Source organism: Amblyomma mixtum, chromosome 1 (genome assembly GCF_055824585.1).
Source record: "Amblyomma mixtum isolate Tamu chromosome 1, ASM5582458v1, whole genome shotgun sequence".
NCBI lineage: Eukaryota > Metazoa > Arthropoda > Arachnida > Ixodida > Ixodidae > Amblyomma > Amblyomma mixtum.
Window position 1 is genome coordinate 256,949,653 of NC_143012.1, and position 576,716 is coordinate 257,526,368.

General features: G+C 48.2%; 14 protein-coding genes and 1 long non-coding RNA gene across 31 annotated transcripts; 7 read left to right on the forward strand and 8 right to left on the reverse strand.

Annotated features, from left to right (window-relative positions):
- Window positions 1-19,785: 19,785 nt before the first annotated feature.
- On the reverse strand, window positions 19,786-166,966 carry LOC149371549 (uncharacterized). 5 transcript variants are annotated; one of them, XM_089565833.1, is made up of 8 exons: window positions 166,825-166,966; window positions 113,645-113,725; window positions 96,662-96,806; window positions 75,810-75,905; window positions 63,362-63,434; window positions 41,520-41,725; window positions 24,719-24,900; window positions 24,440-24,627 (listed from the first exon to the last, which is right to left on the reverse strand). In XM_089565833.1, the coding sequence occupies exons 1-7, from the start codon at window positions 166,831-166,833 to the stop codon at window positions 24,728-24,730; spliced, it is 783 nt and encodes a 260-aa protein (XP_089421959.1). In that variant the 5' UTR covers window positions 166,834-166,966; the 3' UTR covers window positions 24,440-24,627; window positions 24,719-24,727. The 5 variants fall into 5 exon arrangements, with proteins under 5 accessions (XP_089421961.1, XP_089421963.1, XP_089421959.1 ...); XM_089565835.1 differs by lacking the exon at window positions 41,520-41,725 and having other exon boundaries at window positions 19,786-24,627; XM_089565836.1 differs by lacking the exon at window positions 75,810-75,905.
- LOC149371550 (short-chain dehydrogenase/reductase family 9C member 7-like) lies at window positions 49,270-442,881 on the forward strand. 2 transcript variants are annotated; one of them, XM_089565829.1, is made up of 6 exons: window positions 49,270-49,759; window positions 433,651-433,923; window positions 435,606-435,759; window positions 439,738-439,920; window positions 441,438-441,570; window positions 441,853-442,881. In XM_089565829.1, the coding sequence occupies exons 1-6, from the start codon at window positions 49,643-49,645 to the stop codon at window positions 442,265-442,267; spliced, it is 1,275 nt and encodes a 424-aa protein (XP_089421955.1). In that variant the 5' UTR covers window positions 49,270-49,642; the 3' UTR covers window positions 442,268-442,881. The 2 variants fall into 2 exon arrangements, with proteins under 2 accessions (XP_089421955.1, XP_089421956.1); XM_089565830.1 differs by lacking the exon at window positions 49,270-49,759 and adding an exon at window positions 420,686-420,827.
- On the forward strand, window positions 166,926-209,510 carry KFase (kynurenine formamidase). Its single transcript, XM_089565832.1, has 5 exons — window positions 166,926-167,175; window positions 199,971-200,118; window positions 202,264-202,595; window positions 204,541-204,704; window positions 209,255-209,510. The coding sequence occupies exons 1-5, from the start codon at window positions 167,076-167,078 to the stop codon at window positions 209,456-209,458; spliced, it is 948 nt and encodes a 315-aa protein (XP_089421958.1). The 5' UTR covers window positions 166,926-167,075; the 3' UTR covers window positions 209,459-209,510.
- Window positions 231,262-287,681, reverse strand: LOC149371552 (TBC1 domain family member 1-like). Of its 3 annotated transcripts, none has more exons than XM_089565823.1 (19): window positions 286,722-287,681; window positions 280,201-280,470; window positions 277,607-277,832; window positions 273,475-273,854; window positions 270,708-270,852; window positions 265,263-265,354; window positions 264,959-265,066; window positions 263,351-263,446; window positions 257,373-257,432; window positions 255,909-256,054; window positions 254,200-254,324; window positions 253,868-253,987; window positions 251,346-251,501; window positions 247,755-247,910; window positions 244,372-244,523; window positions 240,365-240,457; window positions 237,428-237,587; window positions 236,308-236,645; window positions 231,262-233,200 (listed from the first exon to the last, which is right to left on the reverse strand). In XM_089565823.1, the coding sequence occupies exons 1-19, from the start codon at window positions 287,160-287,162 to the stop codon at window positions 232,886-232,888; spliced, it is 3,579 nt and encodes a 1,192-aa protein (XP_089421949.1). In that variant the 5' UTR covers window positions 287,163-287,681; the 3' UTR covers window positions 231,262-232,885. The 3 variants fall into 3 exon arrangements, with proteins under 3 accessions (XP_089421949.1, XP_089421948.1, XP_089421950.1); XM_089565822.1 differs by having other exon boundaries at window positions 273,475-273,863; XM_089565824.1 differs by lacking the exon at window positions 257,373-257,432 and having other exon boundaries at window positions 273,475-273,863.
- Window positions 288,893-297,811, forward strand: LOC149371553 (uncharacterized). 3 transcript variants are annotated; one of them, XR_016286896.1, is made up of 5 exons: window positions 288,893-289,127; window positions 289,224-289,281; window positions 289,693-289,845; window positions 292,902-293,011; window positions 293,921-297,811. It is a non-coding gene; the product is annotated as an uncharacterized LOC149371553 (long non-coding RNA). The 3 variants fall into 3 exon arrangements; XR_016286897.1 differs by having other exon boundaries at window positions 297,226-297,811; XR_016286895.1 differs by lacking the exon at window positions 292,902-293,011 and having other exon boundaries at window positions 297,631-297,811.
- On the forward strand, window positions 313,527-370,896 carry LOC149371554 (sister chromatid cohesion protein PDS5 homolog B-like). Of its 4 annotated transcripts, none has more exons than XM_089565825.1 (26): window positions 313,527-313,728; window positions 318,705-318,830; window positions 319,648-319,845; window positions 319,942-320,126; window positions 321,374-321,500; window positions 322,617-322,697; window positions 322,771-322,911; window positions 326,290-326,405; window positions 327,530-327,624; window positions 330,071-330,753; window positions 333,217-333,432; window positions 336,684-336,844; window positions 338,660-338,783; window positions 340,737-340,892; window positions 340,955-341,023; window positions 343,256-343,389; window positions 347,548-347,671; window positions 349,363-349,682; window positions 352,338-352,641; window positions 354,972-355,031; window positions 356,047-356,240; window positions 361,049-361,183; window positions 362,549-362,605; window positions 368,079-368,120; window positions 368,200-368,278; window positions 370,807-370,896. In XM_089565825.1, the coding sequence occupies exons 2-26, from the start codon at window positions 318,738-318,740 to the stop codon at window positions 370,834-370,836; spliced, it is 3,924 nt and encodes a 1,307-aa protein (XP_089421951.1). In that variant the 5' UTR covers window positions 313,527-313,728; window positions 318,705-318,737; the 3' UTR covers window positions 370,837-370,896. The 4 variants fall into 4 exon arrangements, with proteins under 4 accessions (XP_089421951.1, XP_089421953.1, XP_089421952.1 ...); XM_089565827.1 differs by having other exon boundaries at window positions 352,338-352,593; XM_089565826.1 differs by lacking the exon at window positions 368,079-368,120.
- LOC149371555 (uncharacterized) lies at window positions 387,306-413,081 on the reverse strand. The gene is made up of 3 exons (XM_089585195.1): window positions 412,874-413,081; window positions 392,775-393,417; window positions 387,306-388,410 (listed from the first exon to the last, which is right to left on the reverse strand). Exons 2-3 carry the CDS (start codon window positions 393,378-393,380, stop codon window positions 388,165-388,167), a joined length of 852 nt encoding a protein of 283 aa, XP_089441321.1. The 5' UTR covers window positions 393,381-393,417; window positions 412,874-413,081; the 3' UTR covers window positions 387,306-388,164.
- Window positions 442,882-452,207: 9,326 nt separating the features above from the next.
- UBL3 (ubiquitin like 3) lies at window positions 452,208-472,721 on the reverse strand. Its single transcript, XM_089565842.1, has 5 exons — window positions 472,390-472,721; window positions 462,071-462,179; window positions 459,365-459,451; window positions 452,933-453,010; window positions 452,208-452,874 (listed from the first exon to the last, which is right to left on the reverse strand). The coding sequence occupies exons 1-5, from the start codon at window positions 472,414-472,416 to the stop codon at window positions 452,810-452,812; spliced, it is 366 nt and encodes a 121-aa protein (XP_089421968.1). The 5' UTR covers window positions 472,417-472,721; the 3' UTR covers window positions 452,208-452,809.
- Window positions 472,722-480,073: 7,352 nt separating this feature from the next.
- LOC149371557 (fatty acid hydroxylase domain-containing protein 2) lies at window positions 480,074-506,695 on the reverse strand. 2 transcript variants are annotated; one of them, XM_089565839.1, is made up of 8 exons: window positions 506,416-506,695; window positions 503,050-503,161; window positions 495,995-496,098; window positions 494,797-494,918; window positions 494,457-494,662; window positions 492,119-492,391; window positions 490,050-490,222; window positions 480,074-485,636 (listed from the first exon to the last, which is right to left on the reverse strand). In XM_089565839.1, the coding sequence occupies exons 1-7, from the start codon at window positions 506,432-506,434 to the stop codon at window positions 490,063-490,065; spliced, it is 996 nt and encodes a 331-aa protein (XP_089421965.1). In that variant the 5' UTR covers window positions 506,435-506,695; the 3' UTR covers window positions 480,074-485,636; window positions 490,050-490,062. The 2 variants fall into 2 exon arrangements, with proteins under 2 accessions (XP_089421965.1, XP_089421964.1); XM_089565838.1 differs by having other exon boundaries at window positions 480,074-485,639; window positions 506,416-506,692.
- Window positions 486,416-490,010, reverse strand: LOC149371558 (uncharacterized). Its single transcript, XM_089565841.1, has one exon. It carries the CDS (start codon window positions 489,147-489,149, stop codon window positions 488,244-488,246), a length of 906 nt encoding a protein of 301 aa, XP_089421967.1. The 5' UTR covers window positions 489,150-490,010; the 3' UTR covers window positions 486,416-488,243.
- A 226-nt stretch (window positions 506,696-506,921) lies between the features above and the next one.
- On the forward strand, window positions 506,922-522,871 carry gol (ring finger protein goliath). The gene is made up of 4 exons (XM_089565840.1): window positions 506,922-508,067; window positions 514,869-515,122; window positions 520,318-520,560; window positions 522,741-522,871. The coding sequence occupies exons 1-4, from the start codon at window positions 507,644-507,646 to the stop codon at window positions 522,792-522,794; spliced, it is 975 nt and encodes a 324-aa protein (XP_089421966.1). The 5' UTR covers window positions 506,922-507,643; the 3' UTR covers window positions 522,795-522,871.
- Window positions 522,872-529,872: 7,001 nt separating this feature from the next.
- LOC149371560 (protein Fe65 homolog) lies at window positions 529,873-554,761 on the forward strand. 2 transcript variants are annotated; one of them, XM_089565843.1, is made up of 10 exons: window positions 529,873-530,031; window positions 530,732-530,788; window positions 535,164-535,317; window positions 538,393-538,609; window positions 539,218-539,519; window positions 541,665-541,900; window positions 545,184-545,353; window positions 548,260-548,381; window positions 550,789-550,981; window positions 553,219-554,761. In XM_089565843.1, the coding sequence occupies exons 2-10, from the start codon at window positions 530,740-530,742 to the stop codon at window positions 553,288-553,290; spliced, it is 1,515 nt and encodes a 504-aa protein (XP_089421969.1). In that variant the 5' UTR covers window positions 529,873-530,031; window positions 530,732-530,739; the 3' UTR covers window positions 553,291-554,761. The 2 variants fall into 2 exon arrangements, with proteins under 2 accessions (XP_089421969.1, XP_089421970.1); XM_089565844.1 differs by having other exon boundaries at window positions 529,873-530,022.
- A 224-nt stretch (window positions 554,762-554,985) lies between these two features.
- LOC149371561 (uncharacterized) lies at window positions 554,986-558,290 on the reverse strand. Of its 3 annotated transcripts, none has more exons than XM_089565846.1 (3): window positions 558,162-558,290; window positions 557,340-557,497; window positions 554,986-555,522 (listed from the first exon to the last, which is right to left on the reverse strand). In XM_089565846.1, the coding sequence occupies exons 2-3, from the start codon at window positions 557,408-557,410 to the stop codon at window positions 555,351-555,353; spliced, it is 243 nt and encodes an 80-aa protein (XP_089421972.1). In that variant the 5' UTR covers window positions 557,411-557,497; window positions 558,162-558,290; the 3' UTR covers window positions 554,986-555,350. The 3 variants fall into 3 exon arrangements, with proteins under 3 accessions (XP_089421972.1, XP_089421971.1, XP_089421973.1); XM_089565845.1 differs by having other exon boundaries at window positions 558,135-558,269; XM_089565847.1 differs by lacking the exon at window positions 558,162-558,290 and having other exon boundaries at window positions 557,340-557,425.
- Window positions 558,291-560,835: 2,545 nt separating this feature from the next.
- LOC149371562 (NIF3-like protein 1) lies at window positions 560,836-563,122 on the forward strand. Its single transcript, XM_089565848.1, has one exon. The coding sequence runs from the start codon at window positions 561,229-561,231 to the stop codon at window positions 562,138-562,140; it is 912 nt and encodes a 303-aa protein (XP_089421974.1). The 5' UTR covers window positions 560,836-561,228; the 3' UTR covers window positions 562,141-563,122.
- MCTS1 (malignant T-cell-amplified sequence 1 homolog) lies at window positions 562,127-570,686 on the reverse strand. The gene is made up of 5 exons (XM_089565849.1): window positions 570,496-570,686; window positions 569,816-569,968; window positions 563,574-563,808; window positions 562,530-562,597; window positions 562,127-562,236 (listed from the first exon to the last, which is right to left on the reverse strand). The coding sequence occupies exons 1-5, from the start codon at window positions 570,504-570,506 to the stop codon at window positions 562,155-562,157; spliced, it is 549 nt and encodes a 182-aa protein (XP_089421975.1). The 5' UTR covers window positions 570,507-570,686; the 3' UTR covers window positions 562,127-562,154.
- Window positions 570,687-576,716: the final 6,030 nt, after the last annotated feature.

Sequence of the window (576,716 nt, forward strand, 5' to 3'; positions counted from 1 at the left end):
TTCAACGAGGTTGCTGTTCAGAGAAGAGTGCTCTTTACCGCTGAAGGAATATGCTGCTCAAGCTCAATCTCCTGACTCATTCCGAAATTTCGATGAGCGGGCGGAATAAGGGAGCCATGGTGGCGTAAGGACTTATGCTGAGATCTCTGAATTCGACGAGATCAAGCAAGGCACGAGGAATGTCATAGAGGTTCCTAATATTTCATGAAACAACGATAAAAAGAGGCCTCGGAGATGGCGGAGTAACCTAAGGCATCTCCAAACGGAGGTTTCCTGTTGCGCCGCCACTGATACGAATCCAACTCAGAGTGTGCATACTCGTTTAGTTGTCCTTTTTACTGCGTTAGCACTTTAGCCTCCCTTCCCAAAAATAACCGCACTGTGTGTGTGTGTGTGTGTGTGTGCGCGTGTGTGTGTGTGTGTGTGTGTGCGCGCGTGTGCGTGTGTGTGTGTCTGTGTGTGTGTGTGCGCGCGCGCGCGCGCGCGCGCGCGCGCGTGCGTGCGTGCGTGCCAACAAGCATAAGCTTCTCGTCTCAGACACCAAGAAACGGAAGTATGACAGCGAAAAGTAGATATAAGCCGCCAGACAGAGAATCCAAGATCAAGCAGTCCGAGAACAGTGTGATGAAGCGGCCTGCTAGCGACTGGCATCATGTTTTTATAAGCAGAACAGTTCGGCGTAACGGAATCATTTCATCGCAGTTGCATCGCATTGCAGTAGCATCTTTCTGGGCCTAATCACTACCACATGCAAGCGAACGCATGCATTTCGGCATTGCCCCTTTGTGTAACCAGTATTTAATTTTTTTCTTATAAGTAGCTTCACCACTGCCAAGAGTCTGCCTTTCCTTGCTTTTTTCCATCACGTGCAAAAAAGAATATTCGGATTCTAAAAAAAAAGCTGCATCAATCTGTCCGTCCTTTATTTCGTAATAACAGTAATAATAGCTTGTGTCTGACGTGTCGAGTATACACGGCCTCTATACGATGGACGCTGTAGTGGTGGACTCCAGATTAACATAACCAGCCAGAGTTTTGGAGCGAGAGCTCTATCACGTCATATTTCGCCAAGGTCATCGAGTACTGCGTTTTGACCTTCAGCAGATTGGAGCGCCGGAGGTGTGGCTGTGACGTAAGACCACGTGGCTCACCGCTGCTCCGACTACCGCTTCACCAGACGTGGTCATGTGATTATGCACGTGATTCGGATGCGACGCAACCTTGGATCAGCAGCCGAGCTCCACAGCCACCGCGGCATTTTTTTTTCTTTTTTGCACCACTGACCCATCGTGAAGGGTTTTATTTAGTACCTGCTGTCGGTGACAACGAACGCTTGTAAAAGTAAATTTTGCTCTACCCACTGCGGTGGCTCAGTGTCTTTGACGCTCGGCTACTTATTAGGTGTACCCGGGTTCGAACCCGGTGGCGTTTCGTTGGAGGGAAACGCAAAAGGCACCCATGTGCTGTGTGGTGTCAGTGCATGTTGAAGTCCAAATATTCCGAAGCCCTCCCCAACTGCACCTCTTCCTTCCTTTCTTCTTTCACTCCCACCTTCCCCCTTCTCTTGACACTGTTACTGCGCCATTTCCTTTTCCCAAAAACCACTGCCACAGCGTTGTTTGGTCGTTGGGCTAATGTTTCATATATTTGTGGTAAATGACACAAATAAAGGGAAGGGATTCTCAATCGGTGCTTAAAGGACTGTGCACACAAATTTTATTGCGTGCTTTCTTCTTTCAAACGATGGCTTAGATATTGGGATACGTGGATCACCATACGGTATTCGCCTACAGCCGCTGAATAATTTAGAAAAGAATTTATTCTCCATGCTGCTTCGGTTTCATCAACCTACAAATGCTGTGACTTGTAGTTGAACTGTCACCTGAGGCCTGCAAAAACTGTGATATAGACGCTGATACTTCGTTTTGACTGACTACTGCACATAATCCAGCCTGCGTCAAAGGCTATAATTACAACAAACAACTTACTAGCAGTTACATTGCCGGTTTATTTCGTGCCTCATGTAACCTAAATACAACTACAGGTAACAGCCATCGTTCTGCTGATGAAACTAAAACAACGTCACGAAGAAATTCGAATACAAATTATGTATTGGCTGTAGGCAAATACCACGAGGTGCTCCATGTATACCAATGTCGAAATCATCGTTTGAAAGAAGAAAATGCGCAAGGAAAAATTTGGTGTCTATAGTCCTTTCTTGACTTAGATCAGTGCTAACAATTTGATTAAAATCATACGCAAACATGAAAAGGAGAAGTAATAACTCAAGGTTTCACATAAACCTGACTTACAGTGCTTTAGAATTGGCGCTAGTACATTACAGAAGAGTCGATTAGGTTTCTTTCCACATGCCATACTTCTTTCAGTTTTGTCGTCTCATCTACTGGGTGCCATTCTCCCACTTTCCAGCACAGACAGCTTGGGATGGATAAACCTACGCGCTACGCTATCTCATTTTGTCTGAAAAAAAAAAAGAAGTGTGCCGGGTTGCAAAAAAAAGCGGGGCTGAACCGAGCTCCGAACCGGTTCGGAACGGTTCCTTTGAATCGTTCCGGTTCGGGTTCAGTTCCAAGATGGCGAAAAAAATATGGGTTCGGTTCGGCTCCGGTTCCGGGTGAAAATTCGGGTTCGGTTCCGGTTTCGGGTTCAGGTTCGGTTCCGGTTCGACACCCTGAAATTAACCCGCAGCCTTCCGCATACAGCGTTTTTCATAGTCCTTGAGTCGCTTAGGAACGTTAACCCTCACAATTTCCAATTCTTACCGTTACAGCTACCGTTTAATTATCAGCTTCGTTGACTTAATTTGGTCGCGCCGGACGAGAGAGCACGTGCGGTCACATGTGCAGCAATGGTTTGACTTTGTTACGAAGGAGGTGCGCGCTCTACGTCACGAAATCAGTACCCGTCAATGCTTTCCCTCCACGTGTGCTATTGTGCGCCGACCTGCTATTTACGACTCTCTGCTGACGGCTATCGGTGACATTTCGCACGTTTTCGTTCTGTTAACGACCGAGGTGTCAATTTTGGGTTCCTCGGTATGTCGGTAGGCCGTGGAATATTCTTCCCCTCGCAATACCTCTCGCGGTGCCCGTCCTGCCACTGCGCGCGGCCCACACTCTACCACGCCGTGTCATCGTCATCATCATCAGCCTGACTACGCCCACTGCAGGGCAAAGGTCTCTCCCGTATCTCTCCTATTAACTCCTATGCGAGCTGCGGTCACCCTGTTCCGGCAAAATTCCTAATCTCATCCGCCCACTTAACTTTCTGTCGCCTCCTGCTACTCTTGCCTTATCTTGGAATCCAGTCCGTTGCCCTTAACGACCATCGGTTATAATGCCGTCGCATAGATGCCCAGCCCAAACCCATTTCTTCTTCTTGATTTCAACTAGGATGTCGTTAACCCGTGTTTGATCCCTGGTCCACTCTGCCCTCTTCCTCTCAACGTTACTCTAATCATTTTCTTTCCCATTGCTCGCTGCGCTGTCTTCAAGTTGAACACTTTTCGTTGATGTTTCTGCCCCATTGGTGAGTACCCTAAGATACAGCTGTTATATAATTTTCTCCTGAGGGATACTGGTAAACTGCCATTCATGATCTGACAGTACCTGCCAAATGCGCTACACCATATTATTATATTCTAGTGATTTCATTCTCGTGGTCCTGATCTGCGGTCATTACCTGCCCTACTTCCAGCGCCTGGCTATCTATAGCAAACTGCTATTCCCATTTCCGAGACTGCTGGGCATTACTTTTCGGCATATTAATTTTTAGACCTTCCGCTCTGCTTTTTATAAGTCATTGATCATGCTTTAAAACTCGTCTCCTGAATGTCGTACTGTCATTGAAAACAATGTCATCAGCGGATCGCAGATCATTAAAGTATTCTCGATTCACTCTTATCCCCGACTGTTCCCAAGCCAGATCTCTGAATACGCACAATGAACACGCAGTGAATAGCATTGAGAGATGGTGTCTGCCTGAGGTTTGGACTGAGTCAAATGCCTTCTAGTAATCAATGAAGGCTGTATAGATAGGTTGCTTATATTATGCGCATTTCTCTATCGCCTGATTAACAGCGCGCGATGTCAGAGGACGGTAAAGATCAGCAGGCGGTCGATATTATTCCGGAACTCTCCGTTAAGGCATCTCTTTCTTCTTTCACTCCCTGCTTCATTCCCACACGGCGCGATTGAGGTGTCCAGCGATAAGTGTGACATACAACCGGCCAAATATTTAGCTGGCGTGTGTGACGGCCGCGTTTTCTGTGCTCCTGCAGCTTATGAAGGAGCAAACTTGAGAAGATAGATAGATACAGAGAGAAGGAAAGGCAGGGATGTTAACCAGAAAGGATTCCGGTTGGCTACCCTGCACTGGGGAAGGGAACGAGAGGATTAAAGAGGGAAGAGAGAAGGAACGGGAAACACATCACAATCTGTGAATCAAAGCGGTCTCTCTCAAAAAACAAAACAGTGCTTTGTAAGCCTTGATGGCGGTCAACTGTTGTGGCCACCGACCGAGGATCAAAGCACAGGCTCTTTCATCACGTGCTTAACATTGAGCTTTTCGCAATGCTCGCTTCGTCGCAAAGGGCAGGAGCGCAGAAAAAGCGGCCGTTGCGCACGTTACCTAAAGATCTCTCCGGCTGTAATGCAGTGACTGCGCCCTTTCCTTTTCTCAAAAGGGTTTGGCTTGGTTTATGGGGTAAAGGCTATGAGAGACGCCGCAGTGGAAGGCTCCGCTACGGCGTCTTTCATAGCCTGCGCCTTGAAACTGCGCCTTGTGCTCTCACTTTGTTCGTAAGTAGTGTGTCACAACTATCGCCCACCAACCGGCTGCCTGGTGCAAGCCGTCGAGGTACAGGGGCCGCTTTACGCTCCCCTGTGGCCTAAAAGCGAACGTTGTGCAACATTTATTTTTTTGAGGTCGGTCAGCCCGTGCGTGGTGCACGTGTGTCGGTGCGTCAGTACTCCAAAGGAACTCAGGGGTTGCGGGTTTAAAACAAATATTTAATCGCATGCAGGGAAACACAAAAACATGTAAAAACAAACAGAGGAGTAGCCGAAAAACTATACAAAACGCGACAAGCAAGAGAGACAGACAATACAAAGAACACACAAATCCAATTACAGAGAACAAGAAGGCGTACAGGGCATGAAAAGAAGTAATATACAAAAAGTTAAATAGGAAAAAGAAACAGAAAGTCCGACGGACAATTCACATACGGGGGCTGCGGCGATGACTCTGGTTCGGGTGGTTGTGGATGCGACGATGGCTCGACGGCGGCGGGCCTTGTGCGATGGAACCATGGAACGCGTGCCTCGGCGCGGTAACTCGGCCCTCCACGCCCGCAAACACACCACCCAACCTCTTCAACTGCCTATTTCCTCCCGACTGTCCCAACCGCTCTCCGCAACCTGGACGGTCCGGCAGCTAGCATACCTCTTCCCTCCCCCTCATCATTGTGGCGCTTTTGTCAACGCGGTGACGACGGGGCAGAGGGGACGCATGAACCCGCTCAGCTCCCTCAGAGCGCCGCGCGGGAGAGCAGGAGGAAACGCAAAAGGTCAGTCTTCCGTGACAGGCGTCGTCGAGTCGGCTATGCCTGCATTCTCCACTTTAAAAAAAAAAAACAGCGCACCCGTACCACCGCTCTAGAACATACGACTCCTGGAATTCCAGTGTCGGCTTCGTTCGCCGATGGCTGAGCCCCGAGAGAATTTCTGACCAGAAACATTCCACTGGTCTGTGACACAGCCCCCCACTAAAGAATATTATACCATAATATTTTGTTAGGCACAGACCAACGCCAAATCGCTATCAACAACGAGAACATGGAAAAAAGGTTTTAACCGTTCCGCGTCACAAACACACACAAAAAGCAATGAGCACTCAAAAGTGGCGTACATGTTACAACCTACAGCCATACAAGCGGCTATTCAATCATTTGACCACCGCACAGTCATGACAGTCTCTTCACACACGCAAGAGTATCTGCACTCGATCTCGCGGACGCTTGTCGGTTCACGCGCACCGCACTGCACTCACTGTCGACGTCCTCATGAAGTCCAATTCGGGCATCACATGACACGTGTCGCATCGTAACAGCATACGGCTGAGCTTACATTTATATTACGACACAACGTCATCACAGTGGACACAGTCAAGGGTATACAAAAGATCACTGCATGTAATCAAGACAGCGGACACACACACACACACAAAAAAAAAAAACTGACACTAGAAAGATGTGACCGCAATCTAAACAACCCGCCTGGGCCAATTAGCCTACCGACTCATGTAGTCTGCCCTGACGTTATCACTCTCTGAAAGCCTTCGTGTGTGGCCTCTGGGAGTGGTCCGCTTGCAGGAGCCGCAGGACATGACAAAACGTTTCGCGTCGGCCTGCAGTCCCGGCCAGAAAAATTCACTCCGAACTTTGCGCACTGTTTTTCTGGGGCCCTGATGTTCTCCCATTACACCGCCGTGAGCGTGTTCGAGCACTGATGTCCGAAATTTCTTGGGAACGACCACTTGAATGTTTTCCCCTCCAAATTTAGACGTGAATTTGCGTTGGAGAACTCCGCCTTGGAGGAAAAACTGGTAGCTGTCTCCTTTTCTGCTGTGTACCACCCGATCCACTCGGTCAAAGCATGTCCGCAGCGTGGGGTCACGCTTCTGCTCTTGGCATAGGACTACGCTGCTTACGTTTTCAGAGTTGACCGACACTCTCAGTCCTCGTAGTTTTCCATTCTCCCGGGCCTGCCCCCTCGTCAGCACGGCGTTTGCCCGGTCATCATCTCTGTCTGCGGAAGCTGCTTTCCCATTTTCCCCGGTGGCGTCCACCTCCGCAGCGCTACCACTCCCTGGTGGCTCTGACCCTTTTGACAACGGCATCTTCGCAGCCATCGTTTCTAATTTCCAACTGGGATCTGGGTCGGCGGCATGTCTGGCTCCTTCAACGTTGCCTAATACGAGGTCGTAAAGGGGATCTTCCACACACTTCGCACGGAGCCGTCCCTTGATGTATGGGGTGTCAACGTCGACCCAAGCCTCCGGAAGCATGAGAACTGACCGATCGAGGAGGTATACGGGAGATTTGAATCCTGTGAGATCGGCATCTTCGACCAGGCTCCTCCTCACTATCACCGTGTTGCACCCGGTGTCTCTAAGTACGCGAACCTTTTGGTTGCCAACCAAACCGGTGACCACAGGAAGCTTCTCACTCATAATTAAAGCCTTATCAGTCAAAGCGGCGCCAACAACGGGAACCTTTGTCCCATTTTTCAATTCAATGTATCCCTCCTCGATACATAACGATGCCGATTCTTCAGCGGCGTGTTTTGGCTGCGTCGAATCCTTCTGCCAACACTTCCAGCTAGTATGGCCTGTTCGCCCGCACTTGAAACACTTCGGAGGTGGTCTGTTGCCCTCCATTCTGCCAACGCGGCAATTTTCGGGTCGGTGGCCGAGGCGTGAGCAAATGAAACATTTCTGGATTTTCAGATCATTCGGCTTCGCAGCCGACTTGCTCTCGTATTTCATTTCGCCCCTTTTATCAGAGCTGGCTCTAACTGACGGCTCTTTCTTTGGCGCTTCAAGTTTTGAAAAATTTTCCCATGCGTGAGCGTCCACGTACTGCTCCGCTCTTTCCACCAGTTCTTCGAGGGTAGGGTCCTTTTTCTCTTTAAGAAAGAGCTCCAGCGGTGCCGCGGCACAGCTTGAAAGGAACTGGTCCTTCACCATCAGCTCAAACAAAGCCTCATACTCCTTCTTGGTGCTGGACAGCTCTACCCACCGCTCGAGGAAGTTCCTCAGCCGAGTCACAAACTGGGAGCACGTTTCTCCATTCATGGGCGATGCCCTCTTAAACTTCTCTCGGAATCCTTCCTCCGTCAGCCGAAATCGCAGCATCAGAGCTTGCTTCAGCTTGTCGTAGCTCGTACAATCGGGCGCGGACATTCGGCTAAAAACGTTTAGAGCCTCGCCGCTCAAACACAGGCTCAAATAAGTGGCCCATTGATCCCGTGGCCAACCTTGGCTCTCTGCCACGCGCTCAAAACGCCTCAAATAGGCATCGAGGTCATCGCGCTGTTCATCGAAAACAGGCATAACTTTGTGCGGGTTCACTTTGTTCCCTTTAACCGCCCCTCTCTCTTCCGAGCCGGACCTGGAGTCCGTTTCAGAGACACCAGCGGGTTCCCGCCTCAACAACAACACCTCCTTTTCCTTTTCTAGCAAAGCCATTCTTATATTGGATTCTTCTCGTTGCCTCTCCAACTCCTCATCTCTCATACGTGCTTCGCGTTCGGTTTCCTCCTTGCGCCAAGTGCGTTCTGCATTTCTCTCCTCTCGGCGCCTAGCACGCTCCTGTTCAATCCACGAGAACAGTTCTTTCCCGTCGAAGCCGAAGCTTCTTCCCTGCTCGACCAATTTGTCAAACTCGACCTCTGCCATCGTGCTCAGGAAACAGTGGATATCTAACCACTAGCACGACCCTCTCCTTAGTCCCTTCGGAGCCTCAGCCCCGACACGCGGCTGACCGGTCCTGTCGCGCGGACGCCAATTATTGTCACAACTATCGCCCACCAACCGGCTGCTTGGTGCAAGCCGTCGAGGTACAGGGGCCGCTTTACGCTCCCCTGTGGCCTAAAAGCGAACGTTGTGCAACATTTATTTTTTTGAGGTCGGTCAGCCCGTGCGTGGTGCACGTGTGTCGGTGCGTCAGTACTCCAAAGGAACTCAGGGGTTGCGGGTTTAAAACAAATATTTAATCGCATGCAGGGAAACACAAAAACATGTAAAAACAAACAGAGGAGTAGCCGAAAAACTATACAAAACGCGACAAGCAAGAGAGACAGACAATACAAAGAACACACAAATCCAATTACAGAGAACAAGAAGGCGTACAGGGCATGAAAAGAAGTAATATACAAAAAGTTAAATAGGAAAAAGAAACAGAAAGTCCGACGGACAATTCACATACGGGGGCTGCGGCGATGACTCTGGTTCGGGTGGTTGTGGATGCGACGATGGCTCGACGGCGGCGGGCCTTGTGCGATGGAACCATGGAACGCGTGCCTCGGCGCGGTAACTCGGCCCTCCACGCCCGCAAACACACCACCCAACCTCTTCAACTGCCTATTTCCTCCCGACTGTCCCAACCGCTCTCCGCAACCTGGACGGTCCGGCAGCTAGCATACCTCTTCCCTCCCCCTCATCATTGTGGCGCTTTTGTCAACGCGGTGACGACGGGGCAGAGGGGACGCATGAACCCGCTCAGCTCCCTCAGAGCGCCGCGCGGGAGAGCAGGAGGAAACGCAAAAGGTCAGTCTTCCGTGACAGGCGTCGTCGAGTCGGCTATGCCTGCATTCTCCACTTTAAAAAAAAAAACAGCGCACCCGTACCACCGCTCTAGAACATACCACTCCTGGAATTCCAGTGTCGGCTTCGTTCGCCGATGGCTGAGCCCCGAGAGAATTTCTGACCAGAAACATTCCACTGGTCTGTGACATAGTGGAGAGAAGGCATGTACGAGGTCTGTTAGAAAAGTATCCGACTTTATTTTTTTTTGCGAACACCTGATGGATAGGAAACAAGCGCGCTTGCACCAGCCGATCTTGAACCTTCGTGTGCATGTACGAATATTTTCGGGCCTGCCGATAGCGTCAGTCGCTGGGAAGCAGCGTTTGAGTGAGGCAGTGCGCAGTGCTCTCGTCGGTTTTTTATTACAAGGAAAATGGCGGAGCGACATGAGCAGCGCTACTACATCAGATTTTGCCAGAAACGAGATGACAACCAAGTGGAAACTGTTCGGAATATTCATTGCGGCTTTCGGTGAAGATGCTATGAGCAGCACACAGATTAAACAGTGGTTCAATTGGTTTAAAGATGGCCGCACATTGATGGAGAGAGAGCCACGCTCCGGTCGGCCATCAACATGCCGAAATGACCAGGTCATTGCCGAAGTGAACGCTGTGGTGATGCGGGACCGTCGTGTGACTATCCGAGAAACTGAGGAAGAGGTGGACATCAGCACTTTTTCTGCACATTCATGGGCGTCCGGAGGGGGGGGGCAAGGGGGGCGGCTGCACCCCCTGGAAAATCACTCACTCAAACCGTGAGTGATGGCCGCACGCTAGGGGCGGTGGTGCGCTCAGCCAAAAGGGTGAAAGCAGCCCCGCTTCCACGCTTTGGGTCACATCTGCGAAATGCCGCGTCCGGGCACGCGTCTTTACGCCGTTTTCAAACCACACCATCGTTAGCTCTGTTGAAGGGCGACCTATTGCAGACATACAGCGGCACCGGCGAGCATGTGTTTCGAGCCGCCTTGAGATGGGTGTCTGTTTCTTTGATCTCTAGACAGATAGCGGCAGACAGTGCACAGGGCATCTTGTTTTCGCCTTCGTTACGCCGGCCATCGATGAACTCTTCAGGATTGAAGGACAAATCAGCCGTGTCCACCCCGCTTTGTCGGGCTGCTCAGGGGCAAGCGGGCGATGAGTTGGCGCCGCCGCTCGCTGTCTCCTCCGATCCACGGGAGAGCGCAGTTCGGTAGAAGCGCTTTTGTTCACGGCGACGCAGTCTCTAGAGGCGCCCCCACACCAGCGTTCCTAGCGTCTTCTCCGAAAACCAGCGCCTTTGGTCAACGCAGCCCGATGGCGCCTGCCTGGCTCGCCTGTCACCTCTGGCTGGGTCTCAAATCACAACAGCGCCCATGTACTTTGCGATGTCAGTGCATGGTAAAGAGACCCAGGTGGTCGACATTATCCGGAACTCTGTACTACTCCGTCCTCATAGCCTGAGTCGTTTTGGGGCTCTGATCCCCATAAAAACACACAAAACAAATTTTCCGACCGGAGTGGCGAGTGTCCCTTCCCCTCGGAAGTCGCGCGGAAGTAAGCCCTTGCACGTGTGCGCGCCGCTGTGTTTGTGCTTCGGTGTTTTTAGTGGCCGGTTGTCAGCGAAGCTGAAAACAACCAAGACAGCGGACGAGAAAACGACGAGCGGCGAGCAGTGTGTGTGCGGTTGCTCGACTGTGCGGATGCGCGAGCAAGATGGAGCGAGGTGTATGAAGCTGCGAGCGTGCACTTTTCTTGTAAATAAGTTTTCGTTGTATATATAGTCATCTTTCGTTTTCAACGTACGCGTTCAACCGTTTTTCCAATCAATGTGTATGATGAGTGTGCACCGAGAGCGTGTAATGAAGCACAGAAATGAATTTATCACCCACGTAATCACGCAATTCGCCCAGAAAAGTCCGAGGCGCCTACAGTTGCTGTTCAAGGAAGACTGACTGAGTGACTGCGTGTTTGTGACCATATTGTGCTGTGTGCTGGTCATCAATCCGGGTGAGTCGAGAACCCGTATGCAGCAAGACTGAGCACTCTTCTCCACGAAGTGACAATATCTTTTTGCATTTTTTATTCATTTTGATTGTTTCTTCGTTGATAAACTCCGATGTATCTCTCCTAGTCACGCTTTAATTTGCTATTTGTAATTTTTCTTTCATGTGTGTATTTAACTTATCTTTTATTGATATACGAATAAATAAATTTACTCCGCAAATAGTGCCTTTCTGCTACGAACATACCCCCCCCCCCCTCTCCGGCGCCAACAACCAATGAGGCCCCCCCCCTGCAAAAAATTCTGCGGACGCCCTTGTGCACATTCCATTATCCCCGAAGATTTGGCCATGGAGAGAGTTGCGGAGAAATTCGTGCCAAAGCTGCTCACAGCGGAGCAAAAGCAGCTTCGTGTTGAAGTCTCGCAGGACATGCTAGATTCCACAAACAGTGACCCCGACTTCATAAACACCATAATCACTGGTGACGAGTCTTGGGTGTACGGGTACGACCCGGAAACCAAATCCCAGTCGTCACAGTGGAAGCATTTCATGTCACCGAGACCAAAGAAGGCCCGCCAAGTGCGCAGCAATGTCAAAGTGATGCTGACAGCTTTCTTTGACTCCCTCTGTGTAACACACCACGAGTACGCACCCTACAGGGTCAAACAATGACCAAAGAGTACTATAGAGACGTCCTCCTTCGCCTACGTGGTGCTGTGCGGCGCAAGAGACCGGAGTTGAGGTCAACAGGAAATTGGCGCATCCATCACGACAATGCTCCTGCACATTCCTCGCACTTGATTCAGACTTTTTTGGCGAAAAACCAGATTCCTGTAGTTCAACAGACTACTTACTCCCCTGATATGCCCTCTGCGAATTCTGGCTGTTTCCCAAAGTCAAGAGGGCATTAAAAGGAGCGCGATTTCAAACAAGAGAAGACATTATGGCTGCAACGACAGCTGAGCTAAACTCCATTCCGAAAGGGGCCTTTTCGGAATACTTCCAACAATGGCAGCACCGCTGGGAGAAGTGTGTGGAGTCCCAAGGAGATTACTTTTAAGGTTATTAGGTTTCCAACGCTCCAGTTATGCCAGTTTTTTTTCTTCGGCCAAAGGTCGGATACTTTTCTAACAGACCTCGTATGAATGCAAAATCGCTACGTACAGTACAATTATTTACATCCGACCATATTCGATTCTTACAAACCATCTGGCTACTGACTCATCCCAGTGACAGCGAGGGCGTGGGGCAATGACAAAGTGTGAAAGATCAGAATGAAATGGAGTTTGAATTAAACCATATAATTCCTCCATGGGTAACAAAGCATCATATCACCGTATACACGCATGCCATAATAAAGCATACCATCGCAAAACGGTCACCCACAAAACAATTCGCTCTTGAAATATGCCCGTTGACAATGTCATCAATGTGTGCGCAGCGACTTGTGAACAAACAGCGCTCCGAATTGACATAGGCTCGTGTAATCCAGGCGACTCATCTTTTTAGGAATAGAGGCATGGTGTCTGGTAACAACTGCCCTGTCGTGGTGCATGCCAGTACGAAATTAATCTTTCTTGCCGGAGGTATACTTAGTCCACGAGGCCGTCCTATAGTGGAAGGCTCCGGGTCAACATCGAGCTCCTAGGCTTTTCAGCGATATACCAGTAAATGACGGTCTCCGTATACCACGCGATTTCCGTGCGGCCTCTGGGTCGAAATCCAATCCGCGACCTCGTGTTCAAGGTCAGAACGTGTTGTTACTAAGCCACTGCAGAGAGTGTGTGGTCGGAGAAAAGAGGAATTTATAGACGAACAATGTGCTGACGTCACTCGCTGGCCGGCAGCGCACCGCCCGCAGAAATCAGGAGGCAACTTCATTATTTGTGGCATAGGTAGTGAGTTGCATGACTAGTGACCTCATTTTTTATCAATGTTGAATTTTTCTCTCATGTCTCAGTACTGTATATGTGCTTGTCCATATTACTTCTCGAGGTTGGCCTGTCAATCATGATGGCGTTCGAAGACACGGCTTAGAGTGACGCCAATAATGAATCCGATTATTCGAAGGTAATCAGCCTTTGAGCAACGAAATCCACGTTAAGGTAATCGTAACAAATAGTCTCGTCTCAATAGAAACCCTGCAAGCATTCCATACAGCGTCGTCGAAATTTCCTCTTCCGAAAGCTCTCTCTGCACCGCTGGCACCAGGGAATTCACGCAGCGACGTTCAGAATTTTGTACCTCGGCACCAAACAAGCATCCCTATAACAGCGCTTTAAAATATATTTTACAGGAAAACTCTGAAAAAAAAAAAATATCTGAAGCTCCCCCATAGCGTAACGGTAAAGATTCATGACCAGTAAAGAATTGAAGAACTCTGGCCGAACCATGTTCGAAACAAAGGCGCAAATGGGACGAGGACAAAAAAAAAAAAGGAACGTGAAGCAGCAGGACAAGCGCCAACTATCAACTTGATAACTGGCGCTTGTCCTGTTGCATCACGTTCCTTTTTTGTCCTCCTCCCATTTGCGCCTTGGTTTCGAACATGGCTACGAACCAACTAGCCCAAACCAAAGTACTTCTGGCAGAACGCTCGAGTCTTCGGCGGAGCAAGACAGCAGGACGACTTCGTCACCTACACTCCCGGCGGCTAACGACAGGGGTTACGTTATACCGATCCGGTTTCGCTGTCCATGGCGCACCCGCTTCTCCGAAACGTGACCCCATCCCCCCAAGTCGCTGCTTCCGGGACGTCGACGCGAAGGGCTGTTGCCCCGAGACCTTCGTCGTCACTACGAGGGCTTCGAGACACCAGCGCCGAGCTGCCGCTTACGTGGCGTAGACATGCATTCTCCATCATCAAGTACCGCACCGCAAATACACCTGACTTGCCTCAAGGACACGACGTAGCGCTTTAAGAGCGTTAGAGCCTGCATTCCTAGCTGGAGCAGTAGCTTTCCGGATTCTTTTGTTCCTCTTATATAAGGACTAACTGGTTTAGCTTATTACCAGGACCTTATTGCACGGTTGTGAATTCTACGCTGTATAAAGCGCATTCGATCTTCCGGTCTGCGTCTTCGTCACATAAGGCACTGTGGCGCGCAGACCATCACTAACTTTGTGACAAAGACCCAAACTTTTTCGTCTGTCATGTTATGCGCTGAGCTAGGCAAAACAGGGGATTGATAAAAGCATGTCGTTTCGAGTTCTGTTTGAACAGCGTTAACGCCATATCAGAAAAGCGCGATCCGCGTTCGGCTACCGTGATCCGTTTCCGCGGGGAGAAAACTTCACACGCGTGGTGACAGGTAAGCGCTCACACTTGGACCAGTGGCTGCTTTAATACAGTGTAGCTGCAGCGTCGCGCCCGCTCCCACAGTTGCGATTTTCCGCCTGTTTCACTGAGGGACCGTGTGGTGGCGCTAGCTTATTACCCCACCCCGTGAGCTTTACGTCTACAGCGACAGCTGTTGTACGCCCGTTCCTGAGCTCGCGTCGGCGTAGTACTAGAAGTCGGCGTAAGAGGTGAGTAGTTCCAATGAGAACCACCGGGAGGATGGTTACCGTGGAAGGAGCAGGTTAAGGCGAGAGCGTAAGCATGTGCGACCGGAGCGGGGCTGCCACGGGGACCCCCGGAAAGTGGTATACCTTGAAAGGAGGAGATTACCTTGGAAGGAGAGTATGGCGAGAGTCGAGTGCGTAATCGGGAGGGGGTTACTGCGTGAACCACCCAGAGTGGGAGGAGGAAGGTATGGCGAGAACCTAGGAAATTAGTAGGAATACGCAAACGGAGAGGTGCTTGCCACAGGAAGAACTCGAACCGCGGAATAAGGAAGGAAAGTAACGCGAGATACAGCTATCGCTGAATATCGCGTTGCATAGTGGCAACCTTCCTGTGAGTTTTTAGCATCATTATTTATAAATATTATTACTGCATATACTTTTGCATGATTGTTGAAAGTACTTCGGTCGATAGAAAATGCGCAGATCTCTGCAAAGCTGGTAGAAGCGTTTGTTAGAAGGCATAGTTCGGCGTCGTGAACGCAAGTGGCGCTACGCAATTGCTCCATTTAGAAAAGGGAACAGGAGAGGGTCACATGACCAGATAGACCGCCGCGCTGCAGGCACTGTACTCAAGGCGGAACTGCCTCACCTTTCAGGACCTTGTGCGCATGCGCAGTTGGCTCTTCGCGGTATTGGATGGCGCCATGCTAAAACTCGCTTCACGCATGCTACGACTCGGCACCGCGCTTACGCAGCGTTGCGTTTCGGCGCGCGGATTATCCGCGCTGTGGCTTCGCGTTCCGCCCGAATGCGCGTGTGAGCAAGGTGCGTTCTCCACTGGTCTAGCCCGCATGCGTGGCCGGCCGCTGACCGAGGATCAGCGACGTGCATTGCCTGACCTTTACTGATCAGCACGAAACACTCCACAGGCAGGATAGAACTAGCAGAGCTATCGAAGTTAATAAATAAGCGCAAGGTAGCCGACGTAAGGAAGTTTAACATGGAGAAAATCGAGCATGCTCTAAGGAACGGAGGTAGCCTAAAATCAGTGAGGAGAAAACTACGCATACGTAAAAACCAGATGTATGCGCTAAAAGACAGAGGGCAACGTCATTAGCAATATGGATAAGATAGTTAAAGTAGCCGAAGAGTTCTACACAAATCTATACAGTAGCGAATGTAATCATCAAGTTACTGAGAGAGGCAGTCGAGCACAGGAATGGGACATTCCGCCAGTAACGAAGGATAAAGTAAGGAAAGCCTTAGGAACAATGCAAACGGGGAAAGCAGCTGGTGAGGATCAAGTAACAGCAGATTTGTTGAAGGACGGAGGAGAGATTGTGGTAGAAAAACTAGCCACCCTGTATACGCAATGCCTTGTGACCTCGAGAGTACCAGCAGCTTGGAAGAACGCTAACATTATCTTAATTCATAAGAAAGGAGACGTCAAGGACTTGAAGAATTACAGACCGATCAGCTTACTGTCGGTTGCCTACAAGGTGTTTACTGAGGTAATCGCTAATAGACTCAGGACAACCTAAGACTTCAGTCAACCAAGTGATCAGGCAGGCTTTCGTAAAGGATACTCGACAACAGACCACATTCACACTATCAATCAGGTGATAGAGAAATGCGCAGAATATAACCAACCCCTATATATAGCCTTTATTGATTACGAGAAAGCATTTGACTAAGTGGGAACTTCAGCTGTCATGCAGGCATTGCGGAATCAGGGTGTGGAAGAGTGTTATGTGAAAATATTGGAAGATATTTATAACGATTGCACAGCTACTATAGTTCTCCACAAAGTCAGCAATAAAATTGCAATACGGAAAGGTGTCAGGCAGGGAGACACGATCTCGCCAATGCTATTCACCGCCTGCTTACAGAACGTATTCCGGGGCCTGAAATGGGAAGAGTTGGGGATAAGAGTTAATGGAAAATACCTGCTGAGTAATTCGCGATTCGCTGATGACATTGCCTTGCTAAGCCACTCAGGACAAGAACTGCAAAGCATGATCAATGAGTTAGACAGGCAGAGTAGAACGGTGGGGCTAAAAATTAACATGCAGAAAACCAAAGTAATGCTCAACAGCCTAGCAAGGGAACGGCAGTTCGCAGCGTGTAGGGAGGTTCTATAGACCTTTCCAAAAAGGGCTCCCTGGGCGCTGCCATATTGTTCCCTGGACTGCAGTGGGCACCTCCCGCTAGCACGGTGGAAGCGGCGAAACGCCTCCTCTCTGGACTGCTGGAAACCGGTTCCGCCGCCGGAAACAATATGGCAGCGCCCAGGTTGGAAAGGTGTTATATGTCTACTTAGGGCAGGTAGTGACCGCAGATCCGGATCATGAGAGGGAAATAACTAGAAGAATAAGAATGGGGTGGAGCGCATATGGCAGGTTCTCTCAGATCATGAATGGCAGATTACCAATATCCCTCAAGAGAGAAGTATACAACAGCTGTATCTTACCGGTACTCACCTATGGGGTAGAAACGTGGAGGCTAACAAAGAGGGTTCAGCTTAAGTTAAGGACAACGCAGCGAGCTATGGAAAGAAAAATGATAGGTGTAACGTTAAGAGATCGGAAGATGGCGGACTGAGTGAGGGAACAAACGCGGGTTACTGATATCCTAGTTGAAATCAAGAGGAGGAAATGGGCTTGGGCAGGGCATGTAATGCGAAGGCAAGACAACCGCTGGTCCTTAAGGGTAAAGGAGTGGATTCCAAGAGAAGGCAAACGTAGAAGGGGACGGCAGAAAGTTAGGTGGGCGGATGAGATTAAGAAGTTTGCGGGGGATACTGTGGCCGCAACTGGCAAAGGACAGGGTTAATTGGAGAGACATGGGAGAGGCCTTTACCCTGCAGTGGGCGTAGTCACGCTGATGATGATGATGACGAAACTTGAGCCCCGCGATGAATAAGCCCAGCAGTGGACAGCTGGTGTTACACATCTTCGCAGCACTGCCTTTTTCTGCTCAGCGTAAAGCAGTCGGTCGCGGAACAGCATTCCTGGCCCGGTATAGCATTTGCACATCAGCCAGAGGTCACATGCTTCAAACAATCCTTGCGCATCCCTCAGATCAAATTCCAACGACGGAACACGTTTGCGGTTCCAAAACTTCAAAAAGAGAACACTGACTGCCACTAACCAGTTGAAAGCTAATGGTTTCTTTTTACCAGCCCCGATATTATCAGTGAATTTCAGGACTAAATCTTACGATAATCGAAAAGTAACCGATGCCTGCCTAAAGACACAAATATGCGCGAATCAGTTCATGGAAGTCGCCGCTTTTATATCAGCGAGCGCTAACAAACCCTAACAAAAATGTGTGATGAGTTTATTATCTAAAGTCCTTTTTTTCTTGTTGAGGTTCTCATTAATTTGTGATGTATACATGATAATTTCATGGCGCATTCAAACTAGTGTATTGGCCAAAAAAACAAGGAATGTGCCCAATGCCATTTTCTTCTAATGTCTCGTAACATCACACATCTAATAAAACATATCGCACACGGTAATGCCCTCTTAAACATAATATAGACGCCCACTAAACAATTAGAAATGAAACTTTCACTGAAACGCGGTACAATCCAAGACATGCACCCCCCAATTTTTGGAGCGAACAGCTTACATACTGACCCTCTGAAAGGAAGCAACAAAATCGAGAATAGGGCTTCAAAATTCTGCTGAAAGACATGCCACATCAATACACTCACCTGATTCGAACTTCTCCATACCGCGGGTCCATCCTTATACAGTCGAGCCTCGTTATGTCAAAACGGTTCATAACGAAATAATTGATATAACGAAGTAATGACGATCCCCTTTCGGAAGATCGGTCAACACGGGCTGTAACGAAGCTACGGCTACAACGAAGTAATCGCCAGGACCCTTCAATTTCGTTATAAGGAGGTTCAACTGTATATCCGCAATGAAAGGCCTCCCATCAGGTACGTGTTAGCGGGGAGCTGCTAATAAGCCGAGTTTTCTCGCAAAGTTACGGTGTCTGGTATGCGATATATGGCAGCTCGTACGAATAAATGTTTAACTGCGGTGTTCTGCTAATTGATGTTTATCATTACTGCACGAGAAACTGAAAAAGAGAATGTTATGGGCGGTATTTGAAAGAGATGCTGCTCTGACGTCTTCTTGTATCATGACTTCTGCTGAAAAACTTTTTTTTTCTTAAGAAAAGTTAGTGCAGACTCATCAATAATTTTAGATGTCAGTCAGATGACAAAAACTAAAAGCAAAAATTCATCAAGAATTTTTGATACAAGTCTAATGCAAAAATGTTTGTGCAAGAGGTCATGAAGGTTTCATGATGTGCGATGCAAAAACTCGTGAAGGATTTATAATGTCGGTCTGATGGAAGGGCACAAACGATGTTGCCTTTGTGATTAATTTATGACTGATCCTCTCGACTGTGTCATAATAATGCCGCGAATTCAATATCAATTTTTGTAACAGGCCACCAGGTACAGTCTGGCCTTCTCTCCAGATATAAATGAGTGGCCGGCGGTGCAGTGCGCTGTCAACCTTTAGAACAGTTCGCAGACTCTCCCGAACAAATGTTGCGAAGAAAAACAGAACTGACGAATTTTGCAGGCTCTGGCATACCACGTTTTCGTTGGCTGCCCCATGTCATTGGCACAATTAAATCCACCGCATATAACTAAAAACAGCTTGCGAGTGGCCACCATTCGAAAGATGCGCTCGTCTGATTTTTGGATCTGTAGATCCGGTATGGCAGCATATTACACAAGATTTATGCATATACGAGCGAAAGATATCGTCACGTCACAAAGCACAAGACTAAATGCGACAGGACAAATACACACCGCATGCTCCGGGCAGAGCTAGGGCTCTCTTCAGCGCACACGGATATGACTCGTAACCACCAGGAGCTGCTTTCCTAGCACAATCTTTATTGTAGGAAAAATAATATCCGAGTTTTGCTCGAGAAATCACAGTGTGAGCAGAACCTTCCGGTGGCGACCTCCCACGGGCGAGGCACGGGACAGCACACAAGGAACAAGGGCCAAGGCACCCATCATTCAACGTACACCGGAGGCAGCGGCGGCAGAAAATACAACCCGCAGGGGAAAAAACACTGCCGCCAAACAACGTGTCCAGAGGAGTGTAAAAGACGAACCAACCGCGCGTGATTGAGCCAACAACGGCTTCTTCTGCCTTTGTTCGAAATCGCATACAAAATATAACACGGCGTCGGAGAACGCATGCACACCGAAAGCATCGCCGGGCGCCCTTAGCATGTGTCCGCGATCTCTGCTCGATGAGAGCCTTTTTCGGCGGCTGTCGAGCCCTCCGGATGGCGTGCGGACAGCCTCTGCTGTCCCACCACGGAAAGCGGGCCCTTCGGGTCGACTCTGCGGCAGCGAGAGCGACCAGCTTGCGCCAAGGGTGAGACGGCAGCACGCGAGCTCACGCCGACGAAACGACAGCGGCCGCGGACGGACAAAGGCGCGCACTTCCAACAGATCCTGGACGAGAAATACCTTACACGACGACGCCTCGGTTGTAACGGCTCCTTCCAACGAGGTAAATCGTGCTTTTGAGTAAACTTCAACTGGAACTGGAAAACCGCACCGCGTGAAAACATTTTTTTCCAGACACACCTGAACCAACGAATGTCTCCCCCACGTTTCTCAAGGCAAGCTGGGACCACCGCGCAATCCAACACCCTGCGGAGCGGGCGCTAGCGGGCGGAAAAACGGGAGTCTGGGCGCCCCACAGAACACACTCAAACCCAGCTGCAGCTAGGCCACGGGTTCGGATCACAGGTCGCCGGTCGGACTGGCACCCTCTTCCGTTGGTTCTCGTCCATGCGTGGTACCACGCGCCGGAGAGCTTTTCTTTTTTTAACTAGGGGGCCTCGCCCATACCGCGCGCAAAGCGATCTGATTGCCTACAGTCGATCGCCTATAGTATTGTTCGCAGGCTCAGCAGACTCAGAATAGAAAACAAGCGAATAACAAAGCGCGTCCGTCACCGCTGCAAAGGGCGCGAGCTCGGAGCCGCGCATCCCCGGTACACGTAACTCTTCCTGTAACGATGGCCATCGTCTTTTCGGGGTGTGGTCTGATGGAGCACGCGCGGGCCGGACAACGTATTCGCAAAGCAAGCCCTGCACAGCACCTTCTCCCGGACTGCGCGCGTCATCGAGTCTCCAGGCGCTGACAAATGGCAATTGAACGGCCAGAGGGGAGCGCAACAAGTAACCACGCATTACGGTACCGTGTAAAATCCTGCAGCAGCCTGAAGCTGCCAGCTCGACAAGCCACATCTGTTCTCACCTTCTCCATCACTTTCTATTAATTTGCATTTGCATTGATGAAATTATGCGGCTCTTTTATAATGCATTTTATTCCTGCGAAGATATGCGAGACAGTTCCTGTGTCATTTCCTTTCCTCAAAAACCAATTCTCATTTTCATTTTTTGACCTAATGCTTACTTAGTGGTTAGTGAAGAGAGGAAATCCTAACTGGAGGTCATAAGGTTAGGAATGGAATTGTGGTTCGTTTATCCTTGTTTGCCACGATATGGCGAAAAAAATTGACAGTGCTAATAAGTGTAGTAGAATCACTGACTTTAAGACGTTACCGTCAAATCTTTGTCAAGGTATCCAACGTGCATCGTGCACGGATGGAATGAGCGGTCTCCTCGCTCGCGGCGTTGTGGCAAGGCGCTGTAGACAGAATGCATGCTTTGTGAATACGCAGTCAGGCAGGAGGCGACCAAGCGACCGGGAGCACCCTGGCGCCTGCAACAGGCACCTCGTTGCACGATTCCGTTCTCTCAACGCCAAAGAACCACAAGAGTGGATGGATGTATGGTAAGAGCGTCCCTTTTGAAATGACGCGGTGGTGGGCGCCACCAGACTCAGTAGATTTCTTTTTTTTTTAACACTGCATGAAGCTCCACGAAATACAATTTTGAAATTTTCCCTTTCAAATACAGATAACAGCGACTTTTTTTTAGGCGATAACAAATTGTCACCTTAAAATTCTGCCTTTAGCCCGAATGCCCTGCTTTTAAGCTACCCATCCGTGAAACTTTTTTGTATTGTTGTATCGCATTGTTGTATCGTATTGTTGTATTTTGTATCGCATTGTGCGATATATCAGCTCACCTTTGGTATATATACAATATATATCCTCCTTCGACGAAGGACTCTACAACGGTAACTCTGAATTGCCCGAAGGTATTTTTTTTTTCTCACGGATGCGTTCACACCATCCCCGAAAACAAGGCGCCGGAAATTGTGCCTGCATGGATATCTGGATAGATATCGCTTCATTTAGCGAAATATGGTTATTATCTTTTTAAATTAACCTCAACGACGACGATGTTACCACAACTTCCGGTTAACTAGCGTCAATTAGCGGCAAAAACGAGAAACTGTATGAGAACGGGTAAGGAAATAAGAGCGCTCTTTCGCATTGCCACTGTGGCAGAATGGGTTTGCGTCGCGTGTTAGGACGCGTACGTATAAGACAGCAGTTTAAATACTCTTACTCCCCTGGGTGTGCGTTGCCTTTTAGGTCAGATATTGAAATGGTTCTGAGCAAAAATTGCCATTCAGAAAGGCTTGAGGCGACTTGGGAGGCGCAACCGTAAGACGTGGTTCAGAGAGTGCGCCATAGAGAGAACGGAATAACGCCATTTTGTCTTCGGGCGAACACCGAGGCCACATGCTCTACCTGCCACCTGCCACTCCGCCGACGAGGCTCGCTCAGCGTTAGTTCAGACGTGCCCCGCTAGAGGCAGTGAGTGGGCAAAATACGAGGCAGCACCGCGGACAAAGCAGCATTTTCCTGCGGAATGCACTCAGGCCTAGTTTTTAACACTTGGTCACATTGCAAAGAATCGGTCCGCTTATTTTCAGTCGCCCTCTTCTGGCACCTTTGAACTCAAACAGCTGATTAGACCGCAGCTTCGGGTGGGTACGAACTATGACACCAGCCAGTCCGGTCGGACTGCCCGCGACGGAGTAGGTAAGACAACGACCACTACGGCGACAGCTCTCCCTCAAGACGAAGCGGACGGTATTAAAGGGCCCCTGAAACGGTTTTCAGCGAGGCTAACTAAAGCGAAATGCAGATAGGTATTTAATCACCCGTCATCCCCTTGCAAAAGTTTTCTATGTCGCCTATGTAGCATCAGTGATAGCGGCGAATAAAAACAATCCTCTCTCTCTTTTCTCAGCTCATTCATCGAAGCAAGCCAAAAAAAAAAAAATTAAAGGCCGAGATTGCGTTTCATCCTGAAATACGTCACCCGGCTGGGTTGTTTAGTTCCGGTTAACGCCGCGGCCGGACTGAGGGCGCTAGCGACACGCCGTTACATTTAGCCCGTCTGCGTCCCTGCTTCGTCTAAGAACACCGATGGGGATTTTTAACGCAGTTATAGGATGTGACGTTTCATAGCGAGCCACTGACAGTTTCTCACTAGTGACATCAAGCAAGCCAAACGACGTCGTAAGGCAGGATTCGCGCGAAAAACCGGCAGCCACAGGTGCCACAGTCGCAGGGATGGGAACTTTTAAATTTATTTGTAAATTACCGGCTTGCTTCTGAGGACTTGTACGCAACGTGAAGGCTGGATAGTCTTTCCTTTGCGCAGTTCGCACGTTTTATAACCACTTTCAAAACCGTTTCATGGGCCCTTTAACGTCCGCTGTATTCGACGGCTCAGCATGAGTCAATGGGGGTGTGCGGCGCAGAAGCCGTCTGCTGCCGTTTAAACGGTGCTACTACTGAATTTTCTGCATGATAGCAGTGCGGCGTCACGGCGCTCCGTGCGTCCCAGAAATCGACACCCGAAACTCCAATCTTCCGCTGGCCGCGCAGCTCCACAGCAGAGCACGCCGAAGGCACTGAGCCACCCGCGCAGCCGCTTGTTCTCCATCACTATAAGAGCACGCTTCCATAGAACATAGGGCGATGCACAGACAGAGGGCGATGTCGACACCGGCGCCTTACGACGCATCGTGGAGAGGAGTCGATCCGGGACGGCGCAGTTTTTCAGCGGCAACGAAAGCCCGGCCGGTGAGCGCGGGGGAATGCATCACAGCTGGGCTAAGTACACCGCCGCGGCACGGCACCGTGCGTACGGCAGTGAGCTGAGCAAGGCCTGCGACTCCTGGCCCAGGGCCAGCAGGCAGGAACAAAGTATTCGACGGCTGCTAAGGCCTGCACCACAGCGGCAATGCTTCGCAGAGAGATTGCGCGGAATGCATCAGGGTCGGCACAGCTCTCCTGCCCCCGAAACTCAATAAAGGGGCTTCGCACAGCTGCAATGTGACGGCAAATGAACCGACGTGCTAAGGTTGACGACACCGCGAGGGAGTCGGGTGTTACAGAATGTGTGTCACTTTCCAGGCGCTCGCGTAGCCTGGCGGGCACGTGACCACGCAAGGAAGGCGGTTCCGAAGAGGCACGCTTCGTCCCGAAAGTTCTGTCGGCGCACACTGTCCGGGCACCGGAGCGTCCCACACTGAGCACACCATCGTCCGCAAGAAAAAAAAAGGAAAGAAAAGCAGCAGCGAAGTCGCCTGTGGAGGCCTCTTCTCTTGTCATGTGTAATATACATATGGGTGTGTGGACATATATATTAGGAACGGCTCTCTTCTCTTGGCTGCGGAGGTAGGGGGCGTTGCCGGCCGCAGCTGGTCGAGGCGCCAGGGAAGTTGAGCAAGTGACGCCCTCCGCTGGAGCCGGCGAGTTCTGCGCACAGACGGAGGGGGGACACACAACACACACTCATGCAGTTACACACACAGCTGTATAGGGCGCCGTGTTTGAGGCGCGGACCCACCTGGCGTCGTCAGTGGCGCTTCATGTGCAGCGACAGGTGGTCGGAGCGCGAGAAGGAGCGCTGGCACAGCTGGCACTTGAACGGCTTCTGGCCCGTGTGCTTGCGGAAGTGGCGCGTCAGCTCGTCCGAGCGCGCAAATTTCCACGTGCAGCCCTCCCACGTGCACGTGTACGGCTTCTCGCCTGCGAAAATAGGCAACAACTGCTCAGCATCCGCTGCACTAAAGCTAGGAAAACAAAGGCTGAAATGAAGCACAATCTGTGATACCAAATCACCTAGAACACACGCCATGTCAGTTCTGATCGGCCCTCACCAGACGTGTGGTCGCTCTGTACAATCTAGCATGCACGCTGCGCGCGCTGTATATTCTGGAATCCTGCTGCAGCTCTCACAAGCAGCTTGCTTCGCTTCAGGCAGATCTCACGAAGACATATCCGGGCATGTCAGATATAGAGCGTGGGAATGTGAAGTCTATAGCATTTTAAGTGGAGTACCCCTGCTACAGAAGCCGTCCGAAAAGCTCGAACGACAACATTAGGTCATATAGTATATTTGGTCATATATTAGACCCAAAAGAATCAAGCATCAACTAGCTTAGGCCATCACTAAGGCCTGCTGTGTATCCGTTCTTAGAAACACTGCTGTATGTGTTACCCATAGACCCCCCCCCTCCCCCCTCCCCCCTTCCAACTCATCCGCAGATTTCGAAATAAATAATGCGCGATACAAGGAACGCTTTGTTTCAAGCGAACAGGACAAGTATCTATCCTTGACTTCGTTTCATCTCGTTTTACCTTGTGCTTGAACCGTGTTGCTTAAAAACAGACCAGGCCATTCAATCAAAGTGCGAACATACAGCGGTGATTTTGCATTATATTTCACTCAGAACCGTCACGTTCACAACAAACTATTTTGGCACCGGCGCGCAGACGAATTTCTCAAAGTTCTTGTCCCTTGCTTCGCTCCCATTACTCCGTAAGATTGTGTGTCGCCTTAGGGACCCGCTTGACAAGTGCACATTACTGACGGGAGCGGGTCCCGGTTCTTCAGCGCCACGCACTTGTTCCGAGCCAACTTTCAACTCCTGGCTGCGCACTTTAAAGAACCCCTCCCTGGTGGTCTGAATTAACCCGAAGCACTCCACTAAGGCATCCCTAACAGCTCATCTATCTGTTTGGGACGTTACAAACACCGCAATTTGCCATGTATCAGAGCACAAGGAAAGACTAGCTGGCGCTCATCAACCGCATATCACGAATGTGTAATCGCCACATAATTTTGTTTTCTCTTTCAGAAGGGTTTTTATGCTTTTTTTTATGGTTTACGTTCTCGTAAGTGCCTCTTTCATGAAAAAAAAAATAATGGTCGATTTGCGTAGTTAGGCCAAATGCGAACTAAGTGTGCTGCAATCAAGTTCTCCTTTCGGTTCCGGTGTTCAGATCCAGTGTTGACAGATGGCAGGTGTTCGGATAGCGATAATGGGCTAGTGTCCATATATGCGGAACTGGTTATTCTATTACATTCATAGATCCCTGGGAGTCCTCACACCACTCCTGGCGCCCGAATAGATCCCTGGGAGTCCTCACACCACTCCTGGCCCAGTGGTGCAGCGGTCAAGCGATGTGCCACTGCCCTGCGATGGCGGGTGCTGCCATCGGTGGGACTTGAGTTGGTTGGGTGGGGCTGCGACCCGGGTTGCTCTTCCCGAGCAGCCTCTCACGATTAATGCAGCTGTCGCCTGACACGGTGGGCAGGTGCGCAGCCTGTCACAAACCCGGCTTCAGACAAGCAGACAAATACTCAACGGCTAAGTGCGAGGAATGACCACTGTAAGTATACTAGCGCACTAAATCAATTCAGTCTGTCTCGTCTTCGAAGGGAGACGCAAGCTTGAAATGCATTGGCAGGGCGTAGCGCACTCTTGGACGGTTCACAGATCGTGGTATACCCGCACTCAGGTCCTGAAGCCACCGCAGTCGGCCACTTTTCTTGGCCTTTCATATCGAGCGATAGCGCGCTCGGATATCTTCGCCGCTTTTTCGCGTGTGTACGACCCGCGTGACCATCGCCGGCCTCCGAAGAGGAGCCGCGGCGTGAGCATGCGCTACAGATCGCGGTCGCGATCGACTGCGCTTTTCCTTCCCTCAAAAACAATTTTTCTCTACGCGGCCTCCGCAAACATTCGCCGCGCAAGAAGAACGGATGAAAGATGAAGACGACGATATCCGAAGCACAGCGCGAGAGGGTGCATACCAGTTATGCGCACGGAGCGAGAGGCTGTGGCGATTGCCGAGTGGTCCGAGGCATATGGGGAAAGAGGAGCTGATCTGTTTGGCTCGCCGCCGGTTGAAATCCTGCTCGGCGCTGAAGACTTTTTCACGTCGGACGGAAAGTTTCGAAACATTTCGGATAAGTTCGCATTCACGTTCGGCATTCGGACGATGTTTGCTTTAATTTGCCGAGAATTGGAGCTAAACGCATTTCGTGCTTAAAAAAGTACAGGTTAAACAAAGAAAACTGACAAGGCACTCACGAAACCTGATGCGAGAAAGCTGCGATAGCAGTTGGATTTACAATCGTTGATTACCTTGACGCTTTATCTCTAATGAATGGTTTTACTCTACGCCAAGGCTTCACACACGGGACAGCATTTTTCTGGATGGCGATGGGGAGCGAAGGTAGAAGGTGGGTGGTACTTCGATATGCTAGAGGAAAGGTGGGTCGATGGGGGCGGTGGGGTGGATGGGCAGCGAATATCAATGTGGTTCTCATCGTTTTTTATATGCTTTTTTACTTTTAAAATTCGTTGAAAATATTTTGCCTGCTCGTTGTTCTAAGCTCACACTTGCTTCTCTTCCTGCGTTTTATCGCCGCCCAGTGCGTGGCCAGTAGGTCGGTTCGTGGCACTAACAGTAGACCGGAGTCGACGTCCAGCGTGCGCGTAGCGCCCCTCGGGGCTGAAGAAGCAGCCGTGGTGGGGGGGTCAGTGGTGGCTTGCGCAACACCGCGAGTGACCACCAGGCGGGAGGGTCCCCACGGCGACCCACATGTGGCGGCGGCGCAAACGAGCAGCGATGAGCGCTTTCCTCGTTTCCGAAAGCAGTCGTGGCCAGCCGAGATTGGCCGCTATCGAGCGGCGGGTCGGCATCGCACCGGCGCCGCCGCCGAGTCGTGAGCGCCGATTCTATTTCGGTGCGCGGCGTATTCGATTTGCGAAACACGCGCCGTCCCACTTAGGCGGCGCTGACCACGCGAGGTCAGCACGAAAGGGACCCCGCCGGTCGACCCCGCTCGGGGCGAACCGCGGCGGAAACATGCCCGCATCTTCGCGAGCCGGTCTGCGAAAAGCGGGGCGCGGAGGGGCTGGAAGCCCGGGTCCGCCGGTGGGCCCCGCTCAACGCGCGGCTCAATTCCAGTCAGGGTGCACATACATGTATATGGAAAGCCGCTCCCGGATGAGCCACGCTTCCGAAGCGGCCGGTGCGGACGCGTTGCCAACTCGAGTAAACGGAACGGGGTCGCGTGATATGTAAGCCTACGGTGCTCGAAATTCGGGCCCTGTGTGAAGCGTGGTGCTTCCACGAAGCCAAACGGGGAAAGACGACGCCCCAATGACATGCCTGCCGAGGAGAAGCAGGCTCCGTCGACGAAGGGCCCTCTGCTACGATTTCGAACACGCTGCGGGACACCAGTAACCTGAGCTGTGCCGTAATACGCGGCTCTTGCAGAGAGGCATCTCCTTCCATCTCAAAGGCGCGGGACACTTCCCTATAAAGTTGATGTATCAGTTGATTTAGACCGCGGTCGGGTTTTTGCCGCCGCACAGTATCAGATGCGAGGACGCATGACACAGCCCCGTACAATTACTTTGTGGACACACTCATCAAAGCGAGCAGCCGCCAACATGCTGCCTCTGTTAAGATGTCCCGGAGGTCAGGATTATAGAGTCACTGCAATTTGTCTCTTCCTCAGTGCCTTTAGCGGCTAAGGTACTTGATGTACCTACGGAACGGTGCACAGTCTAGAGGCATCCTGTAGCGGCAGTGCACACAGCTTCATCGAGCAGGAGGGAAAAGCGCATTACCAATGACAAGCCGAATAAAATGAGGAACCCCGAAAAAGCAGCCAACGCATGGACCCGCTCACGGGGTGGACAAGCCTTGTCTCTACTGCGCCGCTGCACACTACAGCCGATCACACCGCGATCCCTCCCCACCAAATCGGGGCCGGCAATCCAATACCCGTTGGCGCGTCAGGACAGTGCGTCGTTCCCGTGTATACGCTCCAATAGCTTCGGCTGTCCGGCCTTTCGCCGGCGCCGGCTGGCGTCCCTTTAAGAAATATATAGTGAGGCAGAGTGCAGTACGCTAGGCTGTGACGTAAGCGCGAGATCGAATTGTTTCAGTGCAGAAATGCGTCATATATAAGGCTCGGAAGCCACATTTTCGTTCGTGCTTTTTCAAAGCCCATCTGGGCACCGTCCACATGATCACGCATGGTGCACACTGCACACGTGACTTAGGTGTACAGGTTGTCCAGTACGTTGACCGGATAGGCTTGAAGAGCAGGAAGGGAAAAAAAACCAAAAAGAAAAGACATCCGGCGACCATCAAGGATGTTGCGGATTTCAGCGTTGGGCGTAGTTGTGGGTTTAGCGATTTATTTCCGAAAATAATTCTCGCTCTGTTACATCATCGATGAACTGTTTGTGCCTGACGATGTCCGCATTGAAATCACCCATCAGAACGATGCGACTCCGAATATGCCATTGAACTTGGCAAGATACGAACGTACAAACCGAAAGGCACAGTCTTGGGCGCGTTATAAGTGATACGTACACACTAGAGCTGCGACAACGACGGTGCCACCAGCCAAGCTCCGAGGGTGCGGCTCACTCCACCGCTGTTATCGGGCGCGGCTCAGAGGTCATCCACTCTAAGGACCCTGAATGAACTAAAGGTAGCGACGTCTCATCCCTCCTCATCCATCCTCCTCAGACGGACGGCCGGAGGGGGTAGCTTTGTTTGCGATTTTTTTTTTCTTTCAGACGCCGCACACCGGCGCGGTGTCGTCCTGCTTCGGAAAACGACGGAAGAGGAGGGCATGCACTATAAGCGCTCGTGTTGTGTCTTCACTCCTACTTTGTCCTCGTTTTTGGCGCTAAACTTCATCATAAACTTCATCACTATTTCTTGTTTGTGATTTTTTTGTGCGATGTCAGGTGCTGACGGCGCGGCGCGCGATGTGAGGAGTTCTGCGCGCATCATTGACACAGTAGTTCTAGAAACCCACATTGCGCAATAATCTGATTGACTGGTTACAGAAAAGAGTGATTGGATTAAAAAAAGAAACAGATTGTTTAAATTAAAAGAGTACCGAGTATGGTAGCATATGCCACGACGCTGTTTCAATGGGGATGCTTCTAACACCCACCCACCCACACCACAAATCCGCCCCAGAATAGAAGAGTCGTGACATAGCGTACGGGGGTTGTGTAGTAAGCGGTAAGTAGTTTTCCAAGGGGATCGATGATAACTTCGTCATTCGCAAAACCAGCACCTTTCAGTTCCAGCTCTTATTAAAACAGGCAAGAACCATCGCCTTGAAAGAGTGACAGAACTCCATCTAGCGTGGTCTTGCATCCTTATTGTGTCCTTATTGTGTTTGTGTCCATTGTCACTGGTTTCTCCCTTCAAATCTAGCGAGAATAACTCGTGAACGACAACTACCGCCCCAACTCGAGGAGCGAGAACAGCACTTTGTTCCCCTCGCTTGTGACATTTATAGCTGCAGTTTATAATTTATTGACTTTTCTGTTCACAGTGATTTTAGCAAGCACTGCGGGCACAATAAACTAAAAAGAAAGCACGAGACGAACATATGCAGCCTCCATTTCTGCAACAGTTACGATGGAGTTTCGCATCTGCATTTTTCTTTCTCGTAAGCGAGCTGCTTTTGATACTACTGTACCAAAACATCGGCGCTGGCCAGCTAGGGAGAGAACGGGAACCGTCCCGAGCTAAATTCGGACCTCCGCTGGACAGCGACGAGGTACGGACGGACGGCACGCGCGCTTTCGGCCGCCCGCAGCTCATACCGGAGTTGTTCCCCGGTGGCTTAGCAATAATAAGCCCTCGCCGCCGCGGGCGCGAGCGGGTTCATCGCGAATTCGAGCGAGGAACGTGCAACTGCGGCGGGGCAGTCAGGGGGCGCAGCGGACGTGGGCTGCGCCTCCGGAGATGCGTCGCCCCTCCGCTGGGGCGGGGGCCACTTTCGCCGGCGCACTTCCGGCCGCCGCGCACATTTGCATGGGCACGCGCTGCACGCCCGCCCCCCGGAGAACCGGTCCCCCCGGGCCTCCGTGACCCAGTGCGTGCCCCCCGCCCGCAACGGGGGGAATCTGCCCCCCTCCTCGCGAACGGGACCGACCGGCCCCCAATCAGTCGCCCACGGCCACAGCTATGCTCGCCCCACGAAATGATCCGCAGACGCTGGCGCGAGAACTTAATTCGGCCGCAGTTCTGTGCCTTCACGAGCTCTCACGCTGAGCTCGCAACGCGCCTTTTATCGGCCGTGCGTTTGCGTGTGCTTCGACGTAGCGTACGTTTGGCTGTTTGTATTCGTACCCCCCGCCACCGTTACTACGCGGCTAATTAGTGTCGCAATAAGAAGTCATCAAGTATCCAACTAGAGTGATATTTTGCAGGGTACCGCGCACGTATAGAGCACGTGCAGCGCGGGACAAGGCCACTTAACCGTGAAAACACACCCGGCTGTCTACAACGTACGCGTGGGGAGGAAGGACAACAGGTGCCAGAGATAAGGCGCGAAGCGTAGACAAGTGCTACGCCTACAAAAATCGAAAAACAGCTTGGTAGCCACAGGCGGCGACTGATAAGCCTGTTCACTGTCGAATAGCATCGCGGGCAGGACGACTTTTCGAGACATTTGATGTAGACAGAGTAAAGACAGCGCAGGGCACTTTGATGGGTCCAGCTCCAAGGAGAATGACTGCGAGTCACGCACACCCACTGTCAGCAGTTTTGTGATGTTTGGACCCGCACTGCCGCGCGGTTTCCGAAAACGAACACCGTTGCACGTCCTCTGAGGACAGACTACACTTATTAGGGCCTAGGCCAATGGTGACTGCATGCTGTGAACACGTGCGAGTGTTGGCCATCGGCTCGCTAACACTGTTAATTAATTGTTGACACTGATTTGTTCTGCGGCACCTCAGGCGAGGGCCGTTTGCGTGGATGCTCGTATTTTGAGCCACGATTGGTGAAAAACTGGCGAGGATGTCAAACCTTGCAGCTTCTTCCAACTAAGGGGCGTTAAGCAAAGTGGAGGGGTGGAGGAACAGCTCGGATACTCGGCCGATTCCAAGAAGCCTCGCGTTTCTCTGCCTGCCTCATCTCATGAACAGTTTCTGATGGAAGGGGCTGAGGTCTTCTGCTCCGACCGGCAACGCAACGCCGGACGACGCGCGACGACTGCTAGCCCCACTCCTCGTATCGCAAGTGCAGTCTGTCACTATCGGTCATCTGCCATCGCCATCATCAACCCACACGTTCGCGGTCTCGAGCGCGTTCGAGAGACCCAGCGGTACAACGCAGTCGCCTGCGTCAACACCGGTAGTGTTAGGTGCTACCTTCGCGTGCACTCAAGTTGCATACTTTGGGTGAGAAAGGCGTCCACTCGTTTCTCTCTGCGCGCCAACCAGAGGAGACACGGCACACGGATCAGGTGCACCAAGCGCGGCCGCAGTCGACAACGCCCGACTGACGGCTCCCTCGTCGCTTCTGTCAAGCTGCGCTCTCTCGAAGGGGCAACGTGAGAGCTCAACCGAGGCCCCCGAATTCCGTGTAACGGTGCAGACCCTGCACACCCACGGGAGGTCGCAAATGAGGAGGAGGAGAAGCTTTCTAATTTCAGGCTTAATACCGGAAGGGGGATTACAAGTCGCGTCAAAAAAAAAAAAAAAAGGTGGTTCACTGAGCCACAACACTGTGAGTTTAATTTGAGTCTAATGGGGTTTAACGTCGTACAGCGACTCCGGCTGAGGAACGCCGTAGTGGAGGGTTCCGGATAATTCCAACCACACGGGGTTCTTTAACGTGCATTGACATCTCAAAGTACACGGGCCTCTAGAATTTCTCCTCCAAAGGAATTCAACCGCCGCGGCCAGTATCGAACCCGCACCTTCCGGGTCAGCAGCCAAGCGCCACAACTACTGAGCCACCGCGGCGGCCCACAGTACTGTGAGTCACTATACCTAGAGTCGTTACGTGGCTCCTATCTGCGATCGGCGTTGCCTGACCAGCGCCATCGACCTACAGGATAGTTGACGCGAGGGTCGGTGTAGTTGCCACGTCCCCCCCCATTATCTCTGCATTTCACGAAAAATGAACGTCCCAAAGGCAAGTTCGGCCATTCAACTAGTGTATCGGTCCAAAACCAAGAATCCACTTTCAGCGTGAGAGAAAGGTAGTATGGAAGAGCAATCACTCGGGCACATGCTGCGCAGATATACGACTTCGAATGGCCGCGGATTTACAGCTGAGCTGAGATGGTGTGTGACGCCCAACATACAAACGCTGCTTCAAAGTCGGCGCGAAGCTGATTAGCCACACCTCGGACGAAACGGGCGGAGAGACGGCGCAGCGCATCAGACTGCAGCTCTCGCACTAAAAATAAGGTGCGCGCCATTAGAAAGTCGGTCGCGGTAAACGCTAACTACACACCGGAACATTTCTCTCAGACAACAGCTCGGTGCCTCTGGAACAGCCCCACAGCGCGCGCACTTTGCAAGAACAATGCAGCGCGACCGAGACAAACACAACAACACGGAGAGGCGCACTGTCGCCTAGTTTTTCCCAGTTTCACGACATACGCACAGCAGACCCTTACAAAGCTGACCCGCGGACACGGCTGAGCCGTCGGTGGACTTCGTAAAAAGGCGCGTCCCGCGAGCACAATAACGCCCTCTTTGCTCAACGGGGAGAGATATTCGCCCCTCCCTCCGCACAGCTCGAAGCAACGCAGTCGCCGGTGCTCCTCGGGAAGGGCCTTGGGGGACTCGGGCGCACGTCCGCAGTCAGTCGGCATCTCGGGCGGAAACGGCCAGACAATGGCCGGGCGCGCCTCCGGCTGACGCCCACGCAACGCCGCCGCTTCCTGGGCTCGCCCTGCGGCGGCACCCGCCCGGGCGGCGCATCAATTACGCGCTCACAATTACCCGCTCACATGGGGAACAGGCGCTGCAGTTCACCCCCCTACCCGACGACATTTCGTCGAGCGCGTCCGGGAGCGATCATCTCGCAGGCTGATCCGCCACCTGATGCACCCCGGCCCGAACTCAGCTGTCGTGTCTTGTCAGGTGATGCAGCGGCCTTGTTGTGTCTGCGCGCCCACCACACGTTCCCGCCACACGTTCCCGCCACACGTTCCCGCCAGCTGGCGCGTGTCAGCAGAGTATCCCTCTTCGACAGGCTTCGTATTGAAATTAACTGCAGGCAGCGATCGCTGCGGCCGCCCGGAGTAACTAGGAGCCCTCGACGTCTAACGAACACGTGTCCAACATTCCTGGACAAAAAGTTTGAATATTGGAAAGCCTTAAGGTACTGGTGTAGAAATGTTGAAGGTAATGGTCCGTTGTTACGATATGTAGCAAAATCTTTCCTTTATAGTGTTTCCATCGCTCGCATCGAGCAGTTCAGACTGCCATAGAAAACCAATGGAGAACGTTTTTGATGATAGCCAAACGTTAATAGCAAAAAAAAAAATGCAAGCCTGCCGACGGGAGGTCTGCGTATATATTGATTGCTATTGTGATATATTGCAATCTATAAAAAAATGCGCTCATAAACTCCTTCCCGATAAAAGCTGCTTTTGTCCAGAATAGTTGGGTATCTCTTCTGCCTCCGTAGGTTTTCTTTCAGGTGCAGAGCGCCGCGGTACGGCCGCCGGCCTCTGGCTCGTACCGCAAACACGATGTCGCTCGAACGAAAACTAGTTTCGTTAACCTAGTGCCCTCTCCGTAATTCCCAGACGATCTGATCGAGCCACCTGACAGCCTCCATGGTATTCCGACCTGCTCCCGAAGAATCTGGCGGGACAGCGGAAGTTTTCGTTGTCACCGCTACGGAGGTTCGAACACCACCTCGACAGCTGTTCGCGGCTACGACGTCACGCGCACCATGCCTGACTGAATGTAATGTCACTATGCTGTCACTCGTGACGCCATTGATTTTGGAGTACTCGGCGTGACGCGCGTTGAAGTGACGTCACGCATGACGCCATTGCATGCTAGCCGACCCGCGTGATACGGTGTTGCGCCGACAACGTCAACGCCGTAGAACCGGGAAACTTGCCCCGGACAGCAGTCTCTGTACGAATGGATCAAACTTCGTGCAGACCAAAAACCTTGGCAACGGCGCTCTTTGGCCAAGCTGCCCTTGCGACATTACAATAAAATCATTTCAAGTTCTTGTTCGCGGCTCTCGCTCGCTGTCAGTGCCTTTCATCACACCTTTCCAACGACCGCAAACCTTGGGCGTTCCTCGTCTCCGCCTTTCATCTAGCGAAATAATCGCAGGCGACGAAGAAAAAAAATGGAGGGGGACACTTAGCTCCACCTTAAAGTACGACTCGATAGCGTAATAATGGGTTAATTCCAATATAAAACGAAAAGGTCATTCTCTACCTAACATTCACAGATCCCTGAGAGGCCTCATACGCCTCCTGGCGCAGTGATGCAGCGGTTATGCGCCACTGCCCTGCGATGGCAGATGCTAACAGCGGTGGGCCTTGTGCGACCCAGGTTGCTCTCCCGAGCGACCAACCATTAATTTAACCGCCACCGTTGCACGGTGGGCAGTTTGGTCACTATCCAGTGGGCGGGTTGTGATGACGCCGCAAGGTCAAGCGACCTAGATGGCCCACCTGCCTCCTATAGTTTGCTCTCTGGGGGCACCTGCCAGAGCCATGCACGTGATTTTTCGCTCACAACGCCGACAACGCCAGCACCGGACGTTCAGGCTGACCGATAAATACGTACTTTGGCCTTTCCTACGGGTCTTTATGGGCTATGATTTATTGGGGTTTGACGTCCCAAAGCTACTCCGGCTATGAGGGACGCCGTAGTGAAGGGCTCCGGAAATTTCGACCACCTGGGGTCCTTGAACGTGCACTGACATCGCACAGTGCACAGGCCTCTAGCATTTCGCCTCCATCGAAATGCGACCGCCGCGGCCGGGATCGAACCCGCGTCTTTCGGGCCAGCATTTTCCTACACGTCTGCGTGGTAGGTGACGCCATCTGTGCTTCCAAGCCAGGGTGCCTCTAATACATAGAGGCACCCAACTTCAAGCAGTCGCCTCCAAAGTACCACCACGTGTTATCAGCAGCGCCACCTAATCTCGGCAGCCAGAAACAGACAAGTTTGTGATATTGGCAGAGTCAGCCACGCAAGGTGTGGGTTTGAATCCAGCTAGTATCATTTACTAATGAAGGAATACAAGTTTCAACATGCAATAACGCGGTATGGTGATCCATGCGATACCGCTGAAATTGCAGTCACTTTGATGGTAAACTTCCGGCTGGTGGTTTTGGAGCGCAATGGAGAGCTTTGAGAGGTGACCACACATTCGGCTGGCTCTTTCCGAGTGCTCGCCTCCCGCTCAGAGTGCCTTGAGGCCACTGTTACAAAGCCATTTCGCCACCCACTACGAGGCGACCGCACTGGGATTAGTGGACAATGCCCATGTGACCCAAAGCGTCCAACCACTCCGAGACGAAAGTTGTAGTGGTAGGAGACTCGGGGCGCCTCAAGTATTGTGGCTCACTGTGGCAGTGTCAGCTGGCGAACTTATCGGGTGATGGCCATGGTGACGAAGTTCGAAATCCATGTTGCAGCGCCGATCAAACTGCTCTTTTCTAACGAGTGATTAGAGGACTGCATATGGATGTACTACTTTGACGGAGAGGTAGGATTCGGACTAAATAAAATGCTCCGGACTTTGTTACCGGTCGGTGCCAAACCGACGGTTTCCAGGTTTTGTTTCCGTTATGCATGTGACCTCGCGCATTTGGCTTGACGGCGACTCCTCTGACTCATACTCAGAGCTCGACCCGATTTGCGCGCTCTGGTCAGAGGGTCAAAGCGGGCAGTTGAAGATACCATGAGTGAAGGTTGTGGGGAGAGCATTTCGCTACCCGGTGATCGTTGTCGGCGCCGTCTGTAGCCTCGACTATGGGGAAGAAAAGCCGCGCACCGAGGCGGTGATGAGAAGAAATGTGCGGTGGCACCCGAGCTCGTCCGCGCTTAGGGTTGCGAGGAGCAGGTTGTGAGTGAGAGGGGAGAGAGAAATGAGAACCAGATTAGCGCTGTCGCCGTCGCACCTCGGAGACAGCGGCGACTTCCGCAATCTTGGAAGCTGCCTTTACACGCTCGCAACGCACTGCTCGACACTGGGCGTCGCTATAGTTTCGCCGATCTCGACTCGCTAATGGTGCGTTCACAGCGGCGAATCACGCAGGACGCGCAACATGATTAAAGGGCAACTGAAGATGTCTTAGATTTCGACGAGCTTAAAGGTGTCTAATGTGTGGTGGAGGTGTGCATGATTACGCCATCAACGGTGCCGGTACACCTGTAGCTCAGAAACGCTTTCTTTGAAGGAAAAAAAAAAAACAACACCGAAGGCAGCGTCTGCAGAGCGTTGTTCGGCGGCATCCGACAACGCACAGTTAGTTGTGGGAGAAGACAGCGGTAAACTTGGTATCTCCCCTTCCGTGACGTCATCACTGAGCTTCTCCGCACTTCTCACATGCTATGAGGAGGATCCCGAGATTTAATTGTCGGTTAAGTCACCATTTTAAATGCTAGCAAAAAAAAAAAAGAAACTTGGCATGCCTTACGTACAGCCTATATAATTTGAATCCCTGAAGCCGAATGGTCATGGTGGGGGAATTTCGAACGTCGCCAGCGACGCGTTTGGCCCAGTCGCTCGCTGACCGATTTCTTGCGAGGCGAAATCATGTCGCAGGATTGCACAATCAATCCGCGGGGCGATGAAACATGCCTGGTCGTGGGGTGCGGCGTTGACGGTGCCAGAGTAGCCAGATGCAGTAGAAAGTCATGGGGTAGGGGGGAAAGGGGTACGGTGTACGGGTGTGGGAGGGCGGCGTGCGTGCAGAACGCTGCCGCCGCTAACACGAACTCGTCGACCGTCCATTATCCTTGTGGTAATGAGAATTTCAGCGGCAGCTGGGTTGGTGCCAAACGTTGCTGCCATTTGGAGTGCTAGCAACCCTGGGAAGGAGTGTAGGGTGTGAGGTTAGGTGTGTAGGTTAGGCGTGTGTCAGGCACTCTTATACCCCTAACCTTCATCCCCTCACCCCATGACTGTTTATATTGAAACTGACTGATCCGAAAAATTGTAGGGAGCTGCCCCGCTGGTCCCCTGTGGTTGGCTTCCCCGCAATGCGTCCTCCCTATATTGCTTAGTTACCTTAACTAACAAGGGAGGGCGCCAGCGTTGCAGCGACACGAGGGCCACAGAAGGTGTGATTGCAGAAGAAAGCTCTTTTTTCGCCTCGGTAAGTGGGACGCGCGATGACGTTCAGGCGCGACGCTCCGCTCTCCGCCAGCGGAGCGAGGCCTCGTGGGGAGGAACGTTCCCCCGCATCTCGTCCCGTCCGGCCGCGTAGTAACCCCTGCCCTAACCTGGGCGAACATTCGCTTGTAACCGTGCTGGTGAGTCGGACGACCCCGATTCCTTAGCATATTTTGTCGTTATTATTGTTGTAGCAATAAATGCCTTGTATGTGTCAGCCAGAGTGTCGTTCCTTTGTTCCCTCAGAGCAAGCCCCCCCCCCCCCCCCCCCCCCCCCCCCCCCCGATGTCGGCGTGCGCTCGGTAGGGCGCGCGATCACGGGGTAGGGTCCGGCGGTTTTGAATTGTCTCAGCCGCGATCAACCGGGAGAGAACGTATTGTTGCGAGAAAGAATATATTTACAGTTATTTACACAAGCGAATGGCTGCGAACGGCTCCGAGAACACAGCGAGAACTTCGTTGTCGTTGTCATCTTCGTCTTCTCCCACTCGTTCAATCGCTCATTGTCGTCGTCGTCTATGCGCTCAGTATTTATCCCCCCTATTAAAACCTCACAAACTGTCGAAGCTGCACCCCCACACCCCACGACTACTTATTGCACCCGACTTCTCCAACCCCCTCAGCAAAAGGCTGTCAGGGGTAATGCAAGTGAAACGGCATAAACGCAACAGACATCTCCTAACTACTATCAAATGGCAACTATGTAGCCAAGGCAGTTTGTAGTGTTGTTTATAATCGTCACGGGCAGTGGCGCGGGACGGAGAGCTCGCGCTAGGCTAGCAGCTATAAATCATCTCATCGCTATCCGTTGTCACGTGGTCTCCTTCCTCGGCTGGCCGCCCCGTAACAATATTTAGGGTGTTTCTTTTTCGCATGAAACCAGATTTTAGCCTACTTGTGCACCCACACAAATTTCTAAAAAATCGGGTTAAACCGGTTTACTTTCTACACGAAAATGCGCGTTCTAGATAAAGCACGTTTCCCAGTGCGCAAAGCTGAAGGCGTCGAACAAAAATTAGCGCATATGTTGAGCTTATTCCGGAGGGCTGTTTTCGTTCGACTAGTGACCTCAAAGCTCTTTAACTTTTGCTATTCATGACGCTACTTGATTTGAGGAAAAGTTCGAAAAGTACGCTCTAGAAGCGAAAAGCCAAAACGCGGGTACTCACGAAATTTCTTATTGGCATCACTGCATCAAGCGCTATCCATGTTACCTACTTCCTACTCCAAGGCCCTCACGCGTTTAAAATAGTCGCTGTGATTTTGAATTAATGTTTTCGCAGTGTACAAAGGCAGGCAGGTCTTGCGCGGGTTTCGCAGGAAACTGGCAATTTACTCGATTAAATAACAGTAATGAATGAGGAACAAAAACTGAATTCGTAAACAGTTTTAAAGTGGAGCATTTTTCATGTTATTTTCGAAATAATGAGCACGAAATAAATCATTTTATCTCGCGCAATAAACTGAGAGCTTACAGAATTGCCTTTTGGTACAAACCCGAAAAAACCCGAATTGAGAAAACTTGAGATGAGCAACCCGATTTGTAGGCGAACTAGCGCTAAAAAAAATACCGCCCGACTTTTACCCTCCGAAATCTAGAAAAAAAAAATAAAATCAGTGAACGAAGGGATCTATAGATTATATTAGACGTAATGTAACGCAGCTGTTCCACCTGCTCCATATCGCATTCCGAAAGTGAGAAGGAACGGCTATCACATTAAACTGTTCCTCTGCACTGCTACACGCAACAGCGGCTTTGCGAGAGGACATATCAGTCAGCTGCAAGCGAATCAACTTGAGTCTAGTGAATTAGGGCATTAAGGGCGACCGTTACCCTCTCACTTCGTGTCCAGCTGTTCACATAAAGCGGCTTTCATGTACTCCCGTCTGTTTAAAAAAAAATCACGAAAACCTACAATCTTGGACGCCCTGCATATGGACCGCGGGTGTGGCCGAAGAAGTGAACACCCTCGAGTCGCGCAGGCGTGAATCCTGTAACGAAGAGCTCCGAGTTAGAACACCGAGTTAGAGCACTGCGAAGTAGGCTGTGCGCTAGGATCCCGCGGAACGCGCGCTCTTCGGGAAAACCACGCAGGTGCTGCTTGGGCCGGAAGAAATGCACAGCCGGCATCGCAAGCTCACGCGCGCTGCCTGCCCACGCCGGTGCCATCTGTCGAGCACACGCCCGAGTAGGCCGGCAGTCTCGGCACTACTCGCTCGCGCAGATGCGTGTAGGCTGCACGGCCGCCTCGCCCTCCGCTGCTGGACGAAGCGCTTGGCCCGAAAACATGACGACGGAGGAGAAAGGAACGCGCTCGCAAGTGCCACCACGAGGATTCGGAGAGGGGGGCACTCGCATGCAGCCCGAAAGAGGGAAAGAAAACACACAGAAAAGCCGGGCGCACACTATCTACACTTTTAGGAGACAAAAAAGAGAGCAAATGAAACATCAGAAGAGACAGCAACACTCATCGGAGCTCACTGAAGAAAACGGCATACAACGGGACGAACGTGGTTGTTCTTCACGAAGGGACGACATCACTGGTGTACTCTGAAACCAGAATGTGTTGCCGGGCTAGTTCGTTAAATACTTCAGACATGGTAGTTGCGCGAAACATACACACACACAAGAAAGGGTACGGGACGAGCGCTCGTCCCGTACCCTGTCTAGTGTGTGTGTTGTGTTCCGCGCAACTACCATGTCTGAAGTCAGAAATCAAGTTGGCTGGTTGGTTATAGGGTTTAACCTCCCAAAGCTACTCAGGCTATAAGGGACGCCGTAGTGAATGGCTCCGGAAATTCCGACCGCCTGGGGTTCTTCAACATGCACTGACATCGACAGTACACGGGCCTCTAGAATTTCGCCTCCATTGGAATTCGACCGCCGCGGCCGGGATAGAACCCGCGTCTTTCGAGTCAGCAGCCGAGCGACGTAACCACTGAGCAACCGCAGAGGCGCACTCTGAAATCAGAAAACTGCTTTGAAAAATATTGCTTCCCTGCATTCCAATGGGCGCTAAGCCTACTTTCACCCCCTAGTTTTCCCCCAGTCGTTCCAGCCAGCGACAGCAGCGCCACCGCATCTTGCTTACGTCACAGAGCATCAGTTGACTACGAACACTACGTTGCAGGGTCACGATTCCGAAATGAACATGAAGGTGGAGTATAGGGCAGCAGCGTACCTGTGTGAGTGCGCTTGTGCGCCTTGAGGTGTGAGCTCTTGGTGTAGACCTTCTGGCAGCCCTCGAAGTCGCACTTGTGCACCTTTCGGCGTCGCAGGGAGTCCGAGTCGGCGGGGCTGGCAGGTCCGGCCGCCGCAGGAGGCCAGCCCAGCCGCGACGACGCCCCGCCGCCATTGCTCAGCGCCGGCTGCTGTTGCTGCAGGGCCCTGCGAGGCAACATTTACACCTTCACATTTCCACCCATCGAATAAATGGACGGATGGGAGGAGCGTCCCCTTAGAAATGGGCTGGCCATCAGCTGCCACCGTACTCGGTATCTCTTTTTCTTTACGTTTGCCGAGCCAGTCTGCCGAATTTAACGATATTATCTACAAATTAGTAGGGGTGTGCGAATATTCGAAATTTTCGAATATAATTCGAATATTATATTTTTAGTATTCGTATTCGATTCGAAATCCAAGTATTCGTGTTGTCTCGAATAATCGACCCGACGCGAATATTCGTATCTAGCCGAATATACATTGTGAGCACCGGCGTTCCATTCGGTCCGCAAGCCCTATCGACAGAGACATAACAATATGGCGGCGCCCAGAGCAATGCGCGAAAATTCTTCCTTCCTCCAAGGGCCATGCCGTAGCTGACTGCGCTGGTGAGCTCCTTTGTGGGTAAAACTGCGAAGCTGGTATAGTCAGAGCTGTGCACGAAGTACCTCGCAATACGTGCCAGTTCAGTGCCAAGTGAGAGGGCATTTTCTGTGGCTGGAGGAGTCGTTTCAGCGAGAAGGGAACTACTTCTGCCTGACCATGTGGAACAGCGTGTTTTCCTTCACTACAACCTTTTATGTTCATCCCAGCAACACGCGTTTGTGCTGGTGACAAGCTAGCCTTAATCAATGCTGTGTACCAGCCATTTTCTCTGATATTTCCACTCTTCTAAGAATAATGTTCGAGTCTGATAATTTTTGTGCAGCCACACACACCTTTTGTGTTCATTTAATCATCGATAGTTTAACTGTGATGTTCTTGGGTGCTCAAATAATGTTTTGTAGTGGTTAAATGCGTCTGTACTTGATTATTCGATTCGATATTCGGAATCAAGTATTCGTATTCGATTCGTATTCGAAAACTTTGATATTCGCACACCCCTACAAATTAGTCATTTTTCTTCACATACAAATTCGAATGCCCAGTTTTTAATCCTGAACTTCTGACATTACTGCCCTGATTTTGAGCCACCAATCTTTCGTATCGCTGTTTGCTAACGTCTACCGCAGATTTATTCACAATGCCTTTGTTATGTCTAAACCCAAGAGAGAGTGACGGAGCCTGTCGACATCTGGATGACATCTGCCATATTCTAATAAAAGATGTCCAACTGTTTATACGGACTTGTCACATATTGCACGTGTGTCATTTCTTTGTTAAATTTCTTTTTGTAGCTTCGCGTTCTAAGACACCGTGATCTTGCTTCGAACAGTGGGGCGCTGCCTCTTGAATTATCGTAAACCAATTCCTTCTTGATTTTCCTTCCCATTAGGCCCGTTCCGTAAGAGACTCTAGGCCTGTCCCATAGGAGAGAGTCCTAGAGTCTCCTTTTTCATTTACATTGAAGTGGTTCTGTTCTCACACTCTCCGTGCTCGACCTGCATGGCTGCATGACCGGGCACCGTCCGACCAAGCGGCGCCGGCGGGAGAGGCTGGATGCAATGCCTCGTATCGGGTGCATTTCTTGAACATATTTTTTTTGTTTCCTTCCTCCTTTGGCCAATTACGACCGCTGTCGCTTGTAACAACAGTGGCTGCTTTCTGAGAAAAAAAAAAAAAAACACTTGGAAGTCGCGCACTGTAAATTATGTACGTATTCCTCGTTTCTCCGTGTCTTTTTCTCGTAAATAAGTAATTTCAAGGCTGCCTCTCGTAAGTGGGAGGCTTAACTCATCTCCATGTATACAAGTGCACTCGCTAATATGCAACAGCGAACTGAGCCCCCGCTTCACAGAATAGACCTGTTAGAATCAATTCCTTCGAAAGAAGTATTAAGTTGGGCACGCCGTGCGCACATGGCGGGAAAGCCTTCCATCGCTCTCCGCGCGAATGCACTTCACGACTCAGTCCTCAAGAGAGATGGCTGCGTGAGCACGCAGCAAACGGGTCTCGTAAGACCCGTCCAAAATGTATGGCTGCCCCAGCTCGCAGGATGATTCCAATGCAGTAGATCGCGCAGGGTTCGCCGCATACTTTTCTCTCCTCTCTCTTTTTTTTTTTTTGCTTCCCTCGCTCCTTAACGGATGAACTCGGACAAAAGCCACTCACGCCGTCCTCCTCGAAGAGGCCGCGCTAATGGAGCTGCCGCGGGCGAGCGGCCACCTTATGCGGACCAGGACGCGGCGTGTCAACGGAAACAACACAGATCCCACAAACAGTTGAAATAGAAAGAAAAAAAAAAGAAAACCATAGCAAAGCTTAGAAGTTGAGCGGCCTCTGAGAAAGGAAACAAAAAAGAAGTCGGCGACTATCCCGCACCGTGCTAATGAAAGGGATAGCTGGCCTCTTTTGCCGGGTTGAGTTCGGGAGTCCGAGAGAGACCTCTATAGCTCATCCAGCCAGCTCCGTCAACTCGAGCGAGGTCGGAAGTGAGAAATCTGAAGCGCGCAGCTACAAAGTTAACCAAGCGCCTCCTCTTTAGAGAGGGTGAGCGAGGGAGGAGGAGCGAGCCTTGCTTTTCAGGGCGCTCGGGAACCGCGCGCCGAGGGAATGCACACACCGAGCCAGAAGAGTACGCCACGTGCGAAGCCATTCCTCCCGCTGATCAGTTTTGTGGGCCGGCCTTGCGGTAAACCACACAGCTGCGCCCGTAGGTGCAGCAGACTAATGCCATTACGCCCACCACAGATGTAAGCGCAACAACCGGCTTCTGACGTATGTACATGCGAGATTAAACTTGTCCTCGCAATGAACTCGTGCGAACAGAAAACACTCCTCGTACGTAACCGCACGGCGTTAGCTGTTCACTTAGCACGGTGTACAAAGGTCCCCTCTCTTTCAGCATATTTATGCGAGGTTTCTTTCTATTTTTGCACTCGAATCGAAGGCGGCCCAAACAAGTCCTGAGCCCTGTCTGTCTTGGTGCCCCGTGACGCAGTGTACCGCTGAAAAGGAAAAAAAAACAAAAACGTAGCGGTACAAGGGAAGTCGGCAAACAATCTCCACACTTCTCGCCAGCCAGCGAAGCGACAGCAAGAGCTGGGCACCGCTGACGGAGCTCCAGGACCGTTGTGGGCCGCATTCTCGACATCTGCCTGGCATGTTTGCCGGGCAGCATCCCTCTCTTTGCCAGGGTGCGGAAAGAGAGGTTGTCCGGCTGCTGTTTCCCTCGGAGGAGGTTCCCTTTACAGCTAGCGCTGCCAGTACGAAAGGAACCAAGTGGTCCTTCTGAAGAAGGCAGATAGGTTTTTGGAGTTTTTACAGCGACGGCTGTTAGTGATACATTAGGGGAAAAAAAATGGCATAGAAGCCTGATACCCGAAGTATCGCCGAAGCGCACCGCATGCTTACGGGAGAGAAGCACTGCGGAGGCCGGAGCGAAGGATGAGAGAATCGCCAGAAGCGCCGGCTGAGCACGGCGCGGCGAAGGAGAGGAGAACTGCGACAACTTTTCCTGGCAATGAAATGAAGATACAGGGGCGGAACGTCAATAGTTCCGCCGCAGGAAAACTTCCCGACACGCTGCCCGTTGCTTGATTGCTTCACACCGTGGTAATACAGTGAATCAGTTGCACGACTGCCTTCCTCGCGCCGCTCGTAGCTCTATTCGCGGTACAAGTCTGCTTTTTTTATATGTATAAAGTTTTTTTATATAAGGTTCGGCTCAGCCGACCTCGTAGGTGCAGCTCTGCTTCTTCGCATGGGAAGATTTCTCCGAGTATCATGGCTCCTGTCACACCAGAAGCGGCTTTTCCGCAGAGCTTAGAACAAAATGCCGGGCGTTCGCGCAAGAGCATATAGACCAGAATTTTGAGCCTCTCCTGGGCGCGGCCATTTTGCACCGACTGGCGCGCCGCGGTGCGGGCGTTTCTTTGGGGACTGCGGGGCTGCGGCAGTTCCGCGGCCGCGCCTGCACATAGCCGCGCTTCGGGCGCTAAAAAAACATTGTCGAGCATACTTCCGCTGTGTGGCTGTGTTGCAGGAAGTATTTACGTTATCAAAGCGATAAAATTGACGCGTTTTAATGACATTTAGTTTGACATTCAGGTTAATTGTGCCGGCGCTTAGAACGCGCTCGTGGTTATATCGAATTCCATCTTGGTGCTCCACCGCAAAGAAACCTTTTGTTCAATATCAAGCATTAGGTGTGCGGCTAGCATGCTGTTCCAATTCCCATGCACTCTTATTCCTTCCTGCCGGCCGGCCATAAAGCCCCCCCCCCCCCCCCCCCCCACCCCCCTTCCACAAATAGGGCTTTCTTGTCGCCGCGCCAGTTTATCAACAAATTACCGCTGTGAGCTCAACTGAGTCGCAGCGCCAACAGAAAACAAATTTTGTGATGGTTTATGCAACCTGGTGCATAAAAACGTACTTTCGCTTAATTTATCAAAGCTTGAATAGATATGAGCAGCTAATCCACCTTTCACTAATTCTGAGGTCCGAAGTCCTGTTATTTTATTCAGGAGCTCTCGCCGCGTGTGAGAGCGTTGCGTAGCCGTTTGGCTAAATGTGGGAAATGTAATGAAATCGCGCATAGTATTTTCCTATGAATAAGGTAGATACCGCACCACTGCGGTGGCTCAGTGGTTACGGTTCTCGGCTCTGGCCCAAAAGACGCGGGTTCGATCCCGGCCGCGGCAGCCGAATTTCGATGGAGGCGAAATTCTAGAGGCCCGTACTGTGCGATATCAGTGCACGTGAAAGAACCCCAGGTGGTCAAAATTTCCGGAGCCCTTCACTACGGCGTAACTCATAGCCTGAGTCGCTTTGGGACGTAAAACCTTAATAAACCAAACTAGTGTAGATACCAACAGCAGAAAGATACTATAGATAAAAGCTTTACCCACCCGATCCCTCTGACATGCGTGCGGAAAAAGCAGCTGAAATCGGTAGCGGTCGTGCTTACAATCCTGTGTATGAAATGTGTTTGATGGTAACAAGAGCAAGCTCAGCGCAAGGATGCCGAACACATACTGGTGATCGAAAACACGCGCTCCGTCGGGACAACCTTCAGTCTGCAGCTCGCCTATCCAGTTACTACTCCACTGAGTCAAATCAATAGATCTACATTCTGATGCATAAAATTATCATAGATGATATCACACGTAAAAGGCGACAACAAACGACACGACAGCGCAGAAATCTGCTTAGAAGTGCCGGTTTCCAGTCCGTACACTACCTGGTCGACTACCCTCGGATGTCACGATAACGAGTAACTGCGCACAAGATAACCGCAGTACTGTCTGGAAGAGGGAAAATGTGAGTAGTGACGCACAGCACACACCGTCATACGTTAGCTGATGGAGCACAACAACGGCAGAAGCGAACACGTAACCATGCGTTATATGCGCGGCGCTGGCGCGACCCGCAGTCCCTCGGGCCGCGCGCGCCGACAGATGGCGACTGGTGTCGAGAGTAGGAGCGCGCCCGCAGCCTGCGTGCGAGGGTAAAAAAATCTACGTGGCTCTACATGGCTGATGTAGCTGGCACCACCTATCGGTGCTTGTCGCAACTGAACATGCCTAAACAATGTGTTGTAACTGTTTTTGACGTGACTCTCTAAAGCTGAAAACGTGCATCTGTGTGAGAAACATGCATTAAGTAAGGTTTAGTGCTAATTTGCGGGGTTGAACAGGCCACTACTAGCTGCAACAGGGGAGGGGACTATATTCTGCTGCATAGGAGGGGAGGGGCACGCGACCGGGAGCATGTGTGATGTTTCAAACAGCTTGGCTATCACCGCAAAGCCCCTCTGCATGCTACTCGGAGGGATTTCCTCTTGAAGAAATTAGTGTTAACCATTCAGCGTTGAAAAGCGACGCATCATGGCAGAAAAGCAGTGCTCAAAAACAAGAAACAGGGTTAGAACATGCGAAAAGAGGCTACATTCGCTGTAAGAAGAGGCAAACAGCAGCAACAACAAAAGAGGCTCGTGTGGCTATTTTGCTCGGCACCACGAACGCTACAATGAAGCAACAACGGGTGAGACGATTTCTGCAGCGACGATGCCTCCGCAGGATCGCCTTCGCTAGTAGCGGGAGTGAGTCCAGCAGCGACCACCACCTTGTACATACAGTGGTGTCTCTGGCATGCCGCACAGCCAAGTCTCCACGACGCCCTTGGACACTTGGCTACGAAGGAAAGCTTGAGCGGTAGAGGAGGTTTCGCCTCAAGTTGCCGTTGATCACTTGGTCGTCGTCCAGGGCAACGGCACAGAAAGTCTAGCGCACCGAAATGAGTGCATAAAGGTTTGCTTACTGGCAGCGCTCGTCGCTTTGTATGCACGAACATCAAACACCGTGCAGCATGGACGCATTTCTGCAGTTGGGTAGGCCAGGCGTAGCAAGGATTAGACAGCAAGTTTTTTTAGGCAGACGGGGGGATCGGATGCTACGCAAGGCGCGGCGGGGCAGCGAAGGACGGAAGCGCCGTGTAGACCAGTTCGGAGGGCGAGAGTTCAGCCTCCTGACGCGGCGGCGCGCTTGAGAAGAACCGGAGCTTTTTTTATTGTTTGTTTGTTTGTTTTGTGGAGATGAAAGGCACAGTAAATAGCGAGTTTTTGAAGACGGCGACTCTATCGGATAGGGGGAAAGGGAAATAAAGGAGAGGCGTTAGCGTTCTGCGCATGCGTACAGGCGCCCCGCTATTCCTCTAGCCCCCTAACCGTTGACAGGGACCCCTTATTCAAGAACTCCCTGCCCTCTCACTTCTGGGCGGACGCCTCAACCGCGCCGTGAGTGAAAGAAAGGGAAAGATATTAAAGAAAAAGATGTGCCGTAGTCGTGGGCTCCGGAATAGTTACGACCACGCGGGGATCTTTTACGTGCACTGACATCGCACCACACACGAAACGTGGCCCTGAGCTTACCCGGACCGTCGTAAAGCACAGCTGGCGAGAAAGAGAGAGTGAAGCGAGCGAAGAGCAGCGACTGTGCACAACGAGTACATCATCGAGTACCTCATCATCGAGTACCTCAACATGCAACCCCGCTACTCTGATTCTGCGGGATTGCAGCACCGTCAGCATACACTCAGTGTTCAAACGGCAGCTAACGCGCTTGCCTCCAAACGATATAAAGCCGCCGACATCTCATACCCCTGGCCAGAGTCAATGGAGGGATTAATGGAAGAGTTATACTCGGCGATGGCCCGAAAATATCACACTCCCCCGATTGACATTCACATTTTGCATCAGCATCCTCCTCATCTCGGCCACAGCATGCAAAATGCATTATCGCAAAGGTAGACGTATGGGGATTTTTTGTTTTCCTGACGCGGGAAATGCTTTCAGCTCACATTCTCAGGAAACTGAATGGAATATCGTCCGGAAAGCGCGGCGAACATGAAGGCCAACCTATCACAAATATTACGACTTTATCCATCCGAGTGGTGCCCAGGAAGAAATAAAAAAAAAACACAACGGTGAGTGTTCGGGAGCGGCTTCTTTTGCCGATGCCTTAAGGCCGTTGTACGATCGCTTTTAAGCGGATCCGCCAGGCAGGCGGACTGGCGGACCGAACGACCAGACAATAGGCATTCGCCCCGTTCGGCCGGCGGAAGGAAAGTTGGTGAACTTCAACTTTGGGGCGGACGAGCGAACCGCCCGGCGACCGAATTGCAGCGATTGGCTGCTTTTTACGTGACGTAGGCATCCGCTCCTGCCGGGCAAGATGGCCGTCCGTCGACTGAACTGGGGAGCGAGGCATAGGTCGTGGCTGTAGTGGTGGCACCTATGCCGCGAGGCATACTATATTGGCCACATGTTGATATTACGAGTGTTCAGAGCCACTGCGAACTTCTCCGCGTGCAGCAGCGGCGAGCAGCGACAGTTTCCCGAGTTGAAATCGACGCTGATGTAGTTGACAGAGCGCCTCTTCAAACCGACGCAAGACCTACGCGTTGGCTGTGTCACGAATTTATATGGAGCTGTTTGTGGTTGCTGCAAGGGTTCCTAATTCCTGCGAGGATCATCACGCACAGCGGCGAACAACAGCTGCTCACGGTGAACTTTTGTGCGTGCATGAGCTGCGTAGCACAGTGACTAGTGTCCGCGTAGTGAAAGTGATTGCGATCGAAGCGAGTGCTTTTACGTCAAGGCAGTGAAATGTGCGCCTTCGAGAGCTCACTACGCACGCCGTGCTTTCCGAATGCTGAAATGAGCGTGGCGTTGTGCAGCTAGTCGCATTCGTTGCGATGGTTGCAGTGATCGCGACCGAAGCGTGCACATGACGTTGTTGCTGGCTACGCATTCGTTACCATTTTGTTCGCGATTCGTGTTGGCACTGTGCTTGAGAATTGCCGTGTGTGCGACGTGACGCGACCCGAGCTTGGCTGCACGGCCGTAGGACTGTTTTGCGGCGACAACAGCGATGTCGCCATCCTCTGCGCTTTGGTGCTCCATTCAGTACGTTTTGTGATGATGGGTGCTCGGGTTACGACTCGCCGGAGAAACTGTGTAACCTGTGTTAAAACATCGGTGCAGTGCAAATGTATCTTCGGGAGCGTCATTTCTTTTTATTTCCTGCCGGCTGTGCGCACATTTGCCTGCAATAAACATATCGGCGTGATGAATGGGTGACTGAACACTTCCGCTAGCCATTTCGGTTTAGGTTGTAACAACATGGAAACAAGAATCATTGCCGCTTTTGAATCACGACTGATTGACAGTGTACAAATCTCTAATATGTGCCAACTCATAAGTCTGTTTTTCATGAGCATTTCAATTGATGTAGCGCAAAAAAAAAAAAGTGTGGCAGCAGCTTATGCAATCAAAACTGACCACAGAGCAAGTTGAGCATAACGAGTCTTGATGAAAAAGAAAAAATATTGAGAAAACCTTTGCCATTGCTTTTTTTCTCTTTTTGCATAGCAGTGTTAAGTCAATATTGACAAATGCTTGGCAGTATTCAGTTCAAGTGGGATGTTGGTTTCCACTGCAATCAGAAAAATACAGTGGTCTTGAAGTACACGGTCGTCCACTTCTAGTTTGAACACGGCTCCGGGCGGCCGGCGCTCCGCGCAGCGCCTCTCTCGGTCGCCTGGGTAACTAGCGCGCAGGCGCAGTGGAATCCATAGGCGTGGCTTTTCGCCGCGTCGTCTGCTACAGCGCGCCAGCATCGCCGGGTGAACCTCGCCTTGCGGTGAAGAGCACTTTCGCACTGAGCGCGCAAAGCGCCCGTATGATTACAGTTTCCTACGCAGCAGCAACTCAGAAGCACAGCACCTGCGCGTGTTCGAGAACTGCATCCGCGGTGGCTAAGGCTTTTCGTTGTCGTTCCTTCTTGCAGTCAACACGTAACAATATGCTGATACGGAGAAAGACATCGTTCAAGTGGGAGTTCAAGTGGTCTCCTCTGAGGCCACCAGCATTACTTAGCTGCAATATTTTATCATTTGAAGCTATTCGTGCCCAGCATCCAGAGTAAGCCGGCGGCTCACCGGTGCTTTAATCCACTGAAGTGCCGCACCGCAGTACAATACCAGTGCTTAATTATGTTTACTGGCAATAGAGGTGCAGGTTAGGCGAACTTTTTTTCTTTGGACTTTTAGCTTAACACAGAAGGGGCTAAGTTGCTAGGGAGTTTCCCGAATTTGTTAAAATAACGCCTGAACATTTCGCACACCGTTGCACTCGTCTGGAAATGATTTTCAACGGTCTCTATGCAGGCTTTGGTTGCTGCTCATATGCAACCCCTCTTCTGGGCATATGAGCAAAACATGTCCATGTTTTTCGTTCGTTCATTCTTTTTCACGATTCTTACCGTGTAGTGCTGGTGTTCGTACTGGCTTTGCATTAATCTTCCTCCAGGGCAGCGCGCCAAACATTTAGTACTGGCGTTGCAGAATGGCAATTGGAGCGGAGTAAAGCGCCGGTGAGCCGCCGGCTTACTCTGGCTGCTGGGCACGAATAGCTTAAAATGATAAAATATTGCAGCTAAGTAATGGTAGTGGCCTCAAAGTAAACCGCTTGAACTCCCACTTGGACGATGTCTTTCTCCGTATCAGCTTATTATTATGTGTTGATTGCAAGAAGGAACGATAAGGAAAAGCCATAGCCACCGTGGATGCAGCTCTCGACCACGCGCAGGTGCTGTGCTTCTGAGTTGCTGCTGCGTCGGAAACTGTAATCATCCGGGCGCTTTGCCCGCTCAGTGCGAAAGTGCTCTTCACCGCAAGGTGAGGTTCACCCGGCGATGCTGGCGCACTGTAGCAGACGACGCGGCGAAAGCCACGCCTATGGATTCCACTGCGCCTGTGCGCTAGTTACCCAGGCGACCGAGAGAGGCGCTGCGCGGAGCGCCGGCCGCCCGGAGCCGTGTTCAAACTAGAAGTGGACGACCGTGTACCTCATAGGCAATGACAGTGTCTGTTGTTGATTTTGCTCATGGTCCTTTTCGATCCGGGGATCAGTGGTACGAAACTGGATGTGTTCGCAATGCTATTGTTGCAGAGCTGCTTGCGAAATCGGCCTTATTGGTGTTAAGTGGTTGTTCAGCGGTGCTTCCTGGGTCAGCCGCAGCACTTTGTTTAACAAGCCATTCTCAAAGCTTTGAGAAGATCTCGTCGATGCACTTGCATATGTCTGTCTGCTACCACCTTCATTTGCCTGTGACTGCTTGCTACAGACATGACTACTTGCAGACTGCAAAATAAGCCCTGTAGAGCTGGTAAAGCTACGCTAGGAACAAAGACGATGGTAACAACATCACTGCACAGGGTAGCAATTCTTGCTCTGTCGTCGTCCCTTAGCACAGTTTCGACATGCCAACTTGCCACCGGTGCACCCCACAGTACGCTATGATCAAGTTCTGTGAAATTTACAGAAAGCAACAACGGGAGAGGAAGTAGGTTGTATAGGCATATCAAGTGCATGCTGTACAGATAGCTTCCTGCCTTATTATAGCCTGGCCCCTCTGTTTATAATCCTTCATCACCCAGCACCTATGGCCCTATTTGTGTTATTGGCATGTGCTGCAAATCACCAAACACATTTCATACTCTTGACCCTGCTAGATTGTTTTGGCCCATTAAGTTGTTTGATTCAAATCGGTAAGCTTTTAGAAGACATTTCTGCAATAGCCAACTTTTTCTTGTTCTTCACGACATGCACCGTGACTGCAACATCCCCCTATGATGCTTTTGTTCTTTGCTTTGAAAAAGCATGCATTTCCCCTATTTATGTGAGGCTGGTTTTCTCGTGCTTTAACTTGCATCCAATAGCTCTAAACTGGATCCAAGCTTAAACAGCCAGCCTTCGGCAAATTTCCCTTGGCAATTCTTATGTATCTTGCCTTTTCCTGCAATCTCGGACGTCCGCCAAGGCACTCCTTTGGGCCTCAGCTTTTCATTACTTGCATTATTACCGTCCCTTCAGTGTTTTGTCATATGCCTTCACTGACAGCCATATGGTGTGTGCCATATTGCAATCAATACCAGCATTTCAGTTGTTCAAAACAACAATTAGCATGCCCTGGATTGTCCTGTTTGCTAATGTTACTAAGAATGCAGTAATATTGTTTTTTATTGTCAGCATTACATTTTGCCAACTTATAAGGCCTTCCGATAAAGGTATATTCACTGTATACTGGTTCAAATACCTAATAATCCTCATACACCCACCCACAACCTAGGATATTTACACCATGACGTGTTGTTAGTATCACCGTCTTCCAAGTTACTTGCATTCAATTCTCCTGTGTGTCATCAACTTGGGTATTCTAATGACACATGGCACAAATCTAACTTAACTAGAATCCTTGAATTAGTTCAGTCCTGAGCCGCTTGTTTTATTTTCTCAGGCCATTTTTGAAGGTCCAGTATGACAGCACCAAAAGTGCATATTTGAATGTCTTCATCTTATGCAGGTTTTTTTTGCTCCTTACCAACACGTCCCCAACTAATCAGTCCCAACTTGTAGTCTCTCGTGCACTAGGTGCACTAACACTCTTATGCCTCGTTTAGCTCATATGCCACTGAATTTCAAGATTCGTTTTTGTTCGTGCCACAGAAGGCTGTAACGGTCTTGCATCCCACAAGGCTGTGTATCTTGCTGTCCTGCGAAGTGGTTACTACAGAAATCATGCTATAAATTACGAACTCACTGAGCTCCTACCTGGCACACCATTTTAAAGCTCGCTACTAAAGTAACGTCATTTAGGACCACTAAGGTGTGATAAATATGAAAACAAATAGATCTGATATAGTGCTCAGTCACTCGGTCACCTCGGCAAACCAGTACAATGCTCTCTTATGCATAATGTGTTCATTGAGAACTATCGGGGCAGATTTACACAATAGTAGCATTTGGGCTAACTTTGCGCAAGCTAGCTCTAGCTACCTACATTCGCTCACTGCAAAGCTAAACATGCATTAGTGCACCCACCTGTTGTTGACCGGGCTTCTCTTTGTGCTTGTCTGTTCTGCTCAGCTGAGCAACACACTGACTTCATGATGTGGCTCAGTGAGAATTCTACATCTGTATGCTTATGCATGTAACTTGTATATAGTCACATGTACTAAGGATAGTATTAACTGGGCAATTGGTTCAGCTTAAAAGCTCTCATCATCAGATTGCAGCAAAGAGATAGCAATAAAAGACAAAAGTCATCACTGCCTTTCTGTTTTTCTTCGTCATCCTTCGGCCTGACTTCAACTTGGTTTTTTTCCAACTTCCTTATGACTACTGATGGCTCAGTTAATTCGTTTCCTTGCAACCCAGACTGGCAGTGGAATAAGGATATTTTGCTAAGAAATTGGTAATTAGTAACTAGTACGACATCATTCTATATATAACAAGTGGTGCGGATATCGATTAACAAATACAGATTCTCTCTTTTGCTTGCTCCTTTGGGAATCATAGTTGCCCTTAAAATTTCTCATATTATTTTTTACTGATCAGAAAGGACGTACCTTCAAGATTGCTGTAGAGCTTTACTGGAGAACTTAAGCATCTATGGCCCACACATACTTCAATGGCTTATTTTTCAATTCATTCTGTCCTGAGACATCATAGCTCTTATTTCTGAAAATTAACTTTTTCGCATTCTGCTTGATATGATTGTGTTTGTTTGAGGTAACTGCAAAATATGAAGCAGTTCCCGTTCCCTTGACTATACAACGCATTCTATCCTAGTCTCCGCCAATATTTGCTATGTAAACTTTCCAAATCGGTTCTTGCATTTCCTTAACCTCTAGGCCAGTCTACTTACTCCCTTATCTAATTATGTATGGATTAATGAGGATGGCACATGTATACTTTTCTGAAATATGAAGCAACCACTTTGTTTTAAATTCATGGGACAGTTATGAATGCTTTGTGGTCGTACGCACAATACGCCACCTTGTTTCTGTGCATGTCAACATTGATTGGCTCTCAACAGAACTTTCCACACTTGTTTACTATGCTGCATACTGGTTTGCACAATGTTCACTGCAATGTCACCTCAGGAAGCACTGGTAAAAGGAAGCGGCCTGCCCACTGTCACTGCAGAACAAAAGCGTGCACTTTAGTACAGTGATGCGCACCATATCCGCTTTGAAGCCACTGAGCGGTATTTCTATTTCGATTTTCGTAATGGTGTGAAAAACATGACGAAAAAAAATCAGAAAAGAAATCAGTATTATTGCGTCGTCATTTTTCTGTGATATTGTAAACACCTGCAGTTAACACTGATCTTCCATATTAGTAAAGGTTGGGAACATTGTAATTTCCTCATGTATAGATGCATTCATATCTGATGGTAACATGCTAAAATATGCTGATTTTTTCATGCATGCATAATACACACATACACATACACCTTTTCTTTAATGACAGACAGTGGCGTGTTTGATGTCATTTGACCACACATACTATGATGTGGATAGAGTTGAAGTGCGGCGGGAGTGAACAGGGACACAAGAAGAATGATATACAGGTGATGCTGGATTTCCCACAGCTGAAGAACCAAGCTGGGCAGAAATGATCTGGTTTGGTTTGGTTTATGGGGTTTAACGTCCCAAAGCGACTAAGGCTATGAGAGACGCCGTAGTGGAGGGCTCCGGAAATTTCGACCACCTGGGGTTCTTTAACGTGCTATGACAGAGCATTGTTAAAGGCTGTGAACAAGCAGTCCACATCAGCAGCAGCAGATGCCCTCTCTACAGATGCAACAACCAATCTTGTCAAGGTCACCTTGACGTCAGAAGCAGTAGCATGGACTAAGCCTCGGTACTATTCCCTTTTATCTAAGAGCACACAGAGGCATCTGCTCTACATCACCTCTTGTGTAGGACAGTCCAGCATACACTGTTCGTGATATCGCTTTGGACAGTTGGCAGTATCAGTGAGGTGTTTGTTGCGGGTTGTCTCTTTTTGTTTCATGTTAACTATGCGTATCTATTCCTACAACAAATATTTTTGTTTGCATTGAATTGGCATCTAAGCTCAGTCAACAACCAATGTTCAGTTTTGGTTTTTGGCTGTCAGAACATGTTATCACCGAACACAATAGTCAGATTCAATTTAAGTCTGCAGTGAAGCTCTGCCATCTGGACCGCCGCACAGAATTCTTCTGCGCCAAAAAAAGTAGTCCGCTGTCAAAACTTTTATTGTATACTACCATAAGAAGCTTATTACAAGAAAAAATGATAACTTCTAGAATTCTGATACCTGGATAGATTAATAAAGTCAAGCATCGAACAACTAATTTTGTTTACTGTTATTGGTTAGTGGAGTAATACAGGATGCCTCGGGCCATGACCGAGTGCTAACAACTGCTGTTTCTTTTAAGTTTTATCCTACTATACATGAGGTACGCGGTATGTGAACCAGAATCATAAAATTTCAGTCACAGCAATTTCATCTTGCTCAGATGTTTGATGTGTGTTCCACAAGGTCACCATCCTCAAATCCAGCAAACCATTGTCATGAAATGCACCATTATTTTTTTACTTGCAGTTATGTTGTAGGTAGGTAGCCAACGTCTGTGTTAAGGTACTCCACTCAGGATGTCGGTTTGCTTCTGCAAACAATGGAAACTCACTAAAAGCATGTGTTTGATTTCACAGACGGTTACCAGTTGAAAATAATAACAGTCATATTCACCCGACATCACTGCTATCATTCAGCAGCACAGAGAACCCTATGAAACAATTTTGTGGCAACAAACGACAGAGTGCAGGAACCACTGTGTATACGCATGTATGGAGTGCATGCTGCACGTACTGTTTCTTACTTCAGAATGCTGGCCTTTGCCAGTTACCACCCAGCAGCTATTGCCCCATTTCCATCACTATGCAAGATCAATGCTCAAATGCATGTGCGGTAATTAGTATCCAACTGTACAGCACTGCATACAAGAATTCCCAGTAAGTGTCAGCAGTTCACCCATGATGGCTATCATTAATCCTGCTTTTCAATTATAACCTCAGGAATGCCTTCAGGTACTTTCCCTGGGCCTTTTCACACCTCTGTCCCATTATGGGGACAGTGCTTCTAATTAGCCCCCTCAGTTCATCCATCAATAACTGTTCCCTCTTGAGGCTGTTCACTGGTACATGTTCCTCCATAATGTCATTTTCCACCTGTCTTAGTTGTTTTTTGGGCTTCTCCCAATAAATGCAGACTTCATAATCTCTTTTGTCAGTTAAATTGTTATCCTTTGTCATTGTATGACCGTCGCAGCATTCCTTTCTGAAAATTTGACATCCTTCATTTTAAATACCCCTAGTATGCGGTCTTGACATTGCGCGCATCCATCCCGGCATCCGTGGGATTGGTACGCGTTACAGATTCCGCAAATATGTGCTTCCGAATTCGCTCACGCGGATATGTACAGGTCACAGCCTGCCTTAATTTCGAGTGCTACCATACTGTACATGCGCCCGTTTCTTCGCCCTCCATCACGTGCCCCAGTAGTACGGAAGCTCTTTCGCAGCGGCTCAATGCGCGGGCACAGCGGGGAATCAAGGCATCAACCCACGAGACGATTCACTTTGAAACCGGTTCGCATCTCCGTGGTTCGCCGCGTGGCGTCACCTTTGCGTGTGCAAAGTTCTTCGTCCTGTTGCCGGCTGAACTTCGGCACGCCATGGCTATGCCGAAGTTCAGCCTAGGTGCCGGTCGCCGAGGAGCAAAAAAAGACCACGTTTTCGCGCCGTCTAGGTTGCCAACAGGAGTATGCTATTGGACAGACGGCAATCCCGGGCGCGCCAATCGGAACGCTTTAAACCATCCGCCTCGTCCGCCAGCTCCAAAATGATCGTACAACACCCATTCCGCCCCACGCCCGAGCGAAGGCCGAAAGCGAGCGGTTCGCTCGCTGGCGGATCCGCCCAAAAACGATCGTACAACGGCCTTTAGACCACTCGGTCAGCACCGGAGCATCCCGCGCTACGTGTTCAAAATCGCTGCCTTTGTCGTCCTTCATCCGTTCGTTCTGGGCTTCTAAATGCTCGGTGGCTAGTAGCAGTGTAGTTGCCGTGGCCGTTCAATGGGGCTGGATGGGTCAAGCCGCTTATGCCGCCAACCGCAACACACGAAGGTGAGAAAGCCGCCAAGACGGCTGAACGCGTCGCTGAGGTCGAAGAAGAGGGGACGAGCATACGACGCTCCGCTAAGCGCGCTAGCTGTCCAGCACGAAAAACAGAAGCAACTGAATGCGACTGCACCTGAACACCCAAAGCCGCGAGGGAAGCCGAGAGGTCCGAACAGATGGGTGCGAAGCAGCTGATGGCGGCAGCTCCTCAAGCTGTGACAGCAGCCATGCGGACCATACGAGTTGCCTGGCTCCAAGAACAGAAGTGTGCGAAGTAAGGGACACGGCCAGCAGCCAAAGAACGGGTTCAATTCCCAAGCGCGGCTAACATAATTTATGAATCGTCCTGTAATTCGCTACGCCTTGCCGCATTGCATGCTTGCACTTGCTCTCGACGACGAGGTAGACTATAATTTCTCTTTTGGAAGAGCAGGAGGGAAGCGATGAATCGGGCTTTTCGAACTCAAGCAAGAGCATGCATGAGTTCGTCCGTACGCTGTCGGATTATTCACAAAGGAGGTTAGAGAGAGAGAGAGAAAGAGAGGGAAAGGCAGGGATGTTAACCAGAAAGGATTCCGGTTGGCTACCCTGCACAGGGGAAGGGAATGAGGAAATATGAAGCACGTACGTCCTCCTGCACACGGGATAACGGGTTCGAGGTCAACAGATATTGCGTGGGAACAGTGGCTGGGCAGCGCGCTGCACTGAGCTTGTGGGGCCCTCTCTAGGCTCTGCGCGCACTTCACCTCCCTCTGAAGACTTCTCACTGGTCGCTACTGGCCAAAGGGGAAAAATATCTGTTCACTACCCTACCGGACAGAGTGTTAACCAAGTCTCATCACTCCCTTCTTTGGCCAACAAGCGGCCGGTCGGAGTGGATGCAGTTGTCGAGCATTCGGCGCTGGTGTCTGCAGGAGCAACAATTTGCGATAGCTGATGAGTAGCAGTGAGGCAGTAGAGCTATGTAGGACACGTAATCGGTCAGATCCAGTGGGTGAGAGAGAAAGATTAGCGGGCGAACAACAACGGGGTGGATGGCATCTGGCTGCACTTCCGAGATTATCAATGGCAGACACTCTGTATCACACCCGTGCTCACCTATGTGGCCTGCAATCTCTCCGTGAGGGTAACAGCAGCGCATGCAGCGAGTGATGGAGAAGCAAATCGTTCGTGTAACGCTGAGGCAGAAAGAACGCAGCGCGGATCAGACAGCTAGACCCTGTAGCCGAAGTTGAAAAAGAAGGAACTGAGATGCACTTAATACGCACAACCGACAAAAACGCGACGCGATGCGATTGGATTTACGACTATGATGAAACGCTGGCTCAGAATGGGAGGAGTGATTGGGAGCGGTGTTTATCATGCGATGCGCTCCACTCGGCTGCGGATGATGATGATGATGATACTACCACGACGGCGCATCTCGCCAACGTGTGAATGTGGCAAGGGTAGGCATAGCGCTCAGCGCGCCTCGAAGCTATGGCGCAGCGTTTCCTTGTAAATTTAATGAGCGGCGGTCATCTCCCGGTTACGCGTTGTGCCGTGCGAAAGACGGTCAAGTTCTGGCGCTTCGCCGCCGCTAAGACGCGAGCGCTGCGACCTGCTCGCAGTCGGGTCGTACACGAACGTCGTTGGAATCCGCCCCCAGTGGCGTCGGCGCAAAGGCGTTGCAGCGTTGCATCGAGAAGCGCGTGGCCGGATGGGGCCTCGCCAAGGGCGCGGCACGCCTCCCGCGCCGACGCCCGGGCGGACCCGCCGGGGAGCGTCGGCCAACGCGACGCCAGCTGCGAGCTCAGCCGCTGCGCCCAGGCGGAGGGTTCGATACCCGCTCATCGGACACCCCTTCGGGCCGACAGTGCGAAAACGCTCCGCTGCGCACGCGTGGCTATGTTCCGCTCAGGGGCCAAACTAACGAAGCCGTTAGTCTAAGAGACGAGACACGCCCGGGAAGGTGCTGAAATGCTCAAATCTACCTGGTGCGTTTTCCTTCCCTGAGGCGTCCGTCGCAGTTCCTGGAGGAGCGCGTTCTTGACTATTTTTCGTTTTGTTTGTTTTCCGACAGCCGGACTGATGCGTGCCGCTGTTTCGCCCCCCCCCCCCCCCCCCCCCCCTTCCCACCGGACACGCTATCGCATGAGCGCCCGCTTTCAAGCAAGGGCGAAAGCGGGAGCGCGCCCAGCGCTCCGCCGGCGTGCACGGCCCGATCGAGCGGAGCGCGGCCCCGCGGCGGCGAAAGCGGCCGCGAAGAAGCGAGGAGCATCCGCCGAGGGCGACCCCGATTCCCGCCGAGGTTGCGCGAGGGTCGCCGAGGACCGGTCTTCTTCGGCGGCGACGCAAGTTGTGTGCAGCGCCGCGTGCGTGGCCGGAATAGCCAAGAAAACAGCCGACGAACCAGTCCGGGAACGGCCCTGAAGAAGAGAGAGCGCCATTACTCGCCGCCGGAGTCGGTCGGCGGCGGGAACCCATCGGCGACACAAGCCGCGGAGGAAGGGGCGCCCACCGGGCGGCGTGGGCATTTTCGGACCGGCCGACGACACGCTTCCGCGCCACCGGGCGCGCGGTGTGTTCTACTGCGGCCGGGGGCGCGAACGCTCCGCCGCGTCACGAGCGCGCTGCGCGACATCGATGCGTGTGAGCGGGTTTTATGGGCGCACACTTGGCGGAGCCCTCTGCGTACAGAACATGAACGACTCCAGATGTATTGAGCAATTTCGTTAACGGGCGCCGTTAGCGCTTGATTCTGGCCAGGAAGCAGTGAGTAATGGTCGCAACGCGGTAGCCTTCGCTCCGGCGTCGTCGACACCGACATAGAGCACCCTCGGCCAACATAGCGGCAAACCGGAATCCGGCAGCAACGTGGTATGCTGTTCTTCCTGGACACAGAGACCGCTTTGCTTGGTTCATTCAGCGAACCTGTTTTCTTATACACGACGCTCTCATCTTGAGCCCCGAGGCGACACACACTGCACTCGAGAAAGCCGCAACCATGCGAGGTGGAGCAACCAGTAACGGCGCTCAGTTAAATACTCTCGTGAGCAGTATTTGTCACAGAGGAAAAAAAAAAAATAGTGCGATGGTGCAATGACAATGAAAACACTCGACAGCTTCCGAAGGGCCCCAAGATGCGCGCTTCCGTTCGCGGCCCGCCAGTTCTTTAAGCGTGCGCCGATTTTGTGACAGCTGCGTGTCATTTGCAAGAAAGTAAAGTTTCGGAATGCTAGGCTTCTGAAACTGACGACGAAAGGCTAGTTTTATTTGCCGCCCCTATGTAGCGTCCACGTCTGCGACCGCGTGCCACACACCGCCCTTTACATCCATGTCGTGACGTCACTACTCTGCCATATCCGCGCCGCTTGACCTATGAAATGTATACAGCGCTTGCACATGCGCCTATGGAAACTCCTTCGCACCTTGGAATCAAAGGCATGACGTCAGTATGACGTAGAGACCTGTGTACGCGCTCATACCCATTGCGACACGGAGCGCTAGCGCATCTCTGTTAACACATCTATACCCTCAGACTACAGACTTCGTAATGCAAAACAAAGATAGGTTTTTGAAGAAACTAAATGGCACAGTAACTGTCATTTCTCGGTCGAAGCCTCATACGTGCCGTAAAAAAAGGGAGGAAGGTGGGAGTGAAAGAAGAAAGTGGTGCCGGAAGGCCCTGGAATAAATCCGACCACCTGGGATTTTTAACGTGTACTGATATCGCACCGCCCACGGGCGCCTTTTGAGTTTCTCCTACATCGAAACACGGCCGCCGCGGCCGGGTTAGATCCCGGGTTCTCCGGCTCAGTAGCCGAACGCACTAACCACTGAGGCACCGCCGTAATGCAAGCGCGGCGAGAAGCAAGCGCATCAGCCCCCTCGCCTGCCCGCACCCGCTCCTCTTCAACCACCCGCTTGACCCCAATCGCTACGAAATGTCTAAGCATATCACTGCGGCGGGGTGGGTAAACTATGGCCCATGCTGGTCACGCGCCCCTCTTCAGCCTCGCGCTCGCTTCATCCGCGCTTAGCCGTCTCCTACGTTAGCACCCGCAGCGCCATCCAGTGGTGGTGACACCAAACGCGTGAAGGGGGTAACGCGTTTAACGCGACGTGGCGCCTTCGAACGAGGCTCCAATTAAAAGATTTCCGTCTAAAAATTTGGGAACACTGTGCACACACTGCAGTTCTGCGAAATATGTGACTCCCGTTGAAAACGCGTCGCTTCATATCGCAATAAGGTGACCAACCCCTGTCTAATAACGCTTGTCTCGCGCCATCTTCGTTGCCCTGCCCCGATTTATCTGGAGCGGGACAAATTTAACCGGAGCCCTACTGCAGCGCCTAGTTCTCATTTCACTCGCACCTTCAACCCCTTCATCACTTTCACCCACCGCGGGGGCTCAGTCGTTAGGGCCCTCGGCTAGTGAGCCCGACTACCCGGGCTCGAACCCGGCCCGGTTTCGATGGAGGCGAAAGGCAAAAGGCGCCCAAGTGCTGCGCGATGTCAGTGCACGCTAAAGGTACCCAGGTGATAGAAATAAATCTGGATTCCTCCGCTATGGCACCTCTTTCTCTCTTCTTTGCTTTCCTCACGGCGCAGTTCCTCACTTCTCAGTGAACACCTCTACTAACGGCGCGGTTAAGGTGTCCACTGAGAAGTGAGGCAGTTACTGCGCCATTTACTTCCTCAAAACCAGTTTTCATATCGAGTTCGTGTAAGCGCCGCAATTGCCTTGGCGCATTCGAGGGCTGTCCATCTGGCGTGCTTTGTACATGTAACTTGCTCGCACAACGGTCAAGCTCAAATGGCCGTCGTTGCAGTGGACGCGCCAGGACGCGGAGTAATTTGAAAGTCCCCTCGTCCGTTCAGTACCGCTCCCGTGGTTATGGGCGCATAGTTTCAAAGAAAGCGACGTCAGCTGAAGGTCACCAGAGACCTGATGGCAGCTTCCTATGCGTTGCCAAGAGGGTTGTATGCGACAGCCAGCCTTGGAAGTCCAACGGTCATGCGCACCGCGTCCGTGTATTTGCCGGTATTTATCTTTGTGCCAGTTGTTCCCAAAGCGAATAACGAGTGCGCGTGCCACCATAATCCGAGGTGGAGGCGGCAGCGCTGAGACATACTCACAGGGAGGCCTCCTTGATCCTCTGCAGGATGGCGCCGGTCGTCCGGCAGGCCAGGATCTCCTCGGGTAGGCTGCCTGCGGACAGAGACAAGGAGTGAGGAGGAGGCCCCCATCCTTCGGGCTCTTCCCCTCATCTTACGGTGTGCGCAGGTGCAGTAGAGCTACTATCCCAGCCACAGCTGTGTGGCCGTGTGATTGCGACGTCACGACTCTCTCGACCAATCCCGATTTTCTGGACACGCCAACTGAGGCGGTTTCTGCGATAAATGGAACCCTTAACGCTCTCGCGTTAACGACAAGCTTAGGCAAGGACACAAAGACACGAGCGCGCGCGCGTGCGCAAAGTGGTTTTGCAACGGCATTTATTCTGCAACAAGCAAAGAACAAGTGAAATTCGCACGCGGCACGATACAAACCTCCTGACAGCAACTATTTTTTCGTGTGCTTTCTTCACAGCACAAAAAAAAATTATGAGGTGCACTTGTCTCCTTACGTGTGGAAATACGAAAGCTGTGCGCGACCCGCCACCTGCGCCGTCTGCTGGGCCAGCGCCGTACATTGCGAGGGTGGTTTTCAGTGGGTGCCGCATCATGGCGCTACGACTGCACGCCAAGCACGGAGGAAATTAGGTACTCGCTTGATTGCGACATGCGAAATTAACATGCTCATAATTACTCATGTAGGCCTAAGCACATATCTCGAACGTTTTTAAGAACTATGCATTCACTAGACGCGTATTTATTCAGCTTGAAACGTCGATGTGTCATGGACCGACATTGTGAATCTGTTATTTCTGCTAAAGAAATGATTGCACACCTGAAAGAATTGCAAGCCAAGACCGAGTATGAACCGGAGTGGCACTCACTCTTAGCGCTGTGTTGTTCATTGGCTTTTTTCTAGTTCTTTGTTGCTTAGATGTGTCGTGTTATGATGTATTAGCTTTGTGCTCCGAATTGACTCTTCTCGCACTTCAATGCTTATGTGTGTTGATGTGCCACTGTTTTCTTAATGTTTGTAAATAGCTCATGTACATAAAACATCGCATCATTGTAACAAATACAATGTTGAAGAAAAAATTGTGACGGAGTGGCAGAGTCCCTGGTTCGATTCCTACCTAGACCCCCATTTTCTTTTCTTGTGATTGATAGTTCGGGCGGACACTTTTTCGGACAGCCTCTGTCCACAACTTCCGTCCCCGCCGCTCATTAGCGAAAAAAGGCTTTTGCCGTAAAAAAAAGCCTCACACTGTTACCATGTAGACAAAAACCTATTCGAGATATCGCTGCAGTTTAAGGCTCATTAACTGATCTAGAAAAGAAAGAGCAAGCTAAATGCGAAGTGAAAAAAATTACCATATATCTCATCGTCGAGAGTAGATGAAAGCACACATGTCCCAAAAGCGATTGATAATAGGGAGGCTCATAGATGGTGGTAGTCGCACTAGAGTCTTAAGAAATCTTCGTTACCAGCCACTTAAAGATTCTACGGTGTTCGGGACGTCGTTATACACTCCTCCTCCGGAAAGTTAGTCGGTGCACCTTCAAATACAGCGCGGCCGAAGGATTCTGACGCGACGGACGCCAACAACGCCGCCGGGTCTTTGAGGGTACATGCTGAAGGTTCGCTCGGATTTTATACACTCTGATTAGAAAGAAGCAAAGAGGGAGTAAGCTGCCCACTAGCTCACACTCTTTTATGAAAGGGGAAGCTACAAGACTGCTTACTCCTTTTTTACTCCATTTAAGGGAGTGAGCTGTCCTCTAGCTCACACCCCTTTATGAAAGGGACAGCTACAAGACTGCTTACTCCTTTTTTTCTCCCTGTAAGGCAGTAATCTGTCCTCTAGCTCACACCCTTTTATGAAAGGGGAAGCTACAAGACTGCTTACTCCTTTTTTACTCCATTTAAGGGAGTGAGCTATCCTCTAGCTCACACCCCTTTATGAAAGGGACAGCTACAAGACTGCTTACTCCAAGCGAAGACTGCGCCGACGTGAGGAGTCGTCCTCATCAAGCACATCTACAGTCATCAAGACGCGAGGTCCCCCGACGCATACCATCTTATTTGTGCCTGAAACGCCAACCGGAAACCTCAACCACCTGAACAGGCAAGCCACGTCTATGTTCCTTGAGAGCCTCGTGCCTGGGGGGATTAAAGACGTGCGAGTCAACCCTTACAAGAACATTATCGCCATTGATGTCACGGAGCGCAGCGCACTGCAAAGTCTGTCCGCCGTTACCAAACTCGGCGACATCAGCGTACGCTCCCATGTCCTCCAAGACAGCGGCACTACAGCAGGCGTCATTTACAACGTCGACATTTCCATCGCTGACGCTGATTTGCCTATTTTAATCAAGCCAGCGTCCAACAGCATCTCTATAATGGCAGTTCAGCGCCTTGGAAGATCTCAGTGCATCAAGCTCACATTCCAGGGCGACTGCATACCGTCGTATGTGAAAGTTGGGCATTTTCGCCACCCAGTTCGACCTTTCGTGCCCAAGCCACTGCAATGTAGAAAGTGCATGAAGATCGGACACGTGAGTGGCGTCTGCAAGAACAACATTGTGTGCTCTAGATGCTCTGATGCACATTGCGGCGACGTTTGCCGTGCGACTACCCTGAAGTGTGCCAACTGCCGTGGCCCTCACGATTCCTCTTCGAAAGACTGCCCACGCCTCAAGAATGAACGAGCAGTGTTGAAACAAATGGTTCGAGACCATTCCACGCACAGAGAGGCCGCTGCTAAGGTGCGACGACGTCGGTCGCGTCGTCGAAGGTCCTCTAAGAAAGCCGTCACTTTTGACAGAGAGGTCTCTAGCACTGCTGCATCTTGTCCTCCTCCTCCGCCTGCCGTACTACACCAAGGGAGCCCGACAGTTGATGAGGCCGGACTTGCTGCATCGGCCGTTACCTGGCCGTCACTCCCGAAACCTCCCACATCCACTGGGTCAGGAAAGTCAATGCCATCTCCAAGTTCGGCGCCTACTGTTGATCCGGAGAAAGGCCAAGATCTCAGCCATGGCCAAGAACTACAGGTTATGGCAATGCTGAAGTCCATCCTGAGTGCCATCCGCGCTGTGCTGGCAGGCCTGCGTACGCCAGCGGCACAGAATGCGCTGCAAGTACTAGACGCGCTAACACCAGTCCTAGCGGCGTTACAGTAGCAGGAACAATGGCTCCCCCAGCATTAACATTTCAAAAGCAGCTGAGGCAAGCCTCTATTTTTCAATGGAATGCCCGCGGACTTCAGCCCCGAATTTCAGATATTCGGCAGTATGTTTACGTAAACAATTTCCCCATCCTTATCATTTGTGAGCCTAATGTGCCGAAGATATTGCGACTGTCAGGTTACGAGGCGTTTGCATCTCCCACGCACCGAGGGAACAGTAAAGTCATCATCTACATTCGGCGTGAACTTACATATGTGCTTCATCCAGTTCCCCCTAATAACGACAACCAGTACGTTTGTCTAACAGTGAAGAGGCGTAATCTCACGTTTACGCTTGTGGGTGCGTATTTGTCTCCATCAAGTCGATTTGACGCCGCACGACTGAGTGACCTGATCGCGCTTACACCCGGCCCTTGGATCGTCATGGGTGACTTTAACGCTCACCACACCATGTGGGGAGGCGTTAGAATGAACATTAGGGGACGGAAACTTGTGTCCTTCGCTTCTGATCATGATCTTCAGTGTTTAAATGACGGCTCCCCAACTTATATTCGAGGGACAACTTACAGCAGCTGCCTTGACTTGGCGTTCGTTTCTCGATGCCTTATCAGCGATGTACGGTGGTTTTCGGATATTGAAACCCGCGGCAGTGACCATATCCCTACATATCTGACCATTACTGGCCTTTCCACATGCACCTCTGCCACACGCATGCGACGCATCGATTGGTCAGTGTTTCAAGCACTTATGGAAGATGCATCAAGAGAAGGTTCATCCGCAAGTTTTGAAGGGAAAGTTAAGGAGGCCATGGAGAACGCGACACGGTTATTCACCCCAATTAAAAAGTACACGGAATTCGATATGGAATTGCAGCGCCTGCGATCACTGCGGCGTAGGGCCGAGCGTAGGTACCGACGCACAAAGTCGAGCCTTGACCTCAGAGATGCGAGGCGCATGCAAAAGAAAATTCAGCGCAGAATTCAAGCAGTACAGGCACAACGTTGGAGGTCATTCTGTGAAACGCTTGATCCACGGAAACCGTTGTCACGCATCTGGAATGTAGTTCGTGGCCTTCGAACATCCCCACACCAGCTGCACCCTTTCAAGTCTCTTTCACTCTTCCAACGACGTGGCGAGGTCGAGGTAGCTGAGGATTTCTGCGCTAGGGTAGCAGGACCATCGTCCCCATCTGCGACGCTGCATTGCAGCGATGTTCCTGCTTCTCGGGATTCTCGGATGGACCTTCCCTTCTCCGTGGAGGAACTTGATTCTGCGCTGGCTTGTTGCAGACGATCATCATCGCCGGGACCCGACGGTGTGCCATACACTGCACTTGCAAACCTTGGACAAGAAGCTAGGCGTGTCCTTCTGGAGCATTACAACAAATCTTGGAATGAGGGCACAGTCCCAGACGATTGGAAGTCCAGTCGTCTAGTTCCGCTCCTGAAACCAGGGAAATCGCCTCTTGACCTGACATCATACCGTCCAATTGCGCTGGCTAGTTGTGTTGGCAAAGTACTGGAAAGGATGGTACTTACACGCATTGAGTGGTACCTGGAGCGCTACCGCATATATCCGGATATAATGTCCGGGTTTCGACGTGGACGCTCTTCAATCGACAGCGTGGTCGACCTAGTGTCATCCGTCCAGCGCCAAAAACATTTGAAGCGCTTGACCGCGGCGTTGTTCCTGGATGTAAAGGGCGCATACGACAATGTAACCCACCAGGCTATTTTGGACGCTCTGGAAACTGCCGAGCTTGGTGGCCGCGTATTCTGCTGGATACGTAGTTATTTATCCAACAGATCTCTCTTTGTGCAGACAGAGGAAGGCCCAACATCTTCTCATTTCACTTCCCGTGGAGTCCCGCAGGGTGGAGTGCTCAGCCCAACACTGTTCAACCTTACACTTGTCGGGCTTGTCGATATACTACCACAGTCGGCGCAACTCTCAATATATGCGGATGACATCTGTATCTGGGCATCTGGAGTTACGCGCCCACAAGTTCGAGCGAGACTTCAAAAGGCGTCAAGTATTCTTGCTGCCTACCTTCGCCAGCAAGGCCTACCGATTTCAACCGAAAAGTGCTCGCTGGTTGCCTTTACACGAAAGAACATGTCTCCTTATACCGTATGCATAAACGGCACAGCAATACCCTACGTAAAGAGCCATCGGTTTCTGGGAGTAATCATCGACCGAAATCTATCATGGACCCCTCATATCTCATACATGAAAAAGAGACTGACAGCGATTTCTCACGTTCTCGCCTTTCTTGGGGGAAAGTCGTGGGGAGCGTCGGTGCGGTCGATGATGCAGCTCTACAACGCCTTATTAATGGGATTTCTTCGCTACAGCCTCCCTGTACTTGGAAATATTCGAAAAACAAACATACGAAGTCTGCAGAGCGCTCAAGCTCAAGCTCTCCGGACTTGCCTAGGATTGCCAAAATGTGCCTCTACGGCCGCATCTGTACTTATCGCCCAGGAGCATCCAATCCCTACCTACTTAACAGTTGACGCACTGAGGGCACATTTCCGGCACATTTCCCGGGTTCCCTCTCACCATCTTGCCAGTCTTCCTATTACCAGGCCGCGCACATCGTTTACAGACGTCATTGACGCACATCCCGCCATTCTGCCGTCCCAGTTTACACCTGCCTCTAGACCGTCCTCGCCACTTTGGAGCCTGCATAATCCCCGTGTGCTTCTTTCGATACCTGGCATCAGGAAGAAGATAGACTTATCGCCGACAGAACTACAACAAGTCACCCTTGAATATTTACATGAGCACCATGCAAACCGGGTGCACGTTTACACCGACGGCTCAGTGAACCCTATATCTTCTTCTGGCTCCGTCGTCATACCCGCAAGCACTACAGAAATTCGAGTTAGGACAAGTCACCGCACTTCTTCGACGGGCGCAGAACTCACCGCTCTTCGTGTCGCCATTGAATGCATCAGTCAGCAGCGCCCTCAGCGGTGGTCTATTTTCACTGATTCGAAAGCTGCCCTCCAAGGCTTACAAGCTGCTCTTCGCCGTGGAGCCCATGAACAACTGGTCGCAGAAATTCGACAGCTACATCACTCTGCCATCAACAAAGGGCATGACATTATCTACCAATGGCTACCGGGGCACAGCGGCATAGCAGGTAATCACCGCGCGGATGAGGTCGCGCGAACTGCGCACGACGACGGCGATTTTGTATCGATCCCCATTTCGAGATCGGATGCAGCGAGCAGGCTTCGCGCACTTGCGCGGGACATCACGCTTGCCGCGTGGAATTCCGGCCAATTTTGCAATTCCCGTTTACAATCCTTGGACCCAGACCTGAAGCTCCGCCTACCATCAGGCCTACCACGACGAGAAGAAACTTTGCTGTGTCGCCTCTGGCTTGGTGTAGCGTTCACCAATCACTACTCATTCTTAATCGGTATGGCTGATAGTCCTGCATGTTCCATCTGCGGGCAAGACGAGACCATAACCCACATTCTTTGTGACTGCCCTGCCTACACCACCGAAAGGCAGTCTCTCAGCCGTGCGCTGGAGCGCCTAGATACACGCCCTTTCACGGAAATGAAGATTCTCGGCCCCTGGCCGCGGCGGTCGTCGGCGGAGAAGGCCTGCAAGGCACTGCTCCGCTTCTTGAGAACTTCTGGCCTGCACAATAGGCTGTGACTTTAACGAACAGTGACGTTTTATAGTGACTTCAATTTTCTGTTACTCTCCTTTCTCTTTCTTTTTTTTTATCCCCTCACCCCCTTCCCCCCGTGTAGGGTAGCAAACCGATTATTATTTCGGTTAACCTCCCTGCCTTTCCTCTTCTATATCCTCCTCCTCCTCCTTAAGGGAGTGAGCTGTCCTCTAGCTCACACCCCTTTATGAAAGGGACAGCTACAAGACTGCTTACTCCTTTTTTACTCCCTGTAAGGCAGTAATCTGTCCTCTAGCTCACACCCTTTTATGAAAGGGGAAGCTACAAGACTGCTTACTCCTTTTTTACTCCATTTAAGGGAGTGAGCTGTCCTCTAGCTCACACCCCTTTATGAAAGGGACAGCTACAAGACTGCTTACTCCTTTTTTACTCCCTGTAAGGCAGTAATCTGTCCTCTAGCTCACACTCTTTTATGAAAGGGGAAGCTACAAGACTGCTTACTCCTTTTTTACTCCATTTAAGGGAGTGAGCTGTCCTCTAGCTCACACCCCTTTATGAAAGGGACAGCTACAAGACTGCTTACTCCTTTTTTACTCCCTGTAAGGCAGTAATCTGTCCTCTAGCTCACACCCTTTTATGAAAGGGGAAGCTACAAGACTGCTTACTCCTTTTTTACTCCATTTAAGGGAGTGAGCTGTCCTCTAGCTCACACCCCTTTATGAAAGGGACAGCTACAAGACTGCTTACTCCTTTTTTACTCCCTGTAAGGCAGTAATCTGTCCTCTAGCTCACACTCTTTTATGAAAGGGGAAGCTACAAGACTGCTTACTCCTTTTTTACTCCATTTAAGGGAGTGAGCTGTCCTCTAGCTCACACCCCTTTATGAAAGGGACAGCTACAAGACTGCTTACTCCTTTTTTACTCCCTGTAAGGCAGTAATCTGTCCTCTAGCTCACACCCTTTTATGAAAAGGGAAGCTACAAGACTGCTTACTCCTTTTTTACTCCATTTAAGGGAGTGAGCTGTCCTCTAGCTCACACCCCTTTATGAAAGGGACAGCTACAAGACTGCTTACTCCTTTCTTACTCCCTGTAAGGCAGTAATCTGTCCTCTAGCTCACACTCTTTTATGAAAGGGGAAGCTACAAGACTGCTTACTCCTTTTTTACTCCATTTAAGGGAGTGAGCTGTCCTCTAGCTCACACCCCTTTATGAAAGGGACAGCTACAAGACTGCTTACTCCTTTTTTACTCCCTGTAAGGCAGTAATCTGTCCTCTAGCTCACACCCTTTTATGAAAGGGGAAGCTACAAGACTGCTTACTCCTTTTTACTACCTTTAAGAGAGTAAGCTGTCCTCTAGCTCACACCCTTTGATGAAAGGGACAGCTACAAGACTTCTTACTCCTTTTTTGCTCCCTTTAAGGGAGTAAGCTGTCCTCTAGCTCACACCCTTTTATGAAAGGGACAGCTACAAGACTGCTTACTCCTTTTTTACTCCCTTTAAGGGAGTAAGCTGTCCTCTAGCTCACACCCTTTTATGAAAGGGTCAGCTACAAGACTGCTTACTCCTTTTTACTCCCTTTAAGAGAGTAAGCTGTCCTCTAGCTCACACCCTTTTATGAAAAGGACAGCTACAAGACTGCTTACTCCTTTTTTACTCCATTTAAGACAGTAAGCTGTCCTCTAGCTCACACGATTTTATGAAAGGGGAAGCTACAAGACTGCTTACTCCTTTTTTACTACCTTTAAGGGAGTAAGCTCTCCTCTAGCTCACACGCCTTTATGAAAGCAGCAGCTACAAGACTGCTTACTCTTTTTACTCCCTTTAAGAGAGTAAGCTGTCCTCTAGCTCACACCCTTTTTATGAAAGGGGGAAGCTACAAGACTGCTTACTCCTTTTTCACTACCTTTATGGGAGTAAGCAGTCCTCTATCTCACACCCTTTTATGAAAGGGACAGCTACAAGACTGCTTACTCCTTTTTACTCCCTGTAAGGGAGTAAGCTGTCGTCTAGCTCACACGCTTTTATGAGAGGGTCAGCTACAAGACTGCTACTCCTTTTTTACTCCCTGTAAAGGAGTAAGCTGTCCTCTAGCTCACACACTATTATGAAAGGGAGAGCTACAAGATATCTTACTTATTTTTACTCCCATATTGGCGTATTCGTGCTTAGAGTGCACGCGAGTCTGGCTGCCTGTCACTCGACGAGCCTGCGGCACACGAAAGGTCGAGGCGAGTCGTGAAGCTGGAGTGTCTGAGGTCCACCCCGAAGGCCCACTATAGACCCAGCATGTCCGGTGCCGTAATCTACTATTATGACACACGCGCTGAGTGGCGGTACGCCTGTCTAATACGGAAACGCTCAAGGGGTTCCTGGACCTCGCTAGACGCTGAGACGCAAACCGAGTTCCGGAGCCATGCGGCCGCAAACTGTTTTCACTTGGTTTCCTCGAAGGCCGCACTCCGCGGGCTGCAGTATCACAGAAAAAAAAAGAAACAAGAATACGACTGCGACGTCAACTCATTCGAAAAAAAAAAAGCAGTTCCGACTTTGGGGAAACGCTAATGGACAGGTGACGGTGTCGCGAATGAAGGCCGCTCTGCTGGAGCACGACACCAGAAATGAAGCGGAAAAATGGCGGGCCCTCAGAACCTTTCATAAAAGCGATGCTGAGAAGTCAGCATATCAGGCTGACGAGCGAGGCGCCACCACGACGTCGCTGGTCCATTGGCCCTCTGCTGGGGCCGCAACAGCGATGAAATGGATGCCGGATACAAATTTTAAAAGTAGGGAACCTTTGTGGCTCAATTTCGCTGCTTACACGGACACTTGCTCGTTCTCAAAGGGCAACTCCGGAGGATTTTCGAACATATTCAAGAAACCAGTACGTCATATATCCTAAAGTTCCTCGTCTTAGTTGCAATGAATTGTTTGTAAAATAAACGAGGAAAGCAATCGTAAACCAGCAAAAACAAAGAAACCAAAACTGAAACTGGGTTTCGATAAAAATATGAAGCCATACTTAGAATATGATGATGAATCTTTATGGCGCAAGGGCATCTGTGGCCGAAGAGCGCCATGGCACAAGGTTTTTCCTTCTACTGAAGGTGGGGTCAGAGACCCATTTCAAAAGCATTTCACCCTGAATAAGCCGAGCACCAGACCAGGGGAAAGCTTGTACCTAATGTATCACCAGTGGGTACCCGGCGGCACTGGGGATCGAATCCCGCGCCTCCCTCATGCGAGGCGGATGCTCAGACCACTAGGCCGCCGCTCCAGTTAGACTGTGATGCTGTCACAAAGCCTCTCGGTACACTTTGAAAGGATAATCCGGCGACTGTAAATTACAGCTTCGATCATTACGCGTCTAAAATGACGGAGAAACAACACAATTGTTCTTCTTATTTCCTTTAGCGAACAGGCATGCAGCCCATGGCACCACACATCCGAGGTTGGATTGAGGCAAAGAATCGGACCAATTTAAAATTAGTTTGCACTGAAACAAAACGTCGCCCGTCTGCAAAATTTGGTATAAAGGATCAGAAGACTGCGTGAACGTATCGTGAAAGTCACATTAAAATGTGCGTATGCCAAAAAAAAAAGAAAAAATAGTAGTTGCGCTTAAGGTAGCGACCGCGACCACGGATGAGCACACGCCTCGCCTCAACTCAATCGCGTAATCCGCACCAGCGTGTGTCCCTGACGCACTCGGTACTCTGCGCAGTCCCAAGTGGTGGTGCTTGATTATAAACGCGAGCTACACGATTAGCGCGCCGCCGACGCGTACTCGACAAGCTAGATCAGCCCTCCGGAGGGAGTAGTATACCCACTGGCGCCTGGGCAGTATCCTGGTCACGTGGACGCCGACGTCGGCGCTCGAGTCGCCGGCGGCGGGAGTCCGGCCGACTTCGTGAGCCGCAGGAGAGCGAGGGCCGTTGCCCCGCCGCCCACGCGCCCACCTCCGAGCGGCGAGGCCAATTTGCCGCGGCCCATATCGCACAGTCACGACCCCGCGTGACTGGGAGGCCGCGCGGGGCAGAGCAGCAGACGCCTTCTCGCGCAAAACATGATTCCCGGCGCTCTTCTTCGCTGGGAGGGGTGCCACTTCCTTCCCGCCGTGGTCGAAAGAGTTGCAAGTGGCGCGCGCGCGCATGCGCCGGCAGAGAAACTGGGAGACGGGTACCAGCAGGGGCAGCATGGCGAAGAACCCAGAACAGGTGCATGCTGGTCTAGCTGCCCTCCTTCCGCTGTTCACCGAGATCCACGCAGACGAAGACAAGGAACACGCAGGACCTAACTGGCTGATTGATTTAACGTTGTGAGCGGGTTAACGGGAAGCAGCCACTCCCATATAGCACCGAGCATCCGTCTCAACGAATGCAGCAACGCGGGAGGCGACGACGGATCGACGATACGCCGTCCCGAGCGAGCAGAGTGCGACGTCGGCGAGAGAACCCGCAACACTTGTACGACGTGATTTGACAGCGGCAGCGTCGACCAGGTGACAGCGGAAACACACGAAACGCAAAGCGTGCAGTTCTTTTCCTATTCTTGGCGTTTGTGACCTGAACCACGGCTGTTGATTAACCGACCACTTAAATCTGCCCAAGTGTGATGGTAGGCACGAAGTTGCTACCGTAGTGATACCCCCCCCCCCCCCCCCCCCCTCCCCCAAGCCACGAAGCGAGATGCTCAGCGCCCGATCGGAGCAGCGGGACCGCCCGCTCTGCTCTCCGTCGCGCCAAGGAGGCGAGGCCGACGAGCGGAGATGCGGAGGCCGACGCCTGCCCCACGATGCGGGGCTTCAAGCATAATCCGGGACGGGTTCTCGGCACGAAACTTGCGCACTATTTTTGGCCGTGCCGCAGCACAAGCGGGTATACAATTTACTTCACATTAGCCCCGTGAATTGGCCGCAATCTCTTGTACAGCGTGCAAACCGTCGGGACGTGCTTGCTTGCCGGTTTCCCGCACAAAACCGCATGTATCGCTAAAAGAAATCATAAAATATGCAATTTCTGCAAACAGAGGAAAGAGATGGATGCTTATTTCGAACGCTTTTGTCTAATGGCCATACCTTTCACCATATTCCTATTTCACAACTCAGCAATACGCCTTTCGAAAATTTCTCTCGTTCTCCTGTTGCGTTCCTTGGCTTCTGGTGAGTGTCTTGAGGACAGATGGGTGGAGCTTCTCAAAGGTGGAGGGGTGCGTGCGGTGGACTCCTCTAATGGGCTTCTGGCGGGTGGACACATTCTGAAGGGTGGAGAGTTCAATCCTTTGCTGCCACAGGACAACTCCAGCGTTCCGTTAGTCGGCACCCTACTGCTGTCGCAGTGAAAGAGAAGCCGCGACCAGGTGGCATGTATAAATTTGCCGACGCGTTTTTCATCAGCAAGAAAGGTTATCAGAGTGTAAGCCAGCCTTCTACTATTTAACTAACAACGAAAGAGGACTTGTGATGTCTGTGCCTACAAGTTATGCTCTTGCTTTTGTAGAGAAAAGCAGGGAGTGTCTTGAATTCGTTCCTGTGAAAACCAACTGTGGCCGTCAAGGAGGCACCTTGATGCAGACCGGGGCCCACGGTATATAGTATACCGAGACTGGTGGCGAACCGCAGGCACTCACCGGAGAGCGGAGGGGGCGACGTCCGGGCCGGGTGGTCTCCGGGGGCCTCGAGTCGCCGCGCCGCCGCCGCCGAGGCGAACAGGGCCAGCGCCAGGTCTGCGAGCAGCACGGGACGCAACAGTCAGTCACAGGACAACGCAGAGAGGGAATGGAGTCACCCGAGGATCCTCCAGTGACAGCAGAAGCAATGACGCTTTTCTACAATTATCGCGCAAGCAAACACGACTCGGGAAAGACCGGTGGTCAGATAGGGAACAGCAGCAGCAAGAAAAGAAGAAAACAGACCGGCGGCTGCTCTTGTCATGCCAATGAGCTCCACAGGTGCCTGGAATGGTATGGTATGGTTTATTTGGGTTTAGCGTCCCAAAGCGCTCAGACTATGAGGGACGTCGTAGTAAAGGGCTCCGGAAATTTCGACCACCACGGGTTCATTAACGTGCACTGCCATCGCACGGTACACAGCCCTCTAGAATTTCGCCTCCATCGAAATTCGACTACCGCGGTATGGTATGGCATGGGCTGTGAGGGACGCCGTACTGTAGCTCTCCGGATTGACACAGACAACCTGTGGTTCTCAAACGTGCGCTGACATAGCACAGCATACGGGTGTCTTGCATTTCGCCTGAAAATACGTTTTTTTGTGTTGACACGACTATGTAACTTCCTTCGTCCTGTCGTTTTTTGTCGGCCCAAATTCTTTCTTTTCCCGGCCACAAAAAAAGCCGTTGTCTGTCCGTTTGTTGCGCGGTCTTCGGTCTTCTGGCAGGCTGCCCACCGGGTTGTGGACAACCTGCCAGGTGCACTCTACTGTGGCAGGCGGCAGTTCAATCGATCACTGATCGCGAGAGTTTGCTCGGGAAGAGAAAGTTGGGTCTCACAAGCCCCGCACACCGCTTAACCGCTGCAGCACTCAGCCAGGAGCGGTATGACGATTCCCGGGGATCTATGAACATCAAGTAGACAATGACAATCTCACATATATGGGCACTAACCCATTATCGCTATCTGAATAACTGTCATCCGTGAACACAGGAGATAGAAGACCGGAACCGAAGGGAAAACCGAATTGCTAGCGAACTAATCTAACTACGCAAATCGACCGTCATTTGGTTTCATCTCAAACGTTTCATACTGAGCGTTGAGCAGTCCGCGTCCGCACTTTGAGATGCTCATCGCCCCTCGGTTTCAGCCCAGCGAGGTTCTCAAGCTCGCGGAGCTGCCCGTCGTTCAGCGCGGCCTGCATTGCCCGTAGTTTTGCTCGGCCTTCTAAAGTAAGGCCCCGACCCCCGTTGGTGCGCTTTCACAAAGGTCATTCATTATTCGCGCGAACCCTACGGGAGCAAGTCGAAGACGACCGTTTGATCTCGGAAGCGCGATGGGGTCTGAACGAAACCTGCCCTTGTCTGGTTGTACGGTTTGTGTGTGCACTAATTTGCAGGAGCCCGACGGGCCGATACAGCTTGACCAGCCAACCCGAGACAGTTCAGTCCATCAAGCGTAGATGCTCCATCAGCTGGCCCCGTATACATGCTGCTAAACCGCCTGCTCCGCCCCCGCACGTAAACGTAATACGCGTCGACCACAGACGGCGGACTACTTTTCGGCTGAAACCAGCCTGCCTACAACGAGCCTGCCCAAGCAAACCACGCTGCCAAGCGCACTGCTTACAGCTAGGCACACCCACCGTCTGTCCTCCACCGCCACACACTCGCACTTTTTCTGGTCTTTCTGCCTTCCTTCCTAGTTTGTCTGCTTTCTTCTGTTTTTCCCCACGCTCTGACCGTCGGAGTGCGCTAGAAGCGTTGGCAGCCTATGTGCAGCGTTTAACCTGCCTCGGTTCCCTGGGACGAGAGACAATACTTCGCCACCACTTAACTGACTACCAACGCAGGCCGGCAGTGAAGGCACACCATCCTACAGTCACCTATCCGCCCGTCTGCTGTACACATCCCCACACCCTCTAGCAACTTTTGCCCGTATACCGCGAAGGACATTCTCGAATTCCAAAGTCCACTGAAACTTGCTCAACACACCGACTCCGCGGAAGCCGACAAGTAAAAAGCAACCCGCAAGTAAACAAATGCCCCAGCCAGCTGCCGACCCACGCGCCGAGGCGTTCCTCCAACATCGCTAGACAACTTTGCGAATTAAAACTGTAATCTGGGCGAGTTGGTTCATAGCTTGAAAGGGGTACGTACTTGCGCAAAAGACAGGTCGAAAACGAGGAAACACAAACGACATGTACATTGCGCAACTTCCAGCGGTGTTCGCTTCCTTTGGATGCAGTATGTACCCCTTTCAAGCTATGAACCAACTCGCCCAGATTAGAGTTTTAATTGAGCATCATTCTCCTACATTGGGCTCTGTTCTGTCTACTCAGAAGACTCTGGACCCGGCCATCACGTGCGTTAATTTCATTGCCAGCACGGTCTGCCAAGAAAGATTTCTTACATACTGCTTCCAAAGGAAGCAAACACCGCTGGAATTTGCGCATTGTACATGTTTGTGTTTCCTCGTTTTCGTCCCGTCTTTTGCGCAAGTACGTACCCCTTTCAAACTTTGCGAAGCAGCGAATATTACCGTTAAAGCTGCTCGCGAAATCGTCGCATCAGAGGTGTGACTCACCTCCAATCTCCACGGAAGCAGCGCGCACGATAAGATTCCCCAGTAGACCCGAGCTCTGTCGCGTTGTTGTGCAACTGCCGAAGATACATGTGAGCGCGGAATTAGCCTTTTGTCGGCAGCTGCTCCGCCTGTATACCCCATATCCTTGCCGACAACTTGCAGAATGGTCAACGGTACCTTCGAGCTGCGGGCTGGCAGCGCAGAGGCACGGCCGAAATAGCGTTTGGGATGTGAATTTACCAGACTGCACCCGCACAGCCAGGCGGCGGGTTTCACTACACACACAGCTAATCCGCCTACTCTACGAATGCACGCAATTCCGTTCGCGGCTGCAAAATGACGCTCGGATCAAGTGACGGGTTATAACAACCATTTTTCGACTCATCTCTGATGGTCGCCCCCCACTTCTCTTATTATTTTTTTTTTTCTGGGGCGTAGCGAATCTCGGAGGGTGCCCAGGGGGAGTCGAACTGGCGACCTCGAGAGGCGGAGCAACCGTGCCGCCGGGGTCTCGGAGGAAGCGCGGCCCTAATCAAATCTCCGCGCCCAGATCCTGTTCTAATCCTGGGGGCTCCGAACAAAGCGGGTCAGGGGTCAGCGCTGACCTCTGACGTGGGAGCCGCGCCGCGGCGTGACCTGCTTTCCGTCGAGGAAGAATGGCTCTTCCGCCGCCCCGTTCGCACGGCGCCGGCCACGCGCTGGCTCCTCTCCGCCGCCGCCGACGGGGGGCGCAATTAGCCCAAACACGCGCCGCCGCTGCACGGAACTCGGAACGGCGCCCTTTCGCACGCGTCGTCCAGCAGCCCTGCGGAACGATATTCCCGCTCGTTGGGCCGCCGCCGCGACGTTTCGCAGAGGAGGGATGCCCGGCCAGAGTGAGCGCTCAGGGAAGAAGCGACTGCAGCTGCGTGCGAATGCCCGGTGTCCACTGGCAGTGTAGGTGCCTCTGTCACACTTAGCGCGGTCCTAGAAACGCATCGTATGCCAACGAACAGAAAAGACTCTTAAAAATATCCAACGCGCAATTCGCGACGGAGCAAATGTACGTCCAGTACTCATTTCCGCATGGAGCTTGGATAAAAATTATGATGTCAGTGTGTCTCCAGTAGCCAGCACCTTCCGATGGAAATATATGTCGCTGTATACAACCTGAGGATGCGTATACATGGGCTACCTGTGACATCACATACACCATGATGGATTCTTAAAGTTGGCCGCTTCCCTGAAGCGTTTAGATAGCAGGCCACTTTCTGAAGACAGTTGGCAAGCAGTCCAGGCAATGCGGGCGTTTTACCGTTTTTCGAGCTACACGGGCCTCGACTCGCGGTTATGATGCCATCAAATGTGCGTGCACATATTCTCATCTCTCTTCTCATCACATCGCCATCCAAAACGACCCTCTTTGTTATCCTATTTCCCTTCCCCAGTGCAGAGTAGCAGAACAGACATCCATTTTTTTTCCGGCCGACCTCTTTGCTCTTCTTATATCATTAAACTTATCTCTCTCTCCCAAAGCTCCCACATTCTAGTTCGGAGTGATAGGCGGATTAGCAAAAACGCCAAGCTTTCCCTCGTGTGCTTCCGGTCTCAAAGATGGCGGTCACAGGGCCATGACTGCTCGTGTCTCATTTTGTCAGAAGTGTTGGAGGAAGATTAGCTCATCTACACTCTCTGCGCTCTTCACGATTGCCTGTGTGGGCACCATGCAGACGCCTCAAAATCCTTGCCTTTAGTGAATCACCACTTGGTTTTCGATTTGTCCAAGTTTAGCGAGAATAGAGTCACTGGATAAGTGACGCGAGAACGAGCATTCGCGCCACTCCGTATGCGTTAAACAAAGTGCGTTCATACAGAAGAATTTCCGTGCTTAAGCAGACGTATTGAGTGGCGCAAGCCGTTAAAAAAAATATAAAATAGTGGTTTTTGAGGAAAGAAAATGGCGCTGTAACTGTCTCACTTCTCGGTGGACAGCTCAACCGCGCCGTAAGGGAATGGACGAAGAAGGGAGTGAAAGAGGAAAGAGAGAAAGGGGTGCCATAGTAAAGGGCTCCGGATAAATATCGACCATCTGGTGTTCTTGAACGTGCACTGTCATCACACAGTCTAGACAACAAAATCGTTGATTATGGGTACAGAGATTAATGCCGACGGGGATTACAGTGGCAAAACACAACGACAATTTCAGTTCGTTATTCGTAATAGTGGACAGGAACGTGCGAGGCAGACTAGAACAGACGACACTGAATACGTCACGCGGTCAAATAACAGGGAGGCAAAGATTGAGTTATAATGGCCAGACAGATCTTTCGTTGCTTCAGATGCGACCTGCATCTCTGTACAAGCAAGAACTGCTGTTCGCGCGATTTTCATTACGAATACAAGCCTTCGCATTAGTTCATTTCATTTATTGTTTCCTTAAAGGCCCGAAGGCATTACGTAAGGGGGGGGGGGGGGGGGGGGGCATATTGGTTTACAACGGCGATGATGGTTTGGTTTGGTTTATTGGGGTTTAACGTCCCGAAGCAACTAAGGCTATGAGGGACGCCGTAGTGAAGGCCTCCGGAAATTTCGACCACCTGGGGTTCTTTAACGTGCACTGACATCGCACAGCACACGGGCCTCTAGAATTTCGCCTTCATCGAAATTCGGCCGCCGCGGCCGGGATCGAACCCGCGTCTTTCGGGTCAGCAGCCGAGCGCCGTAGCCGCTGAGCCACCGCGGCGGGGCACAACGGCGATGATGGGAACATGCATAACAATAAAAAGAACAAACACACAAACAAACATAACGGGGGTTGTAGTCATATCAGGGTTCCCAGCAGGTGATGCATCATTAGTCTCCCACAAAGCTCGGGCTAGTTATGCAAAATAGATCATATGCCTAGAGTCAAAAATTTCCGACATACCGACTTTTCAAACTTTTAGGGAGGCTAACCAATTTCTGAACAGAATTTTTTTTGTCTGGCTACTGAACTCGTAAGACATAGCATTTGTTGTTTTTTAACTGGATTCCTCGTTTAACCTGGTAGTTCAAGATTTCTTGGAGTCCAGGGTTAACCTGGTAGTTAAAGAGTTAACACCCGAAAGCCTATCAAGAGAGTGCGCGCTTGGCTACGCTTAACATTCACGCACACGCGCGCGCGCGCACGCCTCAGCTCGGCGCCGATCAGGGCCCAATTCCTCCTCGGTCACATGGAGCGGAAGCCTCGCGGCGACCGAGCGGAGAAAGGTCAGCGCGGCCCGTATCCGCGCACACGCGGCCGGCGAAAGATCGCGCCGATAATCACCCGGAGGAGTCAATTATCGCGCGCCACTTAATGGCGCGCCTTTGTCCGCGGTCCCATATCGCACAATCGGCGCTCCTTATCGTCAACGTGACGCAACAGCGGCCCGCCCGGAGCCGGGCTACCGTAGTCACGGGCCAAGGTCGCTCCGCTTCCGGGCAGACAGAAAGGGAGGAAGGGGACGACGGTTCGAAGAACGAACGCGCGCGTCCCGAAAGGACGAAAGCGCGACCGACCGAGCCCTCGGCGCTGCGACGACCGCGCAAAGCAACCCCATCAGCTCGCGTCGGGGCCACGGAGATAGAAAGGTCGTGGCCGACGGTAGGAACCCTTCCGTTCGCTGTGCGAGGTTTGTGGAACGACCGGGTATGTCTCAGTATCCTGAGGTATGTAGTCTTACAGCCCTCTGGAGAGTTCTCCGTGGACGGACACGTTCGGTCAGTGCGCGGAAAACAAAATGTCAAAACGCGCATTCGGTGCGTGCAAGTACTAACGGCAGACCTTTCCTGGAACAGTATACACTCAGTGGTTTTCCTACCATTTGTCTCCAATTTAATCGCTTCCGTCAAGGCAGCATAACTGATTAGACTTAATCGGACCAGACCTAATTATCACCCTAAGGTCGGCCGACGACAGAACAAACTTCGAGTCGAGCTCGAGTTGAAAGAAGTGGTAGTGTTTTAACGTAGTTAAACCGAGTAGACGTGCGAAGGCATGTGTTCATTCTTTGCCTCTTCTTTCTGACTTCTGCATGTGCACGCAACCGCGTTTCTCACTCTTCATCTTCACACCCTCTCTCCACTCGGCGGCAGCTGACGCGACGCCCTCCTCCCATTGGCTGCAGCTGGCCCGATGATCCTCCGAACTAACCCGAAGTTACCCGAGTTACTCCGAGCTTCACACAAGATTCTTGGTTGGGTTTGACCCCGCTGTCTAGTGATTTCGCACCAAAAGAAGTCGTGGGCTAGGGGGACCGCAGGCGGTCGGGAGTCAGACGAGCTAAGGAAATGTGTGGGAATAGCGCGGCTGACGCGAACAGCGGCAGTAACTGAACGCAGTTGTGCGAGTCCTGCTGAATGCGCTCAGTCCAACGGTTGGCGGTGAACTGCACTCGGAAGCTCAAGCGAGGGGTACGGGAGGCGCACTTTCTCGCCGGGGCTGCCCGCTGTGTTGGGCCGAAAGAGGGAAAATGATTTGATTCCGGTTTCTAGAAACCTTTATAAAGGGCTGATCAGCGACTCGTAACGTCGCACCTTCGCAAAGAATGGCCTTGAGGCTAGCTGCAACTGGCATTCGTTCCCCCCACCGTGGATGCTGGTTGCATCTAGAGCATCGATGCTTCGTTTGCAATTGTAAAGTTTTCGGTGAGGGCAGGTGACTGGCGGCATTCGTTCGATTGCGAAGCATGAACTCGAGCGCGGTAAGTAAAGCTGGCCTTTTCAGTTTGAATGGAGAGCACGCCAGCGTTATGGAAAAGGACATAGCATGAGAGAGGAAGAGACTAAAAGCAGCGGCAGAGGAATGTGCCTCAAAAGAAATGGTGCTTCGATTAGTAGCAAAAGCGGATAATTAATGATGATCACAAGAAGTGAACACCCCACATGAGATATACCTGCTCTAAACCAATCCAACGAACAACAGTGCGTAAAAAGGCTGCAACGGTACTGGCAAAAGTGAGCTTTGTACTCAATAGATAAAACACACGGTCAACGTTCCACAACTGTTTAAATATGATAGTTCCAGCTGAGTGAACAGCGGCGATGTTCCACCCAGTGGAATTTCGGGGCTGAAGAAAGCGCGCAGCCCTTCTCCAACCCCCTCGGTAGGGTGCCTCGAAAGGCCAGCGCAGCGGAGGCCGGGCACCGAGGCACCCTACCCCTCGGCTGCCACCTGGCGGGGGGTTAGCGGGGAGCACCGAAATGCGGCCGCTGCGAGCGAGAGAAGAGGCGCGCTGAGGAGCAGCACTACGCTGGCTTCAAGGCGAGCGACGCCGCGCTGCCAGCAGCGACACCTGTCAGGTCGGGTGGCGCCTTATCGGCCGGCGCATCGCGTCCTTCGCCGGGCGAGCGCTTCCTCGGCGGCCGGCCCTCGGGGTAGCGATAACCCCGGATTAGTCGCAGCGGCTAATCCGGAAGCGCTTTCTCGGCCAGCGCCAGCGGATCGAGGCCGGCGCAAAGCGCGCGCGCTTCTCGGAGGAGCCGCGGAAGAGCGACACCGCCCCCGCGGTGCTGCCCCATTAACGAGGCGTGACGGCGTCCTTACGGCAGGGTTCCATTAGCGCGACGCCTCCAGCGAGCGACCCCCATCTGCGGAGGGGTCACGCCGCGGCCATTGTGCGCGGGCATGCGGGAGTCGAACCTACGAACCACCGAGCGCCCGCGATGGCTAATGACGGTCGCTGCCCCAGCAAGAATGCCGCCTTCCCTCGGCGGTGCGTCCTTCGCCGTGTTCATTAGGCGGCCACGAGGTGACGCCTCTGTGTCCAGATCGGCTGCGGCCGACTGTCTCGCAGCCGCACTCGTTCCGCGAGCAGCCGTCTCCGGCGAATGCAATCCCGGGCACTACACTATCGCTGCCCCGCCCCTTGCGGAGACGACGGCCATGGCGGAAACACGTCGAGAAAGTGGGCAGACCGGCCCGGAGCAGGCTCGGCGCGCACGGAAGCGGCGGCGGGATGCGCGCGGGCACGCCAGGGTCAGGCGGCCGCTCGCCTTGGACGCTGGCCCGATAAGCGGCCGGCAGATTTATGGCGCTCGCCGCGGTGGCCCCCTTTTATTGGCCCATAGCGCCCCGGCGTCCTTGCGCTTCCGCCTGGTCATTAATTGCGCTCCAAATCCGCGCATCCCCACCGGGGGTCACCAAACGGCCACCCCCCGCCGGTAGCGTCCTTATCGGCCGCGCATCGACACACATGCGCACGCCGTGTCAAGCAGCGGCGCGGTCATCGGTCGAAGGACGTCCGCGCGCTGCTCCCAGGCGTCGTCCGCAGGCTCTTCTTCCCTAGGCGCACCCGTGTCAGCGCACGCCATCCTCGCACTCTCCGGCCGGGCACTTGCACGCCAGTCGATCCCTTTCCATCCTCGCACCAGCGGCCGCCTGGAGCCAAACAAGCTTACGCAACATGGTCGCTGCGGAACAACGCGTACGCCCTTCTTAACGAAGGAGAACGGGCTGGCCGAGAGAGAGCGCTCATTTTGCCCGTAGCATGCAGCGATGCGACCTGCGCACTCCACCTACAGGACGATAAGAAATTCAACTTTTTGGTGGCGGATGCCCCAGTCCTGCTGAACCCGGATGCTGCGTTGTTATCACTTGCCTCTCTGCGCCCACGATGCTGCAGAGTCGACCAATGGCCGAAAGAACAAAACTTACTCGCGATGAAGAGATGTCGTAGCAGCGACGTACGGAGCTGCATGCAGTCGGATGCGCAGGAGGAGACGACGATGTTTCGTGCGCATCAGGCACGGCTACCCTGCCAGGCTCCCGGATAGTGCGCGGACTCCGCAACGCCATGCTCAGCTCTACCACCGGGTCCGCTGGACATTGCTCCAGGACTATAGACAGATGCAAGTCCAGGAAAAAGCGGCTTTTCCCCATCAAAGGGACCCCTTCCAGCCAATGGCGTCGGCCGGTTCTCAGGAACCTGCAGGTTGTGACCATGCCGGGAGTGACAGACGAAAGGGGATAATCCCCTCCCTGTCCTGTCACGCCACTCCTTGCATGGTCGCGCTCAGGTTCAGGAGGATCGGCCGACGCTATTGGCTGGAAGGGGGTTCCTTTGATGGGGAAAAGCCGCTTTTTCCTGGAGTTGCATCCGACTACATACCGTCGCGTTCTTGAAGTTCTAAAAACTAATATGGCTGCTACTAACCGCCAGCCAGAAATCTCTAATTAAAGCTAGATGCCTCACTGCGTTCTGGTAGCTTGTCCATAAAAATTTATTTGACCAGCTTACTAGTTTACACGGCTCACCTGTTTTCTGGTGCCCACCTCCAGTGGCATTACTTTGTTGCAAAGCCAGCTTTAAGTTTTTAAAAAAATCTAAATTCTAGGTATTAGTGGCAAGCTATTGTGAAAGAAGCTTGAAACTGTGCTCTTCAAAAGAGGAAAACTCGCGCTCGGTCACTGCCTTTACATCTGCTCCAGCTCCGTGTAAGTGCTGCGACGGCGGAGAAACGCCTGCGTCCGGAAAATGGAATCGCAACTCGGGCTGTATACAAGGTTGTCCGCTGATATTCTGCGTAACTGTGGAAAATTTAATTACGTTAGTATTGCAGAGTCAGCTATAAAGAAAACAGAGTGAACGACTTTTATTCACAATACACTTCATGAACTCTCTTCAGAAAAAAGATGTTTTTTTTCGTGGTTTCCACATAAAACTCTCGTCGAGAAGGTAGAGGCGACCTGCTTCCCTCAGATCAGTTTTTACATTGCGTACACTCAAAGCGACTACATATATATATTTGAACATCCAACGAAATTATGAAACAAAACTAGGGCCTTAATAATAAATTTAGCATTATAAAATTTTTGTTAATAAGCTCTATTCATACGGCCCCGCTAACAACCTCACACCTCACATAAACTAGCAGAGACACTGAATTTTGAAGGCATTGCCGAAGGGTTTGCGCACGGGCTTGCCTCGAAGGCAGGGAAATTCAGGAAACTTCTGATATTTTACACTAACTTTACAGTACCTTCGATCAACCTTGAGTGATTTATAGGACATATCTTAAGCGGCATCAGTGTGATGATATAAAACAGATTTCGGGCACACGCGGGAAAGGCGGCAATGACGCGATTTCCCACTCGTGATGTGTAAACGAGATACCGACCGGAAGAAATCGACACTGACAGCGCTGCGCAGTAGTTTAATTTATCCACCAAGCATTGGGAAATACATCGCGCTGCATGGTTCTGACACCGCGCGCAGTGTTAGTACCGAAAATAAAAAATTGGCAGTGGTTTAGCTCTAGTTAAACCTGGCGGATTGCGAAAGCAGAGAGGAAAGGAAGAGAGGCTATGGAGAGCGCGCGGCAGCGGCCCCGGTAGCCCCGGCACGCTAGCTATGCGCCGCTACTGCGCATGCGCAACTGGCGAGCGTGGCGGCGGCACCTCTGACCCGCGCAGCGACGGCGGCGGCGTGCCGTGTGACGTCACTGCTCCTCGCGCATGCGCAGTATGGCCTTTCCTCAGCTCGGCAAAATGGCTCGGCGACTAGCGTAGTGTTGCTTTCGCAAGAAAATTCGGCCAATAAGGAGCATACGGTGCCGGTGGCTAGTTTCGCCCTCCCGCCGAGGAGCCGACGGAGTCGCGAGGGTTGTGAACAATGCCGGCGCGCCGCGCGCTTCGGAAGCTGTCCAAGACGTTGGGGCGAAATGGGGAGTGATTCCTTGAACGTCACGGTCGCAAAGGGCCGAAGAACTTTTGACGTTGATAACGGATGAGCGTTTAAGTGGGGTCGTCATTAAAGTCGGAGGCGTTTTAAACGACCCGGCTGTCCAATTAAATGATGGTTTTTTTTACCATCAGCGGACACAGTAAAGCCTAGGCGGGGGCGCTTCGATGGGTTGTACACTTAGCGAAACCATGCGCCCTGCACGTTCCCGGAGGTACGGGGTACAACACTGATTCTGGCTCTAGCGAGCCCTGAGCCCCGCCCACTCGCATGTATCTTGCTATTGCACTGCTATTGGTTGAACTTGGACGAAAGCAGAGATAGTAAAGTTCCGTCCAAATACCGAAGGTTTTAAAGTGGGTTGTAAACAAAGAATTCCCCACACAAGGGAATGGAAAGAGGTGCTCACTATGGCATACATGACGGAAGTCAACAGCCACCAGTTTAACGAGGGTCTCGAATCTCACAGTCTTGATGCCAAAGTTAGCATAAGAGGATTAGCGCACAGATTCCGCCCTCACCGTTCGACCACGTTCCTACGTGGTACTTGCGATGATACAGGACGTACTACGTCTGCCGTTTTGGACGGGGGTGGCGCTGGTGAACACTCTCAAGGTTGGGTTACACTACGCATAAATACTTCCGAAAGCAGAAGACTGGACCGCCGTCGCCGTAGCTCCGTTGGTAAAGCATCGGACGCGAAATTCGGAGGTCATGGCTTCGGATCCCACCGGTGGCATGTGGCTGTTATTTCTTCTGCTTTTATTAATCTCCCATTGATTAAAAACTACAAATTATAAAACAAAATCAGGGGGGCGCTTTGTTGACCTAAAGTGCGGTGAGGCGAAAGCGTTTAGCGCGGTGTTGCTGCTTGCGTCATTGATTTGTGGTTAAGATGTTAATTAAGTGCACAACTGTTTGTGAATCTTAAATGCTGGAGACACTGGAGGGCGTTCGGGAGGCATCCGTCTGATTCGACGCTTTTCTGCAAACACTCTCCACCGTCCTAGACAAGGAGAACCACATATGCGTTGGCAGGAAGTAGCTTAGCCATTAGCACGCGTGGCTGCGGAACGAAAGGACGGTGGTTCCAATCCCATCGTGCACAAAGATATTTTTTTTCTGGTCGACTAGAAAAGCGTCACACCTCTGCTGACAACCTTCTGTCGACAACGATGAGGCATTAAAGGCTGCAGCCTTAATATATATGCCCCTATGCAAACCTATGCTCCTTGGTTTCGGTGAGAGTTGGCTTCCGTCATGTCAGTAAACAAAATAAAAATAAAGCGCAGAGTCTCGGTCTCAGCTGCTTTTAAACCGCTTTTTCTTAAGCTGCCTTGTAGTTTGTCCCGTCCTTTATAAACCAGTTTTGTTCGTTAAGAAGTTGGAGTGACTGCCCCAACCGGCAACGTGTCGCCGGATAAGATACGAAGTGATCTAGGTCCCGCTAACCACCGTCCACGATCATCGGCCAACGCGTCATTGTCGCGACGAGCATCCGACCGGCACGAACCAGCCACCCTTCAAAAGTTAACTCCTACTTTCCTGCTGAACATCTGTTTCCTGCTTCACATCCTCCTTGCACATCGAAAGTCTGACCACTGCCTCGTTTTTTCCGTTCGTTGTGAAAGATTTTCGTTTGTATTTGTGTAGAAAGCACGCTTGGCATTTGTTGACGCGTATGCTTAGTGAAAGAAGTCAGCCTATATTGCCGGCAATGATGCAATTACCTTCATGTTTACACAATCCTTAAACGATCGTTTCTATTTTCCTTATTAAGCCGCATAAAATTAAACATCTAAAAAGCAAATGTTACCGTATTCCCAGTCAGAAGAGAGGTACACCCGAAAAAATCTAACTGGCTCAGGTGTTGCATCGCTAACTGCACCTCGTGAAAGGTTCTTTTCGGCTACACTGCTGGCATATTCATGCTGTAATTTGACGCGTGAGGTGGCATTTCGTGGTTCTTTTTTGTTCATATAATGTTTGATTGGAGTACTTCCGTGTTTAGATCAAAGTTATCAGAAATATTCATCGTCTGCCACTACGAAGAGCCGAAACAAGCGGAATACGCAGCAATGGTTCTGGCGGCAGTTTGCGCTTACTCTGGGTAAACGACTTGTCCGCCATGAAAGGAGTGGTAGTTTACCCAGAGGAGGAGACCATATGGACGAGAACCATTGCTGCCTATGCCGCTTGTTTTGGCTCTTCGTAGATGCGCACGATTAGGATTTCTAATAATTTTATCCAAGCAGGCAAGTATAATCCAGTCGAATATCACGTGAAAAAAAAAAGAGACCTCCAAGTGCCACCTCACGCGTCAAATTACAGCATGAATATGCTAGCGGTTTAGCCAAAAGAAACCTTTTACAAGGTGCATTTATCAATGCAAAACCCGAGCCAGTCAAAGATTTGGCTGGGTGTAATTTGTAGTCTAAAAGACAACTTTGTTCTTTTCTTGAAAGGGATCGATCTTGTATAGCCTCGTAGAAATATCGGCACATATTTTTTTCTAGAGTCCACATTTCTATGTCCGTTAGCTATGACGCAAAAACAAATGAAAAAAAAAACTGCCTTGTGGAATTGGAGCATTATCTGGATGTCCAACACTCGTGACGCTAAGGTTCGGCTCCCGTCCCGCATTATTCGCCTCTAAACAAGATTTTTGCATCTTAGGAACAACTAAGAAAACAGTTGAAGTTCTTCGTGGTGATATCTGCGCAACATAGCAAACGCTTGTCGCCAGTTAAAATTCTTTAATGTTATATTTGTTTGGGCACTAGTATGAATGCTTACGCTTCTTGAAACCTCCTAATTGTTCTCTAAATAGCCATGAAACTTTCTTGTTCACTGTCACCGTTGCAGCTGAACAGAGCTCCGACTCTGAGTCAAAGTTCGAAACCCTTGCTTGTTTCTAACCTTGGCACTAGACAGACACCGCAGTCATTAAAACGGAATTCACGGGTTTTACACGCTCGCCAGCCTTGCGCTCAGTACCCATTTCATGGCCGCATTTTATCTTCGTGTTTTTTACCTCTTCCACACTGCTCTCCTTCAGTCTTTATCTACCAAATTCCCCTCCCTACGCATGCCAGCGATTTTTAAACGCCGGCTAAATTCTCTGTATTTCATTAAAGAGTTTCTCTCTCTCTCTCGCTCAGGCACACCTTCTACCTTACCAAGTACTCAGTGTGACGCCCATCCTGCGGAGGACGACCAACCCTTTATCACTCTAGATGGGAATGCTCCAAACCCCCACCCAACAGCTACCCTCCTTCCCTTCCCCCAGCAGCTACATCCCACCCCGTTCTGCCAATGGGAAATCGCTATTTCCAGCACTGACCTGGACGACCAGCGAAATCTGGTCGACCGGGTAAGCCGGACTGCAGTAGTTAATGGGGCCCTCGACCAAGGGCTCCACCTTATGGGGCTAATCAACTAAGAAGAAATAGTCTCTCAATCAAATTTCTTACTAACTTTCACCCTGCGTTCACTGTTCATATGAAAGAAACTAGGAAATCACTTTTCAGCATCGAGTGCATTTAGCTATCATCCTCGGCATATTCAGGCGAACCTCATCCGAACCTGAGGCCAAACATGCTGGCGAACTTACCCCATATGGATATTTCGAAACTTCCGTCCGAATGATATCCATCATAAAAAAAAAAAAAAATAGCGACAGCCCTGAACAGGATTTGAAACGGCGGCGGCGCCCACAGATAAGCTTCGCTTCCCGCTGGCTTGCAGTAATAGCCTCTCGCGGCTAATGTTGTTGCATTACTGACATAGTGACATGGCACCCACGACGGGGGATAGGTCAGGGTGCAGTGAGGAAGTTGGTTTGGTTTGGTTTATGCGGTTTAACGTCCCAAAGCGACTCAGGTTATGAGGGACGCCGTAGTGAAGGGCCCCGGAAGTTTCGACCACCTGGGGTTCTTTCGTGCACTGACATCGCACAGCACACGGGCCTATAGAATTTCTCCTCCATCGAAATTCGACCGCCGCGGCCGGGATCGAACCCGCGTCTTTCGGGTCAGCAGCCGAGCACCATAACCACTGAGCCACCGCGGCGGCTGGTTGAGTGAAGAGGGCCAAGAGAAGAGGGTAAACTGGTGTCAAGCTAATGGTTGTGCTTTAGGTCGAATATTAATTAAGGAGGAAAAAAACGGGGCTCAAGATCAGAGAATTGACTACATGAAAGTTACTGGAAACTAGACTGGAATGACGGCAGAAAAGCTTGCAATTGCATTGCGGTACAAGCGCATGGTCATCATAAAAGTTTGGCGAGATGTGTGAGCAAACTAGACATGTGGCATGCGTATTACCCTCATGACAGCTGATTTTGCGCTGGTAAGTAAACCACCTTTCTCACGTGACAACTCCGCTCATGCGCACCGCCTCTCCTCCAGTTACCCCTCTCCCGTGCTTCTCTGGTTAGAAAACCAGCCGCCAGTTGGTACCCCGCAAGCGCTGTTCCTGTTGGCAACAAGTGAAAGCGTACGTCTGCCATTTCGAAATGCGCAGTTGGCGCCTCGCTAAAGCGAATCGCGCTGCCACTTTAACGTAAATGTGTTTTCAACCAGCCTTTCTTGAAACAGACCAAATTTCCGCTCGCTCCCCCAGAGGGCGCCAGAACTCAGGTGATTGACGGTAAGAGCTCAGGGTTACTGGCTATAGTATTACGTCCAGAATGTTTGACGATTCGTAAGAAACACGAGCATGCTCGAGAGTACTTGCCTCAAGGTGAAACAGGCATCTAAAACTCTCTCGGTTCTGACTACCTGGCAGTTGGTGGCTGTACGTTGAGTCAGTCGATACCCACAAAAAAAAAAAAAATCGTGAAAGAGAAGAACATGCGCCATGGGATGTTTTCTACAAATTTGGACTGATGTCATCCCTGCCTTTCCCCCTCTCTGTATCTCTCTCTGGACTGATGTCTCACTGAGTCTATGGGTGAATCCAGGGTAACTGTTGCGACCTTGTAGCAACCGTCAAGTAGGACTGTTTCAGGTGCACTGCTGCATTTCAACCACATTACTCCAAGATCACAAGTAATAGTGTGAGAGGCGAGGTTGGTGACAGCAGCGGAGATTCAATCTGCTGCAGTGCGTAATCGAGGTAGCTCAAGCACCGCTTCGACAGGCGTGTCTCGCGAACAGAGAGCGATAGTCTTTCTCGCCTCCTGCGGAGCACTATAGCTGGACCGCGCCCGTCTGCTGCATTACAATAAACAATGGGCCACGATATGTGTTTGTTAACGGCGATAAGAACACTGCGCGCTTTTGCGATCGCATCGATAAAGGGTTTCAGTCACGCATTACACGTTTCAGTCAGGATTGCTGCCGGAAAACTAGAGATTAGACAAGGCTCAGGAAGAAATATGCTTACGATAGCATAGGTTATCGAAAAGGAAATATCTACTCGAGGGTTATCCCGCTGCCGCTTGCGCACTTGCAGGAGATGAAATTGTTCTTGCGAGCTTTTTTCTTTGCACGGTAAAAAAAAAAAAAAAAATGCTAGTCTCTTTTCACCGATAGCATGCAATCATGAGATGTATCGCAGGAAAGGGGGCAACGCGTTTTAGAACGGTTCATTGAAGATGATAGCCGCATTCGGGTATTACGCGGGTCCTCTGGCTATTGAATGAGCTGGATGCCAGCACTACTATCAATTTTAAGAACTTATTAAGTTCAAGTATACATTGCAGCGACCTTCTCGCTTGAGCTCTAGAATTCGACAGCATTGCTAGGTATGCCCTTACTGATCAAGAATTCTGCACGAGGTTCTGCCCTGACTAGCAAGTCTTGTCTGCCCTTCAACACTGTATAAGCTTCAGCCGTTCTAACCGCGCTATATGAGGGCCATGGCACTCAATCATTCCTTGACAGTTCCTAAAACATTCGCATCGCTTGTAAACCTTATCGCGTTAATAGGAGAAGGGTCACCAAATTTTGGCGCTATGCGAAGCCTGTCCAACTATTCCTGGTAATACAAGCACTGCTTCCACTGTGTTTCAGTTGAAGCTGACGCGTTAAAGGCGTTTTAAATTATTAATAAATTTAGCCCGCCAATCAGCCACCGATGTTGACTGCAGCCTGACGCAGACTACACAAGGCTGCAGTCAAAGTGTTATTTCGTATTAGGCCCGGAAAGCTAAGGACAGTGATGTCATCAATCAAGCCGTGTTACAGTTTTACAAGACTTTCAGTTAGGAAACACTAAATCAAAATACGGACAAAACCAGCCGCCAGTATTAGCACAAAGGGGCGCCTCTTATGAGCACGGTAACAAGTTTCTGCCGCATATCAGCAACTTTTTTTTTTTTTTTCAAGAGTAACGGTTCATCTGAATGCCTCAAGTAGCGTTGAAACCCACTAGCCTTCAAATTATGCGGGCCCTATACGGTGCCTTTCGCAGTTTGTACGATCAAAAAGCTCTGAATCCCAGCGAGATGTTTCTCTGGTCATTCTGAGCGCCCCATTGAGCCTCTGGGCGCGCCTCTAAGAGTTTGCCAGCCCTCCGAGATTCGAGCACGTCTGTACGTTTCACTGCGAGTGTACGCGCACGTTCTCGCTTCCCCATTGAACAGGTGCGTGCGCGGAGATCGCGATACTCGACAAGGCGGCTCTTGCGGTTGTATGGTAATGAGCGGCGTCGCCAAAAGAGAACCCGTGCTGCCCAGGCGGAGCCGTGTAGGGTGCCTCGATGCAGTAACGCCGTGACTGCGCCATTGCGCAACCAAAAATACCGCTGACGGCCACTTGAGTCCCGAAAAAAAAGAAAAAAAAATGAAATTCGTCTTCAGGATAGGAAATGGCGCATTAACTGTTTCACTTCTCCGTGGACACCTCAACCGCACCGGGAGGAAAGGGAAGAAGGTGGGGGTGAAAGAGAGAAAGACGTGCCGTAGTGAAGGGCTCCGGAGTAATTTCGAGCAGGTGGGGATCTTGACGCGCACTGATATAGCGCACGGTCGCCTTTTGCGTTTATCCTGCATCGAATTGCGGCCGCCGTGTTCGGGTTCGAACCCGGGAAGCGCTAACCACTGAGCCACCGCGGTGGTACATTTCTAAATTTAAGAGAGAGAGGAAAACTTCTTTAGAGCGTTAGTGGAGTGGCTTGCTCGGGTGGAGCCCTCAGTCCAAGGCGCCATTGGCACTGGCACCGAATCAGCTACTGCTGCTTCTGCATGTCAGAATCGGACTGTGCAAACTCCCAAGAGAAGATTGAGGGATCGGGGATGCGTGCGTGTCCTAGTGGATGGAGGCATTCCTAGGTGGAGCGGTCAGTCATGGGTTTGAAGGGATTCGCGCCCGACTGATAGATTTCCGCGTTTTGATACTCCCTGCAGGTCCTCATAACGCACAGTGTAAGCGACTGTACGAAGAGAGGAAGGGGAAATGCACGGACCTGTGGACTGGCTCCAACCAGGCCGTTACCACGGCATCGTGCGCGCATAATTAGATGGAATATAGGAGCGCGTCGCAGCCACCTGAGCCAAAGCGATCACGACGGCTGCGGAAAAAGCCGGATATTCCTCTGTCCTCTGCCTATAAAGTAATTATAGTGACCCCCCCCCCCCCCCCCCCCCCCCCCCCCCACACACACACACACCCCTGCGCCCAATACACCGGGGCGCATATTTCTGTCATTCCTAGAACTTTCGCACCGTTATCGACAACCACAACAAAACAGAACCTGGTGAAATCTGGGTGCCTGTACCCCTTTAAAAAGTTGTCACGTTGTTTCCAGTGGCGATTTGAGAAGATGCATTGCAACTCTTAGTCGCAAAGCCTGATTATTCATTTCAACATCATTACCTTACCTTAAAGGCCCAAAAGGGGTTGTTACATAAGGCGCTGGACGAACAAAAAGTTAACGGTCGATTCGCGTAGTTAGGTCAAATGCGAATTAGGTGCGCTAGCACTCTGTGAACATTGTTTTGCATTGTTTACGTTGGTTATGCTTTATTATTCACGATATTGCTATGCGATTAAAGTGGAATATCTGTGTATCTGCATGGCATGGGTGACGCACTGTAAATACATGACACAATGTTTATGACAGTCGTTCTATGCATGCATGTCAGTCACGGCTCCCGTTCTGCAAAAAATCCCGCGTCGTCGCCGTTGTGGTCGGTGGCGGCGGCGACGTTGTTAGAGGAAAAGCAGGTGTCGCACCTGCCACCTAGGTCACGTGACCTTGTGACGTCATCACAACCTGTCCACCGTGGCAAGTGGCAAAACCTGAGGACCAGACCGACAAAACGCTCGGTCTGTAAATAATGGTCGAATAAAGGTCTTCTACAACTACTACTACTACTACTACTACTACTATATAACTTTGGAAATCTTCACTGCCTGCAATCAGTTTGTGTGGAGATTGAAAAGGAAAGCGACATCACCCGTGTCACTGTCGCTGTCACTCTCGTCATCGTTATCGTTTTTTTTTGTTTTTTTTTGCGGCCGCTGAACCATGGCGGAAACAGTGACCGCTATATCGTGGCATCAGCGAGGCCCCCGTCAGTTTATCCGAACTACGAGAATTTTACGTACTCCACAACCGGAGGCAGCATTTCCAACCGAGTGTACGCGTCAGATTTGGTAATGCCTTCTTGTCGTCTTCCGAGCCGGACTAAGCAGGTGAAGAGCGGGAAGTGTCGACCGTTCGCATTTCGCTGCTTTAGGTTAATACTCGGCTCGGCAGCTTCACACAGTGCAGTCCGGAGCAGCAGTTCGCACTTCGGCATTTCCCATACCCTCGAACATTTCTCGGAGCGCAGTGCTCCCTACAACGCAAGAAGTTGAGTCAGCTAGTGTTTCATGACTCCAAAACTGCCGAAAAAGAAAAAAAAACAGCACGTACCGAAGGGTACGCCCCGTTTTTTGCCTACAGCCAGTGCTGGGATTGTAATTTAAACTCACAGAGGGCGGAACGTGAATTCCCACAGACGTTTTGGTCGGCAAATACTGGAATTCACACACTTTGGACACCACGATACCAATAGGAAAAAAAGAAGAAAACTGTTTTGACAGTATAGACGTTTTGAAAGGCCTCATGTCCAGGGTACCCACTTCTTAGTTTCAGTGCGGTCGCAAAGCACATTTTAATGCGAGAGCATGACTCGGCTCATTGTGCGAAAATCCTGCAGTGATCACAAAACCATGGCCAAAATGCGGCACGCAGATGACGTCGTCAACCCTCCTAGAGCAATAGGCCGCCAGCGTCCCCACCGCCAAGTGCCTCACAGCACGGTTGAGGCGTTCACTGACCCAGCAAGCCAGTTACACTTGCTCTCGCATTTACACAGTATAAAAATTGCTTATAATTTTTTTTATATATTCGGCTAAAAGCCAACGAAACGTGTGGCTTGAGTAAGTCACACGCTCCTGAAGGCAAGGGCACAGTTGGTTTCACTCATTCTGGCAACTAACTGATTGTGGGCAGTCGCAGAGAATGCGAGATGCTAGGTATAGTTTGCATGCTGGTTCCTCGGGTATACACCACCGCGCAGAGGGGAGATAGAGAAGGGGAGAGACGACTCACCCTTGTCCGGCGAAGGCGGCGGCGACGAGGGTGGCGAGGAGGGCGGCGTCGGCTGCTCGTCCAGCGGCAGCCGCCCGGGCTCCGACCGGCCCCGGCTGCTCACCGACAGGTCCACCGGCTCCAGCTGGATGGGGGCGCACGCCGCCTGCGCCCAGAGACGACGACGCCACACGCCTGATGCAGCTATACAGTCGCGTGTCATTTGGCGCGTTATCAGCAACAAGGGCTTGCTTCCCTTCTCTTTCTGCCATCACGCGCGCGAAGGCTTCTGAGCGCAAAGCAGTGCATGGCACAAGGTACCCGGGAACGCTGACTCGATTCACTCACTCACCGCACTGCCCTTCAGCAGCGGACTCCACACAGGGTGGGGCCTTTTAACGTGCACAGTTATCGTTTCTGCTACGAAACTCGGAATCGAAACCCGACCCCGTCCAGCGACGGATCGTGCAACTCTGGCGCTGGCAATGAGCAATGAGTTACCGGTGACGCAACATCCGGCTAACTTCCGGACCACAGATCAATTGGAGTAAAGTGCCTCCAGGCGAATCAATTCGCATTTAATGAGCAGTGAAAGGAAATGCGTAGCAGCGAGAGGTCCCCGCTCCATGGGTCCCTCTATGCAGCGGTAAGCACAAGTAGGCCGCCTAAGCACAAGTAAGCGTCAGTCCGAAAAATACTGGCCGCCTCCGTGGGATGCGCGCTGTCCACGCTCCTGCGGTCCCCATTGCAACGAACGCGCTTCTCCAGTAACGGAGAGCACACTAGTGGCGCGCGAACACTGTAGGGTCCTTTTGCCACAGTACTGTACTTAAGTCCTGAATGGGTTGAACGTACTTTTACTGAGTCGCTTTGGGACGTTAAACTCCATAAACCAAACCAAACCTACTTTTACTGCGACAGCTGTAGCAGTGTTATTCCGCCGCAAAAACCAGGTGTCGGCATGTGATAGCAAAGGAGTGAAGCCTCAAGCCTTCAGAAACGCCACCTAGCTTCCATCAGCCAGAATCTTACACGAGAGGAGCCCCCCGCCCACCTTCACACTGCACCGACCCCTATCTTCAAGTCGCCGCGGTGGCTCAGTGGTTAGGGCACTCAGGTGCTGAGCTGGAGAATACGGGTGCAACCCCGGCCGTGGCGGCCGCAGGCTCCCAAGTGCTGTACTATGTCAGTGCATGTTATAGAACTTCAGGTTCACTAGATTATTCTGCAGCCCTCCACTACGGCGTCCCTCATAGCCAATGTGTCGCTTCGGGGCGTCAAAACACACAACTGACAATTTACAATTCTTCTCTTTACCCACCTCCACCTACCACAAAGTAACGCATCAGTGAAAACTAAAAGTGACGTCGAAATCAAATTACCAGATGCATTGGGAAGACGGCCTATGCAAAGCGAAAGGCAGAAAACGTGGCTGTGGTTCAACTAAGCTCAGCCAGGATATACAGAGCGAAAGCTCTGTTAAGCATGGCTAGACACGGTTTAGCTTTGGTTCATCTTTATTTTTTCAAGACTTCAGCGAGGGCAAGTTGTTCCAGCGAGAGCAAATCACGTGATTCACCATGAGCCACAAGTGCAAGAGCGAGCATCCAGAGCGGCGGTCGGCGCAGCGGCGGACGGGACTGCCAAGCGCAAGAGCGAACCACGTGACACATCACATGCCACAACTGGCGAGGAGGAGCGGCCGAGCAGCAGCCAGCGCTGCGGCGGAACTGACTGCCAAGCGCGCAGCTATGGCGTCGATGAAAAAGAAGATCGAGGCACCTAGCTGCAACGCGCGATATTGGATATGCGGCGCGCCTCGCGTTAGAGGTCAAATCTAAGAGCCAGATGACCTTCAGGCTCAGTATGGGAGAAGTAGAGCTTTTCACTCTAAAAAAACTTGGACGACGCTTAACCTCCCCCTAATCTACGGGGAGCAGGCTGCCCACAACCCGGTGGGCAAGCTGGCATCTGCCACAGTGCACTCTAAACACGAATACGCCTACATCGTAGTAAAATAGTAGTAAGCTGTCCACTAGCGCACTTCCCTGGCGCACTCCCTTTTACAAAAACGAGTGCGCTAGGGGACAGCTTACTACCATTTTACTCCTTTCTGTTTAGTATCCCACCCCTTATGCCCCTTGAATGGTGGCCTTTAAGGAATAAAAGTGAACTGAACTGAGTGTGGGCAAGTTGTAATAACGTCACGATGTCACGTCACCTCTCTTGACCATCATTAATTTAATTTCCACCTGCCACGGTGGGCAGGTTGTTCATAATCCGATGGGAAGGTTGCCACATGCGTCGCTGGGCAGGTTATGATGACGTCACAAGGTCGCACGACCTCTCTCAACCAATCACCGAGTCCCACCGTGGCAGGTGGGCCACCTGCGTTTTCGTGACACGGACGGACGGACGGACAGACGGCGGCTATTCTCGAGAACGGGACCTCAAATGCTATCGCATTAAAAGCCCTCCCCCCCTCTGCTGCAGCAGCTTCGCCGCAACAATTCCTATGATAATCTGTCAATCTTTTTTTTTTCCGCTGGCACGCACGGGACACCGTCACAAAGCAGCCGCTAAGCAGACCGTCGGAAAGAAGCTGTCACATTTACTGTGGCGGACAGCGCACAGTAGAGGGCTCCCAATCATGATGTCAGTGCACCCTAAAGAACTCCAGGTGGTCGAAATTTCCGGAGCCCTACACTACGGCCTCCCTCACAGCCTGAGTCGCTTTGGGACGTTAAACCCCACAAACCAATTCCTTTCCAACGCCCGCCATTTCTTCATGCGCACCGACATCGTCGCAGTGACACCCGGGGTCTTAACGCTGCTCCATTTCCACGGCGGCCACACCGATATCCTTTCGGGGCCAGACTTTACCCCCTCTGCCTTGGCCGCGGTGTTGGGCAGCAGAACTTGTTAAGCCCGAGGAGTGTCACCCGGCCCCCCTGGCAGAGGCGGTGTGCCGCCAAAGGTCGCGCGGCCCAAGACGTGCTCGGAATGGCTGCGCCGAAGGACGCGCATCGATTCTGCCGGGGACCGCGCCTCTCGACGCTGCGCCTTTCCAGGGGGCCGCCAACTTCCTCGTGGCGACGCAGGAAAATCCGCTCGCGGCCTCCCGACAGAGCCCCCCTCTGACCTCAGGGCGCATGCGCGGAAATTCCTGATACCGAGCCACGAAGACGACACTCTTTTAACTGCGACAGTGCGCGTTCCGCAGCGACCACAGCACGCGACGGTCTGACTACGAGTATGTATATGCTTCGTTTCAATAGCATCCAAAAGCATAGTATCGCTTGTAGACCTCATCACGCGTTCCCTGAGAAGCTGCAGCGGGCGACACTACCTGCGCGCATGTGGGGCCATGCTTATACAAACTGCGTGTAGGTGTGAGAGAGTAGCGGCACAAATCCCGAATATGCACGTTAGCTGCAGAGCAAGTTGGCGAGGACTTGCACTAGAACTTCTCCCCTTCATTTCCGGGTGCATGCTTTTTTTTTTCGCGCTCGTTCATCTCTACAAGAGAAATATATCTGAACTCCAATATTCGACATACCTTTACTCGACCGCAAACATACCCATCATTAAATCTGCGCACGCATCCTGCAGTTGGAGTTTGCGATTACCAAACAAAACGGATGCAAGTTTGCACGTCTACGAGCATGTCGAAGATATCTGCCCTCAATAACCCTGTATTTGTACAAAAAACTTGAGAAGAGACGTCGAAACCGGAAGACATTCGATTAAGGGTTAGCAAACTGTGCAAGCAGCAACTATCCCACATCATTCGTCTCAGCAGGACTTGCAATCTTCGCAACGGCCACTGTGATGCTCGGAACACTGGCCAACGTTGGCGAGAAATACCCGAAGGCTCACGGTAATGCCCGCAGACCGACGCCCTAAGCGGTTTCTTGGAGAAGCGAGGTGCAGTGGATCCCGCGGCCACGTCTGGAGGAACCACTTCGCGGCCAAGTGAGGATTGCACCTCAGCTACCGGTGCAAGAGGCAAAAAGGATGCATTCCTTATCTCCCGAGAACAGCCGCGAGTGAACTTTTCAGCGCTTCCTTCTATACACAACCGCAGTGCAACCCCGAACGTGCGAAGAGAGTCGCCCCGCAATAAACACGGCAAGCCTGCACTCATCTGCTTGCTACGCGGAGCCACGATGCAGACAGTACGCAAACATCATCATCAGCCTAATTAAGTCCAATGCAGGACGAACTCTACTGAAAAAAACCTTTATGTCATCAAACAGGACTTTACAGGAGGAGGCGGGAACCATACGGCTCCGATTTGCGGCAGACTGGCCTATACCTGACCTGTCTGCCGCCTAGACGGGTTTTAAGGGTCCAGTTTAGGGCTGATATTGGTGAGACATGGGAGAGGCTTTTGCCCTGCAGTGGGCGTAGTCAGGCTGATGGCAATGATTATTGGGAATTCCCCTTTGGAGCCTATATAGGTTTTACGCATCAGGTTTAGCCCTCATACGGGGGACACTGGAGCTGTTAGGCGCCTAAATAGGTTTATGTGGGTGCGGTTTAGCGCTCAAATCGGACAGACCAGACAGGTTTAGAGATATAAGAGATTGAAATCGCTCTGCTTTTCACATGCGTATACAGCTGGCTGTGTATTAAAGGGCTATTCAAAGGATCGAACCTATGAACGCAGCAAAGTAACTCCAGGGCGTTTATGTGTACCTTCCCATCAATTAATCAACAACTTGAAATGCAGAAATGAAAACAAGAACGTAGTTCCTGAGGCACAGCATCTGGCCACCGAAATATGCACGGGCATACCCAACAATTCTGGTCAAAGGCATTTTTCAACGGGAAAGAGTTTAGAACGCAATATTTTCGCATATTGTAAGCATTTACAATAACAGTCAACGTATCGGCAGACCTCCCGTGGAAAGGCTTGCATTTTTTTTGCAATTAACGTTTCTGCTAGCGTTAACTACTCGTTGCGAGCGATGGAAAAATTTTAAAAGAAAGATTTTGCCACACATCAGAAGAATGGACCATTACCGCGTCGGCCAAGTGGAAACAACTGTGCAGAGATAATGCAACACGGGAAAAAAAAAAAAAAACGCCTAGAAAGGACTGAACCAGTGTGTAAAAAAAAAAAAAGAAAGGAGAGAGAACACAGGTCCCGTTTTCCACGATATCCTTCGCTTTTGATATGAACTATCTGAGCTGTTAATAGTTTGGTTTGGTTTGGTTTATGGGGTTTAACGTCCCAAAGCGACTAAGGCTATGAGAGACGCCGTAGTGAAGGGCTCCGGAAATTTCGACCACCTGTGGTTCTTTAACGTGCACTGACATCGCACAGCACACGGGACTGTAGAATTTCGCCTCCATCGAAATTCGACCGCCGCGGCCGGGATCGAACCCGCGTCTTTGGGGTCAGCAGCCGAGCACCATAACCACTGAGCCACCGCGGCGGCTGCATATATAAAATGCTTAGTCGGAAGTTAACTATGGGCAGCGCTACTTCGTTGGCGGGGTTTGAAGCTAAGTGACGCATATTGCCTATACAAATCCTGCGCCAGAGCACCGTATGCAGCAAGAATTACATGCCCTAAGAGAGCACGACCAACCAGTCAGAGCTGAGGAAACTACGATGTTCCAAGGTTTTTCGATGATTATCACTGTGGGCATAATATTCGGGACATCAATGACACCTCTCGAGAGCCTTCAAGAAGCTTCAGCACGCGTTTAGGACAATTGTATAGCTGCGGCCGAGATTTCTATACAGTTCAGGAAAAGAACCCAACGGCAAAAAAGTGCAGCAAGGACAGGCATGTGAAATGAACAGATCGGTTTCCCGTTTTCACTTGCGTCCCGTTTCAAATTGTGCAGGGACGAGCACCTCGCCGTTATCAAAGCAGCTGTGTTACAGCTTCACTTCAGTCGCTCTGGAGGCCATCTCGAGAGCGCTCAGGACAAGCTTGCTCACCTCTGTAGACGGCGAGAGACTTACCAAGCACCCCAATGAATTCAAACGTTCCTCAGCTTCCTAGAGTATAGCACGGACCTCGAATCGCAGGAGTGATTGCGCGCACTGACTGATGCTGTTTCAGCCCTTCTTACTTCGATTCTGCACCCCCCCCCCCTTTCCCTCCGCCCCTGTGCACAGCACGTAACAGGCAAGGTAGCCTGGGTCGACCTTTCAGCCTTTTTTTTTCTAAATAGACCTGTCTGTAATGGAAGGAAAAAGGGAGGAAAAAAAAAACATGAGCATGCGGCGTTTGCCCCGGTTCAAATGAAGTGGCTCGAAGCGCAGACAGGACCTGTCCTTTCAAAAATAAAAGCGGGACGTCGTTCCTTTTTGCTGCTATCGCTTGTTTTGCAAGAAAAAATTTGACGGCGATTACGTAACTACGATAAATGCAGAAAGCCAGACATTCGATAATGGTTACGCACCGAAAGATGCAGCCCTTGCGAGGTGCATTCTTCGCTACGATAAATGCGGTGTTGCCCACATGTTTGCCTGAACAGGTGTGAAAACTGCTCTCGATTTCTGTCGGCCCTCTTCCAAGCGACTCGACGAGTCCCGGCTGCGAAAAGGCAATCTCTCGTGACCGAACTCTAAATACTCGAGGAAGCAGCTGTTTACTTCGTCGCCGCAGCGGAATTCGCTACTGCTTCGGCAGGGAGAGGACCAGCAGGTGCGAGAACCACCTTCGGAAGAGAATTCTACTGTTGCTCCACTTTAACAGAGCTGCGGTCTCCTCTGGCCTGCATCTCTCGAAGGGCAATTCAGCCAGGGGCTGAAGCGTTGGAGGAACTCTGAAAACCTCCTTTGGATTGGACAGAAAGGAAACCAAGCACTTCAGCAAAAGCGGTCAATAAGCCCAGTTTAGCGAAGTGTACACAAGTGTAAACGCAGATGTCTGCCAGTTGCTGCTCTTCCTGTGAATTAGTTGTAGGCATATCAGTGGTCTTTGACCACTACAGTTGCGAAACTAGACTTCGAAACCTGGCTGCTCCCCGCGGCCACTTTGTGGAGGTTAGAAGAAAGAGTAAAAACAGACGCCGTTCGTAGCATAATTAAGCTCAGGAACGCTCATATGTGTTGCTTGTTTTGGGTCGCGGGTTCGATCCCGGCCGTAAAGATCGCATTTCGATGGAGGCGAAAACGCTGGAGGCCTGTGTGCTGTGCGATGTCAGTGCACGTTAAAGAAACCCAGCTGGTCGAAATTATCCGCTGTCCTCTACTACGGCGTTCCTCATATCCTGAGTTGCGTTGGGAAGTTAAACCCCTTAAAATCAAGCAGTATTAGATACTGATAACGCTTCACTAATTTCGTTGCCAGACATCGCACCGCTTATTTACCTCAGGGTTCGTGAGCTGTATGCAGTTTATTTTGCTGCCTAAAGACGTCGCGGCAGTCTGTGAACCTTCGAGTTTTTACCCTGTTTGCCCATCCGATTTCGATGCATGGGGCCTGTGGCTGCGGGCAGCTTCGCAAGTAGTATGATCAGAGCGCTCTGTAGGTGTGGGCATACGCCAAGAGATTTCTTTTCGCCCACTAAGCCCTTCGCGAGTCTGACTCGAATTTTCGAGCATCTAGTTGAGAAACACTGACCTTTTGAGGGTAAAAAAAAGCGCTACACAAACGACCTCCATACCGGCTCAAGGGAAACCACCTCCGCTGAATTCCCGCAAATGTTCAAGACTGGTCGCGAAAGACCACAGTGCCCTTCCGGTGCAAATGTGTGAAGCGACCGCCCGAGAAGCTGCATTGGCTTTTTCATGGGACGTGACAGAACGGCAATCCTCTCTTTCCACAAGAGGCGCACATTCTCCTTACGCCACGAGCGAGCTTGTATCTGAATGAGGTGCAAAGCACCTTTCTGGATTTCCTCTTCGCTCATTGAGATGCGCAAGCTCTGATGTTGAAAGGGTCCGGGAAATATTGCCCAGATGGATAGCTCAACTACCTTATGGGTCTTTTTAAAGGTTTCTGACACGCATCATCTATCCACGATTCGTTTTTCCTTAAATTACCTGTTCGACTTCTCCAGAAGGCAGATGACAAATGTTTCGATCGAGTCTTCAATCCCTCTGTCCATGTATCGACGGCCTTAACTCGGATTTCTTGACAAGAATGAATCAAAGGGACTAAAGCGGATGTACTATCGGCGTCAAATGAAACGCGAAGAGGACAACTCACAAGATACGTCTTCCTCATCTTCCCTGGGAAACAGTAGAGGTCAGTGACTCTATACAACACCGCCACCGAAGCGCTTCCCGGCATTCGAACGGCGCGCGCACTACGTCGAAGCGACAGGCGCAGCAAATTCGCATGGACGTATACACACCCGACTGTGTGCTGCACAGCCGAATAAAATGCGTGGTTTTTGAGGAAAATAAATGACTTCGTAACTGTCTCACTTCTAGGTGGACACCTCAAGCGCGCTTTAAGGGAAGGGAGGGAGGTGGAAGTGAAAGAAGAAATAGAGAAAGAGGAGCCGTAGTGGAGGGCTCCGAAATAATTTCGACCACCTGGGGATCTTTAACGTGCACTGTCATCGCACAGCACACGGGCGTTTTATGGGTTTCGCCTCCACTGAAACGCAGCCGCCGCAACGAGCTTTGCGCGATTTCGATATTCAAAATGGTTTATGGGGGTTTACCGTTCCAAAGTGACTCAGGCTATGAGGGACGCCGTAGTGAAGGGCTCCGGAAATTTCGACCACCTGGGGTTCTTTAACGTGCACTGACATCGCACAGCACACGGGCCTCTAGCATTACGCCTCCATCGAAATTCGGCCGCCGCGGCCGGGATCGAACCCGCGTCTTTCGGGCCAGAAGGATTTCCGCGTACTACACGCACTAAGTAGCAAATGTGCGCAATACTTCCTGCTTGTACTCTTTCAAAGTTCTTAATGAAGCAACCATTAATTACGTGCATTATGGACGCAACCATAATGACGCGCAATCTGTCCATTCGGATTCTACTTCCTGTGCCGTAATATTCAATGTAGTGTATGTGACGGTAAAGCAATGGGAACATATCTGTTGCGGAACAAACGCCCGCACTTGCGCTTCGACACCTAACAGATTACGACCGTGTAATATATCATTCAAACGATTTCGTTGAGTCGTCTGCCTATTCTTCGAAGCTGATAACAAAGAAAAGAGATCGGCAGCGAATCTTGCATCAGCACGACTCGCTTTGGTGGCAGTGCAAACACGTCTCGGCGGACTTGTCGATATATGACGGTGATAAGCCATAGACGACCGACAAGACGGAGGCGTGGGGGTGACGCAGTTGCCACCTCTTAGAAACTCCATGGCCTCAACAAACACCCTCCGTCTGCCCGAGCCCGGAATGATTCAGTCTTGGATGCTGCTCATTCAATATCACGCAATGCAAAAAATGAGCCAGAACGGACTTGAAAAAAAAAGAAAAATCACAGGGACACCTAATTACATTACGTGTTGGCAATGCGATAGCACTAGAAGCTGTTGATGCATTTACACCGAGCTTTGTGGGATTCTTTTATAGCCACTTCCTGTCTGGTGACGTCACTTCCCTCGAGCCAATGGGAAGTATCCGGTCTGATGACGTCACTTCTCCCCAGCCAATAGGAGTTATCCAGTCTCGTGACGTTCCTTCTCTGAAGGTGTCTAGAGGCGGAGACACTGACGCAACGAAGACCCATCGAAGCGTATAGCTGTCATCTCCGGTCTGGTGACGTCACTTCCGGTCCTTCGAATTATGCGACCAACAACGCATTTTTCCCCCGATTAAACTTCTAATGCTATCCATTAAAAAGTTGCAGCTCATCATGCCCTGGGATAGACGAAATCTACGCCAGGCGTGCTTCTTTTTTTTTAAGACCTGACGTGTGTGACTACTGTGACGTAAGCCTCCATCCCACATCCCCTTGAGTGCCCCCGCTGCGAGCAAATATCGGCGCATAGAATTTCGTGGACAAAAATTTAAAAAAAAAAACACGCGATAATGCATCCATTACAGCCATACATGCCTTAATAATAAATTATTCATCCAGAAGTAGGGCCTACAGCGGTACATTCAAACGAAACAAAACAGTTATGGCTTGCAGAGAACAAAAGAAATCCTATGTAATCACTAAAGAATAATATGTGCATCAACACTAAAGTAACTGAAAAACAAAAAGCGCTTTTAGTGCTGCTGAAGCATTGTGTGTTTTAATCGCAGTAAACAGAGAGCAACTCTAAGCCGGTGAGTTGTTTTTTTGAGTACAGCTCAGTTACTATGGCTCTCCAGCATTCCTAAGGAGTCACTGGGAGACTCGTGCTGGTATGCTGTGGGAAAAATTGCCAACGCATGCTGGGTGGTGCCTAACGTCGCTCTTGGCATTGCCGACAAAATAGCTGCTGCGTATTCGGGTATGGGCAGCTAGCTGCCGTTCTTTGCCAACTGGACGGTCGCCACCTCCACAATCGAATGTCATCTGAGCACTAACCCTCTATATCTTGAGTGCGACTTCTTCTCTGCCCTGCTGGCTACGGTTCACACTCGCGGGGTCCACGCTTGATGGTCCGATTGTCGGGCGTGACGCTCGAGCTGACGCGAAATTCGAACGGACTCATTCCACACCGCGTTCTCTTCCCACTTTCGCGCATATTCGAGAACAGCAAATAAACAAAACGTTGTCAAAACGTTGTCTTATGTATGGTACAACAGGCGGAGCCACATTGAGCAAACATGATTAAAACATCCGATGAAAAGCAGCCCACAAATAGGCCGCAAACGATTTTATACCGTACTCGTCTGACCGACTGTCTCCCTCTGTCGTCGTCCAGTCCTCTATCGCCAGGACGGCGGTTGAATTTCTTTGGAGGAGAAATTCTAGAGGCCCGTGTGCTGTGCGATGTCAGTGCACGTTAAAGAACCCCAGGTGGTCGAAACTTCCGGAGCCCTCCACTACGGCGTCTCTCATAGCCTGAGTCGCTTTGGGACGTTAAACCCCATGAACCAAACCAAACGAGCAAAAAGTAAGTTTTACCGAACCCTCTGATAGTGTACCACTTGTAAAAGCTGTAGGATGCCATCGGCTTCGGTGACAATTCAACCGCACTTCCAGCCGTGATAATCTACGTGACAGCCTACGTCCTACTGATTAAGCGGTGCGATGACCGCTAGGAGGCGCTAGTGGTCCGCGGCAAACGTTTCATCCTGGCGTAAGAGCCTGGCGCAACACTGCGCTTTTAGCGCAAGAGGGAGTGCTCGAATCTGCTAACACTCGAAAGGCGAAAATGTAGCCCCGGCGCAACAGCGCGCAATCACTGCGTAGCTCAAATCCACAAAGGCTGCACTAACTTGGCACACCGTTTGCGAGGAAGACTGACCAGAACTGCAGCGCCGATTGTCAAGCGCTTTGCCGCATTTCTTCTCAAAGTAGCGCCGACCGCGAACATGGACGGCAGCGGGACGAGCAAGGGTTCCCGCCCGCTCCCGCCGCCAACAATGGCCCATCTGGCGACTCCGGCCCGGGCGGGAGGGGAGGGACCGCTGGGCACAAGTCGCGATCGCCGCCACTACACTTGGCGCGTGGGTTCTCCTCTCACTGAAACCGCCTCCTGCAGCTATACACGCACTTGATCGGCCCAAGTTGCGTGCACCATATGTTCTTGTTATGCACACTAGAACCGCAGTGCTTAGCGCGGTTAGGGAAAAACATGTCCAGCAATCTCGGAGAAAAAAATTTGAAAATTGTGTGATACTATTATGGAAATATTAATGGTAATGGTCCGTTATTCTAATATGTATCAAAATCTGTCTTTTAAAGTGTTGTCATCGTGCGCATCGAACTGTTCAGAACTTCAGACTGCCATACAAAGCCAATGGTGAACGCTTTTGACGATAGCAAAAACGTTAATAGAGAAAAAAATTGCAAGACTGCCGTCGGGTGATCTGCCGATATATTGAAATTTTCCACTATATGAAAAAAATTGCGTTCATAAACGGTTTCCTGCTCAAAAAATATTTCGTCCAGGATTATTAACCGATCTTGCTATACGGAGCGCGCCTCAACAAGGCTCGCCGATCTCAAATGAATGCAGATGCTGTTGAGAACCAAAGCCAATTTACATGAGATTCGGTACATCGAAATTCGTTTGCCCCCTTTAGGTGCTGCACGGCAATAGATGGCGTCATTCAAGGATGACGGCGATCAAAATCTGAGGATAAACAATGCGACAGGCAAGGTAAGAAGAGCGCGTGTGAAGTGTCTGAAATTGTAATTCAATTTTACTCTGGAAAGCCGCTTTATTTTACACTATGTGCAATAATTCAGTTTCATGTCACCACTTCAGCAGTATTCATGCCCATCTAAAGAAAGCAAAACAAAAATATGCGTCCGATACGTGTAAACAAACAACACGGCCGAGTAGTTGCGGTGCGAAACTATCTCGGGGGGGGGGGGGGGGGGGGGGGGCAGAGCGATGCAAAATTTGATTGGAGCTGATATTAACGAAGTGTCATGCACGATCGTTGTAACGTCTCGAATGTCGAACGAATGCGGCAACCGCGTCCAAGCAGCTCGCGACACAATAGCACGGCGTTGCCCGCAGATAAATTTTTGCTAAAGCTAGCGTGAATGTTACAAAACAAAGAAAAAAATTAATAACATGTTTCTTCAATGGCACACAGATCACCGTTTTGAGCTGTTTGTTCTCACTTGTGATCCTCAGCAAAGGAAAAGCACCTGGATCGAAATCGTTCGCCAAGCTCATTCGATGTGACGTCCTTTTGAACCTAATGACATTAAAGGTTTGGTTTTAATGGGGCTTAACGTTCAAAAGCAACTCCTGCTATGAAGGACGCCGTAGTGGAGGGCTCCGAAATAATGTTGACCACCTGGGGTTCTTTAATGTGCACTGACATCGCACAGTACACATGGGCCTCTAACATTTCGCCTCCATAGAATTGCGACCGCCGCGGCCGGGATCGAACCCGCGTCTTTCGGGTCAGCTCAGCAGCCGAGTACCGTAACCACTGTGCCACCGCGGCAGCTAATGACATTACAAAATGATATTAAATCTTCCTGTATGAGGCCGACTTCTGTTATCGAGGTCAACCGCCGTTGGCTTAGCGATAGTTTTTTTTTTCTTTATTCGAGCTGTTTGCAATTAGGCATAATGAAAAAGGGAAATAAAGTTATAAGAAAGAGTGTAAACAAGGCTCGCTTAAAAAGCGGCAAAAGTTCGCGATAAAGCGATTATCATGAGTCCACTTGCGATAGTCGCCTGCAACGTCCCATCGCAGGCCTAACTTTCGCAGAAAGCGTTGTCTCACGGAAGCTGTAGCCGGGCAAGTACACAGCAAGTGTTTGAGATTGCCCATGGAACATCAAATCAGCAGGGATACTTATCGCCGGGCTATGTTGTATGAGCTATGCTGTAAATAAATGCATGCTAACGAAAACTAAGTTTCGCGCCGCACCTCAGTTGATTAAAGTTGGAAAGGCTTTATGAATTCAAAAGGAGCTAGTTAACAGTAAAGTTGGAAGCAGAATATTTATGTTATCCCTAACATTATCGTACAGAGCTTCAGAAATCACGTTACTTGCTTTAAATCGCACCGAACTTTAAATTTCATTGTGGAGGCGCCATTATCGTCAACGGCGTTACAACACATTGTTCGCGCAATGTGTCGTGCGTGGCTTCTGAAGCCACGCGTCAGGTAAAAGAAGCAGACGGAACGATAGAGGTCGGCCAATAGCGAATTTCCCGCGTTTGAGTGAAATGCAGTCACACGATGTATTAGGGCGAAGCTCTCGCGGATCACTCGTTGAGAAAATAAAGGGTGGACGGCGTTTACGCAACGCTCGAGAGGCGGCAGAGAGTAGCGAGGAAAAACGCCCTATCGGGTAAACTAGGTCTACCACCCTCCATACGAAGTCCGCGTGTTGGGCCTCCTCGACTTGACCACGACTCACGAGTGTCGCCGGCGGAGCCGCCACATCAGATGGAGTCGAACCTGTCACTGTCATCTGCAGCGTCTAGGTCCGATCGATTAGCCCTGCCCTGCGGTGCGATCCCAGCAAATATCCTCATCTAGACACCAGTCCCCCTTTTACCTTCCCACAAATGTCCTGGCACAGGTGAAATTGAGTGCTCCAGGTTTTAACCATGGCAGGATTTAGACGACGTGTAACGGGGGACTCAACGATGAGCGGAAATTTTCTGTGCGGAAAGAATGAAAAACCCCCATTTTTCCTAAGATAGCCCAAACAAAGCACTGCACAAATAGAACAGCCTGTCTCCCGCCCCAGCCACCCTTCCTCTGAAGTGACCCTTGACGTGTTTTATCGGCTTGATTTTTTTCTTCTCCTTATCAGTGTAAGCTCCTTCCCGCTTGATTTCTCGGTCTTGTCTGCGAGCTGATTACGGTGAACCATGAAGGAGTTTCTTCCCTCTTTTATTACCCGTTGTGTTCAAGTACAGATGTGATGTACTTTGCCCACTACTGTCCCTACGTCAGAGTACTCTGTTGCTTCCAAAGTGGGGGCCTGCGGCTTTGTCAAACTGTCAAGCGACAGGTTTTACTCTGGGGCCCCGCCATCGTTTGTAAACCATGATAGCAAAATAAAAACTGAACTCAACAAATCCCGCCCCGGTTTTTAGTAGCTGCATGCCTACGGCTGAAACGTTTAGTCTCCTACAGTGTACTAACCTTCAGAAGCACAGACACGAACCAGCTGATGGCTGGCAAGGAAACGTGCTGTCCTTGCGCAAAGTTGACTATAACCTTGCTACCAAGGCTCTTTTTCTACCACTCTGATGGAATATGCTAAGGTAAAAGCCTGGGCGAGTTCGTCGTTGTTCATTCTCAAACAGCGCAAAAAAGGCACGGATATGCGTGCCCACATATATACATGTTCTGTTCGGAAAGTAGTAGGACTCATTTTTTTCAACAAAATTTAGTCAAGAGAATAGTACAAACGATTACAATTTTTCAAGGTAGCACCCTTCCGCACTTACACGCTGCTGCCAATGAGTTTTACAGTTTTCGTACGCCTCCAGGAACGCCTGGACCGGAATGCTGTTTAGCTCCCTCGTCACGGCCTGTTGAACCACCTCTACCGATACGTGATGTTCCCCCCTTGAGCGTCGATTTTATTCTCGGGAATAGAAAAAAGTCTGGCGGGGCCAAGTCGAGGCTGTAGGGGGCTGAGGCAGCGTTGCCTCCATGTGCTGGGCAAAAAATCGGGGTCCTCATTCACATGATGAAGAAGATCCTATCGGTTGGCCTTTTCCTCCTCTGACAACACTCCCGGCACCAACTTCGCGCACGCTTTTTTCATGGATAAGTTTTCTGTCACGACCTCAAAAACATGGATATGAGGAATGCTCAAGTAATCAGCAATCATTCTGACACTCATTCTACGATCACTGTTAAGTAAATGTTTCCACTCGCTACACATTTTCGTTGGTCTTGCTGGTCGAAGGGCGTCCGGAGCGGTCGTCTTCCTCCACTCTTTCCTTACCTTCTCGGAAAAGCTTGTGCCACTCAAAAAACACCTGATCTACCCATGGAAGCGTTACCGTAGGCCTCATTAATCATGTTGTGAGTCTCTTTGCCCGTTTTATCAATATTTACTCAAAATTTGATCGCGTATCGCTGATCCAGTAAACGCTCGACGATTCTGCGTGACGAGACGTTTCGACAGGGGTTCACAGTACAAGCGACCTCCTCTCTTCAACGGCCTAGAGCCGACTGCCGATTTTCCCCAGCATTCCCAATATCCCCCTTCAACGATCCTGCACGCGCAGACCACCTCTCGTCCGCCCGTTCGCCCAGGAAAAAACCAGTCCTACTACTTTCAGAACAGACCCTGTATAAGGTGGTGTCTCAGCAAGAAAATCCTAGTTGTGAGTTAGCGCCTGTTGGTACGTCTCTTCCTGTTGTCCGTGTCTTTCTTGCGCTGTTTTAGAATGAATCTGTTGGAATTCGTTTAATAGGCTCAGACAGGGGCCGCACTACTAGAATTCCCGTACCGTCGTCAATAGCAATCAAGTTCGATTTGGGAATCCGGTGAAGTAAACCAGCAGCGCGTTTTAGGGACGCACTGTTTAATGCGGCTTTTAGACGAGAATATGCGAGACTAAGCGGGAGCTCGGTTGGGGGAGCGTCGGTGTCGCACGTGCTGCTCTCGCGACCGGCGCCAGGTGGCGCGCGAGGTCGTCGCGTGCCCTCCCGGCTGCCATTGTGCGCGGCAGCTGGGATGCTCCCGGCGGGGGTTGCAAACAACGGAATCTCGGTTAAGGCCACGGGTGTACACAGGGGCATTTGTTGCATTCCCGGAGGAGAGGAGCTCCCCCTCATGCGCATTCTGAGGGGAACGGGGAGCGCTACCGGCTGTTCCCCCGCGGCATCAGGAACGTTTACCACATCGCGCCACCACAACCGTCGCCGGACGCCCGCCTGCGCACGCGCGAGCTTTAGAGCACGCGACCAGGCTACTAAGGCGCGCATTTTGTCGCCAAGACATTTGGCGCCCTTGTCGTTGCGCTTGTGTCGCGAGAGCATACGTTATGCTATTTAAAGGTCTCTTCCCATGTGCTTTGCTGCGCTAGCTCTGTGAGGAAAGGTGGGACGGCTTTGGCGTTGGAATTAATCTGACGTCACAGGGTCACAGCGTGCGTGGCGCTACGAGAGAACTTGGTTAGACAGAACACCGCCTCCGACTGAAGAATCAAACAGCGCGAAAGACGGGGCGAAGAAACGACCAGACAGCGTCTATCGCACTAGCTGATTGACACTTCAATAGAGAGTTTTAGCAGAGCGCTATTGACATCCCGCAGTCAAGACAGCACTTAAGCGGATCACACTAGCGGAATACGTATCCCGCTTTGCCAAAACTCTCTAATATGGCACCATACCAATTCGTCTAGCTATCTCTTCTACTGCGCCCCCGACACCTGCCGCTTGCACACAGCACGTGTCGACTCAAATGGATCCCCACTTCGGGCGATTACAGAGCGCTCCGGCCACTGACCTCCTTGGAGCCCATGGTGAACGCTGACTCGGGCGCCAGGCCGGGGGTCCCTGCTCGACCAGGCAGCGTGGGGGAGTCCCGCTGCACCAAAGGAGGAGGAGCCAACAGGCGACGTCACACACAGCACCGAATGGCACAGCCGCCACGTTGGAGGCTCAGCAACAGATGTGATAACGGCGCTTAGGAGCACAGCTAAAACACAATCGAACCGATTCACGCACATACGCATCGTCACACACAACACCGCCAAGGCAACGTAACCAGATATCTTGACCACCAGTAGTGAGGGGTCAGCTATACTATGTTATGCATGGGAAAGCCAAAAAGAGACATTTAGAGTATACGGTCACGCTGTCGGCTACGGGCATAGGAGCACAGCGGGGCGCGAGTGCGCAAGCAATGGACAATAACCGGAAGTAGGGGCGTTATTGTCCTTCGCCCACGCACTTGCGCACCGCTGTTTCCCTATGCCCTTAACCGAAAGGGCAACCCTATCCTAAATGTCTCAAATAACGGTGTGCTATTGACCTGGCACGTAAAATCTCAGAACGGCGGCGCACCCCAAGTCAGGCGGGCAATTCGATTCTCGTCTAATCGATGTGACCGACCTCTACGCCAGTCGGATGCTGCCGCCACTTTCAAGCCTGGGCCTGCTCGACTCGCCTAATGCGAGAAAAATTAAGGCAACATTTGACTGTCGCGGTTCTGAAAGAAAGGGGCCGCACATCTGCCCAGGCCGATTACTGACTGTAGATCCGGACAACGAATAGAGAATAGGAATGCGTCGCCGTGCATTTACCGACTTCCCTGAAGAGAAACGTAAGAGACAATTACGTCCAGCCACTGGTCATCCGCTTTGGCAGGAGAACGAAAAAGCTGGAAATTGAATCGAGCGCAGCGTTCCTTGGCTTGGGAGAGGAAAATGGCGGAGTGAAAGTTAAGCCTGGGAGAGAGAACAGACTCGAATTTCGAGCACAAATGGAGAGTAGGCGATGAACATCATTGGAACAATGGAGCGGTACGGCTGGGTAACCAGACGGACCTGAGGTTAAGAGGGTTTCCAATTGGGCTACTTGGTTGCGATCACGTTCTTACATTGTTGCGCTTTTGACACCACTTGAACACACGGGAAGAACGACATATAAACACGGATGCGCAAACTGTCAACTGAATTTTATTCCGGAGTACATACATATATAGGCATTTCAAACCAAATTACAAAACATAGTTATGAATTTATATGTGTTATCATATCAACTAGCACAAATCATTTCACGCATAACTGTCGCGAATAGTCTGTTTTTTCCCCCTTTTACTTTTCCAAGAATTCCTTTTCTTGTCTGGAAAGCGTGACTCGCTTACACATCGCCCTTCTTTTCCGGATTCCACGCAGTAAGCTTTCCCCAACTCCCTGATTAGCTTATCTCTCGGTTTTAGCAGAACTGCAGTCTGATGGAAGTGAGGGGTGCATTTGTCGCATCCAGCGCAATGAGCCGCAAGATTTCCCGGTGCGTAGATTAGGTATAACTTTAAATCAATAAAGCCTATCAGATGTCACAAATGCGGTCTTCTCACAGTCATGGTCACCCGCTGCAGTTTACCAGTAGCCGTATCTAAGCTGTTAAAAAGAAGCGAGGCAACGGAAGCGGAAACGTAAGCAGAGTGACTCTTCCATGATAGGTCAGTGTCAAAGAACAATCCAAAAAATAGCATTCACAGAGGAGGAGGAGGAGGAGGAGGACTACTACTACTACTACTACTACTACTACTACTACTACTACTACTACTACTACTACTACTACTACACTTGTACTTCGTTATAACGAAGTTGAAGGAGCCCGGCGATTACTTTGTTATAGCCCGTGTTGACCGAGCTTCTAAGAAAAATCGTCATTCCTTCGTTATTTCCATTATTGAGCTTTTTTTATGGTTTATGGGGGTTTAACGTTTGAAAGCAACTAAGGCAATGAGGGACGCCGTGGTGGACGGCTCCGGAAATTTTGACCACCTGGGGTTCTTTAACGTGCACTGACGTCGCACAGTCCGTACACAGCCCTCTAGAATTTCGCGTCCATTATTTGCTTTTAACCGTTTCGTTATAACGAGATTCGACTGTACTACTGCTTCTACTAATTATAGTAATAATAAGAACAAGAAGAAGAAGAAGGAATTAATCAGGAAAGGAAAATCAAAACCGCAGCGACTGCCTCACTTCTCGGTGGAAACCTCAAAGGCGCCGTGTGGGAAGGGATGAAGGAGGAAGTGAAAGGAAGAAGAGAGAAAGAGGCACCGCAGTGCAAGGAGCCTAATTATTTCGACTCCCTGAGAGAGAGAGAGAGAGAGAGGGGGGGGGTGGAGTGCACGTGCACTCTGCTCGCGTAGTATGCTTAAACCAGCGGTTCCTCATCTGCCGAAACAAACTCTTTCCTGCAGCGTCAAAAATCCAGAAAATTTCCCGGAGAAAATCAACTAAAGCCTGTTTCACATGCAAGCGAAAACGTTCACGATTTCTGCAGCCGCGGCGCAAAAACTTGTTTCTAGCGGCAAGAGCGACGAGGTTCCAACCAGCTGGAAATTCCTCGCCGGGCCGCGCCGCTCAGTCGCTTGCCTTAACTTGCAAATCGCTGCTGAGATAGATCACGACACAAACGACTAATGAACTAACTGAGCCCTTTTAGCAGCGAGTCATTCCAAAACAAATGGCGTGTAATATATTACTTGCTAATCTAAAAATCGACTTCCTACTAAATGGAAATACTCAAATTAAACCGCTTGAAATCATACCAGAGTGAAAATATTGATCGGGCCACGTGAATCTGTTCAAAAGCAACACAGTCGTTTTTGTTTGTTTCTTTTTCTCCTCTGCTGTTCGACTCCGCTGGAAGCTCACACAGGCGCAAAACGATTTTAACGCGTCAGGGTGTGCACGTGAGTATGCAGAGTAACAGCTGGCGGTACTGCCGACAGGAATGCACGTTTTGTCCATTTCTCTGAGGCGTCTCCCCAGATGAAGCCTTTAAAGAGTTTTTAGACTCATGTTTTTAACAAAAGACCACGGCAGGTTCTAACGTATACCACCTGGCTTTTACATTCTTTATGTAAGCGAGCTATCCTTGTAATTGCAATTCTGCACGTAATTCATTTGTGCCGAATTGCACAGGGAGCGAAAGGTCTTTTTCAGCCTCCTATACTTTTTTCCTTTGCTCGGACTTCCGTACCCAGAATGGAAAAAATAAATGAAGTAGCAGGTAAAAAACGCTGCCTTCAAATGCCTTAGCAATGCTAGAAAACCCGAGAATATTTTCACTTCGAGTCAGTCGCCGCGTGACCTGTTTCGCCGTATTTTTCACGTGCAAAGAGTGGCCAGGGCTAACTGCATGCGCCAATGATCACCACCACCAGCCGCTAATTGAGTCGACTTGGGGACGAACGTATCAAGCCGACAAATTTTCACTGCGTTTTCCCTCTCCCCAGTACGACGGGAATTCTCTATTCCGCGTGCCCTGGCCATCGTTTCCAGCTAAAATGGCTTGCTAAAATGTCTGATCTAAAATGCCTAATCCACGCTGTCCTCGCATCTGTCATTCTATTACAGCGAAGCTTCCTTTAAGGATGCGAGGAAAACCGGCCCCTCAAACATTAGACACCTGTAGTATATCGTGCACCATGTTACCTTCACCGGAGTACCGGGAGCTCGAGCGCAGCCAATGCGCATGTGCAAATAGTCTTGCCGGTTCGGGATGGCGCCACACTGTAAACAAAAATAAACTCAAAAGGGAGTATAAATGGTGGCGGCCACCCTTTTTACTCCATTTGTGAAAACATTTACTCCATGAGTGCGGAGTAAAAAGGTGGACTGTCCTCCATTTTACTCCCATGAGGGAATAATGGAGTAAAAATGAGGATTAACCTGCATTTACTCCAGTCTAGAAAGTGAGTTAATTGTGCCAAATACTCCACCAGTGCCGAAATGGAGTAAAAAAACACCATTTTGTGCAATCCGCCTCGCCACCTAGCGTCTCGTCTGCTTCTGGTCAGTCGTCTGATAATGGCGGCGAGTGAAGACCGCTTGGTTACCATTATCGCTGGATCTCTGCTCACTTCTGTTCCTTCACGGGCGCCTGCCAGGGTACAAGATATCGGCTTGTCGCCGTTTTCCGCTACAGTACGCTACATAATTGAATTGCTCCTTTGCTGACTTTCCTTTGTTAGTGTCACCACCCCGTAAGAACCACCGCTTAGGCCTAATTCTCACAGGGTTTTTTCAGTGTGGTTCTCGCATTGTGTTGCAGCACATTATGTGTTGCATGAACATGGAACTGTGAGAGAACATGATGATGAGCTGATGAGGCTACGTTTTTCCTCAGTCATATTGAAAAGCCAAGCCCTAATGAAGTGAATATGAAGGCAAACACGGCCATTCCAGACTACCGTCAGGGGTGTTTTCAACTTTCCTGCTCTGGTTTTTAGTTAAATATAGTGTGGTGCATGACCGTGAAAACTACCCAGCGACTCCTTTTCAGTCTTCAACTATTGATTATAATGTTACATCCCTTATCTACGAGCACGGCCAACCAAACGAGCTCGTGTAGCAAAAGGAGACGACAAGCAGACGACTCCTGCCGCCTACGCCGCCGCTGGGCAAGCAGACGGCGATAAAATGCGTGACGCGAAGTTACATTAGGGCAGCGCAGTTTCCCAAGTTGGGTTGCCGGCTGCCCGCAGAGCTACTGCCCATTTCCGCCGCTGTCACTGCTGTAAGAATGAGCCTGAAAGAGGATAAATAAACGTGACGCCATTTTTGGGCTCCATTTCGGTGATGTCACCAGCAAAAAAGGAGTCAACCGAGTGAGCTCCGCACAGGTGTTGGTGAAGTCTTCATTTCATCGCAAACAGACTGAGGAGAAAGCATAATTGCAGGGGCATACTCTCTCTCTTTTTGTTTTCATCGCACGCTCCCCTGCGCTCCTCGACCGAAGGCAGCATCAGCCGACGGGTTCCCAGTGTAGGCACCCCGACCACGTCAATCCCTCGCTCCTAAACGTGTCAATAACTCCCCCCCCCCCCCCCCTCCACCAACACCAAGATTTCGGTCCACAGAATTGCTCCGGCAAGCCGCACCGGTTAGGTACTTTTTTTTTGCTCTCCCAGGACATGGATAGCTCGCTGCCCGTATTAGAGCGAAATATACGTATTCGCCCGTTATTAATGCGAAAGCATTATAGGGCTGATGCGAACAAACAGACGTCACCGGAAATTGGCCGCAGAGTGTGTCCGCAGCCCGCGTGCGCTATGCATGTACGATTGAAACGGCATTCACGCTAGACATGGAGTACACGTGGACAGAATAAAGAGAAGTTTATTGACTCGAGTAGTCTCGGGGACTCCCGTCCCTCGAAAGAAACGGTGATACACAAAAAAAACCTAAGTCCGCTAAGGCGCGAGAAAAACACACATGCGGGGAGCCCACCAAAGTTCGGGGCACAGTCACACGGAGTTCACGTCGCGGTGTTCGCCGCGCACTGGTGTCACCTCAGTCCACGGCACACAGCAGGACCACGCTCACCACACACACTTTCCTGCTCACTAGTACGGCAGGGGTAGTACGGCCACCAGGCCGCGCCGCACTTCAATGAAGCGACACGAGGTCCACGCACGCTTGTGCCCACATGCGGGCACGCACCCGATGCAGCATGGGGTACATGGCCCTCTGCGGCCGTCCTTGCAGAGCCGCTACACCTCTCTGGTGCCACAGAACAAACGCCTCGACACAAAGCAGCATGCGTACAAAAGGGTCGCGGAATATGGAATTAAGGCCAAGGGTGACCCGAACATAGGCGACATAGGGACATAGAATGTACTGGCGACTGCACATTCAAAGAGCGCACGTGCCATGGTCTCTACGAGACCGCACTGCGGACATCGGGCGGAGGGTGCCACGCCCCAAGCCGCCAGGCGATCTGCCGTAGGTAGGGCCCGCCAGCCCCGCAGCCAGCCGAAGTCTCCCACGTCTGCGGGAAGAGATGACGACGTCAGGTCCCGCCACCGTGTCTCTCTGCTTAGCGCCAGTTTCTCCTGTGGTGCTTCTTTTATGGCCAGGAGTTCGCATACCCGAGAGGCGGGAGTTGAGAATAACTCTATCTCTGGCAGTGCTGCGGTGAGGGACCTGAGCGTCTGGGAGGATCTCTGGTAGAACTGAGGCTGCTGCAAGGCTGTCGGGCCGACACCACTCTGAACTTTGAAAGAAAGGGAACGCGAAGTGCCGAGTAGATACGTCAGTAGCCCCCTACCAGGGTAACCGGCTTGGTTAACCAGGTCGTTGACCACTCGCAAAGCGAGCACATTGCATATTGTGGGCAAGTGGTGAAGGCTGAAACCCACTATGTTAGTGGGAAGCCGGAGGAGCGTGCGCACTAAAGTTCCAGTGACTTTAGTGCGCGCTACAGACTTCGTCTTTCCCGCCCAGAAAAACGAGCCACATACAGTGGCCAAACGGCGTGTGAAGGTGCGGGGTGGGTGGGCAACGCGAGCGACATAATACAGTGGGGAGCACACCGACGCGCGGATGATAAACGCGTGCTCCGCGACGGAGAGGCGGAATCGCGCCGCCACTGTCAACCGTTTCTCGGCGCGGTCTCTCTCAGCTGTGTCCACGTCTCGCGAGCCGGCTCACCGGACGCGAGGAAATCAACTCCCAGAACTTTCACGGCCGAAACCCACTGTACGTCGCGCAACAGGTCTGAAGAAAACGCGCCAAAGCGCAACACTCTACTCTTGCCCTGTTCAGCAGGGTGCCGGACAGCTCGCTGTACACTTCAAACAGCCGTAAAAACGCTACGTAGCTGTCCTCGTCCCGCAGAAACAAGGGCACATCGTCGGCGCATGCCGATACCTAGCTGAGGGAAACCGCGCACGGACGGGCTCCCGGCGTAGCAGAGGTGGCAGAGGGTCTAAGCATAAAACGAAAAAAAATGGTTTGGTTTGGTTTTATGGGGTTTAACGTCCCAAAGCGACTAAGGCTATGAGAGACGCCGTAGTGGAGGGCTCCGGAAATTTCGACCACCTGGGGTTCTTTAACATGCACTGACATCGCACAGTACACGGGCCTCGAATTTCTCCTCCAAAGAAATTCAACCGCCGCGGCCGGGATCGAGCCCACGTCTTTCGGGCCAGCAGCCGAGCACCATAGCCACTGAGCCACCGCGGCGGCTAAAAAAAAAAATGGCTGAGGCTTAGCTAAGGTTAAGCCTAGTCAGATGCGAAGAATATAGATGGCTAGGCTTGGTAATACATGGCTTTCCTTGGTTGAATACTTGGTCATTTTAATACAACCACTAGAAGTGTAGCAAGGATTGCCGTGGCAGCTATATACGGGATCATCGGTGAATTCAATGCAGAGTGTACAACCGCTGCCCCAGCACCAGCTACAACAGCATTCTTGGCACCCATGGAAAGTACATTGGAAAGCTGAGGCAAGCTCAGCTTTATACCGCTGCTGTAGCGTCACGTGGTCAGCTGCAGCGCCTCTGATGTGGAGCCTCCACCGCCGCGGTCGACCGCGCGAGCCGGCAGCCCATCTCTCCTCTGCTGTGACGTCATGTTGTCACGTGGTGTCACGTGGTCACGCTAAAGGTCAATGGTAGCTCCACCGCCGCGCTCGACGGGCTGTAGTGCAGCTTTAGTAATATGCTTCGCATAAAAACGTGGGCGACAAGGGGCACCCCTGCCTAATTCCTCTACACAGACAAAAATGACTGATCGCTCCGACGGTCCATAAAACTCAACACTTATTGAGGCTCAAAGTTGAAATGTAAATGAAATCACAGCAATGGTATAACTGGCCGACCACAATATGGCGGCAGCATTGCCGACTACATTCGAACCAAAATTTTGAGCAACCGTTCCTCGTTCGGCGTTCCGGGTGGTGTCATATAGAGATGTGAAGGCCTGAAAAAAACACTGCAATTTTGGAAAAAACCCGTTTTTTTTTCGTTTTTTTCAGACGAGGAAAAATGGAAAGAAACATCAAAAATTTCACAATGCAATAGCAAGGTTTTATGATTACTTGATTTTAGTTTAGGTTTTTGTTTTTGCTTTGAAAACCATTACAGCGTGCATCGTTGAACGAATGGAGAGCAGTCGTCGTCGCTGTTGCCAGGTGGTGCTTTTAAATTGTTCGTGCTGCGAGCACGCGGCTTGAAGGCCAGGTCACATATAAGATCCAGGCTTCACTTTTAAGTGAGGCCTGGATCTATTAAGTGAAGCCTGGAGTATGTTTTTAAACCTACCTCCACCAAATTGTAGCAGGATTTCCGGGGAAAGGAACTTAGCGACAGATAGCCAAAATGCCGGTCCGAGCTTCGGGCATCCAGCCAGCGATCTCGCGCCGCGCGCTAGCGGAGCGGCGGCCGCCGCTGCTCATCTTCCTCTTTACAATACTAATACTTGAACTCACGGCTAAAGTAGAACAAAATGGCTGCAAGTTCTACAGCGCTACACACATGGCATAAATAACATAGGCTGCTGTGCACGTAAGCGGTTATAGCCAAATACAAGCCTAGCTTCTTGATTTACAACGCAGCAGAGTACAGGACATCCGCAGGAATTTGGTCCAGGACAGGGGTCTTCAGCGAAGCACGTGGCCCCATGTACCTGGTAGCAAGACCTTTGGACCAACCAGCCGCTAACTTGTCTGGCTTGCCGACTGCTGCAGATACCACCATCATCCGCCAGCTGCGAACGAAACTGGTCCCGTGTCGGAAACGTCCATACAAGGATTCGCAACAGGCTTTCAGGGGAACGCGTTCAAAAGCTTGTGTATGTGAAGTCGAACCTAGCTGTGGACGCAGCTTCAATCCATGCTGCTGCGCGTAGTGCCGCATCCAGCTACAGTGACTCTGAGTCCGATATGGAGTGACTTATAGATCAGTTTTCATGTTCCCTTTCTTGGTGCAATAGAACAAGAAGTTCGTTCCACAAATATGATATTTATATCTCCATATTCGCCTGAAGTGCAAATCATTATTTATCTTCTCGGTGCAATAGAACAAGAAGTTCGTTTCACAATATGAAATCTATAACTGCATATTCGACTGAACTTCGGAGCAGTATTATTGATCATTGTGCTGTTGCAAATAAATCTGTTCTTGTCACGTTTTGCAAAATTTCCAATTTTTCATGAAAAAAACCCTGAAAAAAACGGTTTTTTTCATTCCATTCAAAATTTCTTGAAATTTTACATCTCTAGTGTCATAGCATTTCTCTTTGCATATAGCTTAGATGTTTTAGTCAAGTTGGATGCTAGCTTGCGACAGGGGTTCGGACCGATGACATATGCGCCTTCAATTGCATGCTTTCTGAGATTTTACCCTTTCCCTAAGGCGCGGTTGAGGTGTCCACCTAGATGTCGGGATGTAAGAGCTACTGCGCCCTTTCCTTAGAAACCAAATTTCGTATTAAAATTGCGACGTAGCCGGAAATGACCAAGTGGTGTAGTATGTCGCAACCGGACACGACGAAGTGCAGTATGTTGTAACCGGAAATGACGAACTGGTGTAGTATGTCGTAACCGGAAATGACAAAATGCCAGACTCCACGTCATGAGTCAGAAAAAAAAAACTCTTAAGCAGACAATGCCCTAAGAATTTTTCTGTCTTATCATCTCAATGTGCGGTGATTACCTGGAGCTACTTCTATGGACGCCATACCTGTTGCAAACTGCTAATCCTCTGACCAACTGTTCAGCAGTACTTTTGGCCGCATCAAATGTTCAGGCTCACTGTCGCGCTTTGCATGCCTATAGCTCAGCAGTAATCGATGTAATTCATTATCTGATCTCTCATAGGTACGTCGACAAATCGAAAGTTGATTCGTTTCTCTGCGGTTCACTCTTGCCGCCAGCCCATCCTAATATAACACTGAGTACTTCCTCCTCACACGCAGTGAACAACGAAGGAGAGCTTGTGCGTCTGCCTGACGCTGCTTTTGATAGGAATTTTCTCCCAGGGCTAAGACTTCGTCACTGACCGAGTCAAAAACAAGCGAAACTGACGTTTCGAGTTTCGCAACCCTTGTGCACAACAAACAGTTTAAGCGTAGCCGGACAGCCGTCGGGTAAATACGGCGACACGTTGCTGATGCTACAGTTGCCAGGATTGCCTAGCCATGTCTGCCGCACGGTAGCAGTTGCCGTAGTTGCCGCGTTCGCCGTATGGTAGGGCTAAAACTCCGCAACAAGACTGGTGTGTAAGGAAGCGTTTCATAAAGCACTCAGTATTTATCGCGACCTTGTTCTGTAGATAGGATGAAGCGTGCCTTCAGCTTGCTCAACGCGCAGTACCTATGCAGTGCGACGGTCGCTTCGCAGTCCTTCTAAATAGACGTTTTTAGCATATCGGAGACGCATTAGCGGAGACGTATGGCTGTTTACCGGACGCCACTTGCGCGCGTGCAGTGACATGCGTGGGGCCAAGCGGAGACACTGCGAATGCGCAGGAGGCGCCTGGTAAACAGCTATACGTTTACGCTAATGCGTCTCCGATATGCTAAAAACGTCTGTTATTGACTAGGAAATTCACGCATTGGTTTCGCCTAGGCCACGCAATGTTTACGCGACCACGACTGCTTCTGGTCAGCGACTCAGGCTATGAGGGACGGCGTAGTGGAGGGCTCCGGAAATTTCGACCACCTGGGGTTCTTTAACGTGCACCGACATCGCACAGTATACGGGCCTCTAGAATTTCGCCTTCATCGAAATTCGGCCGCCGCGGCCGGTATCGAATCCGCGCGTCTTTCGGGTCAGCAGCCGAGCGCCGTAACCACTGAGCCAACGCGGCGTGGTCGCGACTGCTTCTACCAAATCCAATGCTTTCGCTATCAAGTCCACACATAGGAGCTTGTTGATGATAGGAACGTGAATGATAGTCGGGTGCCCGTGTCGTGAAACCCGCCTGTTCCGTGGGCAGGATGATGTCTAGCGTACGTGGTCTTTACTAGCGATTCCCTAGGTAAATGTTTTTTTCCCACGAGCACAATTGCAGGGCCCTTCATTCTCGGATAAATCTCAATTTCTACCCGAAAATATGCCTTCTAGATAGCGTAAGATTTCCACTGCACAAGCTGACAGCACTGCACAAAAATTAGCGAACACGTCGTGCTTAACACAGCGAGGAGTTTTCGGTCGCCTAGTGATCTGAAACCTCTTTTAGCGCTTTTTAAGCATGACGCCGTTTAATTTGAGGACGGATTCGAAAAGTATGTTTTGGAATCGGGAGGCCAAAAGACGGGTACTAAAGACGAGTACGGAGCAACCTCCGCGCCGGGTACTGGCATCACTGTATCCAGCGTTATCCACGCTAACAACATCCTGCTATGTGGCTCCTGCGAGTTTAAAATGGCCGCTGTGATGGTGAATTATTGCTTTCGCAGTTTGCAAAGTCAGGCAGGTCTTGCATGGATGCGGGGTTGCTGCGTGGGGCATTGGCAATTTATTCCACGAAATTAGTTTAATAGATCAGGACGCCGCCGCGGTGGCTCAGTGGTTATGGCACTCGGCTGCTGACCCAAAAGACGCGGGTTCGATCCCGGTCGTCACGGTCGAATTTCGATGGAGGCGAAATTCTAGAGGCCCGTGTACTGTGCGATGTCAGTTAAAGAACCCCAGGTGGTCGAAATTTCCGGAGCCTTTCACTACGGCGTCCCTCATAGCCTGAGTCGCTTTGGGACGTTGAACCCTCACAAACCTTAAAACCATTACTACATTACAACTGCATTATTTTGCCTTGCGGGCTCGAGCCTTTAATTTTCTGTCGTTTTTTTTCTAACCGAACTCTTCGTTTACTGTGACAGCTTACCAGCTTCCAATTCAGCTACACTGCCGAATGCATGCTTGTATTGCACGTTCTGCGATTGTTTTTGCGAAGTTCGCTTTCACTCTCTATGCATTATGTTCATCATGCTCGGCTAACGTAGAAAACCGGTTTTCGGGCAAGACCCTCAACTAAACATTTTCACTTAGGCATAGCTAAGTCGTTTATTTCCCTACTAACCATTTTTCTCTGCTTTCTTTTGAAATGTAGATCAATTTATGACACCATAAGCCATTGGTCACTATACGCTTCATCTTGCCGACTACTTCCCCGCTCTGCACAACACTGCAATGACTGACCTACACATGGCCTAATTTTGTGCGCACTTTCTGTAGTTGTGATGTGTGCTCAGGGAATGCAATTCCTGAAAATTTTGCCAGCAGCTGTTCTCGAAGCCATGCCTCAGTTTCCAGCTGCTTTTTAGTCTGTCATCTGCTTCATAACAGGTCACGCACTGAACTAGCAAACTGCTCCGCAGCACTCGTTGCTCGGCTAATTGTTCCATATTCGCTCTTCAGGAATGCATGCACTTTTTGTTTCCCTGTCACTGATGTCCCATTCGGGGAATTTTCCTCGTTTTCGGGGAAACTGAGGGGTGAAATTCGGTGAATAAGCAAGAAAGAACATTTAAGCCCCGCCTTAAGCGCACGACACGATAGCATTCGTGGGTTAATATACGCGGAGTTGGTAATTCTCGACTTTACATTGCAGCGGTTAAGCGTTGCGCCACTCTCCTCTAAAGCTTTTACATCATCCATGCCCAGCGAGCAGCCAAGCTCAGCGGTGCCCTGGAATAGGGGCGCCGACCTCTGTCGACCGTAATAACTTGTTAAAATAGAGCAAATAAAGTTTATCCTATCCTATCCTATCCTATCCTACATTAGCCATTTATATGGCCGCCGCGGTGGCTCAGTGGTTATGGTGCTCGGCTGCTGACCCGAAAGACGCGGGTTCGATCCCGGCCGCGGCGGTTGAATTTCTTCGGAGGAAAAATTCTAGAGGCCCGTGTACTGTGCGATGTCAGTGCACGTTAAAGAACCCCAGGTGGTCGAAATTTCCGGAGCCCTCCACTACGGCGTCTCTCAAAGCCTTAGTCGCTTTGGGACGTTAAACCCCATAAACCTAAACTATTTGCCATTTATAAAATTTATTTCCTCTGTCACCACTAAGTAATACCAACCAATGTTTTAGGCCTCCTACACCACCGATGATTTCCATATTTCGATAAAATTCTGCAGAAAACAATTTCCCTACACCTCGAGCTTGGCGCATGATGGCCTTAGTTGCTTATGTAAAACCCCACACAACACAACACGCACTCTCCTGCGACAGCAAGTGCTGCCGCCGGTGGCGTTTGTACGAGCCAGGTTGCTCTTTCCGAGGAACCTCTCACGTCCAGACATTAATATAACTGCCACCTTCCACGGCGGTCAGTTAGCTCACAATCTGGAGGGCACGTTATGCTGACGTCACAAGGTCACGTGACCTAGGTGGGCCAACTAGTTGCTTCTCTGGTGATTTTTCGCTCACGCCGCCGCCGACGACGGGTTTCCCGCTGAACGGAAGCCTTAACGATGTTGAGTTAAAAGTTTTCACGGAGTTTCATGGAATGCTGAGAACATAAACTATGTCACTTTCTTCAAACTGACAAATTCTTCAAGCTGCTGCAAGGAAAAGTGACGTGACAGGGATTGTTGTGCCCAACTGAGGGAATTTTCCGTTACGACATGGAACATATCACTGCATGCCTGTCTCGTCGTCTGTGTCGCGCTGCTACTTATATTCCTAAGGAACGCATTGTGAACTGCGTCTTTATTTTGTTCATGGTCATTCTGACATCTTTACATAACCTTTTGACTGTCTCTTCGACCATTCTATGGTGGCACGTTGTCGTGTACTACTTTCAGTTCCTTCGTCTTATGCTTTGTTATGACGGCTGCTACCCGTTCATTTGTGCTAAAGAATTCGTCTACACGCTTCCCATTATTCTTCAGTGAAGAATCCCATTCCCTCTACCTTTGTCCGCTAGACCTCTGCAACAGAGTGCACGCGCGTTGTTCAGCGTAGTGTGTGCCTCACCAGTAATCCTAACCACGCACAGACAATCGCCGAACAGGGTGTCAAAAGAGACCACGATCATGCCTCCAACGGCGGCCCACTCGAGTCCATCAATTCTTGGCCATTTGTGCGGCTCTGGTCGTCGTCTCGTGCATCGCAGCGGCTGGAGACAGCGGTGCTGGTGCCGCGGCTGCACCATTTCATTGTTCTTGCGGGAGACTTGCTGGTGTGAAGGTACCAGCGCAGTCTCTCTGGTCTTCGGAGCTGTTTATCCAGACGCTATTTCGTGCCGGTCAAGAAGGACTGTTCGTCTTATCGACAGTAAGTAGCCGCGCACGCGTGTGAGTTTCGTATTTATTCTTCCATGGTAGAATTCCAGACGCACATTCTGACCACTTCAGCATCAACGTTTTAACGGGCTCCCGTTCTGCAGAAAATCCGGCACTGTCGTCATCGCCGTTGTGAGCGAAAAATCGGCGGGGGGGGGGAGGGGGGGGGGGGGGGCAGCTGGCCAGTCTATCCACCTGGGGCGGCCGCCCTATGGCAGCCTGGGGCAAAGATTCTGCTCGGCCTCGCGCAACTAGCCATGGTCGAATAATGGGCAGTTCACGTGACCTTGTCACGTCTTCGGTCACGTCATCCTAGGTCACGTGACCTTTATTAATTTAAGTTAGAAAGAACGCCAAACAAAACAATGAAAACAAAAAAATTGCTTTCCCAGTCTACGCGGTTCCTGCATCAGGTGTGCCTACGGGTGAGTTGCAGCTTGCTCTTGTTTAGTCAGTCGTCGGGTCACTGGCCGTAGACCATGGATGAAAGATGGGGAAAGAGTTCCTAGGGAGCGATTATCATTCCCCTGCGTCTGCTGAACATGCCATGACTCAAGTAAGAAGGACCTTCTGTGTGGGCGCAGCTCGGTGTTCAGCACAGTGTTTCCTTCGAAGTCAGTCTCGTGGTCACATGCCTGGCAGTGTTCCGCCACCGCGCTTCGTTCCCTGTTCAGTTGTTTAATATCCGCTTCGTGCTGCTTCATTCGTTCGGGGAAGTTCGTGGTTTCGCCATGTTTCGGCAAAAAGACTCAACAAACACCGAAAATAATCCCACATCTGCCCCAACCACATGCCAGCGGAAAAAAAGGCGTTTGCATTTCTCGTGTTAAATGCGTCAATGAAACCTTGGCCCGCATTCTCAGAAAGGAAGGGGTACAAACTGCACACTAAAAAATTCAGGGGGGCACTTTGTTGACTTAAGGTGCGGTGAGGCGAAAGCCTTTAGCGCGGTGTTGCTGCTTGTGTCACTGATGTGTGGTTAAGATGTTAATTAAGCACACAATTGTTTGTGAATCTTAAATGCTGGAGACACTGGAGGGTGTTTGGGAGGCATCCGTCTGATTCGACGCCTTTCTGCAAACACTCTCCAGCGTTTTATATTCGTTGGCAGGAAGTAGCGTAGCCCTTAGCACGCTCGGCTGCGGAACGGAGGGATGGTGGTTCAAATCCCATCGTGCACAAAGATTTTTTTTCAGGTCTGACTAGAAAATGCGCAACACCGCTGCTGACAGCCTTCTGTCGACAACGATGAGGCATTAAAGGCTTTCGCCTTAAAGAACTTCAACCATCGGACGCCTCCTCCAACAGACCATCACGCGGGTGAAAATGTTGAAGGCCTTGATCGAAGTGCCTGCACTCTCAGAAAAAAACCGGCCCAGGGGGGAGTAAAGACAACTTTAGTCCTAAAAAGGGCTCTTTAGTCCCTAAATTTGCACACGACACACTCCTTGCCAAAAATGCGCGCCGTGCGCAAACTCAACGGACTAACTGCCGAGAAAGAGACTAACGGGAGGCGAATCGCAGCACAGCAGCACGCGAAAATTGCGCGAGAAGACCCTGACTGCAATAGTACTCGATTTTTGAAGCGCATGGATGTCGTCTAAGGCCAGTGAGGGCACTGCCGCTGCCTGTGACGAGGCGGATACCCTTTTCCGTGAGAAATAGGCTTCGTGCCACCGAAACGGCTGGCAGCTGTGCAAGTGCATAAACAATTACTACGAACTTCAATACGTGTCAAATGTGAGTTGTAAAAGTTACGGTTGAGCAAGTACACGTAGTTTCATACCGTTGCCGTTGTTTACGAGCTTATGTGATGCTGTGTAAGTATCGGCGACACTTAGCAGTCAATTCCCTGTCACCGCTCTCCGCCGGTAACAAAAAACGAAGTGAACCATCGCCTTCTGCCTTTGTTTTCAACAGGCTGTAATGTGCAGCTGCCAATTGCAAGGAAGAAGACCACCTTATACGCAAAAAAAGAAACAAAAAGAAAACCACTGTTGTGGTTGTGAAGTACCGGCCGTAATGTATACACAGTTCAGCACTTCTTTTTTGGCCAAAACGTGATTTAGACTGTTGTGCGTGCGCATTAAAGCTTACCGCAGGTTTTTTCAAAAGCATATGACACCAAAACCACCACACTGTGATAACAATTTGAGCGGTACAGACAGACCGTGTGTGTGTTTCGTATACAAGGCTTTTATTTTCCACCGTGGACTGTCCTCTGTGGTGGCGTAGTCATATCCGCGCTCGGCTCATAATCCAAAGGTTGTCGGTTCGAATCCTGGTGTTTTCATGTATGTTTATTTCTGTTTCCTTTATCGTTGTTATATGTGTGAAGTTCTGTCGGAAACTGTCCCGCTATAAATTAGGCTGGAAATCACGCGTCGTTTGCATTTTTTTCATTAAATGTCTGCTCCCGGGGACTAACGGTGGCACCCTTTCGAAGGGGACCAACAGTTACACCCTTTGCAGTTAGTCCCGAAAAGGACGATTGCCAGTGGCAGGTCAGTTAGTCCCCAAAAAGACTAACCTCTCGCCCCCTATTCGCCCCTTTTTTCTAAGAGTGTGGCGTCGTGCATTGGCGAAACCCAAAACTTCCCGGAAAGAATAAGGCAGCACGAAGTGGATGTCAGCAAATGAACAGAGATCCAAGCGCGGTCGCAGAACCCTGCCAGGCATGTAACCACAAGACTGACTTCGAAGGAAACATTGTGCTGGACACCGAGCCACGCTGTCCACGCCCGCGCAGAAGGTTTCTTACTTGAGTCATGGCATATTCAGCAGACGCGAGGAAATGATAATCGCTCCCTAGGAACTATTTCCCATCTTACATCCACGGCCCACTGTCTGTGATGCGGCGGCTGACTAAACGAGGGCTTAAAAAGGCAAGCTGCAAATCGCCGCAGTCACATCTGATGAAGGAACCGAGTAGGTTCAGAAACGCCGTGTTTTTTTTTTGTTTTTTTTTTTCAGTTTTTAATTGGCGTTTTTTCTAACAAACTTAATTCTTTTCCCAACCAGACAGACCTCTGTCGAATGTTTTCTTTTGAATAACGTGATCTTGTGGCGTTGTCACAACCTGTTGATCGGACGGTGAGCAGAGGGACCATCGCGGCAGGTGGCAGTTCAATTAATGATTGGTCGCGAGAGGTTGCTCAGGAAAAACAGCATGGGTCTCACAAGCCCCACCGGTGACAGCACCTGCCATCTCAGGGCTGTGGCGCATCGCTTGACAGCTGCACCACTGCACCAAAAGGGGTATGACGACTCCCAGGAATCTATGAATACTAAGTAGAAAATGACCAACTCTGCGTTATGGGCATTTACCCATTAATGCTGTCGTGATATACCCTTAATGCAGAGAATAAGTGTCTCCTCCAGTTTTTTCTGCTGCTTTCAGAGCTAGCTAGGCTATTGAAATGGTAGTTCGTGGATCGGGTGTTCCAGAAGGCAGAGTTGCAGCAGTTGTAGCAGTCGGCCAAAGTCAGCAGGTCGAACCGGAAGAATGCGTGACATCTTCCCTGAAGGCCCCGAAAGAAGCTAATATAGTGCCAACCTCTGAAAAAAAAAAAAAAAAATGACACTTCCCCCTCTCCCAGGGCCGCCGCGTCTTCCCTTCGGTACGCGCCTTTAACAGACATTTTTTTTTTCTTGTTTTTTTATTTATTAACTGGACGCTGCCATGTTGCATTGACGTTAGAGTGAGGTGGCCTGGCGGCCACTCAAGAGCGGATCGAGCATTCGCCAAGAGCGGCCGTCTGTGCAACATGACGGGCTGCTACGCATTCGGTTGCAACAACCGTCACGACGCAATGCCGTGCAGTACTTTGTCCGTGCCCTATCGAATGTACGCACTCAGACTGAGTGCACCGCGGGCATACATTCAGCAGCCCTTCCTCTCGTCAGACGAAAAGACGCGGGCTCGCTGGATGTGCCCACGTCCTGGGTCGTCATCTGACTCGTCGACATAGTTCTGGCTGGACTGTCTATCCCGCGTCTCGTTGGTTTAGTAATTTCCCAGCTCTCAAGGCGCTTTACGGCAAACAGCCCCTTCTCTGCCTCTGCGTTTTTAGCAATCTACGCGATTCAAGCAACCAGCCCACCACTGGAAGGCCCCGCATGTCCGCAGGTCCCGTCGAGGATTCCAGCGACGCCAGCGGGGGGCGGCGGCGGATGCGTCCGACCCGAAGAATGGCGCTCCTCACCTTTGCACCCGGCGGGCCGATGACCCATTGTTGTCGGCAGCTTCCGAAAAACGCGGGCCAGCTGCGGCTTTGTTCGCCCGGCCCCGAAACAACCTCCTCGCGCACACGGGAAGCGAGAGGACAGCAGCCAGCACACCGCTGGCTACGCACCCCGGGCTAATGCCGAACGGTCTCGCATCCTACTTGAAAGGGGAAGAGACCGACTCGATATGCGGTGCAACCGAGACGCCGCATCTGCCCCAACAACAAACTGTAACATGCAGGGCTCGGGAGTGGTAGGAGAAGCCTTTCGATGGGGGTTGATAATCGCAGCACTCCTTCGAACCAGAGTGCAGTGCGCTCCCTCTGTGCTGGAGTGGACGTACTCCTTCTATCGCGAAACAAAGAACCAAACAAAAAAGCGATGTTCGATAATTTCAGGAGCATCATGAAGAAGGCAATTTACGGACGACACAAAAATGCTCCTTTTTTTCTGGGGGGGGGGGGGGGGGGGGGGGGTGGAAGCCAAGTCGTAACGGGGGACGTCTTAGTATGCAGCCCATAGAAGAAAGCCAGCGCCCATCGGGAGAGAGGCGTTTCGCGCACTGGTGAAAGTAGGTCGCGTCCAGTCAGGTCAAAGTATATACGAGTGGTAGGTGGGAGGAAGGAAGAGCATAGAAATCAAGACTCTATAAAACCTTTTCCGCGACACTGAAGACAAAAACAGAGTAGAAGAGAGAACTACAACGTTCGCATGCCTCTACAGACAAGGATGATCACCAAAATTGGAAGAAACTTTGATGGTCGACAAAGCCTCAGCTCAATTGACTAGCGAGCGCGTTTGAGTTGTGTCAGAAGAACATGAAGCGAAACAATCTTTCGCACATAAATGTGGAGGACACCAATCTCGGCAGCGCTCATAGGCCTGAAAAAAATAACCATGTCTCACAGACTCAAAACACGATTTCGAAGAAAGGCTTAGAGCGACAAAACAAGGAGAGTGTACAGGGAGAGTGTCCTTTTCTTGTGTGCCGCGCGTCCCGTCTAATGTACCTCTCTTGTCCTTGTTTTGTCGTGGTAAGCTTCCTTCAAACTCATGCCTTACCTGTTAGCTCAAACTACCACTTGGCTCAAAACACAGAACCCACACAAAAAGTCGCAAAGACTGTGAAAGCGCTGACTGCTAAGCCTACTGCAATGAACGATTTACAGAACAGTAGACTTGCTATGAACAGGTTAGGGGTGGTAGCCTTGCAAAATATCGACTGAGCATGTAAGACAAGAGACTTCGCGTGGCGCCGTAGAATTAGTAAGAAGCGCCTTTTCCAGTAATGTGTACTGTCCAGTAATGTGTACGGCACACACGTCCATGCAACACCGACATATTCAGCCGGTATTGACCCCCACAGTCCAAACCGTACACCAGAACTCCTGCAGGGATTGATCTGGGTATCAGAAACGGAACCAAACTACTGTTAAGCGAACAACTTCATCAATGCCTGGCTTACCAACGCAGAAAAACGCGAGGTCATCTGCGTACGCTTATATCCTGAGCTCGTTCCCCAAGACACAGAAATCTCGAACGACAACAACAAAAAAACGGTTCTAAGTAGAGAAAATTGCAGTGGAGGTAACGGGAAACCCTGTTTTACACAAAAAGAATAAGCACAGGTTGTGAAAGATATCGGCTATCAAGTAAGCGCGTGGAGGAGGAGGAGGAGGAGAAAAGCATTTATTTAGTAATGTACAGAGAGGTGCTCGGGGAGAGGCCCCTAGTGGGTCTCACCCCTTACAATACTAGGCGGAGTCCCTCATTCCGGGATCCCGTTGGTCGAGACCGCTACACAAGTCCGCCGAACCAGGGCCTGCTGGGCCGATAGTTCCTGGCAGCTGAGCAGGGCCGCCTCCCAGTCCTCTCGGGTAGGGGAAGGGGTGATTGGGGGGAGAGAAGGATTTTTTCTGCATGCCCAAACCATGTGGAAGGTGTCGGCCACCTCCCCACAGAATGAGCAGCGGCCGTCAAAAGAAGGATTAAAGTGCTTGAGAACCGCCGGGCACAGCAGGGTGTTTGTAAAGAGCCTGAGGAGAATTCGTTCGCCAGCTTTACCCAGTCCTTTCATAGGAACTGGGTATCGCCGGTGTTCGGCACGATGGTGCTCAGTAATTTCTTTAAAAGAAAGGAGAGGGCTGTGATCTGGGTTAAGCTCCTCCCAAGGGACGCCTGGTGCCCGGTGAGTGAGCGCGTGGAGCATTTACTGCAGCAAAGGAGGACTCAGTTGCAGACAATGAAACTTACACTGACGTGCTCTAAACAGAGAAAAGAAATGAATTGGCAGGACGCGATAAATTCCTTCTGCAGGGTGATTTATAGCATTGCCAGTTGTTCCCGAGAGTTGTAGCACAAATGCAAGAGAGCAGGGTTAACATGTAGGTTAGACTACATTGAGCGACCCCTCAAAACCACCCAATTGACATCCGACATTAGAAACTGTAGCCGATTCGACTAGACTTTCGCGAGAATAGCGGATTTTTGACGGCGTCATATAGGGCAACATTATTTATGAAATGCAATTGAATTACAGCACTAATTAGTTTCCTCAAAATTGCTCGAATATAATTAAACTGTATTAACAACTAATGGTCCAGAAGAGTAATGATGTTAGGTTACAATTACTTCCGAGAAGTAATGCCCTCTAAAATTATATTCTGGTTTTCATGCATGCAAAAAAAACAAAAAAAAAAACAAAGTAAGCAGCGTGAGAAAAACTCCCATTTCTCTCCAAAGAAGTTATTTGATTCTTTGATCTTCCCGCCAAATTCCGTCCCAGCAAACTGTTCCCACATATCCCCCATCCTTCCTATAGATCGCGACATTGCAAAAACAAGACAACGCCAACAAAAACATCGAGAACAGAAGCATGGTACAGTCGTCACTTTCATTGCACTCAAAACACAAATGAGCAGCGAACCGAACGCCTTGCTCCCCGGAGCTGTCCCCACCGTTCGGAGTCTCCGAAGCAGGTTATTTACTGCTTCGGTGGTCCCAGGAATCGACTGCCGCAGCTTGCACTGGGTAACGTTCGCGCCATGCGCGTTCCTGCCAGCTCCCCTGCGCGCCCCGTCGCGAGGAGCGTAACTAGGCGCCGCTGTGCCCTTAGCCGACGCAACCTTGGGAGTACCCCGCCGCGCTCCTGAGTCCTTATGCGAGTTATCAACGCCGACGTACGCCATCAGTCTCTTCGGCGCCATACAACTTGCTGCTTGGAGGATGTCCACCCATCGAATTACTACAGGCAGCGAGTGACCCGACCACAGACGACATCGGCGGTCTCTGACGCACTGCTATTTTTTTATTTTTGTCCAACACTGCAGGACGTGAAGGCACAAGCATGAGTGGGATATCATACAGATGACCATCATTACGCAATGTGAAATGTAGGGTTCTGCACAAGGAATGAAAAAAAGAAAAAACACAAAAGAAGGAAAAACAGAAAACAAATTGTGAAAAATGAGCAAAAAAGGTTATCAGTCAACTACTTATTCAATCGCAGAAAGAACATTTTCGGATACAAACACATGGGAGGGTAGATTATTCCATTCGACTAGGGAAGAAAGAAAAGTGAAAGTTGTTTGTACGGGCGAACAACGGAGATAATTTATGAGTGTGATAATGCCTTATGACTCTAGACGATGAAGGCTGCGAGTGTGTTGAAGGGTTACGACGGAACTGGAAATAACAGAGTTTAAAGTGTTGGTCGCATTCTATCTCTACTTGCCGATTTTTTACGCTGACTCCGGCTTGCCGCGCGTCGTTACTGCTTTCGAGACGCCCTACCGACGTACGACCCATTAAAGATGTGTCAACACAAAAAGCATTGGTGTATCTTAATTAAAGTAATTTCGAAAGTAATTAATTTCCTTTAGTGCGAAACTGCTGCCCTATAGTAATTGATTACATTACTAAATTGCTAGACAATTAAAACAATTTACGTCATAAATTACCGAAAAGTAGTTAAATTACTATAATTTCATTACAGTGATTCAGTTGTTGCCATGTCCAGACAGCGTTATGGGCTTATAACCTTGTACAAGTTCCAATTTTTCTTTGTCATTGCTTTCTAGAATTAAAATAATGTGATTCGTGTGAACGGCTGCTTCAGAACTCTGATACCAAGGCTGGTCGCGAAAATATGAAGTAGAAAAGGGCACAAGAGTGATTTGAAGGCCTTGCGAAATTGTTGTGAAAGGCCGTCGGCCTGGGGCGCCTTTGAAAGTGGCAACTGATCAATGACGTGCTATAGTTCTGCTCGAGTTCAAGGGTAATTTACTGTCGAGCCCTCACACTCTGAAATGTGCTCCACAAGGGAGATGAACCGCGTTTGAATCCTCCAGTCAGAAATGTCCGGGCTGGCGGTAAAAACAAAGATGTACAGTATTTCTCGAAGACTAAATTCCTTTTCACCATGGGGCACCGCCACAGCAGAATCCCGCAATTTGCCTGGCAGCCACATGCTAGGCTCATCAAGCAAGACTTGTCTATTCGGTTCCTCAGGATGCAAGGCACGATTGGCACGAGACCGAACACGGGCGGCCGTTGTGAACAAGGACCCCGTGTTGTGAGCCGAAACGTCATCATTCTTTTAACTGAGCAGTTATAGAGGCACTGATCTTTTTTTTATAAAGGGCAGCACTGTAGCGTCCCGCATCAAACTTTTAAAGGTGCCATCTAACAGTAGCAACTTCCTCTTTTTACGAGCCATATGCGAGCGTCTCATTCTAGCTGATGAAGGTTGCAAGGGCTCTTGAGTACGCAGCTTCTGGCCAGCGCTTCTATTGTAAAACTCTATCGAACCTATCTTAATGACTAAGCTTCGACGAACCAGGGCACTAAGGACACCCCTCTGCAATTTTTATTCTTAGTAAAAAGCAATTCTATACCTTTTTCTGGCTATATCGATATTTTTCCGGCAGCGAAAGACACACTTATTGCTATAAAAAAAGAATTGGATAAAAACTTCCCGCCACTTGATTCAAACTCAACAAGTCAAGAGCGAAAATGCCTCCATGATTCCGGTTTTGAAGTGAATGGAAGTATAGGCTAGCCTCAAGGATTCGCGTCTAAAAAAACCCTGCCTTAACGCCACCGCAGTTAGTCTGCGAAATCAGCCGGTGATGGCGACACTTATATGCCATTTGTCGTCCTTTTCTGGCTTTTTAATTCTCCCCTTTCAGTTGTCGTCAGAATGCGGTAACCTGTCGATGTAGGCCAACTTCATTTTGCATTCGGTGTCCCTCAAACATGTCCCAAGCCGCATGTAACGGAATACGCATAGACACGCAAGAGTCCATACCAGCCTTCATTCGCATTTTAATACCCTCATCGTTAATAAGCGAAGCATTGCGTTTCCAAAGTGCTCACTTCGGCTGAAGCGTAGGATGAGGGCATTCTCCGACGTGCGCAATGAGCGTGCAGTGATCGGAGAAATAAGCTGGCTTTATGCCACACGAAATGCGCCGACAAAGCAACGGGAACACCGCGGAGACGCAGACTTGGTCGGGGCGAGCATGGGTGTTTCCTCAAATGCACGTGTAGCAGCAGTGTGTCCGCCCTATCTATGATACCACCACTATCTATGATACTACTATCACTATCTATGATACCTATGTTTTCAGTGACGCATGACAGCACTGCACTTCTCTTATCGCTATATTGTAGGGGTGTGCGAATATCCGACAGTTTCGAATAGTGAATAGGATATCCTGTTTTATTCGTCGAACGAATCAAATAGTCCATGTTCAACAGCTATTAGAAAGGAATTAAATTTAATGTAGTTTTCGAGAACTTTTCGAATAACTAGATGACCCGAAGCTCGAGTAAGGCCCCGTAGTTTTCTTCGACGAGTGTTTCAAAAATCAGGGTCCACTCCGACGCCGCGCAACATGCTGCCCCGATCGGACTGCGCGGGATGGAGGTTTCAGCACCGCGACACGGTCCAGTGGGGAGGCGGAGTTGGAATTCAGCGACGCGGCAGTCTTCGGGCAGGTTCAGTGAACCGTGCCTTGACGTCCGACCTGGGAGGCCATAGTCGGACATCACCAATCTCATCTACTGAGATTCATTCGCTGTTGATGTCATCAGTAGCCAACTGTAACTTTCCTCTACGTATGACATGACGATCAGAGTTACCATAACGACTAGTGCATTCTGGCTAGTCCACTCGGTCAATATACTCACTAGTGACTACACCTATATCTATAACTCCATGGGTTATGGCACCGTACCGAAGCACGGCCGGTAGCTTTTAGTTGCTTCTCACGATTACTCGTTTTTCACAACTATTCGCACACGTAGGAAACATTTATAGAAATATTCGACTCGGTTTTGGAGAAGTAACACTGGCACACCCCTACTATTTTGGCGAGGCCCAGTAGGGTCATATGAATGACACACGCAATTCAAGTCTCCCGTGAAAACAACGTGAAGGGAAGCCCCCAGGTTATTAAAAACTACTGCTCTCTTTGTTTGGTCCTCAAAACCGTACCCCTTGGTCACACGCCACGATTCACCATGAAATAGAAAGTCGCAACGTACGTACAAGCGCCCCTTTGTGTCAACTTGCTACACAATGTCGGAGTACGGAATACTCTCCTTCAGAAAAAGCAAAATAATCCAGCGCGAAACGCAGACACTATAATCTGCTAAAAAAAAAACAGCTTAGGGCACTCTGTGTCCCCTCTTCACTTCTTGTCTTGATGTTTTGAATGCCCGAAATCAGCCGACGTTGTACCTGTTTCTGCTATGCAGAACGGAGCGCACACACATTCAATGTTGCAAAGGCTCGACTTTCGCCATGACGACCACCAGGCAATCACATCAGGCATCCATGACGTCGGACAGCCAGCATGAGGTTAAGACCTCCTACTGAGGTAGCACCATTTCTCCTTGACCTTTGACGCTGCGATGCTTTCTTGTTCTTTGATCTGTGTCACGTCGAAGTTCGTGCCAGGCGTCAACCATGTCGTCAGATATTCGAGAAGAACCAGCGGCACGACACTACGCTTCGCGGCTACAATGCAGACCTTCAGCAGAGTATAGTCGTCAAGCTGCGGAACACTAGGCTGGCTCTCAGGCAGCCGAATGACGCATTCGCTGACAGCAGTGCCGTCTTCCGTAACGGAGTGACGAGGCGTTGCCGAGGTAGTTACGACTACACCTATCTGGATATCAGGAATTGTTACGCACTAGCGGACCCTTCTCACCTTCACGTAGACTCACCGGTGTCACTGTGATATTGGCAGGTATGTAATACGTAGGCCCCTTCGTTTTCGAGTAAAATCTTGCTGCATCTGGTTCTTGCGCGACGATTATATTTGTTTAAAAAAATTTGTTAAATCCGATTTCTGCCCGAAAATACACCTTCAGTTAAGTAAAGTTCACCAATGCACTAAGCTCATGGTAGCACACGGAGAGCTAAAGCTAGACCCTGCTCTTTCCACAATAGCAGTCATTATTGATTCTTTATCTTTGTGCTCGTCCTTCGCTTCGCCTGTTGCCGCTCCTATCTTAAGCACATTCTTATCATTGCGTCCCCCGCATTCGAGCCTCGCACATTTCATAGAAGTACCCGGCCACAGCAGTGGGACATTAAATGGAGTTGGCGATAACCTTGCAAAGGCGCCCCTCAGCGGCCCCCTGCTAACTATATCCTCTTGGCTACAGCGTATATCACAGCAGCTAGGTTTCGGAGACGTATGTAATTAAGCGCGCAGAACGGGCCTCTTTCAACTTTAATTGATGATTAACATCTCAGACATTCCTGGAACAGGAAATTTCGTCGAGCTTGAAGTCTTTCCTATACGAGGCTGCGCTGCCGTATTCCTCCTCTAAAGTTCTATGTGCACAGGTCTGGTTTGGGGCTTTCTTTCCTCAGCGCATTTTTCCGTGAACCCGAATCTATCGATCATTTTTGACTCCTTTGCAGAATGCTGCTGGAGGACCCATTGCTGGAGCTTGGACTTTGTCTGAGCAGTCCACTCTTGCTATCATTTGGTGCCACCACACTTGAATACAGTAACAAATCTGTTTTACTCCGCCGTTCAAAATTTCTTGCTGAAATCTCACATACGGTTTATTAAATTTTACAATCATACCTTTTCTGTCTTTCCTATTTGGTTTTTATTATTTAGTTTATTATTATTATTATTCATTTTTATTCCGTCTTTTCAGTCTATGCTCAACTTGAATTAGGACCCACCGGCGTTGCTCTCTAGGGTGCGTGCTACGTAAATGCACATCTGAACAGCTATCTACACCTCCCGATTCTTAGCAGAATTGTGGGTACATGCCATCTGCTGCCAGGTCAACAACAACAGCTTGCATTGACATCGCGCAGCAAACGGGTCTCTCTTGAATTTCGTGCCCATCATGATGCGATCGCCGCTGCCGGGAGTCGATCTCGCATCATCGGCTCCAGCAGCCGAACGCCGTAACCACTGAGCAACCGAGACGTGTCTGGAAACGCAAGGTTTGCCGCGCGCGATACGTGATCCGGAAATGGTAGGGCGGACGCACTGAGCAAAAGCAGGCGAAGTGACGCAGCGACACGAAGATGTACGCACGGGAACCAGCGCGTACTACGCGACAGGCCCGCGACGACCCCTAGGTCCGCGATCAACGTGCGTCAAGAGGGCGTCAGCGCTGGCACGACCCCGACCTTCAATGCATTGCACGGATCACAAGACCGCCCTCGTCACTGCCGAATAATACTCAACAGTGCATCAACAATTTCAGCGCACAGCATTTTCCACGCATGACAGCATCCGCCACAACCATATCTTAAATTCTAATCTTCAAACCACCTCTCAAACGCACATCTCAGCCTCTTCTTTCAACAGCATGTCACATCATCCGCCATCGTTCGCACCCCACTTTATAAAGGGTGATTGTCCTGTTCAGTCTTGTGCACAGATTTAGGCCACCCATATGCCAAAAAAAAAAAAACAATTTACGCAGACCATCGTAGTACGTACTACCCCGAATTAAAGCCGCTACGGCAAGCGTTTTCGGGAGTTGCACGTTCCCATAATTCTCATATGTCAAGAAAATAATTTACGCAGCCCATCGTGGTACGTACTACCTCGATTTAAAAGACGCTGCGCTAAGTGTCTTCGGGAGTTCCACTTTCCAGAATTCTCAGTGAGCTACCGACGACGCCTACCGGTGGATACGGAGCACAGCGCATACAGAGGGCGTACGGAGCGCCGCCTCCTCGCAACTGCACACCTAAAAGGTGGGGAAGGGTCAAAAAGGCGTCAACAATGCAGCATCATGTGGATAAAGTGCGTTTTCTAGGAAATAATGGGCTGAGTGTTGCGATCAGACACGAGCGTTTAATGCAGGCTGTGCATTACAAAAAGGAAAATCATGTCGTAAGGGTCTTCATTATGCTGAGCTGCCGTGATTTATCCTACGCTGTGGGATTTTAAAGTGAAGTACGCCTTCAGTGTCCTTCGAAGGACGTCCCCATGCAATTACATCCTTACGGCTATTAAAATGACGTTCGGTGGTGTCCGGTACGCTATAAAGACGTCAATTAACTTGCGGCAACTTAATAGAACATTTAACCTACTGTTAACAGTCGAGATAAAGATTGCTTTCTAGTGCAGCCAGTTTTTAACGAGCAGAAATTCAGTGTTCACTTAAAGACAAAAAGTGTTAGTGCAAAGAAAAACTGGCACTGTTCGTACTCGCGCTAGAACATCATCTCCTCTGAAACCGAAGTCTACAAACCGGTACAGCGGAGGTGGGAACTGCATTGATATCAATTTCTTAGCTTTTTGCCCGAAAAAGAGTATAAGTAGGAAATAGAAAATCAAACTGTCCTTCCTCAGTCCTTTGTGAAAGCCTACACATTATTAATACCAAAAAGCTGCACGTTACATTGCCAAATATGGACTACAAAAATTTTGCAAAAGTATTATCAAATATGGCCATCGCTCCAGATTCATGCGCCACGTGTTCTAAGTGACTGTCTTCGGTCATCTTACACCCGCCAGTTCTTCGCTCCCCAATGCTCGGCGCCAGTAGCGCTGCCGCCGTGGATTTATAGGCCTGACAATGTAACATAAAAATGTGCTGCATATTTCCTATAAGACGCATTATACGTTCATTATGTGAAAATCTCGCATTTTTTTTTTCTTTTCCAAGGACTTGTTCCTATGAGCTGATGTGTATAATATACGGCTAATTTCATGAGGCATGTTCCTTCTTTCAGATGTTGCTCCCATTCTGCTGTAAGTTTCAGTGTTTTGCGTTGTTATATATTCGGTTGCATGAAACGCTTGTGTCAGCTAATAATATGCAGTAGCATAGTTTGAAGAGGCATTGTAGTTTCGCTAAGGATATTCTTACACGATACCCGAACTTTCTGCGATCAATAAGCTTTTTTCCCCCTGTATTTGATAAACTGTATTTAATGAACGTATCATGAGTGCCCGGTTGTGAAGTGCCTCTCAGATTTCGCCCTCCCTGTCGGGTGCTGCCAAAAAAGAGCCCTTGTGAGGGTTCGGCAAGCGCGGAACATTTCTTTGTTATCAATTAATATATTATTGTTATTATCACTACACTGCTTGTATTCTAACAAGAGTCATGTTGTAATAAGCAAGTCCAGCATGCTTTTATATTTCATAGCTTTTAACTTTTTACATCAACGCAATGTAATCGTTAACTGCTGTGGTAGCGTTCTGGACTTTTGTCAAATTTTGAAGGAGCAAGAGTTTCCAGCTTTTACACCTCAATAGTTCGCCGCGACAGTCTCTCTCCCATGAGCTAGTAATATAAAACCAGTGACAAACTCCTCGCGGTTTCTCTATGCTCGTGAAGAGTACGTGTGTTAGCCTGTTTCGTTGTTCACCTGCCGTCGACTGGTCGCACTTGGAAGACATCAGTGACATTGATGAACGAGCTAGACCCACGGAGATAAGTTTCTGATGGCATGCGCCACTACACACCGCTCAACTGGTCTCAAAAGCCAAAATTTCCTTACAGGTTTTCTCGGGTGAGCTCCGAACAGCCCTCGCACGCAGGTATGCATGCGCTCATAATGAAGCAAAGCGGTCTGCAGTAAAAATGGAAGACAGAATTCGGCTATTAGAGAACTTTTTGTAAAAGCTTGTGCAAGCGTAGTCGTTCAGATTGCATTGCGGTTCTGTTAAAGATATAACCAAAATCGCAATGCTAAAAGGTTCTGGCGGTGTGTTTGCTCGTGCGGAGCCAAGAGTACCTTGGAATACCTTTTTCGCCCTTATTCGGCACGAAAAGAAGTCAGACTGCTCGCCGATGCTTTTGCGGAAGAGTTCAGTTTTTGGACCGGATTGTCTTGGCAGCTCTTCTCCGACGTCCCTCTCCTCGACCTCAATGTTGCGTCCAACTAATTACTGAGGCTGACGTTCAGAGGGCGCTCCGACACCGGAAGCCGTGCTTGTCCTCTGTTCTTGGCCACATTCTTCCTGCTTTCTTGAAAGCTTGTGATAGAACTGACTCTAGTGCTTACTGCTATATTTAATGACACCATCACGCCTGCCGTGTTTCTCAGTCTTTGAAAGGCTGGCAGCCTTTGGCAGCACGTGTTGACTGTCCTTTGCGGTCAAGAACAGACTGCTCGCCGAACAACGCACTTTCCTAGCTGGCCGGTCTCTACCACCAACCCACCATGCTTCGCGTCCAAAGCGTTTGAAGCAGCGTACATGGAATGAGACACGTCGACGCAGCGTATTGTGACCTCAGCAAGGCGACTGACCTTGTCGACCATGAATTGCTAATCCAAAAGCTGTCGTCCTTGAAGGGGATATGGGACTGTTTTGCTCAGTTGCTCAATAGCTACCTTCAAGATCTCTGTTGTTGCGTTAGCGAACAGTCAGAGTTCTGCCAACTGCGGTGCTATTCAAGGGTCCGCCCTCGAACGCCTCATATTTTCGTTATTTGTTATTGACGTATCAACTCCAATAAATAAGTCCTGTTTTCTTCGTCATATAGAGATAGGATAGAAACATTTAAATAAATTTACCAGCTTCAGTGAATGTACCGTTCTTCAGACAAATGTAACCACCTTCGGCAAATAATGCACAAAGATCAGAAGCCGCAAGAACGAAGGCGTCATCCTACACCAGCAAAATTCTCCACACTGCCTCTCCATACACAATTCTTGACATGACTCTGCCTCGCGTGTCTGAGACTGCAGATATCGGGGCGATCTTGGACTCCGGTCTTAATCACTCTGCTCGTGGTGTTCGTTCTATCGAGCGACGTTCCGTTCGTCGTCGACTGCCAACGGACTTCCGCTCACTCTAGCTTGTGCTTGAAGCCTCTACGAAACCATCTGCCGCCCATCTTGAGAAGGAGATACCGTTGTTTGAATCAGCATGTGCTGGTCGAACAACGAAATAATCGAGACGGCACAAAGGAAACTTTCTAAAAAGGAAGCAAAGGAAGTTCCATGGGAAGTAGGCATGTGACCATTCGTCACGATATCTCCCACTTCCTGTCCTCTTACCTCCCGGAGAGCAGGACGCACGATGGCGACCTCGTTTTCGTGCTTAAACTTATGCATTGCTTGATTGCTTGTCTGTACGGACTTGCTGCCCGAAATCCTTGCGATGCCACTTGATGATGTCCATTTTCCACGCCTCTACTTCATGTAACACGACACTCTCCGTTTTTCAGGAAACGACGCATACCTAATCTGAATACGCAAGGCCTAGTTCAATCACCCCTTTATCCTTCAGTCCGCTTCCTATCTGTGTCTTTACATTCACTCAGTTTTTTCATTCTTTCGTTTTTCGCTGTTCTTTGCTACTGCTATGCCTCTGCTTATTCCCGTTATTCTATATATTAATTCTGACACGTAGCAGACACCGATTTTGTTGCTCTTCCTTCAATTTGTCTTATTTTTATATATCTAGTATCTGTGCACTAATTTCTTCAGTGACAGTGACCTTATTTGCATTAATCAGATATTATATTACTCCTGTACAATCTTTCTATTGCATATGCATTGTATTTCTGCAATTCACTCTTTCATTTTTTTCCCTTCCAAAGACAAAAGCTCTGGCTGCTCGTGTGCTCTATAAAGTTGAATGTTAGCTTATAAAGTAATATTACTTCTATCAATGCAACTATTCTTATGATTATCATCAGTACTAGCTACTGAAAACACCACCAGCAGATATAATGTCGGGCTTGGAAATCATAGCGAATCGTCTTATTACTTAGAACCAAAGATACCCATATGCATCGGCAATTGATAGGCGCAGATCCCAGCAGTGTGGCCCTCGGTAGGTGGCGGACTGTAACTCTGTCAATGCTGCCTTGCTTCGAGTACTCCTTACACCCGATGTGCCGATTACCGCTGGCACCACAGATGCTGGCTTGTGCCAACAAAATGCATCGCAATTTTCGGATACTCGAACTCCGCAATTTTCACAAATTTTGTGTCTTTAGTCCTGCAATAAAAGGTTACTACTCTCTCTCTCTCCTCAATCCTGCCGCCACCAGGTACGGCGACATTACCGATGCACACGCGCTACAATCTCTACGATGGTTAAAGTGGCTGCATATTACACTAAAGCCCCTTATAATGCAAGATCAGAAGGTCCCAGAGTATTTCAACACTGTCACTTTCCGTCACTTTTTAAGGGTTAAGACCCTCTATTTTTGTGTGCAGTGCAGTTCTTGCACAGGTTCCAGTGTATCGTCTCAACTACAGTTCTGTGCTCTATTTTTCAATCATGCTGTGCAAACGTGTTGCAACAACTGAGCGCATGGTCCACGGTTTCGTGCGCTACTTTGAGCGCCCTGCATTTGACATTCATAGTTGTTCTCTCACCCTGACGTTCACTGCATTTGTTCTAATTGCTTGTCCTTGTGAGGCCACGATCAAACTCTCCGCACACTTGTTTGTATTCTTCCTGCCGTTAACCAAGGCCAGGACTTCCCTTTACCTACTTTTCCTCCGAGATTCTTTAAAAGCTGGCCATATATATGGCTTCGTTGTGCCACCTTTCTGTTCGCGGTTGCAAAGGATATTTCCGGAATCCTGCATTCCTGAGCAAGGTTCTATTTCTTACCTGAAACAAATTCTATTCACGACTGATTTGATATCATCTGCTACGGCACATAGTTCCTTTCCTATAGCCGATAGCTGCTTCACTGGCAACATTCCTAGGCCTCCCGATTTTAGGGTCGAATACAGACTATCAACATCACTTTACGCGTGTGCAATTAATCTCTGGCACGCCCCCAGGTTTTGCGATTTCTGTTCCCCCAATAATCTTCTGATTCAGTTCACTGTAGCAAAGAGCGCCGAGACGAAATACTACAAAAAGAGTACACAACGCTCGTCCTGTCTACTCCTTATTCTCTAATATTTCGTCCTCTGCGCTGCTTGCCGCAATAAATCTATATCAACGCGTCAGACTAACGGTATTTCTAGTTCAGTGTTTTTTCGTCCAGTAATCAATACCCCTGTTCTTTACTTAAAGGTGTACCGACGCATCGTTTTTGGGTGTTCATTTTTTTTTCGTTGAAAGAGGCCTACGGGATCTAGTGGTCATAAAAATGAGCTTAAAACACCAGTGCGCGGCTTGAATAATTAATTACAAACGATTCCGTACCAGCAGTTCCGGTATCGGTGGGCGCCAGCGCTGAAGTGCACTATGACGGCACGGACGTCGACTGCCTACATCAATTGCACCATTCCTGACGACGTCGGCGACGCCGGCAAGTACTATTTGTTCCTGTGAACAACCACTGGGTTCAGTGACGTCACAACAATTGGGGCTAGTGCACCCTGACGTCACTCGGCGCGGGTAGAAATGCCGAGCGGCTCCTCGGAAAACATTAAAAATCATATTAAGTTATGCTCCACTCTACGCCTGCGACTGAAACTTCCTACAAAGCGCACCCTGCCGCCCATGACACGTCATGTCGTTTGTCTGCGTTCGAAATTTTTGTGTCTCTACACCTTTCAATGCATTGAATTTTTCCCCGCCACCCTATGCCACGTGGCATAGCCATGAAAGCATCCATGCTTCTTCGACAGGTTTGTGTTCGTTTTTATAAAATGGTTATGGGTTAAGGAAGGGTTGAGAGTGGCATGTATTTAAAGAAATAATACATTGTTCGCGCTCAGTTTTCGCCGAGTTCAGCGATTTACTCATCAGCCAACGCGGGAGAGCTGGGAGGCGGCCCTGTCCAGCTCGGACCTCGAGGAACAACGAGCCCTCGTCGCCAGAGCACGGGCAGCGGCTTTCACCAACGGCGTCCCGAACTAGGGACCCGATCAGCCTTCCCTTCAACTAAGGCATTGTGGCTTTAAATAAACTTTTTCATTATCAGCACAGCGTAAGCGTAGTGAATTTTGTTTTGTTTTTTCATATTGCGCGAGCCTGTGCGTAGGGCGCACAGCAGGCCATCTCACGTGTGTGTGTCCTCTCGCAGCTGCGGGGTACGACGTCACTGCGACCGATGCCTCGCGTCTGGAGCCACCAACAGTTGTCGCTGTAAGGTGCCTCTCGTCTTGAGCACAGAAACCACACAGTGCGAATAATGGGACCACTGAGAGGCACGTGCCGAAACTCACTTTGCCTGGTGGCTTGCTTTGCGTATGCGCTGTGACGGTCCCATCTCCTCTCGTACTCTATTACCTAATCATACGCTCTTCTTACAGCCTCCCACCCTCTTTTTATAGAGAGCAAAAAAAATGTCGGCCTGGGTCTCTGGGCCATCAGCTGCCGCGACTTGCGTACACTGGGCCGATTTCCGCCGAGGCCAGAGTCCCGTGTTTTTTAAGAACGCCGCACAGATCGGCGTTGATATAAGCGACAGCATTTGGCCATCGAAGGGCGAAACCGCGACGCGAGGTTCGAGGCTCTCTATGTGAAACGCGCACTCGACACTCATCGCATGGACCCGAGTAATGCAGTATACTTTCAAGCTTCTGCTCGGACGCACCTTCAGTGTGTGCCTTGGACATGCGTCAAGCGCTGTCGACACCGTCACGCGGAGCGCACAAGGGACACCTGTCCGCGTGCTACCCACGCAAGTTCCTGAAACGGCAGTTCTTCTAGGATCCGCCTCTTCGAAAAGAAGCTGCGACAAAGCAATTAACGAAGTGATCAATAGTGGTGCTGAGCGCTCGCTAGCGGCCAAATCGCCTTCGTTGTCGCCTATCGTCCGTTCAAGGACAAAGCGAAGAGTAAAATTCGCGGTTAACATAAGCCAGCAGTAAAACGGCTTGAAAAGTTTAGATACAAAGAGGTGGCGCATCAAGAGCAGTCTGAAATCGCGTGGCAATGAAAGAATAGAACAAGAAGTTCGGAAACAGACCCCTGCAGATACACAGCGCATCGAAAGCATGCACTGAAAGCGCGTGGCAATACAGGAAGAGGGTGGAAAGTCAAAGACCTAAAAACGCGTTGCTTCTCTGAACGAAAGGCACAAGCCGTTGTAAGGTCACAACTGTTTCGCAGCTCTAGAACACCTTGCTTGACACTGATACGAACGGCCAATTGTTCCACTGCTCCGCCAAACGGTTAATCTAAACCTCTTTAACGATCTCGCGCGCTCTACGGTGTCTGTTTTCGAAGCAATTCGCAGACTCTGGAGTACATCGGCAGTTCCGTGACGCCGACGCGCCCGCGGTTACAGCTTTTAATGCGAGAGCATTATACGGCGCTTCGTCCACGAGAAACGGACCGAAAACCCATATGAGATGATGACGTCATCGCAGTGCTATAAATTAAGAAAGAAAGACAAACAAAATTTCTCCCGAGGTCGGTTTCGAACCCGCAGGCCGGCGCGAACAGATCAGCTTTGCTGACCACTGCATTAGACTAGTACTCCACCACCGCAGCACAAAACACCGCGTGCATACTTTCGCATTCACTGCACGCAAGTAGTATTAAGTGCCCTCAATAATTTGCTGACACTGTACGAGAGGTCCCTTGACGTTTCGCTGAAACACCTTCTCAACGTATTTCACGAAAAGGTTTCCGCACTTGACGGCGCACTCAGCGAGATCAGCAACCCTTCCCGAGATCAGCAACCGACATATATAACCAACGCAGCAGGTCGCCTAGCACAAGGACGGTCAAGCTGTCCACTCATATATGCGCCTCACGGCGCGTATGTATACATGACTTTGCCCAAGCAGTCAGGATCTCGTCCTGATAGTACGCTGCTGAATGAATGGAAAACATCGGCTTGTACTTATTACCTCGGAGCTGGAAGCCTCAGCAGACGGGGTATGCTGAGAAGTGCAGCTTGAGAAGCGGAGAGACCAATCGTGGGAAGCTCGGTACATCGCTGCCGCGTTGGCATGTCAGGTTGATATGTCGTGTGTCTAGAACGCATGACATGTCATGTCAACATATGACACACATGTCATGTGATATGTGTGTCTTGTGTTAAAATGATTTTGCTACTTTTAGTGTTCCGAAAAGCGGCCCTAAAACAATCTTTGTTCATTCACCCGATATTTCATGACATGTATCTGTTGTCGTGTTGTGAATAAGGAACAATCAGTGAAAATTCACAATGTTTACGCTCGTTGCGTAAATCGCGAAATTCAGCGACAGCTCGCGCAAATGCTGTGAACTCTGCCCCTTTCAGCCTGTACTCAATCCCTTCCTTCGAGGCACGGTCCAGGTTTTAACCCGCTGTAAGACTGCTACCACGCCATGCCCAGTAAATAAATAAATACTTATTACAGCTACGCACAGCTCTGCATCTTCGGCAGAGCGATGACGCTCATGCCACGATATGAATCAAGTGCGAAGGGTTGCCAGTGAGAACCGGCGATACTGCTTTATCTGAGTTTCCCGCATCACCCAGCAAGTGCAGGATGGTGGCGTGCGTCTGGGCCAGAGTCGCAACGAATAAAGCCTCTCGCTACGGACTTGAAGGTTCTAGGTTCGAATCCTGGAAGGCTCCTTTTCCTTTCACTGAAGAAACGAACTTTCTTCTGAACCTCGAAACGAACCAAACTAGCCCGCAAGAACGTTGAGCTACAGCATTTTTTGCATGCAGGGGGTAGTCACGTGTGGTGCGGAAAGTCCCGTGTTGGTGGTTGGTCGAGGAAAGCAGCAGACATAGCCCACGCATAAAAGCCTACATCGAAACAACTGAGCTGCGAACCATGCGCGGGAGTGCGGACTCTGCCACCTGCGGCGATAGCCGTATCTTGTCCTGGGGCGCGCTCTTCACCCGACGCTACGTACAGGGTCCGTCAAAAGTTCCAAGGCCACAGGGTTTGCTTTTGAGCAGCATAGTCGGGCTGTTGAGATACCCTCGAAGCTCAAAATATCTGTAGAGAAAAGAAGAATCTTCGTTCTACCATCTGAGAACCTCGATAGCTCTATCGGAATCATAAGTGCTAGGATATACCGATGAAAAGCGGACCATGTGGCCTGGGAACTTTTGACGGACCCTGTACCTAACCCCATTCAAATACGGCCTCAAGCAACCCCCCTGGACCACCGACACAGACATGGGAGGCAGATTAAAGCTATCTATCTCTTTCGCTGTCTTATACCCTTGCTTGTCGACTGTCTTAACTGAAGAAATCAGACAAGTCTGCAGCTCTGCCTTACTCCGTAACGGAATCACAGATTCAGTTGCCAGTGTGCAAGTTTCCACGCCTGCTTATGCGAAACACACACGGCGGCTGCATTTTTCTCAATGAATGATAGCGTCCTTAATACAGCGAACAGTCTGGTTCTGTCCATTATTACAGCGACAAAGCTATCATGGCAGCTCAACCGCGATGACACCCTTGAGCATCCGCCTCGTATGAGGTAGGTGCGGGGTTCGATTTCTGATGCCGCCGGATACCCACCGGTGATACAACGGCTCCAAGCTTTCCCCTGGCCTGATGCTCGGCTTATCTGGGGTGATATGCTTGGAAATAGGCATTTTACCCCAGCTCGTACAAATAAAGATACCTTCTGTCACGGTGCTCTTTGCCCAAAGCTGTGCCCTTGTGACACTAAAATTCATCCTCATCATCATCATCACCGCCGTGACAACACGACTACAACTCAGGACGAGCACTTTTCCCGCGCCTGTGGCCGCTTGGTCGTGTGTGCGGCGCAAAGCGGAGGTCTTGCAGGGCGTACAGTTCCTTCGTCATTGCAGACGCGGGAGCGTCGGGTCACCTGAGCGTGAGAAGGAGCGTCGGCCACGACAGAATCCAGCGGTATACGCGAGGCGAAACGCGAAGCCACTGGGCTACGCTCTCGAACCGAATACCCTCGCCTGACAAACGCAGCACGTGCATGTTAGGGACTATAGCAATTGCGATACTCTTCAATAGGTACTTCAATACTTATTGAAGTGCATTCAATAGGTATTGAAGGTACTTCAATAGGTATGTCTTTCGCTTTAAGGATGGAAAACCTATTGTTTTTCAGACTCTGATGCATAGGTAATCCTTAGAGTTTTTCGTGTTACAACAAACGACCTAACGCAATCCGCGTCCGTGAAAACAAGAAGACACGTTTCTTCTGCTAATACTTTGGATATGCGAGTTTAGCCGGAATGTAGTAGTCATCCCCGATATAAGTGATCATGGCTGTGCTGTTGTCACTTCTGGCAGCATGGCAAACGAGCACGAATTCCTCTAAAACAGTTTTCATGTCATTCTCCAAGCGCGCATCTAATTCATTCTTCTCATAATCGTTCAAAGACGATTACTTAAAAAATATTTCTGAAACAGAGGTACCTCGGCCTTACATTCGCGCAGGATATGTGAGGGGCTCGATAAACACATTGGTCTGATTCCTAACAAAGCTTTCCGAAGGCTCGGATGCTTGCGCTGCACTTTGCGTGTCAGACCACTAGATACCAAGCTACTCGCATACGAAGCCCTGGTCCGCCCAATGCTATGACAGGGCTGCGTCGTTTGAAATCACCATAAACTTTATTTTTTTTATCTCAGCTGGTAAGGAGCGCCGACCAAAAACTGAAAAAAAAACGACATTTCAGGACCTACTCGGTTCCTTCATCAGGTGGGACTGCAGGCGAGTTGCATTCCCCCGCTTCTGCTGAGTATGTCTTAAGCCAGGTTTGAGCCTTCTGCGCGAGCGTGGCTCGGTGTCCAGCCCAATGGTTTCCTCGAAGTCAGTCTGTGGTCGCATGCCTGGCAGTGTTCCGCTACCGCAATCGGTTCCCTGTTCATGTGTTGACGTCCGCTTTGAGCTGCCTCATTCTTTCGGGGAAGTTTAGGGTTTCGCCAATGCACGACGCTCAGCACTTCGAACAGCGGATCTTGCATACCACGCCTTGAGTCTTTTTTTTTTTCGGGTGACGGCCTTTTGGGCGGGGCAGGAGTCGTCCGATGATGGAAGTCGGTTTGTGTGCAGTTTGTACCCCTTCCTTTCTGAGAATACGGGCTAAGGTTTCACTTACGCCTTTTTACACAAGATATGCAAACGCGTTTTTGCCGATGGCATGTGGTTGGGCCAGAGGTGGAATTCTGGTTTTCTGAAAGAGTATGGAAGAGTCTGGAAGAGCCTTTTCTGGTTTTGGGTGATACGCCGAATGAAGAAGTTGGGGTATCCGTTTTTTTTTTTTTTTTTTATGTCAGAGTCAACTCGGTTCTCTTCGCTTCTTTTTTTCTTCTGGAGAGGAACAGATTATGTCCGCTTTCTTCAGTAAAGTTCTAACGACAGATACCTTGTGAGGACTGGGGTGGTTGGCACCGTCCCGTGTGGGTTGGCTTTCTGTACAGAGAGAAGTGTAAGCCTTTTTTCTGCCTTGAGAGTAGAAAGTCAAGGAATGAAAGGTTGCCCTGCTGTTCGCGCTCGACAGTAAACTGTTTGGCTGGTTCGATAGAATTTGGGTGAGACTGGAAGTTTTCTACATGAGAAGTGCTTACCACACACACAAACAATCGTCTACGTCACGTAGGAACAACTTCAGGTGGGACTGAAGGTGCTAAGCACCCGTCTCTCGATGTACTCCATAGCTAAATTAGCCATTGTGAGTGAAACGAACGCCCTCATAGCAGTTCCGACGGTGCGCTTGAAAAATTGTCCTTGAAGAGAGAAGCAGGTACCTCGTCGATGCTCAGCGGTGTTCGCTCGTGCAGTGTTCGGCCATTCCGTAGTGTGCTGCGAGCGACGGACACTACCAGAGGAACTGAAAAACTGGATGATAACTACTCCACGTAAAAGAAAGCCAAGCTCTCTTCATCTTCAATGGTCAGGTCCAAGACAAGTTGGAAGAAATGTCCCTAGTGTCGCGCGTGAGTCGGGGTTCGGATCGCGAGTGTGGAGGTAGTCAGAAAGACGCCGCAAGGTAGACAGGGTGATGTCCGCAATTGGCCGTAGAGGGATGTCAGGTTTGTGCATTTCTGGTAGGCCGTAGAAGCTTGCAGCTGAACCATTTCTGGAAATGAGGTGGAGGTAGTGCCTTTTGAAATCCGGGTGTCACCTCTGTCGAAAGTTTTCTTTTTAATCACCATAAGCTTGAGGACACGAACAAAGTGAAATCGGTTTAAAAAGGGCCGCCCGTGTTGTATTTGACCGTTATGACAGATTTTTCGCCTTCTTCTCATCTGTCTCGTCTGAGGTGGCGGTAGTAGTGAAAAATGCATTTTTGAAGTTCTTAGGCGCGTTAATTAACTCTCCGCGATTTGAGTCACTATAAAACAACTTAAAAACTTATAAACCATCAACATTAAGAAACTATCACCGAAATAAACATTTAACCTTTAATTCATCCTACTGGCTTATTCAAATACAGTTTTTTTTTTTTGGTGGGGGGGGGGGGGGGGGGGGGGAGGTCGCGCACTAGTGAAATCGGAAATTTCCTTCAGGCCCCACTCGTGCCCCGCCCGTGAAAGAATTTTTAGATTCTGCGATTTGTAGCTGACGTGTTTTTTACTGTGCGTTTCCTTGTTCTTTCATACTGCCTCATATGCTGCTGACTGTTAACAATGGTTTGCGCACATTTTTTTTTCATTCCCTCCTGCCATAACGGCAAAGAAAGTAAAAATAAAATAAAGGTTGTGGTTAAAAAAATTCTAGCCCTTATTAATAAAAAAGACCACCTGTACCTAACCTTCGAAACAGTAAACAAAGTGTTTTTGCAGGAAATGTGTATCGTAAGGTGAACAATTAAGGGATTCAAGCATCAGAGCGGGATTAATTTTTTTCCTTGACTTAGTGCTAAGGCAAAACCCAGAACAAAACTGATGGTTTTCGATAATTAACTCTAAAGATGAAACTTCAGTTCCTGGTTAAACAGCTCATGGTTGCACAGCGGTTGACAACTACAAAAAGGCTTCCTGTCTTTATTTCTATTCCAGACCAACTGATTTATAATCTGAAAACAACAGCTCCCAAATGCCCTGACGCATTCACCACTTGGGCACTACGAGCCTGCGTACAAGTAATTGCACATTACATAGTCATTTGGCTTAATAAATTGCGAAACAGCAGTTTTTGTGCCTGGACAGAGGAAAGTGGCCAACATGGGGCCTATGCATAAAAACTGAACCTAAAATGAAGTCACCACTATCTATCTTTTTCTCCTGTTTCTTTTTCTTTTTAAGGAAACCACCGGGACCACCTATTCCAGGCCAATCTATCTTCGTGTGTCACCCACCTCTCTGGTTCAGTGGCTACTGCATTCGGCTACTGAGCCCTAGGTACCGGGATCGAATCCCAAACGCGGTGGCCGAAGTTTGACAGCAGCGAAACGCTTTGCGATATCACTGCACATTAATGAACCCCAGGTGTAGAGGTTATACCCCTACGGTGTTTGTCATACCCCACGCGTGGCTTAACTACCATACCATTAACTGTCATCTCTGTATGCTTAAAATCGATGCAACGCGCTATTTTTAGTGGTGACGAAATACCTCAAAAAAACATAATTCAATTCCTCTCAATCAGCAAGCGTCTACAGTTGGCTTGTCTTGACTCAGATAGCAGAATCCCACGACCATGATCCTTTTTTATTCTTTCGACCTTCAGGTCAGTTTAATATTCTTGGACTTCGGTCAGCTTTCAATACAGTTCCTCATGCATTGCTAGCATACGTAAATTAACGTGTTTGTACGCACATTCCGCTCCAATTTGCTAGATCAGAAATTACTTGCCATGGCAAAAACATCTTCTAGTTTACGGCGCTCAGTTAGGTCGCCGTAACAACCAATGAGCCCCAAGGCTGTGTTTCGGGAGAGAGAGGAGGCTTCACGTCTTCTTTTAAAGCACTTACTGGACAGGGCCCTAGTCTCCACATGGTGACAGCAGGGGTGACTAATGTTTGTGTGTGTGAGTTCGGTGCCGGATTATGCGATTTAGTTATTGTAGGTGTCGCTAAGGTGGAGCAATGACCGGCAGAAACCGCAAGGCTAATCCCACCTGTAGCTTACAGCACCTCGACTCAACTCAACTCGGGAGAGTCGTTGCTATTAAGGCGAAAGCCTTTAATGCCTCATCGTTGTCGACAGAAGGTTGTTAGCAGAGGTGTCACGCTTTTCTAGTCAGACCAGAAAAAAATCTTTGTGCACGATGGGATTCTAACCACCATCCTACCGCTCCGCAGCCGAGCGTGCTAATCGCTAAGCTACTACCTGCCACCGCATATGTAGTTCCCCTTGCCTAGGACGATGGAGAGCGTTTGCAGAAAGGTGTCGAATCAGACGGATGCCTCCCAAACGCCCTCCAGTGTATCCAGAATTTGAAATTCACAAACAATTGTGTACTTAACTAACACCTTAACCATACATCAGTGACACAAGCAGCAACACCGCGCTAAAGGCTTTCGCCTCACCGCACTTTAGGTCAACAAAGTGCCCCCCCCCCCCCCCCCCCGATTTTTTTCTAACTGCATAAATTATGCAGTACAATAATACTTTTTGTACAATTTATTATTAATCGCAGACGTCTGTGTCACAGAGAGGAATGTACAAGATGACTTTGACGTTGACTGCCTACAGGACAGTTTCCTTGACGTCCAAAGCGGGGTGTGTCTTTGAAAGGTTTCAAATGTCAATGCGTGTCATCTCCTCGAAACCGTCCTCCGGTGAGAGAGAAGACGGCATCCGCCCTGAAAGTGTTCCATATTACCGGTCTACTACTTGAGCAACTCAAAATGTAACAGGCGTGTTGAATATCTGGCATACCTCGCCACAGCCGATATCAGCTCAAACGCATTATCGAATCACCCCAAAAACACTGGCCATGTCATCCGACAGCGACGCGGCTTCGAAAAGAATCCTTCACAACGCTTGCTCATGCAGTCCCGCACATTAAATCAACAAAAAAAACGATAACCACCGGACATCTCGTACAGATACGCGTGCGATCCGTACGAGGCATCGTCCCTCATAATTCGTACACATTGTTTCAATGTGAACAATAAGGCACCTGTAGGAATGCCAGTCAACTTATTTATTGGCTTCTGATTACAATGTACGCTTTTTGCCGATCACCATGAAAAGTTTCGTGTTGAAATCCAGCTGCTCATGGCACTACAATCATGAGGAACCCTTATAAAAACGGTCTATAGACAGTCTATAGACTTCTTATTGACTCTATTGACTTCCTATAGACATTGCTTTTAGTCTATTCATAGTCTATAGACTGTCTATAGACAAAAGTCTACTAAAAGTGTATGGCCATAAATCTATAGATTGTCTGCAGACTGTCTATGGCATTTGTATTGCCTATGGACTTTTGTCTATAGACAGTCTATAGACTTTATAGACAGACGTCTATAGACACTCTATAGACTGTCTAAAAAATTTTTTGTAAGGGAATACGCGGAGAGCTGGCTTCATGGGGTTGTATTTGAGCCACTGCAAGAACACTGCGCATAAATGCACTCTAGCAAAATCAACTGAAATTCTGTTCCAGAAAAAGCACGTTTTGAAGGTCACATTATTGAGTTCCAAAGTTCGGAAACGCATCACTACGGTGATTGTTGCCTCTGTACTCACCAAGATAATGAGGTGCGATTAAAAGCGGCAATGTAAACAGTCGCTTCCCTTGTTCAAAAAAAAAATGGTCACAAAAAAACTGATACAAACCCAGCACGGACATTTTGCTGGATGAGCGCATGCTCTGCTGGAGAGAATATCAATGCAGTTTGCCACACCTTAAGTGAAAAAATGCATTGGTTATGCAGTACGCTACCTGATGCGAGCTTAGGTTTTCAGCAAACTATGAACCAGTCAGGTGATGTCACGGGAAACCTTAACACCTTTGCGCTCAGCATGGGTTGTAGCAATTGCGCTTCCGCCTAATACGAAAATATGTCACGGATCGCGGCGCGATGATGTCCAAAGCGGCGGCTCGACAACGTGGCGTCTGTCATTTCTCCGCCAAGAAAGAAGAGACTATAAAGTTCTACTGAAGTCAACGACAACAACAACAAATTTAGCTGACATAGTCATGTTACAGTAGGGGAATTTTCTTTTTTCAGGGAACTTGTGGGGCAAAATTTGGTGAAAAGAGAATTTTTATAGAGTTTCAGGGAACTTCAACGACCGAAATTGCCTTACTTTTTCCAAACTGACGGAGTATTCAAGTTAATGCAGGAAAATGGGGCCTGAAGTACGACATATCGGGTCTAACCGAGGGAATTTTCAGTCCTGGCCAGGAACATCACTGGCTTAAATGCACGGTCCGGCATTCTAGCAAAGTTTCTTTCCGTAATCTTCTAGCACACGGACGTTCTAGAATTAGGAGCGGCAGTAATTAGGCAGGCGCTTTGCTGGTGGGGCGAGCAAGCTATACCTGGAGATTAGCTGCAAGTTTGGGGATTACACGCTGCATGGTGTCGGAGATGAGTGGCCTTATGCGGTGGCACTACATCCCACGTGAATAGCATAGGCAGCCCAAGCAACAGGGACAGGATGGACAGCCCCTGTACTCAGTGTGTGTACTGTCGGAGTTTTAGTTTGCGAGCGGCTTAGTCCAGCGCCCGGACGTCAATTTGAGAGCATCCCGACTTGAACGTGATGAAGGATAGCTGCCCTTCCTGTGTGTAATTCCCTGCGATTTTCGCGTGGTTTCGGGCCAGAGAGGTCCAGATTAACTTTCCATCCCACAGACTCTACTCCCCGCACGCCAACATATCATCCTCTAAGCCATTCCGAGGCCTCCCAAGTACGCGCGCCTGCACACCTGCTCGTGCGTTCCCTGCACGTGCGAACAAGCTCTCATCCCATGGATTGCTGGTTCGAGGAACGACACAGAGCACGGTCTCATCCGTCCTTAATCGGGCCTCCCACGGCAAAACCACAAAGACAGAAGCCAGATAAAGACCCGACCCACGGACTACCCTCTGGTAACTTCACTGAGGATCCACAAGCGGGGACTTTCCACCTTACATACACACGCCTCTCAGCCCAAGAGCCCAGTCCTCAAGCCCGAACCTCTTCCAGGCTCTCGTGTTGAGCAAGACAGTTCCGGACACAACTGGAAAGTGAAATGCGATGCTCTCCCCCGGGACGCCCTATAGCAGAACTGTTACGCGCAGATGACAGTCAGCAGTCAGACATTCTTCGCGCAGTGTTTCGGCCGTTCACGGCTTGCACAAATGCGTCCGCGTCTTTCTCGCTGGGTGATGCGCTTAAAGGAACACTTAGGAGAAGTTAAGTTTATAACCTGTGTCCATATAATACAGCTTTCCAATAACAAAGAGACCACTCTCACCTAAAAGTGAGCTTTTACAAGCTATAAAGGACGAAGAAACGATATACAGGTGTCGCCCAGTAAACGTCGCCATCAATTTCTGGGAGCGGATCCCTGAGGCTATACCACACTGCCATTCACTTCAAAAATGGCGGCAACCAGTCCTTTTCGGTGTAAACGTCACCAGTGTGAAACAAGTGGCGGGAATATTTTTAAACTTAATTTTCTCAGCCTCAAATGCTTCTTTTGCTTCCGGACAAACGTCAACATACACAGAAAGAGCCAGATAATCAATTTTTAATGAAAACAGTAATTAGACAGAGTTGGCTTTATTGATCCTTTAAGATGAGTTCATCCTAGGTGTCGTGTGTGCCACTCAATGCTAATGCATAGAGGGACGAACTTCGGTGCATTGATTGTGCAGCGCTGCTTCAAGCTATAGCGAGTATCGGCGGTGGAGGGCTTCCACCGTGTTTCGTACTTTATGACCTTTGTGAGGCTGAGCATGTTTTGAGGCTGAATCGTGTTGGAGCGGGGAGGGTTTACCGTCACTGATGCGCACTCCGCACCGCAACGCACTCTGCAAGCAAGACTGTTCCCGAAAGCTGCGGTTCCGCACCCGTGGGAAACCGGGGCTCTCGGCAGTGATTGCTAGCCCTCCCTGGTGCAGGTCGAACCACGAGTCGTAGATCGAACCCGCACCATTTTCGCTCCATATTGCTACAGGTGTGGTGAGTCGCCTTAGCACAGCTTCCAGAGCAACAGAGAACTACGACCTGTAGTGCAGGCCAACATGAGGCTAGCAAAATCCACAAGAACGCTGGACTTCTGTGGACCTTGGCCATTGTAGATAAGTATCAGATTTGCACGAGATCTTAGGGTGAAAGCAAGGAAAACGCTCCATACAGTACAACGATGATTTGCCGCCACATCGTCTCACGTTTGGCGGCCACCAGTTGTGAGCATGGCTTTCATGCATATGTGTTTGCTTTGGTCTGCCAACCAAACCAAAGCATATATGTTCAACAAGGGGAAGCTTTGGGCCAGTTGGTCTGACATGTTGGACCAACTTCAGTTGCTAGTTACCGCTCGTCCTGTCTTCTTCTCGTTCTTAAGACTCGTCCAAGTTCGCGGTTATTCTTCCTCTCCAACAAAGCATATGTGTGCACGTGAAAACTTTACTGCTGTAGGGAGTCCGGCGCCTCGTTACTTGTTAAATATCGCAATACAAAGCTTAAAGAGAAATGATAATGCTCGCGGCAGAATTAAAAGAAAAAAAATCTAACTGGCTACTAACAACGCGCAGTTAATGGCTCTAAGCCATCTTCAATGTTGGATCTTGAATAGTACTGCAGCGCTACAGAACAGCGTGTTGGATTCTATGCTCCGTTCAGCCCACATAAACAGCGTCGTTGCAAATGTTAGGTCCTTGCACGTAGCATTCGGAGAAATAAATCAACTCACTATCGGGACAAAGTGATGGCGCAGATGTCCGACTGTCCATGGAACAGAATAACCAGGCCTGGGGTGCGGCTTGATCCAAGCGACCAAAGCCGACAACGTACCCACCCACAAGAACAGAATTTGGCTACACTAGTGCCATACTTGGCCGGCCCGAACCTAATATATGAATACACTAATTAATCCACGGCCCTCACTCCAATGAGATGCGGCGTGACCAAGGCGGCAGTCAAACGTGCTAAGGGTGCTAAGGATACTGGGTCCGGAGAGGCTGCCATTGGAAACTGATCCTGGCAGCGTTTAATGCAAGAACCTTAGCGAGTGAGGCTAGTTTATCAGTGCTGTTCGAGGCACTAAAAGGCATCAAAATTAATATCATATATGGCTTACGTGGGTTATAGGAGGAGAGATGAAGCATATGCAGCACAAGCCTCGCATGTGCTGTGCTATCGCGGTTTACCAGAGAGGCGAGAGCTAGGTGTAGTCTCCAGGTCAATAAGGACATAGCTGGCAACATCGACGACTTCTTCAGGATTAACGACAGGGTGGCAGTAATCGTAACCGTTGTCATCGAAACTAATCCCGCCAGATTTAGGCAGCTAATAACAGACCACTTGAACCAACTATAGCTACTTCTCTCGCGATGCTCTGCCTGCAATTTGAACTTCTTGTGCCATTGCGACCCCCCCCCCCCCCCCCCACAAGTGTTTTCCCACTTATTTAATTTCCGTACATTTTAATGTTTAATTTTATATACTACTGATTTGCCTTATATATTCTGTACTATTTGAATTACCTGACGCTAATTTCACGTCAAACTTGTTATATTTTGTTACGTTTTTTTATGTTTACATGCCTTTGTATGACCGTTTCACACCACTGTCTTTCCACCCCCCCCCCCCCCCCCCCCTTATGTAATGTCCCAGACGGGATCTTTAAGGGTTCAATAAATGATAATAATAATGATAATGATAATAAGCACCTACATCCAGCCATGACGACGAGATGGTTGAAAGGTTTTATGAACACTTAGACTTGGCAAAGTAAAATACAAACACAGCAGAGTGTACTGACGGTCGACTCCAATGTCAAAGCATGGAAGAAGCAGCCAGGAGACCAGGCAGTAAGGGATTATGGTGAAGGTTCTGGGATTAGCATAAAGTCCAGAAGGAAATAGCTTAATCACCACGAAAACCTTCTTCCACAAACTAGAGATAAGGAAGTGGACTTAGAGGAGCCCGAACGACGTCTAAATAAGAAATACACTTCATATTGTGCGCCCATCACGTACAGGACGTGGAGGCGCTAGGCAAGGTGAGATGTAGCGACCATAAGGCGGTGATGCCTCGCATTAGCCTAGATTTCAATGGAGAACGGAGAAAACCAGTGATGAAGATGTGTAAGTTAGCGGCGAGAGGACAAGCAGAAGAGATCAGTATCTTGCTCGAGAGCAGATATTTCGCTTTATCCGAAGACGACGACCTCGGTGTTGAAACAATGAACGGTAATCTTACCAATATAAACACGGAGTGTGCAATAAAAGTAGGGGCTGGATAACTATAGGCAGGATATCAGTAAGCTCTCTTAGCAGACGGAAGACCTGATTTCGAAACGTCAACGCATGAAGGCCTCGAACCCCACGTACAGGACTGTCAGTGCAAATCAATAAGCGCAAGGCAAGCGAGATAAGGAAATACAATATTGAGTGGATCGAGCAAGCTGCAAATAATGGAACGAGCCTGAAAACGGTAGACAGGAAATTAGGTATGCGAAAGAATTAGATGTACGCCCTAATAGTCAAGGAGGGTAATGTCAGTAGCAATGTGAATAAGATAGTTATATAGCTGACGAATGCTGCACAGATTTTTATATAGTCGAAATAATCGGGACCCAATGACTGAGGCTGTAGTGCCTATAGGAAGTGGATATCCCGTCGGTAACTACCCAGGAACTAAAGAAAGCCTGCTAAAGGCCGGTGGGGATAGTGTGGTGGAGAAACTCAGTGCCTCATGGCATTCAACGCACCAAATACTTGGGAGACTGCTAACACAACCTTGATTCATAAGAAAGGGTATGTCACTGATTCGAAAAATTGCAGGCCGCTCAGCTTACTGTCAGTTGCGTACAAGTAGGAGTTATAATTTCCGGCTTTTATTTTTCGAAAATTTGGCGGACTTTTTTCGGGAATTTAGTGCAGAATGCGTATCGTTTCTTTTAGGAGAATATTATTATTTTCTACGAATGAATTACTGACTTTATTCGGTGATTTAATGTGACAATTCTGCGCGCTGAAAAGTCACTTAGAGTTAATATCGGCATTTTCGTCAGCATGAACAGTTCGTTTGCCAGTAATTAACATAACCTACCGCTAATTTGGGACTTGGAGGTGCGCTCGGAGAAGGAATTGAATTCGTCACAAAAAAGTAAGGCAAGTTTAATGAGACATCCGGCAGGCAAGAACGCAAGGGTCAGTTTACTTCTAAGAACTAGTTGACAGGTATTCTTTGTGTTGTCGCGCTGGCATGAGAGGGCGGGACATCACGTGGTCTGCGTGTCGATGGTAGTGCTGGAACTGCGGCTCAATTGCCGCGATATCCCGAACGTGGTACATTTCACGACGGCCCTGCACGGTTTCATGTCAGTGTCCTAGATGCAGTTTACAAAACCACTTAACCAATTACTGCTCTAACCGGGTAACCAGTGAACAAACAGTGCTTGGCTAGTAGGCGGCGATTCCCGGTCTGCAGAGGCACGTAAACAAGCGGCTTATCCAACAATACCACTGTCTCAGCACGCCTCTGGTTTACAACTTAGATAAATTTTAATTTTGGTCTCAGCGTAACTCGTACTCAACAGCCAGCTAGTTATGCCTTTCATGCCAATAATAATGACCTTTTTTAGCTAAAACCGAATTTGAAAAACTTAAATTCAGCGTGCTTTTAACGATTTTTTTTTTCGGTTTAAAACAAAAATCCCAACCCCTACGTACAAAGTACTTACTAAGGCAATCACCCATAGAAAAAGAGCTACCTTAGATGTCAGTCAACTAAAGGACCGGCAAGGCTTTCGGAATAGTTACTCTTTAATAGAGTACATTCACACCATCAATTAGGTGAGAGAGGAATGCACAGATTATAACTAACCCCGATACAAAGCCTTCAATGATTATGATGACAATGAAAGCATATGCATTTGAGTAGGTCGAAATCTCAGCACTGGTGCAGGCATTGTGTAACCAGGACGTAGAAGAGGCATATGTAAAGGTGCTCGAAAATATCTATAAAGGCCGCACAACGATCATAATCTCAAAAGGGAAAGTGATAAGACCGAAGCCAGGAAGGGCTCGAGGCACGGAGTCTCTCCACAGCTATACACCGCGTGTTTACAGGAGATGTTCAGAGAGTGAATTGGGAAGGCTTAGGGGGATAAAAGTTAACGGGTAATAGCTTAGTAATTTCCGATTCGCTGATGACAGTGGTTTGCAACTCGGGGATGAACTGCAGAATATGACTGAAGACCTAAAAAGGCAAACCGGAACGGTGGCCTGAAGAATAATTTGAACGAAACTGAAGTAATATTCGACAGACTGGGAGGGGAATAACAGTTCACGATAGGCAGCGATGCCTTGGAAGTTGTCAGAGAATACATCTGCTTCAGGCCACGTACTGACCGCAAATCCGGACCATGAGCGCGACATGTAGCTGGACAGTAAAAAGGGGGTGGAGTGCGTTTGACAGGTACTTTCAGGCCATGAGTGACAAGCTCCCTCAGAAAGAAAGCACGCAACAGTTGTTTCTTGCTAGCACACGTATATAGGGCAGAAGCTAAGAGGCGAACTGAAAGGGGTTTGAACTTAAAGTGAGGACACCTGAGCGAGCTGTGAAAAGTAAAATGATTTGGGTAACGTTCTCAAAAAGAGGACGATAGCAGAGTGGGCCAGAGAACAAATGCGAGTTAATGATATCCGAGTTGAAATCAAGATGAAATGGGCATGTAATGCGAATGCAAAATAAGCGATTAGTCCCGAAGGATAACGGCGTGGGTTCCAAGAGAAGGCATGCGTAACAGGGGGCGGCAGAGGGAGATGTGAGCGGATACAATTAGGAACTTGTATAAGTTTCTCACAGCTGGCGCTCAACGCGGTTAACTGGAAGTCAATGGGAGAGGCCTTTATCCTGCAGTGGACGACAGTTAGGCTGATGATGATGATGATAACTACATAAAAATATTGCGGGATGATGTGAGCTTGATATCGGGCTGTTCGCAAAATTACGCGTTGCTTTTTCAGCATCGCAATGGGAATTGAGAAATATTAGGTGAAATGAGCCTCGAGAAGCTGCAGTAAGCAATCATTAGGATTCCAAAATCCCGGCGTCTACTTATCGACATGCGTAAACACATCACTGTCATAGTAGCAGAGGCCGCTAAAATATTACGTTTCATTGGAAGAAAAACTTAAAATAGCTGCTCAAAACGTAAAAGCAGCATTATATTTTTATTTAGAAGTTGGGTGTAATCCGGAACCCCGCCAGGATAGGAACCGTCGCGAGCGAACGCCGAGACTTCCGCCTAAAACCTTTGTTTTAAAGGATTAAAGAACGAAACCAGTCTTTAGAGGATGTGGGCATCATATGTTACTCTTTCCTTTAACGTTATAATTTACAGTAACTACCATTTGTCAAACCCCCCCCCCCCCTTTTTTTTTTGTTTCCATGTGCAGCATTTCTTGCACATTTTCAAAAAATTCAAATGGAGTGATCGCAAGTAATGTATGCAAGCCGCCCCCAGCTCAATGCCCTCGAGACCGTGTAGTCAATACGCTTAAAAAAAAAAAAACAGTGCTTAAACTTTGTGAAGCTGGAACAGCAACTAGTCATAAGTGTGACGAGTTTTCAAGCGCTGTCAGGCATAGTTCCTTCTTTATCTATTCTGACGACGCCGGCAATTCATGCTATTAACCCCTTAATGACTTCAATTCTTTTTTACTGTTTTTTTTTTTGTGGATGTGAGGGCCTTCCACCGTCTTTCTGGTAGAGAAGAAATGAATTCACGGATGCATTGTTGAAGAGCTACTTGAAGGGTTTTTTTTTTTTAAAAAAAGATGCCGCACAACTGCAGTGGACGAGCTCAGTTCGCCCAAAGCCCAGCTTACCGAGCCCGGTCGGACGAGCTGGGCTCGTCGTAATAGGTTAAATCGACGCCCCGGCTAAGTACCCGCAGTGAAAAACGTAAAGGGAGAAAAGAACCCACCCAGACAACAAAAACTGCACTGATGACGTCCTCACCGCGGAGTGGACGTACCTAGCTCGTCTCGGGTCCATCACGACCAAGCATGTCTAACGTAAAGCAGAGGACACCAATCCAAGCTGCCAGAAAACGTCAATCGCGCGAGGCGCCGCAGCAGAGTTTGCCGTCAATGACCATTGTTTATGCGGTTGACCCGCTCAAGTTGCATGAGCCAGCGGGGACTTGATGAAGTTAGTTCGGCCAGCACTTGTATCGGTTGCTTTCGAATTCAAGAAACCTCGCCCGCAGCAGGATATTGCTGTGTGCAGTTACCTTCAATGACGGCGAAATGTTCGACGCAAAATGGGCGGTTTTGACTTATTTGGCTGCCGTGCACCTAAACAAAACAAGATAACACGGGATCGATTAAAGGCTAGAGATCAATTTCGGAAACACAGACTGCAATCGAAGGCCAGCGCAGCTCAACGTGTCCTCGTCGGCCAAGCACGCGCAAGGGGTTTCGTCATTTCAGCCCCCCTTGAACGCCAGGAAACAGCGACAATAACAGAGGTGCGACATACAAACTGGGACGACCTCTCCGCATAGTGAGACGCCCGCGGCTAGCTTGCTAACCATAGAGCACCTTCCGCTACACTGCTGCGCAGTCACGGCAGTCCGGTAGGACGGTTCCTGACGTCAACGAAAGCGTCTTCCCGGGGAGGCACTTGACAATGTTTTGCAGTCAAACGTGGGGGAGCCAATTCATTCGCTGCACTCATCCGCTGGCATTCGCCCCCTCGAATGGCGCCAAAACACTGCCGATTGTGACATTCTAGTGACTGCTCACCCCCGAACAGCCCGCGGTCAACCTGAATGGTTACGCGCCGCGCAGGCTGCTGCCGAGGCAGTCGTCACAGCGTGTGTTGGCGCTCGTAGTTGCATTCACCTGAGTTTCCCCGATGAAAAGTGAGAAACTCCGTCCTTCGATGGCCGTCAGGTATCGACATATCCGCTGCGACGTCTCCTCGCACAACCGCACTACGCGGAAGCCACAACTGTTGCAGAGCTTCGCGCTCGAGATCAAGGCCGGACCTGAAACCGGCGGCCCGCGTCAGCCGCTCGTCGCGGCAACGAAAAAGCTCGCGCAGTGTGCGCGCCCGTGAGCGCACGTGCGGGGAAGAAAACGAAGGCTGCCCGATCGGGCGACACGGTTCACTGCGAAGTGTCAGCCGGCCGGGGTGCGATTCGCGGCGGCCACATTCTCGCGTGAGATCGTTGCCCCCCACCCGTGACTGCGAGTCGGGCGCGCGTCAACGGCCGAGCACCTGACGGACGAAGGAGCCACTCACCCGAACCATACAGAGGCGCCGATCGGCGCGCGCAGAAGCGCACGGGCACGGTCGGCGCGGGCAGCGTAATCCAAGGCACACTCAAGCACGCACCACCACGACGAGCACGGGCGACCTTCGCCGGCCCCACACCGTATTCCCGCATCCGGCGCCCCGCTGCTGCTGGCTGCGCCGCGACGCCGCCGCCGCCATGCTGGGAGGGTTCGCCGGCCGATGGCTGCTGCTGCTGCTGCTCTCTGCGAGGCGGACCGATGCCCCTCCCTCCCGGCAGGTGGCCCGCCCGGCGCGCCCTCCGGCGGCCGACGGCGGAGGCGCCCGCGGCACGTCGCCCCCAACAGCTGGTCCGTCTCGGTGAGTCCGGGGAGGGGAGGGCGTCCGCTTCCTTTCGCGATGATACCACCCCACGTGCTGCTCGCGCCCGCATTGAATGTAGCGCAAGCGGTGGTTGCTGCCGATGGTAGCATCCGACGATGCAGCGTCTAAAGCGAGCCGGCGACGTTAGGGCATTAAACGGCCACTTGGAGCTTTCGCTCACTATCGTCTATGTCCCGTGCCCCGATCATAGAAACCGGTCTCCTCGGAAGTAAGCAGCCGGCGATCGGTGCGTGGGTATCTTTCTATTTATTTTTTTTTTCATGATACTGCCGCAGGATGGAGACGTCGAAGAAACATTTGGTTCCAAACGCGTGAAAACACACTTCTTTGGGTTGTCAGCAACGTGATGCGCACTTTGCGCAGCACTGCACAAGAAACCTGACGGAGGAAAGCCGCACAGAGCGCGCTGCGAAGTCGCGAAGCCTGGAGCCACTGGAAACCTAGCGAATCTGAGCGTTCTCGCTCTCCGTGGCAAAATGCGGCTCACCAATCCAGATTTTGACCGACGCGAGGCACAATAAAGGGTCACGCTTTCGAAACCGCGAAACCATGCTTACGTTCGAGTACCTTGGAGAGGTGGCAAGCGCGGCGTACGTTTGGTGGTGTCTTCCCGAACAACTGCTCTAGAAACAATAAATGCAATGAATGTGGGCCTATTGGCATGTCTTCACATCTCGTTCAGTTGAAATTTGATGTTTGAGCGGAAGGCTCATGTGGTCTTCTATGTCCGAACTAGCAATGAGATTGAATGGCTTTCATCTTGTGCCGTAGACTGCGATTTGTTCCTTAATTTATCGAGAGCAAGGGATACTTAGTTGCCCACTCATCGAGTTCTTGGGCATTGCAGTGCCCGCGCTGCCTACGCGCTATGTCGGCAATAAACCATGCGTCCGCGAAAATGTCTTTCGAAGTAGGGAGCCCGGACATGGCCAGGGGCATCGGAACGCCAACGGAGGCTGTTGACTGCTTGCTCGTAGAGGTAACGCATGTTGAAGTGAGTCACTGCTAACTAATACTGTGAGCATCTCGTTTGTTGATGTGTTAGTTCATTGCCTCATCTCTGCGAGCGTGCATGTGCACATGTGTGCGTGTGGCGTTCACATGTGGACCATACTGGCTGCAAATAAAACGCCGGAGTGTCTGCAGGATTTCCTATACAGTCTGCCGCGGTGCGTATATCCGCCGCCGGTTTGTTTAGAGAAATGACGGCGACTGCATGGCCTCCCCCACCCCATCGGATTTCTTTGCCTCAAGCTTGCTCTTCGGTTCCGACGTCACCAATGCCGTGCGCGCATATAGTGCCGTTGATGTTTGTAGTATATCCGGAAAAATGGGTGGAACTCTTTGCAGACACCTATTATGTATTCGCCAGTCTCACTTGTTGTGAAAAAATAAAGAAAGCACGCAAGGGAAAGTAAACCGGGCAAGGTTTCTGCGTTCGGCAGAAAAGCTTCATATTCGCTGGCATCCGCATCACTTTAATTCTTCTCAGCGCGTCCTGTCTACTCCACTGCGTAAAGTTGCGTGAAGTATAATGTGCAGGGGAACAGGAGGATATCGTTAACGTGCGATTAGACATTTTGCTTTAACACTAGATAAGTATTCAGTTCAAAATCTTCCTCTAAGAAACCAATAATATGCCACAACATCGCGGAAGAGCCTCGTCACTCGTTCGCAGAAAAATTCGCGCAATGCATTTCAGAGGGGGAAAAAAAGCCAAGCTCAGGGCCCCGGGCTTCTTCCCTCATCCACACGAACTGCGACGCAACTCGGTGCATAAACAAATCACTCAGACGCAAGACCTGTCTCCTCAATCTCCCGTCTTGTTGCGCCAAAGGTACAAAAGCGCCCCCACATAACACACCGCGTATTTCCGAATGCGTTGAAGGCGTCCCTCGAAGACCGGTCGGCGTCACCGGGTCTCATCGTCCCTCCCATTGCAAGCGTGCAGGTGTGCAAAGCTATTGGTAGCTAAGGTGGCGCCATCTCTCGAGGCCTCCGTGCAACGTCTGAATGCCACCTCCAGTATTCTAGAGCACTATACATCCGGCGAAGTCGTGTGCGTTGTTAGTGCTGTTTCATTCATTCATTCATTCATTCATTCATTCATTCATTCATTCATTCATTCATTCATCGGATGCTGCGGGCCAAAAGAACAAGCATCAGGGCATGTAAAAGATATCTGATAACAAACACATACAGAACAGGAATAGTAACAGAAGATAGAGAAATCTGCAGACCTGATATTCTAAAACAAAAATGATGGACAAGACGAAATTCAAGCTGCGACAGAGGTAACAACTGCCCCATGAACGATAAAAAAAAATGTTTGTATGCGTCAAGTAATTGCAGCGCACTTTCTAATGAGTCGAGTGATTCAAAGCAAAATTCAGGTAATTTACTCCATTTCCCGTGGAAAGAGAGAAAATTTGAATAATTCTACCCTTGCAATATATCGCATTAGAGAGCATGATGGGTCTGCGCGTTGCGAGAGCGCTTTGCTAGGTACAGGTCAGGACATAAAGCATGTTCGCAGTCGGGTAGTAAATATGAGATTTTATGACATAGAAACTTGAGTCTGGAATGGATTGATGTGTTCTGACACCAACAATTACACTGATTCTGAAACAGAATCAGTGTACTTAGAGTAGACTAAGCATCTACTCTATGTTTGAATATTTTATAGTGCATCTATGCACCGGGTCGCTAATGACGAATGACGCACGCATATCGGAGGTTAGATTTAATGAAGGATGCACAGTACTAATGCCAAACTATCGGGAAATTGACTGTCGATAGTATCGATAGTTTTTCTTGAACTATCGATAGTGTAAAAAAACTATCGATTGTACTACTATCGACAGTACTATCGATAGTACTATCGACAGTACTCTCGATAGTACAGTCTATAGTAGAATCGATAGTATTACTACCTATAGTACCGCTATCGATATCAAGACTATCGATAGTTACCCATTCTGACATAAGTGAAACAGCGCGAAAGAAGCCCGAAGGCGAAACATCGAAAAGGCGAAACGTCGATAGTGACACTGTCGATAGTAAGACTGTCGATAGTAACACTATTGATATTATACATTTGTTGGCCAGAAATATAGTCAAAACATTTGCGATATCTAGACTTAGGAGGCTTTCACGGTCTTAGGAGGCTTAACGTCCCAAAGAGACTCAAGCTATGAGGTATGCCGTAGTGGCGGTCTCCGGATAAATTTGGACCAGCTGTAGTTCTTTAACGTGCACTGCCATCGCACATTTCGCGTCCATCAAAACAGAGCCGCCGTGACCCGGGACCGAACCCGCGTGTTTCTAGTCAGCAGTCGAGTACCATAACCACTGAGCCACCGCGGGGGCATCTGCGATAGCTGACTGCCAGCAATGCTCAATTCATGTATTTATGAAATATCTTGTGGACGAATGAAATATTTAATTCCGCTGTAAAAGACCCGGAGTATGTTCATCGATACATTCATAGTCAAAAGTAAACAGTTACGCCATATCTACCCTGTGTTGAGTGCATGAAAACGTAATGCGATACGTATAAAGCATTTCGTCTATGGCGAGATTGTAAGCGTGGTATTGGATTATCGCTCAAACCGCGGAAGTATTTCGAGTAGAGTACTGGATGAGAAGGACATCTTGATACACTAGCTAAATAAAAGCTAAATATGAGCACAAAATCACAGATTACAGGAAGCAGTTCTACATAAATATGTCGATTTATGTATCTCTTCGTAACGATGGCGTTCGACAGCATGATGGCCGGAACAAGAAGAACGAAGGTTAATCGCTGTGCATCTCATTATCTGTATACGCTCGTGACAGCATGGCATATGCACTGCGCATGTCAGGTGTCTTTTTCTTCTAAACGCCGACCTGTATACAAGTTAACCAATTTTAAAGATAACTGGCGGGGTTGTGAGAGCATACTTGAGTTAAAATAAAATGGCTGCCACTTTAAAATGCGACGCAAGAGCGGGACAGTTCAGTTTAAAAGGTAGCTACAGCTCACAAAAATGACAGGAACTGCATCCGACGAAAGAACAAACAGCATGAGAACTTGTGCTGGCTAACATGACACTATCGTGCACTGCAGACGTCGACTTAACCGTTCCAGAAATGCTTTTCGCACACATGCTTCGCAACTAGGACATTCGCACGCTAACACTTTATCCAGTTACTTTACGTAGGGAACGTCTCCAGAGCTCGGTGACGCGCGTGGGCTGCGAAAACGGGCGAATCATGTCACTTACTCATACCACCACCTCCACACACTCGGGAAACCAAGTTTAGGATGCAGTGGGTACGCGTGGTCGGTTTATACAATCGATAGTACTATATATATAGCAAGTAGCATCGATACGGCTACCGGCAGTACTATCGATATAACTATATCGAAAGTACTATCGATAGTACTGTCGATAGTTTTTTTACCATCGATAGTCACTATAGTTCAATGGTATCGATAGTATTATCGGTGGTTTTGCGTCACTAATGTACAGGCGAATCGCTTCCATGACGGGTGTAGCAATGAACTAAATCTGCGAAAACCCGAAGTGCGAATGTCATTAATATGCGAATTCCACTATGAGTAGCTTGTTAGCGTCAGTCTCAGATATATGGATAGATTGATTAGTTTGTTTATTTATTTATTTATTTATTTATTTATTTATTTATTTATTTATTTATTTATTTATTTATTTATTTATTCAGAAAAACAAGGTAAAAGGTGATGAGACAAAATGCAAATGGTTTTTGCCTGACGATGCCTCGCTACCGGTACACTGATCAGCAAGTATGGCATAACGGCACACTTGTGCATATATGAAATCTATGCAAAAATAACTATGCATGATGCAGGAAAGCGGGAAAAAACACAGTGTACTTATACATCGCTACAAGAAAATAAAAGGGGGAAACAGAGCCAAATTACGTGAGAGAAACCAAGCAAAAAGCAAATGCATATTTCTACAGCGCAAAATGCACGAAGGGGTTATGTTTGGTTTGGTTTGCTTTATGGGGTTTAAGGTCCCAAAGCGACCCAGGCTATGAGAGACGCCGTAGTGAAGGGCTACGGAAATTTCAACCACCTGAGGTTCTTTAACGTGCACTGATATCGCACAGTACACGGGCCTCAAGAATTTCGCCTCCATCGAAATTCGACCGGCGCGACAGGTATCGAACCCGCGTCTTTCGCGTCAGCAGCCGAGCACCATAACCACTGAGCCACCGCGGCGGCCGAAGGGGTTATGTAGGAGAAGAAAAGAGGTAATTGTTTACATTAATGTTGAAGTTGTGACGGGCACAACGCTTCTGTAAAAATTCCGTAATTTGTGGGCGTGTGTTTAAAAGTTAGATATTAGGTCAAAACCGATTGCAGGCCCCCGTATTCTAGTCATCAGGCAACGACATATAAAATATCAAGTAAATTTATGAGATCGACCAGCCACTATTTGGGTGATCTTATGTGGAACGATCCTCCAGCCTACAGTTTCTTCAAAAAAGACTCCTAGGAACTTATAGAAGGAGTCGTACGCTAGCACAAAATCCTGGAACTTCATCTTGATACAAAAATTATCAAGCTATCAGGCTTGCTGCGCGGTTTGATGACTACATACAGAGCTTTGTGCACTCTTAATTGAAGCTGGTTTCATTGGAGCCCAGATGATAGTTCATGTAACCCAGTGTTCGCCGCTTTGGTTTCGGAATCAAACAAATGCTTCCCAGAAAAAAAAAACAAGCTTTTGTTATCAGCGTTAAATACAATATCATGTGTATGCGGTATACGAACAATTTCATAAACATCAATTATAAGAAACAAAGGACCGAAAGTTTAACTTTGTGAGACTTCGTATGTCATAAAGTAAAGAGCAACGCCGTGTGGACCCCATAAAAAGGAGGTGTGTAGAATAAAATTTCAAGTTTAATTCAGTCGAAATCTTTTCCAAACTCAAGAAACAGGCCTACCGTGAATTTGTTATTTTCAATATTATCACTCAGCTTCAAGTGAATTTTCTGCATGAAAACTACTTTCGTTCGCGAACAATTGTCTCGCATAAAAAAGACGCTTCGTCGCATTGTTACTTCTTAATACTTTCTAAAATACAGGTAACACTGAACACTGAAATTGGTCTGTAATTAGTAATGTCATCTAATGAACCACCCTTATGCTGTCTGGAAAGATTCCTGTAGCCAATGAACTATTACATATGTGCTGCAGAGGAAGAGGTATGAGATCAGCAACGGTTACAGTTGGTTCAGATTGGATATTATCAGCATTTCCAGAAGCAGTACTCTTATTAAAGACAGGGAAATACTTCAGGTTGAGCGCATGAGGCCAACAACAATGAATCAACTGCGCGAAAATTTGTTTCTCGGGTCCATTGCTATAGAGTGTTGACCAAATGCTTAGGGGAATCCCCCAAGGTGGAGTAGATTTCTAATAAGGGAGTAATTACTCATTGACGTCCACCCGAGCGCAGCCATACGGCTACAAAGGAAAGCTATACAGCTTTCTCAGAAACTTCGTAGTTAAAGAAAAATTCGTTCTGCTCCGGGATTCGAACCCGGGACCACTGCCACACCGGAGCAGTCGCTCTACCAATTGAGCTAACCGGGACGGCAAGCTTATGGTAGGGCGAGAGCGAATTGATCAATAACTCGAAGTGGGAACAGTGTTGACCAAATGTTTAGTGGAATCCCCCAAGGTGGAGTAGATTTCTAATAAGGGAGTAATTACTCATTGACGTCCACCCGAGCGTCCACCATAAGCTTGCCGTCCCGGTTAGCTCAATTGGTAGAGCGACTGCTCCGGTGTGGCGGTGGTCCCGGGTTCGAATCCCGGACCAGGACGAATTTTTCTTTAACTACGAAGTTTCTGAGAAAGCTGTATAGCTTTCCTTTGTAGCCGTATGGCTGCGCTCGGGTGGACGTCATGAGTAATTACTCCCTTATTAGAAATCTACTCCACCTTGGGGGATTCCACTAAACATTTGGTCAACACTGTTCCCACTTCGAGTTATTGATCAATTCGCTCTCGCCCTACCATAAGCTTGCCGTCCCGATTAGCTCAATTGGTAGAGCGACTGCTCCGGTGTGGCGGTGGTCCCGGATTCGAACCCCGGACCAGGACGAATTTTTCTTTAACTACGAAGTTTCTGTGAAAGCTGTATAGCTTTCCTTTGTGGCCGTATGGCTGCGCTCGGGTGGACGTCAATGAGTAATTACTCCCTTATTAGTCCATTGCTATATCGTCAAGTTTTTTTGACGTTGCCCCACACTTCATAAAATGTGTTAAATTTATCGGCCGAACAAGCATCCTTATACTCGGCATCATTAATTGGAAGTGCGCTAGGAATCCCATTGCTGCTTTTTCCAATAATATGTCTAACATTGCTCTATATTGTTAAAAGGAGGTCTCTACAAATAACTGTACAGAGCTCGGATGAACTGAGCGACTTGAGGCCTGAAGAACACTCATGCACATCCACTCTCAGCGTCGTCGGCTTCCAGAGCACCGGTAGTCACTTTGTCGTCGACTGGTAACTCTATCCCCCGTGACAGTCACGGTCCCGGTGATGGCTAGGTGGGCGGCATATGGTATGAATTATAAGGCTTGAGGCAGGTCACGTGCACTATTTTGAGAGGCAGTGTAGTGGACGGGGACTTGGGACGGAACGGGGTGATCTCGCAGGTCACGGGACGTAAAACACGGTAAGGGCTCGTATAACGAGGCACAAGTTTTTCGCGCCAGCCTGCACGACGGGACGGGAGAAAGAGAAGGGCGAGGGACCCTGGCGATTAGTGGGCATCGCGGTGGTGTCTGTCGTAGCGGCGTTTCAGTGCGAAATCACTTTTGGCTGCACTTCCCAGGTTTCAGCGGTGTGTGTCTGTGTGAGGTCACTCAGTCGCTAGCGTTACTTGCTCACTGGGTCAGTGGACGCCTCAATCGCGCTGTGAGTAGACGGTGACGTCCACCTATGAATCGAGGCAGTTATGCACCTTTCCTTTTCTCAAAACCAACGGAAGGTTCGGACTCCGTTAACTTAGAGGAAAGGAAACGCGCATAGCTTGCTCCCTGGGTCAGTGAAGACCGCAATCGCGCTTTGAGGTGCGTGGCGGTGGTGTGCACCTGCAAGAAAACTACGGAGAATGTTTACTAGATTCAAATCAGTGCGTAAGCTCGGATTTTTGCTACAGCATCGGCTCGGGCGATGTCATCACGAGCATAAGTAGTGATCGATTCGGCGGCGGCCAGTCGAAGGGCAGTCAATTGTTTCGTAAAAAAAGAACATAGAAGGGCGAGTACCCAGTGGTATTATGGCGAGAAAAGTTATAGGCGACTACGACACCCCTGATCCGAGACCGCCGCCACTGACCTGGGACCCCACTCACCACCCACACATGAGAAACCAGAAAACACGATGGCATGACTACGACCCCAGTGATCCGAGACCGCCGCCACTGACCTCGGACCCCGCTCACCGCCCACACATGAGAAACCAGAAAACACGATGGCATGACTACCACCCCAGTGATCCGAGACCGCCGCTACTAACCTGAGACCCCCCTCACCGCCCACACATGAGAAACCAGAAGACGCGATGGCATGACTACGACCCTAGTGATCCGAGACCGCCGCCACTGACCTCAGACCCCACTCACCGCCCACACATGAGAAACCAGAAGACGCGATGGCATGACTACGACCCCAGTGATCCGAGACCGCCGCCACTGACCTGAGACCCCACTCACCGCCCACACATGAGAAACCAGAAAACACGATTGCATGACTACCACCCCAGTGATCCGAGACCGCCGCCACCGACCTGAGACCCCACTCACCGCCCACACATGAGAAACCAGAAGACACGATGGCATGACTACCACCCCAGTGATCCGAGACCGCCGCCACTGACCTCAGACCCCTCACCGCCCACACATGAGAAACCAGAAAACACGATCGCATGACTACCACCCCAGTGATCCGAGACCGCCGCCACTGACCTGAGACCCCACTCACCGCCCACACATGAGAAACCAGAAGACACGATGGCATGACTACGACCCCAGTGATCCAAGACCGCCACCACAGACCTGGGAAGGAGGAGCTTAAGTGCTGCTGTCAGCCTTTCAGTTGAGCCATGAGGTCTGCAGAGTCGTGTTGCTTCCTTCCTGATTAGGTGAAGATTGTAGTTCAATACGAGTATACGTTGACGGTCTTGCCCTGCGGGGTCGGATGACACTGTGGAATGCAGGTATGGGCGTCCGGAGAGGGGTGACAAGGGGGGGGGGGGCCGCCACCTCCACCCCCTTTTGTTATTTACGATATTTTTATGCACTAGCAGAGAACAACTACACAGCTTATGGGGTTAAAATTGGGGAGATAAACACGTATTCCCCGTTTAAGCACGGCTGACACAGTTCAAAGCCGCGCGGACCCCACCCCGTGGTCGCGTACGCTACCGAGCGCACGCCGACCACGGCGGGCCGTGCTCTGCGGGAACAAAGGAACGACACACTGGCTGACACAAACAAGGCATTTATTGCTATAACAACAATAACGCCAGCTAGCAACAAAATACACTGAGGAATCGAGGATGTCCGACTCACCAGCACGGTTAAGAGCGAACGTTCGCCCACGGTAGGGCAAAGGGATAAACTCCGAGGCCGAGCGGGACGGGCTCGGCGGGAACCAGTTCCGACCAAGAGCGCCCGTCGACGAAGAGCGGAGCTGCGAGCGAAACGTCCGGTCGCTTCCCGATCCCAGGGAGAAAAAGACCCCGCTATCCCCCGCGCGCGCGCAGCAAAACGCCATCCGTGGCGCTGGTGTCGCTGCGACGCGAGCGCCCTTCCTTGTTAGTTAGAAGTAACCGAACCGAGAGGAGTGCTTTTCGGGGGCAGCTGACAACAGTGTGGTGCAATGCGGGAAAGTGAACGCAGGGGACGAAGGCGTCCCCACAAGCTTGATTAGCACGTTGAGGTGATAGTAACTTTTCGCATTTTGCTTATTAAGTTTAATTCCTTGTTCATTAATATAATCAAGCCCAGCCCTAATCTACTGCTTCTGATTTTTGTTTCATTTAGACCACAAATAGTGTCTTTTTGTTGCTAACCTACCGACTTCCCCATCCTCGGCCATCGCCCCCCCTCCCCCTTTGCAGAAAGTTCTGCGTACGCCCTTGATGCAGGTGCTTCGTTGCGCTTGTACAATAAATCTAGTCGTGCCTTTCGGCCAATATAACTTGCAGCTAGCAGTTTATTTTCCGGGGCGCCACTTCTAACGGTAACTACGCTACAGCAATTAGTAGGTAAGTACAGTCCGCGAACTTAGTTTCAGTAATAAGAGACGTGTGTGGGCCAAAGGAAGAAATGAAAGTCGGTTTACTTTGCCGTAACTAACCGCGTGTCCGTTTAATCGAATCAGACGACTAAACATGGTCCCGTAAGGAAAAGTAGTGTTGTTATAAAAGCTGTGTAGGCACAACGCAAGGTAGGTCTGTAACTGTCGTACGCTGTGTACCTTGACCACTCAGGAAGGCTTGCTACGCAAGCCTTGAGAGTCGTCGCATTAACTAGCTGTTTCGCTACTTATGTGCATATCTGTAGCCGTCGCGGATATATGCTGTATCTATACAGCGCGATCAGCCCAACGAGATCTAACAGCGTGTTAACGTCTTTAGACGCCCACTAAAAATGGTCAGCCTCACTTTAAGGTTATTTGTAAGATATTTTAAAAGAGGCCTTATGTTCGATGACGTACATGGGTACATGAAGACGGTAGCGGGAGCTTTTAATTTCTTCAAAGCCAGATTTACAACCGATTGTTTGGAAACAATGAGAAGGAAAAAAATGGTAGAAAGGGGGGAAATGCTTGTAACACCCGAAGCCACACTGTGAGCCCGGTCGCTGCACCTCAAAGATAGATCCACCTCAGCTTAACCTCCGGCTCCCGCGTGATACAGCGAGGATTCTGAGAGAAATGCTGCGCGCAAGCATTTGCTGTTAGCAACAAATTTATTCGACCAGAACGTTTATGCGCCATTATATCAATGAACCAACTGGCTGCATCCCATTCCGCCGTCGACGGGCGCTCCAGACTCCGAGGCATGTGCCGTTGTAGTCACGCGGCCACTTGCGGCGTATACAGTCCGGCAGATTTGCCAACTTTGAAGGAGGGGCTGGCAGAGACGCCAGAAGCAAAAGTGTATATATGACGGCACTTTTATCGATGATACAAAGCAACATTAAGACTGCGCCTTTCGGCACGCAGGAAACTGGTGCGCCGATTCTTCACTTAGAGCCGTTACACACTTATCTACGTCTTTAAATAGACATCAATCATTGCCACACTAACGACATGTTTTTATTGCGTAAGCAATACTGCGCCAGGTTTCGAGCCGTCGCCTAGCTCCCGGCGGTGGCCACGGTTGACCTTCAGCCGCAGCGAGGTCAAACAGATGGAGCGCCGTTGCCATAGCAACCGTTTCAGCCGCGCTCCACCAGGCGGCAGGACCGTCGCTGCACTGCCGCCGCTGCCGCGCGCTCTCGACGCATGTGTCGGAATGTGGAGAGAGTAAGAGGGAGGGAAACGGGGAATAAATACGCGCGTTCGCCTCGGGCAAAACAGTTTCTGCTTGCTTACGCAACTTGCCCGGTTTAATCAGAGCTAAACCTCAGCTAATCTTTTGACTCACTCATCCCAAAGGAAGGCCACTGATGAATAGATTCCCCGGTGGGCACCTGTCGTTGCAGTGGCCGATGCGTGTGCGTTTAGAACAGCTATTTTAATGCGAGAGCATTAAATGGCTCACCTGAAGTAGAATCGACATTTGAGCTAGTTGGTATAGCATCATAGAAAAAATAGCGCACTCAGTACAACGGTTGGTCTTCCTTGTCCGTTGTCCTCAGTGCGCTATTTTCCCATGAAAATGGCTCATCGAGAAAAAACCCGGCGTCACCCAAAAAATAACGGTGTCACAAAACTCGTGATTGGTCGAAACGGTGTGACGTTGCCAAAGGCGGCCAAATACGAAAAGTTAACTGTAGTTAGTACTAGCTCTTACAAGTGCACCAACTACAAAAAATATATTAGAATTAGTACAGAATTGAAATGGAATAGAACTGCAATACAATTTAAATAGAATTGCAATGCTTTCGCATTACTCGCAAGCAGGTTTCTATAGGTGCCCCCGGCAAATTTATTCTTTTATGCTGACCTCGATGTCCGCCATTTCAGAACACTTTTTTTTTGGTGTAGGTTTCTAGACTTGTGGACTTGTGCACTTTAACTTCGTAACTACCACACCCTTCAATAACACGTTCGGTCATGAAAGTATACTCGAGTAAAGGAATGAATAAGCACCCTGGATTCCCGTGGCCCACAGCATGAAAATTTAGAAACAGTCGGGCACGTCAAGTATCCGGAATCACAATGGCGAATCGTGGTGCTGTATGACGACTCTGCACTCCCATCAAAGGAACGCCGGACATACGATGCTGCTTTCGCACTACGGTACAGTTGGCAGATTATCTGTTCAAGAAAAATTTTGTTTCTGTCTGAGTTGTAATACTCGGCGCGCGGCACCAAAAACCGTGTGACAAGCCGTACCCAACATACCCGCCGCCGCGGTGGCTCAATGGTTATGGTGCTCGGCTGCTGACCCGAAAGACGTGGGTTCGATCCCGGCCGCGGCGGTTGAATTTCTTTGGAGGAGAAATTCTAGAGGCCCGTGTACTGTGCGATGTCAATGCACGTTGAAGAACTCCAGGTGGTCGAAATTTCCGGAGCCCTCCACTACGGCGTCTCTCATAGCCTTAGTCGCTTTGGGACGTTAAACCCCATAAACCAACCAACCAACGTACCAAACATACCCAACAATTCTGGACAAAATCATTTTTGAACGGGAGACTTTACGAGCGCCATTTTTTTTTTTCATATATTGTAAGATTTCACTGTAACAATCAATATATCCGCAAACCTCTCGTTGACAGGCTTGAACTTTTTCGCTATTATGGTTTTTTTTTTTGCTATCGTCAAAAGCGTTCCCCATTGGTTTTGTACGGCAATCTTAACTGCTCAGTGCGAGCGATCGAAACACTACAAAAGAAAGATTATGTCACATATCGGAAGAATGGACCATTACCTTCAATATTTCTACGCCAGTACCTTACAGTTTTCTAATATTAAAATTTTTTTTCCAAGTATATGTTGGACATGGGCATAGTCCTGGGCAACTCAAGTTCGTTCCCGTTCAACCCGGTATGGCTCCGGTTCGGATCGACACTGCGATTTTAACCGTAGCCAGCCCGCAGGTGGCCAAGGATGCTTTCATTACAATCAATGCCCTAATGCGAGCTCACAGCTGCAAGCGTCTGCGTCCCGCACGTTTCGCTCAGCAAACCGAGGCTGCAGATGCGTCGCGCGGTCACGGAACAATGGTGCCGCACCTTGCTTCCTGCACCGGAAAGGGAGGGGCATTCCGAGAAGCAACCCCTCGAGTGATGTCGGCAGGCGACCATTTGTAGAACGCATTGCGCATTGTGCAGTGGCATCGTGGCGACCAGGCCAAAGTCTGCCTGAAAGCTCCACGGCTGGCTTCGTATGTGTGCATTAATGGAAACTTGCAGCGCCGCGCAAGACGATCTAGTTTCCTGTTGGGCCGAAAATCGTAATCCAAGCTGAGTCTACTCTGGAGGCCGAAGCGATGACCTCCGATTATTCCTTTTTTATTTTTATTGCAGACAAGAGAAGGGAAATGAGAGGCTCGTTATACATATTAGAGAAGCCGACAGCCACAGAAACCAAGGAACACAAGGAAATTTTTTATATTTATTTATTTTGTGGTGTTGATCAATGAAGAATATTACTGAATATGTTATCGCTTAAAGAAAATTGATCAGGAAAGCAGAAGAAAAAACAACCACATGCTGCCTGTAGGAACCGAACACACGACCCCCGAATTTCCGGGTACGGTTTCCACCGGTGGCATGTGATTTTTTTCTTCTGCTTTTCTAATCAATTATCTTTAAGCGATAACATATTCAGTAATATTCTTCATTGATGAACACCACAAAAAATAAATATAAAGAATCCCCTGTGTTGCTTTGTTTCTGTGGCTGTTGGCTCCTTTAATACGCAAAAAATATGAAGGCGTTTGTAGCTAAGAACAATTTAATGACGTTTCGGCCGCGGGACTGGCCTTCGTCATAGATGTTGGCGATATCAACATGGCATGAAAATAACAAAAACACAGATATGCAGTCCGAAAAAGGCACGTGGCGAAGCACTAACATGAAACTGCAATGGCGTAAACAAGACGTGATTACATATCGTGATTCCAGGTCAGGGGCGCTTAAAAATGTAATCCGTGAAGGCGAAATGCAAACATAGCGCAATGCGACACAGAGCACGCGGTGGTTATATAAAAGGCAAAAAAATCGGGTACGAGAATGATGCACAGTAGTGAAAAAAATTATGCTATTACTGGGAAATTAACCAATACAAATAAAAACGCGCTTATCACACGTTTGAACGTTTACGTGGTTTAAAAATAGGACGCCGGTCACGACCCCATTGATATTTGCAAGGTCGTCGAACGGGACGAATTACGATAGGCAGGTTAATTTTCCAAGGCTTTCATTAATGTATGACGAGGCAGCTTTAAATGTATGAATTAGGAACGATTCCCTGTCTTCTCGGTCGTGGTGTGATCTAAATCTTGATTCCAAAGCTATAGCCTTTAGTTTATCAAATGAGCGACCCTGAATGCTTACATGCTTGGATAATGGCAAATTAGGAAGGCTGGTGCTATGAGCTTTGTGGTTATTAAAACGCAACCGAAATGGTGTTGCAGTTTGCCCAATATACTGAAGCCGGCAGACAGTACATTCTAGCAGATAGACTACATTGACTGACGGCTACTGCGACGTGGTCATTTGGGAACAAACTTTACATGGGGTTTTTTGCTAGGCGAACAACCGGAAAAAACTGGAGTAGTTATTTTGGAGGAAGTTAAGAGGTCACGTAAGTCTTTAGGACACCGGTAGACCGCTCTCGGTGGTTCTTGAAAGATATCCTTCAACCGGTCGCTCTGCATTAAGATATTGTGATGCCTTTTCAGAATGCGTGTTACATTGGGCCCTGATGCTGAGTAAGTTAGCACAAGTGTAGAGCGGTTTATTGACACGTTGAAGCACCAGCGATAAAGACCCTGGCGCAAGAAGTCCGGGAACCAGCGAGGCGAGGGACCGGCACACAAGCGGCAGTTCTCCAGCACGAGCCTTCTACGGACTTCTTCTTCTTCTTCACCTCGGCGCTAGCGCTTCGTCGTCGTTGGTAGTACTGTATCATCTTCTTCATTCCAACTGCCCCCGCGGAAAGAGGGAGCCATCCTGGCGACTCAAGGCGAGGAGACGACGAGAGGGCTGTAATAAGGCTTCAAGCGGCTGACATGAACGACGTCGCGACCACGGCGGCGATGGTCCAAAGAAGGTGTCACCGGTTCGATGATATAGTTCACAGGTGACGTACGCTCTAAGATACGGTAAGGACCAATGTGCTTGGCCGAAAATTTGGACGCAGCCGGAACAGAGAGCCAGACCAGTGATCCAGTGGAGAATTGGGCAGCGGGCGTGTGTTGATCGGTCTCATGTTTGCGGAGTCCTTGACGTTCGGCGGTGAAGGAGCGAGCCAACCGGCGGCACTGCTCAGCATGGCGGGTAATGTCAGAAAGGGAAGTATATTCCGAGCTGTCGGGGTTGTAGGGAAGGATTGTGTCCAGGAGACAGGAAGGCTCGCGCCCGAATAAAAGAAAGAATGGGGAGAAGCCGGTGGTTGCCTGAGATGCGGTGTTATATGCATAGGTCACAAACGGAAGGACTTGATCCCAATTAGAGCTGTCGGAGCTAATGTACATGACGATCATGTCCCCAAGAGTCCGGTTGAATCGTTCGGTGAGGCCGTTGGTTTGGGGGTGGTAAGCAGTAGTGGTACGGCGAACTGAGTGGCACGCATCGAGAAGCTCTCTAACAACTTCAGACAAGAAGACACGGCCGCGGTCACTGAGAAGTTCTCGCGGAGCGCCGTGACGCAGGACGAAGTGATGAAGGAAGAAGGCGACGTCACGAGCAGTAGCCGCAGGTAGGGCAGCGGTCTCAGCATACCGAGTGAGGTGGTCCACGGCAACGATAATCCATCGATTCCCGGCGGTCGTGAAGGGGAGCGGCCCATATAGGTCGATGCCCACACGATCGAAAGGGCGAGCCGGGCATGGTAATGGCTGTAACGGGGCAGTCGAGGGTCGAGGTGGCGACTTCCGCTGCTGACAGGCTGTGCAAGAGCGAACGTAGCGACGAACGAAGTTGTACATGCCCCGCCAGTAGTACCTCTGCCGTAGGCGCTCGTAGGTTTTTAGCGATCCAGCGTGAGCGCTCTGAGGGTCGGCATGGTAGTGCGCACAGATCTCAGACCGAAGGTGTCGGGGAATCACGAGGAGCCACTTTCGGCCGTCCGGACGATAGTTGCGGCGGTATAGGAGATCGTCGCGGATGGCAAAATGGGAAGCTTGGCGACGAAGGGCCCGAGGGAAGGAGGACGTAGAGTGTGCACGAAGGACATCGAGCAAGGATGAAATCCATGGATCCTGGCGTTGTTGAATGGGCATGTCCGTAGTAGTGAGCGCTGCGAGTAGGGAATCAGATAAGGGGGAAGAAGGCGCAGGAGAGGGCAGTGGCGAGCGTGACAAGGCGTCAGCGTCGGAGTGCTTGCGGCCCGACCGGTAGACTACGGTAATATCGAATTCCTGAAGACGGAGCGCCCAGCGGCCAAGGCGTCCTGAGGGATCTTTGAGGGAGGCCAACCAGCACAAGGCGTGGTGATCAGTAACGACGGTGAACGGGCGGCCATATAAGTATGGGCGAAATTTCGTGAGAGCCCACACTACGGCCAGGCACTCCTTTTCAGTCACGGTGTAGTTCGACTCGGCTTTGGTGAGAGCACGGCTGGCGTACGCAACAACGTATTCAGAAAATTCGGGCTTGCGCTGGGCCAGGACAGCACCGAGGCCAATTCCGCTTGCGTCGGTGTGCACCTCAGTAGGAGCACTGGGGTCATAGTGCCGAAGAATAGGGGGTGAAGTAAGAAGGCGACGGAGCGCAGCAAAAGCTTCATCGCAGGCAGAGTCCCACGTAGACAGGTCGGCGGGACCATTGAGGAGTTTCGTAAGGGGCGCGACGATAGAGGCGAAATTAGGGACAAAGCGCCGAAAATAGGAGCAGAGGCCCACAAATCGGCGCAGCTGTTTCGTAGAGATCGGTTTAGGGAAGTCAGCCACAGCACGGAGTTTGTCAGGATCAGGTAGGACGCCATCTTTGGATACGAGGTGGCCGAGTATTGTCAGTTGCCGGGCGCCAAAGTGACATTTCTTGAGGTTAAGTTGGAGGCCAGCACGGGTGAGGCAGCTCAATATCTGGCGCAAGCGCTGGAGATGCGTCGGAAAATCGGGCGAAAACACAACAACATCATCTAAATAGCAGAGACAAATGTTCCACTTGAGGCCGCGCAAGATGTTGTCCATCATTCGTTCGAACGTGGCGGGAGCGTTACACAGACCGAATGGCATTACGGTGAATTCGTATAGGCCGTCAGGGGTAACGAATGCCGTTTTAGGACGGTCGGACTCAGACATCGGGACTTGCCAATAGCCGGAACGGAGATCCAGAGAGGAGAAGAACTCGGCGCCTTGCAAGCAGTCAAGGGCGTCGTCAATACGGGGTAGCGGGTAGACGTCTTTGCGCGTAATTTCGTTGAGCCGGCGATAGTCCACGCAAAATCGTATCGAGCCATCCTTCTTTTTGACCAGGACAACTGGGGAGGACCAAGGACTTGCAGATGGCTGAATAACGCCGCGTTGTAGCATATCGTCCACTTGCTCAGCGATGAGACGGCGTTCAGGAAGTGACACACGGTAGGGGCGTTGACGGAGAGGAGTATGGGTACCGGTTTCAATGTGGTGCTCGACAGTGGTCGCACGGCCCAAAGAAGAGGACTGGTGGTCAAACGATGAGCGAAACTGGTCGAGCAGGACAAGAAGCTGCGCGTGTTGAGCTGTGTCGAGGGCAGGATCAATAGAGCGGTCGAAAATGTCCGAAGGCAGTGGGTGATCGGGAGTAGCGCGACGTGGGGTGAGGGCAGCGAGGTCAAGAGTGGAGGAGGGCACATCGGTGTCGAAGGAAGAGATGAAGTCAGCGGGTTCAAAATGACCAAGGCACTCGCCACGAAGCAGGGGAAACGCAGTGAATGAGGTGTTAGAGACGAGGATTGCGGCAGCACCGTGGTGAATGTCGATGACGGCGAAAGGAAGAGAGAGAAGTCGGCGAGAGGCAAGGAGGGGGGAAGGCTTGAAGAGAACGGTGGCGTCAGAAACAGAAGCCGCGCACACAGGGACGAGCACAGCACTCTCAGGGGGAATATCGGTGTCCTCGGCAACAACAAGCTTATCATCACAGCGAATCGGAGGTTCGTCGAAGAGTGCATCACAAAGCGGAGAAAAGACGACCTGCGCACGGGCACAGTCAATGACGGCGCTATGGCGGGATAGAAAGTCCCAGCCAAGGATGACGTCATGGGAGCTTGCACGGAGGACTAAAAATTCGACAACATATAAAACATCGGCGATGACGACGCGTGCTGTGCAAGCGGCAGAAGGAACAACGGGCTCGGCGCTAGCTGTACGGAGGGAGAGTCCAGAAGATGGGGTGGTAACTTTTCGAAGTGAACGGCAGAAGTTTTCGTTAATAACAGAAACGGTGGCCCCAGTGTCCACAAGCGCAAGTGTCGGGACGCCGTCTACAAACACGTCAAGAAGATTCGGCGGTGAAAGGCGAGGACTTGAGCAGGGCGATGAGAGCGCAGTTCGTGCCCCAGGAACTGCGGCTGCTAGTTTTCCGAATCGGCGGTGGCGGTGCGACGCCTCATGGGCGACAAGGAGCGGCGGCGAGGGGAGGGCGAGCGGTGGGAAACGTAGGGCTGGCGACCAAGCGCGCGATCAGGCGAGGTGCCCCGATGGGGTGGTTCGAAAGGTGGGCGGAAGGTGCGATCCGTACCGGGGTAGTCCGGCAGGGGGTGCAGAGGCGCAGGCATAGTACGTCGACAGAGGCGCGCGACGTGGCCTGGAATACCGCAGGCGTAGCAGATAGGTCTGTTATCAGCCGTGCGCCAAGGATTGTAGGCAGCGGGCGCGAAACGGTGTCGTGGAGCAGCAGGCGCAGACACCGCAGGAGGAGCGTATGCATAGGCCTGCTGCCGCGGTGGTCTTCTGACAGCGTCGGCATAGGTGAGAGGCACAGGTGCGGGCGCAGGCGGCACGGTTACTGCAGGATCGTAGCTCAGCGGGGCGGCAACAGGGTTGGGCTGGATTGGGAAAAGACCGGCCTGGGGAGCCAAGGGTGCCGGTTGCCGAAGACAAGGAAGTGCATCGGCGACCTCCTGCGTGATGGCGTGCCGGATCTCAGGACTGAGGACGGGTGGTGACGAGTGTTGGTGAGAAAGGAGCGAGAGTTGCCTGGCGACCTCGTCCCGCACGAAGTCTTTGATGGTAGCGAGTAAGTCGTTGTTGATGCCCAGGCCGGAGATGGAGTCGGCAGGTGGGGGAGAGCGACGAGCACAAAGGCGTTGTTTCCGCAACTCGTCGAAACCTTGGCACAGGGTGTACACCGAGGCAACGGTGGTGGGGCTCTTCGCCAACAACATCTGAAAGGCGTCGTCGTCGATGCCTTTCAGGATATGCTTTATCTTGTCAGCCTCGGTCATAGCCGGGTCAACACGCTTACAAAGGTCCACTACATCCTCAATGTAGCTCGTGAAAGTCTCGTTAGTGTGCTGAGCTCGGACACGCAGGCTTTGCTCAGCGCGCAGTTTCCGCACGGCGGGACGACCGAAAACCTCCGCGAGTGTGCTCTTCAGAACGGCCCAGGTGGGAATGTCGGCCTCGTGGTTCCGGAACCACAGGTTCGCAACGTCGCTGAGGTAGAAAATCACATTGGTGAGTTTGACGCGGTCGTCCCAGTTGTTATGGCGGCTCACCCGTTCATACGACTCCAGCCAATCTTCCACATCCTGGTCGCTGTGGCCGCTGAAAACAGCTGGGTCCCGCTGCCGGACGGCACCGGAGCAGATGACTGGCTCTGGCGGGGGGGCTGGCTGTTGACTGGGGGGCTGCTGACCGGCCTTGGACATCGGGATGGTGCGACTGCGAAGGTCCACGGTGATGGGGAAAGGTGACCGCCGCAACCTCCACCAAATGTAGAGCGGTTTATTGACACGTTGAAGCACCAGCGATAAAGACCCTGGCGCAAGAAGTCCGGGAACCAGCGAGGCGAGGGACCGGCACACAAGCGGCAGTTCTCCAGCACGAGCCTTCTACGGACTTCTTCTTCTTCACCTCGGCGCTAGCGCTTCGTCGTCGTTGGTAGTACTGTATCATCTTCTTCATTCCACAAGGTTAGTTTGCGGTTGTGGCGCAGTTTCTTTAGGTCTGCCAATAAGGGTCCTACGGTCAAGCTCGTCTGCTCGCTTAATGGCATCATTAATTATCTTTGGCGGACATATTTCTTTGGTAAGCTCTTCTCGAAGTTTTTCACAGTTGCGGTTAAAGTCTGAGGGTTCGGAGCATATTATTTTGAAGCGGACTGCCTGACTGTAAGGAATGCTCATCTTGCAATGTTTTTTTTTTGTGTGGAGGTACTGATGGCAGTCCGTAGGCTTCCTATAAAGGCTGGTAATTAGTTGACCGTTACGCACTGACACTGACACATCAAGAAAATTAATATTTGAAGCTGAGTAAGAGTGCGAAAGGGAGACTGATAGATGGAAACGGTTAAATTCCGCATTTAAAAAATTTTGCTCGTCCTAGGCAGAATTATACGTTTCGGCCGCGGGACCGGCCTTCGTCAGAAAGAAGCGCGAATGCTTTATAGCGTCACATATATAGGTTGGCGATACCAACATGGCATGGAAATAACAAAAACACAGAAATATGTAGCCCGAGAAAGGCTGGGAAGCAGTAACATGAAACTGCAATGGCGTAAAGAAGATGGGATTGCATATCGTGATTCCAGGTCAGGGACGCTTAAAAAAGTAATCACTGAAGGCGAAAGTCATGTGACGAAATGCAAACATAGCACAATGCGATACAGAGCACGCGGTAATCCACATATTAAACGAATCTATGCCAGCCTAATTCTGCCAAGGACGAGCAACCGGCGTCGAAGCACCTGCAACCATATTTTGGTCAGCCACTGCAATAGACAAGCCAGCCTTTTTAATAGCCTGCTAAGAGTCTTCTGTCGCCGTTCACGTCTAGTATTCTGTCTCGATCACGGTCTGGAATGGCTCCCACTTAACCGTGTACTAGCTGCTGACGGATGCACCCTAGTTTCGAGGGCGTGGCAATACTGGCCTGCCATATCCGTCAATTTTACATCAAGGAAAAGTGTGCTGCGGCGCCTACATCGTGGCAGAACGTTCCAAACCGTCAACCTCCACCCTAAACTCTTCATGGCCTGGCTGTAATACCAGAAGTTCCACACGCTGCGAGCCAACCTTTGTACGGCTCCGAACACTCAAGCTTAGTGAGTTCCCAACATGCGAGCCAGCCGTCCACAAGCGCTGCCACTGCGACGAGTGTCCACAGTTCCACGCGGCGCCTCTTGAAGAAGCAAGAAGACAACGAGACTCCCCACGAGCCCGGGCCTACCAAAACAGCAGCCTACCGGCAAGCACCCTGCCACCGTCCAGCGTACCAACAAGCATCCTTAGAGCCAAGACTCATCGGTGCCCGACACGACTTCGTTTGCATCGGCGTGTCCACCTCCGGGCCCCAAGGAACGCCGTTACACATTGCGCCAAAAGTCGAGGAGCACTGCCAATGCCGCTTCTCAAGATTTACTCCATGCCCCTTCACCTGGTAATGTGGACTTTCGCCCATCTAAGAACTTTCTTAAAGTTCGCAAAGTAGTCGAAAAATGTATTCACTCAGAGCTGCATGCCACTTCGCTCAAGGCATACGCTAATGTTTCTGCTGTACTAAAGGGCCTGAGAATTTATATGAATCCTGCCACTTCCTACATGTCCATTCATGACAAAGATAGATGGGAAAAAGTTTTAAGCAAGGCTTCACTTGACCTTACCAGCATTGTAATTAATCAATATGAGTTCGACAGTGAAGCCATTAAGAAACCAGAAAAAACAGCTGATTATTTCATCCGTACCTAGTGAACAAGAATTAGATATGTTAAATAAATACAATTTCAAAAATACAGCCGAAATCACAAAACTAAAGATGACAAAATTTGAACTCGACTGCGTTGATCCCCCGGCTGCTCTAAAACAAGTGGGCTACGACGTTCTATTCAAGGCTTGTACAAGGACCAAACCTAGCCCATAACTCTGGCATTGTAAACGTATCCAGCATTAGCCTTTCTAGGGCCGAAATAAGCGTCCTTTCACACGGCCTCAACTTTTGTCCTGCCACTGGCAGATACGATGAATTTTCTTTGATAAAAGACCTCGATAACTTCACACATAACCGTAGGCACAGAGAGTATTTCCGCGATCGCCCCAGCACCACTGGCGTAGAAAGCAGATTGCATTCACTCAGACACTGGACGCCGCCTTGCCAGCGCGACAAGTATATCGATATGTATATCAAAGAGATACAACATGTTGTTTTAGAAGCCTACAAGAAAGCAGTGCCTTTCCGGCGTAACATATCAGATGAAAAATCTCACGCAATAACAAAACTAGCGACGTCCTCAGATATCATAATTAAGCCGGCAGACAAAGGGGGTGCCATAGTTATTCTAGACATGTCCGATTACATACGCGAGGCCCTCAGGCAGCTTGACGACAAAACATTTTATAGACGTCTCGATTATGATCCGACAATAGAATACAAATCCGAAATCAACAGTATTCTGGCAAGTCTCATGAAAGCTGGCAAAATAACTGAAAAAACATTCCAATCTTTAGTCGCTGGTTATGTGTTTCTTATTGCCTAAGATACATTAACAAAACATCCCAGGCCGGCCCATCGTCTCTGGTGTTGGTGCTGTTACGGAAATGCTCTCAAGTTACGTCGACTCGCTCATCAATAGTATTCCTGCCATGTTTCCTTCATTTGTAAAGGATACCACTCACTTCCTCAGTGATATAAAAGACCTCACAATCCCTACCGATTCCCGGCTTGTCACTCTAGATGTAACTTCCCTTTACACGAATATACCACATGAGAATGACATCCTGTCCGTAATGAAAGCGTATAACCAACACTGCCCAGACAGGCCAGTTGATAGTTCCACATTAGGCACTCTCCTACCACTGATACTTGAGCTTAACAACTTTGAGTTTAACGATGTACATTATGTCCAGGTTAGTGGAACCTCTATGTGTACGAAAATAGGCCCTAATTACGCTGATATATGCTAATATTTTTATGAGTTGCCTTGAAACGACGTTCCTAGAGAGCCAGAGTTTAAAACCGTTAATCTATAGAAGAAAAGCCGCATGATGCATAAACACACTACGCAAGTTTAATCGCTTGACTGGTTTCACTTTCTTGACGTGTATGCATCCCAGAATTTTGATGTGCGGACGTCGTAATGGGTGATGATGGCGTGAGGCCGTATGGCGTGATTGCTGAATTCGACGCGGGAGGATTCTGTTATTCCATGCAACAATTATAGAGTGAAGCTAAAAATGAAGAAGAAAGATGGCCGAATGGCCCAAAACATCGGCAAACGAAGCTTTTTTGTTTGCAACGTCACGGTTCGAATACCACTCAGGGTTAAAGTATGTTGGTGTTGCATTTTTACTGTGTTAGCAGTAAAGCTTCCTTTCCTAAAATAATCCGTGCTGTGTGTGTGTGTGTGTGTAAGGGGTGGGAGAGGTGGCGCATATCCGGGCACTGACGGCGTAAAAACGCATTTCCCAATTACAAGCCTTCAATCACCATCCACCCATATTCATCCCACTGGACCTCAACCCTCCAGAAGCTTCACCCGCCACCACCTAGAGCTTCTGGAAAGCGCGCAGCCACCAGTCACCCACTATCACCCTCCAGCCTACGGAAACAGCCTCCGACTGGCCCTCTTCTGGGCACCCACTGTTAAAAATGCATCTCCTAACTGCGAACCTTCACCCATCACCCACCCACAACCACCATGTGTTTTTGGAGGTCTTCTAGAGAGAAGGCATCCAAAACCACACTTCCATACACCTCCCTCCCACAAAAGGACCGAACCTACTAACCACCCTCCGGAAACGACGACTCCGGAAACGGAAGTGAACGACCCGCCAGAGTAGACGCGGAGTGCAGGTGACAACGCCAAAGCAGCCGCATCGCCCATGCCCAACCAAACGTGCCCGAAAGATACCACCACCGCCTGGATGCTGGAGCGAGTCATCATACGGAACGGCCACCTCCGAAGCGCAAAAATTCCGGGTACCAAAAGCGACATCTCGGCGCCTGGAAAAAAGATCAGTATTACCAATATTACACTCGGGCATAAAGAACAGCGGTGTTTCTGTAGCGGCCAATAATTGCTGAATGGTAAGACGCTTTGCCACTGAGAGAGCAAACGCGATGATATTTTGTATGTTAGCCGGGGCCATTGAAAATGCCTCTCCGAAAATTCTTCTTACGGGGTGTTGTTAATGCTTTGAGCTGTGTAGCAAAAGAGACCTTGTGAACTAATGCATTTTCAACTACGCTGCATGGAGGCTGTCCGCCTACTTTGCTGTCAGATGATTACATAAATGTTAGCAGTGCTCCAAATGTAAAGGAAACCTAAATCAGTATTAATGCGGGGAGCCTGAAACCATTTTGACGCCTTCGTCATGAAGCATTAAATCCATACAGTAGGTTGCTCCGTACCCGCCACGGTGGCTCAGCGGTTAAGGCGCTCGTCTACTGAGCCGGAGTACTTGAGTTCGAACCCGACCGCGGTGGCCGCGTTTCGATGGAGGCGAAACGCAAGAGGCGCCAGTGTGCTGTGCGATGTCAGTGCACGTTAAAGATCCCCACGTGGTGGAAATTATTCCGGAGACCTCCACTACGGCACCTCTTTCTCTCTTTCTTCCTTCACTACCCTCCGCCGCGGTGGCTCAGTGGTTACGGCGCTCGGCTGCTGGTCCGAAAGACGCGGGTTCGATCCCGGCCGCGGCGGCTGAATTTCTATGGAGGCGAAACGCAAGAGGCACCCGTATACTGTGTGATGTCAGTGCACGTTAAAGAACCCCAGGTGTTCGAAATTTCCGAAGACCTTCACTACGGCGTCCCTCATAGCCTCAGTCGCTTTGGGACGTTAAACCCCAATAAACCAAACTGTTGAGGTGTGTATCAATAAGTGAGACAGTTACTGCGTCATTTCCTTTCCCCAAAAACCGATTCTCTTTTTTATGTAAAGCATACTACTTTAGCTACCACTTCAGCCCTTCACCGTGGTTATGCGCCTCCAAATCACGTGATACATGACGTCACACCACGTGACACGATGACGTCACGACAGTAGAGAAACGGGGGCCCACCTCGCGCCGTCGCTGTGCGCCTCCAAATCACGTGATACATGACGTCACACCACGTGGCACGATGACGTCACGACAGTGGAGAAACGGGGGCCCACCTCGTGCCGTCGCTGTGGTTGTGCGCCTCCAAATCACGTGACACGATGGCGTCACGATAGTGGAGAAACGGGGGCCCACCTCGCGCCGTCGCTGTGGTTGTGCGCCTCCAAATCACGTGATACATGACGTCGCACCACGTGACACGATGACGTCACGACAGTGGAGAAACGGGGGCCCACCTCGCGCCGTCGCTGTGGTTGTGCGCCTCCAAATCACGTGACACGATGATGCCACACCACGTGACACGATGACGTCACGGCAGTGGAGAAACAGGGGCCCACCTCGCGCCGTCGCTGTGGTTGTGCGCCTCCAAATCACGTGATACATGACGTCACGACAGTGGAGAAACGGGGGCCCACCTCGCGCCGTCGCTGTGGTTGTGCGCCTCGAAATTACGCGACACGATGATGCTTCGCATTCTCCAGGCTTAACCAAGTTAGGCCTCAGCCATTTTTTTTTTCTTTCGCTTCGTGAAACGTTCGCCGACGGAAGTGTTCGTCCGTGAAATGTCCAGCGCACAGTCATGGAGCCTGTAAACTTCCCTGCACTGTGACTGTGGCTCTACGCATGTCTTAGCTTTGTTCCCTTTCTGCTGACATAGCAGCAGAAAGGGAGCACGGTTACGAAATGCATGAGCCCCTTGTATGGCGACTTCAGGCTGTGTGCACTGAGGCCGAGCATTGACAGCTTCTTTTGCGAAATGCCAGCTGTGAAAAGTGACATACGGGCTTTCATTCATTGCACAGGTGGCGCTTTCGTCGCCTTCTGCACACGGCGTTACCTTCAAGTGAGACAAGAGGAGGCGTAACTGCGTACGTCATATGCCATGGAAGTGGACGAAACTTTCACAAAGGGCTGTGATCATATCTAGCCGACAAATTTAGGCTGGATGAAAACGACACGCCGACGGAGAGCGAGCTGTCAGGCACTGAGCCGTTGGTTGTCGTGTAGTGCACGCCGTCCTGAAAAAAACACTTGCAGCTACACGGAACAAACATGTCGACCAATGGTGTCGAGCGGTCCTCGTGATGCTGTGGTTAATCACTTTGTACCAGCTAAAGTGACGTAGCAGGAGGCGGCGTGATGAAAGAAGACTAACCAGTGCATAATCAGAATTAACTGCGGCGTCCTGAAAAATAGGTCGATGCCGCTGGCTAGAAGGCCTTCATTGAGGAACATCTGCCGCTTCATTCTTGAGCTGTATTGGACAATAGGAAGTGCAATTCCTTCATCCGAAGCCCAACGCGGTTTTTCTTGGTTCAGCCCGCGGGTGCCGGTAATAATTTTTTTTCATCGACTGAAGCGCGTCTGGCAAGTGAGCATGGAAGAATATTTAAAGCCGCATTTGGGTCAGTTTATGCCAAGCGCACCAGAGATTGCGCTCGACTCTCCCCTATTTATTCTAGAAATGTGTAGTTCTTCGCCGCATTGTCGAAAAATTTTCCGTTCGTGTGTCAGCGATTTGAATTTTCCAGACGAGTGCAAAACTGTGTTATTAAAAAAAATTAAAAGAATAGTTTCTTTTTGAACGCTCAAAATGTTTTCACGAATAAACTGCCAGCAGAAAATTATTTACGTGTTTCTAGGTCTTCCATTTAGCCCCAAAACTATTATTTTTACAATCTTTTTTTTTCAGAAACCGTAAACGCCATTTGTGAGCAATATAAAACGCTTAATCGGCTGTCTGGAACATGTACTATTTGGTTAAAACGTTTGTTTGAAGTTCAATAGAACAGAACACGCTAGTGAAAAAAAAAAAAAAAATCCGAAGTTGCCAGAAAGTTCGTTTTGAATCGTATTCAGCATTAAATTTTATATTCAGATGGTCCAAGTAGAATTACAAAATGTAGCCAAAACATAGCTAATATACATGTTATTAAGCTCAGCGATTTTTATCGGAGTATTTTGGTTTAGGCGAGGAAAAAAAAGGAGTTGAACGCCATCTCCACCGGTTATTGTTGTCCCGCGATGCCACTACACTGCACAACACAGCGGCAGCGCTGCTCAAAATCCTAAGCTGCCGTGAACTGGCACGTTCAGGCTTTCATGTCAATCGACCCTGTTCATACTCCCGCTTTCTGATCGTAGCCGTCACCAGCGCTTTTCCCGTGCTATGTTTACACGAGCATTCGCCCGTGCTTTATCAAGCGACTCGGGCATCCAGCGCAGCGCACAGAAGCGCGTCTTGTCACCACTCCGCTCTGCCTCCTCTTTCAAATCCGTTAATAAAGCGTGTCACACGCGTTTAACTCGGGAACTAAAAAAGATAGAAGAAAACCAATGGTTGCTTCAGACAGAGGAGGAAAAAATGAACCCAGAAGCAAAATTTTGTGACTAGATTAATTAGTTAATTAATTATAGACAAAAATGTCGAAATTGCGTAGAAATAGCGTTGACGTCAATATAGCCGCGGGAACGGTGTGACGTCACATCCACCGGAAGTCGTCACAGCACAGTGAAAATTGTCGCAGAATGGTCGGAAAAACGAAGGATTTCAATCAATCAATCAATCACTTTATTTCAGCTTTTTTTTTACAAAAACTGAGGGCGGCAAGAAAAAAGCAGTCATTACGACCGCTTGACAAGCCTCGCCACCCCTACAAAGAGGCAGTTTGGTAGCGACTATGATGGTTACATACACTTGTAACAACGCAAGGTACACGGAAATACATCTTATTTGTGTCAAATAAGATGAAAAAATGTGTAATTAAGCGTAATTAACACTTACGATCCACGAAAGATGTATAATTTTGGTATTGATATAGCCACGGGAACGGTGTGACGTCACATCCACCGGAAATCGACACGGCATAGTGTCCTCTGCTTTCGCCTCTAAACACTTTAGTTGCCAAAGTGTCCACAATTTTTCCCTCCCACCTGTCACCCGGAGCCGACACATTTCGCCGGGCTGCCGAAATATCAGAAGTGCAAGATGCCGGGCTAGTTGGTAATGCACGATGGCTTAAAACAGCGCAAGGAACGGGACGAAACACGAAGGAAGAAGACACAGACACGGGCGCTGACTAACAGCTGAAATTTTATTTCGATGCAGGACACATATATAAAGTACAACACACACACACACCCCTCTTTGTACTTTATATATGTGTCCTGCATAGAAATAAAATTTCAGTTGTTAGTCAGCGCCCGTGTCTGTGTCTTCTTCCTTCGTGTTTTCGTCCCGTTCCTTGCGCTGTTTTAAGTCATCATGCCGAAATATGTAACCGCAATTATTCGCCCAATAAAGAAGATGCAATAAAACCCTCATCCCGAATACAGAATAAGGCATTTCGCCTTGCCAGTAGAACAACAAAGTGCAGTCAGGTGCTGATCAGGCCCGTTCCTCTAGTGACGCTGTTAACAACAACAACAAAAAAATTGCTCAGTACCACAGGTTGAGCCGTAGTTACATACTAAAGTCATCCCAGTAAATATAAAACAGCTTTTGTGTTGAACATCATGATTCGAGAGATTAACTGCCAGAAAATTTACTGTGAGCATTTTTTTCTAAAGAAATAATGAATTTAAAGGATACTTCCTGAAACAGCATACTGGCGAAAATTCATGGCGGTGCAACGTGCAGACGTAGATGTCCGACCTATTCGTCCCTGGCCGCCGCGGTGGCTCAGTGGCTATGGTGCTCGGCTGCTGTCCCGAAAGACGCGGGTTCGATCCCGGCCGTGGCGTTTGAATTTCTTTGGAGGAGAAATTCGAGGCCCGTGTACTGTGCGATGTCAGTGCACGTTAAAGAACCCCAGGTGGTCGAAATTTCCGGAGCCCTCCACTACGGCGCCTCTCATAGCCTTAGTCGCTTTGGGACGTTAAACCCCATAAACCAAACCAACCAAACCAAACCTATTCGTCCCTATTTTCGTGAGCTATACCTCAATTTCTTGAAGTGTACGTAAGGATGCACGGTAGAGTGCTAAAGTGGCTTCCACAGCTGTCCCTAGAAAAAATTTAGCCTCAGTTCGTCAGCCAAGAGTGTCAAGGCTAGCTTTCTACTATGTCATATCATCCTCATTGTGATTTTTAATACGTCATACGTTATCCCCATTGTGTTCATTGGGTGTTTTGTTGTTTTATCAACAGCTGCATGGAGAGAGAGCTCTTTTGCGATATACATGGTCTGTTCTGAAAGTAGTAGGACTGATTTTTTTAAACAAAATTTATTTAAGAGAATAGTGCAAATGATTACAATTTTTCAAGGTAGCACCCTTCCGCACCTACACGCTGCTGCCAATGAGTTTCACAATTTTCGTACGCCTCCAGGAACGCCTGGACCGGAATGCTGTTTAACTCCCTCGTCACGGCCTGTTGAACCACCTCTACCGATCCGTGATGTTTCCCCTTGAGCGTCGATTTTATTCTCGGGAATAGAAAAAAGTCTTGCGGGGCCAAGTCGAGACTGTAAGGGGGCTGAGGCAGCGTTGCCGCCTTGTGCTGGGCAAAACATCGGGGTCATCATTCACATGATGAAGAAGATCCTACCGGTTGGCCTTTTCCTCCCTTGACAACACTCCCGGCACCAACTTCGCGCAGACTTTCCTCATGGATAAGTTTTCTGTCACGATCTCAAAAACTTGGGTTTGAGGAATGCTCAAGTCATCAGCAATCATTCTAATACTCATTCTACGATCACTGTTAGGTAAATGTTTCACTCGCTACACATTTTCGTTGGTCTTGCTGGTCGAAGGGCGTCTGGAACGGTCGTCTTCCTCCACTCTTTCCTTACCTTCTCGGAACAGCTTGTGCCACTAAAAAAACACCTGATCTACCCATGGAAGCCTCACCGTAGGCCTCCTTAATCATGTTGTGAGTCTCTTTGCCTGTTTTACCAAGATTTACTCAAAATTTGAACGCGTATCGCTGATCCAGTAAACGCTCGATGATTCTGCGTGACGAGACGTTTCGACAGGGGTTCACAGTACAAGCGACCTCCCCTCTTGAACGGCCGACAGCAGACTGCCGATTTTCCCGAGCATTCCCAATATCCCCCTTCAACGATTCTGCACGCGCAGACCACCTCTCATCCGCCCGTTCGCCCAGGAAAAATCCAGTCCTACTACTTTCAGAACAGACCATGTATTACAAGTAACCTCAAAACCGATCTTCCGTTCCTTTCTTCCCTCTCTTCCTCTCCTTTGTTTCCCTTCCAACGTGTAGGGCTGCATACTGGGCGTCGCCAACCTCCCTGCCTATCCATTCTACTCTCTCTCTCTCTCTCTTTGATCTATAATGTATGTGTCAATAAGGCAATGTAAAGAAATAAAAAATGCTGAGGTGTCCCACCTGCTTTAAGTCGACAGACAAAGCCCGGTTCTGATCGCGCCTGAAAGTGGCGTGAATTCGAATCCCGCTAAGAGGCAAAACTTTTTGTCCCATTTAACCTTCTTTAATCGGTAGTTGTTCGGACCGACGCGAAAGATTTGAAGTCACGCGACTATGACGTCACTGCGGTCCAGGACGCACTTAAACTCAGGACGGAGACGTATAATGCATTAACACGCAGACAGAGGTAGGATTTACCAGTCTCACCTCAAGCCCAGCCCACGTATACGCAGGCTGGGCTTATATATAAGACAAGCTCGAAATAGCTCCGCACTCGGCAGCGCTGGTGCACGCGGCTGCCCTGATGGACGGAGAAAGTCGGGTCCAGTGGGCGTGCCACAGAAACAGGCAAAGACAGGGGCCCCAGGTCGATTCTTATTCTGGAGTGTTAATAGGTTGTATGATCAGTGAGTTAGATAGTCAGAGCGGAACGGTGGGTCTAAAAATTAATATGCAGAAAACCAAAGGAATGTTCAACAGTCTCGCAAGGGGACAACAGTTTACATTTGGTAGCGAGGCGCTCGAAGTGGTATAGGGTCACGTCTACTTAGGGCAGGTAGTGATCGCAGATCCGGATCATGAGAGGGAAATAACTATAAGAATAAGAATGGAGTGGAGCGCATTTGGCCGGTTCTCTCAGATCGTGAATGGCAGTTTACCGATATCCTTCAAGAGAAAACTATATAACAGCTGTACCTTACCGGTACTCACCTATAGGGCAGAAACGTGGAGGCTAACGAAAGGGTTCAACTTAAGTTGAGGACAACGCAGCGAGCTTTGGAAAGGAAAATGATAGGTGTAACGTTGAGGGACATGAAGCGGGCAGAGTGGGTGAGGGAATAAACGTGGGTTGATGACATCCTAGTCGAAATCAAAAAGAAATGGGCATGAGCAGGGCATGTAATGCGAAGGCAAGATAACCGCTGGTCGTTAAGGTTAACGGACTAGATAACAAGAGAAGGTAAGCGTTAGCAGGGTGCGGCAGATAGGTGGACGGATGATATTAAGAAGTTTGCGGGGATGTGGTGGCTGCAGCTGGCACAGGACAGGGTCAATTGGAGAGATGTGGGAGAGGCCTTTGTACTGCAGTGGCCGTATTCAGGCTGACGATGATGATGGTTAGGCCGTAGGGAGTGCTTAGAGAATGCATGCTCCTTCCAGATCTGCGATGTCAACGGAGAGAAGCGCTAGGGGACGGAAGCTGCGCGCTATAAGCTTTATCCACTTCGCGGATGACGGTGTCCATGGGCCACTGTCCCAGGCATCGCTGACGAGAGAAGCAGCATGCGTATAGTGCGCGGCTTTCACATTCCACATGATTGGCGACCGCGCGGTGGGCTTGAAAGCACTGGGCACCAGCTTCCAAGGGCCAGGTGGTCAGTGGACAAGTCTGCTGAAATGACGTCTGACGGTGGCGCTCTCCGCCAAAGGCGCTGCATGCGGCAGCCGTATACTGCACGGCAGACTCTTATCAGATTACGAACTCTCTTTTTCCTCATTTTCCGTAGTTGCAGTGAATAGTTGAGAAGGTGAATGCCCCTCTCAGAATCCCCGCGTCGAAGAAGCACCCTTTCTCGGTTGTCCCCTTTCCTGGGTCGCTGAATGCCCAATGCGCCGAGAGATTACCACTCGTCTGGGCGAGACGTCGTCTGCAGCGTCACCTTCTTTTATGGCGAGAGATAAGACGGGGCTGATTACTAGTCGCGGCCGCGCAGCGTATACCCACTGGCCGTGTCCTCTGCAGTGCGGGCGTCGGTGGCCATGGGCGACAGCGAGTTCCTGCCCAGCTGCTGGGGCGCCCGGCTGCGTGGCCAGGCGCTGGTCGACCACTTTGTCCAGGAGGCGGCACGGCTTAGCCAGCAGACCCGCGCGGCCGACCACAGGGACGTCAGGTGAGCCCCGCTCGGCTTCCCGCTACACTCTCACGAAGCGATGGCGCTTCCGAAAATTCCTAAAAGTAGGATTCTTGAAATCTTTAGAAACATAATTTAAGAGTCGGCGAATGTTAATCGTATTTAAAAATTTTATTAATTAGAGAGCCTGTTAACTAAGACTTACCGAGTGACTTTAAGTTAACACAGTCTGGTGGTCAGCGTCAATGACAACTTCGTAGCTACGAGCAGGACGACGTCATATCAGATTTCAAAGCAATAGAAAGAAAGTATAGCTCTAAAGCTGTGCAGTGCGAGAAAATCCGATGCTTTACTGAGGGCGTGAGATGCGCAGGAATTTAGCGCAAACGCAGCATCCGCTGGTGTCGTGCTGCATTGCCTATACGGCGCTCAATTCGAACTGCCTGCATTAATGCGTAACGCCGCGTATTTTCTTTTGCTTCGTCGCTATCAAAAATTTGGGCCACGTAGTTTTTATGAATTTCCTTTTCGTTGCACCAAGCTACGAATGATGCACGCAGTATGAAGTGGGCGCCGTATGCACTGCAACTCGTCATATGCGCACACGTTGCGTTTGCACTGAACTTTCTGCGCTTCTCATGCGCTCAGTTTAGGTTTTGTAAGCGAAAATGCACCGTATTCCTTGGACTGCCGTGATTTAGTGAACTACTTTTTCCTAGTGTCAAAAGCTGACGTGACATCTTCTCATTTGTTTCGAACTCACCATTGGCATAACCACCAAGTTAGTTATTGAACTTATGCTTTCCGGATCGCGATGGCCGACAGCCCTTCCTGTGTAAACTGTGTCTGTGAAGAGACAATCAGTCATCTCTTGTGTGAGTGCCCTGTCTTTGTGAACGAAAGACGTAAGCTGCGCTGTGCTCTGGACCGCCTTGATCCTCGCCCTTTCACAGAGGCCAGGATCCTCGGTCCGTGGCCACCACAGTCGACAGCCATCAAGGCTTACAAGGCACTGTTTTGTTTTTTGACAGAGACTGCCTTGATTCACAGATTGTGGCTGTGTTTCCCGTTCCTTCTCTCTTCCCTCTTTAATACCCTCATTCCCTTCCCCTGTGCAGGACAGCCAACCGGAATACCTTTCTGGTTAACATCCCTGCATTTCCCCCTCTCTGCGTCTATCTGTCTAATTGTAGAACTTTAGTTAGTTACCTGCCTTAGTGCAGCAATTTTCTTAAAAAGTGAGGTACGCCGTGACTCGCAGTTTGTTTTTGAAAATACCTTTTTTTTATGTTGCGACCTCCTTATTTTAATTTTTTTGGTACGTATTGCCTGAAAGCTCCGATATTTACGGTGCGTTATAAGCCATTCTGTGACACTTCAGAATTTTTTTATTTGTTTGAGTACGCCGGCTACTGCGTCCTCTATAGCCTGTCTCGTGATTTTTTTTTTTTTTTACCAGGACCGCCACCAGGAAGAATGCTCTTGCCAGTGCATGACACATACATATCGCGAAGACTGTGTGGCATGTGCGCGACACCGGAGAGATTGCGAAAAACGAGGAGAGAGAGAGAGAGAGGCGATGGAGAGCGCGCGGCAGCGGCCCCGGCACGCTAGCTATGCCCGCTACTGCGCATGCGCAACTGGCGAGCGCAGCGGCGGCACCTCTGAGTCACCCGTGCAGCGACGGCGGCGGCGCATTAGCTGTGCGCCGTGTGACGTCACTACTCCTCGCGCATGCGCAGTATGGCCTTTCGTCAGCTCCGCAAAATGGCTCGGCGACTCGCGTAGTGTTGGTTTCGCAACAAAACACGCGATACGTTTCGGGAAACTAGGGAAACGTTTTTTTTTGTTGTTGATGATTTTAAAGACGCCGGGGGAGCGCTTTTGTTGAACACTGCGGTATGCGGCCTTGGCCGCCAACGGTTCTTTGGACGACGCAAGAAGACAGGCCAATTGCTAACCACTGCTTATCGCAAGTGCAGCTTCCTACTGACGATCACATCATTATCATCACCCTTCGTCATATGCATGTACCCCTAATTTAACTCGTGTATGTCAAATAGCCCCTTTTGCGGCGGCTGTCTGGAAGATTGCCAATTACTGCCAGAAGCTTGGTGAGGATGGAAGTGGGCTGCTGCTGCTGCTGCTGTCTGTCACGGCAGAGGTGCGGTTTGGACCGCGCAGGTTCGGCGAGCACCCACGCGAGTGCCTGGACCTGTACCTGCCGGAAGGCGGCGGTGGGTCGGAGGCCACTGTTCTCTTCTGGCACGGCGGCTACTGGGTGGAGGGCGATCGTCAGTCCCACGCTTTCGTGAGTGAGCCCTTCGTGGCTGCCGGCGTGGCGGTGGCCGTGGCCGGCTACCCGCTCGCTCCGGATGCCACTCTCGACCAAATTGTGGAGTCGGCCGTGCGCTGCGCCCGCCACGTGCTTGCCTCGATGCCGGGGCCTCTGCTACTGGCCGGCCACTCAGCGGGGGCTCACCTGGCAACCATGGTCGCCACGCGACTGGCCGCAGGTGAGCAGGGGGTGCTTTCAAGATGACTATGTTGATGAGAGTACTGACCATTTATTGCGTCACGACACAACGCTAAAATTTTTGAAACACGCCATCGTGAAACATGGTCACCATCCCATCTGCACGCACAAGATATGGCGCTAATTCATAGTGCTTCTCGTTACCATGATTATGAATACCCTCGGTCGTTTAAAGAAGTTCTTGTACAGACCTTGCAATTTTCCCTAGGCATGTTACTTCAGCGTTTGTTTATACGTTAGTTCCTGTCGTCGTTTGTATTAAATAATTCAGGGGGCACTTTGACTGTCTAAAGTGCGTAGAGGCGAAAGCGTTTTCCGCACCACTTTCAGTGCTTCTGTGGCACTGGTGGCGTCACATGTAATTGAGTACGAATTACTAAGTGATGACAAATCACTAATTAATGGTTAATTACTGATTAATGCCTGCATACTAATTAACTGCTAATTAAGCTTAAGCTTCGCCTTTAGGAGTGGAACGCGACAGCGTGTTGTAGCGCTGCCAGGGAGTCCACGGAACGCCACCACCCGTTCGGCGCGATGCCTTGCCGTTTCAATGCAACGGTTTTTGAGGAAAGGAAATGGCGCAGTAAATCTCTGTCATCTCGGTGGACACCTGAACCGCACCGTAGAGGAACGGAGGAAGTGGGAGTGAAAGAAGAAAGACGAAGATGGCCCGTAATGAAGAAAATGAAGATTGTATTTGAGGAAAGAAAATTACGCAGTAACTGTCTCCCATATCTCGGTGGACACCCGTCAAAATTCAGGAGGGGGGGGGGGGGGGGTGCACTTTTTTGACCTAAAGTGTGGTCACTGATGTGTGGTTAAGATGTTAAGCTTCGCCTCTAAGAGTGGAACGCGAGAGCGTCTTGCAACGCTGCCAGGGAGTCCATAGAACGCCATCGCCCATTCGGTTCTACGCCTCGCTCGTCGGTAAATTGGTTTTTGAGGAAAGGAAATGTATTTCTCTCTCATATCTCGGTACACATCTAAACCTCGCCGGAAGGGAAGGGAGGAGGATGGCAGTGAGCGAAGACACCGTATTCACTAGACGTGCCTTTGTTCATTCCAAACCATCGAGCTGGCATGGCGGAGTGGATAGCATGCTCGTCTCGCACTCCGAAGACCGGGGTTCGATTCCCGAGCTCGACCAATTTCTTACTAGGTTTTATTTATTTATATGGTCTGACTAGAGAAGTTAATTAGGCTAGTTGGGTAATTAAGCAATTAACTAAGCTCATTCCCACTTACTTGGAGCATCACTATATGGTCCCTTCAATTGGTTGCATGGTTACTAGCGAAAGTACAATTGGCCCCGTTTGAAATTGGCGCACTGTGACGTCACGACCGTTTCGACCAACTGAAAAGCGTGACATTCTCTGTCGACAACTGCTGCTTACAACGATGAGACATTAAAGGCTTTCGCCTTAATAGCCATGTTATATTAGCCCATCGTAGCACGTTTTCGCCTGTTACCAACGCTATTTAGTAATGCAGTTTTCACCACTTTATAATGCCTTTATTTGGCGTTGCGTATTGCACGTGATATTGAATGCCAACAATTACCCTTGCGAATGCCAACTATATGCATTCCTGCATGCATGTACACGAATTTGTAGAGGGGCGCACACCGCGTCGAACTGCGGTTACGTCAACTTCGGCACGACGGTTTGTCGACGTCAGCAAAGATGCAGAGTGAATGAATTCAAAACTGGTGGCTGAAGTACGCAACACTATCGACGTCGCTCGCAAGGCGTCGATGCACTAAAGTTTCTTTGCCAGTAGATATAACGAATCATTTCGCTCTAAAGGTAAACTGAATTTCGCTCTGCTCTGCCTTGCATGAAGTGCGCAGTTCACTTTTCGTCGCTCACAGTGTAGTTGGAGACTCCCTCCTCGCATTACATTGCGTGCCTGGCAAAGCGCAGGCGAGCCCCGCATCCGCGGCCTGCTGCTGATGTCCGCCGTGCTGGACGTGGTGGCGCTGCTGGGCAGCTCGGTGGCCCGTGACGCGGCCATCAGCGCCGACCAGGCGCTGCGAAATTGCCCGCTCCAGCTGGTGGACACGCTGCCCACACACCTGCACGTCGTGGTACGTGTTCTCATTTGCACAGTACCACACATTCCCTTATGATTTCCTTCGTCGCTGAAATAACTGTACTGTTGGTGTACTACGTACAGTTGGACCTCGTGATGGCGAAGTCGAAAGGGCCCCGCGATTTCTTCGTTATAACCATTGATTCTTTATTGTGGAACGAAACGTGCGTTGCAACTGATGCTTGCCAGTGGGCTTACCTGCCACATGTGTATACAGAGAACAACATAGTTGGCGTTTAGTGCACCGCCGGTGTTCGTTTTGGGAGCATTCAACACGCGCACAGAGCTCCGATCACGAGGCTGAATTACACGTGCAGCCTTCCTCAAAAATATGCAGCCCACGCGAATCGCATTTCTCAGCCATGCAGCGTGCCTCCTTTCGCATCGGTCAGGAGTCCGAACCATTCGAAGGCGATCGGAAATTTCCTCCTCTCCCTTCGGCAGCTTGGGACTTCCGGGTGTGCTTGGGAACCGCACTACACGGCGCTTAAAGGGAGGGGGACGCGGCGAATAAAATGGCCAATTTGGTCATTTTTTTATTCCTCAATTAATTTTTTATTGATTATAACCGTTGGGTCTTCATCGTTCTCGCGCCGAAACGTTATAGCGAGATATTCAGTACAAATTTACAATATTGCGTTGCTTTTTATGCGTGGTCCTCGAATGATTACGAACGAATCCCGTTTCTGATGGTCCCGGCGCTTCGCGAATTCTGCTGGTTACGCCACGACCGAGCACAACCATCTTTTTATCACCATAATGGGGAGATGTCAGAAGGTCAGAGCGTCCGTTGGGTGCAGTGCGGCATTTATCTGACCAAGATCAAAAGCTTACGAGGCGAAAAGGAGGCAAAAGAGCGAATAAACTTTGACTGCTTTTTTCTGAGCCCTTCACTTTTTCTGCGATTGCTATCGCTTATCCCTTTGGCATTTCCTAACGAATAGAAGTAGAATGATTCTTATTGCCGATCATGAATCTTAAGACGTTGGGGAGTGCAATAAAGCTATCAATTTTTCTGTACACAAGTTCAATAGTTTTGCAAGAAACATTTTCATTAAATAGTCAGTTTCACGAGCGCAGGGCATCTAAACAAAGAACTAATAGATTTATTGTACAGAGCAGATATTTGTGAACAAGCTGACATAAAATACTTGCGCACTTTCTTCTTGATTAACGCCCCGAGGATGACTTTCATAGGGTGTCAATCGTATTTACTCAATAACTATACCAGCTAGCTTAAAATAAAATGCAGTTCTGAAGTTAACATAAAGAGTTACATACCTGTGCCAAATGGAGTTAAATTTCGTGCATAAATAATTTTAATTGCCTCGTCATCCCTTGAAGGGTGTGGGGTTTAAAATTGGGGAGATAAACACGTTCTCCCCGTTTTACCGCGGACCCCACCCCGTGGTCGCGAGCGCTACTGAGCGCACGCCGACCACGGCGGGCCTTGCTTTGCGGGAACAAAGAAACGACACGCTGGCTGACACAAACAAGGCATTTATTGCTGCAACAACAATAACGCCAGCTAGCAACAAAATACACTGAGGAATCGAGGATGTCCGACTCACCAGCACGGTTACGAGCGAATGTTCGCCCACGGTAGGGCAGAGGGAATATCTCCGAGGCCGGACGGGACGAGCTGAGGGGAACATGTTTCCACACGAGGTCGCCGCCGGCGAAGAGCGGAGCGGCTCGCGACACGTCCGCGAGCTATCCCGGTGCCGAGCAGAAGAGACCTGGCTATCCCCCGCGCGCGCGCAGCAAAACGCCATCCGTGGCGCTGGTGTCGCTTAGAGTTCCTGTATATGCCTTTGGCAGCATATACAGTAACTCTAGTGTCGCTGCGACGCGAGAGCCCTCCCCTGTTAGTTAAAAGTAACCGAACCGAGAGGAGTGCTTTGCGGGGGAGCTAACCACAGGGAACTAGTGCGTTGCGGGAAAGCGAACGCAGGGGACGAAGGCGTCCCCACAAGGGCAACTGAACAGGTTTTATAAATCCGAAGAGCTTCAAGGGATCGAATGTATGATACTTGCAGATGAAGCACGAGAAGTATTTTTGTGCTAGTGTTTGAAATGGGAACGTAATCGCCCATTAAAACCGTGACGTGTTTCAGGCTACTCCGCAGCACAGAGCGTCAAGTGGAAGGGGGGGGGTCATAACGACGTAATTTACGATTACAGCACCCTTTCAACTCAAAAACTATTGTTTTGAATGAAGAAAACCAACGTCCCCGATGGCATAGCTTGAGGCGGGTTGTTTGGCGTCATCCAATAACGCACGGCAGCATGTGGGCGAATATCACCATCCGTGAAGTCATCACCAAGCTTCTCCGCACCTCTCCGGTGCTGTGGAGAGAAGCTTGCGAGTCAAATTGTCGATTACGTTTCTATTTTAAATACTAGAACAAAACAACTTGACGTGATTTACCGCAGCCAATTTAAACTTGAATCCTTGAACGTCACTGAATTCTCAAACGGCGGCTCAGCTGCCCTTTAAGCAAAACCCTTGGGCTGTATATTTTTGACGTAGGCTGTATACCGACCGCATATGTCACCCGCCAACACGCTAGCATGGGCTTTAGTGCCTAGAAACGGACGTTGGAGAAATAGTGTCATAGAGAACACGGGGAGATTATTCAGAATATTTAACTTTATCTTCTGTTTGTTGAAGTCGATGAGGGCCGCTGTGAATGAGGGCACGCGGCGACGATTTCTTCGCAAAACTCGTTTTGGTTGGCTTCGCCGCACAGCATGCCTGCACGCGCGCTACAACGCTTTGCCACGTGACAGGAATGTCTTGTAAAAAAGGCATGCGCAAAGCCGAAGGCATTGGCGATGGTCGGCTTATGGCCAAAGGAAATTCTTTTCCACTTTTGTTTTCCACCGGCTGGCCCTGTGAAACCAGCAGCACGTCTGCCGTCAAGCAGACCAAGCTACATTGGCCACAGTCTCGGCGTTTCGCATGCTCCCTCCATCGACCATACTGCGCATGCGCGAGGAGCGAGTGACGTCACTGCGCACAGCTGGCGTGCCTCGCCGCACGCGTTCACCGCTGCCGCTGCTGCCGCCGACGCAGAGCCACGTGACGTCACTGATCACGCTACGTATATACTGGCATAGCAGAGCTAAGCCACTGCCATTTTTTTTTAACTATGCGACCATGCTGCGAAAACAGAAACTAAACTGCGCATGGGACCAGAGAAGCTGAGCGGGCTCGCAGCCGGCAATGTGCTGCGTAGAAGTTAAAGGACGGAGGAACTCTAACAATCTTGGCAACTCTGTCGTGGTGCAGCACAGCGCGTCGGGGGCACCGCGCGGCGTGACATCGTCCAGCCTAGCATGGGAGTTGTAGCGTCAAGCCAGACGCCGAGACTGACAAACTGTCCAGACAAACGCTTCGTGCAAAATATTAGCCGGTTCTTTACATACCTCCTAACAACAGTCACCTGATTTCAGTTGGGAAGAATGTTTTATTTTTTTTTAAATCTTGATTCATTTTAACTGGAGCACCCTGTATATAAGAGGCCACGTATATAGCTTACACGCTGCACACACAGCCGCGTGGATAGGATGATTCATGTAGTCCGGATGAGCTTGTAAGTATAGGAAGGTGAACAAGTATACCAGAAAATGAAGGCGGCGGCCTCAATTGAACATAGCCTTTATACTTGCAGTCGGTAGGCAATGTGTCTGCAGTTGTTTTCTTTACTCCTCGGGGTAATCCGTAATGTAATCAGCAACTTTTTAAACTGCAGTTATAAGTAGCGTAATAGATTTACCTTTCTGCAGTAAATAGCATTATGCCAGCCCCGCGATTCCGCGCAGTGTAGTGCGCCTTTAAATCCTGTCTACGCTCTAAACGGAAAGGAGTAAAAAGAAAGTAACCTGTCCTCTAGCGCACTCCCTTTCATAAAAGGGAGTGCGCTAGAGGACAGGTTACTCCCTTTTTACACCCATATAGGCGTATTAGCTTTGGTTGATCTTGATTGCAAGGCCAGGTTAGTCTGGTTGTCCAGCTATGTTGTTGCATTAAAGTCGATTCCGGGCCTTCTGCTTAGCAGACTTGTCGCCGTCCATAATGCCGCCTCAACTGTGGTTGCGGCGAACGCGCGCTCTCCTTTTTAATCCTCCGGCATGTTATCAAGCATGCGACACAGTTGGCGAAGCGAGCTAAGGCGAGCGCAACGACGAGGCAAGCGGTGTGACGTCATACCAAACGGCGGCGGCGGCTCCACGGCGAGGCACACGGTGTGACGTCATGCCAGATGGCGCGGCGAGCGCGCGGCGTCCGCCAGCTGCGGCGGTTGCTAGGCAACGGCTCAAGGTCGGTCTCTGTGCCTCCTCGGAGCACCGCCACAGGGAAATCGTAAGTTCGTGGCCAATGTAGCTTTCGCTACAAAAGAGAGAGCGCTATAAGATGGCTTACTCCTTTTTTACTCCTTTCTGTTCAGAGTGTAGGGCGCACGGAAAGAACGGCGAAGTGCTTCTGTTCCGAATGCACAGCAAGCCTTGTAACTGCATGCGTGCACACTCTGCGTGCAGGCGACGTTCGGCGAGCACGACCCGCCGTGGTTCGCGCGCACGGCGCGGACGTTCTGCGAAGCCCTGCGGCGCCGGGGAGTGGCCAGCTGCGAGCTGCTCGAGTTCGAGGGTGAGGACCACTTCAGCTTCCTGCTGGGCCCCCTGCGAGACGGCGCCCACCCCGTCACCAAGCGCCTCGTCCACTGCGCCTCGGCGGCATCGTAATGAGTACTCATTAAAGGAACGCCTCTCACCAATGGGGCTGCCCAGTATCCAACGAATGTCTCTGCGAGAAGCTCTCTTACGCTGAGCAAAGCGGATTCCAGAGTCCCGATTCTCCCGTTTTGTTATGACCATGCATGTTGCAAGAGCTGCAACGGGCCGAGCCGCCGACATCGCGATGGCGGCTTCGCCAGTCCTCGCAGACAGAGTTCAGATCGGAACAAGCCAACAATCTGCTGCAGCTGCTTCGCGACCGGGATATGCATATACAACTTAAGTCTGCAGTGAAGCTCCGCCTATATTCAGCCTCCGTGCACAGAATTCCTCCACGACAAAGTAGTCCGTTGCTTAAACGTTTCTGTTACGTGAACAAGAAGCTTGCCACAACCAAAAAAAAATGAGCTCTATAATTTTGATACGTGGATTGTTTGATATAGTCAAACATTAAAAATCTGATTTCGTTTACTGTTTCGATTGGCCAGCGGAGAAATACAGGACGCCGCGGATCGCGGCCCAGTGTTAGCAATTGCTGTTTTTTTTTAAGTTGTATCCTAATATAGAGAAAGTAATTATATTCAGAAATTGTAAAAAACGAGGATGATAGAAAGATGAACAGAGCCGCTATAAGGCGAGCCCGATGCAGAAGGAAAATACTTCGGAAGGTTAACTGTTGGTAACTCACTTGTCGACATCCTTTTGCGCTACAGTGAGCATATACTGTACTATCGGCCACAAAAGTTTACAGTATGCGTGTTCTCAGAAAAAAAAAAAATACTGTATAGCACTGCCCCACGATCCAGCCGTTTGGTAATAGGGGTTTTTGGAAACGGGAAAACCTATCGATTAAGGGAATAAGGGAATAGTGGGGCGCTTGCAGTGTGCATGCGTAGGACAACAACCAGCGCCTCCTAATAGAAAGAGTCCTCCTATTCTTATTCTCCCTAATGTTACCAGCTGATAAAACACGCTCGTCCACACACCTCCAGACATTTTTGAGGCGATTAGTACGCATGACTGTGTCGAAGTATGCGTCTAAATAAATCTTTTCGCACACTTGCATCCTACAAACTATTGTACCGATAGTGTGGCAGAGAACGTAAAGAGGAGGTTCACGGTTCGCGGTCTGATGAAAGCGCGTTTCGAAATAGCCCGCGATAGAAGTTTGATCGTGCACTGAGAGGATATGCTAGAAGATTGCGGAACCTGACTGCGTTTCCGCTTGAAAAAGTGATAGGAGCGTCCCTTCTGAAACGTGGTGGTGGCATTTGAAACCGCGCTCCGCTTTTTCTCTTTACATTTCTTTAAAGGTGCAATAAATCGGTGTATAAATTCGCTATTTTCTTAAAATACGTTTTCAGTCCTACAGTTCTAACCTTATGTCACCTCTTTGCTTTTGAGTCACGCTTTTTGCTAACTTTACCGCGGATTCATTCGCGTGACCATTATCTCTAACCCTAGGGCCTCAGGGAGAGTGACTGTACCTGCATCGACATCCGGATGGATAACACCACATTCGAGTATAAGATGTTGAATCGTTTCTACAAATTTACCCCACTCAGCACATGGGTCATCTTCTTGGTTAAATTTGTTTTTGTAGCACAAAGCGGCCTCAGTGCACAAATCATTCAGCTCGATCCGTTCAGGGGCCATTTCGGGGTGCCTCCAAAAATGCACGTCGGCACCGCAGAGAAGGGAGCAGGCGGCATCTCCTGCCGTCTCTCCGTTGGAGTGTTTACCATTCGGTCAGCTAGCTGCTTGTGCAGCACTCCGCTTTTTACTTGTAGCAGAAAAAGAAAGATACACTTTGAACCACATTTCCGCGCCTAACCAGCTGCGGTGCGAATAAGCGCTCGAGTTTCACTAATAAGGACTCTAAGTGATGGAGGTAGTATCTTTCTCGCGCTCTGCTCAGAGCCCTCAAGTGACATGAATATCGTTATGCCGCGCTCCTGACACAGCTGGTTTCCAGAAGGACTTGTATTTATAGTTGGACACGTATCGCCTCAAAGACGTATAGCAGGAATACCGCGATATCTGGGGGATTGCGACTCGTGCGTCTTTCAATGTCCGAGGCAAAACGCATTCACTGCAGCCGAGCCCCGGTGTGCGCAGTGGGCGAGCCGCTTTCCGCGCGGAGGGCGTCGCTCGCTCCCCGCCCGCAGCAGCATCGGGAACCGCTCGACGTCGACGCCTGCCGGCTTCGCCGGGCGCGGATGGGGTGTCGCTGCGTGACCCGAGCGCCGCTGGCTGGCGTGCCGCCACTCCGCTGCAAGTATACCGTAAACTCCGGCGTATTCCTCTCGCTATGCTTCCTTACTTGCAAGCGACTGCTGCTACGCGCATGATGCTCGATAGGTACCGACGCAAGCAGCTTGGACCTTGCGATGAGGTCCACGGCGAGCGCTCACAGGTGGCGGCACCGTGGTTCGGCCGTATCTCATGAAACATTAAGCTTTCATAAGCATCCTAAGATTATCACGACAGACCTTGTACTGTTGAACGACGTCCAGGCGGCGTTCATCCCGACAACTGACGTAATAGACACTGCACATGAAGCGTCGCGCCGATAAGTGGCTGTGTATACGACATCCGCGCGTACGGCGAGCTCTCGGAGCTTTGAGAGCCGTCGCAAAAACGTGGGCGACAAAAAACGTACCTATACAACGTGCTCAGCTTCGTCATTAGATTGATACAAAGTGGCGAAGGGGAGTTTCGGGGCCAGTCATCGAAGAGTGCATCTTGTTTTCAGTGCTGTGCGACACCATGGGCACGTGCGAACTGCGGCCCATTCCCTCGGAAGCATGTCTGCTTTCCGTTGGTTTTCGCCACAGCGCTTTGTCCGATGCAACTCGCATATACAGTGCGCGCCGAGCTGATACTAGCTGGTTCGCTCATCTTCCGCAGTCAGTCGTCTCAATGCTTTCATCACCACCGGCAGCAAGGAGAACAGAGCTAGCTCTGCGAGGTGAACAGCTGCCAACCGCCTCTCTTTTTGTTCGCTCGTGCAATAAACACGACTGCTGCGCGTAAAAATAAGGGCTTAATTGGCCCGTGGTTGTTCGCAACAATTTTCAAAAGAAGTCAGTTATACACGTTTAGACTACGATGTTCTGTCAAAGTCTCGCCATAATTAACGTTATGCTTAGTAGAATAGTGAGCTTACGGTACGCGTACGCAGAACGCTATAAACGCAGATAGATGTATATAGCTTTGTGTTGGTAGCGTTAAAACATGGCGGCATTCTTTCCAGCTGTAGCCGCCAGCTTCAGACAGAATACGCATTGGGGCAGCGTACTGCGTCACCCAGAAGACTTGGACGGCTGCTTCCCTCCTTGTGGGGTGGGGCTCAGGAATGGCGCTGCCGCTGTTGATATTCCGACAGTGTCGATCCCCACGCGGCCGACAAGGATGTGGCAGAAGCAAAAAGCGTTGTTCCTCCTAGGAATCAGCGGCCTCGCCTGGGTCCCCGCCCCGGGACACAGAAGCGGAACGCGCATCCGCCTATCGTCTGTTTGTGTCCTTTTCCACGGTGCAATGTCAAAGAATCAAACACCTCTGGGCGAAATTTTGTTGCACTATGAATGTTTGAGGCATCGTCCAAGCAAGGCGCTCATCCAGATGACGCTGCGAATGCCAGCTACTATGCATTCCTCGCAGCTGTGGCATCTTTTGAGAGAGAAGAGGAATTTTAATGCGATGAAAGGAGGAGAGGTCGGCCGGTGGTAACATGGCCCTGGCCTGCTACTCCACACGGGGGAAGGGAAGGGGAGGAAATGAAAAGTGCGAATGGAGGTTGATGGTGGCATAATACAATGAGTTTCATGGCTGATATCTACACACGCACACACTGGCTGGCACTCGCATCGCGGTGTGTAGACGCACGTGAAATTCATGTCTTGAACACACACACCGACACATGTCACAGTAGGGGCTCCATGAAAACGCAAATGTAAGCCGTGTAAACTGTGTAAGCCATGTAGGTAGTGCACAGACGGTCACAGACAGGTATCCAGGCCTGTTTCACATAAAAACTTGAGCACGGCCTTCGCCACACCACCGATCAGCACGTTTCGCCCTGGCCCCCTGAAGTTTCTTCAGAGAGAAAGGGTGAGAGTACAGTTGACTCACGGTCGCTTCCAATGCTCTCCTCTCATCGGTGTAGTTCGGGCACTCGCAAAGAAGGTGTCCAATAGCCACTAGAGTGTGGCACTATACGCAATTTGGGTTAGTTTCTATTCCGATCTTGTGAAAGTAGTGTTTGGTGTAGGCAACGCCAAGCCGTAACCGGTGGAATGAAGTCCCTTGACGTCGCATTACCCTAGATGGCAGACGAAATCGTGAGCCGGCGTCAAGCTTAGAGATGCGGTCCTGTTAATGGCTCGAATCGTTCCAGTGCAACTGCATTGCGGCTTGCATTAAATGCGCCAGCAAGGCACCATTGTCAGATTTGGAAAAGGCGACTTCAATGAAAGCACCATCATCATGTGCTAGCCGTGCCTCGGCATCAGCACGCTCGTTTCCCGCTATGCCCCAATGGCTCGGTATACACTGAAACTTTATGATATGGCCGCGGTGAAAAGCCTCAGCTAACAAAAGCACAATCTGTTGAACCAGCTGCTCGCATGTCCTTGGTTTAACATAAGTTTGTATGACCTGTAAGGCCGATCTAGAGTCGCAGAATATAGTCTCTTGGTGCGCTGACTGGTGACCAATATAACGGACAGCCTCTTGATCGTATGGCTGCCAATTCTGTTGCCGTAGATGACGTTTTATGCATTAGCCTGAAACGGTGACATAAGGCATTTCCTGGCACTATCACCGCTGCAGCTGAAGAGGTGGTCGTCACGGATCCGTCCACGAAAACATGCTGGGCGTCACTATAGATGCAATGTATGACAGCGCCAGCTGTTTCAGACCGACTGTTGGGATGTGCGTCTTCTTTGTTATCCCTGGGATGGTTGTACGTATGTATGGTTTTGGTACTGCCCAAAGTGGCACCTCCCCAATCTGGTGTGGCATGTAGTTCGAGGGCACCGCATTGCAATGCATCCGGAGGGCTTTGGAAAAAGCTGAATCTGGACGCACAGCACTAATATTGGTCAAGGGGTGATGAAGATGCCTGGTCAGGTGTCGCAAATGCACACGAAGTGGCTCCTGTTGAAAATAAATTCTTGCTGGGCAGGCGTGCCTCGTAAAATGTGCCCCATGTAGAAGTTTTGAGTGGCAAACCCAAGCATACTCTTAAAGCACGAGCCTGCGCCCTTTCAAGAGCGTGCAGGTCTGACAGTCTGACCCCCGAGAGAACAGGTGCACTGTATCTGAGATGACCCACTACCAGCGCCTGGTACACGTGAAGTAAAGATCGCTCAGAGGGACCCCAGGATTTCCCTGCCATACACCGCACAATGCTTGCAAAGCTGTCGCGCTTTTTTTTTTTTAGCAAAGAAATGTGCTTCCTCCAGGACAGGTCACGGTATATCGTAACACCTAAGAATTTGTGATGTGTTGAGTATGGAACAATTTGTCCGCCGATTGTGACCGGATACCACGCCATTAACTTGCGTGTGAAAGCCGAGATTACGCTTTTAGTTGGTGAAAGTACAAGCTCCTGACGGCGCAAGTACGCAGACGTAATAGAAACCGAACGCTGCAACCTTGCTTGCACTTGGGGACGCGTGACACTTGATCTCTATATGCAAATATCGTATGCGTAGACGGATATCGAAACAGTGTTCGGTAGTTGTTTGAAAAGACTGAAAGCACGAGATTAAACAACGTTGGGCTGAGCACATGCTCCTCCCTGAGGAACACCACGAGCAACATGATGATCTGCTCTGTCTCCGTCAAGCGTCCCCATGTAGACTGTCCGGTTAGTCAAATAGCTTGCAATCCAATTGTGCAGACGTCCGCCTATATCACATTCATCGAGTGCATTTAACACTGCATCATGCTGAACATTATCGAATGCACCTTTGATGTCAAGGAAAATAGCAGCAGTCAACCTGTGACGGCGTTTTTCATGCTCTACCGTCGACAGAAGATCGATTACACTGTCGATGGCAGACCGGCCTTTGTGGAAGGATATAGTCCACGTGTTTCAAGGAACCATTCTAGACGTGTTAACACTATATGCTCCATCGTCTTGCCAATACAACTTGCAAGATCTACTGGCCTGTAGGATGTTAAGTCGAGTGACGATTTTCCTGGTTTCAGCAAGGCCACAATGCAGCTTCTCTTCCTCTGCTGTGGAACAGTGGCACAGGTCCAAGACTGGCTGAACAATGTTAAGAGGGCTTCTATTACCTGTGGGCCCAGATGACGAAGTGCGCTGTATGTGATTCCATCAGGTCCTGAAGACGAAGGATGCGTACAAGAAGAAAGCGCTGCTTTCAGCTCTTGAATTGTGAAGGGATTGTCCAGGAGATCGTCCATTGTGGTTTGGTTTGGTTTATTGGGGTCTAACGTCCCAAAGCGACTGAGGCTATGAGAGACGCCGTAGTGAAGGGCTCCGGAAATTTCGACCACCTGGGGTTCTTTAACGTGCACTGACATCGCACAGCGCACGGGCCTCTAGAATTTCGCCTTCAAGAAATTCAGCCGCCGCGGCCGGGATCGAACCCGCGTCTTTAGGGCCAGCAGCCGAGCGCCGTAACCACTGAGCCACCGTGGCGGGGCCGTCCATTGTGGAAGGAGCACATCGATGCTGCCGAGGTGAAGAATCGCTTCCGGCAATTCTCGAACAGAAATCCTCCGCGACCTCTAGTTCTCGCCGTTTTTCATAAAGTGCCAATAGCCATTTTGATACGTAAAGGCCTTCCTATCTGGCAGAACTGCAATGATCGGTATCAACAACATCAGGTCGGAAAAGAAGACGACCTCAAATAGCAAGGATCCATCATCTCACCTTCACTTTTTAACATAGCAATGATTGGAATAACTAGAAGACTGAAAAACATCAAACATATATAGCACTCAATTTATGCGAACGACATAAAGTATGGAGAACAAAAAGGATCGGCCGCAAACAAGCAAGAAAAACTGCAGTGAGCGGCGGGTGAGATCGGCGAATTCGCTTTACTTAGCGGGATGCTGTGCTCACCAGAAAAATCACAATTTATTAGACTTACAAAAACAAGCAGGACAGAGGAATGATAGAATTGGAAATCCACGGACAACCCGTAAGAAGGACCCGTAATAACCCGTAATAAATTTCGCATCTTTGGAATGTGGGTGCTAGAGAAATGCAAGCGGATCCACAAAATCCAGCTCCAGCAGCACTCAACGAAACTGATATGCGAGATGCTAAGCCGGGTTGCAAACAAAAGAAAAGGGGTGAAAGAGCTGGGGGCGTTGCGAGTCACTTCGGCGCTCACCATACCGAGGATGACGTACGCGTTCTGTATACATACAACCTAACAAAGGGGAAATCAACAAGATGTAAACATGCATCAGAAAAGCGTATAAGCGGTCCTTGGGCGTCGTGAACTACGCCTCGACCGAGAAGCTTATGAACATCGAGGTGTATGGCACCTTGTGAGGAACATAGCGAAACCATGCTCAGATTTTCAACTGAAAAGACTTCAGAGAACAGCCGCTGGTAGAGCACTACTGGTAAAGCTGAAATACCCAGTAGAAGACGAGGGCGAAGACAGACAATGACAGCAGAACGAGGGGCACTTTCTTGGTTAAACCGGTGCCCAGAAACATGGACCCGAAGAACCACAAAGGAAGAAGAGCGGCGAGATCATCGGTTTCGAAACCAAATCGGAACTGAAATTGGACAGGTTCCGAAAGAAGAAGCAGGTGGTTTTGTATGTGGACGCGTCCAAGTAAAGAACGGAAGAAAACGCGAGTGCGGTAGCAGTAGCGAACGCTAAAGGAAAAATAATCACCGGTGCGTCAGTGCACACAAAGACAACACAGGAAGCGGAAGACATCGCCATAGCTGTAGCCCTGACTGAGGCCAATAGGTAGGGACTGAGTTACTGGATAGCGACGGATATCCAGGCTGCAGCTAGGGCATACAGAGCTGGAAGAATCCTGGAAATGTTCCCATGGACGACGTATCGTGTACCCTGAGGGTTCCCGAACTGATAGACGATTAGTGTCACTATCACTACTGAAGTTTTAGAGGACACTGGCCTTACGGGTCACCGGCTTTATGGGTCACTGGCCTTATGGGTCAGTGGTGGGAACGCAATTTCTTAAACCAGTACTCAGGGGAAGCAATTGCCGACAGGCCTCTATAAGGCTAATCCTGCCTGTATATTTACTCTATCACCACCAACCACTACCATGGAAGGGTCGGCCGCAAAGCCACGAGGATCCTTTCCGAACAAAAACACAAACACGGAACTAACAACACAAACATTCAACACACAACCATTTGGGTCCCCGAAACTGGGGTTGAGGGAAATGTCACGGCAGACACCGTTGTCAGAAGGTCCATGAACAGGAGGGCGGGCTTGCCGGTCGAACCCTCCAGCACGCTATAATTTGGGAGCGCACAAGAAGTACTCGTCTCCGGCGCACAACCTCAACAGAGAGCAGGCCACCACGTTTAGACGACTGCAAAGAGACACCTACCCAAGCAGAGCCATATATATCATACAATGTGGCTGAATGGATACGTGAAAAAGTGCGTGGGGTGTGGGAGTTACGCCACGACGTGCCAATTGTCACTTGGGGCTGTAAAAAAAAAAAAAAACTTTATTACAGAAGATAACTAGCCGTATAGTCTAAAGCAGTGGGGGGCCCTCCTGGCTGACTCCGACCCGAGCACACAGCTTATGCTGGTGACGATTGACAAGGCGGTGGCGGAGGCCAACGGGATCCTGGAATAGGGAAGACCGACCACTGAAGTGTTTCTAAAGCAAATTATAAATGTATTATTCGCTTGTTTATTTCATGCATGTCATTTTATTTTTTTTACGGGAAGTACCTCTCGTAGTCGTGTGCAATATTGTTTAATGTATATATTGAAAGTTGTGTGACCCTGTCATGGCCGTCTCAAGCTGTCTTAAAGGGCAACTGGAGCACTTTTTTGAGAATTTCGCGATCATCAAGGATTCAAATCTGTATAGGCTGTAGGTAAAGCATGCCAAGTGTTTTTGCACTAGCATTTCAAATAGTGACGTAATCAACGATTGAATTTTGCGCCTCTCCTCAATGCACCGGAGGAGTGCAGGGAAATTCAGCGTGACGTACACGAAAGGTATGATTTCAAATTACCTGTGTCGTCAGCCATACCCTGCCCCGACTCGTTAGACGCTGCCAAACTCCTCTCGGCAGGGTTTGCCTTCGGTGGCGTTGGTTTTTTCCTTCAGAGCAGGCGTTTGTGGTTGGAAATGTACCGATACCTTCGATGACTTCATCATGCGCCCCCCACTTGGCGTTGTGCGCTGCGGAGAAGCTTGAAGGGCGCCCGGATTTTAATCGGCGATTACTTCACTATTTCAAGCGCTAGCCCAAAAAAACTTCGCATGCTTTACCTGCAAGTTTCACACATTCGACCCTCTTAAGCTCGATGATTTCTAAAACCTATGCAGTTTCCCTTTAAAGGTTCCTGAAAAGGGAGTTTGAGATTGGCTATAAAATACTTCCATTACGTAGAGTGCAGGCCACCGAGCGTTCATGCCGCGAATAAGACCTCAAAGGCGAGTCGATATATTACTATACATTTTTAAAAACTCCCGCTTCCGCGCCTCTCGGCGACCAGCGTTGTCGGGCTGACGCCCGAATCCGCACGCAACGCACCATCATGATGATGGTCAAAATTTTATTTCCACCGGTGTAAGGGGCCCCCCACTCCCCATCCCTAGCACGCAGGCCTAGGCGGCGGGGGCAACTGGGCCGGGACCTTCACGCGGCTTCAGCCGCCAGAAGGGCAGCTCGTTGCTGGTCGGCGGGGATCTAGCTCGCTCTGCAGCAGGGCCTCCCAGGCTTCTAGCGCCCGGGGATCCGGGGTATTCCCAAATTATGTGATCGAGGGTCCCCTCGCTCTGCAGGTCTTACATTTATCGTCCTCCCTATCGTCTACCTGGGTGCGAAACAACCATGGGGTTTGCAAAATTTTCGGCCTATAACCGACGCTATAGTCGTATGCAACGTAAGTCTGCAGTGAAGCTCCGCCCACATTCAGCCTCCGCGCACAGAATTCCTCCACGACAAAAAAGTAGTCCGCTGGTTTTACTCTTCTTGTTACATAAACAAGAAGCTTATCACAAGAAAAAGAATTACGAGCTGTAGAATTTTTATACATGGATTGTTTAATGTACTGAAACATTAAAAAGTTGATTTCGTTTACAGTTGCGATTGGCCAGCGGAGTAATACAGGACGCCGCGGACCACGGCCCAGTGTTAGCAACTGCTGTTTTTTTAAGTTGTATCCTACTATAGTCGGAAGCGGCTTTTCCCCGTCAAAAAACCCCCCTCCTCCAGCCAATGGCGTCGGCCGATTCTCATTGTCCTGCTAGGGTGACAATGCAGGGAGCGGTGCCACAATGGAGAGAGGGGTCTAGCCCCGGCTATGGAGGGAGGGGACTATTATCTTTCATCTGCCACTCCCTGCATTGTCACGCTAGCAGGACAATGAGAATCGGCCGACGCCATTGGCTGGTGGGGGGTTCTTTGACGGGGAAAAGCCGCTTCGTTATTAACAGCCTCTTTATTGTTTAAGCTTGGATCCGGTGGTGGCACCAGACGTCCTCCTAACGCATTGTTCTTGACGATTTCGGCGTATGTTTGCAAACGTTTGTCCATCCGCTGGCAGTCGGGCGGCTCAACGGTTGAGATCTCGGGCTAACGCGTGGGCCGCGTCGTTACCGGGGACGGATGCGTGCGCTGGGACCCAGATCAAGGTGATTGTGCGATCGATTTGTGCTGCGGACAGGATGCGAGCCGCTTCCGACAAGACCCTGCCCTTTCGATCCGATGTTCCAAATTGCAGTTTTGCTGTCGCTAAGAGTCGAACAAGCCGCCGGCACAAGCGAGCGCGACCTCTTCAGCCGTATCTACGTTTCGACTCCTTATGGAGGAGGCGGCGGCCGGTGCACCTCGGCCGTCGACTACCGAGGCGACCGCCGCCCCGCACCTGCCACTCGCTGCGTCCACGTAGGCTACCTCTCCTGCCCTAAATTTCCCGGCCTTTTAGCCAGCGCTTCCGCCCTCTTCTCCCGCCTTTCCCTAGATTGTCCTCGGTGCATGTTGCGGGGAAGAACTATGATATTGGCGGCAGGGCGACCTTATCGCATATATGCCCCTATCTAATTAATTTTCGGCAGACCCACTCCAAATAGTCCCGCCCGTACTCTTCTACTCAGTCTTTCGAACTGGGCGACTCGCACCGCCTGGGCGAGTTGACGAGAGGAGAGGCACGAAGACGCGGAGATTCGAATTTTGATTACAAATAACTCAGCTTCTACAAAACGCGTTAAAAAATTCTTGCCAGAAGGTACTTGTGAAGCGGCTTCCTTTTAACATCCTAGGCATACCGTAAAATTATTAGCCCCCCCTTTAAGTTTCTTTACTATCCAGTTCGTTTTTCACCTGTTATTTGCAGCTTTTCACTTCTCTGTCCTTCCCAGCAAACCAAAAACCTCTCAGAGACGTCTAGCTGGCGTCTCTGAGAATGACACCCAGCCCATGTTCCCCTGCACTGCCACTTTTGTGGTTTTGCCCCACAGCAAAACCACAAAAGCGGCAGTGCAGGGGGGACATACTCCATATAACCGTATACTCCACAAACTCGAGATAGCCTTAAACCATAAAACTCCATTTAACCGTAAAGTCATTGTCCACATTTGTCCACAACAGCTGCACGCACTCCGCAAAATCCACACCCTGCCACAAACAGCTTTGCAGAAAACATGTAGACTCCGTAAGTCCATACAGCAGTCCATAAGGCTTATTACTGATTATTTCAGTAGGACAGGCAGTTTCATTTGTGACACGCGAGAGGATCGAAGATTCGAGGTGTGCCGCCAGGGTATACGGCAGTTGTCAATTCTTCCACGAACTGTCCCACTGAGCATTATGGCTTCCTGTAACAAACACAATTGTTTTTCGTTGTCCCCATTTCACACAACGGGCGGTGCATCAACATAAGATCGGCAACGTCGAAGCTTTGTGCATGTTGTGTCATGACATACAGCCTTTGCAAGAAGCTTAGAGCCCAAGGGGGTTCACATCCAAGCCATGCAGTGAGGCTCTTGTAGCATCCATGGAAGTCCTAACCTTTGGAGGGTAAGGACCAGTGTTCTGGTTACCTTAAAGGGGCCCAGAAACACAATCTTAGTTGACTGTTTTGCCTGTTGATCGCATACAGGAAGTTACAATGGTGCTATTAGCGTCGGTAATACCGCATATATTCCGTTTTTTAATATTTTAATGTCCTCCCAAAAACAACTTCATGGCTCTGATGGTGTCGCCAAAGAGTGGCGGGTTTTTAGCAGCGGATATGACATCACCTGGCACGAGCTTGATGATTGGACAAACAGTAAATATACTGCAAATTGTGTGAATAAATAGAGACACATTTTGTCACCTGTCTGCGTTTTATATTAGATCAACAAAAACAACTTGTTTGTCTTAGATAAAAGCCCTGCAAAGCAAGTAAAATAAAAATACACCACCAGGGGTGCTCTTGCATGGAAACGACGCTGCCAGTCTCAGCAAGAACGAGTTACAGAGAGCAGGCAACCATGGAGTACAAACTTCCGCGACGTGCTCTGGCCGACTGTTTTGATTGGTTGCGCCAGGTGCCATCATTGGGAGAGCGAAATAGGAGTGGGAAGCCCCGCCAAAATCGAGTTGAGGGCAGCGTTTTGTTTGCTTGTATTTTCAAATTTCTTCACTGAATAACTGCCGTTCCTGTGCATCGATTCCTGTAATTCTTTTTAAGTCAGCATCTGTGTGACATAAAGAACCCACCTGAAGTATAGCCAGTATCCCCCCAAGCAGTGTTTCGCAGCCCCTTTAAAAAGATTTGAAACCCTGTAGCTGAAGAAAGACAAAACAGTGATTTCGACTAGAGGCACACAGCACAATGTCACTCTAAATCAGTCATGTCATGTGCATTGGGAAATATCAGCTGATAAGATGGACAAGTTCCTCTGGTATCAGGCATGAAAGCAGGGTTTGCTGAATCTGGATAAACCCGGCTGCGTGGTCGTTTTGAGGACATATGTTTGAATGTCATGAATGACGCCACACGAATGGACTGTGCTGCACTCACAGAACAACTGCTGCAGCATGCTATGCTACGTCAGAGTGGGCTCCATTTTCAAAACAGCCATCGAAGAAAACTGCAGATTCAAACTTCGTTTCTATTATTCGAAAACTACTGAAAGCTCGAGACCGCATTCGATTTGTTTCGAGTAACTTTGAGCATGTACTATTTAATTCAGTCAGCCAATCGAATAGGAGTATATTTGATTTCATATTCAAAATTTTCTAATATTCGCAAATTCCTAGTTAATGGCACAGGTGAAGAGGTGGCTAGGGATAATAGCATTTATGTCACATATGAAAACTTCCATTACGACTGTCAGTAACGTCTAAAAATATGTTTCTTTGAGTCAGGAAACAGCTAAGATGCGTTAACCAACTGGTTAATCAAGCTGGTCAACAACAGGTGCTAGGAATTCTGGCTAGGTGGACTTTGCAAGTTTCGCCCATGACCCGTCATGTTCACTAACGTACAGCATGGAGAAAGACCATGCACATGTCTAATCCACATAACGTCACCGGCAAAGGTGAAGGTTGGATGAGGCGGTGATAAGCGAATCAGAGGTGCGCACGGTCTTCTCCGTGCGCAGTGGTCCGCTGGCCAGGAGCAGACCTACTGGAGTGAAAGTTGCAAGTCACGTGACTCATGGTATGCGGTAGTCCATGGGCCAATGGTCCGTCATGTGAATGCACCTTCGAAGCTCATGCGCACCCACAATCCACAAATGCATACTCCCCTCAGTGGTGTGGAGAGTGTATTTGTGTGTACGTCCATGCATGATGCCCTGCATAGATGCTGGGGCCATTTACCCCAGAAAAATGCCAACGTACAGCTCTCGCTGCAAAAATTACACAAGGAGGCCAAGATTTTTGCAATGAAAAACTTGATTTTTGTAACTAGCAAACTGGTAGCCCGTATCAACAGCAACAACAAAGACAACACATAAACGACTAAAAGCACATACAAGAGCCGAGATTCCTTTTCCTACGGCCGTAAACTCTGGCGGCTGCACGATACACGACACCAAAATTAAGGCACCACCCAGAGCAGGCCGTCGTTCTGTCTGGGCTTTGCGTGCAAAGCCCCAGGCAGGAGTGGCTCTCGTAGTGAACCATGGCCCTACCACGGCCCTATGTTTAGACAAGAGAATGTGCACAAGGTGCCAGCGGGTGGCACTTCCAAAAACCGCAGCAGTGCTGGACAATATGCAGCCACTCCAGTGAGCTGCAAGTAATGGCTCTTTTGTATAATACAAGCATAAAAACACGCTTCCCTTAACAACAACCAGACTACCTCATCAGTAAACACCACATCAATAGATGCTCTGAAGTCAAAACTCACGTAAAAATCTCAGATGGCAACACAACTGCTGTTAAAGAATGGCGAACAGTGCAAAATTGAAAAACAAGAAAGTGCTAGCTGGCTGCCAACTATAATTTGATATTGAGAAAAAGTGCGCATGTATGCATGCTACAGTGTTGATAAGCAAGGCCAAATCTATCCTTAAAAGATCCAAGGCAAACATGGCAATGTTTTCCTGTCACAGTTTTGTTTGCACGGGTTGCACGAGGTTCCTGTTTTTGACTAAAAATTCACTGCAATACGAAAAAAAATTCCCAGAAGTACTTGACATCATCAGACAAGTAGCTGTCTGGCTCCCGACAATGAAAGAAAGAGACCTCAAGACGTCACAATTTCATTAGGCAGAAAAATCCTGACGCAATGTGTCATCCCTCAAACCTGTGACGCATTCTTTAAAAGACGCATTGCACTCCTGGCTGAAGATCTTGAAAAAATGTTTATAGTCCTTCCACAAGAAATGCTCCGAATAACTAGTTAATTAAAATTACCGTATTTTCCGGTGTATAAGACGCGGCTTTTTATCAAAAATCTTGCTGGTGCGTCCTATACAAGGGTGCGTCTTGTACGCTAATGTATCATTTTTTTTTTTGCGAGTTCAGAAACTACTCAGGTTCATGTTCAAGCTTTTTTCACAGAAAAAATATCACTACCAATGGCGCAGTTGTAACACAGTTAATACTTCAATACAGGGACCGCCGTGCACAACTTTTTTTTTTTTTTAAATAAAATTTTGTTATGGACATGAGGAGAATTCTTTCGTTTTTTTTTTCTTTTTTGCTAAAACATAAGCGGGTATCGCGTGAGTGTTGCCTTTTTCGTTCACTTAGCGTTGCTCAAGAACTTCTCACAAGTACGGTGTATTTCGAGATGGTTGCACAAGCATGTTTAACTAAGCCTTACTAGCCTAACTGGGTTAATTGAGGTGCGTCTTATACACGGGTGCGTCTTATATACCAACTTTTTCAATGACAACCTGCATATATGGCGTGTGCGTCTTATACAAGGGTGTGTCTTATACACCGGAAAATACAGTATTCGCACTTGGTTGGATCCCTAAGACAATCTTCGTTTAATTAAAGTAATATCTTTGTTGAAGGGTTAAGCTGCTTGTCTCAAACTGTTAGCCATGGCAAAAATACCCAAAACTGACTGCCTCATGACAGTTACTGTTTGTAAATGGGACATCCAAATTGGTGGCTAGACACAGGATGCAGCACCATCCTGCATAATTGCTGCTCTCACTGTTGACCACACACCAGCCAGTACCACTTTTCACCTTGAATCTTTCATGTGTTTCTGACTCTTTGCTAATGGAACACCTAGGAAAAAGTTCGGTGTATGGTTTATGGGGATTTAGCATCCCAAAGCGGCTCAGGCTATGAGGGATGCCGTAGTAGAGGGCTCCGGAAATTTCGACCACCTGGGGTTCTTTAAAGGGCAACTGACATCATGCAGTACACGGGCCTCTAGCATTTTGCCTCCATTGAAATGCGACCACTGCGGCAGGGATCGAACCCTCGTCCTTCAGGTCAGCAGCCGAGCGCCATAACCACAGAGCCACCGCGGCGGCCTCCAGAAAAAAGTAGACAAATGAAAGAGTTCATGGCGAGAAATGCAGTCATTTGCGCAAAGTGTGAAGCAGATTCATTTTTTGCATTAGAGGTCACAAAGGGCAAGCTGATTGATGCTTCCAGCACAAACCAATTGCACTGCATGAAAATTTCTCAAACCAATCGGATGGTCAACTGGCAATTCATTACAGGTGCCGTAGCTACACTTGATACTCAAAGCTGCCGAGCAGCCGACAAACAAGAGATTACCTTGACTCATGTAACTTTCGGAGGCTGCCAGTACTGCACGCTTTGAAAATATCTGCACATGAACGTGCGAAACACTCGGTGCCGCTGCTGCAAAAAAGCAATCCCAACAAGGGCCCATGGAAGCCCAAGTATTCTATTGACCCTATTTTCTTCATCTGCCACTTGTTTCCCTCCTTGCCCTTCTAAGCTCACCTGACGCAACCGATAACACAGACATATCACCCTCCTATATTCATGGCCATGTATGCAGTGTACACCTATGAAGATATGGGTGGTCATAAATATTACCCAAGCGAGCTTCTACCTAGACTATTTGTCAGCAAACAATATGTATAGAAAAGTTCTGCTTCAAAGAGAGCTGCGAGAGCGTTGCTGCAAAGTGCACATGCAAAATCAGGTCAGCGAAAGTTTGCAGTTCAAACCCTACAGTGAAAATCTGCATAGGTAAATATAATTACTGGTATAATTACTCTCAGTATAATTATCCTGTCCAGAGATGTCATTTTGTCATTAAGAAAAAATGCACATGCACAGAATGTCCCATGTAAGGCAAGCCCAAGGCCCAAAGAAATAAACGCATGTTGTCTTATTACTACGGTGAACCACTGCTGTGGACGTACAGAGCCAGCAGGTGTAATTTCTACACTGGGAGGATGCATTCACTGAAAAATTTATAAAAATTTGTAGAAACTCTATATACATGACGAATCGATATGATATTGCTTGATATGTTTTAACTGTATGATAATTCTATGCAGTCATGACATCACGGACATGACACGAAGATAAGCAGTACACGGCTCCATGCATCTGGCTATACCCTAGTTCCTCGTGTGAATGTGCGAAGTCTGACCAGTTTATAGTGGCATGTGGCTGCAGTGTCTCCACTCATGATGATATCATCATCAATGTGACAATAAGAAAACCTGAAGCTGCTGCTATTTCTATAATGTAGTTAACTGGCATTTGAGCTATGTCAATGGTCAGTGTCAAACTGAAACTCTTTGTTTCTCTCTAGCAGCTGAAATGCTGATTATTATTTCAATGTTTAACCATTAATTCGGTTAGTACACATTCAAGGTACTCCTGCTAGCCCTAAGTAACTGTCCAAATGTATTAGTTTCACACAAATATTTTCTCACGCCTTTGACTTACAATACATGAGACACCCTGTGCACACAAAGCAAACTAAAATTGTGAACAAAAAAAAAAGTCAGCACAGCCTTGTCCTAATCTACCAGCAGTGTGATACAGTAGGATTGCTGTGCTTTCCACATTACGGGATCAGCCTTGGTTAACATCTATCACTGCACCATGCCCATGAGCATGTTTCCCTGACATCAAAGTTCACTTGGTAGCCAGCATTTTGCATATGCCCTGCAATATTTCCACCTTGTTTTTCACTGTTCCATCATTCCTTAGAACACATCAAGCAGTCTAAAGGGGCCCTGTAGCTTTTTTTTTTTTTTTTAACAAATGATGCTGGTTATGCCACAGGATATAGATGCAACAACAGCAGAAATTGGTGCACACAAATAATAGAAGCTTGTCAACGAAAGAAACTCAGAACAGGAGCTCATGAAGCACTGCCTTCAGCTTGGGTTTCACACAGCCTCCGGTTTCGATTTCACTTTTCCAGCCAAATAAAACAGCCTACCCACACATGTGGGTAGGCTGTTGAACGAAAGAAAACACACATGTATAGCACAAGTTTTCAAGCTATGGCTGCCTATTTAAAGAAACGCCGAGTGTAATGTGAGGTTGGCCTGTATCGACAGATTACAGCACTCTAATAAAAAAAAAGAGGCTTCTTTAATTAGAAATGGAGCTTTTATAAGCTACAAAAGGTCAACAACAAGAAATACAAGTAATGCCACCACCAGCCACTTTCGGAAGCACCCCAAAAGAGTTTCTTGTGTTGATCACAGTCTTTCTCAGCTCTGGCATCAGGGGTTTGAGTTGGGAGATGGGATAGACTGTTTCACATTTAAATCGAATTTTCTCACCAATAACTGTCTTTTGCTCCCAAAGCCACAAAGAGCCACCGAATTGATTTTTACTAAGATCAAAGTTTGGCTAGACTTGTTCCCAGCACACCTTTAATGTAACGCACCTCTGCAAAAAACGGTGTTGAACTGCCTTGAAAAGCTTGGCTGTTACACTAATAGTACATAGCTGATTTGTCCAAACTTAGCCTGATCCTAATAAGCATCAGCAGTGTGAACATAATTTCATTTTAAGGGGGTGGTGGGTTGCCGAGAAAAACTAATGCTACATTTGGCCAACGCCCAAAGCTTCACCTGACAGTGAAACGAGTTACTATGCTGTCCCTACAGGTGGACACGGCAGGTAGACTCTGCAGGTGCTTGTACCTGGTGGAAGCGAAAGTAGAAGATCTAAATACACAATGGGCAGTTGCAGCTGCTCTCTGCTATAAATAGCTACAAGTGAACACGGCAGACCTCTAGAGTAGAGGAATGGACAGCACCTCTTACGGTGTGTTTTCCATAACGTTTTACTCGGCTTTCTTTGTGGCACATATGCCCATTCTATTGCCATCGTGTAGATGCTTACAACACAATTTAATGCGTTTACAGTACTTGAGAAAAATCGCAGCTCAGGCAGCGAGTACCTGATCACTGGACATCTGCACACTGACACAAAGCACATCATACCTGCTGCTGAAAACAGTCACTGAGCGGTGACCCCATCAGTGCTAAGATCTTGGTTTCTCGAGGTAATTAAAATATTTGGTATCCTAATACAGGAGTTGAAACCAATACTACTGGCATTGTTATATGACACCCAACGCAGTCTACAAGCAAACCACTTAAGCTTTGTTTGAGTTACAGGGCCCCTTTACACCTCCTTGCATCTCAAAGTCATCACACATACACAATGATGGTGCCATCTGCAGCAAAAGAAAAAGAAAAAAAAGCAACAAGCACAGACCCACTCCACAGGCCCCTCAGCATCCTTGCAAACGGACAGTTCACGTTTTTCAAACAAACTGAAAGGAAACCTTAAAAATGCATTAGACAGTCTATACATTTTTTTTTTTTCCTGAAGCACGCCTGGCTAGTAGTCGTATCGACAAAACAGGGATGAAAAACTGTAAAGCACATTCTGACTTGGCATACCATCAACAGAAAAATGAAGATTTTAAGCGGCAGCCTCTAGACCACCCACCTAATATATGCAACCAAGAACTGATGAAAAGTTTTTAGCCTTAATTTTTTGTGGTTCTGCATCATTCATATCAACAGAATGAATTGTCACATCGCATAAGCTTCAAACTTAATCAGGAACAGCTAATCCACTCACTGGTGAAGAAATGAAGACAACATAAATATTTTCATTGTTCTAATTCTTCATTGTTCTAATTCTTTCATAATACTACTAGTAAAACAAGAATACTTCACTGGACTTTTTGCCTGCTGTTAATCGATGCTGGATGCCCGTGGAAATATATTTCAGAGCTTCCTTTCCCACAGGATCTTGGCTGTGGTGCAGGAGCATGAGCTACATGGACCAGCTGCGCCCTATGTTTCTATGCCAAGCTGATCGCAGGGCAGAACAGAATTACAGTCAATCCCGGATATATTGCACTTGAAGGGGATTGTGAAATAGTTCTAATACACTGATAATTTGACATATAAAATATGCCAGGTTGTGTGCTGTAAGTTACAGTGAATGTTCTGCTGAATGGGAGTTCAATTCACGCAAACAGCGGTTCTATACTTCAGCATGTGATCTTCACACTGTTCGAGGCAGACAATTTGATCCATCTGTGTTATATATTCGGGCTCGACTGTAACAAAAAGAAAACAAGATGGAACAGGCACGTTGCACAGACATACTTCCAGCAAAGCCTTCCAACATTAAGAATAACATTTTTACTTGTGATACGCTACTGCCTTCTTTAAAACACAGCAGCTAACCCCTGGCACAAGACCATGAGAGTGCAGGTTTGGTACCAGGGAGGAAGACACTTCCCTATTGTGACTAGCACCAAAGGACCGGCCGCGACATGGTAAACACAATGCTAGCTGCCCTGTCCTGCCAGTTCTTAAAACTTTCACACGCACAGTGCCGTCCTGTGTGCGCACACAGTTTGGTGCCCTCAAACAGTGGCATCAAGGATGTTCCGATCCCCCGAACACATCTGTATGGGCACCTCATGAAGTTCTGACTTGGGCACTTGTGCTGTATTGCTATGACAACAAGACTCTGTTAGCACCCGCAAAGTCTTGCTGTTCTGTCTCCTAACAGGAACTCATACAGTGCCAAAGAAATGGAAATAGTACCAGATTTATGTGCACCCTTCCCTTAGCAGAGGTGCGTCCACATCCCAAGGGAGCTGCTTAATGTGGGCCAGTACAAGTGTACGAGAGTTGCCATTTACAGCATGACTCAGACTCGTAAGCAGCGGCCTCGGCTTTACAAGAGTTGGCCGCAGCACACACACACCGTGCATCTGCTCCTGCACTTAAGGGCATGTAGTCACTTGCTACGCAGACCAAGAAATAAGACCACACATGCACCATCGCATGCCTTCCCCAGTCATCTCCCCAAAGCTGCCTGAACCTAGATTGGTTGTAGAGATCCTTCCCAAGAACCCTTTGTAAATATGTCGCGCCAGAGGAGCTGCTCATAATGTATTGCAGGCCTCAAGTGCAGGGTCCAGTTTCCCACCTTCACTCCCACAATAGATGTGTTACGCAGAACCCATCCAGGGGCCTGCACCTGAGAAGAGTTCGTGCTTAAGGGGGGACATGGGTCTTAGAACATTTTTTTTTATTTACAGACCAAATACAATGAAACTGCACAGACTTATTCAGTTTCTTCTGCTGATTTCAAATATGCAAATTGTTTATTTCTAGGCCAATTAGTTCCTGCGATATTAATATATATCATGCCATTGTCTGCTCAAACAATAGAAAAAAAATGAGCCACCAGAAATTTAATTTTAATATGTGGGTAGATACTACAATGTGTGAGGAATGCAACGCTGGAAGCAGTTTTCAGTTTTTTGTCCGTGTCGTCAAATGGGCTTAATAGTTAGTTTTCAAGTGAGTTAACCAGACATACAGTGCCAGAAAACACATGACACACATGAAACTAACTTTGAGCCCATTTGTCCACACGGACAAAAAACTGAAAACTGCTTCCAGCGTTGCATTCCTCACACATTGTAGTATCTACCCACATATTAAAATTAAATTTCTGGTGGCCCATTTTTTTTTATTGTTTGAGCAGACAATGACATGATATATATTAATATCTCAGGAACTAATTCGCCTAGAAATAAACAAATTGCATATTTGAAATCAGCAGAAAAAACTGAATAAGTCTGTGCAGTTTCATTGCATTTGGTCTGTAAATAAAAGAAATGATTTAAGACCCATGTCCCCCCTTAAACCAAATTTGTATGCAGTGCCTCATGAACTCTTTCAAGTGCCTTAATCGCAATAATGGCACTTCCACGTGACGTAAGGAGCTGAAGTTTTCTTCAAACAATCTGGGATGCCACATAGTGGCCGCTCTCCTCTACAAGTTGCATTAAAATACAGTAGACTCCCTTTAAGATGGACCTGACGGGACTGGAAAATTTGCTCATCTAACCAGAAGTTCGTCTTAACAGAACTGCCCACAGAAAAGGTATATAAGCATGCTAGGTGTGTCCATATATAAGTTACATGAAAAAAGTGAATAATATAGCCTTTCAGAGAGAGGATAATTGCTGACAGAGCATTTATTGCACTATGCATGAAGTGATGCTGAAGGCTGAGGGCATGAAACAAGCTCACATTATCCTACTTGAAAATGGCATTGGCCTAGTTTTCCGTTTTCATCATCTTTTTTTCTCACTGCATGCCACAGCTGCTGCTGTTTACATGTGCGTTTCTTTTTCTGATTTTTGTTTTCCATGCTGCTCTGAGCGCTTCAAAGCACAGCTACCCTGCTGGTCATTCTCACTCCCTCTGCAGCGTAGCTGTTACCAACTCTCTCATCTTATCCGAGAATTCGTCTAAACCTAGTTCGTCTTAATGGGCGTCTACTGCAACTCACACCTGGCTCACTTTTGTGATGCCTAACAAGTGCAAGCATTTGGGCCGATTTATTACTGTCAATAATTTATGCTGGTCAATGTGCTCGAAACAAGACAAAAAAAAAAAACAACACTCTAAAGGAGGGGTTTTCATTTGCTTCTTATATGCTCACTCAATTTCTTTTCAATATCCCTTCCTTTCTCTTTCATACACAAAAGTTGCAGCCTCTCAAGATTCTGCTTAAACATGTTTTGGAGAAGAGTGAGTTTGCTCCCTCTCAGAATTACGCTACTGTGACCTCCACTGAAAACTAGTTAACTCCCCCCACAGAAAACACATACCTGAGGAACCCTTCCAACTCCTCACACTTGTCTGTAGCTGCAGTAAGCTCCTAACAGAGGCACATGTATGTGCACCATGGAGTGGGATAGACAGGAGCGCTTGCTCAAGCATGCAACACTTCATTAAACACACGCGATGTCATGCGAGCGTGTCAGGTGCTCAGCGTGTCCACTCCCCTTCGCTCACCAATGTGCCTTTGTGCATGGCTTCTCCCTTTCACCACCCTCCTGGCAGACACAATTCGGTCAACACACCGCCCGTCCACATTCCATTGAAACGAAATACAGTGGTGAGAGGCGGCCGGGGAGGTGGCAAAGTTCTACCAGGACCTCTGATTATGTCGTGACACCATCTACTGAGTGATCAAGCATTACCTGCCTTCTCTTATCAGCACGGTTGACTCTCCTGTCTATTTTTTTTTCCATGACGTGCACTCTCCACTCACACTCATTACCATTATGTGAAACAACATGAGCGGGCCAAAGACAACGAAAAGCAGGCAGGTGCTTTCCCACTGCCCTTAGCTTGCATGCTGAATCTGGTAGAATGGAGCAGCTCCCGCACCTCACTGTTCTGTGCCACTACGTGGTTACCCACACACACTGCGAACAGGCCCCCCCCCGCCTCAGAGGCCATCACAACCATCGGCACGCGGTGGCCCCCACTCTTCATCCTCGGGCAAGGGACCCTGGTCACCCAAGCGACGCACAAGCTGTGCGATGCCATCGTGCGCTTCACCCGAGGCTCCGAAGCTGAGCGACCGTGCGTTGCGCTCGTCGGCGGCCTCCAGTCGGTCCAGCCGGTGGCGCAGTGCTGCATTGCTGTGCAGCAGTGCGTCACGCTCGTCCTCCAGGTGCCGGATGCGCCCTTCCAGGTGCTGCACCGTGCCCTGGTACGAACTCACTGTGGCTTCGAGCCGGCTCACGTTGTTGTTGGCCACCTGGGGACAAAGTAGTGCGCACGGTCATAATGAGGCCTCACATCACAGGGGCTCCAGTTCTGGCATCCAGTCTTTGGATGCCATTTATGACATTACGACATTTGTCCATCACCCAAGTATAGCCACCGCAGCCCTCACTGCAATTGCCTGTCAGCGTAACTCTAGACGACTGGACTGAACATGCACCAGCTTCCATATAGCTAATGTAGTTCAATACCTGCACAGTGCAAATGCATTTAAAAAAAATGACTTGTACATTGAAGGATGCCACATCGCCTTGCTATCTTAGCATATTTTGAACTGAGAATGATTAATTCTGCATATATGGGCATTAATCTACTAAAACTCTAGCATGATATCCTTAACGTGGAGCTTAAGCGTCCCCTGTAATTGAAGAATGAACACACGCTTTTGCAGGTCTGCCTACGTTAAACCCCTATCACTCTTTTCCTTCCCTACTCCTCACAGGACTTCCACAGCCTCCTCTTCCTTCTTAAAAGCCCATGCTTCATCTTGATGTCAAGGGTAACTGAGAAGTTGGCTTTTCCTCGCATATCAAAAGCAAGGTGGGTGAGCTCACTGTATGTATCTCAAAGAAGAGTGCAAAAAAAAAAATGCACTCTGTATTCATACATAGCTTGATTCTAAATGTGACACAGGGTGCTTTCTGAAGCAGGCAATTCAAAGAAAAAAACGCGTATTGTATTGCATATTGTAAAAGACCCCAGTATTGTGACTCCTTTCATAGAAACGTGCAGACATGTTGCTGTCAGAGCCACAACTCCTGATGCACAAAGATGATGAACACGGCAAGTTGGAGAGGATGCATGTTTGGAAAAACCAGCGCGAAAGAAGAACGGGACGGAAGCAACAGCACTTGTCCGTGCTACCTTGCTTCTGTCCCATTCTTCTTTCACGCTGGTTTTTCAAAACAAGCTCTTGACGTGCTAGCTTGCAATCATGTCAAGGCATCAGCAGAACTTTAGTTCAGTACCATGAGAGTCTATGTTTCAAGAAAACCTCCCCCACACACACACACACCCATACACAAAAAAAAGGAATGTGGCTGCTAATACAAAAATTTTGTGAAAAATTCTCAGATCTGTGATTTTTCACGGAATCACAGGATCGCACGAAACTAAGGGCCTTAGCTGTGACCACCCGTGAAGCTACAGCAGCATTTAACAACACACAAGTTCACTGTGGATCACTCTTAGAGTTTTCATGCCCAGCATGGTTCGTTTTCCAGACTGTATAGATAACAGTGTTACAAGTTTCTTAACTATGCGGCATTTGAAGCTTCTCGAGTGATGGTGGAGATCGGGTTACTGGCGGCAGCGCATAGCACTGGGTGTGTGCACCGATTCCCTTTCCATACTGCTCGGAAGCCTCAGCGCCGGCCAGTGCGTTTGTGACTCAAAAGTCAAGGCTGCGTTTGTGTGCGCCCCAGCTTGGGGCTAAACAACAGACATGGCGCATCTATAAAAGCACAATGCATAGCACTGCTACAGTCTGTGGCGCAGATCCATCATTCTGTGCATTTATACAAACACTATAGCACGGCTCATGGGTCAATACCACTGGCACTCCTCAAAGCGTTGAACTAGCAGAGAGAGAGAGAGAAAAACTTTATCATGGCAGGTGTGTTTAGACCCCCCTTGGGTCCCTGGACCACCGCACGGTCCCACTCTACGTCGTAACGTTCATGCGGTGTTTGTCCATGACGTCGGCACCCCGAAGCACCGCAGCAAGCTGCGATGGCGGGTCCGGAGACGAGAGCACGACCTCCCAGTCCTCCCAACTTGATAACGCGGGCTGTCCCTGCGGGGGAGGATCAGCAGGGCAGCCGAAAAGGATGTGGGAGAGTGTGGCGTGAGGGTCGCCGCACAGGGTGCATGCAGGGGAGGTGCCACAGTAGAGAGATAGCAGCTGAGGGGATGAGAGAGAGCGGGTCTGGAGGCGTCTCCAGAGGATCTGTTGGGAATGGGTAAGGGAGGGGTGTGGAGGAGGGTAAGTCCGACGGTCCAAGCGGGGCATTTGCGTGAGCTCTGCAAACGTGTGCGCCCGCTCTCTCGAGAAACCTGGACCGAGGCCGTCCTGAGCCCGGCAAATCAAACCTCGGGCCAATTTATCGGCAGCCTCGTTTCCTGGATTCCCAGAGTGAGCCGGCACCCACTGGAGCTCTACCCTGCGTGGTAAGTTTTTGGAGGGGGTGTTCAACAACTTCCAAGCAGGGGCGTGAATCCTGCCTCTCGCGAAGTTGAACAGAGCCGTTTTGGAGTCGCTAAAGATGTAGTTTGCATTAGGATTAATTTGCATTAGGATTAACTAGCAGAGGAATGTGCACCGCTCTGGAAGTAGACATTTTCGAGAGGGAGCTGTTCTAGAATGTGCTGCACCTTTCCTGGAACGCAGTTCACGTTTGTGGCCACTCTTGACAACGCAAGAGTGGGCAAGAGTGCCACTAAATGCGCAAGCACATGGAAGACTAAGTGTGAGTACGTATGAAATCTAGGCCGAGCTAATGTCAGTTAGCCACTTGTGTTCACACATTTTACTGCCTCCAATAAATGTGAGCATCTCCTCACAAGCATGACTAGCATACAGCAGAATAGCCAGTACAAGAAGCAACTAGAATAGCAGCCAAAACATTTGTGCAGAGAACAAGCAGTTAACATTATTACAAACCCTGTGGTGCACTACTGTGTGTGACCTTAAATGCATGTAAACTGAATACACTTTACATTAATCCTAATGTTCAGAAAGTGATAAAAAAGTTTGGCAAAGTACCTTTTCATAAACCTTTGCTATCAACAGGCTCACCACTCAAGTACTGACTATTCGACGTGGTTTCTGTTTCGACCTGGAATGCAGCACTCTCATGCACGCAGATGTGCATCCATTTTGTCTGGTGTACTGCTTAGGTGTACACTAACTCGCATGAGCACTTTTATGGTCCTACTTTCTCTGCTGCTGCAGCCCCATGAACCCACCTTGGTGACATCAGGTGAGAAGTGCAGGAGAATATAAAACAATCCTTGGATGCACACATCTTCTTTGAAAAGCAGTCGCAAACAGACAGCAGTGGCAAACACTGAGAAACATACCTGAAGCTGCTCAAGTAGTTCCATGTTCTGACGTCGCAGTGTGCGGTTTTCCTCCAGATCAGCAGAAGAGACACCCGGCCGCTTGGGCGTGTAGACCATCTCCTCTTGCAGAAGGTGGTACTCGACCTGGTAGGCTACCAGCTCTTGGCCCAGATCCAGGGAGAAAATACCAGACACCACATGCTCCATGGCGGTGACATCCAGGGCAGGCAGGGTGCTCTTGAAGCACTCCATGATAGACTCAAAGCTGCTGCAGGCCAGCAGTGTCTCACTGAAGTGCGACAGCAGAGAGAGGGCGGCCTTGAACACGGCCTCCACGCCCTGCAGAAACACCGCGTCTGCCCAACCCCAGCAGGTAAGCAGCTTCGCAAGCACACCAGGGCATTGCCATTTGCTTGCAAACCCCAACAGCAGCTTCACCTGACTTTCCCTTAGGCAGCACCACAAGTGTGAAGGAGCAAGGGTGCTTCCAGTGGTGGAAGGGTCAAAGGGTGCCTCAAACGCTGCACTAGATGGAAGCATATATGCCAAGTATATTTTAAAAGATGGCAAAATAAGCCTTTGTAGCTAGGCTCCACTGCCAGTTTTTGTGAAGGTGGGGAGGGGGGGGGGGGGGCGTGACCAGTGAAAGCACCATACACAAGTGGGGGAGCACTGTGCCAATACATAGTTTTTCTTGGTTGTAGCATTCAAAAGACAGAGGCGACTAATTGAAGCGTCACAACATGCATGTTAATGGCACGCTACTTGCAGCAAGCTTACTTCATCTGCTGCATGGTCCAAAGCTCGTTTTCAGTGTGTCGAGTGTGTCTAGACAGGAACAAAGTCAACAGCAAGATTTTAATGTGGGTTTGTACAACATCTGCTCATTGTGCTGCCACATTAACTTACTGTTCCACAGCAGGAAGCAAACTGAAGCTGTGCAAGTGACACCTGACATATACTTAAAACAAGAACAAAAATGACAAAGCATGCATTCAGGTTATCATGTTGCATTCATTGATGACTGGCACAGGAAAATCTCAATAACCAGTTCATGTGATGTGTTCCTCCGTGCACTCTGTGCCTTACTTAAAAGGTGCACATCTGCTCTAGGTGCAGGCCAGTTGTGAGCACCCACCAAAGAGGCGGGAGACGAAGCCCAGGGGGAACTGGGAGGCAAAGAGGGTGAGGAACCAAGGAGCGGCATACAGCGCGGGAGCAATGTCGAACCGGTCCAGGTGCTGGTACAACTCGGGCTGCCGACTGTACAGCAGGCGGCACAGCTGGTACAGCTGCACCTGCAGCACAGCACACACTCACCACTCGTATCACCACACGAGGGAAGCGAAAGAAGTGGGCCAAGCACTATCAAAGAGTCAGACATTCTCACAAAATTAAAAACCAGTCTAAAATCGACACCTTGAAGGGTCCCACTCAAGCACAACTTGCACTGGTAGACTGTCCAACTCATTGCTGGCACCGATTTATCGGGTGCATTGGCTTCAGCAAGAAGCCAAAATTCCATTCATAAGCTGATGAACAACTAGAACAAGGTGCGAGTAAAATGCTGAGGCATAGAATGCCATAGATGTGTCGCAACGCTAGTGTGCTATCTTGATGATCCAGGGAAAGTTTTTGCCAGACTGTTCTCAGGCAACTCTGCCAAATGCAGGTACTGCATCATTAAAGGGACACTGAGGAGAGCTCTATTAATATTTTTTTTATAGCAAAATCCGATAGCTCGGCATTTCTTGGCTTTGTTGCCACTTGGCTGGCAGCGAAAGATGCGTTTATTTCTAAGAAATTTGGATTCGAAGTTGAAAAAGTTTTTCCCGCCGCTCTTATTCAAACTTGAGATTCTCCTATGACGACACAGGACTAAGTGACGTGAACCAAGACGTGCACATGACGTAACGCAGACTCCGTGATTTCTGGCGGCCAGCAGTGCGGCCCAGCAGCAGCCGAAAAGAAAGCTACCGCCGGCTGCATGTTGAAGGCATCTATCGGCTATTGCGGCCGTCGCTTCGTTTACGTTTGCACCGGCGTTTTGTCAGCGTTACAGTGGATCCCGTTCTCGAAGCCGTCAACGAAGTTCTTGCAAATAGACACCTTTAGCATACCGTGTACCTTGTTACCGTTAGCGGAATACCGGGAGCCCCCATACCACTGTGAGCAGGTGCTGTGAGCAGGCGCTGATTGGTCCCGGCGCTGCAGGAGCGCGCGTAGCTGTCGGGTACATGGCGCCATCTGGCGACGTCAAGGAGATTTGCGCATGCATTTGCTGCGCCTCAGTGATTCGTAGCTTCTCGTCTCCTAGTGTTGCTAGAACTATTGGTTCTAGCAACACTGTTTTGTCCTATGACGTCATGAAGCTTGTACTTGCGAGTTTGGCCTGTGGCGGCAATACCTGTATTTTGGTTCTTGCTCTTTTCTACGTTACAAGAGCTTTGTTGTCAGTATGAATGGCGTTTTTGTAATCAGGAGCTGGTATTCTGTCGATGCAAGTCAACTTCAATTTCTCCTCAGTGTCCCTTTAATTAATTTGGCTTGCTGCAGTATAAGGAGCACTCTCATGTTTTCAAAAGAGAAAATGATGTAGCACTGTTTTCACAACATCAGAACATGCCTGGGACCTGGAATAGACAAACGCGATTCACAGGCTTTCCCACATTTTGTACCGCCATGTTATATGCACCTGATGATAACTGCAGTTATGAACATAAAGCATTATAGATCAGCATTCATGTGCAAGTGCATAATATTGGCTTGAACTGTATAACAAAAAACTTGTAAACAAATTTCATGCCATTCGAGTGAAAATTTATAGCAACACAGAGCTAAAAGGGTTTGTAAGATGGTTCAGCAATTCCTCGGGAAGTAATGCCCATATTAGCATTTCAAGTTATGCATACAAGAAGACAAGCAAGCACGGCCACTGGCTCTATCGAGTGTGCACAACATAAGACGCACTGTGCTAGAGCTAACTCAAATTCAGATGTTTAGAAATACCGTATTTTCCGCTGTATAAGACGCACCCGCCATATATGCAGGCTGTCACTGAAAAAGTTGGTATATAAGACACGCCCGTATATAAGACACACCTCAATTTACCCAGTTAGGCTAGTGAGGATCAATTAAACACACTTGCGCGACCATCATGAAATTCACCGTCCCTGTGAGAAATTCTTAAGCAACGCTAAGTGGTCGAAAAAGGCAACACTCACGCCATTCCCGCCCACGTTTTAGAAAAAAAAAAAGAAAGAAAAATGAAAAACTCTCCCATATGTCCATAAGAACATTTTATTTCTACTTAAAACCTTGGAAGTCTTCACCTTCGGATGCGCTATCAAAAAGTTCACCCATTTCTGGAGGCAACGCGACTGAAACATTCTCTTCGCACTATGTACACGGAGCAAACGAAGTTGCAAAGGGTGGCTAAAAAAAGAACGCCGGCTTGTCCTGGCTTCTCTTGACAATGGCGAGAAGCGTGGTTGTCGTCATCTTTTGGCATTTCACATTACTTTTGCTTGGGGCCTCCGAAACGGCCGCGTGTTTGTGATCCCGGAAGTCGTCATCCCCGCCGTTTCATGATAAAGTTCACCTAAAAAAAGTTGCGCACCGCAGTCCCCGTATTGAAGTATTAACCGTGTTACAACCGCATCATTGGTAGTAATATTTTTTCGGTAAAATAAGCTTGAAAATGAACCTGAGTAATTTCTGAACCCGCAAAAAAACCGAGAAATTCGCATATAAGACGCACCCTTGTATAGGACACACCAGCAAGATTTTTGAAAAAAAAAAGCCGTGTCTTATACACTGGAAAATACAGTATCTGTTGGGACAGACGTTTGGCATGTCAAACAATAAACTCCAACAGGTGCCATGTCTTTTCATTGTTCATATTTGCCATGTAACAAAATATCTGATTCTTGCACATCCCTACAGCGCAGCAGTTCTTAAGCTCCCTGCTTTTCCCAGTATATGTAAATCTGCACAGATGGCTGCAGCAGCAAGCCACGACACAGTATGCAACTTCAACTGCAGAGGCAGGAGCAGGAAAGAAGCAGCAGCCTACCTGCAGTGCACCCATATCTTGCTTGTATTGCCTCCGCAGCCCCAGGTGGAACAGGAGGTGCTTCATCAGGCCAAAGGCTTGCTCCTCACTCATCTGAAACACGGACATGGACACCACATGGCTGCTGAGCATGTCACACAAACACAACAAACATTACTGCAATGTCTTCCGCCAAGGAATGTCCTCGCCAGGGACACAGCACCAAGTGCTGCATATTTTACCTTGCCTACCAGTTCAGGACAGCAGTGGCAAATGAAGACAGTGCTGCTGACCTTTGTCAATGCCATGGCTATGCAATGCCATAAAAGAATCCAGACATAGAAAGCACTAGACCTTAAAAGCAAAGCAAGAATACTGTTGCCCATCGCTCCTACAGCAAGCACGATCACAGCCATGCCATGCAAGACCTGCAGTCATAGCAAGGAAGACCGCTAATAAAACAATGGTTTCAGAGAGAATTTCAAGCCGCTCACTGGTAACTGGTAGCGTGTTCGCCAAATGCAGCCGGTACAGCCAGCGATGACAGCACCGCCATCCGGCAGGTAGCAGCCACATTAAGGCTGGTTATAAATATTCATTCAGAACGACGGCTTGACATCGCTGCTATGGCGCAGTGGATTAGAGGCACGTGTTGCGTACGGAAGGTCGGCCGTTCGACTCCGCTCTCTGTACTGTAATTTTATTGTTTTTTTAATTTCATTTTTTTCCATTTTTTCCCTTTTAGGTCGCAGATCGTGATGCTTAGTGGCATATAACGCCTTTAGAGGATTTATTATCCCTTTTAGGTAAGCCGTTGTGACAATCTTTAGTCACCGTGATCAATTCACCGTGGTTTCAAGCCTTGTGGCTGTACAGGCTGCAGTTGGCGAATACGCTAACTGGTACAGCAGCACAAGAATAACACTAGACTAGGCCCTGTGCATGTACCATCATATGAGGAGCTACTGGCCCAAAGGGAGCTCGTTGAGGCCAGCCATCACCACAAATTTGTCCTCGATTTCCCTTAGCACAGACCCCCAGCAGCAGATTGAAGCTCTACACATTTTGGTTGCCCAGCATGAGGCCTGCTTGTGGAGCATCGAATGACAGTCAGTCTGGCGAGTGAAATGCCTAGCCCCAGTCTTGACCTGCATTAGGCCTGGGTTGGATTTGGGATAGCCCCCAAAGATGATATGTTATCTCAAAACCATTCACACCTTTAAGCAAGCACTTTCTCAGTGGGAGCTTCCAATTGGACCATGCCTGCAGCATAAGCTCCACAGTCACCCATAGCAAAAATTATGACAGAAGTAGTAAGTATGGAAGCCCAAAAATTGGCCCGATTCCCACTGTGAATAGTCGCAGAGAAGTAAACATCACTGATTCCGTCTCTGTGGCTCTAGGAGCCAGCTGATGCAACAGACTAAATGGACTCGGGCTTACAGTTATGACTGGACATGTACGAAGCAAACACAGACGTCACTGGTTCATGTCCGCTGGCCCATGGAAACAACAGTGACGTTCACTTCATTTGTGTCCTGGCCTATCTAGGTATGCGCCCATTAGCTCAGCTTCAGCCTCTGTTGCAGCAACAGGCTGACTTGTATTAAGTTGGATCACCATGGTGCTCCAGTACTGCACATTGCCAAGAGTTGTTAGTGCTGCAGTGCCCACATGGGACCACCTTGATTTATATGTACATTCCTCCACTTGCCACTCATTTCAAGCCAATATCCCCAGCATTTCGCAGACTCCACTAATAGCCACAGCAAGTAAAGCTAAAGCTCTTCGGTCTCTTGACACATGGGAGGACATGGCTAACAGCACCATGGTGCAAAGTGTGCACTGTCATACTTGCTGGTTTTATGGTTTTAATAACTGTCCTTTGCGTTCCGTTTCGGTTTGTGCTGTGTTTCGGCCAGTTTGTACTAAGTCATTGCCACTCTGCTACTACACACTACACCACTGTGCTGCTATTTAGAAAACTAACACAAAGAATAAATGGCCTTTTGTTGGGGCGAACAGCTGGCTAGACTTCATAAGGCAGTCCTGTCAGCCTGACTTAATGGCCTGCTCGCCTCTCACCCCAGTTCGGTGGTAAAGATGGAGAAAAGTGGCTCCACAGTGCTGCAACTAGGTCAGTTGGTTCATTTCCCTTTGCCTTCTAGCCTGCACCAAGTAATACTGCTGTGCGCACGCAACAATGGAAGCCCACCTTCCTGAACTTCTAGGAGACAATAGGAGGCGACAAGCTGAAGACACTGCACCACAAAGCCATTCTTAACTCTTTGGGAGTCCAAGGGCAAGTCTCACTATGCTGTACAGTAATGCCACTGCTTCAAACAGTACAGTCAGGCAGCTTTCCAGCCGCATTCCACGATGCCCTTGCTATGCTACACTTGGCACTTGGCACTTGACACACACTTTACAGAGGTCAGTAATGAGCTCAACCAACACCCCTGCTTTTGTTAGCACCAACAACTCTCCGGAGAGACATTTCAAACACTTGTCAGTAGCCTACAGGAGATGTCTGCGATTTTCAACTTTGGCGGCCAATCGAAAGTGTGATATGCTATCAGCGTTTGCTAGCAGCTTATTCTTTACGACAAATCTGCGAATGTGTGTTGTGTGAAGACACAAGCCTGACTATGAGTCACTGCGAGCTTAACTGCCTCATTCTTGGTGGACACCTGAACCACAGCATCAGGGAAGGGATGAAGGTGGGAGCAGAAGAGAGAAAGAGATGCCATAGTGGAGGGTTTCCTTTGTGGTTTATACAAGAGTGTCAGGTGGTTTGTAAACAGTGCATCTTCTCGCACTGAATTATGATTGCTGTGCTATTTTTACAGCCCTACAAGCCAGCCCCCTCCCATGCAATTTACAAGGTACTAAATATACTGTCCATTACATCCACAAAAGCTAAGATTGCTTGATTGTTACAAATAACTAAGACACCATGGTCCAGGCCATGGTCACTTAAACCTAAAAAGAGCACGATACACGGACAATATTCAAAACAATGCAGATACCTCATCATCAACACTAAAATTTGTTGTAAAAAGGAATAAAACTTACCAGCAGATAAAGGTCAAGTAGACTCATAAAACTGGCTTGAGCCATGCTATGGGAGTTTATAGCTCTTCTGATCATTGCATCAGTTGATATAGGGCAAAAGTTCACCAGAGGCAAAAAATAAATCGTGTTTTGCACCGTGGGTGTTATTTATGAGATCCAGCTGACCTGTGGCATACAAATGGATGTGCACGAAAGCACCACATTTTGCTCATGAACTACACAGGTACACTTTTGCCTGCGCACTGAAGCGCTTGTGGGTGTGAGCCCCCATTTGCTGCAATTTATGGCAGGAGCCCTGAGAACTAATGCACGTGAGCTTGGGAAGACTTCCACACCAAAAAGGAGGTAATGCCTGCGTCAATGACACATCTGTCACACCTCTACAGCAAAGAAGCAAACCTTGTTAGAGCAGCATTTGCTCTGGCTGTCCATATAATGCAATAGCATTAAAGGTCCCATTTACAAGAAAAGTCTGCAACCGTACGTGTCACGGAAAAGCAGGTTGTCACCCGCCCACCAGGTTGTGGGCAATTTGTCCACCATGGAAGGTGGAAATGAAGTTAGTTCAAATAAATTCAATGCAACTGCCACCTGCCCATGCACGGCACAGTGCATTGGCTCATTGGTAAAGAGACAGACAGCCTCCCGAAGAACTATCTCTGCAAAAATGAGCCTTACGGGAGCTCAGGAAGAGCCCCCTGGGCCTCGCAAGCCCCACCTGCCGGGGCAGCGTTGCATCACTTAACCGCTGCATCAGTGCATCAGTATTGGTATGAGGACTCAACATATGAAAGGGAAGGGATACTTGCATATGAGGTGGCTCTAATGCTACCGCATTGCACTCTCAGGGTAGGGTAAGGGTCGTCCAATTTTTTACTTGCTGGCTTGGCCGCAAAATAGACAGTCGAAAGTTTCTGCACACTCCTCCCCAGAGGCCCTGTTAGAAGACTCACATGCAGGAGCAGCACGCCAGAGACAAAGCTGAGTCCCTGGCAGTAGCCCACTTGTGGGTCGAGCAGCGAGTAGGCCTTGAGGAGGTTGTACAGTGAGAGCTGGCCGGCCCCGAGGCTATCACGGTAGAATGGGTGGCTGGGGAATGTTCTCCCTGGGTACACAGCAAACGATGCGATTAGCTCCAAAATCTTCCAAGTATTGTTCATCCCCTACCCCTGATCATGCTTTGCAGCCTGTTCTGTACAACAGTGAACAGGCAAGAGCGCTTGCATGGGTTGTGCGGCACAGATGACAAACCACTGTACTCTGCAAGCCCATTCTTTGCAGTACGGCCAACTGTTTCAACCAGTGTCGCCACTTCCTGGCAAATGTAATTTGCAACCACATGACCAATTTTCTTGGTTCCGGTGGCAATCACCAATTTGGCTCGCTGATTTTGCTCTTCTGAAGACAGGGTTGCAGATGACAGTGGTTTTCCCATTCTTAAACTTACAACCCAGACTAGTGCTCATGCCAAATGTTTTGATGCACTGCACAGACAGCAAAATGTGATCTTCACAAGCAACGTGAGCACAAGTATACATGCAGTAAAGGACACAGAACCTCCTCAACACGCAGCAACTTCACAGCCACAAAAACACAGCAAGAGCAGCTCACATGTACTGCAGTGGGGGGCATCCTATCTGTGTCATGCATTTCTTCGGGTAAAAAAAAAAAATAGGAAACAATGCAACGGCTGACTACAAAACCTCTCCTTGATCCACTCTGCTATCATATGCAAGGTTTGTTTCTGTGTGCACCACCCACATCTTTTATGACGACAGAAAAAGAAAGCAGTACTGGGGCCCATTCACATTCTTCACCAGGGCCTTCCAGCCGGTCATCAACTATGTCATGACACAGCATGATGATATGTTGCATGGTGCTGCACGATGAGGATAAGTTGAAGTGGGCAACCACCTTCCAGTTGCGCATTCCTCCATTCTCGCTACACCCTCCTATTTCCACAACGATCACTCTCCGGGTGGTTCATACGGCAGCCATTCTCCAGTTGTGTATTCCCCACTGTCCCGCATATCCTCCCCTTTCTCTGTGGTTATCACCCTCCGGTTATGCCGACTACTGCTACTACTAGGCTCAACTCAGAGGACAGACCTTTAACAGCCGTCACTGTAAAAAGTATGCGTTGAAAAGCGGCCCTCCCTTTGCATCGCTGAGTTGAACTGCAGATTTCATGTTACTCTAGAAGAAAGTGCACAGCGTTCTGCATTTATCAGATCAGCAGCAACCAGCTTCACAGAAACTGTCAGCAAACCATACATTTGTATGCCATATGGATAAGCATGAGCAAAAATGCAAACGCATGATGTGCTGTGCTAAAAATAACAGAGTCCATTTTCTTCCCTCCTTCCAGTGTGCAAATGCTACTGCACTCACTTATCGTGGTTTCGAGCATTGGGATCCACGATCCCACTGACTGATAAAATTATTCTCTGTGAAAACTCTATACGCTTATAACGAACCATTATAAAATCGGGTACCTTGGACACTAATATTTACCATACTGAAGTCCACTAGAAAAAAAAAAAGAAATTTGGGTCCTTTAAATTAAATTGTTTGTCCCTTAACTGCTCTGATCTGTGAGTGCAGAGCTATGATGGCTTTCAATGATCGTTGACACATTTGCTTTATGCAAGAAATAGCAGTACTGCACATATTTTTTCCATGTGCTATCAATAGAGTGTACGAAGAAAGAGGAAGTTCATTCAGATGAAAAGCACGAGATCGAACATAACAAACTAGTCAACGTAACTCAGCAATGTGCAAGACAGAGAGAGAAAAAGTTGAATGCATAACTTAATCTAGGTCATCAAGAATGTCACAACTTTACCGAGAGTTCAACATTGCAGGAAAATAAGCAATTTTCAGAAACACAAATATTCAGAAAACCATGATTTTTAAGTTTAGTTCAAGTATTTCAGATAGCAAAATCACAGTAATTTTAACTGAATATGAAATACTATTTGCAAACTACTAGAAATTTTGAATACTCACACACCTCCAGCAGCATCCCTTGAGCTATTGTGATGACATCATACAGCGACAAAGTAAACAGAACAAACACAGTGCTAAAACTGTTTGAATCATGCTTGAAACTGTGGTTCTTTAAAAGGAATGAAGAACAGCTGTACTGTGACTCTGCCTTGAGGACTGCTACTTTCTGCTAGAGTTAAACCTCAATCTAACGAAACTCAATTTTGCAAAGTTCTCGATACAACGAACAAATTTTGATTCCCTGGCAAGTATCCATAAGGTTCAATGTTCTCAATAAAATGAAACAAACGACCACAAAACCTGAATTAACGAAGTTTTTCCAGGAATAAATAAGTATAAAAGAGGTGACAACTCACTTATTTTGCCCGCGATGTCTAGCAGCTTGTTGGCACCATGCCAGCAGTGCATCTAGGTGTCCAAGTTATGGCCCTAGTTTTGTTGTACAAGCAATTCAGGCCACCTTTGTGGCCTCTTCACACATGCAGGTAGAGGTTATAGGCAAATACGATGCTGTGGTAGCTTTTGGGTGCCGCTACCTTATGATTTTAGATTTTCAAGGGCCTCAATTTTGCCTGTTTTCCTCAATTTTACAAATTTCCCGATTTAACGAAATAATTTATGGCCGCTCTTCACTTCATTAAATCGAGTTTTAACTGTACTTCCAGCTGATTATCCCACTTGTACAATGTAAATAGATCCTGTGGAATACCTACAGCCGTGTCGTAATCTCTGCTAGTTCCTTAAACAAACTACCAGAAACGAAAGTCCACACAAATAAATTATCCCTTCTGTGAACACCAGCTGTCTTGCCCAGCAGAGCTCTTGTCCTAATGCGTTCCTCTGAAGGCTGTGTGTGTACAGTCTTTGTAAAAAATATACAGCCCAAGGGGCTTGCTTCTTAAGCACATTCTTAAGCACAAGGGACTCTTAAGCACATTCAACAGTCTCAAGCTTGGAAAAGTTGAGGACTTCAGTTTTTCATGCCTTCATGAGATTAGGTTCCCTGAGTATGCAAGCGGAGCCGCGCTGCAGGGCTGAGAAGCAGACCCACTGGGCTGTATACTTTTGACCAAGACTGTACCAGCAGCAGTGTACCTGCAGCAAATGTACATGTAAATGTACAGCAAATGTACATGTCCAATGTGCCTCGCAAGGCACATTGGAAAGACCACATGTTCAGTGTCTGCTTAACTTTTGTAACGAAGGTACCACAGAACTCAAATGCACAGTACGTCGAGTTACGCCAGCGGCCAAATCCCAACGCCACAGAGTAGTAGAGCACATGGACTCATCAGCTGGGCCAAAATGCATCAACTCGGGGAATTACCAAGGTCAATGAGGATGGCATGCTGGTGAGTTGTCAGCTGGTTCAGAAGCTGCTCGTATGTCAATGAGGAATCCAGATCCGTGTTGGGTGTCGACCGTAGCTGGTACTGCTCAGCCAGGAGGAGCCAGATCTCGCCACGCCTATGCCGTGGGACGCCTGAAAAAGTAGACAGTGCCTCTCGCTGTTCACCAACCTAAAACTGGGAGCCGCTTTGACCAGAAAGTAGACCACTGCAACCAACTGCAGTGTCGCCTGCATGAGCTGCGCACACACTTCAACACAGGGCTGCACACCTCTCAGGCAATGCATGGTACTTGCTGAAGGCAAGGGCAATGCAGTGAGGTGAAATCAAAAGCGGCCAGGCCTACCAGACTTGCTGGAACCTTTTTTAGTGTGAAAGCACTATCAGCCTCCCACCACACAAAATCCACATGTGGACGTGAAGCCTCTGAGATAGCCACGAAAGGAAAGAAAAGGCACATAACTGGCTCCCTGGGTCAGGGGACACCTCTATAGCTATGTGGTGGTAGCGACAGAGAGATGTGCACTGCATGCATTGGCATTGACAACATTGCAGACTTCTGCCGATTTTGAGGAAAGGAAAGGCACATAAATGCCTCCCTCCAAGAACACCTCAACTGCAATTTGCACTTTGACCTACATGGTGGTGGTGTTCACTTGTAAAAAACCGTGCTCTCACACAATATTTCGAGCTTAGCAAAGGTTGCAAAGTGTCAACCTTTCACTTTTTCCAAACGAAACACCACTTTTCTCATCAGCGTAATGCATTTATACTAACAAGTGAAACTTGCGACATGTAATGATTCAACTAATTTCTTCTTTTTTCTGGCACCGCAGGCACGAAAAACAGACAGGAAGTGAGAATGCCAAGTTGCATTTACGACTCCACCCTGAATTTACTACCCACCACGGAGACTGCGGCTTGATTATAGAGCCGTCTCAGTGGACAAAGACAGCATACCTTACCTGATATATATATATATATATACAGTCGAACCCGGATATATCGAATTCGAAGGGGATCAGAAAATAGTTCGATATAGCGAAAATTCGATACACAGATATAGGCTAAAACTGCACTCCCGATCATAACAAATTGTGGCTTACCGTTTGGAACAGCCGCAAATCACATAGTATGGGCACGCAATGTGAAAGCGCTTTATTTCGCGGAAAAAAAAATCACTAATATTGGGCTGCTTTTTCCTCTGGGAAACGAAGTTCAAAACACTGGCCTCGATCTTCTCGAGACTTTCCAGGTGCGAGAGCACAGTGCCTTCCATTTCGCCGCAACAGCGCCGAATCAGGCTAACGCTGACGCCAGTTCAGTGGCTGCGCACGAACGCGTTTCTTCGACAACACAGTTGCCCTCGTCGTCGCTGGAGTCGGCGTCTTGAACGCCAGCTACCCCTTGAACTTCGCTGTCAGCGTTAAAGTCCTCAACAGTCACTTCGGACGGAACAGCGCCGAGAAAATTGGACAAGTCGCGAAAAGCGTCGTCCAAGCACTCATCGTCATCTAAATCTTCCGGACATTCATCTCCGGCCACTTCAAGGCCTGCCTTGCCAAAACAGTTGGCTACTGGGGCCTGCTTCACGTCGCGCGTTGAAACACAGGCACACACAAAAAAAAAAACACGCGAGGCGCAGATGGAGCGATAAGAGCGAAGCCTATGCGAGCAGCAGTCAACGTGGCTGCGAAGGAACGACAGAGGGAAAAGAAAGAGCAGGGAGAAAGATCGACGCTCTGGGCTTCATTTTTTTTTTTTCTGAGCTCTCTCTTTTCCCCAGACCCATGATGTGCCCACGAGCGACCGTTTTCTCTCTCTCTCTTTCCCCAAGAAGCGTGGCTTAGAACCGTCGCCGCGCGTCTCCATGCCACGCTCTCTCTTCGTTGAGCTCCAATGACCTTGACGGAGCACACGCCGGCGGTACTAGAGCACTGCACGGGCCTCAATCTGAGGCCCGAGCCCGGCCCGGGCCCGCTAAATTGTCGTTCTAGCGAGCCCGGCCCGGCCCGTGAATCCCGGAGTGAAGCCCAGCCCGGGCCCGGCCCGTCCCGTTTCACAGTAACGCTTGAGGTATACTGCTCACTCTGTGCTACTACACCGATAAGGAACTGGCCGACAAAGGTTCTGAAACCGCAGTTTGGCTTCCAGAAAGTTGGTTCCTTTTCACCCAGAAGCAAGTGATTAAGAGTAGTGCTCACTAGGCCCGTCTTTTGGAGAGTGATCTCGTGTAGGTGGGCAACGATAAACTCGGAAGTTCCAAGTGCTAAATAAAAAGGGCCGCATAGACGCGTAGTAGTCCACTTTGCGTTCCCCCACGATTTTAATCAGTTATATTCTGCCGCCCGCGAAGTATAAATATTGAAGCTGCCTGGCAAGCAGTAGGATGATCTTTTAATAGTGAGCGCGATCTCACAGGTTGAGCTCATAGCCGAACTGGTCGCCGTTCAGCAGAAACGACAAGCCAAAAGCCTTGAGTATTTCACGGTATGTATTTGAAGACTATAAGCGTCTTAAAGTAATATGTTCTTCCCGAATGCATTTCTAATAGTGTATAGGTATGTTTTGGGATGACGAACGATCAATGGTCAATTAAGGCTGGTTGAATTTTACTCCTACTGCAACGCGGTGTGGAAATAAGAAAAATAAGTCAATGAATAAAGCTTAGTTTTTTTCTGAGCGCGTACTGTAACTCATAGTTCATCCGTGTTGCTGCTTCAATACCGCATTTGTGTACTTCACTCTGCAATAGTGAATGAAAAGTCGGACACCAGCCGTTTCTGTACGGACCCAAGCCCGGCTCGGGCCCGCCGCTTTAAGCCCGAGCCCGGCCCGGGCCCGCAACTTCTGTCCCGGGCCCGGCAAAACAAATCATGTCCTGGCCCGACCCGGCCCGCGGGCCGGGCCGGGCCCGGGCTTTCGGGCTGGCCCGAGTCCGTGCAGTGCACTAGGCGGTACAGGAGGAGCGGGAAAGCTCGCGCCGGTGGGGCGCAAAAACGGGGAACAAAAAAAAAAAAGGGGGGGCCCTGCACCTGCTGACTGACTGCGGAAATGTTCTCCGCTGAGGCGGCTGAGGACCGGACAGGAATGTCTTTGGGGAAAGCGCACCTTCCAGGGGCGCGGCACGGCGTTTGATATATCCAATATCCAATGTCAGGCGAAAATGGAATTCGATATACAACACAACTGTCCTATACTTTTACATAGTATTTTCAAGGGGGTAATCTGTGTGTTCGATATAGCCAATAATTCGAAATATGCGGGTTCGATATATCTGGGTTTGACTGTATATGCATTAGAATAGGAGTAAGAGCCATTTTTCAGGACCATGCTTTTCTAGAGAGGCCCATGCATTGCAAATCAAAACTTTCTGCTATATTAAAAAAAAACATTAAATAATTAGTGACTAGGTACCGGCTCTGTGAAGGTTCACTCACGAAATCAGCTTCAAGAGAACTAAAGATGGTTCTTTGCATTAAAGGGCACTTCATGCTTGGTACCTTTGGAGAGCATGGTGCATGAAAAATCCTGGATGTGCACATATGGAGCCAGGCAAGACCACCCACCTGATCGAACCAGGTCGTGCAGGGTGTCTGGGTTGATGCGGCCCCCCGGGGGCCGTGCCAGGAGCTCGTCCCAGCGCTCGGCCGACCCAGCATCGCAGGGGCCAGCCTCGTCATAGTCGAGCCGCAGGCGTTTGCTGCTCGCCTCATCCTGGCTGGCTGCAGGGCAAAAGTCAGTACACGAGAGAAGGCAGAAGTTCGCTCCGAGAGCAACTCAAAGCAGCATCACTGGCCCTGAGTCAGCAGCCATCCGTGATAAACCAACACCACAGCGCACTGTCATCCGCTACGGAGCACTCTGACAAGCCTTCCCAAAAGTTTCGTTTCAGCCAATCTTACTGCAAAAAAACTGCTGGTCAAATGTTTTAGGGGAAACCCCCAAGGTGGAGTAGATTTGTAATAAGGGAGTAATTACTCATTGACGTCCACCCGAGCGCAGCCATACGGCTACAAAGGAAAGCTATAGAGCTGTATAGCTGTATAGCTTTAGTGCAGCCATACGGCTACAAAGGAAAGCTATACAGTTGTATAGCTGTATAGCTTTCCTGCACTCGGGTGGATGTCAATGAGTAATTGCTCCCTTATTAAAAATAGCTGCTGCCCTAAGCTATGCTCCAGAAACCACTAGCAGTAATTCAGTGCCTGCTTTTAAAATGCAGGTATGAAACAACACTGATGCACAGGTCATTTTATTTTTTAGCTTTTTTTTTTAAATGGAAACTTTATTACGAGAACAGGTGATATGCACAAACACTGTTTGGACCGATAGCTACAAAAGCTAGTGGCCGGTCCAATACAAAAATTACTTGCAGTTCAGCCGCAGAGCGCGGAAGACTAAAGAGTTAATCATGATATACACAATAGTGCAGGTTATAAAAACACGCAGCAAAAAACCAAGAATAAGATAGGAGACTGCAAGAACAATACAAAGAATGCAAAATACAAAAAACACAAATGTAAGATTTGAATACACATGAATACATGTACATGTGAGAATACATGTGAGAATAAGCTTTGAAGAGAGTGATATTCTAAATTGATTTATTAGGCTTTTGTTTGGCACCTTAACCATTCAGACAGACATCCATCAAGCTGCACAGAAATGCACCCTTAATTAAAGAGGCAGAGATAAGGAATTTTTCGCAGTGTGGTTTTTCTTATTTTGAATGATGAGCAAGACATTTGCAAATATAGATGGTCATGTGAAATTTGCATTTGGTAACTGAATAATTTAGAATTGAATTTCTTTTCCTCTGCAGTTTTGGTTCCGGTTTCACAGTCGAACGGCTGTTGTGATGTCACATATAAATATGAGATCGTGTGAGGTATACAAAAAATGCAATAAAACAACCGTTTGGTCAATCGCTGTTGTTCCGACTTCTTGAGCAATCTACTGTAAGAGCTGGAGTGAATTGAAAAAATAATGCAGCTATTATATTGCATTTTTATATACCTCAGAAGATAATGTACCTATCTGTGATGCTGCAACCAGCATTCGGCTACTGTAACCACAGCTGAAACTAGTTGAGAGAAGAAATTAAGTAATAAATTACTAAGCATAGACAAACTTAACATGGTGATCCATGTTAACCAATGCCTTATGCAACTTATCAATCCTAACTCGCCACAAAAAGTTAGGTGCCTGCACTCCTTTAACTGGCATTTTCCTTTCGAGACTCAAGAAGCGTGAAAGATTTAATGTGCTGGATGGCAATGCCATCCCGTTCGTTAATCTTCCAAGCATTCAAGTTCTGGTGCACAAAGTTGTTTTTGGTGATTATACAATGAACGTTTTTCCTAGACTTGCACAGCACACATAAAGAAAGCGGTGTTGTCACATGATGAAACATCTGAAGTTTCAGAGGTCGTCGCCAACCACTTTTATTACTGTTCAACAGGGGCCAATGACACCTGTCCAGAATTTTTCCACTAGAGAGTAAATCCTTGCTGGCTAATGTGAAACTTTGCTTTGCGTGGCACGACAGTCCGAAAAAAAGTGCTCTCAGTTAGATGAACACATCAAATGGGAGCATGACGCAGAGGGATTTGTGTAATGGTGTAATTTGTGTAATGGTGTAATGGATTTGTGTAACCAGCAGAACTGAACCCCCTGTGCCACATCCACATGGGCTGCAGAAGGGATAGTTACCATGCTAACAACTGACTAAAATAGGGGAATGCCACTGTGGGCGCCATCTTGCAGAGCATATAATGCACACTTGCCAGACATGAAGAGAACACCACTAACCCTTTGCCAAGGAGAGAATCATTTGTCTGGCCAAACACTTTTCTCTTTGCCAAAGCAGGCTGTATCAACGCGCTGCATCATGAAAGTGCGATGCTTCCGCCAGATGATGTGCGATTTCCCTCACCCATGGTGGGATCCAATGCCCTTGTGAATACCCCTTTAAGAGGGGTGACCAAGAAAAAGGGAAGAGAAGAAGGCTACCCATCATTTATCACCATTAATTGGCAGCATATGGCAGTCCACCCGTTGAGAGGACCACAGTCCCACTGGACCTCACCTTGCAGCTGCCTGTTCTGCTTCTCCATGCGAATGAGCAGCACCTGCTCCTGGATGGCCTTGCGCCACAGGCCCCGCAGCTCCTCCCGCGTGCGGCGAGCAGGTGTCGGTTCTCCCTCCTCTGCAAGCCAATAAATTGCCCCCACTGACGAGAAGCCGGCATTTCACCAACAACAAAACCCACACAGCAAGAGTACGCAAACAACACAAGGGCCAGCACCCTGGGCTGCATCTGCCACATAACCAGCACCAAAGCTAGTTATGAATGATGCCACCCCTCAAAGGTTGCCATACTCTAGTGAGAATGAGAAGCTGGCCACTGCCACCACCCACCAGCTTGGCCAGGTGTGTGCACCCGTTGGAAGATGGCCTGCCTGCAGGAGGTCTCCTCGGTGGCTGCCTCGCTTGGCTCCTCATCACTCGACGAGTGGCGCCGCGTGGCGCCCACCTTCATGAATCTGCATGCAGGGGATCAGGCTGCAATACTGCCATTCAGTAAAACAACTGCACTCCTCGCACTTATATGCAACAGTGTGTACGCTCTCTATTGAAGCAAAAGGATCCCCTCAGTGGAACAGTGCTGCTAGCTGGTGCATTCTTCGAGACAGGGAAAGGTTGTACGATTGACCAACACCTCCCACGTCCTGCCTTGCGTTCATGTTATTCATACAGCCTTTCCGCACCTCAAACAAAGAAATCCCTGTCTTCCTCTCTGATGAACAACTTCTACCGACCACATTCTCAAATGACAAAATTCTCGTGGGTTGGCACCAACTACCAAGGGGCTGATCCAGTCAAATCGCAAGCAAAATTCATTTTAGTGCCTTCAAACATGACTGCATCCCGACTTATGGAACAAAGCACACAACAGCAGGCACTGAGCAACCATTCCTGAGCTGCTGTGATGAACATCTGTGAAGAAAAAAAAAGCAGCTGATGTGGAGGCTAGTAAATACCTACAAGAGTGCAACAGTCAAAGCAGCATGTTGCAGGTGCAATAGTGAAACAAGCGGCACTGCTTGCTGGCACTCAGAAATCAGCACCTGTTCCTCTTCCCAGTGTTCTGACCGGGAGTGCAGCACCGGCTATTTCGCGCCACAGCCACACATGTCCAGCAGGGCCAGTGGTATTCCACCCTCACCATTTGGTCAGAATAAGGTCATGACGGCTGGCTTTGCAAGGCCTTCTTATTAGGGGTGTGCGAATATCAAATTTTTCGAATACGAATCGAATACGAATACTTCGTTCCGAATATCGAATCGAATATCGAATAATCAAGGACTGACGCATTTTACCACTGCAAAACATTTATTTGAGCACCCAAGAACATCACAGTTCAACTATCAGTGATAAAATGAGCACAAAAGGTGTGTGTGGCTGCACAAAAAGTATCAAAGTCTCGAACATTGTTCTTAGAAGAGTGGAATTATCAGAGAAGATGGCTAGTACACAGCATTTATCAAGGATAGCTTGCCATAAGCACAAAAGCACATTGCTGGGATGAACATAAAAGGTTGTTGTGAAGGAAAACCGGCTGCTCCACATGGTCAGGAAGAAGTAGTTCCCTTCTAGCTGAAACGACTTCTCCAGCCACAGAAAATGTTCTCTCAATTGGCACTGAACTGGCACTTATTGCGAGGTATTTCGTGCACAGCTCTGACTATACCAGCTTCGCAGCTATAGCCACAAAGAAGCTCATCAGCGCAGTCAGCTACTGCATGGCCCAACGTTACGCATTGCTCTGGGCGCCCCCATGTTGTTATGTCTCTGTCGATAGGACTTGCGGACCGAAATGAACGCCGGTGCTCGCAATAGAATATTCGGCTAGATACGAATATTCGCGTCGTGTTGAATATTCGAGACAACACGAATACTTGGATTTCGAATCGAATACGAATACTAAAAATATAATATTCGAGTTATATTCGAAAATTTCGAATATTCGCACACCCCTACTTCTTATGCTAACCAAAACCAGAGGCCGCTGAAATGGGCGAGAAGGGCAGCAGTGGTGCTAGAAAGAAGCAAGGCGTGTGACTCACATGTTCACCAGTGGACTGCGCTTGGGTGTCTCCGGGGTACCCACGGTGCTGCTACGCGGCCGCTGTGGAGACGAACTCCTCAACGGGGTGATCGAGTCACAGCTGCCTTCCCGGGAGCCCGTGGGTGATGCGTCGCTCAGGGTCAGCTGCACGCACCACCACCATCACAGCCCCCTCTTTAGTGGGTACCCCAGCGGTCTTTTTTCTCGCACATGTCATCATTTCAGAACATTAACTGTGTCACAGAAAGAAAAATGCAGCAGCCAGAGCTGTGCCTTCATTACCACACGTCAACTACGTACTTGTACACATGCCACAAAAAGGAATGGGCAGACATCCACACATGAGGCAGCAATGACTGAAGGCTGAAAGTGCATAGCAGTAGCTGAAGGGAGCAGCTGCGTCAAAGCGTCTCTTTTCAATCAATCAGCCCTCGCTTCAAAGGAACACTGAGGACAAATTGGAAGTGAGCCTATGCTCGTTAATTACTGCATTCTAATGAGGATACTTTCAATGAAAAGGAGGTTTTATAGGCTAGAAAAAAAAATTAAATGTAGGTACTGCCATCACCAGCCGTTATCTCAAGCAAGCTGTAGTGCATGGACTTTTGTTTGAAGATCCATGGGGCTAACCCACAGCACAATTCACTTTCATACAGTGATCAAGGAGTCCTTTTTGGTCTCTGCATCTTGAGTTCCATGAATGGCAAGGAAAAAAAATGTTGTTTTTTTAAGATCAAATTTTCTTAGCAAAAAATGAACGTTTTTGTTACCAAACAAACACCAACACAGCCAGAAAGGGCTACACAAACTAAGTACAAAAATTGCATGGTGTTATCCACAGTGTCCTTTGAAGGCTGTCATTCTTTTAAACTGCCTCACTGTCCCTTTAGCACAAGGAGCATGGGTTGACACCAACTTAAGACGCAAAATGCTCGTGCAAACACAGCAGAGAATCTCCAAACTTAAGACAAAACAAATCACTGGTGCAATAAGCGAGCTCTGCCACACGGCCAGCATGCTGCAACACAGAGGGGCTTTAACACCGGGCAAAATAAGCAGTGGCGAGAGAGACAGATCTTGTGCTGCTGCTTGGCCTGCACTGCACACGGACTGGACAGGTGCACAAGCAAGGTAGCTCACATGACCTGCACGCACACACGCACACTCACGATCTCACACCTGCCAACTGCCCCGAGTAAGCTGCGCCCCAATCCCATCAGTCACATGCATGTCTGCTTACTTCGAGACCCCTGCTGGTTTTATCCTGCAGGAGGAAAGGAAAATGTAGGCTTCACTGGCAACAAACAATCCCTGGCCAATCGCGTGGCTCACTGCCCAGCGCACAATACCTAGGCAACGCTGAAAGGTGGGCTGGCGAACGTGCCACACCTAGAGGCTGCCCGTTCTCCAATCCTGACCCTCTCCCTTAAAAGCACCAGGAGAGAAGCCTTGTTTCCCTTACTTTAAATGCTTCTTCAGATGGAAGCGTGGCCGATCTTCCACGCCCCTCTTTGCCTTTTCTCTGAAAGCATGTGGGTGAAACAATGCCATCATAAGAGAGCTACCCTCCTTCCGCAGAAACAGCCACCCTGCACAGAGAGAGAGAGAAAAGGACCTTCCCACCATCGACAGTGATCACATGGGTGCACCTGCCAACATGTTTGTGGTGGGGCATCACCAGTTTGGCATTGCCAGAAAGAGAACGAAAAAAAAAAAAAAAAAACGCTGGACTGTATGGGCTATATTAAAACAACAACACAATAAACCTGCGTAAAGGTCCGACGCATTTACTCTGCACCAAGGAGAAAAATTTCCCCAGCCACAGAGACTGCATGACCTCATGATCAGGTCACGCACTGCAGTATGCTTCTGTAGCAGCCAATGCACACAAAAATAAAAATAAAAGCCGTGGTAGGTGGCTTAAAAGATAGACAAAGGCCATCTTAAAACACCATTTCAATTAGAAGTAAAAAGGACAGCTCAACAGAACACCACATGCAAGCTACGCAGATGCATGCTTCCGTATTCAAGATGAGCCAATTGTTTAAAAAAAAAATTGCTGGTGATCAACCAAAGTGTGCTGCAAATGACAGCACCTTAGGGTGCCTTACGACCAGTTATTCGGAAGATGCCAATCTGTTTCATTATACAGGACCAATAATGCTTCATTAGCACCAGTCACAACCTACAAATAGCCTGGTGTTTTTCTGGCACCAAATCTATCAGGGAACCAGCATATCACCTAAATTACTGGAAATAATAATCGTATGCTTGGCCACAATAAAAACACAATTTCTGAGGCACCCACTTCAGCAAAACTCTTTATAACACACTGGTTCACTCATAATTTGAATACACTGCATTGATATAAGACAAACCAAATTGCTCATATCTGTTTTGAATGCTATTCGAAGCCATGCAGCTTATCATATTCTTTACAGCTGCACATCAAGAGTCACAAAATGGAAAACACACTGTCAATAACAAACCTTTCACTTCACAAAAAAAATATTCAGCCTTTCTTGTCCTGAAGGCCCACAACCTAAACGCTGTTTAAAAAAAAACTCACAGTGTATTCCACCCCTCTAAGTTTTATCACGCACTGATCATACATACAGAGTCAGCAAGCAGTCCACTTAGCCATATTGCCACTACCCTCAATTCTCTCATTCCAAATACATCACGAATAATACTTGGCAGCTAGTACTCACCGATTATTTCAAATAGCTTAAGACAAACTAAAGCATCTACTTCCCTCATCCATGACCCGTCCTTCTTTAGCTATTTTTTTAATGCTTTTTGTTTGATTGCTTTTTAAATTTTTAAGTTCACCAAAATGTGCAACTGTTGCACTTAGCCCTCTCTTTCCTTCTGTGAAGGAGGCAAGCCACCTTCCCTGCACAGAAACCTTCCATGCAAAACAATACCAGCACTGCTTTCACACCTGAAACTAGTACTAATCAAACAGCACTGCCAGCACCACTTTCTCTAGCGCAAGGCATATACCACAAGTACTAAAACTTTGCATCTTTTCCTTTACCTTCCACCAATCAAGCCAGGATTATAACATTTTTTGCATACCTGCTTCAGTGTATCTGAGAGCACAACATGGCTGTCTATTCAGGCAGAGCAGTGGGCTGCTTGCTATGGCAAGATGATTCAGAACAGACTGTGTGAACGCGAGTTCGTTCCCAAACTATCCACTGAGGATGACATTAACTTCATTCTTATTTGCAGTTTATGCTACCAAAGATTCAAGAAAGAGGGTCTCATGAATACTGGTCACGCATCCATAATATAAATGTAAATTATGAGGTTACACCCATTCACAGCACAGCCAATAACTTCTAATGTGCCATCATGCGCAGCAGAAGAGTACGAAGTTCAGACATGCTTTCCTTCGTAGTCTGAGCTGTAGCCTGCGTAGAGGTGATATGCAGCTATTCACTAAGCAGTTGCTTTTATCAGTTATTTGCAGCTGACGGCTTTTGGTATGCGAAGTGGGCATGCAATGTAACACCCGATATGACCAGAGCTCTTCACTTTTCGATTTTTTTTTTTTTAGGAATTCAGGAATGGGGAAGGAGGGGGTGAAAATCAGGCGCTATATTTCAAGTTTAAGTTCGGATACAAATCAGGTTATTCAACAAAAAGTTTCATAAGTCTTTTTTTTCTTTCTAAATAAAAAAAAATACACACTTCAAGCTAGCTGCATGTTCATTCAAAATCGAAATCTGTGCAAAAAACACACAAAGTACAAAGGAAGGGAAGACGAGACACTGGCAATGATAATTGACCATTAGTGCTTGTTTTCGCGTGGTACAGGAAATGCTGTTTCTTTCTCATAATTTTCTAGAACTGTATATAGAAATGTCAGACTGCATCAGCCGTTTTTTTTTTCTCAATTATTACACTCATTTTGCAGCACGTATATTACTCAAGTGAGAATCTCCACGTCCGTGCTGGACCAGCCTTCTCTTTATGTACCTTCAGCGTCACATGAAACGCAAACAGGGTAACTGCAACGCGAACACAAAAATTTTGGTCCCTGCAGAATAACTATAGGCAGGGTCCTGACAGTGGTCTTCGTAACATCAGAGTGACAATGCTGTGCTCCAGTATTCTTTCTCTCTCAACTAAAATAGTCGTCTTTTTATGCTCCCATCTCGAGAGTTTTGTTCACATTTCACTTGACGCTGAGAGTACATTGTAAAAGCCCTCATTCTACACCAAAGCTGCCATTTAAAATGCGCAGCAGACTTCGGGAACCTCCGTGCCTTACCTCTTCCTCTCTCTCTCTCTAGCTCTCACAAGCTTGGAGCAGAACATTGTTAGCATGGATAGCGCTCACAAAATGGTGCAGTAAGACACTCGGACAGCACCTTAGTCCTCTGCTCTCGCTTCTAAAACATACCTTTCGAACTCATATTCAGATTAAGCCAAGCCATGAATAAGGAGCGTCACACAAAACTTAAAATAATCAACAGTTAACTCACAACACTGCTCTATAAGTACAGTACCCGACCAATTTTTCGGACTCCAATAATTCGTATTTGCACGATATTGAAGACTTCATTCAGGAACCATCGCGCACATCATAGGAACGCGGACAGCTGGGGGTGCTCGTGGGTTCTTGTGTTCTTCCCGTGTGTTCCCACTGAGTCGTCACGAACGTCAATGCACAGGGAAACTAGTCCTCTTCTTGCTTTGTGCGGCATGTGCAGAGCGGTGCGGAGCATGCACTGCAGTGCATTTGCGGCGGCATGACATAGTGTCGCACAGTCAGGTATCGGCAGCATGATGCGGTGCAGACATGACAAAAGCATGACTCTGGCTTAGTATAATATTTTTTTCTTCCAAATGGAACATGGGAAGCCGGTTTTTTGCAGCAAGGTGATTCTGAACTTTTCAGACTGTTCAGTTATTGGAACCATTTCATGGGTCCTGCCAGGTCCGAAAAATTGGTCAGTGACTGGTATCTGTTAGTTCTTGTGTGGTACATTCAACTTTATGCTCTAGCAAATTAGATTTTCCTGAACATGCATTTTTTGGTAGTAATTGGGTTTACCCCGATTTCTGAGAAGTAAACTCAGGGTGCAAGAATCGGGTGAGACAGGGTTTTACGCGAAAACAAAAGGCCCTGCATATGATCAACAGAAGAAGCCACTGTGGCAATGTGAATTCGTGCTAATTTCATAGTGCATGTAGACAAAGGAACTACACCCGTGCTGAAATTAAAAACTGCACCAATAGCAGAACACTCACTTAGCTACAGGTACTCAGCTTTCGAATCTGCTTCACTGTGGCGGTGTCTCAACACACTCCTGCTTTGGCATAAAGCCCACAAAAGGACACAGCCTGCCAGTGCAAGAGCCAGGCTTGAGAATTTGGAGATGAATTGCTGGGATACACTCCTTCAGACACAACCATTTTTGAGACTGTACACTCAATCTTCCGTCCAATGCATTGACACCAATGCTGCTCCTGTTGGCCTTCCTTGCCAACTCGGAGAATAGCCCCCACAAGGCTGGCATGGGCAGCGGTGAGCAGCCTAAATGTCTGCATGCTGCAATGCCCCCCTGCCAAACGACCCCTCTGATTTGGCACGGCTGCATCCCAAACATTACAACAGCCCAGCTTCTGAAGCCCAGTGCTGTAGAAAAAAAACTCCTCACAAAAACACTCCTCTATTCAAAACCACTTTAGAAAAAGACAGCACTGGTACTAAAAGCTACGCCTGCTGCCTTACTTTTCTCTTCTTTTCCAACAACAAACAAGTAAAGCAGCTACTGTCAGCTACAGCTTCCCACCATCCAGTTTCTCGAGAAAAACACCGCCTTCCAGTTTCTTGAGAATATCAGTTAGAAACATAACACTGACAAGGTCAGCACTCGATGGCAAAATACAGCTAGCAAAGGAGCAAATGGTGTATGTGAGCACTACACCCATTTTACGATCAGCGCAGTTTTCATGTCTGATACTTTAAAAAGGCAGTAAGCCAGACACGAAGACTCTGTATTGTGCATCTCAAATGTAAAAGAGTTCTAGTAGTCGGCAACCTAAAAAAAGTTACAATTGCAAAGCAGAACTGGAGGAAGACCCAGTGAGGGAAAAAAAAAAGAGGGCAAGTGTAGCAAGAGGCGTTCTTGGTTGCTGAAATGAGCCCCAACCACCAGTAATCTCATGCAGTCTAAAGCAGCATTTGACTACATCATCCCTTCCTACAAGCATGTCCCATACTGCAAGGCTGTGCCAACACATCACCAGCAGGCCTCTTGACAGGAACCAAGCCCACTCCAGTGCATGCAGCTTTTTGCACCACAGAATCCCAAGTACCTGCCTACTCTCACTTAAGCAATGATGTGCTCACGAATCACAGCATCATTTTGCACACAACCAACACCAGTGGCACTGTCATTTTGCACCTTCCAGGTCCCAACAAGTTTTCTAGTAGTTTTTGTGAACACAGAGCTGCCTGTAATCTTTCGGGCTGCGTGGATATTCCATAACCCTTTTAAACTTCACCAACTGCAAAAACCACGTTTGAGAGGGCAGCCTCATGTACAGCTGTGCACCAGAGAAGGCATTATCTGAAGGCATTCTCTTCTGGCAAACAAAAACATGGCCAAAAGGCTAGGGTAAAGGTGAGCTTGAGAAATCATCACTAAAGGCTTTTTTAAAAAATAATGGGCGAGACTCAGTGTGCAATGACCGTTACCTCTCAAGTCCATGGCAAACAACAGAATACAATTTACAATACACAATTCAGGAGAAAGATCACACAGAAAGCTGACATGACGAAAGGTGAAACACTGTTCGACAAAGCAAATGGTGGGTAATCTACGCTTGAGTTATAGACCTGTTTCAATACGGCCTCTACCTCGGGTATCATTTCTGTAAAAAAAAAAAAAATTAACTCCTCGGTGCAACCCACTGTCAGAAAAAACCAACAGTGGAGGCGGCTGCCTTGTCTGATGTCCGCTTTCAAAACTTGCGTTTCCTTCGCTGCCCCCAGTGATCAAGCAGCAACAGCAGTTTGTTGCTTGGGGTTCTACAGTGAGTGCGTGAGAGCAAGTTCTTGCTAGCCGGCATAAGAAGAGCAATTCACGCGGTACAGGCTTTGGTTGGTGCTCCGCAACTACCACCTCTCCCCACTCGACAGAAGCGCCAAAAGCAGCACCACAACAGGTGAGGCAGGCCGCTACAGAAAAAAAGGCACACAAGACAGCCGCTGGAAAATATGCAGCACCATGCAGGGCATGCAGGGCAAAGTCAGAAGCTGTTCACTGCAAGCAGTGCACGAAAAGGACAAGTGGAGGCTGTCGCACGAAAAAAGAAGACATCCCTGCTTCCACTGTGCAGTGCTCGCAGTGAACGCACGTGCACCATTAGCACCAAAACACGGCCAGCCAAGCTCTAACAGGCCAGCATGCAGCCCACCTTGAGGATGGTGTCAAAGGAGCTGGAGAGGGACTTTTTGGCTTTTTCCTTGATGCTGTCAAACACAACAGATGGCGTCTTCAGGTCCAGGAGCCCCTGAGAAGGAGGTCAGAGGTTATGAAATGCTCACACCACAGTTTGACTAGAGCACCGCTAGGTCATCCAACTGCCCCTACAGCAGTGCCCCCATTAGGGGGACTAGAGATGCAGCGAGGCACCAAGCTTTAAGTGACAGGCTTTGCTTAGCACTTAAACAAGCCAGAGTTTTTACTATGTCTTGTGTCGCAGCAGCCAGCAAAGAGATGCATTCTGACTTATGTGTCTATCTTTTTTTCCCCGTCCAAGTTCACACTGTCCATCTCAAAACTGACGACGCACTTACGACCATGTTTACTGACGCCCTTTTTGAATGTAAACTAATAATCCGGCTATGTTTCATTACTTCCTTTATTTGTATCTTAAATGCCCTGCCTGTGCACTGCAGGAGGCTACCAGTTCTGATCCTGATGTGTGTCACACACAAGCAGCACTCTTGTAGCTAGTTTAAGTGGCATCTAAAGGGCGATACTGCAAAACCCAGTGGTGACGTCAACTCCAAGATGACCAAGCACCACATTAAAGGTGCACTAAAGAGGAATCTGAACTGGTCTTTTTACCGCGGGAACTCGATCTACACGTTCTGAGTGTTCTTAGAACCTTCGAATTATTGCCCTGTGTGGCCGATTTCCCTAATTTAAATCGGATTAAACGTCCCAGCTCCCACCTTTTTTTGAACTTTCCATTGAAGGAAGGAGAGTCAACTAATGCATGGAGTGCCTTTCAGGCAGTCCCGTGGCGGCTTCGCTTCTGCTTTTATTTTGTTTTTTAGGCTTCCGCGATTAAATAAATCCAGTCAGAGGCTACATAGCTTCAAATCAAGCCCGTGGAATTAAAAATACGCATGTACTCTTTGTTTTCACCAATCGCTACATATCACTCCGCCAATGGCAGAGCGGCAAGCCCGCCACGGGACTGGCTGAAAAGTTTGTTGACTCCTCCCACCGTCAGAGCGGTGAGTTCAAAAAAAAGGCAGGAGCCGGGATGTTTAATCCGATTAAAATTGGGGAAATCGGTCTATTGGTCTATTGGTCTAGAGGGGTTTAACATCCCAAAGCGACTAAGGCTATGAGAGACGCCGTAGTGAAGGGCTCCGGAAATTTAGACCACCTGGGGTTCTTTAACGTGCACTGACATCGCACAGCACACGGGCCTCTAGAATTTCGCCTCCATCGAAATTCAGCCGCCACGGCCGGGATGGAACCCGCGTCTCTCGGGCCAGCAGCCGAGCGCCGTAACCACTGAGCCACCGCGGCGGGGCAAATTAGGGAAATCGACCGCACAGGACAATAATTCAAAGTTTCTAAGGAAGCTCGGAACGTATAGATTGAGTTCTCGCGGTAAAAAGACAAGTTTAGATTCCTCTTTGGTGCACCTTTAAGCCCACAAGATGTAAACTGAACAGCAACACATCACTGTCACACCACGATGAAGACACCACAGACAAAATGAATCCAAAGCACCCACACCAGCCACAGTACCGGTGGCACCCCGTGCGGTGCGCTCACCCACCTCCGACTTGTGCTGGTGGCAGTGCCTCGCCTGCTTCTGCTCGTACAGGTTCCGCAGCAGCATCATGTAAAGCTCATTCTTGTCCTGCACCGTCTTGCAGTCGCCCAGCTGCACAAGCAACAACAACATCACCCCACGTTCCTCAACTCCGCACACTAGAGCGCCTGGTTCACAATGACTGCTTCCACCCTCGCTCATGCCCCCTTCACTGCAGCACAGAAGAGGCCTGTCAGTGAGAGCCGCTACCAGTTGACAGCGCTACAGGCGCGGTCGCCAGTTGCGCGGCATGCAGTGAGCCACCCACCTGGTACCTGGCTGCAATGATCTGCTTATCCGAGTCAGACAGGCCCTGGATGTACCTCTGGATGGTGGCACAGCAGTCCTCAGGGGACAGCCCTGGAATGAGCCCAAGGGGGTGTCCTCGTTAAGTAAGAAATGTGCAGTGACTGATTAAATGCTTTTATTTCCCAAGGCGGTTGTTCCCAAGGCAAATTTACCAACACCCATGGTGTGACAACTACTCATGCTTATTGATACAGCCAAACAGCCATCTGGCATCATCTACTGTCAAACAGGATGTGCACTGGGTGCCAGATCCACAAGACCAACAAAAAGCCTGGGAAGGCTGACTTACCTACAATCAAATACAAAACAGAATTAACTTGTGCCAAGTTAGAAAAATGTGATAAAACATACCGAAATGGTACTTTCACAGGCAATGAGTACAGGCTATGAGGCTTTAATACTTGGCTTAGAAAATGGTTGGTTAACTCCCAACATGTATGTTAAACAAACAAACCATCCCCGGAGACTGACACAGTGTTTATAAGCGTAAAAGTTGCATGCAGACGCAGACGTTATTAATATTATTGTCACGCTTTCGTGCCACATTTACAGGTCCAGTTCGGTAAGCACCTCATGAAAATGCAGACAACTGTAGCCTACCTCAATTTTCAAGTCTGCACTTTTTCAACTATTGTGACAGCTAAATTAATGGCAGAAATGTGGGCCAAAAGTACAGATGAAGCAGGTTCGAGGGTGCAGTCACATTCACCAGACAAACACAAACCAAGTTGCTAAAGGTTTCTGATAACAGAAGGCAGAGCATCTTTTTCTACCTGAATGCTAGTAGCACAAGGACTGAAAGGAGTAGAGAAAGCTACTTTTGGAAGCGTGTCTTCTTCTTGGCAGTGATGCGTAAGACATTACTATACATCGATCACCATGTAGTATTCTCCTACAACTGCTACACAATTTAAAATGGAATTCTTTCTATCATCCTATTTCGGTTTAGGTTTCAACAGCTCTGTGACGTCAAAGTTGCATTTAGATTGTGTTAGGCATGCAAAAACTGCAATATTAAGGCTGCTTCTTCATTCATAGTCATTCCAGCTATTGCGGCAGGCTGGTTTTAGCACTTCAGTGACTTAAATGACAAAGCAGCAATGATATCGCAGCTTTTTCATTCCTCGCATGACCTATACGCAACTTTGACGCCACAGCCACGGTTCGGTTGTTGAAACTGAAACCGAAACAGCATGTGAGAGAAATTGGATTATAAATTATTTAGCGGTCGTAGCCGAATACCACGTGGTAATAAATTTATGCTAACGCTTTACACAGAAGAAAACAAGCATCCAAAAATTAGGTGTCTATACTCCTTTAGGGGGGGGGGGGGGCATGGTTTTGAAATCACGAAAAATGGCCAACAAATTTCTAAGGACAATTACAATACTCCCTAATGCAAAATTTGAGCACAGCTCCAGCTGCTTCAGCAGCGCAAACGGCAGGGTCCTCTGTCCGGGGGCGCTGAGCCTGTGCTCGGGCAGCTCGTTTAGCAGCAGCGGCAGACGAAGCATTTCCACTGGTTGCATTGCTCATTCTTCAAAAAGAACTGGTTGAGATTATCTTGTATTACATTAGTAGATGGTTCATACTAGCAAGACAATGGTGTGAGTGGCCCGGCTGACGCGGACAATCTAACGCGTGCTGCACACTTCACAGCACCACCTGACAATGGAGCGGAGCATGGCGTGACTGCGAGGAGGCAACACATCAATGCGCATGGGCGCGTGCTGCCGCAGACAGACCTCCCTTCCCCATATCCACCCTATCTCAGCTCATGCAGTGGTGATGGATGACGGCGCGCATGGCACCCTTAAAGACCCTAGGCGTGCCACCAGGAAATTGCATGACAACAGCTTAAATGCTCTTGCATTAAAATTTCTGCTGAAAGACGTGTCCCTCCTTAAAGGTGCACTGAAGAGGAATCTGAACTTGTCTTTTTGCCGCGGGAAATCGATCTACAAGTTCCGAGCTTTCTTAGAAACTGCGATTTACTGCCCTGTGTGGCCGATTTCCCTAATTAAATCGAATTAACATCCGGCTCCCGCCTTTTTTTCTTTAATTCTCCCTCGTACGGTGGGCGGAGTCAACCAACGCGGGGAGTGCCTTTCACCCAGTCCCGTGGCAGCTTGCCGCTCTGCCATCGGCGGAGTAATACATAGTAGTCCGTAGAAGCAAATAGCCCGCGCGTATTTTTATTTCTGCGGGCTTATTTTGCGGTTATATTATCTGCAAATGAAACTATTTATTCACGGAAACCTAAAAAACAAAATGAAGCGAAAGCAAAGCCTCCACGGAGCTGGCTGAAGGGCACTCCACGCGTTGGTTGACTCCGCCCACCGTACGAGGGAGAATTAAAGAAAAAAAGGCAGGAGCCGGATGTTAATTCGATTTAATTAGGGAAATCGGCCACACAGGGGAATAAGTCGCAGTTTCTAAGAATGCTAGGAACGGGTAGATCGAGTTCCCGCGGCAAAAAGACGAGTTCAGATTCCTCCTCAGTGCACCTTTAAGGGGGGATGAGGGTCTTAAAAACTTTTTTTATTTGCCAACATAACCTGCTGAAACTTGGCAAGCAGGTGTATCATATAATGCCGATTTCAAATATGCATTCAGATTTCGAATATCTCAACTCGAAGCAAATTTATCGCAAAATAACATCCAAATTAAATTAGGCCATTTCTTATGGGCCTTTATAGTAATTTATCAGTTAAAAAAAGCTTTTTTAAGAATATGCAAGCATTTCCAAAGGTTCACCACACATACTAAAGCTTTCTTTCTTCCTTTCCTTTAAACATGATATATTAGCAATTAGGCCAAGTGTTGGTTGGTTGGTTTATGGGGTTTAACGTCTCAAAGCAACTAAGGCTATGAGAGACGCCGTAATGGAGGGCTCCGGAAATTTCGACCACCTGGGGTTCTTTAACGTTCACTGACATCGCACAGCACACGGGCCTCGAATTTCTCCTCCAAAGAAATTCAACCGACGCGGCCAGGATCGAACCCGCGTCTTTCGGGACAGCAGCCGAGAACCATAGCCACTGAGCCACCGCGGCGGCTATTAGGCCAAGTGTGGGCTAATTAGTGCCACATTACTTTTTCTTTCCAACTTTGTTATTTCTTTATGAACAACAATAAGATTTTATAGACACTTTGTTAGCTTTAGGATGTGCTTTGGGCTTTCTCAAATGACTGCTTATTCTTAAGAAATCTTTCTTTAACTGATAAATTACTATAAAGACCCGCAAGAAATGGCCTATTTAGAATATTTTATTTTGACGTATATTTCCTTCCAGCTGAGATATTTGAAATCTAAATGCATATTTGAAATCAGCATTAAATGATATACCTTTGTGCTAAGTTTCAGAAAGATATGTTAACAAATAAAAAAAAATGCTTTTAAGACCCTCATCCCCCCTTAAAGTAATTCTTCAATAGCTACATTTCTCAATGGTCATCCACTCAACCCCTGTGAAAAGCCACACAGCAGCACTAATCTAGCACATGACCCTGTGCTCTCCAATGTGAGCAAACAAACGAAGAGAGAACCTTCAAGGCGTGCTGTTCCAACAGTTTCTCATCGTGTCGTTTCCCTCTCTACCTCCTAGATCTGCAAGTAGTGCAGCAAGAATGGCACGAGGGGGCAGCTGTGTTGTGACAACAGCCAGGACCGTCACCTGTCTGTACGCCTTTTTGTATGCTCCATCGCTAGTAAATGTTTTTGCAGAGTAAATGGAGAGGTCTTGCAAGAGTGAGGAAGTATTAAGTGAGTAATTACTCAACTGCATCCACCCAAGCACAACCATAAGGCTACAAAGAAAAGCTACACAGCTTTTATGTCCTTTTCACGTCAAAGCTACATGTCATTTTCAATCAGCAAAAATCTTGCAACATTTTTTGCCCTGAGGCGACGAGAGTCGGAATACTAATAGCTCGTCTGTTTTACTTAACATTTTAGTCCCTTTAAAGAGACATTGAGGAACAGTCCGTTCAATTTTTCTTCACAGTAAATATCACTTAGTATATGACTGTTTCTGGGTACGTTGGCAGTTATTCAAAAATGCATTTATTGCTGAAAAAATTGCATTAAAAAATTTTCTTTCCATCCTTGTAATGTTCATCAGACTACCTAAATGCCCAGAGAGTCATCGATGTCATATGTTTAACAACAGTACAATTTACCAAACCAGTTTGTATTACCTTCAGCAAAAAATTTGCACTTTAAAATTGCTTGAAAACTCAGAATGGATGGGTGAATGGAATAACTTTGATGCCCAACAAATGCAGGGAGGGCTTTAACCCTCCCGCCTAGATGACGGCTAGGAGTCCTTGGATCCCAGCAGCGTCGCACAAAGATTTTTTTTTAGGTCCTATTTTAGACTGAAAATTCCCTTTATGAAACATGTCTATTATTCAGATGCTTTTCCGGTCGTGCTAAGCCCAAAAAATCTATGAGTGCACTACATTTGCTAACTGCTTGTGCAATCCATTTAAAATGGCAAGCCTGGTGCATTTTTGTGCGTGCTTTGCTATTGTGATTAATATTGGCTACGCCACATCTTTCCCTTTCCTGTTACCACAGGGCCCAGTGGGGACTTTTCCATAAATCAGCTATCAGATACTTTTAAGTATATTTTTTCTCAGACACCATAGTACTTGTCTGCATACACAAGTCCAGAATGCACTGAAAATGTATACCCCGGATCACTGCCTGATAAATTGACACGAAGATGATCGAGCGCCTCGACATTGTTGTGGGTATATACAGTGCTGCAACGCACATTTAATATTGCATTTCAAGAACATACTGGCTTCAAACTTTCAAACTGAAGTAGCATACTTCTGCATGCTGTTCTAAGCTCTACTCAGCAGTTAATGTGGGGCTGACTGAATAGTGTGTGAAATCTTAAAATTTTTGTATACATGCAGGTAACCCCAGACAACATTCCCACACAGTAACAACAGTGCCGATGGAGAATCTGTGTTAGCCTGTACATTTAAAACCAAGAGCACCACAGCAAAGAAGCAGCCGCTCGCCCATCACAAACATCAACAAGAAGAGGAGGGTAATGCAGCAGGCCCTCCCCCCCTTTCATGCCATGCCCTTTTCCCCCTCAGTCTCCTTCTACCAGTGACTTCGCAGTGGCTATGATAAGCTGCAGTAACTCTGGAAAGCTAACAGAGATTATGCAAAGGGGTGAATTTATGGGCCACCTGGAGGGGGTGGCCCATTGAGGCACACATTTCTCACCAACATTTCTGGCAGAAAAAAAAATGGAGTTCAGCGCGGTTTCCCATGTATAATCTCTCTCTTGAGGGAGAGTGGGGAGGTGACTATGCATCGAGGGCACATAGTGCACAGAGCAACCTGCCGTTCCCCCGGATCTGTCCACACACGACGCACCTTCCAGGTCAACGCACAGTCTGTGGAAGCGATGCATGGGACAGGAATCGCACAGTGATTGCACTGCGGAGCCGCCTTCCTTCTGCACCTGGCTCTGGTGGGCACTGCGGAAGGCCTGCTTCAGCGTCTGCATGATCTCGTTCGCCTGCAGCCAGGAGGGCAACACAACCACAGGCTGGGTTACAACGCCAGCGACAACAGAGGGAACCACGGGCTAAAGTGACATCAAAAAATAACTACAGCAATATGTAAGGGTAAACAGCGCTGTTTTGGGAAACTTATTTCTTTTTTTATACAGAGTGTACAAATAGGTAGCAATCGTAGCAGCCAGTGAAAATTACCGGTCTATAATGCCATTGAAGAAGGATGGATAACTGGGCGAGTTTGTACTGATACATCGTGGGAGGGAACAGCGCGAAACAAAATGACAGACAAAGCAAGAGGACACAGCGCTCGTCTTTGTGTCCTCTTGCTTTGTCTGTCGTTTTGTTTCGCGCTGTTCCCTCCCACGATCTATAATGCCAGTAAAAATTCAACTGTTTGCTGACTATTCTATTTTGCATCAAGAAGTTCGCCGTCCAAATGACCAGGCTCTTCTAAACTCTTAGATATCTCAAATAGAATGTTCATCTTCAAAATGATAGATGAAGGTAAATGAGAACAAAACTGTATCCATGACAATCACAAGAAAACAGACTCGCCCATCTCTTCCGTATTCCATTAATTGTGGTTGTCATTCTTTAGAATAAAGTTATAAATATTTGGTCGACAGGTGGAATGCACGTATCACCTACATCCAAAAGCTTGGTTACCTGAAACGATCCCTGCAACAGCCAACAGAAGAAATAAGATTAATAGCGTATAAAATATTAATTAGATCGATTCTAAAATATGCCTCCATCATGCAGGACCCATTTACCGAAGGTAATATAAGCAAGCCTGAAAGTCTGCAAAGGAAATCAGTAAGGTTCGCCTTTCATTCATAGAGCACGTTGTTGGCTCACACCTCCGACCCAGCTCCTACAAAAGCTAATTTAGACTAATTGCAAACAGGACGCCACCGTGATAGGCTGAAATATATATACTGACAGCGGGTTTGTACACAAGTGATATGGGCGATATAATTCACAAAAGGCTAAACGACGTGAAATAAAAAGACAGCCAGCCAAACCACAGCAACGATCTTGTGCAGTACAGCAACACTTCGGTCTTTCTCATCATCATCTTCTGGGGCAACTTTAGGCGTGGCCGTCATTGTTCGCTACACTATTTAATATAGAATAGCTATCTAGGTATCAAAAGGACATGTATACTGAACAGGTTACTTGACATCCACCACAAAGAAATCACTCCACAAAATTAAGGAATTTCTCTTCAGAACTGAATGCATCAGTAATTCACTTTTCCTACAAACTATCCAAGAAGAGGGCCGGCTTTGTTCACAAAATTTCAAAAAACTAACCATCGTGTCATTTCAGAGGGTGCTTTAAATCGAATTCATTAAATCGAATTCATTAAGAATCGAATTAAGCCTTTCACTTGCGATCATGTTTGTCTTTATCCTGCCAACTATGCATCTTCATACTCCCTGCCTGTCCACTTAGTCTGCCTCAGTACGTGATGCCAAGTATGATTTTGTGTTACTGTGTTGCACACATAGACAATTGTACGAGCCATCTTCTTGTTTAGATTTTCTTTTTCTTTGCCCCTATTTTAGTTTTATTAATATATATTCACATTATGTGTAAGGCTAGTTTCATGCAAACAATATGACACGCATCACTCTGGTAAGTGACTGTGGTAAATGCAACACAATTTTTAGTGTGAAAGCGCTATTTCACGGGGGCTAACCAGCTCACCAAGTTTGTATGAAGCTTGACCTTGACAGCGACCTTGGCCCATGCAGAAATAAAAAAATATAAATAAATACTGCCACAACTTGGCATTGAACTCCCAGAGGCGCGAGCAGATCAGCTTCACTAGCCACTGCATGACAGCACCATGTTATTGCAGCAGCTGGTCACGCCCCGTTTGGTTTGGTTTATTGGGGTTTAACGTCCCAAAGCAACTCAGGCTATGAGGGACGCCGTAGTGAAGGGCTCCATGAATTTCGACCGCCTGGGGTTCTTTGACGTGCACTGACATCGCACAGCACACGGGCCTCTAAAATTTCGCCTCCATCGAAATTCTACCACCGTGGCCGGGATCGAACCCGCGTCTTTCGGTTCAGCAGCCGAGCGCCATAACCACTGAGCCACCGCAGTGGGTAGGTCACGCCCTGTGTTAAACTGCAACGCACTCTCGTCTTGTGCTGTGCATTGCGCATCGCCGTCTTCATCAACTTCCATCTGCAGTGCAAACAGCCTAACCTCGATCAGAGCTTGATTAGAGTGTAGTATCATCACCAGATGTGCCGACGACCCAGCAAAGCAAAACCAGGAACCAACCAGGCTAAACACATGCTTTCGCACGTCTACCCGGTTTAACTAAGTTAACACCCTACCATGTTTTTTATTTTGCCCAGTGCGCTTTTTGCTATGCTTTTTTTTTCTCTCTTCTTCTTGCTTGTTTTCTTGAGTGTGCCATCCACTCCTGTCTAAGGCCTCCTGTGGAGGATAGCAGTATTGATAAATTAATAAATAAATAAATAAACAAAGCTTGGTTAGTCTCCACATAAACTGCACCAGGTGGTGTATGAATGCCTTGATTTTCGCCCTAATTAAGACAACTAAATGGCTTCCCATCCCAGTGGGGGAAGCAGGCTCACCACTTGAACTGAGGAGCACTTGAAGATGTACGCAATGTACTTGTCGGTGGCGGAGAGCGAGGCGTCGCGGCAGTTGAAGCCAAAGTGGTCGGGGTACTTGATGCCCTGGTAGCAGCGCGAGATGTCGGTGAAGGGCCGGCTCACGAGGATCTGCTTGCGGTCGGTGCTGAGCAGCCGCAGCTCTCGCTGCAGCACCAGCAGCAGCATGGTGCGGTTGCTGCGCCGCTCTGGCTGCAGCAGCCGCCGCAGGTCCACAGCTCCCCCGCTGCTCACGCGTGGCCGGAACGTGGGCAGCGACGCCTGCTTCGTGGGCCGCGGCTGGTCCCCGCTGACCGAGCGCACGCGGGCTGTCGAGCCTCCCCCACGGACACTGCCACCGGCTGCAGCAGCTGCCAGGATGATTGGAAGGGGGTGGAGGGGGCAACACAGTGTGCGGGCATTTCATTAGCAAGGATGAATAGCAAACCAAGCCTGTACAGCATTCATCGTTTTACAGTGCGACAAAGACACAGGCACGAGATAAGGAAGGAGACGGAGGGACGGAACACACATCCCACTTTGTGTCTGAAAGCCTGGTATAGTAGCACCAATATTGGTTGACATGCAAAGGATTCCATATGGGGCAGACTAGCTACTGTGTGAGTAATCGTCGCAATGAGCGCAATAATTCCATGAGAACAGCAGAGTATTGCCAAGTGGCTGCACATTAAGCCACATGTGGATGTGAGCCACTGTTTTGCCAAGCTAATGAACCATTACATACAGATAAATTGATCCACAAAATAATATGAGTTTTCAAGATACAGTAGACACCCTTAAAGACAAACTTGAAAGGACCAGAAAATTCATTTGTCTTATCAGAAGATCATCTTAACAGAAGTGAACACAAAAGAGACATATATAAGTATACAAGATGTGTCCAAATATATGTTACATGAAAATAATGCACCAAATGGCCTTGCAATGGAGGGCAGTTGCAAATAGTAGAACATTTCTCATACTATGCATGATGTGAGCTGAAGGCTGAGAGTATCAAACAGCTTATGTTACCCAATTTGAAAATGGCACTGGCCTAGTTTTCTCTTTTTAACTACCTTTTTTTCTCTCGCTGTATACATATATGTGTTTTCTTTTTCTTTTTTTTACTCCTCATCCAATGCTGCATTCTTCAAAGATACCCGGCAGGATATCCGAGTGGGAAGAGGCTTCTGGAGGGCAGGTGGTGGGTGGAGGTAGGTGGAAGCTTGTCGGTTGTAGGTGGGAGATGCATTTTCATAGGTGTGTGCTCAGAGGTGAGCCCACTGAATGGTGTTCTGGAGGAGGCACCTTCAACGCCCAATAGGTGCCTCGAAGGTGCACCGATCTGCTCCGATCCACTGGGGCCACTGGGGTGGAGGCTCCGCACACACATGCAGACCACGGCTATTTTGCCAGAAGAGGACTATACTGCTAATGCAGTGAAAGACAGGACACACACCGTTCTTGTAACGAGGTCACTGCATAACAGAGTGATACCTATACCTTCTAGGTACAACAAAAAAACGGCAACCCAAATAACAAAGAAAAAACCACTTGAGTATTAAGATCTCTGGAGGTGACCAGTTTCTTTATGGGAGAGCACAACCAAATGCTAGCTAAATGCTTGGCACACGAGGATATGTCAAATGCTTCCGATACCTGCCTGGTATGCTCGGTAAAGAGAAAGCAAGAAGGTGGGATGCCTGACAACACAAAACAAAAGGAACAAGGTTGGGGGAAGGGGCTGGGGAGGGGGTAGCCTCAGTTCGCTAGCCAACGTTTCGACAAGACTTTACTTCGTCCGGGGAACTGCAGTCATGACTCACAGGGGTTGAAGAAGGCCTCAGGCTTAAATAAGGCCCTACTTAACCCCTCCCATTGATGACCACACTTGCCCAGACAAAGCTAAGTCCTCTTGTCTAAACGTTGGCTAGTGGGCTGAGGTTCCTGAGACCTCATTCATTTGGTTTGCGCTCCCTGGTGTGTGGTTGTAAATGGTGGAACAGGGCACCTGCTTTGTTGAAAATGAGGCAGCAATCGCATGCGTGACAGTGGGCAGCCGAAAGGGATAACAAGTTGTTGTCCAGGTTATTTTTGTGCCCTCTGAGGCATACATTTGAACAGCAACTGGTATTAGCAAACATACATACTACAGCTGTATGTGAAAGAAATTCTATACGCAACCCCTGTGTGGCAGCACAACTTAACGCTTTGTTTAATCAATTTTTCCGCCTCTTTTTATCACCACAACGGTGACTATGTGTCAATCCCAATTTGAGAGTGGATGCAGCAGTTAGGCTTTGAAGACTTACACAGGAGATCACGCTTGCCCCAAGGAATTAAGGTTAGTTTTTGAGCCAACCTCTGCATTTCCTGGACCCTGACCAGCAGCTCCAACTTCCACCCTGCTTACCAGGGTGTGCAGCAACTTTGCTGCGTCAGTGTTGAATTCGTGAACCAATACTCCTTTGTTATTGGTATGGCTGATCACCCTGCATGCACTAGCTGCAGGCGTGACGACACAAAAGCACGCATTCTCTGTGCATGCCCTACATGTAGTGCTGAAACACAATCACTATGCCATGCACTGGACTGTCTTGATCCTCGCCTGCTGCTGAAGGAGATGAAGATTCTCCGATGGTGGCCGCAGCAATCGTCAGCTGCGAAGGCCTGCCAGGCACTGCTCCATTTCTCGAGGATGTTGGGCCTGCGCGACACGCTATGACTAAGCTGCACGCTAAGTCCTTACTCTAGTTTCATTTTAATCTTAGCTCCCTTTTCTCCTTGACCTTTATATCCCCTCATCCCTTCCCCCCTAGCACCTCTCCCATCTTTCCTCATTCTCTATCTCTGTCTTCCTTTGAGGCACCAAGCATAACCTGCCGAGACTGAACGATGAAGAGAGCTACACTCACCCTTATCTTTTTGCAAGATTCCTTACAGCATGTGACAAATGGTGTGCACATGGTATTACAATGATCACCTATTCCTTTTTTTTTTTTTTTTAACTTGCTTGTACACTGCCAGAAGGAGTTAAGCAGCTCCTCCCGTTTTAGCCATCCACTGCCATGCATGTGGTCGCCAGCACGTTTTCAATGAACAGATGACGCCATTTGCAACAGCATACCAGGGATGTGATGGAAGCATTTTAGACAGCTTTGTGTGCCCCATTTACAAGCCAGCCTTCAGTTATGCTCTCCCAGGAAGATACTGATCACTTCAAATGATCACTGATCACTTAATTGTTTCGCAGGTTTTTTTGCTTGCTACTTGCATTGGTGTTTTTGTTGCTGTTGCCTGGTGGTATAAACATTAGTTCTATTAAACAATAGATTAGATGTAAGGATGGTCTTTGTTTTCTGTGCCTACACGAAGTCACCTTTCACCGTAAAACAAATGCAACATGCCCAGCAGTTCATTCTGCTTCCACCGTGACCTTTTAGCTCCCAGTGAAGCATGTTGCCCCTACTGTCGATGCACAGCCATATGTGACACTGCTTAATTGCTCTTAAGGAAGACAAACGCAAGAACAACATGTGATGCACTTCTGTGCATGACATAAAGTTGCTAATGAGTGTGGACTGCATGCCAGACACCCAATGGCATATTGTGACTCATCAGGCACTGCTGCTACAGTAATTTCACTCTGCCATTTCCTCTGACACGGTCTACTAACAAGGACATCCCTAATAGTACCAGGATTTTTCTAAGTCTAAAAGTTCCCCCACTATTCCTTGTTTTCCTGGTTGGTTTATTGGGGTATAACGTCCCAAAGCAACTAAGGCTATGAGGGACACCGTAGTGGAGGGCTCCGGAAATTTCAACCACCTGGGGTTCTTTAACGTGCACTGACATCGCACAGTACACGGGCCTCTAGAATTTCGCATCCATCGAAATTCGACCGCCGCGGCCGGGATCGAGCCCGCATCTTTTGGGTCAGCAGCCGAGCGCCGTAAGCACTGAGCCACTGAGGCGGCTTGTTTTTCTGGTCAATAAACACCTTGGTGAGGCCTATACAAAATGGAAACAAAGTCCTCCCATTAATGCCAGAATGAAATGCCCACAACTATGTCCTTGAGAAAAGCCACCCTTGATAGCCGCTGCCCCCACTGACCGTTCTGCAGGTCTTGGCACAGTGCCTGGCGCGACTGGGCATCCAAGCTGTGTGTGTGCGTGATGAGCGTGTGTGGAGGTGGTGCCAGCAGCGATGTACCCCCGGCACCACCACCGCCTCCACCGCAGCTGCGCAGGTCCTCGAGCAGTGCCTCCCGTGCATCTGCCGGGTTCCCCTCAGAAATGTTCTCCAACGAGCTGCTCACACTTTCTGCACTTGAGACAACCTGCAATGAGCACCAGAAATCAGCGTCCATACAGGGAGTGCGAGGTGAACAAGAGACTGCCAGCTGACAGCATACAGTCAGTGTACACCCAGTGCAAGTTCAAAACGAGCCACTCAAAGCTACTCCCCAGAGAAGAATGCACTGGTGTCTGCACAGAGCTAGCTGTGCCATAACAGCCAACGTGTGTACAGCCGGGGCAACCGCTCTGCACAACATCACTATTTCCTAGATCACTAGTCTTTAAACCAAAGACCAAGCGATACACACGATTTACTGTTTCTTCTCTGTAGCCTTTAACTTGAACCAGCCAGCTAAGAACCCCACAGCCCATAAATCCACAGATCTATCTCCTTGGAACTCATATGTTAGCATGCTACTCAACGCTAGCGTATTGAGTCTCCCTTGGTGCGCAGCTCACATTGGGAACCTTTTACCACGTGTGCTTTACACCTTGAATAAGAGTTTAAGGAAATGAAGTCACTGCTAAATACTACGACAGCTAACAATACTTTTTACAAGCTCAATGCCTTTCTCATTGAGGCTGAAAACTGGTGAATGCTGAGTACACATTCTTTTGCCCAGGACTGGTGCAGACCTCATCTGCGATTTTCCACTGCAGTCTGATATATAGCACACAAAAAAAAAAACTGTCGCCAAGAGCAAAGTTACAATCAGTGTCCAAGAAGACCATCAGTAAATGGCAACAACACACACTGGCTATCCTCAACAAGTGAAATAGAGCATCCCCCAGACGTTGGGAAATGAAAAGAAGTGTTTAGTCAGTCGTTTGGAGAACCTTTTGTACCTGCATTGCACACCAGTGAAATAGGCGACCCTGCAGTGGCTGCTACCCCAGGTTAGGCATGCTCAGCAGACAACAGAGGATGGATGGCATGGCAACTATGCAAAAGCAACCTTTTCTCAGTCTTGCAGATTTTGTCTCATCTACGTCCTGCACCCACACAATTCAATATACTGGCAGCAAATGCAGGAAACAATATCGAAAAATGCCACAAAATGAGCAGTCCTTAAAGGTGCACTGAAGAGGAATCTGAACTTGTCTTTTTGCCGCGTGAACTCGATCTACACGTTCCTAGCATTCTTAGAAACTGCGACTTATTGCCCTGTATGGCCGATTTCCCTAATTAAATCGAATTAACGGCCGGCTCCCGCCCTTTTTTTTTAATTCTGCCTCGTACGGTGGGCGGAGTCGACCAACGCGCGGAGTGCCTTTCACCCAGTCCCGTGGCGGCTTGCCGCTCTGCCATCGGCGGAGTAATACGTAGTAGTCCGTAGTAGCAAATAGTCCGCGCGTATTTTTATTTCTGCGGGCTTATTTGGCGGCTATATTATCTGCGAATGAAACTATTTATTCGTGGAAACCTAAAAAACAAAATAAAGCGAAACCAAAGCCTCCACGCAGCTGGCTGAAAGGAACTTCACGCGTTGGTCGACTCCGCCCATCGTACGAGGCAGAATTCAAAAAAAAGGGCGGGAGCCAGACGTTAATTCGATTTAATTAGGGAAATCGGCCATACAGGGCAATAAGTTGCAGTTTCTAAGAATGCTGGGAACGTGTAGATCGAGTTCCCGCGGCAAAAAGACAAGTTCAGAATCCTCTTCAGTGCACCTTTAAGGTCCTGTGTGCAAATATATTTACCCCCTTCTAAATGCACAAAAGAATATTCTCGACTCGTACAGAAACTTCTGGCGAACAGTTTTCTGCAAAAATAAACGCATAAATCAACAATTAGGGTGTTGGAAAGGACACTGCAGGTAAGCAGTGCAAGATTATAACTGCCCGGGAGACTTTATAAACAAAGACCAACCAGTCTAGTTCCTCGTAGTAAAACTCATAGACAACTGCAAGGCTGAAACGTGTGCTGGTTTCCAACAAGCAGCATCAGAAAACGTTGTTTCCAAAGTCTGCCCGTGCTTCTTGCCCCATCTTAAAAAAGCAACGCTCACAATGCAACCTTTAAGACAACTGTAGTGAGTTCGAGCCGTGCACAGGTGCGGTCCTGATTAGAGCTAGAAATGGACTCTGGCAGCTCAGTAATCTGTTTCTTCTAAACAAGCAGCGTTTTTATGAGGACAAATGGAACAGCACTTTCAGCACCAACCTGTAATGCAATATGTGCTTTCCAAACAAAAATGCATGTACAAAACAAACCTTAGGGGGCCACATTCGGGTATTAAGGCACATATAGATGTTCCGCAGCCGATTAAAAGCCACACTGCAACAAGAACCTGGCTCGAAATACAGCACACCCTGTGACTGATTCCCACAGGCTAGCACACAAACGTGTTGCTTCTGCTGCCAGCAGCGCTGATGCAGAGGTAATGGGGCATGCAACGAAAGCCTCACCGTAGGGCCCTCAGCAGCTGCCGGATGCAGCAGGGTGGCATCGGCCGCCTGACGCGCACGTGCCCGCTCCACCGCATCGTCGAGGAAGTTGTGTGTACTCTGCTTGGCCGAGCCCTTGATCTTGCCCACGTAGAGCACCTCAAACTGGTGCACTCCGCTGGCACCGCCCACGTCCGTGCAGCTTCCCGCACGCACCAGCGGTGTACTGACGCCGTGATGCAGCGACAACTCCTTGCTCACCTCACGCACCGTCATGAACAGTTCCACCACCTGCACCCCACACACCGGGAGTGTAAGACACACCAAGCAGGTGGGCTTACACTGTCAAAAAGCACAAACTTTGTAACCTTGTGGACGGTCATTGGGCAGATTATGCCCACTGCTGGATTAAGGACACTTCCAACCATCTTCAATTAGCACCAGTCATGGCAACCCTCTCTTAGTAAATCCAGTAGCCCACCTGATTCTCCGCCACCCCTGCCTACGCTTTCCTTCTCTCGGAATTCATCCTGTTACCCCAACAGGCCAACGGTGGTCAGTTCTCCATATCACATGCTCAGCAAAGTACGCTTTATCCTCTTAATTTCTGCTATGATAATCTCATGCTGTTCCTCAGTGTTGCATCTGTCACACTCCTTCCTTTCCATGTTCTGCTGTACTGTCCTCAACTTAATTTCAAGCTTTTTCATTGCCCTCCAAACTATGGCCCTATAGATAAGCACAGGCAAGATAGATATTTTTTTTTTTTTTATGGATATTGATAAGTTGCTAGACATGATTTGAGAGTGCTTGTCAAAATGGAGTCCAGTTGATTGTCATTCCATTGATAATCTCCTTCTCATTATCCAAACCTGCAGTTGCTACTAGAGGAGGAGGATAAACTTTATTTCCGTCGACAAATGTATCAGACGATGTGGGGTTACAGCCCCATCAAGTGGCCATGAGCCCGTGGCGTTCGGCGACTTCTAGGGCTCTTGTCACAACCCGGATCTGTGTGTCCGAGTCGGAACTGAGCAATGCGGCCTCCCACTGGTCTGGATTCGAGAGCTGCAAGCCTCGAGGGGGGGAGTCCTGAGGGCAAGCCCAGAGTATGTGGAATAGAGTGGCATGTTGGCCACACAGTTGACAGGAAGGGGAGTAGACCCCAGGGTATATGCGGGCATATATCGCGGGGTTGGGGAAGGTATTCGTTTGGAGTGCTACTAGAACCAGGTACATGCGCTCCCTTACTGCTTCCAATGACTCATTACCAGTTTCTCTGCTATTGAACATCACCAGATCAGAGTTTACTAATGTGTTTACTCAGGCACGAACATATACAGAACAGGTAAGCATATACCACCAGTGAGGTTATGAAAAAAGAAATAAAAATAACAAAAAGACTCGTCAAAAGCATTAGCTCCACACCTTAAAGAGTTGCCTGACAATATATTCAAATGTATTTGCAGAATTGGGTATGGGGATGTGAGCCACCAATGAATTACACTAAGACTGAGCCTGGGAAATATGAACTCTATGCTTTGTGCTTTACGGAGTTTAACGTTCCTAAGTGGCTGAGGCTATGAGGGACGCCATAGAGGAGGGCTCTAAAAATTTAGACCACCTGAGGTTCTTTAACGTGCACTCACATTGCACAGTACACGAGCCTCCAGCATTTCACCTCCATCGAAATTCGACCACTGTGGCTGGGATCGAACCCGAGTCTTTCGGGTTAGCAGCCGAGCACCAGAATATGAATTCATAAATATGGAGGAAAGTAGATTTAAGGTGACTCAGCTGATCTGCATTTGTTTAAAATTAACTGAGCAGACCTAGCACACTCGGATCAATCCTAGTTTTCACTTGTTTCTTTGAGATTAATTAATCCCAGATAACGTGGACATACTGAAGTCTCAGGCTGTTATGTACCACAGTTGCACCCACGCATACACAGTCATAGTTCACGGTGGGACGCCGCTCTCAGCAGAAAATTTTTATTTGGTGACATATTTCCATGAAATTTTTTTAGCACATTAGAAATAATTTTAGAATTGATCTCACAAAATAAAACAGTTATATCTCCCGAGAATTGTTTTCTAATAAACATTTTTCCCCTGAATTTCATGAAAAAGCTATAGAGTTAAGAAAATGTGGCAGAAGGCTGGTTCAACATTCTTTGCATTCTTACTGGCGTGCTACAAGTCAAGATGTTACTAATTTTATTATTGCAAAGCACAAATTTGAATTTTTTATGGCAAAGTGTCCGTTGACATATTTACAGTGAGAATGGAATTTCATACAAGAAATTCAAAATCACAAATTTGAAAAAGAATGTCTTGACCTGCACTATGGTCCTAGGGATTCAACAAAACAAACGGGGTCAGAATAGGTAGAAGTCTTGCTCCACAAGGTGAGTATCTAGGCAGAAAACTATAACGAATAAAAATGCCACTTGTTTGTGCACTTCCCCACAAAGCAGAGTCACCACAGTTCAAGAAAATATTTTTACTTCTCGCTCAATTTTTCGGTCGATACGAAAGGTCCAGCTCGCCAGACCAATTTCATGAGATATGTAAGACCCACTGGTGCAAATTAGGAAGCAGCGGAACAAAAACACAACGATGAAACTGAAATCAAATACCCCCCCCCCCCCCCCAGCTAAGGAGCAGCCCACCCGCCCACCACGACCACTTTTGACCCACCTACACCCACCTTCACCCTGGAGAAAAATTCTGTCGCATGTGTGAAGAGTTTAGAGCAAAAGCATTAAAGAAATCACTGAGGGTGTTTCCAACTGCTTTCTCAGAATTGTCGCATTGGACATCTGAACATCCTATATATTTTTTTTTTTAACATACACAGTGCAGCCATTTGTGTGACACAATTATCAATATATGTTAATGCTCAGAAAAATATCGCCTTGTCTTGCCGCTAATACGGGCACTGAAGCAAGTCAATGTGTCAGGCTGTTCATTCTCTGCAGTATGAAAAAAGTCCTGCCCTGACACATACTTACACAGGAAAGATAACGCTCAGAAAACAATCGTCTATACTTTGAATGATGTGCCCCATACACATCTCCCATCGAATTGCCACTGGTTGACCAATGGAAGCTTTTCCACTACTTCATCATTCATTGCTTCCAAAACACATTTCACAAATGTACTCATTAATGCCATTTAACATGTTCACTGCATTGTGGGTCATCGGTGGGTTACATTGTTTATTCCTCCTATGCAGCATGAATTCTGAGTCATGCTATGAAGCCGCGGGGCGGCTCAGGCTTTTTGAGAACCTTGTAAAAAGCACACATGCGAAGTTGCTATCACCATCTGTTTGCGGTTCTAACAAGCTGGCTTTGCTGGTGGCTCACTGGTGGGTCATGTCGCACCCGAGGAATTTAAGGATGGCCCACCAGTGGGCCACGATGCACAGGGATTAGGGCTTCGAAAACCGCTGCAACAATGAATGTGTCAAAAGCACCCAAAGATGCTACACAAGCTCCAGACCAGAGGTTCCCACAGCCCATTGCATTTTGCAGACGACTCAGAAAGCATGAGATGGCACTAGTGCCATCTTGTGTTTTGTGCGCACAGCTGTTATTCTCCTTTGCTGGCACCACATCAGTGCTGCCAGCCACAGTTGTGCTTGAGATGGCTGGCGAAAATGCTGCATGTACAAATCTGGCACACAAGCCATAATCTCTACACACAAACTACCTACGTCAAACACTGCAGCAGCTACCATAAATAGAGACCATGAAGCTATTCCTAAGGGTGTCACTGCTCGCTAGCCATATTTCTTTCAGATGAATCTAGCGATCTCTACACCTAGCAATATTTATATCACAACTGGCATGCTTTCTTATGTTAGCTAGTGAATGCACTAGACCATATTTTTCAAAACACTAGGTTTGGCAGCACATCCTTCGGAATGGTGAAGTACACAAGACTTTACATCCTGTAATGATGTAAATTTTTCTTCTAGGTCTCCAGCACCATGAACATCTCCGAAATGAAAGGTGCACCGTCATCAGCTGGGTTGCGTTCTACAGAAAGACAAACAGCTGCCACCAATCAGCCCTGCAATACATCTTGCACTGTCTTTACAAGTTTCTTAGGCACCCGAATCCATGTACACCGCTTCCCCAACTGTGCACTGGACATTTTAATGCAAACTTACACTTACACTGACTGTCGAGTCATCACAGCCAGTCACCATTGTTTGAATACCTGAGTACACTCAATTTTTCGAATGTGTGTCTGTCATCACGCAGTGAGGGCATAGTTTCCAGAGGCTTTGAGAACCCTGCTCTGAGAGGTCACTGGTTTATTGCTCTGATAAACCAAAATGACTCCTCCTCTTATTATTGGCTAGGTCTTTGAGGACATTGTCAAAGTGAAAAGTGCAGAAAAGACATGGACGAAGAAATACAGCAACTAATAATACTGGAAACATGCATGAACCATTCAACAAAACCTACTGAAACTAAAACATCTGACTTCAACAATACCCGCATCAGAGAAACACTACTAGCACTGGCAAACACATACGAGTAGATGACTCGAAGTCGACCTGGCGAGCTTTACTACCAACAATCTGAAGCATACTATCGTTAAGTTCCGTGCAGTCCTGGGACTCATATACCGACTCCACAGCACAAGCCTGACAGAATTGACAAGGCTTTTGGTGACATTTTTTGGCACTGGTTCTTCCCATATGTGGCTCCACAGATTTGAGGCTGCAAGCATTCCTTGCAACAATTCTTACAGTAGAGTTTTAAAGCCCTTATAATGACGCCTGCAGCCCAGAGACAGCAAAACAGACACTGAATTTGCTGGCAACAACTCGGAAGCAACTGCTTCAAGGTTAATCAACCTTTCCATGACTGGGACAACTTCCAACCCTAACAACATTTGGTCTCGTTCAGAAGAGAGCCTTCAGTCAAGCCGTCATTAATATGCACACCGTGAACCTTGCTCCTGTCAATGACGTCCTTTGGCAACCCTGATTCTGATTCTGGCTGATTCTAATTCTGGTACAGCAAAAGTTTCTCTCGTCTCTTTGCAGCAGGAAAAGTTTACATTGGCCTGTGACAAAACTCCAAACACCATAAGTTCGTGTTGTCCAGATTAAGTGCACTTGGCCAACAGCGTGTAAAAGAGTGCAGTGTCTCAAAATTCTAAACTTTACCAGGTGTTGATGATCCTAGCTGACGCCACCACAGTCACTCACAATCACATTGGACCAAATTCTTGTGTCGCTCCCTCAAGTGCTTAACGCCAGTTACCAATTCTGCTGGACAGAATAACGGCGTTCAGCCAAGCTTCTACCTAGAGCTATCTTGTGTCACCTTCATTTGCTTGAAGAAAATTTTGTTGAACACCACAATGTCAAGCCGCTTGGTTAGTTCTGGTTTGGTGCAGTCCCCTTTCATGCCACAGAAACTCTCTCACGCCAATGTGGTCATACCACATCTTGGCTCGGAACCATCAAGCTCAGAGAAAGGGGCAAAGAGATTAAAGATATGCAGTAGGCTACACGACAGCTACGCACACAGCACAGGCACTATAAAAAGCATGCAAATGGGTAGCTACACCTACCCTCTTACTTAAAGCAGTTTCCTCATCCGATAATGTTTTGGGCCCACATGAATAAGTGGCACCAAGACCTCATGACTTCCTGCCTCATCCTATTTTGGGTCATCATAAAAAAAATCTGTGCACCCTAAATACACTCAAGCTAACAAGCTTGTTGCTCAGTGCCTTCATGCATTCTTGCAGCCAGCCAGCAAGCACAGTGTGCACATATGTGCATGGGTGTATGCAGGAGTGCGTGAAACGAGCAGTCAGGACGAAAGCATGCCTCTAGAATGACATACGTCATCCTTAGAACCTTTCTTGTGCCTGGTCCAAGGTCGATTTGTGCTGATGCATGTAAACTAGTGGTATATATGGATGTCATGGTTCCTTCCTCAATAAAATGTGGCATAGTCCCGAAAAACTGGTATGTGTTAGCAGTGCAGTGCGATCTTCACAACCACTGTCTCATAAAAAATGAGTGAAACAAAAATAAGAGAGAACAACGGGTCACGCGTAATTACACAAATGGCCCATAGCATTTTGTCAATTTGTGCCTTATACTATAAGCAGCGCCCAGCTGCCACTGTACTTGGGACCCAATACGAAATACACACTTCTGAAGTGTGTATTTTTTTTTTTAACTACACACTTCTAAATGCATGGCCTAAATGCACGCAACGTATGCAGTATAAATGCAGAGTTAGGACCGTACTGCCAAGCATACATCAACCGATATAACTAAAACAAGGTGGTTTCCAAGTCCGCATGATCGGCAATCGAAAACTTTCAGTGTAAATATCAGACGTCCGGGACACACACACACATGATATGCCATATACGGCAGCATATGAATCAACCAGTTCTCCATAAACTTTCCGATCACACACAGTCACCATCAGCTATGTGGCAAAGCGTTAAGACAGGAGCTCAACTACGGGCCTGCATGCAAGAACCACTGACCGTGTCCGTGTCGCTGGCCTGGAAGACGTGACAGCGGGGAGGCTCGTCGGGCGCGTTCCGCTGCAGGTATGTGAAGCAAGCTCGGTCCGCGTTAGCCTGCGAGAACTTGGAGATGGACTGGAGCGGATGGTCAAACACGAGTCGGTCGTCGCTGTACGAGCGCGCCTTGAGCGACGAGTCGCGCACTTCGAGAAGCACATCTAGGGGTTGCCGCAGGCCCTCGCGCCGCAGGTCGGCCACGATCCAGGGCAGCATGGACCCCGTGTACCGGCGGTCCAGGCACATGGAGCCCAGGTACTTGACGCAGAAGTTGCGGGCCAGGGGCCCCAGGGTGGCAGGCCGCTCACTCTCTTCGGCGGCGGCCGTCGGGGCGCGTCCCTCCATGCCAGGGATGTTGAGCTTCTTGTAGAAGCGTTTGCGCAACACGGTTGAGTCCAGCATCAAGGAGACCGGCGTACCCGCCGCTAACCCTTCCAGACACACACACAGACGAGCATCGCGCACCGCCGAAAAGTCGCCGGTCACCGATGTGGCGCGGCGCGCGCACGGAGCCCCATCGGCGGAGACTTCCCACGGCGATGACGCCGGCCCCAGTCGGGTGCTGGCGGTGCTAAGTCAGCCTCAGGGGGCAGCACACAGCTGTTTCACGATCGAAAATAGAAGTGCGAAGGATCGGCAGCTCGCACTGATCAACCGCGTACGAAGACCATGAAAGAGAGCGCGACTGTTGTTCTTTTGTGGGTCTGCAAATCTGTGTCGCACTTTAATTGACGAGCTAAGGTGTGTCGACTGCTCAGTGTCAATCAACAACATCAACGCACGCGCAGCACTGCGCGGTGGCCCCGCACTCCCATAACCGACCTTTCCGTTCCTTCGAAATAAGTAAGGACGACGGTCGCACCAACTGCGCCTGCGCGAGCGAAGAGCGCGGGTTGACCGACCACGGACCAACGAGCATCGTGGAGTTTCTTTTCCCGCCTGTACTGTTCACACGTAGCAACCATGAGGTACCTAGGCTCCCGAGTTATTCCCTAGCTCGGCGCGGTTCCTCTGGCGCCTGCAGGCGAACGTTTTCGGGTTCCTTCGTGCATTCCGCACCTGCGCTAGGTGACAGGGAGACTTTCATCGGCAAGCTTCGGACGAACCTGGCAGCAGTTATTTTTGTTGTTTGTCTTTCTGTACTCTCGTTTACGGATGCCCTTCAGTGTGCTAGCTTGTATATACCGTGTGTTTTTACACCCGGCAAAAGCACGTGGAAATAAGCTATAACGCGCGCGAGCGACGAGTGTCCTGCAAGGGTTTTTGTTCCCCTTTTCATCTTCGAGTCCCGTTGTAGAGTACAAAACATCCGATCCCGTTGTCCTGCTTGTGCGGATTTCAGCAAGGAGTACATGCAATGCGGGTAGGGTGCGGGTGCATTGGTTCCCGTGAGGAAATTACTCCCAGTTGCGAAACTTCCTCACTTCGTTTATGCTCCGTCAGCTCCGTTTCAACTAGGTAAGTTTAAAAGTTAAAGTAGCGCCAACTGCTCCCTTCTTTCTCACCTCTCTCCTCAGTTCGGCGCGCCGCGATGGTAGCGCTAGTGGCGCCGCCGGCGGCGTGCCTGCTGTAGCAGACGACGACGGGCACGACAATCCGTGAGAAACTTTGTTCGAGCCTCGCGGGTCGGTTTTTCAAGCATGATTTTTCTTCTCCGGTCATTAAATAGCCTGAGAATGTCGTGTGGAAATTGCGCTAAGAAAAAAAAAACAAGAAAAGAGCCTTTTTTTTTAAAGAGTAAAGGGTTCGCGTATTGTGGATCCCTTTGCGTGTATGTAATAAAGGCAAAAGTCATTTTATTTGTTTGGGATGTGTAAGGTTCAGATAGTCTTGTTTTAGAATTCCCATTAGTGAATTTGAAGTCCGCAGGCGGCTTCCTGTACGTGCGCAAAAACTTCTGGGATTGCATCTTGCTGGAGCTTTTTAATACAAGAGTATAAAGAGTTCTGAAGGATTGTTGTTTCCAATTCAGTGAAACGGCTCTGATAAAACAAGAAAAACTAAAATATTTGGTACTGCGTTTATAAAAAAAAAATGCAGAGGTAGGGTAAGTATAAAAACCTTATTGAACCAAGTAAGGGAAGGCGTTAGGGGAGGTTTAGTGGCTTGGTTCCTAATCCGAGGCGGGAAGTGTCTCCTGCGACCCGGTCGCAATAACGCAAGCGTTATTTTCACCCGTGACGTCGCGTCCGGTTTAAAAAATGACGCCACGTCCGGCCATTTTTTTGTTGTTTTTGTCATGTTTGAGCCGAGCTACAGCCGAGCAGCCGAGCCGAGCATTGCTTGCAGTAGGAGAATGGACGGACGGTGGGAGCTACGCGCGCTCGTGTTGCCCGTGAGCAATTTCTCTGTTCTTCCTGTCTTTTGGTATGTATGTACTGTATGTATTGAGTGATTGCCCGTTATATGGCATTCGGCATTTCATTTTGAACTTCCTTGCGCCCGAATATTTTGTGTTTGCAGATCACCCAGGACTAGCACTGAGCCCGCTTGCCCGGCAGTGGACACAAAGGCCCTAAAGGTGAGACTCGTCTGTTTTATCCTGAGTTCTGCTCAAAAGCTCAGTGCAGTTCGACAGAAGAGAATATGCTCTGAGTATGTTGTACCTTTTGTCAGCCCGGCCAAACGTAACTTTTGGTCATGTAAAACAGGCATGGTTAGCCTGCGCCCGAAAAAAAGGCGGGAAACTTTTAACAGTCCAGTTGAACTAACCGTTTATGCGGTGAGTTTTGTGCGCGGTCCGATTTTTTGTGCCCCCGCTAATAGAAAAGTGTATAGATTACTGATTTAATGGTTCATTTTACAGTTGTGTTGCTGTTTATCCATACGAGCCGCTTTCCGAAACAGGGGCACTAATTGCGGCGAGATAGGCGATTACGCTTTGGTGTCTGCAGCGCGTAAACATGTTCTTTTAAATTTATTTCCATTTCAGAAAACGGCACTTCAAAAACCGAAATGCAGTTTACTTTTATGCACGGACCTTCCCGATTCCTGCATCGAGTCCGGCGTTCTCTTGCTGGCGCAGAGGCTGAACAAAATGGGACGATAGAATGCGGAAGCAGCAAAGGCTTTAAGGCGCCACTAGGTGAGCTCTCCACCTCCTGTGAATTTTAAAACTAGTGCTGTGCCACCTGCACTGAGCTTCAGTATTACACGGGGAAGGTGATTGGACCCACGTAGCTAACTAGCATGGAGCGCATGAGGCTACTGGAAAAGCAAGCTTTCTTTTATTAAGAGCTTATTACAGGTGATACTGCAAAGAGTCCTTAAGAAGGGGAACATTGTGGACAAAGTGCTTGATGTCCTTGCTTGATGTGGACAAAGTGCTTGATATTTTGGAAGCTTGTGAGTTGCATAAAGCTCACAAGGCACTGTTGCAGTGTGTGACAGGTCATTGTGGTAATGATGATTATGTGGCCATTTGCTTTGCACGAGTGAGTGGCAGTTTTTCGCCCTGGCTGTCAAGTAGAAAGAAAAAACAAAAAGAAAATGTGGGAACATTAACTCTTAATGTGGCTTTCACCTGCAGACACCAGGTGAACAAAGCCTGCCCGTATAGTGAACAAAGCAACTCTGCTGTTACGGATCTAGCAAATTATAATTTTGAAAGTGGGCCTCCTGCTGTGAAACCGGGAACGTTTGTGCCCCTAGAGACAAGCAGAGGCGAGAAGCCATAGGCGAATGTAGGTAGGACAGGTAGCTGAACGAGGGAGTAGTTCCCATATTTGAAGAACACATGGAAAGACAAGGACGAGGCGTTGTTTGTGTTGTTCCTTCTATGTTTGTCTCTTTTTTCCCCCCCCACAAGTTAAAAGTCGATATTTGTTGTAGTTTCACTTTTTGAGGCAGCCAAAAGATAGAGCACAGGGATGACTCACACAGCATTAGTGTTTTCGTTTCGTTCCTACTGTTTTGTGTACTTGCACCTCTTGACCTCAAATGCGGCATTGTCATGATCTTACGTGGTGCTATGCTGCACACCTATGGGTGTGTGGCATTCAGGTTCAAGCACCAACATAGGGCTTCCAGTGCAGCAGGAATTATGAGAGGAAAAAAAGCCTCAAGGATGGGGATGGGCAGTTTAGCTCTTCAGTTTGCTTTTTGTGAAAAATTCTGTGGCAGGAGGTTACATGTCAGCCCACCCCTTATGTAATGCTGCCTTTGGGCCGTTGAGGTACAGATAAACTGATAAATAAACAACAAAAAGTAGTTTCTGTTCAGACAGTATAATTCGCAGCTTTGGTGGAGGATTTTCTGTGGCCCCTTCAGGGAGTGTTTACCCAGAAATTGTAGTTATTCCTTAATGCCTCTTGGTCCGAAGAACCAAACAGTAATCAATTGCCCTCATGCCTCTTGATGAGGGAATCTGAGAGGTTGAAATGATAATTTACCATAGCTCTGAACAGTAATGGCTGGGTGTATCGCCGGAGAGAACCGAGTTCATCTACTGGACTGAGTGGTAAGAATTTCGGGTTGGTTAAAGCACAGATGGCTTAACATCATATCGCCAGATCTTGCACTGTTGGCGTGTGTGATTGTTGCGGTATATGTGGCTGGTGAGCTGTCAACTTGGGTGTGACAAAAGTTGTAAGCTCAGCCAGACATGCCTGTGCTGTTTGAGCTCTGGGCAAGAGCTTTGAGCGAGGCCACTGCATTGTGTCCCTGTTGTACATTTGGCTTTTGTGGTGCTCCAACTTCCTCCTTCCCCCACCTTTGCTCTGAATGTCGCCATGGGAGTGAGAGAAATTGGTGTGATGTAATTAGAGCAGTGGCATGGCCATAAGATCCATCCGCACAGTACCACTTATAGGTTGTTTGCTGGTTTGGCACCGCGGTCAGGATTGGGGTGAGTTGTGAGTGGGCCACTGTGGAAAATGACATTAGACCAGCAGCAAACATGGCGCCAATGGTGGAGAGCAAACTTTGATCTCTGTGTTGCCATTGTTGTCAAAGTTATCTGTGAGGCCATCGAGGGCAGCACCTGTTCTGAATGCATCGCATAGCAGTAGATCAGAACTTGACTTTTACACTTGGGTCATGGGCCTCACTGCAGGAGGTGTATCAGTCAGTTCAGATTTCACATTGAAACGCATCAAATTCAGCAACCTTACTAGTCATAAGTACAGTGAAACCTCATTAAGGTGTACCTCGTAGCACTGCAGAAAAACTATGTGCAAAGCGGCAATATGCCCAAACTGAAAGCGGCCTGAATATATCCACTTACCTGATAAAAAATGATTCCTGATCAATTTTTTAAAATGTGCACACGAAACCTTTTAACTGCATAGCTACCGTTCAGCCTCGAATGTGGCTTGAGCAGGGTATGTAATCCTAAGGCAAAATAACCGCTGGTCCTTAAGGGTCCTTAAAGAAGGCAAGCATAGCAGGGGGCGGCAGAAAGGTACATGGGCGGATAAGATTAAGCAGTTTGCCGGGATACGGCCACAGCTGGCAAAGGACAGGGTTAATTGGAGAGACATGGGAGAGGCCTTTGCCCTGCAGTGGGTGTAGTCAGGCTGATGATGATGATGGCACTGCCATCCTGCTGCAGAACATCTGCAAAGAGCCCTTCACAGGCAGCGTGGCTGTCAATACTGAGAGCTTCGCCCTGATGTGACACACTGCAGCTTATTTAATTTGGGAAGCACGCTATCCATGACAGCGTTGGTAATATGAGAACGCAATGAGAAGGGGCCGGACCACAGCTGCACAGTGGCGCAGATCAGCCGGCAACGCAGCAATGATAGGTGCGGCGCATGGAGGAAAACTGAAATCTGCTGCAGAAAGGCCAAGTCATGTGACAGCGATAAGCAGTAGCTATAGCAGTGGCACGTCTGCATGGCTAGGGTCGTGGCTGCTCGTACACCTGCACCTGCAAACAGGTTAGTGACGAGCCTCGGGTGTGGTGGGGACAGGCTGGCACCCCCCTTTCCTTACAATGGGAGGGAAGAGTTCTCTTTCCAGATGCGTCAAGCAGCTGCAAGTAGGCTAGGCATGTCAGCAACATGTCTTATTATGTCAGTGTGGCGTATGCATTAAAGCACTCATGAACTTTCCTTTTAAATAATATGCAGTTTAAAAAAACTGTGCAGCCAGTAGTTTTTTAAACTTTGGCATATACGTATCTTTACCTTCTCTCAGTATTGGTCACTGGCTACAAAACTGGAAAACTGCTCCTATGGAATTTTGGCTTGCGACAAAGACTGCTCCAAAATGCTCGTGGCCATTCCCTCCTCTGCACATGCTGTGTGGTGTGTAATATTCATTTTTCCCATGGGCATTGTCACATATGGCAAGCTGGGTGGTGTGTATCGTTTGCATAAGGACTTAAGGGCACTGAGAAATTCCCTAGGCAGCCGCTTGGCCACCCACTGATTTCAAGGTGATTGCACTCTGCTTTTCAATTAATGCTAAATCCTGACGTGATGGTGTCTGCAAATTTTTTGCCACCTTCCCCCCCTCCCCCCCTTTTTTTGTCTCCTTTTATTATTTTTTTCTTGGATGTTGCAAGTGCTGTTTTATGCAAGAAGCTTGAATTAGGAGCTTCGAAAAATTTGATTGCTGGTCTGCACGTGATTGTCTCCATGTCCAGGTTTTGCGCCATTTCCTAATCCCTGGCATTTATTGGCACTTTCACTTCATTAAAAGTTTTGTGTGTGTGTGTGTGCTGGCACAAATTTTGGAAAGCTCTTTTTCTAGCGCTTGCAAGTTCTTTCTATATTTTCGTTTTTCATGGGGCTGGAGCTTCATGGCACATCCAGTCCATCAACTATTCCTTGGCGTTTTCAGATACATTGTCCCATTGCACTTGTGTAGTGTGGAGGAGCCGCCGCTGCTCTTAGGATGCTTTGTCTCCTTGCTTTCTTTCATAGCCTTCTCCGCAGTGCTCAGGTGCATTTGGGCAAAGTATCGAAAAATGATGACTAGCTTGGCTGGCATTTCCTCTTAGTCAATGAATGCACCATGCCGTCAGAATTTGACGAAATTATGGACATGTACACCGGGGAATCGTTTCAGAAAGTTATCCAGGATTTATATTGTGAAGAAATATAGTGTAACTTGCATAATTTTTGGGTTTGTTATGCGGCAGATTACACGAACCAAGAACAGAATAGCAAGGTTCTACTATATTTCTCTGAAGGGCTGTGATGGCTTTACAGGGTGTGTAGCAACCTTGAACCATCAGGGGAATTTTCTTTACCTGTAAAAATGAGTGAATTGGGAGGAATACGATCAAGAAAGTGGCCAAGTTGGAAAAAAGGACTGACTGAAATTAACGTAGTGGTCTGCCGCAAGTTTCAACGGTACTGTGAGTGCCCAGCACACGGTCTGTTCACATTGGCGTGGCATATTTTTGCTTCTAACATGTATGAGGCATGGCAGCCTGTCTGTTTTGGGTGCCTTTTTCTTGTCGTCCATGATGTGAGCATTGTATATACTGTTTCATTCTGTACAGGTTCCCGGACTCGACAGTTAATTTGGGCTGGTGCATATGGATAGACATAGCTGCATTCGAAAGTATTTTTTGTGGAATAAGCCGTAGTCGTAGCAATGTGCAGAGTTCATGCACTTTCAGTGTACTCATGCAAGGAGCCACGCCACCCTAGCGTGGCATCAAAATCAATCTGAAAATCTTGCTCTCAGGCCTCAGCAATCTTGTGGGCCATTGCAGAAACAAGCAAATAGAGGCTAGTTTCTCTGCAGTTCGAGCTGTGATAAGGTCATAGGAAGCTGATATTTTTTATGGAAATCTCTTGGTGCTTGTCCCATGGCATTGCTGCTGTCGAAAGGGATGCCAGTGTGAGCACAGGGTGCCTTCATTGGAAAGGCAGGAAACGGCAGTACTTTTCACTGATTTAAAAACCAATCTTTGAAAGCCTGAAATAATCTCTGGCAGTACAATGAGAAGTTTATGAATCCCCTGAAAGCATGCGGAGTGTTTCGTTTAGATAATTTTCCAGCATTTTCTCAAAGTGGTGCTCTTTGTTTCTTCTGTAAAAGCACATATGGCCACCACTCTTATGAACCATTAAAAGAGAGCAGAAACTTGTGAGCATAATTTTAAGAAATTTCCAAATCTAAGAGCCCAGATCACTGAGGCACTTTTCGTCTGGTGAGAAGGAAAACAGCTGCCAAAATTGCTGCAGAGATTCCGAATTGAAATGTGCCAGCATCTGTGGGCCCGTTATGGCTAGGGATTCCAGTGTGGTGAAACCCATACACAAAAGTTAAGCGGGCCATGTCCCGTCCAGAATGGTGCATCTGGGACAGCATTTCACGGTGGGAGCTGTCTCTAGGTGTCACGAGGCAGCATGGAAGACGTAGTCTTGTCAAAGCTCTCAATCGCGTTGTGGCTTGAGCTGCTGTTCATTGATTTTTCGTGGAATCTTTTGTTTCTCAGCAGTGTGCCACATCACGTCATGCGCCTTTTCAGTGTGAACTGTGACAAGAGCATCTCCACTTGCCACCTTACAAATTCAAGCTGTCAGGTTTTTCCCTGCACACAGTTATGCTTTGGGCAAATTTTACCCTTCTACATGATTTCCTCTCATTCACTGAGATGCTTAGTAAGCATTAGGATGTGATAAATTATGAGAAGTAAAATATTGGTGTAGAATATTCCGTTTCATTGCTGCATTTTGAGGAAACATGTTTTTATTGTAATTGTAACTATCTGTATTGATATCTGAACTACTCTAGAATATTCAGTTGCATTTGCTGTGAATTTTATTGCTGTTATCTGCTTCAAAATGAAAAAATTGATGTTGCCACGCACTTGGTAGAGAACATCAAATGCTGGGAAGAATGAAGAAAAGGGTAGCCACCTATAATAAAGAGATGGACTTCGTAAAAGGAGCTTTCTCAAACAGGGGAAGCAAATCTCTTTTCAATGCAGCTTTTGCAGCTTCATTAATTTTTTTCTGTGAATTGATCATGTATACTGTCCATTATTATCGCCACTATGTTTCTCGCTTCGGCCGTCGGGAATTCAAAATGAGTAGCTTGCTGGACGCCCAGTTTTCATTTTCTTTGTTGAATGCTTCAGCTCGCCTAGATAGCATATTTAACTCAGGAATGCATTTAACGGCTACATTTTAGTCTTTTTGTCCGCAGATTTTTGTTATTCTGTGCACACCGCAAGGAAACTCGACTATGTAAACCATGCGGAAAGATATTTGTTTGAGTGGGATTAGATTCTTATTTTATGTGCAATGTGGATAGCAGCAATGCACTGCACTGGGTGCATTTCATCCAATGCAAGCAGATGCTGCTTTCAGTGGGCATCTAGATCACGAGGGCTTATCCAAGCTGCAACGGGAACAGGAGCATTGCTGAGAACTAGGTCTAATTTCATACATAGCAAAGCGCAAGGAAAGCAAATATTTATTTTAAAAATGCATTGTACAAAACAAATTTTATCTGCTTGTGAATGCGCAATATACTCGCAAGATCACCAAAAAGACTCCCAGAAATTGTTGCACCCTTTTATCCTTTTGGAATGGGCAGAGTGTTCCAAAGCGGCCGCCGCGGTGGCTCAGTGGCTATGGTGCTCGGCTGCTGACCCAAAAGACGCGGGTTCGATCCCGGCCGCGGCAGCTGAATTTCTTTAGAGGAGAAATTCGAGGCCCGTGTACTGTGCGATGTCAGTGCACGTTAAAGAACCCCAGGTGGTCGAAATTTCCGGAGCCCTCCTCTACGGCGTCTCTCATAGCCTTAGTCGCTTTGGGACGTTAAACCGCATAAACCAAACCAAACCAGAGTGTTCCAAAGCTAAATACAATGCTGAAATCACGTATTCGGACTGAGATCGTCCCAAGTGAGCTGCTTGGTTTCAGAACTCGACATTGCCCCTCACCCGCTTGGCTTTGCTAAGCATGTCATAGGACCGGCCGGCAATTCGAAAAGCCCTGCTATGCACAGCATGTGTACGAGAGCAGACGACGCAGCAGTCCCTTTGTCTACTTTTGGAGCCCGCGTGACCAGGGTTGATGCTCTTCCTTAGGAGTGACGTCATAACACACCCCGGCGCTCAGAAAGCGAAACCGCTCAGTATAAGTAGCACGGTAATAAATTATTTATAGTGCATATATGAATCGTGCAGCATGTGTCATGTATATGTGCCCTGGGGCCAACCAAAAAACAGACACCAACCAAAAATTTGTTGTCCCCCATTTTAAGATTTTGGGTTTAGTATATGGAGCTTTTGACCTCCTGTGTGCCAGTGTCGGAAGCTGCAAAAGGAAATGCGGCGTGTTGTGGGTTGGCCAAGCTTAACTGCCAAGACTTGAAACCTGATAATTTCATTCTCTTAATTAGTACTGGTCTGACCCAGTGAAAACCTTCCGTTGTTTGTCTTGACTATTTTCATTCTCTCTTGAGCTCTGTGCACACTTCTTTTTGAGTGTGGTTCTTCCAGCACATATTCAACAATGTTGCTTTTATCCTTTTTTTTTTTTTTTCTTAGGTCTTTCAAATGTCCATGCACAAGGCCACTACAGGAGTGCGTAGGCTGCTGCGATAGTCTGTTGGGCGATGTTTAACAGTACCTTTTCCTGGGCTAGTTGGTGTGACATTGTGTTCACGAAAGTAAAAACAGCGCTAAATTCTACACAAACCACACAGACTGCAGCGCCCGTCTTGTCAGTCTCTCTGTGTGGTTTGTGTAGAATTTAGCACTGTTTTTACTTTCCTGAACACAATTGGGAGATGTTCTTATCTTTTTCTCTCTTGCATGCATTCCATTTTTTTGTGTGTGCATTTGTTTGTGGGTTTCTCCTGGTGGTTTATTAGTTGCATTTTACTTTTCTGAGCTTGCCCACTTTTGTTTTCTCTTTTCATGGCATCCAACCCTGCATATGGCTGACACTAGGGGAGGGACTGCAGCAACCGACCTTGCATGACGCAGCATTCTCTGGTCCAAGGCACCTATTCATCGTTCCAGGCTACTGGCTCAAGAACATGCTCACAAGTCTGCACCTTGGCCTACAAGCAGAATGACAATATACCCATTGCTGCCAGAACTGCTGTGCCAAATAAAGTATTCCTACCAACGTGCCTTGTCGGTGATTAATGAAGCATATGAATAGATTACTAACAACTTGGTTAGCCCTATAGAAAAATCATGTTACAAAACAGTCGGTTGAGACCGTACCCAGCCTCCACATTGTTTCCTCTGCAGAGCCGCATATTGCCTTTCTGTTTATGCCCCTGCAGCAGAAAATGTTGCACAAAGTTTATGAGGAAAAGAAATTTCACTGACAAGCTGCTCCGAGACTACTGCTAGAAGGGTACTGAAGCCCCGTGAAAATGTAGATCAGGTAATGAATGTTCGTGGGTGCTGCACGTGTACTTTCGATGCATAGGAGGGGCCAGTTTCAACTTTCTTTTACAGGTAGGTAGCATCTTTTCTGATTGCACCATCCCTTGATGTGGGATGCTTCTGCCTATACCACCACCTCATTCAGCACTGACAGTGCTAGGAAAGCTCTTGCTGAATATTGTCATCTGGGTGCTTTTAACTGAATGGTCTTTGTAGGTATTTCAAAAAGGCTAGGCAACCATCCTAGCACTACTGGGGTTCCAACCCACTGCAAACTAGGCAGATTCTGTAGCGCTTGGCTCTCGCTGGCAGTTAGTGAAATTGGTATCTCCCTAAACTGCACTCTGAAAGAGCATAAAGAAAACTCTTCCACGGTAATTCATGCCATGCAACATGACATGGAAAACATCACGTGGCTAGTTCATCCATTGTTTTCAGGTTCAAGACATCTGCCAATTTCTATACGGTAGCTTCAGTCTGTTGCAAACTACATTTCTCTTGAAGGCAATTTTTGAGCAGGAATTGGGTTTCACCCAGTTTTCATGGTGATGCTTTGGGTGCACAAACTGGGTAATGTTGGTCTTTACCTGTTAACAAAGGGCCCTAAAAGTTTAAAATGATATTTGGTAAATTCGATTTACAGTCTTCTCTTACCGTTTCTGACCTATCTTTCCTCAAACAGAACAGTGGCTGATTGAATTCGCATCACTTGTTAATGTCAGATTTAATTTTTTTCTTGCTCTAACCCTTCTTAGCTGCTAAGGGCCATTATTGCCCGAGAGGTATGTAGGGTGTGTACTGTACACACACGGAAATCGCTTCATTCAAATCTGCGGTATTTACGAAAAGGTACTTCGGTCCCGTCAAAATCTCGTATTTCAGTGCGACAAAACTGCCGGCAGTACACGCTTATTCAACGGCCGTCCAGTTTAGCTGTCCTGGCCGATGATGAAGCATGGCAGTGCAGCGTGCTGCACGCGGCCATCGTGTTTTCGACAGCCCCCGGACCGATAGTCTATGAAAGGCCATTACATGCACTATGCGCGCGTTGCTTGGTGTGGGTTGTGGTCTTTGCGGCTGCTTCACTGCAGTTATTTTTTTTTTTCCCTGCGCTCCTGTCACGACGTGGGACCAGTTTATTTTAGAACGTGCGAGGCCGATCGAGTGGCATCTATGAGGCGACGCTAATGCTGCCAGTGCTGATGAGCGGTCGCGTAAGAATGACAAGACCGGTGAATGAATTAAACTCTCTGGTCGGGCTTTCTTTATTCCGAACTCTGTGTGGAGAACTATTTTCGGTCCCCTTACCCTTAATTTCAAATCGGCATGATTTGAACAAATTTTCAGACCCTTAACAGTTTATGCCCGACCATTGGCGATTGGCGCTGCAACGATATATATCATTTTCATGGCGCGCACACAATTTGGCTCTAAACGTGATGGTCCTTGCCTTCATCTTCAAAAGTCTTGGCGCAAATCTCAAAAGTTTACTCGCAACAAACATAAATATAAGACTGCTCAAAGAGAACAGCACGCGGCTACAAAACCACCGTGCCGCACACACGTGTCCACTCCTGGCACCCTCAGTTCGAATAGAATTTGACCAAAAGTTTGAGCTAAGAAAGCGAGCACGAAACAACGAGAGTTCACCGTGTGCGTGTGTTTGAGGAAAGGTCGAGCACAATAGGTTTTGCCACTAAAAGCACTGATCGTGGTGCTTGCGTGCGGTACAGGGAAACGGTGATATCGATACGAGATGGAAGTACGCATGATATGTTGTTCCGCAGCTGGCGCTCCTATAGTCCTCACAATGAAAAGTGGAAGGATTGATTTTTTTTTTCTGCAAAACAAACCTCGAGTAGAACCCCGCTGTTACGTTCGCGGTTGCTGAATTTTAGCAGTGCTACGTTTTCATGAGCCAGTCCAGCTGCCATAGATCGAAACCCATGTATACGTAATTGAAACTCGATCGCCTGTATCCGTTACATAATGCAATTGTTGCATCATTTCCGCATCGCATGCCGCGGAAGTCGCCTCGCGGTGATAGTTTACACCGTTCCGGCATTTGTTCAATGCGTGTGCAATGTCAGTGCCGGGTAGAAAAAGCGAAACTATACACTCTATCGGCGCTTGTCCGCCGCTGTGTTAGGCGACTTCTGGCGGGAAGCCCCCACGCCAAAGTGAGCGCGCTTACTGAATAGGTGATTTTTGGTGCGGCTGTTGGCACAGTTACATCGCCGCTGTGATGCCAGCGCGAACGACCCTAACGCGCGAAAACGAAACTATGCCGCGGCAGACGGCACACGAGATGCAGTTGCGCGCGTTGGCTCCGACGGTTTTGTTTCTACCATCCGCTTTATTCTTGTCACCTGCACCTTAAGATACACAATTTCGAGATTTCAATAGGCGATGATCCTATGGGATTAATGTGGCCACCGCGATAACAGCGAAGAGGAGCGCGCGTACCGCACCTTCGCACGCTCCAGGCATGCTCCCTCTTAGCTGCTAAAACCCTTCCACAGACAGCTGCTCAGAAGCGGAATCAAAATTTGAGCTATATATATAGTTGGCATAGCATCATGGAAAAAATGGCACACTCATCACTTGTGTTGTTTGGTCTTCTTTGCTCATGCAGAACGATCCTGAGAACCACACAGCCTTGCTAATTACAGAAAAGGATATGGCGCACAATTCATAATAATAAAAAAAACTGCAGGCAACAGTGCACAATTTTTTTTCACTCAAAACATTCATCTGCTATGTTTCCTGGCTGTTACTTTTTTTTTTTGCGGTCCTATGAAAAACTCTGCAGCAATGTGTTTTGTTGCATTTGACGCTCTGGTGCATTTAAAAACTATATGTGGACACTTGAGTGCACTCTCAACTCTCACTTTAGGTCGTACACACATGTGTGTAGCCCAAAAAAATTTAACTTCATATTGTCTCTCCCAGATGCACACAAATCACGTACATCACCACCTGGACAACATGACCACAGATGTCATGCATATTCAAGAATGCTGATTCCATGGCTGCAGTTGAGGTTTTCGGCCAGAAGCATGGGTAGCGGGGCGAGCTGGCACAGGTTGATCGCTTGCAACAGAGAAGTAATCACTAGCGAAATGCGTCGTAGTATGTGCACCGACATTTGCAGCTGAACTGGTTTTTACTGAAATGTGAAATTTTTAGTAGTCACTGAAGAAGAAAATAAGTAAAGTGTGTATTGCAGAAACAAAAAAAAAATAAAAAAATTAATTCAGCTGGCGAATGTGAGAGATTTCAGTTGCAAAGTATATATGCCAATCCTAATTTATCTTCCAGAAAGTACTCTACAAGCTATAATTAGTCCAAAAGTGATGGCCTACAGAGTGTTTCACTGAATGTGGCAATTTTTTAAATAGATTAAATACAGCTACGATATTTATTTAACCCGCAAGCTTGTAAATTAATATATAATATTTAACTTTTTACCAGTTACAGTAATGCCTCTTATTATAGCTTACCATAATATCCGCATCAGTTTTTAGATTCCTCAAATTGTGATTCTCTCGGCTGCAGTGCACTGAGTTTGGGGTGCCCAAATGGGCGAAACTGCACGGGCCAGGAGCGCTCGCAGCCACGCCTACGAGTGCATACCCAGCTCTTTCCTCGAGCAGTTCCCACTGCGGTCACTAAAGTATATACACACTTCATTTCCTACTACTGTTTTTCAAGCTCAGAAAAGCAGATCCCTTTAAGAGCTGTTAATTCCTCATAAAAGAACTAATCCCAGCTGGGACACACCGTGCAGAGAAAGATTACAGCAGAAGCCTTAACACAGCTGCAATACCTGCAGGTTTTTGACTGGTATCAACTGAAAATGTAGACAGTTTAGTCTGGCAAATCCCAACTGACCCCTGCTGAGATCACACACAACCCTGTGGTTTCCATAGCTGGTGACCAGTCGAAATCTGCCATTCTTGTGAAGTTGACCTGCTATTGACTAGGACAAACATTTGGCTTTTATTATGTCATTAACTAGAACAATTTGCAATGATATTTCAGGCACACTTCAGTTTTGATTACACAGTTTCACTTGGTTCCAGCTCGAACAGTGAAGCTGCTTTGCAAGAGAAGGTGTGGCATCATATATTAGCAAACAGCTATGATTCTTAATTTGAAACTGTGGCCACAGATTTATGGTTGAGACTGAGTAATATTAGTTCATATCAGCTGCAGCTGTGTCAAATTCTCAGTTTAGGATGTTTCCCTTGCACGTATGTAAATCCAGATGACAATTGCCCAGTGAAAGCAAATTATATTTCACCTGAACTATAGCTTATCAGCTACTGCCTTCATGACTGTAGAAAAAAAGGCTTAAAGCTCCTTCAAGTAAGTGCAATATTTGTACAAGACCCACTTAAATTTCATTGAAAGGTATGACGGCATTTTCATCAAGCAGAGAGATACAGTAGGGATTAGAACTGCAATGTGGGACATGGGTCATATGGTTACTTGGTCATCACAAAGCTGAACTTTTCTTATTAAATAGAAGTAGAAATAATTTGCTTATTGTTAAGATGTCAGGTTGAAAGCTCTTGACTTTAGTTGTTATCAAAGCTGCTGAGGCAAGAAAATTGTGTAAAGCACCCATTAAGGGTGAAGCATGGAAGAAAATATCATCAGATGAGCCTGTGCTCACTGAAGAAATGATGCAGACAGTAAGAGCCAATAAGAGCCAATAAGAGCCAACAGCCCCTGTAAAAGAATTTAAAGGCCCAGATTGCAGTTTAAATCAATCATATATCAGTATGTTCAGAACAATGCTTGCAAAGTTTCAAATCAGGTCATTTACTGAGCAAAGAAATAAAATGTACTGCACTCATTCTGCCCACACATTTTTGAAAAGGCATAAATGAATGCCTGACAGTGTAACAGACCTCTTTGCTGTTTTTCTTCCATTCACACAATATTAAATTAAAGATTACAAACAGCCGGACAATTGTAGATACATAAGGCCAAACTGTGCAATTACTCCTACCGGAGAATCAAAACAAGCAAAAGCTACAAGAAACAATTATTACAGGCACAACAAATACAGATTAATTTTTTTCCTTTTTGATATGTTACAGTCATACTGATCCTAGTGTATCAATAATGAGAATGTGATTTTGCAAGAAGTGTGCTATCTAGTAGAATTGCTTTTCATGACATAGATTCTATTGTGCCGTGATTAAACATTTTCAGCCTCACCTTATTTATGTTCTTTCCCAAGATGCCATCTTGGAAAGGCACTTTCATTTAACTTGCATGCACACACACACACATCTTTTTCACTGCCAAAAGACTGTGTGTGGTAATGCAGCAAAACACTGAAGAATAATACAGCAGCTTCAGCTGGCCCTTTAGGCTGTGCACAGATGGTACAGTAAAGAGCTCTTTGTGTAATCCACCAAAGTTTTCAGGTGCATATATGCCAGTGTGCTGCCTTCCTATACCTAGCAAAAATTTTGTGGTTCCGATGGGAAGTGGATTTTGTTGAAAAGTTTCATATCTAAATGATGAGTAATGTCTGTTTGTAAAAAAGACTATGGAAAGACCTAGAAACAGGAAAATGCGAACACTTGGTGACATAAGACAGCTATTCAAAACACATTTCAAACATTCTTCAAGCTATATTGCCCACATGGCAAACATGAAGGAGTTGAAACAAATATTGTAATACCTTATCTAAGAGTATCATATCTGAGTTCTAATATTGTTTTTTTTATCATGGTTACTAGAGCCAAGAATTTCACATTAAAGAGCAACCACAGAATCTTCCGTAATGTGACACAAACATACCATAATAAGCTACCACTATAGTATAAGAGAATATGCTAGGATATTTGATTCAGTTCACATATTCTATTGAATTACAGCTGCAGGAGAGAGAACCACGGTTAAGTAAAATACCACTCTATCTGTTAGCCTTTGAAATATTCCTGAAAGAGATCATTTTTTTTGTGCGTTAACTGAAATTCTATTGTCAGAAAATGATTTAAGCATATAATTTATGTTTTCCTGCAACTAATGCATTGCTGTCTCAAAGTGTACTTGATCTGTGAGCAAAACTGTGCTGTCCATGCACTGGAAGACCAAGCACCTGAAGTTATCGAGCTGAAGCCATTAGTGATTAACTTTTTTAAAGAGTATGGAAGATGATATAGTACCCAGCAGTTTACATATTGGCAGTTTACCACCAGGTTCAGTTTGGTTATTTAATTTAATAATGAACGACTATACAAAAAATTCTCAAGGATAGCGAAAAAGGGAGCTCAAAAGCCAAGCAGGTACAGTTTGCTTGGTGAAATCCTATGTTTCGTCACATCAAAGATTTTCTGAACACTGAGAAAAAAAGCGCAGTTAAACAATTTGTCAAATGACGAATACAGCTCAGCTGCAAATTTGTCAAGAATTAATGCAATGCCCCTTGTAATATCGCCTTCCTGATGATTAAAAAAAATAATGTTAAAAAATCTTGTCATGCATTCAAATAGGAATTTTTCTAGTATTTGGGATGGAGTCAATAACAGGTAAATTGGTCAGTAGTTCTCAATGCATTTTTTGCCTTCCCTTCAATAGTGGCCTATATCAAAGCTTATCAAATCATATGACAGAATTTTCCTGAAACCGTTCAGTCAAAAAGAATGGAATGTTTGCAAGAACATGATGATACCATGGTAGCAATGAAGTGGGCATATTTCGCCTAAAAGTGCACTAACCTGGCCAGATCCCCCTTTGAGAGCCTCAGAATGTATGTTAAAGCAGGTGAAAGTTTTTTTTTAGTGCGCAAGTGGTGTTGTGTTGTGTTACTGCCATTCTTGTTGCAAGCCTGAAATATTGATTGAAATTATCAGCTTTTTATGATGGATTATTCAGCAAACCATCAGTGCATTGAGAGACCTTATCTCTTCCGTTAGAAGGTTTGCAGGGTTTTTTGTTTAATTAATAATAACAGTAACAATGATGGTAATGCTTTGTATGCATTAAAACAACTCTATGTCTAAGAAATGCTTCTAAAATACTTCAGATGCAACTGCAGCACAAGCACTCACATTCGCATGAAGGCACAAAATAATCTTCTTGTGACAACATGAGAGGATCTCTTTTGCAGCCTTCCTGTTCCTGACAAACCTCTCACCACTCCCCAACTTTGTTTTCTTCAGTGCATCCTCTTAAGATACACCCCTCACCCCTGGCCATTTATTTTGTCTACCGTCTCAGAGCTTCCCCTGCATGCCCCATTTGCTATGATCCCTATGCTAATCTGGAACGTTCCCTCTATTCCTGCAACATCATCATCATCATCGGCCTGACTACACCCACTGCAGGGCCTCTCCCATGTCTCTCCAATTAACCCTGTCCATTGCCAATTGCGGCTACCGTATCCCCACAAACTTCTTAATCTCATCCGCCAACCTAACTTTCCGCAGCCCCCTGCTACGTTTGCCTTCTCTTGGAATGCACTCCGTTACCCTTAAAGAGCAGTGGTTATCTTGCCTTCATATTACATGCCCTGCCCAAGCCCATTTCTTCCTCTTGATTTCAACTAGGATGTCATTAACCCACGTTTGTTCCCTCACCCACTCCGCCCTCTTCCAATCACCTGACGTTACGCCTATCATTTTTCTTTCCATAGCTCGCTGCGCTGTCCTTAACTTGAGCTGAACCCCATTGCCTTTCAATTACAGCATTACCCATAGCATCGGACCAGCTGATATGAACAAGATGGCTTTGGTGACCCTGGCACAAGATATCCACGGCACTTAATGTTGCATCATAACATGCGGCTGCTACAGCATCCATGCATGCGTGTGTTCCTTATTTTGAATGGGGGTGTTTGTGCTGCAGTTACATCTGAAGTGTCAAACAAACTTGCCTGAAACCTCGTTTTCCTCTTAATATATTTTGTTTACTGGTGATTATGTTGGAGTGCCTGTCTATTCTTTAGCTTGGTGGGTGCCATATATCAACTTTCTTCCCTTTGTATAAATTAAATAGACGATTCGTTGCTTCACCCCACGTCTTTAAATAATGCTGCTCATTTGCCTTCTTCTTTTTTGTATCGTATATAGGACAGTTGACTACTTGCTTTTGTTCTGCTGTTCAGTATGCTGTAATTAGTATGTGTGAGCAGTTTTTGAAGTTGAAGTTGAAAGTTTATTAAGGAATCCAAACAAAGTTTCAAACGTATGCAGCGAGAGGTCCCATGGTACAAGACTGCGGGCGGGACCTCCAAGTATGACCAAGTAGAACGAGCCCATGCTTGTCTATGGTTTGGTTTTATGCAGTTTATCGTACGTCCCAAAGTGACTCAGGCTATGAGGGATGCCGTAGTGGCGGGCTGTGGATAATTTCGACCACTTGGGGTTCATTAACATGCACCGACATCACACAGTACAAAAGGCCTCTAGAATTACGGCTTCATTGAAATGAGGCCAACAAGACCGGGATCAGGCCCGCATCTTTCAGGTCAGCAGCTGGGCACCACAACTACTATGCCACCATGGCGGCTTGCCCATGCTTTTCATTCAGTGTTTCGGTATATACACTGCATTTGTCTTCACCTGTTGGGTCATCTTTTCAAGCCACTGACAGCAGTTGCTTTTTGTGGCGGCTCCCTCTTTGCATGAAAAGAAAATTCAATTTGAATTTGAAGAAATTATGCATTAAAATATTTTGTTTCATCACCTTACTTATTCACTCTCAAGGCTCAAGGGCATTATTTAGAGAAATGGGTGAACAGAATAAATTATTAACAGAACAAATCAGTTGCAGCTTTCTTGAAGGCGATGTTATTGGCGATCGCAGTGACAAAGGCAAAAAAGTGGTTCCTGTCGTTACTGGTGTGTGGAAAAAATGAATATATGACATGCAAGAACACAGGCTTTAAACATGTGGTCATTACGTGATGAAATATAGGGCTCATTGTAGTGCTCATGAAAAGCTGAACATCAGTGCACCAGAGGAAAGAAATAGCAGTTGTAAAACAGAAAACAAGACTGTCTGTACTGTTGAAACTGAATGGTAAAAAGAAAGAAAAATTTATAGCAAAGCAAAAGAAATATCAATATTGTCGTGACAAATTTGGCATCAAAAAGGCATTTGAAATGTTAAAAACATCTTGCCATCCTAATATCACTCCCAAATTTTAACAAGAATTGCAGACAATTTTAGTATGTGTGGTAAAATAACTATTTTGGTTCAAATTTAATACCCGCCTTGCTGCTTTGCCAATGCCAAAACTGGTAAAAATTTTTCTCGAAATATGCAATACCTAGAAGCACAATTCGAAACACTTTTTGAACAACGTGTCCATACCTCTGGATTATAAAGTTGAGATTTCGGGGCATGGTCAAAGGTGTCTACCACTCATATTAATAAGATAGCAAGAGCTGAATTACAACTATCCAACATTAAAATGATCATTACACTGCAAGATCAAATAGCCCCAGTTGAAGGACTCATCATGCTTCTGCAAGTTCCAGTGGTTCTCTCTAAGCTGGTGCCAACAATACATGATCCCAGCTCTTTCAACAGCACTTCAATAAACCTTGTTAGCAGAGGCACGAAGTTGGCAGTGCACAAAGTGCCATGAAATTACGGCCGACCATGCTCACGTCGAGGACTTCATTTCAACAGCAACTAACATACAGAAATATCTACACAGCAGCAAGATTTATTACAACGAAAAAAAGGTTTTCCTTGCTGTTAACCAATACGAAGTTGCCGATTTTGAGTCCTTGTGACACTTACGGCCAAGTGAAATGTGCCTTGTGAATTGCTTATACGCATTGCTTACAAGGTGAGTTATTATTGAGAGAGTTGGCTTAGAATTGAAGAAAGCATGTCAGTTTGAGTAGTTTAAGCACACAAACAAGGAATGAAAACATAGGAAATCAGCTGTAAACAATCAATTTATTTCCTGGCTGAAGCACTGTACACAGGAAGAAATGAATCATTATTAGTATGGCTTCAATGCAATGCAATACTGCAATTAAATAAGAAATTCAAAAGACAAGCCAGTTATGAAAGTTGTTCACGTGCCATCATGTCTATGCTATTACAACCGGTACCCTAATCTCTTAAAAACGTTCGATCTCGTAGGTAAATGAATGCGTCTTAAAGGGGGGGGGGGGGGGGGGTATACTCCATTGCCACGCCATCTAGCATGACCTACTGACAGAATTAAGTATTCCCACAGAACACCACTGCAGTACACCAATTGTTTGTAATGTCTTTTCTGCCACCCATGCTTTCTAACACAAAATGTGCGTGGATTCAGTCAAGACAGCTTGAGAGAAGTGGTACAAAACAATTAAGGATTCCGAACCTGCTGGCCACCTTTTTGACGTTAATTGTGGAATATATTGTGGGCTTAGAGCACAACTGCTGTTAGCTTCGGTGCATAGGGCACATGTCGTGAAGTTTTCATCTTGCCTTAATAGTAGAATGAAACATTGGTCACTGACCATGTCGAACACGTTGATTGACATTTCAGAACCCTAACAGGTTGCTCGTTCAAAATGAAGGACTGGTCATGAAAACGCAGCTCCTTAACTAATCAGGGCAATGACTTTGCATAAGCCTGGTGAAGGTTTCCCTTTGTGACTGTCTTCAGCATCATCATAAAGGACTCCAGGTGCAGCCACACTTACAAAGTTCATTCAGTGGCAAATATTTCCACATTCTCCCACGCAATTTCGAGCCCTGGTTGTGCATGTTCTGCCACAGCAGCTGTTCGATTCCTGCCGACATCACTAGCTCTTTCAGACGCCTAGGTATGTTTCTAGCTGTCTCCCCCGATGTAGACCAAATTAATCGTCGCAAGGTAAACGATTCCAGGGAACTTCGAACGAGGCAGAGCATCTTCGGCACGTGGGCAATATTCACCTGGTGCGTTTTGAAAACTCCTGCCCTTCGTCTGGAATGTACAGGGTCGTCAACTCTCAGTACGAACACGCGAGTGCGTGGCCCCACTCTGGAGGGCCACTGCGCACGACACGGCCGCGCATCGAAGCGAAGTGGTAGATGTCGTGAAGCACCACGCCCAGGTCCAACTTCTCCTGCGCCACTTGGCTGCGATGAGCGGCCGTGCCGGACGCAGTGGCCCTCCAGAGTGGGGCCATGCACTCGCGTGTTCAGGGTGGACGACCTTGTACATACGGAACCACTGCTCGCTTCAACTGAGGAATGCCTCGGGGACTGCAAAACCACCGTGTCTGGATCGTATTTATGACCCTGGCCCCACGCTGTAATGAATTCACATTATTAACTTGCATATCCTCAGCGCAAATCAGGTTGAATGCTCGAAACGAATGAGCGCACATATGCCCACTCGCCCAACCCATAAATTGCGCGAAATGAAAGCGCATTTTCATACGGTCGATTAATTATGACAAGGTTTTCCGGAGAAAGCTGGAGCGTCTTCGAAGGCACTGCACAAGCGCGAGCACACAAACAACGCAAGCACACAAGAGTCCTTTCAAAACGAATCAAGCGATCACAACGCGCCACGCAAAAGCCAAGGTCACATATACACGGTGAGAATGATGCAAAACGCCGGCATGACTTTACCACACCGCCTAAAATCCAAGCGCAACCCCGAAATCACACCTCCACGCGTTGACAGGCTGATCAAACGGATCAAACAAGCAAACGATGCAAAAACGGCGGCTCAAATCCCGTCCGCCAACAATAAACGAAGCCAAGGCAATCCATGGGTGAAAATAACGCTTTGGGCCGGCTTTTCGTTATTTCCACCGGGTCGCAATAACGCTTTGGCTTGGATTTCCGTTATTCTCACCCGGTCGCAATAACGCCGGCCATCCGAGGCGGCGGCCATCAGTCCATGACTTCTGGCGACCTTCTCCGCCCAATCCACCAGCCTCTTGTTACAGTTTCGTTTTCATGTTTGTGTTGTGGCGCCACCCGGTGCCGACGGTTTAGAACTTGCGAGGCAGCAAGGCAATAAAAAGGACACAGCTCTAGGAGCAGTTGTTCGTTGCGCAGTGGAGCGCGTGCATCATCGTCCGTTTCTTCGAGCCTAGCCGTTGACGGCGACCGCCGAGCCGGTCCGCCTCTCGGCATTGCTCGGTCCACCAACTCGTTACACCTCTTCTGTGAGGCCGGCTCAGCTAGAGACCGCGATCTCCCAACCTTCTAGGTCCATGAGGTTCCAACGAGATATGGTGGTTGGAGTTTCCGGCATATGTCAGTATGTGTTCGAAGTTTGCTCTTGGAGGAGAGCATTCCGGTTTGCCCCGCCGCGGTGGCTCAGTGGTTACGGCGCTCGGCTGCTGGCCCGAAAGACGCGGGTTCGATCCCGGCCGCGGCGGCTGATTGGTTTGGTTTGGTTTTGTGAGGTTTAACGTCCCAAAGCGACTAAGGCTATGAGAGACGCCGTACGTAGTGAAGGGCTCCGGAAATTTCGACCACCTGGGGTTCTTTAACGTGCACTGACATCGCACAGTACACGGGCCTCTAGAATTTCTCCTCCAACGAAATTCTAGCCGCCGCGACCGGGATCGAACCCGCGTCTTTTGGGTCAGCAGCCGAGCACCATAGCCACTGAGCCACCGCGGCGGCTGAATTTCGATGGAGGTGTGAGAGGCCCGTGTACTGTGCGATGTCAGTGCACGTTAAAGAACCCCAGGTGGTCGAAATTCCGGAGCCCTTCACTACGGCGTCCCTCATAGCCAGAGTTGCTTTGGGACGTTAAACCCCAATAAACCAACTAATCATCGTTAAGGCTGTCAGTAGAAGCTTGTCAGCAGAGGTGTCACGCTTTTGAGGGGTGTCCACCGAGATATGCGAGACAGTTACTGCGTAATTTGTTTTCCTCAAATACAATTTTCATTTTCTTCAAAACGGCCCCTCTTTCTTTCTTCTTTCACTCCCACTTTCTCCCTTCCTCTACAAACGGATGACGGGTGTCCACCGAGATATGTGAGACAGTTACTGCTTAATTTCCTTTCCTCAAATACAATTTTTCATTATCTTCATTACGGCCTCTATTTCTTTTTCTTCTTTCACTCCCACTTCCTCTACAGTGCGGTTCAGGTGTCCACCGAGATGACAATTACTGCGCCATTTCCTTCCTCAAAAAGCGTTGCGTTCAAAGGGATCATCGCGCGCCGAACGAGTGGTGGCGTTTGGTGGACTAGCTCTCTGGCAGTGCTACAACACGCTGTCGCGTTCCGCTCCTAAAGGTGAAGCTTAAACGGCATTAATTAGTATTTCATCGAAATTAACAATTAATTAGTAATTTAAGTCATTAATTATCTGTGACGTGTATTAGTGCCAGATAGGCCGGTGAAGGAAAGGTTCCGGACTGGAATTGCCTCCATATATATTCTGTTGTTACTTCGTGAGGGTGTGGTGTGGTGGCGGATATGTGAGCCTTCCTCTTTAGGTGATATAGTCTGTCCCTCGCGCAATCCCTCTCGACTGTTTGGCCTGCTCGCTTGGCGTGTACGCTCGAAAAAATTCATATATATAACTTGCACGCGCGGCTTCAGCTGCATTCATGATCCTCAATAAAAGAGAAAAACTGCTCCATAAAGGTTACTACTTTAGCTATAGCTGTCATAGTGTTCAAGCTCATTCGCGACTTCGTCATAGTTATGGCTATAATGTAGAAAAGAATACAATTATATGCAAGGCAACGTCAGACCGTCAGCAATTTTTAAAAATAGTCTTTTTTAATTAGCAATGCGCTTTTTCGAATACTATATATTGTCGGCCGGCGGTGCATAAAAATACAGCTGAAACGGGCTAAATCTTGTTAACAATATTGAATAGTTAACTTTTTTACTATTAGGCGCCCTTTACCCGCCGCGGTGGCTCAGTGGTTACGGCGCTCGGCTGCTGACCTGAAAGACGCGGGTTCGATCCCGGCCGCGGTTGCTGAATTTCAATGAAGGCAAAATTCTAGAGGCCCGTGTGCTGTGCGATGTCAGTGCACGTTAAAGAACCCCAGGTGGCCGAAATTTCCGGAGCCCTTCACTACGGCGTCCCTCATAGCTTGAGTTACTTTGGGACGTTAAACCCCAATAAAATAAATAAAATAAAAATGTTAGGCGCCCTTCGTAATATCGATATCAGTTAATAGCTTTTCGAAAACGAAAATGCCATTCCCATCGCCGCTGCAGCGCAAGCAGTTTTGACCGAAACCACGCGACAAGAAGTGCTCTAGCCACGCCTACAAACGACGTCACGCAGCGGTGCGGGCACTGTGTCACGTGCGCCGTGCGTCGCGCGCTCGTAGGCGTAGCGCTCTTTCTGGTCGCGCTGTTTCGGTTTAATTTTCGAAAATCTAGAAACTGATATGCTTGGATATTACCTACAGCAGTCTACAAGCCTCTCTGTAAATAAACGCGCCTGACTTGCAGCAATAGTTAGAACTACACCACTGACTCATGAAGCGGTCTTCCAATTCTCAAAACAGCCTTATGAAATATTCGTACAAATGTGCACTGATGAAGTAACACCGTTCAATCCCATGCATGGTTTAGGATAGCATATCAGCCGGCTTTATGCAGCAGCATCATGTGCTTGAGTAGCGAGAAGAAAATACAGCACTTGCACGGATTGGCACTGTCACTCTTTTATTTCCGATGACAATGAACCTTATTGTCGACCAGCGCAGGAGGAAGGTTTCTTCCCCGCAAGTTCAGGCAATGTTCCAGATGGTTTCATATGATTTCTATGTTAGTCAAGGTGGAGACTAGCTTGCGATAGGGATTCGAACCGACATGTTCACCTTCAGTTGTGTGCCTTCCCAGACTTTCGTATCAAAACTGTGACACAAAACCGTTCGTACAGCGTTCCGGGTGAAACTCGTAGAAAAGAGTTGTATAATGCATTACGCGTAAACAATGCATCCAGGGACAGTAATGCTTTCTCATTCCCGCGCGTAAGCAGTGATAAGGATGTGTCTGCCGAATTTTTTTTTTTAGTACACGTAGCGGCGGCACGCGCTTTTCAACACCACGACGTGATCTTTAACACCGCTGTCAATCATCGCTGGACTGCCGCTACGACGCTACGCTGTGGAAATCTGACTTCAGACCAGCAGGACGCAGAGCAGATGTTGGCCCATCCCAAATGTACCTGGCTGGCTGGGCAAATATTATTTAGAAAACGTCGGTTACGCCTGCCAGGCTTGGCTGGGTCATGCTGTTGAGAGAGCCATCACGGGCTCAGGAGCTGGGAGATGTGGCCTGCCGCTAGAGGCACTAGCTACCGGCATTGGTGAAATGGCACAACGGGAGAGGGAACACTAGCGTATCCAGAATCTAGTTCCAGGCATGCATGCACTTAAAGGAGGCGCCAGTGCTTACGCGTACGCCAAAGCTGGGGGCTAGGGGGCGCTTGCATCGCGATTCCCCTTGGCGTTTCTGGCGCTGCCTTGGCGCTGCCATCTGTCGGTCTTCATCGACCGCATTGAGAGGCAACCATGGTGCTGTGATCTTTGGCGCCATTGCGATTTGAAGCTTATGTTGTGCGTGATGTATTTTTGTTGACGAAATGAATCTGTTTTCTTAGGCGAATGCGTGTCGCTAGTGGCCAGGTTCAGCAACCCAGTTGTTGATCAGCAAACGTTGGAAGGACAAGCCCGACCCTGTAAGTAGCGGAACACGGGATCGCCGGCATCTATCGCGGCCATTGGCCTACTTGGTGAACGGTGGTTGTTTAAGCCTAATGGGACAAGTGCGAGCAACAACAAACAACAACACAGGCTTGTCGACAGTGGTAGGGCAAAAAGAAATGAGCGGGTCGAAAGCGTGTAATTTCTGCAGTCCGTGCATGCCCCACATTCAAGTTGTTTTGCGCTGTTAAACTCGCTTTCTTCCGGTTTCCGAAGTGGAGTCTTACCGACGCTTCATTTTGTGTATCCGATTTTCTTGCGTAATGATGGACAGGCATTGTATCTCTTCCTCTCCGGGTGGCTCGGCGCATATGAGCACATTCACTGAGACGTATACAGGATGTCCAGTATCGGCGTCACCGGCAGCTTCATCACCGCTGGTGATCGGAAGCCCTCATAGCGCCGAATGGGGCTCGGAGCGGCGCAGCTGCGGCACAGTTGGACTTGATCAGTTTTCTTAAATGCGCCTGCTGGGGAGCCTCTTAGGCCACCGCTTCAGGTGGCTCTCTTTTCGTTCACTGCGGTCACATCGGCAAAGCTCACCTCTGTTTATTAGCTGCTTGCCACCGGTATGCTTTTCGAGTGTTCGTCGCTTGCCAGGCGTGTTCTTGTTTAGCGAGCGTGTTGCCGTTGCGGGCTGGAGCAAGTGGCGCTTCTCACCGAATCTTACCAGTTACGGGTGCTAGTTTTAAGCTCTTCACAGAAAGGTTAAGGGTGGTTTGCAAGGTTTCGTTTTACATAGGCGAGACAGGGCGATGCGTCAGTGATCGCCTGCGTGAGCATGCAAACGACTTAAGGAGCAAGTCATACCGAAACCACTAGGTGTTTATTTTGCTGAATGAAAAACTTTGAGGTGGTTTTCGAAAACACCGCCATCGTAGCCAAATTTACAGACAAGCTTCCTAGACTCTTTTTAGAGGCGTACGACATTCACAAGTACTGCGACACTTGTCAGTCATGCATTGGTGGCTGTACTCCCCTAGGAACTAGCTTTCCTTAGTTAAGTGATGGGTGCAGAGATCGACGTTTTATCACACACTTTTTGTTTGTTTTCATGCTTGCTTTGTTTACTCTTTATTCGTTGCCAAGCCTGTAGCAATAAATCATTTGGTTATTAGTCGGCGCTGTCGTCTCCTCTTTTTGTCCGGTTTCTTAGCATTGTCCCCCACCTTTGTACGAGAGAGATCCTCGCTCTGTATGGTGCACTTGCCGTCCTGAGGGCTAGCCAGAAAGCGATGCGTCATGTTACCTTTTGCCTGTAGATTGGTCATTCATGAGGTGTGACATTCATATTGTGTATCGCTGCGTGCCTCATGCACGCATGCTGTTTATTGACACTGTACTTGTCAGCTTCTGAGGATTTTTGCCGACAAAACACATATACCACCTACTGGTGCTACTTGCAGCTGCGCTTGTATCCATGTCTGTATGCTCAAAGCATCTCCTTTCCCATTTTCAAACCTTGTTCGGTGCAGTGGGGCATGCGCTAGGCCAGGAAGCACTTCAGTCCAGTTACCTGACCGCCTGTATTGAAACACTGCTGTACTGTATTGAAACAGAAGGCCTAGGCTTCCCTTAGGCCACCAGAATGCTCTTATTGATGCCATCTAGCCTGTCCGTTGCATGGTGTTTCCTGCATCATGTACTGCCACCTTGTTATGAAGCATTGCAGGGTGGGTATATGAAGAAACATGGCACACAGTATGCTTTATAAAGATAGAAACGCTAGTAAATGGATTACTGTTCTCTGAAGGGAATATCTGACAGCATCTTTCCATCAAAGGAACTGTTTGTCAGTCATTCAACTTGGCTTCCAGGGCTACTCTTGAGAGTGACCGTGCAGCAGCTGTGCAGGGCATTGATGAAGATTTGTGTACAGTGCGCTGGAAGCATTCTGAAGTCTAGGGATGACTGTTTAATGGATTGGTGCAGGGATGAACTATGGGTGCAGTTGCTCACAGGAAATGTCAGTGTTGCAACATGCAAATTTTGCTCGTGCTGTGTTGATCTCAAGATGACAAAAAAAAAAAAGTAGACCACTGTTTATTTCAGGAACCCCCATATTGCTGTCCTGTGTAGTCATAGAATTTAGGATTGTAGAATGCAGGTTTTTTTCATGCAAATTTATGGTGTAATGTGTAGCATGAGGAGGTTGCTAACACATTAAATGGTTTACTCTGGCTGTATGTACAGCTCTGAATGTGTATAATCATTTTTTGTTTAGCCCCTTTTCCTATTGTCGTCAGGTTTTGTGAGCCTTTCTTATAGTCACTTTGTTATTATCCATAATAATCCAGCCGGCTTTTATGCTACGAATTGCTAAATAGAATACAAAAACTGTTGGAACAGGGTATAAATAAGGCAACATGGATGTACACGTATGCAAGATACATCAAAGTGACTAATGTTTTAATACATTGTGCACTTGTTTTGAACACTTGAGGTTCAGTACCTCTAGGCTACTGTTACTGCATTTTTTGCAGGTTCTAAAGCCATGCATTTTTTTGTTTCGAAAAATGTTTTTAAATGGCCTGTTTTGATTTCCTGCACACTCGAAGCAGCTAGTGCTGTCATATATCACAGCTGTTTCAGAAAAGTGATGCCACAACTATTTATTTCACAACAAAACCTTTCCTACAAGCAGTTTTATACGACAGCAGTGTAATAGCAATTTTTTTTGAAAAAATATAGCGAAAAACGTCCGAGAAAATCATGGTTTAAAAAAAAAACCTTGGGGTGTCATTCAATTCCATGGGAGTTTTTACATGACATAAGTTTCTATGATGCCTGCGTCCATAATTCGCTTGTCCTGGTCATTGTCATGAGTCGGAGTGACAGAAAAAAAGCCTTCCATTTTCAGCTCCAAATTTCTTCGAAATAAATTGCTGCCGAACAAATGTCATCAGAGCCACGTGCACACACACACAAAAGATACAGTAAACTTTTGCTTTGAACATAGGATGGGGCTGTCTTCGGTCTCCATTTAAAAACCTCTAAAAGTCAACGAAAATACATAGTTGTAAATGATGAAAGTGCTAAATATAAGATGACAGTCAAAACCAGAGAGCTTAAGAGAAATGCATTGGGTACACGTGGAAGCAGTGGAAGAGTCGCCATTGCATAAAACATCCCATTCCTTTGGTGCGAGTGGCGCTTGCCCCATGTACAATAACTGCAGTGAGTGCACGTCACACCGCGAGCCTTGTGGTGGCTGTGTCACCTGCTATCTTCGACATGAAATGCTGTTGAGGCTCTTAACATCCTCTCTCCTCGCAGTTGAGCCTGTGTGGTGAATGATAATCGCGATAAATCGGAGCTCTTGACTCGCATAATATTTGAACCATGACAAAAAACAAATACTATGGGGTGAGGTTTCCAGACAGCTGCGGGAACTCCCCAGGACTGCATTTCAGCAATTTTCCTGGATGCCGCAATGAGCGGGAGTGGTGCAGTGATTGCCACTGCCTGAGCAGGTAGAGCGCCTGGGCGTAGCAAAACAAAATGCTCCATTACTCTCTGAAGAAAGCTGCCCAAGGAGGCTTGCTTCTTATAAATACCAAGACTTCACAGAAGACATGCCTTGGCATCTTACGCTACTTTAATAAGGATGTTTTTATGTGGGGTTTACATTATGCACAGCAGCCGACACGAGTTTGCCGGGGCCTCGTTTTTCTGTCTTGCATGTGCACAATATGTCCTAAAGGAACCTCCGGCACTTGCCAATTAAAAAATTGTTAAAGCTGAATTTGAATTAAGCATACACAAATTTTAATGCACTATCTTGAATTACACTGAAACAAGAAGCCTGCTTTGCAGGCTGGTATAAGAGGTCTACAATGATAACTTGATGGAATGAGAGGCTCTTTTGGTGTTGGGGCTGACAAGTGACCAAAATGTGCTGCGAGATTATGGTGGAAATGAAAAGATAGTGCCTTATAAGCACTGCAGTATTGAAGAAACTGATTATAATTTTAATTTGGCATTGACAATCTCATAAAACAAATTGGGAGTGCCATCTTGCGGTGAAACGTTGCCATTATCTGTACATCCCATCACGTGACCCCATCTCGGTAAAATATGACTGATTTCCAGTATAACGTAACAACATGCATGTCGGCAATCGCATGCTGCTTCAAACATCTTTTGTGCTGATGGCAACAAAGAGTGCTCCCCTCAATGTTTAACAGTATGCCGTTATTGTGTCTAATTTGGCATGGATGAGTGAAAGCCATTGTTGATATGCATTCAGTGTGTTCGTCACAAGCCTGCCTTCTTGGAAGCACTTTTCGCGTGCACTTTTGTCGCTGTCCGCTTGATCAGGCATGCGAGGCGGGCATCATACGCACTCCAGCAAAACAAAGTGGCATTGTTGGATTTTTTTTTTCAGGCACAATGCTATGGAGGCACTAACTTTAAACAATGAAAAAGGCGTTCCATGCTTGATAATATCTGTATTATAAAGCCACAGCAGTGGCTCAGTGGTTATGGTGCTTGGCTGCTGACCCTAAAGATGCAGGTTTGATCCTGGCCGCGGCTGTTGCATTTCGATGGAAGCCTCCCTCATCCAGAGCCTTCCACTACGGCGTTCCTCATAGCCTTAGTCACTTAGGGTCATTACACCCTATCAAATTGAAACCGGTTTCTTTGTTATAGCCGGGCTTTGAGACATTAGGCCGTGGTAAACAGTTCGCATGCACGCCGAATAGGTAGGCCCACATAGCTGCAAGCTGTGTGCAGCTTTGGAAACATTGAAACCCACATACCGTACCAAACCAGAAAACTTTGCTAATTGCCCGGAAGTGGCTCAGGTGGCTAGCCATTCCAAGCCTGCTGGCTGAGCACTGCCTCCTTTAAAAAAAAAAAAAAAAAGATCTTGCGTTTTCGAGTGTGTCGCATGCCACCTGTGCATTTGGTTGTGCTGGGAGAGTGAGCAGGTTGTGATGCCTCGCAGAGCATGGGGAAGCAGCAGCTGTGACGGAAGAAGATGGCAGCCAACCCTCCCAAGATCACCTACCCTCCGGGCATCAAGGCCATCTCGGATGACCTGAGCACTGACGACCTGGTTCGTCGGCTCAAGGCAAGTGCCCTCACACCTTTCGGCAGCAGCGGCTGACGTGATTGTCATCAACATCAGCCTGACTGCGCCCACTGCAGGGCAAAGGCCTCTCCCATGCCTCTCCAATTAACCCTGTCCTTTGCCAGTTGCGCCACCTTATTCCCGCAAATTTCTTAATCTCATCCGCCCACCTAACTTTCTGCTGCCCCCTGCTACGCTTGCCTTCTCGTGGAATCCACTCCGTTACCCTTAAGGACCAGTGGTTATCTTGCCTTCGCATTACATGCCCTGCCCAAGCCCACTTATTCCTCTTGATTTAAACTAGGATGTCATTAATCTGCGTTTGTTCTCACCCACTCCACTGCGTCCGATCTCTTAACGTTACGCCCATCATTTTTCTTTCCATAGCTTGCTGCGTTGTCCTTAAGCTGAACCCTCTTTGTTAGCCTTCATGTTTCTGCCCCATAGGTAGTACCAGTAAGATACAGCTGTTGTATACTTTTCTCGTGAGGGGTATTGGTAAACTGCCATTCATGATCTGAGAGAACCTGCCATATGCGCTCCGCCCCATTCTTATTCGTCTAGTTATTTCCCTCCCTCTCATGATCTGGATCAGCTGTCACTACCTGCCCTAAATAGACATATTCCCTTACTACTTCCAGCACCGCGCCATCAATTGCGAACTGCTGTTTTCTTGCTAGACTGTTGAATATTACTTTGGTTTTCTGCATGTTAATCTTTAGCCCCACCGTTCTGCTCTGCCTTTCTAATTCATTTATCATGCTTTGCAGTTCATGTCCTGAGTGACTTAGCATGTGTGTGTTGTGTGTGTGTGCAGGAGTGCGCGCAGACATTCCAGAACTTGAGCCAGGACGAGGACAACAGCGCGTACGTGCAGCTGGCACTGCACTTGGCGGGTGAGGGCTTCCTCAACCACAGTTCCAAGGATGTGCGCCTCCTGGTGGCCTGCTGCATCGCCGACGTGTTCCGGGTATTCGCCCCGGAGGCACCATACAAGGACCCCGAGCAACTCAAGGTGAGGGCTGCATGCCACGCTTCTAGGTCTCTTGACGGACGACCAACCGACACTGCTGGCTGATGGTGTCTTCCTTGTGCGGGTGGGGTCGCGCAGACGATCTTCCTGTTCTTCATTGAGCAGCTGCGGGGCTTGGAAGACCCAAAGGACCCCACATTTAAACGCTACTTCTACCTTCTGGAGAACCTGGCCTGGGTGAAGTCCTTCAACATCTGCATAGAGCTGGAAGAGAACCAGACCATCTTCTGTCAACTCTTCTCGCTCATTTTCACCATTGTCAAGTGGGTAGCACACTTTCGCTCTTACAGGGCTGTGGCTGCGTGTGACACGTGGAGGGCTTAAAGTCTCGTTGCTCAATTTTTGGACAGAGAAACTATTGTAATGCACTGACAGAACATTTACGAGAGGCTCCCTGGTACAACAGATAAAAAATGAGTTAATAACTTCAGGGCAGGGACATGCCAACTGTGTAAGTTTCAAATCAGGCTGTGGTAAAAAAAAAAATTTGTTTTCTGTTCATCTTGCCGATCTGGCCTACTCTTGTGAACAGTTATAGTAGACTCATTAATTCGAACTTCAAAATACTAGAGGTTTTAGTTTCAGTTGTCAGAAGCTGGAATTGCCAGAAGTGCACCGTTATATCCAAGACTAAATGTGATTTGCTTTATGAAAAGGGTTTGCGCAGGCCCTTCAGATCCTAGAATACGCTTGATTTTCAAAAGGATTTTTAAAGACCCTTGAAACTCATTAAATTTGGGCGCAGTCCTAATTTGGGCATTAAATTTGTACACGTTCATGAAGAGTTAAAAAATGAGTCTATGGAGATACGAATTTCGTGAAAGTATGTTCTCTGTGGGGTGCATTTAGCAGGTTCTGCTTTTGAGTATGTCAAAGCCCCCTCCTGTTTGTTTTACCCTGGCAGCTTTTGCAGAACCTTGGTACAGTCCGAACCATTGATGCTGTTTAGTGCAAAGTGGATTTGAACCTTCATTTTGTCTTGCACTTTATGCCACGCAGTGTGTTTTACGGCATGCCTTGTGAAAAGTGTAGGTTCCAGCCTTCCTGGCTTGAATTATCCGCTTTGTGGAAAGTGCATCTTCTTCCCAAAGAGCATAGATGTTGCTACAATGCATAAATTGGCCCAGAATTAGGCCAGATCAGGTACATCACGAAATCATTTGCATGCAGCAGCAGCAGCAGCAGCAGGATGGAAAATTTCATGTGTACTGAACAATGACCATCGAGAATGCTTGCACACAAGCATGAGGATGGTCCAAGTTGTTTTCAACGCAATAGAAAAATGGCTTCAGTATTAGCGAGCAGATTTGTGCGAAACACATGACAGAACTATGCTTCTCAGTGAACCAACTGTGTTGCGCTCAAAAGCATGCGTCAGTGCACGTTTAAAAACCCCAGGTGGTTGAAAATATCTGGAGCCTTTCACTGCGGCTTCCCTCATAGCCTGAGTCGCTTTGGGACATTAAACCCCACAAAAAGCGAGACATAACCTTCTTTGTTGGCCATGCAGTGACAACCACTCAAGTAAAGTGAAGAACTTCATGCTGGACATGATGTGTCCACTCATCACCGAAGCTGACACAGTATCCCAGGGCCTGTTGGACATTGTTCTCAAGCAGATCATCGAGCCATGCAAAGTGAGCCCACTTGCTTGCAAAGTCTTATGTGGCACATGTCTTTATGTTCTGTTGCCGCAATACCGAAAAGGAAACGATTTTTTATTAATGGTAACTGCTGTCGCAGCTTTGCCGCATCTATTTGAATGGTCACTCATCAGATTTTTTCAAGCATAGGTACTGAGTTCAGTGAAAGGTGACACATGGTGGCACTCCATTTTTCACTGTATACAATTCGCATCATTTGTATTAGAAGGCGCACAGTCAAGGGCGTCCGCAGCACTTTTTCCGAGGGGGGGGCACTCGATGTCCGGGGATGGGGGCGGCGGTAGGTTAGCACCGAAAAGGAACTAGTGCGTAAATAATATCTGTAATTCCAGGGGGGGCAACTACCCCTTCTTGCCCCCCCCCCCCCTTCCGGTCACCCATGCGCAGTGACAAAAAAAAAATCCAGAAAAAAAAATGGGACTTATATTTTCCAAAATAACTAGACATTGCACACTGTTTGTGTGCACTGAGGCACTCAGAATGGCTTGCCAATTGTCCAGCAGGCAACGTTATTTGGCGAGCAACATAGTTTGAGCACTGTGTTTTGCTTGCTCAGTGCACCAACATTGTTATGGATGCAGGAAGCAGTGTCCAGGTACGCCGCCGTGGTGGCCCAGTGGTTATGGTGCTCGGCTGCTGACCCGGAAGATGCGGGTTCGATCCCAGCCGCGGTGGTTGAATTACTTTGGAGGAGAAATTCTAGAGGCCCGTGTACTGTGCGATGTCAGTGCACGTTAAATAACCCCAGGTGGTCGAAATTTCCGGAGCCCTCCACTATGGCGTCTCTCATAGCCTTAGTCGCTTTGGGACGTTAAACCCCACAAAACAAACAAACAAACAGTGTCCAAGTACAGCACTGCCTTGGTACTCATGAAAGTGGTTACTGCATGGCAGCCATTGCGGAGAATGCACTTTTACATTGAGGATGAGATGCTGGAATTTCATCTCATACGCTGTTACTGACGTGCAGCTCTTTATGAAATTTAAAGCCAGATGCTGCATGTGGTTGGGACAGATTAACTTTGATGTCTTTGTAATGCAAACATGTAGCTGCAACCAGTACTTTATTGTATGGTGAATCCCCCGCAGACGCAGAACAAGAATGCTTACAACCTGGCGAAGGATGTGCTGAAGCGGACACTCAACACCATTGAGCCGTACATTCAGTCGGTAGGTGTGCAAAATATTCCCCGCTGTGTGTGGGTCTGCTGAGCTCGAGTGTGCTTCTCCCTGGTGCCTGCAGTTCTTCAACAATGCGCTGGTGCTGGGCCGAACGTCCAACAGCTGCGTGGCCCCTCAGTTGTACGAGCTCATCTACGAGCTCAACATCCTCTGTCCCAGCATGCTCATCGCAGTGCTGCCCCAGCTCGAGTTCAAGCTCAAGGCAAGTGCTGCTTCTCCTTCTCTTCAGCAGGGACCTCTGGACCATGCTGTATCAGCTTTTCTAAGTACTATACGCCTACTACACAGTTTTTATTTTGCATTTGAGCTATTGTTATTGTGTCATTCATATAGTTTTTATAGAAAGCCCGATGGGCATATTTCGGGTAGTGGTTGCGTCGTGTTGGATTGGGTTTGGGTTTAATGAAGTGGATTTTGTCGCACTTTCAGTTTAATGAAATTTCATTGCTGGCTGGAAATGAGCCTGAGGAAGAATTTGTCACAGGCATGAGTAGTTGGAAGGACCGCATACATATTATGGGCGTCGCCCGGTTTTCATATGCAGACGCAAGTACGGCGACGATCATAGTGGTGAGCGTGCTGCCAGCCGCAGCATCTGGGATAGTACGGGCGAGGTTGGTATGAGCGTCTGCGCAGCTTTGGCAGCCAGCTGGGCCAGCCCGCGGCTCTTGATGTCTTGTCCAAAATCGGTGCCGAATGCAATGAGCGGACTGTGTTCAAAGGCAGCGTGCCTTGTCTATTGCGTTTACAGATGCCCAAAGCTCTTTGCCCAAATCTTGGTAAAAGGACTGGAAGGGTCTGTGCTGTTGGCACACGCGTCAGCTGTGAAGGTCGTCGATCGCTTCACATATGACAACCTCACTTCATGAGCGTATGTGCAAAAAGACACACACTCGCACTTACAGCGGAAAGCATGACTGGCAGGGTGGCCTGATTTTAAGGCTTAAAGCCTTTAATGGCTCATTCTCCCGTCCGTCTGGCGTTACATCCAGCGCCTGGGGTGACTTATTGACGAGTGCAGTTGCCAAAAGTTGACATCTTCGTCGACAGGTGTAGCTGTCGGTGCGGCGGCATCGAGCGCTGCTCCATCGTCAGTCGGTGTCAGTCAGTGTGTGGCAGCTAGTGGAGGAGGATGGCTCCCAAGCGGTGCAGCGATTCCGCGCTAGGTGGTTCGTCGAAGTAGCATGACAAAGGCTTTTGCCTAGCACACTTTAGGCTGCCAAATTGCCCCCATGGAATTTTTATTTCATTGGTTGGTGATTGGAGGACACTCTTCTCGCTTTTACTGACATGGAGGAAGAAAGGAGAGTTAGGGGGGGTGATGGCATGCCTGCTGCTACCGGCCGCCGACGGCCAGGAGGTCGGAATTCGTCACAGCGGTGGAACGTGTCGTTGTGTGCGGTGTGCTTGGGGCACTTATAAGTAAATGATGATGATGACGGTAAAACCAAAACTCAAGGCGGGTGAGTCGTCTCCGTCACTGACGAGGTGGTTGGCGCGATAGATGTGCTGAGGCAGCTTGCAAGCTGGCAACGTAAGCAAGGTGTGCGTAATGCTGCTGCTGGTGAAGAAAGGGCAGAGGTAAAGGACCACTTTAATCGCAAATAAAGGTTTGCGCCATGATGTATCCGCACTGCGTTTGGGGTGGATTTTAGCATGCTAGGAGATGGATTTCGATGTAGCAAAATTTCAGTATTACGAAGTAAACTGCCGATTTTACTGACTACATTGAATCAACATTTAACTGTGTATGTATCTTTGATGCTACCTTACGACACATTTTGTGTATCGATATTGGGTATCACTTACTAAAAATGAAAGTATTGGTATTGAAAATACATTTTTAATGTGTATCATATATTGTAATGATAAACAATGCTCAAAAAAAAAAAAAAGAAGTGTACTGCTAATTTTGAGACTACTGCAAGTTATACTTTGGGCCGGTGGTGCTCGCTCAGCCAGCAGTGCACTGAAAAAAGGGAAGTTGTACAAAGATACGATGTCAGTGCCATTGGTCCAATCAGCCTTCTTTCTTCCTGCATTCATTGTTTGGCAAACAGATGACACATATATGTTGCGCTTCTGCACATTGGGTGACTGAAGGGGCAAGGGGACAGGCTCACGGTTATGCAGCCGTTCTCGGCTATTTCAAGTTGTGGTGTGACTTTTGCCTTAATGCTCAGGAGCTTACAGTTTGGCTGACGCATTCCTTTCATTAGGAGGATCAATGCTACAACAAGCCAAATTTCTCAAGATGTACTGGTGATTTTGAGTTTCTTGACTATACATCGAGGATCCACGAGTTGACATGGCTACACTTCACTGTCATCCATTGATAAAAATTTGGGAGACACTTGAGCTCTGCGAGTGGCCTAGGGTCCTCTTTGTATATCACTTTGCGGACACTGACATTGGTCTTTATTTTATTTACTTGTTTGTTTTATTGTAAAAAAAAATTGTTTTTCACAAGGCTGCCATTTAACCAAGTCGAACGAACGTTTAAAAATTGCGATGTGATGAAGGACAGAGACTGCGATGATTAAATCGTATTGTTTCGAGATCTTACACAGCTGTAAAAGTTGGAATGTTCACTGCCAGCTAAGTGTGCTGCAATTTTTAAATAACCTTATGTGCAGCACGAAAAACGAAGACAGAGGAAGAAGAAATGTCAGTTGGTCAAAGGTCATTTTAAAATTAACATTGATGGACTAATATCCTTCTCTTCAGGTTATTCTACAAGACAACGCCACAATCTTACAATCACCCCTTTCACCCAGCGTAATAACTGCTTTAAATATTCTTTTTTTCCGCGAACAGTAACGGAGTGGAATCAACTTACTAACGACGAAGTCCTACAGCTGTCTGTAACATCATTCATCGGCAACCTCAGTACACAATAATGTCCTCTGTCATGCATTCCCGTTTCCCATTTTTTATGACCTGACTTTAATATTGTGATCGTTTTGGTACTCTTTCTTCATTTAATTAATTCCCTGTTGACCATGTTCACTGATGACTTGATAGTAGTGTATTTATATGCCCCAAACCTTATTGTACTTTTTTGCTGTGTTACGTCATTGAGCCTTTCATTTTTGCTGTTGTGTTTTTGTTGCTTATTATTAATTTGTGGCCTTTGTACTTTTTTTTTTCTTAATATTTGTACTTACCAATTTTCTGTATGCTCACCCTGCGAAAATCCCTTCCTGGGATTGCAGTATTAATAAATAAAACACGCAAACAAACAAGCGTGTTTCTTCCCCTGTCTTCGTTTTTCGCGCTGTACATAATGTTAAACATTCACCATCTTGCCCAGTTTTCGGTTCTTTTTAAATAACCACTTGGCTTCTATAGAATTGTATTCCCAAGCCTTTGAAGGTAATAAAAAAAAAAGTTTTTCAGTGGTTGAAAGGTAGCCTGCCTGGCTCGTGACTCAAGGGGCAACAGTTTGAGTCCTTGCTCGACTGTTTTTCTGGCCCCCTTCGTCAGTGTGTTAATGCAGGAAGACCAGCTGAGCAAAAACAAAGCGTAAGCCGTGCTGTATACATCCTGACTGCTTTGTTGTGTTTCATCCCGTGTGCAGTGTAATGATGAGAAGGAGCGGCTGAGCGTGACAAAGCTGTTGGCGCGCATGTTCTCGGACAAGAACTCAGACCTGGCCTCGCACAACCCGCCCCTCTGGAACTGCTTCCTTGGCAGGTGGGTCGTGTGGGGCTCCACACACAGTCTCCGTCTACTCACTGACTCCCAGTGGTGCCACAGGGGGCGGAGGCTGTGGGGATCTGTTCTCGTGCGCAACACTGTCAAGTAACAGCTCTGGCAGCGCCCGTTTCAGCCTGGTTGGCTGCAACGCCCAGAGAAAGGAAGACCACTGTTTGGCACGCGCTTGGTTCTGGTGTGCGACTGAATGCCTTCTGAGTGAGGCCTTGAAGAATTCTGGTCTTGCAAACAAAATTCCGCTGCAAAAGAAACAACAAAAGGAGGCACAAAAAAAAATTTTGTTGCGAGTTTGTTGCCATCAGCTCGCCGGAAAAAAAAAAGAAAAATGTCAACGGTGTCCGTCGACACTGAATCCTTACAGGATGCTTTACTGACTTCAATTGGTTAGCCCTTTCTGTGTCGAGTTTTTCCGGGAGTGACGCACCCCCAGTGTGGGTTGTTTTAAAAGCCCAGGGGATGAGCGCGAGTGTTTATTTTTGGCTATGCACATGATAGATGACAACATAGATAACAGCAAATACACATATTAATGTCCTCTGCAGTCCGAATGTGGCCCACCTCCACATATTCTGAAGGACCGCCCAAATTTTAAAAGTAGGCCCACCTCAGAAAGAATTAATGTGGATTAGTGGGTGGATTGACGTGGGTTTGTGGGGATTAGTGAGTGGGTAAAGGTGGAAGTGTGGGTTGGGTTAGTACAGTCCAATATGATAATCCAGTGGAAGGTACTGGAATGTTCTATCCTTCTGGTTTTGAAATTTGGTGGTGCTGATGATGTCGGTACCCTCTTGACCAATCAGGGAATTTCGTAATGAAGGAGCCGGGTGGCTTTTGCTAGACAACAGCCTAGACACTATTGCATTCAAAATGAGCAACTCCTTTTTAGTTTAGCTGGTGGTTCATCTGGTAGTAGTGAATATCCCTGTCAGCTCTCCCCCACCTGTGCACTATAGCTGGAGTAGGGGAGTGTTCCAGAGGTCCCGAGTTTGGTGCCAGCCCCTAAGGCAGCGAAAGAGCCTTGATGTCTTGAGTGGAGCAGCGGCGTGCTTTTTTTGTTTGTAGGTGAAGCCTGAAACCAGTGCTGCTCATTTTCTTTCCGACAGGTTCAACGACATCAGCGTGCACGTGCGGATGCGGTGTGTGCAGTACTCCATGCACTTCCTGCTGAACCACCCCAAGCTGCGCAACGACATCACTGGTGAGACTGAATTGAGGGATCAGGAAATGTCTCCTGTTATGTGCATAAGCTCACTTGTTCAGTGTGCACGTGCGTTTCGCCAAGTGCACACATACCGCATTTACTTGCGTAATGAACTGACTTGTATAATAACCCCGTCCCACTTTTTTACTTTTTTTTTTTAAAGCATTAGCTTTCCTTACCATGTTCTTCAGTTTCGTGCCCTCTGCAGCTCACACCTTGGCAGCGCGCCAGGGTTCTGTGCATTGACAACATTGTAGCGTGTTATGTCAGCCGAGCAGTGAGCCAGGTTGAGTCCCCAAATTTCACGAGAGATGCATTCATATCATTTCACGAATACACCAATCAGTTTAAACTGGAAAGGAGGATCTATCAGCCGCCAGACAAAAAGCTCGACAAAAGCCAGGAGGTAACGTGCTGTCGGCTCCAGACGCGAGCCTTCTTTAGCCCGTCGAGACTAGCACACATGTATCCAACACAATACAACGCTACTTGCAAACAATGCGGCGAGATAGCCGGATATGACCACATTTTATGGGGCTGCAAAAAGGCGCCGCCACCGGCGGACCTACTACCAGTCCCTTCTCTAGAGCGGTGGGAGGCTATACTGGCCGGCTCAGACCCGTTGACGCAAGTCCGGGCCACTGAGTGGGCTCACAAGGTCGCCAAGAGCCATGGGCTCGAAGCCACCTAGTATAATGCCCACTAGGGCTCAGTGTTGACAATAAACGTTTTCCAATCCAATATCTTTTGATAAGAGCTCCTGTGAGGGTGGAATGCTCGGCAAATTTGGGAAAGCGCCAAGACGCCGTGCGCACTTGACAGGAGCTCCAGCGGTGGTTGCTTGCTTGGCGCCCAGCTGCACTAATGTACACCTCGAAAGCCGGCGAGTGCTTGAGCATCAGAGAGGAGCACAGTTTAAACCAAAATTATTATAAAACATCCTCTATGCTAAAGTGTTATGGAGGAAGCGGGACCTTCAGACGCCATGTGATATGGCGAGATCAAGATCGGGAGCGAAAACGCCTAGCCCTTTGCATTCCCATTGCACCCTTATAACCGCCCTGCAAGTTTTTTTTTTTTAACTTTGTATGAAAAAAGCGTACCTGACCTTCAGGACTGATGTTGAGCATGTTCGCTTTATCTTGCTGTGATTGGGTTGGTGCAGTCAAATTGGTTTTTCGTTTTTTTGATGAAAGGAAATGGCGTAGTATCTGTCTGGCATATCTCGGTGGACACCTGAACCATGCTGTAGGGAAGGGAGGAAGGTGGGAGTGAAAGAAGAAAGAGAGTAAATAATTACGACCACCTGGGGATCATTAATGAGTGCTGACATCAGTGCACATTGTACAGCACAGGGGTGCCTTTTGCGTTCCGCCTCCATCGAAACGCGGCCGCCGCGGTCGGGTTCGGACCCGGGTAGTTTGGCTCAGTAGACGAGCGCCTTGGTGCCGTCAACTATTGCAAAATCGCGCCTTTGGTATCGTTGGATTGCGCTGTGATACAGCAAGCACCTTTCATGAATGACGCTAAAAACTGGCGACACGAACGCAGCTGACTGCATGCTTTTGTTGATAGGTGGACAGGCGGGTGGGCGGATTCAGACATGCTTGATTTTTCGGACAATTGCGCAGGACTGTCAGTATACTTTATGCAGGGTGTCTGCATACTCGGAAAACTGGAATCACCAGGAGGTTTGGTAAATCTGGATAAGTTGGGGAAAAGCCAGGTAATGCCAGCTCCTGATCCCCAGGGAAAGTCGTCGGTTAAATTGGGAGTCTGCAAAATCTCCCTGTTTGCTTCGCACAACTCCAAGCTGGAGCCAGACCGAATGCTACATCAAGTTACGATCACTCCATTCGCCCATTTGTTAGCTGCTCTATGTGCTTCCGCGTTCCAAAGTGAATGTCTGGTGGGTATCAAAGGTCATGGAGGTAGTTTCGGATTCGGAGTGGCAGAGACGCCGCGACGCGCCTGTTTTTCTGCAATCTCGCTGCTGGTTACGTCATTCATCTGTAAAAACTGCAAGCTATTGAACCCTTTGAGATCAGTGTTTACCAGCAGCAGCCGGGTACAAATCTCTGAGGTTATGCATAGTTGCTGTCACCATGCTGCTGCCTCGCACAAATTTTGCCCTCTTTAAATCTTCTCCAAAAATGCGGTGTAACCTTGTGGGAGCGTCGCTGCGTGCTCAGGCCGCCCAGGTGCGGCGGCGCATAGTTTGAATTATTGGTGGCGCAACCCATTCTTGTTAGAAATAGCGGGCTAGATTTTACATAGACCCCATTGGAGCATGAATGGACGAAGTTGTGTAGTTTGCATTAACCAGAAATTTGTATTAATGAGGTTTGAATTAACGAGCTTTCACTGTAATCGAAATCAGTGAAACATCTGGCAGGAGTGTATAGTACGTTCGACAGCCCCCTGCTTTTTCTGGTTTGTGCAGAGTCGTTGCGTCAGCGGCAGCACGACCCCGAGGAGTCGGTGCGCTACGAGGTGGTGATGGCCATCATCAGTGCGGCCAAGAAGGACTTCAGCTCGGTGACGGAGGAGCTGCTCAACTTTGTCAAGGAGCGCACACTGGACAAGAAGTTCAAGATCCGCAAGGAGGCCCTGCTGGGGCTCGCCCACCTCTACAAGCAGCACATGAGCAGCCCCGACCTGCCGCCCTCCACGCTGGAGTGCATCTCCTGGATCAAGAACAAGGTGCTGCACGTGTACTACCAGACGGCCCTGGAGGACCGGCTGCTGGTGGAGCGCATCCTGCACACCTGCCTGGTGCCCTACCAGCTGCCCGTGGAGGAGCGCATGCACAAGCTGTACCAGCTGTTTGCCACGGTGGACGACCACGCAGTGCGGGCCTTCAACGAGCTGCTCAAGTGCCAGTGTGCAGTGCGGCAGCAGATGCGCGCCGTCCTCGAGGCCCTGATGCTGCCGGCGGGCGAGGAGCGCGAGCGGCAGCTGCTGGCCCGTGTTGCCCTGCTGTCACGCAACCTGCCCGACTCGGTCAAGGCCCAGGAGTACCTCATGAAGTTTTGCAGCCTCCTCGAGGGCAACCAGCGCCTGCGCATCCACATGAACAATGTGCTGCATGGGGGCGGCTCCTGCGTCGAGGCTGAGCGCAGCGTGGTAAGTAAGAGAGTCTGTACAGTCGGTGACTGATTTTTGGTCTGAATAATTGTACGGTCTGAAAAATTCATGAACTTCAAGAAAATCTCCTGTCTTTCTTCTCCTGTGTGTGTGTGTGCGTATGGTTTGGCGCCTTTGAATTTAATTATTCAAGAAAATAAGTTCGTCGCGATAAATGGACTTGAATAATATCTAACTTTACCGTTCCCCGCATTTTATTTGAAAGCAACAATATTAGTTTGTATATGAGCTAGAGTCATGCTTTCATCTACGCATTGCCTCACGTCAGCAATACCAGACGGTGCTACAAGGCCGCAGGTCAGGCTGTGAATTCGCCGCAATGCATGCCCCGTGTTGTGAGAAGAGAGGACAGAGTTTTGTTTCCCAAGGCAACAACAGTCGTAAAGACCTGGGGAGGGAAACTTTGCATAGAAGCGAATGGAAGCTAGTGGTTCCAACTGCACCCCCACCCCCTATGCCCCCGCTGGCTCCGCACCACGAGCGGCAGCATCCAAGCCGCCACGGACGCTACAGCTGTCCCATTTTGAACATGATTGCAGGCCCTGGCTAGCGCACTTTTCTATGTAGGCCATCTCGATGGCAATGCAGAGTGTGCCATTGTGCCTTCAGTGGCAACAGTGAGATAAAAATAGCCAAGTCTATCCAAGCCAGTCCGTTTGATTTGGTTCTGTTTAGATCCAAGATTGCGCCTTTCAAGGCGATGGAAAGCCAGTTGCTTGCAACAGTGATGCCTGCTCGCATCCACAAGGGATCTCCACAGTATTGCAGGTGCTTAGTTTAGACCCAGAATCCAATTTCTGGACTCTACAGAGTCCAAAATATTTCTCGTGTATACGTATGTACACGTATGTATGTATGTATGTATACATTCCTTTGAGGTGTATGACATTTGCTCATCGAAGTCCAAAATATCGTCCAAATTATAGCAGTCCAAAAAATTATTGAGTTTATTGGGCTTCAATCACGTGCATCAAGCGGCTATGGCTGAAATTTTTTATTAAAGCGCTGAGCCTGCTAAAAATTTATCTAAAAGTTGCCTGTTAGTGTCATGTCTAGGGCATGGCGTGACTAAAGGAAGCACTCAGACACGCTGGCTGACAGCGGAGAGGCAAAAGACCCTCGTGTTCATTTCCACTTTCCTTATATACAGGCCTGGCGTGATATGTACATGCCACATTACCATGGTTGCGCGAAACCATATGCATGCAAGTCAGAATGGCACCATAGTTTGGTCTTAAACAGCTGCTGAAGGGAAGCGCCAACGAAACAAGCAAGTGCGCTAGACTGATAGATTGCTCAGCAGCATTTTTTTCTTCCCCAAAACAAGACTGCATTGTTGCTGAGATTTTGTGGCGCTTGTACTCTTCTACCTGCATTTGCGTTGTCCTTAGCATGAGGGAAACTTCTTAATGTACACAGTCCAGTAACAGCAAGGATGAACATAGATGCGGCCCCCATTAATGTCAGAAACGTAGGAATGCTCTACTGTGGCACCTCTTCCTACCCCCATGGTATGGTTCTGGTGTCCACAGAGAGTGGGAGGACTGCGTCTCTCCTCTCCTGATAATCAGTTGACATGTGAGGCAAGGACTGAGTCACCCATTTCCAAGGCAGTGATGGTCGTGCAGGCCGAGAGAGAACATGCATGAAGTGGAAGACTGCGATGTGTCCCCCCCCCATGCTTCAGGTGACGGATGCATCCATTGTCGTGGTATCAGCGCAGTAGCACATTTATCTTTTTAGGCTGTGTTTCTTGTGCTGGCGTCTCTACGGACAGCGGTGCATGAGGTCTCAAAAAAAAAAGAGTACTGTTGCCTTCGGTGGCAACAGTGAGGCACAGAAATTGCCATGTCCATCCAGGCCAGTCCATCCGCACACTGAATCCAGAATGGCACATTTCTCAGCGGCAACAACTTATCATGACTGCAGCAGTGATGTGCACTCGCGACTTATTTAGTCAGAAAAAACAAACTTCAGGCTTTATTGTGTTCGAAATGTTGTTCATAAATATATGTATACATTCCTATCAAGGGCATGAATGTTCCTTGAAGTCTAAGATATCACATGTCTGAATTATCAGGTTCTGAAAAATCTCTGCTACAGTACCTTACCAGAATCTCAGACCACACTTTTGGAGTACAATCTGCATGCAATTCATACTGGGAATGGAACACACAAACCAAAAATAGGCAGATATTGCACCAAAAATCCAGGTATACTCAGAGATAGCACTGGGCTGGCTTAGGATATGATTCGCATAAACTACATATTCACAGCTTTTAAGTGGCACGCTGGCCCAGAAATTTGACCCAAAGCATACGTCATGCACATTAGTTGACCAGCCATCATCATGTTCTCAGTGCAGGTCGGAGATTCCCTTGTGTCAGAAAAAGCCATGATCGTCATCCTAATTGTGCCTGGCTCGTGCTTCTCTTTTTGCAGAAAGAAGTCCTCAAGAGCCTCGGTTACCCAGTGCAGACCAATAGCTTCTACGTAATCATCAAGCAGATGCTGGAACGGGTGGCACCTGTCATGGTGGACAATGCAGGTGTCAAGCAGATCCTAACCTATGTGCGAGACTCGCTGCTTGGCCAGGGGGACATTGACATGCAGATCGGCGTCACCAACTCAGCACTACGTGGGCTGCAGCTCCTTCATGTATGTGCTCAGTGATGTTAGATGAATGCTGGTTGATTGTTCAGGCTTTGTGTGGAGTTCAGAGAATGGAACGGTCTTTTGTTAACGGGAGTGGCGACTGAAGTTTGAGGACCCAATTTTTTTCAGTGCAATCAAAAACTTATGCCTGAATTCACAAATGTGTCTTAACGTGATGCTTGACATCCACTCCATTGAGTGCAGTAAACAGTTGCTCATCTACCGTAGGGTTAGTTTGGGTTCAAGAATGCCCTTGGGCATTTCCTGTGACAAAAGTGCTCCTCGACAAACCTCCCTATACCATGCCTTCCTTGAGGAGGTATGAATGGCATGTCACTCAGCATGTCATGTCATATGCACATTTCTTGCATCTTGCCTTCTATATATGTCTCAGAAGTAGCCTCAGATGTTCACACCTAACGGAGCCTGTTTTATGTGCTATATGAACGAAACAACAGTGAAAAACAGCTGGAAACACTTTTGAATCTGCCAACTTTTGTCGCTGGTGACAGTGTCTAGTAAGATGACTGGGATTGTGAAATTTCGAGTCAAGATTTGTGGGAAATTTTTCTTCTTCCACAAGGGCAAGTGGTAAAAAATTGTGTAGTTCTACACAGCACATTGCAGTGCATGAGTCCAAATTACCACGCACTACCTACTGCTCACCTGAGGAAATGACCACCAGCATAAACAAGCCGGGTAAATGGCTCTCGATTCAAATTTTCTTTAGCAGAAGCGATTTCCATGCTAATTAATTACCTTTTTTTTTGACGCCTGGAGCCTCGTGCTTTGCTGGGAAGGGACATGTGCTACCCACCACTCGTCCGAAACTAACCTGAGAGCCGGCAAACAGGTCGGCTCCATGTAGGTTGACCCCCCCCCCCCCCCCCAATTTCAGATGGTTGTTTTTCTGATGATTGGCTTATATGCAACAGTACTTAAAGGAATCAGAGGTGCCGGTAACCTAACTCTGTAGCCATGGCATACTACCCAAAGAAATGGTGCTGGCCGGCGCTGTGCACAGTCAACTCGTCGAGGGCATGGAGCAGAAAAGGTCGCGTCACGGGACGTGCGTTTCACCGGTCCACAATCCGTACCATAAACTGATTTTTATGCTGGGAGTACTGGGGCTGGGGCGCTTCGCATATCAAGCATCGGCATCGCGCTGCAGCATTGCTTCACTACTCCAAGGGGCCGTTGCTTCACCTTTCTACAGCAAAATCTGTGATTGGACATTCTCACATTGCACCCCAGGTTTTCGAATTACCGTATTTACTCGCGTAATAGGCGCACTCGCATAATAGGCGCACCCCTAGTTAGGGCGCGAAAAATCAGATTTTTTTATTTCCGCGCATAATAGGCGCACCCCGAACTTGGCACTGTGATCAATACTGTATTTACACGATTGCAAGGCGACGCCTCGCCACCCCCCGCTTCCCAATCTTTATTTTAACAAAGTTTTTGCTGAACTGACTACTAGTCCTCACTAGTGCTGCTGCCGCCGCAGCTGATGCGGACGCACAGCACGTACAACGACATCGCGTAGAACAGCCGCACACAGTTTTCAGGGATGCTCACTTTAAACGTCTGTTTGGAAAGCTTCATCTCCAGCCGGAAACCTTCCCGACTTAGGCCCGCGAAAACCTCGGCGCTTGGAGTCGCGTAAGAAAATTTAGGGACGCCGCAGTCGCAACTGCCGCGCTTCTCGGCCACGTCGTATTTTCCGACCTGCCGCACGCTTGCCGCGTTCGAGAGCAAACTCCCAGCCATATAGCTGTTAAGGTGCTTGCCTGTCGAGCTAAAACAGCAACGCTCCGAGGCAAAGCCATAAACCACGATAACTATCGCGCTACCGCAAATCCCGGCACTTGACAGCAACAACAACAAAAAAAAAAACGAGCTGGAGATGCTGATGGCGATATAGATAGCGAAAGCTCGCGGCGGAGGAAAACGATGATGATGATGACGATGAGCTTGGCCTTGGGCGGCGTCTGGAAGCTCCTGTGCGCGTGTGTGGCCTCCGCGATCAAGCGCCCGTCGCGCGCAGCCGGAGCCGATCGCGGAGGCCTCGGCGCGTGCATTCCGAAAGTTTCGGTGCGGCCCTTACACGGACCTTTTTTTTTTTTAACATTTTCTTTGCGAAAACGGGGTGCGGCCCGTACACGAGTGCGTTTACGCGGTGTGTTCAATTTTGGAGTCGAAAAATTTCCGGAAATTTTACCCCGCGTAATAGGCGCACCCCGAACTTTGAGCCGGATTTTCTGGAAAAAAAGTGCGCCTATTATGCGAGTAAATACGGTAACCGGGTTGGTGCAGGTCGCCGCTTCGAATTATTCGGTTAGATTTGTATTAGACATTACAAGACCGTAGAAATTATTGGAGTTTTTTGGGATTTCGAATTAAACAAGTTTGAATTGTGAAGCTTTTACTGCAGTTTTTTTTTTATTATTACTATTCAAAGTTCTTTTGGTTCTGTGATCTCTTGGAAGTTATAGCAATGGTATTTCGCTATTGTAAAGTATGTGTGGCTGAATATTGTATTGCTTAGTGGATAAGTTTTTGTAGAATGCAGTGGTATGTGTTGGCGGTCATAGCTTATATCTTTCAGATGGAGACCTCCAAAGTTATCAAAGCTTTCCATGTGCCAAAATTTTAGGAAAAATAAAAATAAAAAATAAAATATAAAAATTGACAAAAGTAACTAAACGGATTTTATGGTAAGTCCTTGTAAAAATTGTCATATATATCCTTGCAATATAATTCCATCTGTCTATGACAAAATTTGCTTGAAAGAGCAGTGTGTGACTGCGGAAGTTTACCTTCTCACTGTCAAGATTTTCTTGGGCTTTGAAGTATTTTTTGTGAGCAAAAAAATAATTGCAGATCTGTCGTTCACAGTCAGAAGGTGATGCAATATCAGATTACTAGGTGAATCAATCGACCAGCCATCCACTGCGTGATCTTGTCTGAAGTCGCCCTGTATCAGTGTAACTTGACTCAGCGTTTCTCTTTATGGTTGCTGTTAAGGTGTACTATGCCCTTAGCAGTATTGTCATTAATGCCCTGTATGGGTATTACTTTGCCATGTGCTGTCCCGTTTTCCACCCCTGACCCTGCACAAGCGGAGAGAGCATTTGCATGAGTGTGTTGTGGTAACAAGAGGGCAGAAAGGTGCCAATGATCAGCCTGGCACCAGAAGCGTCGCGCTGTGCCTGACCGGAGGACAACTCGAGCGCTGTTGTGTGCGTGTTCAGGTGCTGGCGTCAGCGTTCCCAGCAGCCTTTGTGGGGGAGGAAGTGTACAACCAGCTGCTGTCGTTCCTCAGCTCCGAAGACAGCGCTGCCTCTGAGCTCACCCTGCAGATCTTCACCTTTGTGGGGGCGGATATCGATCAGCGCTGCCCCAATGTGGCCCAGTGAGTGCCAGCTTCCATTAACTCAGCTTTGCCTTGATGTGCAGAGTTATTGTCTTTGTTCACATAAACAAGAACAGTGCGCACTGAGTCTCGAATGAACTTACACAGATGGAGGTCTTGGCTCAGTGACGATGCGTGTGCTGCCAGCTACTGATATTAATGCGGATAAGTCAGCATTTTTTTTTCTTTTACAAAAACGACCATCTGAAATTGGTGGGTGTGTGCGCTGTGACCACTTCATTTCGTCCGGAACTCGGTCCCGTGGCAGTCAGGTGTCTTGCTTTGTTTTATAAATGGGTTAAACTGTAGCAAGGTGTGATCAGCACTGCTATGGGAGATTGTTTGCCAGATACAGTAGACTTGCAGTAATTTGAACTTTTGGTTAATTCAAACAAATTTCAAAATTTTTGGTTTGTCGGGTATATTTTCTGTGCATTTTAAAGTTGTCTAATTTGTACCACAATTTTGCGCCTCAAACTTGTCTTGCCGCAACTCTCCCGGTGCAAAAGAGCGGCAGCTGAGGTGGGATACATTATGTTTGCAGCACAGCATGAGCTGAAAATACAGCTTTTCCAACCGATTAACTCGGACGTGGTCCGTATGGGGGCTGTGACGAAGTCCGATTGGAACTGCAGGCGACCTGAAGTGCCCCATCATCGCGTAGTTTTGTTTTCTGAGCCTCATTACTAGCCCTCAGCAGTAGCGTGCATTAGCGAGGCAAGCCAGGCTGTGTGCTGTTTCGGACGCTGATCGGCACTTCACTGGGCGTTTTCTTTTATAGAAGGGATATTGCAGTTCTGCTGAAAATGTGTGTTTCCCTGGCAACCATGAACGTCTTCTTGTGTGCGGGATATCTGCACTAATAATCTGCTTGTTGTTTGTGTGGTGAAGCCTTTTTACACGGACACCACTGATTTTAAGGAGACTGCACTGCTACTGTGTCACATCTGTGAAGGAGGCCATGGAAGGTCTACTTTAGAGCAGTTCTGCTTTGTCATTTCTGATAGTGAGCTTGCAGTACAGCATGACATAATTGTGATAAATTGTTGACAACCATTTCCTACTTTATCATCAGTTAAATATTCTGCGATGCGAAACAGTTTATTGAAAGTTTTTTTGTAGCCAGTTGATCCTCGGATAATTCGGACATTCGGACATTTTGCAGTTCCTTGAGGTCCCAGTTGACGTTTTATGCTACTATTAGGAAGCCAGTGCATTGTTAACTTTTTTTTTTTCAACCACATAACCATTTGAAGACTGCTTGTTTGATTACCAAATCAGTGCGTTACTGTGGTGGCTCAGTGGTTATGGTGCTCCGCTGTTCACCCGAAAGACGTGAGTTTGATCCCGGCCGTGGCGGCCAAATTTCGATGGAGGCGAAATTCTAGAGGCCCATGTACTGTGTGATGTCAGTGCATGTTAAAGAACCCCAGGTGGTCGATATTTCCGGAGCCCTTCACTACGGCATCTCTCATAGCCCAAGCCGCTTTGGGTTGTTAAACCCCCAAAAACCAAACTAACAAGTCAATGTCTTTCACCCTTGTTTTAAATGCGCTAATGCTGACTGCTATGTTTGCGTTTAGAGAAGGTTCCAAAATATTGTTTGTATGCATAGATACCCATGGTCTTGCGTCATATTAAGGTCTACTTATGATAATTAAAATAAAGATCTCTAGTTCCTTGAAGTTTGGATTAATCAGAGACTGCTGTCTTGTGCGCAGTAGTGAGGTGGTGATGGACAATAGCGTTTGGTGTGTGTGTGTGGCAGGTTAGGTGGTGTGAGAGTGTCCCCACCATTTGTTCACTGTGGTGCAGGCGGCTGCTGCCCGTGGTGCAGAACTTTGTGGAGAATGGCACCGTCAAGCAGGCCAAGTATGCGGTGGCCTGCCTCAATGTTATCGTGGGGAACAAGGAACGTGTCTTCGGCCAAGTCATCGATGTGAGCACTCTCTTTTTCCTCGTTGGGCACTTGCTGTGAGAGACATCAGCACTGGAGTGGACAGTGACTGCCACGATTGGAAACAGGTTTCAGTGGGGACAGTGTAAGCGTGCGAACAGCCAAGAGACACACAGTACAGTGTCAAGCATAAGACCTCTCATGAATCTATGTAAAATCGCGGATTTCAGCATCTTTCACAGAATTTAACAGTATAGCGTTAACGTCCCTGTTCACCAGAAAAATCTGATGTTGGCATTGTCGGCATCGGTGTCTTTAGTAAAAATCACAGGCCTGGCTCTGGCAGGTGGTCCCCAGGTAGCAACCTAGGAGGCAAGTGGGCTGCCTGTCACACACAACCTTGTGGCGTCATTTCAACCTGCTCACTGGATAGTGAGCAAACTGCCCACTTTGGCAGGTGGCAGTTAAATTAATGATTGGTTGCTCGAGAAGACCAACATTAGTTGCACAATCCCTACCTGTGGCTTTGATAGAAAAAACCGCTGGCCAGTGCAGTGGTGCATCGCTTAACTGCTGCACCATGGCATGAGGAGGGGTATGAGGACCCCCAGGGATCTATGAATGTGAAGTAGAGAATGACCTTCTGCACATATGGGAAATAAACCACTACGGTATCGCGTCATACCCTTAAGGCGGAGCTTAACTGTCCCCTCCAATTCTTGTGTGAACAGCCACATTCTCTTCATTTGTTGTCGTTTTTGTTGCTTCCAAACAGTTCGTAGTGCTTTTAAATGCTTAACATTATCATCATTCGTCACCACCATATCAGACATTCTTCCTGCTATACAAGGATCGAAATGGCTGTAGCCTTTGTGGATGCTTGTCGCCAGGACAGCAGAAGCGTTGACATGTCTGATGTGTGCACAGTGAAGAAGATTGTTCTAGCTTGACGAGGTCCCCTGTGAAGCCAAAATGAAAATCGCTTCAGGTACTTCGTTTTGCGAATAGAAAACTCAGCTGCGCATCAGAATCGGGAGATTACGGCACGTTAATGCGTGAAAAAAAGGTTTAACTAAAGGAGTGGTTCCCCTGCAAGCCATTACTACAGCACAAATAGCCTCTGGTGCTCTGATTCAGATATGTACAGTCAAGTCCACTTATAACAATACTGGTCATAACAATATATCGGATATAACAATGGTCAGTCGTGGCACCATCAGCTTTGCCATGTGTTCTATGGTAAAATAAACTGCTTATAGCAATGCTGTGAAGGCACATTATTGGTTATAACAATCAAATCTGGTAATTGAGTGTCAACCATTGTAGAAAAAAAAGAAGGAAATGCTACAACCACACCAGCAAAACCATACTTACAACACAAAAGCGCGCACGTGTGGGGCCGACCAATGCACTAAGCTGGCGCAGCAATGCCACGAAAGCAAAAGAGGCAGGCGTCATCGCGTCAGGAGAGCTGCTGCATTGCTGCATTGGTTACACGTGTCATGCATACCCCCAATCAGTCGGTGCAGTGCACGTGCATGCAGCCAGTGCGGTCTTTCTCTTGTCAGCTGTCACTGCACCCTTAGTTCTGCATGCTTCTTGAGTTTCCCATAAGAAACACTGCCGGAAAACGGCTTGATTCCTGTGACGTGGAGGTGCGCGAAGCTCCCGGTGGCGCAGTGATGGCGGTGCTTTGGTCATCGGTAAACGGTGAACATTGTTCCGGTTCCCTGAAGTTCGAATTAACCTGCTTTTACAGGCATTAGAACAGTCAAACTCCTCCGGGTATTTACTGTCAATAAATGCTCTGAAGTTTGTCATCTTTTCTTTTTTTCGGCACAACCCTGTTATAACAATTATTGGTTATGGCAATGGTATTTCCATGGCACTTGAATATTGTTATAAGTGGGCTTGACTGTATAGTGAAGTAATACGAACTACCCACATATTGTGTTTGATGTGCTGGCTCATGTTGCTCCACATTGTGCCTTGCAGCACCTGAAGCAGCACTTCACACTGGATTCGGCGTATTTCCGGACGGCACTAGTGTCTATGGGCCACATCGCACTGCTGTGCCCGGATATGTTTGGCAGCCAGGTGAAGAGTATAGTCTCCAAGGTGGTGGTCAAGGACCTCATCATGGCAGATCGGGTGAGTGCTGGATTTTTCCATGGACTTTGCACGGACTGTGCGTGTGACGGCGGACTGTGCAGGAGGAGCCGCGCATCTCGGAGTCAGCGTGGTGCGAGTTTGAGGCCCTGCCTGAGGAGACCAAGGTCAAGGTGAGTGCTCCTGGAGATATGCTGCTTCTGGGGGTCCCCAGATCACAAAGGAACATAGGGAATAGGCTTGCACGAGGAGAGTACAAGTGAGCAGTCAAAGTGTGGCTAAAAGATTACTGCTACATGCTCTCGAAACTCTTCACTGCTCTCGAAACTCTTCACTGCAATTTTTTGAAGCAGTTTACGCATAGGCACTTTGAAGGTGGCACATCTTATTAAACGGTACAGTTAAACGTGGAGTTAAAACTTCTGTGTATTGAGTTCCTCGATATTATGAAGTTTTGCTTAGTAGCTTTTCCCAGGGATGGCATCACAGCGCGTTCGCAACTCAGAGCAATAAATGCATAATGATGCAATTACAAGCTCTGAAGCCAGTGAAGATCAAAAATGGGAAGTGGCACATTACCATGCCTTCCATACTCTTGGGTGGCCTGAATGACTAGCGGCAAACCAAATTGCAAACGGTTCTGTAGTTAGGGATTGCAGCATGACGGACACCCCGGAGATTATCCAGAGTAAAACCCCTGAATGATTAATGGGCTTTAGAAAGGTTGCTGTCATGCTACCCAGCCTGTGTCCCAGGAAGCGACCAGCAGTACAAACAAGGCCTTTCGAGGGTAGACGTGCAGGCTAGTTGGTGGACCATGATTCTTTAGAACAGCGCAAAAGACAGGGACACAGATAGAAAAGACACACATACAGCGCTGTGTGTGTGTCTGTTCTATCTGTGTCCCTGTCTTTTGCGCTGTTCTAAAGAATCAAGGCCTTTCGGAAATAAATTATATGCTCATTTTAATGTGAGGCTATTGTGTACTGTAAACAGGCAACAGGGTTAGTCCTTCTGTGATAAACTAGACTCAATTCTAAGCACTTTTCGCTGTGGCTTCGATGCAAAGCACGCTAGGCCTAGTGACATAAGGTGAATGGCTGGCGACTGTGGTGCGTATTCTGCCGGCACCCGAGACTGGTGCGCCATAAAGAAACGCGTGGATGCATTTCGTTCTAGCTTTTGCGCAAAATAATGTTTTGTGTGACTTTTGTCCTTTCTGATGCTAATGACGAGCGCACAAGACTGATAAGCAGTGCTGAGGCACACCATGCATTCATGGTTTCAGGTGAAGTCTGGTGTGCAGGACAGCGCGTCTGTGATCATACCAAGTGTAGTTATTGTCCGTTACCTCTCAGCAGTTGAACAGTGCTGGCAGAATGATGTACCAATGAAACAATTATTTTGGCTGACATTTTCTTAATGTGATAACTAAGGGACTTAACTAAGAGCGATAACTACAACTAAGGGACTTCTAAGAGAAGGGGATGTGGGTAAGAGTGGGAGAGGTGGGAGAGAGCAGGGTTGGCCAATAAGATCTGAAATTTTGTTGGGCTAGGGTGACTGGCACTGGACCAAGCTCAGTGCAGATCACTGGGAGAAGCATGCTGATGATAATGATCTTCAGCATGCGTGCAGTTCTCAACACCGCAGCTCCAAAACTTAACCAGGCTGCTTGACATGCAATGTCTGCATCACTCGCTCACGATTTCATAATTGGTAACCATGGCACATAATGCATGGAGGGAAGGCACTTAGATGATTGGTTGCTTCAGCTGAGTTAGGCAGTGGTGCAAAGATGGTGTGGTGCTACTAACAGCGGGGCAGCTTTATCACAGCAGGTGTGCACTTGAAGTGACTAAAAGTTGACTGCTTGCTGATCATGCTGTTGGGGCCGTTTTCCTCTTCACAATTCTTGTCTAATTTAGGGACATAAAGGAGGCTTTTAACATGATAGCATTGAAGGCCCCGTTCTCCAGAAAATCCAGTGTCGACGCAGTTGGCGTCGGCGTTGTGAGCGAAAAATCACGAGCATGGCTCTGGCAGGTGGTCCCCAGAGAGCAACTTAGGAGACAGGTGGGCCACTTAGGTCACGCGGCATTGCAGTGTCATCACAAGCTGCCCATCGGATAGGCAAACTGTCCACCGTGGCAGGTGGCAGTTAAATTAATGATTGGTCGCTCGGGAAGAGCAACGTGGGCCACACAAGGCCCACCGCTGGGAGCGCCTGCCATCGCAGGGCAGTGGCGCATCGCTTAACCGCTGCACCACTGTGCCAGAAGGGGTACAGGACTCCCAGGGATCTATGATTGTAAAGTAGAGAACAAGCTTCTGCATATATGGGAGTTAACCCATTGCACTATCGCGTCATACCCTTAAAGCAGAGCTCCAATGTTTGTTTGCAGGTTGAAGGCATGAAGATGATGGTTCGCTGGCTGCTGGGACTGCGCACAGCTTCAGCCTCGGCCAGCTCCACGCTGCGGCTGCTGGTCACAGTCATCAGCCATGGTGGAGACCTCATGGAGAAGGAGCACGTCTCGTACGTTCTCAGATCCTTGCTTTGCCTGTTTTCCAACTTGCACCAAAGACGTGTACTGAGTGGTGGTTCGCACTGTCATGCCGTTTTTTGGGGGGTTTACTTATTCACAGCACCTTATAGGCCCTTACGCAGGATATTGTGTGAGGGAGTTGAGTTTTAATTAAAAACTGTAAAACGCACTCCTGGAATGAAGTTATGAAAGAAATTAGGTAGAACAGTGCAACATAGAAAAACGATGGAAGGGAAGGTCAAGAATACTGCAGGATAAAGTACAAAAGAAAAAACATCACAAACGAAAAATAGAAACCTGTATTAGTATAGCATAACAATTAATACGAAGAAAAATACAGCAAAAACAAGTACAGGGGCGTACATAAACTTTTACACAGTTAAACGTTGTTAATTCGACCTTCGTTAATTCAGGAATATTGAATTTTTACTTGAGGGGCTAAGGTGTTTGGCTACTGATTTCAACATCGCGGGGTTTAATCCCGGCTACGGCAGCCGCATTTCGATGAAGGCAAAACGTAAAAACTTCCCTGTGCTGTGTGATATCACTGCACGCTGAAGGACTACAGGTGGTTGAAATTAATCCAGAGCCTTCCGCTAAGGCACTTCTCATAGTTAAGGCCCCTAGTTTTCCCGCGGTGGGAAATTTAAATTCTGCGAATTGGAGATCAAATAATCTGCAATATTTCGCGGGACACCTCCCACGTATGAATGCATAAGGCCTTTCGGGCAGCAGCTGCTGCTATGCTGCTGTCTCTTGCTTCATTTCTTGTGCTGCAGAGTTCTGTGCCGTTCGCCTTTTTTTCTCTTCTCTATTCACACTTTTTTTCACTGCCTTTTCTTTATCAACAGTTTGCGGCATTTTCTTTGTGCGTTTGCGCAACTCTTTCTCGCCTGCACATGCTGCGAGCTTTGTGTCGTCGAGAAGTTGGCCTTTCTTAGCAGCGCATGAGCCTGGTGGGTGAGCTCACTGTGGGTGCCTCGAAACAGCGGCAAAAAATTTGCGCTGCTTTCGCTGCTTGGGTCCAGACCACAGCAGACACGAAGTGACATCTGCAACGTAGCATGTGGGAAAATTACCAAAGTTCATGTCATGCATATTGCATGTCGGGAAAAAAGAGGGGGTGTGTACCCGTAGGCACATTCCACAGCAAATATTTATTAGTGCCTGGATGACTTGTCCTCACTAGTGCTGCCATCGTAATCACTGCTGTGGTCCCACAGCATGTTGTCGTCCAGTGGAATCCCGCACTTTGCAAACGACTGCACCATGGCTCACGCCGAAAGTACCCGATTTATCACAGCCGTTAGCGAGGCTCTTCTCACACACCCGGTTGGTGTAAGTTCACGGCTTTCCGCCTCCGGCCACTAGTTGCACTCGCGGCGGCTGAGCTGGTCTTTGAAAGGTTTGTTCACAATGACGTCCAGAGGTTGCAACTGCCGGGAATCATGAGTGTGTCTGTTTGCTCTTTCTAAAGCTCTTCTTTCACCTTGGTTACGAGGTGGCCTCGAAAGGAAGTCAAGCGCGAGAAGGTTGGAAATGTCATTTTTGAGGGACACCCTCAGCCTTGGAAGTCGCACCAGGCGATTCCGCTCGACCACCATGTCATCAGTCATGTAGCCGCTGGCTCTCACGATTACACCGTAGGGGAATGCTTTTGACGGCATTATCTTTCGCGTGAAGACCAAGTTTCATACCATACACGAAGCATCACTGTAAAGCGAAGCTTTTCCTTTCGTGCTCACCGCCGTGTCGCTTGTCATGTCGAAATGGAGGGAGTTTGATCGGCATTGCAGATATGGCCGAGCAAGTATTGCTACGAGTCGCAGAGCTTGAGAAAGTGCCTATGGAAGGCAAGGACTTTCTCCTCATATACGGCGGGCAGCTTCTAGCACACACTGGTACACCGACATAGAGAGGAACCAGCCCTCTTCGTGAACTATGCCCAAGCTCTGCTGGCTTTGAATTTTTTCTTGGTATTGCTGCTTCCGAGGCAAAGACCCAGGCTTGTTGTGTGACCATGTTGCACATCACTGGCAAGAACTGATCACACATTTCAGTGACGTGCGCCACAAGCTGGGCCTCCAGCTCCGGAAAGCGTACGGGCTTCAGCCTGCAGAAACCTCTTCGCTTGCCATCGCAGCTGAAAATTTTGCCTTGCTGCAGCTGCTACTCCCACACCACGCATTCTGAAATGTTGAACTTGCAGCCCACTGCATAGTCGTTTATTCTTTAGCGTAAATAATGACAGCTCTTTTGAATGTTGCCGTGAATGAGTGCCACATGCTTTTTGGATTTGGAGCACTCAAGCCTATTGACGAAGCACAACAGTAAAACATGGCCCACAATCAAGCCAAACGCGTCAAGCAGATTCAAAGAAGCATGTGAGTGGTGTCAGCTGTTCCATCAACTATCAATACTGCTGGGAAGCACTGAGACTTTAACAGTGGTGTAGTGGCCCTTCCATCAACTATGGACACTCCCATGAAAGGTGTGTGCGCAGCAAAAATATATGTAAAAAAAAGAAATTCAAGTAATCTTAATGAACAAGAGTGTGCAGTAGTCTAATGCTGCGGGTGGAGCCTTAGAGCAAGCATACAGTTGTAGCCATGTAATCTCTCCGATATGGCTTTTTTTTTTTTGCCTTTATTAACAGTGCCATGCTTTGCCTGCACTTCGTATTTTCGAATTAAAAAAAAAAAAACACAGGTTGACTTACAATAGTGTAAATACAGTGATATCTCTTTTACTGTGCGTGAAAGTTTTATGCTGCAATGCCTGCACTTCTGCTTAGTGATGGTGCCGTTTCAGTGCTGCTTTTTCGTTTCCTGTTCCTTCTGTGCTTACGTTTTGCTATATGTTTTTTGTTTTAAATAGCTCAAAGTAAGCATGTGTTCTTTTCTTTTAATGTCCCTGGTCTCCCTGAAATAAACTTGTATAAATAAAAATAAATGAAATCCCATCTTAGGTGTATTTAATGTTGGATAGATTGCATGATCATTAGGAAATGCAGGAAGAAGCATTAAAGGGGTTGACACACCAAGACTTTTGGAATGTCATTTTGCTTTCGAATGATGTGCATGACATTAGTAAGCATGAATCACCACAGGAAATTTGCCTGCGCTCAATATCTAAATTATGATTGAATTTATTCTTGGATGCAGTTTCAGTTGTGATGTCATAAGTGAGCACCAGATCATGTGATACTTATGAAAACTGCAATAGCTCTTTGTCCACTTGCTGAAAATAAAAATTTTTTGAGGAAAAGAAATGAGACAGTAACTGTCTCACATATCTCGGTGGACACCTGAACCTGGACACCTGCTGTAAGGGAAGGGATAGAGGAGGGAGTGAAAGAAGAAAGGAAGAAAGAGGTGCTGTAGTGGAGGTCAGGGGGATAATTTCAAACACCTGGGGATCTTCACCCTGCACTGACATTGCACAGCACACAGCACATGGGCCCCTTTTTTGCGTTTCGCGTCCATAGAAACACAGCCGCCATGGTCAGTACTGTGGCTCAGTAGATGAGAGCACTGAGCCATCACAGAGGGGTTTCACTTGTTGCCATTCTGGCTTTTGGAGCAGTTTAGTGTATGAGCTTGAATGAATTAAAACAACAAAACAGTGGTTACATTGCAGTTTTTGTATGCTTTACATGATCTCATTCTCACTTGTGACATCAACCACCATCTGGTAGTTGAAGCCGAAACTGAAACTACAGAGGAAATATCAATACTAACTATTGTTGAGCGCTGGTGAATTCTACATGGTGGTCCGTGTTTACCAATGTTGTATGCATAATTCCAGAGTAAAAACACGCTCTGAAATTTTGTCTCTACCCTTCAAGGGCAATATGTGGCACCCATTGCTCTTGAAGTACCTGTGGAACAGTTATAAAAAAGATGTGCAATGACAATTGTCTGATGGGTCAACTAATAAATGTAGTTACGTTCAATGAACTATGTAAATCTGTTCGACAAGTTCAAGCATATTGGATAAGGACCAAATTGAGGTAGTGGATTCCATTTGTGGGTGGATGAAACATGGGTAAGCCAAGTTTCACATGTTAGATGGTGCGTCATACAGATTGTGACGTAGACAGCCCCCAGTGGCTTTGCGCGTGTGCCAACCAGTGGGTGTGGTTGCAGGGCCATGGAGCGTTCCTGGTTGCGGTACATGGCAGCAGCATGTGTGCTCAAGATCTGCTGCTGCCCAGCCTATGCCGACGTGCTGTCCCACGAGCAGTTCCAGAAGGTGGCTCACGTGCTGCAGGTGGGTCCTGCTCCCCACGCATGTCGGTGCATAGCAATGTAAAGGGGCACTACGTATTTCAGTCACGCCTGTACGTTGTAGGCTGTGGTGCACTTTTCGTCATAAGTGAAGTGACCTAGAATTTTGCTCCCAAGCTGTGTAATGGGTCATTTTGCAGCATTCGGGGAAATCCCAACTTGCGGAGGACTGAAAGAGAGAGTTCCTCTAACCTTCGAGAGATCTTTAGCACTTGCAGTGCATAATGAGCCACAAAGCATGGTTTAGAAGCTAACGCCTTGGGTTGCGTACTTTTGTTGGGCATTGTATGTGGGACATTAGTCAAATGTTTAGGGGAATCCCCCAAGGTGGAGTAGGTTTGTAATAAGGGAGTAATTCCCCTAAACATTTGACCAACACAGTTCCCACTTCGAGTTATTGATCAATTCGCTCTCGTCCTACCATAAGCTTGCCGTCCTGGTTAACTCAATTGGTAGAGCGACTGCTCCGGTGTAGCGGTGGTCCTGGGTTCGAACCCCGGACCAGGACGAATTTTTCTTTAACTACGAAGTTTCTGAGAAAGCTGTATAGCTTCCCTCTGTAGCCGTATGGCTGCGCTCGGGTGGATGCCAATGAGTAATTACTCCCTTATGTGGGACATTATTTAACCCTTAAGCTGTACATGAGCATTTTTTTATGAAAAATGAAAGCCACGAATGCGCTTCACATCTCCTCTCCCCTGGCTTTTGCTCAAGTACTGTGCATAATGGGCTACAGGGTGGCGGAATTTATGTCCTTGGTGCTCTGTCTCTCTCTCTCTCTCTCTCTCTTTTTTTTTCTTCATATAATGTCTTACTGTGTGAATGCCAAGTTTTGAGCTGATGTGCGCATTTTTTGGTACGTGACACACCTTCTCCTGCACTAACCTCAAATCTCTCGTATACAGTTTCCTTCTCTTGAAGGCCGCAACTTCTGCCCTCACCTTGTAGCTCATCTCGCGGAGCTTTCTAAGTGGAAATTTTGGCTGACAAGTACCTTGGTAACTTACCTAAAAGGTAACAGGGGAGACCTTGCAGACTCTTGTGCTGTTATGCAAAGAAAAAAAAGTTCACCACAACAGTGGCATTGAAACCGTTGCCTTGCGCATCCAAAAACGCAGTGGTAACCTTGTGTGCAAAAGCGCTAGATTTAGCTAACACTCGCGGACAGGAGGTGCACGTTTTAGGACAGCTTTAGTGGAGAAAAATCTGGAGTTCTGGTTTGTAATTAGCCCAGCATGATTACGTGACAGAATTTGCAGCTGTCTGCAGGTAAGGCATACAAGTTGTCATGCTTGACAGCTGACTCGCATGTTCAACACCATTTATTTCCATACACACACCTCGCCGTCTCAGTGTCGTCTACCTGGTCTCCCCACGTGTCCCTTCTTCCCCGCGCACCCGTGCCCTCTTGTTCTTGCCCGAGTAACCAGAGCCCCACCCAGCCTCTGAGACCCACGCCACTCGGCCTCCGAGATCCACGCCCTGCATGCACACGCACTCCACTCTCCTTTGTCGCGCCCTCTTGGTATTGGTCCGCTTCTGCCGGCAATTGCTCCTCACAAAGTGTCTTGATTGGTACATGGGTAAACGATCCCAGTGCGTGTGAGACTGTAGACGTTCCTGGGTTCTGCTCGAAACTCTGTGGCTGACCTGACGTGCCTCTGTGCTGCGCAGGACGAGTGCCCCGAGGTGCGGGAGCAGTTTGGCCAGAAGCTGCACAAGCACCTGCTGGCCATGCGGCTGCCCCTGCAGTTCCTGGCCATCTTTGCCCTGGGGGGCATCGAGAAGCGGCGGCCCCTGCGCAACCAGCTGCGCCAGTGGCTGCTGTCGTGCATCAACAAGCGGCGCGACTTCCTCAAGCAGCACACCATCAACTCCATGAAGCTCATCACCATCCTGCCCGACTACGTGGTCCCCTACGCCATCCACTTGCTGGCACACGACCCCTGCCTGCACAAGTACGACGACGTGCCAGCCCTGGTGCAGATCAAGGAGTGAGTGGAGTTCCCATCGAGTCTTACCGTATTTACTCGCATAATAGGCGCACTCGCATAATAGGCGCACTCGCATAATAGGCACACTCGCATAATAGGCACACCCCCAGTTCGATCGCGAAAAATCAGATTTTTTTATTTCCGTGCATAGTAGGCGCACCCCGAACTTGGCACTGTGATCAGCACTGCACTTACACGATTGCAAGCCGACGCCTCCCCACCCCCACAATCTTTATTATAACAAAGTTTTTGCTGAACTTACTACTAGTCCTCACTAGTGCTGCTGCCGTCGCAGATGCTGCGGACCCACAGCACGTACGACGACATCGCGTGGTACAGCCACACACAGTTTTCTGGGATGCTCACTTTAAACGTCTGTTTGGAAAGCTTCATCAGCCGGAAACCCTCCCGACTTAGGACCCCGAAAACCGCGGCGATAGGAGTCGCATACGAAAATTTAGGCACGCCACAGTTGCAACTGCCGCACTTCTCGTCCACATTGAATTTCCGGACTGCCACACGCTTGCCGTGTTCGAGATCTAACTACCAGCCGTGTAGTTATTAGGGTGCTTGTCCGTCGTGCTAAAGTAGCAACGCTCCGCGGCAGCGCAAGAACGCCACATTGCGATGAACTAACACGCTATGACAGAAACCAACCCTTTGACAGCCATAAAAAAACTGGAGCTGGTGATGCTGATGTCGATATGGATAACGAAAGCTCGCAGCTGCTCGCGGCGTATGAAAAAGTTGATGATGATGATAAGCTTGACCTTGGGCGCCATCCATGGGCAGCGCCTGGAAGCTCCTGTGCGCGTGCACGGCCGCCTTAATCACGCGCGCGCCTCCGCGACCAAGCGCGCATTGCTCGCAGCCGGAGTTGATCGCGGAGGCCATGGCGCGTGCATTTCGTAGGCTATTCCCGCGTGGATCGTGGAAAGTTTGGGTGCGGCCCTTACAGGGATTTTTTAAAAGTTATTTTCTTCGGGAAAACAGGATGTGGCCCGTTCACGGGTGCGTTTATGTGGTATGTTCGATTTTGCGAGTCGAAAAATTTCCGGAAATTTTACCCCGCGTAATAGGCGCACCCCGAACTTTGAGCTGGATTTTCCAGAAAAAAAGTGCGCCTATTATTTCATAAGAAAGGAGACGTCAAGGACTTGAAGAATTACAGACCGATCAGCTTATTGTCTGTTACCTACAAGGTATTTACTAAGGTAATCGCTAATAGAGTCAGGACAACCTTGGACTTCAGTCAACCAAATGATCAGGCAGGCTTTCGTAAAGGATACTCGACAATAGACCGCATTCACACTATCAATCAGGTGATAGAGAAATGCGCAGAATATAACCAACCCCTATATATAGCCTTCATTGATTACGAGAAAGCATTTGACACAGTGGAAACCTCAGCTGTCATGCAGGCATTGCGGAATCAGGGTGTGGAAGAGTGTTATGTGAAAATATTGGAAGATATTTATAACGATTGCACAGCTACTATAGTTCTCCATAAAGTCAGCAATAAAATTGCAATACGGAAAGGTGTCAGGAAGGGAGACACGATCTCGCCAATGCTATTCACCGCCTGCTTACAGGAGGTATTCCGCGGGCTGGAATGGGAACATTTGGGGATAAGAGTTAATGGAGAATACCTGAGTAATTTGCAATTCGCTAATGACATTGCCTTGCTAAGCCACTCAGAACAAGAACTGCAAAGCATAATCAATCAGTTAGACAGGCAGAGCAGAACGGTGGGGCTAAGAATTAACATGCAGAAAACCAAAGTAATGTTCAACAGCCTAGCAAGGGAACAGCAGTTCGCAATTGGTAGCGAGGTGCTGGAAGTAGTAAGAGAATATGTCTACTTAGGGCAGGTAGTGACCGCAGATCCGGATCATGAGAGGGAAATAACTAGAAGAATAAGAATGGGGTGGAGCGCATATGGTAGGTTCTCTCAGATCATGAATGGTAGCTTACCAATATCCCTGAAGAGAAAAGTATACAACAGCTGTATCCTACCGGTACTCACCTATGGGGCAGAAACGTGGAGGCTAACAAAGAGGGTTCAGCTTAAGTTAAGAACAACGCAGCGAGCTATGGAAAGGAAAATGATAGGTGTAACGTTAAGAGATCGGAAGAGGGCGGAGTGGGTGAGGGAACAAACGCAGGTTAATGACATCTTAGTTGAAATCAGGAGGAAGAAATGGGCTTGGGCAGGGCATGTAATGCGAAGGCAGGATAACCACTGGTCCTTAAGGGTAACGGAGTGGATTCCAAGAGAAAGCAAACGTAGCAGGGGACGGCAGAAAGTTAGGTGGGCGGATGAGATTAAGAAGTTTGCGGGGATACAGTGGCAGGAACTGACAAAGGACAGGGTTAATTGGAGAGACATGGGAGAGGCCTTTGCCCTGCAGTGGGTTTAGTCAGGCTGATGATGATGATGATCATGCGAGTAAATACGGTATTACAAGGGCTGGTGTCTTCATGGCTGCCTCTTACTACTGGCCTTGCAATTTGGTCATTACACGTCTTGCTTTGAGCTACGAATGGGCAGCTGAGAAAGTGTGATCCTCACACTAGTGTACATGTGTTTGTCTCCTTTGCTATCTTTAACTATAGATATTGACCATAGCACATGCTGCTCTGCTTTGAATGCAGGTGCCTCTGGTTCCTCATGGAGCCGCTGATCACCAAGAATGACGGCTACAGCTTCAGCTTTTTCAAGAGGCTCATTGAGAACATCAAGCAGACGCGGGACAACCAGTGCCCGGATGACAAGCAGGCCCAGCTTAAACTGTACGCGGTGTGCGACCTGGCCCTCGGGCTTGTGATGACCAAGACCACCAGCTTTGTGCTCAAGGACTTTCCCCAGGAACCGGTGCTGCCTTCCAAGTGGTACACCTTGCCAGACAAGGTGAGCCGTTCCTTGCCAGACAAGGCGAGATGTCCCGTGCCAGAGAAGGTGAGCCGTCCCTTGCCAACTTGCTAATGGAGGAACAGGAAGGGATATAGCAGATATAGCAGCGGACGGCAGCCATGGCTGAACAGCATACTACACTTGTGCGTTTGTCTCTGTCAGCTCAAAGAACAAAAACCAAAACAACCGGAGGCCCTGCTGGGGTCCAGCAAGATATTATCAGAGCAATCCTCACTGTGTTGCTCAATTTTGTTTTTGCTTGACACTATGGGGGACTATCAGCTAGTTTATCTGTGTAGTTGGATGCCCCTGGATTTACTAACTTTTGCTCTTATGTATGAATGCACTTGTTTGTTGGGAGTGTTAAAAGCGTATTGAAACAGAGGATCCGATCCATATCCAGTCGTAGTGGGCAAGAATACCTTTTGTCGTCCCCTTCTGAGAATAACTGGGACTTTCTCATTTTTCATTCTGCATTCGAACCATGCTAACAATGAAATTCATGGGACCCATGAAAAGTTTTGCTGAAGCAAAAACTTTGTTGTTGTGAAATCGGCCCGGAACGGTGAACTTTTCACTTTTTCGACACAAGTTATTGTTTTCACTTTGGGACTTGGATAAGATTAGAGAAGTAAAGTGCTAGTTAGCATGGATGAAGAAAGTATGAAGCATTTTGTTTTGTGTTTGCTGTTCTCACTTTGCAAAGCCATGCCATTTCATCCGTTCATGGTCTCAGCGTAGGCTCCCACTCTCATTTCGACTTCCTCTTTGTGCTTTAGGGAGAAAAGGTGCACCGCTAACGACTTCTTGAACCATGACTACCACAGTTTGCGCTGCACAGAACATGCTGCAATGATTTTGAGTGCCTGTTTATGTGTGGCACATGGTGTAGCACATGGTGTAGCACATGGTGTGGCACATGGTATGGCACATGGTGTGGCACATGGTGTGGCACATGGTGTGGCACATGGTGTGGCACATGGTGTGGCACATGGTGTGGTTACTGAGTGCTGATCTGTGAGGGATATCAGCTGCACCATTTTGGAAGCACTGTATTTCGTGAATTCAAACAGGATATGAAACACTGCAGGCATCTTTGGATGCATGAAAGTAGACGAATTGGCAGCCATATATCTCCCTTTGATTGCAGAAAAAGTTGTCAAGTTCATCTTTACTTCACAAAAATTTCATTGAAGCGCAAACTGGCTTTAAAAATAGTTCCTTGCGGGTGAAATTAGTTGCATTACTTTGTATGGTTTGTAGACGAGGAGTGGGAAATACTTCGTTTTAGCGAGGTTGGACTGTAGTTGAAATAATCGAACATATGGTGACAAGCTGTTGGAAACTTGTTGTCACATTTCGTGCTCCAGGTTCATTATGAAAAAAAAAAAAAAAAACTTCACAGTAGTTTGGTTCACATGTTGTTCTGGTAGTGAAACTAAAGGTGAATTCCGCTGGTCAATCTGGAGCAGGTTTTCTTGATCTGTGGAATGCGTGTTCCACTGGTCGTTTCGGTACAACTTGCTCTATGGCGGAGCACTTGCTGTCGATCCGCTGAGAAGGGATGGATTTGGCCGGACCTCTGAGGGTGCGGCGCCACCAATTCCAGAATGCGAGAATGAATTCGCTCTTTTAGCACGGTTCGGAGCCTCGCCGGTTAACCCTGGGCACTTGTTTACATTTGTGACGGCGTCGTCAATGCATTGGCAGTCTGAGTAGTCATGCTTCTCGCCCAAGTTCATCCATATAGTGGATGGAGGGGATTGGAGAGCAGCACCAGAAGTGGTGCCGAAACTTTAAAAGGTGTTTATTAGAAAAGCCTTCCTTAAATTGCCTAAAAAGAATCGAAAATCACTGTCTACATCAACGCGCTGTGTGCAGTTATTGGGATGGTGACGTATGCGCATATAGGTGGGGCATGCTGTCATTTCTTGTGTTTAGCCTCTGTTTTCGCTGACCGTAAGGCATGGCAAAATACAGCGGACCTCACGAGCTAACTGGAGGCTACGACAGCTGTGTCATCGCAAAGCGCTTCTAAAGAGAAAAACAAGAATGTGGTGGTGAATGCTGGGCCCAACTTTTGGAAATGGTCGCTCTTAGACCATCGGGTTCCCTACCGGAGCATATTTGTGTTTCTCTGGTCGACCAGGATTGCATCGCTCTGTGGTGGATTCTGTCGGTAAAGCAAGAACGGTGCAGGCATGCTTCGCTGTAACAGCATTCAATTTATAGCGTGTTGTATGCTCAGTTTTCCAGGAGTTTTTAATTGGATTTTGAATTGCTCGATCCTGTGACTGCCGTGATGTGAATTTCATATGGGCTGGTGGCCCGGCTTTTGTTGTGTGCTGAAAAGAGCTGCTACCGGTGGTGTGCAGGTTCAGGTGCCCAACATGAAGAGCTACTTGCCACCCGAGCTGGCCTTCTCTGCTCCCAAGGTGTGTATGAAGTAGCTGTACTTTTTTGTCCATTCATTCATGTTATAGCAACAGGCTTCAAAAATTGCTCATATGAAGTGTAATCCAATTTGATATGCTGTAGAGTCTCGATGATAGCGATCTTGCGGGGTCGCGAAAAAATTCGTATCATCTGAATTTTCGTGTCACTAATGCGTTCACGCAGATCAGATTACGGCTGACACAAGTTATTTATGGCCGTGCAAGCACAGCTTACTACTTGTGCGTACAACGCGACTAGCGATTGTGGGGTCAGTGATATATGCGTGGCGCCGCTCACTACTTTCCTGTGTTTTCAGTGCAACTATCTGTCGCGAAGTCTGTGATGTGCGAGCCGTGTGCCGCCGCTCACTGCTCATGGTGCATACAGCTGGACTAACTATTAGAGATCGCAACACTCAGCGCACGAGTGTCACGGCTCGTGCACTCATATCATCTGCAATGGTGCGGACGAGTGCCGACGGCTATTTGACCGAATGAGCTGTATACACTGTCGCGTAATATTAGCTGCAACGCACAAGATGTGTTAGCAGCTCAGTTCTCGAAACAGTGTGAGCCCAATGGTGCTAGGAATTGTTGGAGTTGGCTGTCGATGCAAACAACAAAGTACACATTGTGTACAGTGCTCTCTGGCCAAGAAATTTCGCGAATTCGCATCAACCGTGTTCGTATCATCGAGATTCTGCTGTGATCCGATGACTGTGATGCTCTTCTTCCAGGCCCACCTAGATATATCATGTTCTATTCCGAATCTCGGGAAATAACAAGCGTCGGCCTCACAAGGGCCTTGCATTTAATAATCGATTAACCACAAAGAAAAAAAAAAAGCCTTCTTTAGCAGCTCTTGAAGGTGCAGGCTCCTCACCCAGTGGCGAGAAGTTGCCTGTGTGATCCCGTAAGGGCACTGCATCGGAGCTATTCCTTTTGCAACAGCATATGTGGCGCAACTTTGCGTTCTGCTGTCTGAAGACGCACGGTTGTGGTGGTGTGTGTGCAGAACACCGGGGTGGACCTCGGGACGTTTGGGCGGACTCGTCCCCGGGGGGCTCTGAAGAGGATGCCGCGGAGGCCTCGGCCCCCCGTGGTCAGCGGAGGAGGAGGAGGCGCACCCCTGGTTCCGGCCGAGGTGTCCCAGGTGGAGGAGGAAGAGGTGGACGACGTCATAGCTGTGGAAGAGGAGGCATCACTGGGGTCAGCCACTCTGCCTGTTGCATTCACATCAGATTTGAATTCCCCTTGCACGAGCTAATGGTCGGAGATGCCACAACTGAGGTGCAGTGTTGGTTCTTGTTTTTCAAAATTTGTACAGTCCCAAGTATACTCGGTTTCATACATAGCAAATGCTGTGGGGACTGTGGACGTAGTACTACACCCACAAAAACTTGGGGGCCTTAAAGAAGAAAATGCGATAGCATTTGGGTTGCGTGCTATGGTGTTTACAATGAGTATCTAAAGTTTTTACGATTTTCCCGCCAAAACTCCGGTTCAGACCGATTCCATTGCCCTTGTATGGTGTGCACGAGTCATCACCTTCCAGAATGTCCAGGTACCTTCTATTGGATTATTCATGGAATTATACCAATCCGACCCACTAATCTACTGCATTCCACCTACCAATCCCCATTAATCCACCTTAGTTCATTTTCTGGGGTGGGCCTACTTTCAAAATTTTTAGGGTCCTCAGATTTTCAAATTTGGAGGTGCCCTATGATGGGTTCACTGGTGGTCACTTGATGTTGATTTCACGACCCTCTCAGTAGCATTCATAGATCGTGCGAAGTCCTCATGCCACTATTGGCACGGTGCAGCGGTTAAGTGCGCCACTGCCCCGGCCGTTGGGTGTTTCAACCACAGCCATCGGTGGTGCTTGTGAGACCCAGGTTGCTCATGTGCAGTGCCACAGGGGGCATTTTGTGATCACGTCACAAGGTCATGTGACCTCTCTCGACCAATAAGGAAATTTTGTGATAGAGAAGCCGGAAATTTTTTGTGAGACGACAGCCTAAATGCTTTCGCATTAACAGCCGTTTTATTCCGCTATATGTCATCTGTTTTCAAAACCTCGGTAAGTGTTTGGATAGAAACAGAGTGCCATATAAAATGATTTGCTAGCATTGGGAATCACAGTCGAAGCTGTGAGGCACTCAGTGTTCGGGCCATCTCACTATAATTTTCACAGAGTGTTCACTAGTTTTTAGACGCGGATGGAGTCTGAGCAATTTGCCCTACAAGCCACATATCATACTGTCGCATGTCATACCTACTTTTTGATGTTTTTATGAGTCACGGGACGAAAATGTGGCAGGAGTTAAAACGAAGTTCAGGAAGTTGCCAGTCACGGCACTTAAGATTTATTCCAAAGAGACACACCTTTGTTCACATTGGTTGTATGGCAAACTAGTTTTTGGACGCGGACTTAGCCTGTGTGAACAGGCGCATTAGCATTGGCAGCGTTGCCTGCAGTTACCTTGATAGCTAGGCATCATGTGACCTACAGAATCCCGGGTTACAAAACATTGTGCCTGCAGGGAACTATAGATTATTGCAAAGAAGCTCGGTCAAGTCAGGCCGCTTACACTATATTCATGTAATATCCATGTAAAGCAAATATGAATTATAGGCCTCATCTACGAAGTGACTTGTGTAGTAAAGATGCCATAAGCCTCTCCAGATCCCTATGTTTGACATATGTCTTTAGTAAAACGAGCTTCTGGGCAAGTTGGTTACTTTGCTTCCACATCACTGCAGCGTAAAGAAGACGAGCACAAAGGAAGAAAACACTTACGACACGGACAAACGCTGCACTCACAACTGATTTTATTTCGCCAGCAATGGGAAATATAAAGATTCCGCCGCTAATGCGCGCGCAGGAAAGTACACATGCCATGAATAACAAAGATACATTATACATCAGATACATCTTATCGTGTGGCCGAGAAAAGATCACATTCCGCTTTGTACAAATGAATAGAGGTATCGCTTACACAAAAATCACCCTTTTTCTTTATATGGTACGCTTCTAGTAGTTCACGTGCAGAGATCTGCAGTTCCTGCAGAGATCTTTGCGAGTACTCACCATTAATGACCCTTTTCTTATAAAGAATTCTAGAGAAGTTGTTGATTTTCTAAAAACCAACCGCAGCATTGGCTTTGCATTCTCTGTGGATGTGGAAGATTTGTTTTATTCGATACCCCACCGGGATTTGTTCGCGTCACTGAAACAGTGCATTGACAAGAGTGGCGTCGTCCCTTTCCAGAATTCAGCTGGTATGTCGGTTGGCAATTTTCTAACACTTTTAGAATTTTACCTTCAAGGAACTTTTATCGCTTTTAACAACAATCACTACTTACAAACCAAAGGAATATGCATTGGGTCTTGCGTAGCACCCATTTTAAGTGATATTTTTTTAGCCAGTATTGACGAGATTTTAGCAACTGTTTTTAAACCGGACGAGGTCACAAAAGTGTACCGTTATGTTGACGATTTTTTGATCTTATTGGACAAGCAGAGCCCTTTACACTACTGCGCTATTGCTGACAAGATTTTAGACGCTTTTAAACAGCATGGAAAGGGATTGACTTTCACTTGCGAAGTTCCAAAAGAGAAATGTCTACAGTTTTTAGATATTCGTTTAAAGTTCGGTGGGGATCACGTGTGTTGGCGGTACTCTCCACGTGTGCAAAAACGACTTTTACCATATGATTCTGCACACTCTAAAATAATAAAGAGAAGCATTGTGAACTTATGCCTAGAATCTGCACTAGATAAATCGTGCGAACATGAAATGCAGACCAGCTTTGACGGCCAATTGGCACGAATATTGGACTCGGGCTACCCTCAGTCGATCGTGACGTCTGTTGCCGAAACCCTCCTGAAAAAGGTAAAGAAGAGCACGACGTCCACGAAGACGAGGGAAGTTGAGCGCACTGTGCGTCCGGAAGTTGCCCCCTACCTGCACGCAGTCTCGCATAACTTGAAAAAAGTAGCGAATAGGTTTGGGGTGCCACTCGTTTTTTCGGCTCCGAAAAAGCTTGGCCAACTGTGCCCTCGTATCTCCGGTAAGGAGGCTACAAAATTCTGGATGCGGGAAAAAGCATACCAAGCCCCATGTACAGTGCCAGTCAGGAGTGGTATATGAAATTCCACTGTCATGCGGAAAAGCCTATGTCGGCCAGTCTGGCAGATGTGTCAATGATCGATTGAGGGAGCATGAAAGGAATTTTGAGAACGATGAAGATGTTAACTTAGTAAAACATTGCAGGTCTTGCCAGGATTGTTCGCCTCATTTTGACGGTGCAAAGATTCTAGGAAAAAGCAAAGATCAAACTGCACGTGAACTACTAGAAGCGTACCATATAAAGAAAAAGGGTGATTTTTGTGTAAGCGATACCTCTATTCATTTGTACAAAGCGGAATGTGATCTTTTCTCGGCCACACGATAAGATGTATCTGATGTATAATGTATCTTTGTTATTCATGGCATGTGTACTTTCCTGCGCGCGCATTAGCGGCGGAATCTTTATATTTCCCATTGCTGGCGAAATAAAATCAGTTGTGAGTGCAGCGTTTGTCCGTGTCGTAAGTGTTTTCTTCCTTTGTGCTCGTCTTCTTTACGCTGCAGTGATGTGGAAGACATATGTCTTGAACGCCATTATAGTGAATGTCACTGCAGCAAAATAGCCTGTTTAACGAAACAGTCCTTGTGCTTGTTGCTTATTGTTAAGTCGCTAGCTTATTGGTTTGCAGCGAATATGCATCAATAATATGTTTAAAGGTGCACTGAAGAGGATTCTGAACTTGTCTTTTTGCCGCGGGAACTCGATCTACACGTTCCTAGCATTCTTAGAAACTGCAACTTATTGCCCTGTATGGCTGATTTCCCTAATTAAATTGAATTAACGTCCAGCTCCCGCCCCTTTTTTTTTTTAATTCTGCATCGTACGATGGGCGGAGTCGACCAACGCGTGAAGTTTCTTTCAGCCAGCTCCGTGGAGGCTTTGCTTTCGCTTTATTTTGTTTTTTAGGTTTCCATGAATAAATAGTTTCATTCGCAGATAATATAGCCGCAAAATAAGCCCGCAGAAATAAAAATACGCGCGGACTATTTGCTACTACGGACTACTACGTATTACTCCGCCGATGGCAGAGCGGCAAGCCGCCATGGGACTGGGTGAAAGGCACTCCACGCGTTGGTCGACTCCGCCCACCGTACGAGGCAGAATTAAAAAAAAAGGGCGGGAGCCGGACGTTAATTCGATTTAATTAGGGAAATTGGCCACACAGGGCAATAAATAAGTCGCAGTTTCTAAGAATGCTGGGAACGTGTAGATCGAGTTCCCGCGGCAAAAAGACAAGTTCAGATTCCTCTTCAGTGCACCTTTAACCATTTGAAAGTGAGCCGCGGTGCAGGCATTCCGCCACAGTTCACCTCTGTAGCCTTCTTGTTAGCTAGGGGCAGAAGGCAGTGTGAGATTTTCTTGAAGAAAGCAAGCCGTGGCCGATGCTCGCTGGGACAGTGCTGCTGCATGCAGTGCCCCTGCGGCATCAGCGTGCTTTCAGGGCCGCTTCCAGTGGCCACGTTTCACACAACAGCCATTCTAGCCACCCTACTGACAGCCTTCAGTTTGCTGCTGAAAATTTGCTTCACAGTTATGTATGTCTGCAACGTAAGGTTTGTTTCTGTGGGCCCATATTCTGGGCAATCTATGTATATCCTTCTGCGTTTCTGTCCTGCTTTCTGGCCTCCGCCATGTCGTCATGCGCCTAGTGCCCTCCTGCATTCATTCTTGCAGCTGCAGGATGCACCAGCGCCCTCTCGTGACGCTGCCTGCAACTAGGTCTATCGTAGCAGGTGCTATTGCCACTACACAGTCCTAACACTGTATTAAACACTCTACTTGGCTGCTTGACGAGAGCGGGTGGCGAGGACAGAAAAGTCGTTTCCTGACGTGGGCTTCACGATCTTTACGCACGGCTCTTGGGGTGGTGGTAATTTCAGGATGGAGACAGGCAGCACCCCCAGTGAAGAGGGTGGCAGCCCTCTGTCCACCACGGTGGTGAGCCTGCGCACCCTGCGACCCACCCGCCGGGACCGCCTCACCGAGCAGCAATCCGGTGCCAGCCAGTCCAAACGGTCAGCTTCTTCTGCTCACTTCTGGTCGTCTGCTCTGCACTTGCAGCTGCAAAAGTCCCGTGGTCTCTAGATTGTGCAAAAGTGCAATGTAAAAGCAGCTTTTGTCTCTCAAAGCTGACTTTCTTTTGTCTCTCTACGTGAATGATTTGCATAGCCTACGATGCAAACTGGTTAGGTAAGAGAAGCTAAAGCTGCAAAAAATAAAATAGGAAGAGATATATTTCCCGCTTTGTGAATAGTAGTTTCTTGGTTCAAATCGAATAGTAATTTTGTTGGAATAATTTCCTAGTGAATATTTCAAATACTTCTGGCACACAAAAAAGATTGAACGGCATAGTAAGCATTTTCAAAATCATGTAGTTTTTGAACGCACCAGGCCACCATATTGAAAAAAGGGAGGATGCATTGAAGCTTTGCCACACTCTGTGAAGCTGTGTCAACTTTCTGCAAAAATGGCCATCGGAAATTGGGGGAGCCAACCTACATGTGGTCACGACGTATCTGTGGGGTGTATGTGGATGCCATATCTATGGATGCCGTATCTATGTATGCCCTACCAGAGGACGTACGCTGATTCGAAACCACATGCAAGAGGAGTTCTAGAAACATTATTCGCTCGAGATGAATACTTCCAAGATTTGAAATACCAAACATTTGATTCGAATGGGATATCGAATACTTTACTGTTCGACGAGATATTCAAAACATCGAATATTTGCACATGCCTAGATATCTCCCTTTCTTTAATTCTGAATGCAAGTTTGTGTGAGCAGTTTCGCTGCACTGCTACCGCATTTTTCTCTGCTGCCTAGTTCCAGTCAGTGGCTGATTCTAACACTCATCCAATTTTTGTTCGAGAAAAAAAAAATTCTAAATTTGTGCAGATGTCTGTAGCGATGTTTATTTCTGCTCCTGCATTAGTGCCTGTGACTCCCAGTTAGTTTTGTTATTTTAACAGTTTGTGAAAATGGAAAAAGTGCGATTTTTGCCAGAGCAACCAGTAATTAGTTTTTTTTTCAATGGTTTCCAAACGTTTTGTACCTCTGCTTTTGCCAATCCCAAACAAAAGTCTCTGTAACACTGAAAACATATGTGGGCCTAGGTAAGCAAGATCGCCTTTTCTTGTGTGGGTATTTTTGCAGCCAGCCATATATTAACAGCGGCTAGCCTTTGTGTAGATGCCGCAGCCATTTCTGCTCTTGAACAGCAGCAAGTTGTTCAGTATACCAGTAGTGAATTAAGGGAGAAGAAACACAGTGGAAGTGTTTGGGCCTTATGTCTCCTACAAAATGCCTTCAATAGTTCATCAATAAGCGTACATGTTCATTGTCATGTTGCATGTTACAAAAGCAGTGTTGGGCGCAGGTCACGCCTGGAGCCTGTGCCGGAGGACGGATCAGACCAGAGTTCTGAGCAGCTTAGGTGAGTACCCGGTCTCTTGCACTGTCTGCATTGCTTCTTTTCAAAATATGCTTTGACTTATCCACCTTCTTGAAAATGCAGTACAGTCTGTGTAATGCAGACTGTTGTGGAAATTGGGAACGTCTGCATTTCGTGAAAGCTCTTGTCTCTTCTCTTCTACCCACCACTCTTTCCTCATGGCCTTCCTGAGGAGAGAGTTGTGGGTACGTGACCATGACTCTTACCCGAGTACGAGTGTATCGTGCTTCCTGGATAGGTAGCCAACACTTACATCTGGCACACACACACGAGAGACATCAGAAGCGAACATGAATTGAAAAAACATCTTAAATGGCTGTTGACCACCTTCGGCTTGAAAATGTCTTGCTCTGGTGGCTTCAGGCATTGTCCAAGGGTGGCATTCTAACAGTAATTTCTGTGAAGGCTGAGTTACAACTGAGTGGTAGTTGCTGCATTAAAAAAATGTAGCAATTTTGCTCTCGCCTGTTCCACCTCTGAGAGCCATTACAGTCATATGCCAGGCTACATAGCCTCCAGAAGTAAAATTTTCCTTTCTCATCCTCTCAAGAGGGAGGTGTGAGGCTATATTTAAAGTCTGCGTCATGCACTCTCTGGGTGATGGCCAGCACCCGTCTCCAGGACACAGCAGATATCGATGCCACATTGCGCAGGGCTAAAACGCACTCTATCAGTTCCCTTGTGTGCAGTGTGGCAACTCGCCAGCAGTGGATTGAGAATGCAATCTATGCAGGGCAAACACGACAAAGCTGCTGCTGCAAAAAAAAAAAAAAAAAAAGACTGGGAATGAATGCACCGGTGACAGTCAGACGACATACGTTTTGACATCCTGCTCACCCCACTTGTGATTGAATATTGTCACGGGTCAGAGATGACAGCACAGACGCAGACATGGATGACAGACAGAAGACCAGGGTTAAACTCTGAACACCTGTGAGCAGCAAGAGTGCTTGGAGGTCATCGAAGGTGGGGAACAGTGGTTGCTTTCAGTCGCAGTCAGTTTAAAGGTGAAAAACTTTTGAGATAGGGCACCTAAAGTACCTTCGACAACCTCAAACACCGTAGAAACAGTTGCGGACAGTTACCGTATTTACTCACGTAATAGACGCACTCGCATAATAGGCGCACCCCTAGTTAGGGCGCGAAAAATCAGATTTTTTTATTTCCGCGCATAATAGACGCACCCCGAACTTGGCACTGTGATCAATACTGTATTTACCTCGCCACCCCCGCTTCCCAATCTTTATTTTAACAAAGTTTTTGCTGAACTGACTACTAATCCCTACTAGTGCTGCTGCCGTCGCAGCTGCTGCGGACCCAAAGCACGTACAACGACATCGCGCAGAACAGCCGCACACAGTTTTCAGGGATGCTCACTTTAAATGTCTGTTTGGAAAGCTTCATCTCCAGCCGGAAACGTTCCCGACTTAGGCCCGCGAAAACCTCGGCGCTTGGAGTCGCGTACGAAAATTTAGGGACGCCGCAGTCGCAACTGCCGCACTTCTCGGCCACGTCGTATTTTCCAACCTGCCGCACGCTTGCCGCGTTCGAGAGCAAACTCCCAGCGGTGTAGTTGTTAAGGTGCTTGCCGTCGAGCTAAAACATCAACGCTCCGCGGCAAAGCCATAAACCACGATAACTATCGCGCTACCGCAAATCCCGGCACTTGACAGCAACAACAACAAAAAAAAAAACGAGCTGGAGATGCTGATGGCGATATAGATAGCGAAAGCTCGCGGCGGAGGAAAACGATGATGATGATGATGAGCTTGGCCTTGGGCGGGCGTCTGGAAGCTCCTGTGCGCGTGTGTGGCCTCCGCGATCAAGCGCCCGTTGCGCGCAGCCGGAGCCGATCGCGGAGGCCTCGGCGCGTGCATTCCGAAAGTTTCGGTGCGGCCCTTCCACGGACCTTTTTTTTTTTAACATTTTCTTCGCGAAAACGGGGTGCGGCCCGTACACGAGTGTGTTTACGCGGTGTGTTCAATTTTGCGAGTCGAAAAATTTCCGGAAATTTTACCCCGCGTAATAGGCGCACCCCAAACTTTGAGCCGGATTTTCTGGAAAAAAAGTGCGCCTATTATGCGAGTAAATACGGTATCTGGTCACCTCTCGCATGCCAAATAAAAGTGTTAAGGCCACTGGTTTTGAGCAAAGCGCACGAGCAGATAAGCATTACAAGGATTGTTGCATCACCCCCTCCTAAGTAAGCATTGCCCTGATGCTTGGAACACAAAGCTTGAGGTCACTAAACAATGAAAAACATAATTTAATGTTAATTCATTAGCAGCATGTGTAGCAGGGCTTCATGGGTGTGCATCACTTCGTCCATGCCGCCACTTGGATGCTGTTGGTTCACTGGGAACGACTTGGTTGTACAATCCACCTAGTTGTCGGAGAGTCTTGTACAGTGCAAAATATTGCTTAGAATTTTTTCATTAAGCCTCCGAAGACTTATTGGTGTCCACACCCACAGGCGGTTACTTGAATCACCTGGAATCAGCACCTGGATGTCATTGTAGGTTGTAGCGTCGGTAGTTGGTCTGCTCTTGTCCCTTATGCACAGTTGGGCAAGCTTTCAAGCCTGTTTCATGTACTGTAGGCAGATGGCAATGCCAGGGTTGTCTTCGTCAGCAGTGTTTGGTAGCATGGCATTGAGGGTGGTCGTAGCTTCCCCACTGTGAACGAGCTTGAAGGGTGCGTTTGGTAGTGCTGGTCTAGATGCTGTGTCCAGAGCTGTGTAGCTCGCGCTACACGTGTGAGCTAAGCTGAGCATATAATATTGTGCAAAGAACCCAGGCGCTTTTGGACGAGAACATGACTGAGTGATTGGTGTCTGTATGGCATTGGGCACTGCAGCGGTGAAGTGCAGAACTATACCAAGGCTCTCCATTTTTTTTCTAGATCTCAGATACTGCTGTAACTGTGGAACAAGGAGACGCGTGGAGGGGTTGATTATGCGCTTGGAGCAGGTGACGCACTTCAGGTGCAGAACTGACCCAAGCACAAGTGCCATTGTGCCAACAGCAAGCCAAGCCTTTCCAGCCATTGAGGTACCCATCCGTATGAGGCTGGTGCCGCCTATCAGAAACACATTAGGCATGTCCTGCTGAGTGGGTCGCACCCTCCACCCTGTGAGGTTCTTAGCACCTGTCAAAGGCAAACGCTGCCTCACTGGTGAGATAGCAACGCTAGTTGCACCAAAAGGCTGACCCTGCTACAATATGACAAAATGCAAGTACTACCTGCGCCAAGTCTCTGCAAAGAGTTTGTACTTTGTAAAGCAGAACTGCAGAACTGGATCTTCAGGCGTCACCTGTACAGCTAGCACAAGTGTGACAGATGGAGTACCGTATTTACCCAATTCCAACGCGCACCTTTTTTCGGGGAAAATATGTCTCAAAATCGCATGCGCGTTGGATTCGAGTGCAAACCGAAACTGCCCCATAGCTGCCCATCGTCATCGCCATTATACGATGTGGGAGCTCACTAACTGCCGGCAAACATGGGAGCACGTTTGCTCGTCGTTTTCTGCGTCGCAGGAGCCGTTTTCAATCGGTGCCGCTTGTCATTGGTCGCGTGCTCAGCGACCACGGACCACGTTCACGGCGACGGTATCCCGTGCACTGCCGCGGGCGGACGCCTCATCACTGCCTTTGCACGATCGAGATACGCGGCTCGAAGAATATGTTGATGAAACAATGGTTGTCGGAAACGCATCATTTAGGCGGTAAAGTTCCAAAAACGATGAGAGTCCTTTCTGTTTTGCGGCCAATTCTCTGACAGAGATTACATCGTCCGCAGGCGGGGCACGCCGCGCCGCTGACGAGGTCGTGCATCATGCCGATCTAACAGATAAGAGCGCTTCCGCGCTCGTTTTTACGTTTGTTTTGGCCGTCGAACATCTTTATCTTTCGCTCAGATGCACTGACGAAGTCATGGATGCTCCGCAAGGAGCTTGAAGGATCCAAATGGTGCATCGCCGTTGCCGCAGTTACGCCTAGCAGCAGACGAACCTCCCGTCACCGGAGCTCTCCGCTTGCGCTTGGGGCGTCTTCCTTTATACTGATGCTTTGTCAGGAACTTGCGTGAAAGAAAATCTCGTTTCTCAGTCGCATCCATAGCGGAGAAAGGAGAAAAACCCGGGCAGAAGCGTTGGTTCATGTCTCGGTGGCGGCAGAACAAAGGAAGAGCGTCTGCGTCTGACCGTGCGGTGGAATGCTCGTAGCCAATGGAAGGGCTCCGATCGTACCACGTGATTTGAAGGGCCAGTCGCGACGCTCGACTCGAGCAGGAAACGATCTTTTTTTTTTATTTTTATCAAGAATGTGCCGCTGCCGAAGTGGCTTCTGGTAGGAGAGGGTTAGGCCTACTTCCCCGCGAAAATTCAAGAGCGGGCGACGAGCGAAATGCCGCGTTCCCGAAATTCGGTCAAATTCGCACTTTCGCGAGCCACCGCGAGAGCTTGAATTGCATTTTTTACTAACTTCCCATTGGTTATTGGCTTTGATTTTTTTATACATAAAAGAAGAGGCTTGGGAGAATACAAAACATAAGCAAATACAAAATCGACTTTATCGAAAAAAATCGCGGTTTTTTCACCCGCATCTCTCCTTAAAATATAAAACGGTTGCAAATTATTTTCATTCGTGGAAGCCACATGCACGTTAGAAGCGGGGCTTGTAGTTTTTTTTTTTTTTTCATTGCCAATATCGGCGCGCGTTAGAATCGGGGCTTGAATTTTTTTTTTTTTTTTTTTTTTGGTGCCGTAAATTGGATGCGCGTTGGAATCGGGGGCGCGTTGGAATTGGGTAAATACGGTAAGCAGCCACCCAAATTGTCCCTAAAATACTTCGTTACATCATTACTATGTGGTAGGGCACTATATTGACTGCAGCATTTGTCACAGTTACCTGTATTTGGGGAGAAAAAAGTGGAGAACTGAAACAGACTGAAGTGTGCTCTGACCGCATTGTGGTCGTCCCAATGGTATGGGCGGCAAGCTAGGAATCTGTGTGGATCAGTTGTTCACAAGTGGCGTTAATGTTGGGTTCTTGCTCAGTAGAAGTTGCAGAACAACATGCAACTGTGAAATTCTCAGGCAGCATCAGCTTTGGCATTTGCTCTCGTGATAACAAGTAGGTATTTACTGAAAATGTTGCCAGTTGTGGGCTTCAGCTGTTGTCTACGCTTGTGGTCAAGGAAAGGGCATGAACACAAGACATGGCTGCTGGGCATGGCTGCGCTCGGAGAAAAGACTCATGGATGGTTGGGTACAGATGGAAGCCGCTTGCTTTCATTTCTCGTACAGACGGCAAGAGGGCTTGCACAAGCACTGTATGTGATGTGTGTCGGTGTCAGCGCCGCATTTGTTCGTGAAATGAGGGAGGCCATTAAACAGTCGATGGTTGGCTGAAAAGCTGCTTAAGTGGCTCAGCGGGCGCATTATTCCCTGCAGTGTGCACATGGCGGAAGCAACGGGGGAAGAGGTCCCTGACACGTGAGTGTTGTTGTTGCCCCTGGTGGGGCCGCATGCTGCACGGGGGCCACCACAGGGGGCTGCTCCTTTCTTGGCGCAGGCGGGGGACCGGGCTGCTGGCCAACGGTGCGGAAGAGAACACCAGCCCCAACAATGGCCAGCAGCCACCAGACACATTGGTACGCTCCGCAGCCGCATTGCGTAACATGCGCCACAGTTAGACTGTATCGTAATGAAATGGTAGTCCCCATGAATGCTGCCAATGAAGGTAGTATGTGCAACACTTTGTTTAAAAGCAACCTGCAGTGGTGGCTTAGTGGCTACATCATTCAGCGGCTGAGGTTAAGGATGCTGGATGAGATCCCAGCCATGCCAGCCACATTCTGATGGAGGCGAAATGAAAAAGACATGCGTGTGCTGTGCTGTGTCAGCGCACGCTAAAGAGCCCCGGGTGCTCGAAATTCATTTGAAGTGCTCTACTGCAGTATTCCTTGTAGCCCACGTGCAGCTTCAGGATGTTAAACCCTGCATTCCAAAACTAGCCATACCATCTCTCACCACTAAAATGGAGCTAAGCCGAAATCAAAGCTGAATTTGACGCCACACATGCTGAACCACTTGGTGGAGTGGCTCATTTGCAGATGCTATGCCCCCGTTGCTTTCCTTTCGTTTCTAAAATAGTATGCATTCTATAACCAGGAGCTTTTCGCGTCTTACCTGAGAGCGGTGGCTGTCTGACAGCTCCAGTACAAAGTCCATGGATGTCTAGTGTGGGTTCGTGCATGTTTGAATGACGGGGTACTGTTATACTTCATAGCCAGTTGCTTCAATCAAGTTTTCTTCACTTCTGGTCACTGGTTCAAAATGATGACGCAGTCTTAATTTGTATGCTCGCTAATATTTGTATTTCAAGTTAAGTGCTTCATTTCCCCCCCCCCCCAAAAAAAAATAGTACATTTAATTAGTGTTGTGAAGTTCTCCATGCTTCTTAGCTTTACAGGGGCTGTGCCACTAGGGTCCGTTTTTGAGTGACTGCCAAGCTGTGTTTGGCGACCCTTCTTCAATACAGTGTTGTCACCCCTTTGGCACTTTGTTCTCCTGTAGTGAACTCTCATTTTAAAGAAATTCTCTTGCCTTTGCATGATTTTCACAATAAAATTAAGAAGTGGCTGAGTGTTGTTGCCTTGTACAGCATACTTTAAGCAGCAACAATACAGTCGAACCCGGATATATCGAACCCGCATATTTCGAATTATTGGCTATATCGAACACACAGATTACCCCCTTGAAAATATTACGTAAAATTATAGGACAGCTGCGTTGTATATCGAATTCCATTTTCGCCGGACATTGGATATATCGAACGCCGCGCCGCGCTCTGCCCCTGGAAGGTGCGCTTTCCCCCAAAGACTTTCCTGTCCGGTCCTCAGTCGCCTCAGCGGAGAACATTTCCGCAGTCATACAGCAGGCGCAGGGCTTTTTTTTTTTTTTGTTCCCCCGTTTTTGCGCCCCACCGGCGCAAGCTTTCCCGCTCCTCCTGTACCGCCGGCGTGTGCTTGGGCAAGGTCATTGGAGCTCAGTGAAGAGAGAGCTCAGCATGGAGACGCACGGCGATGTTTCCAAGCCACGCTTCCTGGGGAATGGAAAAGAGAGAGAACGGTCACTTGTGGGTCCGGGGAGAAGAGAGCGATCAAAAAAAAAAAAAGCGAAGCCCAGAGCGCCCTCGACAGCACATTCCGCCGATCTTTCTCCCTGCTCTTTCTTTTCCCTCTGTCGTTCCTTCGCAGCCACGTTGACTGCTGCTCGCACATAGGCTTCGCTCGGACCGCTCCATCTGTGTCTCGCGTGTTTTTCTTGTGTGTGCCTGTGTTTCAACATGCGACGTGAAGCAGACCACAGTAGCCAACTGTTTTGGCAAGGCAGGCCTTGAAGTGGCCAGAGATGAATGTCGGAAAGATTTAGATGACGATGAGTGCTTTGACGACGCATTTCACAACTTGTCCAATTTTCCTGGCACCGTTCCGTCCAAAGTGACTGTTGAGGACTTTATTAACGCTGACAGCAAAGTTCAAGCGGTAGCCGACCTTGCTGATAAGGACATTGTGGCTGGAATAGCTGGCGTTCAAGGCGCCGATTCTAGCGACGACGAGGACAACTGTGTTGTCGAAGAAACGTGTCCGTGCACAGCCACTGAACTGGCGTCAGCGTTCAGCCTGATTCGGCGCTGTTGTGACGAAATGGAAGGCACTGGGCTCTCGCACCTGGACAGTCTCGAGAAGGTCGAGACCAGTGTTATGAACTTCGTTTCGCAGAGGAAAAAGCAGCCCAAAATTAGTGATTTTTTTTTCTGCGAAATAAAGCGCTTTCACACTGTGTGCCCATACTATATGATTTGCGGCTGTTCCAGACGGTAAGCCACAATTTGTTATGATCGCGAGTGATCTGTATATCGAATTTTCGCTATATCGAACCATTTTCCAATCCCCTTTGAATTCGATATACCCGGGTTTGACTGTATATACCTAGTATACGCACAGTGTTTCAAAGGCTTTGCATTCGCTTGAGAAAAATTGAAGAAAAGCAGAAAAAAATAAAATCAAGGTGCTCTACGAGCTAGATGCCCTAAAAAAGACAGACATGGTCTGCATGGTTGCATTGAACTGTGTGTGTGATTCCCTTGTGTTGTGTTGTCTTGTCTTGTATGCAGGTGACAAGGAGTACACGACTGAAGCAGTGAGCAGTTCACAGAGGAATGGTGAATTGGGATGTAAAATAAAGGTTTCTTTTCACACGCACAGCACCACCTCTTGGCCACTGGGATGCCTTGCTCACCACTACTGGCACCAGTCTTGCACATAAGCCAGTGTGAAATGGCAAAGCTGTTACACTGCAGTGCCCATTTTTATTTGTCTTTTAGTGCAAAAGCACTACTTCAGATGGTTCCAACAAAAAAAAAAAAAAAGTTGTGTGAAGCCTCACAGTAACTCAGGTAAGCTTGGGTAAGTTCGGAGAAGCGTCGTGCCGGTTGTAGTCAGTGGGAAGGTGACCTTGGCCAACCTGGAGAAGTAAATATTGCTGCAAGTGGGAATTGAACCTGCAGCAGCGTGAACAGATCAGCTTCGTTGGCCACTGCATGAGAGCACTATGCTATTGCCGCAGCCAGTAACGACTTTCGCTGTGCATTGTACGTAGTCATCTTCAACTTCCATCTGCAACATGAACAGATTAGATCAGCTTGACCTCGATCAGAGCTTGTAACCTGAGTGATGTCACCAGATGTGCCGACAACCCAGCAAAGCAAAACCATGAGCCAACCAGTGAACACTTGCTTTTGCACGTCTACTGTACAAACTACGTAAAAATCCTTCAAATTTTTTGTTTCATTTTTACATTGCAAAAGTTCGTGGGTGGCGTCACGTGCACTAAAAGCCTGCTGAGGGTGTGTGTAAGAAAAGGTTGGCATGCTGTGCAGATGGATTGATGCCATGGTGATGTTCTGCTGTTCGACTGCAGCGTGCGTAGTTTGAGGAGGCGCAGTATCTGTCGCATATAAGTGACTTGCGAGGGGCTTGTCGAAACGTCACGCTAGGGTGGGTTACTCCCCTAGCTTATCGCATTTACCAAAATTGTAGCCGAGACTCGGATCCCACGCACCGATCTATCGTTTGCGCTTCAGGTCACAAAGGCGTCCACTGAAATGAAGCAGCCGATGCCGCCGCCCGCGCGCTCGATCTCTGCGGGCATTTCCCACGGGATCCGACGCCGACACATGCGAGTCGCAAACGGCACGCGACCAGCAGTCGCTTGCGACCAAGCAGCAGCTCGACAACACCGTTGTTCACACTTGCAAGCGCGACCAGCGGGTCGCTTTCTCGTTAGATTCTCGTTTGGAGCGAAAACTCGGGAATGACGTTGTTCGCGCGCTTTCGAGAGTTTCGTCTCTTTTGGCCGCGCCTCCTGTACTCGCGCTCGGTCGTCTAAACTGCTATTCGCAATGTACTACAACTACCCGAGCGAAGATTAGGTTGTCGTGACGGTTTTGATGTGCACCGCGGTCGTACAAGCGTCATGATGACAGAGGCGCGCTTCTCTGCAGGGCCGGCCTACCAGCCTGCAGTATCCCGGCCGCCGCGGCGTCAAAAAAATGCGCCAATATTGCTTGTTCGCGTTCATACCAAGCCCTTGGATACAGGAATGTAAAAAATGAATCATTTTTGAAGATCGCTGGCCAGTACCGAGTTGCTGGTAGAAGGGATAACTGCGACACAAGCAAATTTCTTCCCATAGCCGCTTTGTTGCTGCTGCTCCATGCGGCTCGACTGTTGTCTGCTAGCCCCACTGCTGAAGGCGTCGCGGAAGTCGAACATGTCTTGATATTATTAAGGTCCACAATAAAGCGGTGACGAAAGCTGCATCTTAATTAATGGCGCTGGCCAGCTAGGATCCGAAGCGCCCTCAGTTGAGGCATCGATATGAAATCGGCTAGGCTTAGTGACGACTAGGGCAGCCAGTTGGGAGCAGCGCAGGTCGTCGCCCGGCGCGCCCGCGAGCGGTGTCGTTGCCGGAAGCTTGGCTCGTTCGCCAATTGGTTCAGCGGTTTGCGACTCGCAGTCGCAAGGCTGAAAAATCGAGCAGCGAGCGACTGGCCCGCGACTGTCGCTTTTCGACCAAAACAGTCGCGCGACCTCTGCGACTCGCAAGTGTGAAGGCCCATTCACACTTGCGAGTCGCAAAGGGCACGCGACCAGCAGTCGCTTCGACCAGGCAGCAGCTCGACAACACCGTTGTTCACACTTGCAAGCGCGACCAGCGGGTCGCCTTCTCGTTAGATTCTCGTTTGAAGCGAAAACTCTCGTTGTTCGCGCGCTTTCGAGAGTTTCGTCTGCTGTGGCCGCGCCTCCTGCACTCGTGCTCGATCATCTAAACTGGTATTAGCAAGACCAGATTTTTTTACCCTCGCACGCAGGCTGCGGGCGCGCTCCTACTCTCGACACCAGTCGCAATCTGTCGGCGCGCGCGGCCCGAGGGACTGCGGTAGCCACCATAACTGCGGGTCGCGCCGGCGCCGCGCGTAGAATGCATGTTTACGTGTTCGCTTCGGTCGTTGTTGTGCTCCATCAGCTAACGTATGAGGGTGTGTGCTGCGCGTCACTACTCACATTTTCCCTCTTCCAGACAGTACTGCCGTTATCTTGTGCGCAGTTACTCGACGTGACATTCGAGGGTAGTCGACCAGGTAGTGTACGGACTGGAAACCGGCACTTCTAAGCAGATTTCTGCGCTGTCATGTCGTTTGTTGTCGCCTTTTACGTGCGATATCTTCTATGATACTTTTATGCATCAGATTGTAGATCTATTGATTTGATTCAGTGGAGTAGTAACTGGATAGGCAAGCTGCAGACTGAAGGTTGTCCCGACGGAGCGCGTGTTTTCGATCACCAGTACGTGTTCGGCACCCTTGCGCTGAGCTTGCTCTTGTTCCCATTAAACACATTTCATGCACAGGATTGTAAGCACGACCGCTACCGATTTCAGCTGCTTTTTCCGCACGCATGTCAGAGGGATCTGGGGGGTAAAGGTTTATCTATAGTATCTTTCTGCTGTTGGTATACCTACACTAGTTTGGTTTGGTTTATTAATGTTTTACGTCCCAAAGCGACTCAGGCTATGAGAGACGCCGTAGTGAAGGGCTCCGGAAATTTCGACCACCTGGGGTTCTTTAACGTGCACTGACATCGCACAGTACACGGGCCTCTAGAATTTCGCCTCCATCGAAATTCGGCCGCCGCGGCCGGGATCGACCCCGCGTCTTTTGGGGCAGAGCCGAGAGCCGTAACCACTGAGCCACCGCAGCGGTGCGGTATCTACCTTATTCACAGGAAAATACTATGCGCGATTTCATTACATTTTCCACACTTAGCCAAACGACTACGCAACGCTCTCACACGCGGCGAGAGCTCCTGAATAAAATAACGCGACTTCGGACGTCAGAATTAGTGAAAGCTGGATTAGCTGCTCATATCTATTCAAGCTTTGATAAATTAAGCGAAAGTACGTTTTTATGCACCAGGTTGCATAAACCATGACAAAATTTGTTTTCTGTTGGCGCTGCGACTCAGCTGAGCTCACAGCGGTAATTTGTTGATAAACTGGCGCGGCGACAAGAAAGCCCTGTTTGTGGAGGGGAGGCTTTATTGCCGGCAGGAAGGAATAAGAGTGCATGTGAATTGGAACTGCATGCTAGCCGCACACCTAATGCTTGATATTGAACAAAAAGTTCTTTGCGGTGGAGCACTATATGACGGAATTCGATATAAGCACGAGCGCGTTCTAAGCGCCGGCACAATTAACTTGAATGTCAAACTAAATGTCATTAAAACGCGTCAATGTTATCGCTTTGATAACGTAAATACTTCGTGCAACACAGCCACGCAGCGGAAGTATGCTCGACAATGTTTTTTTAGCGCCCGAAGCGCGGCTATATGCAGGCGCGGCCGCGGAACTGCCGCAGCCCCGCAGTCCCCAAAGAAACGCCCGCACCGCGGCGCGCCAGTCGGTGCAAAATGGCCGCGCCCAGGAGAGGCTCAAAATTCTGGTCTTATGTCATGACGGTTTTGATGTGCACCGCGGTCGTACGAGCGTCATGATGACAGAGGCGCGCTTCTGCAGGGCCGGCCTACCAGCCTGCAGTATATGCCGGCCGCCGGCGTCAGAAAAACGCGCCAATACTGCTTGTTCGCGTTCATACCAAGCCCTTGGGTACAGGAATGTAAAAAATTAATCATTTATGAAGATCGCTGGCCAATGCCGAGTTGCTGGTAGAAGTGATAACTGCGACACAAGCAAATTTCTTCCCACAGCCGCTTTGTTGCTGCTGCTCAATGCGGCTCGACTGCTGTTTGCTAGCCCCGCTGCCGAAGGCGTCGCGGAAGTCGAGCATATTTTGATATCATTATGACACGAGGTCCGCAATAAAGCGGTGACGAAAGCAGCATCTTAATTACTAGAGCTGGCCAGGATCCGAAGCGCGCCCTCAGCTGCGGCATTGATATGGAACCGGCTAGGCTTAGCGACGACTAGGGCAGCCAGCTGGGAGCAGCGCAGGTCGTCGCCCGGCGTGCCCGCGAGCGGTGTCGTTGTCGGAAGCTTGGCTCGCTCGCTGATTGGTTCAGCGGTTTGCGACTCGCAGTCGCGAGGTTGAAAAATCGAGCAGCGAGCCCCATCTTGCGAGTCGCAAAGGGCACGCGACCAGCAGTCGCTTGCGACCAAGCAGCAGCTCGACAACACCATTGTTCACACTTGCAAGCGCGACCAGCGGGTCGCTTTCTCGTTAGATTCTCGTTTGAAGCGAAAACTCTCGGGAATGACGTTGTTCGCGTGCTTTCGAGAGTTTCGTCTGTTTTGGCCGCGCCTCCTGTACTCGCGCTCGGTCGTCTAAACTGCTATTCGCAATGTAATACAACTACCCGAGCGAAGATTAGGTTGTCGTGACGGTTTTGATGTGCACCGAGGTCGTACAAGCGTCACGATGACAGAGGCGCGCTTCTCTGTAGGGCCGGCCTACCAGCCTGCAGTATGCCGGCCGCCGCGGCGTCACAAAAATGCGCCAATATTGCTTGTTCGCGTTCATACCAAGCCCTTGGGTACAGGAATGTAAGAAATGAATCATTTTTGAAGATCGCTGGCCAGTACCGAGTTGCTGGTAGAAGGGATAACAGCGACAAAAGCAAATTTCTTCCCAGAGCCGCTTTGCTGCTGCTGCTCCATGCGGCTCGACTGCTGTCTGCTAGCCCCGCTGCTGAAGGCGGCGCGGAAGTCAAGCATGTCTTGATATTATTATGATCCAAGGTCCACAATAAAGCGGTGACGAAAGCAGCATCTTAATTACTAGCGCTGGCCAGGATCCGAAGCGCCCTCAGTTACGACGTCGATATGAAACCGGCTAGGCTTAGCGACGACTACGGCAGCCCGCTGGGAGCAGCGCAGGTCGTCGCCCGGCGCGCCCGCGAGCGGTGTCGTCGCCGGAAGCTTGGCTCGCTCGCTGATTGGTTCAGAGGTTTGCGACTCGCAGTCGCGAGGCTGAAAAATCGAGCAGCGAGCGACTGGCCCGCGACTGTCGCTTTTCGACCAGGGCGACCGTTTGCGACTGTCGCTTTTCGACCAAAACAGTCGCGCGACCTCTGCGACTCGCAAGTGTGAACGGGCCTTATCGCTTTTCGACCAGTGCGACCGTTTGCGACTGTCGCTTTTCGACCAAAACAGTCGCGCGACCTCTGCGACTCGCAAGTGTGAACGAGCCGTTCACACTTGCGAGTCGCACGTGTGGCACGCGACCGGCACGCGACCGGCAGTCGCTTGCGACCAGCGGGTCGCCTTCTGGTTTGAAGCGAAAACCATCAGGAATGACTTTTTTCGCGCGCCTCCTTTCTCGCGCTCGGCCCTCTAAACTGCTTTACAATGCCATATATCCTCCGTGCGAAGGAAGACGGGCATATGCGACTGCCCGTCTTCTGTTATTCTGCTAAACTGCTATTCGCAATGTACTGCAACGACCTGAGAGAAGATGAGGATGACGTGACTGTTTTGTTGTGCACCGCGGTCGTACAAGCGTCATGATGACAGAGGCGCGCTTCTCTGCAGGGCCTGCCTACCAGCCTGCAGTATGCCGGCCGCCGGCGTCAGAACAATGCGCCAATATTGCTTGTTCGCTTTCATACCACCCCCTTGGGTTGAGGAATGTGATAAATAAATCATTTCTGAGGATCGTTGGCCAATACCTGGCTGCTGGTAGAAGTGATAACTGCGACACAAGCGAATTTCTTACCATAGCTGCTTTGCTGCTGCTGCCCAATGCGGCTCGACTGTTGTCTGCTAGCCCCGCCTCTGAAGGCGTCGCGGAAATCGAGCATGTTTTGATATTATTATGATAGGAGGTCCACAATAAGCGGTGACGAAAGCACTCTTCATTACTAGCGCTGGCAAGGATCCGAAGCACCCTCAGCTGCGGCATCGATATGAAACCGGCTAGGCTTAGCGACGACTAATGCAGCCTTCTAGAATGCAGCGCAGGTCGTCGCCCGGCGCGCCCGTGAGCGGTGTCGTTGCTGGAAGCTTGGCTCGCTCGCTGATTGGTTCAGCGGTTTGCGACTGCTCACCAACACGATGTTGTGCCCGGCAACTCAATAGCATTTCGATCCTCAATTCGACGGGCGGTGCTCACACTGTGGGTAGGTGTCTTACACCTACCACATGGCGTGGGCCTGCCAGCAGAACCCATCCCTACCCCCTATTCCAAACCCCACCCGAGAGGCCTGGGAGGCGACCCTGTCCGGTTGCTGCACCCTCGAGCGCGCCCGGGCTGCGGCAGACGCCAATGGGGTGCCTGGCTAGGCATCCCATCTAGTGGTTTTAAGGACGTGACCCTTCAGGTCACGACCCCCAACACCTCTCCCTATGATTAACTAAATGTTTTCACCACCACCATCGAAACGTGGCCGCCGCGATCGGGTTCGAACCCGGGTACTCTGGCTCGGTAGACGAGCACCTTAAACATTGAGCCACCGAGGCGGGTTGTAGGCTTCACGTCCTCCTCCGGGTTTTGTGGGGGAGGAGGAGGCTGATAGTGCTTTTTGCGCACAGATGGAAGTTGATGACACGCAGTGCACAGCGCGAGAGTGTGGTAGTTGAACACGAGGCGGGATCGGTTGCGGCGATAGCATAGTGCACTCGGGCAGTGAGTGTCCAGCGAAGCTGGTTGTTTGCGAGTTCGAAACCTAGCCGTGGCAATATTTTATTTCTGCAGCTAAAAGTATCAAGGGTTAAAGGTAGATGCTTCATAGAACCATCTGCTTTTTCAGGATTGCTAGTGAAGTAGTGCTTTCGCACCAAAAACGCCCAAATGGGAGTAAATGGCTTGTCCTTTAGCGCACATCCAAAATATTTTTTCTTCCATGTATATGGAGTATTTTATGTACTTTCCTATACAAGTGAGGTATATAGGGGCACGAGGGAGTAAAATTTTTACCAGCCACAAAGATGAACACAAAAATGGCGCATGTTTATTCTCATTCAGGCTCATCCTTGTAGCAAGTGCCAGCAGTGGAAACAAACACGGATCTGTGGGTTACATGACTGAAGCTAACAGTTACCAAATCCGAGGAGGACAGAGGATGCCTTTTTTAATTCGTAGTTTTTCTTCAATTGAACATTATTAAAAGCAGAATAAAAAATTCTGTTTTACAAAGTTGGGGTCGCTTTTGTGCGATTAAAAGTCAGTGTGACCTGCGCGGTTCTGTCGCCTGCCAAGGTGCGGCACTTGCCTCGCTCTTGGGAGGGAAGTGCGAAGAGGACAACGGAACATAACAAGGGGGCGACGGTGCGGGAGGGAGAGGGTTTCCACAACTGGTTTTCCCATCCTACCGCGCCGTCTCTGCTCTCGCTGTCTACCAAGTGTATGCGAGCCGCTGCGGACGTGGTGCTCTGTCCGCGGTTAGGATCAGTGATTTCATTCGTCCTGTGGATTGGCCTTTACCATCGTCGCTGGATATCTGCTCGCTTCTGTGCTTCACGGGCGCTTGCCGCGGCACAAGAGATCGAATTGTCGCCTTTTAACGATACAGTAAGCTACGTTGAACTGCTCCTCTCAGGCCTCCAGCGCTCCGACCATACCCATGGGCGTCCGGAGGGGGGGGCAAGGGGGGGGGCGGTTGCACCCCCCTGGAAAATCACTCACTCGAACCGTGAGTGATGGCCGCACACCAGGGGCGGTGGTGCGCTCAGTCAAAAGGGTAAAAGCAGCCCCGCATGGTCACATCTGCGAAATGCCGCGTCCGGGCGTGCGTCGTTCCGCCGTTTTCAAACCACGCCATCGTTAGCTCTACTGAAGGGCGACCTGTTCCAGACATACAGCGGCACCGGCGAGCATGTGTTTCGAGCCGCCTTGAGATGGGTGTCTGTTTCTTTGATCTCTAGAGAGATAGCGACACGGAGGCAGACAGTGCACGGGGCATCTTGTTTTCGCCTATGTCGTTACGCCGGTCACCGATGAATTCTTAAGGAGGGAAGGACAAATCAGCCGTGTCCACCCCCGCTTTGTCGGGCTGCTCAGGGGCAAGCGGGCGATGAGTTGGCGCCGCCGCCGCTCGCTGTCTCCTCCGATCCACGTGTAGCGCAGTTCGGTAGAAGCGCCGCTTTCAGAATCTCCGGCAAAGGGGATTAGCTGCTTTTGTTCACGGCGACGCAGTCTCCCGAGGCGCCCCCACACCAGCGTTCTTTGCGTCTTCTGTGAAAACCAGCGCCTTTGGTCAACGCAGCCCGATGGCGCCTGCCTGGCTCGCCTGTCACCTCTGGCTGGGCCTCAAATCACAACAGCGCCCATGTACTGTGCGTGTCAGTGCATGGTAAAGAGACCCAGGTGGTCGACATTACCCGGAACTCTGTACTACTCCATCCCTCATAGCCTGAGTCGTTTTGGGGCTCTGAACCCCATAAAAACACAAAAACAAATTTTCCGACCGGAGTGGCGAGTGTCCCTTCCCCTCGGAAGTTGCGCGGCGTTCCTTTCACCCCCAAAGTGCGCATTCGGGGATACTGCGGCAAGTAAGCCCTCGCACGTGTGCGCGCCTCTGTGTTTGTGCTTGGGTGTTTTTAGTGGCCGGTTGTCAGCGAAGCTGAGAACAACCAAGGCAGCGGACGAGAAAACGACGAGCGGCGAGCAGTGTGTGTGGGGTTGCTCGACTGTGCGGATGCGCAAGCAAGATGGAGCGAGGTGTATGAAGCTGCGAGCGTGCATTTATCTTGTAAATAAGTTTTCGTTGTATATATAGTCTTTTGTTTTCAACGTACGCGTTCAACAGTTTTTCCAATCAATGTGTATGATGAGTGTGCACCGAGAGCGTGTAATGAAGCACAGAAGTGAATTTATCACACGTGTAATTACGCAATTCGCCCAGAAAAATCCGAGGCGCCTACAGTTGCTGTTCAAGGAAGACTGACTGAGTGACTGTAGTTGCGTGTTTGCGAACATATTGTGCTGTGTGCTGGTCATCAATCCGGGTGAGTCGAGAACCCGTATGCAGGAAGACTGAGCACTCTTCTCCACGAAGTGATATAGCATCTTTTTGCATTTTTTTATTAATTTTAGTTGTTTCTTCGTTGATAAACTCCAATGTACCTCTCCTAGCCGCGCTTTAATTTGCTGTTTGTAATTTTTCTTTCATGTGTGCATTTTGTTTAATTTTTATTTACATATAAATAAATAAATTTACTCCGCAAATAGCGCCTTTTTGCTACGAACATACCCCCCCCCCCCCCCCCCCCCCGGGGCACCAACGGGGCCCCCCCCCTGCAAAAAATTCTGCGGACGCCCTTGACCATACCTAATCTTGCTTTGTTCGCGCCACCATGAAGAGCCCCCGCTCAGGCCTCATTCTCACAGCTTTTATCAGTGTGGTTTGTGTAGTGCGTTGCAGCACACTATAATCTATAGTGTTCTACATCAACATGGAACTGCGATGGAGCGGAGAGAGATTCAACGCCGAGCTCTTGATAGAGCCGATGAGGCTACATTGTTCCTCAGTCATGTAAAGAAACTAAAATTTGAAGACATAAAGACGAAAGCAAGCACTGTCATGCCAGATGACCTCTGGTGGTGCTCCCATTTTCAACTTATTCTGTTCTGTTTTTAGTCGACTATAGCGTAGTGTGTGACAATGAAAATTGCTCTGAAACCCCTTTTCAGCTTTGCAGCATTCATTGTAAGGTTACATCGCTTTATCTACGATGATAGGCCACCAAACGAGCTCGCAAAGCACAAGCAGACAACTCCTGCCGCCTTCGCCGCAGCTGGTCTTGCTGACGGCAGAAAGAATGCGGTCACACGACAGCAGCGCAGTTGCCCAATTAAGCTGGGTTACCGCTTGCCCCTGCATCTCCCCATCCGTTTCCGCCGCTGGCACTACTGCAAGGATGAACCTGAATGAGTTTCTATAAACATGGCGTCATGTTAGTGTTTCATTTCTGTGGGTAGTAAAAATTTTGCTCCCTTGTACTCCCACACTGTCAGGGAAAAAAACGCCCAAATGGGAGTAAATGGCTCGTCCTCTAGCGCACACCCATAAAGAGCATTCGTTTAATTACACCATACGTATAGAGAATGTTATTTACTCCCCTATACGAGAGGCTTTTAGGTTATACAAGGAGACACGTCACTCACCGCCATTATCACGACTGGCCAGAAGCAGATGAGACGCTAGATGGCAGTGCTGACAGCGCAGAATGGTGTTTTTTTACTCCAATGAGGACTTCGGAAGCGTTTAGAGCAAGGAACTCCATTTCAAAATGAGAATTAGAAAGCGGAGAACCCTCTTCTATGCCCCATTATTCAGAGCAGGGAGTAAAGTTGGTCATTTAAAACATTTTACTCCATACTGATGGAGTAAATATTTGTACATATGGATCTCGCTTCAGACATGGGGGGGGGGGGGGCTGTGCTTTCTTAATTATTATAGAGAGCTAGATTCTATCCTGATTTCCATTTGCTATACAGGTCTTAAGTCTACTTTTTTTCTATTGAATTAATCCATTTCATACTATCTGCATTTTTGACCGTGTTTATTTCCCCATTCTGGTTTATATTGCATACTTGCCGGTTATAGTTTCCTAAGAAGTCCTTTTCCTCCACATCAGCCAACGCTTTCGGGAGAAGTATTTAGATATATTATCTACACGTCAGTTTGCACCCAATTTCGTCAGCTGTTCTTCATAAATATTTTACTCTGCGCTTCCCGCGCCTCAAACGGTGTCCCGGCCATAGGTCCGACCACGGTGTAAGTGGGTCCGACTGTACTCATTTGTTGTTTCTCCGTGCAAACTTCATGCTAATCTCCCAATAGCTCTTTAGTTTATTTCTATCCCCGATGTACCTTCTGCCTTTGGGCACAAAACTTCATTCCAAAAGCCCTGGCACGATTATTACTTTCCAGATATCTCTCAGTACTTCATATCTGTGCTCTTCCCATGATGCTCTATATGCTTCGTTATCGCAGCTTCTCTTCGCTCTTTCACCCTATTACAGTCTGTTTGTGCTTTTTCATGTATATCTTGGCTTCGTTTACCTATATTTCGAGGTATTTGTATTCTGGCACCATGGTAACTAAATGGTCTTGTATTGTAAGGATCTGCGCAATGGTATCGTTGAATATCGTCTGAGCTAAAAGTAAAGTCTAGAGCGTAACCTTCGTCACCACAAAATATTAACTAGAGGCTGTAAATATCCTTCGCTAACGCCTAGTGGTGGTGTATAATCTACATGTATAGTATACGCCGAGCGCCGCTGCGTATACTGAGCACTGGTGGCATTCAGTACCGTTGCAGTGAATAGCATTCATGGTGCGCTATCCGCGGCACTGCAGTCGTACTGCACGACAAACTCTGATGGGTATATTGTGTACTAAGGTTTTGGACTTCGAAGATATACGCTTGTGTATTTTTTATTGTGGACTCATATGCACGCTTTTCAGCCGTGCGCGCTGCGGTGCTCGATGCTATTCTGCGAATTTTCTGCCCGGCGATGTGTATGTAGCGTCTTGTCGTGGCTCACGAACGTATATTCTTATTTCGTTATCGCCGAGGGACGATTCAGCGAAAACTTTGTGCGTGCCCTAGGCTCACCGCGCCAAAAATAAAAAAAAATGAAGCTTTTTACCGTAAGCCAGCTCACCGCCAGGCCGACGGTTCGTTTCTCCATAAGTGATTGTTGCTGGCTGCTATTCGGGAAGGCGGTTTGTGTTGTAGACGCGGTACACGAACTAGAATCAACGTTCAGGTCTTGTTTCTCCTTTTTACTAGGGTTTTCGAAAATGGAACACAAAATGTTGTAAATGGCAAAGTATATGATGAACTCTATAAGTGAACACTTATGAGAGTATACCACTCTTCGCTGTGCCATCTTTCTTGGGGTCTCAGCACACAACAAAACAAACTCCTCGAGCAACAAGTGCACATTACAACTGCAGAGCGCGACATCATACAACTATGCAGCAACGATAATTCATCGTTTCAAGCACCTTGGAGAGGATGGGAAGGAATAACTGTTCCACAGCGCTGAGTAGTACGAAGGGGTGACAAAGCACACATCACCATCGGTGGTCCCCATCTGCGGTGGATGCCGTCGACACTCCTGCTGCTCGTACCGCAGACATCTTATGGAAAGTGTGAATTTCCCCTCGCACATATAAGTTCAGGCGAAAATGTGCCTACATGATGTCATCAGAAACGCGACCGCAGCGCAGGAGCCGCAGCATCATTATGTGGTGGTTCCAGTGGCATCTTGGGGTGTGGATGCATGCGAATAAACACATCGAAAGGGCGCTTCTGGCAGCCTAGACAACCGACGGACAGCGCTGTTCCCGGCGGCGGTGAGGTTGCGGCGGTACTGCGAGTTTTGCATTTAAATATATGAACACAGCATGGAGACCCGCGGACGTTAGCTGACTCGGTATTGACTAGCAGTAGATACCAGACACCTTAGCATACCGTGTACAGTGTTACCGTTACCGCTATCGGAGTACCGGGAGACCGCGCGCAGCCAATGCGCATGCGCAAATCTTCTTGACGTCGCCAGATGGCTCCAGGTACCCGGCAGCTACGCGCGCGCCGGCAGCCTCGGGACCAATCAGCGCGTGCTCACCGGTGGTAGGCCGATCCCCGGTACTCCGGTACCGGTATCACGGTGCACAGTACCTTTAGCATACCGTGGTACCGTTACCGGAGTACCGAGAGCCCGCCCACCGCCGCTGAACAAGCGCTGATTGGTCCCGACGCTGCAAGCGCGCGCGCGCAGCTGCCAGGTACCTGGCGCCGTCAAGGCGATTTGCGCATGCGCGTTGGCTGCGAGCGGGCTCCCGGTACTCCAGTACCGGTAAAACGGCACACGGTATGCTAAAGGAGTCTAATGTGAACAGGAAAATGCAATTACATTCATGAGGTGTATATACAAGCTCCATTCGACGCTTGTGAAAAAAAAACAGCGTACACAAAAGGACACTGCACGGAACGCCGCGCTTCAGACGAAATAAGAGAATAACATATGTAGCTACGTCGGCACAAGATTACAAAAAAAAAGAAACATTGGTAATGGTGAGAACGTGGCCAAGTGCGGGAAAGAGTCTAGACAAGCGGCGATCCCTTCGTTTTCACATGTATAGACGCGCTTCAGGAATGCAAGGAAAAGTGTTTACTCGGCACATGCCCGAAGCACCGATGCAGATCTCCAAAAGAACACGGTGGGCCTTCACGCCGACTCGCCACAGAAGGTGCACAACCTTCGTTCACGGCAGAGTATTTTCTGCGCTAGTTTCGTGTCGTGCGCAAGGTGACGCAAGCGGTGAAAGCGCTAGCTCCGGCAGCCCAACTCGGTGGAATAGAACTGGCAGAACTGCCAGAGCTAATCATACACCCTAAACAGAAAGCAGCACAAAGGAAATAAGCTGACCTAGCTAGGGAGCGCGTTAGAGGACAGTCTAGTCCCGTTTTACTCCCATATATAGGCATATTTGTGTTTAGACCGTAGTAAGCACAAGGTAATAAAGCGCCATAAGAAAATATAATATGGAGAGGAGCGAGCACGTTTTAAAGGACGGAGGTAGCCATGAAGCGGTAAAGAGAAAATTAGGCTCAGTCAAAGCAAGATGTACTTAGGAACTAAGAAACAAGGAGGGCAATGCCATTAGTAATATGGATAAGATATTTAAAGTAGCTGAGGAACATTCCACATATTTGTGCAGTAGCCAAAGTAATCACGGCACTAGTGACATAAGCCGAGAAATTGGACATCCTGCTGGTTATCAGTGACGAAGTAAAGAAATGCCTCATAAGCAATGCAGAGGAGAAAAGCACCAGTTGAAACTCCCGATCTGTTGAAGGGCGGTGGGGGCATTATCCAAAAAAACTTTTCCACCCTGTATACGCAGTGTCCCATGACCTCGAGTGTACGGGAACCTTGGAAGAACGCTAACATTATCTTAATCCATAAAAAAGGGGTCGTCACCGTTCTACTTGCTGTCCGTAGCTTAAAAGATTTTTTTTTTCTAAAAAAAAAAAACTAAGGTAATCGCTATTGGAATTAGAGCAAGTCAACCAAAAGACTAGGCTGTCTTTCGGAATGGCATGCGACAACAGATCACATTCATGCCATCAATCAGGTGACAGATAAATGGGCAAAATATAAAGAACTCTTACATATTTGACAGATTTTCGAGAAAGTATTTGATTCAGTCGATACACCAGCAGTCATGCTGGCATTGCGTACTCAGGATGTAAAAGAGGCATATGTAAAGGTACTGGACAATATTTATACAGGGACTGCACAGAAACCATTGTCCCCCATAAGGAAAATGATAAAATCTCAATCAGGAAGAATGTCAGGCAGTGAGATAAGATCTCTACACTATTATTCATCGCGTGTTTACAGCAGGTATTCTGAGAATCAGATTGGGAATAACTGGGGGTAAAAGTTAGCGGACAATGCCTTAGTAATCTTCAATTTTCTTATGGCATTGCCTTGCTGAGTAACTCAGGGGACGAAATGTATAGCATGATCGTAGACCTTAAAGGCATTTGCCGCTCCGTTCCTCATTTGTATCCGACCGTAGTATCCGTCAATGCCAGTACTCAGTTTTGGGGCAGAAAATTGGTTGCTAACGAAAAGGATTAAACATAAAATGAAGACAGCTAGTGCAGCGGACTATGGAAAGGAAACTCATATACTCATATGTGTGAATCTGCGTCAGGAGAGATGATGAGAGCAGAGTTGGTCACAGAAAATAGCGTGTTCATGATATCCTAGCTGAGGTCATGAAAACAAAATATGGATGGTCATGGAGACTAATTTAGAGGACGTCGCCTCCCCCTCTCAAGCGAAACATTTTACATACGAAAAAAGAAATTTCGGCCACCTGGAGTGCTTTAACCCCAGGTGGCCGAAATTGGTAGGAATTTCCGGAGCCCTTCACTACGGTGTCCTTTATAGCCTGAGTCGCTTTGGGATGTTAAACCTCAATAAACTAAACCAAACCAAACCGAAAAACCAATATTTTTCGATGAAAAAGTCCAAGAAATACATGGTTCAAATGGGACCGCGCACCCCCAACTGCCTCCTCCAAGAGTGACCCATACATTCGTCTTTGGATAGACGTGGAATGTAATGCGAAGAGAGATAACCAGTCGTCCCTTAGAGTATAAAGGAGTGGATTCCAAGCGAAGGCAAGGGTAGCAGGGGGCTGTCGTGAGTCACGTGGACGGATGAGATCAGGAAGTTTGCGAGGACAAGGTGGCCGCAGCTAGCACAGGTCTCAGGGTTAGCTGGAATGATATGGGAGAGGCCTCTGTTCTGCAGTGGACGTTGTTAGGCTGAAGACGATTATGGTGATGCTGACGAATACTATGACCTGTTTCCTTCCTTCGAGTATCAAGTCTGGGCGCAGGTTGGTCGCCTTCATGCCAACTAAAGGGACATTGAGGACAGTAGGCCTAGAGTACCGATACTAAGCCCATAGTATCGATATATTACCGCGTTATGATGACAAACAGGCTACTTTCACTGAATACGGAGCTTTTATAAGATAGAAAAGGCCAGAAACTTAAATAAAGTCATCGATATCGCCGACCTTTTTCGAAAGGAAACTGAGGTGGTGTTGAGACAGTTTTTTTTTTTTTTTTTTTGCGTGGATCCCTGGGGCTATAGCTACAACGCTGTTCACTTCCATACGGTGATCGCGAAGTCCTTCTCGGTCTTGACGTCACAAATTTGAATCTAGTGGCGGGAAAAAAATGTACCAATTTTAAAATCCGATTTTCTCGCTTAATAAGCGCGCCTTTAGAAGAAAGCCGCACAGTCGGTTTTCATCATTTGCGGAAATCGCGAAATTCAGCGAGACAGCTAGCGTAACCATTGTCTGTTAACAGAAACTTGGCATAGCGGAGACATAATTTAGTCGGATACCAACTCAAGAACGAATGGGCAGGTGCCCCTCAATGGCAGCCCTCCAATCAATGGCTTCGACCGGTTTTCATGACGTCGCAGTCACTCCCCATTCATCTGTCACCCCCTGCGATTTCACATTAGCAGGTCAAAAGGAATCGGGCTAGCGAGAGGGGAGGGGAGGGTGGGATAATCGGCAAAGGGGGAGAATCGGTCGACGCCATTAGTTGGAGGGGCTCCTTTGAGGGGCATCTGCCGACTCCTTCTTGAGTTGTAACCGACTATACTATACCGGTACAGCAGGCGCAGATCATACTGGCGCAGTGGTGAGGGCGGTACCAGTGCGTGTGTGCAGCCGGTGTCCGATAAACCTGCATACGTCTACACTAGTACGCTGCAGTACGGCAGCGGCCTGTGGCGCGTGCTCCTCGTATGCGATCCGCTGCATGTTCTCCTGGGTATACGTGCAGCGTCCGAGATGCGTTTCGATGCGTTTTACGACCAAAACGGCTCGGAGTGCGATCGAGAAGTGTTCACGTGATGAAAGTTGAGCCCACTCCCCACTCGCAGACGACGAAGGTTGACTCCTCCTCCGCGTTTTCCCTCAACCGCGGCGCTTAAGGCAGGGCTGATCGGCAGCTGAATGCGTCCTATAAACACCTCTCGATGTAAGACTCGATGGAGCTGTCCTCAATGTCCCTTTAGCTGTTATCGACTCAGCGCGAAACACGAGGTCAAGACGTGTCCTCGTGTTTCGCGCTGCGTCCATAACGTCCAACCAACTTGCCCCAGTCTTCCACTTTATCCCTTTAGCTGCGCGCCTTCATTCAAGAATCCTGTCGTGGACGTCTCTTCCGGGATTAATCCGTTAATGGACGTCATTATGTGGACATCAATGGATGCTGTAGAGTACGGCGTGCAGCGCGCACTTGAAAAAGCGTGAAACAGTAACGGTGCCTGCAGTTATGTACAGCGAGAGGAAACTCGACTCCTAGCTAGAGGCTTGGGTTTCGAACCGTAAAAATGCAAACGCAGCTCAGCACAACCCTGAGTTGAACACTGCGGCCGTGGCCTGCGCGCATCTTCTCACGATGCCTGCTCGGAAGCCACGACTTGTGGCTGCGGGGAGTGCGGACAGGCGTGCGTAGTCTCGCAGCCTTCTTCGTCCCCGCTGGTACTGGCGGCTTCTTCTTGAGGGTCATCGACCCTCATGTCTTCAGGCGTCGAGGGGACCTCGGGTGAGACCTCCTGAGGGTGCGCTCCGTGCTCGGGACTGTTGCGCGAATGCAGACCCGACGAGGGCGGGGGCAGCTCGGGGACGATGAACTGCACCTGCAGCGAGTCACAAAGAGCTGTTTATGCGGGAACTCAGTCCACGTGTTTCTGGCGGCCCATAACGCCCTCTATTAGCGAGCTCTATTAGCGAGCTGTTGAAATGGGAGACCCTATCGGTTAGGGGTATAGGCATGGAGGAAGGAAAGCCCATGAGAGGCCCTTGCTATCCTAGCTGCACTCCAGAACTATGCACCGGAAGTCACGTCTCTTCGGAAGGACTGCTGGATGCATATGGCCTACGGCACAGCCAAAAGTAACGCTGGGTGAAGCGGCGTCGTCTGCTGCGCAAGCGTGCTGAGACGGCGGCCAGCTGGGGGGGGGGATCTCACGTCCGGTTTCAAAATATGTGACGTAAGGCCTCTGAAGAATTATTTTTTTTCCTCCATGGGCATAGCGGAATAGCGGGGCGCCAGTACGAATGCGCGCAACAATAACGCCCCTCGGGTCATAGTTCTGCGCATGCCCACTGGTGACCCGGTATTCCCCAATCAACCTAACCTACAAAGTCTCCCTATTCTAAAACTCGCCGCCCGTAGTCCTTTCTGGCAAAGGCTTCGTGCCAAGAGGCCTTCGACGGCTGTGCTCGCTGCGACGTCAGTGCGATTCTGCCGTAAGACATATATGAGATTGTCCGGGTTGTCTTCAGTTAGGCGCATGCGAATATTCGAAATTTTCAAATAGAGAATCGAATATCCATGTATTTGATCTGGTGATCAAATAACGCATGTTCAAAATTATTCGAAACGAATCGAATCCGTTCTAAACTTTACGAATATATAGGTTTTAATACTGACGGTGTAGTTTCTTATTTTTTTTTTTTTTTGGATGGGGAGGGAACGGCGACTTTTTCGAAAACAGTGCTCACTCCGATGCCGCACAGCATGCTGCCGCGAATGGTTTGTGCGGAAAGGAGGGATCAACATGGCGGAGCGGTCCATTTGTGTGGCGACGTTTATAGTGCTCATACATACGGCCTTCAAGGTTGGGCGACCCGAAAGGGTTCAGCCGGCATTGCAGATTTTGGAGGCCATGGCTAAAACTCTCGTCTCTCTCATCAAATGGAATTTGGCGACAGTTTGTACACTCCGTCGTCATCAGTAGCAAAAGGTAATTTTTCTCTGCGTAAGACGTGACGGTCACAGAGTAACTACAGGACATGTGTGTTGCGCCTTTCGACAACTACAGCTTTAATTCCGTGACGTATAGCGCCTCTGCTAGCCCTTGATTGTTTCTTATGAATATTCATTTTTTACGAATATCAGGAGAACAAGGTTCGATGGCTTGAACGTACTACTTCAAACTTGCAAAGAGGAGCTAGTGCCTTGACGACCAGGAAGAAACTTTTTCTCGCGGTGTACCAAGAGGGCTCCAGTCAAACGGGAAAGTATACATCAGTGTGAAGGGAGATTATGTTGGGGAAAAAAAAATTAATGCCCTGATAGTTTTTCTTATATGTGAGTTGCAAAAAATCTATATCACCTATCCAACACTCGCAGTATGCTGTAATCAGTTGCGGGGTTTTGGTGTGAACACTGACGGGTTGAAGCCGTCAAGCAAGCACTGAGGAGCTCGAGAAGAGGACCAACTAGATGTAGAACATGCATCGCAAAATCACCAGAGAACTCACGTTTCTCGCTTACCGGAAAAAAAATACAGATGCTGATACGCGAAAAAAAGAAAACGATCTGGGAAGCGCCTCATACGTACCGAAGTAAGACATGATGTTGGGCTAGTCGGTTCATGGTTAGAGCGAAACAAAACTGCGCGAAGAAGACGGGACAAAAGAAAGGCACGAATACCAACTAGCCCAACTTAATGTTTTACTGCGCTTTGTGTGTGTGTATTCGTGCCTTTCTTTTGTCCCGTCTTCTTCGCGCAGTTTTGTTTCGCTCATACGTACGTGAGCCTCATGCGATTTAGTCGGCTTGAGCAACCACAAAAAAACGCATGGGTGCAGACCACCAACTTTGATTTCGAAAGGCTTAAACGCCACGCAATAATACTAATAAAAAACGCGCAGTCTTATTTCGAGCCCGTGTGACTGAATTCATGTTAGAGGATGCTCTTGCACTCAGCATCCAGAATGATGCTGAATGTTTTTGTCAATTCCTTTGAAATGTCTTTAATTGCGGTACTGTTCTGAAATTAAATTAATCTCCTCTCCGCGCTCCATGAAGCACGTAATGATTCTGCACTGTATGTACTGACAGCAGGTCCGAAGATTAGCAGTGGTCACGCGCCAGTCGGGGGGGGGGGGGGGGGGGGGGAATGTCCCCGCTGATTACACATGTAATTATAGCTGACCGATCTTCTTGCTGCTAGAGGAGAGCGGAATTTCTGTCTTCCTGCGTGTTAATATCTGCGAGGTGGTTTAAAGGGGCTCTGATACACCGTCTGAGGAGAGTACACAGACTCGCTCAGTCACTACATTTTCTCGTCATGAACTCCCGAGCCAAATAATACCCCTCTACACGCAGCAGACACCCCAATAGCGCTGGAAAGTTGGCGAGTCCTTTCCGGCGACCTTTTCAAGCTCGCATCCTCCACCATCGCACACGCTGCTGCGTAATTCTGTTCACAGACAGATTCTTTCAGGCGTCACGCAACTACCATGGCCGTAGCTATAAAGCGCTATGAAGAGGGAGGCGACAGTACTGCGGCGAAGGCGAACCACTGTCAAAGCTCGCATGTGCGGAGGAGGCCACTCTCTGCGGAGGTGAGGAAAAGCATGGAGTGGGATTGTATCTACTCAGCGCGGGTGAAGCTACCAAACCGCACAGCAAAGACCGCCTACCGTTCATGCCCATGGATGATTTCAGCCATATAGGGCTCGTGCCTTTCTCCGAAGCCCCCGCTCAGTTTCGCGATGTAGGCAGAAAAGCGTAAACATTTCGCAAAATTTATTTTTTATGCTCGCTTCTGTGTATGCCAGGTGTTTCAGGGAAAGTGAACACTTATTAAAAAAAAATAGGGTTTTTGAAGTGACGAGAAACTTTCTGCGGCATAGTAATATCAGTGGTGGCGGACGTCAAAAAACAGGCGAATCATGTGAACTAATAGTAATGGGATTAACTAAATTCTAATAGTTAACTTTTTAACTATTGCCGATAGACACTTGATTGCTATTACAGATTTGTAGCCGGCGGTCAGTAATAGCTATATCAGTTTTTAGAATTTCGAAAACGCGATTGCCCTCGGCTCTGCGGCTCGACAAAATTTCGTGATTTCGACTAGTTACGTGCACTGGAGGGGTTACTTTGCCTGCATGCTTTTCTAAAGCACATGTATTTTGGCACGATGAACCCAGATTTTGTCGAGCCGCAGCGGCGAAGGTAATCGCGTTTTCTAAATTCTAAAAACTGACATTGCTACTTATAACGGCCGGCTACAAATGTCTGATTGCAATCCCGTGCGAGAGGGTAACAGTTAAAAAGTTCACTCAAATTTACTTTATCAGTTCACTAGTCAACATGATTCGCCTGTGTTTTGACGTCCGCCAACACTGACATTACTATGACGCAAAAAGCAGAAGCTTTTTGAGTTCGCCTCAAAAACCCTATTTTTTAAAAATAAGTTATTACCTTCCCTGAAACACCTGCTATTGCTTCTGTGCTGTGCAAAAAATTCAGCTAAATGTTCGCGCTTTATCAAGATTAAGAGCGAGCTATGCCGGACTGCTCTAAGTGCACAATGTCGGCTAGGCTCAGCTGCAAGTGGGACCATCGATTGTCAGTATGGCTAGATTATTCATGGACTGCACCAGGGCTTAATTGAAAGAAACTCCCGTGCTATTAATTACACCGCGCTGTCAGACCCATGGCCCTCGAGCGCTTTTCTTTGAGCTGAAGGCTAGGCAAAAGAGCATGGCAGTAAGCGACATCACGCAGATTCTTGGCAGCGCAAAAGCCACTTGATGCGCTAGCATTCCAGTACGCCAGCCATGAAATAGTCATTGCAACTTTATATTGCTCTATTTGGCACTGTGCTTCGCGCCCACGTTTTCTACACGCGAAGACGTCACGATCTACAACGCTGCCCCCACCTCCTCCCTCTCCGCAGCACTGGGATGCATGCACCAGTGTCCGAGAAAACGAATCCTGAGCCTCGCAGGCACTGCAACGACTGGTCTGTCCAAGCACCTCTTACTGTTCGTCATGGCTCTTTGCCCATCTTGAAAATTAAGTTTGGTTTCTGAGGAAAGAAAAGAGCGCAGCAACTCGAAGTTCTTTCCGCACCCGTCCTCCCGCTTGGGGTAGAAAACAGAGTTCTCATGGAGCTAGCTAACCTTGCTTCTATTCCTTTTCCTAGCTTCGGAAGCTACACAAAGCTCTTCGCTATACCGGAACACACGATAAGCGCACCTGAGCGTGGTGGTGGTGGTGTTTTTTCTTCTGCGAGGCCAGGCGGAAGCTTCGCCTGAGCGGCGCGCAGTTCGGGTACGCCCTCTGGGACGCGTCGTCGCCGAACAGCAGGTCCCGGTGGCGCATGCTGCGCGAGCCCAGCTCGCCGTCCTCGTCGTCGTACGTCCTGCCGGTGACCCGGTCGTGGACGAGCGTCACCAGGATCACCGCCAGGATGAGCGCCCCCACGATGGTGAGCATGATGCCGATGGAGGCCAGGGTCTCGGTGGCCACCAGCACGGCCCCGCTGAGCAGGGCGAGGAAGGCGAACACCAGGTTGAGGATGAGGCCGCAGCAGCGCCGCGTGCAGAGGTACAGCGCGAGCAGGCCCGGGATGACCACGGGGCTCGAGATGAGCAGGTACTCCCACGAGGCGTGGCCCGGCGGCTCGGCGACGGCGAGCGCGATGGCGAAGCACAGCCCGACGCCCAGCAGGGAGAGGAAGCCGAGCACGCCCAGGTAGCGGCACAGGCGACGCCATTTCGGCCGCTGGCTCTGGAGAGGGTTCTCGCCGGCGCTCTCGCTGATGGCGATCAGGCCCGGCGCGTAGTTCTCGGCGGCCCACATCGTCACGTGCCGGCCGCTGTGGTCATTGCCCGGCGCCCTGCGACACGAGGAGACGTCACACAGGCTTCGTACGTGGTAGGCCGCGTCTTGCAGAAGGACGCCACACAAGGCGAATCAAACACTGCGTAACTCGCCGCCTGTACAGGCCTTTATAAGAAACAGTACGCGAGGCAGCAGACAGACCGCCTTCAACGGTGTTCGCTCTTTCGAGAATGTTTTTCGTTTTTAAATTTTGCTGTTACGAAGAACGAAAATCACAGTCTGAAGTCAGGCTGACATGTGGAGAAAGTGAAAATCCTGCCACTGCGTAGGTGCGGGGGGGGGGGGGGGGGGGGGGGAGATAAAAAAAGGTTTATGATGGGTGAGGGTGAAGATAGGATGGCTGCATGCATTTAGTTTACCGTCATTAGTAGTTGGCCTACAAATCTCATTCTGCGTTTAAAGTGGAGGCCCAGATTAGTTATATAATCCGGCAGGGGGCCTCAAATGTCATCGCGATTAGAGTAACAGTAACTCTAATCGCGATCAGCGGCCGGTCGTCCAGACCGACAAAAGCTGATGAAAGCGGCAAGCTTTACCAAGAAGCGAGGGAAGTAACAAACTGATGCCAAGTCACGAAATCTGAAGTTCTAAAAACAACGCAGTATTAGTAAAACAATCAGAACTTCTCAGCAGGCCAAAAGTAAGTGGTAATCTCAGGTATTTCGGAATGTGTCGGGGACGATGCGCGAGTACCGAAGACAGTGAAAGGGGAGGTAGCGGTACTCCCTACGCAAGAATACACCTATCTGGGCGTAAAAAGGGGTAAACTGCTCTCTAGCGTACACCCTTTTTTAAAGGGTGTGCGCTAGAGGAAAACTATATACCTTTCTGTTTAGAGTGTACGCTGTCTTCGGCGGAGAGAAGACGGCATAAAGGAGGGCACCGAAATGAGAGTAGCAGCGTGCGATCAACTTGAGAAGGGGTGGATAAGTGGTGCAGCTCATAGGTGAAGGCCAAGGCCCCAGAGAAATTCGAGAAAGAATTACCTGGTACACAGCCCATACAAACTGCTGATTAAGCCTTTCCTCTCCCCAATTGTACCACCACAAAAGGTGCGATGCACAGCCCGTTTCATTCGGGAAGCATGCAGAGCCAAAGGCGTCCTCTGTCCTTGTACAAAAGTCCTCACCTAAGTGACCATCACCTTCGCACGTCTCAATTCATGGCATAACGTTTCACAGAGTAGCAACTACACTACAAACATAAAGGAGTAAAAAGGGAGTAGGCTGGCCTCTAGCGCACTCCTTAAAGGAGTGCGTTACTCCTTAAAGGAGTGCGTTAGAGGGAGAACTTACTTCCTTTTTACCCCAATATAGGCGCATTTATGTTTAGAACGACTAAAGCGAGAAAGAATAGCTCCCGCAAACTTTATTCCTCTTTGCCTCCGTTTCATTAAATTTGTTATATATACAGTGTATTAAACACGCTCGCGCACGTGCTCAAACGCGCACGCGTGCACAGATAAGGATTTCTGTGCAAATGGCTTTACGGATCCTGATTCGATCTAGCGGAAACTTGCACATCGTGCAGCGACGTATGCACTTGAATAATCCGTCGGCTCCAGCCCTTTGGTGAGGGATTGAAGAATGGTGCGCACAACGAAAAGACCACGACACTTTGTTTACCTCCTCGTCTAGTGCCTCTTTCTCGCCGTTTTTGATTTCCTCGGCAAACGAGGTTTGGTTTGCTTTTATGGGGGTTGAACGTCCCAAAGCGACTCAGTCTGTGACGGACGCCGTAGTGAGGGGCTCCGGGAATTTCGACCATCTGGGGTTCTTTAACGTGCACTGACATTGCACAGTACACGGGCCTCAAGAATTTCGCCTCCATTGAAATTCGACCGCCGCGGCAGGGATCAAACCCGCGTCTTTCGGATCAGCAGCCGAGTGCCATAACCACTGAGCCATATTTCTGGTTAGTATTTCTTTCCACTTACCTAAACCCCTGCCCACACAGCGGCTGACTGCGCGCGTTTGCTGCGCCGAGGGGTTCGATTGATGCCGCCGACGACGAGCATGTTCGTTCTTTTTCTGCGTCCTCATCTCAGTGCGCGGGCAGGGTTTTCTTGACCTACAAAACATACTTGTGGAACCAGGCAGGCAACACGTTCTTCGTTAAAAGAACGCCTATTGCGGATTCTAAATTGTGAGAATGTGGGCTACAGAAGCAGAGCGTAAACGGGAACTGCAGACAGCCCTGTCCTTGCTCGCGGCTCTGATTTGCAACCCTGTCTATTGAAGTCGATGTTTGCATCAACCCAAAAGGCAAATGAGAAGAAGCAACACAGCGAGTAACGAAGTCAAGAAGCAGTACGATGTTTCGGACCCTGTTCTTCGATCCCAGCGAAGCGCACACTAGGAGTGGTTGAAATGTAAAGCGCGAAGCTTGTGACGTAATGACCTGCATGTAGATGACTGGCATGGTTCCATCCGTACACTTTATCGGGCGCCGTTTTTATACCGACTCGAGCAAAATGGGCCTCATCAGGCTGCAGCGTTGCTCTAGTCAGTTCGATGGCCGCACTTGTGCTCGCGCTGATGCTTTCTGAACCTTCCAGCAAATCTTCCAGTCTCGCCGACGCGGCTGCAGTCAGCGCAACGGATATGGCAAATAACCTCGGGGAAGTCGTAGTGCATGGCAGACGGTCCTTCACGTTGACCAGTATACGTTGACAGATATATTGTACGTCTACCTAGATTGTGCGCCATTGTCCAAGTAGGGGAAGGAGCCGAGATTAAGCTGGGATCTCCAGAGAATCTATACTGTATATGCTCTTTACGCGTCAGCCGCCGCGGTGTCTCAGTGGCTATGGTGCTCGGCTGCTGTCCCGAAAGACGCGGGTTCGATCCCGGCTGTGGCGGTTGAATTTCTTTGGAGGAGAAATTCGAGGCCCGTGTACTGTGCGATGTCAGTGCACGTTAAAGAACCCCAGGTGGTCGAAATTTCCGGAGCCCTCCACTACGGCGTCTCTCATAGCCTCAGTCGCTTTGGGACGTTAAACCCCATAAACCAAACCAAACCAATCTTTACGCGTCAAAGACGCCGTCTTACTTTTTAAGGCGGAAGCCTTACTTGCCCCATTGAGCGAAAGCCCGTCAGTGTGTGTGATGATACTCGATTTTACCCATGAAAGATGGCGTCGTCATGAAAGACGGTCGACGCATCCGAATGCAACCTGATGCGGCAGCCGGTAGGGGAGAGGGGCGTTGGCCGCGGTCGACAGCGTGCACGATGTTAGCGGGAGGGCCTTCGTCTTCTCATATACGTAAGCAATATTTTGTGTAGCCCTTGACCCATTACCAACGAACGCTTCCCTCTCGCAGCGCCGCCAGACAATCTGGACAACTGCCACGGCTGCCCTGCACACCGGGACGACGCCGACCATGTGCTCCCCGACAAGCAAACAAACAAACAAACAAACAAACAAACAAACAAACAAACAAACAAACCGATAATAAAAAAACGTCCTCCATCTGCATCCCTCTTCGCCGCCGTATATAAACAAGCCTTTCGTGAGTCATCACGCAGCGGCGTGTGATTGAAATCGGCTGCTGGCCGCGGAAAATCGGCGAATGAAACATAATTGCGTGTCGCGTGTCCTTCGCGCTCTGCAAGGCTGTTGCATAAGGGGAAGCGGTGAAGGAGGCGATGACCCGGACTGATACGTCAGCGCTATCGATCGACGCGCCGTGGCGTTTGCCAAGTGTCCCGGCAACCACGGCTGTGCGCTGCCGCCCTGTTAGGATGCCCGAGTGTAGGTTTGGCAACGACGTGGCCACGGAATCGCGAGGATAAGGAGTGCTGACGTCGACCTCCTCGCAGATGACTATGAATGCAGCAGGGCCGGCCACCTTGGCCTCGTTTATGACACGCCTGTCCTTGCTCCTGTTATCTACGTCGCGGGTCAACTTCCTCTTCCTACTACGGACGCCCGCAAGACCGCTCTGGAGCGGTGTGCCTCGCAGTGCGTTAGTGATATGCCAGCCACTGGCAGTTCTGAGAGCATGTGTTGGTTTACTGTTGCGTCACTGGGAGCATTGCCAGAGTTTCGCCTCCGGGTTTGGCAGGTATATAGTAGCTGCTGCTTAGTGAATCGAGTACAACAAATCACCTTTGCGATGACAAGTTTATGTCTCCTGGCAACGTAATAATTTTAGGTTATAATTGAAAACCCTGCGTATTTGGCGCAACTCAAGCCGACAGTGTCGTGAACTAACACTTACAAGAAACAGGAAAAATAATTTTTGAACACTGCTAAAGAATCAGTTTGTGCACTATGCAGGCTCTACAGAACAGCCCAGAGCCGTTGGAAGGGCGCCGCTCTACGCAATCTACCTGTTATAGCTAGTTCCGCTTGTCTGCAACACTGGGCTGTGGTAACCATATACCTTCCAAGCCCGGCGGTACGGAGAAAACGGATGCGGTACTCTGAAAATTTTTCCAGTGACTCTATTACCAGTCTATGCTGTGTGCTCCGTAAACCGAAACTGACGATGACTGCGAATGATCAGTTCAAAAATAGTCAGGGATACCACGCTAAACCAACAAGCAGCGTTTATAATGCGTGTGCTTAAAAGGACGCTGAAATGGTTTCGATGGGCATATTATAGTTCGACAAATGTGTAGAGGTGGTCTAGCCACGATGGCAGCAGTCAAGTGCGGCATCCTGGACCAAAGACCGACCACGGCGCCCAGTGACCCGTAAGGGTCAAGAACACTTCAAATTTACCAGCAATGAAGTTTTTTTCCATCTATCCACGCGCGGTGAGGTGCGTCGCCCTAATCGCGGTTGCGAGCTACTGCGAGCAGCGATTTTTTAAAAAAATATTTCTAAATCGTAGGGTCCTCGCTGAGCTTTCAAATTTGACTCGAATACCAAAAAGACCACCTTTACTAGAATATGCCCATCGGAATCATTTTAAGGTCCCTCTAATGCACCGACCGAGCACGCAGACTTGCGTTTTCCTTTTTCAGCGTTACGCAAAGCGCTCGGCACAGGGACTCCGGAACAAAGCAGTAACAAAGAAAAATTGGCCCAAATAGCAACAATCATTGAGGACGAAATAAGGAAGTGCCCCCCGGAAAAGTCGGATCATGATGAATGAGAGCGGCATATTCCTTGCGAACAAAAACAAAACAAGTGAAACAAACCGCTGGGAAGGAAAAAGAAGCCACGAAGCTGGTGGGACAGGGAAATAAGGGAGGCCGTCGAACAACGACGTATGGCTTTGAGACAGCGCAGAGAGGCGCAGCTTCCTCAAGATGAAATAGACACAATATGAGAATCATATATCGACAAAAGAAACTAGAATTACATAGGCCTCGTTCGGGGTAAATATAAAGCAGGCCACTGATCGCTGGCTGGCTGAAGTTCTCGAAACAACACAGAACGGAAAATTTTGGAACCACAGAAGCTTATCACACACAAAAAAAAAATCAAAGAAAGCAGAAATATATTCGTGATGCAGAAAGAAACTGCTTAGAGCAGGACGGCACTTTAAAATACGTTAAAGCATTTATGGTAGACAGTAGGGCAATCCCTCGAATGGAGAACCAGTAAAGGACGACATAACGGAAAGTTTTCATTTTAACGATATTAACTGGAGTAGGCCGGATGAAGATATTCCTAAATGCACAACCGCGGGAATCGCCGAAGTTTCACTCGGACTGATTAATGAACTTGGTCCATGCAGTTAGGAACCGTCGTTAAAGCATTGAAATTGTAAACAGACGTATATTACACAAGCTGACGATGCAGTGGAATGAATTTGATCTACAGACGAACACCGACCTGTGACGTAAACAAGATTCTGTTGCAATGCTGTCTCCGGTGGGGGTGCGGCTCATATGAATGCATGTAAACGAGAGTTTTCGACCTCTACTCCTCGGGGTGCAACTTCCTATTTCGATGTGGATAAGACCTTCAACGCCTCACAGTGTGAAACCGAATTTTGCTACGTGGTGGTATGGCACAGGCTATGGTATTATGACCGCATAATCATATGACTATGACCATTGAGTACCTGACCTTGACCTGTGATCTTGAAATTTGATTTTAGACGGTGGAGCCCATGCTTAACAGAGCTTTCGCTCGTGTAACTAGGTTCAAGCCACGTTGAACCCCAGCCATTTTTTTTTATTTCACAGCGCACCTAGGAGGCAGTGTCCCTTCGAGGAGATTCTAGAACAGACTGTGAAAGTATGTAAGGTCACTTCAAAGCCGATTTATTTGCAAAATACAATATGTATGTTCGGAGTTAACCTCGACTTGGGGGTACTGGGTGGGAGCGTGGTTCATAGAAACAGATGTAAACAAAACTTTCCAAGGTAATTTTCCCATTTCACGGTGTACCTATGAAGGTGGCCGTTAACAGCTGGCGAGTACTTAGAGCGTGAAAAAATATGCACATCACTTCGGAGCAGATATATTTTTAGAGTGAATGTGAGTTGTTATTCCGGCCACGCCACCCTAAAATGTAATGGCGCTCAATCAGCTCGGTGCTTCTTCGAATCGGACATGCTTCTCGTGTAACCAGGCATGCTGCCGTGTGCGCTACATTTTCTCGAAATTGCAACATTCGTTCCAACGAGATTGCCTATACAGTTCTAATGGAAGACAGTTCTCAAGCGGCATGAAAAGCGAACCGCGTACCCTAGCGGACGACGAAGCCGCTGATGCCACCTGTCATAGAGTTAATAGAGTGTTTTAGCATAGAGAAGACCTGCTAGCGTATGCCAGCTGCGCGCCCGCAGTGGCAGGTGCGCGTCTCGTCTTGCTCAACATCCTGCAATGCACATGCATGCTCAGCTGGCATACGCAAATATCTACGCTGAAACGACTTCGCTATGCTAAAGCACTACAACATACTGACTCTAGAGCGAAACTGGCCACCGCACTCCCACGTATGCCCTCGCCACAGTCTTACTAACCGTGCCGGCCGCCATTTTAGTAACGCCGTTTGATAGCCAGCCGTTGTTTGCTCTGCGGGAAAAATACGCGGTGCACTAATCTGGCAACAATATCCTCAGATCACGTGATTCCAACCAGTACCATTAAGGCCGTCGCAGAAAGTATTTCTGAACCGTTTTGATAAGATCAGAGTGCACATGAGTGCGGAAGAACTCTCTTCAAAACCAATTTCGACGGTTGTTGAAGCACTGAGTTTTGATTTTGTTGAATGGTACGACAAAACAGCGCTGACGGACGGGACGGAAGAAGAGACAGGCACATGCGCTGACTAACAACCAAATGGTTTATTGCGAAAGAGGGGAGCAATATAAAGCATAGAAGGGAAGAAAATGCGGTACGAACATGACATGACATATATACGGCAAATCATCACTGATTAAGAAAGGCGATCTCCTGTGGGAATAGAGCTACCGATGGTTGGCTTACACATGAGTTGCCTAATGCGTGAATGTGAAAAGTCGGCGCGAGGTGTGATCTCTATACTTGGCGATGACAGTGGTCTGGTTCAGGTTGGTGAAGCCCCTGCCGTGCTCAGGACTCCAGAGGCGCTCTGCGTTCTGTCATAGACTTGAACAGTATTACTTACATCGGAAAGTTTCAAATATCTCATTTGTGGATGGCTTCCTGCAAGTCAGCGTTAGAAAAGGCAAAAAACTCGTTCACAGGAAAACTACAAGTTAAAAACTGCTGGTTCATCGTAACTGACTATGAAAGTCCTATGGCTTCCAGAACATCTGGAGGATGTGTACATTCGGGACGCCCTGCGTTCTTGCGGCAGAGGGACATCAATTACGGTTGAAAACTGGAGGGCAACGGAAATGGAGCAGATGCGGACATTGAATCGAGATATTGTGTTGATGCTCGCTGATGGTGTCACAGTCAGTGACGTTCCTTTTGACTGTCTGGTATTCAGTGTCTCGTTTTAACTCCCGGAAGACCTCCGCTCTGCCTATACGGTGCCACAAAGTAGGTCATATCCGTCGTCACTGCCGTACTCCGCGCTGTGGCCACTGCCAACGTTTTGGCCACTCTACTGAAGAGTGCGTCGTTTCCTATGCGGACAAGCTGCGGGGTAGCCTCCAACCTACGGATGAAGCCCTACAGGGGCATTTCATTGATGCTACTGGCAGACTATCGGAAGCAGCCCCTATCGGAGCTGTTAATGATGGCTCATCGAAAGATTAAGACGCAGTTTCTAGTGTCGCGCGTGCTGCATACGTGTTTGTTGCATCTCAGCCTTCTCAAGAAGAACAGCTGCCTCCTGTCGCCGAGCTGTCCACGGATTTCCCTGCAGCGGAAACGTCTGTCGCGTGCATCAGTGCTGAGAAGGCCGCTGAATTTCGGGGTAGTGGAGCTGGGCCTGCTGCGACATCGCCTAGTCCGTGTTCTGCAGAGTAATCCGGTGGCGTGAGTGGGTGCACCAAAGAAAAGCCTGAAAACCAGCGCTGTGTTCAGCAGCCTGGTGAATGCTCAAGTACAGACCCATGCTGTGAAAGTGTGGCTACGAGGCGGGTGCACACCGTCAACATCTGGATCATCGGAGGAGACGGAAGAGGTTCTTCTTGCCAGACATAAGCCCCGCCGCAAAGCGTCCAAGAACAAGCCATCGCGTCCCTCCACATCAAGGAGAAAGGGAGCTGCTTCAAGAGAGCCCTCGTCCTCTCACTCACTGCCTGACCTCGTGGGTTCAGCGCCAGTAGTCCATCACAGCGACCGCCCAGCAAATGAACTTCGCAACTCTGAATGTCTGTGAACTCCGTACTCGACAGAAACAGGTACAACTACGCCGCCTTTTTCGGGCTGTCGGCTAGACTTTGTCGCTGTACAGGGGACCAAGATACAGTGATGACGCGACATAAAGCCCTCTGGTTTTTTCTAGCAGGTTACAACGTCTGTGTGTCACATTATGCGGGTCTTTCGGAGGATAGCATCCTGTTTCTGAACAAAAGCATGACCTATTCTGACCTTGTGTGCCGAATTGATACTGAGAGGCGGTTCATATGTTGGGACTTTCGGATGTGTTGGCGAGTTGTGGTGGTTAATTAACATCTACGTACGCTTTCCGTGATTAGGCAGAGAGAGTAGATTTTTTTTTTTGAAAATCTCTTCTTGAATATCAGTGCCATGTTGCTTTGATGGACGACTTCAACTGCGTGCGTAACCCTAATGATCGCTCTAGATCGAATAGAAGTAGGACAGAAGTTCTTCAGTGCTGTCTAGCATCGCTGAAAACGCGGGCCTACCAAACACGGGGCTATCTGCTCCTATACACGTATCCCAGGAAATTAGCATGCCCGTCTGGACCGGATCTACGTTTCTTCGGCTCTCGTTACCCAACACACTTCGTGTTGTGTAAAGCCAGTGATTGTGTCTATTGGTGAATGTAGCCGCCCTAAGTTCCGACCTCGTTGGGCTCTTTTGAAGCTCAATGCTACGCTGACTGGCGATGAGGGTTTTAGAGCACGCGTAAATTTAGCTTTCCAGTCTTGTTTCTCGAGTTGAATTCATTTACATGCAGCTTGGGAGATGTTTAAGCAGGAAATGGGAGGCATAGCAATTGAAATTGGTTCGGTTAGGTCCTACTTTAAAAAAAAAAGGTGAAGAGAAGAAGTTACTGAAAACACTCTATAAACTTTACGATATTCACTGTAACGCTCATGGTTTGTACTCGGAGAAAATCGCTGGCGTAGAGTGCTAGCTTCATCAGTTTGACGCGAAACGCCACAAGGCTGCCCGTATTTGGTCCCGAGCAAACTGCGCCTTGCACCCTGAAGAACCGACTCGTCAGGCGATGCTTGATGAGCACCGTCATGCGGTTGCGAAGAGAATATAAGGCATTATAGTGAAACGGTATATATAATATGCCTTATATATATTGTCACGGACGCCGGTAGAACGTTCTGTCCCTGGCGAGCACACTGGGCGGAGCGCAACCGGCCGACCCTAGCACCGAGCAGAAGAGGACGAAGTCCGGCGCGCGACAAAGGTCGAAGACAAACCGCACGGGGGCGCTGGTAGAGTGTGGCATTGCCCCTCCCCTCTGGAAAGGCATCGACTCGATGGCTGAGATTGAGGGGGAGCCACGGGTGTGCGTGAACCGAGTGCCGGGCGCGGAACGTGGGGAGAGTTGTTCTAGCGGGCATGGTATGGCTTGAGTCTTGCGACGTGCACAACTTCGGATGTCGGCGGGCGTCTTGAAGAACGAACACTCCCTTGCGGGAGCACTTCATACGTAACGTCGCTGAGTTTGCGGAGTACCTCGTAGGGACCGAAGTAACGGCGCAAAAGCTTCTCGGAGCGACCGCGCTGACGGATGGGGCTCCAAACCCACACTTGATCTCCAGGCTGGAAAATGACTTCGCGATGACGAAGGTTATAGCGGTGAGCATCGACTTCCTGCCGCACGCGGGTTCGTTGCCGAGCCAGCCGGCGGGCAGCTTCTGCATGGCGAACGAATGCATCAGCGTCGGTAACGGATGGGTGCGCAATATCGGGCAACAACATCGTGTCCAACATAGTCACGACTTCACGACCGTGTACCAAACGAAATGGCGTGAACCCCGTCGTCTCTTGAAGGGCAGTGTTGTAGGCAAACGTGACGTACGGAAGTATTGCGTCCCAGTTCTTGTGGTCATCGTCGACGTACATAGAAATCATATCAGCGATAGTCTTATTGAGGCGCTCGGTTAGGCCGTTGGTTTGAGGATGGTAAGCTGTGGTCTTACGATGACTTGTGCCACTGAGCCGCATAACTTCCTGAGTAAGCGTAGACGTGAACGCTGTGCCTCGGTCAGTTAAAACAACAGAAGGGGCGCCATGGCGGAGGACTATGCTGATGATGAAAAAGTCAGCAATTTCAGCAGCAGTACCGCGGGGAAGGGCTTTCGTCTCACAATACCGGGTGAGGTAGTCGGTTGCAACCACAATATACCGGTTACCCAATGATGACGTGGGAAATGGGCCCAGTAAGTCCATGCCGACTTGGTGGAAAGGAATTCTCGGCGGAGCAATGGGTTGGAGCAAGCCAGCCGGCTTGAAAGGTGGTTTCTTCCGACGTTGACACTCGCGGCAAGTGCGCACATAACGCTTGACAGCCGCAGAAAGCCTGGGCCAGTAATAACGGTGACGAACTCGTGCCATCGTTCGAGAAAATCCGAGGTGGCCGGAAGGAAGCTCGTCGTGGCACGCCTGCAAAACGTCAGTGCGGAGCGCCGTTGGAACCACGAGCAGGTAACCAGAGTCCGTCGGGCCGTAATTTCGTTTGTAGAGGACGCCATCTCGCAAGCAAAACGACGACAAGCCACGCGCGAATAGACGAGGTGGTAACGAGGCGGTTCCCTCGAGATAATCGATGAGTGGGCGCAATTCCGTGTCGTCTCTCTGTTGTTGAGCGAGGGCGGACGTGGTCAGAGCACCAATAAATAGAGGGTCATCTTCGAGGTCATCAGAGCTGGACGGGATAGGAGCACGGGACAAGCAGTCTGCATCGCTGTGTTTGTTGCCCGACTTGTAGACAACTGTAACGTCAAATTCTTGCAAGCGAAGGCTCCAACGAGCTAGCCGGCCCGAGGGGTCTTTAAGATTCGCGAGCCAACACAGTGAGTGGTGGTCACTCACGACCCGAAACGGGCGACCATACAAGTAGGGCCGGAACTTCGTTATCGCCCACACAACAGCTAGGCACTCCTTTTCAGTGGTTGAGTAATTTGCCTCGGACCGTGACAGCGTGCGGCTGCCGTACGCAATCACGCGTTCAACACCATCTTGCAACTGGACGAGGACTGCACCGAGGCCAATGTTGCTGGCATCGGTGTGAAGTTCCGTGTCCGCCTCCTCGTCAAAATGGGCAAGAATGGGCGTTGTTTGTAGGCGTTCGCGGAGCTTTTCGAAGGCGTCCTGCTGTTCCTGTGCCCAGACGAAAGGCTGATCGTCTTTTGTCAGCCGTGTGAGAGGCTCAGCCAGCCTGGAGAAGTCTTGCACGAAGCGTCTGTAATATGCGCAGAGGCCAAGAAACCGGCGCACAGCTCGCTTATCAGTCGGAGTCGGGAACGCAGCTACAGCGGCCGTCTTGTCAGGGTCGGGGCTGACGCCCTCAGGTGTCACAACATGGCCCAAAAACTTCAGCCGTTGGTACGCGAAGTGACATTTTTCGGGTTTTAGAGACAGACCGGCTGATCGGATTGCCGTCAATACTGCACTCAAGCGTTTGAGATGTTCTTCGTAGGTCGCAGCGAAAATAACCACATCATCAAGATAGACGAGACACGACTGCCATTTGAGGCCAACCAGGACAGTGTCCATCATTCTTTGAAAGGTGGCAGGAGCGGTACACAGGCCAAAGGGGAGCACCTTGAACTCGTACAAACCGTCGGGGGTTATGAACGCGGTCTTTTCACGGTCACGTTCATCGACTTTGATCTGCCAGTACCCACTGCGTAAATCAAGAGAGGAAAAGTAGCGGGCATGACGCAGGCGATCGAATGAGTCATCAATTCGGGGCAACGGATAAACGTCCTTTTTAGTAATCTTGTTGAGGCGACGATAGTCGACACAGAATCGGAGAGTGCCATCCTTCTTGGCGACCAGCACAACGGGCGAAGCCCACGGGCTTGTTGACGGCTGGATAACCTCGTCGCGGAGCATTTCCTCAACCTGCCTCCGAATCACCTCCCTTTCTTTCGCAGACACTCGATAGGGGTGGTGTTGTATAGGCCTCTCGCCTTCATCAACTACAATGCGGTGTTTAGCGACCGATGTTTGCCGAACTTTAGAAGTGGTCGCAAAGCAGTCACGAAAAGAGTCGAGGATCATGAGGAGGCGGTGTTTCTGATCGGCGGTTAGGTCGGGGTTCACGTCAGTCAGAACGGGGGCGTCAGACGTCAATTCATGGGTATCGTTGAGGGTCAAGGCGCAGTGGGAGACTGAGTCACTAATTTCATCGAAATAGGCTATGGCTGTTGCTTGCGGCAAGTGGCGGTATTCGGTGCTAAAGTTGGTAACAAAAAGCTGCGTTCGCATTCCGCGGAGGGAAGCAACACCACGCGCAACGCAGACTTGTTGACTCAACAGTAACGACAGGTTACCTTCCGCAATCCCGTGAGGCGTGCGTGGGTTAGAGCATTCCACCGTAATAAACAAACTGGAGCGTGGTGGTAGCGTGACATTGTCATCACACACGCGAAAGACAGGCCTGTCGGGCTCGCTTCTGCCGGCTGTGGCACACTGAGGTGAGAACGTCACGACAAGTTCGCGGAGGTTGATTATCGCACCGTGTTCTCGAAGAAAATCAAACCCGAGGATGAGGTCCTTCGAGCAATGAGCCAACACAGCGAAGCAGGCAATGAAGGTTACACCGCGAATCTCCATTCTAGCGGTGCAGACGCCAAGCGGTGTCACCAGATGGCCTCCAGCTGTCCGGATGTGCGTTCCAGGCCAAGGTGTCAGGACTTTCCTCAGGACAGTCGCCAGACCACGACTCATGACGGAGAAGTCGGCGCCGGTATCTACGAGAGCAGTCACGCGGCGGCCATCAACGATGATCGGGATTTCAGCCGAAGCTTGGTCACCTTCGGAAAAACGCTGTGTGGGGGTGGTCGGACTTGGGGATCGTTCTCGCGGTCGAGTTGGTGCGTCAAGCGGAGACGTCTCTGGGCGTCGAAAGGTCGTAGCGGCGTGAGGTCGGAGGTCGGGTGGCATGCTAACGTCGGTGAGCGGAGGATGTTCGTCATTATGTCCAGTGACGGCGGCCCTACCTCCGGGGGTCGCCGTACTCAGTTTTCCCGGCGCGGGCTGGAGGACTGCCGGACGTAGGACTGGCGGGCTGGTGAAGACATCCGTCGAGGTGACGGTGACCTGGACTGACGTTGGGCAGTGGGTGCAGGTGGGACATTGGCCGCTAGGTACTGATCGATCTCGCGAGGTCGTTCACCATAGCGTGGCAGGGGTGCGTCTGGCGAAAAGCCGCGCAGGCCAATCCGGCGGTACGGGCAGTGACGACGGATGTGGCCTGCTTCGCCGCAGTGGAAGCACAAGGGCCTGTTGTTAGGCGTGCGCCACATGTTTGCCTTCGTGACGGGTGGGCGGTCGTCTGGCAGCGCTGCCGTATACGGGAATCGGCGGGACGGCGCGGTAGGGGCAGGAGAGTAGAACGCCGGCGGTGGTGGCGCAGTACTTCGCAATGCCTCGCTGTATGTCATCACATAGGGCGCTGGCGGTTGGGGAGGCGGAATGGGCTGCACCGTGCGGCGTATCTCGTCACGGACAGCATCGGAGATGGCGGTCACACTAGGAGGCTGCTCCACAGAGCGAAGCTTCTGCAGCTCTTCGCGCACGATGCTCCTGATGAGCTCTCGGAGGGAGGTGTTCTCATCCCCGGGCTTCGGAATGTGGCACTCCACAGCAGTTATGTTTGATGGACGGCCGTAGTGCGCAAACCGCTGTTGCAGGGCGCGCTCCATGCCTGCCGCTTCCTTCGCAAAATCGGCGACTGTAGCCGGAGGATCGCGCACGAGCCCAACGAACAATTGCTCCTTCACTCCCCGCATCAAATGGCGCACCTTCTTGGCTTCAGACATCGAAGGATCAGCGCGGTTGAAGAGCCGGGTCATGTCCTCCACGAACATCGCCACGCTCTCGTTTGGCTGCTGCGCCCTCGATTGCAAGGCCAATTCAGCACGCTCCCGCCGTTCGTTGCTGCTGAAGGTATGCAGCAACTGCCGCCGGAAGTCTTGCCAGGTGTGGATGGCGGACTCGTGGTTTTCGAACCACGTCTTGGCGGCGTCCTGGAGGGCAAAGTAGACGTTCCGAAGCTTGCGGTCTTCGTCCCACAGATTAAATTCAGCAACCCTGTCATACCCGTCCAACCAGTCCTCCACATCCTCAAACTTGTCACCATGAAACGACGCAGGCGTGCGAGGCGTATGAAGAAGTAGCGGTTGCGAACTCACAGATGGCTGGAAGGTCTGGCTGGCCACCGTAGAGGTCATCGTGCGGGATGGTGCGGTGAGGGGTTTGTACTCGGGAGCTAAGCCTTTCAAGCGGCGGCTTGACTTGTGGACAGGTGTCGTGTCCAGGGGGTGTGGCGGAGCGCTGGAGGTTCCTGGGACCTCTTCGTACATGGATCGTACCCGGCAGCTGCACCAAAATGTCACGGACGCCGGTAGAACGTTCTGTCCCTGGCGAGCACACTGGGCGGAGCGCAACCGGCCGACCCTAGCACCGAGCAGAAGAGGACGAAGTCCGGCGCGCGACAAAGGTCGAAGACAAACCGCACGGGGGCGCTGGTAGAGTGTGGCAATATAATATATGCCTTATATTATATATAAGGCATTATAGTGCCTTGCTAAGTAGCACGGATTTAATAATAGCGGAATTCGAGAAATACTACGCATCTCTGCTTCCCGCTTCCTCCCAAGCCTCAGGTCCTGAGGGTGTGTCGCGCTTCGTCTCCCTTGTGAAGCCCCTTTCAGAGGAGGAGTGCTCGACGATAAGTGGCCCTTTAACTGTAGCCGAACTACAAGATGCCAGTAAAGACGCCTGGGCCTGACAGCCTTTCTGGAAAAATTTTCAAGGCCTTTAAGCCCCTCTTGAGTCCCCTTCTACTAAAGGTATTCACCATTAGTCAGAATATCGGAGTTCTGCCGCAGACGTTTACAAACTCAAATTGTATTGGTACAAAAGAGCTCTGATAAAGAAAAAATCGCGATATGTAGAGGGCTGTTAGTCCATTATGCTATCTAATGTGGACTATAAGATTTTTGCAATAGTCTTGGAGAATCGATTACAGTTTGCAATGTCGACTGTTATTGGACCTCATCAGACATGTGGTTGGAGGGGCCATTCCATTCAGACAGACATATCGCCCGAGAAGGTCTACAGTTTTGCAGCAACTCCCAGGATCAGCTAGTGATGCTTCAAATTGACCTTCGAAAGACCTTTGATCGTGTCCAGCACAATTTTCTGTTCTCCCTTTAAAAGCACCTTATTGTTGATTCAGACGTCTACGAGAGAATACGTCTTTGCTACAATAATTGCTCCACCTGCTTAATTGTAAATGGTTCTCTTTCACAACCCGTGTCCATCTTTTTGCCTGTCAAACAGGGGTGTCCATTATCGCCACTTCCGCTCGCACTCTACATAGAGCCGATGTATTAGCATTCTGCAGAGTAGTCACGCCACTCGAGGTTTCCGTATCCAATATAGTGAGGTCACAGTATTAGCGTATGCAGATGACCTGGCGTATTTCTGCGCAGACAAGCCTAGCGTGGATAAAGTTGTTCGCTTAACTGATCAGTTTGGCGCAGTTTCGCGTGCCCAGATGAACTGTTCCAGGAGTTGCGATCTGTGGTTTGTATTGTGGGAATCTTCACCAGCTGAATATGCTGGTGTGGCGTGGACGTGTATACCGCCCAAGTACCTTGGCGAACCAATAATCGCGTACGTGAAAATCGGCTGTACAGCGCTATCCTCGGCAATAAAAAAATTATGTTTTACAAACTATTCACTTAGCCGCATTTTCTATTCATCGCTTTCATAGAGTTTTTGCAATTTTGTTTGGGGATGTCTCATGCAACCTATGCGATGTGATTACCTTTTCCAACCTTTCAGCGCGGGTGGGCTAGGTTTTAGTCCCTCTTTATGGGCGGAAGATTGCTGCTCGCTTTATGTTTTAATGTGATAGTAATGCCAATATGGATAAGACAGTTAAAGTAGCCGAAGAGTTCTACACCAATCTATATGGCAGCTAAAGTAATCAGGACGTTAGTGAGAGGCAGTAGCGTACAGCAACTGGGCACCCTGCCAGTAACGAAAAAGGAAGACAAGAAAGCGTTTGGGGCATTCCAAAGGGGGAAAACAGCTGGTGAGGATCAGGTAACAGCAGATCTGTGGAAGGACGATGCGGCGATTGTGCTAGAAAAACTAGCCATCCTGCACCCGCTATGCCTTTTGACCTCGAGTGTACCAGAACACTGAAGAACGCTAACATCGCATTAATCCATAAGAAAGGAGACGTCAAGGACTTGAAAAATTACATACCGATCATCTTATTGTCCGTTTCCCGCAAGGTATTTACTAAGGTAATCGTTAATAGTGTCAGGACAACCTTAGACTTCAATCCACCAAATGATCAGGCAGGCTTTCGAAAGACCGTATTCACAATGTCAATCAGGTGATATAGAAATGCGTAGAATATAGCCAACCCCTATGTATACTGCAGCCTTTATACATACGAGAAAGCATCTGACTTAGTCGAAACCTCAGCACTCATGCAGGCATTGCGTAATCAGAGTTAAGAGCTTTACGTACACATACCGGAAGATATCTATAACGGATGGACAGCTACCATATCCTCATAAAGTCAGCAATAAGATACCAAAGAGAAGGGTGTCAGGCAGGGAGACACGATCTTGCCAATACTATTCACCGCCTGTTTACAGGAGGTATTCCGGGGCCTGAAATGGGAACAGTTGGGGATAAGAGTTAATGGAGAATACGTAAGTAATCTGCGATTCGCTGATGACATTGCCTTGTTAAGTTACCCTGGAAATTAACTGCAAAGCATGATTAATGAGTTAGACAGGCAGGACAGTACATTGGGTATAAAATTAATATGCAGAAAACCAAAGTAATGTTCAACAGTCTCACAAGGGAACAGCAGTTTACAATTGGTAGTGATATGCTGGAAGTGGTAAGACAATACGTCTACTTAGGGCAGGTAGTGACCGCAGATCCGAATCACGAGAGTGAAATAACTAGAAGAAGAATCGGGTGCAGCGCATTTGGCAGATTCGCTCAGTTCATGAATGACAGTTTGCCAATCTCACTCAAGAGAAAAGTATATAGCAGCTGTATCTTACCGGTACTCACGTTTGGGGCAGAAACGTGGAGGCTAACGAAAACGGATCAGCTTGAGTACAACGCAGCGAGTTATGGAGGTAACGTTAAGAGACCGGGAGCTGGCAGAGTGGGTCGGGGATAAAACGCGGGTTTTACGACATCCTATAGACAAAATTAAGAGGGAAAAACGGGTTTGGGCAGGGCATGTAATGCGAAGGCAAGATAACCGATGGTCCTAACGGCTGATGCTGATGCTGAAATAACGTTTAACAATTCCCGTTCCCGCTGCTCGCGGCGACGTCTGCTGACTTTTCTAGAAGGCGAAATTCTAGAGGCCCGTGTACTGTGCGATGTCAGTGCACGTTAAAGAACCCCGGGTGGTCGAAATTTCCGGAGCCCTTCACTACGGCGTCCCTCATAGCCTCAGTCGCTTTGGGACGTTAAACCCCAATAAACCAATAAACCAAACCATTTAGCGCGAATTCTGGCTCACGACGTCGTACGGCTCGCGTGAAGTCAGAAGTGAGAGGTTGGCTGGCCTTGAAACATCACACCTTTTATTTACCTACCGCGTCTGACACACTCGTAACACCAGTTATATTCCACCAGTGGTACCCCTCCCTCTACAAACCCTAGAACCCGCCATACTCAATGATTCTGGGCAAAAGCATTTTTGAACCGGAACCAGATGTAAGACAGTTACCGCACCATTTCCTTTCCTCAAAAACCTATTTCCGTATCCAAATTGTGACGCAACCGTTAGTCCTACACCGGTGCGTTTGGTGTGACGCGATTTCCCTTGTATATATATTACGTCTCTTAGGCTGGCGGGTAGTTCGCGACAAGTATTCGAACCGAGTGTCCGAGTGTTTCACTCGGACCTTTGCGTATAGAACGTTTGGGGAATCAGCATTCGGAGGCGCCTCTTCATTTTATTCCTCACTGCGCAACCTGCGTCGAGGTCGAACGCTCACGATCACACACTAATGCCTTCAGAGCACGCAATCAGTTTTAAGTGCCCTCTGAATTTTTTCTCCCAAAGCACGCGACAGCGCACACCCAAAGACACCGTGGAACCCGAAAAAGACACTAATATGACACACTATTTGCTAATGACTGCATGCTGCTCCCAATCTTCCCCCGCACATTCCGGCATGACAGCAGTGCCGAGCGGACAGATGAAGCTTGAATGAATACTGCAAGGCCTTTTCAAGGGTGAGTAGCACATTGTGGGTGTGACCGCGCTGTTTTACGCGTCAGGAAGTTCATTGTACTGCTGCAGTAAATTTTTTCATCGAGTGCCCTCTAGTTTCTGCCGTCGTCGAAGAATGAAATGCGACTAGAGTTAATGAAACTCTGGCGAAGCGTACATGCTTCGGGAAGCTCAGGAAGCATGCCAGTAGCACAAACACTAACGCGGCTTCTACCTGAAAGCTGGCTGTCGGCGAGAACACTTCAGACAGGCAGCGCACAGTGCTAATATACCTGAGGCCGCACGTTTCGTTCTTTGAAGTCTGTGCAAATGTGATACAGGTTGTTCGCGGAATCCGGCGAGCGCGTTTCGGCAGCCGCATACCGTGACCGGGAGGATGGCCGCCGGACGCAGTAAGCGGTCAGGTGTGCAAAGAGGAGGGGAACTGCGCACCTTTGTTGCGCGACACCGGCAAGCACATCCGAGCTTCAGCCGAGGTCCGGACCAGTTGTGCGAAAGCCTCAAGTTGACGTCCCCGTGTAAACCGACGGAGCAGTCACCGTCGCACACCTGAGAGCGCGGATTCACTCCTCGTCGAGGGGAGGAACCGGGAGGGACCAAGCGGAAAAGGACGGCTCCTCTGCGTCAGCGTCAGGGAGGATGGGTTCTGTAATGCCGCCACCCTAGTAGCCCAACATTTGAAGCGACTTCTAGCGTCGTAATTTAGCGCCAAGAACAACTTCTTCAAGCCAAAAATGAATGGTTTAAAAGAAGACCTTACCGCCGCCAGAGGGCGCCCTTTTTTTTCGCTGTAGGGAAGATTTCCCTCTAAAAATGTGGGACTCGGGCGCAGTGTGCTGGGAAGCGGCTCGGGTTGGGCGGATCGCTTTCCAAGCTCCAGCAGTCACTGGAGTGGCTGGCAGCGCCCCCTGGGGCGTCTGGCGGCAAGCAGCTGCGCTAGGGGCGCAGTACGCTGGAGCCCGACCGGGGGCGGTGCGCATGGATCGATGCGTGGAGGTGTTGCTGGGTAACGCTTGTACGCAGCGCTGTGCCGGCGCGTCGTTCGGCCGCAAGGCCGCACGTAGTGGCGGTATCGAAGTGCAGGGCCACGCTGTAGCGTCTCGAGTTGAAATCAGCAAAGATGAGTAGCGATAATAGATACTCCGATCGTAGTACGTTTAATGAAGGAGATGCCGGAAAAAGCACGAAGGACACACGCTGGCATTATGATTTCGTAATGACAAGCCATAGTTGCGTGACTGCCTTCTTATTCGAGATGAAGATTGCAATAACCATTGAGCCGTCATGCGTGGAGACGGTAGTGGAGGTTGCACTCTACCGTATACGAACACTGCAGCGTACGCCCTGAGCAGCCGGGCGTGCAGTAAATAACTGTCAAGAGGAGGAATAAAAGCAATGCGTATGTAGTGCGTAAACTATTGAAAGACGGCGCTTGGCCGACGAAGGAGTGTAGTTATATAAACTGTTTACAAATAGCTTGCGCGATGCCCTTAACTACAGGAATGTGTCCCCTGGCGAATTCTAATAGCAGAACTAACTAATAGCTTATTTCCTTGTCGACAACTAACAGACACTTAGGCTAATAAGAAATGCTTCAAACAGAAAATATACAAGGCTATTAGATTTCCTAGCGCTGCGATGTAGGGCCATCACCGTGACAGAGGACTCCATTTAAAGCACGCGTAAGCACATTAGCGACGTCCTTTGGGGGCACAGCAACATCATAAGGGCGTGCAGAGCTGGGAACCTGTACACTTACAGTGTATAAATAGCAGCCTTCATTGGAACCTTTATGGCCACTCTGAACAGCGCAGCCATGTGAACTGGCGGCAAGTTGTTGACCTGCGAAGCTATGAAAAAAAAGTTGTTATAACTGGATGTTATGTGTCCTGCGAAACTGAGCAGGTTTGCCAGCGGTGTGCTGTTAACTGACGACCACAATAATTAGTGCTGTTCTCGTTTCAAAATGCACATATTTCTCCCTCTTAGACTAACCCAAACATACTATATCAGACTAACAGCAAATACAAGAATGTATTAGGTCAATACATACTTGTATCAGAATTTTCGACACTTTTTTGCCAATCGATACTTGGAATACTGAATTTTTAAAGGTCGGTCTTCATTTCCCCGGAGGAATCTTTATAGTATAGATTCCTCCGGGGAAATGCTGCCGCTACTTCGAAATGGTGACGCTCACAATCACAACCCCTTATTTTTCCATCTCAGTTCTCATTATGAAAACTGCACGAAATCTCCCCTTGCATTTTATTCATTTTCCTACGCGCTCGCCTTTTGCGCGCCTCATTGATCGCTCCGAAAAGAATCGTGCGAACAAAGGGACCTGGACAAATCTAGACAGGGTTTGCGCAAACAGGCACATTGCGTAAGCAAGGTCGCCCGTTGACTTCTGCGCACGGGCGCTAGCAAGTATACGCTTCGTGGGGAGTGGCAAGACGTGGCCCTCCGTCTATACAGTGCCGAAGCAGAGTCACGGCGTTTGGCATCGTCTCGAGTGATGCAGCTCTTTTTACGATGCACAGTCGCGGTCGCATCGTAGTCGACACCTGTGAGACCGCGTCGCACATACGGCGCTGTAATCATTCTTCCTGCACGCGACTTCAAAATTTGGGGCACATTTATGCTCCGCCTTTAGGTGGTTCCTTTTGCTCACGCAGACACGGACACTGTTGGATGTCAGTTATGCGGACAGAACTTGATATAAGTTGCACCAAGTCCACATCCTTGATCTCTATGTCCACGTCGGAAACCACACCAGCAGTAGTGTTAAGTCCATGAGCGAAGAACAAGCAGACTCGTATGTTGCCAAGGACTGACACGGTCTTCAACTTCTCCAGGGTGGCCCGGTTAGAGACACCAACACAGAGGATATTTCTTCTTGCATTAATACGCACTTCTTTGACTTGACCCGGAATCATTCGTTCAAGAAGAGTCAAAGTCTGCCTGTTGATGGAGTTGAGATTCTCTAAATCCTCGACAGGCATGTATGAAATCGTGTAAGTGAGAGACTGCTCACTTACATTGGCCTCGTTAACTGTTTTCGTGCTCACATTGGGTTGGTTAAGCCTCTTCGTGCTCACACTGGACTGGTTAGCCGGCTTTACGCACACTGGGCCCACACTGTGTCGGGGTTATGGAGAGCTTCCTTTTCAGGCGCCGACTCACAATCTCGGTGTAGCCACCGTCGAACTCCATGTCATCCGAGTTGGAAAAACTATATGACCCCGGCAGCCCTGAGGGGAGATCCACACTGCATCCAGGTTGATATATGCGGTCCACACTGCTAACCATAGAGAGCAGCAGAGGCGGCGGATCATCCTCCATCGCCTGGGACGGCGAGGTCGCCTTGGAGGCCATATAAGCACAAAATATTTTGAAAAAACAGGAGCTCGATCAAGAGAAGCTACCGTTCGCAGCTCTCTTCTTCTTCCTTTCAAAAAGGCTGGAAGAAAAAGGAAAACCCTCACACCACTACTCAGCCCAGAGCTGGCCACTCAGCTCCACGGCTACACAATAACAACGAGCACACTGGCAGAGATCGTTTGTTTCAGGTCTGTCAAAACAACGACCTTCGAAAACGATTTTTCCTCTTTTTACCAAACGATGCGTAAAACATGCCACCAGCCGCTTTCTCTCTCTCCCTCCTTATTTTTCCTTTCCACACCCTTCGACGGAGCAGTGCGCCTACCTTAGCCTCTCCGCGTCTTTGGTGCAATGCGAGATACTCGGCATGCGGGTTTTAACATCCCGAACCAACACATGTGGGCCATCAGGGGCGCCGTAGCGAAGAGTTCCGGATTAATTTTGACTACTTGGAGTTGACAGTTATTTTATTTTCTTTTCTCACCATACAGTGAAAAAAAGGAACCAAGGGAAAAGCCGTTCAGGCACGGCTTGAGTTGGCCTTGGCCCCACAACAAGCACTGGCAGCAGTGAGAACAGCGCAAAAACAAAGCAAAATATGCAACAATAAAAATGGAACCATACCAAGTGTTACAAACATGCAACTTCTTAAAACAAACTACATACACCAATTTAGCGCATATCACATGGTACACAAAATAGAGTAAGATTCATTAGTTTCAACAGGTGAACATGACAATGAAATCAGAAAGTGTCAGTTTAGTAATGTCGATACCCTGATTTATGTAGTCATTTAGCATCCGTGGTAACTGATCGCGCAGCATTTGTCGACCGTTCTTTAACGTGAACCGACATCGCACACCACACGGACGTCTTTGCATTTAGCCTCCATCAAAATGCGGCCGCCGCGACCTTGGGATCAGAAGCTGAATGCCAAAGCCACTGAGCCACTACGGCGGGTATGACGAGGGATTTGGAAGGATAGAGCTGTTGAGATGTTCTAAGGTCGACACTTTAATATGTGACAAATGCTTTCGAGAATCATGCGACTCACACACTGACTTCCGCTCTTGGGCCTGCAGGCTTTGCATTCCACGCTAGATTGTATTCAGCATGCGCCTTGCATCTCCGAGGTCCAAAGGAGACTGTGTGGCGGTACCTACGTTCTGGCGGTCGTCGAAGTGTTCCAAGGCGCTAAATTATTAAAAATTAGAGGGCGGCGTTAATTGACTGCTGAGCGAGATGGTTTTGCTTTAGCGGGTGACGGCGTCCTGAGTCTACCCTGTGACCTTTTGCTTTGGGGGGGGGGGGGGGGGGGGGATTGAGCTGCGGTGTTGGCGTAGTGATTTAATGAAGTGGGTTTCGACGGCCTAGGTTCGAAACCCACTTCGGAAGAAATCTCATTTAAGAACTTTTTGAAGCGAGAAGCTTCACTAGGCTCGTCAACACCGGGTCTGGCGTGCGCCGTGATCAATTTTAGCCACAGCTGCGCATGCGCGAAACCGAGCGACGTCACGCGGAGCGCAGGTGGCCGCAGCCGTCGTCACCGGCGCGCGCTGACGCCGTCGTCTGAGCGTCGCCGCTTCTCCTCGTCGCCACCGTTTTACCCTTCGCCGCTGCCGCGCGGTCGCCGCCGTCGTCCCAAGAGAAGGTTCTTTCGCAAAGCGTTGCGAGAACGCGTGAGCGGCGGCGGCGGCCGTAGAAGAGGCGGCCATCATCGCCACCGTTTGACCTTTCGCCGCAGCCGTGCGCAGAAACATTTGAAAGGAGGGGTATATAAGGCGCGCTTGCCAATAGAACAGGCGCAGACACTCGCCATGGAAGGCGAAGAAGAAGCAACAGTCGGACGGCGCAGAAACACCGATCTTAGAGTTCGGCTGTGTTTTATTCTCTGGTGCACCAGCGTATAAACTTCGCCCCTTGATTCTCTTGGAGCGGGAGGCGTTGCGCCTTTGTTTGGGCCTTCCAAAATTTGTGGCGAATTCCGTTTTGTACCTGGAAGCGCGTACTCCATCATTGACTTCTAGATTTAGGCTCTTAACGGTGAAAACGTTCATAAGAATGTGCGATTCTTCGCTCCATGCCTCCAATTTGATCTTCCTTCGTCAGCCTAGGCTATTTTTCAACGAAACCTGGTCTCGTTTCCGTACCCCTCAGATATGTTTGGTGCAATCCCTCCTGGACCCCTTAAACGTCCGCATTTCGGACATCCGTCCGGTATGCGCCAACTCATCTATTCAGATTTTCTTCGATGACATCTTTCCAAAACATGCAAAGTTAATGCCTTTTCATTTGCTCAGCGGTTTATTGCAGGATTACCTGCTGTGCTTTAAATCTCATGTGCTCATAGCGACAGACGCCTCACAGTGTGAAGAAAAGGCCGGAGTTGGCATTTTCTCCATCTCCCTTGACTGGTCATTCTCACTCCGCCTTCCCGATTACACACCTATTTATTTGGCCGAATTTCTAGCAGTAGTCTTAGCGTTACGCAAATTAAACAGCTCCTTGTCTTCTGTCATAATTATGACAGATTCATTATCGTTGTGTTCCTCTCTCACCGCGCCTACAACATCTCAGGCACTTCATTTATTCAAATGCTTGGTTCCACCCCACGTGTGTTCATTACGATTGGTCTGGGTGCCTGGGCACAGAGGAATCCATTTGAATGAGGTCGCTGATACCCTGGCGAAGGCATCTCTTCAAGGCCCAGTCGTATCTGTGCTTCCACCCAGCGCATATATTACCGCGGCCAGGTTTCGCAGGTATCTGCTCTTGAAAGAATTCGCAGCATCAGCTCTGACCTCCTCTCCCGAATTCCGGCATCTCCTTTACCCGTGGTGCAGTAAAGATGGCGATCACGCAAGCTTGAGGTTTCCTTCACTCGTCTACGTTGTCGCGTGCCTCTTTTAAACTTCTACCTTTATAGATCTGGTCTGGCGGTCTCCCCATTGTGCCCGTTCTGCGGAGAACCCGAAACGATAGATCATTTCTTGTTGACCTGCCGCCGTTTCTCCTCTTTACGGAGCCGCCTGCTGGAGCTTCCGTTACGACAGCTTGGTCTAAGTCTGTCAGCTGGGGTTGCTCTGTCTCTTGGGGCTTCCTCCCTTGGGCACAGCAACTGGAATGTGCTCTCCGCCATGCAAAACTTCCTTACAGACACTAAACGGCTGCCGTCTTAAGCTCTGGTCTTTCTCATGATCAATATTTCTCTGGAATGAAAGCTTTCTGAAACGTGGAATATTTAGCCCCGTTCTCTATTTCAGTCACCGATCTCACAGCATTTGTTTAACCTATTTCAATTACACATTTGAGATCCTTTCATTTATTTCCTAATTGCTATTATTATCATGATTATTTTATTTTTCCCCACAATTATTTTTTTGTTTAACTTTTTGTACACCTATCAGTTGCCGCCTGTGTCTTGGCCAATCCCCCGCAGTGGGTATGCGCCATTTTCTAGAGGACAACAACAACAACAACAACACCGATCCAGAAATGGTAGCTTGGGAGTTGGCTGAAAAGCAGCGAGAGCTTTTCGCTTATTCAGGCTTAACCTTAGCTAAGCCACAGCCAATTTTTTTCTTTCTTTCCTGATGTAGCCGCCGCGGTGGCTCAGTGGTTATGGCACTCGGCTGCTGACCCGAAATAGGCGGGTTCGATCCCGGCCGCGGCGGTGGAATTTCGATGGAGGCGGAACTGTACAGGCCCGTGTACTGTGCGATGTCAGTGCACGCTAAAGAACCACGGGTGGTAGAAATTCTCGGAGCCCTTCACTACGGCATCCATCATAACCTGAGTCGCTTTGGGACGTTAAACTCCCATAAAACTGTCTGGCAGGCCTCCACTGTACCGCCGTAGGCCTTAAATAAATTCGACATGTTATTGCTTTTGCCGTGCCTGCGAGGCAGAATGCAAAATAATTTGAAGATTAGCATCCTGTTCGGTCTACGTGTCGGTAAACAAGAGATACCTTAACATTTCTTACGTGCTACCAGATATTAATATTCCATACGGGTGCTCTGCACGCTGATATGCGTGTCGTGCCAGGTACGAGCGCTGATCCAGTGCAGAGGCCGGAGCAGAATCGCAGGCGACACGAATGCCGGTGATAGCTTGCTTAAGTATACGAGCAAATCGAGGGAGAAGATAGCGGGACTATTTACGAAACGCGAAGCGAAGGCGTTGACCGAACGCGTAGCTCTGCTGGCGTACGTCGCGACGCCTGCCGCCGTCACTTGCATATGTAACTCGGTGCGAGCGACAGCGGTGCTCGACGCGCACAATCGAGCATTCCGATTGTGCACGTAAGACTCCTCGAAAGCCGCAGATGTCACGCTTAACTTGCTCGTGATTTGCGGGCAAGAGCGCGGAGCAAGTAGCGTGACGTGCATACGCTACCCGTGACTTTAGGCACGGGCTACAGTCGCCCTTGCGACATCGCGTCTGATACAAGCAAAGCGGCGCAGAAACGCGGGCTGCTTGGGCGAATAAACGTTAGCGCCCCATTGCGGGCAAGCGCCGTCCTCGGTACGGCGCTAGCTTCACAATAAGCGCACGCGTGCGCACATTCCCGCCGCCAAGCTGAGACCGCCGTCTTCACTGCGCGTCAGAAATACCTCTTGGCAGCGTATTCGGGGCGATGCCATTGAGATATACACTCGACAGTTGGCGCTCGACAGTTGGCGAATAAAACGAGCAGGCTAGCGAAGGAAAACACCGGCGATCTGCATCGGCGACTATCTGCGAGGAGATCCAAGTTCGGTCGGTCGCCGTCAAGGCCGTCCGCTCGCGCGGAGAGGGGAGGAAGAAAAAAAAAAAAACTGAGCGAGAAATGCACGACGGCCGGCCGGCAAAGAGTAGCCGTGCTCGGTCGGCGCAGTCGTGCGAAGAGCGCGTTTCCGTGAAAGCGAGGCTTGTGTCGCTACGGCAATCCCCACTTTCTTTTCGTTGGTGCGCGATCCGCTGCAGCTTCAGGATGCGGGTGTCCAAGAGAAGCGGATGGGTAAGTGATACGAGCAAGCAGTTTCGATCGGCGAGCGCAATGTGTAGACAGCGGCGATCAAATGCACGAATCCGTCTATTGTGCGCTGCAAGTCCGCGCAATGTTGACGGTGCCTGCAAGGTGCGGAAGTGAATCCTAGTGCGTTAACTGCACTCGCGCGCCCTTCTTGAAGGATTGTGGTGCTGACCGCGGGTTGGCGCTGTGGGCGAATGCACTGTGCGATAGGCTGCTACTGAATCCGGTCTCGCTATCTTGCTATACTCTCGAAATATGGACGCGCAAGAGAAAATAATGCAGTGTCGGCTGCTCGCACACCGTCGAGCTGCTGGACAAATTCATTCTACCTTGTAGCTAGAAAAGATGACCGCTGCTCAGTTTCTTCAGGTGGAACTAGAAGAGTGCGGTGAGGGGCTAGTTGGTACGTCATTATGAGGACAAAGAATAACGGCGCAAAAAAGGACGGTACAAGAGTTGTTAGTCTGCGCTTGTCCCGTGTGGTTCTTCATCTCTCTTGTCCCATCCTTTTTGCGCAGTTATTCTTTGTTCCCATAGTTCTCAAGTGGCGTTGTACATGTTGCCGGGTGCGTGTTGCCGGGTTTTTATTTTTTATTACGGGACAACGCTGACCGAACAAGACCTTGCTTGAGCTGGTCTTCTTTAGCTGTTAGATTTCACTATAAACAAATCGTTGCAACTCGTTCTACGTTCAAAACGCCAGCACTTGCACCTGCACCGCCCATGTTATGAGACATCCGCTTGCCATAATTTGCTAGAATGGTTTGTACCTGAGATAGTTAGTCAGGAAGAAGATGGTTGGTGGGAGGCTCTAATAATGTATTTACTTATTTTTTGTCGAATACCGCAGGATAGCGGTTTGACACAAGCAGGAGTCATTACTAAGGAGCAGACAGCGCTCACGACTAGGCAAATGTTTAACAGCAAAAATGGCGTCTCAGCTATTCCACAAAGACACTTTACAAAAGATTCGCAGGGACACCTTATTGCATTTTGCGTTAGCAATGCGATAGCATTATCAGCTATAAACTATTATTGCCGGAAGTGACGTCACTTCCCTGGCTTCAGCCAATGTGAATTCTCCCGTCTGGTGACGTCACTTCCCTCCGGCCAGCGTAAATTCTCAAGTCTGGTGACGTCATTCCAATCCAGCCAATGGGACAAATATATGACCGACGACGCATTTTGGCCCCATGAATCCATGGGCGTCCGGAAGCGGGGGCAAGGGGGGTCGGTTGCCCCCCTCCCCTGGAATTACGGATATTATTTATGCACTAGTTCCTTTTTGGCGCTAAACTACCCCGCCGCCCCCATCCCCAGACATCGGGTGCCTCCCCCCCCCCCCCCCCCCCCCCCCTCCCCCTGGAAAAAAGTTATGCGGACGCCCTTGCATGAATCTCCTTCGGTAAACATTTCCAATCATCTTCAGTTTCGGGGGAAGAAATATGTACTCAGTCTCTTCATTTTAACGTAAACAGCACCAAGGTTATTTTTATGAGCACGACGAGTTCTCGTTGTAAGGGCACTGCAATGTATTGAAAAATTAAACGGCTAATCTTTCTGTGGGATTCCAAGATTGGAACGTTTTAAATCGCATCAGGCGGGATCGGGGAGTATGTTTCTATATTTTTCAGAAATTAACGTCAAAACTAATCTCCCCCCTCCTTTAGATACGTGCCTTCCACAAACCCATATGCGTCAGATCATAGGAGTGTTCGACTATGTCTACCGTCGTTCTCGGGTCCGATGATGTTGAGAACTCTCAACGAATCACTTAAGCAGCGCATATACAACCTATGCGTGAGTCGCTTTCCGAATGCGCTTTCTTGTCGTTGGGTCGGCCGTTTTTTTTTTTTTTTGCGCTCAAAATCTTGCCCTTACATTTTTCGATTGCCAAAATGGTCGATTATAACAACTCGTATTCCTTCAACAACTAGTCATTTTTCACACCGAACGCAAGTTAATTAAAATGGCTGCCTTCATTGCGACGTCGACAACCTTGGACGTGTGAGATAAAGCAGCCTTGGAACGTCCGATCTCGGACAAAATTACACGGATGCAGCGATGAAGATTGCGCGCTGTCAAATGTGCTGTCTTCGCGCTGCCCGCACGTGGCAGCAGAGCAAGAGGTGGAAAGCGGATATGACACGTGACGCATACCACGTGACCGGCTGGCTGTGCCAGCAAGGCCTAGCAGGTCACCGGTATTCAGTCTCTTCACCGACCGTGCGTAATAGTTTCTCTTTCGACCATTCCCCGCAAGCTGCTCTTTCCGCTTCGGACATTTTGCCCAACCGTCAGTGCCGCCTTTCTTTATTGCTTAGGGGGCTTGACACATGAATTGAGGGGCACTCTACGATCTCCACGTTTGCCGAAAGTGCGAGTTTTTCGGCTGGTATCGAGCATACGCCGACTCCTGATTCACTTTAATCAAGTTGTGAGACGAAGCGCCATTTCATTAATACACATTTTGACGGTAGCCCACCGCCGTTCGTAATAAGCGAGCATTCTTTGTAACTGCTGCCGTTATTAGTGGGTTCCACTGCTTCTAACGATGAAGCTGAAATATGGATGTCTGGCTTCTCTTTCAAGAATGTCAAGTTCGAAATCCTTAGCTATCACCGGGCGCTCTTTTCATATAGCACCCAATGATCCAGTAGCTTAGGTATACTATTGTAAATTCTTGTTCATGGTGTCGTGAAGCACGTTTTGAACGTGGCAAGTAATCCTCTCCTCCCCCCCCCCCCCCCCCCCCCCCCCCCCCCCCCCCCACCACCTCTAAAAAAAAAAGTACCGACTACTATTTGAGCGATATCGCTGCTCCGCGTAGTGCAGAATTTAGCTTTTCCCAAAAAAATGTTTTGCATCTTCTGCAGAACGGCTTTTTTTTTTTGTGCGCCTTTTCAAATTCTCTCCCTTTTTCGTCCTGCTCTGACGTCAGTCGTACTTTGCCACGTCAGTGCATTTCAACGTATATGTTCAAACAGGCATTTATTTCATCTGGCTGTTTGGCCTGGGACTCATTTGGTGCTCTTCACACCCTTCATGCAGTATAAGTCGGTCCTAGTGCAGAGAACAAGTATGAGCAGGACTCTTTACGGTCGCACGATGATATTGTAAGCACCGCCCAGTTATTCCAGGCCTGCTCTCAAAACGACCCATGCCCGCCGCGGCAGTCTCTCTCAAACTACAGCATCATGCGACGTCTACGGAGACCACCTGAAAGTATACACTAATGGCTCTATGAGTCAAGATAAGTGGTCATGATCTGTGTATTCGTGGTGCCTAACATTATATCCTGGGCTGCCTGGCTTAGAATAGTAGTGTCTTCTACTGCGGCTGTATATTTTGCCATTGCAACGTCGCTTAAATGACTTTCTCCCTGCTAAACGCATGCAGAATGTCATGATTCTGGCTCTCAGTCCGCATTAGAGCGCCTCCGACGCGAGACTGTCGTGAACGAATTTTGCCTCGGATTACTAATCTGGCCAATTAAATTCCAGCATAGAGGATTTACGTATACAGCGCTTCCAGTGCCTCCCCTCTCACGTCGAATCCTCGGATTACACGGTTGTGAATCTCCTTGCTCAAGAGTCTCGGTCTCGTCTATAACATCAGTGGCTGACCCAAAAGAGCAGAATTCTGCGGGACAGCTATAGTGTCGCAGCGCTTCTCTTCACTCCGCGGCTGCCTCTGCATGCATCTTCTTTGCATTACACCGGGTTGGTCGTGAGAGATGTATACACTCTCCCGTATCGCTTGCGCGTCTTCTGCGCCTACACGCCGGTCTGACTGCACAAGATTCACCGTTTAGTGTCACCTCTGTGCTTGAATTGTGCTGTTGTGGGGGGAATGTGCGTCATTTCGTTTTAGTATGCTCACGCTTCCGTGGCGAGCGCTGTATACATTGCTCTCGGCAGATGACTTTGAACAACATCTCTCGCGTTTTGTACGGTTGGGGTTCACGAGCTGCGCGGCGCGCAGTGCAGACCAAGGACATTGGTAGCAAACACAGTCGAAGCAGTTGCCGGCTAATCCCACCTGCACATAAGCGCCACCACCAGCAGCAGCAGGCCGAGCAGCAAGCCTGGTGAGCCGCACACCGAATGAAACCCGCAGCCGCGGCAAGGACGGCGAGAGGAGAGGGAGAAAGAAGCCTTCGAAGTTCTGCGGGGCTGTTTTCCACCGCTGATAGCAGGTCGCCTCCTAAGCATCCTTCACTCCACAAGCGGCGGGCAAGATCTGTTCCTTCAACTTGCTTCCAAACATGGAGGGGAAAAAAAAAAAGAACTTCATGCCTGTCTCGATACATAAAGCCTGCTTACATGAACTCGATAGAGTCGAGTCCAGTTTGCTTGTCGAGTTCATGTAAACGCTGTCGGGTCGAGTAAAATAAGCGGCAGAGCGAGTCGAGTTAACTCGCCTGCAGGGGGTATGGTTCACTCGCTTGTCCCGCCTTTCTAAAAACCTCGACGATAGGCGCCGCTGCGTTACTTACGCTCTTGAACCGAGTTCATGTAGACCCCAAGCGGGGCGAATCAGGGGCGAGTCACCCAACCCGACTCTGACTCGAGCCGGTCATGTCGGGTTCATGTAAACAGGGCTATAGTTTTCGAGGTTATTATTCAAGCTGGCTCTGAAGCAAACGTACTCGGGACTTTTTTCGTCTGCATTTCCGTTGCGTGGAACATGGTGTGCGCGGTCTTCTTTCCAAAGCTTGGCGTTGCAGAGCGCAGCTCCGTGATCGCGCATTTCGCCGATCACGTCGGTGCTCACAAGGTCAGGCAGATTTTGTAGAAGGAAGAGGGGTCGAAATTCAAGTGCCACACTTGTGTCCTCGTGCAGCTTGAACGGGACGATGAAGATGAGCGGATGAAGTGACGTTAAGCGTTTTGCTCGCTTTTTTTTTAGGGTGGAGATGACGATTGCTCTCTATTTGTTGGCAGTATTGCTCAAATCACCATCCACAATGAGGAGCCAAATAGGTTTGTTTGTTTGTTTGTTTGTTTGTTTGTTTGTTTGTTTGTTGTTTGTCCGGGCAAGACTCAAGTTCGGCTAGATGGACATCACCATCGTTCGTGACGCCCACCTATCGTGCTTTCGTCCTCACCTATAGCGCGAGCAATATGTACGCCTGCCGCGTCAGGATGTTTTAGAGGAGATCGTAGGTTGCAGAGCAAAAGTTAAAGGGCGATTGCACCCGTACATGCGGATGATCAGGGTTGTTTGCAGGTTGTATACTTTTGCATTTCCTTTTTCCTTGTGGCTTGAATGCGTAATGCGTTGTGACGGTCCCACCACCAGTGATGTCCCACTCGCGGAATTTTCCCTTTTCCGTGAAATTTTACTTCAAACATTTCGCCTAGAGGGATTCTTAATGAGCTTAAGCAAGGCGCAAAACCAGCCACAAGCTTTGAAAAAAAGGAGAAAATGGCGCAGTCGATGACAGTGCGGAAAGACTACACTTACGGCTGTCTTCACACCTTTTCAAAGTATGACAGTTCCTACCACTGCCACTGCGCAGAGGTCTCCGTGCCTCCTCTTTTTGAGAGAGCCGCGTAAAAAAGATTCTAAGGTACGCTGGTTACACTGCATGAGCTCTGCAGTGCCATCCTTTCGCCGATAGCGCGTTCAATAATCGATGCTTCGCTGTTAGACAAAACGCTACCGTTCATATTTTCATCGGCACGGCCGCTTGACGTGCATCTACCGGTCGTGGCATCGCTGACGCTAAGGACGTTTGGGTTGTCTGCCTGCAGTTAGCAGAACGAAAAGAAGCAATGAAAAAGCGAAAAGAAGCAATGAGAAAGGCAGTTCCACCTCATGTCTTTACTTGTGCTCTCTCGTATGCATCGCCCGTTTACGCTCGTTCTTCCACCGGGCGCAAATACAGCGCTGCTGCTGGATACTCGTTTCTCACTAGGGTGAGGTTGCGCGCTAGTTGATGATCCATGACTGAAACGCTACAGCGCAACACTGAAAACAACCGACACAGAGACTCTGCACAGACATGCGCTGCTTGCATCTCTGTGGCGGTTGTTTTCAGTGTTGCGCTGTAGCTCTGCAGTCGTTTCCCACCGAGCCGTAGTTAGCGCTTGTCCTGTGTCGTCCTCGTTTTATTCCGCCAGTGTTGCATTTCTTCAGCTGTGTCTAAGATAGAAGGGGGAGAGTGTGGGAAGGAGACGGCAGGTGCTCGAAATTCAGGAAAGGAGGAGGCACAAGAAGGGGAGGGGCATCTCCGCCTCCGAGGCCCATCTATTCAATGCCGTCACTCACAAACTGTCTTCATGCACAGTAGACGGACGTATAGTAAGGACGCTATGCAAAACGTCTACGCGCTCTGCATAATCCGGCCTAAGATCCCACTGACGCCTAGGGCTGCGTATTCATCTGTTAGTGTCACCGACGAAACTCTGGCGCTCGTTTCACTTCCCTGTGGCATCCGGTTTTCATAACGACCGTGTTTGGCGTCCTGTTAGTGACTGTACTGAGATGACATAGCGGTTCAGTTTCAGAAGAAAATCCATTTCAAAGCAGAAATTTCGTAGAGCGCACGAACTGAGACGGAGAAAGCGGCCTTCAGTTTGTTTGCTCGTTCGTTAGTTTGTTAGTTAGTTAGTTAGTTTGTTTGTTTGTTTGTTTGTTTGTTTGTTTGTTTGTTTGTTTGTTTGTTTGTTTGTTTGTTTGTTTGTTTGTTTGTTGTTAGCACGACGTGCAACGAAAGAATGAAGGTGAATTCGTCGTGAAGCGATCTAGGGGCACAGTATACTGTGTTACAAAGCGTCCACTACAAGGCTTGTTGTAAACAAAGGGCTTGTCAGACCTATATGTAAGATGTAAGGTACCGCTGGAAAAATGGCGTCATTCGTGCTGGCTGTCCCGACCAAGTTCCAACATTTTTTTTTTTTTTTCAGATGTCTCCAATGCGATTCGAGGGCTACATCATTTGTATTGCACTTATGAGCAAAAAGTGATTTTAGTGCTGTTGCTCTGCTGTGTTCACAGAAGGCGGCCCGCCTTGCTTGGTTGAAGCCGCGGCTCACGCTCCTTCCTACCTTGGCCTGAGTGAGACACGTGACTCAGTCTTGGTGTTCTTTCAAGGGGGGCATTGTCTTCTCTTAGCTAAGGCCTTGAACACAACCCTCGCACTCTCACCACAGCGCGCAGATAATTTAATGAAGGTGGACATGCGTGTGCGAACTGAATGCGCAAAGCTCAGAGACAATGGACGGTGCCCGCGCTCGGCAAGGCTGTGTTTAGCATTCCTCAAGAACCCTCTAAACTAAGACTTATTTCGTGCAGCTCTGACAGGTCGGCGGAAAGAGTAATCTTACTAATGTGAGGCACCGAGAGCGACCAGCATATGATTCCTTTCACGATCCGGTGGTAACGCCCCCGTGGAGACGGCAGAGGAGATTGTCGCCCGGCTCCAGGACATAAGCAGCCCATTGTCCTTTCTCTACGGCCGGACAACGAGGGAGAAACCAAATGGCAGCTACTTTATGTATTTTTTTTTTTCCAACGGGCACTTCCGCGAGAAAGTCCCGTGACGCCTTCGCACCGACGCTCCCCGACTGTACGCTCACAATCCTCGACTAAAACATGCAAGCAACTTTATTTTGTCCTTCATTACGCTTTCCTTCTGACCCTTAATGTTGCACCTAACTGGTTTCCATCTCCTGCTGTTTAGTGTTCATTCTAATTTCAAGGATTTCCTTTGTCGCCCGTGTCTTGACAGGTAAGCCACGTCGTGGCAGGTAAGGTCGACGTCTGAAGCTTAAAAAGGGAAGGCTTTTTCGACCGATTGAATACACAACCTCTGCACTCGCTTTAATAGATTGTTGTCGAGAGTCTGATGCAACTCAAGAACGCAGCAGCAAATGCCCCTCCAAGAAGCCCCTCCAGCAAATGGCGTCCACCGTTTGTATTGACGTTGCGTTAGGACGTGTCGACAACTTATTGTAGAAAACCCAACGGAGGTTGTCCCTCAAGACCATGTCCACTCGGTGCAAACAGGGAAGGACGGATGACCACTTAGACGCCTGCTACCAGGAAGGGGCGGTTCGCCGTTTTGAAGGAGAAAAAACCGTGAAATAAGTTGATGGAAAGAATACGTGCACAAGACCAGCTCCACCAGTCTCTAGAAGAAGAAACCAATTGTCTGAACGCATGGCCTCCCATCGATAGCGCCACACAAAGACCGTAAAAATAATACGCGGCACCTGTACCTTCTTTCTCGCACTGTGAGATTCGCAAACTATTGCAGATATTGCAAACTTTTGCACGTGCAAACACTGGAAAGCTCCCGACCCATGCAAGCCTGTGCTTTTCGCTTCACAGGCGAGATCTGCCCCAGTATTACGAACCAGAAGCAGAGGAACCACCCGGTGCTGGAAGGTTTGGGAGTCCCAACTGATGACACCATAATCACTTGGCTTCTTATCCCAGTGAGCTATCCAAAACCCTTCTGTTTGGTTTGATTTAGGAGGGGTTGACGTCCCAAAGCGACTCAGGATATATGAGGGACACTGTAGTGAAGGGCTTCGGAAATTTCGACCACCTGGGGATCTTTGACGTGCACTGACATCGGACAGTACACGGGCCTCTAAAATATCGCCTCCATCGAAATGCGACCTCCGCGGCCGGGATCGAACACGCGTCTTTCGGGACAGCAACCGAGCGCCATAACCCTGGGCCACCTCGGCGGCCCCCCAAAACCCGTTCATTTTTCTATGCGTCCGAACTCACAGAAGTGTCGAGCTAAATGGAAAGCCTCGAGCTCACCATTTTTGTCAGAAGTGGCGTCTTCAGCGTGGGCCAAAATTTTAATTTTACAATGAGCTGTAGAGAATCCAGGAATGGCTGTACTTTTGATGATACTGAGACATAGGGGCTCAAGATATGGAGACCATATCAAAAGAGATAGCGGGCAGCCCTGTCGAACAGACACTTGAAGACAAACTGTGTTTTCGAAATAAACAAGTTGCGAAGCTAGCAGCTGTATCAGGTTGGCAAATTCGTGTCCCGCCGCGACTGAAGGCATCTGCTACACATTTTTATTTATTTATTTATTTATTTATTTATTTACACATACCTTGCAGGCCTCAAGAGATGCATTGTGTAAAGGGGTTCAAATACAGAGGTTTGTGTAAAATAGGTTAGAAATCAAAAGCATAGTAAAAGTGCAGCAAAACAAACAAAAACAAGTCAGTTGAGATAATAAGATATCGCAATTAACAAAAGTGACACAAAGTACGAGACAACTATGCGTCACGAGACAAAAATAGGGGAAATGCAGAATGAGTTATACAAAAGCAAAAGAAAACATTTCAGGCATACATGAGGATACCTGCGCATAAACAGAACCAATGATGCAATAGTCCAAAGTAGCTGAAAACAAAGATATATGAATCATGATTATATAAATGACGTGCTAAGCGTTATCAACAGTGTTTGAGTACATGTTCACGAACAATGTCATGATTCTGTAATATGCGTTGTGGGGCTAGTTGGTTCATACTCAGATTTCTTTTATGCGCACAGAAGACGACACAATAAGACATTGTTAATGACACAATAATGACATTTATACCAAAAAAGAATGGATAATCATCAGTGCCACGTGCAAGCCAAAACTCGGGAAAAGCACATAGGAAGGGCACAGGTGACTCATATCTTATGTAATTTATCTAAAAAGGCACAATCTTTATCATATATTGTCACAGATGGTGCACTGACACATGAACTACCGCTTCTCTTTATATGGTAGGCCTCAGCCAATTCTCGCGCAAGCGTGTCAGTGCTCCTGCGCAAGACGCTGGTGCCTTGGAGCGTTGCATCACACAGTTTTCCTGCTTTCTGTTTTTCGTCGTTATCTTTTCCACACTCACTGGTGTGCGCCGGCAGGTGCGAACCGGTACCGTTCTTCAAAGACAAATTGTGTTCCCTTCACCGCTCATTAACACATCGGCCCGACTGCCCAATGTACACCTTCCCACACTTCAACGGAATTTTGTACACTACCCCTTTTTCACACTTCACAAACTTATTATCATGTTTGATTTTGCAATCTGAGTTGCGGCTACCATCTTGCGAAACTAGGCGACACAGTGAAGAAAGTTTCCTTGGGGCCGAGAAAACCACGGGTACCTTACTTGTTAGCCACGCGCTTGAGGTTATGAGCCACTTTTTGCTGATATGGGATGACCACAGGTTTCACTTTCTCTTTTGCAACTTCAACTATTGTCTGGTCCTTATTCCTTTCTTATTTGATCTTCTTGAGAAGAGCTTCAGCTTTACACAATAAGACAAGGTAGACAGGACGGAGCGCAAACTTTCAACTATTTTATTCCGGAAAAAGCACATGACATTTATACCAAAAAAGAATGGATAATCATCAGTGCCACGTGCATGCCAAAACAATAAGACAAGGTAGACAGGATTGCGCTCCGTCCTGTCTACCTTGTCTTATTGTGTTGTCTTCTGTGCGCATAAAAGAAATCTGAATGTCACGATTGCGCTGCAGGGCAATCAAGTCCGGAAGATCGTTCGAGAGGTGGTGGTGGTGAAAATCATTTATTTAGTTTTTACAGAGGTTTGCGGGGATAGGCCCCTAGTGGGTCTCTCCCCTTACAATACAAGGCGTATAGTCCCTCATTCCAGGATCCCGTTGGTCATGACCGCTGCGCAGATTCGCCGAACCAGGGCGTATTGGGCCGGTATAGGTCCTGGCAGCCGAGCAGGGCCGCCTCACAGTCCTTGCGAGAGGAGTGGCGCGCGGAGTGACGAGAAGTTGGAAGCATGTGTACTTCCATAGATGTGGGCATGGCGGTAGTTATTATGTAATCTATGTGATAAGTTGAAGGGGCGTTGTAGGTGAGCTCGCGGTGAATCAGTGGCATATCCTAATATTTCACTTACAAGTTCAACCAACTCACGGAGCTCCTCGTATTTTACTTAAAAGGAAATGCCCCTGTGGTCGCGTATACTGCGCGACGACGCCTCTCTCTCGGCAACATGTCATCCTCGCAATTAAGACGCCCAGCCAGGTGCCCGAGAGCTCCTGTTTTTGTTTTTTTTTTTCTTCCTCAAGTGTCCTCCTGCGCCAAAGAGCGGCAGGCGGAAATGCGTGCCCTGGCGCGCTTCGCTGGCCGGGGGGTCGACACCATTGTGTGAAGCGGGGCCGGGTCAGCTAGCGCAGAGGCTGAGCTGTGTGCAACGATCGTGGCTTGCTTTGGGGGCCCCCGGAGCCTCCTTCGTGACTTGTGGCTGTGCACTCTATACGACGTGACTTCCGAAGCGGTAAACGAAAGGCGGAGTTCCCAATCGCCGTGCGCCAGTTTCTGCTGGCCTCCTGCTGCGCGAGCGGTTTCCGGGGCAATTTTCGCGACGCATACTTTTCGCGCCTTCTTATGGCCGTCAAAAAAAATGATCTCATTTCTATAGGTACGTTAACACTGCGCTGTTACTGCTAATTATATTTTTTTTCCCTCGCTGATCAATATAAGCTCCGAATCTGATTTCAGATTTTTTTTTTCTTTCTGTGTGTGTGGTACGTTTCATGGCAGAAAGAACGAAAGCTGGAGAGAGATCAAGGGAGCTTTGAACAATGTGTGTAATCACGGCACCAAAATTAATCTGCAGATTTTTGACATCAGCTACTCTGTTTTATATACCACTAGCATCATTAATTTCATTCCATCGTTCAGTTTATGCCCATATATGCGGAATCAGTCAATCTCTACTTTACATTAATAGATTCCTGGGAGTGCTCATACCACTTCTTGCGCAGTGGTGCTGAGGTTAAGCGATGCGCCACTGCCCTGCAATGGTAGGTGCTGCCACTTGTGGGCGAGCGACCAATCATTATTTTAACTGCCACCTGCCACTGTGGTCAGTTCGTTCACAATCCGGTGAGCAGATTGTGATGACGCCACAAGGTCACGTGACCCATTCGGCCCACCAATGTTGCTTCCCCGGGGATTTTTCGCTCACAACGCCGACGACGACGACGAATTTTCTGCGGAACGGGAGCCTTACGCTATCGCGTCTGTAATCAAAACTTGCACTCCATGAATGTCATCCACCGGGCGGACGGTACCGCACTGTAGGGCAAACTAGCGATCACTCTTTCTTTCTGAACATTATGTAGGAAGTCTGTGAGAAAAAAATTACCGAAGACACTTTGGAAATTCTGAAGTGTGCTTGGCGAAAGTCTTGTGGTCAGCCCACTGCCGCTTCCCCAAACAGCTTGGCGCGGAATAACTGAGCCGCTTCGGAGCCATGCGTCTCACTCAAGCCACGGCAACGAGACGTCTGGCGAAGGAGCGGCATTGCAGCTGCCACCGCCGACGCCCGCGCGCTTGTTCTACCGCTACTGTGTGACGTCACGGTTGCTATGCACAGCTGCGCCCCCCCCCCCCCCCCCCCACCGGCGCGCCGGTTGCTAAGGAGAGGAGGAGGTTGCGCCGCTTAATGGAAGAGAGGCCACAGTTGGCACGATTCCAGCGCACGGACGGACACCGTGAGCACGATGAGCCACTAAAAGCTTTCGCCCTAATACGTATCGGTATTGTGAACGGAGAACGTAGTGGTCGTCTACCGTCAACACTGCTACGCTAGTTCACTCTCATTGCAGAAATGCGCACACACAGCTCCTCTAAATAGTGTAAAGTTTTAAAATCATTCAGAAACTTAGCGGAGTTGATTGCTTGCTGGCTTTAACTGTTCTCATTACATCTTTCCACAACCCTGTAAGAACGCTTGCTAAGCCTGCGCTATCAAATGACAACCGGTCCGGCGTTCGCAGGCGGACATGTACCGCGAGCTGAGCGTGTACCTGGTGACTCCGACGGTGGCCTACATTACGCTGAGCCTGGTGCCTTCGCTCTGGACTCCCGTGTTGGCAGTTTCGAGCGCCATCGGGTTGTGCGTGGTGTGCTTTTTCGCGCTGGGCTACTTCCTCAACAGTCTGCTGCCAGACAGTGGCGTCTCGCCCACCGGAAAGGCTGTGCTCATTACCGGCTGCGACTCCGGCTTCGGCAACCGGCTTGCACTGCGCCTCGACAGGCTCGGCTTCCAGGTGAGCGGCCTTAGGAGGCCATCGCAACACGTGAAGAAATGAATTAAGTGCAGAGACTGTGCTTTGCATAAAGGCAGCTGCACGTTACGGATACGACATGAATGCAACTTGTGCTGCGGGAACCGTCCCCCACTCCCCTCTCATCTTGTGTTAGCATTCTTAGTTATTGTTATTATGTTAATCATACGTAATACATAGCTTGATCCATCCCCCAAGGAAATCCCGCCAGTAGTAGTAGTTAAATATTTATTTTGGAAGAGAAGAGAGGTGGGGGAGAGATAGATTTGGAGCTTCGGTGGCCGGTTTTCCCTTCCAGGATCCCGTTGGCCTCCGCCGCCGCTTTGGCCCCCGTCACCAGCATACGCTGTGTGCTCGGGGCGGAATCAATCAGGAGGGCCTCCAATTACTCTAGACTATAGGACTGTAGTTAAAAAATGGTCCACTGCGAACGGCCCCTTCGAATAATGCCAGGGCAGAGCTGTAGCAGAGTCGGAAATGAACGCGCCGGGATGCACCAAAGGACCAATGAGGAGAACTCCATGGAACTATTTTTGTCATCACAAACTGGTTCTCTGGCTCGTTCTGTGTGCGTTAACGTTTGACCGGCCCCGATATACACATTTATGGCCGGTAAATTAGTACTTAAAAATTTCCCTCCCCTCCATTCAAACTGGGACGCCCACGCCCAGAAGGACTGGTTGGCGCCGTTTTGGAGTAAATGGCGGTGTAGCCTGTCTACTCTGGAATCCGCGCAAAAAATTGACGGTCGATGTTTGTAGTTTACATGGGAAATAAGCCAATCGTGGCGATAGCTGTATTTCGGTTTTAAGTGCGCTGGCACTTAGCATTTAGTCGTTATGTGTTTGTCGGAAGACATGCTTATTGCAGGTGGCAAAACCTGCCCAGGTGTGTGTACACACACACACACACACACACGCACACACACACACACACACACACACACACACACACACACACACACACACACACACACACACACACACACACACACACACACACACACACACACACACACACACACACACACACACACACACACACACACACACACACACACACACACACACACACACACACACACACACACACACACACACACACACACACACACACACACACACACACACACACACACACACGCATGCATGCGTGCGTGGCACGTTGTGATGACGTCGCAAGGTAAAGTAACCTAGGTGACAGGTGACACCTGCTTGATCACCTTTTACAGAGACTCACCAGGACAAACACCCTAGCGTAGCAAGTTTAATGATGCGCACATGTTCGCATTTGGTCTAACTGCGTAAATCGGCTGCCATTTTTTTTATTGTTGTCTAGCTCACAAAAGAATCGTTTTCAATGAGAGCGGTATATATGTCGTCAGAATGCCGTAATCCATCAATACAGGCCAACTGAAATCGGTCCTCAGTGTTGGTTTGACGCCGTACACGACGCGGTGACTTCCTTGTGTCCTGTACCTTTTGTGTTCACACTCGCTATGCAAACAGACCAACAAACCCGAACTAAAACCCTATAGTTTGAACCTTTAGCCGCTCCCTGTTCGGCAGCGCCTCACGGTCCTTGTGCAACCGATTCGCGGGCACACCACACCCCACCTCCGGATACTGGTGCGAAATGCTGCGTGAAACGTCACTTCCGCCCAGGTGTTCGCCGGCTGCCTGTTCCCGCAAGGCGAAGGCGCTCAGAGCCTGCAGCTAAAGGCGTCCTCCAAGCTGCACGTGGTGCCGCTGAACGTGACAAAGGACGAGGACTTCCGCCAGGCAGTGGACTACGTGCGCCGCCACCTGGACGGCAATGGTAAGCACTCGGCCACGAGACCACCGCGAGCTCAAAATTGAGGAGGCCGCCCTGACCGGTCCCTTACAAAAGAAGTTTGACAGTCTAGAGAGTGTCTATAGACTTCTGTCTATAAAGTCTATATAGGCTACTTCTAGACAACAGTCTTCTAGACAACAGTCTAGACAACAGTCTAGACAACAAGTGCCATATACAGTCTATAGGCAATCTATAGATTTATGGCCATACTTTTAGTAGACTTTTGTCTATAGACAGTCCATGGACTATGAATAGACAAAACGCAATATCTATAGGAAGTCAATAAGAGTCAATAAGAAGTCTATAGACTGTCTATAGACATTTTTATAAGGGGTGACTGCAGTGGCAGGCCTCGCTGAGGTGCAGCGGCTGTGTATGGTGACTGGCCCTGGTCTTGTGGAGCCTACAGAGCGGTTTTTCGGAGCATTTCGCGCAGCCTGAAATTGTAGGCCGCCGGTGTGATGACGCTCGACCGCAACGCACGGACAACGGCCGCTATTTCACTGACCTCGCGAAGAGGTCGAGTTTCGCATTTTTATTGCTACACGGTGCGTGCAGCAGTCTGCAACAGGTGGCGAAAACGTTTATATGGCTTGAAGGGATATCGCCATTTTATGCGACCATGAGAGAAACACCAAAACGCCGCCATTATCGTACACGCGCTTTTCAGTCTAACATAACGTCACATTTAGCCATGGGGCGGTCGCAGCAGAAGCCGGGGCCACTCCGCAGAATGTACTTGAAAAAGAGCGTTATGATATTTCTGACGGGTTTGTTTTGTTCTTTGTTCATGTTATTTTTAATATAGGCAGTCTAGTGAGTTTTGCGTCCGCAATCCAGGTCGCTTAACAGTTTGAGTAAAAGCGCTTCATCCCGAAGCCAGAAATTGACGCCACGGACGAGGCAGCGCAATGCGAAATTCAACGACAGCTGGTGCACAACTCGAATGCAGGGCGGTCGGAAGTCGGAAACGCCTCTTGTATAGTATACAGTGCATCATAGCTCAAGGTAATGCCATGAGGTCAATGCAGAAGCACAGACGGGTCACACACAGAGCAACTGTTACCAATGCAAACGGGTCGTCCTTCGTGGCCCTTTCGGCTTTCACTGCACAATCGGGCTATTGTTCTTTTCCTAATTCTATTTCCGCTCCGCGCCGTGAACGCCGTCCAGCTCGCATTCGGATCACCAGCTGTCGCTGGTGATCCGGGTGAAGAGCGGCGGCAAAAGCCAACGGGCTCCTGGAATGAGGGACCACCCAACTAACTGCGACTTATTGTGCGCATTAAACGTTTTTCTCACTCTCACTCGTGCCGCCACCGCTGTGAGGCTCTATACGGAGGCTGTTGAAGTATACTACAGAAGAAAGATGATGCGGGCCGCTTAGTTCATCTTCAGCATAAGAGGAGATGTCAGACCATAATTTTTCAGCACACGCAATCTTCCCGTTAGTCCACATTAAAATAAGCAGTATGGTCGAAGTTATTCCGGAGCCCTACACTACGGCGCCTCTCTCTCTCTTCCTTCTTTCATTCCCTCCCTCCGCTCCCTCGCCGCACGGTTGAAAAATTAAAATTTTAGGAAAGGAAATGGCGCAGCAACCTTCTCACATCTCGATGGACACTTCAGTCACGCCGTGAGGGAAGGGAGGAAGGTCGGAGTGAAAGATTTAGTTTATGGGGGTTTAACGTCCCAAAACGACTCAGGCTATGAGGTACGCCGTAGTGAAGGGCTCCGGAAATTTCATCCACCTGGGGTTCTTTAATGTGCACTTTAACGTATCGCACAGTACACGAGTGAAAGAAGAAATGGAGAAAGAGGTGGCATGCGGCTGCGTTTCGATGGAAACGGAGCGCAAAAGCGGCGCCCGTGTGCTGTGCGATGCCAAAACAAGTTAAGGGCCCCTAGGTGGTCGAAGTTATTCCGGAGCCCTCCCCTACGGCGCCTCTTTCTCTCTTCCTTCTTTGACTGCCTTTTTTTATCCTTTCCGCTTTGGGACGTTAAACCCCATAAAACCTAAGCCTTTATCATTTCCCTTACGGCGCGGTTGAGGTGTTCACCGAGATGTGAGACATGCAGTTACTGCACCAATTCCTTCCCACAAAAACCACTTTTTTTTATCCCGCTATTATTGGCGGCCTAGAGGCCAGTTTGGGGACTTCGGCGGTATGCGCAATATTCAGATATGTCGATGACAACCACATCAACAACGGTTCGAAAGAAATAAGCACACCCTGGCTGTTGTCCTGCTTTGAGGGCCTCACAATAATGGAGCTGCCCGTGGGTGAACAGCTTCGGTTCCCGGCCTTGATGCTCACGTTGACCCAAAACCACATCTGCAGGCGCCTCGCTCATAAAAGAAGCCTGCTCTCAATCTCTGATCTACAGAGAAGTGGGGTATCATCCAGCTGCCGGGCAGGACCTTTCAATCCGTCACGCTTCGTTGTGCATGTTGTCTTTTTAATGTTTACGCGCAGCTCCAAGCCGATATCATAGCGCTTCCTGAAATAAAGCACCACTTAATAGCGCTTGTCCCTCGCTGTCCCTCCTGTTGCGCTGTTTCGAGTACGTCAGCAATGTCGCAAACCGCGGGTTCTTTGCACTGCTATCTAGCTACAACACGTGGAAACTAACCCAACGTCACTAGAACAAACTCAACCTCTCTATGAGCCTTAGAGGACTCGAAAACCAACAAGGCCGCCGCTCTCTATTCGTGACCCACTCGCGAACGCGACGCTACCCGATGGCATCTTTTCCATGGCTGCGCCGCAGGCGCTCTTTCTTAAAATTCACTATGGCAAAACCGTGGCCTCCGCGATCAAGCGCAACGTTGCTGCCGGAGCTGACCGCTGTTGAAGACGGAGGGGCCCTGGTGTTGACTGACTCGTTAAGCCCCGCAGGTCTCGGCTCCGAAGGATGGTGTCGAACTCCGTTATGGATTAAACTGTAGAGAAGGTTTATTTTACATATTTACAGTCGAGATGGGAGTGATTCGGCCACAAAACAACATCCCGTTAAATAGGCTTCGTATCCCCCAGATCCCTGACTGGGGAATAAAGTTCGGAGAACGATGTCCAATCAGGTAGGCAGATGTGGACACTGGTGGTACCACCCACGGCAGGGGGCGGTGCTGGGCTATCTCACTCTCTCGCAGCTCGGTAGATGGGAAGGGGAAGACAAAGTCATCAAACGTTGATGTGTCCCTTTGACCACTGCGGCAAGTGCTCTGTTCGTTGCCTCCGCGGAAAAGGAATTTCCCGCGGTCTCCCAGCAGGTGAATGAACGGCCTCGTACTCCTCCGCCGGATGTCCGAAACACGAGACCTCTGTTGAGGACACAGCCGTCTTTCAATGAACACCAACAGCTTGACCGTTCGCCGCACCACTCTGTCCGGTGACCCGAGGGCAGACTCGGCCACTTGACGGCGCCGCCGTCGCCGTCTCCGCTGCTTCCGCCGCTGCTGCCGCCATCGCCAGCCCTCGCCGCATCTTTGCTTCACGATGACTCACGTCTGGTAGTAATTCCTCCTAGGACCGTGTTCTCCGATCTTAACACCTCGGAAGCCAAGGGCAAAATGCTCCGAGTTTGCACGACTGCCACCACCTGCTACGTGGCGCTGAACATTCAAAATTGCCGCGGGAATTTCGAATGGCTGGTATACCATTGATTTTTAATGGCTGCCGGAGGCAGTTGGTGTGAACGCAGCAAGCATTGTATAGTTCGGAATTTGCAGCGAGGAGGAAGGGTCTGCCATGCTAATCACCATGTTCGCGCCTATTCTCCCGAGTCTCTATAGTTTTCTTGAAATTGCGAGTTTAAAATACCCCCATTGAGTTACGCAGTGTTCGCTGCCGACGGCCGACAGATGACGCCAGTTGCTGACGTCCACGAAATCTGGGCGCGTTCGTGGCCAACGACGGTCGAGGCAGGTCATTCAAGCATGTGCGATCTCCCGTGCAGGTCTGTGGGCTGTGGTCGCCAACGCCGGCGTGTTCGGCTCCATGGAGCTGGAGTGGTGGAGCATCGCCGAAATCCAGCACCACTTCGACATCAACGTGTTCGGCTGCGTGCGCACTGTCCAGGCCTTCCTACCGCTACTTCGGCAATCCAAGGGGCGCATCGTGCTCATGGCTAGTTACGCAGGTGCGTCTCCGGTTCTGCACGTATTCTCCTGATGCGAAATGTTGGCATGCTTGGAGAAAGTTGGCGCCTGAAACCAGCCGCAGGAGAGCTAAGCAGGGGTGCCGCACAAAGCGCCACTCCCTGCAGAACTGCGCAGTGTCGGAAGTGTGTCTGTCTCTGCAGCGGTTCTGGGACACGGCCGTCTGCATGCATATCTGGCGCTTTCTATAAAGCAGGAGGAAAAGGAAGGAGAAAAATTAACGGGTACACCTGTGTTGCAAATGTGTTGCCACTGCGTTAGCATATATTAGAAGCGGTTAATGCCTTTACCAGAAGTGACGCCGCTTCTATCCAGCCAATTGGAGTGCTCCTGCTTCGTGAAGTCACTTTCCAACAGCCAATGGGAATTCTCCCGTCTGTGCCGCATTTTGGCCCCACGGAGCTTCTAACGTGATTTCCGAAAAGCAACGAAGCATCCATGCAGCCGCATTCTACAGGATGGAATTAGTCGCACTTGCACAGCGCACTGGCATTAAGCGTTGTCGGACTTAGTAGATGTTTTAGAGCAAGAGCTGTACTCCTCGGGGTAGAACTTCCGATTTCGATGTGGATGAGACAGTGACCTTCAATTCCTCACAACGTCAAACCGAACTTAAGTGCGCAGGGGTATATGGTCCAAGCTATGGTATGACTACGTGATTAAATGACTATTTCCATTGGGTACCTCACCTTGACCTATGACCTTGACATTTGATTTCAGACAGTGTGTACTGCATCGATAATGACCTTCAGTGCCTCACATGGTCAAACCGAATTTTACTACGTGGTGGTATGCCCCGAGCTATAGTATTATGACAACGTGATCACATCGCTATGACCATTTGGTACCTGACATTGACCCTTGACATTTGATTTGAGACTATGGAGACCATGCTTAACGGAGTTTTCGCTCGCTTAGCTAGGTTCAAGCCACATTGAACCCCAGGCATTTTTAGCATACCGGAGACGTATTAGAGCAGACGTATAGCGGTTTACCACACCCCTCCTGCGCAAGCGCTGTAACGTGGCTGGGGCCAGGCGGGGCCACTGCGCCTGCGCATGAGGGGCACGGTAAACCTGTATACGTCTGCCCTAATACTTCTCCGGCATGCTAAAGGTGTCTATTCTCTCAATCGCCAGCAGGCGGATTCGAGTGTTTCCCGTCACAACACACTACGGCATAGTTTGCTTGGAACAACCTACGGCGACACTCAAGCACGCGTCTTTGATGGTGGCCACAAAGAGAGTGCATTCGGAAGGCGGGAGGAGTGCCTCTGATTCTTGTCCTACGTCAAGGGCTGGTCCTGTGTTCCGAATTCATTTCCTCTGCGCCCCTGTCATGCTCTCACAAGCACAGCAGCAAGCTCTTTTGAAGGATGCTCGAAGTTAGCGCAGCGTGTTCCGCGCGAGTGGGAAGCGGGCGGCATTTCTCGGCAACGGTTTAGCTTCACGCGGAGCAGTGTTGTGTGCAGGAATTAACTACCTCCTTATCTTCCTAGGTCTTGCGACGGCCACGTGGAACAACGTGTACAGCATGACGAAGCACGCTGTCATTGCCTTGGGCGACGGACTGCGCCGAGAGATGATGAAGTGGGGCATTTCGGTCTGCCTCGTGGAGCCCACGTACTACAAGTAAGCAGGCATATACTTTCCGACCAAGTGTCATTTAGAAGGCTCGAAGCTCGATGCTCAAGCGAACCTCGTGTTCTTATGGCATGTTACCGCTAGTTCTATCTGGCCCACCAAAGTAGTTTGACATAAACAGCTATAATTGCATGCGTAGACTGTTTCCTTCTCGCGCAGAGTTATGCAGGGTTTCAGCAGAGATGTCGGACAAAGTAGCCTCCAGCCCTACTACATGCTGCGTAATCGGCCTTACTGCATTAACTTTGTTTCCATTTCTTCCCCAACCAGAACCGCAATTCTCCCGAAGCCAGAGGCAATCATCAAGAAGTACCACGAAAGTAACCTTCCCCAGGAGGTGAAGGATGCGTACGGCGACGATTACGTCAAAGAGATGGCTCACATCTCCGTCGACACGATGGCGTTTTTTGCGCGCGACAACGTCGACGAAGTCGTGGACACGATGGAGAAAGCGGTGTGCTCGCGTCATCCGAGGCAGATGTACCGCTGTGATGGTTTCGTTCGTTGGCTTCTAGTGGTGGTGTTCCTGTGCTTTCCGCTGGTGTTCCAGGACCTCCTCGACTACATCTGCCTGCATTACCACTCGGTCGGGCCGGACGGAAAGCTGGTAATGAAGCCGTCGTTGCTGGAGAGACTGACAAACAGAATTAAATCTATCTTCGCACCGCAGAAGCTCAAGAAGTGATTGCCGGGTTCTGTGTGGACACGATGTTTTCGACGCACTGCGGGGCGCTTTCTCTCAGGTGTCGCACGAGCAACTGCGTGCAAAGCCCAAACAATACATACCATGTGGGATGGCTGCTCTGAAGCGGGTGCTCTAAGCAGTATGCGCATTGACATATACTTGGCCGTCATGGCGGCCAAGAGCGAGAAAGTGAATTCCTTTTGTTTTTGCTGAGCGTGCGTTGCCGCGGCACAGTTCCTCCGGACAGATTGAAATCGACCATGTGTGTTCTATGTTGCTGTGTCTCTCCAAGTACTTTATGAAGACAGCTTTGATGAACAAATTTTTTCTCTAACTACGCACTACTTCCTGTCGATGAGTGCGTTAGTCAAAACATTCATGTCTATGCGTGCAGTGCTGGCTTCCAAGAGCCATGCGCACGAGGGGTGGCTGTGCAGAAGCAGCGATCGCGTACCAAGTTTCAAGTCAGATGCTCACTGAATGACGAAGTAACCGTGCTAAGTTACTGTCATCAGTGAACAGTAATGTCTTTGTGTGTACAAGTTGAAAGTTGTTTGGAAACTGCAACAGAGTGTATATATTTTTTTTATAATAAAACTTTTTTCGTTACAGCAGTCTCTGGGAAAACCCTAGAGTTTGATCATTATTATTATTATCATCATTATGCGGATTTATATGGAGAAAGGGCATCTATGGCCAAAAAGCGTCATGACACAAGGTGTTCTGTCTACTCAAGGTGAGGTCAAAGATCTCAAACATTTCACCCCGAATAAGCCACGCATCAGTACCCGTTCTGTCACCGGTGGGTACCCGGCGGCGCTAGGGATCGAACCCCGCACCTCCCGCACGCAAGGCGGATGCTCAAACCACTAGCCCACCGCTGCGGCAACTAGACTTGTCTGCTAAAAGCAAATAAAAGCAATCCAAACAAAAACAAACCGTTGAACTACTGCCAGGCCTATTATAATGAAGGCAATTTCGATTATCTCATCAAGATCTTTTTGGACGACCTTTTTGTAGAACATCCCTCTTTTGTCCAATGTATGCTCCATTTCCCGCCTTCTCATTTTCAGCGGGGAAAGGCCTGTAATTTCGAACATTGTACAAATCCGCATAAAAGCACGTCTCCCGGCGGGGTGCGGACGGGTTGACGGAAACACACTGGGCATCCAGTTAACGCGGGGAGTGCCGTGCGGGGGCGCTGGCGATGCGGTCGCGAAGTTAAAAATTGGATTAATTCAATGGAAAAGAAACATAGTGTAGAACTGTATCGATACTGAAAAAGACAGCTCAGGAAAGAATTTTGCTATGATAACTCAAGAGGCAGTGCCCTACTTTTTGAAGCTAGGTCAGGGTGTCTTAGAACGCGCAGCTACAAAAAGAAATTTAACGAAGAAGATGACAATGTGCAGTGTATGGTAGATCTGTGGAAACAATTGAAGACCTCATATCAAATGTGAAGGTATCCATCCAGGTTGTCGATGCAGGCACAGTCACTCTTCCTGAGGCCCTAGGATTTAATGATAACAATGGTCACGTAAATAAATCTGCAGTGGAAGTTAGCAAAAAGCGATTGGAGCATTGGTGGCTGTAAAGCAGAGATGTGGCATAAGGTTAGAAGTGTAGGAAACCGTAGGTAAAGATGATGGCGAATCTTAATGAGGACTGACAACACAGAAAAAAAATAAAGAAAAAAAAGCTGAGCATGGTGGCAATCGCCACCACCCCGTTTCAAAGGGGGCGCTCCTATCCATCCATCCATCCATGCTGGCTCCTCCCAGCAGTGGGCCTTGTGAGACACAGGTTGCTCTGCAAAGCAACTTCTCGCGACCAATAAAAATTCTGCCACGGTGGGCAGGTTGCGATGACGCCACAAGGTCACGTGACCTGTAGGTTGCTTCCCCGAGGATTTTTCGCTCACAACGGCGACTTCGGATTTTCAGAAGAACGGGAGCCTTAACGCTGTCGCGTTAAAATGTCTGGCAGAACGACAGCTATGAAAACGTTCCTCCGCGCTGTTCGGCGTCGGAGGAAAGCCAGGTTAATGAGCTGGCCTGTGCTGCATTTCGGGATGCACGACATAGCGCAAACAGACACCATTTGGGCGTCGAACCGGAATTTTATCGATTTCGGTTCGGGTTTACGCCAACTTTCTTACAAATACGAATTACCTCCCTGAGAATCCTTAACGCCACCAAATACTCAACAAATTATTCCGAACTGATATGGGTCCCTGCCCACTCGGAGAATGCAGGGAACGAGGCAGCCCACAATAAAACCCGAGGTTTCGTCGACCGGGCAGTGGATGAGTCGGGCTCTGAATTTCACGAAGGACTCCATGATCACATATCATGATCTAACCGATCTTTTTGAACTAGAGAGGAGAACTTTCGCCCCTCTGCACAAAAGCCTGACTAAAGAACAAGAGGTTACGTGGCGTCGTCTACAGACAAGATCGATACGCGCCCCATCACTCCTCGCGCACATTTATCCTGATCTATACAACCCGAACGGTAAACACTGCAGCCAACGAGCCAACTACGATCATATCCTATGGGATTGCAAAATAGAGCCACCTCCGGGTGATCTAGTTACAGCTCCTTCTCTCGAACGGTGGGAGACCATGCTGGCTACCTCTGACCCCAGAACGCAAGTTTTGGCGGTGTAGTGGGCTGACAAAGTCGTCGAGGGCTACGCACTCTCGACCACTTAACGCGACATCTTAGCACCAAGCTCTTTCCAATGAATAAAATGTTTTACAATCAATCGGGTTTACGCCTTTAGGGTTCAGTTCTGGGTTCGGCTCGGGAGCGACATTCGTTCAGGTTCGAACCGTTTCAGATAAGTTCAAGTGAGTTCGGGGCGAAAAGTTTTGGACGTAGATGTGCGCTTTTTGTAGATGAACATCATCTATGGTTTGTTTTCTTATCTATGTGACATCGGTCTGCAAACTCAAAATGAGAAAATTTTTTGTAAAATTGATTGTAAAACATTTTATTCACCAGAAAGAGCTTGGTAAGAGGTCGCGTTAAGTGGTCGAGAGTACGTAGCCCTTGACGACTTGTTACGATCTGACCAACTGAGTTTACTGTCCGCGCCAAAAACAAAGAACAATAGACGATATGCGAAATGCGCAGCGCCATCTCTCGGCGCTCCGAGAACTAAGTCCTCCATGTTGGTACGGTACAGAAAACGAAACCGCTGCCCAGCGTTGGGCTAAAACGGCTGCGCTTCGTTTGAAAAGTAAAATGCCGATGCAGTGTTGCGCTACCCTCTCCACTGTGAAAAGACACTACGATGCGTGCCAGAACTAGGTGCGTTCCAGCTTTTCGCTTTTCTATTTCTTTACTCCGTCCCAACGTTTTAGTAACACAAAACGCCATGCGATGATGTGTCAGCACGCGGATCAGTGCGCAGCTTTCGCTTTCTGCGCTGATTTTTGACAAATCTCTCGAGGTGATTTGCGTTTAAATTAAGATAAGGACCACAGCCTTTGTTGTCTCTGATCAAAATTAGAAGCCGATTTCGTGCATTCATCAACTCTCCGGTCGGGCGCGAATATATATAGACGCATACTTGAACAACGTAATAGAGAAGGCAATTTTTTTGAGCGGGCCAATCGCTCGTGCCGTGGCGAAATAAGTTCACTCGAAGAACCATATGCCGATTACTGCTTAGTTTGCTACGTGTTCAGTTAAGTTTTTCCCGTGTTCAATTAGTTTTAGAAGGGCGAGCAAACTCTCTGGACCATACGCATATGTTATGCGCGTTAAGGAGTCTTTGTGAAGCAATACACCCTACGTATAAAAAGTGAGGTGCGAATGCTTTATTTCTTGAGGATTCCTATACCTTCGATATCTGCGGCGACGAAAATCTAAAAAAAAAAAGAAGCGAATAATATAGCTACTTTATTATGAAGGAGGGACGCATTTCTAGGCTAGAAAGTACGTGCAACAGTGTTCTGAAAACGCTTCAGGCCATCAGATTTTATTATCGTCGTGGCAAGCTCCAACAGCTTGCTTCGCAACAAAGCCATTTGTTCAAGTTTGGGAGTAAGCTAATTAAGTTTCGGAAGCAACCGAACATGCTAATTCGCCCCTGCACACACAGCTTGACCAGCGTATCGAGTCCGTGCAGGCACCTACAGCTGTAGCATCTTTCTCTAATCAAGCCGCCGCGGTGGCTCAGTGCTTATCTGAAAAAAAAGCTGCGTCTTTGCTTACAATATTTTGAATTATATGTGCATGCCTACTTTCCTCTTGTTAATGTCGACTGACTGCGTCTTAAGCAGGACGCGGTTTTAACGAATTGTGGCGAAAATCAACCGATCGACGCCGGGCTATGAAACGGTGACGCTGAAAACCGCGGATGCGCATTGCACATTACAGTAAAGGAATCGAATTACGCAGCTGGCCAAGGGTCTTGTGTGATTATACTGCAATGCACGAAGCTCCTGGCGACGGCGCGAACGAAAGTTCGCACTGTCACAGAAGTTTGTCAACACACGTGCGCACTCACCGCGAAATAACCGCTCGCTACCCTACCAGATGAATTCGCGTCCACCTGGGAATAAATTAGCCATGATAATGCGTGATGCTTGAACTGGTGCTTTAATGCGATCATTAAAACGACAACAGCACAGGGTCACGGTTCGACTTTCCAATCCACTTTCGAGTGCCGATTATTGCGAGACTTCAAGCGAAGCTGAGGACGCGGTAGGAGTAAGCTGGCACTGATTGAAAGCACCTACATTTGGTCAAAGATCAGCTGTGAAAACAACGCAGCAGCTGAAGCTTGCCTGTTGAAATTCCACTCGCAAGAAGAAAGTACGCATAGCAAACGATGCACCAGCTCGACGAGCTCGACCGAGCCAAGATGGAAACCGGAAGTTGTGGGCGCGGTGTTGCCAGACCGCCAAGCAATTTCGCATATCGTCTATTAAGTTTACTTATGGTCTTCGCGTACTTTCAAACTTGAGCAGCATTTTTTCTTTCTAATTTCTCAGTTTGGTAGCCTCCTGCAGCTTACCTTCAAGTAAAAATGACTTTAGAAAGCACCTGTGTCGCGGTAAGACATGTATGACGATATTTTTTAATGTAAGACGAAAATTTGACGTTGCAACAACAAATCAACTCAATACGCCGAATAAGGATGTTTTTTTTTTTTCTCCAAGCAGCCAACAAGCGATACATTTTCTTTCCATAGGTAGAGGCGTTGGAGATAATTGACTTCATTGGGTCGTTAATCCCTCACTTCAATTTCTTTGTGGATAAGGCTAAATATGCATAAAGTTCCAAATAAGAGTGCTTCAATGATTCGGAACAAACCTCCAAATGGGTAACATAAATTACTATCCACACTTAACCGGTCCCATAACCATGACATATGGGCCTCTTTCCAACTCCCCGAACATCGCCTCCCTTGAGATCACCCTCATCGCCAACACCATACAAAATGTAGTAGGGGTTTAACGTAGTAAAACCGTAGTGCCTTCAATCAGGTGGGCAGGTTGTGATTACACCACAAGGTTACGTGACCTAGATGGTGAGAGGCCCTCCTCCCACTGGCTACGGCTGGAGCAACGCTCCTCCTCCGAACCCGAGTTTACCCGATCGGGTAGGCTCGGGTTAGTTGGGAGCACAAGATTCTTGCTCGGGGTTGGTACGTCTGGGGTAGTGCATTCGCACCAACACCGCATACACAGAACTATACCATTTATTCACACTCAGTCCTCCGTTCCATTCGAAATCGTACCATGCCCCTCGACCTCCGAAATGATTTCGAAGATGCCCTTTTAGTGATAAGCCCCGCCATGATCACTTTGGGGTGGTACCTGCAGACATTCAGGAATTAACTGGTTCACATATTGCTCGCGATTTCCACAACCGGACTCCGGGCAGTCACCTGGGTCAGCCCACTGAAGAAGCGAATATACACAAGCGCGACTTCGGCCTTCCGGCGCCGTATCCCTCTGTCTCTGCCACCAAATCCCACGTCCTGCGTGAAGAGCAAACAAATGTCCTCACCATTCCGGCACGTCTCTACCTTTACCACTTCCGTCTAGATTCATCTTGTTCGAACTGTCCCCCCATTTATGCTTACCTGGAACACTTTTGCTCTGCACCGTCGCCATTCCATCCTCCGGCCCCTCCTACCGTCTCTTCGCGTGCCTGACTGGAGTCCTCCGCACCGGAGGATTGACTGGCCCTGGTTCGACAAGCCGCCCACCTCCTTTAATTTTGCAGCCAAATATAGCTCATTATTCCGATACTACTCAACTTAGCAAGATTTCAAACGGATATTTTCGGAACTGTGCAGTAATTAGTGCGAATCGCCTATGTATACACCTTTCCAACCTGGGCGCTGCCATATTGTTTCCGGCGGCGGAACCGGTTTCTAGCAGTCCAGAGAGGAGGCGTTTCGCCGCTTCCACCGTGCTAGCGGGAGGTGCCCACTGCAGTCCAGGGAACAATATGGCAGCGCCCAGGGAGCCCTTTTTGGAAAGGTCTATACGGAGAGCGAACCAGCTTATGACAGTCATACACGAAAAGCTGGTAGACTGTGCACGTACAGTCGGGGTCAGAAGTTTTTGACCCCTCCCCCCTCCAAGTTCCGAACCGTGCACCGCTAGTCACAGGAAAATTTCTATCTAGCACGGAACCATCTACACGTGCTTTTGAAGAAATCAATTTCTTACAGTAACTCTATACCGCACTAGAGTTACTGTATATACTAAACTCTATACCGCACTGCATGCGGGGGCCACATGACGGAGCACGCCGCAGCCTTCACAGCGCAGCAAAAGGCTGCGAACTTGAGATACAGCAGCACGATAGTCGGGGCTTTCTAAATGAAAATCCCAGTGGTGTATCCGGAACCTATTTTCTTTATGGTTTTGAAAACACTCAGTGACCAGTCTATGTGCACCGATTGGCCATTTTACTACGGGGTTATATACGACATTCACACGACCCTTCTCCTGACGCCAATGGCGCTTGTCCTTTGGTGAACTGCAGAGATGGTGGGAACGATAAAAATAATTCAGCAGATTAAGAAACAAACATTTTTTTACAAGAATCTAATGAGATGTCTATACACCAATATGGAGATCAGATCAAGGTAATCATTGCAATCCTTAATACCTCCCAAATGGGTGATCCTATAGGATTGTTAGGGAAACCGACTAGAATGCCCAATTTGACCCAAATTTAGTCCACCGTCATACTAATCGGTATTGCAGTCTTTGCCCTTATGCGAAGAAGCAAATTTTCATCATTTTTTTGCAGGAGGAGTCTCCGCCGAGTCCCATCTTGCGGCAAGTTCTGCCGAACGCACACACAAGGTCCTGTAGCTGAATCCCCACTGCAACAGCTTTGACAGCACGTGTACTGTTGAACGCCTACGCGCTGCACCTGGGTTGCAAGTGGGTTCTTCCCGCTGAGGGCATGCATGTTGGTATACTTGATCAGCCCTTGCGCTGGCTGCAGTTCATCTTTTGACTATTGTTAGGGCGTACGTCTACACTCATCGTGAAAGACATACAGTGTGCGTACATTTATGCAAATTGCCGAATGCCAGGGCACCATGTTGCACCACTAAAACGAATGGTGAAGTGCAAACAGCGCAACCCCTGTCAAGCTCACGCTATTTTAATGAGCACTGGCCTAGTACGAGTGATGACTGCGGAAGCAAGTCTCTGATAAAATGAACGGCCACAGGGCTCCATCGAAACAAAAAATGAGCAGACACTGAGGCATTGACCGAATACAGGGCGTTAACACACCTAACATAGGTCGCCGGTTCAAATCCCTGTTGCGGGCTAGGCTCTAACTAGTAAGATTATGCTGCACAAAACGCTGAATCGTATGACACCATCCAGAACAGTCTGTGGCAAACGGTTGGCCCATAAATTTTACCCGAATATCGGGACTAAATGGCCAGACTTTGACGCCTGCCAGACAGGGAAGCGACTCAGGCTATGAGGGACACTGTAGTGAAGGGCTCTGGAAATTTCGACCACCTGGGGTTCATGTGTACTGACGTCGCACAGTACACTGGCCTCTAGAGAGATTTACCACTGCGGCCGGGACCGAACAAACGTCTTTCGGGTCAGCGGCCAAGCGCCATAACCACCGAGCCACCGCTGCAGCCTCCTGCCTGCCAAACAGGAATATATATCCCGGATTGATAGATTAGCTCGAGTTGAGGTGCTCCTGCAGACGCTGCCTCCTGTTATTTTATTACATCAAGTAACCACCTCAGTTACCATCAGTGTTGTCGGTAACGCGTTACAAGTAACGGCGTTACCGGTAACGCGTTACTTTTTTGGTAACTTAGTAACGTACTCGTTACCATTTCGGAACTGTAACGGTAACGTACTTGCGTTAACATTTTCCGGTAACGTGAAGTGTCATGTTACTAGTTACTTTTTGTTTCAATTGTCCCCCTCCGCCTCTTTTTCAGAAAAAAAAAACGCCAAAAATGATGTTGCAAATAAACAAAACCTACGGGTGCTCTCGACGACCCTTGTTGCGGCTCGCATGCATGCCAGGAAACACCTGCCCTTGACGACGCACTCAACAAAAAAAAAAGCACGAACACGCATTCACACACTTGTCTTCGCCCCCAAACCACTCTCACACACAACTCTCTAAAGAGTGGACGCTTGCCGGGCCACCAATGGACCATTTGCAGAAATCTGCAAGTCAGTTTCTCCGTAAGCTTGTTTTCCAGCCAGAAGGTCTCGTTCTCAGGCGACACTCTCGCATTCTTTGTGGAAGCAGTTCCCTCTTCTGAGTAAACTCAGGAATGTCGCCACTTTACTTCAAGATGGCCCCAAGACAGCCGTCGAAAGAGTACTATGGTACAGCACAGAAAAGGGGATTGCAGTCAACCGGCTGTAGCACCGAAGTAGAGGAAAAAAGGAAAAGGGCCTTTGTTAATTCCTGTGCCGGGAGCAGTGAGCTACCTCACACTAAACTTTCTAAATATTTTCTGCTGAACAACACTGTCGCTCCAACTTTCTCCCGTCACAGTCATACCCCCCCCTCCCCTCCCCCCCCCCTCTCCCTTTACCAGAACAAGGAACAACGCACTCCCCACAGCACTGTGACTAAGGACGGCCTCCCTCCTTTTCCTGCCTAGACCCTGTTGCAAGCAGAGTGCGACCATCCGGAGTTACCATTCGCTTCAAGAATATGAGCGTGTCGTCAGGGTTTGAGATCTTGTGGTTGGAAAACAAGCTGTTGTGTATAGAGGGCGTTAGTCTTATCATGCATCGCGAGCACCACCCACTTTCATGTGTATATAAACATCGTCACCGGAATAAACGGGGGTCATTTGGTGGCACGCCGCCAGCCACGAACCTTGGCGTCCTTCTTTGTTTTGGCGCCACCACACAAGCTTTGTAGAGAAGACGAGTTATAGGTTACAGTTACAGTGAAGACGCACTGATTAAAATTTATGGCCATGGAGTAACGGCAAAGTAACGTGCGATACTTTTTTTCGGTAACGGTAGCGCGTTACCTTTTTTTGTAGGTAACGTAGGGTGGCAACGCGTTCTTTTTTTCTTAGCGTAACGAGTAACGTATTTAGTTACTTTTTTTCGGTAACGCCTACAACACTGGTTACCATGGCAACCATTGGGATACAATGTCGTTGAGGCAGCCATCTTGGATTCTATCCATGAAATCAGCACATTTCCGAGGCCGAAACCAGTAGAGCTAAAGCTCAAAAAGCCGGCATTCGGGAGGAGGAGGTGAAAGAAGAAAATGGCGCCGCAGTAGAGCGAAATTCAATCACATGGGGTTGCACTAAAATTGCACAGCAAACGGGCGTCTTTCGTATTTTGCCTCCAACGACTGAATACACCAGAACCACGCGTATTGTGTTATGAGGAGAGGAGAAGGCGGTGAGGAGGGAGCGCTGAGCAACAGAAGTGTTTACCATACTACCGCGTCTTTATTGGTTTGCAGAGGCGAGATAAGGGAACGAGCGAGCGGGTCACGCTCCATGCTACACCTAAAGCAGAGGCACAGTTCTAGTAGGCTAACTGTGGGTGCTTTAGTAGCAGTCTGTCAAAAACGAATCCACACAAGAACTGTCCGCCCAACACAGCCACGGCCGATGATATCATGCAGTCGTGAAGTAGCTCCTCGCAAGAAACAAACCAACGCAGAAACTTGACGGTGCGTCCACACTTTACTTTCAGAGCACCACCGCGGCTGCGACGCAACACGGCGTGAATTTACGGTCGAGCCTCGGGCGCCAATGCGGTGCAACGCTGTGCCGTGCTCCCCGTCGCACGCTGGAGGTGGCTCCGATGTCGACGACCACTTTAGGGCAGCACCGGGAAAGCAGTCTGTGGCCCCCGCCGCACCGCTGTCGTCGTCTTGGAGGGGGTAGTGGTGGTGGTGGTGGTGGAGGGCGGGATGGTTCCACTTGCGCGCCTCGCTCGACGCGCACACACATGGTCGCCGCAAACAGCGTCCGCTTTTTATTCTTTGTTCAGGCTATGTACAGGGCCGATCCATGGGGTCTCTCTCACAGTATGGAGCAGCTGGCGCTACAGCAGCCGCTGCTCCGCTCTTTGCTCTTCTGGCGCTGATCTGCGAGGGAATGACGATCGCCATTAGGGCGGCCAACGGCAGCCGCACCACTGCTCACCTTGAGAGTTGGGCTCTGGCAGGTTCTCCCTGGGCACCAGGTGCATCACGGTAGTCTTGCCCAGGGGCAGCTGCAGCGCTGCAGTGAAACGAAACATGCCACCGCTGCTCAGCAGTCGACCAACGGTCCTGCATTCCTCAGTTATTGTGGGCTCTCGACTACGTGTCCAAACCAACTGGACAGACGAGGCCTGTCGAATGCGACAGCGACAGCTGCTTGAGACATGCCACATCACAAACTCTTGGCATACTGCAAATTAGACCTATATCATATGGCATCAGCCATTGCACCTGGTCTAAGTGTGCTAAACAACTGAAGGAACACTACTATCAATCCCGTTGAATAAACTTCCTCACAAAGCTCTCAGCCAAAGTACTGCATCTTATAGACGGCTTAACCAAACTTTTTTTTTTTTTTTTTGCCATGGCAACACAGCTCTAGGATCCCAAAACACTTCTTATTTCAATAAGGACACACCCCCACCCAATGGATTATGCAGCTCTTTCTGGTTCTGTTATGTTGCTCCGGCAGTCAAGTACACATTTATTGTCGAGAAAACAGGATTTCAAAATCAAACATCTTTTTTCCCCCGATCACTTCATTCATACTGATTCATACTCGTGATGTCAAGACTGAACACCATGAACACCATTTGGGAGTGAACAACCCTGTAGCACAGACTCAAAAATCCGAGCTAAAAAAAATGTTGACGCACAGCGCCATGCCCACCAAAAGTGCCCGGTGGTGGGGATACCTGTATCTCGGTTTTAGATCTTCACTAGCTTACAAATTCTCCATAAAATAGCGCCTTTGTCATTAGAGTGTGACAATCTATCGGTATAGACCAATTTTAATTTTTAATCTTAAATTGTCTTCAGGGTCTTTTTAAACACTCCGTGCTCTGGCAATGCTGCCGCCTCAAATGATTTCTTGCGTGAAGTTCAGTATAACAAATGGACATAGCTGTGCCTGCTAGGTGAGGCACTTGCCATACAAAATGCAAAGGACTGTGGCAAAACTTTTTGCCCACCACTCTGGTTTGCAAAGGAGGCAGCAAAATGTTACTTTCGGCATTCAGCTCTCTGTCGAACACCCAATCGCATGCAAGTGGCGCGCATATCAGTCACAAAACTAGCAGCTGCAAATGGAACGCTGCAGTTTTACATAGCCACACCTTCTGTGTCCAGCTAGGCCCTGGAATTTCAGCCAACTGCAGATGTTACTTGGGCACTGTCGATCGAGATCGAACTCAATGTAGACCCAGTGTTGCCACATGACCAATTCAATCATAATTGAACTCGATCACAAGACTGCTCCTGAAGCATGAGCGTGCTTTTCGACTCGGATACGGCTGCTACCCTCACACCCAGGAAAAAAAAAAAGCAAACTAAAAACGGGGCGTACCGAAAGATATTCAATACAAGCTAGATATAGCTGCTACCCTCGCACCCAGGAAACAAAAAAAGCAAACTAAAAGTGGGGCATACCGAAAGATATTCAATGAAAGCTACAAATTTATTCAGCTCGGCTGGATTTTCAAAGCTCTGCAGACACCACGCATCTGCCTTGGACAGAAGTGAACTATCACGCCACCCACGTGCGCAGACCGATACAATGGTGTTCTGCGTGCATTTCTGACAGAATCTGCTGAAGCAGCGTCAAAGACAATCTTTTTATAAGAAGTGTTCTAGCTTATTTTTCACTGATGAGAAACCCACTTTCTGCCAGCATCTGTGCAACTATGTGTGCATGCAGCCCCATCTGCCAATTAAGAAGGCCAACTCATCAAACAGAGTGAGCATAAAAGAGAGTCTGCCAGTATGGTGTCCCAGTAGTGATCTATTCAGATCAAGGCTGCAGATTCGAGCCAAGAGTGTTCTGAGAGATGAATAGCACACTTGGAATCCAAAAAACAACAGTAGCGCTTTATCCACAGCTATGTAGGCCAGTTGTGTGATTGTACAGGCAATGAAGTACCTCAGCTTATTTATTTGGACACCAAGATGACAGAGATGAACTGACACTACTCTTCTTGCATATCAGATTGTCATACATACCACAATGTATTATGCACAAGCATCTTTGCTCGAGCTTCACCTGTCTACAGGTCTGGTGTTCGGTACACCACAGCACGACAAAACACACCCTTTAGCATCACAGACCTATGCTGCTTAGCTCAGTGACCAGCTGTGCAAATTATACGCCAACTGAAGACATCTCACACAGGCAGATATGGAAATAAATACAATACAACTGCTCTGCCATGGCCATGGGCCTCTCAGCCAGACTATCTGATGTGGCCTCTCAGAGACCCCCAATGCGGAAATGAAGCGACTGGGACAGACTGCACACGGTGAAAGATCCAATTGAACAATTACATGCTCTTCATCAAAGGTTGTGCATATAGACTGCCTAGCATTGAGCCGTCAGCGGCTGCCTGCACTTATCCCACAGGGCAACTCTTCTGCCCACTGGAATGAGGGGGCGGGGCAGTGCCATTGCGGAACTCACGGCACTGGTAAGATCTAAGGGATAAAAGACGGAGGGAAAAAGAAGATAACTTGGCAGTAAACGCGGCTTTGAACAAGAACTGCATATTTCTAAACACTATTAATATACCTTCGAATGTCATTTCAGTGCATGCAATAAACAGCAAATTTGGCAGAGTCAGCTCCGAGGCAAAAACGTCTAGCACGCTATGAACTGACTCCTCTCTGCTCTGCATCAAGCAGGCTGGCCAGCAATCCACTGCATTCCAAAAGGCGGATTTTTCCAACGGGTGAAGGTACAGTGAAACCTCATTATACGAACAGGAAAAAAAAAAATAGTATAACAGTTCGATATAGCCGGAATTCGTAATATAAAATTTTGCCAGAAATGTATGCAAAAATGGCAACATTCTGTTAGTGGAGGAACAGCAATTCAGGTGATCCTTACTAGAGAAATGAAGATCCGTTTTACCAGGTTTCAGAGGCCTTTTGAAGGCGCTCGCGCCTATTCCAAAGACCGCAAAAAGCCAAGCGCGTTAGATCGGCTTTCCTGCACAGCACTTCAAACACAGGTCAAGCGCCAGCTACGGTGGCTTCCCCACATTGCCGTTGTGTCGCGTGGAAAGCGGTACGTCAGAGCGAAAGCTATTGCCGTTTCCACCACTTCTGCAACAGCTGACGTAAGCGCAAGATTGTTACTGCAAGCTTACAACCACCTGGGCTGCTGCTTCCAGGGCATTGTCGACTGATGCCAAAGGCATGAACGCGTACTCACTGCCAGACTACAACCCTACATGCCGCTGTTGGCAAGTGCAAGATAAAAGCGCAAACCCTGCTGTGAACTCTTGCCGCATCACCACTAGTCACTTGTGTAGTGTGGCGAAGCACACTGGCTGCCATCCGAACAGTCACCATTTGGAGCTGGGGAGTTCAATATATCAGTTTCACAGACAAGCGCGTGCACTATACAAAGTACAAACTGCATGTGTTTGTCAACTATGTTTACAGAGAGTTTGATACAGCCAATAATTTGTAACATCTGTGTTCATTACAAAGCCGAAGCAGCAGGATAACTACGAACGCACTTTGCCACTGTATTTTAAATTCAACACACTTCTCTGAAAGCTTCCCCGCATTTTCGCTGTGCTCAGTACATGACCGTGCCCACCTTCACACTCTCGCTGCAGAATGTCAAGTGACTGTGCTGCCACAGCGTGCAAACTAAGCTCCGCTTTCAATAGCTATCAGAACACTTCACAAAAATTTGCAGGGGCTCCAACCAACCGCAGCATTATTAATCTTTAGTTTTCAGCCACACTCTAAATTCCTTAAAACTAAGAGTGCCCAAACAAACTGCTTTCCACCAAGCCCATTAACAGCTGGCTGGGACACAGAATACCAGTACGCCAGTCAAGGAGTGAAGGCCGACAAAGAGAATGCACGCCAAAACACAGAAGAAAGACCAATTCGTATAGATGGGCAAGGAGTGCTGCAAGTGCACATGTTCGAGTTGCATAATGCTATAGGAATGAAATAATTGTGACAAAAGCTGTTTGTGCAAAGTGGCAGAAGGTATGGTACGTACATGATGTTCAACGTCCCAAAGCTATGGATATGGCCTACAAGAGACTGCAAAGTAGACGGTACCGGATTAACTTACACCAGCTGGGTTCTTTAATGTAAGCTGGCATCACACAGCGCAAGTGTGTTCTGGCATTTTGCCTCCCTGAAAACGTGGCCGCCACGGATAGGCCTAAATTCCACGTCACTGGGCTCAGCAGCCAAACGCCATAGCAAAGCCCACCCCAAGTGGCAGAAGATCCTGAGGGATCGGTGATAGTACTGGATACTTCAGTAAAGATTTTAAAGGGGGCTCTGAAAGGGGCTCTCAATAAAGGTGCAGTATTCCTGGGATGTTAAAGGATGCCGCCTCACAAATATCCTCGAGCAAGAATTTTTTTTTATGCATTTTGTAGTAGCTAATTTATCTGTAGTCAAAATTAGAATTTCAGCGTTCCCTTTAATCTTGTCATTTTTGCATACTCAAAGGTTGGCGCTCCCCTGCTGACCCCACCATCGACGCGCACAGGAATGCCCCGAGTGCTGCTGACTGGCCACGGCCATCTTTAACACCTGAAAGAATCTAACCAATCGCGACCTATGAACAGAATTGCACAGCAGCATGCGACAGAGGAGGGCGCGAGCGTAAAGAAGTCGCCAAAAAGGACTCCCTAACTTTTGCTAACGATTGTGGGTTCTCTGCTGCATGTAGAAGTGTAGTATTCGGCTTTGGTGTTCATGAGCCTAACCAATACCTAGAAATAGGGTTTTCAGAGTTTTTAAGATGACTATTGCTTCGACAGTACTGTCAGCAGTGCCAGCCAGGAGGAAACAGGCAACGCCCTTACCAACTTGACTACTAGAATACAACTCGAACAAACAGTTCATAGTAGCGCTGCTGAATGTTTTGTGTCGTTTCTTCTGTCCCTCATCCGGTTATGCAGTAACTTCTTCACCACCCTTACCAACAGCTCACTATACGAACAATATAGCAGCTCACGCAGATTAGAGATCTGCACCTGGCTGTTAGTGACAGCTATCAGTTTCTAGACTTCTAAAAATGTGACTCTCCTTAGCCCTGCATTGCGGATTCCAATTCTGGGTGGCACTAAATAGGAACCACAGAGAACACGCACAGCTGCACACAGCACATGTCACTAGCCTTTTTCGGTGGTGCGTGGGCTGCAGCTTCAAGAAATAGCTTGGTGCCTGACAGCACCCCAAAACCAGGAGGGTGATGGAAAGAAAATCCTGGTCTATACTCTTCATTCACTGCATGCAATGCTGCCAAAGCTAGCGTACATATTCGCGTTAGCCACGTCCATGCCCAAAAAGTAGTCTGCCCTAAGTCCAAAATAGGGACAAATATCTTTTGTTGAGACAAAGCTCAAGTACAGGGGCTAACAACGTCCTGCACTTCGTTTTACCCACTACCATGTTTTCATCCCACCGCTCATAGGGACCTGGAGAAGCTAGGGTGCCATGCAGTGGAGTGATATGCGGCTGGCACATCTAGTCACTTAGATTCCCTCCACGCCCCAAAAGTAGTTCGCCATCTGTGAAAACCGCCATTGGAGGGTTTGATAACTGAACAACTGACTCCCTTGGCCGCTATTCGCAATGCCTAGCGCGTCATTTTATACCACCCCACGTTTTCGCCCAAACCCTCACCAAGGGTTCGAGAAGTATGAGTGAAATGTAACGCAGCGATATGCTTTTGTGAGTGCACTACTTATGCGGCTTCCACAACATTGCACGCTAAATGTGAACCTGAGCATAGTTGCATGGCAGGGCAAAATGCTGGGCTTCTTGATGTTCCACACCAGGTGCCACAGCAAGCCACAGTGCTACTTCAGCATACCATCTCATGCCTCAACATAGAGACAAATCGCATCTTTGAAAATCTAGACACTAGTATGGCTAGCTCCTACTTATCACAGGCTATGAACCCAAAAGTTGTAGCGAGGTAGTGAAATACATTCTGAATTTAAGAGGTAAATTTTAGTTCACCAGCTAACATGCTTGCAACAGCTGGCATAACTTGACAAGTCTTTCGTTTGCACAACCAGCACACCAAACATGAAGACCTGATAGCTTCAACACATTTAACAGTGGAATTGCGCCACCCCAACGATGTCTAAAAAAAAAAACTCGCCGCCACAAAACCACCGACTAGGCATTTCAGTCATCGTGGAAAGAAGAGCAACGGATTTGATAGCAAATGTGCAAACTGACCACAAAGCTTCACCAACCAAGCGCCACCACCCACAACATCGCACAAGATCAGCACTAGTACTGAAGTCGACAAAGGTTGCAGGCTCAGGCAGCTACCCAACTTATGATCCACACTAATTGCCCACATGTCCCGCTAAGCCTGGCTTACCGCCCAGTGTCACGTTGCCGTGCAAGAAGCGCCCCTGGTAGATGAGGCGCAGGATTTCCGCCTTGGACACTGCTTCCTCTGACCACTCTGCATAGGCAGGATCACAAAGGCCACGTTGGCAAAATGGTAACGAAGAGGCTGTCAACTGCTTCAACAGCTGCATGCTGTACCACAACTGTACCAAAAATGTACGATGAACCAGCACAGTACCACATTAAACTTCTTTGACCAATTTATTTATTTATCTTTTTAGCTGCAACACATGTACTCTGCAGGCCTCCAGAAAAAGCACCAACAGAAGCCCAACCTGAGCCAGTGATTCACAATGAAATTCACAAACACTTGTACTCTGTTCAAGCACTGGCTCCATCTGCATGAAATAAACCTTGAAAATGCTCAAACATGCAGTGCACATCACTAATTCATTTTAGTCAGGCAAAGTTTATGAAGAGTAAAGAACTCAGCATAGGCAGCCAGTGCTTTATTCCGTGAATTTCTGTCATCAAGTGACAGACATGACTAGATTCCCTTGGATGTACACCCACCGCCAAAAGTTTATCAAAGGCAACACTGTCGAAGCAATTTAATTTTTTTTTGCATTAAAAACGTACTGCTTGAGATTTAATGGTGCACTGTGTGTTAATTCACACAATTTTTCCAAAGATATATGGAAAGAGGGTGACGAAGTTAAATTTTCTCGCTGACATCCCCTTTCAAAAACTTCTCTGCAGGTGTACACTTGAAGACGTGGCAACAAGTGACCCACTTCACCACTGGATCATATAAGAGGTAGCACCCGTGTGACTGAGTATTAATTTTCAACATGCGCAGCCACATTTAGTTGCAAAGTTCGAAAACAAATAATAGCATTAGGGTGCAGTTCCTCGCACGACAAATTGTTGCTATACTCCATCTCACAACTTCCTCGCAGTGCTGTGAAAGCTAGAGACCTCCTCAGCCAAATAAAAGAGTGTGTCAAACATGTTCCTGCCTGCCTCGTCGTCTGTTCGCAATGTATGCAGATATAATTGAATAAGAAAAATGAAGGTACATTAGGCAGTTTTAGAATAGCATATGCATGCTTTGGCTTGCTGCACGCAAGCATTTTGCGGGGCATTCTGCTATTAGTCTCATCCACTTTTTTAGTTCTGCGTATGCAAATGAAGACTCAAAGATAACTTCAGCCTAGTGGCACCATCTGGATTTTAGAGCGGAAACCAGTTTTGTCAACAAACCAATATTTCTCTACAGGCCTAGGAGAGGTAGAATCATTGCTCGAAATAAAAAGCAAACAAATTTATCACTCATTGATTTCGCTGAAGGTGAGATGAGACAAACGAAAGTACGATGCTCCATTTCTGACCAGTGAATGTACCCAGTAACGACGACAAATTCACTCCAAAGCAAGCAGTCCTGCTTTGAACTGCACCGCCACATTGAAAAAGTTATTTTAGAGCGTGCAAAAGCCGTGCACGCTAAACCAGGAAAATAGAGTAACCAGAAGTGTATGGTAAGGCTCCATTTAAAACTGCGTTTGGAGCATGCGCACTTTAAAAGACACTATCCCATTTGTCCATTTTACACTGGCACTACATTCTACAGTGTCAGAACATCGCCTCTGCATTTATTGCAGCTTTGGTATTGCTGCGAGTAACTACTGAGATGGAGTATAGTACAGGCACTCCAAAAAGTGCCGAGTGCCACTTCATACATGTCGGCAGATCTTTATCACATGACTGTGAATGCTTCCAAGAAAGCAAAGAGCACGCATGCCACTGCAAACCAAAGTGCAGCACCAAATAATTCTTGCGCCATAAAGTTCACGAAAGTGCAAATGCAGCTAATATAAAGAAATCATGTAAAGCTGGATATTCCAAAGAAGAGCAATCACCAGACAAAAAGGCTCTGCACCAAACAAATAATTCAAGGTGTACCCCTATGCACACTTAAGCAGCAAATCATAAATGTACTAAGCAGCAGTATGCCCCAATGCAGTTTTTATCAAGCAACAAGAGAGACACACTAATGAGAAGAGCATGTGATATGTCATTAAGGAAGACTACTATCGAACTATCACTACGCTTCGCACCAAAAAGATGCTGAAATTCTCACAAGACACGGTTCATGAAATACCTTTGAAGCTGCCCCCAACAAACACATCAGTTGAAAAAGGAAAACCAACCTACATCTGCATTTACCGCAATGAAAGTATTCAGCCTAAACTGAGCCATTAAATCAAACATTGTGGCCCCGGCATCCTCAAATGACTTTGGTTGAGTGTTTTCTTCATTGTATGGTGTGGTATATGGGGTTTAACGTCCCAAAGCGACATGGGCTTCGAGGGACGCCATAGTGAAGGCCTCCAGATCATTTCCAGCCAACATGGTCTGCACTCTGCATATGCAAACTCCACAAAAGGCTTGGACAATGCCCTCCCCACACTAATTTCTAGCTGTGCCAGTCAGTCATTCATACCAATATATATATATATGCTACACAGACTGAGACCTTCACTGTCAGCTTCCAGAGCTAACACACAACTTTTACACTATCCATAACTATTCAAGCTGTAAATATAACGAAGCTCCGCATTCACAACGAGCTACATCAATCACTTTGTATCTGCACACTGGGCACTAAAGCAATACTAAAAAAAAAGAGCTAGAATAAGACAACAAACCAGTACTTTTTTTTTTTCTTGCGTACCTTGAGGCCAGTTGTCGAAGACATGTTGGGCAATCTCAGCGGCCGAGTCATTCGGGCTGAAAGCGAATTCCTTGGTCTTGCCACTGACCAAGATCAGCCGTAGGTTCACCTGCGAGACAATGCTCAGGGCTCAAGTCATGCAGCCAAATCCCAGTGAGAGTACAGTCCCCAGCATCTATCTTGTAATGTCAAATGCATTCTAAATATGCTATGCTAATGCTTCCCAAGCTCTTTTACCCGCCAAAGTCACTAGATCAGTACAGGTACACAGGCGCATCGGAGATGAATTCACAACAAAAATAAAGGTTCAACAGAAGTGTGCCAAGGGCAGTTCTATTGAGACTCCCCTCTGTTTCAAAACTGCAAGTGCCCCTGCATTTGTGATGGCCTCAAGCCTCATTGTTCGAGCCCTTTCTGTGACAGCAGGAATGAAGGTCATCAGTAGCAGTTCATCACTGAGAGTTCCTGAGCCTCTCTATCCCGCCCCCTCAAATGTTTTCAACTTGACATGAAAGTCGCGACCGATTTCAGAAACGAGCTATTCAAGGGACATCATGACGCACAACAGAATATTGAACAACTGGACCAGCTGCAGTGCGCAAGCCACTTTCACTTACGAAAAGCATTGTGAGAAGCGTTGATAACATTACACTGAGACAAGACAGTGATAACAAGGTTATCCAGGGACCACTACTCCATCCAGCTACATCGGTGTTTCATCTTTGAAGATATAATTCCAGCCTCAAAAGCCTCATACTTCGTCCCCATATCGCCAGCCTTTGTTTACTTCTAATGATTTTTCACAGCTCACGTAATCAGGCATCTCACATTGTGCACTGCACTTGGATATCTCACCACACTGCACATCCATTTCAGATTATCCGCCCTCTTGCCCGCACTGCTACTTTTTTAGGACCTCTATTTGCTCCAGAGCAATTGGGGAATAGAATGTCCTTTTCTACCAGGTCGCCGCCTTCACATGCCCATCTGCATTTCTTGACGCAGTCACCACTCCTGTACAAAGGCAATGACGTCTGCTGCTTTATTTGTCAAATATGTAACCTCATTCATTATGCAGTGCCCTCTGAAAAGGGTCGTTAATGAAAATAAAGAAGTGACAATGACAGAAATGGAACACAGAGAGCTGCAGGGGCTCTTCAAGCACCAGTACTATGCTTTAAGCATAATGACTTTACACAGCAAATTACTGTGTAATGACTTTGCTGTTAGCAAAGTGCTTCACTTCCAAGCACAACTGCAGGCTGCCATGACAAAACCTGAATGGGGCCCTACATTCTCTGAAAGCATAGGAAATATTGCTACTATACTGTGCTGTGTTAGGAAAAACGAAAAAAAAAATAAAAAAGAAACACCACCACTCTCCAGAATAAGCAGTTCGGTGTCGGAGAGCGAGGCGACTGGCCGTTGGCGGCGAACCATCTCTGCTCAGCAGCGGCACTGCTCTCTTGCAGCTTGTCAAGTCCTACTCTAATATTAATATGAGGGAGCAGACACAGTCCCTTGTCACCAATTACTCCACACACAGCAATGACTCTTTGAACATATCTGCTCCTGATTTAGTCCACACTAAGTTGCACAGCTAAGCTGCCTACTGCTAGATTCTGATTGACAATGAAAACGGAACGACCTCTAAACGATGGCAACTAAACCCTCCAACGACAATGATGGTAGCAGAGACATATCATTAGTTCTTTTTTTTTTTGTCATACAGGAAGGAAAAAAAACCTATTATATAAGAATGGAGATGATTTGAAAAAGCAGGAGAAAATATGCTGCAAAACCCATGACTTTTACATGTCATGTGCAGTGCTCTGGCAGCTGAGCTACACCTGTTTCCCCTTTCTGACCTTGAGGCAGGATGTCAGCAAGGGTGAGCAGTTGATGAAGGTTCATTGTAGATAAACAGGAAAAAGAAAAAGCAAAGGTAAAGAAAAAAAAAAAAGCAGCACCTGCATGTGTCTCCTACCTTTTTCTGCTTACATTTCTCTTGTTGTTTTTTTATGATCTAAAGTTGACCATGCTTGCCAGACACATAACCACAACAGTAGACAAAACTAGCCATTTTTCTTTCACTACACCATGGGTTCAGTTATCTCCTACATAAAATAATTGCTCAATTACTTTCCTTCTATGAAAAAAAAAAAAAAAAAGAACCAAAATTGCTGGAAATCAGGGCTGGAAATGGTTTTTTCTCTGAAATCCTAGGTTTCAGTTTCTGTCATCTGCCTTCTGTCTTCTAATGCGTAAAGAGAGACGCTTCTCGATTCTAACAGACTAGAATTGTGTCGAATGAAAGTGGTAATCGCGAAAATAGCACAGGAGCACATGCATGCCATAGCTTTGCCCAGTGTGTGTTTGCTTCCTCCTTGCCACTGGCTGCTTTCCACCGACAGCTGCCAGAGGCTAATAAAGAGCCACTGGAGGACGTGAGGGCCACAAAGCCTTGCAAAATCTAGCCAAGTGTGTAGAGATGAAATGGAACAAATAAAAAAAAATGCCAGATAACAATGTACAATTTTTCCTGCTCAGAGACTGAAAAAACCTTGCATTCAGTACACTGCTACAACAGCCTCACTTGCAACATCTTTGGCATTTTCCTTCCTTTCCCCTTGAGTCCAACAAAATGCCCAATAGCCAGTCTCTGCTGTACTATTATAATTTTATTTATGAGAAACTGCATTTTTCATCGCATGTAATTCCTGCATTGGTAAGCTTTCTGGTCCAAGCTTAGGAAAAGGAGGCTCATAAGTAAATTGGTAAATTATAGTTCCAGAATGCGGGAATAAAACCTCGCAAAATGCGAAACATCATGCGCCAAAATATATCTTATTTTAGTAAGGCTTTAAAGGGGGCTAGCTGGTCGGTAGTATGCTAAGAGGGGGGAGTCCTCCCTCAGCTTTCCTTGGCTTCAGAGCATGCCATAAGCTATTTCATGTGTATTGTGATGAGTCCTTCACCTTTCCCATTTTCAGCTGCTGTGACAGAACATCAAGTACAATAAAGCCTTAACTCACTGAAATTTTTTTACACATCATTTGGTTTAGATTTTGGGTGATTTTAATTAACTCAACTAGGCCAAATTTTCAGAAACTGTATCTAGCAATGTTGTCTTATATGTTTGCACTAGTGGTAGGCAAGGCGCCCCATCATAGGATGCATAGCAACTAATGCTCCTAATGCAGCAAGTGTTGCCCCCTGCTAGTTTCCTCCCAAAGGGGCACAGAAAGGGAATAAATGAAGCTAGATAAGTAGATAAGGTAGATAAGTGTCCTGGGGTATCAAATGTCATTTTTGTCACAAAACTAGTTTTGACAGAGCCCCGATAGGCCAGAAAATTACACAGAAGAGAAATACATGCAAAGAAGCCCCCCAGTCGAATTCAGGGAAACAGCGTCCAGTCACCTGCACTGTCTGCCCATCCCAATTGGGTTCATTGCTGTTTCATGCAGCACTATTTCGACAGTCGAATACTGCCAGAACAGAATGAAAGCAGCAGAGTGCTCAATGCTTAAGCAGAAAGATATACTGGTTGAGTTCCCAGAGCGTAACCTGTCATCAAGGATGTCTCTTTAACGTTGCGAGTTTGAGTGGATTTCAGCCCTCATAAAGGGCACAGCCAATAAGAGGTTCAATGGTTTCAGCTGAATGCACAGATATTTATCATGTAATCATTAAATATGTTCCCAACATGAAAGAGTTGCCCATGATCCAGGCAACAGCTTCTAAATGACACCATGATACCCCAGGCATTGTCCCATATTCAACACACCGCATCTAAATACAAAACACTGCCAAAAGAGAATGAAAGCTTTTAATACGTAGAGAAAAGAAACTAGGCAGTGCCCATGTGTCAACTAATGACCATCTTTCCGGATATACTCAAGTGCCAAAGAACATTTCTAGCCCCAGTCATGAACAAAGAGTTTCTAGGTGACACACCACAGTGGGTAGTTCTGTTAAAAAAGCCACGAGGACAACAGCTGAGGGCAACGGAGGGAGGCACCCAAACGCATGTGCAACAAACTGCATGAGAACAATGAGGCCTGGAGAAGAGAAACAAGGGATGACAAGAACTGTCCTGAAACCAGTTTTGCAGGCAGCAACCATGCAGAATAAATGAGAGCACACATTAGGAAGGCACAAATGGAGCACGTGGGCAATGTTAAAGGTTGTTTCCTCAAAGATGTTATCAATGGTACCGAAACTGGAGCCGCCGGATGCAAGATATAAGACGAACGACGACGGTGCCACTCAGTTTTGCATTCTCGGCAGCAGATTCTCAACAACACTGCGAATTTCTGTGGCAACATAACCACGCTGCCTGAATTAGGTGTTTGAATTCAACAAACGTTTGAAAACAGTGTGCACAATATTAAATTGGGTTAGGTTACGGTATCCCTCATGGTATAATTAGATGCGCAAGTTTACGCATTTGACGACAGCTGCTTGGCTTATTCACCACAAAAATGGCCCTCACAGGTGTGCCACTGTCTTGCACAGTGCAATCAATGGCACCTAGAAATATAATGATAGCTAGTTTCTTCCCAAGCGGATCCTGTTTGACACACAAATGCGATGTAAAAAGTAAACAAGCGACCACACAGCTGGACGACTAACTGCAATGTACTTGCCAGAACTCAACATAGCACCTAATGAAAAACTGAGCTCATAAAATCTCTTAACACCAAGGCCCTCAATGCTGGGATACATGTATGTGCAATCAAATGCAACCTAGACGGCACGTGGAAGTCAGGAGCATTACCCAACACGCACTTATGTAACCTGCAAGTAGGCCCTACTACAATTACCAAGTTACGAGCTTTCACCAAATTGTATGCTATAGATAGAAGCCCCTGAAGAGGGTATCAAGTGACCAAAGCAGGCCAAGTATAGAAACAACAAATCGGTAGAGGGCAACTGAAGTGGTTTTAGAACTCGATAAGTTCAAAAGGGATGATTCTGTGAAACATGCAGGTAAAGCCTGCGAAATCATTTTGAGCTACCGTTTGAAATGGTAGCATAATCGCCGAATAAAGTGACGTCGGTGCTCAGGCTTCTCTGCAGTGCACAGCGATGGGCAGAGGCCCCCATAATGCCGTCACGTATGATGGCGTTGCATTTCCAGCGAAGAAACAGTTGTTTCATGGAAGAAAACCAATGCCATCGAAGGTAAAGCTCATGAAGCATCATTTGGCGGCATCGGATAACACACAGCAGCATGCAGGCGAAGGCAGTGGATATCTGAAATTTTTGGCAATAATGACGTCACGAGTTTCCCCGCGTTCTCCAACGCAGTGAGAAGCGTGAACATTGTCACAATTTTGATCTACGATTATTTCACCATTTTAAATGCTAGGGCAAAAATACTTTGCATGCTTTGCCAAGAGGCTTCATAGATTTGAATCCTTGAATAACCTCAAATTCTCAAAAAACCTTTTCAGCTTCCCTTTAATGAGGGCACACACAGTGCACTAGAGTAGAAATATGCTGCCAGTGGCAGCATCTGCGTGTGGTTTGGTGCTGGTATGTAGACTGCTGCCATCCGTTTCATATGTCAACCGGCACACAGTGGCAGCCAGCTTGATTAAGAGGGCCGATTTCAGAAGCATTCGCAGCATTTGATTTTTCCCGCATTGTCAGCGATGATAAGGGGCCAAGATAAAGTAAGCTTATTTTTGACACTTCGAATGAGAGCACAAACTTGCACTGCAGCATGCTAAAGGGATGATGCCTGCACCAGACAAATTTGATAATAGCAGCCTACGCTCCCATGTTCAGTTTACTCAGCAATTTTTTAATTCGGAGTTAGGCAGGTCACCGCAAGTAGCAGTATACTCACATGCAATGAAAACTGTGGGCATTACTGTGCGATGTGTGCAGCTGCAGAAAATAATGTGTCATACTGCTAAAAGCAAGCCTAGTGAAAAGCTATTGGAAAACAGGATGCAGGATATGTTCCACAAGTGCAGTGATTGTTTCTATGAATGAACAGCTGCTGCAAGTGCAGCCATTCGCTATATTTAATAAGCACTTTTGTGTCGCCTGACAACAAGACAAAAGCAATAATTTCCAAAGTGCAGGCTTGAAATGAGTCTTAAAGGGGGGGGGGTCGAAGGAAATTTTTTTGTACAGCGATAAAATTTGGCAGCCTTTTTGAAAAGTGTATTGAATGATTAAACAAAATTCACAGATATATCCTCAGTAGTTTTGACATTGTTAATTTTTATGTGCTTCATTGCTATACCAAACTTGCAGAAAGGCTGACGTGATAACAAAACATGTTAGGAGCCTACAGGTGCTCTTAAATTTTAGCCAGAGGAATAGCTCATGCAGTGATATCTCTAAATATTTTTTATTAGCGTGACTTTTTTTTTCCACACAGAACATTATATTCATGTTTGCATAATGCACTGATTGAGAGTTGTAGAGCAAAAAGCAAAAATAAAATTTTTAGAAGTAGGAACCTCACTGTATAGCAAATTTACCAAGGAACAAAATGCAACAAACTGCATGAAAAGTTCAGGGGGCACTTTGGCACACTAAACTGCTTCAAGGCGGAAGCCTTTCCTGGAGCACTGTTAGGCATTGACTGAGAGACTGTTTGTTATTGACTAGTGTTTTATTTGGCTGTATACTTTAACTGCGCATTAAAACTACACACTTTCAGAGGCGCGTTTCACTTCTCCCCTAATGCGTCTCTTGATCTGCTTCTTCGACTTCGACTGTATCCACGACTTCCTCAAAGTTTAGGTCGTGGGAGATTTCCGCAGATGGCTCATGCCCGGTGAATTCTTTATGTTTGATCGGGTCTACGTCGGCTACTACCGCCTTGTGGTCACTGAAGTGGAGTGATATGTAGTCTAGATCTTTGACGCTGGGGTGGGTTCTGAAGACCAAATCCAAGCAGCTTCCGTACTTGGTGGTAGCTTTGTCCCGTGGAGTAGACAAGTGCAGACCCAGAGATTTCTGCATTCCATCTAGGAAGTCTTGATGCGTTCTGGCATCCTGGTTGAAGTCTCCTACCACTATCATTGGGCCAAACTGGAACCAGCTTGGTAGCACTCGTCCCATGAATTCATGGCCAGCCCGTTGGGATATGTGAGGTGACAAGTAGACGCACACCACGTTAAGTCCACTTTCGAGCTTGACACCGCACACTTCCCCCACATCAAAGTGCAAGACGTCAAACTGTAGCGGTGTTAGGTTGACGTCTGGGTGCGCGTAAATGGCAACTCCCGCTGCTTGGTTGGAAGCACGACTTGCTCCTGTAACGTAGTGAAAGCCTTTGATCTCAACTGGTGCCACCAAGGGATTCATCCATGTTTCAGTTAGACAGAGAACCTTGCACCGAGCCAAGACATGGTCATGTGCGACATCTTGACCGTGTAGCGACAGTGAACGTACATTCACACAAGCTAGTGGAAGCTGGGATGCTTCCATGATCGCATTGCACCGCTGGGTGATTGTAGTCAAGCGATGCTCGTTTAGACGCCTGAACTCGTCCATGAGGCTGCGGTTTGGGTTGCTAGTCAAGCCGTGGCGGAACTTGGCCGTGCTCGTCGGCAAATTTGTTTTTGAGGAAAGGAAATGAATCTGTCTCGCATACCTCGGTGACACCTGAACCTCACCGGAAGAAGGGAGGGACATGAGAGTGAACGAAGACACCGTATTCAGTACACGCGGCTCTGAAAATGGTTTTTTGAGGAAAGGAAATGTATCTGTCTCGCATATATCGGTGGACACCTGAACCTCATCTGAAGAAGGGAGGGACATGAGAGCGAACGAAGACACCGTATTCAGTACACGCGCCTTTGAAAATGGTTTTTTGAGGAAAGGAAATGAATCTGTCTCGCGTATCTCGGTGGACACCTGAACCTCACGGGAAGAAGGGAGGGACATTAGAGTGAACGAAGAAAGCGTATTCAGTACACGCGCCTTTGAAAATGGTTTTTTGAGGAAAGGAAATGTATCTGTCTCTCATATCTCGGTGTACACCTAAACCTCGCCGTAACGGGAAGGGAGGAAGATGGGAGTGAACGAAGACACCGCAGTCACTAGTCGCGCCTTTGTTCATTCCAAATCATCGAGATGGCATGGCGAAGTGGTAGCGTGCTCGTCTCGCACTCCGGAGACCGGGGTTCGATTCTCAAGCTCGGAAAATTTCCTACTCTCTTTTATTTGTTTATCTGGTCTGACTAGAAAGGCTAATTGGTTAAGTAAGTCCCACTAACTTGGAGCATCACTATACGATCCCTTTAATTGGTTGCATGGTTAGTAGCCAAAGTGCAATTGGCCCCCTTTGAAATTCGCGCACTGTGACGTCACGACCGTTTCGACCAACTGAAAAGCGTGACATTTTCTGTCGACAACTTCTGCTTACAACGATGAGGCATTAAAGGCTTCCGCCTTAAAATCCATGAAGGCATTGTCATGCTTTGCTTCCTGCAAGCAGAGAAGTCTGGCCAAAAAAACACTTTTGAGAAAACTGGCACTGAGTTGCACAAGCAGCCACTTTATTGCTAACTACGCTCACAGACACATTTTTTTAGGTCACTTCTGGGATGCTTTTGGAGAAGATTTGTTGGGATTCAATTGAAAGACCTTATACATACCAAATCTGATGGTTTCTAAAATTCGATTCTTTTTTGAGATTTTTGTGATTTGAACACCACGCTACACTTAAAGGGTACCTAGTTCCCTGATTCAAAGGGACCTTTTTTGATATCCCACCCAATTTAGGAAGCACTAGCCTGATGCAATTCAGTGGCTGCAATTGATATCTGACATCGTGAATAGTGCATATTTCTTATGCTTGTATATTTTTAGTCTTCCCACTCTGTAATGTATTTCGCCGCTGCGGTACAGACAATAGGTTAAGGAATTGCATTGCTAAATGTGGCAGTGCGACGGAAGGAGGATTGCTGGCTCATTCGATGGTCGGCAACTTGCCATCAATGGACTGCACACTGCAAATCATTGAACACTTCAAGCTAGACAGACCACAGACTCTCACTCAAAGCAGTTACAGCGGCTGCACGACAGTACCCAAGCAGGCAAGCAAGCAAGAGAGGTCCTGATCCATTTTGACTAGGGGCAGGTGTTTGTATGCCACAGAAAATGTAGATGGTAAAGAGAATGAACAAGAAATCAGCATTGTCAACGTCATTGAGACGCTTATTAGCTCACTAAATTTCACTAAACCAGGTCAATACGCCACACACATGCTGGGCGTCAAGGAAACGCCGCGGCGGCATTGGCGGCGCCAGCTGGATCAGCTGTAGTCGCGCAGTTGGCATTGTAGGGCAGCCAGTAGCAGTCAGATTTCAGTGTTGCTGTGGTGGAGTGGCTCTACCTGGGCGATATTCGCTTGAGGTTTTCTGCCAGCTTTCCGGCTCTCTTGCTCAGCTATTCCCACCGGTCCTTTGCTAAGGACCATGCGGTGGCGCCACTGCCTTTCTGCACGTTCCCATAAAGACTCCTCACCTTGGCCCAACGTTGGCCCGCTGGCGCTGGCCAGTTTCGTTTCGGACATGCAAGTTTGCGAGTAGTCAGACCCAATCGCGGCAACAGAAATGAGGCGTGTCTATAAAGACTGCAGTCCTGCTAGCTTGCATTAACATTGTATTGCGGTGCATTAATGCTTGCATTAACATTGTAATGCAAGCTGTTCAATGGTCCCCGAATAAATCAGAAGAAAGATGCACTTTTCGAGATAGCAATAGGTGTTTGTTGAAATTGCACATCCCCATGGAGACCGCATCGACGCCAAGCCAAGTGCTTTTATCTTCAATTTGAAGCGCTACTTAGCTTCGGCAAGTTCAGACGCGTCTGCAGTGCCGAACGCGACACCACAAAAGCCTCCGTCATGGCAATACGATTAACATCACCACGCCTCCTTTAACGTCACCGAGTTCAGCAGATGCCCTCAGAATGCAGCGGATAGTTAACCCGGCGGCTAAATGAAAAAATAAGGGGCTCACTGCTTTGGCAGCACACGGTATCCGAAACATCTTAGTTGCGTGGCCTACTGCGAACACCACACTGTAACAATGGAAACCTTGAGTTGCACGAAATGGGCATAAGCTCCAATCGGGCTAGAAGCAGGGAAAGTCAATGCCAGCGGGGACCAAATGGGTCGTTTCACGGCGGGCGGGGCAGTTTTGAGCGCTGTTCGGGACGAAACGCATTGGCGGACGCGCACCCAGTTCGCTCACTGCCGCCAGGCGCGACATGCGCGGATCGATGACAACGGGCACCAGTGAGCCAGCCGTGCCACCATCAGCTACAGCTTGACTCACCTTGTCTGAAGGAATCCGACTGCTCATGTCTGCGGCGGCTGAGCACGGGGCTGGGATCCGCAGCCGAGACGTTTCCGCAGGACGGTGCCTAATGGTGGACGGCTGGCTATGCCTGACGACGACCACGGCAGAGATCACGTAACGAGCATAACTCCAGTGATTGGATTTTCGCGACGCTCACGTCGCTCGCAGATAAAAGCGAGCATGAGAATTTACAGGGAGCTCCGCGGGCACATCACACGGCGGCAAAGTTGACGAGCAAGCCACTTCCAATAGACCCTCGGAAAATGGCGTTTCTCTCCCCATGAGCCCCAGTGCTTGCTGGGAAATGTTGATCTCGCGCGCTGCTCAGCGGTGGAGGACGGCACTCGGCCGATCGATCGTCGCTCAGCGGCTCGGCCAGCTCGGTCGCATTTGAGGGAGGGCCCGCACGTTAGCGGCGTGCCTTGCGCGTTGTCCCTTGCTAGTGCGGTCCGAAATTTTACATGCCTGTAGTTAAGCTCGCTTCTCCTATCGTTGCTTGGAATCGCGCGCGCAGACTCGTGCGCACACCGACACCTGTTAGCTTCACCTTTGCCAAAAAGTACGGGCCACCAGGTTTACTGCACACCGGGTGCGACTTGGCCACGAAATGCAGCTCTTGTAGCACCTCTGGAACTCCGAGGGACAAGGACACCCACAAGAGAGATTAATGGAATGCTGGCGATGCAGAACGAACCACACTGCTCGTCCCTGAAGCAAACCAAGGCGACCTGTATACTTTTGACAGAGGCTGTACCTTATAGCCGTACAACGTAGCGCAGAAAAAAAAAAAAAGAAGAAACGAATACGAAACAAAGGGAAGATAGAACAGGCGCTTGTCTTGCATTTGTATAGTTTGTTTGTTTTTTCCACTATGTTCTATTCGCAAAATAACTTGTCCAGCTTTCAGTTTTCCATAGGCTGTATGTTATCAATGAGAAATGCGTTTTTGGCAGGCATTCTTCAGTGCACTAGCTGTCACTATTACTGCTGCATGTATAAATGCCGGCAAACTACTGCTGTCATGGTTGGTTGAGTGTAACAGGCAAAAAAATTATGCTCTTCTTTTGTATCATGCACTGTGGGCTAGACATTCAACACAACGTAGCAATATAAAAATAATAGTAGGGTCTGTGTAGAACTGTGCTTCAGGCCAGGGAGTTGTCAAAACGCTTCCTTTTTGAACTGTCAGAAAAAGGTTTCGCTCCCACTTCCACCATGCTAGTGTCAAATGCGCACAGCAGTCCAGAGGGTATTATGGCGACAGCTAGGGAGTCCCTTTTCCAAAGGATAGCAAAAGATAGTAGATCCCTACAAGGTTGGCCAATCATTGTGACCTCGGCGCATGGTTGTGTACTCGCCTACAAGCAGCTTGAAACAGCGAGATAGTGGAACCTTAGGGTTAAATTCAAAGGCACATATCCAGCCTCAGAAACGAAAAAGCAATCAAAAAGTAGCAACATAGCGTAGTAGCCGAGTTGGTAGTGCTGAGTGAAAAACATGGTAACAACACAAAGAAACGAGGGACAATAGAGCACTCTCTGTCTCTGTCTTGTCCCTCAATCCTTGCGGTGTTGCCATTTTTTCACAATTTGAAAGTGTTAATGACTATCAATCCATGCAAACAGCACAAAAACAGTTATCATATATCTATAGTGGATTTCATAAATATAAATATGAGGTCATGAGCACAAGTACTACTATCAACATTTGGCACATTGGGAACATGGGACTTGACCATTTTAGGTCTGGTTTAACCAATCTCCTAGGTACGTATCAATCCATGCAAACAGCACAAAAACAGTTATCATATATCTATAGTGGATTTCATAAATATAAATATGAGATCATGAGCACAAGTACTACTACCAACATTTAGCACATTGGCAACATAGGACTCGACCACACATTATTTCAGGTCTGGTTTAACAAATCTCCTAGATACGTATCAATCCATGCAAAGAGCACAAAAACAGTTATCATATATCTATAGTGAATTTCATAAATATAAGCATGAGATCATGAGCACATGTACTACTAGCAACTAGTGCACTGCACGGGCTCGGGCTGGCCCGAAAGCCCAGGCCCGGCCCGGCCCGCGGGCTGGGCCGGGCCGGGACATGATCTGTTTTGCCGGGCCTGGGCCGGGCCCGGGCCTGAAGTTGCGGGCCCGGGCCGGGCTCGGGCTTAAAGCTGCGGACGCTGCGGACCCTAGCCAGGCTTGGGTCCGTATAGAAACGGCTGGTGTCCGACTATTCAGTCGCTATTGCAGAGTGAAGTACACAACTGTGGCATTAGAGCAGTGATACGGATGAGCTATGGGTTTTAGTACGCGGTGAGAAAAAAACCAAGCTTTATTCATTGACTTATTTATTTCCTTATTTACACGCCGTGGTGGCTTAGTGGTCAAGGCGCTTGATTACTGAGCCAGGGTACCAGGGTTTTCTCCTAGCCTCGGCGGCCGCATTTCTATTTAGGCGCCAAGCATGACAGCCATGTACTTTGTAGTATCAATGCTCGTTGGAAGAAACCCAGGTGGTCGAAATGATCCGGAGCCCTCTGCTTCGGTGTCTCTCACAGCTTGACTCCCCTTGGGCCCTTAAGCCCCAAAAACATAGCTTTTATTTCATAGCTATATTTTTCTCATGTGAGAAAATTCGTAAACTAAAGCGCATTTAGTTTTCTTTTTGATCAGCTGACCGGAACGTTTTGTTAATGAAATAGCCAAAAAAGCTCTCGAGAGTTTGTAAATCTCTTTTCATAATCACATCTATCCCTCCTCGCTTCTTCAGCCTGGTTGACATGACAAGTGTTTTGCCCTGTAAGTTATCACGTATGGTTTGGGCGTTATCTTCTGCTCCACCAGTAAGAGTAAAATTCAACCGCTCTTAATTGGCCTTTGATCGTTCGTCATCCCAAAACATACCTATACGCTATTAGAAATGCAGTCGGGAAAAACATATTAGTTTAGGACACTTACAGCCTTCAAAACACACATCGTGAAATACTCAAGCCTTTCATAGGTTTTCGGTTCTGCTGAAAGGCGACCAGTTCGGCTATGAGTCCAACCTGTGAGATCGCGTTCACTAAAAAAATGTCATACTACTGCTTGCTAGGCACCTTTAATGTTTATACTTCGCGGGCGGCAAAATATAAGTGATTAAAATCATGGGGGAATGCAAAGTAGGCTATTACGCGCATATGCAGCCCTTTTTATTTGGCTCTCGGAACTTCCGAGTTCATCTTTGAGCACCTACACGAGATCACTGTCCAAAAGAGGGCCTGCGAACACTACTCTTAATCAATTCCTTCTGGGTTAAAAAGAACCAACTTTCTGCAAGCCAAACTGCGGTTTCCGAACCATTGTCGGCCAGTTTATTACCGGTTTAGTAGTGGTCTACTTGCTCAGAGTGAGCAGTATGCCTCAAGCGTTACTATGAAACGGGCCGGGCCGGGCCCGGGCTGGGCTTCACTGCGGGATTCACGGGCCGGGCCGGGCTCGCTAGAGCGATAATTCAGCGGGCCTGGGCCGGGCCCGGGCTTGAAGCCGCGGGCCTGGGCCGGGCTCGGGCTCCAGGTCTCGGGCCCGGGCTGGGCTCGGGCCTCAGATTGAGGCCCGTGCAGTGCTCTACTAGCAACATTTAGCACATTGGGAACCTGCGACTAGACCACACATGGGTATTTCAGGTCTGGTTAAACCAATCTCCTAGATACCTAGATATACCTTCAGGAAGAAACTGCAACATTAATGTGCCATGCAATTATTACTCCTGTCCTGTGCCAAGCATGGCCGCCCTATTCCAGCAAAACTTTCTAATTTTGCCACTCTGCCAGTCTTTCAGTCACTCCTTGCTACATTTTTCTTCCTTAGGAATTCACTCTGTTACCCTGCACATTTGCACTCTGACAAAAAGGAAAAAATATATATGTATACCTTTGCAGGCAGTATAATGTCAATAAAAAGGACTGCAATGGACATCCTTCGGAACAAGAACTGTTCAGTTTAACAAAAGTGCTCATAATACCAAGCTGCATAAGAACACACAGGCATTAAGAAGAATTGAGATAAAAATAAGGAAAAGTTGTCATTGCCCTTAAACATTTTCAGAAATTCCACACAGTTTAATAAGCATGATACGCAGTGTATAATTACATATGCCACAATCATAAAAAGTGCCATGCATAGTTACGTTCACTTTTCCTTAGCTGGAAGGATATCTCCAGATATCTCTACATTCTTATCTGATCGGTCATATCTCAGCATTTATGCCCTTGCTTCTTCCACTGCTGTGCCTTTCTTTGCACAATGGAACACAGTGCAGTGAAATACCAGTCAAGGCGATAACCAGATTGCTTCTCTGGTGAACCGATAACAACCCTCCAAACTGTTCAGCATGTCAGAAATCAGCTTGGCAGCTGAAGCTGTGGCAACCAACTTGCACTACTGGCACCTTTCCTGCAGTTCGCAGGTTGGTAAATGTCAATGCATACTTCTATTTTCGTCTAAGCTTTACCCCACCTTCTACCTTTGAGCCTAATTATTTTTGCCATGCCAACTAACCTGGAACTTGCACATAAAATCAAAACACTTAGCAATGAAATAGCTGAAGTGCAGGAGTCTCACTTTGTATAGTATGTGAATTTTATGGAGAGGAAAAAGAACCAGGAAGCCTTAATGTCTGAATACCAAGAACTTGACTAAACAAATGAACTTTTGTAGAAAATATTGATGAGATCAAACAGTATTCACCGTTAGATATAACACTGAAATAAAAAGAGTTCCATGTACATAAGATGGAGACTGCTCAGCCCCACTGCAGTAAACAGGAGATGAAATTGGATGTCCTAAGTCCGAGACTGTAGCTTGACATTTTATGATGACTGCTCGGTAAGGAACGAAATGGATATTATAACCAGATTTTGTTTGAAAATGAACAAAATAAGGCTGACTTCATTCAGGAGACCAAGCGATTTCATCTAACAACTGTTCTGCTCAGCTTTTACCAGACACAAGATGATTATGCATTCATCAACAAACACCTCACACTAAAAAACAAGTCTAACAACAATCTCGTTCACCTTTTATCAGACATAGGATGACTGCATTCATCAGCAAGCACCTCACACCAGAAAACAAAAGCTTGTTTAGAATGGTTTGGCACTGAAAAATAAGCGCATATAGAAATACCTAGGGACAAAAAACTGCCGCATCAAGGCAAGAAAAAGAGAAGAATGTCATGTTCGTGTCATGGCTAGCTACATCACTGTATACCAGTTCATCTGATTGAAATTACAGTACATATATTGACTATTGTATAATATTCAATACCCCCACTTGTATCTCTATTGAAAGATAGCCACCCAACTCAAAAGTATTTTATCTATTTTGATATATGAATTCTGAACACTAGAATGACATCATTAATGCTTTTTCTTCTTTAGATTATTGCTGCTCTCAAATGTATCTCAGAAGCTTGGCTCACCAATAACAATTTTAACATGTACAAAATTCTGCATAATCATTATCATAACTGTAAATACAGGGGAATAAGGCATATAAATTCTAGCTGGCAAAACACATCTTCCATGACATGACATCTCCATATCTCTTGCCCTACCGCTGAATCAATATGGCTGGTATCCAACAGCTAACTCTTGTCAGCTGTTAACCAAAATACTGCTATCAGATGCATTTACTGATCACCATCATCCATATACAATTGTTTCTACTGCCAGTTTGGGCACTTTCAATCAACTCATGACCGAAAACGAGAACAGTCTCATACCTGGTGATATAAATACCGATATAACTAATCCTAAGGTACTTTGTGCTTTAAATGTAGCGACTGTATTGCTGTACATGGCTTCAGGTCGTCATTAATAACTGGCTGACAAGGTGCCCTTTAAGCGACTCCAAATCACTAATAGATCATGCATTATCCAATTTGAGTGTGGAGTCTGCAGTGGCGGGCTTAAGGGAGGAGCGGGTAGAACCCCCCACCACCACCCTCACCCCTCTTTGCGAGATATTTTGTATGGAAAAACCATAAAATATTTTGCCTTGAAGAAAGTCAAAAAAGCACAATGCACAAGTATGACCCCTTCCCCCCCCCCCTCACCAAAGCCAACCCCCAACCACCCCCTCCAAGAGCCATAACTAAGACTACAACCTTATAACCCAAGCCCAAGGATGCAGTACGCTACTTACCCTAACAAACTAACTTCAGTTTTTAAGGAGGCAGAACATGATTACTTTGAAAAGGAGTTCATGAAAATCAAGAATACCATTGGAAAAACTTGGGAACTTGTAAAAAATTTCAGTCATGTTAACGCGACTATTACTGAAAGCAATGCAAGATCTCAACTTCTAATAGATATGGTTGACATAACTAATAAATTTAAGACCTTTGATATTTTGGTAATGAATTCGATAACAATTTAATAAATTGCATATTTCAGCAAACATTGACTTGCATCACAAAGGTGGAATCCAGTATTCGTGACACAAAACGTTTTCACGATTCTAGAACTTGTGTCAGTTGGAATCACATTCTCCATGGCATTGTCGATATCCCTGACAATGCTTCATTTAGCAGTTATTAATAATATTTCCCCCTGAATGAGTGATTCGCTGCTCGTATTGTATTTGTGCCCTATTCCCTTATGCATTACCTTGAAGCCTCGGGGTACACACAAAAATAAACTTTTTTGAAACAGAAAACACAGGAAGGTGTCTGTGTTTGAAACACAGACACCTGCACTCTTTAACCTTTGCCGTACAGAGCCGCAGAATCTTAACAGAGTACGCTTTAGATGGCACATACCATTTTATTTCATTTCCAATACAAATGCCTTGCTAAGTAGCCCTTGAATTAGCAAAAATAAACCTTTTTGAAACAGGTGATCATATATCAACTACTTTTACTACTCCCCATTCGCTGCCACAGACGCCTTCACTGTTTAACCTTTACCATACAGACCCTATACTAAGATAGATGTCACTGCTAACTTCAGAATCTTAACAGAGTAAGCATTAGATGTTAAACACTTTTTTATTTCTAAAACAAATGCCTTGTTATATAGCCCTTGAATTAACTGAATATCTAGTCTGATATGTTCCCCAATGCCCTAAAAATGGCAAGATTGCTCTGTTTGAAAAGGTGAGAACGTTTTTGTTAATAAGCCTCCAACTACCAGCTTGTAATTGTAATTGTGGCAAAACTACACCTAAGTTTATGCACATAATGATCTCGGAACAAAGTACCCAGTCAAATGAAATCACTGAAATGTCTGTACTAATCAATCCTAAAATAACGCCTGCTGTTTTCTTTGACACAAAGCCTTGCATTACTGCAATTTTTTTTTTTTTCTGTTCAGATTTCTATTCCTGCTCTTTGTAAATTGTCATATTTTATACTGTTCTTGTCCTATTGTGAATCTTTTTCCAAATTCGGTTGTTCATACTGGCCACTCTCTTACCCTGCACACTAGTCATGCACTTAAGAGATACCACCTAGCGACATAAATGTGCAGTTCTGTTGGTGAAGTTGTCTGAAAAGCTTTCTATTCCAGTGCAATCTGCTACGGTACATTCAAAGTATGCTGCATGCCCAGTGCATAACTACAACACAGCAGCAGCAGTCCACACACAGCAAAAACAGGATTGTGCATATTGTGTTTATTTGAGACTGATACACGAACAACATCTTGTGATAATGTAAAGGCAATATAACAAGTATAAAAACCAACTTGGTGGTGCAGTTGAGATGGCCTTTCTCTATTATATAATCTCCACTGCATTCACTTCATTCAACGTAAATCACCGGTGAAAACAAGAAAACTCTTTTGCTTCAGTGAAAACACTTCATTCATGCGTAATCTCTGCACGACTTCAATGGCCATCATTTGAAGCCTCAAATTAAGTTTGGTGCAAGCATGAGGACTACGAACACAAGACCTGTATAATGCCCAGTATCATTGCAGTTGTTCTTAGACCATGCGATGTGGAGCAATGAAGGGTGCTCACAGCACAAGCCTGTCACCAACAGCCTTGCATGACTGTTGAAAGAGAAGAGCAAGAAATGCCGAGACTACATACATCCACCAATCAGAGCCTAGGAACACCTCTTTGCATTTAACCACTCAATAATGCAAACATTCCTCATTCTCTGTTGATAAAAGTCACAAAAAAGACCAACTGAAAATCCTGAACAGCAAGGAATACATGAGGCAAGGTGGACGGCAGGCATTCCAAACAACGCTAAATTCCACAGCTCACAAATCAGCATGTGCTTGAGGGACGCCTGCCTACTACGTCGCAATGTGCAGCCATCATTTCTCTTGGCGTAGAAATTTCATTTCTCATCCCAGTGTTCACCACTGTGTGTATGGCCACCTTCCCTGTTCTCACCACAACTGGCCCCATGACCAACATTCTACATACATGGAGCTCCACGCAAAAAGTAGGCCACTGCACACAGTTACACACCACAGACTACCGATTATCACAGGACTCCCAGCAGCTCAGAGCAGTGCAGACATAGGGTCAAAGTGGGTCCGCTCTCAGTCATAGAAATAACTGCAGATCGAATGAACCAGTTTTCTTCTCACCACTGTGCAAAGAGAACTTCTTTCTCCATTGCCAGCCATGCCCCAGCCAAAGTCTTTCTCCTTGAAGCAGCCATGGCCTCAGTTTGATAGTTTGGACAAATATGTAAAAACTGCAAAATATGCACTGCAACACATGCCCACAAAGGACTAGAACTGAGAGCCCAAAGTCCTTGCCTGATACGCACATCATTTTGTGGAATGTAGAAAATCGTAATACATTGTGACCGCGACTAACTGTCAAGTGACTCGGAAAGCCACATTAGTTTAGACAAAAAGGATGGGGGCACGTCTGAAAAATGTCCACCCACATACATTAACACAGTATAAAGGAAGAAACACCTAGCAGCAAAGGGCACCAAAATAATCTGAACCAACATCACAAGTAGCTAACTTTTCGATGAATAGAAGAGAGAAATTTGTCATTATTTCTTTCCATTCACAAACTGACAAAAATGTTAACCTTTCATTGCCATAGAATGGCAAATTTTTTCATTTAAAAATCCGGGTAAGCATGTAATGGCAGGTCCTGCCCATTTTCCGAGCTAAAGTAATTTGGAAGGAAGCATTCAGAGTGCCATAAATCCAGAGATTACAAACACCTTGGAATGTGTCTCAATGCACACCATGGCTGTAGCCAAGCACACAACTACCTACCAAAAGCATGCCAGTTCAAACCAAGCAACCATGCTGAATGTTATCCATACGCATCTACTTCCTCAGAGGTGGAAATTAATGTTTCGATTCGAAGCACTGCTTTCACAAGCTCCGGTGTTCAGACAGCAATGAGGGAACAAATAACAAACACAGCGCTCAATGCTGTTTGTAGCACTGTTCTTTGCACTAAATCTTTAATCATCGTCTGCAAAGGTGAAAATTCTTCCGTACACCTCCGAGTAAACTGCTAAATGAAAGAAATAATGATCGCACCCGAGTAAATTCAAAACGCTTTAGCACTTATTGCAAATAATTTGTTTGAACCGAAAGCAAGGAAGTTTGGAGTATCGATAATTCCCTGTTCTTTCCACACATTGCAGCTTTAGCTATCCATCATGTCCAGAAACCATGCATGCTGCCTGCACCGGCAGAGTACTAATGAATGCAGGAGTGTACAGTACGCATGTTCAGGGAAATAAAATTATTGCAGCACTTTCTCCTGCCATATTCACCGGGTATTGCAACGAATGGAGGGAGCAGACACCTCCCATCATACCTTTAGGTACTTCGGGCGATGAGCTAACACGATTGCGCTGAAATAAATTTTCTCCATGCATCAGCATACCAAAAACGCTTGCTGCTCATAGTATGTCCATAGTCGGGTATCTCACGTTACTAGACATCTTGCCCAGTGCCACACGTAGTACTGCATGATGCAAAGTACCTCGTTAATTCCATAGAAACATGTGAAATAATCTCAGTTCGGCAACATTTTTTCACATAAATAGCTCACTGCAAGCCAACCAGATCACTCAATACCTATGGCCATGGAAACTTCCTTTGAATGAAGAAAGCATCATGATTAGGAACACTTATGTTTCAATGTGCACTAAACATATAGGGTATGCAAATCCGTGTAAATACTAAAATCATCAGAATAAACAGCCAACACAAGCTAACATAGTGGAAAAAGCACAAAGCAAAGCCGTGAAAGCAGTTCTTTATCGCGATGTCAATGCCCTTGACTTAAACATATACTTTAGTGAAGAAGCATGCGGAAGCACCATCTTATGATCTGCAAAATACAAAAAGCAAGCCTCCACTCACGACAAAACAGTGCTTGCTTTGAACGGTTCAGCCAAGCTCGGTAAAATCATATTGTTGTAAATTATAAGCAACTGAAGTTTTTCTTGGCTGCGCTTAATTCAGTAGGTGCCCTACACCTACTACAAGGCTAAAAATAACTGTTACAGCAACATTCAAAATCAGCGATTTTATATTCTCACACAGCCAAGCATCTTTTTTAAAAGAAAGAAAACTGCCTCAGCCAGTGCAAGGCCTCCAAGGTTAACACACCACACAGTGACTGTTGAAGCCATGGCTAGCAGCTTCACATGATGTGGGTTGTGCAACTTCACACAGGTTATAGTAGATTTGCATGCACCAGCCTTAGTGTTTGCATTTACAAAAAAAAAATAAAAACTCCTTGCTTCAGCTGTTACACTGCAATAAAAAAGCTGCATGGTCGCCACACTCCTGACAGTGACAGAGCAGACAAGGGCCTTTACACAAGGACTGCAGCACTACTTAGTGCCCACAGAGGTCAGGTGTAGCTAGTACTGTATTTACCCAATTCCAACACGCACCTTTTTTCGGGGAAAATACGTCTCAAAATTGCATGCATGTTGGATTCGAGTACAAACCGAAACTGCCCCATAGCTGACCATCGTCATCGCCATTATACGATGTGGGAGCTCACTAACTGCTGGCAATCATGGGAGTCCGTTTGCTCGCCTTTTCCTGCGTCGCAGGAGCTGTTTTCAACCGGTGTGGTGCTTGTCATTTCTGCTGGTGCTAGCATGGCAAAAAAAAAATTCACGGGACGAACCGCTTCGCCTCGGTTTTACGACGTGAGTAGCAAGCTATAGCGTCGTCCATAGCACGACTGTGGTGTTCTCCGGCGGGCTCTCCGTGCGATATCGTTTTTGAGAATGGATGCAGCGGCCACAAAGAGACGTCGTGTCCGCCACGAGAATAGCTTGAAGCGCAAAGTTATTCTGCATGCAGAATAGAGCGGCAATAGGCATGCTGCCCGTCATTTTGGTGTGCCAGAGACTTGCGTCCGCGACTGGCGAAGACTGAAAAAGTCAGTCTTTGAGTGCAAAATGTCAAGCAAAAGCTGCCACGGTCCGCAAGCGGGAGGTTTCCCGACCTTGAAGATGAGCTGGCTGACTTGACGCGGCAGCTTCGTGTGGACCACATGCCCGTCACCACCGAGGTGCTTTCAAGAAATGCGGAATTTCTAATGCCATGGACGGCACTGAAGACGAGATGTTGTGGTCGGAGAATGAGAAGGAGCTGTCTGAGAGTGACAGTGAATGAAGTTTGGGTGAATAAAAAGCCTGTTCTCACCTCAAAATATAAAAACGGTTGCAAATTATTTTCATTCGTGGAAATCACATGCACTTTAGAAGCGGGGCTTGTAGTTTTTTTTTTTTCGTCACCGATATCGGGCGAGCGTTAGAATCGGGGCTTGAATTTTTTCTTTTTTTTTTGGTGCCGTAAATTGGGTGCGCGTTGGAATTGGGTAAATACGGTACTGGGTCACATAGTGCAGCACCCTGTATGGGCTGAAGTAGTAAACAGAGCGCATTTCATAAAGCTCATCTCACCATGAATTAGCGCATGTAAGAAAAGCTGCCCAGACTCCCCATGCCTACAGAAAAACAAAAATTTCATTCAACTGCGATAATTTCGCTGAAGACAATCCTGGAATCCTTGATTGTATTTAAATTGAATGCTACCGCTTTTGCATCAAGTGTGCACAATGTGCTGGCTTCAAACTTTCATTCCTGGAATCTCGCTTAGCATGCATTGAACAGTGAGGTACTTTTTCCCAGCTGGAGAGTCTGGGTGCCTATCATCCCACACAAATAGAGCAAGAACATGGTTTGCAGCAGCTGAAGGCTTTTGGTCTCTTGCAGCACGGTGAAGAAAATTATGCCCGACTGAAGTATATGGGAAGTCAGCGGCTTGCTCCATCCACAGCTCTTGCATAAGGCCGAGCTTTGAAGAAATAAAGTTATGGAGTGAAATCGGTGGCCTTTGCTTCTACTGACAGTCTGGCAAAGACCCATGCCACCATTCTGCGTCTTAAATCTTAACCTTCCATAATTACAAACAATGTACCGACATCACCACAGCATGAAGGTTTCATAGCTATGTGTGTTATGGAGAAGATGCTACAATGCAAATGAGCACTGGAGCTGCTCGGCTTGCATTGTTTTCTTCTGTCAATATTAAACATTCATCATAACGGCTGCTGCAGACACACTACTGTTTATAGATGCCTGGCCTAATGTGATGGAACATGACCGAGTGCCTTTTCAAGAGCTGGAATGACAGCATCAACTCTCAGAATCCTTTTCAAGCCCTTCTTCAGACATGCACTCCACACTTTAAACAAGCCACTATAGGATTTGTCTACGGGCTATATGTGATCTGTTTGAGCAAGGATCATTGTTTTTGCTTGAAGCACAGCAATGTACTGTGTTCAATTTCACTTTCCTCAAACAGCAACGTTTCCACCTGCTAGCCTTCCTTTTGACATAGCTTGGATGTTATCCATTAAGAGAAGTAAGCTGTGCTTCTGCTCCGTTCTGTCACAGTGGAGTTATGCATGTGAGCTCTTAGTAAAAATGTGAAGTGGCAAAAGCATCATACATGGTGCAGCTTGCATGCGGAACAACTAAACTGACACACCTGCTGGCTCTGACTTCGCGACAAGCACTTCCGAGGTATATAAAGGTGCTGCAATCTAGGTTATCACAGTTTTCTTCAGCCGTAAGTCAGCTCAGATGCAGCATCCCACCGGTATCTAAAGCCTGTCATGGCACCACAACACAGGGGTCAGCCATGAGACGAAAGGTCAAGCAGCAGGTCACCACAGATCCTGGCAGGGCCTGCTGCAAAAGAAATGGCAATAGCAGTGAAACTCAACACGGAACTTTCATAGCTGGCACAACACGCGAGCAATTCAAGCCACTACCAGCAATACCAGCTTTGTAAATGTTTGATTCGTGACAAACTACAGCACAATAATTATCTTATTAAAGGTGCACTGAAGAGGATTCTGAACTCGTCTTTTTGCCGCGGGAACTCGATCTACACGTTCCTAGCATTCTTAGAAACTGCAACTTATTGCCCTGTATGGCCGATTTCCCTAATTAAATCGAATTAACGTCCGGCTCCCGCCCTTTTTTTTGAATTCTGCCTCGTACGATGGGCGGAGTCGACCAACGCGTGAAGTTCCTTTCAGCCAGCTCCGTGGAGGCTTTGCTTTCGCTTTATTTTGTTTTTTAGGTTTCCATGAATAAATAGTTTCATTCGCAGATAATATAACTGCAAAATAAGCCCGCAGAAATAAAAATACGCGCGGACTATTTGCTACTACGGACTACTACGTATTACTCCGCCGATGGCAGAGCGGCAAGCCGCCACGGGACTGGGTGAAAGGCACTCCATGCGTTGGTCGACTCCGCCCACCGTACGAGGCAGAATTAAAAAAAAAGGGCGGGAGCCGACCGTTAATTCGTTTTAATTTGGGAAATCGGCCATACAGGGCAATAAGTCGCAGTTTCCAAGAATGCTAGGAACGTGTAGATCGAGTTCCCGCGGCAAAAAGACAAGTTCAGATTCCTCTTCAGTGCACCTTTAACCTTGGTGAGTTGGAAATCAAAGAGCCATCGGGTTATAATACGCGAAATCCCTTATACTGGAAAGTAGAGCATTATCGAACTAATTATGCAACACAATCTCTAAAATATCAGATACCAACTCTTCTCAACAATTTTCTTCAAGAAAATATAGACATTCTTAACATTCACCTCAAACATTTAAAACAACTTTCTTTTCCTTCATGATAATTCATGACACTATTTTTGTAATGTCCTTATTAGTTTTATATCTTAAGCAATGTGCAGCTGTACCATACTTTTGTGTCCTTATCGCTATTTTCAATGCTCAGCGAATAAGAACCTAACCGTTTTTTCATTTGTTTTCTATGTCAAATGATGTGCTAGACATTTTTGTGTGCCTTCATTGCTTCACGTCATAATATGCTGTGCTACTCATGCTCCTTCCGTACCCATAATTTCTTCATTGTGTACATTGTCGACTTGGCCTATCACTGCATTTTGTGTTTGCTCCTAACCGAAATTTGTTTTTCTTTTGCGCAGATACTTGAATCTATTGTACATTTGTAACTATTGTCTTCATTATTCCTTGTTACTAGTTTCTGATCGGTGTTCGGTCTGTGTTCACTGCTGTTTTGCCTTTGAGGGGATAAGGCCTTAGTCAAGCTGCGTACGCAGCTTTTTGCCTTATCTCCTCCATTATACGTAATGAAAGACCAATAAACTAAACGATTAGTCAAAAAGTGGCGAGATCAAACTGACATCTTGTGCCACTGACCTTGCAGTCATTTATACAGCTTCACTGAAGAAGAGCAATTGTCGGTTGCTTTGAAAACCACAGAAAACAAGCGACTTGCTGCAAAAGTAATTCATGCACTAAATTTTCACACATCACACAGATGAAAAGACACTAAAGTAAAACTCGTTAATTTAAAATCCGCCACAAGGACGTGTGACATCTTCAAGCTAAGTAGATTATTTTAATTATCAGAACAGAAAGAAAAGTGAAAAAAAGCAGCTGCAAAACTTACTCGCGTAAATACTCCCTATTTTATTTATGTACAGTAAAGTCGTCAAAAGAGAAAATCAATGTGAGACTTCCCAATATTGTAGTTTTTGGCACCTACGATATTCAAGCAAGCTCACAATAGGAAATTTCGGGGTTTCTGCTGTTGCACTCAAAGCAGTGGCCAATGTTCCATGCGTTACCGGACTTGCTGGGAACTGTACACATGTATGGGATGCATGTGCGGGGAGTGGTTGGCGGGAATAGAAATGATCAGCTAGGACACTAGTAGCTGAAGTGGCAGCGAGGCTCAGGCAGCCTCACTGCATCGGTAAGTTTAACCATAGCCTCCTCTATTTTTTTCATGCCCGCTCAATCGCGGGAAACGCCGTTGTTAGGCGCCGTTCGTGCTAGTACGCGAAGCTGCCGACGAGTGGCGCGCGCAGCCCAGGATGGAGCAGACGACGCGGCAGGAGTTGCACGCAGCGTAAAAGACGGCGCACAATTCTGCTACTGTGTATACTACTCTCCGTTTAGTAAGATTGATGTGCGGACACGATCGTTAAAGTGCTAAATTGTTTTTGTTAAGCCATGTGCACATGTACTTTAGTAAAAGCTGCTCATCAAGGAAAATATGAAATCGGCGGCCGGGCATACATATCGAACGTTGCTCCAGTACCGACAAGTTTACAGCTATATCGACGGTAATTGTTACTGTGCCTCTTTGTACAAAACACGTATTCTTAGCATAGGTTATATCTGACCCAATATATAAGCAGAAACATTAAGGAAGCATTTTTGTGAGCGATGAGTGAATGGAAAAAATTTTACTGTCGTATATAGAATAAAACATACATGCAAAAATGTTTTCACAACTTCAAAATCTTTCTAGATAGAGGCTTTGATGTCAGCGGTTTCACTACATCGTTCCTGTCCGTCACCGATAAGGCATAGTTCGCAAAAACAGGGCGGAAAAACTTTCCGCAGATGAGTTTCAGAAGCTGGCTGTGGTGGTCATTGGACGCAAGCTCACATTTCAGTGCTCCATGTTCTGCAAGAGCCTCAACTGCATTGTTGACTGCAGCTTGCAGGGATTTTGATAAGAACTGTCTTTTGTTGAGCAACATCTCGACGTAGCTCTTGAGGGCGTACAGAACATACAAAAACTGCGTTGAAGGATAAAGGAGGCCTCCTCTGTCCTGAAGATGGATCAAACTGTCACTGGGCGCAGATGAGGCTGGTCGCGTGAGAAAAGCATTGCAGCTGCTGCAATCAATTTTTTCTTGAACGACGCGAGCCAAATAACCTCCTAACATCGCAAGTGCTGCAGTGTCTGGCGCTGGCAGCAACGTTTTCTGTGTCCTGAGAAGGTCTTCAAGGAGACTTTTCGCCTCCGGTGGAAAGTCGTCCGCGCGCTGGGTGACTGCAAGTTTCTGTGCACTGTTCAGTGCTCCAAGTGCTTGCCTTTCCGTTTCTATTACGTTGCTGTGTTGGGAAGCAGACACTAACTCAGTTTTTAAGGCCTTCTCTACGCCAGCGAGTACCGCTCTAGCATCTGTCTGATCATTGCTTCCTGCAGACCGCCTTAACCAGCCAAAAAACGACTCTATGGGGTCCGAAGAAAACTTTCTGGTCAGAACAAACTTGAACCCCTCTTTAGCAATGAGGTATTTGACGCATTCAACGTTTGATTTTGTCGTCATCACAAGCGCTTGTGCTGTTTTTCTTCGGCGCCTTGTGCAGGCCGTCTGCTTCTGTCGCCGGCCGGGCTTCATTCAGCTAATTCGAAATCTGTTTTTAGCGCCGCTTTATTCCGGGTTGCTGCGCATTTCAGTGCACGAGGATTAGGCACGTTTTTGCTAACTTGTTCCGGCTCTGAGTGTGCTGGTTTCGTCGATCTTGATTGTGTGTCTTAGGAATGTTCGGTTAGAGGACTGCGCGTTTTCTTGCATAGTTGCGGACGTCGTTTTTGTGTTGCCGAATGTTTGCTTTTATATACTTTTGGTAATGGCTTAGGACGAGTTGGTCGTTTGTGGAGTAGGCAAAGGCCACATTTATTCCGCGGCCGCCGAAGCCCCTGCAGCCGGCCGCAACTACGCTGACTACGCGCACGCCCATCCATCCTGGGCTGGCAGCGCCGCCCCGCGGAGAAACACGGCGGAGTCAGACGGCGCTTCAGCAGCCTTTGACCAGGCACAGAAAAAATAGAGGAGGCTATGGTTTAACCCAGGAGATCTTGATTAGGCACAAGTTTCGCATCTTCCACTAAGGAAACATGCATGCCACTTATAAAATGCGAAAATGAGGAATCAATCCGCACATCCGAGTACCTCACATCCTAGTGTAGTTTGCTGCTGGGGAGATGAATAAAGTTAAGTGCGAGTGGGCACTTAGCTAGCAACTCTGCATGCTACGAGACTGACAGCAGGGCAGGGCCAGCATATCATTTATTCTCGACACAAGTACCAAAGACTGCAACCAAAGTTGCTGTATTAGCCAAGCACATGAGATACTGGATCTATCTTGAGTAATGAAAGCACTGCAAATTGACTGAGATTCTGCATAAATAATTCTGAATTATCGAGGTCGCACTGCAAGTTCTTGTAATCAGCTTAATACAGCACAACATGCACAAATATCTCGCAGACTGCAAAGATGGGATGTGCAAAGTGTACCCAATAGGCGACGCTACTGGGAGCTCTTCTTTCCCTCATCAGGCCAGAGGTCCTTCAAAGGTGCCAGGCTGAGCAGCATGACATGACGGCGATAGGCAGCTGTCCGGCGGAACTGCTGGTCCGTGCCGTGCAAGCGATCAAGCACTCCCAGCACCCCATAGTTCTGGTTGAATCTGCAAGGCCACAAGGGGTCCATATCACATTCATGTGAATGGCACAAGAACAGCTGAACTTCACACAAAACTATCACAACCACGGTCACGTTTCAAAAGCAGTAAGGCAGGCATAGAGTGAAAAGGAACAATGAAAGAAGATGCACGAAATGTTAGGCAAATACAGTAAAAGCTTGTGAATTCTTCAAAAAAAAAAAAAAAAACTGCAATATATTCACTGCTTCTTGACTTGTTGCAATTCTGGTTCTTGAGGGAGGTTGGCTTTAGCATTGTAATGAATTAGAGCAATAAAGCAGCGATCATATCACAGTTTTTTCCATGTCTCATGTGATCTATACTGACTCACATAATAGGTAGCTATTGCTTGGCTGTTCGAAATGAAACCAAAACAGGTGAGAGATGAAATTTGATAAATTGTTCAGAGATCACACATCGTAGACAGTGCAATAAAACTAAATTTCTAACGAATAAAAAGTATGCATATGGCAACTGTGTCATATACCAGTGATGTTCCATGCTCAACTGAAAATTTCCTCAGTTAGTCCAAAAATCCCTATTTGAGGCCCTGTTTAACTGCAGGAGCTTGAAAACCCCAGCAAATGGGAAAAAAACAGAATTCTGGTTCATACAATTCCTTGAAACTTTGTAAAAATTCCCTTTTCATTGAACTGTACTCCTTAAATTCCCCCAAAAGGAAAAAATCCCTGCATGGAACATCAGCGTCGCAAATGGGCACACTGCTAATTCAATTATAAAATATAATCCTGCTAAGATACAGGACGTAAATATCCACAAGCTTATACATAAACACAGCGCGAGTACTAATGAAAACAATGCTAATGAAACAAATTTAGCAAATCAGGAGCAAAACTGGCATATGCCACACATCAGAATTTTGAAACGTACCTGAATTCCAACATAAATATGGCTCTCGAATAACAATAAGTACACTGTTGAGGTTACTTAGCAACCTCCATAATGACATCATTGATATGCATATTCCAATTATGTTATATTCTTTAACAACACAATCCATTCCTGAACAATTGTATAACTGCTCTACAAATTTGTGCACCGAGACCAGTGCAGAATGTTACAAGTGCGACATGGTAATCTTTGTGCAAGTCTAAAACTGTAGTTTTTTTTTACTTGCATTTGTAAATGTTATACTTTATTTGCAATTTGGTCAAGGTGCGCGATTATTCACACGTGTGTTTTTGTCTTGTTTGTGATGGTGAAGTTGAATTTTAATGGCATGACGGCAGCTTTGGCCAAACAGCGCCATGGCACAAGGTATTTTTCACCTCCTCAATGTAGGGTCAAAGACCCATTTTCCAAGCATTTCACCTCAAACGTACTGAGCACTAAGCCAAGGGGAAAGCTTGTGCCCACTGTATCGCCTGTCAGTACCCAGCGGCACTGGTGATCAAACCCCACACCTCCCTCACACGAGGCAGATACTCGAACCATTGAGGCCATCACTGCAGTCTGTCTAGTCTCGTCTTGGTTTGGTTTATTGGGGTTTAACGTCCCAAAGCAACTCAGGCTATGAGACACGCCGTAGTGAAGGGCTCCGGAAATTTCGTCCATCTGGGGTTCTTTAACGTGCACTGACATCGCACAGTACCCGGCCCTCTAGAATTTCGCCTCCAAATTCAGTCGCCACGGCCGGGATCGAACCTGCATCTTTCGGGCCAGCAGCCGAGCGCCATAACCACTGAGCCACCACGGCGGGGTTAGTCTCATCTTGTCTGGGACAGCCAGTTCACAACCTTGCGTGATATATGCCACTTTATTTCCTTCCACGTTCCGTTCAACTATTGTCATGTGCTAGTCTAAACGGCTGTTGCATTGAAGGTGTTATGATGTTGGTATGTATGTGGTAAGCAGGCTCACTTGAGGTGGTGGTAGTCGTGTGCCTCGGGCGATGGGAAGAAAGGCAGGTGGAAGCCCGAGTGGGCATTGAGCGTGGACAGCAGGGCCACGCTGAACCAGAGCCAGGCTGTGGCTGGGTGGCTGCCGAGCAGCAGCACCCCGAGGAGGGGCGGAAGCAGGTTGGAGCAGAGGTGCTCGAGCGGGTGGCAGTAGATGGCTGTGATGGCTATGGGGGCCGTCCACTCGTGGTGCTGCTTGTGCACATGTCGGTACAGGCGTGGGTGGTGCAGCAGCCTGAGAATGCATTCATATGCCACCCACCATCACTTTCTGTTCACACCTGGTATCAAAACCGCCACCATTAAAACATCGCAACCACATCTGCTGCCTCGATACAGAGGTGACAGACATTCTTGCAATGTTTTTTTTTGTTTTTTTCTGTCAGTTTCCAGCACCCAATCAAATTTATATAAATCAATTTGAAGCTGATCAAACTCCAGAAGTATAAAATAAGACATAAAAAAATGCAAAGCCCAAAAAGCCTAATTTTTAACCAAATGATCTCTGCAATGGCTTAAGTAAAGATGAAGTGTTTAATTATGCACTTACCTTTGTAAAACCTCGATATAATGAACACTGATATTACAAATTATTGCCTATATCGAACTCTTCGTAAATATTTTTGACAAACGCATGCAATTTCTACTCCATATATCGAACGCGGTTGGCCATGACACAGATATATCGAATTCCCCGGCACCAAACTGTGCCCATTTGGATGACAGGCGGCAGGCTTCGCCGCACTGCACAAGTGACTGGTGGTGATGTGGCAAGCGTTCGTGCAAAGGTTTGCACTTTTGTTGTGAAAGCAACACTACGTGAGTCGCCGAGCCATTTCGCGGAGCTGAGGGAAGGCCATACTGCGCATGCGCGAGGAGCAGTCACGTCACACGGCACACAGCTGGCGCGCCACCACGCTCGCCAGTTGCGCATGCTGCTCCTGCTGCGTAAGGCCGCTGCTGCTGCTACAGATGATTGGCAGCGCAAAGGTCCATGGAATAGCCATGGACCCTGGGAAGTTTCTGACCGGCAGAGCAAGTCTGAAGTCCAACTGGCATTTTAAATGATAGTTGGGTATACACACTGGAACTGAAGTGTCCATTTTGAATCGGGCAGTCCAGCTGGGGCCTAGTTTCACTGAACAAACAAATTTGGAAAACCTTTTCAAACGTAAACAGTCCATGTGGGAGTCTAAGTGTAATCCCTGAAATTAATTAGAATTCAGATTTCCAATAAGTGAAGCTGACTGGTAGCAATTGGAATGCCTAATCAGACCTTTGCGTTTATGACCAGGGGATGAGACAAGTTTTGCATGCTACCCTGAAGGTCGTAAAATTGTACAGTAAGTGTAAAGTGCAAGGTATATATTAACTTTTTTTAATTGAGAAAATCAAGCTGGACAGCTTGTGCACCTTGAAGCGGCCACTTTGTTTGATGTAGGGAATTAGAATGACATGCCATTTCCTCCCATAAGAAAATAAAAAACTTTTGATCCTGGCAAGAAAGACTTCAATACGCAACTGCAAGGCCTTAAAGGTGCAGTGAAGAGGAATCTGAACTCGTCTTTTTGCCGCGGGAACTCAATCTGCACGTTCCGAGCATTCTTAGAAACTTCGATTTATTGTCCTGTGTGGCCGATTTCCCTAATTAAATCGAATTAACGTACGGCTCCCGCCTTTTTTTTTTTTAATTCTCCCCCGTATGGTGGGCGGAGTCGACCAACGCATGGAGTGCCTTTCACCCAGTCCCGTGGCGGCTTGCCGCTCTGCCATCAGCGGAGTAATGCGTAGTAGTCCGTAGATAAAAAACAAAATAAAGCGAAAGCAAAGCCTCCACGGAGCTGGCTGAAAGGCACTCCATGCGTTGGTCAACTCCGCCCACCGTACAAGGGAGAATACGAAAAAAAAGGCGGGAGCCGGACGTTAATTCGATTTAGGGAAATCAGCCACACAGGGCCATAAATCGCAGTTTCTAAGAAAGCTAGGAATGTGTAGATCGAGTTCCCGCGGCAAAAAGACGAGTTCAGATTCCTCTTCAGTGCACCTTTAACCCTCCAACGAGAGTCAGTGAAGCAATCCTAGATTGCAAAGCTCGTCTCTAGAAATACGAATGTGCCTCAGATGAGATCCGCACCGTGCGCCAAGAAAGTGTACAAGCTGTGAAGGCCCAAGTCGGAAAGATTCTGTTCAGGCACAACTTCACAAACATGCAACAGTAGTAAAAACACACTTCCACATTTGCACGAACACAACAATAACAAACACACCAGGGCATTCTTTTTTTCTATCCTTCCACACACCTGTGCGAGTAATAGAAGCCTGCCTCTTCCACCAACACGCAGACGGCCAGCTCAAAGAGGACCCAGTGGAAGGTGGGCAGCTGGTGGCTGCGGTCATAGCCACGCCACACCAGCAGCTGGTGGGCCACCAGGCCAAACGGGATGCCCACGACCAGCTGGTTGAACAGCACCTGGCGCACTACACGAAACACCTGCCACCCACTGACCTGCACCACACGTGAAGGAACCATCCGTCATGCACTCTCGCACACTGTAGGCCTCCGAGATTTGGGTTCCTGAGCACTGCAGTGAACCGCACACATACCCAAGACAGAGTTCACAGCTCATCTGGCGGACTCACTGGGTATGGAGCTGTGTCCTGGATCTTGTATCGCAGCAGGAACGCGGGACGTCCCGTGAGGTCCATCAGTGTGTACAGCCCACCCACCAGCCAGTAGACGGCAAAGGTCACCATAAATGTGCCTGCAAGGTCATTCATGCCTCAGCAACAAGAAGGTGCTAGGAGGAGATACAGGATAATCGACAAAACAAAAAAAAAACATTGCATAGTCACGAATCATTTGAATAAGGGCATTTTGACAGAAATCTGTCCGATTGGGAGGTAAACTAGACAGAAAAGAACGTAACGCTTCAACCAAAAGTCTCATGAGGAGAAACGCAACATTTTGATACGCACTGTGCGCAAATGACTTCCACCTGCCCCAACTCAGGTGACTCACAAGGGGATATTCCTTTCCTGAAACTGTGGTTGGCAGAACTGAGGTTTAAAGGCATGAAGAAGGAATAAGGCAGCCCCAAAACATTAGATTTCTCCTTATGAGACTTTGGTCGGAGTACTGCACTCTTTTCTGTCTAGTTTTACATGAACACGGCCTGCAGCGAAGGCTTTTAAAACACCGTACACAGGAAATGCTACACCACATCACAAGAAAACTGACAAACAGGTTCCTTGCAAGCAGCTATGCGGGCATGCATTCAATTGTGATGCTGATGCTCAATCATGTTCCACATAGATCATGGTGCTCTTCAGGCAGCAGCGTCCCTCCTAGCTCCACAGCAGTAATGCACCAGCGCAGTAACTTTTGAGGTTGAGCCTGTATTCCCTTGAGCTAATGTTAGCGCAGCATTGTGTCATTAGTGCTGCCACTATAGTGTTGTATGTTTGAGTCATGTTATTATGGCCTGGAATAACCCAGCTCCTTGGTGTTACTTGGTGGGAGAGCCCAAAGCTTGCGAACCCCATCAACTAGAAGCTGCTGCAGCACAACATGCCATTTAAAATGGTAATCACTGCCCTTGTCTGCCAACAAAATGTTGACACCATCGAACTGGATTAGGAATGTGTTGGCAAATGTGGCAAGCTTGATCGGCAGCACATGACGACTGTCTCAACAGCTGAAGCTACTCTGCGACCAACATGCAGAAAGCAGTCGTGCTCCATTATTACCTGAACACCCTTTGTGAGTATAGAATAAAGAAATAAAGGGAAGAAAAAGAAGGAAGACACAGAGCAGTGCCATGCACAAAGGGTGACTGACCCCAGACACCCTTGGAGAACTCGTCCCCGCCAAAGAAGTCCTCGACAGCATCCCACTGGCCCTGCCAGAAATTGCCCGAGGCTCCCCAGAAACGCTGCAGATGCCTGCCAAAGGAGATTAAGGGTTAGGCTCAAACTCTCCAAACCTCTCACACAATAGCTCCAGCCAGAAGGTCAGTGCTAAAGAAAGTGTTCATGCTATGTGCTATTGGGGACAAAAGTAAATGACGCCCCCCCCCCCCCTTCGACTACCGAACAGTGCCGCACTGCATGCCGGTGCCACCCGACAATGCAAGACTGGCATCAAGATTGGTGTAGTGCTCCACTCTTAACACCAGGAGTGCATAGTCAGGTTGCACCCGCATGTAGTGTGGTGCGGTTGAGAACTTGGAGGGATGTCAATTACTTTTGTCCCCAATAGTACATAGAAAGGTATGGCACACATAATGACACAGCCATTCCTAACCAATAACAGCAAACCAAGAATGTGGTCTTATGCCGTTACTGACCCACCATACAGGAGGTTAAACGAAACTGGGGATCAAGGTACGAAAGCAGAAGGCCTGAATACAATGTAAAAAGTGTATTTGAGGATGCTATAGTTATAAGCACCTCTTATCAGTTGTGTGTCTTTAAGGCTCCGACTACTGCACCGCTATCATGTTGGAAGCTACAGGACAGGCCTAGTTCAGCACATAGAGTACTTGAGATGATTGGCAAGTCACATAGAACCATGAAGCACTCGTGACGAAGTTTGTTTCCTCGTGTAAGAAAGCTGGTAATGCCCTCGGCAACATGTTACAACAGGCCATGGAGGGTCACGAAACACACAAAAGTGTTGATGAATGGTGTAGTTGAGAGGCATTAAAAAGCCACAGCATCACCAACCAGGTAGTGTCCACAGCACAGCCCCTAATCAGAATCCCTTCTCTGGCAGCCATACTTTTAACTACTCAGGTCAGAGGGTGAGAACGATTCTATTCAGTGTTGTTCTGGGCCAGGGTGCATAACAATACCAAAGAGGAGAACTGCTACGTTGCAAAGTACTGACTGTGAGCCAAATTTTATTTCTATGTCAAAACATACAGACCATATGAAGAGAAAAATAAACAAGCCCAATGCCATCAGATGTGTCCTATTTTGAGTCACATCTCCACAGCACATTGTTCAATCAATCACAGAGGCATCTGAAGGCATCTAAGTAACTGATGACCAGTCTAGAAGAACAATGAACCAAAGGAGCTTACATCTGCCCATACGACTTAAAACTGCAAGCAGTGTTTTTTGTTTTGATTTTTTTTTTAATTTCTGCACAAATGTTAGGAACCAACACGAGCTGCAGATACACTCAACTGCAGGTGATAATGAAAGAATAGTTGCAGTAGAAGTGAAGAAAAATGTGAAAATAGTAAGCTGAAAGACTTCACCTGCCATGCGACTGCATCGTGGGATTCTCAAACAGAGCATCCAAGACAATACTAGCCATAGGCTTAAAAGAAACTGGTACAGTTTTGCAAGAATGAAACTAACGGTATCATTACTGGTCATCTAAATCAAATTTTTTCTAACCTGAGCTTAATAAATTAATTAGATCATACAATTATGCAACTTTTAAGCTGCTGGAGACCAGCAAAACTGTTGATACTTCGCATGGTCCTTTTGTTCCACGTTCTTTTCTGGGATTTCCTGCTTGCAATTTTCTGGTGATGGATCTGGTTGTTACTGACTGCACTGGAAATAGCAAGTTACTGAAAACTACAAACTTTTCTCTCTAAGTGAGGATGGAATCAAGGTGTCAAAAAACATATATACTCTTCAATATTGCTTTTGTGCAGTCTTCAGGATTGTGTGTTCTCCCAAACAACCAGAAGGCGGTTTTCTCGCCCAAATAATCCTTTCTGCGCAAAAAATTACACAGATTTCATTAACAGATACACATGCAAAATTTTAGTGCAAATCATTAATTGCCACAGGGCAACCTTCTTGAGCAATTCATTTTTTAATAATGTTCAACATGGCATCAGGAAGAACAACTCCTTTGAAACTAAGCGGCTCTACTTTGATAATAACTTTTGCTTTGCTATTCGTCATTGCTACTGATGATTACTGGTTGCATATTCATTAATTTTGCTGAGGTGTCCATCCACAACCTGACAACACACATTCCTGATGCTCCTGCCAAGCGCATTTAATTTTGACCATGTCGTCATTACATGGATTGAATGCTTTGGTCTATTCACACCTGGTTCGTAAGCATTAATGACTGCATTCTGCATGCCCTGTACTCTCCAGCATTCTTCAGGGATGCCTTGGGACCTCTACTTTTCCTTATTTGAACTGACAATTTACCAGACAAGATCTCTTTGCAAACAATGTCGCTTGCCAGCGACTGTCTCTTATCACGAGAAACTAAACCTCTGCAGATCACCGTAATTTTCAATCTGAAACCACATATTTTCTCTTTGTATATAAACTGCACTTCACTGCAAGCTTTTAGTGAAATTTTATATTACGTGTTTTGGCTATATTGTTACGTGATTGGAGAAACGCAGGAAGGGCAAGGCCGGTTTCTCCAATCACGTAACACTATCTAACTATTCTGCAGTTTTTTAAATGTCCGTTACAACGAAGCGTGGCTATTTTCATAGCAGCAACTTTATTGCAAAAAAGTGTTGTACTGTAAAAAAAAAAAGGGAAGAAAAATCTAAATGTTCATGGAATAAGGTTTGGTTTATGGGGTTTAACGTCCCAAAGCGACTGAGGCTATGAGAGACGCCGTAGTGAAGGGCTCCGGAAATTTCGACCACCTGGGGTTCTTTAACGTGCACTGACATCGCACAGTACACGGGCCTCTAGAATTTCTCCTCCAAAGAAATTCCAGCCGCCGCGGCCGGGATCGAACCCGCGTCTTTCGGGTCAGCAGCCGAGCACCATAGCCACTGAGCCACCGCGGCGGCATTCATGGAATAAGCACATGCTCTGAGCACCTTGAAGCCGGCAGCACTCCCATGCCGACTACTCAAACAGAGGACCCCGGTTCATGCAGGCACAGTTAATACAAGCACATGTTTCCGTTAAAGTATGCGTAAGACATTCAGCATAAGGCTCCCTTCTCAGATATCATGTCAGCAGTGGTTTCTTTTGATTGTCTACAACCTTTTACTTGAGCTTTGAAAATACTTTCCATAAGAATGTTCAAACTTTTCACATGGCGGAGTCTGAAACTCCCTAAGATACAAACATTCATTCATCTGCCCTCTACTTGCACCGTATTTTCCTAGCCGTAATCCGTAATTTACGATTTGATTTGCGCCGACGTTTGTGTCCAACTTCGAGACATGTTTTGCTCTTTATCATACACTTCTGTAAATCCTTTACGTAATGCCCCCTCCCCCAATTCTCCATGGGGCCCGTGAAGTACTATTAAAAAGATACACACTTGGCTTGTCATATTTCAACAAAATTCAAATCACTCATTCTGCACGTGCATTCTGTAACTCACTGCGTGAAAAATAATTGTACGTTTTGAAGGCGCATATTTGTGAAACAATGCCAGCTGCCTGGAGCAAGTGGCGCAGCCAGAAATATTTTTCGGGAGGTGTTATACGCCGCAGGTAAAAAAAATAAAAAGAAAGAGAGCTGGCACCCAGACAATGTCTTAGTCATGTTTCTGCCGTAATAAAAATAAAATGTTAGTTTCGTTCAGAACTTGATTCGTAACGAACATTTATTTTGTCACAAAAAAACACCCATACGAAAAATCGTGGATATTTGCAATACATTCACATAACATACAACAACACAAAAGCTTCTGCTCTACAACAAAGTCAGCAACTGCCAACAAATGGTATTTGTCAAAACTTGTACCCCATGCATGTGAACCTGTTTCCGGACACAGAGGTGGTTTTAAAAAAAAATGCACATTTTATTTTCGCATTAGTTTATGATCATCTGAGGACAATGCAAAGGATGAAAAAGTAGGCTGATGGGAAAAGGTATGTTTTATTGGTTGAACTGTGCCTACAATTAAAAGGAGTGCCACTTGTCATGTGATGGCAAGGAAGGGTGACTATTTACTGTAATAACTTCTGCTGCCTATTAGAACAGGAGCTATTTTTGTCAACAAACCGACGCTCTTCTTATTTTCGTTTTCACATTTTATTATCTTGATGTAGTGTAAATAGCACAGGCAAAAAAAAAAAAAGGCCAAAAGGAGTGGAGGAGGGAGGAATGCAGCGCTCAGAAAATTTCGGGGGGGGGGGGTGTTCCAACACCAAAACACCACCCCCTGGCTACGCTCCTGCCCGGAGCATTCCCAAAGCATTATTTAGAATGTGCTCCTTACACACGTGAGGGAATACACAGTCACAGCAGGTGAGAGAGTAACAATATACTTGGCTCCACTGAGTACCTAGCCTCTGGCAACTGCTTAAATCTTTGGGCAAACTAAAGGTAATTTACTTGAAAAGGCCACCATGCACTTGTCTCATCGTGACAGTCAGCTTGCATTAACAACAGTGAAGATAACACTGAGGTCAGAGTAGCTTTTTGTCTATCCTCAGAAAGCGGCACACATTTCCATGACCAAATTCACTCGCTTGTAGACCATGCACAAAAGTCAAGTACGTAGCTCCAATATGAAAGAGAAGACATCATACGCATTCAACCTACGACTATTCTACATGTCCGAGTAACAAGCCTGCTTGTTCCTGTTTTCCAGGTAGCTTTTCTTGCGATGTATTCCAATTCAGAAATAACAACAGAGCTTGTTCTTGTGTGCCAGCTGACAGTTGCATTTCAAATTGGAGTGCTCGTACCTGTCTACGGTATGGGGATCCTTGAGGGACCAATACAGCAGCCTACATGATATCAGCATTGAACAACCCAAGCACAGCTGCAATGATACTGCTTTGGCCAGGCTGGCAGGTCTGGGGTTGAACTTCCTAGCCAGCATGCTGGTGACAGCAGTGGTGCATCAAACTGTCGAGGCCCTTGCTGTTCGACGAGGATTTTTTCAAAATTTGCTCAAAATGACAACGGGCAGTCACAGTGTCTGTGCACCGGCACCTACCAGTATACCTGATGGGCAGGCAGTGCTTCCAGGGAAGTTTTTTTGTTTCCTTGGCGACAATGTCAACTGTGCGCACCGACAGCATTGTGGTGTGCACTTGAGAGTTGCTCTGTCAGTATCCACTATTTGCCACATCCAAGAGCTATCCCATACGTTTCTTATAGCAGTAACAAGGAATGACAGCACACAAAGTCTTCGTTTCTTGCCAGTCTTCGTTTCTTGCCAGCAGCCGTCAGATACTGACGTGCCGTTACAGCCATGTGTCAGTGCTGTGAACCACAGGCGTAAGGATGAGGAAGACCTTGGAACAGTTATACACGATCATCCAACTGCTTGAGGAAATCACATGTTGATACAAAGGAATAAAAGAGCGCTGGTTACACCACATCCGTGAAGCCATTGCCTACTCTCGCGTAATGTATTGCGTACATTACACCACGCTTATGTGGAAGGAAAAAACTGGATTCTTTGCTAGATGACAAGTTCTGCCCATTCTGAGCTCAAAGCATCAAGATCAGTGTGTCCATATAATTCTTGCATCCCTCTCCAACAGCATGCATACACAGCTTCCACTCTTGTCACATTCTCAGCGCGTAGAGCAACATGACGAGAACCCCTGTCCCAACCTAATGCCAAAATGCAGTCAGTGTGCCCACTCTAATAGCATATTCGATAAACAGCACTGGTGCGCACCGGTGCGAAGTATTATGTTCGATAAATTGCACCGGTGCGCACCGGACATCTTCGATAAATGGGGCGCACCGTCTGGGGCACTTTTTTGTTGCCCCAAGGCGCACCGACAAAATCGGCGGTGCGCATGGGAGCAATCCCAGCAGGCGTTGCAGCAGACAAACAGACGACCAATGGCGTCCGCACGGGAAAGGCCTGATCTGCTTGCCACGATCGTTTATGATTTCCTTTCAAGCACTTCTGACAGTGAAGGTGAAAAAATACTGGAATTGATGAAAGAAAATGAAGGCAATGAACGGTCAAACTTTGCGAGCTTTATGGACAAATAAAATTAGGATGCAAAACCTCATTTCAAGCTTGTACGACTAGGCAGCTGCGACCGCGGTCTATTGGAATATCGGCCCGCAGCAAGTAAAGCACGTATACGCTCGAGACTCGCGGCTTGCAGTTACTGCAGCGCTTTAAAGCATTATACGGTGTTGCCGTATGCAATCTATATAATTTCCCTAACATCATGAAATCTGGGTACACTTGCATTCATATGCTGGACAGCAGATTTCAGTTGTCTTGTGACCACACATTGCGTAGCTCGAACTGGAATACGAGCGCGCCGACTTAGGGCGCACTGCGATTTTCTTGGACCAAAAGCGACTCACCAGCCATCAGCTCTTTTAAAAGCTCATTTGACATGGTAACACGGCACGCCTTGCCGTCCATAACGCTATTAATGGTTACCCAGACATTTCAGAAGAAAAGTTTCCTCGGGCAGTCACTGCATGCAAAAGCGCCAAGAAAGCAGACGACGGTACTTGAATAACACCATCTGCCAGGCTAGTTGGTTGCGATCTGTACTATCTTCTCCTTCTTCTTCCTGTGTTGTGTTCGCGCTGCTGATACATACAGACGACGGTATTCGCAATTCCGGGCCAACGCCACCTACGCACGCAAGGCGGCGCTCGGAACGGGCACCGGCGCGATGCAGTTTGTATTCGATGTTGCCCCGGCTTGGAGCTCCACTACCGCGGGTCCTTGAGCACCGCAGTGGTTTTGGGGCAATTCTGGTGCGAGTTTATCGAAGATGCCATAAGGCTAGCCGTGCCAGAGGACATAGTGTGTGCCCCTTGAGGTACATTATGGGGGAAAAAAAAAGGTGCAATGAGAACAACAATTTCCACTCTTGTTTTTTGACATATTTCAAATCCCTAATTAACCGACCTGTTGCGGCAATCTCAAAGCACTTCAACAAGAAAAATGTGACAGCCCAGAAATTAAACTAGGCGCAGCTTTGCACTTGCCAAGTGAGTGTGTTGCTTCCAGCCACCAACACCACGAATGCTGTGCCAAGGATGAACACCGAGCTCTTGAGAGAAGACAGGAGCTGTCCTCGGGGCTCCTCTGCAACCCGACCTGCTCACACGAAAACAAAAGCAAGGCCACACCCCAAAGTTAGTGAGACAGCAACAAGTGGTCACCACAGCAACTCCTGCCTCTCTGCTACAAAGCAGCAGCCACAGAATTGATGCACTTACCATGAAAGACAGAGTTTACAGAGCTCTTTCAAAGCAAAAACACACAGATAATTGTGCAGGTTGGCTACTTGTTGTGATGCCTGAAAAATAAATTACTGTTTGTGAAATAGCGTGCCAACTGCATTTTCATTTTCGAGGGGGGGGGGGGGGGGGGGGGGGTGATGCGATGTCTGTTTGCACCTTGCACAAGCACATTCCTATTGTGTCACTGTATTAAAAGAGCCAAACACAAGTGCAATAGTGCAAGACTATGAACGTGCCGGCATATATGTATATAAACTATATAAACTAATGCATGCCAAACCCTTAAACACTGAGTGCTTTCTGAAGTAAACTTAGCTGTAAGTAGAAGGTTATGCCCCTATTCTTATCTGTCTATCACTTTTTGCACCCTGCCTACTCCCAAGTCTGCGCCATCTAGTTCAACTTTCAATCCCAATGCATAGCAACAATGCAAGTTTATGCTTTGGCTTAGCCATCATGGTTTAAGCACTACAGTGGAGCAAACATCATTCTGTTGTGCATTTCCACAGTAGGTGGGTCCAGGAAATAAAAGGCATGAGCCAGCATGCCTGCACAATTTATAACAAAGTTGGGCTAACTGATGCTGAGTAAATACTTTTAACATGGTTCAACATTTTTTTTACATAGTGCTAGATATCAAATCAAGTGTGTTGCACACAAAGATAAAATGACATATATAGCAGAAGCACTTGTGCTGAAACCTATTATTTTCCTCTATTTATCTTCCCATTATCAAGTGCAGGAAGCAATAACCAAACATTGATGCACATGCTTTTTGTCCAGATATGCAATCTCCTTTGTCAGGGTTACTGATGGGGTGCAAGGGCACTTTTGTCCTGCTTTGCCAATACAAAATGATGCCACTAAGTTCCTGTTAACCTGCCTACTGAGCCTTATCATAAGCACTTCAGTGCTATCACAAAGTGGGATGGACTTTCTCTTTTTACTTTCTGCACTTGAGGCAATGGTCAGCCACATGACCATTTGCCATACTTTGGTCTTATCTCCTATTCTTCTTATCTCTTTCTTTTGCTCCCTTCATCCCATTCCCCACATGCCTTTCCATTATTCTTTCTGGCTCTGCTCCAGAATGCTTTCTGCTGGCTTGTCTGGTTGGCGCAGCATCTGCCACAACACAGTGGAATTAAACAAACCACAGCAACGTTGCAGTCGACAAACCGAAAGATGTGCCATAGGCTTCAATTTTCTTTGTGTGATTGACCATGGGACACATCTTTGACAGCTTTTGTGGGGCAGAAAAATTAATTCATTTTACCAAAGCAGAGGTAGTCGCGCTTCGGAGGACCTGAACTGGACTGCAATCTCCTTTGTCATCGTTGCTGACACCATACAACATGCCTGCACTAAGGCCCTGTTAACCTGCCTACTGAGACTTATCACCACTTGAGTGCTAGCAAAAAGTGGGGTGGACTTTTTCTCTCTTTTTTTTACCCTTTGCACTTGACGCAATGGTCAGCCACATGATCACCTGCCATACTTTGATCTTATCTCCTATCCCTGTTATCTCTTTCTTTTGCTGCCTCCATCCCACTCCCCACATACCTTTCCATTATTCTTCCTGGCTTTGATGATGAATGCCTTTCGATGCACAACCTTTCACCGAGGTGCTAGCTAATAGAACCTGCCACAACACAGTAGAATTAAATAAACCACACCGATGTTCATTCGACAAACCGCAAGGTGTGCCCTAGGCCTCAGTTTTCTTTGCGCCGATGACCATGCCGTACATATTTGACAGCTTTTACGGGCAGAAAAATGAAAGTCGTTATACCAATGCAGAGGTGATCGCACTCCGGAGAATCTGAACTGGAGTGTCTCCAGCAGTGAGCTGACATTGGCCTCACTTCCAGGCTCAGTTACTCGTCCCAGAGGGCCTATGCCAAAGCATCAAAGCGGGCGTCCACCACCTATTATGGGTCTGCCCTGCAGTGACTCTAACCAGAATCTTTTACCTGGCAGCAACGGGTCCCTTACTGGGCAGCATAGCTTTTTATCCTGATTGTGCACAGGAACCGTTTCACCGTCAGTTTTCCCTGGCCTTCATTTCATTCATATAAATTAGCCCCTTGAGGCAATAATCACCATTAAAAAAAGGGGGGGGGGGGGGGGGAATGTTTACACGGTAAACACAGCCCACAACAAAACCAAGCTTGACGTTCCTTTACAGATAATCTGCTGTGCAAGTGGACCACAAGAGGCACACGGGAAGCCAAAGAGAATGCTTTTTGTGTGGGACCAAGCAAGAGTGTGCAGCTTTTTGTGAACATCATTTTAACACAGGAGCTGTTAAAATGTGTTCAGCCACCTGGGTCTCCTGCATTGCAATAATCATTCTCTTTTGTAGTGGGAGCCGATACTACTGTTTCACACTTTACCATTCACCATGGATAAGGGTCAGGCTACTATCCTACCTGATGAAAGTGAGCTAACCTTAATTGCCTCATAAAGCTGAGCAGCTCAGTCACATTGTAAGCAAAGCCGAAAGAAAGTCGAACAGCCCGTGTTGGAAATTGAGTTTTCGATCAGATTTCGTCAAGCTGCATGAAAGGGAAAATATCATGTACCGGACATGAAAGTGTTCACGATAATAAGGCACAACCTAACGGCCGCCATAGAGATTGCGTTCAACGGCGACAATGCCTGCTAGACAATTCTTGATAACATCGGGATGCGCTCTTCATTCACATTCGAACCCATGCTTGTGTCACATCATCTTGAATTTCCTTCTGGTGGAAACATTTACGACAGGAAGCGTCAGCTTCCAAAGGTTAGCGGGCCAATAAATCCGCAATTTCGATTTTTTTCTATTATTACTCACAGGAACTTCTTACATGGTAGTCCTTTAGAAGAAAAAAGAAGCATTGTGCTTGGCAGTCGTCCAACCACCAAATAAATGCCTTGTTATAAACAGCACTTTCGATCACGCACTCGAAGAGCTAGCGTTGCGCGATCAGCTGCGCCCTCAGCAACAGCTAGTAAACCAGTCCACATGTGACGTAAAAGCGTGTGAAAAAAAATATAATAAAACCTTGTGCTTCTCGAGGTCATTCAAAATACAAATGCTGCGAAAGGTGAAGTTGCGCTTACCTTGTTGCTGCTCTAACATGATGAGAGATGATCCTGAAACCTCAGAGGTGACGGAAAATTTCCTAGTATCTTTGTGCAGCTCAAAGAGCAGATGACTCGGAAGGGGTACGCCGCATCAGACTGATCGCTGTCGTCCTAGTGAGTCAAGCCAGCGCTCCCACTGCGTTGTCCAAGTGCACAGGTATAAATGTATGCTGCTGACAGAGCTATCAGCTGACCGGGGTGATATCGCGCACCAACAACACAAGCACTCACGTGACCTTACGTCATGGGTGCAAAACTTTCTACACAGTAGTAGAGTTATAGCTTAAGCAATGTTTCAGTTGCTTCAGTCACGGCCACACGGCATATACTACGGTACCATAGCATAGTCACAAAGAGTTTCCTACTATGCCATACTAGAATAGCCAGAGTGGCGGCTCTTCTGAGGTTGAGATAGTCAGGATAGGTTCACGAAGAAACGCACCGCGCACTCGCAAAGGCTGCCGAAAAGTTCACGGTCGCCGGGAGAGGCGCTGGAAAGCACTTTGAAATCGAAGGAATGAACGCCCGCAAAAGTAGTTTTGCATGGTTTTGCTCCGGCAGCTCCTTCTGTCACTTCCTCCATGTTCTGTGACGGTTTCGAGCTTTCGACGCCGACCGCTGGCTGAGATTGAGCGTGTTGCCGTGCGCACGGTGCTCGCGAGTGTGCGTGTACCATGGATCAAAAGTCTGCGTGATGGTTCGTGTGTATTCCCCTTCAGTTGAACTGCAGTCATCTTCTGCGCGCAAACCACTTACCGGTGTTTTCCTTTTTTCTTGAGCAAGTTTATTGGATCTTGTGCCGCTTTCTTACTACCTGGTACACAAGTGGGGCTGCTTTTAGCGCCATGTGAGGACGGATGAACGTGCGTCCGTAACGTGCAGCAAATATTATCCGCCTAGCAGGGCAGTACTACAAGCGGTGTGCCTAGTACCACATACTGAAATCCCGAAAGGACGCCTGTTTGCGACGATGAATGTCAGAGCGCCGCCTCTTTCACGGAAAACTGCTGTGCTATGCGCGCAGCGCAGTGGGGGTGGCGCAGCCAAAGCCCTCGCTCGAAGCCTACGCATGAATCTTGGCATGAAATCCGTTTAGCGCCGTTCCTGCGTTCACCAGCCGAACTGATCCTCTGCCGGGGCATCTTGCCCAACGCAGCGACGAAAAAATAAAGGCAAGCGGTCGGCAGGCGGCGTCGTCGCAGGCATGGGCGCTGCTCGGCCGTGCGGAGTGCTGGTGGTGCTGTTGCTGCCGTGGGTTCGCGCGGACTTGGCGCAAGATGCGGACGAGTACTATACGGCGGTGATAAACCTGACATACGTGCATCCGGCCACAGGCCAGCTCGTGTCCGAACGCGAAGAACTGGGCCGATACTACAGCGCGGGTAAGCTGGGCTCCGTGAGCGGGGTGGTGGTGCACGTGACGAGTGCGAACTACACTGCGCACGACGCCTGCTCGCCGCTCGACGCTGCTGCCATTCCCCAAGAGCCCTGGATCGCGCTCATCCAGCACGGGAACTGCGTCGAGTCCGTCAAGATGCGCCATGCAGCCAGCACCAATGCGTCTGGGGCAGTGCTTTACGCCGCCGCGGCGGGTCCGGGCGGCCGACTGCTCAAGATGCGCCACAAAGGTGGGCGCCATCGATCGCTGCGCGCGTGCGGCTGGCTGCCGCTCCTCGCCTCTTTGGTTTTGCAGCGCCTCGTGTCTCGTATGGGGCAAGGCACGAAAATGGAAAACGTTTCTCAGGCAGCGTGAAGGAAGCGCTTCCTTGGGCTTCTTTCCCACTCGAACGCGGGTCGAGTCTGGCTGTAAGGAGAGACCCACGGGGAACGCTAAGATCAGCTGGTCAGCTCGTGCCATGGCCTATGTATACAGTTGCCGTGGTATTACTGGCGCTAGTCGCGAAAACAAAATGGTTGCGTTAGTACTGTCCTGTTTATCAGGTCCGCAAGTGCGTGTAGTGAAGCGATATCTGACACTGATGACCATTGTGCCGCATGCTTAATCTCGCTGCCTGGCGTTGCCCTGTAGACCTTGGCTTGGGTGGTAAATCAATGTGGACGTGGTACCATTCGTCAGCAGCGACGATAGCGGCCAGCCTCAGTGTGGTAGGCTGCATGCAGTCAGTGGAGCTAGGTCTTCAAACAAATTTTCTTGTTTTTGCTGTTCCGTAAACTGTATGCAGTGGCCATGAAAACAAAATCTTCAGTCAGTAACATCTGTTTGTGAGCATTCGTTACTGTATGTGATTAGCACAGTTTGTCATGTTAGAACCCACGTATGCATCGATTTCCAGCTCGGTAAATGTGTTGCAAGAAAGCCTCCATTGCTCATACTTCATGGCTTCTGCATCGAAATGTTTATTTTACTGGAGTTATGGCACTGGAAGTATTCAGAGATGAAAGAACGCTACTGTGCTACAACGGGACAAGGACAAGCCACGTAAGGAACAAAGAACATGCACAGTTCCTTACGTGGTTAGTCCTTGTCTTGTTGTAGCACAGGAACGCTCTCTCAATCATGAGCCAACTTGCTGCTTTGCTATAAAAGAATCATTGGAGCACAGATGACATCTCAGGGTCGAAATCACGTTCACGACAAAAAGGTTAAAGAGTACAGTTTTCTACCAAGGATGTAGATAGTTTTCACGTGATGTCACAGATGCCATCTTTGTGTGCAGTGGAGATTAGGCAGGAAATGGTCCTTTGTCCCCGTGCCATGGGGAGTGGCTGCCTCAGCACTGGCACTGGGACAAAGGACAGTCTCCCCCTTCCTGCCTAGCCTCTGCTGCATTGCCATAAAAAGTAATCAGTTGGCGGTCAGTGCTTTAGGAAAACAGCCAGGATCTTGCTGCGCTTTCTAGACCCAAAGATGGCTGCCGTTGTGACGTCGATGCAAACTATGTATTTGCACCCTTCAGTAGCACAGTAACCGTTACAAAACGTAAAAAAATTTGAAGCGAAGAACATCACATTTGAAATGCGAACGCTGCAAAATTTGGAACGACAGAAAGTTTGCCCTCTGGCATCCCGTTTCACTCATATATCGTCGTTGTGAAAGAACTGTACTTAAATAAGTTTGTCCTGTAAGCGTACACCCCCTAGTGGACTTGGACGAGCCAGGCTCATCAAAAGTCGACTGTCGTTTCTGGCTCATGAAAAGTCCAGCACTTATGTGTATTCTGGCAAACTGCGTCTATTTTATGGTGCACAGGACTTGTCCAAAGCATTATCTTGGTTTGCATTGGTACTAAATGTCCATTTTGGTACCATTTTCGAAAGAAATAAATGTTTGTTAGGGGCTGAGAATGTGCAGTATGTGCACATACATAAGTAAGGCTTTTTAAATATCTGCCTTTATTGATGCCTCATCTAGAATTTAAATTGTTATGAAGTACCACTAAGCACAGCTGTTTATTTTGTATTTGTAGCAGATGCCACCTAATATTTTTAAATATACTGTGAGATCTTTTCAAAAAGTCAGTCGCCTCACATTTCATGAAACAGGTAGTATGTAATGTTCAAGTTCTTCTGTGTTTGATTTAGTTGAAGGGTCCCTTGGCACTATAACATATTTAGGGATAAGACATATTTTACGTACATAATGTTTAGATTAACTGGTACCTGCTTAAAATTTCGTCTTTGCAAGTTTAACACACAACTAGCTTTTACCGTCAGGGGATGGGCATGAGCATTCCAGAACAGGCTGCCAGAGAAAACAACTCCTAAATATTTGTACTCTATTACTACTGATAAGCAAGTTCCTTCCATGGTGTAATTTATAATCATAAGTTGTTGTTTGGTAAAAAATCTCATGAGACTATATTTGGTCAGGTCAAGAGCCATTTTCTGTGAGTGGCACCTCAACTAAACAGAGCTAGGTCTATCTGCAGTTGTTGGCAGTCTGTTGCGTAAGTGACCTTGCAATAATTAAACAGTCATCGGTGTACAGTCTAACCTGATTGGTATTAATTAGGGAAAGCAGAGGGTCCAAAGCAGATCTCTATGGGACACCTGATGGCACAAACACATTTGATAAAAATTCACCGTCAAGCACCACGCTGTTTTGTTTCAGACAGGTACCCCCTTTGTCGAAAGTCAAGCCCAGAGGGTTTGCTTCTGAGCCAGACTGTGTGGCTTGTAGTGCATCCTTAGTGACGAAATCTCTTGAAGGTAAGATTTATTGCCCCCTCCTACGAGTAGGACTTCCACAGATGCTACAGGAACCCCACTACATGGCTTACAAGCGAACCCCTTGGGCTCTAGACTTTTGACAAAGTCTGCATGTTTCAAGCCATGTAAAAAGATTTTTCTGTTATGTTGGAGCACATATCGACACCAAATATTTCGCTGGGTGTTCTATTCTTTGGAATGAAACGTAAGGCATTACATACTATCACCACATATATCAATAATTTATAATCAAATTTTTTTCTCACCTGTTCGGTTTCAATTTAAAGATCGAGCAATGGCTCGGACATCAAAGGTCAGTGCAGTTCACGTGAGGCATGAAAAAAATTTGCATTATAATCACCGCTTCATCCTTTTAATTCACTACAGTGCTAAAGCCAGCCTGTCTCAAGAACCAGAATCACACGCATTATCACAAAGAAAACATGCAATTGAAATTTGATGCTAATACTGCTCTAAGGTGGGATAGCTGTTTTAACAGGAGTGTACATGGGGCACAGAATTAAAGGCCTTCCGGAAGTCTAAAAGTATACAATTGGCCTGTTTACCTGAACCAATCAAGGCTGTGATTTCGTGAATATACTTGAATAATTATGCATCTCAAGAAAATGCAGCCTGAAAACCATGCTTCATTGGAGAAAAGAAGTTATCGCTCTGTATGTGATTAATCGGGTTAGTGTAATTTACGTGCTTTAGTGCTTTGGAGGATAAGCTCAATAATAAAGTAGGCTTGTGGTCACTCTTTCTTTTTTTGTGAATGCTTTCGTCATTAGGAATTAAGTTTGTATTTTTGCAGTTGGTGGATGAGACAAGACACCCTGTTCGGGAGACATTTCAAACAGGAGCACCAAAGTGAAGGCAGTAGATATTGCGCAGTTCTTGAAGATAAAGTTGGATGACGTCGTCCCTAGTACAGAGTGTACTAGGGGTGGCATAGGCACTTATTTTCTTTAGTAAAGGTTTGATGTTGCGTTCGGAAAATGCCAGTTCAGTCATTTTTGCGCACACGGGAATGAACTGCAAGACAGTATCCATAGTTACCGAAAATGTGCATTGAACCTTCCTGGTTTGAAAGGTACTTATTATGAGCTCTGCACATCTCTTTTGTGATGACACTACACACAGCTGGAGATTAGGAAATTGGTAATTTTTTGGAAACAAACAACCTCTTTCTTCTCTATTGTGGTATGGAGTTGTCTTGTTATCTGTGGCTTATCATCGTGGCACTTGACACAATTGATATCCAAAGGAATAAACGTGTGTGGTAGCTGATAATTTTTTTATTTTGAACATATTTCACAAGCCACTAGTATTTAAGCATAAGGCATTGAACCGGAACTGAGGATGAAATGGGTCGAGTTCGCATGAGAGTAAGGCATAGTCACCCCTCTCATGAAAGAACACTTTGCATGGTTCCGCTGTGCAGTGATCTTGGGCTGCGCAATATAATTTGGTCAGAATGACATCATGTTCACTTATACCGGGCATTGCAACAATTGTTGTACAAGAGTTTATTGAAAGGGATCAGGTGAGCAAGAGCAGTGGAAAAAATAGTCCCAGATAAGCCAGGTCGGACACACAGCCAGATGCGACAATAGCAGTTTTGCTCAACCGAATGTTTGTCTTGATCTTTCACTTAGCATATAAAATCATGATCGTTACAGAAGAAATAAGTTTAGTATGTATTGAGCGCTATTTCAATGCTTACAACGCACTTTCTGACTTTAGAGAGCCATCAGTTAGAGAGGTGGCCCAGTGGTTACGGTGCCCGGCTGCTGACCCAAAGGACATGGGTTCGATCCCAGCTGTGACAGGCATTTCAATGGAGGCAAAATGCTAGAGGCCGGTGAACTGTGCGACGTCTGTGCAAGTTAAAGAACCCCCAGGTGGTCGAAATTATCTGGAGCCCTTCACTACGGCGCCCCTTTCAGTGTGGGTCACTTTAATATAGCCTATGAGGTAAACTTTTAATTTTTTTCAATAAATAATATGAAGCGGTGAAGCACGCTGTGGGACTGAAGGGCACGGTGCACAACTTTTCTCAGCAAACACGGCAGACTAGCTGATATCCGGGTCCTGTTGAAAATGACCTTGGTGTCATAACTTTTTTTTTTTTTTAGTAGTAGCAGTCACCTGCACAATGATGTCAGTTAGTTTGGTTTTGGAGCTAAAGCTTCACTTTCCAAGCTGCAACTTTCAAGGTCAACAAGGTTTCACTTTGCCCTTGAGCCAGGCTTCACACGCTTGACATCACACTACGTGACTCCGCCATACCATGTGACATGACCACATGATTAGCTGTATATAGCACGCGCCTCACTGTGCTCACCTCAGTCAGAGCCATTGGGGGCTCGACTCTGCAGAGCGATGGAGACCGGTCTTTGGCTCGTTTCATTAGGTATAACTGAGTTAAACCCGAGCCATTTTTAGTTGGAATGATGAATACCTAAAAAAAACGAGCCCAGGACACTAAATGCTGTCCATCGGGAAGCATTGTTTTCTACCTGCTCCTGGTTAGCAGGTTTTTTGTGCTTCGTAAGATCTAATGGGGACATTTGCAGTATTATAGCTGTTATTTTCTATGTGTTCACATTATGTGGCCAAGACTTGCTTCTGCCATCTGTTCATAGGTTGCCGTTTTCCTCATGAAAAGATCCTGTCCCCCCCACAGATAGCACTGACTGTGGAGTGAAGCCAATGAAACTTACCAGTGAAAGCGAACAGACGATGAGATAAAGCAATGTTTTCAGCTGTTTTTCTCAACAGACACATTTTGTGGTTTCAGTCTGTACAGATAAGTATATCTGAGTGCTCACTGAGAGCAAACAACCTCAAGCTAAGGGCAGTGACTCATACAAAGGGTCTCAGGTGCAGAGGCCTGTCATTCGATACCTTTATCATTTACAAGAACATCCAATTCTTACGACTGCATCACTCCTTGAATGGCTTCAGCTTGTACGCTGGTTTTATTTTTCTCTGGTTAGTGTGTAGAAGGCACTTTAGTGCTCTATTGGGCATATTGCTTTCAACATTGAAGACCTCTCTCGCTCAGTCGCATTTGAGCTATTTTTGGGCTCTTTTGAGCTCTTTTGGGCATTGATCTAAAGCTATTTTTACGCATAGCTTTCAGTCACTTTAACTTAAAATATTTTGAGCACCTGATACATATTAGTGAATTTCTTCATCTCATGATGTTCGCATATCTTTTGAAGTTCTGCTGCCATCTTCATGATTCGTTAAATTTTTTCGTCTTTTAATTTTTCTGGTGTATCACAATTTTGCGTTCACTCTTTAAATGTGTATTATTCAGAAGCACATTTATGTGGGTTGGTATGGCTGTACCTTTTAGTATTTCGAAGTAAAAATGTTTCGAGAAAAAATAAGTTTGAAACACCTCCAAGAAATAGCTTCTTTCTAATAGCAGCCATTTTTTTTTTTGCTACCCATTTACAGATAAGTCAGGCATTGAAACATTCCGTTGCTTTATGCAGTCAAACTAAAGCAACTTTCTGTATATTTCAGAATTCTGAAAATTTTTTTTTCTTGCTGCAAGCATGACATTAAATTATTTGCAATAATTTTCATGAAAATTTGTGTTAATCTAATAGGGGTTCGTATTATTTGACTTTTTGGGCAGTCCGCTAAGGGGGAGTCAGTGTACAATAATGAGGTGATTATTGTTAAGCATTCACCCAATCACAGCCATAAGGCTACAAAGCTGTATGGTTGCGCTTGGGTGGAGACTAATGACTAATTACACCCTTATTATGAGATTTCATGTTATTTCCTAATATTTCTCTTTGAAATACATACTATAAAATAGTAAGATTATTTAGTTTCATTTTGATGTGCCTCATGTTAGTGTAAGAACGCATATTTATCAGCCAGCGGCAATAAATTTAACCTGTAAAAAAATGTTTTTTCCCATAGTAAGGAATGAGTTAAAGAGGCCCGTGAAGGATTACAAGCAGTAGAAGAAAGCAAAGTGAACGAAAGGCGGACACATGTCTTTGCTGGTTTCTTTTTTTTTTTTGTTCTGGTTTTGTTGCTTCTGTTACACCACAGTCATGCACCGGCGCGTGGCTTCGTGCCTCGGCCTGTGTGTGCCAACTAACATTAAGACTGGCTTTCCCCACATTTGCAATGGTGCGTGTAAGCTGCTGAGCAGCTTCGTGAGCTTTTCTCTCAGCTGAAAGGCAAGGTGTGGGCTAACGTGAGGCCTGCTTGTTGTGTCTGCGCAGTGTCCCAGCTGATCTCGGTGCTGATTGGCCGGGAGAAGGGGCAGCAGATAGCTGGCCTGGTGGACAATGGCACGCGGGTGGTGATGCAGATGTCGGTGGGCAGTCATCGGCCCTTCCCCTACCCGAGTATCAACCGGACTTCGGTGCTGTTTGTCTCCGTCTCCTTCATCATTCTCATGATCATCTCCCTCGCCTGGCTCGTCTTCTACTACGTGCAGCGCTTCCGCTACATCCATGCAAAGGACCTGCTGGCGGTCAGTGTCTTCTTCTTGCACCTGCTGCGTATCGGAGAAGCTGCACTGGCTGCCAAAAAAAAAAAAGCATAGTTGAACAGAGGCATCTTGGCCTCTCATCTTCAACTTGAGGCAAATATTGTAATATTTCTCTTGAAGTAATTCCTAATCGTATGTCTGCATATATGCGAGGTTCACGTAGGGGAGGTGGCTAAGTACTCATCATCATTTATCATCCCTTTAGGGGGCCTGTGGTGAGCACGACATGAGTGGGGTGGGGAGAGCTGCAAATATGTTTATCTGGTCATAATAATGTAATAATGTAGTAGTAGGCTGGTTAACTTTTTAACTGTTACTGTTAGTCCACTTATTTATTGAGAGGCATATAGCTCACCATAAATAATATCCATATCGCTTTTGAAAATTTCAAAAATGCGGTTACCCTTGGCGCTGTGGCCCAGAAAATTTTGCCTGCATCGCACCAAAATACATGTGCTTTCAAAAAACTTACAGGCAGTGCAGCCCCTCCAGTCCACGTAACACGTCGAAATAGCCAAAATTTGTCGGGTCATAGTGCTGACGGTAACTGCGTTTTCAAAATTCTGAAAACTGGTATGGATATTACTTACGGTGGGCTTACACACCTGCCAGTAAATGATGAGACTAACAATAATAGATGAAAAGTTGATTGTTCAGTATTTGCTAACCAGCCTACTAGTTACCATATGTTAGCTGTATTCCATGCGCTATACCACTGCCAATGGTATGCCAAAAATAAAAAGCACTCGATCCCGGCCGTGGCAGTCAAATTTTGATGGAGGCGAAATTATCGGAGCCCGCGTACTGTACGATGTCAGTGGATGTTAAAGAACCCGAGCTGGTCTAAATTTCTGGACCCCTTCACTACGGCATCCCTCATAGCTTGAGTCGCTTTGGGACGTTAAACCCCCATAAACCATCTTCTAATCTAAAAAACTTATTTTTAAAAATTGCAGAGGGCCTTAGGTGAAACAGCCAGTGTATAGTAACTCTCACTGGTTTTGAAAAATATGGGGCTTTAAAACATACAACTTGTGCAGAAAAATAAAGCGCAGGCCAAGCTGTAAAAAACTGCGGCAAACATAATACCATTGGTGCTAGTGGCACGAAAACAACGAACTCCAGCGTCCTCAAAAGTGCATGAATGCTATTCAGCTTGTGAAAATGACGAAATTAATTTCAACGGTGAATGATATTACTGTAACGAATAAACATTTAAGTTCTTAACCTTTTCAGGTGAACTTGTGAGCCTTGTCAGCTGGTTGCTTGCACGCCTACAAAATTATTGGCGGCGACAGTGGTGACGCAACTTCTTGGTATGAGACGATGAAATATCAATGGCAGTCCGGTTTGCCGTATAGCAGCGGCATAGGCCTTCGTGTTCAGTCACAGTTGAGAATCATAGGTTCACGAAAGGACTAGCAACAAACACTTCAAAGGAGCCTGAGAGAAATTGAGCACAGCACATGGCTTCTTGCCAGGTGCTATGTGGGCTTTGAGGCCTTTTCTTGTTGGGTTTTGTTCACTGGTGAAACTGGCGCGGAATCTGTTCGGCCACTGCAATTTCTTAACACACTGTCCACGCTAGCGCGTAGGAGTTGTGACGGCTTATCTTCGAGCGCCCCCGACAGCTTTGGTGCTTGCACCGCGGGCCCCGGATTCGAAGCAGCTTCCGAAGGTGACTCTGTGTTTTGCAGCGATGCAAGCGCCCTTGCACAGGCACTGGGAAAGAAGTAATAACACGAACGCTGCACTTAATATAGTGCAGTCAGCGCAACTCTGTCTCCCTCCTTTTACCCTCATCTCCTATAACCTCGCACCAAGCGCTTGGGAGACGGGGACGCCACCACATGGCCCTGCAGCTGCTCCGTGGCCATGCATGGTGGGCTGTATATTTTTGACGGGGGCTCTACATGTATGAACCTGAACTGCGTTTGAACCAAAATGCTTTCCATTCCAACTCCCTAACTGAAAGTAGTGAGGGAGTAAATCAGTCGAGTCTAGGTAGCTTTGGCAGGTCCATTCTATGAGGGATAATGTAGTGAGAGTACTATACCTCACTATAAGTGTATTCTCCCAAAGCTAAACGGCAAAAGGAGAGTGTTACTCATAGAAGAGCATACGCTGTTTGGAGTACATTCACCAAACAGCGCCTATCTGCAGTTCAGGAAAGCATTTGAATGTGTTTAGATTGTATAAGTAGTGTATGGCACTAAAATGTTCTTGCCAATGTCGTTTTAAAGAATTTCCTAGTGTTTTATTATTTATTTATTTATTGAAATGTTCACATTTGTTCAAGTCAGGGGAAGGTATTACTCAGCATTGTACAGCACTTACTGTGTGCCAAGAGAAACAGTATATACACAAAATAAAGCAACAAAGTGGCAAAACCCCAACGATTGGTCAAAGACAAATTAGCATTATATACTGTAGGGAGCAAAAGTGGCATGTATACCACGCATTGTTGTGCAGCTTAATGCTCATGTGATGCCCTTCGGCACTTTCATCAAGCAGGAGCGCTGCGTATCTAGAGGAGCAAACTTGGCATGCCTCTGGATAACAAGGCCACCTCCTTACCTGTCCTGACAGCAGACATTGCTGAAAAGTAGTGCTGCATAGCAGGCAAAGACCATGTGGTTGTACCGCTGGCTTGTGCCACTAGGAAAGAAACATACATCTTAGAACTCCATTGTACACATAGTGAAAATGCAAATTCTGAACAGCTTTTAAGAACATTGCGGGCAAATTGAAGTTGATAGATTGCCATATTCCAATGACAGAGACATTACTTTCACCTAAAATGGAGCTTTTATAAGCTGTACGGGGTCAAAAAATGAAATACAGGTATTCGCCACCACCAACCATTTTCGCAAGGAAACGGTGGTGCATGAAGACAGTTTCTTTTTTCTTTTCTTTTTTTCACCAGATATCTGAAGCTAGGCTACTCTGCCATCCATTTCCTAACGAGATTTTTGGCGCGAGTTTGCGTTAAGGGGTGGGAAAATTTCAAAGTACAATTTTCTCGGTAATGAATGCGTTTTTTTTTTTTTTCAGCCAGACAAGGATCATCATAGTCAGAAAAAAACCATAGAATAAATTTGTGCTGAGAACAAAAATTAGATGAAGTTGTCCTTAGAGTCCCTTTAATGCACAGGAGGCAACAGGAAAACAAGCAGTAGCATATCTGAACAAATCCATTTTTTAGTGTTGTGAAAAAATTTCACAGTCGAATATGGCCAATGCTGTGTTGCTGGGAAGTTGGTCAAGAAGTTGATATTGCATATAACAAACTGCTAGAGACTCTTTTGGCAGTTTATTTCAGCATATCATTTTTTTTTCTTCTGGCAGAGCATTTTATATCCCAATTCAGGATTAATCCCGTGCTAACATGTCAGTCCACTCTGAGGGTTGGGGCTCGAAGTTAATAAAGTGGGCTTGCCCTTTTCGGGCAGTTTATTGCTGTCTAAACAAGTGGACCCGACAGCTTTCGAGCGCTCGTGCTTAAAGTAGAAAGGTCAGTGTCAAATTGCCAGGAACCTGATCCTCTCTTTACATGACATGCACATAGTGGCTGTAGATATGTCCCCTCAAGCACCACAGGTAATGGCCCAATATTGCAAATGGATGTTTTCGCTCTGGTCCTTTGTAAGACCGGTATTTGCCAATATGTTTCTAATATTGGGCCAGTTACCTGTGCAGCTTGGGCCGCAGCATACTGGGAAAGCTTTTGTCAGAGTGTAGGCATTTTTAAATAAACAAAATTCGTGGTTAGGGAGCCTTAGGTAGCCTTAGCTAGCCTTAGGCAGCCTTAGTTGCTAGGGTGAGTGCGCCAAGGGCTACACGACAAATAGCCATCTGTGAGGGTTCCCTGTCACTCTGCACTCAGGGCAAGTGAGGAATGGTGAGGAATTTCGAAGCTCTTTTGCAAGGCAAATTTCATGTGTTTTCCAACGAATTACATTAGTCAGCTGTGGTGACGTTTATTTCACGTCACATGATGCAATTTGATGACATTTACTAAAAACAACATTCGTCACTGAATGAGTTGGGGGACTCGGTGGCGGAGCTCTTGCGTAATTCAAAAATGTGAAGTCAGAAAAAAAGTTGGAAGAAAATCAACTCCGTACCTTTAGCCAATTCATTCGATTAATGTGTGATTTCATTGTCCTAAATATGTGTAACTTGCAGGATAACCAGCTATTAATCTCAATTTCATGCTTGTGCCCAACATGTAGCATCCATTCTGTGCATTTCCTGAGGTGAAAATCGTTAACTAGGAGTTGAACTGTGATTAACTGGCTTCAGCTGGAAACAACTGGTCCCAGTTGGAAATCAGCTGGTCCCAGTTGACCACCAGCTGGGACACATTGGGCCTCTGTCGGGAATGAAATGAGAGGGATGATAGATTGAACTGGGAAGCAAAACCGGTTATTTGTTGCAATTGCACACTACTCAAACATTATTGCTTCTTGAGCACAAGGAATGGGGTTGTTCTCTACCAAATTGCGGTTTTATTTTGACTTAACATCTACAATAATACACTTCTCGCTTCCACTGTTCAACTATGATGACCGGCATCAGGTATTGGTTTTACTTCTCCTAATTCTTGATAATTTTTTGTAATGACTTTTGTCTGAAGTAGTAACTTCTTAATATGGGTTTTAGTATGGTTTTTTTTTTAAGATGTGAAAGCATTCACTCTGAGCCAGTTCTTATTTTGCAAGCAGTTTCCTCAGGTGGTGCTATTCCCATCGTCACACCAACAGTCACAAATGACATTGTTTTTTATCATGTTAAAGCTCACAGAAAAATTAAAATTAACATAGGCGAAACTAGTTCATTTGAAGTCACATTAAGATTGCCATGTGACAGAGGTATTGTCTCACAGAGTCAAGTTGAAAGTAAGCTTTGAATAACTTTACTGCCACCCTAAGGACAATGTAAAGGGTTCTAATCCCATCCAATTAAGACAAGGTAAGGAAGCTGTTGGCTTGCATAGCAGAATTTGATAACCTGCACGCAGGTAAGAGAAGGCATCGGGAATCACGGAATCAATAAGCTGAAGTGCTGTGCTGCCTTTGACAGCGGGAGTGGCAGCTTGGTTCCAGTGGTTGAAACTGGGAAGTAGTGAAGATGGTGGAGGATCAGGAGAGGGGCCCATTGTTGTTGTTGTGCAGAGGCGGCTGTGCAGCGCGGCCCAGAAGGCCCTGGACCGCATCCCCGTGCAGACACTGCGGCCGGGTGGCGAGCACGAGGCCGAATGCTGCGCTGTCTGCATCGAGCCACTGCGGCCGGGGGAGCTGGTGCGCCTGCTGCCCTGCCGCCACTCGTTCCACAAGCCTTGCGTCGACCCCTGGCTGCTCGAGCAGCGCTCGTGCCCCATGTGCAAGATGGACATCCTCAAGCACTACGGCCTGGTGGTGCGTGCTGCCTGGGCTCTCCACTAGTATTCAGGTTAACATCGTGAAATAGGGCAAAGGTTGCACTTGGCTTCGACAACTTCTGGTCATGAATTTTTAACAAGCAGCTTATTCAGACTTCTTCCCAGCATCATAAGATTGCCGTGGCCACTGCAACATGCTTGTTAATAAGCAAAACGTTGCTAATACTTAGCTTCACCAGCAAGCACGGCTCAAGTTTTGTGTGACATGGCTTTCGAGTTGGAGACCCCTCTCTATCAAGTTGTCGCAGCTCTTAGAGCATACTGGATTTGGCCACAATGCATGGCAGAGCTCAGTCTAAGGTTGACTGAGTGGAACTTTCTGGCGTGCACTCATCCAGAGCCATCGAAACTTCCTGCACAAGCAGCTTTTGGTTTTAGATTTTTTTGCCCTCTCTTGTATTTGTATTGCACTTACTGATGCTTGCAATTCCTTAGTTTTCCTGCTTTGTTCTTATGGACATTTAATTATTCGGGAGAGCACATGCTGATGGCCATCAAGGCTGAGCAAAGGTGACGCAGTGACCCCTGACTGGAACATAAACAAATACATATATTGGTTCCTTGGGCTGGCACACTGGACTAAGGCACCCAGCACTGTTGTCCACAGTTTATTCTCTCCGGTGACAGTGGTAACGAAGTTCACCTCCTTTTTGGCGATGATACACTATTGTAATACAACCACTGATTATTAAGCCATAAGTTCACAATTCAGTGACGTATTAGCTAAACAAAGTTAGGTCTAAGAGTGTGCAAATATCAAATTTTTGTTTGTGAAGTGAATATTAATAAAAATTGGTTGTGAATTCAATCGAACATTTTTGAATAATTCAAAATATGTACACGCATAGTTTATATACAAATGGATTTTTTTCACACAGCACAGCCATGGAAAAAAAAACAGATATATGCACAGAAATTTTATTTTACTCATAATTTCTTATACCTGTAAGGCCTATCAAGTATTAAATAAGATGAAGGGAAAGGCATGTGGAAATTATGTAAGTTGCATATTATATCGCATAAAATAACAAACGTGTTGCGTGAAAAAAAAAAACTGATACGACGGTATGATTTAGTGCTTGCGTAACAATTGATGAGCTTACTGTATGTGGTTGCGAATCATTTTAAGGTGGCCAGATATTTTTTCACACTACATCAGTGACAGGGAACAGTATGGCACAATTTCTTGAACTTTTTTAATGTCTTGTTTATAGTTTTTCACAATTCTGTTCCCTTTTATTTGCTTGGTTGCATTGTACAGTATTAGCAGTGGTGGCGACAGGGTTCTGGAACCGAAGGACAGTGTATAATCAGAAAAGTGAGCAGCTTCAGGTAGTTTGGGGCCAGAGTACTAGAGGATGGAGAACTTTAGGAAGAGGTTGGATGCAAGATATAGGTAGGATGGAAATACTAGAAAGACTTGTCAAGGAAAGTTTACTAGATTGTGGCCAGACTGGCTATGATATATACTATGGAAATTGCAGCTCTGAAGGTAAGGCATGTCAAGAGGATGGAATTGGCTGCGATGAGAATATAGTAAAACCTCGTTAGTTTGATTTTCCAAGGACTGCGAAAAATGTCCTAATTATCCGTAGGTCCTAGTTAATGAATGACCGGCCCATAATTACCAGTAACTATTCACATTATAGTAAATTTATTTAGTGAAAACCAGGGTAGCAGTCGTCTGCTTTTGAGGTGGAAACTGCGTGGCAGTGTTGATTTTCCTGAATAACGTCAGATGCATACTGCATGCACACTTTCGGGATCGTTAATGCAGGACTGCTGCAGAATGGTAAAGGCCTCCGTGGCCTTCTTCACGGTGCGATGCGGTAGCAGTGGAGCTTCTCACAAGCATTGTCCTAACATGTGAAGAGGCACATCATCTCACAAACTGCGAACAGCATGTGACGAGCGCGCATTTTCACCCTAATAAAACGATGGAAGATTCATGCGGACGGAATCTAGGGAAACATGGTTTGTTTTTATACATCCAGTTTGTTTTTATACATGTACACTGGAAACTGTTTTGCATGTTTTGGAAGAGTCCTTGATTAAAGTTAGTTGTGAGCTGTAAAGTGTTCTTATGTTTTTCATTGTTTGCTAAGATGTGTTCATGCCAGCTATCTCAACTTGCCACCTTTTTCCATGCGTGTGCAGTATGCAGCCGGCAGCCAGGAGAGTGTACTGGAGGACGAGCCTGGAGCCCGTTGAGTGCAGCCCCTACTTCTTGTGCGCCACGTGTATGTGTGTTTGTGTGCCTCGACAATAAATCTGTCCCCTGCCATCCAGCATGGTTGCACTGTGTTGTACTAAGCACACAGGGAGGTACACACCCATGCCACCACTCCAAACACAATCTTCATGGGACACTGAGGAGAAATTGAAGTTGGCTTGTATCGACAGAATACCAGCTCCTGATTACAAAAACGCCACTCATACTGACAACAAAGCTCTTGTAACGTAGAAAAGAGCAAGGACCAAAATACAGGTATCGCCGCCACAGGCCAAACTCGCAAGTACAAACGTTATGATGTCATAGGACAAGACAGTGTTGCTAGAACCAATGGTTCTAGCAACTCTAGGACCCGAAAAGCCACATCACCGAGGCGCAGCCAATGCATGCGCAAATCTCCTTGACGTCGCCAGATGGCGCCACGTGCCCGGCAGCTACGCGCGCGCCTGAAGCATTGGGACCAATCAGCGTCTGCTCACCGGCTTTAGGGGGGCTCGCGGTATTCCGCTAGCGGTAACAAGGTACACGGTATTCTAAAGATGTCTATTTGCGAGAACTTCGTTGACGACTTCGAGAACGAGATCCATCGTAACGCTGGCAAAACGCCAGTGCAAACGTAAGCGAAGCGACTGTAGCGACGGCCGCAATAGCCGATAGATGCCTTCAACGTGCGGCCGGCGGTAGCTTTCTATTCGGCTGCTGCTAGGCCGCACTGCTGGCCACCAGAAATCACGGAGTCTGCGTTGCGTCATGTGCACGTCATGTTTCACGTCACTTAGTCCTGTGTCGTCATAGGAGAATCCCAAGTTTGAATCAGAGCGGCGGGAAAAACTTTTTCAACTTTGAATCCAAATTTCTTAGAAATAAATGCATCTTTCGCTGCCGGCCAAGTGGAAACAAAGCCATGACATGCCGAACTATCGGATTTTGCTATAAAAAAAATATTAATAGTGCTCTCCTCACTGTCCCTTTCATGGTGTCCTTGTTCTGCCATCACTGTGTCACCTTCTGTATAGGTGCCTATTTTTTTCTGTGCCCGCATGCAGTTATGGGTAGCCGACCCAGAGGTGAATTCAGTGCATTGATTTTTCTTTTTCTTTACAGATCAGATGTTTATGGCCAAAGGTAGCTTGGCACACAGCTGTGGTGTGAGGTTCACACAACCATGTGGAATGACAAGCGCATTGGCTGGAACCTGCACCACCAACCATTTGAATTGTCTCTAAGTTTCAGATAACTTCTTATTGGATAGTTATGTACAGCTTCTGAGATTGACTTCAATCGTCACAGGAATATTTCTCAATGCTTGGCACAACTAGGATATCGAACAGTCTGTGCATGATAGTGTACAAAAACATGAAAAAAAAGCATGAAAGCATGACAAGGAGAAGGTGGCAGAGACAATTTTTGCTAAGAATTGAATGTTTGCTCCACAAACAAGAAAAACTGAAGAGCTTAGGGGGTGGAGAAAAGAAGCAATAGAAAACACTTTCACAGAAAATGCACAAAAAACCACAAAGAGTAGAAGGAACAGAGACACTAATGGCACTGGAGACCAGCTGACCTGACCTCTACAATTGCGGACTTATTTCAAAGCAATGTCATTGGTGGTAAAGGATGCATTCCTCCAGAAGAGTCTCGGCAAAGACTGAGCTTGGAAGTGGCAAGAGGAGAGTCAGGAGGAGGACTCCTAGTCAAGAAAGATAATAAAATTTGAGTCACACTGGCAGCCATGTGATAGAGTTGAAGAAAGGGGTACTGTAGTGGAGGACTCTGGATTAATTTCCATCTCCTTGGGTTCTTGTGCTTTGGAGTGAAGTTAAACCCTTGCACCATGGTGTGTAACCAAATGTGCATGTCTGGGTCAAGCATTGCCCACTAGAATGGAGGTTCTGGAGGAATGCGAAATTCTGATTCTAACTGCGTATCCACCACTCAAATGCCGTGGTATGGCTGATAAGCATTGAAGATTCTAAAGCGTAAAGGAGGTAGCAATGAGGATTCTAAAGCATAAGGGAGGTCTGCTTTTGGAAATTTGTGCAACTAATGTTCAAACAGGAAATTTGATGGATACAGCCATCAGTTCGATGGGTCATGCCATAAAAGCTGATTATTCAAGAGCCTTTATGACCTTCACAAGCTTGAATGCGAGGCACCTACCTCGTATATTGATGAGATTGCTACTGTGAAGTGTGAAGTGGAGTGCTCTCTGTATTCGGTGTTACATCAATCATGCCTTGCACTTAGAAGAGGCATGCTAGACATCCTAGCGCCGTCATGCGGCAGTCAAGCGAATCCTGCAACTCTATTGCTGTGGTGTTCAACTGCATGGCCACAAGTAGAGGAGGAGGAGGAAAGATTTTATTCAATGAAAATGACGACCGCTAGAAGGGGAGTCTCGGGCCAGGACTCCAGTAGAGCTTGCTGCAGTCTTCGCCCATTTGGTCAGCCATAGCTGCCAGTCGAGGTCGGAGCTGGACAGCTCTCTGCCACTCCTCAATAGTTTGGTGGGGGATAGATGTGATACTCTTACTACACTGACAGGCCTATAAATCATGTGGTAAGTTATAGAGGGTTTTCCACAGTGGGGGCAGTTTGGTACACGTAACATTGGGAAGTTGACTTGTTATTGTCTTGTAGGGTGGGGGAAAGTGTTAATCTGTAGGTGTCTGGATATTGTTTCCTGTTCTTTCGTGATTGATTTGTGGTCCGACAGATAGATTTGCTGGGAAAGTCTACAGTGTTGTCCAATGACCCTGAACGTAACCAATGGTTGGTTGACCTGCTGCTGGTGCTCCCGTGGAGTTTGGCTGGCTAATTCTCAGGCACTAATACGAATGATGAGGTTTCCATGGAGAGTGGAATGAGCAAGTGTCCGAATGATAGTTGCAGTTCTTGTTGGGGGAGGGAGGGGTTGATTGTTGGAGAAGTTTCAGGGCGATTTCAGAGACTGTTCCATTGGTGTAGGTTCTACAGGATGATTGTGAGTCTGTGATGATGGTATTGGCTATGGTTTGAGCAATAGCAAAAGCGCAATGGCTGCCTATTCTGATTGCAGCGTAGTGGTGTGTCTGAATGTGAGGCATGTGAGGGTATGGGTAGAGTTGGTGGTAAAAGTGAAATAATTTCGGAATTTTAAACATACTACACATCTCTATTTGCCATCATTTCAGACGCTCTTGATGGTACATGTAGCATGCCATGCGTCATTTTTAGAAGATGAGTGCATGGCACCAAGTGGTTTTTTTTTTAATACCGTGGCAGAATTATGAGATGTCATTGATCAGCTGCTGCTTTAAATGTTCCACATCTACAGCGCGATAAACGGGACAAGATCAGAAGAAACATGCAAAGACAAACGCAGCGCTAGGCTTTAAATGCTTAGACCTGATAGCCTTTCAGGTGAATGTTGCGAGGCATTTATACTTATCTTTTTCACTCTCAGGTTTCCATGACCTGCAGTGATATTGGAATTCTGTTTCAGTCTTTCATGAAATTGTCTGTTACAGGTCACTTCATATGTATTCATATATAGAGGGTTGGACTTTCCAGTTTCTGTTTTTTATGATTCGGCAGACTTTTTTCTGTGTCTATTTCAGAATTCAGTTTTTGATTTCAATAGGCAAGTGTAGTTTTCCAAGAATCAATTACCATTTTCTTTTTTTTTTTCGGTGATGCTCTGTGATATTCCTCTGCGGCAACAAGTATCGAATGGCCATGTTTAGAGGATTGCTTGTTGAATAAAATGTCATCGCCATTAAAAATGTAATGGCAGGTAAATGATAAAACTATTGGACAAAAACTCGGATGGAAGTTAACTCCCTAAATGCGGGTTGTCATGTGATCGTTGGGTTGTTGCTCTGGGATGAGTGAGAGGGTGGGGCATCACTGGGTCTTCATGTTGACTGCAGCAATGGAACTGCCACTTAACTGTCATGGTAGCCAGAGCAACATTTTTTGCAACACTTGTGCACAGTTTTGCGTCAGTGCCCTTGCATGCTGTGGGGAAACCTACTTAACCATATAACTGCCCCAGGCAGTTAATGACTGTGAATGATAGTATGCTAGCAAACAACATTTGACAAGGAAGTCGAGGTTCCTGGTCTGCAGAGGCATGTAGTTAAAGTAGTGGAGCAATACCGCAAAATGCATGACTGTGCTACTTAATCCAACATTTCAAAACACAGAGACGCCGACCAGTACTGGTCGGCGTCTCTGTGTTTTGAAATGTATCCCCCCGGCCAGACGGGATTCTGTCACACTCTTGACTTAATCCAACAGTACCATCATCCCATTACTGAAGAACTGGATAAAACAGCGCAACGGACGAGACAAGAGAAGGACAGCACTGGTGTCTGTCCTTCTCTTGTCTCGTCCGTTGCGCTGTTTTATCCAGTTCTTCAAAAATGCACCAACCAGCCCGTATTTGCTTTCTTCTGCCATCTCATTACGCCGATGTCTTGAGTACTATGTTAATTTTCTACTTTGATTGCGTCTATCTCCTACTCAATAGCCAGCTAGCTGTGCCGTGTATGTCATCGATGGTACTGGCCTTTTTTGCCATCATTTGTAACATGATGACAAAGAAACTGAATTGAATTGAAACCAAAAAGTCTAACGTGTATTCATATGACATATCTGCACGAGCGCAGGATATCAGTTCGAATGAGGTGATAGTTGTCACCTTCGCAAAATTATTTTATGAAGAGATGAGTGAAGAAGCTTGTGCACAGTCACATTCAGCTTAATCTCAGTGTTTGCTAGCTCTCGCATACAGTGGATATGGTCCTATAATAATGTTTACATTATTTAGATGTTTAATTGCTTTCTGGATGTTTCAGTAATGTTAGTAGAACATTATATTAAAATTAATTAATGTTTAATATTTCAGAAATGGCTAGAAAAAAAATGGTAGTGATCGCTCCAAACAAAACAATGTTCTTAGCTGATCGAAGCTGCTAGTGCATGTGCATGCACCCAAGTCTAGCAGCATGTCTGGGTGGCAAATGTTATTTTAACGTTTAATTGTTGCATATATGTTTCAATGATATTTAAAAAACTAAACTTTTAGTAAGTGATTAAAAATTTAATCATGTATTAACGTGTGACCCAAACAAAAAAACTGGCTGCCCTTGAGCTCTAGACACTAAATTTTTGGTTGTGTGTTTTCTTCTCTGTAATGATACTATAGACTTGACAGTAGACATAGATCATCACGTGGTGTTCTCATATGACCCCAAAGTAGTTTATAATTTTTATGCGTCATGCAGTTTCGGTTTCAACAACCAAACGATATCTGTGATGAAGAAGATTGGTTTTTGAGGAAAGGAAGTGGCGCAGTAACTGCCTCACATATTTCGTTGGACACCCAAACTATGTCATAAGGAAGGGATAGAGGAGGGAGTGAAGGAAGTAAGGAGGAAAGAGGTGCGTAGTGGAGGGCTCCGGAATAATTTCAGCCACCTGGAGATTTTTAGCGTACACTGACATCACACAGCACACGAACACGTCAAAGGTGGGCTTGGATCATGTGAGGCATGAAAAAACAGCAATAGAATGGTTGATTCCCCATTTTAATTTGTCTCAAGAGCCAGAATGACAAAAACATATCGATGATTATATTGCAGTTCTTTTCATGCCTTGCACCCAGCAAACCAAAAACCTCTCAGAGATGTCTAGCTAGACGTTTCTGAGAGGTTTTTGGTTTGCTGGTCATGAACTTGGCGTCACAGCCATCGTTCGGTTGTTCAAACCAAAACAGCACATATATGAGGGAAGAAATTCAATTATAGCAGTTTTTACCACCGTGATGGCTCAGTGGTTACATATGGTGCTCGGCTGCTGACCCGAAAGACGAGGGTACGATCCCGGCTGTGGCGGTCCAATATTGATGGAGGCGAAATTCTAGAGGCCCATGTACTGTGTGATGTCAGTGCATGTTAAAGAAGACCAGCTTGTGATCGAAATTTCCGGAAACCTTCACTACGGTGTCCCTCATAGCGTGAGTCGCTTTGGAATGTTACATACCTTAAACTAATTATAGCAGTTGTAGGCGAATACCAGTGAAGAAAGATAGCAGCTAAAATTGTGTGACTATAAATAGGCTATATTGCACAAGTCATGAAACCTCGGTAAGAGTGCATGGGCATAAACATTTCTTTTCAAGTCTCTTCCCCATTTAACCACTTCTTTCATTCATGCATTCACGGGTGTGGTCCAGGTGACCACACACTGTAAGGTTAATTGTTACTGGACAGTTCCATATACAACTTCTTATAAATCTCACACAGACGGGCACAGAGCCGCTCAGGCTAGCGTGCGCGGTGAAAAGCTGCGTTGTCACGTGCAGCGGTGGTCACATGATTGTGAGCGGACGTACGCGCGTTGACATCGGGGAACGCGCGGCGCGCCACACCTACAGATTTCGCTATAGCATAACCTTCGCTATACAGGAGAGTATACGTTCGTTACACGAGTCTCTTCGTGCAAACGTTCATGCAGCTGTGCATGCGTGAAAAAGTGTTCGTCTTGAGTGGCGCGTTCGCACCTGATGCTGAAAATGAACATTGTTTTTTGAGTAAAGGAAATGTTTTTTTGAGTAAAGGAAATGGCGCAATATCGGTTGGCACCTCAACACCTCAACCGAGCCGCAATAGAAGGGAGTGAAAGAAGAAAGGGGAAAAGAGGTTTGGTTTGGCTTTATGGTTTATGGGGGTTTTTCCAAGCTACTCAGGCTATGAGGGATGCCGTAGTGAAGGGCTCCGGAAATTTCGACCACTTGAGGTTAACGAGCACTGACATCGCACAGTACAGGGCCCTCTGGAATTTCGCCTCCATCGAAATTCGGGTCGTAGTGGACTAATTCTGGAGTGCTCTGGAATGATTTCGGTCACCTGGGCACTTTTAACGTTCGCTGACGTTAACGGCATGCTCTCTGTGCCTGATCACGAGCATCTCACAGAGGTCTCACCCAAGTCTCTTCCGCATCGACGGTTGCCATGGTGAGGTGGGTGTGTTTTCCCCTGTGTCGGCGGCCGCCCGCGCGGTGCGCGCCTGTGCGTGCGCGTGCGCAGACGTTGCAGTTTGTGTGCCAGGCGCAGCCGGCTGCTGGTGCAGCGGTGTGCTGTTGCGTTGCACCAGCTCGCAGCTGATAGCACAGCAGCGATATCTCTCGTCGTGCTGCGATGTGACACCTGCGAGCATCGTGTAAGAAGGGTAAGCCCCAACGAGGCTGCCCTGCTTGACTAAAGCAATGACTGTGGGGTACTGCCGAAGCTTTGCTAACCCTAAATCGATATGCTCGGTTGTGTGCGCTGCTCGGGTGAACGAAACTCGTCAACATCGTCTTGTATTTTCGTAGACTGCTGTAAAGCGTAGTGTAAATTCAGATAATGTTTCCTTGTCATTTCAAGAATGCCTGACATTTGGCACCGGAAGTGGGCTTTAGGGAGCGGTAAATTTTAAGCGCCTATTTTTGCGCTGTGCGTTGCTCAGGTAGGTTAGTTCGAGAGCCAAATTACCCGCCGAAGCGCTGGTATAAGCCTTTTTAATCTTGGCTCCACCGACGAACCATACACTAGTGCCTTACATTGGACACTGCATACACGCAGCCCACGCGTTACGAGCAGGCGCGGATGCCTGCAACCGGTTAGATGGCTTCTAGTTGCTTACGCCCATCGCGCGACTTTACAGGGCTTGGTAATAAAAACAAAACTAGCTAACGGTACCTATCTTTATTGTTGCGATTGGTGGTTCCATGTGTTGATTGTCAGCTGCTGTACACGCCAGCTTCACAACAGTTCCAGGAGGCTAGCTTTCCAGCAAGGTTTTCCATTGTGCCGTAGTTTCGAGCACGGTGTTAGAAGTAGTTTCGAGTCAACTAGCAACATGTGACGAGAATTCTAATCTGGTGCAGATGGCCGAATGCTGACCGGAATGAACTCCCTAAGCGCCAACCACGCTTTCTGCTTGGGTAAGTGCACATTTGATGTGGCTGTGAAATACTCTGGCACGGGAATGGAAGCTGCGAACGCGAAATGATGGCACACTTCTGGAAGCCGTCGCTTCTCCACTGTGGGTCTGGGCATGTGTGAGAAAAAAAAAAAAAAACTGTGCGTGCAGGGAACAGCCGTGAAAACTGTAAGAAGAAAGATCAGGGGCGTAGGTCGACGTGAAAATGCGTCGTGGTCACCGCGTTTTCATAGTTCACTGTGAGGCATTCAGGTATGGTGCATGCATGCATGGTGCGTGCATGAAGGCGCTGGTGGGGTAAAGAGGAGCCGAAGGAAAATGTAATATAAACGAGGTGCGAGGGGATGACGTGGGACAGGTTAACACTGCCTCTATGCATTACACATTTGTCTACATGCTTTCTCCTGAGTGTTTGACATTCCTTTTGCTGACGGTTCAAATTAAGATGTAGTACGAGCTGTCAGATGCAACTGATTCTGAGCCACAGTGGCGTTTCCAAAACTCTTTTAATACCTTATACTAGAGCACTGCACGGGCCTCAATCTGAGGCCCAAGCCCGGCCCGGGCCCGAGACCTGAAGCCCGGCCCAGGCCCGCGGCTTCCCGGCCCAGGCCCACTAACTTATCGCTCTAGCGAGCCCGGCCCGGCCCGTGAATCATGGATGAAGCCCAGCCCGGGCCCGGCCCGGCCCGTTTCACAGTAACGCTTGAGGTATACTGCTCGCTGTGAGCAAGTAGACTGCAACTAGGTCGATAAGGAACTGGCCGACAAAGGTTCTGAAACCACAGTTTGGCTTGCAGAAAGTTGCTTCTTTTTAACACAGAATGAAGTGATTAAGAGTAGTGCTCGCCAGGCCTGTCTTTTGTACAGTGACCTCGTGTAGGTGTGCAAAGATAAACTCGGAAGTTCCGAAAGCCAAATAAAAAGGGCTGCATAAGCACGTAATAGACTGCTTCGCACTCCCCCATGATTTTAATCAGTTATATTTTGCCGCCCGCGAAGTATAAACATTAAAGCTGCCAAGCAAGCAGTGGGATGACTTTTTTTAGTGAACGCAATCTCACAGGTTGAACTCATAGCCGAACTGATCGCCTTTCAGCAGAAAGTGAAAGCTAAAAGGCTTGAGTATTTGACAATGTGGGTTTCAAGACAATAAGCGCGTTAAACTAATATGTTCTTCCCGAATGAATTTCTAATAGTGGATAGGTATGTTTTGGGATGACGAACGAATAATGGCCATTCAAGACCGGTTGAATTTTACTCTTACAGGTGGAGCAGAAAATAACGCGTGAACCACGTGATAACTTACACGGCAAAACACCTGTCATAATAACCAGGCTGAAGAAGCAAGGAGGGATAGATGTGGTTATGAGATGAGATTTACAAACTCTCGCGAGCTTTTATGGCTATTTCATTTATAAGACGTTCCGGTCAGCTGGTCAAAAAGAAAACCAAACGCGCTTTAGTTTGTGAATTTTCTCACATGAGAGAAATATAGCTATATAGTTAAAGCTATGCTTTTGGGGCTTAAGGACCCAAGGGGAGTCAGGCTGTGAGAGACACCGAAGCAGAGGGCTCCGGATCATTTCGACCACCTAGGTTTCTTCAACGAGCAATGATACCACAAAGTACATGGCTGTCATGCTTGCCGCCTAAATAGAAATGCGGCCGCCGAGGCTATGAGCAAACCCTGGTTCCCCGGCTCAGTAATCAAGAGACTTGACTACTAAGCCACCGCGACGCGGAAATAGGAAAATAAATAAGTCAATGAATAAAGCTTAGTTTTTAATCTGAGAACGTACTATAACTCATAGCTCATCCGTGTCGCTGCTCCAATGCCGCAGTTGTGTACTTCACTCTGCAATAGTCAATGAATAGTCGGACACCAGCCGTTTCTGTATGGACCCAAGCCCGGCCCGGGCCTGCAACTTCAGGCCTGGGCCCGGTCCAGGCCCGGCACAACAGATCACGTCCAGGCCTGGCCCGGGCTTTCGGGCCGGCCCGAGCCCGTGCAGTGCACTACCTTATACTGCTGCTGATATTTGGCCCTCCCTTTTTAGTGGCCAATAAACAAATTAAGCTTGGATCAGGCTGCAAAAAAAAGTTCCATTGCTCTGGCATTTCCTCATTTCTCGCTTGTGGCCAGCTGGTTGTGGATATGTGACTTTTTGGCTTTCTTGGGCATCGCTCTAAGCCCTTGGAATAGCTTGTTCCATTGGTAGTTGTGGTAAGACGCCTTGTGTGAGCTAGGTTTTTCATTTCTTGCAAACAAATGACACGTTCAAAGGACTTAGTCCTTGATGTGGTCCAACTAGCTTGTTCCAGTTAAAAGCTCTAAAGTACTGCACTTGCTCTTGCAGGACATGGGTTAGTAGTAGTAGTATTTATTTTGACCTCGGAAGGGTTAGCTCTGTCATGTCCAATTTAGTATTCTCCTTGCAGCATATGCACCATCAGCATAATAATAATGAGCATAGCACTTATGGTTTGGTTTGTGGGGTTTTAATGTTTCAAAGCGATTCAGGCTATGAGGGACGCCATAGTGAAGGGCTCCGGAAATTTCTGCTACCTGGGGTTCTTTAACATGCACTGATATCGCACAGTACATGGGCCTCTAGAATTTCGCTTCCATCGAAATTTGACCGCCGCGGCCAGGATCGAACCTGCGTCTTTCGGGTCAGCAGCAGAGCACCATAACCACAGAGCCACCGCAGCGGTGTATTGCACTTACGACTCAGTGTGATTTACAGGTATTGTTGGTGCAAATAATGCATCATTCTTTTCCAGGTGGTTTGGAACGCATCAGCATTAGAGGCCACTTCGTCTAGCTTATCTTTGTCTTTGTCTAGCTTGCAACTTTGCTATGCTTTGCCCTGTGCTCTGAGCCCTCATTAAAAATGGTCTTTGAGCTGATGCCCTGAACAGGGCTGTTCAAACTTTGCTCTGGTGCTGCTGTCAGTAGTGGATAAATGTGGCTGTGTGGGCACAGCGTATGAATTTGGTGGGATTGCGAAAAGAATATAACTTGACATGCCTATCATGTCTGCACTGAAAGGTATATCTTTATCTTTAGCCCAGGTGGAAATTTTACGAGAGGGACCACTTGAAGAGGGTTCTTATTGGACAGGGACATCCGTGCAAGAAGGACCACTTGACTGGAGGGGCCATTTGGAACTTCCTTGTTTAAAGGGACTCGAAACACCTTCTGAGGAACCTAGGCAGTGTTCATTTTCAACAGTAGCTGTTCCATGCTGTGGTCTCATGAGACATCATGGCATGCTTGGTTAAACAGTTGCAGAAACAGCCAGTGCGATCCAGACACACTCAGCTCCCTCATTGTAACACAGGAAGACCATTCCACACGGTTCTATCCTGCCTTGCATTGGTGAATGGTGGCAAAGACTTCCTCAACAAAAAGTGTGCTTCCTCGTTTGTAGCTGCCGTTTCATGCTTGAAACTTCTTCGCACCATTGCACGCCGGGATTACTCATGTGATGTCAATTGCATGGCATGCATATGTTGGCTGCCCAAAAGCTTGGCATTCGCAGCCACAGGATGGTTGGTTGGTTTATGGGGTTTAACGTCCCAAAGCGACTAAGGCTATGAGAGACGCCGTAGTGGAGGGCTCCGGAAATTTCGACCACCTGGGGTTCTTTTACGTGCACTGACATCGCACAGTACACGGGCCTCTAGAATTTCTCCTCCAAAGAAATTCTATCCGCCGCGGCCGGGATCGAACCCGCGTCTTTTGGGTCAGCAGCCGAGCACCATAACCACTGAGCCACCGCGGCGGCACCGCAGCCACAGGAGTGCCACAGCATTGTCTGTGAGCAGCTCTAATGCCCTGTTGGCAGTGCTGTGAGCACTTGGGGGGCATGACTGAGGGAAAATGGTGTAATATAGTAACGGGTGTGTAAGGGTTCCAGCTGTGCTGTGGCATCACTTGGCCGGTGTGTGCCGTGACTGCAGTGCAGCTGAAACTCTCAGTTGAAGCTTTTAGTTGCACCTTCCCAACAAGGTAACGAGATGCAGTGTTTCTGCATGAAACACTTCAAAGGTTATCCTGCTTGTGTGATGACATGTCTGTCTGTCTGAAAAACTTTATTGTTGGTACATAATAGGGAGGGAGTTCGAGGTATCCCGGAAAGGGCCACCTTTCACAAGCACTAGGTGCGCTCCTCAGTACAGGAGCCCATTGGCAACATGTGCCACTGTCTCAGAAGCAGCTGAGAAGAGCACTTTCACCCGGGTATCCCATTTGATTTTTCTTTTCTTGTATGCTCTCTAAGCCACCTGGCCCAGGTGGAAGTAATGTAGTACAATCAAATGGGTTTGGTTCTTGCTTATTTTATTGGGTTCTTCTTTTGATGCTGCAGAGCAAGCCGAGGACCCCGGTGACTTGGATGTGAATCTCAATGGGCCCATAGGAGTCAAAAGTCGCTGGAGCTATGCGCAGCTGCACGTTCAGTCCATGGGCATCGATCTGAACAGTGCGCCGATGCTTGATCAGCCAGATGGTGACAACAACTTGTGAGGCCCCTTTCTTTACTTTTATAAATAGCTGTGACCATGGGCTTCGTAGTGGTGGCTTCTGTTCTGAGTTGGAGGCCTCGAATGCCTCTAATGCAGGGGCTTGTGCTACATTGGATTCCTGCCAGCTATGAAGTGCCAGTCTGAAATATGAGGTTCACAGACCGGGGATGTGCCTTCTGTTACAGCGGTGCTCTGATATTCTCAAGTGGCTCTGAGGGATTTTTGTAACTGCCACAGGGGGCAGTGCAGTTCCTAAATTTTGGACTTGTCAGTGTGCCATGCGCTTCCTTTCTGATATATAGTTGGATGCAAGTCAAGAATGCATCGGCAGATGTCCTTCAGAGAAGGCCTTCCAGCAAATGGTGTCTACTGATTGTCATGACATCGCAGTTACTCCCCAAGTGTGACATCGCAGCTAGCTGGCAGGATCCTTTATGAAATGGGATTAACTACAATGTCATGGCAATCGGTTTGACACCATAGGCTGGAGGGCCTTTTTGAGGGGTATTTCCTGCTGCGTTATTGAGCTTCATCTAACTGTCAGTAACTCAGTTTGTCCATTGCATTGAGGGTAACCCCCAAGGTGTATTGTATGTAAAATTGGACAGAGATTACTTCCTTACCCAAAATCTACTACACCTTTGGGGTTCCTCTTGAATATACCGAACTAACTGTCCCCCCTTCTACTTGTCGACATGTTCAGCCTTACCCTGCCATCTGCTAGCTGTCCTGGTTAGCTATGTTGGTAGAGAGACAGGCCCGGGTAGTCGGGGGTCCCAGGTTCAATCCGCAGACTAGGGCGAATTTTTCTTCCAACTGTGAAGTTTCCATGGGAGCTGTATAACTCTTCCTTGTAGCCGTATGGCTGCACTTGGGTGGATGCTAATGACTAGAAGAAAACAAGTTCATAGGGGCGTCGACAAGCCTGATTTTTTAACCTCCCTGTGGCCATGGCGCATGGGAACAAAAAAGCCGGATCGGATAATCTGATTTTATTTCATTTGCTCTTTACAACAGCTGGTTGGAATACCTTAGGGATGCCAAGAGCAGTTGCCAAAAAAAATTACGTTAGATTGCTCACTTTTCAAACTGATATTGCTTTTTGGTCAGTCGCTTCAAGAGCACCATCCAAGCAGCACGGCCGACCAAGTGACAAAAGCCTGCACATTGTCTCAAAGAAGGTTTACGATATTTAGCCGCTCCCGAAAAACACAGCTCGCTGTGCTGTATTTTGTCAGTTTGCCCCAGAATGTGAGCCTGTGAAATCTGCAGTGGTGCAGATGTGAAGGCTACACATCAGAGAGCCGTTTTCGGTGCAAGACATGGAGAATCTTTTAACGTAAAAAGAGTGCAGTAGATATATGCATGAAGATCTTTTCCTGTCTGTCGTCACTAAAAACTGTTTTTTTCCTCTTTCACAAGTCATGCACTAAAGAAAAAACTACAGAGAATGTTTACTACATTTGAATCGGAGCAAAAGCACAGATTTGTGCTACGTAGAAGATGACGGTGAGCAGGCAGTGCCGTGGGATGGAGCAGATGGAAGTTGATGAAGACGATGCTCTCCAGTGCTCAGCGTGAGAGTGTGGTGCAGTTTAACACGAGGCGTGTTACCTCTGGCGATAGCCTAGTGGTCTCGCTGAGCGGCCTTTAAAGGAGATCTGTTCCTGGAGCCGCAGGTTCGACTCCCAGTCATGGATATTGATTCAATTTCTTTTTCTCTTTTTCATGGTTTGACCTCTAACTCAGCTGAAGGTCAAATTTACACGGTCTGTGATTGAAGCCCGAGGTCACGTAGTGAAGCTTTCGCCTCAAAATTCTGTATAGTGTTTTCTGTCATAAACATTTATCAATCCAACAAGTTAGAAAATAGAACATGTTGGAGTGGTTATGCACATACAGCAGCGCAGAGGCACGATGTCCATGTAAGTGGACGCTACAAAAATACGCTGAAATGTAAAAAATTTAGCGGAATTTTTTTACAGTTCGCTTTCAACAGGTCTTCTTATGATTTAGGCTAAGAATAATTATTCCTTTTAGCAGATATAATTGGGGATATTTGTGCAAAAACGACACTTGGACTTTCTGCAAGCAAGCACTGTTGGGCTTTCTCTTCGAGTGGCTACTTCGAACTACCCAGTCCTTGCTCCTGACTTGGCCTGCACCAACCCGTACCACTAGGCCTAGCACTAGACGCAGAACTGCCAACAAATTTTCTGAGTGGTAGTAACCGATAAACTGCACCACCACCACTGCATTTCTCAAATGGAAAGAGGCATACCCAGTAATAACTCCATCTGCAGTGGTTACTATCCAGTGAATGGGAAGGATCTTTGTAGGTCAGAGCTTACCAGATGTCGTTGTATCAGACAACAGTCTGGCATTTGCATGTGAAATGCTCAAGGTCTTCAATGTCATCTGACAGATACTGGTGCCATCGTACCACGAGGTGTCCTAGTGGTGCTGTGGAGTGGAAAGTGCAGACCAGTAAACAGGAGTTGAAGAAGGCACATCCACTCTGAGCTTGTGCGAATTCTTATGACATGTAGGTGTACACCACATGAGGCAACCATCTACAGTCCTGCTGAGCTGCTGGCGGGTTAGAAGTTGGATCGGAAAGGAGCCTTTAGCTTAGTTAGGCCGGATCTTTAAACTGCAGTCATGGCAAAGCATCGCCAGGAGAATATTTGCAGGAACGAGGCGTTAACAGTGAGGGCAGCAGAAACTCACCTCGTGGGTCCTGCAAAATTTTTCAGGATTACCTTGGGGGCAGACTTTCTCCACCGTCTATGCGACTTTCTTTAAGAGCATTTCATCCACTGCAGGAATGCTGGGAAGTGGACGCTTTGTATTTGGCTTGGCTAGTGTTGAGCAGAAAAGTGGATTCTGCCGTGAATTTGCAGCTGCACTGCGATGCTGTGCAATCCGGGCAAAATAAATAAATTTATTATGCTTGGCAATAGAACATTTAAGCTGCTAAGCCGCGGTGTTCATCAAATTGTAACGTGCTGTTATGTTTTAGCTTTGGCTTTGTAAGGCAATGTTGCGGGGTGGTGGTGCATGCCCACACAGGCCATCGGAGAAAGAAGTGGACGAGGCTGAACAGCAGGCCCTGCCCGAGGGCTGGGAGCGGCACCTGGACGATGATGGGCCCTACTACTGGCACATCCGCACGGGCACCATACAGCGGGAGCGGCCACGAGAGGGGGTGGTGCGTTCAACGGCGCCCACACCCGAGAGCCGGCCCCAGCCACAGCCATCAGCCGAGCTGCCAGCTGCTGAGTCACAGGTAAGGACTGCTCTAGACTGAAGTGGGGCGGCGGATCGTGCTAGGCAACATGGAGGAAACAAGATATGTGGTGGCACTGCCGTCTCTGAAGTAGATTTCTCATTTCATAGTGCACCAATGGAGTCGGCCCTTTATTAACAACTGCCGAGCACATGCCTTGCGACAGTGCATGGAGCTATGGGAGCTCATTGTGGTTTCAAAATGTACTTACAAAATGGAGTAAGTGAACACAGTGGTAGAAGACAGATCCCCAAGTGGATGTACCATCTAGGAATGCAGTTCATAAAAATGCATGTTAACAGGCAAAGCGGGTTGGGTGGGGGGGGTGGGGGTGGGGGGCAATAACAGTTTTTTTGGTGAACCTGCTCACTTGACCGTGATGTAATATGGCCGGCTTGTTGTTGCATATTGTGGTTGCTTGCATAGACACACGGCGCAATTGACATAACATGAATGGTGTGTCTAGCTCGCCAGTGACATGCTCTTCTAACTTTTAAATTCTATCATTTTGACCATGTCCTGCAACAGTTCCTCATGGAATTAGCCGTAGGCGAGCATAAATGAAGTGGCCACTGAGGGTGAGCGCTCCTTCCTCGCAATGCACGCAGGAGGAAGTGGCCCCTGGCAATGGGAGATCTCTGCGCTTTGCCGTGCGCTCCCTGGGCTGGTCGGAGATCCCCGAGAGCGAGCTGACACCCGAGCGGTCGAGCCGGGCGCTGAATCGCTGCATCGTGGACCTGTCCCTGGGCCGAGGCATGGATGGGGTGGGCCGCTGGGGCGAGGGGCGTGCCCTGCTCCTGGAGCTGGACGGCCTGCAGCTGCGCCTGCTGCGGCCCCAGGATGGCACCGTGCTGCACTGCCAGCCTCTGCACGCCATCCGCGTGTGGGGCGTGGGCAGAGACAACGGCCGGTATGTCGCACTGGCTCGCTTGCTTTGTGCACTGTCCGCAGTGTCACCATGGAAACGGTGGCACATTTGTTAGAGAGGAGGTGGAACGTAACTGGGGAGGCCTCTGTCGCTTTCACTGCTTCCTGGCACATGTATTATTTTTCTAATAACAGATGCTAGTACAGTAGCATTTTGATGATGTGATCAGACCTGTTAAGGATATTGGTATGTTACGAATTTGCAAAATTTCTTATTTAAAGCACATAGTGCAGATTGTGGACAATTTCACCAGTTCCAATGCTCTCTCGCGCTACTATTGGTGACATGAACATGGGAAGCATGCCCGCTGGCATTAACATTTTGAGGAGGCCATGAGAGGCTAGAGATTTCGATGGCAGCAGTGTGGCAGGCTCCAACCTAGTAATGGTGGAGCAAAAAAAAAAAAAAAAAAAGAGCAGTAGGGAGGCTGAGCACTACCTGCACACAGCCAATGTCGCTATTGCCATTCTTGCAGTACACACTCGCCAACCCTAACAATGCTCGAGATTAATTCGTTTCCAAGTCCAGTGTGTTGTGCTCAGAGCCCCCTCCCCCCATTCACCATACTGGATGCTTTCCTACCTGCCAGCAAAAACGATCAGTATTGTGCATATATGGGCATTAACCTTTTAACCTATTGCATCATACCTTTAAGGCGGAGCTTAAATGTCCCCTCCAAATCTCATCGACGGTAACAGAGCACAAGTTGAAGTGGTTAACATTTGTTCATGGTAGCCCTCAGCAAGGGGCTATATATGAATCTTTCCTGACCCCTTAAGTAGTATAGGCTGCTGACGTTCTTGACACCATCATCATAAAGATCCCTCAAAGACTCAATGCTATTTGACCATCCTTTGTTGAATAGGTTCACCACTGGCAAGGATTTGAATGGCGCCACATTTCTTCAAAATTTTCTTGCTTGGTAACGCACATCACAATGCCTGATCAAAAATTGTTGGCTATCACAGTGCTATTTCCGAAACTTCTGCTGAGTAGCGTGCTACATTTCACAGTTTTTTTTTTCTTTGTCTGAAAAGCCCCTAGTGGTAGTCTTTGTTTGTATGTGTAAATTTGGTTTTGGTAGGCCACGTGTTCAATGCATATCTCAAGTTGTCTGATTTTGCATAGAAGTCAGCATGCTAGTGAGTGACCGCAACCTTTGGCACATGCTGTAGTGATTTTTCCTGTAGGATGTCGAGTTGTAGACAGAATTTAATGCAACACTTTTGATGCAACACAAAGACCTTGGTGATAAGTTGTGTGGAGGGTGTCATTGTCTCACCTGAGGCCAAGAGGGCCCGTGGTTGCGGCTTTGTGGTGAAACTTGTCCATTTCTTTGCCCCCCTTCCTTGCTGCCCTGGCTGCCTGATGCTGCTGCCACTGAATCCAGGGAACGGTGAGTTCCTGGCATCTCCACAGTTGTTTTCATGGTAGCAGTAAGAGCTTGAAGCAGGTGGTACCTACTGACTCCTGATGTGGTCTGACAGCACTGCTTGGGTGTCCAGCAACTTGGAAAAACTGGGATTTTCAGGGATAGCATCAAAAAGCGTCCATTTGTTCGCGGTGTTTTTTTAAAGAGGTGGAAGAGAAGGGGCAGTGATTATTTCTTAAGTCTCAGCATTTTCTTCAGGATAAAAAGCTTTGTCAAACAGCTAGGCCAAAGTTGTTTTCAGTGTGGTGTTTACAACTTGCAGTAGATAGCAGTAGATAGTTTTTTTTTTGTTTTTTTTTTTTGTTTTGCTGTGAATGGTTCATTTATGCTGTCCATCACCATCAGCCGCTACATTTTCCCATGTCTTCAGTGTTCAGGGAACTTTGCCTGAAATAGTCAGGGAAAACATGCAAACAGTAGGAGATCTCGAAAGAGTAGCTTGCTACACTTGGCACCCTGGCCAAATCCAACAAAGCATGACTAAGCACTGTGGTGCATGCCTTGTATGGTGGCCTGTATACCTGTCCTTGTGAGTGCTTTTGGTGCCATGGTGCTGGTCTTAATGCAAGGGGGATGGAGGTGGGAAACCTGCAGGTTAACATAGTACTACTGCATGAATATGGCCATGGACTGTGCACTTTCACTTAAAGGAAATGCATGAGTGACTGCTCCGTAAATGGGACATCCTCTTTCAGGGATTTTGCGTACGTGGCACGTGACAGTACCACCCGGCGCTTCATGTGCCACGTGTTCCGCTGTGACATGCCCGCGCGCATCATTGCCAATGCACTGCGAGATGTCTGCAAGAAGATGGTGCTTGAGCGGAGCCTGTCGGACCCGTCGGGTGACAAGCGGGCCCCACCGGCCGAGGAGCGCCCCCCTGCACGGCGCCAGGGCTCTGCTTTGGACCGCCTGGCGAGCCTGTCAATGGGTGAGCTGTTTGACGTTCGTTGCATCATCCATGCATCGGTGTGTCCATTATTAGCTCCAGCAGACATTGCTCTCTCAACCAACTGATGTCATCATTGGTTTAGGTACTTCATTCATGCATTTCTACAATTTTGCTGAAGCCAGCTTTTTCAAATCTCTCTGTGCATGCTATATGTTGACACATGGAAGTCGACCTTTCTATTACAGAAAGGACCATCCAAAATTTTTATTTAAGGGGAAGTGGGTTGACTTATCGTATTTGCATGTGTACAGGGTGTTTCACCTAAGACTGTCAGCTATTTTTAAAATAGGCTTTTTGAATTTGAGGCGCACTTTTTTTGGCATAGCATTGTCAGTGGTGTAGAGTTGAACCCACAGGTTATCACTTTGAAAATACTCTGTAAAAGTATAGGAAAGTCTCATACTATATCAAACTGCAATTTCACCGGTCATTTGATGTATTTTTTTTGTCATTTTTCACTTGTGGAGACTGGTCAGCTCCACTGCCTTGTGCACACACTGGAAGCACTCAAGCTGTGAAACTGTGTAACTAGGTAAATGTGGGGTGTGTCTGAGGGTGACCTTCAGTCCCTTGTACTCATTTGCCACGCCACATTGCTGTCATGTGGGGAAGCCAGTTTGACTAAAGCCTCACGGCGGCCCTTGCCTTGCATGCTTTGCGCGCTACGTTTTCGAAGGTGTTGTGGAAACGAACTGTGCCTTAATATTAATGCGCAGTTTATCTTTTTATGGTGCACTGGTAACAGGATTAGACATAATATGAAAGGCATTAGCTAGTTTCAAAGAACCGTCCGCTGCAGCTTCGATGCAAAGCAAGTTAGCTATAGCAGCCCCCCCCTGCATGTGGTGCATCGCTGCAAGAAGAGCATCACTCTTGTGCGTGCAGCGATTTCTTGCTTACAGGTTACAGATAAGCTCATCATCATTTTTATATAAAGAATTGTGGATATACAGTTGAGTCTGCCTATAATGAGCACGGCCGTGATGCATCCATTGTTCAGTATATCTGGATGTTTGCAGTAAGTATACTGGTAATAATATAGATTACAACCGCAAGGCAGACTTTCATGACATGCTGTTGACGCAATATCCGTCAGTAGCCATCGCCTGGCTGAGTTTTGACGCTGGTTGATTAAGTTTCGCGCATTGCGATGGATGGGGCAGGGCGATCAGCAGTGTGCTTTTAGGCCTAGTGTGTTACGCAATGGAAGGCTGCTTCTAATTATGGGGCGTATATGAGCTAGGTGCGTAATTTATGCCCACAAGTGTGGTCATTTCTGCATCTTCGGTGCTTAGGTTTTGTAAGGATGCTGTCCTTGCTGAGCGCTAACAGCAGACATTCCTTCTCAGAAGATCACGCTGAAGCTGTATGCGGCTGCATTGGTGGCAGCCAGTTTTCGCGCACAGAAAATGTTCCACACTTTTTTAAATTTTCCTCAGCTTGCATCAGTTTTTGAGGCAAATAAGGCGCTGAGGCATGAGCTTAGCATGGACACAGTACAAGAGAAAGGGCCTTAATGGCAAGCTTGTATGCAGTGCTTAAGTCTGCCAAGTGCTACTGCCTATCTGCTCTTGCTCTTGGCTGGACAGATAAGCTTGCATATGGACAGATAAGCTTGCAGGTTTGACTTAGTAGGCGGTCAAGCTCTCAGCTTGTAATGTTTATTCTGCCTGCTGAGGAATCGATGATCAGCACGTGCAGTGCAGGTGATAACTGGCGCAGTTGACAAATGCGGTGGAGCACAGATGGGGTTCGCCTCTCTTCCTGTAGTTCTGTTCAGGTGCGATAAGGTCTCTTCTATGACCCACCATGAAAGGATTCGTGGGGTCCAGCGTTTGAAGGGGAAGACAAGGTACCATTGACAATCCATGTGAGTGTAGCTCCTTCCCTGCCAAGAAGTCATTTCCCAGAACGGGCGTAACTGAGTGCGCGGAAGCTGTAGTTATGTTGTGCACCAGTGGCCAACATTCTTTTGTCTTTTTCTTCGCATAACCGCGTGCCCTTCGCAAGGTTTCAGAGCGAAAAGCGAACGCAGTATCGTTGTTCGTGAAGGATTGCTATGGAGGACTGCGCAGCATGCTGCAGCACACGAGTTCCTGGCGCCTGCGTATTCGCTGTAACTGAATTTTGTGTCCACGTGTGTTCGCTCTATCTGAGATTTGGTGCCATAGCGCTAATGTAAATTGTGACAGCCGCGTCACCTCTGTTCGTACTAAGTGAGTGTTCATTATAAGTGGAGCCGTTATAAGTGGACTCGGCTGTATTTAACTATTTTGTGATGCCTTTGAAGTTCGATATATCTGGCTCAATTTTTGTACACCAGAATACAGCTAAGACATGCTAACTAGAGGGCTGGTTAACTAAAATAGAATAGTTAACTTGTTAGGTTCCTTATTTATTGAGATGCTTGTAGCGCATGATAAGTATTATCTGTATCAGTTTTTAGAATTTTGAAAATGCTATTCTCGTCACTGCTGCAGCGTACGGAATTTTGTGGTCGCACATGAGTGAAAAACAAAACACACTATCAGAAAGAGCGTGAGCCACGCCTGTGAGCATGTGCCGCACAGTGGTGCAGGTGTCACGTGCTTCTTTTGCAACGCCCGACTGGGAGCAGATTGAGTTGCTGAATTGCATGCTGCAGAGTCGCGTTTGTACCTCTGATGTGCATGCAGCAGCAGGTGTGACGATAAATGTATAATAGCCCTATCTCTGGGAATAGTCCAATCGCTTACTTTCGGCTTTGGTTTTCCGACCGTTGTTCCAGCGCATAGCGGTGGTGGCTGTCAGCCATGCATCAGCCAGCCAACCGAGCCCAACTGCACGTCATTTAGGACGCTGATTGGCACCGCTGCTCATTTCTCTCGCTGCCATACTCATTGTTCTTCCGTTGCACTGGAACTATGACTAAATTGCAGTGTTTACAATGCACAAAATTTAAAGCGTTTGGATGCTCTCTTGTGCCACAATGAATGGCACAAACACTTGAGCCATGTGCCTACAAGCGTATTGTCAACACTCCCGGTCGTGCAGCGCACACCTACAACCATTGACTGGTGGTGTGCCACCTGTACTTTGCCGTGCCACAGTCGCCAGACACGCAGTATGCAGCCGCAAACAATGAGCACTTGGCGGCACCATAATCGCTGGTCGCAGTACATACCCGCAAGCCTCGCACAAGTGCAGTGTGTTTGAACACGTCAGCCCAGTATTGCAGTGTCCAGGATTCTCTTGAGCTGTGAATATGTGATTGCTCGTGCAGAGGATGGGGTGGAGGGCCTGCTGCGGCCCATGGAGGAGCCGCGCAAGGTGCTGCGGGCCCTGTACCTTGGCAGCATGCCCGTGACAGCGGCCACGGGCATGGACGTGCTCAACGGGGCCATCGACACCCTGCTCGACCGCATACCCCGTGCCCACTGGCTGCCTGTCCAGGTGAGGGTTGGTCGCCTTGCTTCAGGTGTGGCCTGTGAGCCCTGCAGGCACTGTTCTTAATACAGTAAAACCTCAGTAATTTTAACTTCAAGGGACAGGGGAAAAAAATCCTCAAATTATTTATCCAGAGGTCTGAATGAACGGATGCTTAGTGCCCCCCCCCCCCCCCCCCCCTCCTTTCCCAAATTTCAAGACGCCGTTCGCATATAGTAAATTTGATGAAACCTGGGCGATGGTCACCTGCTTTTGAGATGAAAATTGCACAGTGTCGACAATTTTTCTGCATAGCGTCATGTGCATGTTGTGTGCACACTCTTGAGGTTGTTAATGCAGGATTGCTCCTTAATGGTAAAGGTCTCCCCAGCCTCCTTCACGGTGCAGTGTGATAGCAGTGGAGCTTCGTAACAAGCAGCGTCCTCGTATATGAAGAGTTGCCACTGCACAAGCTGCAAACAGCGTGTGACACACACGCTTTTGTTGAATGAAAGAATGGAAAAATCGCATGGAAACATGTCGGCGCCAGAACAGGGAAACCCCTGCTGGTCAGAAAAATGAAAAGACCATTGACGCACCAGTCAGTGTCCGCGTAACTGCACAGAAATGTGCTCAGCTGGCTGGCCGATGTATGGCTGGACTGCCATCGCTGTAGTCTGGGATGAAACTTAGAAAAGGCAAACTGAAACTATGCAGCTGCTCGACTTTTCAGTGCTGGGGCCTTGTGAACGTCGTCGCGCTGCCTTTGCCTGAGGTGAGGAATGCGCAGGCACCTCTCCGATGTGATATTTGACATGACGCATGATATTAGCACTATCACTCGCTATGTCTTTCATGCAGTGACATGGCCTCGGCGCGCCCATAGATGCCATAGACTCAATGGGCATTGGACAGGACCACATTGGCAGTCTAAATTATCTGGATGTCTGAATTAAGGAGTGGAATGAACGAGATTTTTCTATAGTGGAATTTTAGTGTGTATTTTGATATACTGATTCTGAAGATGCAAAGTTCTCCTGGAACGAATCGTGTGGTACATGAAATGCTGGAAACGTAACTTGAGGTCTGTTAACGTACACTAAGAGTAGATCCGTAGATGCATTAGGAAAAGCACTTTTTTTTTCATTGTTTGTTTGCAGGAGCATTAGTTATTAAACAGCAAATCTCACAAAAATATTGGTGTAGAAATCATACACAGTCTCCAAAGCGTGCATGAAGTTAAGAAAATATTCTAGGTCAGTTGGAACAAAAGTTACAGCTTGTCAAACTTTTCAGTATGAAAGAAAGATCATCTTGTGTTCTGGACAATTGTAGTGTGTTTTGCTTTCTGTGGGACTTTCCCTCCACAACAGGGTATAACCTGCACTTCCTTACCCCCTTTTCTCCAACCCAGTACCCAGCCTAGGCCAAAGTACCATCTGATCCTGATTGAAGTTTGTTTCTCCTCAATTAAGCAGGGAAACGAAATTGTTCTTCTTGTACAATGTGTAACTGCAAAAGCGTTTGGTTGGGCTATTTCGTTGGCCAGCATATGGGGAATATTAACTAAGGCAAAAAGATATGGACACAAGCTAACAGGACAGAACAGCAAGCTACACTTGCAAGTGACACTTTAGTATAGAAGAAGAGCTACATGTACGCACTGTCTTGCCCTGCTGGTGTCGCCAACCACCAACCAGATGCAGTAGTATGAAAGAGAACACCATGGAAAGATGACTGGAATGACACTAAGGATAATAGCACCTGCTCTAAGAGACGTGGCCCCAAAGGCGTGAAGTGTCAGGCTGGCATTGCATATGAGACCCCCCTTGTCCTGTGGCAGATTCCATCTGGGACAATGGGCTATAGTCAGTAACAGACAAAAGGCATGTCCACACCAGTGTGGTGAAAAGGTTGCGGTATTGGCCAACTTGTGACAGGCGCTGAACAACATCAAATTTAACACAGGCTGTCGCAGTTTGCTACTCGCTTCCCAAAACCTCTAGTTTCAAGCGGCTTCTTCGTTTTTACTGCGAAAGCAGTACCGGTGTCATGATGTGAAAATGCTGTTGTCCTTCTGTCTGTAGCTTTGAAGAGTGAAGCCCCCACCCTGCAGCCACCTTCCCACCCAACCACCGCCACCCTTGATCCACCTGCCCACTCCACCTCCTCCCACCTTCACCCTCCAGAGGTGCCACCCACCACCAACCCTCCCAACTCTATCCTTCAGGAACTCCACCTGTCACCAACCTACCTGCGTCCACCCTCCATAAAGCTTTTTCCCAACAGAAGCCACACAGCAGTGGAATGAAAAAGTTTAGGTTAAATTGAGTTTAGAGATGCTGTGGGAAAGCCAGCTGCCCTCCAGAAGCACCACCCCTCAGGTGGGGGGTTGCCCTCCCTCTAACCACTCCCCCACCTTACTCCACTTCCAACATCCAGAAGCACCATTCACCTCCAGCAACTTTCACTCTCCAGTAAAATTTTCTCACAATTGCGGAGCCTCAGCGTAAAGTAAAAGCACTCATTAGAGTGAAAGCATCAAGGTAATCATCGAGAGTGAATCCAGCTGCTTCTGCAAAATTGTTGCATCAGATGTCTGATTGTCCCATAAGTTTTCTTCTGCGTGGCGGCTAGCTGGTCATAGTCGAGCTTGTTATTGTCTTTACCAGTTGGCACAAGTCATTGTCAACGTCTTGCTGCTTTTGAAAAATATGAATGCCGACCAGCTGAGTCGATAGGACCGCGTTTCAGCTCCCAGCATGGAGGCTTTGTTTGCCATCCGTGCTGAATCTTATCTTTTCTAGCTTGCAACTCTTCTTGCAGCATTGCTAAGGTTTGCTTGTATTCTCATGTTTCTACAAATGGAGAATTGCTTGCTCTTGAAAACATCGTTGGCAGGTGTAGGCCTATCATTTCCCTTTTGTTGGCAGGTGGCAGTGGCCCCTTCAACAGTGACAGTGACGCTGGATCCAGCAGGCGGTGGGCGAGGCCAGGTGCTGGCTGAGTGTCGAGTCCGCTTCCTCTCATTCCTGGGAATTGGCAAGGAGGTCACGTGAGTGGAGCTACTTTTGCATTCAGCACTGTGCTGTGGAACTGGCTGAGTGGCATTAATTGGTTCATATGCCAACCAGCTCACGTGCGCAAAGTGGTCAGTCCCGATTGTACTTCACATGAGCTGACTAGTGCAGTAAAACATCATTTGAAAGTTTGTTCAACCATGTGAAATATTTTCAATGGGCAAGTTTTCAGGTAGTTAAAAAATGTAGCAAAATTGAAGTAAAAAGACTGTCAGTAAAAGTTCACAGGTTCTTTGTCTTCCTTCCTCGCACCAGAGGTGCCCCGCCAGAGACGGCTTGTTCCAACTGGAAGACTGAAGCGTTCCTTCGCACCAGGGGTGCCCCGTCAGAGACGGTCTCAAGATGTGTTGACACGCAGGGATAAAAAAGGGAATAACTGAAGATTTATATACAGATATTTACAGGATGTACAAGTTAGATACAACGGCAAAAAGACAAACAACCAAAAGGCGGAACTGGCTAATACTAGGGGAGGCCCCTACTCGGCGTAGCCGAAGATGCATAGCACCTGACCTTAGCGCAGAACCCCCGCTTCCGGCTCCGGAGCCCGGTTTTAAAGCCCTAAAGGCCCGGCCCACATTTGGTGGCTTCCAATCATGTTACAATCTCAAACATGATTGGTTTATCGAGAGCCTGGCCAGCCCTCCAGCTGCCGTAAGGTGAAGAACCCTCTCCACCACAAAACAAATATAAAAACAAACACAAATACACATTCGTGCCAGCACGTGCGCGAATCGGTACCGCGGGGCGGGGGACACCCGTTCTTCCCAGCGCGTTCGCGAGCGGGAACGTTCCAAGAAAGGAGACGCTCTGCTTCGAGCGCCCCCAGCCGCGTTCCAATGACCCCGCATACACTACCGCTCCCTTACACTGTCTATTCTTCTTCAGCTACGTGCAGCGCCTTAGAACTGCCATGATTTCCCCCGGCCAAGCTGAGGCCGCCATTTATTGACTAAAGTGCGGGTGGATTTGTTGTCATCACCGCCATTCCCTGTCATCAGATTTTTGGTCACATGAGTTCAAAAATCTGGAGAGCATGTATACACATCTCTTCCAATGTAACCCCATTTTCTAAAATGATCTCTGCTGCTTGCTTGCTTGCCAGCTCTTTATACCATGGCATTCTCAGCGTTCAGGATTTTTGATGCTGCCACAAATGTCTCCCGGTTGTTCTTGCGTAGTCTTTGCACCATGCTCCTTGCTGTGGTGGCTGAATGGTTTCATAGTTCGGCTGTTGGTGCCAGGGTGGCGTGATTGAATCCTGGCCACGGCGGCTACATTTTGGTGAACATGAAATGCACAAACGCCTGTGTGCTCTGCGATGTCAGTGCACATTAAATAACTCCAGATGGTTTAAATTAATCAGGAACCCTTCATGATGGCATCTTTTGTAGCTCGTGTGTGACTTTGGGACATCAGACTAATATGCTCAGTGAGGTTACCAAGCATCTGGTCCTCCACTGGTTTTTGTTAATGGTTAGGCCTCCACTGGTTAGGCCTCTTGAGCATTAGTGTGCGAGGAGGTTTAAGGAGGGAACCAACAAGAAACTGGGAATGTCACTTAGAGTGGGGAACCTCGGGACCACCTTCCTTGTGACTACAACCGTGTGCACTTTCTTCCAAGGGGCCTCTTGTGCTGACTTCACTGAGACCTTGCTGGGAATACACTGCACCAAACGGGTCTACATCTTTACCTCTGAACCATTAATTTTAACCACCCCTCTTTCCTCTGCTGTTTTGATTCTTTCGTAACCTGTTTTCCTTTTCTCTTTATGCCTTGTGGCATACTGTGTGAAGAAAAAAAAAAAAAGCACCAGTCTGATTGGATCCCAAAGGGGTCAGCAGACATGACCAGGGAGCTTATATATGCACCTTGCTCTGGCCCCGCTCAAGTGACCATGCAGTGTGCTCTCGAAAGAGGTCTGAAAATCCGCCAGAATGCCAATATGGAAACCTGTCCAGTGGTCCTTCAGGCCAAGCCATAGATAAGTGACAATGTTTATTAGCTAGGCTGCCCCTTTGTCTCTGAGGAGGGTGAAAGCCAAAGAGGAGAGTGCGGTGGAAGATCCAACAAACATTGCACAAAGGCAACGGTGTCCTGGCCGAATTTTCACGGAATGTTCTTTTCTTCTCTCACGCAATGGAGCTCTGTGATACCTGTCCCATGGTAATGCCTATTCTAGATTACGGTACTGTCTCGCGTTGAGCACCTTGCGGGTGACGCTACACCTCTACTTGCCGCGAAAAGGCGCCGCTTTGTTTGCAGGACAGCGCATTCCTCGAATGCTCTACACGAGAGTGACGCATACTTGTACTTGTTGAAGGAACATTCGCCTTTCCTGGGGCTGCACCAACAGCCAGGCCTCTTGTGTGTGTGTGCAGGAACTGTGGGTTCATCATGCACACGGCCCAGGACCAGTTTGAGGCGCACGTGCTGCACTGTGAGCCGTCTGCGGGCGCCCTCTGCAAGACCATTGAGGCGGCATGCAAACTGCGCTACCAGAAGTGCCTCGATGCGCACCGGCAGCTCTCCACTGGCTCCCCACCTGCGCAGCAGCAGCCACCGCCCACCAAGGTGCCGTCACTCATGTTTAACAGCACTTGTGCGTGCAGTGTTGTGCCATGGGCAGTTTCCTGCACTGTGCTCACCATGGCTCTTCCGGGCATTTATTGTCTTTTAAATAGACAGTAAAACATTTGGTGAATTCCAATGGCAGATCGGGATCAAGTTTTTCTGCTCGGTTTGGATCAGTCGTATTCCAATGGTAAAATGGGAGCGCGAGTTGTATGTTCCAATGGCAGATCGGGATCAGGCGTAAATCCCGGATCGCTCCGTGGAGCAGCGATTCTTGATCTGCCGAAATCGGCGGATTTGACCGGAACCTCGCGTGACGTCTTCTTTTCCGCCGCGTCTGTCGCGACCTGTCGCGACCGGCAGCAGCCGCTTCGTTCCTGTCGTCGCTACGTGGTGAGCCGGGCGAGCCGGGACAGACGGGCACTTTCCAGTCAACAGTGGACGGCAATGATCTTGCTTCGAGCCGTGCGGCACTAATTTTGCTTCATGGAAGTGACAGTTCCGACTCGGGCACTGAAAGCTCAGAGCCCAGCAGTGAAGATTCGTCTGAAACGGACAGCGAGTGTGAAGCTGCCGGCCTGTATATGCCTGCCGCCGGCGTCAGAAAAATGCGCTAATATTCTTTGTTCGCGTTCATAACAAGCCCTGGAGTAGAGGAATGTAAAAAATGAATCATTTTTGAGGATCGTTGGCCAATACCGAGTTGCTGGTAGAAGTGATAACTGCGATACAAGCAAATTTCTTCCTGATGCCCAGTGCGGCTGGCCTGCTGTCTGCTAGCTCCGCTGTTGGAGGCGTCGCAGAAATCGATCATGTCTATTTTATTATGAGACGAGGAACACAGTAAAACGGTGACGCGAGTAGCACCTTTACTACAGCGCTGGCCAATTCCGAAGCGCCCTCAGCTGCGGCATCGATGAAAAACAGTTAGGCTTAGCTACGACTACGGCAGCCAGGGAGAAACGTTGGCCGGGGGGCAGCGCAGTTCGTCGCTCGGCGTGTCCGCGGGCGGCGTCGTTGCCGAAAGCTCGACTGTCTCGCTGATTGGTTCAGCGGCTTGCGTCTCGCAGTCGCAAGGCTGGAAAATCGAGCAGCGAGCAACTTGCCTGCGCGTCGTCCGCCACTTCTTTCGTGAACGGTAGGGACAGGCTCACCGGCTCTCCGAAGACCGCGGCCGCATACTCGCGTGTTCACGGAGAGTGGACCATCCTGTACATACGCTTTGGTTTTGGTTTTACATTACGGCCTTCGTACTACCTCCTTTTTGTTTCGCCGAGACGGCGTCTGTCAACGCGGAGATCGCGCCTCGCGCAACTCCTGTCGCACTCGAACACGAAGCTAGCAGGGCGTCCGCTCCGGCGGCGCGCCTAGTTTCCGCGGTCGCCGCGGCGGCGCTGGCGTCGCGCTCCCGAGGGATCACTGGCATTCCAATCGCAAACTGGGAGGTGGCAAATCTACGCGCTCCGACGCGCTCCGTACGCGATCCGACGGAGCGGTCTCGATCTGCCATTGGAATTCAGCAATTATTTCGACCCCCCCCCCCGCTAATGCCCATGGAAGTTTACGGTGCTTAGACACTCGTTAATTTGGCCACTGCCAGGCTTGCACTGGTCAGTGTAGACGGGCTCCTGAAGTGGGGATGCATTGAGGTGTGACTGACTAACAGTTGTCCAAGTATCTCTGCTCAAGACTTTAAAAAAAAGTATTGCAGCACAAGACAAGGACAGTAGGGAAAGACAGGAGACGCACGTGCATTACCTTTCAACTTTGCATGATTGCCTTTGTGAACATTGTAAACATGTGACTGATGTGTGGGAGGGGGTTTCCACACTGCAGGAAGTGTGTCTAAGTGCAGACCACTTTATGAAGAATGCAATTTGTCACCAAGCAACTGTGTGTTGCAACTGTGTGTGCAAAGCTTTTGTTCATTTTGGACCACACAAATCTGTTATTCTTTTCTTTTGCTGATGTGACCTCTCAGTTGCTAGTGCAGCATTGATGATATTAAACTGGATCCTAACTTGGCTATTGAACCCTACTTTTGGGCAACTGGCTGCAGCATTGCTATTAGTGGAAGTTCCTCGTGCACTACCACAGATTTCTTCCCACGCTTGATATTTGAGCTTCTCGTTTCTCCATGGAAAGCCAACACTGTAAGGAAACGAAGCTTTGTCACAGGCTAATTGCGTGTGATCGAGTGCCTGTCTAGTGCTGAGAGCAATGGCTTTCCAATGCAGGTGCTGTCGCTCAAGGGAGTCCTGGGCAGCATCGTGGACCGTGCCATGGGAGTCGTGCAGCAGGTCTCCTGAAGCCATTTTTTGTTGAGCTTTGTTTGGTTTGATTCTGCACCTGAGCAGGCGTGCCCCCTGCCAGATAGTGCAGCTTGTCGATTTTCGAGCCATGTTGGTTGGAGTTGGTGGCCCAATAATGCAATAGTGACTTCACACAGATAATGGTGGTCTCTCTGTCATAGTCTTAGATGCTTTTTCGGGCATCGAGGTCGCATTGTGCAAGCTCGCATGCTCTGCCGTACGTGTGAATATGATGTGAAGAAAAGCATTCCAGGCCTGGAGCCAGGTGCTGACTGAAGCTGTGGCACCCTGCTGCTCCAGACCAGAGTTGCATATCAGGCACAGTTGTTCTCTGCCCTCCTGCATTTCAGACACAGCACTGAGCCTTCCTTTTTTTTTCCTATTTATTTACCACCTTGGTGGCCGTTGGGACCAGCCAACTGTTCGCTTGTTTCTGGCAGTCAGCAATATCCCCGTCTCACTGATCCTGTGCAGTGGCATCCGAGAGTGGGATTGACCTCCGGTCTTTCCCCTCTGTGGCAACACTGCCTTGCCGTGCAGCTTTTTTTTTTTTTTTTTATCTGTTGGGCTGGTGGACACACGCGTCTTCAGTGCCAGTGTGTTTTTCAGCTAAATAGACAAAGTGCAGCCTTGGCTTGAGGAACTGTGTGCCCCAGCGTAACTTGCTGTATGCCGAGCAGCTTGTGTAGCGTCAGAATCAGCATGCTTTTGTGAAGCGCGGACATTATGGTTAGGGTCAGTGCACACATCCTGTGCAGGCTGCGAGCTCCACCCATGGGATGCTTTCTTCCCTTGGTGTCTTTTTAAATGTTTTTCACACACTTAGGGCCAAAGCTGATGCATCACATGGGGCAGCAGGGTCCGCATGTGTATTTCTTCTGGCGAACCAGCCGCTGCTTCTGTAGCACTGCCCAGGCAGTGTTGCACTGGGCGAAGCTCGCCAACCTAGCAGTGCAGTGTGTGGGATGTGCTGTGCATGCATTGCATGGTGTATGCATGCAGAGGGCATGCGACCATGCTTACGTTACACAAAAGTGGCCGTGAATAGCTGGTCCCGTCGCTTTGTGGGTGGGAACTGAAGTTGGTGTCTGTTACGCATTGAACAAGCGCTTAAATTAACATTTACATCGTCAATAACTAAACACTGCTGGTACGCCATACTCATTGCTTTTACCCTGACAACTTTGTACAGCGTACTTGTTTGTCCAGAAACACTATGTCCACTGTGTGTGGAATAGGATGACTACTCCAAATGCTGGAGCTGAGGTAGTACTACGGAGCAGTTCATTGTTGTGGTCACAGTCAAAACCATTGCAAATGAACAATTTTATGTTTTGGTCACAGATACCCGAGTGTAACTGCAATGGATGCTTTTAGTTGCCTTAACTGCCTTGTTCTGTCTGTTCGATGAAAAGGACATTGCTGTCGGAGAAAGGAGTAAGGAAATAAAAGTTGCTGTGCAAGCTTACTGCCGTGTGTCATTTTTCACTGTATGGATGGTGGCAAGGTTTCTTGTGTGGATATTTGCATAACCATGGCACCCCATTTGCTTGTGTTGTGGTGGGAACATAAAGTTGCCCTACTCGGCAGGTGATGTGTGGAGAATTGGTGGCCTGCAAACAGCGAGATGCGAGAAACGTCAAATGCTTTGTAGCTGAAGAATTTGAAAAATATAACCACAGGAGACTAGTATAAACGCAAAAAATCAACATGTTTATTTGCACGGCACTTCGGCATCCGCAACTAGCTGGATTTTCAGGTAGCGAGGAGACCTAGGAGTTTGACCTGGCGCGCAGGTGAAGGAAACTGTAGCCACTGGAAATGACGCACCTCGCGACATGGGCACGAAGATGCCGTGGACGTCAGTTGCGGTGACTAGTGTTGCCTGCACAGTGGGAAAGCAATGTCCGCCTACCGTTACAACAGCATGGAAGCATGCCTCCACAGACTGCACTCCACGAGAATGCTATGCCAAGCAATCTCATAGCGCGCGTAAACAATGGAGGTCCAGTTTAACTGGCGGCCCCCTCTTTGGCAGGCATTCGTGGGGCGTCGCACTAGCATCCGTGCACTTCGGCGAGCCAGCTGTCAAAGTCTCGCGGCAGGTTGGTTGGCGGCGTCCTCTGCTGCTGTGGCAGCTGCTCGACGGCCGGCCGAAACCGCTTGACTTCGTTAGGTGAAGGGGGTGCCACCGGCATGGCTCGCTTGAGGCCACAACGGAACGGCAGCCTGCGTGTGAAAAAGGAGTGTAACTGGTCTCTGCTTGTTGGTACTGGTAGCGGTGGTACTGGCAGTGCTTGCATGCTTCAGCCACAGTCTGACCGCTGCAGCTGCGTCGTCTTTGAAAATGCTTTTTCGGTTCTGCGACACTTTTATCTATTGTGAACATGGGTCAACGTTTGCTTGCACTTTATCCCAAATTTCAATGAGCCTGGATTTTGAACCTTTAATTCGTCCTCTGCTTTCTTCCATCTGCTAGCAGGTGATTAATGCTGCATATGAAAATCTTATTGTGCACTGCATGCAGCCATACCGGAATGCTGCCATACTGAACTGTAAAAAAAAAATGAAAATGCAGTGTTTTTTTTTCGACTAGAACACTAATATCATGCACGAGCAGGGCAAAACTACGCGAAAACGTGTTCGCCTGCAGCCGCGCCCGCGCAGCTGCTCTGGCTGCCGCCTGTGATATCAGAAAACCCAATAGCATTTAGAAGTATAGAATTAGACCGGGAGGATTTTATCGCACCACGTGATCATATATGTTGAACGCTATTTGAGGGCGAAACCAGCGCTGCGTACAATTAAGCTTCCCAGTAAACTGCAATCCGGCATCAACTACTGCTCACGACGCGGGTGCTATCATCGCCGTAGAGCAAGTTTATTTCGTGGGCACAAGTTCGGTTTGGTTTGGTTTATGGGGTTTAACGTTCCAAAGCGACTCAGGCTATGAGAGACGCCGTAGTGAAGGGCTTCGGAAATTTCGACCACCTGGGGTTCTTTAACTTGCACTGACATCGTACAGTACACGGGCCTCTAGAATTTCGCCTCCATCGAAATTCAGCCACCGCGGTCGGGGATCGAACCCGCGTCTTTCGGGCCAGCAGCCGAGCACCTAACCACTGAGCCACCGCGGCGGGGCACAAGTTCGCCCAATAAACAGTATGACTATACGCCCGCCCACCACCACGCGACTGCATTTTCGACAAGATGTTGCATGCGGTCACAGCCTTCATTCCTGGTAGCATCTTAATTCTGGGAGCAAGGGCTCGTCTGCCAATTGTAAACAAACACATCTGCGAACAAGCGTGACAATATACAGACACTTCCGTATTTATCTGCGGATTTATATTTAAAAAATTCCTCTGCGCCAAATGCTGTCCTAATCGAGAGCACACATCGCTCACAGAGTATCCCATAATATTATCTACATTCTTTAAGATGCAGTTAAACATCAGCACCTGCCTGATTCTTTGGAATTACTGAAATACTAGTGTCGCACACGCTGGCACAGTTGGTTATAATTAACTCTATGGGCTGAGCAGCCGCGCGCATCGAGGCACCATAAACCGAAACAAGAGGCTGCGCCCCCTGCCGGTTAGAGAAGCAATCGGTGCAAATTGTGCAGTTCCTCGAAGATGCCGTTTCGTCTGCTCGTTAAAATTAAAGTCAAAATTAAGAGCGATCACACCTCTAACGAAAGTTAAATACCGCAAAAATGCAACATGCAATTCACAACTAACGCGCAACTCACCCTCCCACCGAATCAGCTGCTTGGCTCGCGTCTGAACTACTCACGGCCGACAGAAGTTGCTCCTTAATTCTACAAAATGCAAGCAAGTATCGATGCTAAATTACATCTCAAGGAACAATATACCATAATATACTACCTTGTGAGCGATATGTTTGCCCTCGATTAGGCCAGTACTTTGCGCAAAGGATTTGAAAAAAAAAAAAAAAATGGACTGATAAATACGAAAGTTTTGGTATACGACGTGCTTGGTTACATTCAAGCAGTCTGAAAGAAAAAAAAAAAAATCGCTTGCCTGTGAGCGTCGCCCGACGCTGCTGTCGTCCTCTGCATGAGGTCGCGCTCGAACCAGTCCATCGCTTCCATGGCCGCAGAACAACGCTGATGCAGCTGCGCACGAGGCGAGGAGAGCGCCGCAGAGAGCTCGTCTTTTGGCACGCGTTGATCAAGCCGCTGGAAACAGTGAATTAAAATGAATATATCGCATGCTGAGCTCGTTGTGAAAATGTCCGCGACTAATGGAAGCGGAATTGAGACCAAGCCAGAACTTGCGCCTGCAAGAAAGTCGCAAACAGCAGCAGACGACACACTGGCCACGCGCGCGTGCGTGCAGACGCGCTTTTTGGCGGCCGCCGGCAGAGGGCGCGAAAACGAAGAAGCGGCGCTCATCGCGGAATTTTCCACGGCCGGCAACTCAAAAGAGCCGGGGAGCCGCTTTCGCTCCGCAATAGTGCTCTTGCTTTTGCTTTTTTTGAGAAAGAAAGTGAAGGGGCCGTTAGCGACCGGAACAGAGAACTGCAAGGCGCGCTCTGGTTCTTTTGTTTTGTTAGCACAGAATGAATTACGTACAGACCCACACATGTGCTATTTTGGAGCCACGCTGCCGCGCGTTCTCTTAGTCATTACATATGTATAGGTACCTAAAAAAACAGCACTCACAGTAAACGTTATTCGTGCGATCTGTCCTCCCCTCCCCCAACCCTCTCTATTTTATATCTGTAAGCATAGCGGCACACATTTAGTTTTTACTTCTGCGATCGAACACACCGTTAAGTATATATATGCTACGTAAAATTTAAATAAGCGTTACCGATTTCTGGGAGCGGGCAGCGAATACCTTGGAAGCGAGAAGAATGGTGTTTTTGCCGGACAGCAGCAGTAGTTCTTCTATCACGACCGTCCGGCTGCGAAGACTGCGCGCGGTGTTCTGATCTTCCGTTGGCCTCCGAATGCGGCTCGCGCATTGGGCACCTAGCGTCCACAAGGAGAACTATGCGCGTGCTCGAGTCGAGCAGGTTTGGTAGCAGTCCAGGTCGACCACTGATATGTAATGCGCTTGAGCTTTGATGTTTTGTTTCGCACTCGAAGCTATAGTTTCAGCAAGTTACAGAAACGATGTTCATGACCGTTATCCTGACACTACTGGAAAAATCTTTTCTAGACCAAAGAGAGCTACGTGCAAGCGGATGGAATATATATACTTTCCCATGCATGGATCGAACTGCTCGAGAAAAAAAAACAATGGAGATTTGAGACATGCGCTCTGCAGTTCTCTCGGCAAATGCGTCACGCATCACGGCGTTGTATGTTTTATATGTCGCATAAACGCAAGCGGACCACCACATTTACATAGTTGATGGTGTTCACTGCGCTTTTCTTTTCTATACTTCCTAGTTTATGCATAAACCAGTTTAAACTTCCGCTTCTGTCAGTGTTGCCGTGCTTTCGCCAGCGTTACCGTCAGAAAGTAAAAACAAAATGTGGCTAAATATGCGTAACCAGCTTGAACCGACGGAATGGTACCCGAAAAAGTCGCCAAGATCGTTTTTTCCCGCTCTCGTATGCGATTAATGAGCATCATGCGCAGAAAATTTGTGCGCATACGATATCGTGCTTGGCTGCGCAGCTAGCGCAAGCAATCACACAGATGCAGATCACACGTACAATGTCACAATGTATATTGCCGTCGAGACGCAGATTAAACACTAACGCCAACATGTGAGATTATTGCATCTTGATTTTCTATTCCCAGAAGAAGTACTTGTTGCTGTTGCGCTTTTGTATACTACTGTAATCGGCCTAATTATTCGAGCTGCAAATTGCTGAATAAAGAAAACGCAAAGATCACACAATTTAAAGTACGACACAACGACTGAGCACTCATTGAGGCTGTAGCGTGATCATGCACCGACGGACGACTTGCAATTTGCGGTTTGATTTTTTTCTTTTTTACTTTTAGCCGGCAAAGCCGTTACGCCACGTGTCGTCATGGTGCCGATCAAGCGGACGGCTGTAGACGATTTCAATTCAGAACGTTAAAAGTACAGGCTCAAATACTAAATTATATTACTAAAATGCATTAAATAAGATTTGGGAAAAATGAACCGCAACAATAATTTTTTGGGAATTTTCCGCAGGAGCTGGGGTTTTCTGCAGTAGCTTCCGTTTATAGCTTCCGACCCCGAGCAAAACAAACTTGAGCAGATCTCGAGTGTTCCTGCATATAGTTTCTGAAAATTTAACCTTTACACCTACAGGTTTCGTAACCGCGTAACTATGAGTCGAAATGTGACCGTTACTATAAGCATTTGTTAGTGACCGGTTACGTGAAGGAAAAAAAAGTAGCGTCCGGCGATAACGCGATAACCTTGAAGCTAGAGTCACTTAAAGTAAAAAGGAGAGAGTGTCACCCCTCCCCCCGCCCGACCCCCCTCCGACCCGTCATTACACCACGTGATAGCGTGCGATGATACCGCATGCGCAAACTAGAGCGGCAAACTGTGGACCGTATGCTAGGGTGGCTATGCTGTCGATCATGGAGGAAGAAAAACTTGCTGTATATACCTAGACGCCCACGCCCTGGGCCGCGCCATATGGGCCGCGCAGACACGCGTACTAAAACAGCAAACGCCAACACCTAAACATCAGAGATTGACACGGAGAGCGAAAAACGGGGGAGGGAGTGGCTTCGTGTGCTTGCGAAGGCTGGCCGCCTGACGTCACGCCTCCTCCCCGAGTTTTTTTTTGACCGACTCTCTCCTTTTTACTTTTTATGACTAGGCGATTAGGCCAACTTGGCTTTAAGCACTTCAAGACTTCAAGGTTATCGCCGGACGGCCGGACGCTCCCTCCCGAGTTTTCTTCCTCCGTGAGTCGCTGGCGCCTTAGCAGCTCGCCTCAAAAATGCCTCAAAGCCGCTGGCGGCTTTTTCTGCAGTCTCGACTCAATGACGGCCGCTGGCGAGGGCGCCAGATTGCGAAACTGCTTCAAAAAGAGACTAGTTTCAACAGCCACTTTGCGGATTGCTTACAGATAGCAGCGCGATCTGGAAGCAGCAAATGAAAGCTGTTTGCGCATATCTCTGCTGTCTCCTGAAAAGCTTTTACTCTTTTGCTTCCTTTCTCTCTTAATTTTTTTGAACTGTCATTGAATTTTTGTTAATCCACCTGTTTCATTGATTTTGTTGCAGGCGTTTGAGGGATTGTCACGAATCTGGTGTTTGCAACTTCAACACTGCTTGAACATGGTTTATATCATTCACCATGAGCGGCGCGGCAATCGGTAAACACTCGAATCGTGGCTACCTCAAACTGCCGTTCTTTTTTATTTATTGATTTTAAACAGGGACAATATGGAAAGTTCCCACCTTCGGAATTTAGCAGCATGCTTTCTCCATCATTTTGTTGCAGAAAGCTTTTTTTTCTTTATCTACGTAATTACTGGCGCTGAGAAACAAAGAGGAAGGTGGGTGAAGCATTTGTGTGCTAAGCAGGCACAAAATTGATAGTGATGATGGTGATAGTAGACCAAGGAAGTTTAGTAGACAAATAGGGCATTCGAGATTGTGCTTACGTGCTTATGCCTCGCAAAGCTTCCCATCAATGAACTACATTGTTTATGTGCAAACTCTACGAAGACTAGGTTGGGCTAGACGGCTGTCGGCACCGTGAAATTGATGTTTTCCTACATCAACTATATGCCCCGGGAAGAAAAGGAAAAATTACTGTCGGGTTGCTCGGGTCACGTCGCTGCTGCTTTTTAATCTCCATGGCTGATGCTGTAACGAAACTGCACGCAACGCGCGTTAGTTTGTCAGCGTTGCATGCTAGGCGAATCCTGCCGGCGTCTATCCCAGTCTATCCTGCCGCGAATAAAGCGAAAGCATCGGAGTTGCACTACTGAGCATGTTAGGCTATGTGTCCACTCTTGGGCCGCTTGGGCTTCGTTGGGTATTTGCTAGACATCAAAAGTTTTCGCACGTGCGTGTGAGCTCGCGTACACAGAGGTGGGCGCATCAGGAGCGCAGTGGCAGCACAATGGATCTGAAGAAAGTGGTCGACATCCTCGAGCGCATTGCACCGCCCTCGACAGCGGCCTCGTGGGATAACGTCGGCCTGCTCGTGGAGCCCAGCGGTACGCCCGTCGTCGAGAACGTGCTTCTCACGAATGACCTGACCCAGCAGGTGATGGACGAAGCTGAAGAGCGGAACGCCCAGCTGATCGTTTCCTACCATCCGCCCATATTCACGCCGCTGCGGGCGCTTCGTCAGTCCGAGTGGAAGGAGCGGCTTGTGATCCGCTGCCTCGAGAAAGGCATCGCCGTCTACTCGCCGCACACAGCGTGGGACGCGGCCGACGACGGCGCCAACGACTGGCTCGCTGCCGGCCTGGGCGGCAGCGGCTCGGAGCCGCTGGCGGCCGACGGTGGCCGTCGGCTGCACCTTGCACCGCCCGTGCCGCTGGACGAACTCGCCGCACGGCTCGGGGAACACGTCGGCGCACCGGGGAGCCTACGACTCGCCCTGGCCGCGCGGCACACCACGTGCAGCGCGGTGTCGCGCGTTGCCCTGTGCGCGGGCTCGGGCACGTCCGTGCTGCGAGAAGCGTTCGGCGAAGCCGAGCTGCTAGTGACCGGCGAAATGTCGCACCACGACGTGCTGGACGCGACGCAGCGTGGAGCGTCGGTGCTGCTTTGCGAGCACGCCGTCTCTGAGCGCGGATCACTGGGCCGCTTGGCTCAACGGCTACAGCGGGAGGCGCCCGCGCTCGCCGTAGGCCTCTCGCAGGCAGACACCGGGCCCCTTCAACTCATCTAAATCACTTTATTGTTTCACTTGACCGGTTTCATGTGCCACAGGCCATCGTTGAGGTAGTGCACGTTGTCCACGCCGATACCCTTGTTGATGCTGGCTCTGCAAAAAAAAAAAAAAAAGTTGCACGTTACTGTGAGCACAGGCATCCTCCACGTTGTTTACAATACCAGGTCGTGTTCATGACATTAACGATGTGCTCATAGTGCAGCAGTTTTTGCTGTGGTTTTTGAAGTTCAATTCTGTTAACGAAATTACTTAGCACAACTAGCTAAAACCTCTACAGAAATTTGTAAGATGGGCAAAATGCAGTCCTCTGTAAATGATACTGCCTGGCTCCACAGACACGGCTAGTGGACTTCATGTGGCAGCTTAAGAAGCAGTTCAAGACTTACATGTCGTCTGTGGACATCACTGTGTAGCCAACAGCCAGTGGGTGCTGCTTGCCTTCAGCCATGATCGCCTACAAAGACAATTAAGGACCACAACACTGCTGCCTGCGGCCAATAAGTTGCAATGCCTACAGCCTTTCCACCTTGTTCCTGCTGCCAGATGTCATAATGCGTATTTTTAATCCTGTTACTATCTGCATATTTCTCTTTACTGTTGTATATGCACGCATTGACCTTTGTTGCTACGAAACCAGAATACCTCATCTGTAGTTTTGAGCATTTTCTAAAAGCAATGCACACATCCTGAACTGGGTTTATTCGAGGTATTTTCAATGCTCCGCTCTGGCAGACTCTGACAAAGCAGTGAAAGCCTGAACAGGGTGGTCTGGGTTCCCTCTTTCAAGGCATACATAGCTCAATGACATTTCCCACCTTTGCGAAAAATGACAGAAATAGAGCCATATTTTGGTGAAATTTAGCACAGACCTCCTCCAATCTGCTGTGTTGTTGCAATGATGCAAGTGACCCCACTAGTAAGCCTGTGTGTTAAAAACTGAATTGCCAAGCTGTGTGAATAAAAAGCATTTATCTTTGTACCTGGCCAACATATCTGTTAAAACCTTTTAGATGCCACTCACAGTTCTTGCCCGGGTTGGTAGGCCGACCATGACGTAAGGCTCACGCCGAACGAGACCTAAACTGCCAGTAAAAAATTATTTTCAATGAATTATTCATGCTTTGCATTGTGGTTTTGAGCTCATTTTCGTTATTACTAGGCTCGTAAGCCTCTTTCAAGGCAAAAAAAAAAAGTAAAACAGACACCCAAAAGCTTTGTGTGTTGTACCACTCTAAGAGTCCTTTACCTAGTGGGCAGCCATCTCTGCATGGTTGGAATGGCCGTCTCACTCCATGTCACACATGCAAACCGCAGTTCTTCTGTGGCTCCACCACTGCGTTAATTTTGTCACAAGCCATCAATCCCAGGGCGGGTTCTGCTACGGCCAAAGGGAGCCTGATGCTGCATGTACGAAACACCAGCAAGGATACGACGACTGTGCCCTTGGGCACACGGGTCATCTTGGCACCAGGTGACGTGAGACCTGGGCACATGATGTTTGCGCCACTGAGCACAAACCGGATGGCTCCACGGTCCACCTGCAACCACGGGCACAGGAAGGGGTACTTGTGCAGCAGTCTGAGCGTGGGGAAGTATGACCCCTCGCGCTGACGGAAGAACAGTAGCTCTCCTGCCCCATTCACAAGGATCTCCACGTGGTCATGGCTGGGAAAGAGGCAGACAACACAAGTGACAGAAAAACTTTCGACCAACAGGTGCTCTGTAAAGAGTTGCTGTCCCCATGGTTGTACCCTTTTAAATGCTTTAATGCATCTGACATCTGCACTTGTGCACTTTAGTGTCTGTAACGCCTGTCGTTTTCTGTCCAAGTGCAAGATTTTCTAGGGCCAAGCTGGCCTGGCAGAAGAAGAGGGAATGCCATATTATCGAGGTAAAAAAGGAAGAGGAAAATAGCCTCAACAGAACACAAGAGCTCCTGTGGGAGCTCCCATACCAAGAATAAAAACTGGAAAAGCAGGGTAATCCACCATGTCCCGCCATTTCTTGTCCAAGCTCACTTGAAGAAGCTGAAGAATATGGAGTGCAATGTTAACCAGGTGGGCTGGAATGATAAAGTAGAAGGCAAAGAAGATAACCTCAACAGAACATACGGGGCTCCACAGGAGCTCCTATTGGCAATTTCACGACCTAGAGGGGATACTTCAAGCAATCCAGTGTGGTGCTGCTATGGAGAAGCCTGTCTGTGGGCAGCCTAGGTAGAGTTGCACTTGTCTTAAATTTTCATGATAAACTTATGCTTTTTGTCGATGGTGGCAACATCGTGTGAGCCAGCCTTGCGTGTCGAGGGAGTAAAGGAATAAACGAAATACAAGGAAGAAATCTGTGTTTGGTGTTTGAAAACGACTTTCATGAAAGCAGAGTGCTAGGTGGTTGGAGCAAGCTTTCGATGGAATTTAAAATCAGCAGCAAAGACGAATGAAGACTCTCATACAACAGGCGAATGATAAAGCTAGAAGAGCAATTTTTTTGCATCTAACACTACAGATAAGCAAGACCAAGCGACTTTCATGCTGGCTGCGCCGAAAAGCTATGAAAGTTTGGCAGTCACGGTCGCTTGAGTCGCAAGAACAATGCGGTCGCATTTCCTATGCTCTGTTTTCACAGAGCAATGAACTAAGGCTGCTATGACAATCCGTCCTTACCATCTGCCCATCTGACTGACTGATGCCAGTGATAGCCGGGGCGTGGGGCGATAACGAAGTACAAAAAGCATTAAAACGAATAGAATTTGAAAGAAATCTTCCTATCACCCCAACCACCTTTCTGTGGATAACACTGCACCATACTGCCATACATGGATGCCTTAATAAGGCCTTTCAGTAGTGTGCTTAGCCACATTTTTAACAAACAGTGAACCGTTTTACATAGGCTCTTCTAGTCCAGGCAAATCATCTTTTTAGAAACATAGGCTCAGTGCCTGGTAAGAAATGCGATGGAATGGTCATGCAAGCATTTCATTTCAGCGCCGAAACTTCTTGTTACCACCGTCCATATTTGCCGGCACCAGAAAACTCACCCAATGACATTTAGCTGCTCTTCTATGCTGTTAGCGTGCAAACATGCATGCAACAGTGCTCCTAAGATACATATTTTTATCAGAAAACTCTGACAACATACGAATGTGCCAGCAAATCGCTCGGGCAACGACGCAAATGACAAGGCTCTGCGTACGCCGTTCCTTTTTTGATTATATTCAGATACAAGTCAAGAATGCAGCAATGATTGCACCTCAGCGGAGGCCCTCCAGCCAACGGAGTTGACCATTCGCCATGATGTTGCGGTTAAAGGGACACTGAGGAGAGCACTATTAATATTTTTTTTATAGTAAAATCCGATAGTTCGGCATGTCATGGCTTTGTTGCCACTTGGCCGGCAGCGAAAGATGCATTTATTTCTAAGAAATTTGGATTCGAAGTTGAAAAAGTTTTTCCCGCCGCTCTGATTCAAACTTGAGATTCTCCTATGACGACACAGGACTAAGAGACGTGAAACGTGACGTGCGCATGACGCAGCGCAGACTCCGTGATTTCTGGCGGCCAGCAGTGCGGCCCAGCAGCAGCCGAAAAGAGAGCTACCGCCAGCCGCACGTTGAAGGCATCTATCGGCTATTGCGGCCGTCGCTTCGTTTACATTTGCACCGGCGTTTTGCCAGCGTTACGATGGATCTCGTTCTCGAAGTCGTCAACGAAGTTCTCGCAAATAGACACCTTTAGCATACCGTGTACCTTGTTACCGCTAGCGGAATACCGGGAGCCCGCCTACCGCCGGAAAACAGGCGCTGATTTGTCCCGATGCTTCAGGAGCTCGCATAGCTGCCGGGCACATGACGCCATCTGGCGACGTCAAGGAGATTTGCGCATGCATTGGCTGCGCCTCAGTGATTCATGGCTTCTTGGTTCCTGGTGTTGCTAGAACCATTCGTTCTAGCAACACTGTTTTGTCCTATGATCTCATCACGCTTGTACTTGCGAGTTTGGCCTGTGGCGGCGATACCTGTATTTTGGTTCTTGCTCTTTTCTACGTTACAAGAGCTTTGTTGTCAGTATGAGTGGCGTTTTTGTAATCAGGAGCTGGTATTCTGTCGATACAAGCCAACTTCAATTTCTCCTCAGTGTCCCTTTAATAACCTAGCGTGACATCACAGGCAGCTATGAGATCATTCATGAGATGGAATTAATTGCAATGGTATGACAGTCAGTTGACGCTATCAGCTGAAGGTCCTCCTTTGAGGGGTATTTGCCGCTGCCTTCTTGAGATGTATCCAACAACAGTTAGCAGTGCTCTCGCAGCAATGCGTCAACTTCATGAAAATGGCCAATGGAAAAGAAGAGCAGAGGCAGGGACCACTTTGTGGCGTAAGGAAGAGGAGGTTATGGGGTGAGGAAAGATGCATGAACACCTGCAGTAGTATAGTCCAGCATTTGCAGACATGACTTTAAAATGCTCAGCAAAATGACAGGCAACACTGACATTTAAATACTGAGCAAAGGCAGCAGCAAGAAGGAAAAAGCTGCAAGAAAAAAAAAAAGACGACAATGACTAACAAGCTGTTCACTAGCTGTGCAATTTAAAATTGCTCAACAATTCACTAGCTAAGCAATTTGTGGTAAAGCTCGCCTGTGCTGCAAATAAGCATATTTTTTTAGCTCTTCAGTCGAACCATAGGTTAGCTAGCAGTAGTGCTGATACAGGTCCTGATAGCAAGAAAAGTAATTAAATGTGTACAAGTGCACAAACCTGGACAAGCACTTTGGCTCCTGCAAGTACAGGCTATTCATGTCGCGTCACGGGTGCCATTTTGTTGCCCAGCATGTAGCTTCAGTAGTGCAGGCCAGAGCAAGAGGCAATAATAATGATGGTTTATGGGGTTTAACGTCCCAAAGCAACTTAGGCTACGAGAGATGCCGTAGTGAAGGACTCTGGAAATTTCGACCACCTGGGGTTCTTTAACATGCACTGATAGTACATGTGCCTCTAGAATTTCGTCTCCAGACACTAATAATATTAATAAATCAAAAAGGCAGTAACACCTTTCAACGTGTCGGTGGCCTTTCACACATTTCTCCTATCCGTGATATGAGGATATGATGTGAAGTAATCAATCAACTGGTCCGTAAAATCATCAAGGCAGCTTTGACAGCGAGGCTCTCCACAACCATTGTATCAGTACACCGTCCGTAACATTAACAAAGAAGGAACTAGAAATGTTGCAATGATTGCATAACTTCTTTTGTGATTTTAGAGTGCCTGAGCGATATTGGTGAGACACATGTGGTTGTGTAAATGGCATAAGAAGCTGTGTTTCTTTGAAATAAACTGAGTTGTAAGTGAGCACCTGTCTCCAGTTCTGTCCTGCCGTTTTGCGTTGTTCCATCACAAACACAGAACTTTACCATGATTTTACAGCCACCAGCAGCCTAATTTTCTATTCCTGCAAGGGACCCAGTCAACCTATTCCAAGGGACAGGTTTTTTTATGCGCGCATTCCTCCTTTCAACGATATGAGGGTTTGGCGTGAAGTAATCAACCATGCAAATTCCCTTATCAATAATACCACAGCACGGAGATTTGAACATCACAGTAGACACTAATTTTGAGGAAGTACTTCTAGCTGCCTACAGCCAGGTGATGAACGTTTGTCTTCGGAGTTTCAGAAGGACACTGTCAACACAAACTACAAGAACCCAAACGAAGTAGTGCTGTGATCTGGAACTGTTAGCCTGTGCACACAAAGCCCTGAAGTTAAAATGAGGGGCATAGTTTCTAAAACTCTCAGCAAGCAGAGCACCACCATTTTTTGTGAGCATCTCAATTTCTGGCAAGGCGTGTATTGGGCAATCAGGAAGATGCATAAATGAACGACTGAGAGAGCACTGTTTGGCAACGGAATCCGTATCGGCGGGGGTGGGGGGGGGGAGGGGGGGGGGAATCTTAGTGCGCACTGCAAACGTTGTTTTATCGAACGGCACCCGTGACCCTGACCCTGTACCTTGCACACCAATCTTCCAAGAAACAATCATTCTGGTACAATGAAAACCCAATCGGAACGTGAAATTTTTGAAGCTATGTGCGTTGATAATGAAGGTTCGAAATACGTCAGCACCCGCCTGTCAATCTATCACAAAAAGAAATGTTGTTCCTGAAGCGGGGCATTGCTACTGCGCGTGTGTGAGTTTGGCATTTTTGAGATGTCTTATATTGATTGTTTTTCGAATAAACGGCAGTTGAAGACTAGCGTCTGTCCTGTGTATTTGTGTTCTTGTCCCGTGTGTTCACTAAGCGCAAGCAAATATGACGCTGCAAGGACTGGCAAAGAAGTTATCTAAGCAATCAACGGCTCGTACCTCTTCTGCCATCACATGTCCTGTTAGCTTTCTGTTGAGGCAACAATGTTAACGGCCATGAGGAAAAAGAGAGTAAGTAACACATTCACTGCGTTGTGGGTCACCGGTGGGTCATATCGCGTATTCATGCTCTGCAACACAAATACCAGTGCGATGAAGCCATGGGACAGATAAGGTTTTTCAAACAGCCCGTGAAAAACTTAAGTTCCAGGTTGCTATTGCAGTCTGTCGTCAGCTCCAATAAGTTGGCCTCACCGGAGCCTCACTGGAGGGTCACACTGCACCCAAGAAAAAAGGGTGGCTCACCGATGGGTCACAATGCACAGGGATTAGGGCACCGAAAATCGCTGCCACAGAGAACGTGTTAGGCCTGTTTCATATGCATGCCATTTTTGCCTGTGACACTGCAAATTTTGTCAGTCTGCGACTGGGCAGGGTCATTGGTCTAACCACAGGTAGCTTGTGATCGAGTTTCGTACAGTTGGTATACAGACGCAGCGTCAGTGTGTTTGCTCAGCGATTGACCAATGGGGAGCGCCAAGACGGCGTGCGACGTGGGGTCACGAGGGAGCTGCTGCCGTGGTGGAAGCAAAACTGTTATTCTAATCAAAACATACGAAATATTACCTTTCATCTAAAAGTACGCTAATCATAACATCATCAACACATTCCATGTAGCGTTTCTGCCGTGTTTAATTATGGGCTGCCTATGCGAACATCAAGCAACCTTGTGTGTCCCTCCGACCGAATTCTCGGGGTACACGTTGCATGTGAAAGCAATTACCAAAAATCTCACTGCAGCATCAACAACTAGGCAGACTATTTTCGTTTTAGCCACAGCATATGAAATGGGCCTTAAGCAAACACATATGATGTGCTGTGCAAACAGGTCATCTCTATTGGGCCTGATTATCTGCACTCTGACCATATTGCTCTGGTCCTATAATTGCATACTTTGTACTGCAAGAATACATGCAGCCTTCACAAGCAAGCTCGTTGAATATTTCAATCACGAACATGAAACTGAAATAATTCCTCAGAATTTGCATTCGCAAAACAGCGACATTAACTAGTGCACTGCCCCACAGTGTGTTACAAGGCTCACAAATAGCATGAAGAATGATTCAGCACTGCAGCGACACTGCTGGAAGCATGAGAAACATAGTATTGGCACTGAGGTACGGTTGGCTCGAGTTCATTGAGTACAGCACAACACAAAAGGAGAAAAGGCAGTGATGGCGTTGAGGGACTTTCAGGTTGTCGCACAGAGGACTTTGCAGTGGCGACGTACAGAATCATCCACCTACCACTTCACGATTCGAAGCAGATCCTTTTTCGGAAGTATCTGGTTGATGTAATCTTCAGCTTGGGGAAACTGTTCCAGAATCTTGCCCTTAATCGCCTTTTGTACTGACGACTTGAGTTGCGTTATGCCGGACACATGTTCCTTCTCATCGAACCTGGGAGCATAACAAAAGCAACGAGTTCAGACGGTGATCCGGCACGATGGGCCAGAAAAGGCCCGCAAAAGGGTTGCACGGTAATGACGAGGGCTGAACGTGTCCTAAAGTCCGGAAAAGACAGCCCCTAGAAACGCGAGTCAAAAAGCAGGCCACGTCTAAGGCAATCCTTCCAAACCGAAAAACTGACTGATTCCTTCTACGGTGCAGCTCAACCGTGATCAATTGGCGTAATACGCTAGTGAAGTAAATTTTATAATTCGTTATGGCTAGACTTCCGTCCAGGCGAAACAAAAACCGCCACCGCCCTCTGCTACGTCCAGACGGAACAGCAACTGTCACCTAACCGCTAACGACAACGAACCCAACCCGACTACATCCGATGAAAGAATAAAAACAAAACCGTGCAGCAGCAAATCCTGGTACATTCTGCGATGCTACGTACTCACACGTTCGGACAGAACTCTAGCAAGTTATGCCGCTCCTTCTGGACGTAACGCTAGACATTCCAGTTTAGAGTTGCTTACTTTTTAAACATGCTGCTTGTAGTTGCGATCAACTCCCCTTCTCTGAGTAATCTTGAAACCGTTGACTCCCGTTCATGCACAGCGTCCAAACCGCTCACAATCCATACAGCACGGCGAAATTGGCGAAATGCAGCTACTCGCAAACAGCACCGGCTGCAACAACCGACCACACCACACCACCAGCTAACAGCTTCGCTCGTCTTAGCTTGAGTTGGCTTTCTTGCGCCAGCCGTCGAAATAACGCAGAACAGTGCACTATCAGATTTCACGAATTAACTATTTTCTAACTAAATAAATAATTCAGTAGCCCTAGCGAATAATAATTTGCCTTAGCTGTAGGCTTGTAGGCTGTAGTTTTTTTTTGTATCAGGGACAAAGTCGTGACTGAATCAATGTTCTTTGTGGAAGTTTGCGCTGTCACTGCATTTGCTTAGTTGGGTTTATTCGCTTAGCAAATGCGCACAATTCGGAGCTTGTTCATAACTGTTCATGGCGTTCTTGCTCTTGCCAACGTTACTAGGCTCGTGCTTCTTGCTGTGCAACCTGTGCAGCATAACAGGCTGTAGCGCCGGTAAATGCGCCTCTCAAAATAATTCTTCTGGCGACATCGCTGCCTTGATCGGGCTTAAATGAGAACAGAGATAGCATTTTGAATGGGGCACTTACTTACGTGCCTGATTAGGCCAGAATTAACCGGAAATGCACATCGTCTGCGGCGAAGAACCGAAACGAGAACCGAAATGAAAGAAGGTTCTTCCACGTGACCTAGTAGTTAGCGCGCGTGATTTGAATGGAGCGGTGGTTCTGCACGTTAGCTTTGCGGATCCCATCTACCACTGCTATGACCGCGGCCCCTTCTCGCCCGCAGGCAGCATCGTCATAGGCTGATTCCTCAGAGGGGTCTTTCATTAGTTTGCGCTCGAGATGCATACACCCGAGCGGCCGTAGAGACCCCGCCACCCGGAGACAAAGACCGCCTCATCGCCTACAAGAAGCTCTCTGAGGCTCCCAGACTAAGCAGAAGGATCTATCCACCACCAGATAGGTCCCTAACACCCTCGGAATGTAGGGAATGGCGAAAATCCAGGCCAATCGCTTCTTCCCTTATATTACTCTGCATAATGAGCTTACAGGCAGGCGACCCAGATGCGACCCAGACGTGGTGATTCATGTATTGTAATGTCTTACGCATCAGTGCAAATAAGCAAACATGCGACCAAATTTAGGTGTCTATAATCCTTTAAACATAACTACGCTATCTACTCTTCGGCTGTTTATGAACAACGGCCACTTTTGTACCTTGCTGCGGTTATGCGAAACGACTATAGCAACGAAATAAAAAGATTACTAAGTCTATGTTTTAACGTATCATCATCATCATCAGCCTAACTGCGCCCACTGCAGGGCAAAGGCCTCTCCCATGTTTCTCCAATTAATCCTGTCCTCCGCCAGTTGCGGCCACCGTATTCCTGCAAATTTCTTAACCTCATCCGCCCACCTAACTTGCCATGCTTGCCAATCCACTCCTTTACCATTAAGGACCAGCGCTTATCTTGCCTTCGCATTACATGCCCTGCCCAAGCCCACTTCTTCCTCTTGATTTCGACTAGGATGTCATTAACCCGCGTTTGTTCTCTCACCCACTCCGCCCGCTTCCGATCTCTTAAAGGGACACTGAGGAGAAATTGAAGTTGACTTGCATCGACAGAATACCAGCTCCTGATTACAAAAACGCCATTCATACTGACAACAAAGCTCTTGTAACGTAGAAAAGAGCAAGAACCAAAATACAGGTATCGCCGCCACAGGCCAAACTCGCAAGTACAAGCTTCATGGCGTCATAGAACAAAACAGTGTTGCTAGAACCAATAGTTATAGCAACATAGCAACACTAGGACACGAGAACCTCCGAATCACTGAGGCACAGCAAATGCATGCGCAAATCTCCTTGCCGTCGCCAGATGGCGCCACGTACCCGATAGCTACGCGCGCTCCTGCAGCGCCGGGACCAATCAGCGCTTGCTCTCAGCGGTATGGGGGCTCCCGGTATTCCGCTAACGGTAACAAGGTACACGGTATGCTAAAGGCGTCTATTTGCGAGAACTTCGTTGACGACTTCGAGAACGGGATCCATTGTAACGCTGGCAAAACACCGGTGCAAATGTAAACGAAGCGACGGCCGCAATAGCCGATAGATGCCTTCAACGTGCGGCCGGCGGTAGCTTTCTTTTCGGCTGCTGCTGGGCCGCACTGCTGGCTGCAAGAAATCACGGAGTCTGCGTTACGTCATGTGAATGTCATGTTTCACGTCACTTAGTTCTGTGTCGTCATAGCAGAATCCCAAGTTTGAATCAGAGCGGCGGGAAAAACTATTTCAACTTCGAATCCAAATTTCTTAGAAATGAATGCATCTTTCGCTGCCGGCCAAGTGGCAACAAAGCCATGAAATGCCGAACTATCGGATTTTGCTATAAAAAAATATTAATAGAACTCTCCTCAGTGTCCCTTTAACGTTGCGTTGTTTTAACGCAAAGCTTCGTAAATTGTTGTTTGTTCATTCCACAAAGACTTTCTTACTGTGACTTCACCATCATTGATGCATGCGCACCTTGTTACTTGACACATTTGGTCCAGGTGCGAAACATCTGGAGTACTGTCAAACAAAATGCCCAAATATTTAGCCTCCTTTGTTTTCTTCCCAACTTCTCTCTTCACGTGTCTACCCAAGAGTGGGACAAACCTATTTTACATTTGCGCCGGCAGGTACGATGTTATTATTCCGTTAGAAGGAATGGCAGGGTTGATTCTTTTGTGAAATGATCCTTCAAATTCGTGTCGCAATTTGAAAGAAATTCCACCAGTTCAAGAAAATTACCCCTGTTGTCCTACTGCATGTCTTCTCTGTGCTCGCGGAAAGGAAGGCTCATTTTCGCCAGCAATAAGACTACGTCCAGAAGACGGTGCAGTACGTATGTCTCTGCAGCGTCTTCTCTGCATTCCACCAACTTCGAGGCTTCCACTACCAGCTTCGAAGCTTCTTCCTGCTTTTCGAGTAGTTATTTTGTAACCAATCTGTTTCATCGTGTCCGCTCTGGAGGAGTAGGTTTGGCGCATTGTTCGACCTCTCCCATTTCCTTCCTGATCAAGTCAATTAGTTCGTTATAGCCGAAATCGTTTGTTGGGGCATTGTGCTACTTCTTTCTCCAATCGTTCCACACTGTTCGCCGCCTTTTGCTGGTCAAAAAAGTTCTGTCATCATCGTGGCCTAACTCTGTCGTTCTGTCTGTGTTGACCCAGTATGAGGTAATCCGTTTACGACCACTCCCCGTGCTGTACAAACCAGCTTAATCGATTTTAATACTCTTAAACGTTTCATAAATATCGTAGGTGACAGCTGTATTTAAATGCTCGACTGTAGGCTTCTCGGCGTTCACGTTAATAACGCGATAGCATTAGGGCTCACGTTCCGTAGAAAATATGGCGTCGTCGTCGGCGTTGTGAGCGCAAGAACTTCGCACGTGTAGGATAGCAATGGATAACAAAAATCATTAGGCTGAAATGTGACGAGTGGCGGCGATATCAGAGTCGAGAAAAGCCAAGTTGAGGACCGAGAGGATGAGGCCGGTTACCCTTTGTATGTAGGCATTGTGACGTTGCGAGAAAGATGGAAGTAATGATGAATCAACATATACCAAGACGTGTGAACATGTCAGACGATTAGAAAGCAGCTGTAAGATGAAAAAGACGAAAGAGCAGAAGAGAGAGAAAGAGAAGTAGAAGAGAGAGAGAGAGATAGGCTGAGAACAGAGAAGGACGAGCTGGCCGGCTTCGCAGTTTTGTTAAAAAAATGGCGGACGTCATTGGTGGACCACACGGGACGATGAAAAATTGACCAGATAAATAGATAAAGAGGAAGAAGGAATTTCGGCGATAGGCTATGAAGTTGCAGCCCCCCAGATTAGGCAGGGGATGGGCGATGACGCGCAAAATTAAGAGGGGAAGGAAGCGCAGAAAAGGAGGTCAAGACACTAAAGGGGATAATGTGAGGAGTTTTTTTTTTTCTAAATGAGCCTTATCAGACACCGAAATGAGTGAAGTTCAACTGTAATTGTAAGTTCGCCGATATATTTTTTCTTTGAAAAACCATATCAGCTTTCGATGCGTTGCCCGCTAATAAAGAAAACTTCCAAATTTTTCTCGGTTTCTGTCAAGCTGGATTTGGCTCATTTCGGAAAACGAGTAGTCCTCATGCGATAGTCGTATGATACTCGGTCATGCACAGGTACGAAGAAGCGATAAAAGAAAAGGTGACGGGCGATGCACAAGTGAAGGTCACAGCACTGCCGGGGGGGACGGCGGGAGCGATAATCGAAAAACGAATAAGTCAGCTACGCCAGAACAGCTGGAGGCTTTAACGATGTTCTTATGGCGAAAAAAGGAGAAGTAGCTGTGCGAACAGCAAAGGGAGTACAAGAACTGCAAGCGATGCCTCCACAGGGGTAGATCGAGGTAAGTACGCCCACTACGAGAGGTGTGTTATCACAGCATCCGCTGGAGAAAGCCTTACCTGCTGCAAACGGCGAAATCAGGAAGCTGAGTCACGAAATGCATTTTGAGCTCGTGGATACGAAGAAGGAATTGCAAGTAATGGGACGCAAAAGTGCTTTCCAACGGGGCAGCGTCGGTTTTAACCACCCAAATTAGCACACGACATCGGGTCCTTGTAGTTCCTACAAGGTCAAGTGGAGCTGGGGCGACCCCTTTAACATACGTCGACCCCCTGTGTGAGATCGCACATGGGCGCCATATTGGTGCTGCAAAGGCTAACTGAACCCACTTCCTACTTACAGTCTACACGGACCTCCGTCGGTTTCAGGGGACATACTTAAAGATTGTGTCAGCTCCATGTTGGTAAAACCGCGTCAAACCCAAACGGGTCTGCCCACTCAAAATCGCTGTGAGGTCCCACATCGGCCGTGGCGGGGCTCCAAAATGGGCGTGCTCGCATGCTGGCCACATGGGTCCCTTGAAGACAGACGCAATGTAAATAAGGCTCTATGCGAGAAAAAACGCGCCAAACCAAATTTGGGGGAACGCTTATGTTCCGCAGTAAGGGTATGACACTGTAACGTTCATCTGTACCTTGAGCGGCCTGGGGTTCTCCTTGCGTGTCAGTTTCCAGATACGGACGCTGTTCTTTCTTTCGCCACTGGACCCTGCGGCACATCAGTCTGTTTGGTAAAGCGTCTCAGAGTAGTAGTAGTAGTGGTTTATTAATGAAAAATTGGTAGAGCTAAGCTTGGCGGCTTAGCGCATTAATCAGCGAGAGCTGGTTGGCATTAGCGACAGACGGGTCTGGTGTCTAAGAAGGCTGGGGCACGGCCGCTTCATGGTTGTCCGCAGCTAGGCCGCGACGCTTTCGGGGCCACACAGGCGTCGCTTGCACCCGGCAGCACCGGTCGCGGAAGTTTACGTTTGTAAACAAATATACAGGGTGATTTTTAACACGATGGCGTTACAGGACCCGTTCGGTGGAAAACTCGGCGTCCGTGTCGTTGTGACAAGACGTTCTTGATTGGTCGAGAGGGTAGTGACGTAGAAAAGCAGCTCGGCTGAACATAAATAATGTGGTCAGACAGAATCGAACCGCTGTGCTCTGGGTCGGGACCCGGGCACGCTAGCTGTATACACCACTGAGGAACGTACTTTCAGTGGGGTAAATGGAGGCCTAATACGAAACGAGCGCCTCTCAGCGCACAGTGTGCGATTTACATTACAGGAACATTTAGGTAATCATGGTCTCTAATTAGCGCCACCAGTTATTATGGACGGTGATCTGTAATAAAGCCCGATGTGATGGCAACAAGCATGCCGATGTCTGCGAAAGGGTGCGCGATGAACCCCCCCCCCCCCCCCCCCCCCTCCCAAGGCGACCGTCGGGTCCCTTCAACACTATCGCGTTGTACTCTTAAGGTAAACTTAAGTGCCCCTCAACTTTTTCTTTATAAATTCTTATTTTAAGAAACAGAGATGCGTCGGTGTGGTCTGCGCGTGTGGCTTGTACAGCAAGGTGGACATTATGAATTATCAGCGCCAAACGAAACACGAACAAAAGAATCGAAGCGCGAACTGCAAAACTGAATGAAGCGGACAATGAGTCGTGCACCGCCGCCAAGCTAGGCCGGTTGAAGACAGAATACTACACCGGTTGATTTTCCAAT

Bases quoted from the DNA above. Each gene is read 5' to 3' on its own strand.
- LOC149371558 (XM_089565841.1), bottom strand. From the start codon at position 489,149: ATGAAGCCCGGCCGGCGACAGAAGCAGACGGCCTGCACAAGGCGCCGA.
- LOC149371560 (XM_089565843.1), top strand. From the start codon at position 530,740: ATGCTGACCGGAATGAACTCCCTAAGCGCCAACCACGCTTTCTGCTTG. The intron at 538,610-539,217 runs GTAAGGACTGCT...CAATGCACGCAG, and splicing joins TGCCAGCTGCTGAGTCACAG to GAGGAAGTGGCCCCTGGCAA. The intron at 541,901-545,183 runs GTGAGCTGTTTG...TTGCTCGTGCAG, and splicing joins CCTGGCGAGCCTGTCAATGG to AGGATGGGGTGGAGGGCCTG.
- LOC149371555 (XM_089585195.1), bottom strand. From the start codon at position 393,380: ATGTGGGCCGCCGAGAACTACGCGCCGGGCCTGATCGCCATCAGCGAG. The intron at 388,411-392,774 runs GTGCGCTTATCG...GACTCGCTGCAG, and splicing joins ACCACCACCACCACGCTCAG to GTGCAGTTCATCGTCCCCGA.
- LOC149371554 (XM_089565825.1), top strand. From the start codon at position 318,738: ATGGCAGCCAACCCTCCCAAGATCACCTACCCTCCGGGCATCAAGGCC. The intron at 318,831-319,647 runs GCAAGTGCCCTC...GTGTGTGTGCAG, and splicing joins ACCTGGTTCGTCGGCTCAAG to GAGTGCGCGCAGACATTCCA. The intron at 319,846-319,941 runs GTGAGGGCTGCA...GGGGTCGCGCAG, and splicing joins AGGACCCCGAGCAACTCAAG to ACGATCTTCCTGTTCTTCAT.
- LOC149371549 (XM_089565833.1), bottom strand. The intron at 75,906-96,661 runs GTGAGTCGTCTC...TGCTGCTCGCAG, and splicing joins GCCGCCTTCGCCGGACAAGG to ACCTGGCGCTGGCCCTGTTC. The intron at 63,435-75,809 runs GTGAGTGCCTGC...CTCTGTCCGCAG, and splicing joins GTCGCCCCCTCCGCTCTCCG to GCAGCCTACCCGAGGAGATC.
- LOC149371557 (XM_089565839.1), bottom strand. The intron at 492,392-494,456 runs GTGTGTGGAAGG...ATGCATTCTCAG, and splicing joins GGCTTCTATTACTCGCACAG to GCTGCTGCACCACCCACGCC. The intron at 490,223-492,118 runs GTGAGCCTGCTT...GTGGCCTTGCAG, and splicing joins CACGACTACCACCACCTCAA to ATTCAACCAGAACTATGGGG.
- MCTS1 (XM_089565849.1), bottom strand. The intron at 563,809-569,815 runs GTAGGTGGATGA...CCTCTTTCCCAG, and splicing joins CTGCTTCGAATCGTGAAGTG to CCATGACCACGTGGAGATCC. The intron at 562,237-562,529 runs GTAAGTCTTGAA...TTTTTTTTGCAG, and splicing joins GTGATGTCCACAGACGACAT to AGCCAGCATCAACAAGGGTA.
- LOC149371552 (XM_089565822.1), bottom strand. From the start codon at position 287,162: ATGCTGGACTCAACCGTGTTGCGCAAACGCTTCTACAAGAAGCTCAAC. The intron at 280,471-286,721 runs GTCAGTGGTTCT...TGTGGGGTGCAG, and splicing joins AGGCCAGCGACACGGACACG to GTGGTGGAACTGTTCATGAC. The intron at 253,988-254,199 runs GTGGGTGGTGGC...ATTGGCTTGCAG, and splicing joins GCACACACCTGGCCAAGCTG to AGGAGGGAGAACCGACACCT.
- LOC149371550 (XM_089565829.1), top strand. From the start codon at position 49,643: ATGGAGCTGTTTGTGGTTGCTGCAAGGGTTCCTAATTCCTGCGAGGAT. The intron at 439,921-441,437 runs GTGCGTCTCCGG...TTATCTTCCTAG, and splicing joins GCTCATGGCTAGTTACGCAG to GTCTTGCGACGGCCACGTGG. The intron at 441,571-441,852 runs GTAAGCAGGCAT...TTCCCCAACCAG, and splicing joins GTGGAGCCCACGTACTACAA to AACCGCAATTCTCCCGAAGC.
- KFase (XM_089565832.1), top strand. From the start codon at position 167,076: ATGCCCCTCCCTCCCGGCAGGTGGCCCGCCCGGCGCGCCCTCCGGCGG. The intron at 202,596-204,540 runs GTGAGCAGGGGG...GGCAAAGCGCAG, and splicing joins CGCCACGCGACTGGCCGCAG to GCGAGCCCCGCATCCGCGGC. The intron at 204,705-209,254 runs GTACGTGTTCTC...CTCTGCGTGCAG, and splicing joins CCACACACCTGCACGTCGTG to GCGACGTTCGGCGAGCACGA.
- LOC149371562 (XM_089565848.1), top strand. From the start codon at position 561,229: ATGTTAGGCTATGTGTCCACTCTTGGGCCGCTTGGGCTTCGTTGGGTA.
- LOC149371561 (XM_089565846.1), bottom strand. From the start codon at position 557,410: ATGGAAGCGATGGACTGGTTCGAGCGCGACCTCATGCAGAGGACGACA. The intron at 555,523-557,339 runs GCAAGCGATTTT...TTTCACACGCAG, and splicing joins GCGTCGGGCGACGCTCACAG to GCTGCCGTTCCGTTGTGGCC.
- UBL3 (XM_089565842.1), bottom strand. From the start codon at position 472,416: ATGAGCAGTCGGATTCCTTCAGACAAG. The intron at 462,180-472,389 runs GTGAGTCAAGCT...ATTGTCTCGCAG, and splicing joins GTCGGATTCCTTCAGACAAG to GTGAACCTACGGCTGATCTT. The intron at 453,011-459,364 runs GTAAGCCAGGCT...GTTTCACTGCAG, and splicing joins CGGCAACGTGACACTGGGCG to CGCTGCAGCTGCCCCTGGGC.
- gol (XM_089565840.1), top strand. From the start codon at position 507,644: ATGGGCGCTGCTCGGCCGTGCGGAGTGCTGGTGGTGCTGTTGCTGCCG. The intron at 515,123-520,317 runs GTCAGTGTCTTC...GTTGTTGTGCAG, and splicing joins ATGCAAAGGACCTGCTGGCG to AGGCGGCTGTGCAGCGCGGC. The intron at 520,561-522,740 runs GTGCGTGCTGCC...ATGCGTGTGCAG, and splicing joins TCAAGCACTACGGCCTGGTG to TATGCAGCCGGCAGCCAGGA.